The sequence below is a fragment of the Saccopteryx bilineata genome, chromosome 1 (genome assembly GCF_036850765.1).
Source record: "Saccopteryx bilineata isolate mSacBil1 chromosome 1, mSacBil1_pri_phased_curated, whole genome shotgun sequence".
Classification (NCBI taxonomy): domain Eukaryota; kingdom Metazoa; phylum Chordata; class Mammalia; order Chiroptera; family Emballonuridae; genus Saccopteryx; species Saccopteryx bilineata.
The window spans coordinates 9,399,267-9,923,240 of record NC_089490.1 but is presented as its reverse complement, the minus strand read 5'-3'; the positions used below and the strand labels follow the sequence as shown (position 1 = coordinate 9,923,240).

Sequence of the window (523,974 nt, the reverse complement as noted above, 5' to 3'; positions counted from 1 at the left end):
CCTGAGGTTGGCAGCAGCTCCGGGAGGCAGGAACCAGACGTTTGGTGCCCGGCAGCTCTGGGAGCCCCTGCAGGGACGCCGTCCGGACCCCTCAGCCATGCAGAGCTTTGACATTCTCGGAAGACGGAAGACGGATGACATCGCTTGTCTCTCACACTGAATCGTATCCCTTACCATCTCCTCTTTCTCACCCACTCCTTGCTCCCTCCCTCTGTCTTTCCTCTGTTGGAAGGGTTTTCTGTTTCCTGTGATAGGTCATCATGGTAAGCCACCAGAAAGTCCCATCACTTCCTACACTTTCGGTTGGTGATTGAGCTGTCTGGGTTGTTGCAGAAAAAAGACATTGACGAAATGAAAGTTCAGGCTTTGGCTGCACCTTGGTGAAGAAGTCTGGACCGTTTAGGAAAATGTCCCCGTGATTAAATGGGGCTTAAATGTCAGTACAATGGATGAGAAGTAAGATACTTACCAATGCTTGATAGAGACAGTGCTGAAAAAACAAAACAAAACAGAATGAGAATGAGATCTGTGTTTCTCAGGGAGAGTTGAGATTCCATAGTTAATGCATTAGGAAGAGGCTGTGGGAAAGAGGGCAGCCGTGGGCACATCTGTTTTCTGTGGTCAGTTACAATGCCCTGTGGCAGGCAGGTGGATATACATTTATGGATTGCTTTTTTGGGGGTATAAACTTCAAATTTTGTGTATTTTCTCAGTAATACTCTTGTGGCAATTGCAAAAATTGCAAGAGCTCTGCCTATCTTTGGATTTCTTTTAGTGAAAGACTAATAATATTTGGGGCATTACTAGTTTCTCAGTCCGTGGAAACATCTCTGCCTCTATGTCCTTCTTCTCTAATTTCTCATTCCGCTGTTTTTGTTCATTTTCTCTTTTCCTTCTTTGTCTCTTCCTCCTCCTCTTTTTCTCTCCCTTTAATTTTATTCTCCCCCCTTTGTTTGAAAGGTCTTTGGTTGCACGAAACTAGTACTACAGAACTGCTTCAGTAGGAAGTCTTTACTTCCCAGCAATCATTTGTGTTGTTGGGGGGTGCGGAACAGCAAGAGAACGAAGTCAGGACGCACGTTAACATCAGAAGGTAAAGAGTCAAGTCAGAGAGGGGACTTGCTGTCCAGATGGGTATTTCATCCTCTCCTCTGATCACGTGGAAAAGTTGGGCACCATATTTTCAAAGTTAAAAAATGGAGAGCTGACCACCGTGAGCAATGCCGTGAAGAACGTGGGAGAGTATGTGTCCTTGCGTGCAAGGGTTCTCAATATTTTCTGGGTAGATTCCCAGTAGCGGGAGTGCTGGATCATATGGTAACTTTATTCTTAATTGTTTGAGGACCTGCCACACTGTCTTCCGCAGTGGTCGTACCAGTTTACATTCCCACCAGCAGCGAGTGTGGGTTCCTTGTGTCCCTGGAGAGAGGACTGGATAAAGAAGACGTGGTCCATATATACACTGGAGCACCACTCAGCCATGAGAAATGGTGACATTTACGACAACATGGATGGACCCTGAGAACATTATGTTAGGTGAAATAAGTAAATCAGAAAAAGTTAGGAACTATGTGATTTCACATATAGGTGGGATATAGAACTGAGTCTCATGGACACGGACAAAAATGAGATGGTTACCATAGAGAAGGGGGTAGGGAGGAGGGAAGTAAAGGGGGCCAAATATATGGTGATGGAAAGTGGTTTGACTTGGGGTGACGAGCACACAACACAATGAATAGCTCACATGCTATGGAGCTGTGTACCTGGAACCTATGTGTTCCTATGAACCACGTCACCCCATTAAATTTAATTTCTAAAAAAAAAAAAAATGGAGAATTGAGCTTGAAAGCTAAGGAGAGAAGTCTCCAAAAACTACATATCAAGAGGGAACCCTTAATTTTCCTAGTGAATGAAAAGTTTCATCACCCACATATCTTATTGGGAAGCTGAATTTTTAACAACCAACCAAGAGCGGAAATCAAGGCCACAGGCCTCATGAGTTATAAGAACCTAGGACTAGTCTTTCTATAGATCTAAGGCTCACAAAGCACTATCGGTGAAATCTGCCTGTTGGTCAAGGCATACCCGGAAGTGACCTGTTTGCGCCAGACCATGGTTGGAAACTGAGCGTCTAGGGATGCTAGAACCCTCAGGGTAAGTAGAGTTCAGGTGGAGAGCCCACATTTCTTCATGCTGGGAAGAAACTATGAGTGCAGAAATTATTATAAAAACCGACCTTTCGAATCTATGCAGTCATAGGATTATTGCACAGCAGTGAGTTTATAAGGAACTCGAACAAATAATACCCAGTGAGTGACATCACAGACCAGAGATAAAACACACAAGAGGAAATGCACTGTCATGACAGACAGGAACCACAACAAATGGAGCAATACATAGAAGAGCCATTCGAAAGGAATTTTCAACAGTGATTAGACATTTATATACTATACAAAGTGATCATCCCAATAAGAAAACAAAAGATTGACAAATATTATTACAACAAATTGTGTTGTGTGGGAAGAGGTGGGAGGGAGAATGGGGACCTTCTACATGGCAAGAGACACCATAAAATTTGAGTGAAAGAGACAGAATTGGAGAAGATATTTGCAAATATTTATTTATTTATTTATTTTGCAGAGACAGATAGAGAGTCAGAGAGAGGGATAGATAGGGACAGACAGGAACGGAGAGAGATGAGAAACATCAATCATCAGTTTTTTATTGTGACACCTTAGTTGTTCATTGATTGCTTTCTCATATGTGCCTTGACTGTGGGGCTACAGCAGACTGAGTAACCCCTTGCTTAAGCCAGTGACCTTGGGTCTAAGCTGGTGAGCCTTGCTCAAACAAGATGAGCCTGCACTCAAGCTGGCGACCTTGGGGTCTCGAACCTGGGTCCTCTGCATCCCAGTTCAATGCTCTATCCACTGCACCACTGCCTGGTCAGGCATATTTGCAAATATTTAATGTACTATATAAGACTAGCTTTCATCATCAGTAAGCATCCCTACTGATCAATAACCCAAAAGATAACGGGTAAAGTAAATGACCAGTCCCTTTGTTTAGTTGAAGCCTAACTAGCTAGTAAACGAGAAGATGTTCAATTTTAAGAGTGAGCAGGAAAATGCAAATGAAAACATTTTATACTCATTAAAGTGTCAATACTGTGAAAGGAAGGCGAAAACCTCGGGTGTGATCGGTGTGAGAAAATGGGAGACTTTCACCCATTCTGGTGTGCATCCTGGGTGTCTGCCCCGGAGCTTGACTAAACAATAGCTGGTAAGTTGAAATGTGCCTAAGTCACATCAATGTTCAGGCAGAATAGGATTCAGGGTCTAGGTACCTGGATAAGCTGTTTCCCACTTACTTAAGGACAGTGTGCAGCATTATTTGTGATTGCACTTGACTTTGGGTGGTAAATCTCCAGTACAGTGTACAGATGATGTATTATGGAACTGTACACTTGAAACCTATATAGTTTTATCAATTGTCACTCTTAGAATACTCAATAAAAATTGAAAATAAAAAAAGAAATCGGAAATGTTGAGAATGCAGCAGTAGGAGAAAGAATTGAATAACTATTATATTCATACGTTGGAATATTTTCCAACAATTAAAATGCATAACCTGTATTTCTGTATATCTCAGTACGACAATGTTTCGGGAAAAAGACACATTGTAATGATACTTTCAGATTGATGCCATTTTAGTAAGATTTCTAAAAGAATGCATACAAAACGGTACTATATATTGTTCAGTGATAGAGATTCTATACATGTACACAAATAAACTTACAAGATTTATAAAACATTTGTAAGTCTTTGGGAAGAAGGGAGACGAGAGTGGGTCTAGGGGTGTGGACGGAAAATCTCTATTATCTGCCACTTGAGAGAGATGACAACATACCAGTTGTCAAGTCTAAGGTGTGAATTTTTACAAGTGTTGCTTTTATACTTTACAACTTCTTTAAGGGGAAGACAAAGCAAATGCAGAGACCGTAGGGCTCGCAAACCAGACGAGAGCAGGATGGAAAGAAAACCACAAAGAACTTTCCCAGGGAGTTGGCTGAAGGCGCTACACAGAGAGAGAGACATCAAGTGAATGATCAGAGTCTGGATGGCTGACCCTAGCAGAGCCGCTTCTGTCATCGTCACCTCCTCTCAGAGGGTGAGCCCCTGGCCCGGGGAGGTCCACTGACCTGGTGGCGGGTACTGGAGACCACCCCCATTGGCTATCACCCATCCTGTCAATCTCCATAAAGAGTTTTTTCTTTTAGAAGACAGACGCTATACCTGTGAAACTCTGTGGCTTCCGTTTTTTTCTGTCCCTATCCCTCCCTCTCTTCTTCCTGTCTCTTTTTCTCTTCTCCCCCTTTGTCTCTATCACTTCCCTCTCACCCCCTCATCATTTCCCCTACTTTTCCCTTTCTTCTCAGTCCATTCAGAAACTTGTTGGTTCCTGAAGGGCCATCCTGAACTAGCACTAGGAGACCTGACTGCTTCGTATTGACGTGAACTGACAGGGTTTCTCTTCCCTCAGAGCCTTCACAACCTAAGGGAATGCTTCTAATGGGAAGCAGACCTTTGTTGAGAGACAAGAGAATGCTTACTGTAATCTCCTCTGCGTCCCTCTAAAGAGACAAATGAAACAAGAATAAGTGTGGATTTCTATTGCTGTTGTTTCTTTCATTTTTAATGACAGCTTACAGTCGATATTATTTTGAATTCATCTAAGGTGTATAGCAGAGTGGTTAGACAGTCAGGTAGTTTACAAATTGATCCTGCCTCCCCAATATTTCAAGTACCAGAAACAGTCATTATAACATCATTGACAGTATTTGGTACTATCTGTACTGTATGTCTCATGACTGTTCTGTAACTGCCAATCTGTACGTCTCAGTCCCTTCACCGATTCACCCGGTCCCCTGGGCCCTCCTTCCCTCTGGTGACCACCAGTCTGTTCTCTGTATTGAGGAGTCTGTTTCCATCTATTTCTGCAGTTTTGATATAATTACAGAGGATTATCCAATCAACACTGTCAAATATCCACATAGGCAAGAATCTAAGGGCAAAATTTCCTCTGGGCTTAATTTCTGAGTCAAATGACTGGAAAAAGCAGCAGAAGTTAACTTAGGTAAACGTGAAGTGAGAAGAAATGATACACTACCCCTGGAAACACTGCCGCAGGAGGATACACTAGTTAAAACATAAAGTGAGGTCAAGGAAGAGAGAAAAATGACAACATATTTACTTAGTTGGGTTGGGAATTTAAGTCCCATGAAGATGTAGCAAAGGATACCAAATACATATGCATATATTTATGGTGATGGCATGTGCGTCCTGTGACCTGAAACTTGTTTCTTAGTGATGCCATGGAAACAGACTTTCTAAAAGATTTGAAGACAAAGCAAATTCCAAAAAACCAACCACATGTTCGTTACTGTTTTCATTAAAGTGTGAAAATGAATACTATGCTCTGGAAGTGACTTAAATGACGTAGCATGGTGGTAGCATTCCCTATTTTATGAGGTCAAGTACCTAACATCTACCCAGAAACACAAAATTTTTTTCTCAGTTTAGTTTTTGGACAATGCCTGCTGTCCTTCCGTATTTGATTGTCACTGTATTGGGATACAGTGCAGAACACACACGGTCTTCAGTGCTTTACATGAGTGCTTCTACTTCCCACGGTTCTGAGGGTATTTGAGAAATAGTAAATACTAAGAAAGTAACTACTAGGAGGTGATGAACACATTCAGCTGCCGCACATACATTTGCTATAAGAACTGGTGACATTAAAAATAAATTCAGTGGCCCTGGCCGGTTGGCTCAGTGGTAGAGCATCGGCCTGGCGTGCGAAGTCCCGGGTTTGATTCCCAGCCAGGGCACACAGGAGAAGCGCCCATCTGCTTCTCCACCCCCCCTCTCCTTCCTCTCTGTCTCTTCCCCTCCTGCATCCAAGGCTCCATTGGAGCAAAGATGGCCCGGGTGCTGGGGATGGCTCCTTGGCCTCTGCCCCAGGCGCTAGAGTGGCTCTTGTCGCAATAGAGCGATGCCCCGGAGGGGCAGAGCATCGCCCCCTGGTGGGCAGAGCATCGCCTTCTGGTGGGCGTGCCGTGTGGATCCCGGTCGGGCGCATGCAGGAGTCTGTCTGACTGTCTCTCCCCGTTTCCAGCTTCAGAAAATACAAAAAAAAAAAAATAATCTAGTGCATTTAAAAAGTTTGGAATTATCACGGCAACTTTAATACATACTCTGTGATGTATTTAAATTCGACTGAGATTTAAGTACAAAATTTCATGTACCTAAACGAATACTATGACCTTATCTAACATTTTCCTGTCAGAGAATTCCACAGTCTCTAGTTGACAAGCAAAAATCCATCTCAATGGCCAGAAATGATAGATCAAGTGTAGTGTCTTTTCTCAGCAAGAATGATAGAGGGAAGACCAGTAGAGCTCGGTGACCTAGAAACTTAGGATGACAGGTTTATAGGGCTGCTCTAGAGGTGACTGCAAAGTCAGAAATTCATTTGGCTTTATGGATTTTAAATTAACGGCTTATTCAGGCAATGGCAAAATGTTTCGCGATGCCAGTTTTTGCTAAGAGTGCCAGGGTAGCCCGGAGCGTAGCATGGGAGGGAGCTGAGGTCGCAGACCGTAAGCGACAGATCCACCACCAGGAAACTAATAACTGTCACTAACCTGTGGGAGAATAAGCTCTCAGTCCGTGACACTGGACGTCTGACAAGTCTGTGTTCAGACCCAGGCTGAGTCACCTGCAAGCTCCATGGCGTTGGGCCAGTCGCTCACATTTCTCACGCCTGTTTCTCTTTCATACACGAGGGATAACAACCTATAGTGGGTTAATTAACTATTTAAGAATTGCCTATTTGGGCATATACCCAGTAGAGGTCCTTCGGCTAAGATTGTCGTCACGGTCCAAAGTGGTCTGGTTTGGGACATGATGTGAAAGTAGCAGGGGTGGGATTTCCGGGGGATGAGATGAGAAAGGTGGGAGAAAGGAATTCAAGGTGACCTCATGACAGATGGCTTGAGCAGTTGGGGTGGAGACAGGCGCCGGGACCCGTGAGCAACAGGAACCAGGACGTGGGTTTGGGCCATGGTCGGACTCAGCTGCCTGTCAAACATCTTCAGGACCTCTGTATCATGGTCGTCTGTGGGGCTCCCTCTACCTGCTGGAAGGAGCCCTCTCTACTTCACACCCAAGTAGCTTATGAGCTAGGAGAGGCCTTGGGCAGCCGCGGGGCTGGGGGGCTTCTGGGGTTCCTTATCCTTGTGTGGGTGACAGAGCCGTATACAGATATTAAATAAAGTTAGAGATGTCCGGCAGAGTGATAGCACACGTGGGTGCTGGGTGCGTGCTGCTTCTCTTCCTTTCCAGTGTGCGTGGTTTTATTTTGCTCGTCTGTGTCCCCTTCAATCTCCTGTGTCCAAGGAGCTCCTGGCACTGGTTAGATGTGCTGTTCTGATGAGGGGCTTTGTTTCCCAGGAAGCATGAGATATAAGGGACAACAGTAGAAAATACCAGCATTTCTTTGTCCTTAGAATTTCAATGCATATGTCACATCCCATGTAATATAGTTTTAAAAGATTTCATTGATTTTTAGAAAGAAGAGAGAGAGAGAGAGAGAAAGGGGAGGAAGGAGTGGGAAACATGAACTCATAGTAGTTGTTTCTTGTTTGTGCCTTGACCCGGCAAGCCCAGGATTTCAAACCGGCGACCTCAGCATTCCAGGTCAACGCTTTATCCACTGCACCGCCACATGCCAGGCCTATGTGATATTTTCAGGAGGGATTTATTTCTCCACTTCTTAACATTTGCAGTAAGAAAGGCACGCTGCATAGGTAGCATTTCTGAGCTCTGGGGTATTGAGGTTCTCCTGAATGAACTCAGGTTTCTTTTTTTTTTTGTATTTCTCTGAAGCTGGAAATGGGGAGAGACAGTCAGACAGACTCCCGCATGCGCCCTACCGGGATCCACCGGGCACGCCCACCAGGGGGCGACGCTCTGCCCACCAGGGGACGATGCTCTGCTTCTCCGGGTCGTTGCTCTGTTGCGACCAGAGCCACTCCAGCGCCTGGGACAGAGGCCAAGGAGCCATCCCCAGCGCCCGGGCCATCTTTGCTCCAATGGAGCCTCGGCTGCGGGAGGGGAAGAGAGAGACAGAGAGGAAGGAGAGGGGGAGGGGTGGAGAAGCAGATGGGAGCTTCTCCTGTGTGCCCTGGCCGGGAATCGAACCCGGGACTTCTGCACACCAGGCCGACGCTCTAACACTGAACCAAACGGCCAGGGCCCAGGTTTCTTTTGTTACCCGACTATGGGTGGCTGGGTGAGGACGTGGACAGCACCGGGGAAAAGGTGCCTCCGTGTGAGGCTGACACGTCCCAACACTTCCCAGAATCTTCTCCACTCTACTTGCTTCTTGCCTTCTCTCTCTGGGTAGGTTTTACAGCCCCTCAGGTTATCACAGAAAAAAAACACAATGTCTTTTAATTTTTACCACAATCTCTAAACATACTTACCTCGATCATCGTCGTGAGATTCTAGAGGGTGGAAGAAAGAGATAAGATTTTTAATTTCTCACCAACAGATTTTTGTATTCATTTCTTAGTTATTCGCTATTGAATGTATTTACCACTTTCTGTCGAACATGAATGTTGGAGTCCTAAAGACAGGACGAACACAATGAGGACTATCGTGGCCACTCTGGCTACGTTTTTTTCTCATTAGGGAAACTCTGTTTTCCTTTTCCTCTTTTTTGAGGTCTCTGAAAGGAAACATCTTTGTGAAGAGAACAGATGAAGTTTCCTGTGGCCCATCAAGAAATGTTTCATCCTTAGTTTAAATCCAACTACGAAGAGATTTTTTTTTTTTTTTACTTTCCTTGATGTTCCCATTTTCTCTGGAATCTGATTCAGAAAAGCAAGGGGGGACTCCGTGTCCTGTGCTCCTCACTCTCATTGGTCAGGACAGATGAGTCAGGGTAACGGAGGGAAGCAGGAGAGGGGGAGGGGGAGGGAAGGAGGGGGGGAACAAAGAAAACCAGATAAAAGGTGACAGAAGACAATCTGACTTTGGGTGATGGGTATGCAACGTAAGTGAATGACAAGATAATCTGGACATGTTTTCTTTGAATATATGTACCCTGATTTATTGATGTCACCCCATTAACATTAATAAAAATTTATAAAAAAAAAAGAGGATGAAAGAGCTAAGAGACAGCAGACAGGGGGACCCAGCTGCCTCCTCTGCTCTTTCCTCTGGGGATATGAATCCATATGCTTGTCGTGTGTGTGTGTGTGTGTGTGTGTGCGCACATGTGTGTGCGTGTGTGTGCGTGTGTGTGTGTGTCCTTACAAAAAAGTAGAAAGTACCTTCGAATCTCCTTGGAATCACCAGATTTCTGGATGTTTTATTTCAAATAATCTTTATTGTTATTCTTTATTAAGGCCAGACCACATGTCCTGATTTTGGGGCACAGTATAATTCTATTATTAAGAAGAAATACTGAAATACAGTATTTTTTTCTTCAGTTTTTTATTTACTTATTTTTTAAAATTAATTTTAATTTGTTGTGTTAACATAGATTCAAGTGTCCTGCTGAATGCAACACCCTCCCCCTCCCCCATGTCCCTATCTACACCTCTGTTGCCCCCTCCCCCCAACTGCCACCCCCGTTCCTCTGGGACCTGCCGTCCTGCTATCTGTGTCTCTGTGTGATGTATATATAATTTCACTAATCCCGTCCCCTTCTCTGATTCCATCCCCTCATCACCCTTCCCTCTGACAGCTGTCCCTCTGCTCCCTGAGACCCCGCCTCTGCCTCTATTTCGTTCCTCAGTTCACTTGTTCCTTAGATTCCACATATAAGTGAGATCATCTGATATTTGTTTTTTTCTGGCTGGCTTATGAGATACAGTATTTTTATTCTCTCTCTATATATTGTCTTAAACCAAGTGGGGAGAGTATGGTGTAAGAACATGAGATCTGGGTTCCCTAGCGAACTTTTCCTGTTCTATAAATTTGGGAAAGCCTTTTAACCTTTTTGAGCATCAATGTTATCCTCTAAAGTGAGGACTAAAGTGTAGACTATTCAATTTTCATGACAACCCATGAATCATGTGACTTATTCCTATTTTACACAACCAGGAAATTGTTTTGGAGAGGTTCCTTAACTTTTTTAAGATCTGAGGATAAACAGGAGCTGAAAAGAATTCTTTTAATGGTCTTAAAAGAGGGACATGCTTGTCTTTTCTGAAGAAAAAGCATAAATCTTTCACGTGTATATTCATCCATAGAGAGATGGGTTGCCCATTGGATGTTATATATATAATTACATAAGACAGAGATGGGCAATCTTTTGAGCTTGGTTGGTGTGTCAAAATTCACCAAAAACTGAGCATAACTCAGGTGGTGTGTCACTTCGAGAAAAAAACCATAATTTCACGATATTTATAGTTTGAATAACAAAAATGTTTTGACCTACAGACCTCCCGCACAGAGTGTCTACACTACAGCAAATGTTTTATCCTCGGCTACTGCACCTGGCGTGCAGGGGCCGGAGATGAAACGTCCTTCTCGGCAAGCGGCCCCATACTTCTCTGTATGCGGCTGCATGTGGCTGCGTGTCATCAAAAATGGCTACGTGTGTCAGGGCTGACACAAGTGTCATAGGTTCGCCATCACGGACATAAGTTGTGCTGACTTAGGAAGTCATGCTCAAAGGGAGATGAGTTTATTTTGTTCTCCAAAGAACACGTTATTCCATTAAATCTCCCGTGGTTCCTGCTCTACTTACCTCTACCATCTTCATAGTCCAGAAGACTAACACCTGGAGAAAAAAGGAGAGAGCTTCATGATTTTGCTTCTTGAAAATTAATGGGGTTTTAAGAGCCTTAAGAGGGAAGGTAACATAGGTACTGGTATTGAGTAATGATGGATATTAATTGACTTTGTAGGAACTACAGATTGGGCGTTAGTGGGAAGAACAGATGATAAGTGACCCTGCCAGCCGGTCACCAGTGTCATTTCAGCTATGCTAAATCATAATCAGAAAGGGCCTCACGTTGCTTTTCCTTCTTGGTACTCCAACAACTGGCCCCTGTTCTTCTTCTGTTGCTGATTCCGGGCTATCTTTCTGCAACTTTGACATCTCCCTGGACAGTGAGGCAGAAACACTGCGTCACCTCTTGAACTGGGTGCTCTCCTTATCAACTGTAGTCATGTTAGTTGCGTTCACTCTTGTCACTCCTAGCCGCTGAGATTCTTCTACCCGGCCACATTGCTAAGGCTACTACCTCTCAGCCACCAGAGGGAGACCTCTGCTTCATTGCCTGAGGCGTATGTCATCTCCATGGCTCGGTCTCTCTGTTGCTGCTCTCAGACTTCAGGCATCCCAACAGAGCCTCAGAATCACTCAGACCTACCCTCTACTAACCCACTCTGCCCATCTCCAGTTTGGCCCCCAGTGCTGCAGAGAAGTCTCCAGTGGGTTTCTCCCAGTAACTTCCAAGTCCAGTTCATGGAATGACACACTATGCAAGGAGTTTGCTGATTCGATGGTCAACAAGGCAGGTTTGGTCCTTGACTTATGAACATTCTGTAAATGCTTCCTCTATTTTTCTTATGGACATAAGTACTTACTTTGCTCTGAGCTGTATGTTGACACGTCAGTTTCTGCGAAAGAATTAAGAAAACATATGTCTGTTGGCTACTTGTGAGAGGTGTGCTTCCTCCTGCCCTAAATCTCCTCACTCCAAACTTCTTGGCTCACCATGACGCCTACTGACCCGAGGCATTACTGGTTCCAGTCCGTTTCCAGTGCCCCCAGCCAGCCCTGTGTTGTCTGCCCCCCCACAGCACTGACTCTCTGAGGGGGTCACGGGACAGAGGATGCAGAATGGGGGGATGCAGCTGACTAGAAGGAAGTGGGAAAGACATGAGAAAAAATCCTGGAAAGAAAGACCTCGTTGCATAGAACGAGGTCATTGCCTTTTTAAACCCCACCTGCTTCCTTGACAAGTACTATTCTATATTTGTCTCTTCTTAAAATCTCCCAATTTTAGGAGGAGGAGAGGCAGAGAGACAGACTCTTGCATGTGCCCTGACTGGGATCCATCCGGCATGCCCACTAGGAGGTGATGCTCTGCCCATCTGGAGCCGTTGCTCCATTACAACTGGAGCCATTCTAGCACCTGAGGCAGAGGCCATGGAGCCATCCTCAGCTCCCAGGGCTAACTTTGCTCCAATGGAGCCTTAGCTGTGGGAGGGGAAGAGAGAGACAAAGAGGAAGGAGACAGGGAAGGGTGGAGAAGCAGATGGGTGCTTCTCCTGGGTGCCGTGGCTGGGAATGGAACCTGAGACACTACATGCTGGGTGAATGCTCTACCACTGAGCCAACTGGTCAGGGGGGGCTAACTAAAATTCTTGAATTCTTTCCCTATAATACTAGCTCATGGTCTGCTAGCACAGTATCTTCTCTCTTCCATCTTTCTCCTCAGGTAATTTCCCCTGGAGCTCAGATAACTTATTGTTATTAATGTTGCTAAACTCATTCTGATTTTTTTGGGTTGATGTTATTGGTAATATGAGCTTTAGGAGTTTAAAGTGCTGGGTAAGTCACTAAGAGGTCAGAGTTTTGTTGATTAACGTAGTGAAATAGCTTCCCAGAATCCTGACAAAGTCTCTAGTTATCAGACAAGTAGAAATAAACTCGGACAGCATCTTGGTGTCCCCCCTTTCATGACTTTCACAGGGAATCTGTTTTGATTCATTGTTACTCACCATTTTGCTTGCATTGTTTCCACGTCGTTAATAAAATCGCCAGAATGGCGAGTCCCAGTAGAGTCAGGATGACAGCCAGGCTTATTTCTGAAACAAAAACTCACCTGTTGCTTAGGACTGCTTGCTTAGGCCTGTCCACCATCAGGATAACCTCTGTTGTCATCAGACACCCCACCCCTGTTCTCTGCACTCCTTTTTCCTTACTCTTCCTCATCTCACCATCCCTGCATTTCTTCCCCTGGCCATTTCTTAGCTTTTATGTTGATCTTTTTTTTTTTTTCTCAGATACTAAGGCCCTCTGATGCTGTGAGCCTTGGTGTAGAGTCTGACAAATTTCCTCCTTACTCTGCGGGCTGGAGGAGGTCACAGAGAATCAGTGGTGTGCAAAGAAATGCTCTGGGGTGGGGGAAATGAATATTACTTCTATTTTTATGTAATTTTAGATTTAAGATTAAAAACTTTAAAATTTTAGATTTTCTGTTTTAAAAAATATATTATTAGTACACTAGTGTATTTATAAAATTAGTAAGTATGCATATATAAGAAATGCATGCCAAATGTTTTTTTACATGGGTGAATGATCAAAATTTTGTAGGCCCATCACTGAAAAATTCTGACTGGAAGTGGTCATATTAATGAAAAGCCCAGCAGGGGACAGAAATTTCTTATCATTGGTAAAGAACTCTTAGTCTTCATCCACCAAGCCCCTCACGATAAGATAGGTATTTCTGAGGATTGTCACTGTGGTTAATAGAAGAAAGCATGATGGGACTGCCTAGCCCCGTGATGGCGAACCTTTTTATAAAAGCCACCCACTTTTGCAGTGCTGGTCAACCTGGTCCCTCCTGCCCACTAGTGAGAGGTCCAGCTTTCATGGTGGGCCAATTGCAGTGCCATTTGGTTGCTCCATTACCTTCCACCATGAAAGCTGGAACGCACACTAGTAGGTGGGAGGGACCAGTTGACCAGCACTGCAAAAGTGGGTGGTTTTTATAAAAAGTTTTGCCATCACGGGCGTGTGTAGGAGAAGAAATTGTTTATTAGATACCTTGCTATGGTTATAAAGAACAGAGACAGTGGAGACTTTGGAAAGGAGAAAGAGAGAGAAGGAGAGAGAGAAAAAGCAGGACCTGACGAAGGGAGAAATGAGTAAGTGAATAAATGAAAAATGTTGAAGAAAGGTGAGCTCTGAAAGGCTAAGAAAATTCATTACACTGAGATGAAGGCTACTGCACAAAACCAACAGGTGAATTTACTTCAAGATACAATGACACACCTTCCATTGGGAGCAAATTAGACAGAGGTCTGCTAAGTCTTTTAGGAGTTAGGTCATGGGCGAAAAATCTTCTGCCAAATCAACCTTCAAAAATATGCTTCTGATGGACCATGAAAATGAACAGTAGTCAGTTTGTCTCTGATCATGCAAGATAGATTTTTGGAACTGATGTGAAATAATCTTTAGGGGATGAAGGGACAGCCCGGTGACGCACTCAGAACAAGCCCCTGGAAAGCAGTACTTCCTTTGACAGATGTGTGAGATGTTCTAGCTGTAGAAGATAATCTCCATTTATGAGGAAAAGAAGAAGAACAGTTGAGGCAGATGATAAAGTGAGCAGTATTATGGGACATGGGAGACGGGCTAAGGAATATTCCTACTGCTAGGAAGGATGGTGATGTCCTTGGAGCAGTTCAGACTCCATACCCTGAAGGAGAAACCAGCACTCATTCTCAAGTTGAGTTGGCTGTGGGTTATTTTCCCCGGGCTCCCAGAAGAGTCAAGGACAGTGAAAGAACAGATATTGAGTTTGGAAGAAAGCAGGTCGGAAAGGTAAACCAGTTGTGTTAAGATCCCAAAGTGAAGACTCCCGAGCCAGCAGGGTCAAGGAGGGCTCAGGGAGTCAGTCCCTACCCAAGGCTGCCATGTTCCGGGTGATCTCCGCGATGGGTTCTGTGTCATCTGGATTTCTTCGGGAAAGGGAGGTCAGGATATGGTGAACAGCCCGAGCTCACTGTTTCTGAGCAGTATGAACTTGGCTGTGGGGAAAGCCCCTTGTGGACAAGGATGCAGAAGGTCACAGAGGAATTGTGTGGCTCGGATCGAGCAGACCTAAGCCAGCTATACAGAAGTGTGGCCCATGAAGGTTCTGGAATCTGTGTCATAACAATGAGAACAAAAGAGAGGCAAGAAAAAGGAGAGGAGGACCCCAGGAACCCGGGGAGACTTCAGAGCGCATTGGAGGACCTTAGACTGAGGATCCTGGAAGGGAATTTTCTCTAGCTGGGCTGTGGAATAATTTCTAATTTTTCTGGAGATTTTGAGGCCAGCAGCTTGTGTTTCATTTATCTTTGTGATGCTTGAGTCAGAGAACCTCCTATAGAATAGGCACTTAATAAATGTTTGATGATTAAAACTGAAAAAATACACCTATATTTATTTTAAAAGAAACACATGAAGTGTGAGCTGTGTTGTTGAGCTTAGACAGCAAGGTTTGTGGTAATAGGAATGTCGAGCCAGTGAATGGGGTTTCATAACAGAGAACAGGGGGGTCCTAACACTCCCTTTTATCAAGGGTCTGTGAACTATAAGTCTCTGCAGTGGATACTTTACAAGTACAAACTCATTTATTCCCTAATAAACTTCACAATAAAACCTGTCAAGACTGAGACATCTGAAGTCACCCAGCCAACAACCGGCAGAGTTTCTGACTCCCAGCTCCTCACTATTCACAAAGTCACAGTTTATTTCAGTCTTGGAGGCTGATTGTCCGTGCAGTATTTTCTGGCTAAGCAGTAAGCCTCAGGGAGAGAGTGATGTCCTGTTTTCGGATGCTCTCCTTGCCAGGTGTGGGGCAACTCGGGACTACTTTGATTTGTAAAACCCACTTTCACAGTAGAAATCCTTATTTGGTCTACGTTATGGTCCAGGTTGATGTGGGAGGAATCAGTTAAAATTTTCACATGTATAAATTTTAATTACTAGTATTTCAATAATCACTCCATAATTTAATTCAGTGAAGACTCATCTACTGACACAGTTTCATTCTTATTATACTACAAAATTAGAAACGTCAGAAGTCCAATGATTAATTATATAATTTGACTATGTTAACAGTACACCATAATAGAATCACTAGGACTTGATTACATGACATTTGATACAATAGATTAGTGCCTTAACCTGGTTTCTGAATTGTGATTCTCCACAGTTTCTTAATCCTCTCATCTACTGATGGATACTTGGGTGGCTTCCAAACCCTGGCTATTGTAAATAATGCTGAGATGAACATAGGGATGCTTACATTATTTTGAATTAGTGTTTTGTGTTTCTTTGGATAAATTCCCAGAAATGGAATTGCTGTGTCATGAGGCAGTCCCATTTTACATTTTTTTGAGGAAACTCCATACTGTTTTGCACAATGGCTGAACCAATTTGTATTGTTACCAACAATGCATGAGGAGTCTCTTTTCTCCACGTGTTAGCCAACACTTGTTTGTTGATTTATAGGTGAATCAACAAACCATCCTGACAGGTGTGAGGGCATCTCTCACTGTGGTTTTAATTTTCATTTCTCTGATGATTAGTGATGTCAAAGATCTTCTATTTTCTATTTTTATTTTTTTAAAGACTTTATTCAATTTTTTTTCAGAGAAGAGAGAGAAAGAGAGAGAGAGAGAGAGAGAGAGAGAGAGAGAGAAGGGGGGGGAGGAGCAGGGAGCATCAGCTCCCATATGTTCCTTGACCAGGCAAGCCCAGAGTTTCAAACCAGCGACCTCAGTGGTCCAGGTTGACGCTTTATCCACTGCGCCACCACAGGTCAGGCATCAAGCATCTTCTTATATGTCTGCTGGCCATCTGTATGTCCTCTTTGGAGAAGTGTCTATTCAGGTCTTTTGCCCATGTTTTAATTGGTTTATTTGTTTTGTTTTGGTATTGAGTTGTATAAGTTCTTTATAGATTTTGGAAATTATCCTCTTATTGGATGCATCATTGGTAAATATGTTTTCCCTTTCCATAGGTTGCCTTTTTATTTTGTTGATGGTTTCCTTTGCTGTGCAAAACCCGTTTTGTTTCATGTAGACTCATTTGTTTATTTTATTTTTTTTGTTTCACTTGCCTGAGGAGATATATCAGAAAAATACTGCTACACAAAATGTCTGAGATTTTACTGCCTATGTTTTCTTCTAGGATTTTTATGGTTTCATGACTTACATTTAAGACTTTTAGCCGTTTTTATTTTTATTTATTTATTTATTTTTGTCTGTGTGTATGGTGTAAGTTGGTAGACTAGTTTCAATTTTTTTTTGCATGTACCTGTCTTATTTTCCCCATACCATTTATTGAATAGACTATTTTTACTCCATTGTATGCTATTCCCTCCTTTGTCAAATATTGCTTGATCATAAAGGTGTGGGCTATTTCTGGGCTCTCTATTTTGTTCCATTGATCTGTATTACTGCTTTTATGCCAGTGCAATGCTGTTTTGATTACTATAGATTTCTAGTATAGTTTAATATCTGGCAGTGTGATACCTCCAACTTTGTTCTTCTTTCTCAAGATTGCTGTAATTTTTCGGGTTTTTTTGTGGTTCCAAATACATTTTTTTTCAGTATTTGTTATAATTCTGAAACTATTTTAGATTTTTTTTTTGTATTTTTCTGAAGCTGGAAATGGGGAGAGACAGTCAGACAGACTCCCGCATGCGCCCGACCGGGATCCACCCGGCACACCCACCAGGGGGCGATGCTCTGCCCCTCCGGGGCATCGCTCTGTTGCGACCAGAGCCACTCCAGCTCCTGGGGCAGAGGCCGAGGAGCCATCCCCAGCATTCAGGGGCCAATCTTTGCTCCAATGGGAGCGCCTCGGCTTGCGGGAGGGGGAAGATGGAGGAGGGACAGATGAGGGAAGGAAGAGGGGGGGAGGGGGTGGAGAAGCAGATTGGGCGCTTCTCCGTTGTGTGCCCTGGCCGGGAATCGACCCGGACTTCTGCACGCCAGTGCCAATCGCTCTACCACTGAGTCCAACCCGGCCAGGGCCGATCTGAAACTATTTTAGAAGAATTGGGGGAACTTTGTGGGTGTGTAGCTTCCTAATTTTTAAAACTTAATGCCCGAGGACTACGCTCAGTTGGCCGCATGACATACTGAGCTCTGAGTCTCTCCTCCTGGGCACATACAGAACATACACATGGTTGACATCACTGTGGTGTGCCCACTGAGACCCATAGAGAGTGGTGGCTGCAGCATGGAAAGTTCAGAGGCATTCTTGGGATGAAATTAGAGGGTGTTAGTCTCCTAGGGCTGGGACAAAGTATCACAGACTGAATGGCCTAGACAACAGAAGTTCATTGTCTCACAATTGTGGAGCCAGAAGTCCAAGATCAAGGTACCAGCAGGGCCAAAACACCTCTGAAACTACTAAGAAAATCCCTGTTTCACACCTTTCTCCTAACTTGGGTGGTTTGCTAGCAATCGGAGATGTTCCTTGACTTGTGGCAGGAAAACTCCAAGCTTGACATGATGCTCTCTCTGTATGCATGCTTGTGTCCAGATTTCTCCTTTTGTAAAGGACAGCGGTCATATTGGATTAGGGATCTACCCTGCTCCTGTTTGCCCTCAGCTTAACTAATTATAACAGTGAAGACCCTTCTTCTAAACAGGTCACATTCTGAATACTAGAGGTTAGGACTTCAACACAGGAACTTTGTATTTTTGAATGAGGGAGTACAATTTAACCTATATCACAGTGTATACTGAAGAGGAAATGGGAACAGGGAAATATAACTAGCCTATTTATGTAACTCTTTTAAAAAGTTTGATGATTAAAAAAGACAAGAGAGTACATAGGAGAATAGAGTTGATGAAAAATTGTGTAGTCTTGATTTGAATGTAGAAAATTTAAGAGTAATAGAAAAAAACTAGTACAAAGATAAAAAGGAGTAACTGATGGGCTCTAGAACTAAAAAGGACATTACAAAACAGCCATACTGAGAAAAAGGGGAAAGCAGGGTTGGCAGTGGAAAGACAGTGACATTTTTCATAGACATGACAGCAAAGGTAAGGACGTGCACATGGCTGGAGAGGACGGGGAGAGGACGGGAGGAGGCAGAGGGCAGTGTCCACGCCGTGACAGGGACTGCGCATGTGCAGAGAGCTTGTCTTCTCACAGGAGGGACCGTTACAGCACGGTGAGCTCTGGTCTGAGAAACAGGTCATTAGATTGATCTGTGGTTGGAGTTTGTCAAGCGGATGTGACAGAAGGACAGTGACCCAGGGTTGCATTTATGAGTCATGGGACATTAGACAGTGTTCACCATGGCTCTAAGCAGGAAAGGGCAGGAGTGACGTCAGGAGGGACTTGGGGGTCAGGAGGAACAAGGGGCCCCAGTGCGAGGGACACACTGGGGGACCAGGAGGAGCTGAGAGACCAGGGGTCACACCTGGGGTTCCCCTGGACATTCCACCTGGATGTCCTCCTTTGCCTCCTTAAAGGGAGAGTGCACCACGTGGTTAGAGCCAATTAGGAGGACAAATATTTACCATGGAAATGTCTTAAAGGTACAAAAGTTTATTTCTCACAGAAAACAATTCTGGATAAAGAAGATGTGGCACATATACACTATGGAATACTACTCAACCATAAGAAATAATGACATCAGATCATTTACAACAAAATGGTGGGATCTTGATAACATTATATGGAATGAAATAAGTAAATCAGAAAAAACCAAGAACTGCATGATTCCATACATTGGTGGGACATAAAAACGAGACTAAGAGACATGGACAAGAGTGTGGTGGTTACTGGGGGTGGGGAGGAGAGGGAGGGAAAGGGGAAGGAGGAGGGGGAGGGGCACAAAGAAAACCAGATAGAAGGTGACAGAGGACAATCCGACTTTGGGTGATGGGTATGCAACATAATTGAATGACAAGATAACCTGGAGATGTTTTCTTTGAACATATGTACCTTGATTTATTGATGTCACCCCATTAAAATTAATAAAAATTTATAAAACAAAACAAAACAATTCTGGAATAGAGCAATACAGTAGTTCCATGATGTTGTTAAAACCGAAGCTAATTCTAAATTCTCTGTCACCTATGCCAGTTTACACGGTCACAGATTTTTTTTAGTTCCATCCATTATTACACATTATAGACAGCATAATATGTAAAGGAGAGAAAAGGACACAATTTTCATTTAAGGACACATTTCAGGGTCTGTACAAAATCATTCACCGTATAACACATCCGTCATCATGTACTCACAGGCATCAGGGGAGGTCAGGAAATCTACTATTTGTATGAGGGTCTCTAGATGTGTAATTAGAGGACTCTATAACTAAGGAAATGGGGACGTTGACATGAGGGACAATCATCAGTCTGTGTGTCAGAGCTTCATCCTGAACCTGAACCAGTAAGGAGAAGGAAACAGTCTATTTGTATCTCACCCAGGAAATGTGGTCAACATTGGGACCCAAAGTAAGTATTTCTTATGAGAGCTATTTGGGTGTAGGAATTACAATATCAACCACTTTTTCTTCATCTGTGCAGATGGAAAGAGAACCTGAGTCTGAGGACCAGAGCCTGAAAAGAGGTCTCAGGACACCGTGGAAAGTGTTCTTGGGAAAGCTGAATATGAGGGAACCATCTGTCATGTTATAGAAAGAGACATCTCCATCATCGTAATCCAGAAATATTCCCACTTTGAGGGGCTTTTCTCCTACAGTAAGAGGGGTTTCTGGAGAAGTGATGGCCCAGTATCCCCCACTGTAGAGCCTGATGGCCCAGAAGCCATTCAGTGGGGACATGGTGACCCTCCCTTTCCTTGTTACGCTATCTCTACAAACTCCCAGGTCCCAGGAAAGTGCGTTCCCAACCTCCACCTCCCAGTAGCATCTCCCAGAGCTGATGTCCGGATGACCAAGCACACAGGGAAGGGAGTCGAATCTTTGTGTGGAGCTGGGCAGATCTTGTCCCCTTTCTTGCCAGGTCACTCGTCTCCCATTTTCAGACAGGAGGAGGGCAGGATGAGCAGTGTCTTCATCCAGGGTCACAGTTACTACAAGACAAGTAGATTGTCATGGTTCTGAGAAAAGTATCAGTATATCTGGACTGGAAGGTTCCCATTCTCTGAGATCTCCTCTGGTCCTGGGTAGATCCAGCTCCTCTCCACCCATCACTCCCCAAGACCACCCTGCAAGGACCAGGGTCACTCCTGGACCATCATAGACTCACGAGCTTTGAACTCTTCTTTTCTCCAACCTGCAAGGAAAAATGAACATGAGAACTCACTATTTAAAAGATTCTTATACTCTCTTCATCCAATAATCCTATAAGATAAACATCAATAATCTATTTAGGATAATTGAAAGTAAAGTAGGCAGGATGGATTATTTTTTGCTTTACTTTTCTTAAATTTTAGGAAATGTGAACACTACCTAAGCCCAAAAAACAATGTGAGGTGCAATTAAACAATAAAAAAACTGCTGAGATGTAGGGGTTCAAATACATCTGTTAGAACACTGAGTAACCTATTGAGTTCATTGAAAGTATACTTTGGTGTTTCTTTGATTTTCAGCATTGTGTGCACATGGTGTGTTCATCTAATAAAATCTTTGACAACAAGACTTTTGTCATCATGTCCCATGTCACTCACCGGGGCATAATGGCGCTTTCCTCCAAACTGCAAAAGAACAAAACAGGAAGATGTTTACTTTTGTTTCCTCCCCGTTTCTCACTGTCTTTTCCATTTCTCCCTGTCTTTGTCCCATTTCTTCTAAACCTTGAACTTCCTCTTTCTATCCTGTGTTACCTTCATATTCCATTTTTCAAGCACGATAATAAAAATGCTCGGATGCAGGACAGGTCGAAATACAGAAGCAAAACGTGGGAAGGACAGGGAAGGAGTGGAAGGAGGGATCCTAAAATGAAGACAGGAAGGAAGAGAGAGGAGGGGAGAAAGAATGTGCTGGATCTCTTGTGGTTTGAACTACAGACAGAATTTATTGAAGTTTAGAAAGATGATACTTGGTTGTTTCTCTGACAATTTAGAATTTCTGTGTATCTTGTCATCCTCTCCGACTGCTACAGGGGATGACCTCGAGTGACAAATAAATGGAGCTTTCTGAGAGCAAAGCACTACTCACCGAACTTGTACTGAGACTTCCTCCTGTCTGAGAGAAAACACACAGACACACGTATGAGACAGGAGTTCTCAGCCTCATCAGGAAGATGCAGTTAGAGCTGCACATCTGACAACATTTGTGTCTGCATATTGACCAAGTTACGTCCATTTCAGAAGTAATGAAAGAAAGCTCTATAAAGTTTGTTTCATCTGAAAACTTTCTACAGATTAAGAATGCATGAGAGTTTAAATAATTCTTCTAAAAGGGTATTAAAAAATAATGTAGGGATATCTCAGAAAATAGCCTTAGACTTTAGAGATATATTATTGACTTAACTGACATGGAAAATGCATGTGTGAAAGACCTTGAAAGAAAAGCAATTTGTTTAATGAATAATTAAATGAGTTAAAATAAAAATGAAAGAGGAATAATAACTATGATCAGAAAGAGAAAATAACCAGGAAAATAATGTACAGTATTTATGTACTTAGGAAACTTGGGAACATGGTCAGGAGAAGTGGATACGTGAGTCTCAATTTACACTTGACATCAGTTTAACAAAGTGCAAGCAGGACCAGCAAAGGAGGAGCTCATCCCACTCAGCAGCTGTGGAGGGTGGACCTTGGTGTTAGGAACTGGAACAACGTCATGTAGACACAATGGGCTCCATCTCAGAGCAGATGTGAGGGACCCACATTACAGGAAGCTTTCTATGAATGGAAACAACCACACCATCTGTCTAATCCCCTTCCCATCACCAAGCTCATGATGACATTGTATTTTATAACCAGAAGATAAAAGGCTAAGGATATAACAAAGGGTTGGAAAAGGGAAGAAAGATAAAATATTTATAAAAAAGTATACCAGTAAAAAAGAATGTCAGAAAAAGTTACCCATTTCACTCTGAAGATTTCCAAAAAGTAAAATGGAAAAATAAAATAGAAAACCCTTCATGTAAATGTCAAGGAACAGTAACACAGAAAATATAAATATGCTAACAATTTTCATTGTACAGAAAATCAGCAGCATAAATGTAATTAGAAAAAAATATTAAACAAAAATCAGGAAATGACAGAAATTCAAGGAGCCCATTTTTATCTTGGAAAAGTGAGAAAGGAGAAGGAATTTTCACAATGGATTGAATAGAAGAAAAATGGCAAAGATGTGGACAGAAAGATAACAGCATTTTATTCTACTCATATTTCCTTTATGAAAAGTTTTAAGGCTGTAATTCAAGATGTTAATGTTATCTTGATAATAGTGTATTAAAATTGAGTTTTAGTTTTGCAAATCTTTCTGACTATGTCAGATTAAACATATGTCTTTAAGTGAAAAGATTATTTGTAAAATTACTGGTAAACACATGTAGAAGTCCTGAAAAAGTCTGTTTAGAATATGTCACAAACATTGAGAAAATAAATAACTAACACTGGGGAACAAAATTTTTGCTGCATCCACAAAAACACTTGTCCTTACCTAATTCGAGTGTGTTGATCTCAAATCTGACATTAGTTTTTCTCTGTAAGCTACAGTCTTTTTGCAATTTAATATTTTAGGTTTTCATCTAATTATAAAATTTTCAACATTTAGTATAACATAATGAAGTAGAATGTCTTCTTGGGCATCATCTTTGTGAAAATAGAATAATTTATATAATGCAGTAAATACACTAATACACTTAAATATATGATTGCATTAAAATTTGTCTACAATTTCAAAATAGAACATATTAAAACACTTATTTTAATCATAAAATTTGCGCAAAACTTATTAAATTCTATTCAGGCAAAAACTTGCGTTTGTAGCGCTTGCGTTTGTGTTCTTTTTGAGGACAATCTTGTTTGATGCTCCAGCAGTTGTCTGCTCATCATTAACAGCTCCAAGATTTTTGGGAAACTTATCAAGGTGACTGTTCAGGAAGTGAATCTCAATGCTCATGTTACATCCAATGTTGTGAAAAGCGAACAGCATCCTTTGAACTAGAAGTTCATAGTTTTCTGCTTTTTTGTTGCCAAGGAAGTTCTTTGTAACTGCCACAAAAGACTGCCATGCTGCTCTCTCCTTTTTATTTATCTTCCTGGCAAATTCTTCATCATGTATGAGGGTTCGAATTTGAGGTACATTGAATACACCTGCTTTTATCTTCTCAAAAGACAAGGCAGGAAAAGTAGAAATAATATGTTGAAAGCATTCACTTTCTCTATTCAAAGCCTGAAAAAATTGCTTCATTAAGCCAAGTTTGATGTAAAGTGGGGGAAAATGATCCTGTCTCGATTAACTACAAGTTCATTCACAATATTTTGCATTCCTACTTCCAGAGCTTCACGTTTCAGCCACTCCTTCTGTGTCCAGTGTTTCTCCTGAGCTTGGCTGTCCCACAAACACAGAGAGCAAGAATACTTTGTGAAACCTTTCTGTTGTCCTAGCAGAAACTTTACCATTTTAAGATCCACACAAATGATCCAGTTATGCTCCTCATACTTCAGAAAGTCGAGGACAATTTTTATGTCATTATAATCTCCTTGCAGATGAGCTGAATAACCAATTGGAACTGCTGCATAAACATTGCAATTGTGTAGGAGAACACATTTCAGACTCCATTTAGAGCTGTTAAGAAATATCCACCATTCTGTTGGACTGTAAGTGGTAACACCTAGCTGGCTGAAAAGACTACTGATATCATGACAGTAAACAAAGTGTTTGTCTGCGGAAAAAATGTCCACAAAAATTTGTTCACGCTTCCTGAAATGGGATACCTTAGCTGACCAGTGAAGTACATTCTTTTCTTGAAGCCTGGAGGCTAATAACTCAGCTGTTTTCTTTGATAGGCCAAAATCTCTTACTAAGTCATTCAATTCAGGTTGGCTAAACTGCTGAGGGGTTAATGACTGCTTGGCATCAGAAGAAGACCCTTCAGATTCTACAATCATTTCCTCATGCATCTTATCAAAATACACTTGATCACCATGTTCACTTTCTTCATCCTTAGAAGAAATAAAACCATTGAAAACTGGAATCAGGAGTGTCTCAGAGTGTAGGATAGGTCATATTGGTGAAGATATATTAGGATATGTGATCATATGCCGTTTTTTCTTGCCGATGTCCTTTGTATGGATCAGACAGAAAGAACAGTCACTGCTGTGGTCCTTAGGTTCACACCAAACCATGAGAATACCAAAAGGCATTCCTTTGCATTTTCCTTTTGTCCAGTCACAAAGCATTTCCTCACAATTATGATACACAATATGAGGAGCTCAATTCTTGTCTTGATCGACAAGGGGAACTTGAAAATAGGCAATAGATGCAAGTGTCACAAATGATGAAATATTGCACCTTTGACATTGATTTGTGTAACAGCCACATATATAACAAAAGGAGTCAGAACTATTCTTACATTTATGCCTACTTGAAGAAGCCATGATTCAATCTTAAAACAAAATAAGAGGGTGTTTTTTATCAGATAATTTTTTACATTTAAAAACAACTATAATTATGTAAAAGTGATGTTTGTAAAACATTAATTGCTTTGTGTTATGTTCAATCCAAGAGTCGTTGCTCTTTAAATTTAATTTAAAAACCAATGCATGCTATTAAGTGTAACAAAAAGAAATTAAAATTGCATAAAAACTGGAGCATGCACCAAAAAGTGGATTTCAGATTTGGAATCAGCGATGCAGAAGTATATAGAAACAGTTCTAAAACCTCATGCAACAGAAAATGAAAAAAGGATTGTTCCCCAGTGTATCAGTCTGGGTGCAATCTTTTTGCAAGTCTGATAATTTCTTATTCTTAACATTTAACAGAATTACAATAAAATTTAACTTAGTTGTTGGTAGAACTTCAAGTTAGCTATGAAAAGCTATGGTATACTCTCTGATTTTATCATTTACCTCAGAAGCTCAAAGAATTTGATCCTTTATATTCCATATAAGCAGAGAATTTCTCAGCACATAATTTTTAAATAAGCAAATGGAATATAAATGGAAGAAAATTGATGTGAACTACTGACTTATATGTTTGGAGGAAATATAATTTAACAATTGTTAGTGGACTGGCACTAGCCAGTTGGCTCAGTGGTAGAATGTCAGCCTGGCATGTGGATGTCCTGGGTCTGATTCCTGGTCAGGGAACACAGGAGAAGTGACCATCTGCTTCTCTATCCTTCCCCCTCTCACTTATCTCTCTCTCTTGTCTCTCCCTCTCCTGCAGCCACAGCTTGATCGGGGTGAGTTGGCTCTGGGAAATTAGGATGGCTCCATGGTTTCCACATCAGGTGCTAAGAAGAGCTCAGTTGTTGAACAACGAGGCAATGCCCCAGATGGTCAGAACATTGCTCCCCAGTGAGCTTCTTGGGTGGATCTCGGTTGGGGAGCATGTGGGAATCTGTCTCTTTGCCTCCTCTCCTCTCACTAAATAATAATAATAATAATAATAATAATAATAAAGTATTAGTGGACCTAAGCTAATGCCAGATTATCTGAGCAAAATGTTAGGAGACTGTGCTTTAAACACTCATTTTATCTCTTTCCAATTATACTATAGGCTTTGTTGATGTCCCTTTGAAAACTTTCATGCAAATTTCAGGAGACTAGCTCACTTATAGAATGGATATTTTGTGAAAAGACAGTGTCTGTGAGTAGTTACAACATATAAGGTTCACACTTTAATGTACTAGGTATGCATTTACTTGTTCTATATTCTTGGAGAAAGCCTCTTTGGTGCTCTTTTTAAAAATTTATTGATTTCTGTGAGAGTTACAGAAAGACAGACAGACAGACAGGAACATTGATCTGTTCATCTTTTTGCCCTGACCTGGGATTGAACTGGCAACCTCTAAACTTCTGGATAGCACTCTAACCACTGAGCTCTCTGTCCCAGGGCTATGGTGGTCTTACAGCCACGATGTGGTCCTTTGTCTCCTGTGTTCCACAGATGAGAACATCTGCTAAAAATCCATCACTATCTCCCAATGTATAACCTTACTAAATTTTGGTACGTCTTAGGTATAATTTTCCTCACAGAAAAAAGGAGAATAATGTTACTTCATATCTATTTGGTGAAGAAAATATAATAATTTTAAATTAAATATCAGCTATTGAAGTATTATATGGCAGTGAACAGAGTTCTAAGTCAAATGAGAAAACTTATGTGTCAGAAACTTTAATAACTCCCAAACTTCCACATATCTTATTAATAACATTCTATTCATAGAAAAGCTTTGTTTCCTTGACTGCAAAGACAACAAAAATAAAAGAAGTAATAATGAGAGAAATTGAAGAACAATTGAAGATGGGTAATCTGAGTTGGAAGGACAGGATACCAATACCAAACCATATGCAAGCACATCTCTGTCAAAAAAATGATCACTGGGAATTGGAGGAAAGGGCACAAGACACAGATGGGAGGAGGACAGAGACACAGTGAGGTACATGCTGGGATTTGCCTTTTTCCCTGTTCATTCTCCCTTAAAAAGCAAAAGGAAAAGATAAGCAATTTATTCCAAGTAAAATCACAAGCTAGCAAAGAGAGGAAAACACAAATTGGAATCCCTTTTGTAGCTCAGTCTAAAATGTAAATTGACCCATATTTATGAGAACCGGGACTATTAGGTTTCAGAAGACATGTCACCATCAGAGGGAGTGCCATTCTCCCTCTCCTATCCCTTGTGCAAAATGAACTAATCAGGAAATAAAACCATGAGGGGTTAGAGCAGAACTTCTGGGATGTGCAGTATCAAGCGTTCCTCTGTCCTTAGTCTATCACCTCTTGCAGATAAAAATTGTCCAAGTAATTTGAAATTCACACAAAAAAAGCAAAGGTAGAGTTGGTAATGATTTAAATGAAAAGGAACTAACAGGAAAACGTTTTTTCCATGAAATACGTTACTAAAGGAGTGCTCGTCTGAGGAAACTTACCAATTTCTTGCTGAAGTTCTTCTGAAAAAGAAAATAAAAGATTTTGTAAATATGAGGGGAACAAACACAGACAATTAAGATCAATTGACAGTGGCCAACTCAAAGTCAATGGGTACGACAGATATAATGAGAAAAGAGTCAGCAGGAAACAAACCCAAACTGAAAAATGGGCAAGATATCACTTTTATTCTTAGAAAAGAGAGAAAAATAAATGACATTTCTCAAATGACTAAATAAAAGTGTTGGAGAAGTGTCAGAGAGACACTGAGAATTATGCCTCTTACATATTTATTTATGAATGACTTAAGGTACATGATAGTGACATGGAAGTTACAGTAAAGGCACCCATCTGTCCAAAACTGTTTTTCTTGAATAGATCAGATGAAATTTGCTCCTTACATTAAAGCGATATAGTCTTAAATTGTGTGTCTACAAATAGAATTGAATACAACTAAATAAAGTTGAATATATTAGCATGAAGAGTATAATTGAAATTGTCTTTAGAAAGTGAAGATATTAAACTTTGAATGTCTATATTGTTTCCTTTTGAGAACATAGCAAGACAATAGTACTTGTGTCTCCATTTAAAATTTTCAGAATTGAGGCCTGACCTGTGGTGGCACAGTGGATAAAGCGTCGACCTGGAAATGCTGAGGTCACCGGTTTGAAACCCTGGGCTTGCCTGGTCAAGGCACAAATGGGAGTTGATGCTTCCAGCTCCTCCCCCTTCTCTCTCTCTATCTCTCTCTCTTCTCTCTCCCTCTCTGTTTCTCTCTCTCCCTCTCTCTCTCCTCTCTAAAAATGAATAAATAAAATAAAATTAAAATTTTTTTTTTCAGAATTGAGAGATATATTTGAACTTTCTTTAAGATGTAAGATAATTCCAAAAATATGTGATCGGAACTGAAGTTTGCCAATATGATTAGTGTGTCATTAAAAATGTAAAAAAGGAGAACACTTAGTAGGGTTGGAATTTATTTTTAGAGCCAGGAAAAATTATGAAATATATTTGGATAGGTGGGGACACTTCAATTATATGCTCAAAGGCAGTGCAAGTGTGACCATCAAGTTCACACTTGACCAAATGAATGGTATCAGTTTTTACACAGACTTTGAAAGAACAACAAGTAGAGAAACTAAACTCAGCATGCTTGGAATCTCTTTCCTCATAATGTTTTGGGGAAGTATCAATTGCATGATTATTGACCCTCACTCTTGAAATAACTGACATAGGTTCTATGTTCTCATGGTTTCCAAGTAATATCTGTAAAATAATGCCACAAACTTCTTAATGAATATGCAGCAAGTCTCTCAGGGATGCCCATGTTTATAGGAAATGAGGACATGAATGGAAAAGGAAGGAATGGGAAAGGGTGGAGGCGAGGGAAACAGCAGTGAACATCACTCAACAGGGGAGAATCCAAACACCGAAAACATGGGGTCAGACGACAGGACAGCCAGGAAACATGAGCAGACAGATGACATGGAGATAAAATGGCAAGGAATACTAAAGACACCCAGTACCAGTCGTTTAAAATAGTTCAGGAGTAAAGACATAGCAGGAAATTTAGCCTACATATTCTGAAATTCTTCGTTAAACAATGGAAAAATCAATGTAGATTTTAAGTGAAAAATCACAAAGAAAATTGAAATTGAAAAATGGGCATTAAAATAAATTTTATCAGAAAGAATGTGAGCACACACACACACAGAGTGGCTCAGAGCTCACTATGGGGTAAACATATATTGATACAATTAAAGGGTGACAGAGGATGCGTGACTGGGGTACTGAACACACAGCCACATACGGATGGGGTGTGAGAGAACTGTGCACCTGAGACCTGCATACTTTTTATTAACCAAGGTCACCGCAATAAATTCAATAAGATATTTAAATTTAAAATAGGAGAAAAGAATTGTATTAAATGAATTGTGTTAAATTTTTAAATATTTTGAGGATTTTTTAAATGAAATTATCCTTGACCCCTTCTCACGCGCTATGTGGACCACTATGAAATGTCTGCCATATTTAAAATGGTCCTTGGATGCTTCCATACACGGATGCACTCATTTCTAGCTGCAGTACTTTTGGGTCCAGGGGCCCCTTGGAAGGTGTGATGATGGTTAGAGAATGCAAGTGGAGCCAACGTGGGAAGAGGAATGCAACAGAAGCTGCAGGCATTTGACTGTTTGAGGACAGTTTTTATAAGGCGGAGAGGAGCTTGCGCATGCGCTCCTCCTTCTGCTGAGTCAGCTAGTACATTGGCAGCAGGTGACCTAACTGGGAGCAATCGCGCATGCGCTCCCACCTCCAGGGTATGTTCTCTGGCACAGCGACTGTGCAGGCGCTCCAGGCTCTAGTTCACGTGGGCCCCCAAGTACCTTCATTGTACAAAGCTGTTCCCACCACCGCACAGGAGTTCCTGGAGATGCTCCTGTCGGTCAGCACAAGAGTTAGTGCTCTCTGCTTCTATTCACAACGTTTTCTCCACCGTTTAATTCACAAGCTAATTGTATCTGAGTATCTGTTTTAAGTCAAGGCTGAATGAGGCTGAGTGAGTCAGAGAAGGGAAAGAAATGACAGTGAGGTAGGTTCTGAGTCACATGACTGAGCTGTCGTTGGAGAAAACTTACACCTAATCAGTTTAAAACTACCTACACTTCCAGATATCTTAGTGATAAAGCTCATTTGACAGAAAGGCTCTGTCTCCATTTCAACAAGAGAAAGAGAGGCTAATAATCGGAGAAATTAAGTAGCAAATGAAGGTGGCTATCAGAGCTGGGAAGCCAAGACACTGAGACAAAGGCAGATGGTCACTGAGAGAGAAGACAGGGGAGAAGGAACAGCTGAGGGAAGGACAGGGGAGGTTATCAGTACTTACTGGTTTCCTCTTCATTGTTGGCTGAAAAATAAAAGGAAAAAATAAACAACTCATTCCAAGTGAAAACACAGTATCAGGTAGAAGGAGAACAGAAATGGGCCCCTTTCCTAGTTCACTCTGGAGCACACATTACCCGTATTTGTGAGAGGAAACCATAAGGTTCAAAGGACACCTCACCCATTGGAAACAATACTATTTTCCCACTCCTGTCCCTTGTGCACAAGAAACTAAGTCAGGAAATAAAACAATAAGGGTCTTAGGTCAGAAATTCTGGGATGTGCAACACTAAGCATTCCCCTGTCACTGAACTATTACATTTTTTAGGTTAAAAAACAAACATATTCACACAGGAGAGAGGAACTGAACCAGCAATGAGGAAGTGTACAGTGGAGGCGCCCTGCTCGATACAACTGGTTTTGTTACACTGGTCATATAACACCTTCTCTGTACATTTGTCCTTTGATCATGGTGTCAGCATAATGCCAACGAATAAATACCGGGCGTGGTTGGATGTTTTTAAAGGAACACCTGGGTCATATGATCAAGGACAGTGGACAAGGGATGCTCCACTCTGTCACATCTGACCAGTGAATGATATAAGGCAGTGGTCCCCAACATTTTTTGGGCCACGGACCGGTTTAATGTCAGAAAATATTTTCACAGACTGGCCTTTAGGGTGGGATGGATAAATGTATCACGTGACTGATACAAGCGTCAAGAGTGAGCCTTAGACGGATGTAACAGAGGGAATCTGGTCATTTTTAAAAAATAAAACATCGTTCAGACTTAAATATAAATAAAACGGAGATAATGTAAGTTATTTATTCTTTCTCTGTGGACTAGTACCAAATGGCCCACGGACCAGTACCGGTCTGTGGCCTGGGGCTTGGGGACCACAGGTATAAGGCATTTATCATGACACAGGCTGTGAGAAGACAGTGGACAGAGACACTGAATGATGAAAGTTTGAAGTCTTTTCTCTCAACAGTTTGAAGTAGTATTAATTGCATAGTAATTGTCCCTCAACCTTGGAATACACGAGAGAAGTGTTAAGTTTGAATGTATTACAGAAATACATACGTATATATTCCATATATATATATGCTAATATAACCCTGCCACATATGTGTACATTAAAATTCTAGTATCTGTCAGCTTAATACCCTTCATCTCAACAATGACTTAGTGAAACTGTGACAATTTACTGCAAGACAGAGCAGCCAATGTTTACAGAAAAATAGTTGTGTAAAACAAAAAAAGAAAGAAGGGAAAGGAGGGAAGGTAGGAAATAGAAATGGACAGAGCCCCACACGGGAGAAGTTGCTGTCTCAGAATCAGAGTTGGGACAGTGGACATCTAGGAGGAGGACAGGCCAATGGAAGGCACTTGAATAAAAAGGCAGAAACATCAATGGGAGACAAAAACCAGAGGTTTTCAAGTGGATCAAGAGTAAAGGAGTATCAGTGATTTTACCTATTATATTGTTAACGTTTCCTGAAAAAGAAAAAAAGGAAAAGGGTTGTGTTAATATTATGGAAAACAATCACAAAGAAAATTATAATTTACGGATAAATTAAAACTAAAATGGTTAATTTCAGATGAACACAGAAACATACATCAAATTACACACTCTCTCCCAAAAACACACACCTACACAGTGGCTCAGAGCTCATTATTTTCGGCAGCTATTTTACAGTAAATAAAAAGGTTGAAAAGGGAGTAAATTTAGTAAAATAATATAAATTTTTAAAATATTAGTTAGGCAGTTTAATTTATAAATAATTGTTTTAATGACTATATATATATATATATATTTTTTTTTTGTTTGTTTGTTAATATTACTGAGAGAAAGAGAGGGAGGCAGGAGCGAATCATATGGACTCATGGCTGCTTCACTGTAGCTGTAGCTGCTGCCCTGTGTGCCGTGTCCGGGCAAGTCCAGGGTTGAACTGGTCACCTCAGTGTTCCAGGTCCACGCTTTATCCACGGGGCCACCACAGGCTAGGCTAAAAATATTCTTGGTCTCATTGAAATATTTATGTTCCTGTTACTCTCTCTGTTAGCTCTGGTATGGTCACTGGATGCTTTAAACACATCAGTGAGTCTCACTGCTGCGGCAGTGACATGGTGCAGAGTGGCCACCACACTGTGGAAGGAGCACTGACACACAGCTCCTCCCAGTGACACAGGGTCAGGGGTCTGGGGGCTGCGTCCTCCATGTTTTTGTCCACGTATTGATTTTTAACCACACCGTGTTTCAGTTTCTGTTTTAATTAATTTCTGAGTGAAGAATATTTTAATACTCATGGGTGCTGAGTTCAGGGGAGAGACAAGACTGGGATTCTTTGACGGTGAATGTGTTTCTCCCTGGACCTTCCTTAGCCTTTCCCTGCACCAAGAACACAGCATCTGAGCTGACACACAGGAGACAGGTGTTCCACAAGCTGTAACAAAGCAGCAGCTAAACGGTTACATCTGCTAATGGTGGTTTCTGCCACGTGGACAAGGCTCATCTCCTCGATCAATAAATAATATACGTTGAAAATCCATTCAACTGAAATCCTGACTACAATGATAAGAAGACCATGTGACATGTGGGGACATAAAGATTAAAAAAAAAAGAAAAGGGTGACAGAGGATATGTGACTTGGGTGTTGAACACCTTGTCACATGCAGATGAGATGTTACAGAATAGTAGAATAGTGCACCTGAGACCTGCATAGTTTTATTAACTGAGGTCACTCCAGTAAACTCAATAAAATATTTAAAAGACCATTTAAAATAAGAATAATGAAGAATATTTAATAAATCGTAGGATTTAAAAAATATGTATTGTAATATGTTTTAATATAATTATTCTTGATTCCTTTTCATTCTATGTGGACCACTATGAAGTATCTGTCATATTTAAAATGTTCTTTGAGTGCTTATACATACATACACATATATATGCATACCTATATTTAATTCTAATTTCAGTACCTTTATTGCACAAAGGTGCTACAACCTCTGTAAAGGAGTTACTGAAAGACTGCTCATGTAGATAAACACAGGGTGAGGTTCTCCAGTGTGCCCTTTAACCAAGTTTAAGGCCTTTAATAACTTGCAACAGCATTGTATTTGAGTGCCTGTTTATTTGTGTTTTAATGAAGCTAAGTGAATCAGATGAAGGGAGAGAAATGACAGTGGAGAGTTTCTGAATCACATGACCTGAGCTGTTCTTGGAGAAAACTCACACTCAGAAACTTTAAGTTTCTAAACTTTCAGATACCTGACTAGTAAGATTCTTTTGACAGAAACGCTCTGTTTCATTGATTGTAACAGCAAGGGAAATTGTGGGGTCATCATGAGAGAAATTGAAAAGCAAATGAAGAAGACCAATCAGAGTTAAAAGACCAAGACACTGAGACAAAAGGTAGGTGGTCACTGAGACAGAAGACGAGGGACTAAGGAACAGATGAGAGAAGGACCAGGGAGGAGGCTAAGGGCACTTACCTAGCTTGGGGTCACTCTCGGCTGAAAAGGAAAAGGAAGAAATAAACCCCTCATTCCAAGTGAAGACACAATATCGGGTAAAGAAGAACACAGCAATGTCTCCCCTTTCCTAGATCACAGAGGAGCTCACACTGACTCAGATCTGTGAAGGTCGGAACCATCGGGTTCCAGGAGGACCTGTCACGTCAAAGGCAGTGCTGTGTCCTCCCCTGTCCCCTGTGCCCCAGACACTAAGTCAGGAAGTATAATGATGATGGTGTTAGGTCAGACATTTTGGAATGTGCAACACTAAGCATTCCCCTGTCACTGCACTGTCACCTTTTTCAGATAAAAAAGCATTCACACACGAGACAGCGACTTAACCAGTGGGAATCATACACTAGATGAACCTTTCTCAAGAAACTATAATTTTACCTTTATTTTCCTCATTTTTTTCTGAAAAACAAAGAAAAGAAAAGGTCAATGTCAATTTCATGAGCAAGAACCACAAAGAGAATTGAAATTTACTGAGAAAGTTTAATTTAAAATTCACCTGACCGCATTTCAGATAAACACACAAAATACAACAAATCACAACCCTGCTCTCAAACACACACTTACACACTGGCTCAAAACTCATTATTGTTAACAGGTGTTCTACAGTAAGTAAAAAAGTTAAAAAGGAAGTTAATTTAGTAAAATAACATAAAATTTAAGAAATATTAGTTTTGCTCTGTAATTTATAATATTATATAATTGTGTTTTTGAAAACATGTATTTTTTAATATTATAGAGAGAAGAAACGGGAGGCAGGAGGGAAGCTATGGACTCAGAGCTGCTTCACTGTAGCTGTAGCTGCTGCCCTGTGTGCCGTGTCCGGGCAAGTCCAGGGTCAAACTGGCCACCTCAGTGTTCCAGGTCCACGCTCTATCCACAGGGCCACCATAGGCTATGCTTAAAGTATTCTTGGTGTACTTGAAATATTTATGCTTCTGTTATTCTTTTTGTTATCTTTAGTACAGTCATTGGATGCTTTAAACACATCAGTGAGTCTCACTGCTGTGGCAGCGACATGGTGCAGAGTGGCCACCACACTGTGGAAGGAGCACTGACACACAGCTCCCCCCAGTGACACAGGGTCAGGGGTCTGGGGGCTGTGTCCTCCATGTTTTTGCCCAGGGATTGATTTTTAACCACATGCTATTTATTTGATTATCTGTTTCAACTCTTTCCTGAAAGAAGAATATCTTAATACTCATGGGGGCTGAATTCAGGGGAGAGACAGGAGTGCGATTCTCTGACAGAGATTCTGTTTCTCACTGGACCTTACTGTGCCTTTCTCTTAACTGAGAAAATAATATCTAAGCACACGTATATGAAAGAGGTTTTTTATGCACTGTTAAGTCACAGCAAGAACTTTACATTTGCTAAGGATTGTCTCTGCTACGTGGGCAAGTCACTTCTATTTCATGAATAAAGAATATATCTTTACAGCCTCTCCAGCACTTATTACCTGTCCTGTTGATAACAGCTAATCTAACAGGTGTGAGGTGGTATCTCATTGCAGTTTTGATTTGCATTTCTCTAATAGCTAGTGAAGATGAGCATCTTTTCACATATCTGTTGGCCATTTGTATCTCTTCCTTGGAGAAGTGTCTGTTCATGTCCTCTCCCCATTTTTTTTATCATATTGTTTGCTTGTTTGCTGCTGAGTTTTGTGAGTTCTTTATATGTTTTGCATATTAGCCTCTTATCTGAATTGTTGTTCAAAAATATCATCTCCCATTTAGTTGTTTGTTTGTTTTGTTGTCAGTTTCTCCTGCTGAGCAGAAGCTTCTTAGTCTGATGTCGTCCCATTCATTTATCTTTGCCTTCACTTCCCCTGGCTTTGGAGTGCAAATCATAAAATGTTCTCTATGACCAAGGTCCATGAATTTAGTACCTATGTTTTCTTCTATGTATTTTATTGTTTCAGATATTATTTTTAGGTCTTTGCTCCATTTTGAATTAATTTCTGTACAAGGGGACAAAGTTTAGTCAAGTTTCATTCTTTTACATGTGGCTCTCCAGTTTTCCCAGCACCATTTATTGAAGAGGCTTTCTTTTCTCTGTTGTGTGTTTGTTGGCCTCTTTATCAAAGATGATTTGACTATATACATGTGGTTTTATTTCTGGGCTTTCTATTCTGTTCCATTGGTCTGAGTGCCTATTTTTCAGCCAATACCATGCTGTTTTGATTATTGTGTCTCTGTAGTATAATTTGAAGTCAGGCATTTTAATGTTCCCAGGTTAATTTTTTCCCCTTAGGATTAGTTTGGCTACTTGAGGTTTTTTATGGTTCCATATAAACCTGATTTTTTTTGTTCCATTTATTTAAAAAATGACATTGGAATTTTGATAGAAATTGCATTAAATTTGTATATTGCTTTGGGTAATATGTCATTTTAACTATATATATATATATATATATATATATATATATATATATATATATATATATATTTATTCTCCCTATCCAAGAACAAGAAATATTTTTTCTATTTCAATGTGTCTTTTTTGATTTCCTTTAACAATGCTTTGTAGTTTTTATTATATAGGTCCTTTACATTCTTTGTTATGTTTATTCCTAGGTATTTTATTTTTTTATTGCAACTGTAAAAGGGATTTCTTTGAGTTCATTTTCTGAAGTTTCATTGTTGGCATATAAGAGTGCAATAGACTTCTCTATGTTAATTTTTTATCTTGTGACCTTACTATATTGGTTTATTGTTTCTAATAGTCTTTCTGTGGAGTCCTTGGGGTTTTATCTATACAGGATCATATCATCTGCAAACAGTGAAACCTTTACTTCTTCTTCTTTCCCAATATAAATGCCTTTTATTTCTTTCTCTTATCTGATTGCTATGGCTAGAACTTCCAGCACTACATTGAATAAGAGTGGAGAGAGGGCAGCTTTGTCTTGTTCCTGATTTTAGAGGAAAAGTTTTCAGTTTTTTGCCATTTAATATGATGTTAGCTGATGGTTTGTCATAAACGGAGTTTATTATGTTGAGATATTTTTCTTCTATACCCGTTTTGTTGAGTGTCTTATTCACTGTTGGTGGGAATGTAAAGTAGTATAACCATTAGGGAAGAAAGTATGGTGGTTCCTCAAAAAATTAAGAATAGAACTACCATATGCCCAAGCAATCCCTCTACTGGGTATATACTCTTAAAAATCAAAATCATTGGTACGTAAAGACACATGCAGCCCCATGTTCATTGCAGCATTGTTCATAGTGGCCAAGACATGGAAACAACCAAAGTGTCCTTCAATAGAAGACTGGATAAAGAAGATGTGGCACATATACACTATGGAATACTACTCAGCCATAAGAAATGATGACATAGGAACATTTGTGACAATGTGGATGAACTTGATAACATTGTAATGAATAAAATAAGTAAATCAGAAAAAACTAAGAACTGTATGATTTCATACATAGGTGGGACACAAAATTGAGACTTATAAACATAGATAAGAGTGCAGTGCTTACCAGGGGGAAAGGAAGGGAGGAGAAGGAGGGTTGGTGGGAGTGAGAGGCATAAAGAAAACCAGAAAACCAGATAGAAGGTGACGGAGGACTTTTTGACTTGGGGTGATGGGTAAACAACATAATCAAATGTCATAATGATCTGGAGATGTTTTCTCTAAATCTGTGTGCTCTAGTTGAACAATGTCATCCCGTTAAAATTAACTGTCTAAACAAAACTAAAAAAAAGAATGTATCTTGAAAATTCATTCTACTGTCCTCATCACTACAATTTAACAAATACCATGTGCATGTGCAGACATAAAGATTTATAATAAATATAAGGGTGACAGAGGGATATGTGAGTGGGGTGGGAGACACTGCCATGCACAGATGAGGTGTGACAGCACTGTGCACTTGAGACCTGTGTAGTTTGTTAACCAAAGTCATCCCAATAATTTCAATAAAATGTTAAAAAAATCCTTTAAAAAGGAAAAATATAGCAAATTTAATAAGTTCTGTAAAAATTTAAATATATTTATTTGATATTTTATAATAAAATTATTTTGATCCCTTTTCACTCTATGTGGAGCACTTTGAAATATTCGTTATATTTAAAACAGTCTTTGGATGTTTTTATATATGTATATATACATATATATGTTTGTGTTCCTTTTTTTAAAAAAAATTTTAATTCATTTTAGAGAGGAGGGAGAGAGAGAGTGAAAGAGAGAGAGAGAGAAAGAAGGGGGGTAGAGCAGGAAGCATCAACTCCCATATGTGCCTTGACCAGACAAGTGCAGGGTTTTGAACTGGCGACCTCAGCGTTCTAGGTTGATGCTTTATCCACTGCACCACCACAGGTCAGGCTGTGTTCCATTGTTTTTTTTTTTTTTTTTTTGTATTTTTCTGAAGCTGGAAACGGGGAGAGACAGTCAGACAGACTCCCGCATGCGCCCGACCAGGATCCACCTGGCACACCCACCAGGGGCGATGCTCTGCCCCTCCGGGGCGTCACTCTGCCGCGACCAGAGCCACTCTAGCACCTGGGGCAGAGGCCAAGGAGCCATCCCCAGCGCCCGGGCCATCTTTGCTCCAATGGAGCCTCGGCTGCGGGAGGGGAAGAGAGAGACAGAGAGGAAGGAGGGGGGGGTGGAGAAGCAAATGGGCGCTTCTCCTATGTGCCCTGGCCAGGAATCGAACCCGGGTCCCCCGCACGCCAGGCCGACGCTCTACCGCTGAGCCAACCGTCCAGGGCCTGTTTGTTTGTTTGTTTTTTAAAGAAACAGAGAGAGTCAGAGAGAGGGATAGATAGGGACAGACAGACAGGAATGGAGAGAGATGAGAAGCATCAATCATCAATTTTTTGTTGCGACACCTTAGTTGTTCATTAATTGTTTTCTCATAAGTGCCTTGACCGTGGGGCCACAGGAGACCGAGTGACCCCTTGCTTGAGCCAGCGACCTTGGGTCTGAGCCGGTGAGCTTTTTACTCAAACCAGATAAGCCTGTGCTCAAGCTGGCGACCTCAGAGTCTCGAACCTGGGTCCTCGGCATCCCAGTCCGATGCTCTATCCACTGCGCCACCACCTGGTCATGCTGTGTTCCATTTTATTTGTAGCACCCACACTGTACAAAGTTGGAACAATCACTGTACAACACTTACTGAAAGACAGCTCATACGGGTTATTACAGGATTAGATTCTTATGTGCGTCTATGCACAACGTATTTGTCCACCAATTAATTTGCAACCTTATTGTATCTGAGTGTCCATTTTAACTCAGGGCTGAATGAAGCTGAGTGAATCAGATAATGGGAAAGAAATGACAGTGAGAGAGGTTCTGTACTAAAGCAGCTGAGCTGTCCTTGGATAAAACTTACACTCAGAAACTTTAAAAGTACCTAAAGTTCCAGATATCCTTTTGTTAAATTCATCTGACAGAAAGGCCCTGTCTCCTTGGTTGCAACATATGGTAAATGTTGGGTAATAAGGATGGCCTGTCAGAACTGAAAGACCAAGACACTGAGACAATTGTAGATGGTCACTGAGAAAGAAGACACGGAACAAGGAACAGGTGAGGGAAGGACAGAGGAGGAGGTTATTAGTACTTACTTTTCTCCTGTTTACTCTTGACTAAAAATTAAGTGGAAAAAATGCACAAATCATTCCAGGTGAAAACACAATATCAGATAAGAAAGAAAACAGAAATCGGCCCCCAGTCATAGTTCACTCTTGAGTAAACACTGACCCATGTCTGTGAATGTAGGAATCATGATGTTTTAAAAAACACCTCACCCATCAGAGTCACTGCTGTTCTCCCTGCCCTGTCCCTTGTGCACAAGATACTAAGTCAAGAAATTAAAGAAAGAGGGAGCTACATCAGAAATGCTGGGATGTGAAATACTAAGTAATCCCATGTCACTGGACAATCATCTTTTTCAGATTAAAAAGAAACGTAGTTATAAATGAGGCAGGGACTTAGCCAGTCATGAGGAAGTGTACAGTAGAGACGTCCATCTCGACAAACTGTATTTGAAGCAGTAGTCATGTGACACCTGCTCTGTATATTAGAGAAACATACTCCTATAGACCAGTCGCAAAGAAACAAATATAAATGTAATTATTATTAGAGAACACAACCTTAAGCTAAGATTGATTAAATTTTCTTTTCTCTGGATCATTGTGTTCAATAATTTTTTGCACCGTTCACACAAGATGTACATGTCAGAAATGTATCACTTTTCCACACGTCTTAAGACACTTCATCTTTTTGCAAATTGTTTACTTTTAAGTGCCATTTCTCATTAGATAATAATGTCAGCATAATGCCAAAGAATTAAAAACAGGTATGGATGGATATTTTATATTGTATGAAAAAATCATGTAAAAAATTTAGTTAATTTGTAATTCCTGGGTCATATGATCAAGGACAGTGGAAGAGGGATGCCCCACTCTGTCATGTCTGACCAGTGAATGATACAAGGTATTTATCATGACACAGGCTGTGAGAAGACAATGGACAGAGACACTGAATGCTGAAAGTTTGGAGTCTTTTCTCTCAAGGGTTTGGAGAAGTATTAATTGTTAATAATGAGATCTAAAACTTGAAATACTTGAAAGAGTTTAAACATTTCCCAGAAATATATACATGTATATTTATATATGTATACATTAATGTAAACCTATAATGTATGTATATATTAAAAATTATATCTGTCACCTTAACATCCTTTGTCTCACCAATGTCTTAATGAAACTGAGTCAATAGACTGTGAGACTGAAGCCGCCAATGTTTACAGGGAAATGATTGTGTAAAATGAGAATGAAGGAAGGGAAAGGAGAGAAGGTAGGAAACAGAAATGGACAGAGCCCCACACAGAAGAAGTGCTATTTCAGAATCAGGGTCTGGACAGTGGATATCCAGGAAGAGGACAGGCTAATGGAAAGCAATTGGATAAAAGGCCAGAAATTGCAAAGGGAGAAATAAATCGAATATTTTCAAGTGGATCAAGAGTAAAGGAATATCAATAATTTTACCTATTGTTTCTTTACATTCCTCTGAAAAAGAAAAAAAAAGTCAATGTCAATTTAATGGGAAACAACTACAAAGAGAATTCAAATTTACTGATATATTTAAATTCAGAATTAACCTGACTACAGTTCAGATGAACAAATACACACACACACACACACACACACATATCACTCCTACCAACCTTAGGCACAGCTACACACAGGCTCAGAGCTCACTATTTTCCACAGGTATACTGCTTTAAAAAATGGTGGAAAATGAAGTTAATTTAGTAAAATAACATAAAAATTAAAAATTACTACTTTTTCTGGTTAATTAATTTATAAAATAATTGCTTTTCTGGAAAGATTTAATTTATTACTATTTCATACAGAAGTGGTGGGAGTCAGGAAAAAAGCATATGGACTCACAGCTACATCACTTTAATTGTATGTTGTTGCTTTGGGTGATGTGTCCTGGGAAGCCCAGGGTCAAACTGGCAACCTCAGTGTTCCAGGTCCATGATCTATCCACGGGGCCACCAGAAGCTAAGCTGAAAATATTCTTGGTCTATTTGAAATATGTATACTTCTGTTACTCTGTTTGTTAGCTTTATATGGTCATTGGATGCTTTACACACATCAGTGAGTCTCACTGCTGCGGCAGCGACATGGTGCAGAGTGGCCACCACACTGTGGAAGGAGCACTGACACACAGCTCCTCCCAGTGACACAGGGTCAGGGGTCTGGGGGCTGCGTCCTCCATGTTTTTGTCCACGGGTTGATTTCTAACCACACTGTGATTGAGAATCTGTTTTATCACATTCATGAATGAAGAATATCTTAATACTCATGGGTGCTGAATTCAGGAGGGACACAAGACTGGGATTCTCTGACGGAGATTCTGTTTCTCACTGGACCTTACTGAGCCTTTCTCTTAACCGAGAAACAAATACGGAAGCACACACACATGAGACAGGATTTCTGCACACTGGAAAGAAGCGGTAACACAAGCGTTCCACCTGATAATGGTTGTTTCAACCGCGTGGACAAGTCTCGTCTATCCCATGAATAAAGAATATACCTTGAAAATCCATTCACCTGAAATCTTCAGTACTACTTTAAAAATACCATGTGACATATGGGGACATAAAGATTTAAAATAAATAACAGAAAAACAGAAGGATACATGACTGGTGTGTCTCAGAATGGTGTGCCTGAGACCTGCATACTTTTATTTACCAACATCACGCCAGTAACCTCAATAAAACATTAAAAATATCTTTAAATAGGAGAAATAAAGCATATTGTAAAAATTATGTAAAGTTTAAAAAAAATTTTTGTTAATTTTTAATAAAATCATTTTTGCATACTCCTCACCCAAAGTCAAATTGTCTTCTGTCACCTTCTCTCTGGGTGAGGGGTATGCAACATAATCAAATGTCAAAATAATCTAGAGATGTTTTCTCTGAACATATGTACCCTGATTTATCAATATCTCCCCATTAAAATTAATAAAAATAAAAATAATAAATATAAGAATATCTTAATCCCCCCAAAATTATTTTTGATTATATTTCACTCTATGTGAACCATTCTGATATATTTGACAAATTTGTCTTTGGATGTTTCTATACATGTATGTATTCCATTATAATTCAGTACCTTCAATGTACAAAGTTGCTACAACCATTGTATAAAGGTTGATGAAAGACTGCTCGTATAGGTAAGTCCAGGTTAGGTTCTTATGTGCATCTATCACAGCATTTTTGTCCACCTATTAATTTTCAGTCTTAGGGTATTTGAGTGTCTATTTTAACTCAGGCTTGAATGAAGCTAAATTAATCAGATGAAGGGAAAGAAATGACAGTGAGGGAGGTTCTGAGTCATGTGACCTGAGCTGTCCTTGGAGAAAACTTACACTCCCAAAATTGAAAAGTACTTAGACTTTCAGATATCTTATTGATAAAATTAATTTGACTGAAAGGCTCTAATTTCTTGATGCAACAACAAGACAATTGGAGGGGTAATAATGGGAGAAACTGAACAACAAATGAAGACAGGGAATCAGAGTTGGAAGACCAAGATACTGAGACAATAGTGAGATGATCATTCAGACAATGACAGTGGTGTAAGGGAGAGATGAGAAAATGACAGGAGAGGAGGTTACCGTACTGACCTTTCTGCTGCTCACTCTCAGGTAAAAGGGAAAAGGAAGAAATAAACAACCCATTCCAATTGAAAAGAGACTTTCTGGTAGTAGGGAGAACAGAAATGGGCCCCTTTCATAGCTCACTGTGGAGCACATGGGGATCTATGTCTGTGAAAGCAGGAACCCTGAGGATCCAAAGGACACCTCACCCATCAGAGTCAATGCTGTTCTCCCTCCCCTGTCCCTTGTGCACAAGATCAGTCAGTAAATAAAATGATGAGGGAGTTAGGTCAGAAACTTTTGGATGTACAATACTCATCATTCCTCTGTTAAGGGAATATCACTTTTTTTCAGATTAAAAAACAAACATATTCACATAGGAGATGGGGACTTAACCAAGTGATGAGGAAGTGAACAGTAGAGGAAACCTTCATGACAAAACTGGATTTATTACACTAGTCATATAGAATCTGCTCTGCACAGTAGAGAGATATATACACCAAGATCATTCCAAAGAAAATATAATTGGAATTCTGTTTAGGAAAAGACAATATTAAGCTTTGAATGATGAAATTTTTTTATTTTTAAAACATTGCGGTCAATACTATTTCCTGCACCCTTCACACAGAAAGTACAGGTCAGAGATGGTTCACTTTTCCACGTGCCGTATGACATGTCCTCCTTTTGAAAATTGTATATTTTTAAGTGCACTTTGTCACTTGATATTAGTTTCAAAATAAAGCTTAAGAATAAAAAATGGGCATGGTTGGATATTTTTAAAGTCCAGGAAAAATTATATAAAGTATTTAATTAAATACCTTGGAACACATGGGTCACATGATCAAGGACAGTGGAAGAGGGACGCCCCACTCTCTCACATCTGACCAGACCAGTGAATGATACAAGGTATTTATCATGCCACAGGCTTTGAGGAGACAATGGACAGAGACAATAGATGCTAAAAGTTTGGAGTCTTTTCTCTCAAGAATTAGAAGAAGTATTAATTGCATAGTAATGGGCCCTCAAACTTGGAATACTTGACAGAGGTCTTAAGTTTGAGTATTTTCCAGAAATACATACTTTTATATTCATATGTCTATACATGCTAATATAAACCTGTGACATATGTATACATTAAAATTCTCATATCCATCACCTTAACACCCTTCATCTCACCAATGTTTTAATGAAACTGAATCAATTTACTGCAAGCCTGAATCCACCAATGTCTGCTGGGAAATGATTCAGTAAAATAAAAAAGAAGGATAGGGAAAGAATGGAAGTTAGGAAAGAGAAATGGACAGAGTTCCAAATAAAAGAAATGCTTTCTCAAAATCAAGTAGTGGGAGCCCTGGCCAGTTGGCTCAGTGGTAGAGCATTGCTCCAGAGTATGGAAGTCCTGGGTTCGATTCCTGGCCAAGGCACACAGGAGAAGCACCCATCTGCTTCTCCACCCTTCCCTCTCTCCTTCCTCTCTGTCTCTCTTTTCCCCTCTCGCAGCCAAAGATCCATTGGAACAAAGTTGGCCCAGGTGCTGAGGAGGGCTCCATGGCCTTCGTCTCAAGCACTAGAATGAGTCCAATTACAGCTAAGCAACGCCCAGATGGGCAGAGCATTGCCCCCTGGTGGGCAATCCGGGTGGATCCCAGTGGGTCACATGCAGGAGTCTGTCTCTACCTACCTACCCGTTTCTAACTTCGGGAAACAAAATCAAGTAGGGGACAGTTAACATCTAGGAGGAAGAAAAACCAATGGAAGGTACTTTGATAAAAAGGCCAGCAATGTCAAAGGTTAAAGTAAACCAGATGTTTTCAATTGGATCAAGACTAAAGAAATATCAATAATCTTACCTATTTTTTTCTCCAATTCATCTGAAAAAGAAAAAAGAATTTAAAGTCAATTTTATGGGAAACAATCACAAAGAGAATTCAAATTTATTGATAAATTTAAATTTACCCTCACCACATTTCATATGAACACACAGACACACAGCAAATCACACATGTCCCCTACACCTTACATGGGTTCAGAGCTCACTATTGTCCACATTATACTACAGTAAATAAAAAGGTTGAACAGAGATTTAATTTAGTAAAATATTATAAAATTTAAAAAATATTGGTTTTTCTGTTTAACTTATTAAAAAAACTGTTTTTTAAAAAAAGATTTAATTTATGACTATGCCATAGAAGAGGGGTGGGAGGGAAGTGTGTTGGCTCATAGCTGCTTCACTTTAGCTGTAGCTGCTACCCTGTGTGCCATGTCCGGGCAAGCCCAGCGTCGAACTGGCAACCTTAGTGTTCCAGGTCCACGCTCTGTCCACAGGGCCACCACATGATAGGATAAAAATATTCTTGTGCTATTTGAAATACTCATGTCTCGCTTATTCCATTTGTGAGCTTAGTATGGTCATTGGATGCTTTAAGAACATCAGTGAGTCTCACTGCTGCAGCAGCGACATCGTGCAGAGTGGCCACCACACTGTGGAAGGAGCACTGACACACAGCTCCTCCCAGTGACACAGGGTAAGGGGGTCTGTGTCCATGTTTTTGTACATGTGTTGATTTTTTATCATACTGTTTTTAAGTTTCTGTTTTTAACTCATTCCTGAATGAAGAATACCTTAATACTCATGGTGCTGAATTCAGGGGAGGAACAGAACTGGGATTCTCTGATGGAGATTTTGTTTCTCCCTTGACCTTACTTTGCCTCTCTGTTAACCAAGAAACAAATTTCCAATTGCAAACACGAGATAAGATTTCCACACACGGTAATGAAGAGGGAGCAAAAGCATTCCATCTGCTATTGGTTGTTTCTGTCATGTGGACAAGTCTCGTCTATTCCATGAATAAAGAATATACTTTGGAAATCCATTTTACTGAGATCATCACTACAATTAGAAAAATACCATTTGACATGTGGCAAAATAAAGATTTAAAATAAATAAAAGGGCCTGACCTGTGGTGGTGCAGTGGATAAAGTGTCGACCTGGAAATGCTGAGGTCGCTGGTTTGAAACCCTGGGCTTGCCTGGTCAAGGCACATATGGGAGTTGATGCTTCCAGTTCCTCCACTCCCTCTCTCTCTCTCTCTGTCTCTCTCTCCCTCTCCTCTCTATCCCTCTTTGTCTCTCTCTCTCCTCTCTAAAAATGAATAAATAAAATGAAAAAAATAAAATGTATAAAATAAATAAAAGGGTGACAGAAGGATGCATGACCGGGGTGGTGAACACATTGTCATGTACAGATGAGGTGTGATACAATTCAGCATTGCAGCTTGCATAGTTTTATTAAGCAAGGTCACCGTAATAAATTTAATAAATAATTAAAAATCTTTTAAATAGAAGAAGCATATTTAAGATATTTTGTAATATTTTAAAATATTTATTTGATATATTTTAATAAAATTTTTTGGTTTCTTTTCTCCCTATAAGGACAAATATAATATATTTGTTATATGGAAATGGTCTTTGCATACTTATATATACAAACATATATGTAAGTATTTAATTCTAATTTCAGAACCTACACTGTATAAATTTGAAACAATTACTGTAGAACACTTACTGAAAGATTGCTCATATAGGTTATTACATGATTAGGTTCTTATGTGCACCTGTTCATAATATTTTTGTCCACATAGATATATATATATTCTCAAACTTAGTGTATCTGAGTGTCTGTTTTAAGTCATGTCTGAATGAACTAAGTGAATTAGATGAAGGGAAAGAAATGATGGTGAGGGATGTTCTGTATCAAAATGTGGAGCTGTTCTTGGATAAAACTTACACCCAAAATATTTAAAAGTATCTACATTTCCAGATAGGTTATTGATAAAAGTAATTGACAGAAAGGCTCTGGTTCCTTGATGCAACAACAAGAAACATAGAGGGTTAATAATGGAAGAAACTGAAAACATGTGGAGATGGAGAATCAGAGTTGGGAGGAAGAGATGCTGAGATAGTAGCTGGATGGTCACTGAGAGTGAAGACAACAGTATAAGGAAGAGATGAAAGAAAAACTGGTGGTGTAGGTTATCGGTACTGACCTTTCTGCTATTCACTCTCAGGTGAAAGGGAAAAGAAAGAAATAAAGAAAGTATTCCAAGGAAAACAGACTGTGTGGTAGAAAGGAGAGCAGAAATGGGTCCCAACTACTTGTTCACTCTAGAGTCCACATGGACCCATATCTGTGAAAATAGAAACCATGAGGTTCTAAAGGACATCTCACTCATCAAAGTCTATGCTGTTCTCTCCCCTGTCCCCTGTGCACAAGCAACTAAACCAGGAAATAAAATGATGAGGGTGTTAGGTAAAAAGTGCTGGGATATACAATACTAAGTGTTCCTCTGTCACTGGACTATCACCTTTTTCAGATTAAATAAACAAAGGAACACAGGTGAAACAGGGACTTCACCAGTGACGAGGAAGTGTACAGTAGAAGTGTCCATCTCGACAAAACTGGTTTTGTTGCACTAGTCACATGACACCTGCTCTGTACATTAGAGGGATATATTCCTGAAGACCATTCCTAAGATAAAAATATATATTTATAATTGGGGATAGATAAAGGACAATATCAAGCTTTGAATGATGAAATTGTCTTTTTATTGAATCATAGTGATATTATTTTTTTGTATCCTCTATATAAATTGTGAGGTCAGAAATGCATGACTTTTCCACTTGCTTTAAGAGCCTTTATCCTTCTGTGAATTCTTTATTTTTAAAAACTGTTAGTCATTTGCTAATGGTGTCAACATAAAGCCAATGAATAAAAAACATGCATCATTGGATATATTTAAAAGCCAGAAGAAATTTATGTAAAATATTTAGATACTTTGGAACACCTGGGTCATATGATCAAGAACAGTGGAAGAGAGACGCCCTATTCTCTCACATCTGACCAGTGAATGATGTAAGGTATTTATCATGACACAGGCTTTGAGGAGACAATGGACAGAGACACTTAAAGGTTAAAGTTTGGAGTCTTTCCTTTCAAGAGTTTGGGAAGAATTAATTGCATAATAATGAGCTCTCTATCTTGGAATACTTGACAGAGGTCTTAAGTTTGAATATTTTCCAGAAATATGTACATATATATCTACATATACACACTAAAATACATCTATAATATATGTATATATTAAAAATCTTGATTCTGTCAACTTAATACCCTTCATCTCACCAATGTCTTAATGAAAGTGTGACAATTTTCTGCAAGACAGAGCAGCCAATGTTTACAAGGAAAGAGTTGTTTAAAATGAGAAAAGAAGGAATGGAAAAAGATGGAAGGTAGGAAACAGAAATGGAGCTAAAAATGGCAGAAGTGCTGTCTCAGAATCGAGAGAAGACTATGGACATGTAGGAGGAGGACAGGCCAACAGAAAATGTTTGGAGAATACTATACTCATCAAAGCTATCTTTCAAATATGAAGGAGAAATAAAAACATTCACAGATACAGAAAAGAGGGAATTTATCACCAGAAAACCCCCACTTCAGGAAAAACTAAAGGGGGTTTTCTGACCAGACATAAAGAACAAATCAAAACAAAACTACAAGTAAAAGCTCCATCAAGATTGCAATAAAGGCCCTGGCCGGTTGGCTCAGTGGCGGAGCGTCAGCCTGGTGTGCAGGGGTCCTGGGTTCGATTCCCGGCCAGGGCACACAGGAGAAGCGCCCATCTGCTTCTTCACCCCTCCCCCTCTCCTTCCTCTCTGTCTCTCTCTTCCCCTCCCGCAGCCGAGGCTCCACTGGAGCAAAGATGGCCCAGGCGCTGGGGATGGCTCCTTGACCTCTGCCCCAGACGCTGGAGTGGCTCTGGTTGCAACAGAGCGATGCCCCGGAGGGGCAGAACATTGCTCTCTGGTGGGCAGAGCGTCGCCCCCTGGTAGGCATGCCGGGTGGATCCCGGTCGGGCAAATGCGGGAGTCTGTCTGTTTCTCCCCATTTCTGGCTTCAGAAAAATACAGAAAAAAAAAGATTGCAATAAAAACAAGATTAATCTGTGACAAAGAAACAAGAAAAGGGAGAGGACAAAGATTAACAGTAGCAAAGGAGGATGAAGTACAGAAGCGCTCATGAGATAGTGTACTACTATGAAAATGCTATGTATGCTTTCCATTACTTAATGGTAACCACCTCTGAAAAAAACACCACAGAAGCACATGGTTTGAAAAATGAAGTAACAAAGAAAAGAAGTATGGATTACAACCAAACAAAAACAAATAATAGGAAAATAAAAGACAAGAACTAAACAAGATACAAAACTATCAGAAAGCAATATATAAAATGACAATAGAAAACCCTCAAATGTCAATAATTTCACTAAACATAAATGGATTGAACTCACCAATCAAAAGACACAGAGTAGCAGAATGGAATAAAAAAGAAAATCCATCTCTATACTTCCTACAAGAAACATCTAAGCTACAAGGATAAAAACAAATTCAAAGTGAAAGGTTGAAAACAGTACTCCATACAAATAACATCCAAAAAAAAGCATGTGTAGCAATACTCATATCTAACAAGACAGCAAAGGTAATTGGAGACAAAAATGGTCATTTCATAATGATTAAGGGGACATTGTATCAAGAAGACATAACACTTCTTAATATATATGCACCAAACCAAGGAGCACCAAAATATATAAGACAGCTACTGACTGACATCAAAACAAAAACCGACAAAAATACAATCATACTTGGGACCTCAACACACCGCTGATGACTCAAGAATGTTCATCCAAACAGAAAATCAATAAAGAAATATTGGTCTTAAATGAAACACTAGAACAATTGGATATGATAGACATCTACAGAACATATCATCCCAAAGTGTCAGAGTATATATTTTTCTCTAGTGTACATGGAACATTCTCAAGAATTGACCATATGTTGGGCCACAAAAATAACATCAACAAATTCAGAAAGATTAAAATTATACCAAGTATATTTTCTGATCATAAAGCCTTGAAAGTAGAATTCAACTGCAAAAAAAGGTAAACAAACCCACAAAAATGTGGAAAATAAACAACGTACTTTTTTTTTTTTTAATTTTTTTTTAGTTTTTTTTTTTTTATTGATTCATTTTAGAGAGGAGAGAGAGAAGGAGGGAGGAGCAGGAAGCATCAACTCCCATATGTGCCATGACCAGACAAGTGCAGGTTTCAAACTGGCGACCTCAGCATTCCAGGTCGACGTTTTATCCACTGCGCCACCACAGGTCAGGCAACAACGTACTTTTAAAAAAATGAGTGGGTCAAAGAAGAAATAAGCACAGAGATCAAAAGATACAGGCAAATTAAAATAACAATACAACATATCAGAATCTCTGGGATGCAGCAAAAGCAGTAATAAGAGAGAAGTTCATGTCACTACAGACGTATATGAACAAATAAGAGGGAGCCCAAGTAAACCACTTAACTTCACATCTTAAGAAACTAGAAAATGAGGAACAAAGACAACCCAAAACCAGCAGAAGAAAGGAAATAATAAAAATCAGAGCAGAAATAAATGAAACAGAGAACAAAAATCTATAGAAAAAATTAATATAACAAGGAGCTTGTTCTTTGAAAAGATCAACAAAATTGACAAACCCTTGGCAAGACTCACCAAGGAAAAAGAGAAAGGACTTATATAAACAAAATCCAAAAAGAAAAAGGAGAAATCACCACAGACATCATAGATATACAAAAAATTATTGTAGAATACTATGAAAAACTATTTGCCACCAAATTTAACAATATAGAAGAAATGAATATATTCCTAGAACAACACAATCCTCCTAGACTGAGTCATAAAGAAGCATAAAGCCTGAACAGACCCATAAGCAGGTGGAAATAGAAACAACTATTCATAACTTCCCCAAAAATAAAAGTCCAGGGCCAGATGGCTATACTAGTGAATTCTATTAAACATTTAAAGAACACTTGATTCCTATTCTACTCAATGTCTTCCAAAATATTGAAGAAGAAGCAATACTTCCAAACACATTTTATGAGGCCAAAATAATCCTCATAAAAAAACAAAACCTGGCAAGGATGGCACAAAAAAAGAAAACTACAGACCAATATCTCTAATAAATACAGATGCAAAAATACTAAACAAAATACTAGCAAATTGAATACAACAACACATTAAAAAAATAATACATCATGATCAAGTGGGATTTATTCCAGAATCACGGGGATGATTCAACACATGTAAAATGGTTAACGTAATACACCATATCAATAAAACAAAGAACAAAAACCATATGATCTTATCAATAGATGCAGAAAAGGCATTTGATAAAATACAACATCATTTTATATTTAAAACCCTTAACAAAATGGGTATAGAAGGAAAATATCTCAACATAATAAAGGCCATCTATGAGAAACCATCAGCTAACATCATATTAAAGGGCATCAAACTGAGGAGTTTCCTCTAAAATCAGGAACAAGACAACGTTGTCTACTCTCTCCACTCTTATTTAATATAGTGCTAGAAGTTCTAGCCAGAGCAATCAGACAAGAGAAAGAAGTAAAAGACATTCATATTGGGAAAGGAGAAGTAAAGGTTTCACTTTTTGCAGATGATATGATCCTATACAGCAGGAGTCGGGAACCTTTTTGAGAGAGCCATGAATGCCACATATTTTAAAATGTAATTCTGTGAGAGTCATACAACGACCCGTGTATGTTATGCATTATCCAATAAAAATTTGGTGTTTTCCTGGAGAACAGCTGTGACTGGCTCCAGCCACCCGCAACCATGAACATGAGCAGTAAGAAATGAGTGAATTGTAATACATGATAATGTTTTATATTTTTAACGTTATTATTTTTTTATTAAAGATTGGTCTGTGAGCCAGATTCAGCTATCAAAAGTGCCACATCTGGCTCAAGAGCTGTATGTTCCTGACCCCTGCTATACATCGAAAACTCCAAACTCCACAAAAAGACTACTAAAAACAATAAACCAATACAGTAAGATCGCAGGATGCAAAATTAATATACAAAAGTCCATTGCCTTCCTATATGCCAACAATGAAACATCAGAAAATGAGCTCAAAAAACAATCCTCTTCATGGTTGCAACAAGAAAAATAAAATACCTAGGAATAAACATAACAAAGAATATAAAGGACTTATATAATGAAAACTATTGTACAAAGCATTGTTAAGGGAAATTGAAAAAGATATAATGAAATGGAAAAAATATTCCTTGTTTTTGGATAGAAAAAATAAATATAGTCAAAATGACTATGTTACCCAAAGCAATATACAAATTTAATTCAATTCCCATTAAAATTCCAATGTCATTTTTTTAACGAAATAGAACAAAAAATCATCAGGTTTATATGAAACTATAAAAAACCCCAAAGAGCCAAAGCAATCCTAAGGAAAAAGAATGAAGCTGGGAGCATTACAATACCTGACTTCAAATTATATTATAGAGCCATGATAATCCAAACAGCATGGCACTGGCAGAAAAATAGACACTCAGACCAATGGAACAGAATAGAAAGTCCAGAAATAAAACCACATGTATATGGTCAAGTAATTTTTGATAAAGGTTCAAACACCACACAACAGAGAAAAGAAAGCCTCTTCAACAAATGGTGCTGGGAAAACTGGAAAGCCACATGCAAAAGAATGAAACTCGACTACAGTTTGTCCCCTTGTACTAAAATTAATTCAAAATGGATCAAAGACCTAAATATAAGACCTGAAACAATAAAGTACATAGAAGAAGACATAGGAACTAAACTCATGAACCTTGGTTTTAAAGAGCATTTTATGAATTTGACTCCAAAGGCAAGGGAAGTGAAGATAAAGTTAAATGAATGAGACTACATCAGACTAAGAAGCTTTTGCACAGCAAGATAAACTGACAACAGAACAAACAGAAGCCAACTAAATGAGAAATGATATTTTCAAACAACAGCTCAGATAAGCGCCTAATATCCAAAATATACAAAGAACTCATAAAACTCAACAACAAACAAGCAAACAATCTAATAAAATAATGGAAAGAGGACAGGAACAACACTTCTCCCAGGAAGAAATACAAATGGTCAACAGATACATGAAAAGATTCTCATCTTCATTAGCTATTAGAGAAATGCAAATCAACACTACAATGAGATACCACCTCACACCTGTTAGATTAGCTTTTATCAACAAGACAGGTAATAACAAGTGTTGGAGAGGCTGTGGCAAAAAAGGAACCCTAATTCACTGTTGGTGGGAATGTAAAGTAGTACAACCATTATGGAAGAAAGTATGGTGGTTCCTCAAAATATTAAGAATAGAACTACCATATGACCCAGCAATCCATCTAGTGGGTATGTACCCCCAAAACTCGAAAACACTGGTACGTAAAGACACATGCAGCCCCATGTTCATCGCAGCATTGTTTACAGTGGCCAAGACATGGAAACAACCAAAATGCCCTTCAATAGATGAATGGATAAAAAAAGAAGTGGTACATATATATAATACTATGGAATACTACTCAGCCATAAGAAATGATGACATTGGATCATTTACAACAACTGAATGAACCTTGATAACATTATACTGAGTGAAATAAGTAAATCAGATAAAACTAAAAACTTTATGATTCTACACATAGGTGAGACATAAAAATGAGACTCAGAGACATGGACAAGAGTGTGGTGGTTACCGCGGGGGGGGGGGGGGGATTGGTAGGGGAGGAGGGAGAGGAGGGGCACAAAGAAAACCAGATAGAAGGTGACAGAAGACAATTTGACTTTGGGAGATGGGTATAATCAAATGTCAAAATAACCTGGAGATGTTTTCTCTGAACCTATGTAACCTGATTGATTAATGTCACCCCATTAAAATTAATAAAAATAAAAAAAGAAAGCACCTGGATAAAAAGCCCAAAAATGTCAAAGAGAAAAATAAACCAATTGTTTTCAAGTGGATCAAGTCTAAAAGAATATAAATAATTTTACCAAATTTCTTCTTAATTTCTCCTGAAAAAGAAGAAAACAAAATATCAATGTCATTTTTATGGGAAAAGAACACAAAGAGAATTCAAATTTACTGATAAATTCAAATCTATAGTAAGTTAATTTCAGATGAACACACACACACAAAACGCATTGCACACACCACCCTCCCCCGAAACAGAATCCTACACAATAGCTCAGAGCTCACTATTGTGTCCAGGTGTTCTAGGTAAGTAAAAATGTGGAAAAGGGAGTTAATTTAGTAGACTAATATGAAATTTAAAAAATAATAATTTTTCTGTTTAATTTATAAAGTAATTGTGTTTCTGAAAGTATTTTTTATATTAATAGTACAGAGAGAAGGGATGAGAGGTGGAAGGGAAGTGGACTCATAGCTGCTTCACTTTAACTGTAGCTGCTGCCCTGTGTGCTGTGTCCGGGCAAGTCCAGGGTGGAACTGGCCACTTCAGTGTTCCAGGTACACGCTCTATCTATGGGGCCACTACAGGCTAGGTTGAATATATTTTTGGTCTATTTGAAATATTAATGTTTCTGTTATTCAGTCTGTCAGCTTTAGCAAGGTCATTGGATACTTTAAACTCATTAGTGAGTCTCACTGCTGTGGCAGTGACATGGTGCAGAGTGGCCACTACACTGTGGAAGGAACACTGACACGCAGCTCCTCCCAGTGACACAGGGTTAGCGGTCTGGAGGTTGCGTCCTCCATGCTTTAGTTCACGGGTTGATTTTTGACCACACTGAGTTTGAGTTTCTGATTTTACTCATTTCTGAATGAAGAAATTCTTAATTCTCATGGGTGCTATTTTCAGGACAGAGGAAGGATTTGGGTTCTCTGACAGAGATTTTGTTCCTCACTAGACCTTTCTGTGCCTTTCTCTTTTTTTTTTTTTCTTTTGTATTTTTCTGAAGCTGGAAACGGGGAGAGACAGTCAGACAGACTCCCGCATGCGCCCTACCGGGATCCACCCGGCATGCCCACCAGGGGCGATGCTCTGCCCACCAGGGGGCGATGCTCTGCCCTTCCAGGGCGTCGCTCTGCCGCGACCAGAGCCACTCTAGCGCCTGGGGCAGAGGCCAAGGAGCCACCCCCAGCGCCCGGGCCATCTTTGCTCCAATGGAGCCTTGGCTGTGGGAGGGGAAGAGAGAGACAGAGAGGAAGAAGGGGAGGGGGGGTGGAGAAGCAAAAGGGCGCTTCTCCTATGTGCCCTGGCCGGGGATTGAACCCGGGTCCCCCACATGCCAGGACGACGCTCTACCGCTGAGCCAACCGGCCAGGGCCTCTGTGCCTTTCTCTTAACGAAGTAACAAATATCCACACTCACACACAAGACAGATTTTCTATACACTGTAAAGAAGAGGCAGCGAAAGTCCTACATCTGCTAATGATTGCTTCTGCAACGTAGCCAAGAATTGTGTGTTCCATTATAAAGAGTATGACTTGAAAATCCATTCCACAGAAATCATCACTACAATTTTAAAAATATCATATCATATATGGAGATATAAAGATTTGTAATAAATAAAAGGGTGACTGAAGGATACATGACTGTGGTGGTGAACACACTGCTCCTTACACGAGGTGTGATAGAATTGTGCACCTGAGGTCTGCAGAGTTTTGTTAATCAAGGTCACCCAAATAAATTTTATAAAGATAAAAAAATCCATTTAAATTAGGAGAAATGATGTGTATTTAATGAACTCTAAAAATTTTTAATAATATTCATTCTGTCCTGACCAGGTGGTGGCGCAGTGGATAGATCATCGGACTGGGATGCGGAAGATCCAGGTTTGAGACCCAGAGGTCACCACCTTGAGCGCACGCTCATGTGATTTGAGCAAAAGCTCACCAGCTTGGACCTAAGGTCGCTGGCTTGAGTAAGGGGTTACTTGGTCTGCTGTAGCCCCTGGTCAAGGCACATATGAGAAAGCAATCAATGAACCACTAAAGTGCCCCAACGAAAAACTGATGTTGATGCTTCTCATCTCTCTCCATTCCTGTCTGTCTGTCCCTATCTATACCTCTCTCTGACTCTTGCTCTGTCTCTGTTAAATATATATATATATATATATATATATATATATATATATTCATTCTGGTATGTTTTATTTATTTATTTTTTTGTGACAGAGACAGAGAGAGAGATAGAGAGAGGGACAGAGACAGGGACAGAGAGACAGGAAGGGAGAGAGATGAGAAACACCAATTTTGTTGCAGCACCTTAGTTGTTCATTGATTGCTTTTTCATATGTGACTTGACTGGGGAGCTACAGTAGAGCGAGTGACCCCTTGTTCTAACCGGTGACCTTGGGCTCAACCTGTTGAGCCTTGTACGAACTGGATGAGTCCATGCACAAGCTGGAGAACTCAGACTTTCGAAACTGGGTCCTCCACTTCCCAGTCTGATGCTCTATCCACTGCACCACCACCTTATCAGGGTCATTCCGATATGTGTTTGTTTGTTTTTTATTTAGACAATTAAATTTAACAAGGTGACATTGGTCAACCAGAGTTCATAGATTTAGAGAAAACATCTCCATATCATTTCAACAGTAGATTATGCTGTATACTCATCACTCAAAGTCAAATTGTCCTCCGTCACCCTACATTTTGTTTCTCTTTATGCCCCTCCCCTCACCCCCTTCCTCACCTCCCTTCCCCTCCCCTGGTAACCGCTGCACTTTTATTATGTTTATGAAACTCAATTTTGTAGTATTTTTTATCACTTTTCACTGTATGTAGACCACTAAGAAATATCTGCAATATTTAAACTGGTCTGTGGATGTTCATGTCTATATATATGTGTTCAGTTCTAATTGCAGAGCCTACATTGTCCAAATTTGCAAAAAACCACTGTGGAGAGTGACTGAAAGAATGCTCATGTAGGTAAATACGGGTTCAGGTTCTTGTGAATGTGAATCTATTCACAACGTTTTTGTCCACCAATTAATTTGCAACCTTCTTGTATTTGAGTGTTTGTTTTAACTCAGGCCTGAATGAAGCTAAATAAATCAGATGAAGGGAAAGAAATGACAGTGAGGGAGGTTCTGAATCAAGTGACCACACTGTCCTTGGAAAAAACTTACACTCAGAAACTTTAAATGTACCTAATTTTTAGGTATCTGATTAATAAAATTCACTTGACAGAAAGGCTCTGTCTCCTTGATTGCAACAAGAAGAAAAGTGGTGGGTAATAAAGGGAGAAGTTAAAAAGAATATGAAATGGCTAGTCAGAGTTGCAAGGCCAGGTGACACTGAAACAAAAGGTAGATGATCATTCAGAGTTGAAGAGAAGGGAATGAGGAATAGATGAGGGAAGGACAGTGGGGTAGGTGAGTGGGACTTACCTTTGCTCGGTTCATTCTTGGCTGAAAAGTAAGAGGAAGAAATAAACAACTCATTCCCAGTGAAAACACAATATCGAGTAGGTAAGTAAACAAAAATAAGCCCCTCTATTTCTTAGTCCGCTGTGGAGCACACATGGACCCATATTTGTGAAAATAGGAACTATCAGGTTCCAAAGGACACCTCACCCATCAGGGTCAATGCTGTGTTCCTTCCCCTGTCCCTTGTGCACAAGATACTAAGTCAGGAAATAAAACAATGAGGGAGTTAGGTCAGAAATTCTGGGATGTGCAATATTAAGCATTGCTCGGTCATTGAACAATCATGTTCAGATTTAAAAAGACCGTATTCACATATGAGACAGAGTCCACCAGCATTGAGGGAGTGTAGAGTAGAGGCACCCATCCTGACAGTTACTGTAGCACTCCTCACATGACCCCTGCTCTTACAGAGAGGGACATATTCCTAAAGAACAGTCCCGGGGAAAAATAATATAATTGTAATCGTTGGTATAAAACATTAGGCTGCAGATGATTAAATTTTCTTCTTTTGGGACTGTGAGGTCAATAATTTTTCTTGCACCCTTCAGACAAAAAATACAGGTCAGAGATGTATCACTTTTCCACTTGTCTTAAGACACTTCTTCCTTCTGCAATCTGTTGATTTGAAGTGCCATTTGTCATAGGACACTGGTGTCAACATAATGCCAAAGCAGAGAAAACAGGTATGATTGGATATTTCTAAAGGCCAGAAAAAATTATGTAAAATATTTAGATACCTTGGGACAGATGGGTCATATGATCAAGGACAATGGAAGAAGGATGACCACTCTCTCACATCTGACCAGTGAATGATACAAGGTATTGATCATGACACAGGCTTTGAGAAGACAATGGACAGAGACACTGAGCACTGAAAGTCTGACTCTTTTCTTTGAAAGGTTTAGAGAAGTATTAATTGCATAATAATGAGACCTCAATCTTGGAATACCTGAGAGAGGTCTTAAGTTACAATGTTTTCCAGAAATACTTACTTATATGTCTATATACATAGACACTAATATAAACATGCAATATAGGTATATATTAAAATTTTCTTATCTACCAACTGAATATCCTTCATCTCACCAATGTCTTAATGAAACTGTGACAATTTACTGCTGCAAGATAGAAGCAGCCAATGTTTATAGGGAGGTCATTATGTTAAATGACAGAAGAAAGGATGGGAGAGGATAAGAGGCAGGAACGGGAAATGAACAGAATTCCAAATAAAAGAAATCTGTCTCAAAATCATGTGGGAGGGACAGCAGACATCTAGGAGAAAGACAGGTCAGCGGAAGGCACCTGGATAAATAAGGCCAGAAATGTCAAATAGAAAAACAAACCAGATGTTTCAAGTAGATGAAGAGTGAAGAAATATCAGTCATTTTACCTATTGTTTTGATAAATTCCTCTGAAAAAGAGAAGAAAAGGTTAATGTCAGTTTCATGGGAAACAATTACAGAGATAATTCAAATTTACTGATATATTCAGATTTAAAGTTAAACAGACCACGTTTCAGATGAACACACAAACATACAACAAATAACACATCTGCCCCAACACACAGCTACACAATGACTCAGAATCACTATTGTCCACAGTATTCTACAGTAAATAAATAAGTTAAAAAGGGTGTTAATTTAGTAAAATAATACAAAATTAAAATTATTTTTGTGTCTGATTTAGAAAATATTTGTTTTTTGAAAATATTTTATTTATTAATATTGCTGAGAAAATAAATGAGAGGCGGGAAGAAAGCATATGGACTCATAGCTGCTTCACTGTAGCTGTAGCTGCTGCCCTGTGTGCCGTGTCCGGGCAAGTCCAGGGTTGAATTGGTCTCCTCAGTGTTCCAAGTCCATGCTCTGTCCACGGGGCCACCAGAGGCCAGGTTGAACATATTTTGGTCTATTCAAAATATGTTTGTTTTTGTTATTTAGTATATTAGCTTTAGTATGCTCATTGGATGCTTTATTTTTTTAAAAAATTTTTTAAATTTTATTTTATTTATTCATTTTAGAGAGGAGAGAGAAAGGAAGAGAGAGAGACAGAGAGGGAGAGAGAGGAGAGAGAGACAGAGAGAGAGAAGGTGGGGAGGAGCTAGAAGCATCAACTCCCATATGTGCCTTGACCAGGCAAGCCCAGGGTTTCAAACCGGCAACCTCAGCACTTCCAGGTCGATGCTTTATCCACTGCGCCACCATAGGTCAGGCCCCATTGGATGCTTTAAACACATCAGTGGGTCTCACTGCTGTGGCAGCGACATGGTGCAGAGTGGCCACCACACTGTGGAAGGAGCACTGACACACAGCTCCTCCCAGTGACACAGGGTCAGGGGTCTCGGTGCTGAGTCCCCCATGTTTTGTCCACGGGTTGGTTGTTAACCACACAGTTTTGGAGATTCTGTTTTAACTCATTTCTGAATGAAGGAAATCTTAATTCCTATGGGTGCTGAATTCAAGGGACAGAAAGGACTGGGATTCTCTGACAGGGATTCTGTTTCTCAATAGACCTTATTGTGACTTTTCCTTAATCGAGAAACAAATATCTCAGCTCACATATGAGACACATTGTTTACACTCCATAAAGTAGTGACAGCGAAAGCCCTACATCTGCTACATGTTGTTTCTGCAACGTGGACAAGTCATGGACAGTGAGGGAGGTTCTGAATCAAATGACCTGAGCTGTCTTTGGAGAAAACTTACACCAACTAAATTTACAAGTACCTACACTTCCACATATCTGATTGATAAAATTAACTTGACATAAAGGCTCTGACTTCCTGATGTAACAACAATATAATTAGAGGGGTCATAATGGGTGAAAGTGAACAACAAATGAAGTCAGGGAATCAGAGTTGGAAAACCAAGATACTGAAATGATCATGCAGATGTAGACAACAGGATAAGGAATAATGGAGAGAATTAAAAGGGAAGTCAGTTATCGGTACTTACAGTTGAAAGGGAAAAGAAAACACTAAGCAACTCATTCGAAATGAAAACAGACTATCTGATAAGAAGAGCAGAAATGGGTCCCCACAGCTGGTTCACTGTGGAGCACACGGGGACCCATGTCTGTGAAAGCAGGAACCCTGAGGATCAAAGGACACCTCCTCCATCAGAGTCAGTGCTGTTCTCCCTCCCCTGTCCCCTGTGCACAGGAAACTAAGTCAGGAAATAAAACGATGAGGGTGTTAGGTCAGAAATGCTGGGATGAGCAATAGTAAGTGTTTGCATGTCACTGAACTATCGCCTTTCTGAGATTTAAAAAATATTTATGAAAATATGAAACAGGGACTTCTCCAGCAATGAGTAAGCATACAGTACATGGTACATTAAAAGAATTTCCCTAGGAAAAAAATATTGTAATTCTGGTTACAAAAAGACAATATTAAGTTTTGAATGATTGCTTTATTTTTTTGTAGCATTGAGATCAATATCTTTTTTCTTACCTTTCACATGGAAAGTACAGATAAGAGATGTATCACATCTCCACTTGCCTTAAGACACTTCATTTTTCTATAAATTGATATTTTTAAGTGCAGTTTGTCATTTGATATCAGTGTCAACATAATGCCAAAGAATAAAAAACGGGTATGGTTGCATGTTTTTAAAGGCCAAAAATATTATGTAAAATATTTAGATACCTTGGAACACCTGGGTCCTATGATCAAAGACAGTGGTAGAGGGACACCCCACTATGTCACATCTGACCAGTGAATGATACAAGGTATTTATCGTGACACAGGTTTTGAGAAGACAATGCACAAAGCTATTGGACACTGAAAGTTGGAGTCTTTTCTCTCAAGAGTTTGGAGAAGTATTAATTACATAGTAATGGGCCCTCAAACTTGGAATACTTGACAGAGGTCTTAAATTTAAATGTTTTCTGAAAAAACATTTATATTCATATATGTACATGCTAATATAATCTTATAATATATGCATATATTAGATATCATGTATCTGTTAGCTTAACACCCTACATCTCACCAATGTCTTAATGAAACTGTGACAATTTCCTGCAAGAGAGAAGCAGCCAATGTTTACAGAGAAAAAATTCTGTAATATGAGAAAAGATGGAATGGGAAAGAATGGAAGGTAGGAAACAGAAATGGACTAAAGGCCATTAAATGAATAAAATGATCAGAGGTGTTTAAGAGAGAAATAAACCAGATGTTTTCAATTGGATCAAGATTAAAGAAATATCAGTAAATTTACCTAGTTTTTTCTCCAATTCCTCTGAAAAAGAAAAAATGGTCAATGTGAGTTTCGTGGGAAACAACCACAAAGAGAATTGAAATTTACTGATTAATTCAAATTTAATATTAGGGGAATTTCAGATGAACATGCAAACACACAGCAATCACCCCCCCCCCATAAACACCCCTACACATGGGCTCAGAGGTCACTATTGTCTGCAGGTGTTCTACAGTAAGTAAAAACTTTGAAAAACAAGTTAATTTAGTTAAAATAATATGAATTTGAAAAATATTAGTTTTGCTGCTTAATTGATAAAATAATTGGTTTTTAGAAAATATTTTATTTATTAATATTACTGAAAAAAGGAATTGGGGGCAGGAGGGAAGCATGTGGGCTCATAGCTGCTTCACTGTAGCTGTAGCTGCTGCCCTGGGTGCCGTGTCTGGGCAAGTCCAGGGTCGAACTGACGACCTCAGTGTTCCAGGTCCACACTCTATCCACGGGGCCACCACAGGCCAGGCTGAATATATTCTTGGTCTACTTGAAATATTTATGTCTCTTTTATTCCATTTGTGAGCTTTGTATGGTCACTGGATACTTTAAACACATCAGTGAGTCTCACTGCTGCGGCAGCGACATGGTGCAGAGTGGCCACCACACTGTGGAAGGAGCACTGACACACAGCTCCCCCCAGTGACACAGGGTCAGGGATCTGGGGCTGCGTCATCCTTGTTTTTGTCCACGGATAGATTTTTACCACACTGTGTTGAGTTTCTGTTTTAATTCATTCCTGAAAGAAGGATATATTAATAGTCATGGGTGCTGAATGCAAGAGATAGACAGGTCTAGGATTCTCTGATGGAGATTCTGTTTCTCATTGGACATTACAAGGCCTTTTTCTGAACTGAGAAAATGCATCTCAGCACATATATACGAGAGATGTTTTCTACGAAGTATAATAAGTGCAGGTAAGCGTTACATCGGCTAATGCTTGTTTCTGCAACGTGGCCAAGTCATGGCTATTCCATGAATAAATAATATGCCTTGAAAATTCATTGCACCGAAATCATCACTACAATGTAAAAGATACCATGTGACATGTGGGGACATAAATATTTAAAACAATTAAGAGGGTGACAGAGGATATGTGACTAGGGTGGGAACACACTGCCACGTACAGATGAGTGTGAGAGAATTTTTCACCTGAGACCTGCATACTTTATTAACCACGGTCACACCAATAAATTAAATAAAGCATTAAAATACCTTTTGACTAGGAGAAATGAGTCATATTTAATAAATTATTTAAATTTTAAAAGTATTTATGTGAAATATTTTAATAAAATATTTTTTTATTTCTTTTACTCTATATGGACAACTCTAAAATATTTGTCATATTTAAAATGTTTCTGCATATATATATGCATTTATATATGCATTAATATATAAATAAATAAATTTGTATATATATATTCCATTCTAATTTCAATACCTAAAGTGTACAAATTTGCAACAATCACTGTATAAAAGGTAATTTTACTGAAAGATTGCTCATATAGGTTATTATAGGATTAGGTTCTTATGTGAGTCTATTCAGAACATTTTTGTCCACGTATTATTTCTCTATGTTACTGTATCTGAGTGTCTGTTTTAAGCCATGCCTGAATGCAGCTGAGTGAATCAGGTGAAGGGAAAGAATGACAGTGAGGAAGGTTCTGTAACAAATGACCAGGGTTGTCCTTGAAGAATTCTTACACCCCAAATATTTAAAACTACCTACACTTCCAGATGTGCTACTGATAAAACTCATTTGACAAAAGGTTTTGACTCCTTGATTGCAGCACGCTAAGTGGAGGAGTCATAATGGTAGAAACTGAACAACATGTGAACAAGGGGAATCAGAGCTGGAAGACCAAGATACTGAGACAATAGATAAATGGTCTCTGAGAGAGAAGACAGGGGATAAGGAACAGGTGAGGGAAGGACAGGGGAGTTATTGGTACTGACCTGTCTCCTGTTCACTCTCAGGTGAAAGGGAAAAGGAAGAAATAAACCAATCATTCCAAGGGAATACAGATTATCGGGTCAAGGAGAACAGAAATGGGTCCCCCTTTCATAGGTCACTCTGAAGCACACATGGACTCAAATTTGTGAAAAGCGGAACCCTGAGGATCTGAAGGACACCTCACCCTTCACAGGAAATGCTGTTCTCGCTCTCCTGTCCCTTGTGCACAAGAAACTTCATCAGGAAATAAAACGATGAGGGTGTTAGGTCAGAAATGCTGGGATGTGTAATACTAAAGTGTTCTCATGTTAGAGGACTATCACATTTTTTCAGATTAAAAAACAAACGTTTTCATATAGGAGCAAGGACTTAACCAGTGATGAGGAAGCGAACAGGAGAGGAGCCATCATGAGAGACCTGGTTTGGTTGCACTCGTCACATGACACCTGTTCTGTACACAGATGGACATATTCCTAAAGACCTTTCTCAGGAAGAAAGCAATATTAAGATCTGAATGTTTAAATTGTCTTTTTAAAAAATCTTGGACAACTATTTTCTTGTACTCATCATATAAAAAGTACAGGTCAGAGATGCATCACTTTTTAACTTACCTTAAGACAATTGATACTTTGGTAAATTTTTGAATTTTACCTGCTATTTTCATTTGATACCAGTGTCAACATAATGTCAAAGCATAAAAAACAGGTATGATTGGACATTTTTAAGGGCCTGTAGAAATTACATAAAATATTTAGAGACTTTGGAACACCTGAGTCATATGATCAAGGACAGTGGAAGAGGGACGCCTCACTCTGTCACATCTGACCAGTGAATGATGTCAGGTATTTATCATGACACAGGATGTGAGAAGACAATGGACAGAGACACTTAACAGTGAAAATTTGGAGTCTTTTCTTTCAAGGGTTTGGGAAGAATTAATCGCATAATAATGCTCTCTCTAACTTGGAAAACTTGGTCTTAATTTTGAATATTTCCCAGAAATACATATATGTATATTCATATATACATACTAATATAAACCTATAATATATGTATATATTAAAAATAATGATTCTTTCAACTTAATTCCCTTCATGTCTCCAATGTCTTAATAAAAGTCTGACGATTTACTGCAAGACAGAGGCAAAGTTTACAGGGAAATAGTTGATTAAAGTGAGAAAAGGAGAAATAAGAAAGGATGAAAGCCCAGGAAACAGAAATCAACAGAGACCCAAATGGAAGAAGGGCTGTTTGATAATCAGGTGGGGGTGGGACGTTAGACACGTAAGAGGGAGACAGGCTCCCAGACGGCACTTGGATAAAAATGCTGAAAACCTGAAGGGGGCACATAAACCAGGTGTTTTCAAGGGGATCAAGAGGAAAGGAATATCAGTAATTTTACCGATTTTTTTCTTTTGTTCTCCTGAAAAAGAAAAAAAAGAAAAGGTTGATGACAATCTCATGGGAAACAACCGCAAAGAGAATTTAAATTTACTTATTAATTCACATTTAAAATTAGATTAATTTCACATGAAATTAACACACAACAAATCACACAGGCCCCTCCCCCAAAACACACACCTATGGACTCAGAGCTCACTATTGTTCACCGGTGTTCCACAGTAAGTAAAATAGTGGAAAAGGAAGTTAATTTAGTAAAATAATACAAAAATTTAAAAAAATACTAATTTTACTGTTTAATTTATAAAATAATTTTTCTCAGAAGACTATAGTTATTAATATTAAATAGAGAAGGGATGAGAGGCAGGAAGGAAGCGTGTGGACTCAGAGCTGCTTCACTGTAGCTGTAGCTGCTGCCCTGGGTGCCGTGTCCGGGCAAGTCCAGGGTCGAACTGGCCACCTCAGTGTTCCAGGTCCATGGTCTATCCACTGAGTGACCACAGGCCAGGCTAAAAATACACTTAGTCTATTTGAAGTCTTTATGCTTCTGTTATTCAATTTTTTAGCTTTAGTGTGATCATTGGATGCTTTTAAACATATCATCAGTCTCACTGCTGCGGAAGTGACATTGTGTAACGATGCCACCACACTGTGGAAGGGACACACAGCTCCTCCCAGTGACACAGGGTCAAGTCTCTGGGAGCTCGCATTCTCCTTGGTTATGTCCACGATTGATCTTTAACCACAGTGTATTGGAGATTCTGTTTTAACTCATTCCTGAATGAAGAATATCTTAACAGTCATGGGTGCAGAATGCAGGAGAGATAAAGGAGTTGGATTCCCGGACAAATATTCTGTTCTCACTGGACCACACTGTGCCTTTCCCTGAACCGAGAAACACATCTAAGCTCACACACGAGACAGGTTCTCCACACACTGTTAGGAAGAGGCAGTGGAAGCCCTTCATCTGCTAATGGTTTTTTCTGCAACATGGACAAATTTCATCTATTCCATAATAAAGAATATATCTTGAAAGTCCATTCCACTGAAATCACTAAATTCTAAAATACAGTGTGACATGTGGGGACATAAAGAGTTAAAATAAGTAGAGGGGTGACAGAGGGATAGGTGACTGGGGTGGGAGCACACTGCCATGTACAGATAGGGTGCGATAGAATTGTGCACCTGAGTTCTGCAGTTTTATTTACCAAGGTTACTGCAAGAAATTGAATAAATATTAAAATATTTAAAACAGAAGAAAAGTATTGAAGAAAAGAATAGTATTTAATTGATTTTGTAAAATTTTTAAATATTTTGAAGATTCTTTAATAGAAATATTCTTGATCCCTATTCATTCTTCGTGGACCACTATGAAATATTGGTCATATTTGAAATCACTTTTGGATGCTTCTATATATGTATGGATTCATTTCTAATTGCAGTGGTTTAATTGTACAAAGTTGCTCCAAGCATTGTACAAGAGTTCCCGAAACACTGCTTGTCTAGGTGAAAACAGGAGTTGGTTATTATGTTCGTATATTCTCAACATTTATTTCCACCATTTACTTCACAAATCAATTTTATTTGAATTTCTGTTTTAACTCAAGCCTGAATGAAGCTGAGTCAATCAGATTAAGGGAAAGAAATGACAGCGAGGGAGGTTCTGAGTCACATGACCTGAGCTGTCCTTGGAGAAAACTTACAGTCAGAAACTTTAAAAATAATAAAACCTGCAAATATCTTAGTGATAAGATTAATTTGACAGAAAGGCTCTGTCTTCACTTCAACAAGACAAAGACAGGGGTAGCAACTGGAGAGTTTGAACAGCAAATGAAAGTGGCTTTCAAAGTTGGAAGAACAAGATACTGAAGACAAGGGAATAAGGAACAGGTGAGGGAAGGACAGGGTAGCAGGTTATCGGTACTTACGTTTCTCCTGTTCACTCTTGGCTGAAAGAGAAAAGGGAGAAATAAACAGCTCATTTAATATGGAAACACAATGTCAGGCAGGAACGAGAACCGTAAAGGGCCCCCTTTCCTAGTTCACTCTGGAGTACACAGGGACCCATGTTGTTAAAAGTTGGAACCCTGAGAGTCCAAAGGACACCTCACCCATCGGAGTCAATGCTGCTTTCCCTCCCCTGTCCCTTGTGCACAAGATACAAAGTCAGGAATGAAAGCCAGGAGGGAGTTAGGTCAGAAATTCTGGGATGTGCGATACTAAGTGGTCTCATGTCAGGGGACTATCATGGTTTCAGGCCAAAAGCAAACGTATTCACATGTGGGACAGTTACTTCAGCTGTGATGGGATGTGTACAGTAGAGACACCATCTGTCCCAAACTGTTTTTATGCACTAGTCACATGACACCTGCTCTGTACATTAGAGGGATATATTCCTAAAGACTATTCCTAAGGAAACAAAAATATAATTGAAATTGTCATTAGAAAAAGATACTATTAAGATTTGAATGATTAAGGTTCTGAGTTTTTTTGGTGATATATCGCGGTCAATATTTATTTCTTGTGTCCTTCACATATTATGTAGAGATCAGAGATTTATTACTTTTGAACTCACTTTAAGATATTACATCCTTAGCTCAGTGCTTATTTTTAAGTGCTGTTTGACATTTGTAAACTGTGTCAACAAGACGGGAAAGAATAAGAAACTACCATGTTTGGATATTTTAAAAGCTTGAACAATTGGGTCAAATACTTAAATACCTTGGAACACCTGGGTCATATGATCAAGGACAGTGGAAGAGGGACGCCCCACTCTCTCACATCTGACCAGTGATTGATACAAGGTATTTATCATGACACAGGCTGTGAACAGACAATGGACAGAGACACTGAATGCTGATTTCAGAGACTGTTCTCTCAAGGGTTTGGAATAGTATCCATTGCATAGGAATGGGCACTCAAATTTAGACTATTAGGCAGAATTTCTAAGTTTGGATATTTTCCAGAAACACACACTGATATATACACACACACAAAGACTAATATATACATGTCTATATCTATATCTGTATATACTAAACACCATGTATCTGTCTACTTGAAGCCTTTCATCTCACCAAATTCTGAATGAAACTGTGACAATTCTCTTTAAGACTTCTGCAGCCAAAGTTTACAGGGAAATATTTGTGTAAAATGACAAAGAGAACTAAGAAAGGATGAAAGACAGGAAAAAAGAAATCAACAGAGTCCCAAATCAAAGAATTGCTGTCCCAGAATCATGTGGGAGGGACAGCAGACATCTAGGAGGAGGACAGACCAACTGAGGGCACTTGGATAAAAAGGTCAGAGTTATTCAAGAGAGAAATAAACCAGATGTTTTTGCATTAAAGGTAAAGGAATATCAGTATTGTTACCTAATTGTCTCTTAATTTCCTCTGAAAAAGACAAGAAAAGAAAAAAAATATCAATGTCAATTTCATGGGAAACAACCACAAAGAGAATTCAATTTACTGATAAATTGAAAAACAAAATTAGGTTAATTTCAAAAGAACACACACAAAGACACACACATATGCCCCAAATCACAGTGGCTCAGAGCTCACTATTGACCACCGGTATTCTACAGTAAATAAAGGGGAGGAAAAGGGTGTTAATTTAGTAAAATAATATAAACACTTAAAAATATTCATTTTTCTGTTTAATTTGTAAAGTAATTAATTTTTCAAAATATTTTATATATTAATATAACTGAGGAAAGGAATAGGAGATGGGAACATAGCGTGTGGACACATCGTGTCTTCAGTTTAGTTGTGTGTTGTTTGCCCTGTGTGCCTTCTCTGGGCAAGTCCAGGGGCAAACAGACAACCTCAGTGTCCAGGTCCAGGCTCTGTCCACGGGGCCACCACAGGCCATGCAAAAAATATTCTTCTTCTATTTGAAATACTTATGTTTCTGTTATTCTGTTTGTTAGCTTTGTATGGTCACTGGATGCTTTTAAACACATCAGTGAGTCTCACCGCTGTGGCAGTGACATGGTGCAGAGTGGCCACCACACTGTGGAAGCAGCACTGATACACAGCTCCTCCCAGTGACACAGGGTCAGCGGTCTAATGCTGTGTCCTCCGTGTTTTTGTCCACAGATTGTTTATTAACTACACTGTATTGGAGATTCTGTTTTAACTCTTTTCTGAATGAAGACCATCTTAATACTCATGGGAGCTGAATTCAGGAGAGAGAAAAGAGTGGGATTCTTTGACGGAGATTCTGTTTCTCACTGGACTTTACTGAGCTTCTCTCTTAATTGAGAAACAAATATCTTAGCACACATGAGTGAGACAGGTTCTCTACAGACTGTGAACAAAAGGAAGCGAGTGTCCTATATCTTCTAAAGTTGTTTCTGCAAGGTGGCCCAGTCTCAGATCTTCCATAAATAAAGAAAATGCCTTGAAAATTCATTTTTCTGAAATCATCACTACAATTATAAAAATACCATGTGACATGTGATGACATAAAGATTTAAAATAAAGAAAAGGTGACACAAGGATACGTGACTGGGTGGTGGCACACTGCCACGTACACATGATGTGTGATAGAATTGTGCACCTTAGATCTGCAGGTTTTTTTTTTTTTTTTTGCATTTTTCTGAAGCTGGAAACAGGGAGAGATAGTCAGACAGACTCCCGCATGCGCCCGACCAGGATCCACCCGGCACGCCCACCAGGGGCGATGCTCTGCCCACCAGGGGGGGATGCTCTGCCCATCCTGGGCATCGCCATGTTGCGACCAGAGCCACTCTAGCGCCTGAGGCAGAGGCCAAGGAGCCAACCCCAGCACCCGGGCCATCTTTGCTCCAATGGAGCCTTGGCTGCGGGAGGGGAAGAGAGAGACAGAGAGGAAGGCACGGCGGAGGGGTGGAGAAGCAAATGGGCGCTTCTCCTGTGTGCCCTGGCCGGGAATCGAACCCGGGTCCTCCGCACGCTAGGCCGACGCTCTACCGCTGAGCCAACCGGCCAGGGTAGATCTGCAGTTTTATTAACCACTCTCACCCCCAATAAACTCAATAAATATTTAAAACAATTTAAAATAGAAGAAAAAAATTATATTTAATATTGTGTTAAATTTTTAAATATTCTGGAGATTCTTTAATAAAAATATTCTTGATTCCTATCCATTCTATGTGAACTACGATGAAATATTTGCCCTATTTAATACGATCTTTTTATGCTTCTATGTATGTATGCATTCATTTCTAATTGCAACACCTTCATTGTACAAAGCTGCCCCAGTAATACACAAGAGTTACTGAGAGACTCTCATCTAGGTGAACACAGGAGTCCTTATTTCTTTTTAATCATGTTGTATCGTAGTAAGCTTCCTATCTATTTTGTTCCTAAGAACCTCCTGCCACCCACAGTCCTTGTGATCAGAGAGAGGTTTTTAGCGCAGTGACCCACTTTCTGTTACAGTAGTGAGCTGACTTGGCTTTCTCTAATTAAATTTGTATCACCAAAATTTTTTTTCTACCACACTAATATCTTTTAGTGTACTTTCACATCAGACTGTTATTGTTCTTACTAAATGTCTTTCATTTACCATTTTATAGTGGCCATTATCATCTTGTCTTTTCTTGAGAATGCCCTATTATTTCTTAAAGTTTTCTTCTGATGTTCTACAATATGTTATTTTCAGAAGTCTGCAGCTCTTCTGAGTCTTCATGCTTCATGACGAATGCTTCTTTGTTTTGTACTTCTATTTCCTCCCTTTCTCAAAAAGTAATAGTTTTCCCAGACACAGTATTTGTCAAATGTTCTTAACTTTTCTGAGCACTTGGGTGGTGGTTGCATCCCCTTCTAGATCTTTAGCCAGTGTTCGGCAAATGAGTTGGTAAAATAAGACTTTTGAGTTTGCTCAGTTTTATTGTTAAAAATGATGCTACCCATGTGAATGGCACTGCCCAGGTGAAACTCTTAATTACCTTCCTGCTTGGGAAGGGCCATTGTTCTGCTCATGTATGCTGGAGGAGGAATAGTCTGTGCTTCTATTCACAAGGTCTTTGACCACCAATTAATTCACAACCTTAATGTGAATGAGTTTCTGTTTTAAGTCATGGCTGAATGTAGCTGAGTGAACCAGATGAAGGGAAAGAATAAGTGAGGTTTTGAATCAAATGAGCTGACCTGTCCTTGAGGAAACTTACACTCAGAAACTTTAAAAGTACCAAAACTTGCAAATATATCAATATTAGTGATAATACTCATTTGACCAAAAGCCTCTGTCTCCTTAATTTCAACAAGACAAAGAGAGGGGCAATAATTGGAGAAATTGAGAGCAAACGAAGTGGTTATCAGAGTGCGGGGATCAAGATACTGAGAGAAAAGTTAAATGGTCACTGAGTGAAGACATGGGGAGCAGGTTATCGGTACTTACGTGTGTCCTGTGCAGTTTGCTCGGCTGAAAAGCAAAAGGAAGAAATAAACAACTCATTCCTTATGAAAACACAATGTGGGTAGGAAGGAGAACAGAAACAGTCCCATTCATAGCTCACTGTGGAGCACACGGGGACCCATGTCTGTGAAAGCAGGAAACCTGAGGATCCAAAGGACACCTCACCCATCAGAGTCAGTGCTGTTCTCCCTCCCCTGTCCCCTGTGCACAAGATACTAAGTCAGGACATAAAATGATGAGTGAGGTCAGTAATGCTGGGATGTGCAATACTAAGTTTTCCCCTGTCAGTGGACTATCACCATTTTCAGGCTAAAACCAAACATATTCACATGCGGGACAGTTACTTCAGCAGTGATGGGACGTGTACAGTAGAGGCACCATCTGTCCAAACTGCTTTTGTTTCACTAGTCATATGACACCTGCTCTGTACAGTAGACTGGCATATTCCTAAATACCATTCCTAAGGAAACAAAAATATAATTGAAATTGTCTTTAGAAAAAGATACTATTAAGCTTTGATTGCTTAACGTTCTTTTTTTTTTTGGAGATATATCGCGGTCAATATTTATTTTTTGTGTCCTACACATATTATGTACAGATCAAAAATTTATTACTTATGAACTCACCCTAAGTTATTAGATCCTTCAGCAAAACTACATATTTTTAAGTGCTGTTTGACATTGTAAACTGTGTCAACAATAAGGTGAAAGAATAAGAAACTGGCATGATTGGATATTTTAAAAGGCTCAAAAAATTGGGTAAAATACTTAGAGACCTTGGAACACCTGGGTCATATGATCAAAAACAGTGGGGGAGACGGACACCCAACTCTGTCACATCTGACCAGTGAGTGATGTAAGGTCACAGGTTTTGAAGAGACAATAGACAGAGAAACTGAATGATGATTTCAGAGACTGTTCTCTCAAGGGTTTGGAGAAGTATCCATTGCATAGAAATGGGCCCTCAAATTTAGAATATTAGACAAAAATCTTAAGTTTGGATATTTTTCAACACCACACACTGATTATATATATATATGTATGTATACACACACACACAAACACATACTAATATACACATATCTATATCTATTTCTATATATACTAAACACCATGTATCTGTCTACTTGAAGCCTTTCATCTCACCAAATTCTGAATGAAACAGTGATAATTCTCTTTAAGACTTCTGCAGCCAACGTTTACAGGGAAATAATTGTGTGAAATGACAGAAGAAGGAAGAGAAGGGAGGGAAAGTAGGAAACAGAAAGGGACAGAGGCCCACATGGGAGAAGTGCTGTCTCAGAATCAGGGTGGGGACAGCAGACACTGAGGAGGAGGACCGACCATCTGAGGGCATTTGGATAAAAAGGCTGGAAATGTCAAAGAGAGAAACAAACGGGATGCTTTCAAGTGGAATAACGGTAAAGGAATATCAGTAATTTTACCTAATTGTCTCTTAATTTCCTCTGAAAAAGAAAAAAAAAAGAAAAAAAGTCAATGTCAATTTCATGGGAACAATCACAAAGAGAATTCAAATTTACTGATAAACTCAAACACAAAATTAGGTTAATTTCAAATGAACACACACAAAAACACACACAACACACACAAAGACACACACATACGCCCCAAATCACACATGCCTCCCCAAAACACAGTGGCTCAGAGGTCACTATTGACCACCGTTATTCTACAGTAAATAAAAAGGAGATAAAGGGTGTTAATTTAGTAAAATAATATAAACATTTAAAATATTCATTTTGCTGTTTAATTTGTAAAGTAATTAATTTTTCAAAATATTTTATATATTAATATAACTGAGGAAAGGAATAGGAGATAGAAATATAGTGTGTGGACACATCGTGTCTTCAGTTCAGTTGTGTGTTGTTTGCCCTGTGTGCCTTCTCTGGGCAAGTCCAGGGGCAAACAGACAAACTCAGAGTCCAGGTCCAGGCTCTGTCCATGGGGCCACCACAGGCCATGCAAAAAATATTCTTCTTCTATTTGAAATACTTATGTTCCTGTTATTCTGTCTGTTAGCTTTGTATGGTCATTGGATGCTTTTAAACACATCAGTGAGTCTCACCGCTGTAGCAGTGACATGGTGCAGAGTGGCCACCACACTGTGGAAGGAGCACTGACACACAGCTCCTCCCAGTGACACAGGGTCAGGGGTCTGGGGGCTGCGTCCTCCGTGTTTTGTCAATGGGTTGTTTGTTAACCACACTGTATTGGAGATTCTGTTTTTAATCATTCCTGAATGAAGACCATCTTAATACTCATAGGAGTTGAATTCAGGAGAGAGAAAGGACTGGGTTTCTTTGACGGAGATTCTGTTCTTCACTCGACTTAACTGAGCTTCTCCCTTAATCGAGAAACAAATATCTCAGCTCACATGAGTGAGACAGGTTCTCTACACACTGTGAAGAAAAGGAAGCGAGTGTCCTATATCTTCTAACGTTGTTTCTGCAAGGTGGCCCAGTCTCAGATCTTCCATACATAAAGAAAATGCCTTGAAAATCCATTTTACTGAAATCATCACTACAATTATAAAAATACCATGTGACATGTGATGACATAAAGATTTAAAATAAATAAAAGGCTGACAGAAGGATACTGACTGGGTGGTGAACACACTGCCACGTACACATGATGTGTGATAGAATTGTGCACTTCAGATCTGCACAGGTTTATTAACCACTATTACCCCAATAAACTCAATAAATATTTAAAACAATTTAAAATAGAAGAAAAGAATTATATTTAAAATTGTGTTAAATTTTTAAATATTCTGGAGATTCTTTAATAAAAATATTCTTGATCCCTATCCATTCTATGTGGACCATGATGAAATATTTGCCCTATTTAATATGATCTTTTTATGCTTCTATGTATGTATGCATTCATTTCTAATTGCAGCACCTTCACTGTACAAAGCTGCTCCAGTAATACACAAGAGTTACTGAGAGACTCTCATCTAGGTGAACACAGGAGTCCTTATTTCTTTTTAATCATGTTGTATCGTAGTAAGCTTCCTATCTATTTTGTTCCTAAGAACCTCCTGCCACCCACAGTCCTTGTGATCAGAGAGAGGTTTTTTTTTTTTTTTTTTTTTTTTTTAAAGAATGTTTATGTACCTTAATTGAGAATTCTACACTCTTTTTTTTTTAATTTATTTTTATTTAATTTATTCATTTTTTAGAAAGGAGAGAGACAAAGAGGGAGAGAGAGGAGAGAGACAGAGAGAGAGAAGGGGGGAGGAGCTGGAAGCATCAACTCCCATATGTGCCTTGACCAGGCAAGCCCAAGGTTTCGAACCGGCGACCTCAGTATTTCCAGGTTGACGCTTTATCCACTGCGCCACCACAGGTCAGGCCAGAGAGAGGTTTTTAACGAAGTGACCACACTTTCTGTTATAGTAGTAAGCTGACTTGGCTTTCTCTAATTAAATTTCTATCACCAGAAATTTTTTTTCTACCACACTAATATCTTTTAGTGTACTTTCACATCAGACTGTTATTGTTCTTACTAAATGTCTTCCTTTACCATTTTATAGTAGCCATTATCATCTTGTCTTTTCTTGAGAATGCCCTATTATTTCTTAAAGTTTTCTTCTGATGTTCTACAATATGTTATTTTCAGAAGTCTGCAGCTCTTCTGAGTCTTCATGCTTCATGACGAATGCTTCTTTGTTTTGTACTTCTATTTCCTCCCTTTCTCAAAAAGTAATAGTTTTCCCAGACACAGTATTTGTCAAATGTTCTTAACTTTTCTGAGCACTTGGGTGGTGGTTGAATCTCCTTCTAGATCTTTAGCCAGTGTTCGGCAAATGAGTTGGTAAAATAAGACTTTTGAGTTTGCTCAGTTTTATTGTTAAAAATGATGCTACCCATGTGAATGGCACTGCCCAGGTGAAACTCTTAATTACCTTCCTGCTTGGGAAGGGCCATTGTTCTGCTGATGTATGCTGGAGGAGGAATAGTCTGTGCCTCTATTCACAAGGTCTTTGACCACCAATTAATTCACAACCTTATTGTGAATGAGTTTCTGTTTTAAGTCATGTCCTAATGTAGCTGAGTGAATCAGATGAAGAGAAAGAATAAGTGAGGTTTTGAATCAAATGAGCTGAGCTGTCCTTGAGGAAACTTACACTCAGAAACTTTAAAAGTACCAAAACTTGCAAATATATCAATATTAGTGATAATACTCATTTGACCAAAAGCCTCTGTCTCCTTAATTTCAACAAGACAAAGAGAGCGGCCATAATTGGAGAAATTGAGAGCAAATGAAGTGGTTATTAGAGTGGGAGCATCAAGATACTGAGAGAAAAGGTAAATGGTCACTGAGTGAGGACAAGGGGAGCAGGTTATCGGTACTTACGTGTGTCCTGTGCAGTTTGCTCGGCTGAAAAGCAAAAGGAAGAAATAAACAACTCATTCCCTATGAAAACACAATGAGGGTAGGAAGGAGAACAGAAACAGGTCCCTTTCCTAGTTCACTGTGGAGCACACGGGAACCCATGTCTGTGAAAGCAGGAACCCTGAGGATCCAAAGGACACCTCACCCATCAGAGTCAGTGCTGTTCTCCCTCCCCTGTCCCTGTGCACAGGAAACTAAGTCAGGAAATAAAATGATGAGTGAGATCAGAAATGCTGGGATGTGCAATACTAAGTGTTCCTCTGTCACTGGACTATCACCATTTTAAGGCTAAAAACAAACATATTCACATGCGGGACAGTTACTTCACCAGTGATGGGGACGTGTACAGTAGAGGCACCATCTGTCTCAACCTGTTTCTGTTTCACTAGTCATATAACACCTGCTCTGTATATGTATAGCGGGGCATATTCCTAAAGACCATTCCTAAGGAAACAAAAATATAATTGAAATTGTCTTTAGAAAAAGATACTATTAAGCTTTGATTGATTAATGTTCTTTTTTTTTTTTGGAGATATATCGCAGTCAATATTTATTTTTTGTGTCCTATAGATATTATGTACAGATCAGAGATTTATTACTTATGAACTCACCCTAAGATATTACATTCTTCAGCAAAACTACATATTTTTAAGTGCTGTTTGACATTTGTAAACTGTGATAACAATAAGGAGAAAGAATAAGAAACTGGCACGTTTAAGTATTTTTAAAAGCTCAAAAAATTGGGTGAAATACTTAGAAACTTTGGAACACCTGGGTCATATGATCAAGGACAGTGGGAGAGGGATGCCCCACTCTGTCACATCTGACCAGTGAGTGATTCAAAGTATTTATCATGACACTGGCTTTGAGGAGACAATGGACAGAGGCACTGAATGCTGATTTCAGAGACTGTTCTCTCAAGGGTTTGGAGAAGTATCAATTGCATAGTAACAGGCACTCAAATTTAGAATATTAAACAGAAGTCCTAAGTTTGTATATTTTCCAAAAACACACACTGATACACACACACACACACACACATATATACACACACACACACACACACACACGGTCTAATATATACATGTCTATATCTACATCTGTATATACTAAACACCATGTATCTGTCTGCTTGAAGCATTTCATCTCACCAAATTCTGAATGAAACTGTGACAATTCTCTTTAAGATTTCTGCAGCCAAAGTTTACAGGAAAATATCTGTGTACAATGACAAAGAGAAATAGAAAAGGATAAAAGACAGGGAAACAGAAATCAACAGAGTCCCTAATGAAAGAAGTAGTTTCTCAGAATCATGTGGGAGGGACAGCAGACATCCAGAAGGAGGACAGACCAACTGAGGGCACTTGGATAAAAAGACCAGAGATATTCAAGAGAGAAATAAACCAGATGTTTTCAAGTAAATTAAAAGTAAAGGAATATCAGTAATTTTACCTAGTTGTCTCTTAAATTCCTCTGAAAAAGAAAAAGAAGAAAATGTCAATATCAATTTCATAGGAAACAACCAAAAAGAAAATTCAAATTTACCGATAAATTCAAATATAAAATTAGGTTAATTTCAGATGAACACACACACACGTCAAATCACACATGCCCCTCCCCTGAAATGCACACGTGCACAAGGACTCAGAGCTCCTTACTGCCCAAGGTGTTCTAAAGGGATAAAGAGGTGGACAAGAGAGTGAATTTAGAAAAACAATGTATAATTTTAAAAACATTAGTTTATGGTTTAATTTAGAAAATAATTGTGTTTTTGAAAAGAATTCATTTATTGATATTATAATGTGAAGAAATGTGAAGCAGGAGGGGAGCGTGTGGACTCACAGCTGCTTCACCTTAGCTGTAGTTGCTGTCCTGTGTCTGTGTCCAGGCAAGTCTGGGGTCAAAATGGCAACCAGAGCGTGTCACAGGTCTATGCTCTATCCATGGGGCCACCACAGGCCAGGCTAAAAATATTCTTGAACTATTTGAAATATCTATGTTCCTGTTATTCTGTTTGTTAGCTTTATATGATCATTAGATGCATTAAACACATCAGTGAGTCTCACTGCTGCGGCAGCGACATGGTGCAGAGTGGCCACCACACTGTGGAAGGAGCACTGACACACAGCTCCTCCCAGTGACACAGGCTCAGGGGTCTGGGTGCTGCGTCCTCCATGTTTTTATCACTCTATGTAAACCACTATATTTTCCACTCTGTGTAAACCACTATAAAATAGATTTTTAACCACACTGTGTCTGAGTTTCTGTTTTAACTCATTCCTGAATGAAGAGTATCTTAATACTAATGGGTGCTGAATTCAGGAGGGAGAAAGGACTAGGATTCTATTTATAACAGAGATTTGGTGTTTCTCTCGACCTTAACGTGCCTTTCTCTTAACGAAGAAACAAATATCTCAGCTCACGCATGAGACCTGTCTTCTACACACTGTAAGGAAGAGGCAGCTGAAGTTCTACGTTGGCTAATGTTGTATATGAAACATGGACAAGTCTCATCCATTCCATGAATAAATAATACGCCTTAAAAATTTGTTGCACTGAAATTATTGCTACAGTTTTAAAAATACCGTGTGACATATAGGGACATAAAGATTTAAAATTAATAGCAGGTGACAGAAGGGTACATGACTGGGTGGTGACCACACAGCCCTGTAAGATGAGGTGTTTAGAATTGTGCACCTGAGACTTGAATAGTTTTATAAAGTAACGCTATCCCAATAAATTCAATAAAGCATTTAAAAACATTTTAAATTGGAAAAATGAGGCATATTTAATAAATTTGGTAAAATTAAAAAAATTATTTCATATTCTTTAATAAAACTATTCTGGATATTTTTTATGTAAACCAGTATAAAATATTTGTCATATTTAAAATGGTCTTTGCATGTATATATATATATATATATTATATTAATCATAAGGTAACAAAGGACACGTCACCCGTTGGAGGCAATGCTGTTTTCCTCCCGTGTCCTTTTTGCACAAGAAACTAAGTCAGGAAATAAAACGATGAGGGCATTAGGTCAGAGATTCTGGGATTTATATACATATTATATTATATTATATTTAGTTAACTTGGAACACCTGGGTCATATAATCAAGGACAGTGGAAGAGGGACACCCCACTCTCTCACATCTGACCAGTGAGTGATACAAGGTATTCATCATGACACAGGCTGTGAAAAGACAATGGACAGAGACACTGAATGCTGAAAGTTTGCAGTTATTTCTCTGAAGGGATTGGAGAAGTATTAATTGTATAATATTGGGCTTCAAACTTGTCATACTTGACAGAGATCTCAAATTTGAATATTTCCAGAAATACATACATATATATTCATAAATACACCCTAATATAAACCTGTAATATATGTATATATTAAAATTCATGATTCTGTCAGCTGACAACGCTTCATATCACCAATGTCTTAATAAAACTGTGACAATTTAGTCCAAGACAAAGCAGCCAATGATTACAGGGAAACACTTGTGTAAAATGACAAAGAGGAAAGAGAAAGAAGGGAAGGTAGGAAACAGAAAGGGACAGAGTTCCAATTAGGAGAAGGACTGTCTCAATATTGGGGGGAGGAGCAGTAGACTCCTAGGAGGAGGACAGGCCAACGGAGAGCTTGGGGATAAAAGGGCCGGAAATGTCAAAAAGAGAAATAAACCAGATGTTTCCATGTGGATGAAGAATGAAGGAACATCAGTAACTTTACCTAATATATGCAGAACTTGTGCTGAAAAAGAAATACAAAAGTCAATGTCAATTTCATTTGTAGTAACCACAGAGATTGAAATTTACTTACAAATTCAAATTTAAAATTAGTATAATTTCAGATGACTCTAGAGGCACATGTCAAATCACACATCTCCCCCCCCCAAAAAAAACAAAACACACATCTACACAGTGGAACAAAGCTCACTATCGTCCACAGGTGTTCTATAGTAAGTAAACAGGTAGAAAAGGGAGTTAATTTAGTACATAGTATAAAATTTTAAAAATACTAGATTTGTTGTTGAATTTATTAAAGTAATTATTTTCTAAATATAATTTATTTACTAATTTTACAAAAAGAAAAATGAGAAGTAGGGGGGAGGCATGTGGACTCATAGCTGCTTCATTTTAGCTGTAGCTGCTGCCCTGGGTGCCGTGTCCGGGCAAGTCCAGGGTCCAACTGACAACCTCAGTGTTCCAGGTCCACACTCCATCCATGGGTTCACTACAGGCTGGGCTAAAAATATTCTTGGTCTATTTAAAATATTAATGTTTCTGTTCTTTCATTTGTTTTCTTTAATATGATCATTGGATGCTTTTAAACACATCAGTGAGTCTCCCTGCTGTGGCAGCAACATCGTGCAGAGTGGCCACCACACTGTGGAAGGAGCACTGACACACAGCTCCTCTCAGTGACACAGGTCGGGGGTCTGGGTGCCAGAGTTCACTACATTTTTTCCCAGGGATTGATTTTTACTGAGTGTATTTGTGTTTCTGTTTTAGGTCATTCCTGAATGAATTTTATTATCTTAATTCTCATGGGTGCTGAATGAAGGACAGAGAGAGAATCTGGAGTCTCTGACAGACATTCTGTTTCTTATGAGACATTACTGTGCCTCTCTCTTAATGAAGAAACAAATATCTCAGCACACATATAAAAGTCAGGTTTTTAAATTTCTTTTAAAAAAGGAAGTGAAAGTCCTGCATCTTCTAATAGTTGTTTCTTCTACATGACCAAATCTTGTCTATTCCAAAAATAAAGAATAGAATATACTATGAAAAATCATTCCACTGAAATCATCACTACAATTGAAAAATACCACGTAGCATGTAGGGACACATGGTTGAAATAAATAGAGGGGTGACAGAGGATACATGAGTGGGGTGGGAACACACTGCCACACACAGATGACATGTGATAGAATTGTTGTGCACCTGAGGCCTGCGTACTTTTATTAATCAAGATCACGCCAATAATTTTAATAAAACATTAAAAGTCCATTTAAAATAAGAAAATAAAGAATATTTAATATACCCTAAATTTTTAAAAATATTTATTCTGATGTTTTAATAAATTTACTCTTGATCACTTTTCACTGTATGTGTACCACTATGAAATATCTGTCATATTAAAATGGTCTTTGGATGTGTGTGTGTGTGTATATATATATATAATACACACACACACACATATATATATACACACACAATATATATATATATAATATATATATTCCATTCTAATTGTAGTATCTTCATTGTACAATGCTGCTACAATCAGTGTAGAACAGTTATGAAAAGACAGCTCATTTAGATAAATACAGGATTAGGTTCTTATGTGCATCTATTCACAACATTATTGTCCACCAATTAATTCTCAACCTTATAGTATTTGAGTGTCTGCTTTAACATATGCGAAAGTGAAGCTAAGTAAATGAGATGAAGGGAAAGAAATGACAGTGAGGGAGGTTCTGAATCAGTGGCCTCACTGTCCTTGAAGAAAACTTACACTCAGACACTTTAAATGTAGCTAACTTCCAGTTATCTGATTTATAAAGTTCACTTGACAGAAGGCTCAGTCTTCTTGATTGCAAAAACAAGAGAAATGGAGGTGAAAATGGGAGAGACTGAAAGACAAATGAAAGGACTAATTGGAGTAAAAAGGTCAAGATACTGAGACAAAAGGTTGATAGTCACTTAGAGTTGAGGAGAAGGGAGTGAGGAACAGATGAGGCAATGACAGTGGTGGAGGTGAGCGGGACTTGCCTTTGTTGGTTTCATTCTTGGCTGAAAAGTGAAAGGAAGAAATAAACAACTCATTCCCAGTGAAAACACAGTATTGGGTTGGAAAGTAAACAGAGAAAAGCCCCAACATTTCCTATTCCACAGTGGAGCACATATGACTCGTGTCTGTGAAAGTAGGAACCTTCAGGCTCCAAACCACACTTCACCCATCAGAGACAATGCTGTTCTCCCTCCCCTTTTCTTGTGCACAGGAAACTAAGTCAGGAAATAAATTGAAGAGGATGTTAGGTCAGAAAATCTGGGCTTGGCCATACTAACGTTTCCCTGAACTATCACATTTTTCAGATAAAATAAAACAAACTATTCACAGAGGAGACAAGGCTTAACCAGCAATGAGGAAGTGAACATCTACTAAACAGGTTTTATTGTGCTCGTCACATGACACCTGCTCCGTACACAGAGGGACATATTCCTGAAGAACAACACCAAGGAAACAATATATATAATTGTAATTGTTTTTAGAAAAAGACAATTTTAAGCTCTAATTGGTTAAATTTTTCTTTTTTTTTTTGAAATATTGTAATCAATTGTTTTTCTTGTACCCGTCACATAAAAAGTATAGGTCAGAAATGAATCACTTTTCCACTTGCTTTAATATAATTCATCCTTCTGCTGTTTATTTTTAAGTGCAGTTTGTCATTTCATAACAGTGTCAACTTAATGCCAAAGAATAAAAAAATACATGGTTGCATATTTCTAAAGGCCAGAAAAAATTAAGTAAAATATTTAGTTAACTTGAAACACCTGGGTCATATGATCAAGGACAGTGAAAGAGGGACACCCCACTCTGTCACATCTGACCAGTGAATGATGTCAGGGATTTACATGACACAGGCTGTGAGAAGACAATGGACAGACACACTGAATGCTGACAGTTTGAGTGTTTTCTCTCAACGGCTTAAGAAACATTAATTGTATAAGAATGGGCTGTCAGACTTTGAATACTTGACAGAAGTTCTAAAAGTGAATATTTTCCAAAAATACATACGAATTTATTAATATATATAGACTAATATACATGTATAATATATGTATATATTAAAAATCATGTATCCAACAGATTAATACCCTTCATCTCACCAATGTCCTAATGAAACTGTGACAATTTACAGCAAGACCGAAGCCACCAAAGTTTACAGGGATATAATTGTGTAAAGTGAGAAAGGACGGAATGAAGAAAGAATGGAAGGCAGGAAACAGAGATGGACTGAAGCCCATAATTGGAGAAGTCCTGTCTCAAACCAGTGCGGAGACAGCAGTCATCTAGGAGGAAGGCTCTTGGATAAAAAGGCCAGAAATATCAAAGAAAAGAAAATGCTGGATGTTTTCAAGTGGATATAGAGAAAAGGAATATCAGTTACTTTACCAAAAAATGTTGTTGTGAGTCAAAAAGAAAAAAAAAAGTAAAGGTCAATGTAATTTTCATAGAAAACAACCACAAAAAGAATTGAAATTTACTGATTCATGCAAATTTAAAATTACGGCAATTTCAAATGAACACGCAAACAGACATCAAATTACACATAACAACCTCTCTAATACACAACTACATAATACGTCAGAGATCACTATTGTCCAAAGTAATTTTATGGTAAATAAAAAGGTGGAAAAGGCCCTGGCCGGTTGGCTCAGCGGTAGAGCGTCGGCCTAGTGTGCGGAGGACCCGGGTTCGATTCCTGGCCAGGGCACACAGGAGAAGCGCCCATTTGCTTCTCCACCCCTCCGCCGTGCTTTCCTCTCTGTCTCTCTCTTCCCCTCCCGCAGCCAAGGCTCCACTGGAGCAAAGATGGCCCGGGCGCTGGGGATGGCTCTGTGGCCTCTCCCCCAGGCGCTAGAATGGCTCTGGTCGCAACATGGCGATGCCCAGGATGGGCAGAGCATCGCCCCCTGGTGGGCAGAGCGTCGCCCCATGGTGGGTGTGCCGGGTGGATCCCGGTCGGGCGCATGCGGGAGTCTGTCTGACTGTCTCTCCCTGTTTCCAACTTCAGAAAAATGAAAAAAAAAAAAAAAAAGGTGGAAAAGAAAGTTAATTTAATAAAATAATATAAAAATTTAAAATACTACTTTTCTGTTTAATTTATAATATACTTCTCTTTTAAAAAAGATTATAGTCATTAATATTATTTAGAGAAGGGATGAGAGGTGGGAGGAAGGCATGTGGACTCATGGCTGCTTCACTGTAGCTGTAGCTGCTGCCCTGGGTGCCGTGTCCGGGCAAGTCCAGGGTCGAACTGACCACCTCAGTGTTCCAGGTCCACGCTCTATATTTTCAGTGCCCAAATGCTAGGCTAAAAATGTTCTTAGTTTATTTGAAATATTTATGTTTGTACTCTTTATATAGTCAATGGATACTTTAAACACGTCAGTGAGTGTCACTGCTGCGGCAGTGACATCATGCAGAGTGGCCACCACACTGTGGAAGGAGCACTGACACACAGCTCCTCCCAGTGACACAGGGTCAGGGGTCTGGGGGCTGCGTCCTCCATGTTTTTGTGCACGGATTGATTTTTAACCACACTCCATTTTAGTATCTGTTTTAACTCATTCTTGAATGAGAATATCTTAGTAATCATAGTTGCTGAATTCAGGACAGAGACAGGATTCGGAATCTCTGATAGAAATTCTGTTTCTCACTGGATCTTACGGAGCCTTTCTCTTAACTGAGAAAAAGTATAAAAACTCACGTGAATGAGGCAGGTTTCTACACACTGTAAAGAAGAGACAGAGAAAGCGTTACATGAGCTAATGGTGGTTTCTGCTACAAGCACAAGTCTCATCTATTCCATAAATGCAAGTGTAGAACATGAAAACCCATTCCACTGAAATGACCATTGCAACTGAAAGACACCATGTGACATGTGGGGACACAATGGTTGAAAATAAATAGGAGGTGACAGAGGATACGTGACCGGGTGGTGAGCACACTGCCACGTGCAGATGGGGTGTGATAGAATTGTGCACCTGAGAGCTGAATACCTTCATGAATCACAGTCAACCCCAATTAATTCAATAAAACATTAAAATATTTTAAAATAGGAAAAATGAAGGATATTTAATGAATGTTGTAAATTTAAAAAAATATTTGATTTATATTTTAAGATTTTTATTTAGATGATTAAATTTAACTGGTGACACTGGTCAACCAGAATACATAGATTTTGGGCAAACAACTTCACATCATTTGGAAAGTTGATTAAGTTCTATGCCCATCAGCCCAAAGTCAAGTCATCCTCTGTCACCTTATATACATATTTGTCCCTCTTCATGTCCTTCTCCTGACCTCCTCCCTTTCTTCTCTCCCTCCTCCCCTGGTAAACACTGCACTCCTATTTATGTCCTTGAGTCTTAATTTAGTGTCCCAGCTATGTATGGAATCACACAGCTCTTAGCTCTTTCTGATTTACTTATTTTACTCAGTATAATGTAAACAAACTCCACCCATGTTGTCATAAATATACTATGTCATCATTTCTAATGACTGAGTGGTATTCCATAGTGTATATGAACCACATCTTCTTTATCCAGTCCTCTATTGAAGGACACTTTGGTTGTTTCCATGTCTTGGCCACTGTGAATAATGTTTCAATAAACATGGGGCTGCATGTGTCTTTAAGTACCCATGTTTGCGAGTTTTGGGGTGTATATCCAGGAGAGGAATTGCTGACTCATATGGTAGTTCTATTCTTAATATTTTTGAGGAACCACCATACTTTCTTCCATAATGGTTGTACTACTTTACATACCTACCAACAGTCGATGAGGGTTCCTTTTTCTCCACAGCCTCTCCAACACCTGTTGTTACCTGTCTTATTGATAATAGCTAATCTAACAGGTGTGGGGTGGTATCTCATCGTAGTTTTGATTTGCATTCCTCTAATAGGTAGTGATGATGAGCCTGACCAGGCGGTGGTGCAGTGGATAGAGTGTCACACTGGGATGCGGAGAACCCAGGTTTTAGACCCTGAGGTAGCCAGCTTGAGTGCGGGCTCATCTGGTTTGATCAAAAGCTCACCAGCTTGGACCCAAGGTCACTGGCTTGAGCAAGGGGTTACTCAGTCTGCTGTAACCCCCCGGACAAGGTGCATATGAGAAATCAATCAATGAACAACAAAGGAACTGCAACGAAAAACTGATGTTGATGCTTCTTATCTCTCTCTATTCCTGTCTGTCTGTCCCTATCTATCCCTATCCTTTTCTCTGACTGTCTCTGAAAAAAAAAAAAATGAGCATCTTTTCATATATCTGTTGACCATTTGTGTTTCTTTTTGGGAAGAAATGTCTATTCATGTCCTCTCACCACTTTTTGATTGAATTTTTGTTTCTTATGGAGTTTTGTGAGTACATTATTCGTGATCATTTATCACTCTGTATGGACCCCTATGAACTATCAGTCATATTTACAATGGTCTTTGCTTGTATCAATATATATATATATATATATATATATATATATGCACATATATACTAATTGCAGTATCTACATTATACAAAGTTGCTACAGGCACTGCACAAGGGTTACCGAAAAACAGAACTAGGTTTTTATGCATGCTTATTCACAATGTTATTTTCCACCATTTAATTAAAACCCTATTTTATTTCAGTGTGAGTTTTAAGTCATGCCTGAATTATGGTAAGAAATTCAGATGAAGGGAAAAAAATGACAGTGAGGGAGGTTCTGAGTCATATGACCTGAGCTGTCCTTGAAGAAAACTTACACTCAAAAACTTTAAATGTACCTACACTTCCAGGTATATTGTTGATAAAATTTATTTGATAGAAAAGCTCTGTCTCCTTGATATCAACAACAATACAACTGGAGGGGTAACAATGTGAGAAAGTGAGCAACACATGAACACGGGGAATCAGGGCTGGAAGGCTGAGACACTGAGACAAAGGCAGATGGTCCCTGAGAGAGAAGACAGGGGATAAGGAACAGGTGAGGGAAGGACAGAGGGAGTTATTGGTACTGACCTGTCTCCTGCTCACTCTCAGCTGAAAGGGAAAAGGAAGAAATGAACAAATCATCCAAAGTGAAATCAGACTACTTGGTAGGAAGAACAGAAACGGGTCCCCATTTCTGGTTCAGTGTGGAGTAAACTAAACATTGAAACATATAAATATTTGTGAAAGTAGAAACCATAAGGTTCAAAAAGGAATCTTACCTTTCCGAGGTAATGCTGTTTCTTTCGTTATTCCTTGTGCATGAAAAGCTAAATTGAGAAATAAAACAATGAGGGAGTTAGGTCAGAAATTCTGGGATGTGCCATAGTAACTGTTTTCATGGTAGCGGACTATCACGTTTTTCAGATTAAGAAACACACATATTCACTTACTTTAAGATAATTCTTCCTTCTGAAAATTGTTTATTTTAAGTGTATTTTGTAATTTGATAACAGTGTCAACTTAATGCCAAAGAATAAAAAATACTCATGGTTGCATATTTTTAAAGGCCTGAAAAAATTAAGTAAAATATTTAGTTAACTTGGAACACCTGGGTCATATAATCAAGGACAGTGGAAGAGGGATGTCCCACTCTGTCACATCTGACCAGTGAATGATACAGGTATTTATCATGACACAGGCTTTGAAAAGACAAGGGAGAGAGATACTGAATGCAGAAGGTTTGGAGTCTTTTCTCGCAAGGATTTGTGAAGTAGAAAGTGTGTAATAATGGGCACTCAAACTTGGATTACTTGACATAGGTTTTAATATTTAATATTTTCCTGAATTGCATACATATATATTCAAATATGTACACACTAATATAAACCTGAAATATTTGTATATATTAAAAATTATGTACCTGTTATCTTCATACCCTTCATCTTACCAAAGTCTTAAAAAAACAGTAAGTATTTACTGCAAGACAGAGCAGCCAATGTTTACAGGGAAATGATTGTATAAAATTACAGAAGAAGAAATGGGAAAGGAGGGAAGGTAGGAAACAGAAGTGGACAGAGCCCAACATGGGAAAGTGCTGCCCCAGAATCAGAGAGCAGACAGCAGACATCCAGGAAAACGGAAACAGAAGACAGTTGGATAAAACAGGCAAAAATATCAAAGGGGAAAATAGACCCGATGTTTTCAAGTGCATCAGAGTAAAGGAATAGCAGTTATTTTACCTATTTTTTTCTTAAATTCCTCTGAAAAAAAAAGAGAAAAAGTCAGTGTCAATTTCCTGGAAAAAACCACAAAGATAATTCAAATTTATTGATTATTTAAATTTAAAATGAACCTGACCACATTTCAGATAAACACACAAACACACAAGATATCAGACTCCACCCTGCCAACCATGCATCCCCCCAATGGTCAGAGCTCACTGTCATCTACAGGTTTTCTACAGTAAATAAAAAGCTAAAAAGTGAGTTAACTTAATAAAATAATATTGATATGATATTTTAAAAATATTAGTTTTGCTGTTTATAAAATAATCGTTTTTTGAAAAGATTTTGTTTATTAATGTTACTGAGAGAAGAAACGGGAGGCAGGAGCTGATAGTGTGGACTCACAGCAGCTTCACTTTAGCTGCAGTTGCTGCCCTGTGTCCTCGTCCGGGCAAGTCCAGGGTCAAACTGTCAAGCCCAGAGTTCCAGGTCATGCTCTAATCACGGGGCCACCACAGGCCAAGCTAAATTTATTCTGGGTCTACTTAAAATATTCATGTTTTCGTTATTTTGTTTCTTAGCTTTGTATGATCATTGGATACTTTAAACACATCAGTGAGTCTCACTGCTGCGGCAGCGACATGGTGCAGAGTGGCCACCACACTGTGGAAGGAGCAATGACACACAGCTCCTTCCAGTGACACAGGGTCAGGGGTCTGGGGGCTGTGTCCTCCATGTTTTTGTCCAAAGATAGATTTTTAAGCATACTGTGTCTGAGTTTCTGTTGTAATTCCTTTCTGAGTGAAGAATATCTTGATACTCATGGGAGTTGAATTCTGGAGAGAGACAGGAGTGGGATTCTCTGACGGAGATTCTGTTTTTCACAGGAAGTTACTGCACCTTTCTCTTAACTGAGAAACGGATATCTCAGCTCACACGTACGAGACAGGTTTTCTGCACAGTGTAAAGAAGTGACTGAGAAAGCGTTACATCTGCTAACGGTCCTTTCTGCAAGGTGGTCAGCTCACACCCATTGTATAAATAAGGAATATATCCTGAAAATCCATTTCACTGTAATCGTCACTACAGTTATTAAATGCCACGTGACATATTGGGACATAAAGATTTAAAATAAATAAAAGTGTGACAGAAGGATACGTGACTGAGTGGTGAACACACTGCCATGTACTGATGGGGTGTGAGAGAATTCTGCATTGCAATCTGCATAGATTCTTTAATCAATGTCACCTCAATAAATTCAACAAAACATTAAGAAAATCCTTTAAATGGGAGAAATGAAGCATATTTAATGCATTCTTTAAAATTTTTATAATATTCTTTGATACTTAAAAAATTATTCTTGATTTCTTTTCATATTTAAAATGGTCTTTGCATGTTTATGTATATATATATATATATATATATATGTATGTATTCCATTTTTATTGCAGTACCTTCATTGTACAAATTTGTTACTACCACTGCACAAAAGTTACTGAAAATGGCTCATATAGGTTATTATAGTATTAGGTTCTTATGTGTATCTATTCACAATGTTTTTGTCCACCTATTAATTCTCATCCTTATTGTATCTGTGGTGGCCCCGTGATTAGAGCATGACCTGGAAATCTGGGCTTAACAGTTTGACCCTGGACTTGCCCGGACGAGGACACAGGGCAGCAACTGCAGCTAAAGTAAAGCAGCTGTGAGTCCATTTTAACTCATGTCTGAATGAAGCCAAGTGAATCAGATGAAGGGAAAGAAATAACAATGAGAGAGGTTCTGAGTCAGGTGACCTGAGCTGTCCTTGGAGAAAACTTATACTCAGTAACTTTAAAAGTACTTATACTTCCAGATATGATAGTGATAAAATTTATTTGACAGAAAGGCTCCATCTTCTTTATTTCAGTTGGAGAGATCGTAATGGAGGATACTGAGCAACATATGGAAATAGAGAATCAGAGTTGTGAGGCCAAAATACTGAGTCAAAAGGTAGATGATCATTGAGACGGAAGACAACAGTATAAAGAACAGATGAGAGAATGATCAGAAGAGTTGATTATCGGTACTGAACTTTCTCCTGTTTATTCTCACGTAAAAGACAAAAGGAAGAAACAAACAACTCATTCCAAGTGAAAACACAATGTCTGGTAGGAAGGAGAACAGAAATGGGCCCCTTTCCTAGTTCACTGTGGAGCACACGGGGACTCATGTCTGTGAAAGTAGGAACCCTGAGGATACCAAGGACACCTCAATCATCAGAGTCAATGCTGTTTTCCCTCCTCTGTCCCCGGTGCACAGGAAACTACATCAGAAAGTAAAATGATGGATGTTTTAGGTCACAAATTCTGTGATGTACAACACTAAGTATTTCCCTGTCAGGGGACTATCACCTTTTTCAGGTTAAAAACACATGTATTCCCAGGGGCTTCAGCAGCCATGAGGAAGTGTACAGTAGAGATGCCCAGTTCGACAAAACAGGTTTTGCTGCACTGGTCATAGGACACTTGCTTTGTGCATTGGGGGGGGGGGGGGGTTGTATTCCTAACGACCAGTACCAAGGAAAAAAACATATTGTATTTTTTGCTCTGTAAGAAGCACCTTTTTTTCCCCCAGAAGTGGAGGGGAAAATGCTCGTGCATCTTACGGAACAAAAAATATGGTATATTATTAAATATTTTAACACACTATTTGGTTCAGAATATTTTTTTTCTTATTTTCCTCCTTAAAACCCTGGGTGTGTTTTATAAAGTCAGATGCATCTTACGGAATAAAAAATATGGTAATTGTAATTGTGGTTAGAAATGAACAATATTAAGCTTTGAATGATTACACTGGGGAAGAAAATTTTTGTTGCATCTACAAAAAAGACTTATTCTTACCTAATTCTAGTGTGCTGATCTCAAAATTGACATTAGTTTTTCTCTGTAAGCTATAGTTTTTTTTGCAATTCAAGATTTTATGTTTTCATCTTATTGTAAAATTTTCAACATTTAGTTTAACATACTGAAATACAATGTCTTCTTGGGGATCATCTTTGTGAAAATATAATAATTTATATAATGTAGTAAATACACTAATACACTAAAATATATGATTAAATCAGAATTTGTCTACAATTTCAAAGTAGAACACATTAAAACACTTATTTTCATCATAAAATTTGTGCAAAACTTATTTAAATTTTTTTCAGGCAAAAATTTGCATTTGTAGTCTTGTGTTTGTGTACTTATTGAGGACAATCTTGTTTGAGGACAATCTTGTTTGATGCTCCAACAGTAGTCTGCTCATCACTAACAGCTCCAAGATTTTCAGGAAACTTATCAAGGTGACTCTTCAGGATGAATCTTAACGCTCAAGTTATATCCAATGTTGCAGAAAGTCAAGAGCATCCTTTGAACCAGAAGTTCATAGTTTTCTGCTTTTTTGTTGCCAAGAAAGTTCTTTGTAACTGCCACAAAAGACTGCCGTGCTACTCTCTCCGCCTTATTCATCTTCCTGGCAAATTGTTCATCATGTACGAGGGTTCAAATTTGAGGTCCAATGAATATACCTGCTTTTATCTTCTCAAAAGACAAAAGCAGAAAAAAAGCAGAAATAATATGTTGAAAACATTCACTTTCTCTATTCAAAGCCTGAACAAACTGCTTCATTAAGTGAAGTTTAATGTGAAGTGGGGAAAAAATGATCCTGTCTCAATTAACTACAGGTTCATTGACAATATTTTGCATCCCTACTTCCAGAGCTTCACATGTAGACCACTCCTTCTTTGTCCAGTGTTTCTCCTGAGCTTGGCTGTCCCCAAAACACAGAAAGCAAGGATACTTTGTGAAAGCTCTCTGTTGTCCTAGAAGAAATTTTACCATTTTAAGATCCACACAAATGATCCAGTTATGCTCCTCATACTTCTGAAAGTTGAGGACAGTTTTTATGTCATTATAATCTTCTCTCAGATGAGTTGAATAACCAATTGGAACCGCTGAAAATAGGCAATATATGCACATGTCACAAATGATGAAATATTGCACCTTTGATGTTGAAATGTGTAACAGCCACATATATCACAGAAGGTGTCAGGACTATTCTTACATTTACGCCTACACGAATAATCCATGATGCAATCTTAAAACAAAATAAGAGGGTATTTTTATCAGATAATAATTTTTTATATTTAAAAACAATTACAATTATGTAAAAGTGATGTTCGTAACATAAAGGAAGGCCCATTAGATTATCATTCGATTTCTCAACAGAAACTCTATAAGCTAGAAGAGAATGGACCCCAATATTTAAAGTCCTGAAAGAGAGAAACTTTCAGCCACAAATACTATACCCATCAAAGCCATCCTTCAAATATGAAGGAGAAATAAAAACATTCACAGATACAGAAAAAAATGAGGGAATTTATCATCAGAAAACCCCCACTCCAGGAACTAGTAAAGGGAGTTCTCCAATCAGATACAAAGAACAAAAATAAACAAAGCCACAAGTAAAAGCTCCAAGAAGAACACAATAAAACCAAATTTAAACTGTGACAACAACAAAAAGAAAGGGGGGGGGAGAGGATGGAGACTAACAGTAGTAAAGGATGATGAAGTGCAAAAGTACTCACAAAATAGTGCACTACAATGAACAGGGTAGGAACTCTTTTCATTACGTAAAGGTAATGAAAAGGTAATTGAAAAAACCACCACAGAAGCACATGATTTAAAAAAGATAGCAACAGAGGAAAGATGTATGAAATACAACCAAATAAAAACAAAAGATAGAAAAACAAAAGGATCAAACGAGACACAAAACTAACAGAAAGCAATATATAAAATGGCAATAGGAAACCCATAGTGTCAATAATTACACTAAATGTAAATGGATTAAACTCACCAATAAAAAGGCACAGAGTAGCAGAATGGATTAAAAAAGAAAATCCAACTGTATGCTGCCTACAAGAAACTCATCTAAGTAACAAGGATAAAAACAAATTCAAAGTGAAAGGTTGGAAAACAATACTCCAAGCAAATAACATCCAAAAAAAAGCAGGCGTAGCAATACTCATATCGGATAATGCTGACTACAAGACAGGAAAAGTACTCAGAGACAAAAATGGCCATTTCATAATGGCTAAGGGGACACTGAATCAAGAAAACATAAAAATTCTTAATATATATGCACCAAACCAAGGGGCACCAAAGTATATAAGACAGCTACTTATTGACCTTAAAACAAAAACTGACAAAAATACAATCATACTTAGAGACCTTAATACACCACTGACGGCTCTAGATCGGTCATCCAAACAGAGAATCAACAAAGATATAGCGACCTTAAACAAAAAACTAGAGCACCTGGATATGATAGACATCTTCATGACATTTCATCCCAAAGTGACTGAGTATACATTTTTCTCCAGTGTACATGGATCATTCTCAAGAATTGACAATATGTTGGGCCACAAAAACAACATCAGTAAATTCAGAAAAAACGAAGTTGTACCAAGCATATTTTCTGATCATAAAGCCTTGAAACTAGAATTCAACTGCAAAAAAGAGGAAAAAAATCCCACAAAAATGTGGAAACTAAACAACATACTTTTAAAAAATGAATGAGTCAAAGAAGAAATAAGTGCAGAGATCAAAAGATATATACAGACTAATGAAAATGACAATATGACATAGCAGAATCTATGGGATGCAGCAAAAGCAGTGATAAGAGGGAAGTTCATATCACTTCAGGCATATATGAACAAACAAGAGAGAGCCCAAGTAAACCACTTAACTTCACACCTTAAGGAACCTAAAAAAAGAAGAACAAAGACAACCCAAAACCAGCTGAAGAAAGGAGATAATAAAAATTAGAGCAGAAATAAACAAAATAGAGAACAGAAAAACTATAGAAAAAATTAATAGAACAAGGAGATGGTTCTTTGAAAAGATCAACAAAATTGACAAACCCTTGGCAAGACTTACCAAGGAAAAAAGAGAAAGAACTTATATAAACAAAATCAAAATGAAAGAGGAGAAATCACCACGGACATCGTAGTTATATAAAGAATTATTGTAGAAACTATGAAAAACTTTATGCCACTAAATTCAACAACCTAGAAGAAATGGATAAATTCCTAGAACAATACAACCTTCTAGACTGAGTCAAGAAGAAGCAGAAAGCCTAAACAGACCTATTAGTAGAGAAGAAATAGAAAAAACCATTACAAACCTCCCCAAAAATAAAAGTCCAGGACCGGACTGCTATACTAGCGAATTTTATCAAACATTCAAAGAAGACTTGGTTTCTATTCTACTGAAAGTCTTCCAAAAAATTGAAGAAGAAGCAATACTTCCAAACACATTTTATGAGGCCAACATAACCCTCATACCAAAACCAGGCAAGGATGGCACAAAGAAAGAAAACTACAGACCAATATCTCTAATGAATACAGATGCTAAGATACTAAACAAAATACTAGCAAATCGAATACAACAACATATTAAAAAAATAATACATCATGATCAAGTGGGATTCATCCTGGAATCTCAAGGATGGTTCAACATACATAAAACGGTTAACGTAATACACCATATCAACAAAACAAAGAACAAAAACCACATGATCTTATCAATAGACGCAGAAAAGGCTTTCGATAAAATACAACACAATTTTATGTTTAAGACTCTCAACAAAATGGGTATAGAAGGAAAATATCTCAACATGATAAAGGCCATATATGATAAACCATCAGCCAACATCATATTAAATGGCACAAAACTGAAGGCTTTCCCCCTTAAATCAGGAACAAGACAGGGTTGTCCACTCTATCCACTCTTATTTAATGTGGTAGTAGAGGTTCTAGCCAGAGCAATCAGACAAGACAAAGAAATAAAAGGCAGTGATGTCACAGAAATGGTGCCCTGAGCAGCGCTTATGACAGATCTCCCCCAAATCTCAACAAATTTATCATCTAGAAACAGAAAAATTTATCCTCAGAGCATTCTAGAGTTTCACACACACTGAAGGTGAAAGGGCTGTTATCACTTGAATCTGAGAGAAGGGACGGAGCTGAGGGTGTGGAGGAAGCTAACTACCCCACAGACATTCATTCAAGCCGAGGAGGGAGTGCGCCTGTGGTGATTCAACCCACTTGTGCAACTGTCCGCCCACATTCGCGGAGCTACAGTCTGCGCCTGCTGCAAGCAACCGCCTGCATGCCATGAGAAACAGCTCCCGCCCTGCACCGTGGTCTGGTTGCAGAGCAAGCTCCCCTGTGCTATGAGCGTCCCCAGCAGCCTGCGCACTGCGAGTGAGCATCCCCAGCCACCGGCATGCCCAGAGTACCCCATTTGCTCGCGTGCCCAGAGCGTCCCACTTGCCCACGCGCCCAGAGCACCCCACTCGCCCACACACTCAGAGTGCCCCATTCTCCCGCAAGCCCAGTGCACCCCAGCCACTAGCAGCAAGGCAAGCGGGAAGGGCATCAAAGCTATCTTCCCTACCCTGGAGCTTCTCTCCATGGGCGGGGCACCTCACCCAGCCATTCAAGCTAACAATCAAGCATTGGGGGAGGGGCATGCGGGCAGCTTGAAATACTTTCTGGAGCACAGCTGCAGATCCAATCACTAAAATTAGCTTAACCCACAGTTTGCGCACCTCCCAACTGACCCACGGGGCTCTAATTGATAAGATCTCTCTCAGTTCAGCGATCCAAGACAAGAGGTGTGATATTTTTTAGTGCCTCTCGCTGAAGGGGCGGGGGCAACTTCTGATTGACAGAGCTTTCATACTCAGGGATATATGCTAACAAGAGGGACTTGGCAGATGTTAAGATCTATACAGCAAGCAGCGACTAGTGCCTCTTCTTCCCAGCCAAAACAGGCTACAAAGTGTGGAAAGCCTGGGTTGAGTGATCCAACTGAATGCTAGGCACTGAACAGGCCTAGAGGCTTATTGAAAGTCACCTTGAGAACAATTGGATCCCAGCCCCACCTGATTACGCTGGAGGCTCTGAATGCCAGAGCCTTACCCAGAGCCTTGTGCTGAGTGGGGATAGTGTGGGGATTTCCCAGCTCTTTGAGCCTCTTACTCCCCAGGCAGAAGCAGTGGCAGCCTCATAGCTGGATCACCAGGCTGCTAATTCAGGAAGGGGAGACTAGGAGAGAGACTCCGGGAAAGCAAACTCTCTCATTGTTGGACCCTGCAAACGCCAACAAGCCTTGACTACCAACGAGACTAAAGCCAATTATATGACATTGCCATAGAATCCCATCAACTCAAATCCCCACCTAAGCATGACACAGGGGCAGAGCCTGGGGTACAGAGTCACCGACCAGGAAGAGGGAGAGAAAAGAAAAAGGAAGAAGTTAACCTCTCAAAATCAAGAAAAATCCACACACTTTACAACTTGTTCCACTATTTTTTCGTTGTTCTTGTTTGTTTCTTTTATCTTCTTGCCTTTATTATTATTATTTCTATTTCCTCCACCTTGGTTCTTTTATTCTCTGCCCATTTTATTCTTCCCTTTTCTTGAACTACACTACCCATGAATGTTACATTTTATTTCTTTTCTTCGTCCTTACTCTCCTTTAGGGTTACACTCCAAAACCCTTAACTCTCACTCTCTCCCATTTTGTTTTTTTTCTTTTCCTTTTTTTCTTCCTTCATTTTTCCCTTTTTCTTATTTCTCCCTTTCTATTTGTTTCTTCTTTTCTCCTTTTACTTTTCCTCCCATTCAATTCTCAATCACGAACAAATTATTTAATTTGGGACTCAAGTTTTTTTTGTTTTTTTTTTTTGTTTTTTTTTTGGGGGGGGTTAGTTTGTTTTTGTGGCATTTTGGGTGCTTTTTACTTTGCTTTTTAACTCATTAGCATTCCTCCCGACCCAAGGTCTCCATTGTATTTAGTCTTTGCTCCACTTAATACAAGAGATTTTAACTTATTTTTTTTTAATTATTATTTTTTTCTCCTTTTTTCTGTTCCCTCTTATCCCTCTCATTTTATCTCTTAATTGACCATCACTTACAAGCAAATCATTTTATACTTGTCCAACGTTTTCTTCTTTTTTTTTTGCATTTTGTAGGTCCCTACTCCCTTTTTTGCCCCTTGAACTCTTCACCCCAAATCAGGCCCTCCATTATAGGTAGCTTTTGTTCCATTTAGCATAATATAATTCACAGGTCATCACAATATTTCCCTAAGGAGGAGGGGAGAGGAGGGGAAGAGAAGAAAGAAAAGAGGGGGAAATAATAAATTATTACTGTATTTTTTTTGTGGGGTGCTTTTCTTTTTTCATTTTTTTTCTTTTCCCCCCGAATTTTTTTTTTACTTTTTATTCTTTATTAATTCTAATTAGTGCTATCAACAAGACCACCCTCAGATGCTAATAAGAAAAAAGGAAATAGAATATTATGGATACAAAAGATAGAGAGGTAACACAAATAGATGTGGAAAAATCTATGGAGAAAAAATTTAACATATTGGAAATCTTGGAGCTAAATGACAAAGAATTTAAGATAGAAATTCTAAAAATACTCACAGATATACAAGAAAACACAGAAAGGCATTTTAGGGAGCTCAGAAAACAACTCAATGATCACAAAGAATATATTACCAAGGAAATTGAAACTATAAAAAAAAATCAAACAGAAATGAAAAACTCAATTCACGAGCTGAAAAATGAGGTAACAAGCTTAGCTAATAGAACAGCCCAGATAGAAGGTAGGATTAATGAAAGAGAAGAAAAGCAACTTGAGGCACAACAGAGAGAAGAAGAAAGAGACTCAAAAATAATAAAAAACGAGAAAGCCCTACAGGAATTGTCTGACTCCATCAGAAAGAATAACATAAGAAGAATAGGTATATGAGAGGGAGAAGAGAGAGAAAATGGAATGGAGAATATACTCAAACAAATAATAGATGAGAACTTCCCAAGCCTGTGGAAAGAACTAAAGCCTCAAATTCAAGAAGCAAACAGAACACCGAGTTTTCTTAACCACAACAAACCTACTCTGAGGCACATCATACTGATGATGGCACAAACCAATGACAAAGAAAAAATTCTCAAGGCAGCCAGGGAAGAGTACAACATATAAAGGAAGGCCTATTAGATTATCATCAGATTTCTCAGCAGAAACTCTACAAGCTAGAAGAGAGTGGACCCCAATATTTAAAGCCCTGAAAGAGAGGAACTTTCAGCCAAGAATACTATACCCATCAAAGCTATCCTTCAAGTACGAGGGAGATATAAAAACATTCGCAAATACAGAAAAGATGAGGGAATTTATCACCAGAAAGCCCCCACTCCAGTAAATACTAAAGGGGGTTTTCCAACCAGATTCAAAGAACAAAACAAAACAGAACCACAAGTAACAGCTCCACCAAGAACACAATAAAAGCAAATTTATACTGTTACAACAAAAGAAAAAAAAGAGGGGAGAGGATGGAGATTAACAGTAGCAAAGAAAGATGAAGCGCAGAAATACTCATAAGATAGGGTACTACAATGAATATGGTAGGTACCCTTTTCATTACTTCATGGTAACCACCCTTGAAAAAACCACCACAAAAACACTTGACTTAAAAAAGATAGTAACAGAGGAAAAAAGTATGGAATACAAACAAACAAAAACAAATGATAGAAAAACAAAAGAGAAGAATCAAACTAGATACAAAACTAACAGAAAGCAATTTATAAAATGGCAATAGGGAACCCACAAGTGTCAATAATTACACTAAATGTAAATGGATTAAACTTACCAATAAAACGACATAGAGTAGCAGAATGGATTAAAAAAGAAAATACAACTGTATGCTGCCTACAAGAAACACATCTAAGCAACAAGGATAAAAACAAATTCAAAGTGAAAGGTTGGAAAACAATACTCCAAGCAAATAACACCCAGAAAAAAGCAGGTGTAGCAATACTCATATCTGATAATGCTGACTATAAGACAGAAAAAGTACTCAGAGACAAAAATGGTCATTTCATAATGATTAAGGGGACACTGAATCAAGAAGACATAACAATCCTTAATATATATGCACCAAACCAAGGAGCACCAAAATATATAAGACAGCTACTTATTGACCTAAAAACAAAAACGGACAAAAATACAATCATACTTGGAGACCTCAATACACTGCTGAAGGATCTAGATTGGTCATCCAAACAGAGAATCAATAAAGATATATTGGCCTTAAAAGAAAAACTAGAGCACCTGGATATGATAGACATCTACAGGACACTTCATCACAAAGCGACAGAGTATACATTTTTCTCTAGTGTACATGGAACATTCTCAAGAATTGACCATATGTTGGGCCACAAAGACAATATCAGCAAATTTAGAAAAATCGAAATTGTACCAAGCATATTTTCTGATCATAAAGCCTTGAAATTAGAATTCAACTGCAAAAAAGAGGGGGGAAAACCCACAAAAATGTGGAAACTAAACAACATACTTCTAAAAAATGAATGGGTCAAAGAAGAAATAAGCGCAGAGATCAAAAGATATATACAGACAAATGAAAATGACAATACGACATATCAGAATCTCTGGGATGCAGCAAAAGCAGTAATAAGAGGAAAGTTCATATCACTTCAGGCCTATATGAACAAACAAGAGAGAGCCCAAGTAAATCATATAACTTCACACCTTGAGGAACTAGAAAAAGAAGAACAAAGACAACCCAAAACCAGCTGAAGAAAGGAGATAATAAAAATCAGAGCAGAAATAAACAAAATAGAGAACAGAAAAACTATAGAAAAAATCAATAAAACAAGGAGCTGGTTCTTTGAAAAGATCAATAAAATTGACAAACCCTTGGCAAGACTCACCAAGGAAAAAAGGCACAAGACTCAAATAAATAAAATCCAAAATGAAAGAGGAGAAATCACCACAGACATCATAGATATACAAAGAATCATTATAGAATACTATGAAAAACTATATGCCACCAAATTCAACAATCTAGAAGATATGGATAAATTCCTAGAACAATACAACCTTCCTAGACTGAGTCATGAAGAAGCAGAAAGCCTAAACAGACCAATTAACAGGGAGGAAATAGAAAAAACTATTAAAAACCTCCCCCAAAATAAAAGTCCATGCTCAGACGGTTATACTAGTGAATTCTATCAAACATTCGAAGAAGACTTGGTTCCTATTCTACTCAAATTCTTCCAAAAAATTGTAGAAGAACCAATACTTTCAAACACATTTTATGAGGCCAACACAACCCTCATACCAAAACCTGGCAAGGATGGCACAAAGAAAGAAACCTACAGACCAATATCTCTAATGAATACAGATGCTAAAATACTAAACAAAATACTGGAGAATCGAATACAACAACATATTAAAAAAATAATACATCATGATCAAGTGGGATTCATCCCAGAATCTCAACGATGGTTCAACATACATAAAACGGTTAACGTAATACACCATATCAACAAAACAAAGAACAAAAACCACATGATCTTATCAATAGATGCAGAAAGGTTTTTGATAAAATACAACACAATTTTATGTTTAAGACTCTCAACAAAATGGGTATAGAAGGAAAATATCTCAACATGATAAAGGCCATATATGATAAACCATCAGCCAACATCATATTAAATGGCATAAAACTGAGGACTTTCCACCTTAAATCAGGAACAAGACAAGGTTGTCCACTCTCTCTACTCTTATTTAAAGTGGTGTTAGAAGTTCTGGCCAGAGCAATCAGACAAGACAAAGAAATAAAATTCATCCATATCAGAAAAGAGGAAGTAAAGGTATCACTTTTTGCTGATGATACGATCCTATACATCGAAAACCTGAAGGACTCCACGAAAAGATTACTAGAAACAATAAACTAATACAGTAAGGTCGCAGGATACAAAATTAACATACAAAAGTCCATAGCCTTTCTATATGCCAACAATGAAATATTAGAAAACGAACTCAAAAAAATAATCCCCTTCACAATTGCAACAAAAAAATAAAATACCTAGGAATAAACATAACAAAGAATGTAAAGAACCTATATAACAAAAACTACAAAGCATTGTTAAGGGAAATAGAAAAAGACACAATGAGATGAAAAAATATTCCTTGTTCTTGGATAGGAAGAATAAATATAATTAAAATGGCCATATTACCCAAAGCAATATATAAGTTTAATGCAATTCCCATCAAAATTCCTATGACATTTTTTAAAGAAATGGAGCAAAACATCATCAGATTTATATGGAACTAAAAAAACCCCAAATAGCCAAAGCAATCCTAAGGAAAAAGAATGAAGCTCGGAGCATTACAATACCTGACTTCAAACTATATTATAGGGCCACGATAATCAAAACAGCATGGTATTGGCAGAAAAATAGATACTCGGACCAATGGAACAGAATAGAAAAGCCAGAAATAAAACCACATATATATGGTCAAATAATCTTTGATAAAGGAGCCAACAACACACAATGGAGAAAAGAAAGCCTCTTCAACAAATGGTGTTGGGAAAAGTGGAAAGCCACATGCAAAAGAATGAAACTGGACTATAACTTGTCCCCATGTACTAAAATTAACTCAAAATGGATCAAAGACCTAAATATAAGACCTGAAACAAGAACGTACATAGAAGAATACATAGGTACTAAACTCATGGATCTGGGTTTTAAAGAGCATTTTATGAACTTGACTCCAATGGCAAGAGATGTGAAGGCAAAGATAAATGAATGGGACTACATCAGACTAAAAAGTTTTTGCTCAGCAAGAGAAACTGACATCAAAATAAACAGACAGCCAACTAAATGGGCAATGTTATTTTCAAACAACAGCTCAGATAAGGGCCTAATATCCAAAATTTACAAAGAACTCATAAAACTCAACAACAAACAAACAAACAATCCAAGAAAAAAATGGAAAGAGGATATGAACAGACACTTCTCCCAGGAAGAAATACAAATGGCCAACAGATATATGAAAAGATGCTCATCTTCATTAGTTATTAGATAAATGCAAATCAAAACTACAATGTGATACCACCTCACCCCTGTTAGATTAGCTATTATCAACAAGATGAGCAATAGCAAATGTTGGAGAGGCTGTGGAGAAAAGGGAACTCTCATCCACTGTTGGTGGGACTGTAAAATAGTACAACCATTATGGAGGAAAGTATGGTGGTTCCTCAAAAAACTGAAAATAGAACTGCCTTATGACCCAGCAAATCCCTCTACTGGGTATATACCGCAAATCCTCAGAAACATTGATATGTAAAGACACATGTAGCCCCATGTTCATTGCAGCACTGTTCACAGTGGCCAAGACATGGAAACAACCAAAAAGCCCTTCAATAGAAGACTGGATAAAGAAGATGTGGCACATATACACTATGGAATACTACTCAGCCATAAGAAATGATGACATCAGATCATTACAGCAAAATGGTGGGATCTTGATAACATTATACGGAATGAAATAAGTAAATCAGAAAAAAACAAGAACTACATGATTCCATACGTTGGTGGAACATAAAAACGAGACTAAGAGACATGGACAAGAGTGTGGTGGTTACCAGGGGTGGGGGGAGGGACGACGTGGGAGGAAGGAGGGAGAAGGTTAGGGGGAGGGGGAGGGGCACAAAGAAAACTAGATAGAGGTTGACGGAGGACAATCTGACTCTGGGCGATGGGTATGCAACAGAATTTAAACACAAGATAACCTAGACATGTTTTCTTTGAATATATGTACCCTGATTTATTAATGTTACCCCATTAACATTAATAAAAATTTATTAAACCAACAAAAAAAAGAAATAAAAGGCATCTATATCAGAAAAGAAGAAGTAAAGGTATCACTTTTTGCAGATGATATGATCCTATACATCGAAAAGCCCAAAGAATCCACAAAAAGACTACTAAAAACAATAAGCCAATACAGTAAGGTTGCAGGATACAAAATTAAGATACATAAGTCAATAGCCTTTCTATATGTCAACCATGAAACATTTGAGAACGAACTCAAAAGAATAATCCCCTTCACGATTGCAACAAAAAAAAATAAAATACTTAGGAATAGACATAACAAAGAATGTAAAGGACTTATATAATGAAAACTATAAACCATTGTTAAGGGAAATCGAAAAAGATATAATGAGATGGAAGAATATTCCTTGTTCTTGGTTAGGAAGAATAAATATAATCAAGATGGCCATATTTCCCAAAGCAATATACAAATTTAATGCAATTCCCATCAAAATTCCAATGACATTTTTTAAAGAAATGGAGCAAAAAATCAGCAGATTTATATGGAACTATAAAAAACCCCGAATAGCCAAGGCAATCCTAAAGAAAAAGAATGAAGCTGGGGGCATTACAATACCTGACTTCAAACTCTATTATAGGACCACGACAATCAAAACAGCATCTTATTGGCAGAAAAATAGACACTCAGACCAATGGAACAGAATAGAAAACCCAGAAATAAAACCACATATATATAGTCAAATAATTTTTGATAAAGGGGCCAACAACACACAATGGAGAAAAGATAGCCTCTTCCATAAATGGTGCTGGGAAAACTGGAAAGCCACATGCAGAAGAATGAAACTGGACTACAGTTTGTCCCCCTGTACTAATATTAACTCAAAATGGATCAAAGATCTAAACATAAGACCTGAAACAATAAAGTACATAGAAGAAGACATAGGTACTAAACTCATGGACCTGGGTTTTAAAGAGCATTTTATGAATTTGACTCCAAAGGCAAGGGAAGTGAAGGCAAAAATTAATGAATGGGACTACATCAGACTAAGTTTTTTTTTTTATTTTCTGAAGCTGGAAATGGGGAGAGACAGTCAGACAGACTCCCGCATGCGCCCGACGGGGATCCACCCGGCACGCCCACCAGGGGTGATGCTCTGCCCACCAGGGGGCGATGCTCTGCCCTTCTGGGGCGTCGTTCTGCCACGACCAGAGCCACTCTAACGCCTGGGGCAGAGGCCAAGGAGCCATCCCCAGCGCCCGGGCCATCTTTGCTCCAATGGAGCCTTGGCTGCGGGAGGGGAAGAGAGAGACGGAGAGGAAGGAGGGGGGGCGTGGAGAAGAAAATGGCGCTTCTCCTATGTGCCCTGGCCGGGAATCGAACCCGAGTCCCCCGCACGGCAGGCCAACGCTCTACCACTGAGCCAACTGGCCAGGGCCAGACTAAGAAGTTTTTGCTCAGCAAGAGAAACTGATAGCAAAATACACAGACAGCCAACTAAATGGGAAATGATATTTTCAAACAACAGCTCAGATAAGGGCCTAATATCCAAAATATTAAAAGAACTCATAAAAGTCAACAACAAACAAACAAACAATCCAAGAAAAAAATGGGAAGAGGACATGAACAGACTCTTCTCCCAGGAAGAAATACAAATGGCCAACAGATATATGAAAAGATGCTCATCATCTTTAGTTATTAGAGAAATGCAAATCAAAACTGCAATGAGATACCACCTCACACCTGTGTAGACTAGCTATTATTAACAAGACAGGTAATAGCAAATGTTGGAGAGGCTGTGGAGAAAAAGAAACCCTCATACACTGTTGGTGGGAATGTAAAGTAGTACAACCATTATGGAAGAAAATATGGTGGTTCCTCAAAAAACTGCAAATAGAACTACCTTATGACCCAGCAATCCCTCTACTGGGTATATACCCCAAAAGCTCAGAAACATTGATACGTAAAGACACATGCAGCCCCATGTTCATTGCAGCATTGTTCACAGTGGCCAGGACATGGAAACAACCAAAAAGCCCTTTAATAGAAGACTGGATAAAGGAGATGTGGCACATATACACTATGGAATACTACTCAGCCTTAAGAAATGATGACATCGGATCACTTATGGCAAAATGGTGGGATCTTGATAACATTATACGAAGTGAAATAAGTAAATCAGAAAAAAACAGGAACTGAATTATTCCATACGTAGATGGGACATAAAAGTGAGACTAAGAGACATTGATAAGAGTGTGGTGGTTACGGGGGGAAGGGGGAGAGGGAGAGGGAAAGGGGGAGAGAGAGGGGCACAAAGAAAACTAGATAGAAGGTGACCGAGGACAATCTGACTTTGGGTGATGGGTATGCAACATAATTGAACGACAAGATAACCTGGACATGTTATCTTTGAATATATGTATCCTGATTTATTGATGCCGCCCCATTAAAAAAATAAAATTATTAAAAAAAAAGTGATGTTTGTAAAACATTATTTGCCTTGTGGTTACATTCAATCCAAGAATCGTTGCCCTTTAACTCCAATTTAAAAACCAAAGCCTGCAATTAACTGTAACAAAAAGAGATTAAAATTGCATAAAAGCTAGAGCATACACCAGAAACCAAAAAAACAAAAATGGATTTCAGTGTTGAAATCAGCGATGCAGAAATATATAGAAACAGTTCTAAAATCTCATGCAACAAAAAATGAAAAAAAAGATTGTTCCCCAGTGTTATATTTGCTTTTTTTTTGAAACGTCCTGGTCAATTATTTTCTTGTATTCTTCACATAAAAGGTACAAATCAGAGATGTGTCACTTTTCCTTTTGTGTTAAGACACTTCAGTTTTCTGTAAGTTGTTTACTTTTAAGTGCTTCTGTCATTTGATACTGGTGTCCACATAATTCCAAATAATAAAATATGGGCATGGTTGAATAATTTTAAAGGCCAGAAAAAATATGTAAAATATTTAGATATCTTGGAACACCTGGGTCGTATGATCAAGGACAGTGGAAGAGGGACGCCCCACTCTCTCACATCTGACCAGTGAATGATACCAGGTATTTATCATGACACAGTCTTTGGAAGAAAAATGGACAGAGACACTTAAAGCTTAAAGTTTGGAGTCATTTTTCTTCAAGGGTTTGTGAAGTAAAAATTGTGTAACAATGGGCTCTCACACTTGGAATACTTGAAAGTGTAATACATAAGTGTAAAGTTTGAATATTTTATGGAAATGCATACATATGTATTCATATATATATACACACACACTAATATAAATCTATAACATATCATATGTGTGTATTAAAATCTTGATTCTGTCAAGTTAACACCCTTTATCTCACCAATGTCTTAACAAAACTGTGTGAATTTACTGCAAGACAGAAGGAGCCAATGTTTACAGGGAAATGATTGTGTGAAATGAAAAGAGGAAGAAGGGAAAGGCTGGAAGGTAGGAAACATAAATGGGCAGACTCACAAAGGGGAGTAGCGCTGTCTCAGAATCAGGGTGAGGACAGAGCACATCTAGGAGGAACACAGGCCAATGGAAGGCATTTGGATAAAGTGGCTGGAAATATCAATGGCAGAAAGAAACCAGAGGTTTTCAAGTGGATCAAGAGTAAAAAAAATCAGTAATTTTACCTATAATTCTTTTAAATTGTCCTGAAAGAGAGAAAAAAAGGCTAATGTTAATATTATGGGAAACACCCACAAAAAGAGTTATAATTTATGGATAAATTAAAACTAAAATTAGGTTAATTTCAGATGAACACAGAAACACATATCAAATCACACATGATCCCTCCAAACACACACACCTACACAGTGGATCAGAGCTCACTATTTTCTGCAGCTGTTCTACAGTAAATAAAAAAGTTGAACTTAATAAAATAATATAAAATTTAAAAATATAGGTTTTGCCGTTTAATTTATAAATAATTGTTTTAATGACAATATTTTTCTTGTTAATATTACTGATAGAAGGAATGGGAGGTGGGAGCAAATCATATGGACTTAGAGCTGCTTCACTGTAGCTGTAGCTGCTGCCCTGGGTGCCGTGTCCGGGCAAGTCCAGGGCTGAACTGGCCACCTCAGTGTCCAGGTCCACACTCTGTCCACTGAGTGACCACAGGCTAGGTTAAAAATATTCTTGGACTCTTTGAAACACTTATGTTTCTGTTTTCCATTTGTGAGCTTTGTATGGTCATTGGCTGCTTTAAACACATCAGTGAGTCTCACTGCTGCGGCAGCGACATGGTGCAGAGTGGCCACCACACTGTGGAAGGAGCACTGACACACAGCTCCTCCCAGTGACACAGGCTCAGGGGTCTGGGGGCTGCGTCCTTCGTGTTTTTGACCACGAACTGATTTTTATTCACACTGTGTCTGAGTTTCTGTTTTAAATCATTCCTGAATGGAGAAAGTCTTAGTGCTCATGGGAGCTGAATTCAGGGGAGGGACAGGACTGGGGTTCTCTGACAGAGATTCTGTTTCTCAGTGAACTTTACGGAGCCTTTTCCTTAACCAAGAAACAAATATCTCCCAGCACACACATATGAGACACGTTTTCTATACACTGTAAAGAGTGGCAACGGAAATGTTTCATCTGCTAATGGTTGTTTCTGCCACGTGGACAACTCCTGTCTATTCAATAAAGAAAGAATATATCCTGAAAATCCATTCTACTAAAATCATCTGTACAATTGAAAAATATCATGTGACATGTAGGTACACAATGGTAGAAAATAAATAGAAGGGTGACAGAGGATCTGTGACTGGGGTGGGGACACACTGCCACACACAGATGAGGTGTGATAGAATTGTGCACCTGAGACCTGCATAATTTTATTAATCAAGGTTACCCCATTAATTTCAATAAAATGTTAATAATCCTTTTAAAATAAGATAAGTGAAGTATATTAAATGTGCTCTAAAATTTAAAAAAAATATTTATTCTGATATATTTTAATAAATTTACTCTCGATCAGTTTTTATAGTATGTGCACCACTAAGAAATATCTGTCATATTTACAATGGTCTTTGGATGTTTATATATCTGTGTATTCCACTCTAATTACAGTACCTTTAATGTACTATGTTGCTACAACCACTGTACAACAGTTACTGAAAGACTGCTCGTACAGGTAGTATAGGTAAATACAGGGTTAGGTTCTTATGTGCATCTATTCACAACATTATTGTCCACTATTTAATTTTCAACTTTATAGTATTTGAATGTCTGCTTTAACATATGCGTAAGTGAAGCTAAGTAAATGAGACGAAGGGAAAGAAATGACAGTGAGGGAGGTTCTGAATCAGTGACCTCACTGTCCTTGGAGAAAAGTTACACTCAGAAACTTCAAATGTATCTAACCTTCCAGGTATCTGATTGATAAAATTCACTTGACAAAAGGCTCAGTCTCCTTGATTGCAAGAACAAGAAAATATTGAGGTGAAAATGGGAGAAATTGAGTGGCAACTGAAATGACTAATCCGAGTGAAGGGTCAAGATACTGAGATAAAAGGTTGATGGTCACTTAGAGTTGAAGAGAAGGGAGTAAGGAACAGAAGAGGGAAGGACAGTGGTGGAGGTGAGCGGTGCTTACCTTCGTTGATTTCATTCTTGGCTGAAAAGTAAAAGGAAGAAATAAACAACTCATTCCCGGTGAAAACACAATATTGCGTAGGAAAGTAAACAGAGAAAAGTCCCTCCATTTCCTAGTTCACTGTGGAGCACACGGGGACCCATGTCTGTGAAAGCAGGAACCCTGAGGATCCAAAGGACACCTCACCCATCAGAGTCAGTGCTGTTCTCCTCCTCTGACCCTTGTGCACAGGAAACTAAGTTGGATATAAAAGATCATGTTGCTATGCTAGAAATTCTAGGATGTGCAATACTAAGCATTCTCATCTCATGGGACTATCACGTTTTTCAGGTTAAAAAACAAACATAATTTCATAGGAGACAGAAACTTAACCAGCAATGAGGAAGCAAACAGGAGAGGCCCCATCAAGAGAAACCTGGTTCTGTTGCACTCGTCATATGACACCTGCTCTGTGCACAGACGAATATATAATTAGAATTGTCATTAGAAAAAGACAATTTTAGTTATGAATAAATTTTCATTTTTTTGAAATATCATAAACAATTATTTTTCTTGTACCCTTGAAGTAAATGTTATAGGTAAGAAATGAATCACTTTTCCACCTACTTTAAGATAAATAATCCTCCTGCAAATTGTTTATTTTTAAGTGCAGTTTGTCACTTGATAATGCTTTCAAGTTAATGCCAAAGAATAAAAGACAGACATGGTTGCATATTTTTAAAGGCCTGAAATAATTATGTAAAATGTTTAGTTAACTTGGAACACCTGGGTCATATGATCAAGGACAGTGGAAGAGGGACACCCCACTCTCTCACATCTGACCAGTGAATGATACAAGGTATTGATCATGACACAGGCTGTGAGAAGACAATGGACAGAGACACTGAATGCTGATAATTTTGAGGCTTTTCTCTCAAGGGTTTGGAGAAGTATCAATCGCATAGTAATGGACATTCAAATTTGTGATGTTTAACATAGGTCCTAAGTTTAAAAATTTTCCTAACACACACACACTCACGCACAGATATATACCCATGTGTGTGTATCTCTGTGTGTGTGTATATATATATCTATATATATATCTGTGTGTGTATATGTTTGTGTATATATACGCACAGAATAAACATAAATATATACGTACTAAATCTATGTATATTTCAGCTTGAAACCATTCATGTGACCATATTCTTAATGAAAGTGTGGCAATTATTGCAAGACTGATGTCACCAAAGTTCACAGGGAAATGACTGTGTACAGTGTCAGAAGAAGGCGCAGGGAAGGATGAATGAGGTAAAACAAAAATCAACAGAGGCCTGAATGGGAGAAGTGCTGTCAGAGGTCAGGGGTGGGGACATCAGACGTATAAGAGGAGGACAGGCCAATAGGGGATGCTTGAATAAAAAGGCTGGAAATATCAAAGAGACATAAACCACATGTTTTCAAGTAAATTAAGAGTAAAGAAATATCAGTAAATTTACCAGATTGTGTCTCAAATTCTCCTGAAAAAGAAAAAAAATGTCAACATCTATTTCACAGGAAACAACCGAAAAGGAATTCAAGTTTACTGATAAATTCAAATTTAAAATTAGGATAATTTCAGGTGAACATGCAAAACACATGCCAAATCACTCATGCCCCCCCAAACACACAGGCACATAGTAAATCAGACTCACTACTGTCCACAGGTATTGTACAGTAAGAAAAACGCTGGAAAAGGAACTTCATTTAGTAAAGTAATACAAAAATTTAAATAATATTGATTTTGCTGTTTAATTTATAAAATAATTGTATTTTTTCAAAATGTTTTACTTATTAGTATTGCTGAGAAAATAAATGGGAGGTGAGATCGAAGCATGTGGACTCATGGCTCCTTCACTTTAGCTGTAGCTGCTGCCCTGTGTTTCCGTGTCCGGGCAAGTCCAGGGTCAAACTGGCAACCTCAGTGTTCCAGCTCCACGCTCTATCAATGTGGGCTACTACAGGCTAGGCTAAATTTATTCTTGGTCTATTTGAAATATTTATGTTCCTGTTATTCTGTCTGTTAGCTTTAGTATGGTCATTGGATGCTTTAAACACATCAGTGAGTCTCACTGCTGTGGCAGCGACATCGTGCAGAGTGGCCACCACACTGTGGAAGGAGCACTGACACACAGCTCCTCCCAGTGACCCAGTGATACAAAGTCAGGTGTCTGGGGGCTGTGTACTCCATGTTTTTGTCCACAGGTTCATTTTTTATTGCATTGTTTTGAGTTTCTGTTTTAACTCATTCCTGAATGAAGAATATCTTCATTCCTATGGGAGCTGAATTCAGGACAGAGAAAGCACTGGGATTCTCTGACAGAGATTCTGTTTCTCAGTGGACCTTACTGTGCCCTCACCTTAATTGAGAACCAGATATTTCAGCTCACATATGAGACAGGTTGTTTACACTATGTAGAGTGCCAGCGAAAGTGTTTCATCTGTTAATGATTGTTTCTGTAACATGGACAAGTCATATTTATTCCATAAATAAAGAAAATATCTTGAAAATCCATCCCACTGAAATGATCACTGCAAGTTATAAATACTATGTAACATATGGGGATATAAAGGTTTAAAATAAATAGACGGGTGACAGAGGATATGTCACTGGGGTGGGGAATACACTGCCACATACACATGTGGTGTGATAGAATTGTACACTTGAGACCTGCATACTTTTATTAACCAAGGTCACCCCAATAAATTTACAAAACAAAAAAACACCCTTTAAGTAGGAGAAGTGAAATATATTTTAAAAGTTCTGTAGAATTTTAAACATATTTATTTGATATTTTTAAATACAATCATTTTTATTTTTTTACTTTGTATGAAACACTATGATATATTTGTCATATTTGAAATAGTCTTTTGATGCTTCTTTATGTAGATGAATTCTATTTTAATGGCTGTACCTTCACTGTACAAAGTTGCTCCAGCCACTATACAAGAGTTACTGAATGACTGCTTGCACAAGTAAATTCAGGGTTAGTTCTTATGTGCGTATATTCAAAGCATTTGGGTTCTTCTACTAATTTTCAACCTCATTGTATTTGAGTTTCTGTTTTAACTCAGGCCTGAATAAAGCTAAGTAACTAGGTCAAGAGAAAGAAATGACAATGAGGGAGGTTTTGAATCAAATGACCTGAGCTGTCCATGGATAAACTTACACTCAGAAATTTTAACCCTTTGAATAGTGAGTATTTTGTTAACCCTCTGAGTGAGGATGTGCATGAACGTTCATACTACTCAAAGGGTTAAAAGTACCCAAACCTTCAAATATCTGAGTGATAAGATTCATTTGACAGAAAGGCTTTGTCTTCACTTCAACAAGACAAAGACAGGGGTAGCAATTGTACATATTGAAGAGACGATGAAGGCGGCTTTCAAAGCTGGAAAACCAAGACAGTGAAGACAAGGGAATAAGGAACAGGTGAGGGAAGGACAGGGGAGCAGGTTATCGGTACTTACGTTTTTCCTGTTCAGTCTCAGCTGAAAGAGAAGAGGAAGAAATCAACAGGTCATTTCATATAAAAACACAATGTCGGGCAGGAATGAGAAGAGTAAAACGCCCCCCTTTCATAGTTCACTGTGGAGCACACATTCACCCATGTTGGTGAAAGTAGAAAGCCTGAGTGTCCAGAAAACACATCAACCTTCAGAGTCAATGCTGTTTTCCCTCGCCTGCCCCTTGTGCACAAGAAACTAAATCAAGGACGTTCCAAGATGGTCACAGAGTTGGCAGACACTCCTATCCCACTTCCCAGAACCATGGTGGATTACAACTTAAATCTGAGAACACTCATCATGAAAGACCAACTTTGGACTAAATTAAGAGGAATATATAGCCAAAGATCACCAAAGAACCCACACTGAGTCTGGTAGGAATGGCGGAGATGTGGAATGGGCTGCTCCACTCCCAGGAGTGAGCAATGGCTTGGAGGGACTCTCGCGATGGGGATAGTTATCCAGCAAGTTGTGAGTCCTCATCCCTCAAACTGGAATCCCAGCCTAGATCCCAAGATATTGAGAGAAAAGGTAGGTGGTCACTGAGAGAGAAGACCAGGGACTAAGGAACAGATGAGAGAATGACCAGGGGAGGAGGCTAAGGGCACTTACCTTTCTTGGGTTCACTCTCAGCTGAAAAGGAAAAGGAAAGAAATAAACCCCTCATTGCAAGTGAAGACCCAATATTGGATGAAATAGAACACAGCAACGCTCACACTGACCCAAATCTGTGAAGGTCGGAACCATCAGGTTCCAAGAGGACCTGTCACATCAGAGGCAGTGCTGTGTCCTCCCTGTCCCCTGTGCCCCAGACACTAAGTCAGGAAGTAAAAGGATGATGGTGTTAGGTCAGACAATTTGGAATGTGCAACACTAAGCATTCCCCTGTCACTGCACTGTCACCTTTTTCAGATAAAAAATCCATTCACACACGAGACAGCGACTTAACCAGTGATGGGAAACGGACAGAGGAGGCACCCATCTCGATAAAGTGTAATTTTACCTTCCGTTTTCTCAATTATTTCTGAAAAGAAAAGAAAAGGTCAATGTCAATTTCATGAGAAAGAACCACAAAGAGAATTCAAATTCCCAGATCAAGTTTAATTTGAAATTAACCCGATCACATTTCAGATGAACCACAAAGACAACAAATCAGAAACGCTGTCCCAAACACACCTACACTCGGGCTCAGAGCTCACTATTGTCCACAGGTGTTCTACAGTACATGGAATGTAGAAATTGAGGTTAGTTTAGTAAAATAATAGAAAAATTAAAAAATATTGTTTTTGCTGTTTAATTTATAAACTAATCTTTTTGAAGAGATTTTATTTTTTAATATTCTAGAGAGAAGAAATGAGAGGCAGGAGGGAAGCATGTGGACTCATAGCTGCTTCACTGTAGCTGTAGCTGCTGCCCTGTGTGCTGTGTCCGGGCAAGTCCAGGGTCGAACTGACGACCTCAGTGTTCCAGGTCCACACTCTATCCACGAGGCCACCACAGGCCAGGCTGAAAGTATTCTTGGTCTACTTGAAATATTTATGTCTCTTTTATTCCATTTGTGAGCTTTGTATGGTCACTGGATACTTTAAACACATCAGTGAGTCTCACTGCTGCGGCAGCGACATGGTGCAGAGTGGCCACCACACTGTGGAAGGAGCACTGACACACAGCTCCCCCCAGTGACACAGGGTCAGGGATCTGGGGCTGCGTCGTCCTTGTTTTTGTCCACGGATAGATTTTTACCACACTGTGTTGAGTTTCTGTTTTAATTCATTCCTGAAAGAAGGATATGTTAATAGTCATGGGTGCTGAATGCAAGAGATAGACAGGTCTAGGATTCTCTGATGGAGATTCTGTTTCTCACTGGACATTACAAGGCCTTTTTCTGAACTGAGAAAATGCATCTCAGCACATATATACGAGACATGTTTTCTACGAAGTATAATAAGTGCAGGTAAGCGTTACATCGGCTAATGCTTGTTTCTGCAACGTGGCCAAGTCATGGCTATTCCATGAATAAATAATATGCCTTGAAAATTCATTGCACCGAAATCATCACTACAATGTAAAAGATACCATGTGACATGTGGGGACATAAATATTTAAAACAATTAAGAGGGTGACAGAGGATATGTGACTGGGGTGGGAACACACTGCCACGTACAGATGAGTGTGAGAGAATTTTTCACCTGAGACCTGCATACTTTATTAACCACGGTCACACCAATAAATTAAATAAAGCATTAAAATACCTTTTGACTAGGAGAAATGAGTCATATTTAATAAATTATTTAAATTTTAAAAGTATTTATGTGAAATATTTTAATAAAATATTTTTTTATTTCTTTTACTCTATATGGACAACTCTAAAATATTTGTCATATTTAAAATGTTTCTGCATATATATATGCATTTATATATGCATTAATATATAAATAAATAAATTTGTATATATATATTCCATTCTAATTTCAATACCTAAAGTGTACAAATTTGCAACAATCACTGTATAAAAGGTAATTTTACTGAAAGATTGCTCATATAGGTTATTATAGGATTAGGTTCTTATGTGAGTCTATTCAGAACATTTTTGTCCACGTATTATTTCTCTATGTTACTGTATTTGAGTGTCTGTTTTAAGCCATGCCTGAATGCAGCTGAGTGAATCAGGTGAAGGGAAAGAATGACAGTGAGGAAGGTTCTGTAACAAATGACCAGAGTTGTCCTTGAAGAATTCTTACACCCCAAATATTTAAAACTACCTACACTTCCAGATGTGCTACTAATAAAACTCATTTGACAAAAGGCTTTGACTCCTTGATTGCAGCACGCTAAGTGGAGGAGTCATAATGGTAGAAACTGAACAACATGTGAACAAGGGGAATCAGAGCTGGAAGACCAAGATACTGAGACAATATATAAATGGTCTCTGAGAGAGAAGACAGGGGATAAGGAACAAGTGAGGGAAGGACAGGGGAGTTATTGGTACTGACCTGTCTCCTGTTCACTCTCAGGTGAAAGGGAAAAGGAAGAAATAAACCAATCATTCCAAGGGAATACAGATTATCGGGTCAAGGAGAACAGAAATGGGTCCCCCTTTCATAGGTCACTCTGAAGCACACATGGACTCAAATTTGTGAAAAGCGGAACCCTGAGGATCTGAAGGACACCTCACCCTTCACAGGAAATGCTGTTCTCGCTCTCCTGTCCCTTGTGCACAAGAAACTTCATCAGGAAATAAAACGATGAGGGTGTTAGGTCAGAAATGCTGGGTTGTGTAATACTAAAGTGTTCTCATGTTAGAGGACTATCACATTTTTTCAGATTAAAAAACAAACGTTTTCATATAGGAGCAAGGACTTAACCAGTGATGAGGAAGCGAACAGGAGAGGAGCCATCATGAGAGACCTGGTTTTGTTGCACTCGTCATATGACACCTGTTCTGTACACAGAGGGATATGTTCCTAAAGACCTTTCTCAGGAAGAAAGCAATATTAAGATCTGAATGTTTAAATTGTCTTTTTAAAAAATCTTGGACAACTATTTTCTTGTACTCATCATATAAAAAGTACAGGTCAGAGATGCATCACTTTTTAACTTACCTTAAGACAATTGATACTTTGGTAAATTTTTAAATTTTACCTGCTATTTTCATTTGATACCAGTGTCAACATAATGTCAAAGCATAAAAAACAGGTATGATTGGACATTTTTAAGGGCCTGTAGAAATTACATAAAATATTTAGAGACTTTGGAACACCTGAGTCATATGATCAAGGACAGTGGAAGAGGGACGCCTCACTCTGTCACATCTGACCAGTGAATGATGGCAGGTATTTATCATGACACAGGATGTGAGAAGACAATGGACAGAGACACTTAACAGTGAAAATTTGGAGTCTTTTCTTTCAAGGGTTTGGGAAGAATTAATCGCATAATAATGCTCTCTCTAACTTGGAAAACTTCGTCTTAATTTTGAATATTTCCCAGAAATACATATATGTATATTCATATATACATACTAATATAAACCTATAATATATGTATATATTAAAAATAATGATTCTTTCAACTTAATTCCCTTCATGTCTCCAATGTCTTAATAAAAGTCTGACGATTTACTGCAAGACAGAGGCAAAGTTTACAGGGAAATAGTTGATTAAAGTGAGAAAAGGAGAAATAAGAAAGGATGAAAGCCCAGGAAACAGAAATCAACAGAGACCCAAATAGAAGAAGGGATGTTTGATAATCAGGTGGGGGTGGGACGTTAGACACATAAGAGGGAGACGGGCTCCCAGACGGCACCTGGATAAAAATGCTGAAAACCTGAGGGGGGCACATAAACCAGGTGTTTTCAAGGGGATCAAGAGGAAAGGAATATCAGTAATTTTACCGATTTTTTTCTTTTGTTCTCCTGAAAAAGAAAAAAAAAAAGGTTGATGACAATCTCATGGGAAACAACCGCAAAGAGAATTTAAATTTACTTATTAATTCACATTTAAAATCAGATTAATTTCACATGAAATTAACACACAACAAATCACACAGGCCCCTCCCCCAAAACACACACCTATGGACTCAGAGCTCACTATTGTTCACCGGTGTTCCACAGTAAGTAAAATAGTGGAAAAGGAAGTTAATTTAGTAAAATAATACAAAAATTTTAAAAAATACTAATTTTACTGTTTAATTTATAAAATAATTTTTCTCAGAAGACTATAGTTATTAATATTAAATAGAGAAGGGATGAGAGGCAGGAAGGAAGCGTGTGGACTCAGAGCTGCTTCACTGTAGCTGTAGCTGCTGCCCTGTGTGCCGTGTCCGGGCAAGTCCAGGGTCGAACTGGCCACCTCAGTGTTCCAGGTCCACGGTCTATCCACTGAGTGACCACAGGCCAGGCTAAAAATACACTTAGTCTATTTGAAGTATTTATGCTTCTGTTATTCAATTTTTTAGCTTTAGTGTGATCATTGGATGCTTTTAAACATATCATCAGTCTCACTGCTGCGGAAGTGACATTGTGTAACGATGCCACCACACTGTGGAAGGGACACACAGCTCCTCCCAGTGACACAGGGTCAAGTCTCTGGGAGCTCGCATTCTCCTTGGTTATGTCCACGATTGATCTTTAACCACAGTGTATTGGAGATTCTGTTTTAACTCATTCCTGAATGAAGAATATCTTAACAGTCATGGGTGCAGAATGCAGGAGAGATAAAGGAGTTGGATTCCCGGACAAATATTCTGTTCTCACTGGACCACACTGTGCCTTTCCCTGAACCGAGAAACACATCTAAGCTCACACACGAGACAGGTTCTCCACACACTGTTAGGAAGAGGCAGTGGAAGCCCTTCATCTGCTAATGGTTTTTTCTGCAACATGGACAAATTTCATCTATTCCATAATAAAGAATATATCTTGAAAGTCCATTCCACTGAAATCACTAAATTCTAAAATACAGTGTGACATGTGGGGACATAAAGAGTTAAAATAAGTAGAGGGGTGACAGAGGGATAGGTGACTGGGGTGGGAGCACACTGCCATGTACAGATAGGGTGCGATAGAATTGTGCACCTGAGTTCTGCAGTTTTATTTACCAAGGTTACTGCAAGAAATTGAATAAATATTAAAATATTTAAAACAGAAGAAAAGTATTGAAGAAAAGAATAGTATTTAATTGATTTTGTAAAATTTTTAAATATTTTGAAGATTCTTTAATAGAAATATTCTTGATCCCTATTCATTCTTCGTGGACCACTATGAAATATTGGTCATATTTGAAATCACTTTTGGATGCTTCTATATATGTATGGATTCATTTCTAATTGCAGTGGTTTAACTGTACAAAGTTGCTCCAAGCATTGTACAAGAGTTCCTGAGACACTGCTTGTCTAGGTGAACACAGGAGTTGGTTATTATGTTCGTATATTCTCAACATTTATTTCCACCATTTACTTCACAAACCAATTTTATTTGAATTTCTGTTTTAACTCAAGCCTGAATGAAGCTGAGTGAATCAGATTAAGGGAAAGAAATGACAGCGAGGGAGGTTCTGAGTCACATGACCTGAGCTGTCCTTGGAGAAAACTTACAGTCAGAAACTTTAAAAATAATAAAACCTGCAAATATCTTAGTGATAAGATTAATTTGACAGAAAGGCTCTGTCTTCACTTCAACAAGACAAAGACAGGGGTAGCAACTGGAGAGTTTGAACAGCAAATGAAAGTGGCTTTCAAAGTTGGAAGAACAAGATACTGAAGACAAGGGAATAAGGAACAGGTGAGGGAAGGACAGGGTAGCAGGTTATCGGTACTTACGTTTCTCCTGTTCACTCTTGGCTGAAAGAGAAAAGGGAGAAATAAACAGCTCATTTAATATGGAAACACAATGTCAGGCAGGAACGAGAACCGTAAAGGGCCCCCTTTCCTAGTTCACTCTGGAGTACACAGGGACCCATGTTGTTAAAAGTTGGAACCCTGAGAGTCCAAAGGACACCTCACCCATCGGAGTCAATGCTGCTTTCCCTCCCCTGTCCCTTGTGCACAAGATACAAAGTCAGGAATGAAAGCCAGGAGGGAGTTAGGTCAGAAATTCTGGGATGTGCGATACTAAGTGGTCTCATGTCAGGGGACTATCATGGTTTCAGGCCAAAAGCAAACGTATTCACATGTGGGACAGTTACTGCAGCAGTGATGGGATGTGTACAGTAGAGGCAACATCTGTCCCAACTGTTTTTATGCACTAGTCACATGACACCTGCTCTGTACATTAGAGGGGTATATTCCTAAAGACTATTCCTATGGAAACAAAAATATAATTGAAATTGTCATTAGAAAAAGATATTAATATTTGAATGATTAAGGTTCTTTATTTTTTGTGATATATCACGGTCAATATTTATTTCTTGTGTCCTTCACATATTACATAGAGATCAGAGATTTATTACTTTTGAACTCACCCTAAGATATTACATCCTTCAGCAAAACTGTTTATTTTTAAGTGCTATTTGACATTTGTAAACTGTGTCAACAATAAGGCAAAAGAATAAGAAACTTGCATGATTGGATATTTTAAAAGCTTGAACAATTGGGTAAAATACTTATAGATCTTGGAACACCTGGGTCATATGATCAAGGACAGTGGAAGAGGGACGCCCCACTCTCTCACATCTGACCAGTGAGTGATACAAGGTATTTATCATGACACAGGCTTTGAGGAGACAATGAACAGAGACACTGAATGGTGATTTCAGAGACTGTTCTCTCAAGGGTTTGGAGATGTATCCATTGCATAGTAATGGATATTCAAATTTAGAATATTAGACAGAAATCTTAAGTTTGGATATTTTCCAAAAACACACACTGATATATACACACACACAAAGACTAATATATACATGTCTATATCTATATCTGTATATACTAAACACCATGTATCTGTCTACTTGAAGCCTTTCATCTCACCAAATTCTGAATGAAACTGTGACAATTCTCTTTAAGACTTCTGCAGCCAAAGTTTACAGGGAAATATTTGTGTAAAATGACAAAGAGAACTAAGAAAGGATGAAAGACAGGAAAAAAGAAATCAACAGAGTCCCAAATCAAAGAATTGCTGTCCCAGAATCATGTGGGAGGGACAGCAGACATCTAGGAGGAGGACAGACCAACTGAGGGCACTTGGATAAAAAGGTCAGAGTTATTCAAGAGAGAAATAAACCAGATGTTTTCAAGTGCATTAAAGGTAAAGGAATATCAGTATTGTTACCTAATTGTCTCTTAATTTCCTCTGAAAAAGACAAGAAAAGAAAAAAAATATCAATGTCAATTTCATGGGAAACAACCACAAAGAGAATTCAAATTTACTGATAAATTGAAAAACAAAATTAGGTTAATTTCAAAAGAACACACACAAAGACACACACATATGCCCCAAATCACAGTGGCTCAGAGCTCACTATTGACCACCGGTATTCTACAGTAAATAAAGGGGAGGAAAAGGGTGTTAATTTAGTAAAATAATATAAACACTTAAAAATATTCATTTTTCTGTTTAATTTGTAAAGTAATTAATTTTTCAAAATATTTTATATATTAATATAACTGAGGAAAGGAATAGGAGATGGGAACATAGCGTGTGGACACATCGTGTCTTCAGTTTAGTTGTGTGTTGTTTGCCCTGTGTGCCTTCTCTGGGCAAGTCCAGGGCAAACAGACAAACTCAGTGTCCAGGTGCAGGCTCTGTCCATGGGGCCACCACTGGCTAGGCTAAAAATATTCTTCTTCTATTTGAAATACTTATGTTTCTGTTATTCTGTTTGTTAGCTTTGTATGGCCATTGGATGTTTTAAACACATCAGTGAGTCTCACCGCTGTGGCAGCGACATGGTGCAGAGTGGCCACCACACTGTGGAAGGAGCACTGACACACAGCTCCTCCCAGTGACCCAGGGTCAGCGGTCTAATGCTGTGTCCTCCGTGTTTTTGTCCACAGATTGTTTATTAACTACACTGTATTGGAGATTCTGTTTTAACTCTTTTCTGAATGAAGACCATCTTAATACTCATGGGAGCTGAATTCAGGAGAGAGAAAATATATAATTGTAATTGTCATTAGAGAAAAGGATTTAAGCTTTGAAAGATTAATTTTAAAAAAACCTCAATTGTTTTTCTTGTACTCTTCACATAAAAAATATAGGTCAGAAATAAATCACTTTTCCACTTACTTTAAGATAATTCATCCTTCTGCAAATTGTATATTTTTAAGTGCAGTTTTTCATTTGATAACAGTGTCAGCTTAATGACATGGTAGTGTATTTTCAAAGGCCAGAAAAAATTAAGTAAAATATTAAGGTACCTTGGAACACCTGGGTTATATGATCATGGGCAGGGGAAGAGGAATGCACCACTTTCTCACATCTGACCAGTGAATGATATCAGGTATTTATCATGACACAGGCTTTGAAAGACAATGGACAGAGAAACTTATAGATTAAAGTTTAGAGTCTTTTCTCTCAAGGGTTTGGGAAGTAATAATTGTAGTATTCTGCAATAATCCTTTGTATATCTATGATATCTGTGATAATTTCTCCTTTTTCATTTTGGATTTTGTTTATATGAGTCCTTTCTCTTTTTCCTTACTCTTGCCAGGGTTTTTTGATATTATTGATTGTTTCAAAGAACCAGCTCTTTGTTGTATTAATTTTTCCTATACTTTTTCTGTTCTCTATTTCATTTATTTCTACTCTGATTTTTATTATTTTCTTTTTTTAATAAATTTTTATTAATGTTAATGGGGTGACATTAATAAATCAGGGTACATATATTCAAAGAAAACATGTCTAGGTTATCTTGTCATTAAAGTATGTTGCATACTCATAGCCCAGAGTCAGATTGTCCTCCGTCACCCTCTATCTAGTTTTCTTTGTGCCCCTCCCCCTCCCCCTAACTCTCTCCCTCCTTCCCTCCCACATCCTCCCTCTCTCCTCCCCTGGTAACCACCACACTCTTGTCCATGTCTCAGTCTCGTTTTTATGTTCCACCAATATATGGAATCATGAAGTTCTTGTTTTTTTTTCTGATTTACATATTTCACTCCATAGAATGTTATCAAGATCCCACCATTTTGCTGTAATGATCTAATGTCATCATTTCTTATGGCTGAGTAGTATTCCATAGTGTATATGTGCCACATCTTCTTTATCCAGGCCAAGACATGGAAACAACCAAAAGCCCTTCAATATTATTTTCTTTCTTTTGCTGGTTTTGGGTTGCCTTTATTCTTCTTTTTCTAGTTCCTTAAGATGTAATGTTCACTTGGACTCTCTCTTATTTGTTCATATAGGCCTATAGTGATATGAACTTCCTTCTTATTACTGCTTTCACTGCATCCCAGAGATTCTGATATGTTGTGTTGTCATTTAAATTTATCTGTATATATCTTTTGATCTCTTCTTTTATTTCTGCTTTGACTCAGTCATTTTTTTTGAAGTGTGTTGTTTAATTTTTACATTTTTGTTGGTGTGTTTACTTCTTTTTTGCAGTTAAATTCTAGTTTCAAAGCCTTATGGTCAGAGAAGATGCTTGGTATCATTTCAATCTTTTTGAATTTGTTGATGTTAGTTTTGTGGCCCAACATATGATCTATTCTTGAGAATATTCTATGTACACTGGAGAAAAATTTATACTCTGATGGTTTTGGATGAAATATCCTGTAGATGTCTATTGTATCCAATTATTCTAGTGTTTTATTTAAGGCTGATATTTCTTTATTGATTTTCCATTTGGATGAATGATCTAAAGCCATCAATGTTGTACTGAGGTCTCCACGTATGATTATATTTTTTTCGGATTCTACTTTTAGATCAGTTAGTAGATGTCTTATATATTTTGCTGCTCCCTGGTTTGTTGCATTTATATTAAGAAGTGTTATGTCTTCTTGATACAATGTCTCCTTTATCATTATGAAATGACCATCTTTGTCTCTGGTTACCTTTGTTGTCTTGAAGAAGCACTGTCAGATATGAGTATGGCTACACTTGTTATTCTTTGGATATTATTTGTTTGGAGAATAGTTTTCAACCTTTTGCTTTGAATCTATTTTTATCCTTGTATCTCAGATGTGTCTATTGAATGCAGCATACTGTTGGGTTTTGCTTCTTGATCCAATCTGTGCCTCTTTATTGGTGAGTTGGTGAGTTCAATCCAGTTACATTTAGTGTAATTATTGACACTTGGGGATTTCCTACTGCCATATTATATACTGCTTTTTGATAGCTTTGTGTCTTGTTTGGCTCTTCTTTTTTGTTTTTCTGTCATTTTTTTTGTTTGTTGGTATTCCATACTTCTATTTTCTGTTTCTTCTTTTTTCAGCTATGTGTTTCAGTAGTGGTTATCATTAGGTTATTAAAAGAAAAATTATCATATTTATTACAGTCCATTATCTCATGAGTGCTTCGGCACTCCATCCTCCTTTGCTACTGCTGATCTTACCCTCTCCCCTTTTATGTGATTGTTGTCACAGATTATCCTTGTTTTTATTGTAGGGGTCTTCTCTGACCATAAGGCTTTGAAACTAGAATTCAACTGCAAAAAAGAAGTAAACACACCAACAAAAATGTAAAAATTAAACAACGCACTTTAAAAAAAATGACTGAGTCAAAGCAGAAATAAAAGAAGAGATCAAAAGATACATACAGATAAATTTAAATGACAATAAATTTACTACAAGTAAAAATTTGATGACAATTTTGTTTGTTTTGTTCTTTGTATGTGATCAGATAACCCCCTTTAGTATTTCCTGTAGTGGGGGTTTTTTGTTGGTCAGTTCCCTCAGCTTCTGTATGTCAGTAAAAGTTTTCATTTCCCCTTCATATTTGAAGGGTAGTTTTGATGTATATATGATAGTATTCTTGGCTGGTAGTTCCTCTCTTTCAGTACTTTGAATGTTTGGTTCCACTCTCTTCTGGCTTCTAGAGTTTCTACTGAGAAGTCTGATGATAGCCTAATGGGCCTTCTTTTATATGTTGTATCCTTTATCTGCCTAGCTGCCTTGAGGATTCTTTGTCATTGATTTGTGATAATTTCATTACAATGTGCCTTGGAGTAGGTCTGTTTGGGTTAAGGTAACAAGATGTTCTGTTTGCTTCTTGAATTCAAGGCTCTAACTCTTTCCACAGGCTTGAGAAGTTTTCATCAATTAATTGTTTCAGTATGTTCTCCATTACCTTTCTCTCTCTTCTTCTAATATAGCCATTATTCTTATATTGCTCTACCTGATGGAGTCAGACAATTCCTGTAGGGCTTTCTCATTTTTTTTTTTTCAATTCGTGAGTCTCTCTCTTCTTCTCTTTGTAGCATCTCTAGTTGCCCCTCTTCAATGTCACTGATTCTGTCCTCTATCTGGCCTGTTCTATTGATTAAGCTTATCTTATTTTTCAGTTCATGTATTAAGTTTTTCAAGTCTGTTTGGTTCTTTTTTATAGTTTTAATTTCCTTGGTAAAGTACGTTTTTTGTTCATTATGTTGTTGTTTGAGCTCTCTAAATTGCCTTTCTGTCTTTTCTAGTATTTTATTGAGATTTTTTACAGTTTCAATTTTGAATTCTCTGTCATTGATTTCCAGGGTTTCCATGTAATTGAAATTTTTCCTGGAAATTTTCCATCATCTACCTGAGCTACATCTCTGTCCTGTACATCCATATTTGATTTCTTTTTCCTTGATGGCATTTGCTAGTGGTATTGTTAATAACCCCAACAAGAGATAATTATTTCTTTTTCTGGTGGGAGCAATGTACTGCTGAGTGGCCTCTGTGAGATTCTTGGTTGGAGTTCTGTTGATGCATCACTGTTGCCTTCTAATGATGCAGGGAATGCTGTTGTGTTGTTAGGAGGAGCTTGTTGTTAGGGCTTTGCAGTTTTATGGCTCTAGCAATGGCCAAGCAGGGGTCCTCCACGTCCCTCTGCCATGTCCCTACAGAGCAGGGGATCAAGCGCTGGGTCACCCCTGCCTCTCACAGAGGAGAGCAGTTTGGAGACCAAGGGGAGCAATGCAGGATGGGGAGACTGGGGTGATGCAGTCTAGTCCTTGCTCCAATACCACTCTAAGCACTCAAAGCACAGCCATGGGCAGGGCAGGGGTGCACGCCACAAGCCAATGTCCCTGCTTCAGCAGCACTTGCAGCAGAGATCGCAGATCAGGGGAGTCTCACCCACACACGCGAAAGTCAGTCCGGAAAACAAGTGCCCGAGCTTCTAGGCAGGTGGGGTGCAGATAATCAGGCACATCTGGCATTAAAGGCTAAACTCTGCTGGCAGATCGAGAGTACCCCAGTGCCCCATAGGCTGATCTCCACAAGATATTCTCAGGCAGTTCTTGGGAGTGTGCCATGGGCTTTGTGCCCCCAGCGTCTGCAATCATGAGTGCTGCAGAGGCCAGGAAAGAGTTCTGATCCCCATTCTTGGTCAATACCCCATCTCAGTTCCTTCTCCCCAGACTGTCCTCTCCTCCCTGTTTTGGTGTGGAGACAAAGCTGCTCCAACAGAGACTCCCTCCCTTGGGACCATGAGGAAAGAGACTCAGTCCTCTGGCATTCATTTTCTTCTGTGCTTGGCCCGCCTTCTTGAGCAATCCCACATTTGTCTATCCATTGTGTGTATATTTCAGGTTGTGTGTATGTTACAGGTTCATCTGGTGTTTTTTTCTCTGTGTATAGTAGTAGAATTTGTTGAAATTTTAAGGATAGAGATCAGGAGTATCTCTCATGCCGCCATTTCTCCTGGATTAGCTTCTTAAGTGCATCTATTCACAATGCTTTTGTCCACCAATTAATTGTCAACCTTGTACTATTTTATTTTCCACTTTACGACATGCATAAATGAAGCTAGATAAATCAGATGAAGGGAAAGAAGTGACAGTGAGGAAGGTTCTGAATCAAATGATCTCACTGTCCTTTGAAAAAACTTACCCTCAGAAACTTTAAATGTACTAAATGTTCTAGATATCTGATTGATAAAGGTTACTTGACAGAAGGGCTTGGTCTCCTTGATTGCAACAAAAGAAAAATGGTGGTGTGAAATGGGAGAGATTGGAAGGCAGGTGAATTGGCTATAAGTTAAAAGGCCAAGACACTGAGACAAAGGTACAGGGTCACTTAGAGTTGAGGAGAAGGGAGTAAGGAACAGATGAGGGGATGACAAGGGGTGAAGGTGAGCGGAACTGACCATTGTTCTTTTGTTTCTTGGCTGAAAAGTAAGAGGAAGAAATAAACAACTCATTCCTGGTGAAAACACAATATTGGGTAGGAAAGTAAACAGAGAAAAGCCCCTACATTTCGTGGTCTACTGTGGAGCACTCATGGACCCATATCTCTGAAAGTAGGATCTATCAGGTAAGAAAACACACCTCACCCATCAGAGGCTATGCAGTTTTCCCTCCCCTGTCCCTTGTGCACAAGATACTTAATCGGGAAATAAAACACTAACGGAGTTAGGTTAGACATGCTGGGATGTACAATAATAAGTGCTCTCATGTCAGGGGACTATCACGTTTTACAGATTAAAAAACAAATGTATTCACACAGGAGACAAGGAGTGAACCAGTGATGAGGAAGTGAAGAAGAGAGGCCCCATTATGAGAAACATGGTTTAGTTGCACTCATCATATGACACCTGCTCTGTACGTAGATGGTTATATTCCTAAAGTCCTGTCTCAAAAGCACTGGAGAGAAAATGTTCATTTAGGAGGAAGGCACTTGAATAAAATGGTTAAGAAATATCAGAGAAAAGAAAAAGAATGATGTTTTAAAGTGGATCAAGAGTAAAGGAATATCATTAAATTTACCAAAACTTTTCCTTGCGCGTTCTGAAAAATAAAAAAAAAGAAAAGATCTTTGTCAATTTCTTGGGAAACAACCACAAAGAGAATTAATACTTACTGATTAATTTGATTTTAAAATTAGGGAAATTTCACATAAACATACAAATAGACATCAAATCACACATAACAACCCCCAAACAGACAACTACACAGTGGCTCAGAGCTCCCGACTGTTTACAGTTATTGTGTGGTAAATAAAAAGTTGGAAAAGGGAGTTAATTTAATAAAATAATATAAAATTTAAAAAATATTACTTTGCTGTTATTTTACGAAATAATGGACTTTTTTCAAAAGATTATAGGTATTAATATTACTTAGAGAGTGGATGAGGGGCAGGAAGGAAGCATATGGACTCATAGCTGCTTCACTTTAGCTGTAGCGGCTGCCCTGTGTGCCATGTCCAGGCAAGTCCACCGTTGAACGGGGCAGCCCAGTGATGTAGGTCCAGGCTTTATCTTCTGAGTGACTACAGGCTAGGCTAAAAATATTCTTGGTCTATTTGAAATACTTATGTTTCTGTTACTTTGCTTGTTAGCTTTAGTATGGTCATTGGATGTTTTAAACACACCAGTGAGACTCACTGCTGTGGCAGCGACATTGTGCAGAGTGGCCACCACACTGTGGAAGGAGCACTGACACACAGCTCCTCCCAGTGACACAAGGTCAGGGGTCTGGGGGCTGCATCCTCCTTGTTTTTGTCCAGGGATTTGTTGTTAATTACACTGTATTTGAGTTTCTGTTTTAACTCATTCCTGAATGAGAATATCTTAATATTCATGAGTGCTGGATTGAAGAGAGACAAGATCTGGAATCTCTGACATAAATTCTGTTTCTCACTGCCCTTCATGAGCCTTTCTCCTTACCGAGAAAAAGCTATGAAAGCACACGTGAATGAGACAGGTTTATAAACACCATGAATAAGAGGCAAAGAAAGTGTTACATCTGCTAATGGTTGTTTCTGCCACGTGCACAAGTCTCATATATTCCATAAATAAAAGTGTAGAACATGAAAACCCATGGGACTAAAATCATCACTACAGTTGAAAAATGCCATGTGACATGTAGGGACACAACGGTAGAAAATAAATAGAGGGTGACAGAGGAATATGTGACCGGGTGGTGAGCACACTGCCACGTACAGATGAGATGTGAGAGAATTGTGCTCTTGAGACCTGCATACTTTATTAACCAAGGTCATTGCAATAATGTCAATAAAACATTAAAAAACACTTTAAAATATGAGAAATGAAACATTTAATTTTGTAATTATTTTAATATTTATTTGATATTTTAAATTACATTATTCTTGATCACTTTTCACTCTATATGGACCTCTATGAAATATCAGTCATATTTAAAAAGGTCTTTGCATGTATATATATATATACACACATATATACTAATAGCAGCACCTACCTTGTACAAAAGTGCTACAGCCATTGCACAAGAGTTACTCAAAGACTGCTCGTATAGGTTATTACAGGATTAGGATTTTATATGTGCCTATTGACTACATTTTTTTCCACCATTTAATTCACAATCTTATTGTATTTCAGTTGTGTTTTAAGTCAGAAAATATGATGTAAACTATTTAGAGACCCTGGAACACTTGGGTCATATGATCAAGGATAGTGGAAGAGGGACGCCCCACTCTGTCACATCTGACCAGTGAATGATACAAGGTATTCATCATGACACAGGCTCTGAGAAGACAATGGACAGAGACACTTATAGGTTAAAGTTTGGAGTCTTTTCTCTCAAGGGTTTGGGAAGACTTAATCGTATAATAGTGGGCTGTCAGACTTGGAATATGTGACAAAATTCCTAAGTTTGAATATTTTCCAGAAATACATATGTATATATTCAGATATATACACACTATATGCACCTATAATATATCTTTATTTTAAAAATCATGTATCTGTCAGCTTAATACCCCTCATCTGACCAATGTTAATGAAACTGTGACAATTTACTGCAAGACATAAGCAGCCAATGTTTAGAGAAAAAGAACTGTAAAGTGAGAAAGGACGGAATGGGAAAGAATGGAAGGCAGGAAACAGAAATGGACTGAAGCCCATAATTGGAGAAGTCCTGTCTCAAAGCCATTGGAAAGACAATAGTCATGTAGGAGGAAGTCCTTGGATAAAAAGGCCAGAAATATCAAGAAAAGAAAATGCCTGATTTTTTCAAGTGTATCAAGAGTAAAGGATTATCAGTAAACTTACCAGAAGTTTTCTTCAGGAGCCCTGAAAAATAAAAAAAACCCAAAGGTTAACATCAATTTCATGGGAAACAACCACAAAAGAATTGAAGTTTTCTGATTAATTCAAATTTAAAGTTAAGGGAATTTCAGATGAACACTCAAACACATATCAAATCACACATAACACCCCCAAACACACAACTACACAGTGGCTCAGAGCACACTTTTGTCCACAGTTATTATACAGCAAATAAAAAGGTAGAATAGGGAGTTAATATAATAAAATAGCATAAAAATTTTAATATATTACTTTTCTGTTTAATTTGTAATATAATTGTTTTTTTTTTTTCAAAAGACCTTAGTTATTAATATAAAATAGAGAAGGGGTGAGTGGCAGGAGGGAAGCGTGTGGACTCATAGCTGCTTCACTGTAGCTGTAGCTGCTGCCCTGGGTGCCGTGTCTGGGCAAGTCCAGGGTCGAACTGGTGACCTCACTGTACCAGGTCCATGCTCTATCCACTGAGTGACCACATGTTAAGCTAAAAATATTCTTGGTGTATTTGAAATATTTATGTTCCTCTTACTCAGTTTTTTAGCATTAATACGGTCAATGGACGCTTTAAACACATCATGAGTATCACCGCTGCGGCAGCGACATGGTGCAGAGTGGCCACCACACTGTGGAAGGAGCACTGACACACAGCTCCTCCCAGTGACACAGGGTCAGGGGTCTGGGGGCTGCGTCCTCCCTGTTTTTGTCCATGTATTAATTTTAACCACACTGTGTTTTAGTTTCTGTTTTAACTCATTTCTGAGTGAAGAATATCTTCATTTCTACGGGTGCTGAATTCAGGACAGAGAAAGGACTGGGATTCTCTGACAGGGATTCTGTTTCTCAGTGGACCTTACTGAGCCTTTACCTTAACTGAGAAACAAATATCTCAGCTCACATATGAGACAGGTTCTCTACACACTGTAGGGTGCCAGCGAAAGTGTTTCATCTGCTAATGCTGTTTCTGCAACATGGACAAGTCATATCTATTCAATAAATAAAGGAAATATCTTGAAAATTCATCCCACTTAATCATCACTGCAAGTGACAAATATCATATGAGATGTGGGGAAATAAAGGCTTAAAATAAATGGAAGAGTGACAGAGGATCTGTGAATGGGGTGGGTACACACTGCCACGTGCGGATGGGGTAGAATCATGCACCTGAGATCTGTATATATTTATTAACCAAGGTCACCCCAATAAATTTAAAATACAGTAAAAACACCTGTTAAATAGGAGAAATGAAACATATTTAATAAATTCTGTAAAAATTTTAAACATATTTATTTGATAGTTTTTAAATAATTTTTAATTTTTTCACTCTATATGAAGCACTATGACATATTTGTCATATTTAAAATTGTCTTTCAGCCTGACCAGGCAGTGGTGCAGTGGATAGAATGTCAGACTGAAATGCGGAAGACCCCCAGATTCGAGACCCCGAGGTCGCCATCTTGAGCGCAGGCTCATCTGGTTTGAGCAAAAGCTCATCAGCTTGGACCCAAGGTCGCTGACTCGAGCAAGGGGTTACTCGGTCTGCTGAAGGCCCACGTCAAGGCACATGTTATAAAGCAATCAGTGAACAAGTAAGGTGTCGCAACGAAAAACTAATAATTAATGCCTTTCATCTCTCTTTGTTCCTGTCTGTCTGTCCCTATTATCCCTCTCTCTGACTCTCTCTCTATCTCTGTATAAAGAAAAAAAAAGGTCTTTCGAAGCTTCTCTCTATATATGTATTCTATTCTAATTGCAGTATCTTCACTGTACAAGAGTCACTGAAAGACAGCTCGCATACGTAAATACAGGGTTAGGTTCTTATGTGCGTCTATTCACAACATTTTGGTCCACCTAGTAATTTCCAACCTTATTGAACCTGAGTGTCTGTTTTAACTCATGTCTGAATGAAGCTGAGTGAATCAGATGAAGGGAAAGAAATGACAGTGAGGGAGGTTCTGAGTCAAGTGACCCGAGCTGTCCTTGTAGAAAACTTACACTCAGAAACTTTAGAAGTTTCTAAATTTCCAGATATCTTAGTGATAAAATTCATTTGACTGAAATGCCCTGTTCATTGATTGTGAGAAGTGAAATGGTGGTAATCATGAGAGAAATTGAAAAGCAAAGGAAGATAGGTAATCAGAGTTAAAAGGCAAAGACCCTGAGACAAAAGGTAGGTGGTCACTGAGACAGAAGACAAGGGACTAAGGATCAGATGAGAGAAGGACCAGGGAGGAGGCTAAGGGCACTTACCTTTCTTGGGGTCACTCTCAGCTGAAAAGGAAAAGGAAGAAATAAACCCCTCATTCCAAGTGAAGACACAATATCGGGTAAAGAAGAACACACAATGCGTCCCCTTTCCTAGATCACAGAGGAGCTCACACTGACTCAGTTCTGTGAAGGTCAGAACCATCGGGTTCCAAGAGGTCCTGTCACGTCAGAGGCAGTGCTGTGTCCTCCTCTGTCCCCTGGGCCCCAGATACTAAGTCAGGAAGTAAAACTATGATAGTGTTAGGTCAGACATTTTGAATGGGCAACACTAAGCATTCCCCTGTCACTGCACTGTCACCTTTTTCAGACCAAATATTCATTCCCACAGGAGACAGTGACTTAACCAGTGATTGGAAGCATACAGTAGAGGCACCTATCTAGATCAAGTCTAATTTACCTTTATTTTTCTCAATTTTATCTGAAAAAAAGAGAAAAGGTCAATGTCAATTTTATGATTAAAAACCACAAAGAGAATTCAAATTTACTGATGAAGTTTAATTTAAAATTAAACTGACCGCATTTCAGATGAACGAGCAAATCAACAGATCACAAACACCCGCCCCAAACACACATCTACATACAAGCTCAGTGCTCACTATTGTCCACAGGTATTTCTACATACAAGAAATTATGGAAAATGAGGTTAATTTAGTAAAATAATAGAAAAATTTTAAAATATTGTTTTTGCTGTCTAATTTATAAATTATCTTTTTTTGAAGAGATTTTATTTTTTAATATCATAGAGAAAATAAATGGGAGGTAGGAGGGAAAGCATGTGGACTCATAGCTGCTTCACTGTAGCTGTAGCTGCTGCCCTGTGTGCTGTGTCCGGGCAAGTCCAGGGTCGAAATGGCCACCTCAGTGTTCCAGGTCCATGCTCTGTCCACGGGGCCACCATAGGCTATGGTAAAGTTATTTTTGGTCTCTCCTTGTATAAGTAAATGCAGGGTTAGTTCTTATGTGCGTCTATTCACAATGTTTTTCTCAAACTATTAACTCTCAATATTATTGAATTAAGTGTCTGTTTTAAGTCGGGCCTGAATGAAACTAAATAAATCAGATGAAGAAATAACAATGAGGGAGGTTCTGAATCAAATGACCCAAGCTGTTCTTGGAGAAAACTTACAAGCAAAATATATATTTAAAACTACCTACACTTGTAGATATGCTACTGATAAAATTATATTGACAAAAAATCTTTGACTCCTTGATTGCAACACGACAAGTGGATGGCTCGTAATGGGAGAAACTGAACAACATGTGAACACGGGGAATCAGAGCTGGAAGGCTGAGACACTGAGACACGAGGCAGATGGTCACTGAGAGAGAAGACAGGGGATGAGGACCAGGTGAGGGAAGGACAGGGGAGGTTATTGGTGCTGATCTGTCTCCTGTTCACTCTCAGGTGAAAGGGAAAAGGAAGAAATGAACAAATCATTCCAAGTGAAATCAGACTATCTTGGATGAAGAGGAAGAGAAATTGAATCCCTTTTGTAGTTCACTCTGGCGCACACATTGACACATATTTACAAAAGTAGTAACAACGAGATTCCAAAGGACACGTCACTCATGGGAGGTAATAATGCTTCACCTCCCCTGTGCCTTTTGCACAAGAAACCAGATCAGGAAATAGAGCGATGAGGGCGTTAGGTCAGAAATGCTGGGATGTGCAACACTAAGTGTTCCCTGTTACTGGACTATCAACTTTTTTCAGATAAAAACACATGTATTCACACAGGAGCTAGGGACTTCACCAGCGATGAGGAGTGAACAGGAGAGACACATATCTTGACAAAACTGGTTTTGCTATACTAGTCACACGACACCTGCTCTATATATTGGAGGGATGTATTCCTAATGATCATTCATAAGGAAAAAATATGACTGTAACCAGGATTAGGAGAAAACAATATAAAGCTTTGAATGATTAATTTTCTTTTTTATGAGACATCATAGTCAATTATTTTCTCATACCCTTCATATAAAAGGTGCAGATCAGAGATGTATCACTTTTCCACATGCCCTAAGACACTTCACTGTTCTGTAAGTTGTTTAATGTTAAGTGCTGCTGTCATTTGGTGCTGGTTTCAACAATAAAGCTGAAGAATAAAAACGGACATGGTTCAAATGATGTGGAGATGTTTTCTCTAAGTGTATGCACTCTAGTTGACCAGGGTCACCCTGTTAAATTTAATTGTCGAATGCCTCACCCCAAAATGGGCATGGTTGGATATTTTTCAAGTCCAGAAAAAATTATGTAGATTATTTAGAGACCTTGGAACACCTGGGTCATATGACCAAAGACAGTGGAAGAGGGACGCCCCACTCTCTCACATCTGACCAGTGAGTGATACAAGGTATTCATCATGACACAGGCTTTGAGGAGACAATGGACAGAGACACTGAATTCTGAAGGTTTGGAGTCATTTTTTCTGAAGGGTTTGGGAAGTATTAATTGCGTAATAATCGGCCCTTAAACTTGGATACTTCATAGAGGTGGTAACTTTGAATATTTTCTGGAAATACTTACATAATCATTCATATATTTACTCATTAATATAAACCAATAATATATGTGTATATTAAGAATCATGTATCCGTCACCACTTCACCTCACCAATGTCTTAATAGAACTGTGACAATTTACTGCAAGACAGAGCAGCCACTGTCTACGGGGAAATAACTGTGTAAATTGACAAACGGAGGAATGAGAAAGGATGGATGGTAAGAAATAGAATACAGACAGAGCTACAATGGAAGAAATTCTGTCTCAGACAGGGGTTAAGGACACTGGACATCCAGGAGAAGGACAGACCAACAGTGGACATTTGGATAAACAGGCCGGAAGGTCAAGGAGAGAAATATATCAGAAGATTTCAAGGGGATCAAAAGTAAAGGAATATCAGTAATTTTACCTATTTTTTCTTTAACATGTCCTGAAAAAAAGAAAAAAAAGAGGTCAATGTTAATTTTATGGGAGACAACCAACAGACAATTGAAGTTTACTGTTAAATTAAAATTTAAAATTAGGTTAATTTTAGATGAAGACACAAACACATGTCAAATCACACACGTTCCCCCAAACACACACCTACACACAGGCTCAGAGCTCACTACTATCCACTGGTGTTCTACAGTAAGTAAAGAGGTGGAAAGGGAGTTACTTTAATAAAATAATATAAAATTATTAAAATATAAATTTTGTTGTGTAATTAAAAATTTTAAAATAATTTTTTATTTGTTAACATTACATAAAGAAGGGGTGAGAGGTGGGAGGGAAGTGTGTGGACTCATAGCTGCTTCACTGTAGCTGTAGCTGCTGCCCTGTGTGCCGTGTCTGGGCAAGTCCAGGGTCAAACTGACCACCTCGTTGTTCCAGGTCCACGCTCTATCCCATGGGATCACTTCAGGCTAGGCTGAAAATATTCTTGGTCTATTTGAAATATTCATGTTTCTGTTACTCTCTTTATTCTGTTTGTTTGCTTAGTATGATCATTGGATACTTTAAAGACATCAGTGAGTGTCACTGCTGTGGCAGCGACATTGTGCATAGTAGCCACCACACTGTGGAAGGAGCACTGACACACAGCTCCTCCCAGTGACACAGGGTCAGGGGTCTGGGGGCTGCGTTCTCCATGCTTTGTCCACGGGTTGATTTTTAACCACACACTATATGAGTATCTGTTTTATCTGATCCTGAATGAAGAATATCTAAATACTCATGGCTGCCTAATTTAGGAGAGAGAATAAACTGAGATTCTCTGACAGATATACTGTTTCTCACTGATTTTACTGTGCCTTTCACTTAACCTTGAAATTAAATCCAAGCACACATACATGAGACAGGTTTTCTAAACAGTGTAAATAAGATCCAGCTAAAGTGAACATCTGCTAATGTTGTTTCTGCAATGTGGACAAGTCTCATCTATTCCATGAATAAAGAATATACCTTGAAAATCCATCCCACTGAAGTGATCACTGCAATTTAAAAACTACCATGTGATATGTAGGGACATAAAGGTTTAAAATAAATAAAAGGGAGACAGACAGATATGTGACTGGGGTGGGGACACACTACCACGTACAGAAAAGATGTGATGAAATTCTGCATTTGCCACCTGCAAACTTTTATTAACCAAGATCACCCCAATAAATTCAGTAAAATGATAAAAAACTATTTTAAATAGTTTAACAAAGTATATTTATTGAATTATGTAAAAATTTTAAAATATTTATTCTGATATTTTAAAATAAAATTATTCTTGATCCCTATTAACTCTATGTGGACCACTATGAGATATGTGTCATATTTAAAATGGTCTTTGAATGTGTGTATGTGTGTGTGTGTGTATGTGTATGTATATATTTATATACACATTATATATATATATATGCATATATATGTATGTGTTTCATTCTAACTGCTGTACCTTCATTGTACAAAGTTCCTACAATCACTGTACAACAGTTACTGAAAGACTGCTCTCATAGGTCAATACAGAATTATGTTTTATATGTGCATCTATTCACAAAATTCTTGTCCAGCTATTAGCTCTCAATGTTATTGTATCTGAGTGTCTTTTTTAACTCATGCCTGAATGAAGCTGAGTGAATCAGATGATGGGAAAGAAATGACAGTGAGGGAGTTTCTGAATCAAATGAACTTACTTTCCTTGGAGAAAACTTATACTCAGAAACTTTAAAAGTATCTATATTTCCAGATATCTTTTTCATAAAATTCATCTGACAGAATGGTTCTGTCTCCTTGATTGCAACAGCAAGGTAAATGCTGGGGTAACAATGGGAGAAGTGAAAAGAACAAATGAAGATGACTAATCAGGGTTAAATGGCCAAGACACTGAGACAAAGGCATCTAGATGATCACTGACAGAGAAGACAGGGAATAAGAAACAGGTGAGGGGAGGACACGGGGAAGAGGTTATCAGTACTTACCTCTCCTCAGTGTACTCATATCTGAAAAGAAAGTTGAAGAAATAAGAAACTTGTTTCATGTTAAACACAATATCAGTTAAGAAAGATAACAGGAATGGACCCAACCCTTCATACTTCATTATAGAGCACACATTGACCCATATTTGTGGGTTTTAAAAAAACTTCATCTTTAGGAGTCAATACTGTTTTTCCTCCCATATCCCTTGTGCACAAGTTACTAAGTCAGAAAATTAAATGAAGAGGGAGTTAAGTCAGAAATTCTGGGATGTGCAACCCTAAGCTTTCCCCTGTCACTGGATGATCACATTTTCAGTTTAAATTACAGATTCACTGATAAGACAGGGACTTAACCAGCGGTGCGAAGCATACAGTAGAGGTGCCCATTTAGCCAAAACAGTTTTCTTGCACTAGTCATATGACACCTGCTCTGTACATTAAAGAGATATATACATAAAGACCAATTTTATGCAGAAAAACGTAACTGTACTTGTTAGAAAAAGACAATATTAAGCATGAATGGTTAAATTTTCTTTTTCTTAAACACTGTGCTCAATAATTTTTCTTGCACCCTTCACATAAAAAGTACAGATCAGAGATGTATCACTTTTCCACATGCCACAAGACACTTCATTATTCTATAAATTGTTTATTTTTAATTACTGTTTATTTGCTTATGGTGTCACCATAATGTCAAAGAATAAAAAAAATGGCACAGTTAGATATTTTTAAAGGCCAGAAAAAGTCATGTAAAATATTTAAATACTTTGGGACATACTATGTCATATAATCAGGGACAGAAGAGTGATGCCCCACTCTGTCACACCTGACCAGTGAATGACATATTGATCATGACACATGGTTTGAAAAGGCAATAATCAGAGGCACTTTTTGTAGAAAGCTTAGAGTCTATTCTCTCAGGAGTTTGGAGAAGTACCAATTGAATACTAATGGGTCCTCAAATATGCAATGCTTTACAGAGGTCTTAAGTTGAATATTTTCCAGAAATACATACATATAAATTCATATATATATATATGTTAATATAAACCTATAACATATAAATTCATATATATATATGTTAGTATAAACCTATACTTATATGTATATATAAGAAACCATGTATCTGTCAGCTTGATACTCTTCATCTCACCAATGTCTTAATGGAACTGTGACAATTTACTGCAAGACAGAAGCAGCCCATGTTTACAGAAAAATAACTGTGTAAAATGAGAAGTGACGGAACGGGAAGGAACGTCAGGTAAGAGACAGAAATGAGCAAAGTTCTAAATAGGAAAAGCCCTGTCTCAAGAAGGTGGGACCAGGGGAGACAGTTGACTCCTAGGAGCAGACAGGCCAAAGGACAGCATTGGATAAAAAGGCTTAAAATATCACAGGCTGAAATAACCCAGATGTTTTTAAGTGGATCAAGAGTAAAGAATATCAACAATTTTACCAAATGCTTTTTAAATTTTTCTGAAAAAGGAAAAGAAGGTCAATGCCAATTTCTTGGAAACAACCCACAAAGAGAATTGAAATGTACTGATTAATTCAAATTTAAAATGAACCCAACCATGTTTCAGATGAACTCAGAAACACAAGTCATATAACACATGGCCCCACAATCACACACCTGCACACTAGCTCAGAGCTCACGGTTGTCCACAGGTATTCCACAGCAAATAGAAAGGTGGAAAATAGAGTTAATTAATTTTATTTGTTTATTTATTTTAGTGAGGTGAGAAAAAAAGAAAGGGTGAGAGATGGAGAGAGGATCAGGCAACATCAACTTCCATATGTGCCTTGAGAGGACAAGCCCAGGGTTTCAAACTGGTGACCTCAGCATTTCAGGTCCGCACTTTATCCATTGCGCCACCACAGGTCAGGCATTTTTATTTTACTTGTTAATTTATTTATTTTGGAGTTAATTTTGTAAAACAATTTAAAAATATTAGTTTTAATGTTTACTTTATAAAATAATTGTTTTGTTTTTAGAAAGGAATTTATTTATTAGTATTACTGTGAGAAGAAATGGGAGGCAATAGTGCAGTATATGGATGGACAGTTGTTTCACTTTAGCTGTAGCTGCAGCCCTGGGTGTCATGTCTGGGCAAGTCCAGGGTCGAACTGGCAATCTCAGTGTTCCAGGTTCACTCTCTATCCACGGGGCCACCACAGGCTAGGCTGAAAGTATTCTTGGTCTATTTGCAATATTCACGTTTCTGTTATTCCATTTGTTAGATATAGTATGGTCATTAGATGCTTTTAAACACATCAGTGAGTGTGACTGCTGCAGCAGCGACATGGTGCAGAGTGGCCATCACACTGTGGAAGGAGCACTGGCACACAGCTCCTCCTAGTGACACAGGGTCAGGGGTCTGGGTGCTGCGTCCTCCATGTTTTTGTCCATGAACTCACTCTTAACCATAGTATGTTTGACTTTCTCTTTTAATTCATTCCTGAATGAAGAATATCTTAATACTCATGGGTGCTGAATGCAGGAAAGAGACAGGACTACGATTATCTGTCAGAGATTCTGTTTCTCACTGGACCTTCTGGTGTCTTTCCCTTAACCTAGAAAAAAAATATCTAAGCACACATGTATGAGACAGGTTCTCTAAACACTGTACTTAAAAGGCCATAAAAGCCCTACATCTGCTAATTGTTGTCTCTACATCAGGGCAAAGTCTTTTCTATTCCATAAATAAGGAATATATCTTGCAAGTGATGTCAGAGAAATGGTGCCATGAGGGGTGCTCCTGATATCTCCCCTTGAAATTTCAACAAATTTAACAACTAAAGACAGAGAAAAATATCTCAGCAGCACCCGAAATATAAACACACCAGACAAAGGTATGATTGGGAGAAAAAAGTGGCTGAATATATAATCTACTCTGAAGGAAATAAGATGGAAAACTGGGTATTTTGCTCTCCTCACTGATCTGAGGAAGGAGTTGCTTTCATGTGAAGCTGAGTGAAGCAGAGGGTCAGAGGCAGAAGGAAGGAGCAGGGTAGCAGGGTTAGGGTAGATGATCAAGCAGAAGGAAGAACACGCCAGCTCTGCCTGAGATCAAAGACATGGGGCGAGCATAGGCATAAGGCTCAGACAAAGGTCGCCAGTGTATGGTGCCCATGGAGTTAGCATTGACCGAGTCATTACCAGAACCAGCATCATTGTGCATTCTTGGCTCTGTGGTCATGGGCAGTGTGTGAATGGCTCTACCTGGCACCTCTGGTGTGGGCGCGTGTGTGCAGGCTGGATGGCTTAACCTGAGATTATCAGTGATAGGCATCTGTGTGGGCTGTTGTCAGTGTCTCTGTGCGTCCCCAGCTGCACAATCACCAGCATGGGATGTGCACACAGGCTAGGGTCCTTGGGCCTGGGACTGCCTGGGAGGGGCACCTCCATGGGGCTTTTGCAGGCTTTTGAGTGGACTCCCATCTTTGACTGAGACCACAGGAGTCCTGAGCCTGAGTGGGTGAGTGCAGGTGTCTCTGTGCACTGTGCAGTCGTGGGGGCTGGGCATGCATGTGGTTTACTGTGGCTTACCAAACAGTGCACAAGAATAAAGCCTGTAGAGGAGAGGCGGCAAGATGGCACTGGAGTAGGCGGATGTACCAACTCCCACCTCCCAGAACCAAAGTGGATTACAACTTAATTTTAAGAACCATCATCTGGAAAAACCAACTTTGGACTAAACTAAGAGGACTCCTCAACCAAGGAACACTGAAGAAGCCACACTGAAAATGGTAGGAAAAACGAAAATGCGGAGAGGGCTGCCCAGCTCCCCAGAGCGAACGGCAACCTGGAGAGACTTGCATGGCAGGAAGTGAGTTTAGCGGAGAGGGGAGGGTCCTGAGCCCCAGGAACAAAGCCCCAAACAGCAGCCCCAGAGCCTAGAAGAAGCATATGGACAGTATTTAGCTGCAAAACAAGCCAGTATACTGTTTGTGAGAAAGAGACAGATTTCTCAGACCCAGGATTCTTCTTGAAGGGACTGCACAGAAAACCTCTCTCACAACCACTCACCTGGAGCTCCAGGGGATGAGGAGAAAGGAGAGGACCAGAGCAACGGGAAGAGAGTGTAATCTAGGAGGCACAGGCAGAAGAAACACTTTGAGAAAAAGCTATTCTAACCTCTGGACTGAGTCACTCCCCAAATCTGAAGTGAATATTTCCCCTGGAAACAGCAATACCATTAAAAGGAAGCAGGACACCAGCCAAACAAGCTCTCCCGCGGTACTTAGATCAGAGTCTCATAGAAGGAGGGAGCTTTTGGGACTATAGTAGTGAGTCTTAGGGTCTGACCTTCAGCACCCCCACCCACACGGCTAAGGGCTCACCCGAGGGCAGGCGGTGGTGAGACAGGGAAACGCGGTTCTGTCAGCAAGGGCGGAAGCTGGCTGGCCACAACTGAGGCCCAGGTGTGAGCTTGGTCTTGCCTGGGTGGGGAGGAGGAGGGAAGGAGGGAATGTGTGAAAGTGGTCAAGCCCAGCTGCAGACTGTCTGCAATTCAGCCTGCGGGGGAAGGGCATGAGCCCCAGAATGCGTGGAGACCCATACTTAAGCAAGGGCACAGGAGCGAATCCATGCCCCACCTGTGGAACTGAGACTTGTGGCTGGACACAGGAGCCAGCTCCTCCTGCAGGGGTGGAGTGAAAGCCCAGAACAGCTGGAGTCCCACAAATGAGCATGAGCATGCAGCCCTGTCCGGCGAGTGGAGCCAAGGCTTGCAGCCATTTCGTGAATGGGCTCTTCCTGTAGGAACGAGGCAAAAGCCCAGTATCAGGTGGAGACCTGCAACTGAGCAAAGGTGCTCACCCCTGCCCTCAGGGCCCAGAATAACACCACCCGTGGGGGCGGAGCAAAGGCTTAGGCCACCAAAGCTTGTACACCCAAGCACGTGATCACAGTCCCTCCCATGAAAAAGAGGCAGAAACCACAGCAACAACCCCAGTGGGCTGGCACAGGCAATGCCCATACCCTAATGCCCTAAGCAGCAGCAGCAGAAGGGGTGGCAGGCCTGCAGACAGACCACACCTAGGGAACACAAAGGCCACACACAGTGGACTCCAGTGGCCAAAACCTTATTTTACACAGACAAAATGAGAAGGCAGAGAAATGCAACAAAATGAATCAAGAGAAATCCCCAGAAAAGGACCTGAATGAGTCAGATATAACCAAATTACTAGATGCAGAGTTAAAATAACGATTGTTAGGATGCTCAAAGACCTTAGAACAACAATAGATGGTCATTATGAACACCTAAATAAAGAGATAGCAAATATAAAAAATAACATTAAAATAATAAAATAGAATCAGTCAGAAATGACAAATACAATATCAGAAATGAAGAACACAATGGAAGGAATTAAAAACAGGATGGATGAAGCTGAGAATCAAATCAGTGAGTTCGAGGACAAGATAAATGAATGTATGGAAGTGGAGCAGAAAAAAGAAAAGAACCTCAAAAAGTCTGAGGAAACTCTAAGAGAGCTCTGTGAAAACATGAAGAGAAATAACATCCGCATTAAAGGGGTTCCTGAAGAAGAAGAGAAAGAACAAGGAATAAAGACTTTGTTCAAACATATCATAGCTAAAAACTTCCCTAAATTAAAGCAGGAAAATGTCTTACAAGTTCAAGAAGCACAGAGAACTTCATTAAACAGAAACCCAAAGAAATCTACACCAAGACCATCATAATTAAAATACCAAAGATAAGTGGTAAAGAGAAAGTATTAAAAGCTGCTAGAAAAAAAAGGCTATCACCTACAAAGGAGCCCCCATAAGGATAACATCTGACTTCTCAACAGAAACACTTGAGGCCAGAAGGGAATGGCAAGAAATATTCAAAGTAATGCAGAACAAGAACCTACAACCAAGTCTACTTTATCCAGCAAGGCTATCATTTAAAATTGAAGGAGAAATAAAAAACTTTCCAGACAAAAAATTAAACTTAAGGAATTCACTACAACCAAACCAATGCTGAAAGAAATGTTAACGGGCCTGTAGTAAATAGATCAAAGGGGAAAAATAATATAGCACAAGAGGAATACAGTTTTAAAGAATAAAATGGCAATAAACAACTACATATCAATAATATCCTTAAATGTAAATGGATTAAATGATCCAATCAAAAGACATAGGGTAGCTGCGTGGGTAAGAAAACAGAACCCATACATATGCTGTCTAAAAGAGACACACCTTAAAAAGAAAGATGCACATAGACTGAAGATAAAAGGATGAAAAAAATATTTCACGGCGATGGAAATGAAAAAAAAGCTGGGGTAGCAATACATATATCAGACAAAATGGACTTTAAAACAAAGGATATAGTAAGAGATAAAGAAGGTCACTACATAATGATAAAGGGAGCAATCCAACAGGAAGATATAACCATTATATATATCTATGCACCTAATATAGGAGCATATAAATATATAAAGCAGACTTTGATGGATATAAAGGGCGAGATCAACAGCAATATTATAATAGTAGAGGATTTCAATACACCAGTAACATCACTAGATAGATCCTCAAGAAAGAAAATTAACAAAGGATCAGCAGACTTAAAGGACACACTAGATCAACTCGATTTAATAGATATCTTCAGAACCTTTCACCCTAAAGCAGCAGAATATACATTCTTTTAAAGTGCTCATGGTACATTCTCTAGGATAGACCACATGTTAGGGCACAAAAGCGGCATCAATAAATTTAAGAAGATTGAAATCATATCGAGCACTTTCTCTGATCACAATGGCATGAAAAGAGAAATCAACCACAACAGAAAAACTGAAAAATACTCAAACACTTGGAAACTAAATAGCATGTTATTAAATAATGAATGGGTTAACAATGAGATCAATTAAGAAATAAAAATATTCCTAGAAACAAATGATAACGAGCATACATCAACTCAAAATTTATGGGACACAGGAAAAGCAGTCCTGAGAGGGAAGTTCATAGCACTACAGGCATACCTTAAAAAGCTAGAAAAAGCTCAAATAAACGACTTGACCTTGCATCTAAAAGAACTAGAAAAAGAACAGCAAGTAAAGCCCAGAGGTAGTAGAAGAAAGGAAATAATAAAGATCAGAGTGGAAATAAATGACCTAGAGGCTAAATAAACAATACAGATAATTAATGAAACTAGGAGCTAGTTCTTTGAAAAGGTAACCAAAATCGATGAACCTTGAACTAGACTCACCAAGAAAAAAAAGAGAGAAGACTCAAATAAATAAAATTAGAAATGAGAGTAGAGAAATAACAACTGACACAACAGAAATACAAAATATTGTAAGAAAATACTATGAAGAACTGTATGCCAAAAAACTAGACAACCTAAATGAAATGAACCAATTCCTTGAAACATACAATCTCCCAAAAATCAATCTGGAAGAATCAAAAAACCTACACAAACCGATTATACCAAATGAGATCGAAACAGTTATAAAAAAACTTACAACAAAGAAAAGTCCTGGACCTGATGGCTTCACAAGTGAATTCTACTAAATATTCAAAGAACTAACTCCTATCCTTCTCAAGCTATTTCAAAAAATTCAAGAGGAAGGAAGACTTCCAAGCTCCTTTTATGAGCCAAGCATAATTCTGATTCCAAAACCAGGCAAAGACATCACAAATAAAGAAAATTATAGGCCAATATCACTGATGAATATAGATGCTACAATCCTCAACAAAATATTAGCAAACAGGGTCCAACAATATATGGAAAAAATCATACACCATGATCAAGTGAGATTTATTCTGGAGAGGCATGGCTGGTACAATATTCACAAATCAATCAATGTGATTCATCACCTAAAAAAAAGGAAGGAGAGAAACCACATGATAATTTCAATAGATGCAGAAAAAGCATTTGATAAAATCCAGCACCCATTCATGATCAAAACTCTCAGCAAAGTGGGAATACAGGGAACAAAGCTCAACATGATAAAAACCATCTATAACAAACTCACAGCCAACATCATACTAAATGGGCAAAAATTAAAAGCAATCCCCTTAAGATCAGGAAAAAGGCAGGGGTGCCCCCTTTCACCACTCTTATTCAGCATAGTCCTGGAAGTCTTAGCCAAAGCATTCAGACAAGAAAAAGAAATAAAAGGCATTCGAGTTGGAAAAGAAGAAGTAAAACTATAATTATTTGCAGATGATATGATATTGTATATAGAAAACCCTAAAGTCTCAGTAAAAAAAACTACTGGATCTGATAAATGAATTCAGCAAAGTGGCAGGATATAAAATTAATTCTCAGAAATCAGAAGCATTTTTATACACCAACATTGAACAGTCAGAAAGAGAAATTAAGGAAACAATCTCCTTCACTCTTACAACCAAAAAAATAAAGTACCTACGAGTAAATTTAACCAAGGAGACTAAAGACTTGTACTCGGAAAATTATAAAACATTGATAAAAGAAATCAAGGAAGATACAACAAGTGGAAGCATATACCGTGCTCATGGTTAGGAAGAATAAACATCATTAAAATATTTATATTACCCAAAGCAATTTATAAATTCAATGCAATACCAATTAAAATACCAATGACATACTTTAAAGATATAGATCACATATTCCAAAAATTTATATGGAACCAAAAAAGAACATAAATAGCATCAGCAATTTTAAAAAAGAAGAATAAAGTGTGAGATATCACACTTCCTGATATCAACTTATACTACAAGGCCATTGTACTCAGAACAGCCTGGTATGGGCCTAATAACAGGCATATAGATCAGTGGAACAGAACGGAGAACCTGGAAATAAACCCACAGCTCTATGGACAATTGATATTTGACAAAGGAGGTAAGGGCATACAATAGAGTAAAGACAGCCTCTTTAATAAATGGTGTTGGGAAAACTGGACAACTACCTGCAAAAAAATGAAACTAGACCGCCAACTTACACCATTCACAAAAATAAACTCAAATGGATAAAAGACTTAAATGAAAGCCATGAAACCATAAGCATCTTAGAAGAAAACATGGGCAGTAAGCTCTCCGACATCTCTTGCAGCAATATATTTGCTGATTTATCTCCAAGGGGAAGTGAAATAAAAGATAGGATAAACAAATGGAACTATATCAAACCAAAAAGCTTTTGCACAGCTAAAGACAATAAGAACAGAGTAAAAACACCAACTACACAATGGGAGAACATATTTGACAATACATCTGATAAGGGGTTAATAACCAAAATTTATAAAGAACTTGTAACTCTCAACACCAGGAAGACAAACAATTGAATCAAAAACTGGGCAAAAGAAATGAATAGACATTTCTCCAAAGAGGACATACAGATGGCCAATAGGCATATGAGAAAATGCTCAACATCACTAATCATTAGAGAAATGCAAATTAAAACCACAATGCGATATCACCTCACACCAGTCAAAATGGTGCTCATCAACAAAAGAAACAGAGTAAGTGCTGGCGAGAATGTGGAGAAAATGTACCCTTCTGCAATGTTGGTGGGAATACAGACTAGTGCAGCCACTGTGGAAAACAGTATGGAGATTCCTCAAAAAACTAAAAATCCAACTGCCTTTTGACCCAGCCATCCCGCTTTTAGGCATATACCCCAAGAACACCATAGAACTGATCCAAAATGAGAAATGCACCCCCATGTTTATGGCAGCATTGTTCACAATAGCGAAGATCTGAAAACAGCCCAGGTGTCCATCAGTGGAAAAGTGGATTAAAAGGCTTTGATACATATATACTTTGAAATACTACTCAGCCATAAGAAATGATGACATCGGATAATTTAAAGCAACATGGGTGGACCTTGATAACATTATACTGAGTGAAATAAGTAAACCAGAAAAACTAGGAACTATATGATTCCATACATAGGTGGGACTCAAAATTGAGACTCATGGACACAGATAAGAGTGTAGTGGATATCAGGGTGAGGGGAATGGAAGAGAAGGAGGAGGGGAAGGGATTGACATAAAGAAAAACAAATAAAAGGCGATGGAGGACCATTTGATTTTAGGTGATAGGTATACAACATAATTAAATGTCAAACTGATTTGGTGATGTTTTGTCTGAATTATGTATTCTAATTGATCAATGTCACTGTTAAAATTAATTTCTAAAAATGAAAAAGAATATGTCTTAAAAATATATTCCTCTGAAATCATCACTACATTTTTCAAAATAACATGTTACATGTGGGGACATAAATGTTAAATAACTTTTGGGGTGCAGTACTAAGTAGTGATGTAGACTTCTCTTGGAATAGTGCCTGACCTCTTAGAGATACGAGATTGACTTGAGTGAAGAACATATGAATAAAAATCCCAAAGGAAGAGCGTTTCGATAAATTAATATTAAATTAATACAAATGAAAGAAGAATGATTACTATGGTTAGAAAGAGAAAATAACCTGGCACAATTATGTAAAATTATTTATATACTTTGGATCACATGAGAATATGGTTCAGGGAAATAGAATAGCAAGCCTGCAGATTATACTTGATTTATGGTATGCTCAGTATGTTTAAAAGTTCAATAGAAGAAAGAGCATAAATCAGATAATTTGATGTCTGATCTCTTCCCTTAAGAATATGAATATTGGCCTTGGCCAGTTGGCTCAGTGGTAAAGTGTCGCCCAGTGTGTGAATGTCCCGGGTTTGGTTCACGATTAGGGTACACAGAAGTTCTCATCTGCTTCATCACATTTCTCCCTCTCTCACTCTCTCTCTCTCTCTCTCTTCACCTCCCACAGCCATGGCTTGATTATAGTGAGTTGGCCCTGGCTCCTTAGCATGGCTCCATGGCCTGCACCTCACATGCTAAGAACACCTCAGTTGTTGAGCAATGGAGCAATGCCCCAGATGGGCAGAGCATCACCCCAGTGGTCTTGCCAGGTGGATACGTGTTAGGGCACATGTGAGAGTCTGTCTCTCTGCCTCCCCTCCTCTCACTAAATAAAAAAAAGAAAAGAGAAAAAATTAGAATATTATCATCTGTACAATGGGCACTACAATCTGGGGATCATGCTGGAGAACCCAAGTGAAAGGAAGTTTTCTAGAAGAACTTTTGAATGAAAACAAGCACATTTTTCTTAACCCAATTCTCTTTATCTCATCAACATTTAAGTGAAATTATAGGACTCATCTGGAAGACAGAAGAAACCTAAGAATATATAGTAAGTGAAGGAGGGGCAATGAGAAAAGTAGAGGTAGAGAATGAGAAGGAAGATGAACATGGGAGAATTCTATGAGGCAGAAATAAAAATGGATAGTAAAATTTAAAATTCATGGACAAAGAGCAAAGATAGGGTGTGTAATAAATTAAACATGAGAGAACAGTCAAGAAAAGAAGTATTATTTTTTTGTTTTGTATTTTCCTGAAGTGAGAAGTGGGGAGGCAGAGAGACAGACTCCCCAATGTGCCTGACCGAGATCCACCTGGCATGCCCACCAGGGGGGCAATGCTCTACCCATCTGGGCCCTTGCTCCATCGCAACCGAAGTCATTCTAGCACTTGAGGTGGAGGCCATGGAGCTGTCCTCAGTGGCCGGGCCAACTTTGTTCTCATGGAGCCTTGGCTGCGGGAGGGAAAGAGGGAGATAGAGAGAAAGGGGAGCGGTGTGGGGGTGGAGAAGCAGATGGGTGCTTCTTCTGTGTGCCCTGGCTGGGAATCGATCCAGGTACTTCCACACACCATGCCGACGCTCTACCACTGAGTAAACTGGCCAGGGAGGTAAAGAAATCTTTTCTATGAAATATCTCACTAAAGGATTGTCAGTCTGAGAAAAGTTACCATTTTTTTCTTAAGTTCTTTTGAAAGAAAAATAGAAATCTTTTGTAAATATAATAGAAATAAACACTGAAAATTAAGACCAGTTGAAAATGTCCAGCTCAAAATCAATTAGTATGATGAAGATAATGAGAAAGAGTAATAAAGAAACTAAGCAAAACTGAAAAATAGTCAAGAGATCACTCTTTTATTTTGAGAAAAAAGAGAAAAATAAACGACATGTTTTCAAATGACTAGGTAAAAGGGAGATGTTGCAGAAGTGTCAGAGACCACCTGGAATGTTCTCTCAAACATATTTATTTATGAAAGGTCAGGTTCATGACTGTGACAGGGGAGTGACAGTCAACGCCCCATCTGTTCACACTGTTTCTGTTGACTAGTCCCATGGAACCGGCTCTGTACATTGAAGAGATCTATACCAGGTGGGATGTTCAGGATTATAACTGAATATAAGTAAAGGAAGCTGAATTTATTAGTCTTGAGAGTATAATTTAATTGTCATTAGAAAGGGAGGATATAAAATCTTGAATTTCTACATTATATTTTCTTTTGTGTGTGGAAACCAGCAGGAGACCAGGTGAGGGCAGGATGGCTCCCATTTCTGAAAGCGAGCAACTGAAGGGAGGTCATGCTGGGTGAACGGGAATGCACATTTATTCCAAGAAGTATTATCCTGGGCAGTGAGAGGGGCAGGAAGTCATGACCCTAAAGCCAGATTCCCACCACTGCTCTGATCCCGGCATCTCCTCAGCTGCTCTGTCCACAGTGATCATTCCTGTGCCAGTGTCCCCAGTGGGTGTGTCATGGTAGGCTAATCATTCATCTTTGTCACAACCATAAAAGAACCTTACACATTTGACCTGTTTACAGTTCATACAGATTAGTTCTAATTCTGTCTAATTAACCCATTCAGTTAAACAGCTCATCAAAATTGATAGTCTGTTATGTATTTAAAATTAAAATAATCCGCACATATTACAAAGGCTTCTTTTCCACAAACTAAGTATCTTTCATTTATTTAAACAATTTTCCTGAATTGGAGTTTGGTAACCGGGCAAATTCTGACAACTATCACTTCATGTGCTCACCAATGCTGATTCCCAGGGTTAATACGGGTTTGCTGTGAACACTGAGTGATGGGATGTTAGAAGGAGATTATGAGAGCCCTTCTGTGGAAACTACTTTCTTTACAGACACACCACATAACTCTGTGAGAAAGTCTTCTTGGTTCTTTTCAGACGTTCAGTGCCCAAAATATCCAGCCCATCACTTCACTCATGTTTAAACTTACCGTTTTCTTTGAGCTCCTTAGAAACTTGATTATTTGAAGGTGTTCGTTCCATGGTTAGAAGTGCAGTTGACTTATTTTTCGGTGAAATAGTAGTTATAATGCAAAAATAGAAACACAAAGACTTTTTTGTTGATTCCTCTGTAGATTAAAACAGCTTTTCTTTCATTTCCTTCCTGCAAGCAAACAGAATCAAGACCCAGATCAGTTTCCTCAGAAGTGACCTCCATCACTTTCTAGGACTCAGGGGAGACTGGCGTCTGGGTGTGGCCCACGGTGGGGAACTGAGGACAGGGTTAGGATGGGCGGAGCCTCTCTCCTGGATCAGGGGTGGGCTTTGACCAAGGTCACCTCCCCTGGCAGCAGCTCCCCAGGAAGTGGAGAACGCTCTGTCTGTCACAGGCCTGCTCTCATCCCCAAGTTCCTTCCTGAGGGCAGTGTGAGAAGCTGTAAGGGGAAGGAAGATTCTGGATCTTTTGAAGGTTTGCCTGAGTGAATTTCTGATGGTGTTTGAGTAAATGATTACATTCCAGAAGGGGGCGCAGGGAAAAGAGACTCAGAGTGTTCTTACCCGACAGAAAGTGAAAGCCACTGACAGGAAGAGAACTGAGGGGGGCCGGGATGATACAGGACAGAGAGGGGACCCAGAACCTACAGCGATCCAGCCACACACGTTCTCAGGACCAGAGAGACGAAGATTACAGTCTAGTGTTTAAGACAGAGAGGATCAGAGCTTTTCTAGAAAAATCCTTAAGGTTTTCTAAAGGGAGAAATAAGTTAGAACACTATATTCAAATTATGAAGGTCAAATATGCTAAATTTAGACCCTTTTCTGTTAAATTTTCATTGTTTCTGTTGACATCTTAGGTTCTGCACACACACACACACACACACACACACTGCTCTTCCTCACCATAATAAAACTTTCTGTTTAGATTTACCTGGTTGAGCCATCAACAGAAATGTATCAGTTTCTGAGGGTCATAGGACATCTTTCTCCTGTGAAGCCTCTTCTGAAACACAGAAAGCTAGAAGCTTCGCTCAGAGGCCGGAGGTCTCCTCCCTGCGCGGCCCCAGCAGGGATGTGAGAGGAGCTCCCGGATGTGGAGAGCAGCTGGGGACTGCAGACTGCACTTTGTTCCCTCATTCCTGTGACGGTGATAGAGACCTCACCTGGCCATAAAGCCACGTGTATGATCTAGATATCAGTGCTGTGCTCATGTGAACACACACACACACACACACACCTCTAAGAAGGTTGTCTCTCTGCCTGCTTTTGTTTCTTTTTAATACTATTGTCTACAGTAGGGATTTACAGGAAACATTCTCAGATCTATGTATTCATCTTGTTCAGAGTAAGGACTGTGTGTATAAACTACCTCTGCCACGTTTTGCAGTCTAGACTTGTTCATCGTACAGTTTATGGAGAATGCACCCAGGATGCTGAGGGGAGCTGTTTCCTCTGACAGCTCAGCCCCACAGGTGCTCAGAGTGTCTGTGCACAGAGCTGGTGCAGATGCTCACAGTCTCAAGAGGCTGCTCTCAGGACACTGGGCACTCGATGCCCACAGCACGGAGTTAGAATTCTCTCAGTGGCTCTGGCAGGAAATCAGGGCCACCACCTTTCATTGGTTGTTATGTCACTTCCACTCAGTTTAACCTCTTAGCACATACACTAAACCCTATGGATCATAACCTGAATTTACTAAGAATCTTTTTTGTGTGTGTGTGTGTGTGTGTGTATTTTTTCTGAAGCTGGAAATGGGGAGAGACAGTCAGACAGACTCCCGCATGCGCCCGACCGGGATCCACCCGGCACGCCCACCAGGGGTGATGCTCTGCCTACCAGGGGGCGTCGCTCTGCCGGGACCAGAGCCACTCTAGCACCTGGGGCAGAGGCCAAGGAGCCATCCCCAGCGCCCGGACCATCTTTGCTCCAATGGAGCCTCAGCTGTGGGAGGGGAAGAGAGAGACAGAGAGGAAGGAGGGGTGGGGGTGGAGAAGCAAATGGGCGCTTCTCCTATGTGCCCTGGCCGGGAATTGAACCAGGGTACCCCGCACTCCAGGCCGACGCTCTATCGCTGAGCCAACCGGCCAGGGCCCTAAGAATCTTTTGATTGATCTCCTGGTTCCTTGGATTTGACCCCTGACTGAGGGTCACCATCATGCACTTCTTTGTTCTTAAAGAAGCTTGTTCAGCCTTGGCTGGTGAGCTCAGGGGTAGAGCATCAGCTGGAATGTGGAAGTCCTGGGTTGGACTCCTGGTCTGAACGGGCAGGAGAAGCAACCTTCTCCATCACTTCCTCTTCTGTCTCTCTCCCTCTCTCTTCTCCTCTCACAGCTGTGGCTCAAATAGTTTGAGTAAGTTGACTTCCTAGCTGAGGATGACCCTGTGGCCTACCCTCAGGGTCTGAAATAGCTCAGTTGCTGAATCAGTGTCCCCTAATGGGCAGAGCACCTCCAGTAGGGGGCTTGCTGGGTGGATCCCAGTCTGGGCACATGTGGGCATCTGTCCCTGCCTCCCATTCTCTCACTTAGTAAAAAGAAAAAAGAAAGCTTGTTCCATGTCTGAGAGGACCCTCCATGTACTGTCCCCTCTCAGGAAGGAGATTGGGGTGACTCAGTGAGAAGTTCCCAAGCTCACGCCCCCTCCCGTCACCCAGCCTTGAGAAGTCGTGGGTCGAGACATCTGCCCGAGAAGAAATGAGAGCTGTGCTGTTTGAGGCTGTTCTTTTCCATGAAAGGACGGATTAAGAACAGGACTCAATGGTCTTCGTGCAGAAGGGCCCTCAGAAGGGAAGCTCCAGAAGGTTCTCCCAGTGTGGGGGCGTCAGGGACCTGAAGGAGAGCGTGTCCTGCACCTGCCCCGACACCGGCGTCCCGGGGGTGTTTCCACGTCTCAGCCGTGAGCCTGGGACCTGAGTGGGACCCTCTTACCTCTGGTCACAGTGCCGGCCCCACGGCCGAGGGGAAGACAGTTAAATCAGAAATGAACTAAGCCAGAGAGTAACACCCGGTGTCATTACAGACATTCCCCTGGAAGGAGGAGGAGTTTCCACCCAGTAAACTTGCTGGAGCTCCAAGCTGCTCAGGGGACCCTGCCCCGCAGACTGAGATGGGGGTGATTCTCCACCATGACCCTACGGAGCTGAGAGAGGTCAACAGTGATGGAGGCGGTTCTGGGCCCCTGCCCTGGGCGCCCCCACCTTGTTGGTACAGACAACTGCTTCTGCTCCCCAGTTAAGACTGTGTCTCACTCAGGCATGCCAGTTCTTTGTGGAACTGTCCATAATCTCAGATTTTGGCATTTTTGCTGAAGATATTTCTTTCCATACTGTAGAGTGTGTGGTCCTGATGCCTCCAGGGTGGGCTCTATGGTCCTCCCTCTAGGTTTCAGACCTGCTGAAACCCAGTGCTCTGCGGGGCAGGGCGGGGGTCTCATGCATGAGTTCTCCAGTGCACTGTGCTATTTATTTATTTATTTATTTATTTTTAATTTTTCTGAAGCTGGAAACGGGGAGAGACAGTCAGACAGACTCCCGCATGTGCCGGACTGGGATCTACCCGGCACTCCCACAAGGGGGTGACGTTCTGCCCAACAGGGGGCGATGCTCTGCCCCTCCAGGGCATCACTCTGTCGTGACCAGAGCCACTCTAGCACCTGGGACAGAGACCAAGGAGCCATCCCCAGCGCCCCGGCCATCTTTTGCTCCAATGGAGCCTCGCTGAGGGAGGGGAAGAGAGAAACAGAGAGGAAGGAGAGGGGGAGGGGTGGAGAAGCAGATGGGTGCCTCTCCTGTGTGCCCTGGCCGGGAATCGAACCCAGGACTCCCGCACACCAAGCCGATGCTCCACCACTGAGCCAACCGGCCAGGGCACACTGTGCTCTTTTAAATCCTATTTACCAGAATAGAATTAAGTCACATATCAAATCACAGGGTCAGGGTCATGATTTGTTAATCCCCTAATACCATGCTTCTTGTAAATGTGAAGTTTGCACTGTTCACACCGTGTGAAATGGTAAAAACATAGTCAATGCATTTAGAACAAATTAGCAGATGAATGAAATGATATTCATCTTTCTTTGTACGTATTGTGTTTATCGCTCTACTTTCATGTACATTTTCAAAGTAATGCTCATAGAAGAATCCATACATCTTCTTTTCCTAAAGTTTGCTAATTTTTCCATCTCCATTTCTCTCTGTGAATGATCTGCTGAGAAGAATAAGGAGCCTGTCTCTCTGTCATTCTCTCTCTCTTTACTCCCTCCTTGGTATATCGTTGATCTTTGAACACACAGTTTCAGATAATGTGAGAAGGTCACGCAGATGTTTTTATTGCCTGGAAAAGAGTGATAACAGCAATAAATTTCCACAACCAACCTCTTAGTAAAGATATCGGTGTACATTGGTTAACCTTTGTTACATGGTCCATGGGGCTGAGAAGCCAGAGATATCGTTTTTATTGCTAGGAAAGTATTTTGATTTAGACATTTTTAATGTTTTTTATTGTTGAGAAATGAGAAAAATTTTAAGTTTTATTAAATTAAAGATAAGGTATTGGGACATTTCAGAGCTGGAATCATGACAAAGACAGCACACAAGCACAGTTAGAGAGAAGGAGAGTTGAGAAGAATCTGACAAGTGACCAGGCAGGTCAGAGGGACTTTCAGAAAGACTGAAGAGCTAGTGTCTGGGGAGAGCAGACAGAATGCTGGGAGGTCATTTCTGCAGGGAGATTTATAAGGCTGGTGACGGACTTTGTTAATAACCGAGTTGATATGTGGTGACTCTGGGCTCGGTGTGAGGTTGTGATAATTAGACACAAACATCACGGGACATGGCAGTACGTGGGATTCCTTCTCAAAAAGTCCCAATGGTGACAAACCCAGACCACTGATTTACTGAGAGGCAACAAGCAGCTGGGACAATTCCTGTGATTTTCCTGCACAGACAACACAGCTTCTCACACTCTTTCATCCTCCTCGACACTCAGACTCATCCTTCTTCTCTGGAGCCCACAGTTCCCTCTCCCTCTGCTCTCGGGATGTCCCGCCCAGGTTTTCAGGGCTTGTCCTCAGGAATTATTCACTCTCCACCAGATCAGTCCTTATGCAGATTAACTTAGTCAACTCACAGCTGTAGCCTATCCTCTTATCCACGGATTTGACGGTGGTCTTCTGCTGTGAGGTCTTCTCCTCCCTGCCGTCTCTCCTGCTGACTTCAGGACTGGGCGCCCACCTCACTCTGTTCCTCCTCAGCACAGTCACCTCAGGAGATACCTTTTCTCCTGTACCTTCCACCCTCACTCTCTGCTCTCCTCTCTACATGAATATATGTTTTGCTATCTCCCAATTAAAAACTGATGAGCAAATGTGTAGGTGAGGGGGATTGGAGATGGCTTGTGTCACCTCATCTAGTTCATCAGTCAGTATCACTGTCTCAGCCTTTTGACTTTTTAAAAAAGATATACAATTCTTTTTTAAATATCTTTATTTTTCAAGTTGTTGGATGAATAGTGTTATCCTGATGTCACCCACCACATTCAACTTAGAAAAGAATTCAACAGGACCATTTATGCTGTTCCATAAGGTAGACTTCCTTCTTCTTCTTTTTTCACAGCTGTGTAGTAGTCCCCTGTGTAAATGCCCCTCAGCTCTTTTATCTGCTCATTGACTGAAAGGCACTTGGGCTGCTTCCATAGCTTGACTATTGTAAATCATGCTGCAGTAAACATAAGGTTGTCGATATATTTTGAGTTAGTGTTTCAGGTAATTTTGATATATTCCCGAGAGTGTAATTACTGGGTCATGGATGTATTGGAGAGTAATATGCAAGTGACATAAGCCAGTCAGAGAAAGATTAGTACCATAGATTTCACTTGTATGTGGAAACTAATGAACAAAGTAAACTAACAAACAGAATATAACCAGACTCACAGGTACAGAGGACAGGCAGACAGGTGTCAGAGTGGAGGTGGGTGAGTGGAGGGCTGAGTGAAAAAGCTGAAGGGATTAAGCAAAAAGAAATAAATTTCTACAAAACTCAGATGGAGAGCAAACATGGTGATTGTCAGAGGAGCATCTGGGAGATGTCAGGGTTAGATCAGCTCATGAGGTGAAGGCCCCCATGGTGCAATAAGTGCTCTTTATAGAAAATTAAACAAGGTCACATTCTGAACACTGGAAGTACGAGTTCAACATAGGGACTTTGAGTTGGGAACAGGGGAGTACAATTCAACCTGTATCATAGTGTATAATGAAGAGGAAAGGGAAAGGGAAATAGAAATTGACTATGTAACTGTTAAAAAAGTTTGGTTATAAAAAGAGAGTTAGAGGCGTATATAGAAGAATAGAAGTGATAAATTATATAGTTTGATTTTAATATTGGAAATATTTTGAAAAATTTAAATTAATTTAATTAAAAAATTTTTAGTGAGAAGCAGAGTGGCAGAGAGACAGACTCCAGCATGTGCCCCTGACTAGAATCCACTGGGCATGCCCACCAGGGGGCAATGCTCTGTCCATCTGAGGCTCTTGCTTTCTTGCAGTTGAAGTCATTTTAGCAGTTGAGGCGGAGGCCGGGGAGCCATCCTCAGTGCCCAGGGCCAACTCGCTTAAGCCAACAGAGCCATGGCTGCAGGAGGGGAAGAGAAAAACAGAGAAACAGAAAGAGAGAGAGAAAGTGGAAGGGTGAAGAAGCAGGTGGTTGCTCTTCTGTGTGCCCTGACCGGCAATCGAACTGGGGATTTCCACATGCTGGGCTGGTGTTCTACCTATGAGCCAACTGGCCAGGGCAAAAAAATTAAGATTAATGGGAAAAATCTAACACAAAGTTTGAGAGAGTAACTGATGGAGTCTAGAACTGAAGAGGACAGGACAGCACAGCCACACTGAGAAAAGGGAAAGCAGGGTTGGCAGTGGAAAGACAATGACATTGTTAATAGATGTGACAGCCAAGTGAGGACGTGCACATGGCTGGAGAGGACGGGAGGAGGCAGAGGGCGGTGTCCACGCCGTGACGAGGGACTGCGCATGTGCAGAGAGCCCGTCTTCTCACAGGAGGGACCGTTACAGCACGACGAGCTCTAGTCTGAGAAACAGGCCATTAGATTGATCTGTGGTTGGAGTTTTGTCAAGCGGATGTGACAGAAGGACAATGACCCAGGGGTTTCATTTATGAGTCATGGGACACTAGACAGTGTTCACCACGGCTCCAAGCAGGAAAGGTCAGGAGTGACGTCAGGAGGGACTGGGGGTTCAGGAGGAACAAGGGGCCCCAGTGGGAGGGACACACTGGGGGAGCAGGAGGAGCTGAGAGACCAGGCATCACACCTGGGGTTCCCCTGGACATTCCACCCCTGGATGTCCTCCTTTGCCTCCTTAAAGGGAGCGTGCACCACGCGGTTAAAGTCAATCAAGAGGACAATATTCACCATGTAAATGTCTTAAAGGTACCAAAGTTTATTCCTCACAGACAATAATGCTGAAATTGAGCAATACAGAGGTTCCATGATATTGGTAAAACCCAAGCTAATTTTCCTTTTTCTGCCACCCATGTGAGTTTACATGGTCATAGATGTTATTTTAGTTCCATCCATCATGACATACTATAGCTAGCAGAAAAAGTAAAGGAGAAAAAAGGACACAATTTTCATTTAAGGACACATTTCAGGGGTCACACAGAATAATTCACCTTATAACACACAGGTCATCATTTAGTCACAGGCATCAGGGGAGGTCAGGAAATCTACCATTTGCATGAGGGTCTCTAGGTGTGTAATTAGAGGACTCTATAACTAAGGAAGAGGGGACGTTGACATGGGGGACAATCATCAGTCTGTGTGTCAGAGCTTCATCCTGAACCTGAACCAGTAAGGAGAAGGAAACAGTCTATTTGTATCTCACCCGGGAAATGTGATCAACATTGGGACCCAAAGTAAGTATTTCTTATGAGAGTTAGTGTAGCATAGGAATTACATCAGTCACTTCTTTTCATTCACCTGGGCAGATGGATAGGGAGCCTGAGTCTGAGGACCAGAGCCTGAAAAGAGGTCTCAGGACACCGTGGAAAGTGTTCTTGGGAAAGCTGAATATGTGGGACCCATCTGTCATGTTATAGAAAGATACATCTCCATCCTCATAATTCAGAAATATCCCCACTTTGAGGGGCTTTTCTCCTACAGTAAGAAGGGTTTCTGGGGAAGTGACTGCCCAGTATTCCCCACTGTAGAGCCTGATGGCCCAGAAGCCATTCAGTGGGGACATGATGACCCTCCCTTTCCTTGCTACATTATCTCTACAAACTCCCAGGTCCCAGGAATGTGCGTTCCCAACCTCCACCTCCCAGTAGCATCTCCCCCAGCTGATGTGCAGCTGACCCAGCACACAGGGAAGGGATTCGAATCTTTGTATGGAGCTGGGCAGATCTTGTCCCCTTTCTCGCCAGGTCACTCGTCTCCCATTTTCAGACAGGTGGAGGGCAGGATGAGCAGTGTCTGTGTCCAGGGTCACAGTTACTACAAGAGAAGTAGATCGTCATGATTTTGAGAAAAGTCTCAGTATATCTGGGCTGGAGGGTTCCCATTCTATGACATCTCCTCTGATCCTGGGTAGATCCAGCTCCTCTCCACCCATCTTTCCCCAAGGCCACCCTGCAAGGACCAGGGTCCCTCCTGGACCATCATAGACTCACCAGCTTTGAACTCTTCTTTTCTCCAATCTGCAAGGAAAAAATGGATATGAGAACTCACCATTTGAACAATAAGTTGTCTCTCTTTCCAGAATACTGAGTATAAATTCATTAGGAGATTCCTCAGGATTAATTCAAGAAAACAGTAATCAAAGATAACACTCTTTCATTTACTAGAGCTTCTTTTACAATCTGAATTATGTGTGATTGGAGATTTGACTTGTTCTTATGCTCTCTTTATCCAACATTCTTACAGGATAAACATCTATAATCTCTTTAGGATGATTGATAGTGCAGTAAGTAGGGCATATGACAGTGATGGGTAATCTTTTGATCTTGGTGTGTTAAAATTCACCAAAAAACAAAGCATAACTCAGATGGTCTGTCACTTCGAGAAAAACGGCCTACCTGGATGTCTAAAAACTAGACGCTCTGTGTTGGAGTTCTGTTGTTTTGGCCTACAGACCTCCCGCACAGAGTGTCTACACTACTGTAAATGTTTTATCCTCGGCTACTGCACCTGGCCATGCAGGAATTGAGGATGAAACATCCTTCTTGGCATGTGGCCCCATACTTCTCTGGCATGCGGCCTCATGAGGCCGTGTGTCTTTGAAAATGGCTACCCGTGTCAGTGCTGACACGCGTGTCATAGTTTCGCCATCACGGGTGTATGGTGAGTCAGACTAAGGAGGTTATTTTTGTTGTTTTTTTCTCAAATTTTAGCAAATGCTAACACTTGCTATGATCAAAACACAATGTGAGGTGCAATTAAACAACATAAAAACTGCTGAAATGTAGAGGTTCAAAAACATCTGTTAGAATACTGAGTAATCTACTGAGTTCATAGACAGTATGTTTGATATTTTTTGGTTGTCAGCATTGCGTGCATAGGGTGTGGTCACCTAACAAAATCTTTGACAACAAGACTTTCATCATCACATCCCGTGTCACTCACCAGCGTATAATAACGAATTCTTCCAACCTGCAAAAAAACAAAACAGACAGACTTTTACTTTAGTTCCTTCCGTGTTTCTGTCTTTTCCACTTCCTGTCTTTGTAACATTTCTTCTAAATCTCTTGAACTTCCTCTTTCTGTCCTTATTATAATATTCTGTTCTTTCCAGCATGATAATAAATATGCTCATATGTGAGACAGGTTGAAATGCAGAAGCAAAATGTGGGAGGGACAAAGACTGAGTGGAAGGAAGGAAATTCAATGAAGACAGGAAGGAAGAGAGAGGAGAGGAGAAAGAATGTGCTGGATCACGGGTGGTTTGAAGTACAGACAGAATTTTTTGAAGTTTAGGAAGATGATTCTCTCTTTGTTTCTCTGCCAATTATTGACTTTTTGTGTATCTGCAACCTCGCCGACTGCTACAGGGGACGCCCAGAGTGACAAATGAATGGAGCTTTCTGGGAGCAAAGCACTACTCACCAGACTTGTACTGAGCCTTCCTCCTGTCTGAGAGAAAACACACAGAAACACGTATTAGACAGGAGTTCTCAGCCTCCTCAGGAAGATGCAGATAGAGCTGCACATCTGACAATGTTTCTGTCTGCATATTGGCCAAGTAACGCTCATTTCAGAAGTAATGAAAGAAATCTGTAAAGTTTGTTTCATCTGAAAACTTTACTACAGATTAAGAATGCATGAGATTTTAAATAATTCTTCTGAAAGGGTACTAAAAAAACAATGTAGGGACATCTCAGAAAATAGCCTTAGACTTTAGAGATATATTATTGACTTTACTAAGTGAAAAATGCATGTGTGAAAGACTTTAAAAGAAAAGCAATTTGTTTAATGAATAATTAAATGAATTAAAATAAAAATGAAAGAGGAATAATAACTATGGTCAAAATAAGAAAATGATCAGGTAAAATCATAGACAATATTTATGTACTTAGCAAAACTTGAGAACATGGTCAGGAGAAGTGGACTCGTGAGTCTCAATTTACACCTGACATCAGTTTAACAAAGTGTTAGGAGGACCAGCAAGTGAGGAGCTCATCCTACTCAGCAGCTGTGGAGGGTGGACCCTGGCATTAGGAACTGGGACAACGTCAAGTAGACACAATGGGCTCCGTCTCAGAGCAGATGTGAGGGGCCCACGTTACAGGAAGCTTTCTATGAATGGAAACAACCACATCATCTGTCTAATCCCCTTCACATCACCAAGCTCATGATGACATTGGGGTGTATATCTGGAAGGTAAAAGGCTAAGGATATAGCAAAGGAAAAGAAAAGGAAAAAAGATAAAATATTTATAAAAAGTACACCAGTAAAAAAGTATGTCAGGAAAAGGTTACTCATTTCACTCTGAAGATTTTCCAAAAAGTAAAATGGAAGAAAATAGAAAACCCTTCATGTAAATGTCAAGGAACAGCAACACAGAAAATATAAATATGCTAACAATTTTCATTATACAGACAATCAGCAGCATAAATGTAATTGGGAAAAAATTAAACAAAAATCAGGAAATGAAAAAAATGCAAGGAGCTCATTTTTATCTTAGATAATTGAGAAAAGAGAAGGAATTTTCACAACTGATTGAATGAAAGAAAAATGGCAAAGATGTGGACAGAAAGATAAAAACATTTTATTCTACTCGTAGTTTCTTTATGAAAAGTTTTAAGGCTGTAAGGAATTTAATCAAGATGTCAATGTTATCCTGATAATCGTGTATTGAAATTGAGTTTTAGTTTTGCAAATCTTTCTATGTGAGATTAAACAGGATATCTTTAAGTGTAAAGATTATTTGTATAATTAGTAGTAAACATATGTACAAGACCTGGAGATGTCTGTTTAGAATATGTCACAACCATTGAGAACATGAATAACTCTCAGACTAGGTGCAATCTTTTTGCAAGTCTGATATTTTCTGTTCTTAACATTTAACAGAATTACAATAAAATTTAATTTAGTTGTTGGTAGGACTTCAAATTATCTTTGAAAAGCTTTGGTATACTCTCCGATTTTGTCATTTACCTCAGAAGCTTAAAAGAATTTGGTCCTTTATCTTCTATATAAGTAGAGAATTTCTCAGCACATAATTTTTAAAAAAGGAAATGGAAAATAAATGAAATAAAATTGATGTGAATTACTGACTTATGTGTTTGGAGGAAATATAATTTAATACTTGTTAGTGGACCAGCACTAGCCAGTTGTTTCAGTGGTAGAGTGTCAGCCTGGCTTGTGGATGTCCTGGGTTTAATTCCTTGTCAGGGCACACAGGAAAATAACCTATCTGCGTCTCTACCTGTCCCCCTCTCACTTCTCTCTTTCTCTGTCTCTCTCTCTCTCTTTCTCTTTCTCCCTTCCTCCCTTTCTCCTGCAGCCATGGCTTGATTGGAGTGAGTTGGCCACAGGCATTAAGTATGGCTCCATGGTTTCCATGTCAGGTGCTAAGAAGAGCTCAGTTGCTGAACAATGGAGCAACTCCCTAGATGAGCAGAGCATTGCTATCTAGTGGGCTTTCCAGGTGGATCCCAGTTGGGGAGCATGTGGGAATCTGTCTCTCTGCCTCCTCTCCTCTCAGTAAATAATAATAATAATAATAATAATAATAATAAGTGTTAGTGGATCTAAGCCAGGGGTCTCAAACTCGCGGCCCGCTGAACAATTTTGTGCGGCCCGCAGACTAATCCACGAAGTTCAAAATATTTTGGATAAAATTAAGTAAGCCTAGGGGCCTACTTGTATTTTTCATTTTTCTAGCATCCTAGCTAGATATTAGCTTAGTTAACAGCAGTTGTGATGCAAACTACAGTTTTTGGTCGTTTTGTGACACTGAGTAAACTGCATGTACAATTGTGCTTGTTGTACTGATTTTTTTTTTGTTTTCAACTGCAGTGAGAAAAGTGTTGCGTAACAGTTGCCTTTTGTAGACCTAGTGCGGCCCGCCAATGGCTGTGATCTTGCTCTGCAGCCCACATGCTGAGTTGAGTTTGAGACCACTGATCTAAGCTAATGCCAAAATATCTGAGCAAAATGTTAGGAGACTATACTTTAAACACTCATTTTATCTCTTTCCAATTACACTGTAGGCTTTGTTGATGTCCCTTTGAAAACTTTCATGCAAATTTCAGGAGATTAGCTCACTTACAGAATTGATATTTTGTAAAAAGACAGTGTCTGTGAGTAGTTACAACTTATAAGATTCACACTTTAATGTACTAGGGCACAAGAAACAGATGGGAGAAGAACAGAGACATAGTGAGCTTCATGCTGGTATTTGCCTTTTTTCCTGTTCACTCGCCCCTAAAAAGCAAAGGAAGGAATAGGCAAGTCATTCTAAGTGAAATCACAAGTGGGGGAAGGGAGGAAAACAGAAATTGGAATCCCTTTTGTAGCTCAGTCTGAAATGCACATTGACCCATATTTATAAGAACTGGGACCATTAGGATTCAGAAGACATCTCATCATCAGAGGGAATGCCATTTTCCCCCATCCCTTATCCAAACGACTAATCGGGAAATAAACTCATGAAGATTTTAGGGCAGAACTTCTGGTATGTGCAATATGAGGCGTTTCTCTGTCATTGGACTCTCACCTCTTACAGATAAAAATTGTTCATGTAATTTAAAATTCATGAAAAAAAGAGCAAAGATGGGATTGGTAATGATTTAAAGAACAAGAAACAAACAAGAAAACATTTTTCCATGAAATATAATACTAAAGGACTGCTCGTCTGAGGAAACTTACCAATTTCTTTCTGAAGTTCTTCTGCAAAAGAAAATAAAAAAGTTTTGTAAATATGGGGGAACAAACAGACAATTAAGACCAATTGACAATGGCCAATTCAAAGTCAATTGGTAGGACAGATATAATGAGAAAACAGTCAGCAGGAAACAAACCCAAAGTGAAAAACTGGTGAGACACCACTTTTATCCCTAGAAAAGAGAGAAAAATAAATGACATTTCTCAAATGAGTAAATAAAAGAGAAATGTTGGAGAAGTGTCAGAGAGACCACTGAGAGTTTTATCTCTTACATATTTATGAATGGCTTAAGGTACATGACAGTGTACATGGAATTATACAGTAAAGGCGCCTATCTGTTCAAAACTGTTTTTGTTGAATAGATGACATGAAATTTGCTCTGTACATTAAAGAGATTTATTCTTAAATTGTGTGTCTACAAATAGAATTGAATACAACTAAATGAAGTTGAATATATTAGCCTGAAGAGTATAATTAAAATTGTCTTTAGAGAGTGAAGATATTAAACTTTGAATGTCTATATTGTTTCCTTTTGAAAACACAAAAAGACAGTGGTACTTGTGTCTTCATTTAAGATTTTCAGAATTGAGAGATATATTTGAACTTTCTTTAATATATAAATTCCTTCCAAAAATATTTGATTGGAACTGAAGTTTGCCAATATGATAAGCATGCCATTAAAAATGTAAAAAGGAGAACGCTTAGTAGGGATGGAATTTATATTTAAAGCCAGAAAAAATTATGAAATATATGTAGATAGGTGGGGACACTTGGATTATATGCTCAAAGGCAGTGCAAGTGTGACCATCAAGTTCACACTTGACCAAATGAATGGTGTCAGTTTTTACACAGACTTTGAAAGAACAGCAAACAGGTAGAGAAACTAAACTCAGCAAGCTTGGAATCATCTCTTTCCTCATAATGTTTTGGGGAGGAACAGTTGCATGATTATTGATCTTCACACTTAAAATTACTGACATAGGTTCTATGTTCTCATGGTTCCAAGTAATATCTGTAAAATAATGCCACAAACTTCTTAATGAATCTGCAACAACTCTCTCCAGACAGAGAATGCCCTTGTTTATAGGGAATGGAGACATGAAGTGGAAAAGGAAGGAATGGGAAAGGGTGGAGGCGAGGGAAACAGCAGTGAACATCACTCAATAGCAGAGAATCCGAATACCAAAAACATGGAGTCAGACGACTAGACAGCCAGGAAACATGAGCAGACAGATGACATGGAGATAAGAAGGCAAGGAATACTAAAGACACCCAGTACCAATCGTTTAAAATAGTTCAGGAGTAAAGACAGCAGGAAATTTAGCTTACATATTCTGAAATTTTCTGTTAAACAATGGAAAAATCAATGTACATTTTAAGTGAAAAACCACAAAGAAAATGGAAATTATTGAAAAATGTGCATTTAAATAAATTTTTCAGGATGATTGTGAACACACACAGAGTGGCTCAGAGCTCACTATGAGCAGACATGCTCTAATACAAATTAAAGGGTGACAGAGGGTACATGACTGGGGTGGGGACACATAACCATGTACGAATGGGGTGTAAGAGAACTGTGCACCTGAGATCTGCATGCTTTTATTAACCAAGGTCACCCCAATAAATTCAATATAACATTTAAATTTCAAACAGGAGGGAAAAATGATATTAAATGAATTGTGTCAAATTTTTAAATACTTGCAGATTTCTTAAACGAAGTTATCCTTGACCCCTTTTCACTCTGTCTGTCATATTTAAAATGGTCCTTGGATGCTGCCATATATGTTTGCATTCATTTCTAGCTGCAGTAATGTTGGGGTCCCAGGGCCCCTTGGAAGGTTGATGCCGAGGTTAAAGAATGCAAGTGGAGCCAACGTGGGGGGAGAAACGCAACAAACGCCACAGGGAACTGGACTGTCCAAGGTCAGTTTTTATTAGGTAGAGAGGAGATTGTGCATGCGCTCCCTCTTTCTGCTGAGTTAGCTAGTACAGAAGTAGCTGATATAACGATGGGAGCAACCACGCATGCGCTCCCACTTCCGGGTCGTGTCCCCTGGCACAGCGACTGCGCAGGCGCACAGGGCTCTAGCTCACGTGGGACCCCCAGGTACCTTCATTGTACAAAGCTGTTCCCACCGCCGCACGGGAGTTCCTGGAGATGCTCGTGTCGGTCAGCACAGGAGTCAGTGCTCCCTGCGTCTGTCTATTCACAAAGTTTTGTCCACCGTTTATTTCACAAGCTAATTGTGTCTGAGTGTCTGTGTTACGTCAGGACTGAATGAAGCCGAGTGAGTCAGATGAAGGGAAAGAAATGACAGTGAGGGACGTTCTGAGTCGCATGACCCCAGCTGTCCTTGGAGAAAACTTACACCAAATAGATTTAAAACTATCTACATTTCCAGATATCTTAGTGATAAACTTCATTTGGAAAGACTCTGTCTCCTTCATTTCAACAAGAGAAAGAGAGGGGTAATAATGGGAGAAATTAAGCAGCAAATGAAGGTGGTTATCAGGGTGGGAAGACTAAGATACTGAGACAATGGCAGATGGTCACTGAGAGAGAAGACAAGGAGTAAGGAACAGGTGAAGGAAGGACAGGGGAGGAGGTTATCGGTACTTACGTTTTTCCTGTTCACTCTCAGCTGAAAAGCAAAAGGAAGAAATAAACAACTCATTCCATATGAAAACACAATGTCAGGTAGGATGGAGAACAGAAATGAGCCCCTTTCCTAGTTCACTGTGGAGCACACGGGGACCCATGTCTCTGAAAGCAGGAACCCTGAGGATCCACAGGATATCTCACCCATCAGGGTCAATCAGGACATAAAACGATGAATGTGTTAGGTCAGAAGTACAGGGATGTGCAATTCTAAACATTCTCATGTCAGCAGACTATCACCTTTTTCAGATTAAAAGACAAAGGTATTTACATGTGAGTCAGAGACTTCACCAGTGATGGGAAGCATACAGTAGAGATGCCCATCTCGACAAAACTGTTTTTGTTGCACTAGTCATATGAAACCTACTCTGTACATTAAAGAGATATATTCCTAAAAATCATTCCCTAGGAATCAAAAATATAATTCAAATTGTCATTAGAAAAGACAATATTAAGCTTTGAATTGAGGTTTTTTTTTGATACATTGCCGTCAGTATTCATTTCTTGTGTCCTTCACATCTTAAGTAGAGTTCAGAGATGTATTACTTTTGAACTCACCTTAAGATATTTAATCCTTCTGCAAATTGTTTATTTTTAAGTGCTTTTGGCATTTGAAAACTGTGTCAACAATAGTGGAAAAGAATTAAAAATCTGCATGTTAGGATATTTTTAAAAGTCAGAAAAATTATGTAAAATATTTAATTTGGAACACCTGGGTCATATGATCAAGGACAGTGGAAGAGGGACGCCCCACTCTCTCACATCTGACCAGTGAGTGATATAAAGTATTTGTCATGCCACAGGCTGTGAAAAGGCAATGGAGAGAGATACAGAATCCTGAATGTTTGGAGTCTTTTCTCTCAAGGGTTTGGAGAAGTATCAATTGCATAGTAATGGTGTTGGGCAAACAAGTGTGTTAGGCTTGCTCACCTTGTACTTTGCGTGATCGCTGCATGAATGCAGGATAGCACCACGTGTGTATAGACTGTGTAAGGCTGCAGGTGCTTACACTCAGAGTGGCAGAGTGTAAATTGCAGATTGCCTGCCACCATTGGGAGGGACCATTGTTTGCTATTGTTTGCCAGAAGAGGATTTTTTTTACCCCATCAGCCTGTTTTGCTTATGAGTCCTGAGAGAGAGAGATAGAGAGAGAGAGAAGCAGTTTGCTTTGCCTACTTGCTCGTCCACTGTTTTGAGACTCTAATAAACAGAATGGCCCACCATTTTCTGGCTCCATGTTTTCGATACCGTCTGCCCGAACCCAATATGAACATGCTTGGGCACTGCCACTGGCCCAACAAATGGCCACTTAAATTTGGAATACTTGACAGAGGCCCTAAGTTTGGACATTTTCAAAACACACACACACACACACACACACAAAACACCATTTATCTGTCAGCTCGAAACCCTTCATCTCACCAAATTCTTAATGAAAGTGTGGGGATTCTTTTTAAGACGCTGTAGCCAAATTTACAGGGAAATAGCTGTATAAAATGACAAAAGAGAAATTGGAAAGGATGAAAGGCAAGGGAATAGAAATCAACAGAGCCACAAATGGGAGAAGTGCTGTCTCAAACTTGGGGTGGGGACATTAGTCATCGAGGAGGGGAGCAGGCCAGCAGGAGACACTTGAATAAAAAGGCTGGAAATATCCAAGGAGACACAAACCAGATGTTTTCAAGGGGATGAAGAGTAAAGGAAAATCATACATTTTACCTAATTTTTTCATGAATGCCTCTGAAAAAGAAAAAAAATTGTCGATGTCAGTTTCATGGGAAAAAAACACAAAGAAAATTCAAATTTACTGATAATTCAAATTTAAAATTTATCACAACCAAATGTCAAATGAACACACAAAACACAACAAATCACACTTGCCCCCTTGACAGTTACACAATGACACAGAGTCCAATATTGTCCACAAGTATTTTACAGTAAATAAAAAGGTAGAAAAAGGAAGTAAAATTACTAAAATACTGTAAAATTTTAGAAATATTAGTTTTGCTGCTTAATTTATAAAGCAATTGTGTTTTTGAAAACATTTTATTTATTGATATTGTTGAGAAAAGAAATTGGGGGCAGGAGGGAAGTGTGTGGACTCATAGCTGCTTCACTGTAGCTGTAGCTGCTGCCCTGGGTGCCGTGTCTGGGCAACTCCAGGGTCGAACTGGCCACCTCAGTGTTCTAGGTCCACGCTCTATCCACATGGCTACCACAAGCCAGGCTAAATTTATTCTTGGTTTATTTGAAATATTTATGTTCCTATAATTCAGTTGTAAGCTTTAGTATGGTCATTGGATACTTTAAACACATCAGTGAGTCTCACTGCTGCGGCAGCGACATGGTGCAGAGTGGCCACCACACTGTGGAAGGAGCACTGACACACAGCTCCTCCCAGTGACACAGGGTCAGGGGTCTGGGGGCTGCGTCCTCCATGTTCTTTTCCATGGACTGATTTTTAACCACACTGAGTTTGGGTTTTTTATTTAACTCATTCCTAAATGAAGTTTATCTTAATTCTCATGTGGGGCTGAATTCAGGACAGAGAAAGGATTTAGATTTTCTGACAGAGATTTTGTTCCTCACTGGACCTTACTGTGCCTTTCTCTTAACAAAGTAGCAAATATCCAAGCACACACACATGAGACAGGTTCTCTAAACTCTGTAAAGCAGAGGCAGCGAGAGTCCTTATCTGCTAATGGTTGTTACTGCCAGGTGGACTAGTCTCGTTTATTCCATGAATAAAGAATATACCTTGAAAATCCATTCCACTGAAATCATTATAATTATAAAAATACCTCATGACATGTGATGATATAAAGATTTAAAATAAATAAAAGGGTAACAAAAGGATCCGTGACTGGGGTGGGAACACACCACCACACACAGAGGAGGTGGGATAGAATTGTGCTCCTGAGACCTGCATGCTTTCATTAACCAAGTCACCCCAATAATTTTAATGAAACATTAAATATCCATTTAAAATAAGGAAAATGAAGTATATTTAATGTATCCTAAAATTTTTTAAAATATTTGTTCTGATATATTTTAATAAAATTATTCTTGATCACTTTTCACTATGTGTGGACCAGTATGAAATATCTGTTATACTTAAAATGATCTTTGGACATGTATATATATAAATTATATCTTATTAGAATCAATGCTGATTGCAGTACCTTCATTGTACAAAGTTGCTACAACCACTGTACAACAGTTACTGAAAGACTGCTCGTATAGGTAGTATAGGTAAATACAGGGTTAGGTTCTTATGTGCATCTATTCATAACGTCTTTGTCCACCAATTAATTCGCCACCTCATTGTGTCTGAGTGTCTGTTTTAACTCAGGCTTGAATGCAGCTGAGTGAATCAGATGAAGGGGAAGAAATGACAGTGTGGGAGGTTCTGAATCACATGACCTGGGCTGTCCTTGGAGAAAACTTGCACTCAGAAACTTTAAATGTACCTAAACTTCCAGATATCTGATTGATAAAATTCATGTGACAGAAAGACTTTGCGTGCGATTTCAACAACAAGAAATATGGTGGTGTGAAATGGGAGAAACTGAAAGGCAAATGAAGACGAGGAGTCAGAGTTAAAAGATCAAGTGACTGTGGCAACAACATGTACAGGGTCATTCAGAGTTGAAGAGAAGGGAGTAAGGAACAGATGAGGGAATGACAAGGGGAGGAGGTGAGCGGTGCTTACCTTCGTTGGTTTCATTCTTGGCTGAAAAGTAAAAGGAAGAAATAAACAACTCATTCCTGGTGAAAACACAATATTGTGTACGAAGGAGAACAGAAATGGGCCCCTTTCATAAGTTCATCCTAGAGTGCATACTGACCCGTATTTGTGAAAGTAGGAACCATAACGTTTCAAAGGACACCTCACCCATCGAATCAACACTTCTTTTTACCTCCCCAGTCTCTTGTGCACAAAAAAATAAGTCAGGAAATAAAACAATAAGGGAGTTAGGTCAGAAATTCTGGCATGTGCAATAATAAGCTTTCCCGTGTCACTGAACTATCACCTTTTTTAGCTTAAAAAACAAACATATTCACATATGAGACAGGGACTGAACCAGTAATGAGGAAATGTAGAGTGGAGGCGCCCCACTCCATAAAACTGGTTTTGTTACACTGGTCATATGACACCTGCTCCATACATACGTCATTTGATAATGGTGTCAACATAATGCCAACGAATAAATACCGGGCTTAGTTGGATGTTTTTAAAGGAACAGCTGGGTCATATGTTCAAGGACAGTGGAAGAGAGATGCCCCCATCTCTCACATCTGACCAGTGAATGATACAAGCTATTTATTATGACACAGGTTTTGAGAACACAATGGGGAGAGACACTGAATGCTGACAGTTTGGAATCTTTTCTCTCAAAGGTTTGGGGAAGTATTAATTGCATAGTAATGGGCCCTCAAACTTTGAATACATGAGAGAGGTGTTAAGTTTAAATGTATTCCAGAAATATATACATATATATTCTATTTATAAACACACTAATATAAACCTGTAACATATGAGTACATTAAAATTCTCGTATCTATCAGCTTTATACCCTTCGTGTCACCAATGTCTTAATGAAACTGAGCAAATTTTCTGTAAGAGCAGTCAATGTTTACAGGGAAATAATTGCGTGAAATGAAGAAAGAAAGGGAAAGTGTGAAAGGTAGGAAATAGAAATGGACAGACTCACAAAGGGAAGAAGTGCTGTCTCAGAATCAGGGTGGGGACAGTGGACATCTAGGAGGAGGACAGGCCAACGGAGGCACTTGGATAAAATGGCTGGAAACATCAATGGGAGACAAAAACCAGGGGTTTTCCAGTAGATTAAGAGTAAAGAAATATCAGTAATTTTACCTATCGTTTTATTAACGTATCTTGAAAAATAAAAAAAAATGAAAAGGTTTATGTTAATTTTGTGAAAAACAACCACAAAGAGAATTATAATTTACAGATAAATTAAAATTAAAATTAGGATAATTTCAGATGAACACAGAAACACTCGTCAAATCACACACGCTCTCCCAAAACACACACACCTACACAGTGGATCAGAGCTCACTATTTTCTGCAGCTGTTCTACAGTAAATAAAAACGTTGAAAAGGGGTAAATTTTTTTTTTTTTTTTTTTTTTTTTTTAATTTATTTATTTTTAGAGAGGGGAGAGAGAGAGAGAGAGAGAGGACAGAGAGAGAGAAGGGGGGAGGAGCTGGAAGCATCAACTCCCATATGTGCCTTGACCAGGCAAGCCCAGGGTTTCGAACCGGCAACCTCAGCATTTCCAGGTCGACGCTTTATCCACTGCGCCACCACAGGTCAGGCCGAAAAGGGGTAAATTTAGTAAAATAATATGTTTTCAAAATATTAGATTAGGTGTTTACTTTATAAATGATTGTTTTAATGACAATATTTTAGTTATTAATATTACATAGAGAAGACATGAGAGGCAGGAGGGAAGCATGTGGACTCATAGTTGCTTCACTGTAGCTGTAGCTGCTGCCCTGGGTGCCGTGTCCAGGCAAGTCCAGGGTCAAACTGGCCACCTCAGTGTTCCAGGTCCACGCTCTGTCCACTGAGCCAGGCTAGGCTAAAATAGTGTTGGTCTATTTTTGAAATATTTATGTTTCTTTGATTCAGTTTGTTATCTTTAGTATGATCATTGGATTCTTTTAAACACATCAGTGAGTCTCACTGCTGCAGCAGCGACATCGTGCAGAGTGGCCACCACACTGTGGAAGGAGCACTGCACTGACACACAGCTCCTCCCAGTGACACAGGGTCAGGGACCCGGGAGCTGTGTCCTCCATGCTTTTACCCAGGGATTGATTTTTAACCCCGCGGTATTTATTTGCGTATCTATCTGTTTCAACTCTTTCCTTAAAGAAGAATATCTTAATACTCATGGGGGCTGAATTCAGGGGAGAGACAGGAGTGCGATTCTCTGACAGAGATTCTGTTTCTCACAGGACCTTACTGTGCCTTTCCCTTAACTGAGAAAATAATATCTAAGCACAGTGTATGAAAGAGGTTTTATATGCACTGTTAAGAAGTCACAGCAAGAGCATTACATTTGCTAAGGATCGTTTCTGCTACGAGGCCAAGTCACTTCTATTTCATGAATAAAGAATATATCTTAGCCCTGGCCGGTTGGCTCAGTGGTAGGGCGTCAGCATGGCGTGCGGGGGACCCGGGTTCGATTCCTGGCCAGGGCACATAGGAGAAGCACCCATTTGCTTCTCCACCCCCTCCCCCTCCTTCCTCTCTGTCTCTCTCTTCCCCTCCCGCAGGCAAGGCTCCATTGGAGCAAAGATGGCCTGGGCGCTGGGGATGGCTCCTTGGCCTCTGCCTCAGGCGCTAGAGTGGCTCTGGTCGCAGCAGAGCGACGCCCCGGAGGGGCAGAGTATCGCCCCCTGGTGGGCAGAGCGTCGCCCCTGGTGGGCGTGCCGGGTGGATCTAGGTCGGGCGCATGCTGGAGTCTGTCTCTCCCCGTTTCTAGCTTCAGAAAAAGTAAAAAAAAAAAAAAAAGTATATCTTCACAGCCTCTCCAGCACTTACTACCTGTCTTGTTGATAACAGCTAATCTAACAGGTGTGAGGTGCTATCTCATTGTAGTTTTGATTTGCATTTCTCTAATATCTAGTGAAGATGAGCATCTTTTCACATATCTGTTGGCCATTTGTATGTCTTCCTGGGAGAAGTGTCTGTTCATGTCCTCTCCTCTTTTTTTTAATCATATTGTTTGCTTGTTTGCTGTTGAGCTTTGTGAGTTCTTTATATATTTTGCATATTAGCCTCTTATCTGAGCTGTTGTTCAAAAATATCATCTCCCATTTACTTGGTTGTTTGTTTTGTCGTCAGTTTCTCCTGCTGTGCAGAAGCTTCTTAGTCTGGTGTTGTCCCATTCATTTATCTTTGCCTTCACTTCCCCTGGCTTTGGAGTGCAAATCATAAAATGTTCTCTATGACCAAGGTCCATGAATTTAGTACCTATGTTTCCTTCTATGTATTTTATTGTTTCAGATATTATTTTTAGGTCTTTGCTCCATTTTGAATTAATTTCTGTACAAGGGGACAAAGTTTAGTCAAGTTTCATTCTTTTACATGTGGCTCTCCAGTTTTTCCAGCACCATTTATTGAAGAGGCTTTCTTTTCTCCGTTGTGTGTTGTTGGCCTCTTTATCAAAAATTACTTGACCATATATATGTGGTTTTATTTCTGGGCTTTCTATTCTGTTCCATTGATCTGAGTGCCTATTTTTCAGCCAATACCATGCTGTTTTGATTATTGTGGCTCTGTAGTGTAATTTGAAGTCAGGCATTGTAATGTTCCCAGGTTAATTTTTTTCCCTTAGGATTAGTTTGGCTACTTGAGGTTTTTTATGGTTCCATATAAACCTGATTTTTTTTGTTCCATTTATTTAAAAAATGATATTGAAATTTTGATAGAAATTGCATTAAATTTGTATATTGCTTTGGGTAATATGGTCATTTTAACTATATATATATATATATTTATTCTCCCTATCCAAGAACAAGGAATATTTTTTCTATTTCAATGTGTCTTTTTCGATTTCCTTTAACAATGCTTTGTAGTTTTTATTATATAGGTCCTTTACATTCTTTGTTATGTTTATTCCTAGGTATTTTATTTTTTTATTGCAACTGTAAAAGGGATTATTTCTTTGAGTTCATTTTCTGAAATTTCATTGTTGGCATATAAGAGTGCAATAGACTTCTCTATGTTAATTTTTTATCTTGTGACCTTACTATATTGGATTATTGTTTCTAATAGTCTTTCTGTGGAGTCTTTGGGGTTTTCTCTATACAGGATCATATCATCTGCAAACAGTGAAACCTTTACTTCTTCTTTCCCAATATGAATGCCTTTTATTTCTTTTTCTTGTCTGATTGCTATGGCTAGAACTTCCAGCACAACGTTGAATAAGAGTGGAGAGTAGGCAGCCTTGTCTTGTTCCTGATTTTAGAGGAAAAGTTTTCAGTTTTTTTCCATTTAATATGATGTTAGCTGATGGTTTGTCATAAACGGACTTTATTATGTTGAGATATTTTTCTTCTATACCCATTTTGTTGATTGTCTCATTCACTTTTGGTGGGAATGTAAAGTAGTATAACCACTAGGGAAGAAAGTATGGTGGTTCCTCAAAAAATTAAGAATAGAACTACCACATGACCAAGCAATCCCTCTACTGGGTATATACTCCTAAAACTCAAAATCATTGGTACGTAAAGACACATGCAGCCCCGTGTTTATTGCAGCATTGTTCATAGTGGCCAAGACATGGAAACAACCAAAAAGCCCTTCAATAGAAGACTGGATAAAGAAGATGTGGCACATATACACTATGGAATACTACTCAACCATAAGAAATGATGACATAGGAACATTTATGAGCATGTGGATGAACTTGATAACATTATAATGAGTAAAATAAGTAAATCAGAACTTACTTATTTTAAGTTTAAGTAAAAAAACTAAGAACTGTATGATTTCATACATAGGTGGGACACAAAATTGAGACTTACAAACATAGATAAGAATGCAGTGCTTACCAGGGGGAGAGGAAGGGAGGAGAGGGAGGGTTGGTGGGAGTGAGGGGCATAAAGAAAACCAGAAAACCAGATAGAAGGTGACGGAGGACTTTTTGACTTGGGGTGATGGGTAAACAACATAATCAAATGTCAAAATGACCTGGAGATGTTTTCTCTAAATCTGTGTGCTCTAGTTGAACAATGTCATCCCATTAAAATTAATTGTCCAAACAATACTAAGAAAAAGAATATATCTTGAAAATTCATTCTACTGCCATCATCACTGCAATTTAAAAAGTACCATGTACATGTGCAGACATAAAGATTTATAATAAATTAGAGGGTGACAGAGGAATATGTGAGTGAGGTGGGAGACACACTGCCACGTACAGATGAGGTGGGATAGCATTGTGCACTCGAGACCTGTGTAGTTTGTTAACCAAAGTCATCCCAATAATTTCAATAAAACATTAAAAAAATCCTTTAAAAAGGAAAAATAAAGCAAATTTAATAAGTTCTGTAAAATTTTAAATATATTTATTTGATATTTTATAATAAAATTATTTTGATCCCTTTTCACTCTATGTGGAGCACTTTGAAATATTCGTTATATTTAAAACGGTCTTTGGATGTTTTTATATATGTATATGTACATATATATGTTTGTGTTCCTTTTTTAAAAAAATTTTTAATTCATTTTAGAGAGGAGAGAGAGAGCGAAAGAGAGAGAGAGAGAGAAAGAGAGAGAGAGAGAAGGGGAGGAAGAGCAGGAAGCATCAACTCCCATATGTTCCTTGACCAGACAAGTGTAGGGTTTTGAACTGGCGACCTCAGCGTTCCAGGTAAATGCTTTATCCACTGCGCCACCACAGGTCAGGCTGTGTTCCATTGTTTGTTTGTTTGTTTTTTACAGAAACAGAGACAGTCAGAGAGAGGGATATATAGGGATGGACAGACAGGAATGGAGAGAGATGAGAAGTATCAATCATCAGTTTTTTGTTGCGACACCTTAGTTGTTCATTAATTGTTTTCTCATATGTGCCTTGACCATGGGGCCACAGGAGACCGAGTGACCCCTTGCTTGAGCCAGCGACCTTGGGTCCGAGCCGGTGAGCTTTACTCAAACCAGATAAGCCCGTGCTCAAGCTGGCGACCTCAGAGTCTCGAACCTGGGTCCTCGGCATCCCAGTCCGATGCTCTATCCACTGCACCACCGCCTGGTCAGGCTGTGTTCCATTTTATTTGTAGCACCCACACTGTACAAAGTTGGAACAACCACTGTAAAATACTTATTGAAGGACAGCTCATACGGGTTATTACAGGATTAGATTCTTATGTGCGTCTATGCACAACGTATTTGTCCACCAATTAATTTGCAAACTTATTGTATCTGAGTGTCCATTTTAACTCAGGGCTGAATGTAGTTGAATGAATCAGATAATGGGAAAGAAATGACAGTGAGAGAGGTTCTGTACTAAAGCAGCTGAGCTGTCCTTGGAGAAAACTTACACTCAGAAACTTGAAAAGTACCTAAACTTCCAGATATCCTTTTGTTAAATTCATCTGACAGAAAGGCCCTGTCTCCTTGACTGCAATCACATGGTAAATGTTGTGTAATAAGGATGGCCTGTCAGAGTTAAAAGACCAAGACACTGAGACAAAGGCAGATGGTCACTGAGAGAGAAGACATGGAACAAAGAACAGGTGAGGGAAGGACAGAGGAGGAGGTTATCAGTACTTACTTTTCTCCTGTTTACTCTTGACTGAAAAGTAAGGGGAAAAAATACACAAATCATTCCAGGTGAAAACACAATATCAGGTAAGAAAGCAAACAGAAATCGGCCCCCAGTCATAGCTCACTCTTGAGTACACATTGACCCATATTAGTGAATGTAGGAATCATGATGTTTTAAAAACCATTTCACCCATCAGAGTCACTGCTGTTCTCCCTGCCCCATCCCTTGTGCACAGATACTAAGTCAGGAAATTACACAAAGAGGGAGCTACATCAGAAATACTGGGATGTGAAATACTAAGTAATCTCATGTCACTGGACAATCATCTTTTTCAGATTAAAAAGAAACGTAGTTATATAATAAATAAGGCAAAGACTTAGCCAGTCATGAGGAAGTGTACAGTAGAGACGCCCATCTTGACAAACTGTTTTTGAAGCATTAGTCATGTGACACCTGCTCTGTATATTAGAGAAACAAATTCCTTAGACCAATCCTAAGGGAAAATAATATAATTGTAACTGTCATTAAAAAAAACAATCTTAAACTCTGATTGGTTAAATTTTCTTTTTTCTGGATCATTGTGTTCAATAATTTTTTGCACCCTTCACACAAGATGTACATGTCAGAAATGTATCACTTTTCCACAAATCTTAAGACACTTCATCTTTTTGCAAATTGTTTACTTTTAAGTGCCATTTCTCATTAGATAATAATGTCAGCATAATGCCAAAGAATTAAAAACAGGTATGGATGGATATTTTATATTGTATGAAAAAGCATGTAAAAAATTTAGTTAATTTGGAATTCCTGGGTCATATGATCAAGGATAGTGGAAGAGGGATGCCCCACTCTGTCACATCTGACCAGTGAATGATACAATGTATTTATCATGACTCAGGCTGTGAGAAGACAATGGACAGAGACACTGAATGCTGAAAGTTTGGAGTCTTTTCTCTCAAGGGTTTGGAGAAGTATTACTTGTTAATAATGAGATCTAAAACTTGAAATACTTGAAAGAGTTTTTAATTTTAAACATTTCCCAGAAATATATACACGTATATTCATATATGTATACACTAATGTAAACCTATAATATATGTATATATTAAAAATTATATATCTGTCACCTTAACACCCTTTGTCTCACCAATATCTTAATGAAACTGAGTCATTAAGGAAATGATAGTGTAAAATGAGAATGAAGGAAGGGAAAGGAGGGAAGGTAGGAAACAGAAATGACAGAGCCCCACACAGAAGAAGTGCTATTTCAGAATCAGGGTCTGGACAGTTGACATCCAGGAAGAGGACAGGCTAATGGAAAGCAATTGGATAAAAAGGCCAGAAATTGCAAAGGGAGAAATAAATCGAATCTTTTCAAATGGATCAAGAGTAAAGGAATATCAATAATTTTACCTATTGTTTCTTTATATTCCTCTGAAAAAGAAAAAAAGAAAAAGTCAATGTCAATTTAATGGGAAACAACTACAAAGAGAATTCAAATTTACTAATATATTCAAATTCAGAATTAACCTGACTACAGTTCAGATAAACACACACACACACACACACACACACACACACATACACATCACTCCTACCAAACATAGGCACAGCTACACACAGGCTCAGAGCTCACTATTTTCCACAGGTATATTGCTTTAAAAAATGGTGGAAAATGAAGTTAATTTAGTAAAATAACATAAAAATTAAAAAGTATTACTTTTTCTGGTTAATTAATTTATAAAATAATTGATTTTCTGGAAAGATTTAATTTATTACTATTTCATACAGAAGTGGTGGGAGTCAGGAAAAAAGCATATGGACTCACAGCTACACCACTTTAATTGTATGTTGTTGCCTTGAATGACGTGTCCTGGGAAACCCAGGGTCAAACTGGCAACCTCAGTATTCCAGGTCCACGATCTATCCACGGGGCCACCAGAGGCTAGGTTGAAAATATTCTTGGTTTATTTGAAATATATATACTTCTGTTACTCTGTTTGTTAGCTTTAGATGGTCATTGGATGCTTTAAACACATCAGTGAGTCTCACTGCTGTGGCTGTGACATCGTGCAGAGTGGCCACCACACTGTGGAAGGAGCACTGACACATAGCTCCTCCCAGTGACACAGGCTCAGGGGTCTGGGGGCTGCATCCTCCATGTTTTTGTCCACCGGTTGATTTCTAACCACACTGTGATTGAGAATCTGTTTTATCACATTCATGAATGAAGAATATCTTAATACTCATGGGTGCTGAATTCAGGAGGGACACAAGACTGGGATTCTCTGATGGAGATTCTATTTCTCACTGGACCTTACTGAGCCTTTCTCTTAACTGAGAAACAAATACGGAAGCACACACGTATGAGACAGGATTTCTGCACACTGTAAAGAAGTGGTAACAGAAGCGTTCCACCTGATAATGGTTGTTTCAACCGCGTGGACAAGTCTCGTCTATCCCATGAATAAAGAATATACCTTGAAAATCCATTCACCTGAAATCTTCAGTACTACTTTAAAAATACCATGTGACATATGGGGACATAAAGATTTAAAATAAATAACAGAAAAACAGAAGGATACATGACTGGTGTGTTTCAGAATGGTGTGCCTGAGACCTGCATACTTTTATTTACCAACATCACGTCAGTAACCTCAATAAAACATTAAAAAGATCTTTAAACAGGAGAAATAAAGCATATTGTACAAATTATGTAAAGTTTAAAAAAAATTTTTTGTTAATTTTTAATAAAATCATTTTTGCATACTCCTCACCCAAAGTCAAATTGTCTTCTGTCACCTTCTCTCTGGGTGAGGGGTATGCAACATAATCAAATGTCAAAATAATCTGGAGATGTTTTCTCTGAACATATGTACCCTGATTTATCAATGTCACTCCATTAAAATTAATAAAAATAAAAATAATAAATATCAGAATATCTTAATCCCCCCGAAATCATTTTTGATTATATTTCACTTTATTTGAATCACTCTGATATATTTGACAAATGTAATGTCTTTGGATGTTTCTATACATGTATGTATTCCATTATAATTCAGTACCTTCAATGTACAAAGTTGCTACAACCATTGTATAAAGGTTGATGAAAGACTGTTCGTATAGGTAAGTCCAGGTTAGGTTCTTATGTGCATCCATCACAGCATTTTTGTCCACCTATTAATTTTCAGTCTTATGGTATTTGAGTGTCTATTTTAACTCAGGCTTGAATGAAGCTAAATGAATCAGATGAAGGGAAAGAAATGACAGTGAGGGAGGTTCTGGATCAAATGACCTGAGCTGTCCTTGGAGAAAACTTACACTCTCAAAATTGAAAAGTACTTAGATTTTCAGATATCTTATTGATAAAATTAATTTGACTGAAAGGCTCTAATTTCTTGATGCAACAACAAGACAATTGGAGGGGTAATAATGGGAGAAACTGAACAACAAATGAAGACAGGGAATAAGAGTTGGAAGACCAAGATACTGAGACAATAGTGAGATGATCATTCAGACAATGACAGTGGTGTAAGGGAGAGATGAGAAAATGACAGGAGAGGAGGTTACCGTACTGACCTTTCTGCTGCTCACTCTCAGGTAAAAGGGAAAAGGAAGAAATAAACAACCCATTCCAATTGAAAAGAGACTTTCTGGTAGGAGGGAGAACAGAAATGGGCCCCTTTCATAGCTCACTGTGGAGCACACGGGGCCTCATGTCTGTGAAAGCAGGAACCCTGGGATCCAAAGGACACCTCACCCATCAGAGTCAGTGCTGTTCTCCCTCCCCTGTCCCTTGTGCACAAGATCAGTCAGTAAATAAAATGATGATGGAGTTAGGTCAGAAAGTTTTGGATGTACAATACTCATCATTCCTCTGTTAAGGGAATATCACTTTTTTTCAGATTAAAAAACAAACATATTCACATAGGAGATGGGGACTTAACCAAGTGATGAGGAAGTGAACAGTAGAGGAAACCTTCATGACAAAACTGGATTTATTACACTAGTCATATAGAATCTGCTCTGCACAGTAGAGAGATATATACACCAAGATCATTCCAAAGAAAATATAATTGGAATTCTGTTTAGGAAAAGACAATATTAAGCTTTGAATGATGAAATTTTTTTATTTTTAAAACATTGCAGTCAATACTGTTTCCTGCACCCTTCACACAGAAAGTACAGGTCAGAGACGGTTCACTTTTCCACGTGCCGTATGACATGTCCTCCTTTTGAAAATTGTATATTTTTAAGTGCACTTTGTAATTTGATATTAGTTTCAAAATAAAGCTTAAGAATAAAAAATGGGCATGGTTGGATATTTTTAAAGTCCAGGAAAAATTATATAAAGTATTTAATTAAATACCTTGGAACACATGGGTCACATGATCAAGGACAGTGGAAGAGGGACACCCCACTCTCTCACATCTGACCAGACCAGTGAATGATACAAGGTATTTATCATGACACAGGCTTTGAGGAGACAATGGACAGAGACAATGGATGCTAAAAGTTTGGAGTCTTTTCTCTCAAGAATTAGAAGAAGTATTAATTGCATAGTAATGGGCCCTCAAACTTGGAATACTTGACAGAGATCTTAAGTTTGAGTATTTTCCAGAAATACATACTTTTATATTCATATATCTATACATGCTAATATAAACCTGTGACATATGTACACATTAAAATTCTCATATCCATCACCTTAACACCCTTCATCTCACTAATGTTTTAATGAAACTGAATCAATTTACTGCAAGACTGAATCCACCAATGTCTGCTGGGAAATGATTCAGTAAAATAAAAAAGAAGGATAGGGAAAGAATGGAAGGTAGGAAAGAGAAATGGACAGAGTTCCAAATAAAAGAAATGCTTTCTCAAAATCAAGTAGGGGGAGCCCTGGCCAGTTGGCTCAGTGGTAGAGCATTGCTCCAGAGTATGGAAGTCCTGGGTTCGATTCCTGGCCAAGGCACACAGGAGAAGCACCCATTTGCTTCTCCACCCTTCCCTCTCTCCTTCCTCTCTGTCTCTCTTTTCCCCTCTCACAGCCAAAGATCCATTGGAGAAAAGTTGGCCCAGGTGCTGAGGAGGGCTCCATGGCCTTCGTCTCAAGCACTAGAATGAGTCCAATTACAGCTAAGCAATGCCCAGATGGGCAGAGCATTGCCCCCTGGTGGGCAATCCGGGTGGATCCCAGTGGGTCGCATGCAGGAGTCTGTCTCTACCTACCTACCCGCTTCTAACTTCGGGAAACAAAATCAAGTAGGGGACAGTTGACATCTAGGAGGAAGAAAAACCAATGGAAGGTACTTTGATAAAAAGGCCAGCAATGTCATAGGTTAAAATAAACCAGATGTTTTCAATTGGATCAAGACTAAAGAAATATCAATAATCTTACCTATTTTTTTCTCCAATTCATCTGAAAAAGAAAAAAGAATTTAAAGTCAATTTTATGGGAAACAATCACAAAGAGAATTCAAATTTATTGATAAATTTAAATTTACCCTCACCACATTTCATATGAACACACAGACACACAGCAAATCACACATGTCCCCTACACCTTACATGGGTTCAGAGCTCACTATTGTCCACATTATACTACAGTAAATAAAAAGGTTGAACAGAGATTTAATTTAGTAAAATATTATAATATTTAAAAAATATTGGTTTTTCTGTTTAACTTATTAAAAAAACTGTTTTTTTAAAAAAGATTTAATTTATGACTAAGCCATAGAAGAGGGGTGGGAGGGAAGTGTGTGGACTCATAGCTGCTTCACTGTAGCTGTAGCTGCTGCCCTGTGTGCCATGTCCGGGCAAGCCCAGCGTCGAACTGGCAACCTCAGTGTTACAGGTCCATGCTCTGTCCACAGGGCCACCACAGGATAGGCTAAAAATATTCTTGTGTTATTTGAAATAGTCATGTCTCGCTTATTCCATTTGTGAGCTTAGCATGGTCATTGGATGCTTTAAGAACATCAGTGAGTCTCACTGCTGCAGCAGCAACATCGTGCAGAGTGGCCAACACACTGTGGAAGGGGCACTGATACACAGATCCTCCCAGTGACACAGGGTGAGGGGGTCTGTGTCCATGTTTTTGTACATGTGTTGATTTTTTATCATACTGTTTTTAAGTTTCTGTTTTTAACTTATTCCTGAATGAAGAATACCTTAATACTCATGGTGCTGAATTCAGGGGAGGAACAGAACTGGGATTCTCTGATGGAGATTTTGTTTCTCCCTTGACCTTACTTTGCCTCTCCGTTAACCAGGAAACAAATTTCCAATCGCAAACACGAGATAGGATTTCCACACACGGTAATGAAGAGGGAGCAAAAGCATTCCATCTGCTATTGGTTGTTTCTGTCATGTGGACAAGTCTCGTCTATTCCATGAATAAAGAATATACTTTGGAAATCCATTTTACTGAGATCATCACTACAATTAGAAAAATACCATTTGACATGTGGCAAAATAAAGATTTAAAATAAATAAAAGGTTTTATGCCGTTTAATAGGATGTTGGCTGATGGTTTATCATATATGGCCTTTATCATGTTGAGATATTTTCCTTCTATACCCATTTTGTTGAGAGTCTTAAACATAAAATTGTGTTGTATTTTATCAAAAGCCTTTTCTGCATCTATTGAAAAGATCATGTGGTTTTTGTTCTTTTTTTTGTTGATATGGTGTATTATGTTAACCGTTTTGCGTATGTTGAACCATCCTTGAGATTCTGGGATGAATCCTACTTGATCATGATGTATTATTTTTTTAATATGTTGTTGTATTCGGTTTGCCAGTATTTTGCTTAGTATTTTAGCATCTGTATTCATTAGAGATATTGGTCTGTAGTTTTCTTTCTTTGTGCCATCCTTGCCCGGTTTTGGTATGAGGGTTATGTTGGCCTCATAAAATGTGTTTGGAAGTATTGCTTCTTCTTCAATTTTTTGGAAGACTTTGAGTAGAATAGGAACCAAGTCTTCTTTGAATGTTTGATAGAATTCACTAGTATAACCGTCTGGGCCTGGACTTTTATTTTTGGGGAGGTTTTTAAAAGTTTTTTCTATTTCCTCCCTGCTGATTGGTCTGTTTAGGCTTTCTGCTTCTTCATGACTCAGTCTAGGAAGGTTGTATTGTTCTAGGAATTTATCCATTTCTTCTAGACTGTTGTATTTGGTGGCATATAATTTTTCATAGTATTCTACAATAATTCTTTGTATATCTATGATGTCTGTGGTGATCTCTCCTCTTTCATTTTGGATTTTATTTATTTGAGTCCTGTGTCTTTTTTCCTTGGTGAGTCTTGCTAAGGGTTTGTCAATTTTGTTGATCTTTTCAAAGAACCAGCTCCTAGTTTTATTGATTTTTTCTATAGTTTTTCTGTTCTCTATTTCATTTATTTCTGCTCTGATTTTTATTATCTCCTTTCTTCGGCTGGTTTTGGGTTGTCTTTGTTCTTCTTTTTCTAGTTCCTTAAGGTGTGAGGTTAAGTGGTTTACTTCGGCTCTCTCTTGTTTGTTCATATAGGCCTGAAGTGATATGAACTTTCCTCTTATTACTGCTTTTGCTGCATCCCAGATATTCTGATATGTCGTATTTTCATTTTCATTTGTCTGTATATATCTTTTGATCTCTGCGCTTATTTCTTCTTTGACCCATTCATTTTTTAGAAGTATGTTGTTTACTTTCCACATTTTTGTGGGTTTTCCCCCCTCTTTTTTGCAGTTGAATTCTAGTTTCAAGGCTTTATGATCAGAAAATATGCTTGGTACAATTTCAATTTTTCTAAATTTGCTGATATTGTCTTTGTGGCCCAACATATTGTCAATTCTTGAGAATGTTCCATGTACACTAGAGAAAAATGTATACTCTGTCGCTTTGGGATGAAGTGTCCTGTAGATGTCTATCATATCCAGGTGTTCTAGTATTTCATTTAAGGACACTATATCTTTATTGATTCTCTGTTTGGATGACCGATCTAGAGCCGTCAGCGGTGTATTGAGGTCACCAAGTATGATTGTATTTTTGTCAGTTTTTGTTTTAAGGTCAATAAGTAGCTGTCTTATATATTTTGGTGCTCCTTGGTTTGGTGCATATATATTAAGGATTGTTATGTCTTCTTGATTCAACTTCCCCTTAATCATTATGAAATGACCATTTTTGTCTCTGAGTACTTTTTCTGTCTTGTAGTCAGCATTATTAGATATGAGTATTGCTACACCTGCTTTTTTTTGGGTGTTGTTTGCTTGGAGTATTGTTTTCCAGCCTTTCACTTTGAATTTGTTTTTATCCTTGTTGCTTAGATGTGTTTCTTGTAGGCAGCATATAGTTGGATTTTCTTTTTTAATCCATTCTGCTACTCTGTGTCTTTTTATTGGTAAGTTTAATCCATTTACATTTAGTGTAATTATTTACACTTGTGGGTTCCCTATTGCCATTTTATATATTGCTTTCTGTTAGTTTTGTATCTAGTTTGATTCTTCTCTTTTGTTTTTCTATCATTTGTTTTTGTTTGTTTGTGTTCCATACTTCTTTCCTCTGTTGCTACCTTTTTTAAGTCAAGTGTTTTTGTGGTGGTTTTTTTAAAGGTGGTTACCATTAAGTAATGAACAGGGTACCTACCATATTCATTGTAGCACCCTATCTTATAAGTATTTCTGCACTTCATCGTCCTTTGCTACTGTTAATCTCCAACCTCTCCCCCTTTCCTTAAATCAGGAACAAGACAGGGTTGTCCACTCTCTCCACTCTTATTATGGCGGAGGACAATCTGACTTTGGGCGATGGGTATGCAGCATAATTTAATGACAAAATAACCTAGACATGTTTTCTTTGAATATATGTACCCTGATTTATTAATGTCATCCCATTACCATTAATAAAAATTTATTAAAAATAAATAAATAAATAAAATAAATAAAAGGGCCTGACCTGTGGTGGTGCAGTGGATAATGTGTCGACCTGGAAATGCTGAGGTCGCTGGTTTGAAACCCTGGGCTTGCCTGGTCAAGGCACATATGGGAGTTGATGCTTCCAGCTCCTCCACCCTCTCTCTCTCTCTCTCTCTCTCTCTCTCTCTGTCTCTCTCTCCCTCTCCTCTCTATCCCTCTTTGTCTCTCTCTCTCTCCTCTCTAAAAATGAATAAATAAAATGAAAAAAATAAAATAAATAAAATAAATAAAAGGGTGACAGAAGGATGCATGACTGGGGTGGTGAACACATTGTCATGTACAGATGAGGTGTGATACAATTCAGCATTGCAGCCTGCATAGTTTTATTAAGCAAGGTCACCGTAATAAATTTAATAAATCATTAAAAGATCTTTTAAATAGAAGAAGCATATTTTAGATATTATGTAATATTTTAAAATATTTATTTGATATATTTTAATAAAATTTTTTGGTTTCTTTTCTCCCTATAAGGACAAATATAATATATTTGTTATATGGAAATGGTCTTTGCATACTTATATATACAAACATATATGTAAGTATTTAATTCTAATTTCAGAACCTACACTGTATAAATTTGAAACAACTACTGTAGAACACTTACTGAAAGATTGCTCATATAGGTTATTAAAGGATTAGGTTCTTATGTGCACCTGTTCATAATATTTTTGTCCATATATATATATTCTCAAACTTAGTGTATCTGAGTGTCTGTTTTAAGTCATGTCTGAATGAACTAAGCGAATTAGATGAAGGGAAAGAAATGATGGTGAGGGATGTTCTGTATCAAAATGTGGAGCTGTTCTTGGATAAAACTTACACCCAAAATATTTAAAAGTATCTACATTTCCAGATAGGTTATTGATAAAAGTAATTGACAGAAAGGCTCTGGTTCCTTGATGCAACAACAAGAAACATAGAGGGTTAATAATGGAAGAAACTGAAAACATGTGGAGACGGAGAATCAGAGTTGGGAGGAAGAGATGCTGAGATAGTAGCTGGATGGTCACTGAGAGTGAAGACAACAATATAAGGAAGAGATGAAAGAAAAACACGTGGTGTAGGTTATCGGTACTGACCTTTCTGCTGTTCACTCTCAGGTGAAAGGGAAAAGAAAGAAATAAAGAAAGTATTCCAAGGAAAACAGATTGTGTGGTAGAAAGAGCAGAAATGGGTCCCAACTACTTGTTCACTCTAGAGTCCACATGGACCCATGTCTGTGAAAGTAGAAACCATCAGGTTCTAAAGGACATCTCACTCATCAAAGTCTATGCTGTTCTCTCCCCTGTCCCCTGTGCACAAGCAACTAAACCAGGAAATAAAATGATGAGGGTGTTAGGTAAAAAGTGCTGGGATATACAATACTAAGTGTTCCTCTGTCACTGGACTATCACCTTTTTCAGATTAAATAAACAAAGGAACACAGGTGAAACAGGGACTTCACCAGTGACGAGGAAGTGTACAGTAGAAGCGTCCATCTCGACAAAACTGGTTTTGTTGCACTAGTCACATGACACCTGCTCTGTACATTAGAGGGATATATTCCTGAAGACCATTCCTAAGATAAAAAAATATATTTCTAATTGGGGATAGATAAAGGACAATATCAAGCTTTGAATGATGAAATTTTCTTTTTATTGAATCATAGTGATATTATTTTTTTGTATTCTCTATATAAATTGTGAGGTCAGAAATGCATGACTTTTCCACTTGCTTTAAGAGCCTTTATCCTTCCGTGAGTTCTTTATTTTTAAAAACTGTTAGTCATTTGCTAATGGTGTCATCATAAAGCCAATGAATAAAAAACATGCATCATTGGATATATTTAAAAGCCAGAAGAAATTTATGTAAAATATTTAGATACTTTGGAACACCTGGGTCATATGATCAAGAACAGTGGAAGAGAGACGCCCTATTCTCTCACATCTGACCAGTGAATGTTGTAAGGTATTTATTATGACACAGGCTTTGAAGAGACAATGGACAGAGACACTTAAAGGTTAAAGTTTGGAGTCTTTCCTTTCAAGAGTTTGGGAAGAATTAATTGCATAATAATGAGCTCTCTATCTTGGAATACTTGACAGAGGTCTTAAGTTTGAATATTTTCCAGAAATATGTACATATATATCTACATATACACACTAAAATACATCTATAATATATGTCTATATTAAAAATCTTGATTCTGTCAACTTAATACCCTTCATCTCACCAATGTCTTAATGAAAGTGTGATAATTTTCTGCAAGACACAGCAGCCAATGTTTACAAGGAAAGAGTTGTGTAAAATGAGAAAAGAAGGAATGGAAAAAGATGGAAGGTAGGAAACAGAAATGGAGCTAAAAATGGCAGAAGTGCTGTCTCAGAATCGAGAGAAGACTATGGACATGTAGGAGGAGGACAGGCCAACAGAAAATGTTTGGAGAATACTATACTCATCAAAGCTATCTTTCAAATATGAAGGAGAAATAAAAACATTCACAGATACAGAAAAGAGGGAATTTATCACCAGAAAACCCCACTTCAGGAAATACTAAAGGGGGTTTTCTGACCAGACATAAAGAACAAATCAAAACAAAACTACAAGTAAAAGCTCCATCAAGATTGCAATAAAGGCCCTGGCCGGTTGGCTCAGTGGCGGAGCGTCAGCCTGGAATGCAGGGGTCCCGGGTTCAATTTCCAGCCTGGGCACACAGGGGAAGCACCCATCTGCTTCTCCACCCCTCCCCCTCTCCTTCCTCACTGTCTCTCTCTCTTCCCCTCCCGCAGCCGAGGCTCCACTGGAGCAAAGATGGCCCAGGCGCTGGGGATGGCTCCTTGGCCTCTGCCCCAGACACTGGAGTGGCTCTGGTTGCAACAGAGCAATGCCCTGGAGGGGCAGAACATCGCTCTCTGGTGGGCAGAGTGTCGCCCCCTGGTGGGCATGCCGGGTGGATCCCGGTCGGGCGCATGCGGGAGTCTGTCTGTCTCTCCCCATTTCTGGCCTCAGAAAAATACAGAAAAAAAAAAGATTGCAATAAAAACAAGATTAATCTGTGACAAAAAAACAAGAAAAGGGAGAGGACAAAGATTAACAGTAGCAAAGGAGGATGAAGTACAGAAGCGCTCATGAGATAGTGTACTACTATGAAAATGCTATGTATGCTTTCCATTACTTAATGGTAACCACCTCTGAAAGAAACACCACAGAAGCACATGGTTTGAAAAATGAAGTAACAAAGAAAAGAAGTATGGATTACAACCAAACAAAAACAAATAATAGGAAAATAAAAGACAAGAACTAAACAAGATACAAAACTATCATAAAGCAATATATAAATGACAATAGGAAACCCTCAAATGTCAATAATTTCACTAAACATAAATGGATTGAACTCACCAATCAAAAGACACAGAGTAGCAGAATGGAATAAAAAAGAAAATCCATCTCTATACTTCCTACAAGAAACATCTAAGCTACAAGGATAAAAACAAATTCAAAGTGAAAGGTTGAAAACAGTACTCCATACAAATAACATCCAAAAAAAAGCATGTGTAGCAATACTCATATCTAACAAGACAGCAAAGGTAATTGGAGACAAAAATGGTCATTGCATAATGATTAAGGGGACATTGTATCAAGAAGACATAACACTTCTTAATATATATGCACCAAACCAAGGAGCACCAAAACATATAAGACAGCTACTGACTGACATCAAAACAAAAACCGACAAAAATACAATCATACTTGAGGCCTCAACACACCGCTGATGGCTCAAGAATGTTCATCCAAACAGAAAATCAATAAAGAAATATTGGTCTTAAATGAAACCTTAGAACAATTGGATATGATAGACATCTACAGAACATATCATCCCAAAGTGTCAGAGTATATATTTTTCTCTAGTGTACATGGAACATTCTCAAGAATTGACCATATGTTGGGCCACAAAAATAACATCAACAAATTCAGAAAGATTAAAATTATACCAAGTATATTTTCTGATCATAAAGCCTTGAAACTAGAATTCAACTGCAAAAAAAGGTAAACAAACCCACAAAAATGTGGAAAATAAACAACGTATTTTTAAAAAAATGAGTGGGTCAAAGAAGAAATAAGCACAGAAATCAAAAGATACAGTCAAATTAAAATAACAATACAACATATCAGAATCTCTGGGATGCAGCAAAAGCAGTAATAAGAGAGAAGTTCATGTCACTACAGACATATATGAACAAACAAGAGGGAGCCCAAGTAAACCACTTAACTTCACATCTTAAGAAACTAGAAAATGAAGAACAAAGACAACCCAAAACCAGCAGAAGAAAGGAAATAATAAAAATCAGAGCAGAAATAAATGAAACAGAGAACAAAAATCTATAGAAAAAATTAATATAACAAGGAGCTTGTTCTTTGAAAAGATCAACAAAATTGACAAACCCTTGGCAAGACTCACCAAGGAAAAAGAGAAAGGACTCATATAAACAAAATCCAAAATGAAAAAGGAGAAATCATCACAGACATCATAGATATACAAAAAATTATTGTAGAATACTATGAAAAACTATTTGCCACCAAATTTAACAATATGGAAGAAATGAATAAATTCCTAGAATAATACAATCCTCCTAGACTGAGTCATAAAGAAGCATAAAGCCTGAACAGACCCATAAGCAGGCGGAAATAGAAACAACTATTCATAACCTCCCCAAAAATAAAAGTCCAGGCCCAGATGGCTATACTAGTGAATTCTATTAAACATTTAGAGAACACTTGGTTCCTATTCTACTCAACGTCTTCCAAAATATTGAAGAAGCAATACTTCCAAATACATTTTATGAGGCCAAAATAATCCTCATACCGAAACCTGGCAAGGACGGCACAAAAAAAGAAAACTACAGACCAATATCTCTAATAAATACAGATGCTAAAATACTAAACAAAATACTAGCAAATTGAATACAACAACACATTAAAAAAATAATACATCATGATCAAGTGGGATTTATTCCAGAATCACAGGGATGATTCAACACATGTAAAATGGTTAATGTAATAAACCATATCAATAAAACAAAGAACAAAAACCATATGATCTTATCAATAGATGCAGAAAAGGCATTTGATAAAATACAACATCATTTTATGTTTAAAACACTTAACAAAATGGGTATAGAAGGAAAATATCTCAACATAATAAAGGCCATCTATGATAAACCATCAGCTAACATCATATTAAAGGGCATCAAACTGAGGAGTTTCCTCTAAAATCAGGAACAAGACAATGTTGTCTACTCTCTCCACTCTTATTCAATATAGTGCTAGAACTTCTAGCCAGAGCAATCAGACAAGAGAAAGAAATAAAAGACATTCATATTGGGAAAGGAGAAGTAAAGGTTTCACTTTTTGCAGATGATATGATCCTATACAGCAGGAGTCGGGAACCTTTTTGACTGAGAGAGCCATGAATGCCACATATTTTAAAATGTAATTCTGTGAGAATCATACAATGACCCGTGTATGTTATGCATTATCCAATAAAAATTTGGTGTTTTCCTGGAGAACAGCTGTGACTGGCTCCAGCCACCCACAACCATGAACATGAGCAGTAAGAAATGAATGAATTGTAATACATGATAATGTTTTATATTTTTAACATTATTTTTTTATTAAAGATTGGTCTGTGAGCCAGATGCAGCCATCAAAAGTGCCACATCTGGCTCACGAGCTGTATGTTCCTGACCCCTGCTATACATCAAAAACTCCAAAGACTCCACAAAAAGACTACTAGAAACAATAAACCAATACAGTAAGATCGCAGGATGCAAAATTAATATACAAAAGTCCATTGCCTTCCTATATGCCAACAATGAAACATCAGAAAATGAGCTCAAAAAACAATCCTCTTCATGGTTGCAAGAAGAAAAATAAAATACCTAGGAATAAACATAACAAAGAATATAAAGGACTTATATAATGAAAACTATTGTACAAAGCATTGTTAAGGGAAATTGAAAAAGATATAATGAAATGGAAAAAATATTCCTTGTTTTTGGATAGAAAAAATAAATATAGTCAAAATGACTATGTTACCCAAAGCAATATACAAATTTAATTCAATTCCCATTAAAATTCCAATGTCATTTTTTTAACGAAATGGAACAAAAAATCATCAGGTTTATATGAAACTATAAAAAACCCCAAAGAGCCAAAGCAATCCTAAGGAAAAAGAATGAAGCTGGGAGCATTACAATACCTGACTTCAAATTATATTATAGAGCCATGATAATCCAAACAGCATGGCAGTGGCAGAAAAATAGACACTCAGACCAATGGAACAGAATAGAAAGTCCAGAAATAAAACCACATGTATATGGTCAAGTAATTTTTGATAAAGTAAAACACCACACAACGGAGAAAAGAAAGCCTCTTCAACAAATGGTGTTGGGAAAACTGGAAAGCCACATGCAAAAGAATGAAACTCGACTACAGTTTGTCCCCTTGTACTAAAATTAATTCAAAATGAATCAAAGACCTAAATATAAGACCTGAAACAATAAAGTACATAGAAGAAGACATAGGTTCTAAACTCATGGATCTTGGTTTTAAAGAACATTTTATGAATTTGACTCCAAAGGCAAGGGAAGTGAAGATAAAGTTAAATGAATGGGACTACATCAGACTAAGAAGCTTTTGCACAGCAAGATAAACTGACAACAGAACAAACAGAAGCCAACTAAATGGGAAATGATATTTTCAAACAAAAGCTCAGATAAGCGCCTAATATCCAAAATATACAAAGAACTCATAAAACTCAACAACAAACAAGCAAACAATCTAATAAAATAATGGAAAGAGGACAGGAACAACACTTCTCCCAGGAAGAAATACAAATGGTCCACAGATATATGAAAAGATTCTCATCTTCATTAGCTCTTAAGAGAAATGCAAATCAACACTACATGAAATGGATACCACCTCACACCTGTTAGATTAGCTTTTATCAACAAGACAGGTAATAACGAGTGTTGGAGAGGCTGTGGCAAAAAAGGAACCCTAATCCACTGTTGGTGGGAATGTAAAGTAGTACAACCATTATGGAAGAAAGTATGGTGGTTCCTCAAAATATTAAGAATAGAACTACCATATGACCCAGCAATCCCTCTAGTGGGTATGTACCCCCAAAACTCGAAAACACTGGTACGTAAAGACACATGCAGCCCCATGTTCATTGCAGCATTGTTTACAGTGGGCAAGACATGGAAACAACCAAAATGCCCTTCAATAGATGAATGGATAAAAAAAGAAGTGGTACAGGCATTCTGTGGAATACTATTCAGCCATAAGAAATGATCCTTTACAACAACATGGATGTACCTTGATAACATTATATTGAGTGAAATAAGTAAATCAGAAAAAACTAAGAACTGTATGATTCCATACATAAGTGGGACATAAAAATGAGACTCAGAGACATGGACAAGAGTGTGGTGGTTACCGCAGGGGTTGGGATTGATAGGAGTGGGGGTAGGGGAGGGGCATAAAGAAAACCAGATAGAAGGTGACAGAAGACAATTTGACTTTGGGAGATGGGTATAATCAAATGTCAAAATAACCTGGAGATGTTTTCTCTGAACCTATGTAACCTGATTGATTAATGTCACCCCATTAAAATTAATAAAAATTAAAAAAGAAAGCACCTGGATAAAAAGCCCAGAAATGTCAAAGAGAAAAAGAAACCAAATATTTTCAAGTGGATCAAGACTAAAAGAATATAAATAATTTTACCAAATTTCTTCTTAATTTCTCCTGAAAAAGAAGAAAACAAAATATCAATGTCATTTTTATGAGAAAAGAACACGAAGAGAATTCAAATTTACTGATAAATTCAAATCTATAGTAAGTTAATTTCAGATGAACACACACACACAAAACGCATTGCACACACCACCCTCCCCCGAAACAGAATCCTACACAATAGCTCAGAGCTCACTATTGTGTCCAGGTGTTCTAGGTAAGTAAAAATGTGGAAAAGGGAGTTAATTTCGTAGAATAATATGAAATTTAAAAAATAATAATTTTTCTGTTTAATTTATAAAGTAATTGCGTTTCTGAAAGTATTTTTTATATTAATAGTACAGAGAGAAGGGATGAGAGGTGGAAAGGAAGTGTGTGGACTCATAGCTGCTTCACTTTAACTATAGCTGCTGCCCTGTGTGCTGTGTCCGGGCAAGTCCAGGGTGGAACTGGCCACTTCAGTGTTCCAGGTACACGCTCTATCTATGGGGCCACTACAGGCTAGGCTGAATATATTTTTGGTCTATTTGAAATATTAATGTTTCTGTTATTCAGTCTGTCAGCTTTAGCAAGGTCATTGGATACTTTAAACTCATTAGTGAGTCTCACTGCTGTGGTAGTGACATGGTGCAGAGTGGCCACCACACTGTGGAAGGAACACTGACACGCAGCTCCTCCCAGTGACACAGGGTTAGCGGTCTGGAGGTTGCGTCCTCCATGCTTTAGTTCACGGGTTGATTTTTGACCACACTGAGTTTGAGTTTCTGATTTTACTCATTTCTGAATGAAGAAATTCTTAATTCTCATGGGTGCTATTTTCAGGACAAAGGATTTGGGTTCTCTGACAGAGATTTTGTTCCTCACTAGACCTTTCTGTGCCTTTCTCTTTTTTTTTTTTTTTTTTTGTATTTTTCTGAAGCTGGAAACAGGGAGAGACAGTCAGACAGACTCCCGCATGCGCCCTACCGGGATCCACCCGGCACACCCACCAGGGGCGACGCTCTGCCCACCAGGGGGCGATGCTCTGCCTTTCCAGGGCGTTGCTCTCCCGCGACCAGAGCCACTCTAGCGCCTGGGGCAGAGGCCAAGGAGCCATCCCCAGCGCCCGGGCCATCTTTGCTCCAATGGAGCCTTGGCTGTGGGAGGGGAAGAGAGAGACAGAGAGGAAGGAGGGGAAGGAGGGGTGGAGAAGCAAAAGGGTGCTTCTCCTATGTGCCCTGGCCGGGGATTGAACCCGGGTCCCCCACATGCCAGGACGACGCTCTACCGCTGAGCCAACCGGCCAGGGCCTCTGTACCTTTCTCTTAACGAAGTAACAAATATCCACACTCACACACAAGACAGATTTTCTATACACTGTAAAGAAGAGGCAGCGAAAGTCCTACATCTGCTAATGATTGCTTCTGCAACGTAGCCAAGAATTGTGTGTTCCATTATAAAGAATATGACTTGAAAATCCATTCCACAGAAATCATCACTACAATTTTAAAAATATCATATCATATATGGAGATATAAAGATTTGTAATAAATAAAAGGGTGACTGAAGGATACATGACTGTGGTGGTGAACACACTGCTCCTTACACGAGGTGTGATAGAATTGTGCACCTGAGGTCTGCAGAGTTTTGTTAATCAAGGTCACCCAAATAAATTTTATAAAGATAAAAAAATCCATTTAAATTAGGAGAAATGATGTGTATTTAATGAACTCTAAAAATTTTTAATAATATTCATTCTGTCCTGACCAGGTGGTGGCGCAGTGGATAGATCATCGGACTGGGATGTGGAAGATCTAGGTTCGAGACCCAAAGGTCACCACCTTGAGCGCACGTTCATCTGATTTGAGCAAAAGCTCACCAGCTTGGACCTAAGGTCGCTGTCTTGAGTAAGGGGTTACTTGGTCTGCTGTAGCCCCTGGTCAAGGCACATATGAGAAAGCAATCAATGAACCACTAAAGTGCCCCAACGAAAAACTGATGTTGATGCTTCTCATCTCTCTCCATTCCTGTCTGTCTGTCCCTATCTATACCTCTCTCTGACTCTTGCTCTGTCTCTGTTAAATATATATATATATATTCATTCTGGTATGTTTTATTTATTTATTTTTTTGTGACAGAGACAGAGAGAGAGAGAGAGAGAGAGGGACAGAGACAGGGACAGACAGGAAGGGAGAGAGATGAGAAGCATCAATTTTGTTGCAGCACCTTAGTTGTTCATTGATTGCTTTTTCATATGTGACTTGACTGGGGAGCGAGTGACCCCTCGTTCTAACCGGTGACCTTGGGCTCAACCTGTTGAGCCTTGTACTAACCGGATGAGCCCATGCACAAACTGGAGAACTCAGACTTTCGAAACTGGGTCCTCCACTTCCCAGTCTGATGCTCTATCCACTGCACCACCACCTTATCAGGGTCATTCCGATATGTGTTTGTTTGTTTTTTATTTAGACAATTAAATTTAACAAGGTGACATTGGTCAACCAGAGTTCATAGATTTAGAGAAAACATCTCCATATCATTTCAACAGTAGATTATGCTGTATACTCATCACTCAAAGTCAAATCGTCCTCCGTCACCCTACATTTTGTTTCTCTTTAGGCCCCTCCCCTCACCCCCTTCCTCACCTCCCTTCCCCTCCCCTGGTAACCGCTGCACTTTTATTATGTTTATGAGACTCAATTTTGTAGTATTTTTTATCACTTTTCACTGTATGTAGACCACTAAGAAATATCTGCAAATTTAAACTGGTCTGTGGATGTTCATGTCTATATATATATGTGTTCAGTTCTAATTGCAGAGCCTACATTGTCCAAATTTGCAAAAAACCACTGTGGAGAGTGACTGAAAGAATGCTCATGTAGGTAAATACGGGTTCAGGTTCTTGTGAATGTGAATCTATTCACAACGTTTTTGTCCACCAATTAATTTGCAACCTTCTTGTATTTGAATGTCTGTTTTAACTCAGGCCTGAATGAAGCTAAATAAATCAGATGAAGGGAAAGAAATGACAGTGAGGGAGGTTCTGAATCAAGTGACCACACTGTCCTTGGAAAAAACTTACACTCAGAAACTTTAAATGTACCTAATTTTTAGGTATCTGATTAATAAAATTCACTTGACAGAAAGGCTCTGTCTCCTTGATTGCAACAAGAAGAAAAGTGGTGGGTAATAAAGGGAGAAGTTAAAAAGAATATGAAATGGCTAGTCAGAGTTGCAAGGCCAGGTGACACTGAAACAAAAGGTAGATGATCATTCAGAGTTGAAGAGAAGGGAGTGAGGAATAGATGAGTTGAAGGACAGTGGGGTAGGTGAGTGGGACTTACCTTTGCTCGGTTCATTCTTGGCTGAAAAGTAAGAGGAAGAAATAAACAACTCATTCCCAGTGAAAACACAATATCGAGTAGGAAAGTAAACAGAAATAAGCCCCTCTATTTCTTAGTCCGCTGTGGAGCATACATGGACCCATATTTGTGAAAATAGGAACCATCAAGTTCCAAAGGACACCTCACCCATCAGGGTCAATGCTGTGTTCCCTCCCCTGTCCCTTGTGCACAAGATACTAAATGAGAAAGTAAAATGATGAGGGAGTTAGGTCAGAAATTCTGGGATGTGCCATATTAAGCATTCCTCGGTCATTGAACAATCATGTTTCAGATTTTAAAAGACCATATTCACATATGAGACAGAGTTCACCAGCGTTGAGGGAGTGTAGAGTAGAGGCACCCATCCTGACAGTTACTGTAGCACTCCTCACATGACCCCTGCTCTGTACATAGAGGGACATATTCCTAAAGACAAGTCCCAAGGAAAAATAATATAATTGCAATCGTCGTTATAAAATATTAAGCTGCAGATGATTAAATTTTCTTCTTTTGGGACTGTGAGGTCAATAATTTTTCTTGCACCCTTCAGACAAAAATTACAGGTCAGAGATGTATCACTTTTCCACTTGTCTTAAGACACTTCTTCCTTCTGCAATCTGTTGATTTGAAGTGCCATTTGTCATAGGACACTGGTGTCAACATAATGCCAAAGCAGAGAAAACAGGCATGGTTGGATAGTTCTAAAGGCCAGAAAAAATTATGTAAAATATTTAGATACCTTGGGACAGATGGGTCATATGATCAAGGACAATGGAAGAAGGATGACCACTCTCTCACATCTGACCAGTGAATGATACAAGGTATTGATCATGACACAGGCTTTGAGAAGACAATGGACAGAGACACTGAGCACTGAAAGTCTGACTCTTTTCTTTGAAAGGTTTAGAGAAGTATTAATTGCATAATAATGAGACCTCAATCTTGGAATACCTGAGAGAGGTCTTAAGTTACAATGTTTTCCAGAAATACTTACTTATATGTCTATATACATAGACACTAATATAAACATGCAATATAGGTATATATTAAAATTTTCTTATCTACCAACTGAATATCCTTCATCTCACCAATGTCTTAATGAAACTGTGACAATTTACTGCTGCAAGATAGAAGCAGCCAATGTTTACAGGGAGGTCATTATGTAAAATGACAGAAGAAAGGATGGGAGAGGATAAGAGGCAGGAAAGGGAAATGGACAGAATTCCAAATAAAAGAAATCTGTCTCAAAATCATGTGGGAGGGACAGCAGACATCTAGGAGAAAGACAGGTCAGCGGAAGGCACCTGGATAAATAAGCCCAGAAATGTCAAACAGAAAAACAAACCAGATGTTTCAAGTAGATGAAGAGTGAAGAAATATCAGTCATTTTACCTACTGTTTCGATAATTTCCTCTGAAAAAGAGAAGAAAAGGTTAATGTCAGTTTCATGGGAAACAATTACAGAGATAATTCAAATTTACTGATATATTCAGATTTAACGTTAAACAGACCACATTTCAGATGAACACACAAACATACAACAAATAACACATCTGCCCCAACACACAGCTACACAATGACTCAGAATCACTATTGTCCACAGTATTCTACAGTAAATAAATAAGTTAAAAAGGGTGTTAATTTAGTAAAATAATACAAAATTAAAATTATTTTTGTGTCTGATTTAGAAAATATTTGTTTTTTGAAAATATTTTATTTATTAATATTGCTGAGAAAATAAATGAGAGGCGGGAAGGAAGCATATGGACTCATAGCTGCTTCACTGTAGCTGTAGCTGCTGCCCTGTGTGCCGTGTCCGGGCAAGTCCAGTGTTGAACTGGTAACCTCAGTGTTCCAGGTCCATGCTCTATCCACGGGGCCACTACAGGCCAGGTTGAACATATTTTGGTCTATTCAAAATATGTTTGTTTTTGTTATTTAGTATATTAGCTTTAGAATGATCATTGGATGCTTTATTTTTTTTTAATTTTTTTAAATTTTATTTTATTTATTCATTTTAGAGAGGAGAGAGAAAGGAAGAGAGAGAGACAGAGAGGGAGAGAGAGGAGAGAGAGACAGAGAGAGAGAAGGAGGGGAGGAGCTAGAAGCATCAACTCCCATATGTGCCTTGACCAGGCAAGCCCAGGGTTTCAAACCGGCGACCTCAGCACTTCCAGGTCGATGCTTTATCCACTGCGCCACCACAGGTCAGGCCCCATTGGATGCTTTAAACATGTCAGTGGGTCTTACTGCTGTGGCAGCAACATCGTGCAGAGTGGCCACCACACTGTGGAAGGAGCACTGACACACAGCTCCTCCCAGTGACACAGGGTCAGGGGTCTTGGTGCTGAGTCTCCCATGTTTTGTCCACGGGTTGGTTGTTAACCACACAGTATTGGAGATTCTGTTTTAACTCATTTCTGAATGAAGAAAATCTTAATTCCTATGGGTGCTGAATTCAGGGGACAGAAAGGACTGGGATTCTCTGACAGGGATTCTGTTTCTCAATAGACCTTATTGTGACTTTTCCTTAATCGAGAAACAAATATCTCAGCTCACATATGAGAAACATTGTTTACACTCCGTAAAGTAGTGACAGCGAGAGCCCTACATCTGCTACATGTTGTTTCTGCAACGTGGACAAGTCATGGACAGTGAGGGAGGTTCTGAATCAAATGACCTGAGCTGTCTTTGGAGAAAACTTACACCAACTAAATTTACAAGTACCTACACTTCCACATATCTGATTGATAAAATTAATTTGACATAAAGGCTCTGACTTCCAGATGTAACAACAATATAATTAGAAGGGTCATAATGGGTGAAAGTGAACAACAAATGAAGTCAGAAATCAGAGTTGGAAAACAAAGATACTGAGATAATAGTGAAATGATCATGCAGATGAAGACAACAGGATAAGGAATAATTGAGAGAATTAAAAGGGAAGTCAGTTATCGGTACTTACTTTTCTCTTTTTCACTCACAGTTGAAAGGGAAAAGAAAACACTAAGCAACTCATTCGAAATGAAAACAGACTATCTGATAAGAAGAGCAGAAATGGGTCCCCACAGCTGGTTCACTGTGGAGCACAAGGGGACCCATGTCTGTGAAAGCAGGAACCCTGAGGATCAAAGGACACCTCACCCATCAGAGTCAGTGCTGTTCTCCCTCCCCTGTGCCCTGTGCACAGGATACTGAGTCAGGAAAGGAAACGATGAGGGAGTTAGGTCAGAAATGCTGGGATGAGCAATAGTAAGTGTTTGCATGTCACTGAACTATTGCCTTTCTGAGATTTAAAAAATATTTATGAAAATATGAAACAGGGACTTCTCCAGCAATAAGTATACAGCACATGGTACATTAAAGAATTTCCCTAGGAAAAAAATATTGTAATTCTGGTTACAAAAAGACAATATTAAATTTTGAATGATTGCTTTATTTTTTTGTAGCATTGAGATCAATATCTTTTTTCCTACCTTTCACATGGAAAGTACAGATAAGAGATGTATCACATCTCCACTTGCCTTAAGACACTTCATTTTTCTATAAATTGATATTTTTAAGTGCAGTTTGTCATTTGATATCAGTGTCAACATAATGCCAAAGAATAAAAAACGGGTATGGTTGCATATTTTTAAAGGCCAAAAATATTATGTAAAATATTTAGATACCTTGGAACACCTGGGTCCTATGATCAAAGACAGTGGAAGTGGGACGCCCCACTCTCTCACACCTGACCAGTGAATGATACAAGGTATTTATCGTGACACAGGCTTTGAGGAGACAATGCACAAAGCTATTGGACATTGAAAGTTTGGAGTCTTTTCTCTCAAGAGTTTGGAGAAGTATTAATTACATAGTAATGGGCCCTCAAACTTGGAATACTTGACAGAGGTCTTAAATTTAAATGTTTTCTGAAAAAACATTTATATTCATATATGTACATGCTAATATAATCTTATAATATATGCATATATTAGATATCATGTATCTGTTAGCTTAACACCCTACATCTCACCAATGTCTTAATGAAACTGTGACAATTTCCTGCAAGAGAGAAGCAACCAATGTTTACAGAGAAAAAATTCTGTAATATGAGAAAAGATGGAATGGGAAAGAATGAAAGGTAGGAAACAGAAATGGACTAAAGGCCATTAAATGAATAAAATGATCATAGGTGTTAAAGAGAGAAATAAACCAGATGTTTTCAATTGGATCAAGATTAAAGAAATATCAGTAAATTTACTTAGTTTTTTCTCCAATTCCTCTGAAAAAGAAAAAATGGTCAACGTGAGTTTCATGGGAAACAACCACAAAGAGAATTGAAATTTACTGATTAATTCAAATTTAATATTAGGGGAATTTCAGATGAACACGCAAACACACAGCAATCACCTCCCCCCCCATAAACACCCCTACACATGGGCTCAGAGGTCACTATTGTCACAGGTGTTCTACAGTAAGTAAAAAGTTTGAAAAACAAGTTAATTTAGTTAAAATAATATGAATTTGAAAAAATATTAGTTTTGCTGCTTAACTGATAAAATAATTGTTTTTTAGAAAATATTTTATTTATTAATATTACTGAAAAAAGGAATTGGGGGCAGGAGGGAAGCATGTGGGCTCATAGCTGCTTCACTGTAGCTGTAGCTGCTGCCCTGTGTGCTGTGTCTGGGCAAGTCCAGGGTCGAACTGGCCACTTCAGTGTTCCAGGTCCACACTCTATCCACGAGGCCACCACAGGCCAGGCTGAAAGTATTCTTGGTCTACTTGAAATATTTATGTCTCTCTTATTCCATTTGTGAGCTTTGTATGGTCACTGGATACTTTAAACACATCAGTGAGTCTCACTGCTGCAGCAGCGACATGGTGCAGAGTGGCCACCACACTGTGGAAGGAGCACTGACACACAGCTCCCCCCAGTGACACAGGGTCAGGGGTCTGGGGGCTGCGTCGTCCTTGTTTTTGTCCACGGATAGATTTTTAACCACACTGTATTTGAGTTTCTGTTTTAATTCATTCCTGAAAGAAGGATATATTAATAGTCATGGGTGCTGAATGCAAGAGAGAGACAGGTCTAGGATTCTCTGATGGAGATTCTGTTTCTCACTGGACATTACAAGGCCTTTTTCTGAACTGAGAAAATGTATCTCAGCACATATATACGAGAGATGTTTTCTACAAAGTATAATAAGTGCAGGTAAGCGTTACATCAGCTAATGCTTGTTTCTGCAACGTGGCCAAGTCATGGCTATTCCATGAATAAATAATATGCCTTGAAAATTCATTGCACCGAAATCATCACTACAATGTAAAAGATACCATGTGACATGTGGGGACATAAATATTTAAAACAATTAAGAGGGTGACAGAGGATATGTGACTGGGGTGGGAACACACTGCCACGTACAGATGAGATGTGAGAGAATTTTTCACCTGAGACCTGCATACTTTATTAACCACGATCACACCAATAAATTAAATAAAGCATTAAAATACCTTTTGACTAGGAGAAATGAGTCATATTTAATAAATTATTTAAATTTTAAAACTATTTATGTGAAATATTTTAATAAAATATTTTTTATTTCTTTTACTCTATATGGACAACTCTAAAATATTTGTCATATTTAAAATGTTTCTGCATATATATATGCATTTATATATGCATTAATATATAAATAAATAAATTTGTCTATATATATTCCATTCTAATTTCAATACCTAAAGTGTACAAATTTGCAACAATCACTGTATAAAAGGTAATTTTACTGAAAGATTGCTCATATAGGTTATTACAGGATTAGGTTCTTATGTGTGTCTATTCAGAACATTTTTGTCCACGTATTATTTCTCTATGTTACTGTATCTGAGTGTCTGTTTTAAGCCATGCCTGAATGCAGCTGAGTGAATCAGATGAAGGGAAAGAATGACAGTGAGGGAGGTTCTGTAACAAACGACCAGGGTTGTCCTTGAAGAATTCTTACACCCCAAATATTTAAAACTACCTACACTTCCAGATGTGCTACTGATAAAACTCATTTGACAGAAAGGCTTTGACTCCTTGATTGCAGCACGTTAAGTGGAGGAGTCATAATGGGAGAAACTGAACAACATGTGAACACGGGGAATCAGAGCTGGAAGGCCAAGACACTGAGACAATAGATAAATGGTCACTGAGAGAGAAGACAGGGGATAAGGAACAGGTGAGGGAAGGACAGGGGAGGTTATTGGTACTGACCTGTCTCCTGTTCACTCTCAGGAGAAAGGGAAAAGGAAGAAATTTACCAATCTTTCCAAGAGAATACAGATTATCGGGTCAAGGAGAACAGAAATGGGTCCCCCTTTCATAGGTCACTCTGAAGCACACATGGACTCAAATTTGTGAAAAGCGGAACCCTGAGGATCCGAAGGACACCCCACCCTTCACAGGAAATGCTGTTCTCGCTCCCCTGTCCCTTGTGCACAAGAAACTTCATCAGGAAATAAAACGATGAGCGCGTTAGGTCAGAAATGCTGGGATGTGTAATACTAAAGTGTTCTCATGTCAGAGGACTATCACCTTTTTTCAGATTAAAAAACAAACGTTTTCATATAGGAGCAGTGATGAGGAAGCGAACAGGAGAGGCTACATCATGAGAGACCTGGTTTTGTTGCACTCGTCACATGACACCTGCTCTGTACACAGAGGGATATATTCCTAAAGACCATTCTCAGGAAGAAAGCAATATTAAGCTTTGAATGTTTAAATTGTCTTTTTAAAAAATCTTGGACAACTATTTTCTTGTACTCATCATATAAAAAGTACAGGTCAGAGATGCATCACTTTTTAACTTACCTTAAGACAATTGATACTTTGGTAAATTTTTAAATTTTAACTGCTATTTTCATTTGATACCAGTGTCAACATAATGTCAAAGCATAAAAAACAGGTATGGTTGGACATTTTTAAAGGCCCGTAGAAATTACATAAAATATTTAGAGACCTTGGAACACCTGGGTCATATGATCAAGGACAGTGGGAGAGGGACGCCCCACTCTCTCACATCTGACCAGTGAATGATGTCAGGTATTTATCATGACACAGGATGTGAGAAGACAATGGACAGAGACACTTAACACTGAAAATTTGGAGTCTTTTCTTACAAGGGTTTAGGAAGAATTAATCGCATAATAATGCTCTCTCTAACTTGGAAAACTTGGTCTTAATTTTGAATATTTCCCAGAAATACATATATGTATACTCATATATACATACTAATATAAACCTATAATATATGTATATATTAAAAATAATGATTCTTTCAACTTAATTCCCTTCATGTCTCCAATGTCTTAATAAAAGTCTGACGATTTCCTGCAGGACAGAGGCAAAGTTTACAGGGAAATAGTTGAGTAAAATGAGAAAAGAGAAATAAGAAAGGATGAAAGCCCAGGAACAGAAATCAACAGAGACACAAATGGAGGAAGGGCTGTTTGATAATCAGGTGGGGGTGGGACGTTAGACACATAAGAGGGAGACGGGCTCCCAGACGGCACCTGGATAAAAATGCTGAAAACCTGAGGGGGGCACATAAACCAGGTGTTTTCAAGGGGATCAAGAGTAAAGGAATATCAGTAATTTTACCGATTTCTTTCTTTAGTTCTCCTGAAAAAGAAAAAAAAGAAAAGGTTGATGACAATCTCATGGGAAACAACCGCAAAGAGAATTTAAATTTACTTATTAATTCACATTTAAAATTAGATTAATTTCACATGAACACACACACACACAACATATCACACAGGCCCCTCCCCCAAAACACACACCTATGGACTCAGAGCTCACTATTGTGCACCAGTGTACCACAGTAAGTAAAATAGTGGAAAAGGAAGTTAATTTAGTAAAATAGTACAAAAATTTAAAAAAATACTAATTTTACTGTTTAATTTATAAAATAATTTTTCTCAGAAGGCTATAGTTATTAATATTAAATAGAGAAGGGATGAGAGGCAGGAAGGAAGCGTGTGGACTCAGAGCTGCTTCACTGTAGCTGTAGCTGCTGCCCTGGGTGCCGTGTCCGGGCAAGTCCAGGGTCGAACTGGCCACCTCAGTGTTCTAGGTCCTCGCTCTATCCACTGAGTGACCACAGGTCAGGATAAAAATACACTTAGTCTATTTGAAGTATTTATGCTTCTCTTATTCAATTTCTTAGCTTTAGTGTGATCATTGGATGCTTTTAAACATATCATCAGTCTTACTGCTGCGGAAGTGACATTGTTTAAAGATGCCACCACACTATGTAAGGGACACACAGCTCCTGCTATTAACACAAGGTCAAGTCTCTGGGTGCTTGCATTCTTCTTGTTTATGTCCACAGATTGATTTTTAACTGCAGTGTATTGGAGATTCTATTTTAACTCATTCCTGAATGAAGATTATCTTAACAGTTATGGGTGCTGAATGCAGGAGAGAAAAAGGAGTTGGATTCTGGACAAATATTCTGTTCTCACTGGACTACACTGTGCCTTTCCCTGAACTGAGAAACATATGTAAGCTCACACACGAGACAGGTTCTCCACACACTGTAAGGAAGAGGCAGTGGAAGCCCTTCATCTGCTAATGTTGTTTCTGCAACATGGACAAATTTTATCTATTCCATAATAAAGAATATATCTTGAAAGTCCGTTCCACTGAAATCACTAAATTCTAAAATACAGTGTGACATGTGGGGACATAAAGAGTTAAAGTAAGTATAGGGTGACAGAGGATACGTGACTGGGGTGGGAGCACACTGCCGTGTACGAATAGGGTGTGATAGAATTGTGCACCTGGGCTCTGCAGTTTTATTTACCAAGGTTACGGCAAGACATTGAATAAATATTAAAACAGCTGAATAAATATTTAAAACAGAAGAAAAGTATTGAAGAAAAGAATAGTATTTAATGGATTTTGTAAAATTTTTAAATATTTTGATGATTCTTTAATAGAAATATTCTTGATCCCTACTCATTCTTCGTGGACCACAATGAAATATTGGTCATATTTGAAATCACTTTTGGATGCTTCTATATATGTATGGATTCATTTCTAATTGCAGTGGTTTAACTGTACAAAGTTGCTCCAACCATTGTACAAGAGTTCCTGAGACACTGCTTGTCTAGGTTAACCCAGGAGTTGGTTATTATGTTCGTATATTCTCAACATTTATTTCCACCATTTACTTCACAAACCAATTTTATTTGAATTTCTGTTTTAACTTAAGCCTGAATGAAGCTGAGTGAATCAGATGAAGGGAAAGAAATGACAGCGAGGGAGGTTCTGAGTCACATGACCTGAGCTGTCCTTTGAGAAAACTTACAGTCAGAAACTTTAAAAATAATAAAACCTGCAAATATCTTAGTGATAAGATTCATTTGGGCCCTGGCCGGTTGGCTCAGCGGTAGAGCGTCGGCCTGGCATGCGGGGGACCCGGGTTCGATTCTTGGCCAGGGCACATAGGAGAGGCGCCCATATGCTTCTCCACACCCCCCCTCCTTCCTCTCTGTCTCTCTCTTCCCCTCCCACAGCCAAGGCTCCATTGGAGCAAAGATGGCCCGGGCGCTGGGGATGGCTCCTTGGCCTCTGCCCCAGGCGCTGGAGTGGCTCTGGTCGCGGCAGAGCGACACCCCAGAGGGGCAGAGCATCGCCCTCTGGTGGACAGAGCGTCGCCCCTGGTGGGCGTGCCGGGTGGATCCCGGTCGGGCGCATGTGGGAGTCTGTCTGCCTGTCTCTCCCCGTTTCCAGCTTCAGAAAAAAAAAAAAAAGATTCATTTGACAGAAAGGCTCTGTCTTCACTTCAACAAGACAAAGACAGGGGTAGCAACTGGAGAGTTTGAACAGCAAATGAAAGTGGCTTTCAAAGTAGGAAGAACAAGATACTGAAGACAGGGAATAAGGACCAGGTGAGGGAAGGACAGGGGAGCAGGTTATCAGTACTTACGTTTGTCCTGTTCAGTCTCGGCTGAAAGAGAAAAGGGAGAAATAAACAGCTCATTCCATATGAAAACACAATGTCAGGCAGGAATGAGAAATGTAAAGGACCCCCTTTCATAGTTCACTGTGGAGCACACAGGGACCCATGTTGTTAAAAGTTGGAACCTGAGGATCCAAAGGACACCTCACCCATCAGAGTCAGTGCTGTTTTCCCGTCCCTGTCCCTTGAACACAAAAAACTAACTCAGAATATAAAACGATGAGGGAGTTAGGTCAGAAATGCTGGGATGTGCAATACTAAGTGTTCCCCTGTCACTAGACTATCACCATTTTCAGGCTAAAAACTAACGTATTCACATGTGGGACAGTTACTTCAGCAGTGACGGGACGTGTACAGTAGAGGCACCATCTGTCCAAACTGCTTTTGTTGCACTAGTCATATGACACCTGCTCTGTACATAGAGGGGTATATTCCTAAAGACCATTCCTAAGGAAACAAAAATAAAATTAAAATTGTCTTTAGAAAAAGGTACTATTAAGCTTTGAATGATTAAGGTTCTTTTTCTTGGTGATATATCGCGGTCAATATTTATTTCTTGTGTCCTTCACATATTACGTACAGATCAGAGATTTATTACTTATAGACTCACCCTAAGATATTACATCCTTCAGCAAAACTGTTTATTTTTAAAGTGCTGTTTGACATTTGTAAACTGTGTCAACAGTAAGAAGAAAAAATAAGAAACTGGCACGTTTAAGTATTTTTAAAAACGCGAAAAATTGTGTAAAATACTTAGAGAACTTGGAACACCTGGGTCATATGATCAAGTACAGTGGAAGAGGGATGCCCCACTCTCTCACATCTGACCAGTGAGTGATACAAGGTATTTATCATGACACAGGCTGTGAGGAGACAATGGACAGAGACACTGAATGGTGATTTCAGAGACTGTTCTCTCAAGGGTTTAGAGAAGTATCCAATGCATAGTAATGGGCCCTCAAATTTAGAATTTTAGACAGAAATCCTAAGTTTGTATATTTTCCAAAAACACACACTGAGATATATATATACACACAGACTAATATGTACATGTCTATATCTATATCTGTATATACTAAACACCACGTATCTGTCTGCTTGAAGCCTTTCATCTCACTAAATTCTGAATGAAACTGTGACAATTCTCTTTAAGACCTCTGCAGCCAAAGTTTACAGGGAAATATCTGTGTAAAATGACAAAGAGATACAGGAAAGGATGAAAGACAGGGAAACAGAAATCAACAGAGTCCCAAATGAAAGACTTGGTGTCTCAGAATCATGTGGGAGGGACAGCAGACATCTAGGAGGAGGACAGACCAACAGAAGGCACATGGATAAAAAGGCCGGAAATATTCAACAAAGAAATTAACCAGATGTTTTCAATTGGATTAAAAGTAAAGGAATATCAGTAATTTTACCTAATTGTCTCTTAAATTCCTCTGAAAAAGAAAAAGAAAAAAGAAAATGTCAATATCAATTTCATATGAAACAACCAAGAAGAAAATTAAAATTTACCAATAAATTCATATAAAATTATGTTAATTTCAGATGAACACACACATGTCATGTTAACTATATTATATTTAGTTAACTTGGAACACCTGGGTCATATGATCAAGGACAGTGGAAGAAGGATGACCACTCTCTCACATCTGACCAGTGAATGATATCAGGTATTCATCATGACACAGGGTTTGAAAAGACAATGGACAGAGACACTGAATGCTGAAAGTTTGTAGTTATTTCTCTAAAGGAATTGGAAAAGATTAATTGCATAATATTGGGCCCTCAAACTTGTCATACTTGACAGAGATAAAAATTTTGAATATTTCCCAGAAATACATACAGATATATTCATCTATCCACTCTAATATACACCTGTAATATATGTATATATTAAAAATCATGATTCTGTCACCTTAATACCCTTCACCTCACCAATGTCTTAATGAAACTGTGACAATTTACTGCACGAAGGAAGCAGCCAATGTTTACAGGGAAACAATTGTGTAAAATGACACAGAAGGAAGAGAAAGGAGGGAAGGTAAGAAACAGAAATGGATAGAGTTTCGATTAGGAGAAGGACCGTCTCAATATTGGGGGAGGAGCAGTAGACTCCTAGGAGGAGGACAGGCCAGCGGAGAGCCCGGGGATAAAAGGGCCGGAAATGTCAAAGAGAGAAATAAACCAGATGTTTCCATGTGGATGATGAGTGGAGGAATATCAGTAACTTTACCTAATATATGCAGAACTTGTGTTGAAAAAGAAATACAAAAGTCAATGTCAATTTCATTTGTAGTAACCACAAAGAGATTGAAATTTACTTATAAATTCAAATTTAAAATTAGGATAGTTTCAAATGAACGAAGAAACACATGTCAAATCACACATGCCCCTCCCCCTCAAAAAAACACACACACCTACACAGTGGAACAAAGCTCACTATCATCCACAGGTGTTCTATAGTCAGTAAACAGGTAGAAAAGGGAGTTAATTTAGTACAATAGTATAAAATTTTAAAAATACTAGATTTGCTGTTGAATTTATTAAAGTAATTATTTTCTAAATATAATTTATTTATTAATAATACAAAGAGAAAAATGAGAAGTGGGAGGGAAGTGTGTGGACTCATAGCTGCTTCACTGTAGCTGTAGCTGCTGCCCTGGGTGCCGTGTCCGGGCAAGTCCAGGGTCCAACTGGTCACCTCAGTGTTCCAGGTCCACACTCTATCCATGGGTTCACCACAGGCTGGGCTAAAAATATTCTTGGTTTATTTAAAATATTAATGTTTCTGTTCTTTCATTTGTTTTCTTTAATATGGTCATTGGATACTTTTGAACTCATCAGTGAGTCTCACTGCTGTAGCAGTGACATCGTGCAGAGTGGCCACCACACTGTGGAAGGAGCACTGACACACAGCTCCTCCCAGTGACACAGGGTCAGGGGTCTGGGGGCTGTGTCCTCCATGTTTTTGTCCATGGACTGATTTTTAACCCCATTCCATTTTAGTATCTGTTTTAACTCATTCCTGAATGAGAATATCTTAGTAATCATAGTTGCTGAATTAAGGACAGAGACAGGATTTGGAATCTCTGACAGAAATTCTGTTTCTCACTGGACCTTACTGAGCCTTTCTCTTAACTGAGAAAAAGTATGAAAGCTCACGTGAATGAGATGGGTTTTCTACACACTGTAAAGTAGAGGCAGAGAAAGCAGTACATCTGCTAATGGTGGTTTCTGTCATGTGCACAGGTCTCATCTATTCCATCAGTAAAAGTGTAGAACATGAAAACTCATTCCACTGAAATTATCACTGCAACTGAAAGATACCATGTGACATGTAGAGACACAGTGGTTGAAAATAAATAAAAGGGTGACAGAGGGATACGTGACCACACTGCCACGTTCAGATGGGGTGTGATAGAATTGTGCACCTGAGAGCTGCATACCTTCATGAACCAAGGTCACCCCAATTAATTCAATAAAACATTAAAATATTTTAAAATAGGAAAAATGAAGGATATTTAATAAATGTTATAAATTTTAAAAAAATATTTGATTTTTTTTAAGATTTTTATTTAGATGATTAAATTTAACTGGTGACACTGGTCAACCAGAGTACATAGATTTGGGGCAAACAACTTCACATCATTTGGACAGTTGATTAAGTTTTATACCCATCCCCCAAAGTCAAGTCATCCTCCATCACCTTATATATATATTTGTCCCTCTTCATGTCCTTCTCCTGACCTCCTCCTTTTCGCCTCTCCCTCCTCCCCTGGTAACCACTGCACTCCTATTTATGTCCTTGAGTCTTAATTTAGTGTCCCAGCTATATATTGAATCACACAGCTCTTAGCTCTTTCTGATTTACTTATTTCACTCAGTATAATGTTAACAAAGTCTAGTCATGTTGTTGTAAATGATACTATGTCATTGGTTCTTATGGCTGAGTAGCATTCCACAGTGTATATGTACCACATCTTCTTTATCCAGTCCTCTATTGAAAGGCACTTTGGTTCTTTCCATATCTTTGCCACTGTGAATAATGCTGCAATAAACATGGGGCTGCATGTGTCTTTACGTACCAATATTTGCAAGTTTTGGGGTGTACATCCAGGAGAGGGATTGCTGACTCATATGGTAGTTCTATTCTTAATATTTTTGAGGAACCACCATACTTTCTTCCGTAGTGGTTGTACTACTTTACATTCCTACCAACAGTCGATGAGGGTTCCTTTTTCTCCACAGCCTCTCCAACACCTGTTGTTACCTGTCTTATTGATAATAGCTAATCTAACAGGTGTGGGGTAGTATCTCATCGCAGTTTTGATTTGCATTTCTCTAATAGGTAGTGATGATGAGCCTGACCAGGCAGTGGTGCAGTGGGTAGATTGTCGGACTGGGATGCGGAGAACCCAGGTTTGAGACCCCAAGGTCGCCAGGTTGAGCACGGGCTCATCTGGTTTGAGCAAAGTTCACCAGCTTGGACCCAAGGTCACTGGCTCAAGCAAGGGGTTACTCAGTCTGGTGTAACCCCCCGGTCAAGGCGCATATGAGAAATCAATCAATGAACAACAAAGGAACCGCAACGAAAAACTGATGTTGATGCTTCTTATATCTCTCCATTCTGTCTGTCTTTCCCTATGTATCCCTCTCTCTGACTGTCTCTGTTAAAAAAAAAAAAGATGAGCATCTTTTCATACATCTGTTGGCCATTTGTGTTTCTTTTTGGGAAGAAATGTCTATTCATGTCCTCTCACCACTTTTTGATTGAATTTTTGTTTCTTGTGGAGTTTTGTGAGTACATTATTCGTGATCATTTTTACTCTATATGGACCCCTATAAACTCTCACTCATATTTAAAATGGTCTTTCCTTGTATATTTATGCACATATATACTAACTGCAGTATCTACATTGCACAAAGTTGCTACAAGCACTGCACAAGGGTTACTGAAAAACAGAACTAGGTTTTTATGCATACTTAGTCACAATGTTATTTTCCACCATTTAATTAAAACCCTATTTTATTTCAGTGTGAGTTTTAAGTCATGCCTGAATTATGGTAAGAAACTCAGATGAAGGGAAAGAAATGACAGTGAGGGAGGTTCTGAGTCATGTGACCTGAGCTGTCCTTGAAGAAAACTTACACTCAAAAACTATAAATGTACCTACACTTCCGGGTATATTGTTGATAAAATTTATTTGATAGAAAAGCTCTGTCTCCTTGATTTCAACAACAATACAACTGGAGGGGTAACAATGTGAGAAAGTGAGCAAATAATGAACAGGGGGAATCAGAGCTGGAAGGCTGAGACACTGAGACAAAGGCAGATGGTCACTGAGAAAGAAGACAGGGATAAGGAACAGGTGAGGGAAGGACACGGGGAGTTATTGGTACTGACTTGTCTCCTGTTCACTCTCAGCTGAAAGGGAAAAGGAAAAAATAAACAAATCATCCAAAGTGAAATCAGACTACCTGGTAGGAAGAACAGAAACGGGTCCCCATTTCTGGTTCAGTGTGGATTAAACTATACATTGAAACATATAAATATTTGTGAAAGTAGAAACCATAAGGTTCAAAAAGGAATCTTACCTTTCCGAGGTAATGCTGTTTCTTCCATTATTCCTTGTGCATAAAAAGCTAAATTGAGATATAAAACAATAAAGGAGTTAAGTCAGAAATTCTGGGATGTGCAATAGTAACTGTTTTCATGTTAGCGGACTATCACGTTCTTCAGATTAAAAAACACACACATTCACTTACTTTAAGATAATTCTTCCTTCTGCACATTGTTTATTTTAAGTGCATTTTGTCATTTGATAACAGTGTCAACTTAATAACAAAGAATAAAAAATACTCATGATTGCATATTTTTAAAGGCCTGAAAATAGTATGCAAAATATTTAGATACTTTGAACACCTGGGTCATATAATCAAGGACAGTGGAGAGGGATGTCCCACTCTCTCACATCTGTCCAGTGAGTGATACAAGGTATTTAGCATGACACAGGCTTTTCAAAAGACAAGGGAGAGAGATAATGAACGCTGAATGTTTGGAGTCTTTACCCTCAAGGATTTGTGAAGTAGAAAGTGTGTAATAATGGGAACTCAAAGTTGGAACACTTGACATAGGTTTTAGTATTTAATATTTTCCCGAATTGCATACATATATATTCAAATATGTACACACTAATATAAACCTGAAATATTTGTATATATTAAAAATTATGTACCTGTTATCTTCATACCCTTCATCTTACCAATGTCTTAAAAAAACAGTAAGTGAGATGACATCAGACTAATGGCGGGGTAGGAAGCTATACCAATAAATCTCTCCCAAAACTCAACAAGATCTTCAACCAGAAACCGAAAAACCTATTCTTGGAGCCTCCACAAGTAAAAGCTCCAAGAAGAACACAATAAAACTAAGTTTAAACTGTGACAACAACAAAAAGAAAAGGGGGGGAGAGGATGGAGATTAACAGTAGCAAAGAAAAATGGAGTGCAAAAGTACTCACAAAATAGTGCACTACAATGAACAGGGTAGGAACACTTTTCATTACTTAAAGGTAACCACCATTGAAAAAACCACCACAGAAGCACATGAGATAAAAAAGATAGCAACAGAGGAAAGAAGTATGGAATACAACCAAATAAAAACAAAAGATAGAAAAACGAAAGAGAAGGATCAAACAAGACACAAAACTAACAGAAAGCAATATATAAAATGGCAATAGGGAACTCACAAGTGTCAATAATTACACTAAATGTAAATGGATTAAACTCACCAATAAAAAGGCACAGAGTAGCAGAATGGAATAAAAAAGAAAAATCCAACTGTATGCTGCCTAAAGTAAACTCATCTAAGTAACAAGGATAAAAACAAATTTAAAGTGAAAGGCTGGAAAACAATACTCCAAGCAAATGACATACAAAAAAAAGCAGGTGTAGCAATACTCATATCTGATAATGCTGACTACAAGACAGCAAAAGTACTCAGAGACAAAAATGGCCATTTCATAATGGCTAAGGGGACACTGAATCAAGAAGACATAACAATTCTTAATATATATGCACCAAACCAAGGAGCACCAAAATATATAAGACAGCTACTTATTGATATTAAAACAAAAACTGACAAAAATACAATCATACTTGGAGACCTCAATACACCGCTAACGGCTCTAGATCGGTCATCCAAACAGAGAATCAACAAAGATATAGTGGCCTTAAAGAAAACACTAGAGAACCTGGATATGATAGACATCTACAGGACATTTCATCCCAAAGTGACTGAGTATACTTTTTTCTCCTGTGTACATGGATCATTCTCAAGAATTGACCATATGTTGGGCCACAAAAACAACATCAGCAAATTCAGAAAAATCAAAGTTGTACCAAGCATATTTTCTGATCATAAAGCCTTGAAACTAGAATTCAACTGCAAAAAAGAGGAAAAAAATCCCACAAAAATGTGGAAACTAAACAACACACTTTTAAAAAATGAATGGGTCAAAGAAGAAATAAGCGCAGAGATCAAAAGATATATACAGACTAATGAAAATGACAATACGACATATCAGAATCTATAGGATGCAGCAAAAGCAGTGTTATGAGGGAAGTTCATATCACTTCAGGCCTATATGAACAAATAAGAGAGAGCCCAAGTGAACCACTTAACTTCACACCTTAAGGAACTAGAAAAAGAAGAACAAAGACAACCCAAAACCAGCCAAAGAAAGGAGATAATAAAAATCAGAGCAGAAATAAATGAAATAGAGAACAGAAAAACTATAGAAAAAATTAATAGAACAATGAGCTGGTTCTTTGAAAAGATCAACAAAATTGACAAACCCGTGGCAAGACGTACCAAGGAAAAAAGAGAAAGAACTCATATAAACAAAACCCAGAATTAAAGAAGAGAAATCACCACAGACACTGTAGATATACAAAGAATTATTGTAGAATACTATGAAAAACTTTATGCCACTAAATTCAACAACCTAGAAGAAATGGATAAATTCCTAGAACAATACAACATTCCTAGACTGAGTCAAGAAGAAGCAAAAAACCTAAACAGACCTATTAGTAGAGAATAAATAGAAAAAAACCATTAAAAACCTCCCCAAAAATAAAAGTCCAGGCCCAGACGGCTATACCAGCGAATTTTATCAAACATTCAAAGAGGAGTTGGTTCCTATTCTACTGAAAGTCTTCAAAAAATTTGAAGAAGAAGCCATACTTCCAAACACATTTTATGAGGCCAACATAACCCTCATACCAAAACCAGGCAAGGATAGCACAAAAAAAGAAAACTACAGACCAATATCTCTAATAAATATAGATGCTAAAATACTAAACAAAATATTAGCAAATTGAATACAAAAACATATTAAAAAAATAATACATTATGATCAAGTAGGATTCATCCCAGAATCTCAAGGATGGTTCAACATACGTAAAACGGTTAACATAATACACCATATCAACAAAACAAGAACAAAAACCACATGATCTTATCAATAGACGCAGAAAAGGCTTTCAATAAAATGCAACACAATTTTATGTTTAAGACTCTCAACAAAATGGGTATAGAAGGGAAATATCTCAACATGATAAAGGCCATATATGATAAACCATCAGCTAACATCATATTAAATGGCACTAAACTGAAGGCTTTCCCCCTTAAATCAGGAAAAAGACAGGGTTGTCCACTCTCTCCACTCTAATTAAATGTGGTACTAGAGGTTCTAGCCACAGCAATCAGACAAGACAAAGAAATAAAAGGCATCCATATCGGAAAAGAAGAAGTAAAGGTATCACTTTTTGCAGATAATATGATCCTATACATCAAAAACCCCAAAGAATCCACAAAAAGACTACTAGAAACAATAAGTCAATACAGTAAGGTCCCAGGATACAAAATTAACATACAGAAGTCAATAGCCTTTATATGCCAACAATGAAACAACTGAGAACGAACTCAAAAGAATAATCCCCTTCACAATTGCAACAAAAAAAATAAAATACTTCGGAATAAACATAACAAAGAATGTAAAGGACTTACATAATGAAAACTATAAACCATTGTTAAGAGAAATAGAAAAAGATATAATGAGATGGAAGAATATTCCTCGTTCTTGGTTAGGAAGAATAAATATAATCAAGATGGCTATATTATCCAAAGCAATATACAAATTTAATGCAATTCCCATCAAAATTCCAATGACATTTTTTAAAGAAATAGACCAAAAAATCATCAGATTTATATGGAACTATAAAAAACCCCGAATAGCCAAAGCAATCCTAAAGAAAAAGAATGAAGTTGGGGGCATTATAATATCTGACTTCAACCTCTATTATAGGGCCATGACAATCAAAACAGCATGGTATTGGCAGAAAAATAGACACTCAGACCAATGCAACAGAATAGAAAGTCCAGAAATAAAACCACATATATATAGTCAAATAATTTTTGATAAAGGGGCCAACAACACACAATGGAGGAAAGAAAGCCTCTTCAATAAATGGTGCTGGGAAAACTGGAAAGCCACATGCAAAAGAATGAAACTGGACTACAGTTTGTCCCCCTGTACTAAAATTAACTCATAATGGATCAAAGATCTAAACATAAGACCTGAAACAATAAAGTACATAGAAGAAGACATAGGAACTAAACTCATGGACCTGGGTTTTAAAGAGCATTTTATGAATTTGACTCCAATGGCAAGAGAAGTGAAGGCAAAAATTAATGAATGGGACTACATCAGACTAAGAAGTTTTTGCTCAGCAAGAGAAACTGATAACAAAATAAACAGACGGCCTACTAATGGGAAATGATATTTTCAAACAACAGCTCAGATAAGGGCCTAATATCCAAAATATACAAAGAACTCATAAAACTCAACAACAAACAAACAAACAATCCAAGAAAAAAATGGGAAGAGGACATGAACAGACACTTCTCCCAGGAGGAAGTACAAATGGCCAACAGATATATGAAAAGATGCTCATCTTCTTTAGTTATTAGAGAAATGCAAATCAAAACTGCAATGAGATACACCTCACACCTGTTAGATTAGCTATTATTAACAAGACAGGTAATAGCAAATGTTGGACAGGCTGTGGAGAAAAAGGAACCCTCATCCACTGTTGGTGGGAATGTAAAATAGTACAACCATTATGGAAGAAAGTATGGTGGTTCCTCAAAAAACTGAAAATAGAACTACCTTATGACCCAGCAATCCCTCTACTGGGTATATACCCCAAAAACTCAGAAACATTGATACGTAAAGACACATGCAGCCCCATGTTCATTGCAGCATTGTTCACAGTGGCCAGGACATGGAAACAACCAAAAAGCCCATCAATAGATGAATGGATAAAGAAGATGTGGCACATATACACTATGGAATACTACTCAGCCATAAGAAATGATGATCAATTGATCCGACATCGGATCAATTACGGCAAAATGGTGGGATCTTGATAACATTATACGAAGTTTAATAAGTAAATCAGAAAAAAACAGGAACTGCATTATTCCATATGTAGGTGGGATATAAAAGTGAAACTAAGAGACATTGATAAGAGTGTGGTGGTTACGGGGGGAGGGGGAAGAGGGAGAGGGAAAGGGGGAGGGGGAGGGGCACAAAGAAAACTATATAGAAGATGACAGAGGACAATCTGACTTTGGGTGATGGGTATGGGACATAATTGAAAGACAAGATAACCTGGACTTGTTGATCTTTAAATATATGTATCCTGATTTATTGATGTCGCCCCATTCAAAAAATAAAATTTTAAAAAAAAATTAATGAATGGGACTACATCAGACTACGAAGATTTTGCTCAGCAAAAGAAACTGATAGCAAAATAAACAGACAGCCAACTAAATGGGAAATGATATTTTCAAACAACAGCTCAGATAAGGGCCTAATATCCAAAATATACAAAGAACTCATAAAACTCAACAACAAACAAACAAACAAACAATCCAATAAAAAAATGGGACTTGGCCGTTTGGCTCAGCGGTAGAGCATCGGCCTGATGTGCACGGGACCCGGGTTCGATTCCTGGCCAGGGCACATAGGAGAAGCGCCCATTTGCTTCTCTACCCCCACCCCTCCTTCCTCTCTGTCTCTGTCTTCCTCTCCCGCATCCAAGGCTCCATTGGAGCAAAGATGGCCCGGGCACTGGGGATGGCTCCTTGGCCTCTGCCCCAGGCGGTAGAGTGGCTCTGGTCGTGGCAGAGCGATGCCCCGGAAGGGCAGAGCATTGCCCCCTGGTGGGCAGAGCATCGCCCCTCGTGGGCGTGCCGGGTGGATTTCGGTCGGGCGCATGCGGGAGTCTGTCTGACTGTCTCTCTCCGTTTCCAGCTTCAGAAAAATACAAAAAAAAAAAAAAAAAAATGGGAAGAGGACATGAACAGACACTTCTCCCAGGAAGAAATACAAATGACCAACAGATGTATGAAAAGCTGCTCATCTTCTTTAGTTATCAGAGAAATGCAAATCAAAACTGCAATGAGATACACCTCACACCTCTTAGATTAGCTATTATTAACAAGACAGGTAATAGCAAATGTTGGACAGGCTGTGGAGAAAAAGGAACCCTCATCCACTGTTGGTGGGAATGTAAAGTAGTACAACCATTATGGAAGAAAGTACGGTGGTTCCTCAAAACACTGAAAATAGAGCTACCTTATGACCCTGCAATCCCTCTACTGGGTATATACCCCAAAAACTCAGAAACATTGATACGTAAAGACACATGCAGCCCCATGTTCATTGCAGCATTGTTCACAGTGGCCAGGACATGGAAACAACCAAAAAGCCCATCAATAGACGACTGGATAAAGAAGATGTGGCACATATACACTATGGAATACTACTCAGCCATAAGAAATGATGACATCGGATCACTTACGGCAAAATGGTGGGATCTTGATAACATTATACGAAGTGAAATAAGTAAATCAGAAAAAAACAGGAACTGCATTATTCCATATGTAGGTGGGACATAAAAGTGAGCCTAAGAGACATTGATAAGAGTGTGGTGGTTACATGGGGAGGGGGGAAAGGGAGAGGGAAAGGGGGAGGGGCGGGGCACAAAGAAAACTAGATAGAAGGTGACAGAGGACAATCTGACTTTGGGTGATGGGTATGCAACTTAATTGAATGACAAGATAACCTGGATATGTTATCTTTGAATATATGTATCCTGATTTATTGATGTTGCCACATTAAAAAAATAAAATTATTAAAAAAAAAGTCATGTTTCTAAAACAGTAATTGCCTTGTGGTTACATTCAATCCAAGAGTAGTTGCCCTTTAACTCCAATTAAAAACCAAATCATGTCATTAACTGTAACAAAAAGAGATTAAAATTGCATAAAAACTAGAGCATACACCAAAACCCAAAAAAAACAAAAACGGATTTCAGAGTTGAAATCAGCGATGCAGAAATATATAGAAACAGTTCTAAAATCTCATGCAACAACAAATGAAAAAAAATTTGTTCCCTAGTGTTATATTTGCTGTTTTTGAAACATCATGGTCAATTATTTTCTTGTATTCTTCACATAAAAGGTACAAATCAGAGATGTGTCACTTTTCCATTTGTCTTAAGACACTTCACTTTTCTGTAAGTTGTTTACTTTTAAGTTCTTTTGTCATTTGATATTGGTGTCCACATAATTCCAAATAATAAAATATGGGCATGGTTGGATAATTTTAAAGGCCAGAAAAAATATGTAAAATATTTAGATATCTTGGAACACCTGGGTCATATGATCAAGGACAGTGGAAGAGGGACGTTCCACTCTCTCACATCTGACCAGTGAGTGATACAAGGTATTTATCATGACACAGTCTTTGGAAGAAAAATGGACAGAGACACTTAAAGCTTAAAGTTTGGAGTCATTTTTCTTCAAGGGTTTGTGAAGTAAAAATTGTGTAAGAATGGGCTCTCACACTTGGAATACTTGACATAAGTGTAAAGTTTGAATATTTTATGGAAATGCATACATATGTATTCGTATATATATATATATACACACTAATATAAATCTATAACATATCATATGTGTATATTAAAATCTTGATTCTGTCAAGTTAACACCCTTTATCTCACCAATGTCTTAACAAAACTGTGTGAATTTACTGCAAGACAGAAGGAGCCAATGTTTACAGGGAAATGATTGTGTGAAATGAAAGAGGAAGAAGGGAAAGGCTGGAAGGTAGGAAACAGAAATGGACAGACTCACAAAGGGGAGAAGCGCTGTCTCAGAATCAGGTGGGGACAGTGATCATCCAGGAGGAGGACAGGCCAACGGAGGCACTTGGATAAAATGATCGGAAACATCAATGGCAGGAAGAAACCGGAGGTTTTCAAGTGGATCAAGAGTAAAGAAATATCAGTAATTTTACCTATAATTCTTTTAACTTGTCCTGAAAGAGAAAAAAAAAGGCTAATGTTAATATTATGGGAAGCACCCACAAACAGAATTATAATTTACAGATAAATTAAAACTAAAATTAGGTTAATTTCAGATGAACACAGAAACGCATTTCAAATCACAGATGATCCCTCCAAACACACACACCTACACAGTGGATCAGAGCTCACTATTTTCTGCAGCTGTTCTACAGTAAATAAAAAGTTGAAAAGGAAGTAAACTTAATAAAATAATATAATATTTAAAAATATAAGTTTTGCCGTTTAATTTATAAATAATTGTTTTAATGACAATATTTTTCTTGTTAATATTACTGATAGAAGGAATGGGAGTTGGGAGCAAATCATGTGGACTCAGAGCTGCTTCACTGTAGCTGTAGCTACTGCCCTGGGTGCCGTGTCCGGGCAACTCCAGGGTCGAACTGGCACCTCAGTGTTCCACGTCCTCACTCTATCCACTGAGTGACCACAGGCTAGGTTAAAAATATTCTTGGACTCTTTGAAACACTTATGTTTCTGTTTTCCATTTGTTAGCTTTAGTATGTCATTGGATGCTTTAAACACATCAGTGAGTCTCACTGCTGCGGCAGCGACATCGTGCAGAGTGGCCACCACACTGTGGAAGGAGCACTGACACACAGCTCCTCCCAGTGACAAAGGGTCAGGGGTCTGGGGGCTGCGTCCTCCATGTTTTTGACCACAAACTGATTTTTATTCACACTGTGTCTGAGTTTCTGTTTTAAATCATTCCTGAATGGAGAAAGTCTTAGTGCTCATGGGTGCTGAATTCAGGGAAGGGACAGGACTGGGATTCTCTGACGGAGATTCTGTTTCTCAATGGACTTTACGGAACCTTTTTTTTAACCAAGAAATAAATATCTCCCAGCACACACATATGAGACACGTTTTCTATACACTGTAAAGAGTGGCAACGGAAATGTTTCATCTGCTAATGGTTGTTTCTGCCACGTGGACAACTCCTGTCTATTCAATAAAGAAAGAATATATCCTGAAAATCCATTCTACTAAAATCATCTGTACAATTGAAAAATTTCATGTGACATGTAGGTACACAATGGTAGAAAATAAATAGAAGGGTGACAGAGGATCTGTGACTGGGGTGGGGACACACTGCCACACACAGATGAGGTGTGATAGAATTGTGCACCTGAGACCAGAGTACTTTTATTAATCAAGGTCACCCCATTAATTTCAATAAAATGTTAATAATCCTTTTAAAATAAGATAAGTGAAGTATATTAAATGTGTGCTAAAATTTAAAAAAATATTTATTCTGATATATTTTAATAAATTTACTCTCGATCAATTTTTATAGTATGTGCACCACTGAGAAATATCTGTCATATTTACAATGGTCTTTGGATGTTTATACATCTATGTATTCCATTCTAATTACAGTACCTTCAATGTACTACGTTGCTACAACCACTGTATAACAATTACTGAAAGACTGCTCGTATAAGTAAATACAGGGTTATGTTCTTATGTGCATCTATTCACAACATTATTGTCCACAAATTAATTCTCAACCTTATACTATTTGAATGTCTGCTTTAACATATGCGTAAGTGAAGCTAAGTAAATGAGATGAAGGGAAAGAAATGACAGTGAGGGAGGTTCTGAATCAGTGACCTCACTGTCCTTGGAGAAAAGTTACACTCAGAAACTTTAAATGTATCTAACCTTCCAGGTATCTGATTGATAAAATTCACTTGACAAAAGGCTCAGTCTCCTTGATTGCAAGAACAAGAAAATATTGAGGTGAAAATGGGAGAAATTGAGTGGCATTTGAAATGACTAATCCGAGTGAAGGGTCAAGATACTGAGACAAAAGGTTGATGGTCACTTAGAGTTAAAGAGAAGGGAGTAAGGAACAGAAGAGGGAAGGACAGTGGTGTAGGTGAGCGGTGCTTACCTTCGTTGGTTTCATTCTTGGCTGAAAAGTAAAAGGAAGAAATAAACAACTCATTCCCGGTGAAAACACAATATTGAGTAGGAAAGTAAACAGAGCAAAGCCCCAACATTTCCTGTTCCACAGTAGAGCACACCTGACCCATGTCTGTGAAAGCAAGAACCCTGAGGATTAAAGTACACCTCACCCATCAGAGTCAGTGCTGTTCTCCTCCCCTGTCCCTTGTGCACAAGAAACTAAGTTTGGACATAAAAGATCATGTTGCTATGCTAGAAATGCTGGGATGTGCAATACTAAGCATTCTCATCTCATGGGACTATCACATTTTTTCAGATTAAAAAACAAACGTAATTACATAGGAGACAGGGACTTAACCAGCAATGAGGAAGCAAACAGGAGAGTCCCCATCATGAGAAACCTGGTTTTGTTGCACTCGTCATGTGACACCTGCTCTGTACACAAATGGATATATAATTAGAATTGTCATTAGAAAAAGACAATTTTAGTTATGAATGATTAAATTTTCATTTTTTTGAAACATCATAAACAATTATTTTTCTTGTACCCTTGAAATAAATGGTATAGGTCAGAAATGAATCACTTTTCCACCTACTTTAAGATAAATAATCCTCCTGCAAATTGTTTATTTTTAAGTGCAGTTTGTCACTTGATAATGCTTTCAAGTTAATGCCAAAGAATAAAAGACAGACATGGTTGCATATTTTTAAAGGCCTGAAATAATTATGTAAAATGTTTAGTTAACTTGGAACACCTGGGTCATATGATCAAGGACAGTGGAAGAGGGACACCCCACTCTCTCACATCTGACCAGTGAATGATACAAGGTATTGATCATGACACAGGCTGTGAGAAGACAATGGACAGAGACACTGAATGCTGATAATTTTGAGGCTTTTCTCTCAAGGGTTTGGAGAAGTATCAATCTCATAGTAATGGACATTCAAATTTGTGATGTTGAAAATAAGTCCTAAGTTTAAAAATTTTCCTAACACACACACACACACACACACACACACACACACACACACACACACAGACACATGCATACAGAGATATATACCCATGTGTGTGTATCTGTGTGTGTGTATATATATCTATATATATATCTGTGTGTATTTGTTTGTGTATATATACACACAGAATAAACATAAATTTATACATACTAAATCTATGTATATTTCAGCTTGAAACCATTCATGTGACCATATTCTTAATGAAAGTGTGGCAATTATTGCAAGACTGATGTCACCAAAGTTCACAGGGAAATGATTGTGTACAGTGACAGAAGAAGGTGTGGGGAAGGATGAACAAGGTGAAATGGAAATCAACAGAGGCCTGATTGGGAGAAGTGCTGTCAGAGGTCAGGGGTGGGGACATCAGATGTATAAGAGGAGGACAGGCCAACGGGAGACGCTTGAATAAAAAGGCTGGAAATATCAAAGAGACATAAACCACATGTTTTCAAGTAAATTAAGAGTAAAGAAATATCAGTAAATTTACCAGATTGTGTCTCAAATTCTCCTGAAAAAGAAAAAAAATGTCAACATCTAATTCACAGGAACCAACCAAAAAGGAATTTAAGTTTACTGATAAATTCAAATTTAAAATTAGAATAATTTCAAGTGAACACACAAACACATGTCAAATCACTCCTGCCCCCCCAAACACACATGGACATAGTAAATCAGAGCTCACTATTTTCCACCGGTATTGTACAGTAAATGAAACGCTGGAAAAGGAACTTCATTTAGAAAGTAATACAAAAATTTAAATAATATTGATTTTGCTGTTTAATTTATAAAATAATTGTATTTTTTCAAAATGTTTTACTTATTAGTATTGTGAGAAAATAAATGGGAGGTGAGATCGAAGCATGTGGACTCATAGCTGCTTCACTGTAGCTGTAGCTGCTGCCCTGGGTGCCGTGTCCGGGCAAGTCCAGGGTTGAACTGGCAACCTCAGTGTTCCAGGTCCATGCTCTATCCACTGAGTGACCACATGTAAGGCTAAAAATATTCTTGGTCTATTTGAAATATTTATGTTCCTGTTACTCAGTTTGTTAGCATTAATACTGTCATTGGATGCTTTAAACACATCAGTGAGTCTCACTGCTGTGGCAGGGACATCGTGCAGAGTGGCCACCACACTGTGGAAGGAGCACTGACACACAGCTCCTCCCAGTGACACAGGGTCTGGGGTCTGGGGGCTGCGTCCTCCATGTTTTTGTCCACGGGTTAATTTTTTATTGCATTGTTTTGAGTTTCTGTTTTAACTCATTCCTGAATGAAGAATATTTTCATTCCTATGGGTCCTGAAACCAGGACAGAGAAAGCACTGGGATTCTCTGACGGAGATTCTGTTTCTCAGTGAACCTTACTGTGCCTTCACTTTAAGTGAGAAACAGATATTTCAGCTCACATATGAGACAGGTTGTTTACACTCTGTAGAGTGCCAGCAAAAGTGTTTCATCTGTTAATGGTTGTTTCTGTAACATGGACAAGTCTTATCTATTCCATAAATAAAGAAAATATCTTGAAAATCCATCCCACTGAAATGATCACTGCTAGTTATAAATACTATGTAACATATAGGGACATACAGGTTTAAAATAAATAGACAGGTAACAGAGGATATGTCACTGGGGTGGGGAATACACTGCCACATACACATGTGGTGTGATAGAATCGTGCACTTGAGACCTGCATACTTTTGATTAACCAAGGTCACCCCAATAAATTTACAAAACAAAAAACACTCTTTAAATAGGAGAAGTGAAACATATTTAAAAAATTCTGTAGAATTTTAAACATATTTATTTGATATTTTTAAATACAATCATATTTATTTTTATTTTTTTAAAATTTTTTTAATAATTTTATTTTTTTAATGGGGCGACATCAATAAATCAGGATACATATATTCAAAGATAACAATTCCAGGTTATCTTGTCTTTCAATTATGTTGCATACCCATCACCCAAAGTCAGATTGTCCTCTGTCATCTTCTATATAGTTTTCTTTGTGACCCTCCCCCCTCCCCCTTTCCCTGTCCCTCTCCCACTTCCCCCGGTAACCACCACACTCTGATCAATGTCTCTTAGTTTCACTTTTATGTCCCACCTACATATGGAATAATGCAGTTCCTGTTTTTTTCTGATTTACTTATTAAACTTCGTATAATGTTATCAAGATCCCACCATTTTTTTGTAAATGATCCGATGTCATCATTTCTTATGGCTGAGTAGTATTCCATAGTGTATATGTGCCACATCTTCTTTATCCATTCATCTATTGACGGGCTTTTTGGTTGTTTCCATGTCCTGGCCACTGTGAACAATGCTGCAATGAACATGGGGCTGCATGTGTCTTTACGTATCAATGTTTCTGAGTTTTTGGGGTATATACCCAGTAGAGGGATTGCTGGGTCATAAGGTAGTTCTATTTTCAGTTTTTTGAGGAACCACCATACTTTCTTCCATAATGGTTGTACTACTTTACATTCCCACCAACAGTGGATGAGGGTTCCTTTTTCTCCACAGCCTCTCCAACATTTGCTATTACCTGTCTTGCTAATAATAGCTAATCGAACAGGTGTGAGGTGGTATCTCATTGCAGTTTTGATTTGCATTTCTCTAATAGCTAAAGAAGATGAGCATCTTTTCATATATCTGTTGGCCATTTGTACTTCCTCCTGGGAGAAGTGTCTGTTCATGTCCTCTTCCCACTTTTTTATTGGATTGTTTGTTTGTTTGTTGTTGAGTTTTATGAGTTCTTTGTATATTTTGGATATTAGGCCCTTATCTGAGCTGTTGTTTGAAAATATCATTTCCCATTAGTAGGCCTTCTGTTTATTTTGTTATCAGTTTCTCTTGCTGAGCAAAAACTTCTTAGTCTGATGTAGTCCCATTCATTAATTTTTGCCTTCACTTCTCTTGCCATTGGAGTCAAATTCATAAAATGCTCTTTAAAACCCAGGTCCATGAGTTTAGTTCCTATGTCTTCTTCTATGTACTTTATTGTTTCAGGTCTTATGTTTAGATCTTTGATCCATTATGAGTTAATTTTAGTACAGGGGGACAAACTGTAGTCCAGTTTCATTCTTTTGCATGTGGCTTTCCAGTTTTCCCAGCACCATTTATTGAAGAGGCTTTCTTTCCTCCATTGTGTGTTGTTGGCCCCTTTATCAAAAATTATTTGACTATATATATGTGGTTTTATTTCTGGACTTTCTATTCTGTTGCATTGGTCTGAGTGTCTATTTTTCTGCCAATATCATGCTGTTTTGATTGTCGTGGCCTTATAATATAGTTTGAAGTCAGGTATTGTAATGCCCCCAACTTCATTTTTTTTCTTTAGGATTGCTTTGGCTATTCAGGGATTTTTATAGTTCCATATAAATCTGATGATTTTTTGGTCTATTTCTTTAAAAAATGTCATTGGAAGTTTGATGGGAATTGCATTAAATTTGTATATTGCTTTGGGTAATATAGCCATCTTGATTATATTTATTCTTCCTAGCCAAGAACAAGGTATATTCTTCCATCTCATTATATCTTTTTCTATTTCTCTTAACAATGGTTTATAGTTTTCATTATATAAGTTCTTTACATTCTTTGTTATATTTATTCCTAAGGATTTTATTTTTTTTTGTTGCAATTGTGAAGGGGATTATTCTTTTGAGTTCGTTCTCAAATGTTTCATTGTTGACATATAGAAAGGCTATTGACTTCTGTATGTTAATTTTGTATCCTGTGACCTTACTGTATTGGCTTATTGTTTCTAGTAGTCTTCTTGTGGATTCTTTGGGGTTTTCAATGTACAGAATCATATTATCTGCAAAAACTGATACCTTTACTTCTTCTTTTCCGATATGGATGCCTTTTATTTCTTTTTCTTGTCTGATTGCTGTGGCTAGAACCTCTAGTACCACATTAAATTAGATTGGAGAGAGTGGACAACCCTGTCTTGTTCCTGATTTAAGGGAGAAAGCCTTCAGTTTAGTGCCATTTAATATGATGTTAGCTGATGGTTTATCATATATGGCCTTTATCATGTTGAGATATTTTCCTTCTATACCCATTTTGTTGAGAGTCTTAAACATAAAATTGTGTTGTATTTTATCAAAAGCCTTTTCTGCATCTATTGATAAGATCATGTGGTTTTTGTTCTTTGTTTTGTTGATATGGTGTATTACGTTAACCTTTTTACGTATGTTGAACCATCCTTGAGATTCTGGGATGAATCCCACTTGATCATGATGTATTATTTTTTTAATATGTTTTTGTATTTGATTTGCTAGTATTTTGTTTAGTATTTTAGCATCTGTATTCATTAGAGATATTGGTCTGTAGTTTTCTTTTTTTGTGCCATCCTTGCCAGGTTTTGGTATGAGGGTTATGTTGGCCTCATAAAATGTGTTTGGAAGTATTGCTTCTTCTTCAATTTTTTGGAAGACTTTGAGTAGAATAGGAACCAAGTCTGCTTTGAATGTTTGATAAAATTCGCTGGTATAGCCGTCAGGGCCTGGACTTTTATTTTGGGGGAGGATTTTAATGGTTTTTTCTATTTCTTCTCTACTGATAGGTCTGTTTAGGCTTTCTGCTTCTTCTTGACTCAGTCTAGGAAGGTTGTATTGTTCTAGGAATTTATCCATTTCTTCTAGGTTGCTGAATTTAGTGGCATAAAGTTTTTCATAGTATTCTACAATAATTCTTTGTATATCTACGGTGTCTGTAGTGATTTCTCCTCTTTCATTTTGGATTTTGTTTATATGAGTTCTTTCTCTTTTTTCCTTGGTAAGTCTTGCCAAGGGTTTGTCAATTTTGTTGATCTTTTCAAAGAACCAGCTCCTTGTTCTATTAATTTTTTCTATAGTTTTTCTGTTCTCTATTTCATTTATTTCTGCTCTGATTTTTATTATCTCCTTTCTTCGGCTGGTTTTGGGTTGTCTTTGTTCTTCTTTTTCTAGTTCCTTAAGGTGTGAAGTTAAGTGGTTCACTTGGGCTCTCTCTTGTTTGTTCATATATGCCTGAAGTGATATGAACTTCCCTCTTATCACTGCTTTTGCTGCATCCCATAGATTCTGATATGTCGTATTGTCATTTTCATTAGTCTGTATATATCTTTTGATCTCTGCACTTATTTCTTTTTTGACCCATTTATTTTTTAAAAGTGTGTTGTTTAGTTTCCACATTTTTGTGGGATATTTTTCCTCTTTTTTGCAGTTGAATTCTAGTTTCAAGGCTTTATGGTCAGAAAATATGCTTGGTACAACTTTGATTTTTCTGAATTTGCTGATGTTGTTTTTGTGGCCCAACATATGGTCAATTCTTGAGAATGATTCCATGTACACTGGAGAAAAATGTATACTCAGTCACTTTGGGATGAAATGTCCTGTAGATGTCTATCATATCCAGGTGCTCTAGTGTTTTGTTTAAGGCCACTATGTCTTTGTTGATTCTCTGTTTGGATGACCGATCTAGAGCCGTCAGCGGTGTATTGAGGTCTCCAAGTATGATTGTATTTTTGTCAGTTTTTGTTTTAAGGTCAATAAGTAGCTGTCTTATATATTTTGGTGCTCCTTGGTTTGGTGCATATATATTAAGAATTGTTATGTCTTCTTGATTCAGTGTCCCCTTAGCCATTATGAAATGGCCTATTTTTGTCTCTGAGTACATTTTCCTGTCTTGTAGTCAGCATTATCCGATATGAGTATTGCTACACCTGCTTTTTTTTGGATGTTATTTGCTTGGAGTATTGTTTTCCAGCCTTTCACTTTGAATTTGTTTTTATCCTTGTTACTTAGATGAGTTTCCTGTAGGCAGCATACAGTTGGATTTTCTTTTTTAATCCATTCTGCTACTCTGTGCCTTTTTATTGGTGAGTTTAATCCGTTTACATTTAGTGTAATTATTGATACTTGTGAGTTCCCTATTGCCATTTTATAGCTTGCTTTCTGTTAGTTTTGTGTCTTGTTTGATCCTTCTCTTTCGTTTTTCTATCTTTTGTTTTTATTTGGTTGTATTCCATACATCTTTCCTCTGTTGCTATCTTTTTTATCTCATGTGCTTCTGTGGTTGTTTTTTCAATGGTGGTTACATTTCAGTAATGAAAAGTGTTCCTACCCTGTTCATTGTAGTTCACTATTTTGTGAGTACTTTTGCACTCCATCGTCCTTTGCTACTGTTAATCTCGATCCTCTCTCCCCTCCTTTCTTTTTCTTGTTGTCACAGTTTAAATTTAGTTTTATTGTGTTCCTCTTCGAGCTTTTACTTGTAGATTCATTTATTTTTTGTTCTTTGTATCTGATTGGAGAACCCCTTTAGTAATTTTCGGAGGGGGGTTTTCTGATGATAAATTCCCTCATCTTTTCTGTATCTGTGAATGTTTTTATTTCTCCTTCATATTTGAAGGATAGCTTTGATGGGTATAGTATTCATGGCAGAAAGTTCCTCTCTTTCAGGACTTTAAATATTGGGGTCCACTCTCTTCTAGCTTGTAGAGTTTCTGCTGAGAAATCTGATGATAATCTAATGGGCCTTCCTTTATATGTTGTATTCTTCTTTTCCCTGGCTGCCTTGAAAATTTTTTCTTTGCCATTGGTTTGTGCCCATTTCATTATGATGTGCCTTGGAGTAGGTTTGTTGGGGTTAAGAAAACTCGGAGTTCTGTTTGCTGCATGAATTTGAGGCTTTAGTTCTTTCCACAGGCTTGGGAAGTTCTCATCTATTATTTGTTTGAGTATGTTCTCCATTCCATTTTCTCTCTCTTCTCCCTCTGATATACCTATTATTCTTATGTTATTCTTTTGATGGAGTCAGATAATTCTTGTAGGGCTATCTCATTTTTTTTTAATTTTTGAGTCTCTTTCTTCTTCTCTCTGTTGTGCCTCAAGTTGCTTGTCTTCTATTTCACTAATCCTCTCTTCTACCTGACCTGTTCTATTAGCTAAGCTTGTTACCTTCGTTTTTCAGCTCGTGAATTGAGTTTTTCATCTCTGTTTGATTTGTTTTTATAGTTTCAATTTCCTTGGACATATATTCTTTGTGTTCATTGAGTTGTTTTCTGAGCTCCCTAAATTGCCTTTCTGTGTTTTCTTGTATATCTCTGAGGATTTTTAGGATTTCTATCTTGAATTCTCTGTCATTTAGCTCCAAGGTTTCCAATATATTAAATTTTTTCTCCATAGATTTTTCCTCATCTAGCTGTGTTACCTCTCTTTCTTTTGTATCCATGATATTCGATTTTCTCTTCCTTAATGGCATCTGAGGGTGGTTTTGTTGATAGTATTAATGAGATTTAATAAAGAATAAAAAGTTAAAAAAATAAAAAATCGAAAAAGAGTTGTTTTTTTTAAAAAAATTAATAATGAAATAAAGAAAAATAAAATAAAATAAAATTTTAAAAAAAGGAAATTATTCCCCCCCTCCTTTTTTCCTCTCTCTCTCTCCCCTCTTTCTTGAGAAAATCTTGTGGTGAACTGTGAATTATAACAAACAATGCCTGGATGGAGGGCCTGAATTGGGGAAAAGTAATAAAGGGGCAAAAAGAAAAAATAAAGAAAAATTAAAAAGGGGGGGATATGGACCCACAAAAAGCAAATAAGGAAAAAATTTGGGTCAAGAATAAAATGATTTGCTTTTAGGTGTTGGTTGTCTAAGAGTTATGATGAGAGGAATAAGAGGAAAACAGAAAAATGGAGGGACAAATTAAAAAATTACTCTTGTATTTAGTGGAACAAGAACTAGATAAAAATGGATAGCCAGGGATGGGAGCACTGCTAGTGAGTTAAAAAGGGGAAGTAAAACCCCCAAAATGCCACAAACATAAGTTTGAGTCCCACATAAGATAATTTGTTTGTTATTGAGGTTTGATTGAGAGGAGACATAAAGGAGAAAGGAAGAAACTAATACAGAGGGAGAAAAGAAAGAGAGGGAGAGAGAGAAAAAAATAGGGAACCACTTAAAGAAGAAAAAGAGGAGATAGAGAGAGAGAGAGAGTTAAGGGTTTTAGAGTTCAACCCTCATAGAGATAAAGGAAGAGGAAAGAAAAGATAATGGGAGATGTAACACTTATGGGTAGTGTAGTTCAAGGAGAGGAGAGAATAAGACTGGTAGAGAGTTAAACGACCAAATTGGAGGAGGAAAAAAAAAAAATCAAGGATGAAGACAAGAGAAACAAACAAACAAATATAATAAAATGGGATAGATTGTAAAGTCTGCAGATTATTCTTGATTTTGAGAGGTTATCTTCTTGCTTTTTCTTTTCTCTCCCTCTTCCTGGTCGGTGACTCTGTACCCTGGGTTCTGCCCCTTTGGCATGCTCAGGTAGAGGTTTGCAGTTGATAAGTCTCTATGGCAATGTCATGTATTGTGCTTTAGTCACGTTGGCAGTCGAGGCTCATTAGCATTTATAGGCTCCGACATTGAGAGAGTCGTGTTCCTGGAGCCTCTCTCCTAGTCTTTCCTTCCTCAATTAGTATTCTGATAATCCAGCTATGGGGTTGCTGCTGCCTCTGCCTGGATAGTAAGAGGCTCAAAGAGCTGACAACTCCCCACTCTATTCCCACTCAGCACAGGGATCTGGGTAAGGCTCAGTCAGTCAGAGCTGCTAGCATAATCAGCCGGGCCTTCTGCTCACTCAAAGACCTCTGGCTCTGCCACTCTGTTTGGTAACACGGGTGGGCACCCACTCCCGGGGCGCTTGGAGGAAACTCTCGCTCACTATCTGCGCGCGCAGACCAGGATGTCAGGCCAGAAGTCTCGCCCTCTGAGTGAAACTCCCCGCCCGCACTGAAAAGTTCCAGCGTTGGAATTGGCTCTTGCTCCGTCCCGTCCCCGTGTGCGGCTTTTTCAAGGCACTGGGGCAGCCTGAGATTCTGCGTCCAGCCCACACAAAGGCCCTTGACTCTGCCCCTCTGTGGGATAACACGGGCTCCCACTCCTGAGGTGCTGGGAGGAGTCTTTTGCCCACTCTCCATGCGCGCTGACCAGGATATCAGTCCAGCCACCTCACCCTCTGAGTGAAAACCCTCCCGCATGGACAAGTTCCAGTGTTGGAATTAGTTCTCGCTCCCTTCCCGTGTGCGGCTCCCTCAGGGTGCTGGGGCGGCCTGAGATTCTGCTTTTGGCCCACACAAAGGCCCCTGACTCTGCCCCTCTGTGGGATAACATGGGCAGGCACTGCTGAGGCACTTGGAGGAATTTCTTACTCACTATTTGCACGCGCAGACCAGGATATCAGACCAGCGGCCTCACCTTCTGAGTGAAACCCCCTCCCGCATGGAAAAGTTCCAGCGTTGGAATTAGTTCTCCCTCCCTGTGCGCGGCTCCCCCAGGGCGCTGGGGCAGCCTGGAGATTCCACTTTCAGCCCATAAATATGCCTCTGACCTGCCTCTCTGTGGGACAACACGGGCGCACACTCCCGGGGCTTTGGAAGGAATCTCTCGCCCACTATCTGTGCGCACTGACCAGGAGATCAGGTAAAATGGCTGCCCTGCTTGTCTTTCTTTGTCTGGGATTGGCGCGAGTGTTAGCTGTATTACCCGGGTTGCCACAGGAACAGTTTTTCCTCGGCTTGGATCTCCGTGCCACAGCCTGGTTCGGCCATTTATGCCGCAGCCTGGATCTATTCACCCCCTTTGCCCACCTTAGTTTCTATATTCTCAGTTTCCAGTGAAAGCTGCCTTGTTTAGTTTAGTGAGGAAGGCGGAGCATTTCTTACACCCTATTTCCTTTGGGGTTTGGTTATATATTTAGCCAATTTTTCACTCGACCATACCTTCGGGTGTATTGCGAAACATCTGGAGGCTCCAAGGATAGGTTTTTCTGTTTCTGGTTGAAGATCCTGTTGAATTTTGGGGGAGATTTATCAGTATCGCTTCCTACCCTGCCATTACTCTGACGTCATCTGATTTTTTTATTTTTTTACTCTGTATGAGGCACTATGATATATTTGTCATATTTGAAATAGTCTTTTGATGCTTCTTTATGTAGATGAATTCTATTTTAATGGCTGTACTTTCACTGTACAAAGTTGCTCCAGCCACTATACAAGAGTTACTGAACGACTGCTTGCACAGGTAAATACAGGGTTAGTTCTTATGTGCATCTATTCACAGCATTTGAGTCCTCCTACTAATTTTGAACCTCATTGTATTTGAGTTTCTGTTTTAACTCAGGCCTGAATAAAGCTAAGTAACTCAGGTCAAGAGAAAGAAATGACAATGAGGGAGGTTCTGCATCAAATGACCTGAGCTGTCCATGGATAAACTTACACTCAGAAATTTTAACCCTTTGAATAGTGAGTTTCTTGTTAACCCTTTGAGTGAGGATGTGCATGAACGTTCATACTACTCAAAGGGTTAAAAGTACCCAAACCTTCAAATATCTGAGTGATAAGATTCATTTGACAGAAACGCTTTGTCTTCACTTCAACAAGACAAAGACAGGGGTAGCAATTGTACATATTGAAGAGACAATAAAGGCAGCTTTCAAAGCTGGAAAACCAAGACTGTGAAGACAAGGGCATAAGAAACAGGTGAGGGAAGGACAGGGGAGCAAGTTATCGGTACTTACGTTTTTCCTGTTCAGTCTCAGCTGAAAGAGAAGAGGAAGAAATCAACAGGTCATTTCATATGAAAACACAATGTCGGGCAGGAATGAGAAGAGTAAAACGCCCCCCCCCCCTTTCATAGTTCACTGTGGAGCACACATTCACCCATGTTCGTAAAAGTAGAAAGCCTGAGTGTCCAAAAAACACATCAACCTTCAGAGTCAATGCTGTTTTCCCTCCCCTGCCCCTTGTGCACAAGAAACTAAATCCGGGACGTTCCAAGATGGTCACAGAGTTGGCAGACACTCCTACCCCCACTTCCCAGAACCATGGTGGATTACAACCTAAATCTGAGAACACTCATTATGGAAGACCAACTTTGGACTAAACTAAGAGGATTATACAGCAAAAGACCACCAAGGAACCCACACTGAGTCTGGTAGGAATGGTGGAGATGTGGAATGGGCTGCCCCACTCCCAGGAGCGAGCAACGGCTGGGAGGGACTCTCACGATGGGGATGGTTATCCAGCAAGTTGTGAGTCCTCATCCCCCAAACTGGAATCCCAGCCTAGAGCCCAAGACATTGAGGGAAAAGGTAGGTGGTCACTGAGAGAGAAGACAAGGGACTAAGGAACAGATGTGAGAATGACCAGGGGAGGAGGCTAAGGGCACTTACCTTTCTTGGGTTCACTCTCAGCTGAAAAGGAAAAGGAAAGAAATAAACCCCTCATTGCAAGTGAAGACCCAATATTGGATGAAATAGAACACAGCAACACATCCCCTTTCATTAATTACAGTGGAGCTCACACTGACTCAGATCTGTGAAGGTCGGAACCATCAGGTTACAAAACGACCTGTCACATCAGAGGCAGTGTTGTGTCCTCCCCTGTCCCCTGTGCCCCAGATACTATGTCAGGAAGTAAAAGGATGAGGGTGTTAGGTCAGACATTTTGGAATGCGCAACACTAAGCATTCCCCTGTCACTGCACTCTCACCTTTTTCAGATACAAAATCCATTCACACACGAGACAGCGACTTAACCAGTGATGGGAAGCAGACAGAGGAGGCACCCATCTCGATAAAGTGTAATTTTACCTTCCGGTTTCTCAATTATTTCTGAAAATGAAATAAAAGGTCAATGTCAATTTCATGAGAAAGAACCATAAAGAGAATTCAAATTCACAGATCAAGTTTAATTTGAAATTAACCCGATCACATTTCAGATGAACCACAAGCACAACAAATCACAAACGCCATCCCAAACACACCTACACTCGGGCTCAGAGCTCACTATTGTCCACAGGTGTTCTACAGTACACGGAATGTGGAAATTGAGGTTAGTTTAGTAAAATAATAGAAAAATATAAAAATATTATTTTTGCTGTTTTATTTATAAACTAATCTTTTTTGAAGAGATTTTATTTTTTAATATTCTAGAGCAGGGGTCCCCAAACAAATGGTCCGTGGGCCACATGCGGCCCCCTGAGGCCATTTATCTGGCCCCCGCCGCACTTTCGGAAGAGGCATCTCTTTCATTGGTGGTCAGTGAGAGGAGCATAGTTCTCATTGAAATACTGTTCAGTTGGTTGACTTAAATTTACTTGTTCTTTATTTTAAATATTATATTTGTTCCTGTTTTTTTTTTTTACTTTAAAATAAGATCTGTGCAGTGTGCATAGGGATTTGTTCATAGTTTTTTTTATAGTCTGGCCTTCCAATGGTCTGAGGGACAGTGAACTGGCCCCCTGTGTAAAAAGTTTGGGGACCCCTGTTCTAGAGAGAAGAAATGAGAGGCAGGAGGGAAGCGTGTGGGATCATAGCTGCTTCACTGTAGCTGTAGCTGCTGCCCTGGGTGCTGTGTTCAGGCAAGCCCATGGTCTAACTGACAACCTCAGTGTTCCAGGTCCACGCTGTATCCACGGGGCCACCACAGGCCAGGCTAAAGCTATTCTTTGTCTGTTTGAAATATTTATGTTTCTGTTATTTTGCTTGTTAGCTTTGTATGGTTACTAGATGCTTTAAAAACATCAGTGAGCCCTGGCCGGTTGGCTCAACGGTAGAGCGTCGGCCTAACGTGCGGAGGACCCGGGTTCGAATCCCGGCCAGGGCACACAGGAGAAGCGCACATTTGCTTCTCCACCCCTCCGCCGCGCTTTCCTCTCTGTCTCTCTCTTCCCCTCCTGCAGCCAAGGCTCCATTGGAGCAAAGATGGCCCGGGCGCTGGGGATGGCTCTGTGGCCTCTGCCCCAGGTGCTAGAGTGGCTCTGGTTGCAACATGGCGACGCCCAGGATGGGCAGAGCATCGCCCCCTGGTGGGCAGAGCGTCGCCCCTGGTGGGCGTGCCGGGTGGATTCCGGTCGGGCGCATGCGGGAGTCTGTCTGACTGTCTCTCCCTGTTTCCAGCTTCAGAAAAATGGAAAAAAAAATAAATAATAAAAAACAAACAAACAAACAAAAAAACATCAGTGAGTCTCACTGCTGCGGAAGCGACATGGTGCAGAGTGGCCACCACACTGTGGAAGGAGCACTGACACACAGCTCCTCCCAGTGACACAGGGTCAAAGGTCTGGGGTCTGTGTCCTCCATGTTTTAGTCCACGGATTGATTTTTAACCACAGTGTATTGGAGATTCTGTTTTAATTCATTTCTGAGTGGAGGATATCTTAATACTCATGGGTGCTGATTTCAGGGGAGAGACAGAACTGGGATTCTCAGACAATGAATGTGTTTCTCCCTGGTCCTTCCTGAGCCTTTCCCTGAGCTGAGGAAATGGTATCTGAGCTGACACATAGCAGAGAGGTTTGGTTTCCTACAAGTTGTAACAAAGTGGCAGCTAAACCGTTATATCTGCTAAAGGTGTTTCTGCCATGTGGACAAGTCACTTGTATACCACAAATAAAGTATCTTGAAAACCCATTCCACTGAAATCATAGCTATAATTATGTAAATAGCATGTGACATGTGCGTACATGAAGAGTTAAAATAAATAAATGGGTGATAGAAGAATACATGACTGGGGTGGGGACACACTGCCACATACATACAGATGGCTGCTACAGCATTGTGCACCAGAGACCGGCATCTTTTTATTATCCAAGGCCACCCCACTAAATTGTATAAAGCACTAAGAAAAACTCTTCATATAGGAGAAATGAAGTGTCTTTTATGAATTATGTAAAATTCTAAAAATATTTACTTAATTTTCTTAATAAAATTATTCTTGACCTTTTCATGCTATATGGACCAATATGGAATATTTTTTATATTTAAAATGGTCTTTGAGTGCTTTTATATCTATCTATCTATCTATCTATCTATCTATCTATCTATCTTGATATATATATTTATGTATTTAATTCTATTTGCAGCACCTAAAGTATACAAAGTTGTCACAACCACAATACAAGAGTTACTGAAAGAGTGCCCATATAGGTAAACACAGGGTTAGGTTCTTCTATGCATCTATTCACAATGTTTTTGTCTAGCTAACAATTTGCAACCTTATTGTATCTGAGTGTCTGTTTTAACTCATGTCTGAATGAAGCTGAGTGAATCAGATGAAGAGAAAGAAATGACAGTGAGTGAGGTTCTGAACTGTCCTTGGAGAAAAATTACACCCCGCAAATTTTAAAGTACCTACATTTCCAGATATCTAATTTATAAAATTTATTTGACAGAAAGGCTCTGTCTCCTTGATTGTAACAACGAGACAATTGGAAGGTTAACAATGGGAGAAACTAAACAATAGATGAACACGGAGAATCAGAGCTGGAAGAATAAGACCCTGAGACAAAGGCAGATGGTCCCTGAGAGGAAGACAGGGGATAAGGACCAGGTGAGGGAAGGACAGGGAGGTTATTGGTACTGACCTGTCTCCTGTTCACTCTCAGGAGAAAGGGAAAAGGAAAAATAAACAAAGCATTCAAAGTGAAAGCAGACTATCTGGTAGGAAGAATAGAAATTGAAGCCCTTTTGTAGTTCACTCTGGAGCACACATTGACACATATTTACAAAAGTAGTAACAACGAGATTCCAAAGGACATGTCACCCATTAGAGGTCATACTGTTCCACCTCCACTGTCCCTCGTGCACAAGAAACCAATCTGGGAATAAAACGATGAGGGCGTTAGGTCGGAAATGCTGGAATATGGAATAGTAAGCGTTCTAATGTGAGGGCACTATCACCTTTTTCATATTAAAAAACAAAGGTATTCACACAAGAGACAGGGGCTTAACCAGCAATGAGGAAGTGGAAAGGAGAGGCTCCCATCAGGACAAACCTGCTTTTGTTGCACTAGTCATATGACACCTGCTCTACACATAGAGTGATATATTCCTAGAGAACAGTCCCAAGGTAAAATAATATAATTGTCGTTAGAAAAATATCAAGCTGCAGATGATTAAATTTTCTTCCTTTGAGTTCTCAGGTCAATAATTTTTCTGGCACCCTTCAAACAGAAAGTACAGGTCAGAGATGTATCTCTTTTCCACTTCCCTTAAGATACTTCTTCCTTCTGCAATTTGTTTATTTGAAGTGCCATTTGTCATATGACACTGCTGTCAATATAATGTCAAGCAGAGAAAACGGGCATGGTTGGATGTTTCTAAAGGCTAGGAAAAATTTTGTAAAATATTTAAATACCTGGAAACACCTGGGTCCTATAATCAAGGACAGTTGAAGAGGGATGCCTCACTCTGTCACATCTGACCAATGCATGATGTAAGGTATTTATCATGACACAGGCTTTGAAAAGACAATGGGGAGAGACACTGAGCACAGAGACTCTGGACTTTTATTTCAAGGGTTTTGAGAAGTACTAATTGCATAATAATGGGCCCTCAAACTGGGAATACCTGAGAGAGGTCTTAAGTTACAATGTTTTCCTGAAATACATACTTATATATTTCTATATATACACACTAATATAAACCTGCAATATATGTGTACATTAAAATTTTCTTATCTACCAACTGTATACCCTTCATCTCAGCACTGTATTAATGAAACTGAGACAATTTGCTGCAAGACAGAAGCAGCTAATGTTTATAGGGAGATAATTTTGTAAAATGACAAAAGAAAGAATGGGAAAGGATAAGAGGTAGGAAAGGGAAATGGATAGAGTTCCAAACAAAAGAAATGTCACAGGCCAGAAATGTCAAACAGAAGAATAAATCAGATGTTTCAGGTGGAAGAAGAGTAAATAAATATCAGTGATTTTACCTATTGTTTCCATAATGTCCTCTGAAAAAGAGAAATAAGAAAAGGTTAATGTCAATTTTGTGGGAAACAACTACAGAGAAAATTCAAATTTACTAATATATTCAAATTTAAAGTTAAGCAGAGTATGTTTCAGATGAACACACAAACACACAACAAATAACACATCTGCCCCAACACACACCTACACAATGACTCAGAGCTCGCTGTTGTCCACAGTATTCTACAGTAAATGAATAACTTAAAAAGGGTGTTCATTAAAAGAATGAAGCTGGGGGCATTACAATACCTGACTTTAAACTATTTATAGGGCCACGACAATCAAAACAGCATGGTATTGGCAGATAAATAGACACTCAGACCAATGGAACAGAATAGAAAGCCCAGAAATAAAACCAAATATATATGGTCAAATAATCTTTGATAAAGGGGCCAACAACACACAATGGAGAAAAGAAAGCCTCTTCAACAAATGGTGTTGGGAAAACTGGAAAGCCACATGCAAAAGAATGAAACTCGACTACAGCCTGTCCCCGTGTACTAAAATTAATTCAAAATGGATCAAAGACCTAAATATAAGACCTGAAACAATAAAGTACATAGAAGAAGACATAGGTACTAAAATCATGGAACTGGGTTTTAAAGAACATTTTATGAACTTGACTCCAATGGCAAGAGAAGTGAAGGCAAAGATAAATGAATGGGACTACATCAGAATTAAAAGTTTTTGCTCAGCAAGAGAAACTGATATCAAAATAAACAGACAGCCAACTAAATGGGAAACGATATTTTCAAACAACAGCTCAGATAAGGGCCTAATATCCAAAATTTACAAAGAACTCATAAAACTCAACAACAAACAAGCAAACAATCCAATAAAAAAAATGGGAAGAGGACATGAACAGACACTTCTCCCAGGAAGAGATACAAATGGCCAACAGATATATGAAAAGATGCTCAGCTTCATTAGTTATTAGAGAAATTCAAATCAAAACTACAATGAGATATCACCTCACCCCTGTTAGATTAGCTATTATCAACAAGACGGGTAATAGCAAATGTTGGAGAGGCTGTGGAGAAAAAGGAACCCTCATTCACTGTTGGTGGGACTATAAAGTAGTACAACCATTATGGAGGAAAGTATGGTGGTTCCTCAAAAAACTGAAAATAGAACTACCTTATGACCCAGCAATCCCTCTACTGGGTATATACCCCAAAACCTCAGAAACATTGATACGTAAAGACACATGTAGCCCCATGTTCATTGCAGCACTGTTCACAGTGGCCAAGACATGGAAACAACCAAAAAGCCCTTCAATAGAAGACTGGATAAAGAAGATGTGGCACATATACACTATGGAATACTACTCAGCCATAAGAAATGATGACATCAGATCATTTACAGCAAAATGGTGGGATCTTGATAACATTATAAGGAGTGAAATAAGTAAATCAGAAAAAAACAAGAACTACATGATTCCATACATTGGTGGAACATAAAAACGAGATTAAGAGACATGGACAAGAGTGTGGTGGTTACCAGGGGTGGGGGGAGGGAGGACATGGGAGGGAGGGAAGGAGAGAGTTAGGGGGAGGGGGAAGGGCACAGAGAACTAGATAGAGGGTGGCGGAGGACAATCTGACTTTGGGCGAGGGGTATGCAACATAATTTAATGACAAAATAACCTAGACATGTTTTCTTTGAATATATGTACCCTGATTTATTAATGTCATCCCTTTACCATTAATAAAAATTTATTAAAAAAGGGTGTTCATTTAGTAAAATAATAAAAAAATTAAAATTATTTGTCTATTTAATCTATAAAATAATTATGTTTTGCTAAAACATTTTATGTATTAGTATTGCTAAGAAAATAAACGGGAGGCAGGAGGGAAGCCTGTGGACTCATAGCTGCTTCACTGTAGCTGTAGCTGCTGCCCTGGGTGCCGTGTCCGGGCAAGTCCAGGGTCGAACCGACAACCTCAGTGTTCCTGGTCCATGCTCTGTCCACGGGGCCAACACAGGCCAGGGTAAATTTATTTTGGGTCTATCTGAAATATTCACGTTTTGGTTATACATCAGAATGATGTGTTATACATCGTGCAGAGTGGCCACCACACTGTGGAAGGAGCACTGACACACAGCTCCTCCCAGTGACACAGGGTCAGGGGTCCGGGGGCTGCGTCCTCCATGTTTTTGTCCTGAGATTGATTTTTTAGCACACTGTATCTGAGTTTCTGTTCTAACTCATTCCTGAATGAAGCTTATCTTAATACTCATGGGTGCTGAATTCAGGTGAGAGAAGAAGCTGGACTCTCTGACGAAGGTTCTGATTTTCACTGGACCTTACCATGCCTTTTTTTTAACTGAGAAAGAAATATCCAAGCACTCACATGAATGAGACAGGTTTTCTACACTGGGTAGAGAAGTTTTAGCAAAAGTGTTACATCTGCTAGAGGTTGTTTCTGCCACGTGGACATTGCATTAAATTATCTCTACAAGTGAAAAATGCCATGTGACATGGAGGGACAGAATTGTTGAAAATAAATAGAAGGATCACAGAGGAATACATGACTGGGGTGTTGAACATACTGCCACGTGCAGATGGGGTGTGATAGAATTTGCACCTGAGACCTGCATAGTTTCATTAAACAACATCACCACTATAATTTCAATAAAACATAAAAATCCATTTAAAATAAGAGAAATGAAGAATATTTATCATACCCTAAAATTTAAAAAACTATTTATTCTGATATGTCTTTATAAATTGATTCTTGATCACTTGGACCACTACTAAATACCTGTCATATATAAAATGATCTTTGGATGTTTATATATAAATATATAGACACACACACACACACACACACACACATATATATTCCTTTCTAATTGCAGTACCTTCATTGTAGAAAGTTGCTACAACCACTGTACAACAGTTACTGAAAGACTGCTTGTATAGATAAACACAGGGTTAGGCTCTTATGTGCATCTATGCAAAACATTTTTGCCCACTAATTAATTCTCAACCTTATATAGTCAAGTGTCTGCTTTAACATATACGTAAGTGAAACTAGGTAAATCAGATGAAGGGAAAGAGAAGAGAGTGAGGGAGGTTCTGAATCAGTGACCTCACTGTCCTTAGAGAAAATTTACACTCAGAAACTGTAAATGTAGCTAACTTCCGGATATCTGACTGATAAATTTCCCTTGACAGATAGCTTTGGTCTCCTTGATTGCTAGAATAAGAAAAATAGTGATGTAAAATGGGAGAAACTGAAAGGCAAATGAAATAAATCGCTAATCAGAGTTAAAAGTGAAGATATTGAGACAAAAGGTAGACAGTCATTCAGAGTTGAAGACAGGGAATAAGGATCAGATGAGAGAAGGACAGTGGTAGAGGTGAGCGGGACTTACCTTCGTTCGTTTCATCCTTGGCTGAAAAGCAAAAGGAAGAAATAAACAACTTATTCCCAGTAAAAAACACAATATTGAGTAGGAAAGTAATCAGAAATAAATCCCCATTTCTTAGTCCACTTTAGAGCAAACATTGACCCATGTTCGTGAAAGTAGGAGCTATCAGGTAACAAAACGCACCTCGCCCATCGGAGTCAATGCTGTTCTTTGTCCCCTGTCACTTCTGCACAAGAAACTTAATCAGGAAATCAAATGAGGAGGGTGTTAGGTTAGAAATTCTGGAATGGGCAATACTAACTTTTTCCTTGTCACTAAACTGTTACATTTTTCAGATTAAAAAAAAAAGTATTCACATAGGAGACAGGGACTTAACCAGCGATGTGAAAGTGTACAGTAGAGTCACCCATGTGAGCAAAACTGGTTTTGTTGTACTGGTCACATGACAGTCACTGCTCTGTACATAGATGAATATATTCCAGAAGACCAGTACCAAGGGGAAAAATATATAAAATAAAAATTATAAAAATATATAATTGTAATTGTCATTAGAAAAAAAGATTTAAGGTTTGAAAGATTAATTTAAAAAAAAAACTCGATTATTTTTCTTGTACTCTTCACATAAAAAATATAGGTCAGAAATAAATCACTTTTCCACTTACTTTAAGATAATTCATCCTTCTGCAAATTGTATATTTTTCAGTGCAGTTTTTCATTTGATAACAGTGTCAGCTTAATGACATGGTAGTGTATTTTTAAAGGCCAGAAAAAATTAAGTAAAATATTAAAGTACCTTGGAACATCTGGGTCATATGATCAAGGACAGTGTAAGAGGGACGTCCCACTCTGTCACATCTGACCAGTGAATGATATCAGGTATCTATCATGACACAGGTTTTGAAAGACAATGGAAAGAGAAACTTATAGATTAAAGTTTGGAGTCTTTTCTCTCAAGGGTTTGGGAAGTAATAATTGTAGTATTCTGCAATAATCCTTTATATATTTATGATATCTGTGGTAATTTTTCCTCTTTCATTTTGGATTTTGTTTATATGAGTCCTTTCTCTTTTTCCTTACGCTTGCCAGGTTTTTTTGATATTATTGATTGTTTCAAAGAACTAGCTCTTTTTTGTATTAATTTTTCCTGTAGTTTTTCTGTTCTCTATTTCATTTAGTTCTGCTCTGATTTTTATTATTTCCTTTCTTCTGCTGGTTTTGGGTTGCCTTTGTTCTTCTTTTTCTAGTTCCTTAAGATGTAATGTTGTTTACTTGGACTCTCTCTTATTTGTTCTCATAGGCCTATAGTGATATGAACTTCCTTCTTATTACTGCTTTCACTGCATCCCAGAGATTCTGATATGTTGTGTTGTAATTTATCTGTATATATCTTTTGATCTCTTCTTTTATTTCTGCTTTGACTCAGTCATTTTTTTTGAAGTGTGTTGTTTAATTTTTACATTTTTGTTGGTGTGTTTACTTCTTTTTTGCAGTTGAATTATAGTTTCAAAGCCTTGTGGTCAGAGAAGATGCTTGGTATCATTTCAATCTTTCTGAATTTGTTGATGTTAGTTTTGTGGTCCAGCATATTATCTATTCTTGAGAATATTCCATGTACACTGGAGAAAAATTTATACTCTGATGGTTTTGGATGAAATATCCTGTAGATGTCTATTGTATCCAATTATTCTAGTGTTTCATTTAAGGCTGATATTTCTTTATTGATTTTCCATTTGGATGAATGATCTAAAGCCATCAATGTTGTACTGAGGTCTCCACATATGATTACATTTTTTTCGGATTCTACTTTTAGATCAGTTAGTAGATGTCTTATATATTTTGCTGCTCCCTGGTTTGGTGCATTTACATTAAGAAGTGTTATGTCTTCTTGATACAATGTCCCTTTTATCATTATGAAATGACCATCTTTGTCTCTGGTTACCTTTGTTGTCTTGAAGAAGCACTGTCAGATATGAGTATGGCTACACTTGCTATTCTTTGGATATTATATGTTTGAATAATATTTTTTCAACCTTTTGCTTTGAATCTATTTTTATCCTTGTATCTCAGATGTGTCTATTGAATGCAGCATACTGTTGGGTTTTGCTTCTTGATCCAATCTGTGCCTCTTTATTGGTGAGTTGGTGAGTTCAATCCAGTTACATTTAGTGTTGTTATTGACACTGGGGATTTCCTATTGCCATTTTATATATGCTTTTTGATAGCTTTGTGTCTTGTTTGGCTCTTCTTTTTTGTTTTTCTGTCATTTTTTTTGTTTGGCGGTATTCCATACTTCTATTTTCTGTTTCTTCTTTTTTAAGCTATGTGTTTCAGTAGTGGTTACCATTAAGTTATTAAAAGAAAAATTATCATATTTATTACAATCCATTATCTCATAAGTGCTTCTGCACTCTATCCTCCTTTGCTACTGCTGATCTTACCCTCTCCCCTTTTATGTGATTGTTTTCACAGATTATCCTTGTTTTTATTGTGGTTTTCATAAAATTTTTACTTGTAGTTTTGTTTGTTTTCTTTTTTGTATGTGGTCGGATAACCCCCGTTAGTATTTCCTGTAGTGTGGGTTTTTTGGTGGTAAGTTCCCTCAGCTTCTGTATGTCAGTAAAAGTTTTCATTTACCCTTCATATTTGAAAGATAGTTTTGTTGTATATATGATAGTATTCTTGGCTGGTAGTTCCTCTCTTTCAGTACTTTGAATGTTTGGTTTCACTCTCTTCTGGCTTCTAGAGTTTCTACTGAGAAGTCTGATGATAGCCTAATGGGCCTTCCTTTATATGCTGTATCCTTTATCTCCCTAGCTGCCTTGAGGATTCTTTCTTTGTCATTGATTTTTGATAATTTCATTACAATGTGCCTTGGAGTAGTTTGTTTGGGTTGAGGTAACAAGATGTTCTGTTTGCTTCTTGAATTCGAGGCTCTAACTCTTTCCACAGGCTTGGGAAGTTTTTATCAATTAATTGTTTCAGTATGTTCTCCATTACCTTTCTCTCTCTTCTTCTAATATAGCCATTATTCTTATATTGCTCTACCTGATGTAGTCAGACAATTCCTGTAAGGCTTTCTCATTTTTCTCAATTCGTGAGTCTCTCTCTTCTTCTCTTTGTAGCATCTCTAGTTGCCTCTCTTCAATGTCACTGATTCTGTCCTCTATCTGGCCTGTTCTATTGATTAAGCTTATCTTATTTTTCAGTTCATGTATTGAATTTTTCAATTCTGTTTGGTTCTTTTTTATAGTTTTAATTTCCTTGGTAAAGTACATTTTTTTGTACATTATGTTGTTGTTTGAGCTCTCTAAATTGCCTTTCCGTCTTTTCTTGTACTTTATTGAGAATTTTTACAGTTTCGATTTTGAATTCTCTGTCATTGATTTCCAGGGTTTCCATGTAATTGAGATTTTTCCTGGAAATTTTCCATCATCTACCTGAGCTACATCTCTGTCTTGTATATCCATATTTGATTTCTTTTTCCTTGATGGCATTCGCTAGTGGTATTGTTAATAACCCCAACAAGAGATAATTATTCCTTTTTCTGGTGGGAGCAATGTACTGCTGAGTGGCCTCTGTGAGATTCTTGGTTGGAGTTCTGTTGATGCATCACTGTCACCTTCTAATGATGCAGGGAATGCTATTGTGTTGTTAGGAGGAGCTTGTTGTTAGGGCTTTGCAGTTTTATGGCTCTAGCAATGGCCAAGCAGGGGTCCTCCACGTCCCTCCCCCATGTCCCTACAGAGCAGGGGATCAAGCGCTGGGGCACCCCTGCCTCTTACAGAGGAGAGCAGTTTGGAGACCAAGGGGAGCAATGCAGGATGGGGAGACTGGGGTGATGCAGTCTAGTCCTTGCTCCAATACCACTCTAAGCACTCAAAACACAGCCCTGGGCAGGGCAGGGGTGCACGCCACAAGCTAATGTCCCTGCTTCAGCAGCACTTGCAGCAGAGATCGCAGATCAGGGGAGTCTCGCCCACACACGCAAAAGTCAGTCCGGAAAGCAAGTGCCCAAGCTTCTAGGCAGGAGGGGTGCAGATAATCAGGCACATCTGGCATTAAAGGCTAAACTCTGCTGGCAGATCAAGCACGCCCGAGTGCCCCATAGGCCGATCTCCACAATATATTCTCAGGCAGTTCTTGGGAGTGTGCCGTGGGCTTGGTGCTCGCCCACAGCCTGTAAGTCTTTAATCACCCAGCGTCTGCAATCATGAGTGCGGCAGAGGCCAGGAAAGAGTTCTGATCCCCATTCTTGGTCGGCACCCCATCTCAGTTCCTTCACACCAGACTGTCCTCTTCTCCCTGTTCTGGTGTGGAGACAAAGCTGCTCCAACAGAGACTCCCTCCCTTGGGACCGTGAGGAAAGAGACTCAGTCCTCTGGCATTCATTTTCATCTGTGCTTGGCCCGCCTTCTTGAGCAATCCCACATTTGTTTATTCATGGTGTGTATATTTCAGGTTGTGTGTATATTACAGGTTCAACTGGTGTCTTTTTTCTCTGTGTATAGTAGTAGAATTTGTTGAAATTTCAAGGAGAGAGATCACGAGTATCTCTCATGCCGCCATTTCTCCTGGATTAGCTTCTTAAGTGTATCTATTCACAATGCTTTTGTCCACCAATTAAGTGTCAACCTTGTCCTATTTGAATGTCCACTTTAAGACATGCATAAATGAAGCTAGGTAAATCAGATGAAGGGAAAGTAGTGACACTGAGGAAGGTTCTGAATCAGATGATCTCGCTGTCCTTTGAGAAAACTTACCCTCAGAAACTTTAAATGTACCAAATGTTCCAGATATCTGATTGATAAAGTTTACTTGACAGAATGGCTTGGTCTCCTTGATTGCAACAAAAGAAAAATGGTGGTGTGAAATGGGAGAGATTGGAAGGCAGGTGAATTGGCTATAAGTTAAAAGGCCAAGACACTGAGACAAAGGTACAGGGTCACTTAGAGTTGAGGAGAAGGGAGTAAGGAACAGATGAGGGGATGACAAGGGGTGGAGGTGAGCGGGACTTACCATTGTTCTTTTGTTCATTGGCTGAAAAGGAAAAGGAAGGAAAAAACAACTCATTCCCAGTGAAATCACAATATTGGGGAGGAAAGTAAACAGAAATAAGCCCCTCCATTTCCTAGTCCACAGTGGAGCACACATGGACCCATATCTCTGAAAGTAGGATTTATCAGGTAACAAAAAACACCTCACCCATTAGAGGCTATGCTGTTTTCCCTCCCCTATCCCTTGTGCATAAGATAGTAAATCGGGAAATAAGACACTAATGGAGTTAGGTTAGACATGCTGGGATGTACAATAATAAGTGCTCTCATGTTAGGGGACTAACATGTTTTTCAGATTAAAAAACAAATGTATTTGCACAGGAGACAAGGAGTGAACCAGTGATGAGGAAGTGAACAGGAAAGGCCCCATTATGAGAAACATGGTTTAGTTGCACTCGTCATATGACACCTGCTCTGTGCATAGAGGGATATATTCCTAAAGTCCTGTCTCAAAAGCACTGGAGAGACAATAGTAATTTAGGAGGAAGGCACTTGAGTAAAATGGTCAAGAAATATCAGAGAAAAGAAAAAGAATGATGTTTAAAGTGGATCAAGAGTAAAGGAATATCATTAAATTTACCAAAACTTTTCTTTGCGTGTTCTGAAAAATAAAAAAAAAGAAAAGGTCTTTGTCAATTTCTTGGGAAATAGCCACAAAGAGAATTAATACTTACTGATTAATTTGATTTTAAAATTAGGGAAATTTCACATAAACATACAAATAGACATCAAATCACACATAACAACCCCCAAACAGACAACTACACAGTGGCTCAGAGCTCCCGACTATTTACAGTTATTGTGTGGTAAATAAAAAGTTGGAAAAGGGAGTTAATTTAATAAAATAATATAAAATTTAAAAAATATTGTTTTGCTGTTATTTTATGAAATAATGGACTTTTATCAAAAGATTATAGGTATTAATATTACTTAGAGAGTGGATGAGGGGCAGGAAGGAAGCATATGTACTCATAGCTGCTTCACTTTAGCTGTAGTGGCTGCCCTGTGTGCCGTGTCCAGGCAAGTCCAGGGTTGAACGAGGAAGCCCAGTGTTGTAGGTCCAGGCTTTATCTTCTGAGTGACTACAGGCTAGGCTAAAAATATTCTTGGTCTATTTGAAATACTTATGTTTCTGTTACTTTGCTTGTTAGCTTTAGTATGGTCATTGGATGTTTTAAACACACCAGTGAGTCTCACTGCTGTGGCAGCGACATCGTGCAGAGTGGCCACCACACTGTGGAAGGAGCACTGACACACAGCTCCTCCCAGTGACACAGGCTCAGGGGTCTGGGGGCTGCGTCCTTCTTGTTTTTGTCCAGGGATTTGTTGTTAATTACACTGTATTTGAGTTTCTGTTTTAACTCATTCCTGAATGAGAATATCTTAATACTCATGAGTGCTGGATTGAAGAGAGACAAGACTTGGAATCTCTGACAGAAATTCTGTTTCTCACTGCCCTTCATGAGCCTTTCTCTTTACCATGTAAAAGCTATGAAAGCACACGTGAATGAGACAGGTTTATAAACATCATGAATAAGAGGCAGAGAAAGCGTTACATCTGCTAATTGTTGTTTCTGCCACGTGCACAAGTCTCATCTATTCCATAAATAAAAGTGTAGAACATGAAAACCCATGGGACTAAAATCATCACTACAGTTGAAAAATGCTATGTGACATGTAGGGACACAACGGTAGAAAATAAATAGAGGGTGACAGAGGAATATGTGACCGGGTGGTGAGCACACTGCCACGTACAGATGAGTGTGAGAGAATTGTGCTCCTGAGACCTGCATACTTTATTAACCAAGGTCATTGCAATAATTTCAATAAAACATTAAAAAACACTTTAAAATATGAGAAATGAAACATTTAATTTTGTAATTATTTTAATATTTATTTGATATTTTAAATTACATTATTCTTGATCACTTTTCACTCTATATGGATCTCTATGAAATATCAGTCATATTTAAAAAGGTCTTTGCATGTATATATATATACACATATATACTAATAGCAGCACCTACATTGAACAAAGTTGCTACAGCCATTGCATAAGAGTTACTCAAAGACTGCTTATATAGGTTATTACAGGATTAGGATTTTATCTGTGCCTATTGACTACGTTTTTTTACCACCATTTAATTCACAATCTTATTGTATTTCAGTTGTGTTTTAAGTCAGAAAAAATGATGTAAAATATTCAGAGACCCTGGAACCCTTGGGTCATATGATCAAGGACAGTGGAAGAGGGACGCCCCACTCTCTCACATCTGACCAGTGAGTGATACAAGGTATTCATCATGACACAGGCTGTGAGAAGACAATGGATAGAGACATTTATAGGTTAAAGTTTGGAGTCTTTTCTCTCAAGGGTTTTGGAAGATTTAATTGTATAATAATGGCTCTCTATCTTAGAATACGTGACAAAATTCCTAAGTTAAATATTTTCCAGAAATACATGCGTATATATTCAGATATATACACACTAATATGCACCTATAATATATCTTTATTTAAAAAATCATGTATCTGTCAGCTTAATACCCTTCATCTGACCAATGTTAATGAAACTGTGACAATTTACTGCAAGACAGAAGCAGCCAATGTTTACAGAAAAAGAACTGTGTAAAGTGAGAAAGGACGGAATGGGAAAGAATGGAAGGCAGGAAACAGAGATGGACTGAAGCCCATAATTGGAGAAGTCCTGTCTCAAAACCATTGGAAAGACAATAGTCATGTAGGAGGAAGGCCATGGATAAAAAGGCCAGAAATATCAAGAAAAGAAAATGCCTGATTTTTTCAAGTGTATCAAGAGTAAAGGATTATCAGTAAACTTACCAAAAGTTTTATTCAGGAGCCGTGAAAAATAAAAAAAAGGCAAAGGTCAACATTGATTTCATGGGAAACAACCACAAAAGAATTTAAATTTAAATTTAAAGTTAAGGGAATTTCAGATGAACTCTCAAACACATATCAAATTACACATAACCCCCCAAACACAACTACACAGTGGCTCAGAGCACACTTTTTTTTTTTTTTGTACTTTTCTGAAGCTGGAAATGGGGAGGCAGTCAGACAGACTCCCGCATGTGCCTGACCGGGATCCACCCGGCACGCCCACCAGGGGGCGATGCTCTGCCCATCCGGGGTGTTGCTCTGTTGTGACCAGAGCCATTCTAGCGCCTAGGGCAGAGACCAAGGAGCCATCCCCAGCGCCCAGGCCATCTTTTGCTCCAATGGAGCCTTGGCTGTGGGAGGGGAAGTGAGATACAGAGAGGAAGGAGAAGGGGAGGGGTGGAGAAGCAGATGGGCGCCTCTCCTGTGTGCCCTGGCCGGGAATTGAACCCAGGACTTCTGCACGCCAGGCCGACGCTCTACTACTGAGCCAACCGGCCAGGGCCAGAGCACACTTTTGTCCACAGTTATTATATGGTAATTAGAAAGGTAGAAAAGTGAGTTAACATAATAAATAGCATAAACATTTTAAAATATTATTTTTCTGTTTAATTTATAATATAATTTTTTTCCCAGAAGACTATAATTATTAATATTAAATAGAGAAGGGGTGAGAGGCAGGAGAGAAGCGTGTGGACTCATAGCTGCTTCACTTTAGCTGTAGCTGCTGCCCTGGGTGCTGTGTCCGGGCAAGTCCAGGGTCGAACTGGCGACCTCAGTGTTCCAGGTCCATGTTCTGTCCAGTGAGTGACCACATGTTAAGCTAAAAATATTCTTGGTGTAGTTGAAATATTTATGTTTCTGTAACTCTGTTTGTTATCATTGGATACTTTAAACACATCAGTGACTCTCACTGCTGTGGCAGCGACATCGTGCAGAATGGCCACCACACTGTGGAAGGAGCACTGACACACAGCTCCTCCCAGTGACACAGGGTCTGGGGGCTGCATCCTCCTTGTTTTTGTCCACGTATTAATTTTTAACCACACTGTGTTTTAGTTTCTGTTTTAATTCATTTCTGAGTGAAGAATATCTTCATTCCTATGGGTGCTGAGTTCAGGACAGAGAAAGCACTTGGATTCTCTGACGGGGATTCTGTTTCTCAGTGGACCTTACTGTGCCTTTACCTTAACTGAGAAACAAATATTTCAGCTCACATATGAGACAGGTTTCTACACACTGTAGAGTGCCAGCAAAAGTGTTTCTTCTGCTAATGTTGTTTCTGCAACGTGGACAAGTCATGTCTATTCAATAAATAAAGAAAATATCTTGAAAATTCATCCCACTGAAATCATCACTGCAATTGACAAATACCGTATGACATGTGGGGACATAAAGGTTTAAAATAAATGGAAGTGTGACAGAGGATCTGTGACTGGGGTGGGAGCACACTGTCATGTACAGATGAGGTGTAATAGAATCCTGCACCTGAGACCTGCATACATTTATTAACCAAGGTCACCCCAATAAACTTAAAATACAGTAAAACACCCATTAAATAGGAGAAATGAAACATATTTAATAAATTCTGAAAAAATTTTAAACATATTTATTTAATATTTTTTAAATAATTTTTTTTTTCACTCTATATGAAGCAGTATTACATATTTGTCATATTTAAAATTGTCTTTCAGCCTGACCAGGCGGTGGTGCAGTGGATAGAATGTCAGACTGGGATGCAGAGAACGCAGGTTCAAGGCCCCGAGGTCGCCATCTTGAGCACAGGCTCATCTGGTTTGAGCAAAATTCATCAGCTTGGACCCAAGGTCGCTGACTCGAGCAAGGGGTTACTTGGTCTGCTGAAGGTCCACGGTCAAGGCACATGTTATAAAGCAATCAATGAACAAGTAAGGTGTCACAATGAAAAACTAATAATTGATATTTCTCATCTCTCTTCATTTGTGTCTGTCTGTCCCTATTATCCTTCTCTCTGACTTTCTCTATCTCTGTAAAAAGAAAAAAAAAGGTCTTTTGAAGCTTCTTTCTAGATATGTTTTTTATTCTAATTGCAGTATCTTCACTGTACAAGAGTCACTGAAAGACAGCTTGCATAAGTAAATACAGGGTTAGTTCTTATGTGCGTCTATTCACAACATTTTGGTCCACCTAGTAATTTTCAACCTTATTGTATCTGAGTGTCTGTTTTAACTCAGGTCTGAATGAAGCTGAGTGAATCAGATGAAGGGAAAGAAATGACAGGGAGGGAGGTTCTGAGTCAAGTGACCCGAGCTGTCCTTGTAGAAAACTTACACTCAGAAACTTTAAAAGTTTCTAAATTTCCAGATATCTTAGTGATAAAATTCATTTGACTGAAATGCCCTGTTCATTGATTGTGAGAAGTGAAATGGTAGGTAATCATGAGAGAAATTGAAAAGTAAAGGAAGATGGGTAATCTGAGTTAAAAAGGTAAAGACACTGAGACAAAAGGCAGATGGTCACTGAGACAGAAGACAAGGGACTAAGGATCAGATGAGAGAATGACCAGGGAGGAGGATAAGGGCACTTACCTCTCTTGGGTTCACTCTCAGCTGAAAAGGAAAAGGAAGAAATAAACCACTCATTCCAAGTGAGAACACAATATCGGGTAAAGAAGAACACACAATGCGTCCCCTTTCCTAGATCACAGAGGAGCTCACACTGACTCAGATCTGTGAAGGTCGGAACCACCGGGTTCCAAGAGGACCTGTCACGTCAGAGGCAGTGCTGTGTCCTCCTCTGTCCCCTGTGCCCCAGACACTAAGTCAGGAAGTAAAAGGATGATGGAGTCAAGTCAGACATTTTGGAATGTGCCACACTAAGCATTCCCCTGTCACTGCACTGTCACCTTTTTCAGATAAAATTTTTTCACACATGAGACAGAAACTTAAGCAGTGATTGGAAGCGTATAGTAGAGGCACCTATCTTGATAAAGTCTAATTTTACTCTTCTGTTTCTCAATTTTATCTGAAAAATAAAAGAAAAGGTCAATGTCAATTTTCTGATTAAGACCCACAAAGAAAATTCAAATTTACTGATGAAGTTTAATTTATAATTAAACTGACCGCATTTCAGATGAACCACCAACAGAACAGATCACAAACGCCCGCCCCAAATACACACCTACACACGGGCTCAGAGCTCACTATTGTCCACAGGTGTTTTACAGTACAGGAGATTACGGAAAATAAAGTTAATATAGTAAAATAATACAAAATTAAAAGTATTGTTTTTGCTGTTTAATTTATAAACATCTTTTTTTGAAGAGATTTTATTTTTTAATATTATAGAGAAAATAAATGGAAGGCAGGAGGGAAGCATGTGGACTCATAGCTGCTTCACTGTAGCTGTAGCTGCTGCCCTGGGTACCGTGTGTTCCAGGTCCATGCTCTGTCCACTGGGACACCACAGGCCATGGTAAAGTTATTCTTGGTCTCTGCTTGTATAAGTAAATACAAGGTTAGGTTCTTATGTGCGTCTATTCACAATGTTTTTGTCCAACTGTTAACTCTCAACATTATTGTATTAAGTGTCTGTTTTATGTCAGGCCTGGATGAAACTAAATAAATCAGATGAAGGGAAAGAAATAACAATGAGGGAGGTTCTGAATCAAATGACCTGAGCTGTTCTTGGAGAAAACTTACAAGCAAAATATTTAAAACTACCTACACTTGTAGATATGCTATTGATAAAATTAATTTGACAGAAAAACTTTGACTCCTTGATTGCAACATGACAAGTGGATGGCTCATGATGAGAGAAACTGAACAACATATGAACACGGGGAATCAAAATTGGAAAAATAAGACTCTGAGTGAGACAAAGGCAGATGGTCACTGAGAGAGAAGACAGAGGATAAGGAACAGGTGAGGGAAGGACACGGGGAGGTTATTCGTACTGACCTGTCTCCTGTTCACTCTCAGGAGAAAGGGAAAAGGAGGAAATGAACAAATCATTCCAAGTGAAAACAGACTGTCTTGGATGAAGAAGAAGAGAAATTGAATCCCTTTTGTAGTTCACTCCGGAGCACACATCGACACATATTTACAAAAGTAGTAACAAGATTCCAAAGGACATGTCACCCATTGGAGGTAATACTGTTTCACCTCCCCTGTGCCTTGTGCACAAGAAACCAGATCAGGAAATAAAGCAATGAGGGAGTCAGGTCAGAGATTCTGGGATGTGTGATACTAAGCGTTCCCTGTCACTGGACTATCAACTTTTTCAGATAAAAACACATGTATTTGCACAGGGACAGGGACTGTACCAGTGATGAGGAGTGAACAGCAGAGACACACATCTCCACAAAACAGGTTTTGTTGCACTTTTCACATGACACCTGCCTTGTGCATAGAGGGATATATTCCTAAAGAACAATCATAAGGAAAAATATGACTGTAACCGGGATTAGGAGAAAACAATATTAAGCTTTGAATGATTAATTTTCTTTTTTATGAGACATCATGATCAATTATTTTCTCGTACCCTTTACATAAAAGGTGCAGATCAGAGATGTATCACTTTTCTACATGCCCTAAGACACTTCATTGTTCTGTAAGTTGTTTAATGATAAGTGCTGTTGTCATTTGGTCCTGGTTTCAACAATAAAACTGAAGAATAAAAACAGGCATGTTTCAAACGATGTGATGTTTTCTCTAAGTCTATGCACTCTAGTTCACCAAGGTCAACCTGTTAAATTTAATTGTCTAACGCCTCACCCCAAAATGGGCACAGTTGGATATTTTTAAAGTCCAAAAAAATTATGTAGATTATTTAGAGACCTTGGAACACCTAGGTCATATGATCAAGGACAGTGGAAGAGGGACGCCCCACTCTGTCACATCTGACCAGTGAGTGATACAAGGTATTCATCATGACACAGGCTTTGAGGAGACAATGGACAGAGACACTGAATTCTGAAAGTTTGGAGTAATTTTTTCTGAAAGGTTTGGGAAGTATTAATTGCGTGTTAATTGGACCTTATACTTGGAATACTTCATAAAGGTGGTAACTTTGAATATTTTTTTGAAATACATACATAATCATTCATATATTTACTCATTAATATAAACCAATAATATATGTGTATGTTAACAATCATGTATCCGTCAGCTTAACATACTTCACCACACCAATGTCTTAATAGAACTGTGACAATTTACTTCAAGACAGAGTAGCCATTGTCTACAGGGAAATAATTGTGTAAAATGACAAAAGGAAGAATGAGAAAGGATGGATGGTAAGAAATAGAATTCAGACAGAGCTACAAATGGAAGAAATGCTGTCTCAGACAGGGGGTGAGGACAGTGGACATCCAGGAGGAGCACAGGCCAACGGGAAGGCACTTGGATAAAAAGGCAGGAAATGTCAAAGGGAGACATAAACCAGATGATTTCAAGGGGATCAAAAGTAAGGGAATATCAGTAATTTTACCTATTTTTTCTTTAACATGTCCTGAAAAAAATAAAAAAGAAAAGGTTAATGTTAATTTTATGGCAAACAACCTACAGACAATTAAATTTTACTGTTAATTTAAAATTTAAAATTAGTTTAATTTTAGATGAAGACACAAACACATGACAAATCACACATGCCCACCCCAAACACACACCTACACACGGCCTCAGAGCTCACTACTGTCCACAGGTGGTCTACAGTAATAAAGAGGTGGAAAGGGAGTTATTTTAATAAAATAATAGAAAATTATTAAAATATGAATTTTGTTGTGTAATTATAATTTTTCATTTTTTTATTTTATTTATTCATTTTTGGAGAGGAGAGAGAGACAGTGAGAGAGAAGGGGGGAGGAGCTGGAAGTATCAACTCCCATATGTGCCTTGACCAGGCAAGCCCAGGGTTTCGAACTGGCAACCTCAGCATTTCCAGGTCGATGCTTTATCTACTGCGCCACCACAGGTCAGGCGTGTAATTAAATTTTTTAAAAATAATTTAAAATTTGTTAACATTACATAAAGAAGGGGTGAGAGGCAGGAGGGAAGGATGTGGTCTCATAGCTGCTTCACTTGAGCTATAGCTGCTGCCCTGGGTGCCGTGTCCGGGCAAGTCCAGGGTCGAACTGGCAACCTTGGTGTTCCAGGTCCATGCTCTGTCCATGGGGCCACTACAGGCGAGGCTGAAAATATTCTTGTTCTATTTGAAATATTTATGTTTCTGTTACTCTGTTTGTTTGCTTAGTATGGTCATTGGATATTTTAAACACATCAGTGAGTCTCACTGCTGTGGCAGCGACATGGTGCAGAGTGGCCACCACACTGTGGAAGGAGCACAGACACACAGCTCCTCCCAGTGACACAGGCTCAGGGGTATGGGTGCTGTGTCCTCCATGTTTTTTTACACAGATAGATTTTTAACCACACACTATATGAATATCTGTTATATCTGATCCTGAATGAAGACTATCTAAATACTCATGGCTGCCTAATTTAGGAGAGAGAAAAAACTGGGATTCTCTGACAGAGATACTGTTTGTTTCTGGATTTTACTGTGCCTGTCACTTAACCTAGAAATTGAATCCAAGCACACATACAAGAGACAGGTTTCCTAAACACTGTAAATAAGATTCAGCTAAAGCGAACACCTGCTAATGTTGTTTCTGCAAAGTGGACAAGTCTCATCTATTCCATGAATAAAGAATATACCTTGAAAATCCATTCCACTAAAGTCATCACTGCAATTTAAAAAATACCATGTGATATGTAGGGACATAAAAATTTAAAATAAATAAAAGGAGACAGATGGATATGTGACTGGGGTAGTGACCACACTGCCACGTACAGAAGAGGTGTGATACAATTCTGCATTTGCCACCTGGAGACTTTTATTAACCAAGATCACCCCAATAAATTCAGTAAAATTATAAAAACTATTTTAAATAGTGTAGAAAGTATATTATTGAATTATGTAAAAATTTTAAAATATTTATTCTGATATTTTTAAATAAAATTATTTTTGATCCCTATTAACTCTATGTGGACCACTATGAGATATGTGTCATATTTAAAATGGCCTTTGAATGTGTGTATGTGTGTGTGTGTGTGTGTGTATATATATATGTATATATATATATTTATATACACATTATATATATGTATATATTTCATTCTAACTGCTGTACCTTCATTGTACAAAGTTGCTACAATCACTGTATAACAGTTACTGAAAGACTGCTCTCAATACAGGATTATGTTTTTATGTGCATCAATTCACAAAATTCTTGTCCAGCTATTAGCTCTCAATGTTATTGTATCTGAGTTTCTGTTTTAACTCATGCCTGAATGAAGCTGAGTGAATCAGATGAAGGGAAAGAAATGACAGTGAGGGAGTTTTTGAATCAAATGAACTTACTTTCCTTGGAGAAAACTTATACTCAGAAACTTTAAAAGTATCTGTATTTCCAGATATCTTTTTATAAAATACATCTGACAGAATGGCTCTGTCTCCTTGATTGCAACAGCAAGGTAAATGCTGGGGTAACAATGGGAGAAGTGAAAAGGACAAATGAAGAAGACTAATCAGGGTTAAATGGCCATGATGCTGAGACAAAGGTAGATGGTCACTGAGAGAGAAGACAGGAAACAAGGAACAGGTGAGGGGAGGACAGGGGAGGAGGTTATCAGCACTTACCTGTCATCAGTGTACTCTCATCTGAAAAGTTGAAGAAATAAGAAACTTTTTCATGTTAAACACAATATCAGTTAAGAAAGATAACAGAAATGGACCTAACCCTTCATATCACGGTTGAGTACACATTTACCCACATTTGTGGGTTTTATTCATTTATTTTACTTTATTTTTTTTACAGAGACAGAGAGAGAGTCAGAGTGAGATATAGACAGGGACAGACAGGAACGGAGAGATGAGAAGCATCAATCATTTGTTTTTCGCTGTGCACTGTGACACCTTAGTTGTTCATTGATTGCTTTCTCACATGTGCCTTGACCATGGACCTTCAGCGGACTGAGTAACCCCTTGCTTGAGCCAGCGACCTTGGGTTAAGCTGGTGAGCTTTTGCTCAAACCAGATGAGCCCACGCTCAAGCTGGTGACCTCGGGGTCTCGAACCTGGGTCCTCCGCATCCTAGTACGAAGCTCTATTCACTGCATTACCACCTGGTCAGGCCATTTGCGGGTTTTAATAAAACTTCATCTTTAGAAGTCAATACTGTTTTTCCTCCCATATCCCTTGTGCACAAATTACTAAATCAGAAAATTAAATGACGAGGGAGTTATGTCAGAAATTCTGGGATGTACAACCATAAGCTTTGCCCTGTCACTGGATGATCACCGTTTCAATTTAAGTTACAGACAGATTCACTGACTAGACAGACACTAAACCGGCTGTGGGAAGCGTACAGTAGAGGTGCCCATCTCGCCAAAACAGTTTTCTTGCACTAGTCATATGACACCTACTCTGTACATTACAGGGATATATACATAAATACCAATTTCATGGGGAAAAATGTAATTGTACTTGTTAGAAAAAGACAATATTGAGCATGAATGGTTAAATTTTCTTTTTCTTAAACATTGTGGTCAATCAATTTTCTTGCACCCTTCACATAAAAAGTACAGATCAGAGATGTATCACTTTTCCACATGCCTTAAGAATCTTTGTTATTTTATAAATTGTTTATTTTTAATTACTGTTTATTTGCTTATGGTGTCACCATAATATCAATGAATAAAAAAAAATGGCATGGATAGAAATTTTTAAAGGCCAGAAAAAATTATGTAAAATATTTAGATACTTTGGGACATCTGAGTCATATAATTAAGGACAGTGGAAGAGGAATGCCCCACTCTGTCACATCTGACCAATGAATGACATATTTATCATGACACAGGGTTTGAAAAGGCAATGATCAGAGGCACTTCATGTAGAAAGCTTAGAGTCTTTTCTCTCAGGGGTTTGGAGAAGTACCAACTGAATACTAAGGGTCTTCAAACATGGAATACTTACAGAGTTCTTAAGTTGAATATTTTCCAGAAATACAAACATATAAATTTATATATATATTATATATATATAATATATATATACTATATATATATATACACACACACACATTAATATAAGGTCTACTGGAAAGTTCCGTCCATTTCTATCACAACAAGTTTCGACACGTAAGTACATGTTTATTTGGCTCATGTGTGCCTCTCTATTTTTATCACTTAATGTATACATACTGACGTAGCAAATTAACTAAAACAAAGTTGATTCACGTTAGTCTTATGTATGAAGCCATAGTGTACCCATGCCTACTGATAAAGTTCATTTACGCCACTGTAATTTTTATAAATTTCAACAAGGAAGAAATGCTATAGAAGCATGTCTGTCGCATCCACCATATTCCCTGGACTTAGCACCCTCTGACTATCACTTGTTTTTGTCCTTACAAAATTTTTTGAAGGGCAAAGAATTCAAAAATGATGAAGATATCAAACAAGCACTGGTTCAATTTTTTTCATGAACAGATAAAATATTTTTCAAAAATGGGATATAAAAATTGCCCTCATGCTGGCAAGAAATCATTACTAATAATGGCAATTATATTATTTAATAAAGTTTATTGATGGTACAAAAAATTTGTATTTTGTTTTAATTCCAAAAATGGACAGAACTTTCAGGTAGACCTTATATAAAGGTATAATATATGTATATAAAAGAAATCATGTATCTGTCAGCTTGATACCCTTCATCTCAGTAATGTCTTAATGTAACCGTGACAATTTAGTGCAAGGCAGAAGCAGCCAATGTTTACAGAGAAATAACTTTGTAAAATGAGAAATGATGAAATAGGAAGGAATGTAAAATAAGAGTCAGAAATGTACAGAGTTCTAAATGGGAAAAGCCCTGCCTCAAGAAGGTGGGACCAGGGGAGACAGCAGACTCCCAGGAGGCTGACCAGTCAAAGGAAAACACTTGGGTAAAATGCTGGAAATATCACAGGGTGAATTTCAGAAATTTTACCAAATGCATTTTAAATTTTTCTGAAAAAGGAAAAGAAGGTCATGCCAATTTCTTGGAAATAACCCACAAAGAGAATTGAAATTTACTTATTAATTAAAATTTAAAATGAACCTAACCATGTTTCAAATGAACACAGAAACACAAGTCATATCACACATGGCCCCACAATCACACACCTGCACACTGGCTCAGAACTCACTATTTTCTGCAGGCATTTCACAGCAAATAAAAAGGTGGAAAATGGAGTTAATTAATTTTATTTGTTTATTTATTTATTTTAGTGAGGTGAGAAAAAAAGAAAGGGTGAGAGATGGGGGGAGGAGTAGGCAACATCAACTCCCATATGGGCCTTGACCAGACAAGCCCAGGGTTTCGAACTGGTGACCTCAGCGTTCCAGGTCCGCACTTTATCCACTGCGCCACCACAGATCAGGCATTTTTATTTTACTTGTTAATTTATTTATTTTGGAGTTAATTTTGTAAAATAATATAAAAATTAAAAATAATTGTTTTGTTTTCAAAAAGGAATTTATTTATTAGTATTATTGTGAGAAGAAATGGGAGGCAGGAGCGCAGTATGTGGATGGACAGTTGTTTCACTTTAGCTGTCGCTGCTGCCCTGTGTGCCGTGTCGGGGCAACTCCAGGGTCGAACTGGCAACCTCAGTGTTCTAGGTCAACACTTTATCCACGGGGTCACCACAGGCTAGGCTTAAAGTATTCTTGGTCTATTTGCGATATTTATGTTTCTGTTATTCCATTTGTAAGCTTTAGTATGATCATTAGTTGCTTTTAAACACATTAGTGAGTTTCACTGCTGCGGCAGCGACATCATGCAGAGTGACCGCCACACTGTGGAAGGAGCACTGACACACAGCTCCACCCAGTGACACAGGCTCAGGTGTCTGGGGGCTGCATCCTCCATGTTCTTCTCCATGAACTCTTTTAACCATAGTATGTTTAACTTTCTCTTTTAATTCATTCCTGAATGAAGAATATCTTAATACTCATGGGTGCTGAATGCAGGAAAGAGACAGGACTGGGATCATCTGTCAGAGATTGTTTCTCACTGGACCTTCTGGTGTCTTTCCCTTAACCTAGAAAAAACATATCTAAGCACACATGCATGAGACAGATTCTCTAAACACTGTACATAAGAGGCCATGAAAGCCCTACATCTACTAATTGTCTCTATATCATGGCCAAGTCTTGTCTATTCCATAAATAAAGAATATATCTTGGAGGTGATGTCAGAGAAATGGAGCCATGAGGGGTGCTCTTAATATCTCCTCTTGAAATTTCAACAAACTCAACAACTAAAGACAGAGAAAAATATCTCAGGAGCACCTGAAATATATACACACCAGACAAAGGTATGATTGGGTAAAAAGGTGGCTGAATATATAATCTACTCTGAAGGAAATAAGATGGAGAATGGGATACTTCGCTCTCCTCATTGATATGAGGAAGGAGCGCTTTCATGTGAAGCCGAGTGAAGCAGAGGGTCAGAGGCAGAAAGAAGGAGCAGGGCTAGGGTGGATGATCAAACAGAAGGAAGAACACACCAGCTCTGCTTGAGATCAAAGACATGGGGCAAGCACAGGTTGCAGGCTCTGACAAAGGTTGCTGGTGTGGGGTGCCCATGGGAGCCATTGCCGGAGTCAGCATCATTGTGCATTCCCAGCTCTGTGATCACGGTTAGTGTGCAAATGGCTCTACCTGGCACCACTGGTGTGCGTGCGCAGGCTGGATGGCTTAACCCGAGATTATCAGCGATAGGCATCTGCGTGGGCTGTTGTCAGCGTCTCTGTGCATTCCTAGCTCCACAATCACAATCATGGGATGTGCACACAGGCCACGGTCCTTGGGCTTGGGACTGCCTGGGAGGGGCACCTCCATGGGGCTTTTGCAGGCTTTTGAGTGCATTCCTGGCTTTGACTGAGATCACAGGAGTGCTGCGCCTGAGTGGGTGGATGCAGGTGTCTCTGTGCACTGTGAAGTCGTGGGGGCTGGGCATGCATGTGGTTTACTGTGGCTTACCAAACAGTGCACAAGAATGAAGCCTGTAGAGGAGAGGTGGCTAGATGGTGCTGGAGTAGGTGGACGTACCAACTCCCACCTCCCAGAACCAATGTGGACTACAACTTAATTTTAAGAACCATCATCTGGAAAAACCAACTTTGGACTAAACTAAGAGGAATCCTCAACCAAGGAACACTGAAGAAGCCACACTGAGACTGGTAGGAAAAGTGGAAATGCGAAGAGGGATGCCCAGCTCCCTGGAGCAAACGGCACCCGGGAGAGACTCGCGTGGCGTGAAGTGAGTTTAGCAGAGAGGGGAGGGTCCTGAGCCCCAGGAACAAAGCCCCAGCCTGCAGCCCCAGAGCCTAGAAGAGGCATATGGACAGTATTTAGCTGGAAACAAGTCAGGATACTATTTGTGAGAAAGAGACAGATTTCTCAGACCCAGGATTCTTCTTAAAGGGACCATGCAGAAAACCTCTCTCACAACCACACACCCAGGGCTCTGGGGGATGAGGAGAGAGGACAGGACTAGAGCAACGGGAAGAGAATGTAATCTAGGAGGCACAGGCAGAAGAAACACTTTGAGGGACAACCATCTTAACCTCTGGGCTAAGTCATTCCCCAAATCTGAAGTGAATATTTCCCCTGGAAACAGCAATACCAGCAAAGGGAAGCAGGACACCAGCCAAACAAGCTCTCCTGTGGCACTCAGAGCAGAGTTGCTTAGAAGGAGGGAGCTTTTGGGACTACAGTAGTGAGTCTTAGGGTCTGACCTGCAGCACCCCCACCCACATGGCTGAGGGCTCAGCTGTGGGCAGGCAGTGATGGGACGTGGAAGCACGGTTCTGTCAGTAAGGGCAGAAGCTGGCTGGCCACAACTGAGGTCCAGATGTGAGCTCGGTCTTGCCTGGCTGGGGAGGAGGCAGAGGAAGGGACATATGAAAGTGGTCAAGCCCAGCTGCAGACCGCCTGCAATTCAGCCTGTGGGGGAAGAGCAGGAGCCATAGAATGGACAGAGACCCATACTTGAGCAAGGGCACAGGAGCACATCCACACCCCTCCTGTGGAACTGAGGCTTCTAGCTGGATGCAGGAGCCAACTCCTCTCAAAGGGGTGGAGCGAAAGCCCAGAACAGGCAGAGTCCTGTGACTGACTGTGAGCATGCAGCACTGCCTGGCCTGTGGAGCCAGGCTTGCAGCCATTTCATGAGTGGGCTCCTCCTGCAGGAATGGGATGAAAGCCCGGAATCAGACAGAGACCTGCAGCTGAGCAAAGGTACTCACCCCTGCACTCAGGTGCTCACCACCTTCCCGTGGGGGCTGGGTGAAGGCTAAGGCCACCAAGGCTTATACACCTGAGCATGTGATCACAACCCCTCCCATGAAGGGGAGGTGGAAACCACAGCATCAACCCCGATGAGCTGGCAATGGCAACGCCCAAGCCCAAAAGCCTTAGGCAGCAACAGCAGAGGGGGTGGCAGGCCTGCAGACAGACCACACATAGGGAACACAAAGGTCATATGCAGTGGACTCCAGTGGCCAAAAACTTCTTTTACACAGACAAAATGAGAAGGCAGAGAAATGCAATACAAATGAATCAAGAGAAATCCCCAGAAAAGGACCTGAATGAGTCAGATATAACCAAATTACCAGGTGCAAAGATAAAATAGTGATTGTTAGGATGCTCAAAGAACTTAGAACAACAATAGATGACCATTATGAACACCTAAATAAAGAGATAGCAAATATATAAAACATTGAAATAACAAAAAAAATCAGTCAGAAATGACAAATACAATATCAGAAATGAAGAACACAATGGAAGGAATTAAAAGCAGGATGGGTGAAGCTGAGAATCGAATCAGTGAGTTAGAGAACAAGGTAAATGAAGGCACGGAAGTGAAGCAGATAAAAGAAAAGAGACTCAGAAAGTCTGAGGAAACTCTAAGAGAGCTCTGTCACAACATGAAGAGAAATAACATCCGCATCATATGGGCTCCTGAAGAAGAAGATAAAAAATAAGGGATAGAGACTTTGTTCAAACATATCGTAGCTGAAAACTTCCCTAAATTAAGGCACGAAAATGTCTCACAAGTTCAAGAATCACAGAGAACTCCATTAAAGAGAAACCCAAATAAATCTACAACAAGACACATCATAATTAAAATACCAAAGCTAAGTGGTAAAGAGAAAATATTAAAAGCTGCTAGAAAAAAGAAAGGCTATCACCTACAGAGGAGCCCCCATAATGATGACATCAGACTTCTCAACAGAAACACTTAAGGCCAGAAGGACATGGCAAGAAATATTCAAAGTAATGCAGAACAAGAGTCTACAACCAAGACTACTTTATCCAGCAAGGCTATTGTTTAAAATTGAAGGAGAAATAAAAAGATTTCTAAACAAAAAAAAAAAAAAAAAAGAAAAAAAGAAAACCTCAAGGAATTCACTACAACCAAACCAATGTTGTAAGAAATGCTGAGGCCTGTAGTAAAGAGATCAAAGGGGAAAAAGAATATAGCAAAAGTGGAACACAGTTTTAAAGAATAAAATGGCAATAATCAACTACATATCAAAAATAACCTTAAATGTAAATGGATTAAATGATCCAATCAAAAGACAGAGGGTAGCTGCATGCATAAGAAAACAGGACCCACGCATATGCTGTCTACAAGAGACACACCTTAAAACAGATGATGCATATAGACTGAAGATAAAAGGGTGGAAAAAAATATTTCATGCCAATGAAAATAAAAAAAAAATCTGGGGTAGCAATACTTATATCAGACAAAATGGACTTTAAAACAAAGGCTATAGTAAGAGATAAAGAAGGTCAGTACATAAAGATAAAAGGAGCAATCCAACAGGAAGATATAACCATTATAAATATCTATGCACCTAATATAGGAGCAAATAAATATATAAAGCAGACTTTGATGGATTTAAAGGGCAAGATCAACAGCAATACTATAATAGTAGGGGATTTCAAAATGCCACTAACATCACTAGATAGATCCTCAAGAAAGAAAATTAACAAAGAAACAACAGACTTAAAGAACACAATAAATCAACTCGATTTAATAGATATCTTCAGAACTTTTCACCCTAAAGCAGCAGAATATACATTCTTTTCAAGTGCTCATGGTACATACTCTAGGATAGACCACATGTTAGGGCACAAAAGTGGCATCAAAAATTTTAAGAAGATTGAAATCATATTGAGCACTTTCTCTGATCAAAATGGCATGAAACTAGAAATCAAACCCACAAGAAAAATCTGAAAAATACTCAAATACTTGGAAACCAAATAGCATGGTATTAAATAATGAATGGGTTAACAATGAGATCAAAGAAGAAATTTAAAAATTCCTAGAAACAAACTTTAATGAGCATACATCAACTCAAAATTTATGGGACACAGCAAAAGCAGTCCTGAAAGGGAAGTTCATAGCATTATAGGCATAACTTAAAAAGCTAGAAAAAGCTCAAATAAACAACTTGACCCAGCATCTAAAAGAACTAGAAAAAGAACAGCAAGTAAATCCCAGATGTAGTAGAAGAAAAGAAATAATAAAGATCAGAGTGGAAATAAATGACATAGAGGCTAAAGAAACAATACAGAGGATCAATAAAACCAAGAGCTTGTTCTATGAAAAGGTAAATAAGATCGATGAACCTTTAACTAGACTCACAAAAAAAAGAGGACTCAAATAAATAAAATTAGAAATGAGAGTGGAGAAATAACTACTGACACAACAGAAATACAAAATATTGTAAGAAAATACTATGAAGAACTGTATGCCAAAAAACTAGACAACCTATATAAAATGAACAAATTATTTGAAACATATAATCTTCCAAAAATTAATTTGGAAGATTCAGAAAACTTAAACAGACCAATTATCCCAAATGAGAGTGAAACAATTATCAAAAATCTTTCCAAAAAAAAAAAAAAGTCCTGGGCCTGATGGCTTCACAAGTGAATTCTACAAAATATTCATAGAAGAACTAACTCCTATCCTTCTCAAGCTATTTTAAAAAATTCAGGAGGTAGGAAGACTTCCAAGTTCCATTTATGAGGCGAGCATAATTCTGATTCCAAAACCAGGCAAGGACAACACAAAGAAAGAATATTATAGCCTAATATCCTTGAGGAATTTAGATGCTAAAATCCTAAACAAAATATTAGCAAACTGGATCCATCAATATATGAAAAAAATCATACACCATGATCAAGTGGGATTTATTCTTGGGAGGCAAGGCTGATACAATATTCACCAATCAATCAATGTGTTTTATCACATGAAAAAAGAAAGGAGAAAAACCACATGACAATTTCAATAAATGCAGAAAAAGCATTTGATAAAATCCAACACCCATTCATGATCAAGACTCTCAGCTAAGTGGGAATATAGGAAACATACCTTCAACATGATAAAAGCCATCTATGACAAACCCACAGCCAACATTATACTAAATGGGAAAAAATGAAAAGTAATTCCCTTAAGATCAGGAACAAGGCTGAGGTGCCCCTTTCACCACTCTTATTCAACATAGTTCTAGAAGTCCTAGCCACAGCAATCGACAAGAAAAAGAAATAAAAGGCATCCACATTAGAAAAGAAGTAAAACTGTCATTATTTACAGATGATATGATATTGTATGTAGAAAACCCTAGTCTCAGTCAAAAAACTACTTGACCTGATATATAAATTCAGCAAGGTAGCAGGATATAAAATTAATACTCAGAAATCAAGGGTATTTTTATACACTAACAATAAACTATCAGAAAGAGAAATTAAGGAAGCAATCCTCTTCAGCATTGCAACCAAAAAAATAAAGTACCTAGGAGTCAACTTAACCAGGGAGATTAAAGACTTGTACTCGGAAAATTATAAAACATTGATAAAAGAAATCAGGGAAGATACAAATAAGTGGAAGCATATACCGTGCTCATGGTTAGGAAGAATAAACATCATTAAATTGTCTATATTACCCAAAGCAATTCAGAAATTCAATGTGATACCAATTAAAATACCAATGACTTGCTTCAAAGATATAGAACACATATTCCAAAAATTTATATGGAACCAAAAGAGAACACGAATAGCCTCAACAATCTTGAAAAGGAAGAATAAAGTGGGAGGTATCACACTTCCTGATATCAAGTTATACTACAAGGCCATTGTACTCAGAACAGCCTGGTATTGGCATAAGAACAGGCATATAGATCAGTGGAACAGAACGGAGAACCCGGAAATAAACCCACAGCTCTATGGACAACTGCTATTTGACAAAGGAGGTAAGAGCATACAATGGAGTAATGACAGCCTCTTCAAAAAATGTTATGGGGAAAATTGGACAACTACCTGCAGAAAAATGAAACTAGACCACCAACTTACACCATTCACTAATAAAACTCAAAATGGATAAAAGACTTAAATGTAAGCAGTGAAACCATAAGCATCTTAGAAGAAAACATAGGCAGTAAGCTCTCTGACATCTCTAGCAGCAATATATTTGCTGATTTATCTCCACGGGCAAGTGAAATAAATGACAGGATAAACAAATGGGACTATATCAAACTAAAAAGCTTTTGCACAGCTAAAGACAATAAGAACAAAATAAAAAGACAAAGTACACAATGGAAGAACATATTTGACAATATGTCTGATAAGTGGTTAATAACCAATATTTATAAAGAACTTGTAAAACTCAATACTAGGAAGAAAAATAGTCCAATCAAAAATGGGCAAAAAAAATGAATAGACATTTCACCAAAGGGGACATACAGATGGCAATAGGCATATGAAAAAATGCTCAACATCACTAATTATTAGAGAAATGCAAATTAAAAGCACAATGAGATATCACCTCACAGCAGTCCGAATGGCGCTCATCAAGAAAACAACAAAAAATAAATGCTGGCGAGAATGTGGAGAAAAGGGAACACTCCTGCACTGCTGGTGGGAATGCAGGTTGGTGCAGCTACTGTGGAAAACAGTATGGAGATTCCTCAAAAAATTAAAAATCGAACTGCTTTTGATGTAGCTATCCCACTTATGGGAATATACCCCAAGAACACCATAACACTGTTTCAAAAGAAGAAGTGCACCCTCATGTTTATGGCAGAATTGTTCACAATAACGAAGATCTGGTAACAGCCAGCTGTCCATCAGTGGATGAGTAGATTAAAAAGCTTTGGTACATATATACTATGGAATACTACTCAGCCATAAGAAATGATGACATCGGATCATTTACAACAACATGGATGGACCTTCTTAACATTATACTGAGCAAAATAAGTAAATCAGAAAAAACTAAGAACTATATGATTCTATACATAGGTGGGACATAAAAATGAGACTCGGAGACATGGACAAGAGTGTGGGGGTTACAGTGTGGGGGAGGAGAGGGAGGGGTTTGAGGGAGGGAAGGGGAACAAAGAAAACCATTTAGAAGGTGACAGGACAATTTGACTTTGGGTTATGGAAATGCAGCATAATCATATATCAAAATAACCTGGAGATATTCTCTCTGAACATATGTATCTGATTTATCAATGTCACTCCATTAAAATTAAGTAAAAAGAAACACTACGAGATACAAAAAAAAAAAATGAATGAAGCCTGTAGAGATTAGACTCGCAGAGCACTGAGACATGCTAGACATGCCCAGGGGCCCTTACTAAGGCACTTGATCTGTAATTGGCACCCAGCCAATGGCACACTGAGACATGCTAGACCTGTCTGCCAGCCCTTAGAAAGGAGGTAGATCTGCAATCATCTCCCAGTCCTGCTTGTTCTCGCTGGTGGCTCTAGTTGGCACAGCCTTACCCAGAATTGTGCTTTGAGTGGTAATGGGTGAAGGACCTAGCTGCTCTTAGAGCCTCTAACTCTGCAAGCAGTGCCTGTGTGCCTTCACAGCTAAGTCCTCAGGCTGCTAGCTCAGGTGCGAGAGATGTGGGGAGAAGCACTTGGAAAAGTGAGAGTCCCATTGTCATAGCTTCCAAGGCATAATGAGCCCCACCTACCAATGGAACTGAGACCCGGCCTACATCATTGCCCCAGTGACCCAACAGCAAATTTCTGCCCAAGAGCCCCACAAGGGCAAAATCTGTAGTACAGTGCCACCTGACAAAAAAAAAAAAAGGAAGAAGCTACCTCTCAGAACCAGAAAAAAAAATTACATTTCTATATCTATTTCTTTTTTTTCATATTGGTCATTTTATCTTTTTTTCTTTTTATTCTTTCTTTTTTTTTGAACTGCATTATCCATAGCTATTACATTTTTCATTCTTGTTTTTCATGAGGGTTTTATTTAAAAAATATTTACTTTTTTCTTTTTCTCACAATGATCATTACTTATCATCAAATTTTATATTTGTGATTTATATTATTCTTTGTGGCATTTCCATGTTTTTTACTTTATTTTTATGTCTTTTGTCATTTTTCCTCAGTTCCTGCTCCTTGTTCTCTGTAGTCTTAGTTCCAGTTATGATTATAGTATTTTCATTTTTTCACTGTAAATTAGCAATATTTATTTTATTTTTAATTATCTCTTATTAGTGATATTAACAATACCATTCTCAAATACCATTAACAAAAAATAAATATAATATCATGGATACAAAAGAGAGATGTAGCTCAGATAGATGAGGAAAAATCTCTAGGAAAAATTTTCAATTACTTGGAAACCTTGGAGTTAAATGACACAGAATTCAAAATTAAAGTCCTAAAAATACTGAGGGAAATACAAGAAAGCATAGAAAGACAATTTAGAGAGGTCAAAATACAATTTAATGAACAAAAGGAATACTGCACCAAGCAAATTAAAACTATTAAAAGGAATTAAACTGAAATAAAAGACTCAATACATGAACTGAAAAATGAGGTAAGAAGCTTAGCCAATAGAACAGACCAGATAGTGGAGAGGATTAGTGACATTGAAGACAGGCAACTAGAGGCAATACAGAGAGAAGAGGAGAGAGACTCACAAATTAAAAAAAAATGAGAAAACCCTACAGGAATTGTCTGACTCCATTTGAAAAAGCAACATAAAAAATAGTGGGTACATAAGAAAGAGTAGAAAGAGAAAATGCAATGGAGAAAATATTCAGACAAATAATCGAGAACTTCTCAAGCCTGTGGAAAGTATTACAACCTTGAATCCAAGAAGCAAACAGAACACTGAGTTACCTTAACCCAAACAGACCTATTTCAAGGTGCCTTATAATGAAATTATCACAAACCAATGACAAGAAAAAAAATCCTCAAGGCAGCCAGAGAAAAGAAGAATACAACATATAAAGGAAGGCCCATTAGGCTATCATCAGATTTCTCAGCAGAAACTTTACAAACCAGAAGAGAGTGGACCCCTTTTTATTTAAAGTACTGAAAGAAAGGAACTTCCAGCCAAGATTACTATATCCATCAAAGCTTTCTTTCAAATATGAAGGAAAAATAAAAACATTCATAGATATAGAGAAAATGAGAAAATTTCTCACCAGAAACCCCCCCACTTCAGGAAATACTAAAGGAGATGATCAGACCAGATACAAAGAACAAAACAAAACAAAATCACAGTAAAACTCCAACAAGATCAAAGTAAAAACAAGGTTAATATGTGACAACAAAAACAAAAAAGAGGAGGGGACAAAAGTTAGCAGTAACAAAGGAGGGTGGAGTGCAGAAGCATGCATAACATAATGTACTACAATAAATAGAATATATATTCTTTTTATTACCTTATAATAACTACCCCTGAAAAAGCAACTACAGAAACACAGGGCTTATAAAAATTAGAAACAGAATATAGAAGTAGGAATACAACCAAACAAAATCAAATGACAGAAAAACAAGAACCAAGTATGATACAGATCTGTCAGAAAGCAATATATAAAATGGCAATAGAAAACTCTCAACTGTCAATAACTATATTAAATGCAACTGAATTGAACTTTCCAATAAAAAGACACAGAGTAGCAGAATGGATCAAAAAGAAAATCCAACTGTATGCTGCCTTCAAGAAACACATCAAAGCTACAAGGATAAAAACAAATTCAAAGTGAAAGATTAAAAAATGATTCTTCAAGCAAATAATATCCAAGGAAAAGCAGGGGTTGCCATACTCAGCTAACAATGCTCACTACAAGACAACAGAGGTAAAAAGAGACAAAGATGGTCATTTTATAATGAAAAAGGGGACATTGAATCAAGAATACATAACACTTCTTAGTATATATGCACCAAACCAAGGAGCACCAAAGTATATGACATTAAATAACTGATCTAAAAATAAAAACTGACAAAAATACAATCATACCTGAAGACCTCAATACACCGCTGATGCCCCTAGATCATTAATCAAACAGAAAATAAAGAAATATTGGTCTTAAATAAAACACTAGAAAAATTGGATATGATAGACATCTACAGGACATTTCATCTCAAAACATCAGAGTACAGATTTTTCTCCTGTGTACATGGAACATTCTCAAAAATTGACCATAAGTTGGACCAGAAGACTAAAATCAACAAGTTCAGAAAGATCAAAAATATACCAAGCATATTCTCTGACTATACAGTTTTAGAACTAGAATTCAACTGCAAAAATGAAGTAAACAAACCCACATAAATGTAGAAGATAAACAATACACTTCTAAAAAATGAGTGGGTCAAAGAAGAAATAAAAGCAGAGATCAAAAGATATATACAGGCAAATGAAAATGACAACACGACATATCAGAATCTCAGGGATGCAGCAAAAGCAATAATAAGAGGGAAGTTCATATCAATGCAGGCTTATATGAACAAACAAGAGAGAGCTCAAGTAAACAACTTTACATCACATCTTAAGAAACTAGAAAAAGAAAAACAAAGGCAACCCAAAACCAGCAGAAGGAAAAAAAATAATCAAAGCAGAAATAAATGAACTAAAGAACAAAAAACTATAGAAAAAATCAAAACAAAGAGCTGGTTCTTTGAAAAGATCAATAAAATTGACAAACCCATTTCAAGACTCACTAAGGAAAAAAGAGGAAGGACTCATAAAAAAAATCCAAAATGAAAGAGGAGAAATCACCGCAGATATAATAGATGTACAAATAATTATTGTAGAATACTGTGAAAAATGATATGTCACCAATTTTAATAATCTAGAAGAAATGGATAAATTCATAGAACAATACATTCTTCCTAGACTGAGTCATTAAGAAGTAGAAAGCCTAAACAGACCCATAGGCAGAATTGAAATAGAAACAACTATCAAAAACCTCCCAAAAAATAAAAGCCCAAAGCCAGACTTCTAGTGAATTCTATCAAAAATTCAAAGAAGATTTGGTTCCTCTTCTACTCAAAGTCTTCTAAAAAATTGAAGAAGAAGCAATGTTTCCAAACACTTTTTATGTGGCCAACATAACCCTCATACCAAAACCTGGCAAGGACAACACAAAAAAGAAAATTTCAGACTAATATCTCTAATGAATACAGATGCTAAAATACTAAACAAAACACTAGCCAATCAAATAAAACAACACATTAAAAAAATTCATCATGTTCAAGTGGGATTCATCCCAGAATCACAAGGATCTTTCAACATACATAAAACGGTTAGCATAATACACCATATCAACAAAACAAAGAACAAAACCCACATGATCCTATCAATAGATTCAGAAAAGGCATTTGATAAAATACAACATCATTTTACTTTTAAAACACTCAATAAAATGGGTATAGAAGAAAAATATCTCAACATAATCAAGGCCATTTATGATACACCATCAGCTAACATCATATTAAATGGCAAAAAACTTAACTTTTTCTCTAAAATCAGGGGAAAAACGAGGCTGCCCACTCTCTCCACTCAAGCATTCAACATAGTGCTCGAAGTTCTAGCCAGAGTAATCAGAAGGGAGAAAAAAATAAAAGGCATTCATATTGGGAACGAAGAGGTAAAGGTTTCACTTATTGAAGATGATATGATCCTGTACATCAAAAACCCCAAAGAATCCACAGAAAGACTATTAGAAACAATAAACCAATACAGTAAGGTCACAGGATGCAAAATTAATATACAGAAGTTTATTGCCTTCTTTTATGCCAGCAATGAAACTTCAGAAAATGAACTCAAAAAAATAATCTCTTTTATGGTTGCAACAACAACAACAAAAAATATCTAGGAATAAGCATAATAAAGAATGTAAAAGACCCTTATAATGAAAACTACAAATAATTGTTAAAGGAAATCAAAAAAGATACAATGAAATAGAAATATATACCTTGTTCTTGGGTAGGAAGAATAAATATAGTAAAAATGCCAATATAACCCAAAGCAATATAAAAATTTAACGCAATTCTCATCAAAATTTCAATGTCCGTTTATAAAGAAATGGAACAAAAAATCATCAAGTTTATATGGAACTATAACATTCCCTGAAAATAGGACCTGAAGATAGCAGTGGAGTAGGCAGATGCACAGACTCTCAGGTCACAGCACCGAACTGGACTACAAATTAATTTAGGAACAATCAGTGTGAAAAACCAACTCTGGACTACAAGAATAGCTCTCAAAAACCAAGGAGAAAAGAAGAAGCCACAACAAATCTGGTAGGGAGCACCTAAATCTTCCCTGCTTAGAGGAACAGAGGAGGGGTGAGGGTGACAGCCCAACTGGGCTCTCACTCCAAGGAAAAGAGCAGAAAATATTGCTCACAGTCATTTGCCTGCCGAACAGGGAACGAGGTGTGTTGAAAGGGCTGGCTTGTCTTCCAAAAAGAAAGGGGAGAGAGAGACAGACAGTGAGGTGCAGTGGAATGCAGAGGATGACCTGAGAAGCTGACTCATCCAGTGCTGGAGGCGGTCATAGCTGGGGGAGGGGCTGATTCTTCTACAGAACAAAAGACTAAAGTGCTTCTGGGTCACAGATCTCCAGACATCTCTCCAGCTCCAATCAGCACAACAGGACAAAGCTGAAAACAAGAAGTGGGGAGGAGGGGCAGTAACTCAGGTCTCCATGGAGATCTGAGATACACCTACCCCTACTGAAGCTGAGAAAACATGCTGCCCCCAGAGAGAGAAACTGGCAGAAGAGGCCTTCAGATTCTCAGGTCACACCCAATGCATTTCTGGACACAGTTTCAAATAAGCCCCCTGATGAGATCAGTAAATAAGACTATTACCTATTAAGAAAACAAACAAATTAAGACTTCAAAGTGGCCCAAATCCAAAAGTGGATTACAAATAATAGCTGATGCCAACCCAAGAAGACCTAGAAATAACAAAATTAAAAACTGGATACAGACAACGCCAAGCCTAGACTCAACCAGGTCTATAAACAAAATACCCAAACACACAGACATAATGAGAAGACAAAGAAATGCAATCCAAATGAAACCACAAGAGAAACCTCCAGGAAATGAACTGAGTGACATGGCAATAACCAATCTTCTGGATGATGCATTCAAAATAATGATTGTAAGGATGCTTAGGAATCTTAGAACAATAATGGATGGTCATTAAAAAAACATAAATAAAGAAATAGCAAGTATAAAAAAGGATATTGAAATATTAAAAAAGAATCAGTCGGAGATGACAAATACAATATCAGAAATAAAGAACACAATGGAAAGAATTAAAAACAGGATAAATAAAGCTGAGGATCGAATCAGCAAGTTGGAGGACAACTTGAATGAAGGCATGAAAGCAGAGAAGAAAGAAGAAAAGAGTCTCAAAAAGTCTCAGGAAATTCTTAGAGAGCTCTGTGACAACATGAAGAGAAATAACATCCTCATCATAGGGGATCCTGAAGAAGAAGAGAAAGAACAAGGAATAGAGACTTTGTTCAATCATATTATAGCTGAAAACTGCCCTAAATTAATGCAAGAGAAACTCTCACAAGTTCAAGAAGCACAAAGACCTCCATTAAGGAAAAACCCAAAGAAACCTACAGCAAGACATAACGTAATTAAAATATCAAAGCTAAGTGATAAAGAGAAAATATAAAAGCTGCAAGAGAAAAAAGGCTATCACCTACAAAGGAGCTCCCATAAGGATGACATCAGACTTCTCAACAGAAACACTTGAGGCCAGAAGGGAATGGCAAGAAATATTCAAAGTAATGCACAAGAACCTACAACCAAGACTACTTTATCCAGCAAGGCTATCATTTAAAACTGAAGGAGAAATAAAAGGTTTCCCAAACCAAAAACAAAAAAAAACCAAAAACCAAAAACCAAAAACAAACAAACAAACAAAAAACAATCAAGAAATTTATTACAACCAAACTAATACTACAGGACTTGTTAAGGGGCCTGTTGAAAACAGATTAAAGTGGGAAAAGAATATAGCAAAAGAAGACTACAGCTTTAAGAATAAAATGGCAATAAACAACTACATATCAATAATAACCTTAAATGTAAATGGATTAAATGATCCAATCAAAAGACATAGGGTAGCTGCATGGATAAAAAAACAATACCTGTACATATGCTGTGTACAAGAGACAAACCTTAAAACAAAAGATGCACATAGACTGAAGGTAAAAGGAGGAAAAAAAACATTTCATGCAAATGGAAATGAAAAAAAAAAGCTGGGGCAACAATACTTATATCAGACAAAATGGATTTTAAACAAAGGATATAGTAAGAGATAAAGAAGGACACTACATAATGATAAAGGGAGCAATCCAACAGGAAGATATAAGTATTATAAATATCTACACACCTAATATAGGAGCACCTAAATATATAAAGCAGACTTTAATGGTTATAAAGGGCAAGATCAATAGCAATACTATAATACTAAGGGATTTCAATACCCCAACTAACATCACTAGATAGATCCTCAAGAAAGAAAATTAACAAAGAAACAGAAGACTTAAAGAACACACTAGGTCAACTTGATTTAATATATATACATATATCTTCAGAACCTTTCACCCTAAAGCAGCAGAATATACATTCTTTTCAAGTGCTTATGGTACATTCTTTAGGATAGACCACATGTTAGGGCATAAAAGTGATATCAACAAATTTAAGAAGATTGAAACATTATCAAGCTCTTTCTCTGATCACAATGGCATGAAACTAGAAATGAACCATAACAGAAAAGCTCAAAAATTCTCAAACACCGGGAAACAAAATAGCATGTTGTTAAATAATGAATGGGTTATCAATCAGATCAAAGAATAAATTAAAAATTCCTAGAAATGAATGATAATGAGCATACATCAACTCAAAATTTATGGGACACAGCAAAAGCAGTACTGAGAGGGAAGTTCATAGCACTAGAGGCACACTTTAAGAAATTAGAAAAAGCTCAAATAAACAACCCTGAATCTAAAAGAACAGGAAGTAAAGCCTGAATGTAGTAAAAGAAAGGAAATAATGAAGATCAGAGCAGAAATAAGTGACATAGAGGCTAAAGAAACAATACAGAGGATAAATGAAACTAGGAGCTGGTTCTTTGAAAAGGTAAACAAGATCAATGAACCTTGAACTAGACTCACCAAGAAAAAAAGAGAGAGGACTCAAATAAAATTAGAAATGAGAGTGGAGAAATAACAACTGACACAAGAGAAATACAAAATACAGTAAGAAAATACTATAAAGAACTGTATGCCAAAAAACCAGAAAACCTAGATAAAATGGACAAATTCCTTGAAACATATAATCTTCCAAAAATCAATCTGGAAGAATTAGAAAACCTAAACAGACTGATTCTACCAAATGAGATTGAAACAGTTATCAAAAAACTTCCAACAAAGAAAAGTCCTGAGCCTGATGGCTTCACAAGTGAATTCTACTAAATATTCAAAGAAAAACTAAGTCCTATCCTTCTCATGCTATTTCAAAAAATTCAGGAGGAAAGAAGACTTCCAAGCTCCTTTTATGAGGCGAGCATAATTCTGATTCCAAAACCAGGGAAAACCAACACAAAGAAATAAAATTATAGGCCAGTATCCCTGATGAATATAGATGCTACAATCCTCAAAAAATATTAGCAAACTAGATCCAACATTATATGGAAAAAATCATACACCATGATCAAGTGGGATTTATTCTGGGGTGGCAAGGCTGGTACAATAGTTGCAAACCAATCAATGGGATTCATCATATAAAAAAAAGGAAGAAGAAAAACCACATGACAATTTCAATAAATGCAGAAAAAGCATTTGATAAAATCCAGCATCCATTCATGAATCAAAATTCTCAGCTAAGTGGACATACAGGGAACATACCTCAAGATGATAAAAGCATCTATGACAAACCCACAGCCATCATCATACTAAATGGGCAAAAATTTAAAGCAATGCCCTTTAAGATCAGGAACAAGGCAGGGGTGCGCCTTTCCCCACTCTTATTCAACATAGTCCTGGAAGTCCTAGCCACAGCAATCAGACAAGAAGAAGAAATAAAAGGCATTCAAGTTGGAAAAGAAGAAGTAAAACTATCATTATGGGCAGATGATATGATATTGTATACAGAAAACCCTAAAGTCTCAGTCAAAAAACTACTGGACCTGATAAATGAATTCAGCAAAGTTGCAGGATATAAAATTAATACTCAGAAATCAGAGGCATTTTTATACACCAACACTGAACAGTCAGAAAGAGAAATTAAGGAAACAATTCCCTTCACTATTACAACCAAATAAATAAAGTACCTAGGAGTAAATTTAACCAAGGAGACTAAAGACTTATACTCAGAAAATTATAAAACATTGATAAAAGAAATCAAGGAAGACACAAACAAGTGGAAGCATATACCATGCTCATGGTTAGGAAGAATAAACATCATTAAAATATCTTTATTACCCAAAGCAATTTATAAATTCAATGCAATACTAATTAAAATACCAATGACATACTTTAAAGATATAGATCAGATATTCCAAAAATTTATATGGAACCAAAAGAGAACACGAATAGCCTCAGCAATCTTAAAAAAGAAGAATAAAGTGGGAAGTATCACACTTCCTGACATCAAGTTATACTACAAGGCCATTGTACTCAAAACAGCCTGGTATTGGCATAAGAACAGTCATATAGATCAATGGAACAGAACAGAGAACCCAGAAATAAACCCACAGCTCTATGGACAACTGCTATTTGACAAAGGAGGTAAAGGCATACAATAGAGTAAAGACAGTCTCTTTAATAAATGGTATTGGGAAAATTGGACAACTACCTGCAAAAAAATGAATCTAGACCACCAACTTATACCATTCACAAAAATAAACTCAAACTGGATAAAAGACTTAAATGTAAGCAGTGAAACCATAAGCATCTTAGAAGAAAACATAGGCAGTATGCTCACCGACATCTCTCGCAGCAATTTATTTGCTGATTTATCTCCACGGGCAATATAAAAGACAAGATAAACAAATGGGGCTATATCAAACCAAAAAGCTTTTGCACAGGTAAAGACAATAAGAACAGGATAAAAAGACAAACTACACAATGGGAGAACATATTCGACAATACGTCTAATAAGGGGTTAATAACCAAAATTTATAAAGAACTTGTAACTCTCAACACCAGGAAGACAAACAATCCAATCATAAAATGGGCTAAGAAATGAATAGACACTTTTCCAAAGAGGACATACAGATGGCCAATAATCATATGAAAAAATGTTCAAAATCACTAATCATTAGTGAAATGCAAATTAAAACCACAATTTGATATCACCTCACACCAGTCAAAATGGCGCTCATCAACAAAATAACACAGAATAAGTGCTAGCGAGGTTGTGGAGAAAAGGGAACCCTCCTACACTGCTGGTGGGAATGCAGACTGCTACAGCCACTGTGGAAAACAGTATGGAGATTCCTCAGATACTAAAAATCGAACTGCTTTTTGACCCAGCTATCCCACTTTTAGGAATATACCCTAAGAACATGATAGAACTGTTCCAAAAGTAGAAATGCACCCCCATTTTTATGGCAGCATTGTTCACAATAGCGAAAATCTGGAAACAGTCCAAGTGTCCATCAGTGGACAAGTGGATTAAAAAGCTTTTATATATATACATTATATATATATATATATATATATATATACATACACACACACACACACACACACACACATACTATGGAATACTACTCAGCCATAAGAAATGATGACATCGGATCATTTACAATAACATGGATGGACCTTAATATCATTATTCGGAGTGAAATAATAAATCAGAGAAAACTAAGACTATATGAATCCATACATAGATTAGACATAAAAATGAAACTCAGAGACATGGACAAGAATGTGATGGTAATGGGGGGGCAGGGGCTAGGAAGGAGAGAGAGGAGGTGGGGGGAGGGAAGGGGCACAAAGAAAACCAGATAGAAGGTGACAGAGACAATTTGACTTTGGCTGAGGGTTATACAACATAATCAAATGTCAAAATAATGTCAAGATTTTTTCTCTGAACACATGACCCTGATTTATCAATGTCACTGCATTAAAATTAATTATAAAAATAAAAAAAAATAAAAAAAACCAAAGTCAAAGAAATTCTAATGAAAAAGAATTAAGCTGGGGGCATTATAATACGTGACTTCCAATTATATTATAGAGTCATGACAATTCAAACAGCATGGTATTGGCAGAAAAATAGACACTCAGACCAATGGAACCAATAGAGAGACCAGAAATAAAATCACTTATATATGGTCAAATCACCTTTGATAAAGGAGCCCAAAATACACAATGGAGAAAAGAAAACCTCTTCAATAAATGGTGCTGGGAAAACTGAAAAGCCACGTGGAAAAGAATGAAACTCGACTATGGTTTGTCTCCTTGTACCAAAATTAATTCTAAATGGATCAAAGACCTAAAAATAAAACCTGAAACAATAAAATACATAGAAGAAAATATAGGTACTAAACTCATGGACCTTGGCCATAGAGAACATTTTATGAATTGACTCCAAAGGCAAGGGAAGTGAAGGCAAAGATAAATGAATGGGACTACAGCAGACTAAGAAGTTTTTGCACAGCAAGGAAAACTGACAACAAAACAAATAGTCAACTATTTTCAACAACAGCTCAGATAAGGGACTAATATCCAAAATGTACAAAACACTCACAAAACTCAACAACAGACAAACAATCCAATAAAATAGTGGGAAGAGGACATGAACAGATACTTCTCCCAGGAAGAAATGCAAATGGCCAACAGATATATGAGAAGATGCTCATCTTCACTAAGTTTTAGAGAAATGCAAATCAAAACTACAATGAGATACCACCTTACACCTGTTAGATTGGCTGGTATCAACAAGACAGGTAATAACTAGTGTTGGAGAGGCTGTGGAGAAAATGGAACCCTCATTCACTGTTGGTAGAAATGTAAAGTAGTACAACCATTATGGAAGAAAGTATGGTGCTTCCTCAAAAAATTAAGAATAGAACTACCATATCAATCAGCAATCCCTCTACTGGGTATATACCCCCCAAATTCAAAAACATTATTAAGTAAAAACACATGAATCCCCACGTTAATCGCAGCATTGTTCATCGTGGTCAAGATATGGAAACAACCAAAAAGCCCTTCAATAGATGATTGGATAAGGAAGAAGTGGTACATATATACTATGGAATACTACTCAGCCATAAGAAATGATGACATAGGATCATTTATGACAACATGGATGGACCTTGATAACATTATTCTGAGTGAAATAAGTAAATCAGAAAAACTAGGAACTATATGATTCCATACATAGGTGGGACACAAAATTAAGACTCATGGACATGGATAAGACTGTAATGGTTACCAGGGGGAGTGGAAGGGAAGAGAAGGAGGAGGGGAAGGGAGTGGCGTAAAGAAAAACAAATAAACGGCGATGGAGGAAAATTTGACTTGGGTGATGGGTATACAACATAATCAAATGTCAAAATGATTTGGAGATGTTTTCTCTGAATCTATGTATTCTAATTGATCAGTGTCACTCTGTTAAAATTAATTTCTAAAAAGAAAAATAATATGTCTTGAAAATCTATTCCTCTGAAATCATCATTACATTTTTCAAAATAACATGTTACATGTGGGGATATAAATGTTAAATAACTTTTGGGGTGCAGTACTAAGTAGTGGTGTAGACTTCTCTTGGAATAGTACCTGACCTCTTAGAGATACGAGATTGAATTGAATGAAGAACATATGAATAAAAATCCCAAAGGAAGAGCGTTTTGATAAATTAATATTAAATTAATACAAATGAAAGAATGATTAATATGGTTGGAAAGAGAAAATAACCAGGTACAGTTATGTAAAATTATTTATATAGTTTGTATCACATGAGAATATGATTCAGGGAAGTAGAATAGGAAGCCTGAAGATTATACTTGACTGTGGTCTGTTTAGTATGTTTAAAAGTTCTATAGAAGAAAGAGCTTAAATCAGATAATTTGATGTCTGATCTCTTCCCTTAAGAATATGAATATTGGACTTAGCCAGTTGGCTCAGTGGTAAAGTGTAGGTCCAGTGTGTGGATGTCCCGGGTTTGGTTCATGGTTAGGGCACACAGGAGAAGTGCTCATCAGCTTCATCATACCTCTCCCTCTCTCTATCTCTCTTCACCTCCCACAGCCATGGCTTGATTAGAGTGAGTTGGCCCTGGGACCTGAGAATGGCTCCATGGCCTCCACCTCCCATGCCAAGAACACCTCAGTTGTTGAACAATAGAGCAATGTCCCAGATGGGCAGAGTATCACTCCTTGTGGTCTTGCCAGGTGGATATGTGTTAGGGTACATGTGGATGTCTGTCTCTCTGCCTCCCCTCCTTTCACTAAAAAAAAAAAAAAAAAAAAAAAAGAAAGGAGAAAGAATTAGAAAATTATCATGTGCACAGTGGGAGCTCCAATCTGGAGATCATGCTGGAGAACCCAAGTGAAAGGAAGTTTTCTAGAAGATCTTTTGAACGGAAACAAACACATTTTTCTTAGCCCAATTCTCTTTATGTCATCAACATTTAAGTGAAATTATAGGACTCATCTGGAAGAAATAAGAAACCTAAGAATATATAGTAAATGAAGGAAGGGCAATGAGAAAGGTAGAGGTAGAGGATGAGAAGTAAGATGAACATGGGAGAATTCTATGAGGCAGAAATAAAAATGGATAGTAATATTTAAAATTCATGAACAAAAAGCCAAGATAGGATGTGTAATAAGTTAAACAACAGAGAACAGTCAAGAAAAGAAGTATTATTTTTTTGTTTTTGTATTTTCCTGAAGTGAGAAGTGGGGAGGCAGTCAGACAGACTCCCCCATGCGCCCAACCGAGATCCACCTGGCATGCCCACCAGGGGGCGATGCTCTGTCCATCTGGGGTGTTGCTCCATTGGAACTGGAGGCAGAGGCCATGGAGCTATCCTAAGCACCCAGGCCAACTTTGCTCTCATGGAGCCTCAGCTTTGGGAGGGGAAGAGGGAGACAGAGAGGAAGGAGAGGGGGAGGGGTGGAGAAGCAGATGGTGCTTCTCCTGTGTGCCCTGGCTGGGAATAGAACCGGGTACTTCCACACACCAGGCCAACGCTTTACCACTGAGTAAAGTGGCCAAGGAGGTAAAAAAATATTTTCTATGAAATATATTACTAAAGGAGTGTCAGTCTGAGAAAAGTTACCATTATTTTCTTAAGTTCTTTTGAAAGAAAATAGAAATCTTTTGAAAATATAATAGAAATAAACACTGAAAATTAAGATCAGTTGAAAATGACCAATTCAAAATCAATTAGTATGATGAAGATAATGAGAAAGAATAATAAGGAAACTAAGCAAAACAGAAAAATAGTTAAGAGATCATTCTTTTTTATTTTGAGAAAAAAGAAAAAAATAATTGACATATTTTCAAGTGACTAGGTAAAAGGAAGATGTTGCAAAAGTGTCAGAGACCACCTAGAACGTTATATCAAATGTATTTATTTATGAAAGGTCAGGTTCACGACGGTGACAGGGGAGTGACAGTAAACGCCCCATCCGTTCACACTGTTTCTGTTGGCTAGTCCCATGGAACCGGCTCTGTACACTGAAGAGATCTATACCAGGTGGGATGTTCAAGAGTATAACTGAATATCAGTAAATGAAGCTGAATTTATTAGTCCAGGCTGAGTATAGTTGGAATTGTCATTAGAAACGGAGGATATTGAATCTTGAATTTCTACATTATATTTTCTTTTGTGTGTGGAAACCAGCAGGAGACCAGGTGAGGGCAGGATGGCTCCCATTTCTGAAAGCAGTAAACTGAAGGGAGGTCGTGCTGGGTGAACGGGAATGCACATTTATTCCAAGAAGTATTATCCTGGGCAGTGAGAGGGGCAGGAAGTCATGACCCTAACGCCAGATTCCCACCACTGGTCTGGTCCCAGCATCTCTTCAGCTGCTCTGTCCACAAGTGATCATTCCTGTGCCAGTGTCCCCAGTGGGTGAGGGAACACTCTCCATTGTGGGTGTGTCACTGTAGGCTAATCTTGCATCTTTGTCACAACCATAAAAAGGACCTTTCACATTTGACTTGTTTACAGTTCATACAGATTAGTTCTAATTCTGCCTAATTAATCAACTCAGTTAAACAGCTCATCAAAATTGATAGACTGTTATGTATTTAAAATTAAAATAATCCGCACATATTACAAAGGCTTCTTTTCCACAAACTAAGTATCTTTCATTTATTTAAACAATTTTCCTGAATTGGAGTTTGGTACCTTGGCAAATTCTGACGACTATCACTTCGTGTGCTCACCAATGCTGATTCCCAGGGTTAACACGGGTTTGCTGTGAACACTGAGTGATGGGATGTTTGAAGGAGATTATGAGAGCCCTTCTGTGGAAACTACTTTCTTTACAGACACACTGGAAAACTCGGTGAGAAAGTCTTCTTGATTCTATTCAGACGTTCAGTGCCCGAAATATCTAGCCCATCACTTCACTCACGTTTAAACTCACCATTTTCTTTGGGCTCCTTAAGAGTCTCGATTATTTGAAGGTGTCTGTTCCATGATTAGAAGTGCAGCTGAAGTGTTCTTTGGTGAAATAGTAGTTATAATGCAAAAATGGAAACACAAAGACTTTTTTGTTGATTCCTCTGTAGATTAAAACAGTTTTTCTTTCATTTTCTTCCTGCAAGCAAACAGAATCAAGACTCAGATCAGTTTCCTCAGGAGAAGTGACCTCCATCACTTTCTAGGATGCAGGGGAGACTGGCGTCTGGGCGTGGCCCACGGTGGGGAACTGAGGACAGGTTTAGGATGGGCGAAGCCTCTCTCCGGGGTCAGGGATGGGCTTTGACCAAGGTCACCTCCCCTGGCAGCAGCTCCCTGGGAAGTAGAGGATGCCCTGTCTGTCACAGGCCTGCTCTCATCCCCAAGTTCCTTCCTGAGGGCAGTGTGAGAAGCTGAAAAGTGTAAGGAAGATTCTGGATCTTTAGATGGTTTGCCTGAGTGAATTCCTGATGGGAATTGAGTGAGTGATTGCATTCCAGAAGGGGGCGCAGGGGAAAGAGAGTGAGAGTGTTCTTACCCGACAGAAAGTGAAACCACTGATGGGGAGAGAACTGAGGGGACCCGGGATGATACAGGACAGAGAGGGGACCCAGAACCTATAGCGATCCAGCCAGACACGATTTCAGAACCAGAGAGACTAAGATTATAGTCTAGTGTTTAAGACAGAGAGGATTAGAGCTTTTCTAGAAGAATCCTTAAGGTTTTCTAAAGGGAGAAAGAAGTTAGAACACTATAGTCAAATTATGGAGGTCAAATATGCTAAATTTAGACCCTTTTCTGTTAATTTTTCATTGTTTCTGTTGACATCTTAGGTTCTGCACACACACACACACACACACACACACACTGCTTTTCCTCACTATAATAAAACTTTCTGTTTAGATTTACCTGGCTGAGTCATCAACAGAAATGTATCAGTTTCTGAGGGTCATAGGACACCTTTCTCCTGTAAAGCCTCTTCTGAAACACAAAGCTCACTGCCTAGAAGCTTCGCTCAGAGGCCCGGAGGTCTCCTCCCTGCGCGGCCCCAGCAGGGATGTGAGAGGAGCTCCCGGATGTGGAGAGCAGCTGGGGACTGCAGACTGCACTTTGTTCCCTCATTCCTGTGACGGTGATAGAGACCTCACCTGGCCATAAAGCCACGTGTATGATCTAGATATTAGTGCTGTGCTCATGTGAACACACACACACACACACACACACCCCTAAGAATGGCTGACTCTCCACCTGCTTTTGTTTCTTTTAATACTATTGTCTACAGTAGGGATTTACAGGAAACATTCTCAGATGTATGTGTTTATCTTGTTCAGAGTAAGGACTGTGTGTATAAACTACCTCTGCCATGTTCTGCAATCTAGACTTGTTCATCGTACAGTTTATGGAGAATGCACCCAGGATGCTGAGGGGAGCTGTTTCCTCTGACAGCTCAGCCCCACAGGTGCTCAGAGTGTCTGTGCACAGAGCTGGTGCAGATGCTCACAGTCTCAAGAGGCTGCTCTCAGGACACTGGGCACTCGATGCCCACAGCACGGAGTTAGAATTCTCTCAGTGGCTCTGGGCCAGAGATCAGAGCCACCACCTTTCATTGGTTGTTATGTGACTTTTACTCAGTTTAACCTCTTAGCACATACACTAAACCCTATGGATCATAACCTGAATTTACTAAGAATTTTTTTTTTTTTTGTATTTTTCTGAAGCTGGAAACGGGGAGAGACAGTCAGACAGACTCCCGCATGCACCCGACTGGGATCTACCCGGCATGCCCTCAAGGGGGTGACGTTCTGCCCAACAGGGGGCGATGCTCTGTCCCTCCGGGGCGTCGCTATGTCGTGACCAGAGCCACTCTAGCGCCTGGGGCACAGGCCAAGGAGCCATCCCCAGCGCCCGGGCCATCTTTTGCTCCAATGGAGCCTCGCTGTGGGAGGGGAAGAGAGAGACAGAGAGGAAGGAGAAGGGGAGGGGTGGAGAAGCAGATGGGTGCCTCTCCTGTGTGCCCTAGCCGGGAATCGAACCCAGGACTCCCGCACACCAGGCCGATGCTCCACCACTGAGCCAACCGGCCAGGGTACACTGTGCTCTTTTAAATCCTATTTACCACAATAGAATTAAATCACATATCAAATCACAGGGTTGGGGTCATGATTTGTTAATCCCCTAATACCATGCTTCTTGTAAATGTGAAGTTTACACTGTTCACACCGTGTGAAATGGTAAAAACATAGTCAATGCATTTAGAACAAATTAGCAGATGAATGAAATGATATTCATCTTTCTTTGTACGTATTGTGTTTATCTCTCTACTTTCATGTACATTTTCAAAGTAATGCTCATAGAAGAATCCATACATCTTCTTTTCCTAAAGTTTGCTAATTTTTCTGTCTCCATTTTCTCTCTGTGAATGATCTGCTGAGAATAATAAGGAGCCTATCTCTCTGTCATTCTCTCTCTCTTCACTCCCTCCTTGGTATATCGTTGATCTTTGAACACACAGTTTCAGATAATGTGAGAAGGTCACGCAGATGTTTTTATTGCCTGGAAAAGAGTGATCACAGCAATAAATTCCACAACCAACCTCTTAGTAAAGATATCGGTGTACATTGGTTAACCTTTGTTACATGGTCCACGGGGCTGAGAAGTCAGAGATATCGTTTTTATTGCTGGGAAAGTATTTTGATTTAGACATTTTTAATGTGTTTTAGTGTTGAGAAATGAGAAAAATTTTAAGTTTTATTAAATTAAAGATAAGATATTGGGATATTTCAGAGCTAAAATCATGGCAAAGATGGCAAACAAGCACAGTTAGAGAGAAGGAGAGTTGAGAAGAATCTGACAAGTGACCAGGCAGGTCAGAGGGACTTTCAGAAAGACTGAAGAGGGAGTGTCTGGGGAGAGCAGACAGAATGCTGGGAGGTCATTTCTGCAGGGAGATTTGTAAGGCTGGTGATGGACTTTGTTAATAACTAGTTGATAAGGGGTGACTCTGGGCTCAGTGTGAGGTTGTGATAATTAGACACAAACATCAAGGGACACGGCAGCATGTGGGCTCCCTTCTCAAAAAGTCCCAGTGGTGAGAAACCCAGATCACTGATTTACTGAGAGGCAACAAGCAGCTGGGACCATTTCTGTGATTTTCCTGCACAGATAACACAGCTTCTCACACTCTTTCATCCTCCTCGACACTCAGACTCGTCCTCCTTCTCTGGAGCCCACAGTTCCCTCTCCCTCTGCTCTCGGGGTGTCCCGCCCTGCTTTTCAGGGCTTGTCCTCAGGAATTATTCACTCTCCACCAGATCAGTCCTTATGCAGATTAACTTAGTCAACTCACAGCTGTAGCCGATCCTCTTATCCATGGATTTGACAGTGGTCTTCTGCTGTGAGGTCTTCTCCTCCCTGCCGTCTCTCCTGCTGTCCTCAGGACTGGGCGCCCACCTCACTCTGTTCCTCCTCAGCACAGTCACCTCAGGTGACACATTTTCTCCTGCACCTTCCACCCTCACTCTCTGCTCTCCTCTCTACATGAATATATGTTTTGCTATCTCCCAATTAAAAACTGATGAGCAAATGTGGAGATGAGGGGGATTGGAGATGGTTTGTGTCACCTCATCTAGTTCATCAGTCAGTATCACTGTCTCAGCCTTTTGACTTTTTAAAAAAGATATACAATTCTTTTTTAAATATCTTTATTTTTCAAGTTGTTGGATGAATAGTGTTATCCTGATGTCACCCACCACATTCAACTTAGAAAAGAATTCAACAGGACCATTTATGTTGTTCCATAAGGTAGACTTCCTTCTTCTTCTTTTTTCACAGTTGTGTAGTAGTCCCCTGTGTAAATGCCCCTCAGCTCTTTTATCTGCTCATTGACTGAAATGTGCTTGGGCTGCTTCCATAGCTTGACTATTGTAAATCATGCTGCAGTAAACATAGGGTTGTCGATATATTTTGAGTTAGTGTTTCAGGTAATTTTGATATATTCCCAGCAGTGTAATTACTGGGTGATGAATGTATTGGACAGTAATATGCAAGTGATATAAGCCAGTCAGAGAAAGATTAGTACCATAGATTTCACTTGTATGTGGAAACTAATGAACAAAGTAAACTAACAAACAGAATATAAGCAGACTCACAGGTACAGAGGGCAGGCAGACAGGTGTCAGAGTGGAGGTGGGTGAGTGGAGGACTGAGTGAAAAAGCTGAAGGAATTAAGCAAAAAGAAATAAATTTCTACAAAACTCATAGACGGAGAGCAAACATGGTGATTGTCAGAGGAGCATCTGGGAGATGTCAGGGTTAGATCAGCTCATGAGGTGAAGGCCCCCATGGTGCAATAAGTGCTCTTTATAGAAAATTAAACAAGGTCACATTCTGAACACTGGAAGTACGAGTTCAACATAGGGACTGTGAGTTGGAAACAGGGGAGTACAATTCAACCTGTATCATAGTGTATAATGAAGAGGAAAGGGAAAGGGAAATAGAAATTGACTATGTAACTGTTAAAAAAGTTTGGTTATAAAAAGAGAGTTAGAGGCGTATATAGAAGAATAGAAGTGATAAATTATATAGTTTTATTTTAATATTGGAAATATTTTGAAAAATTTAAATTAATTTAATTAAAAAATTTTTTAGTGAGAAGCAGAGGGCGATGCTCTGTCCATCTGAGGCTCTTGCTTTCTTGCAATTGAAGTCATTTTAGCAGTTGAGGTGGAGGCCCGGGAGCCATCCTCAGTGCCCAGGGCCACCTCGCTTAAGCCAATAGAGCCATGGCTGCAGGAGGAGAAGAGAAAGACAGAGAAACAGAAAGAGAGGGAGAAAGTGGAGGGGTGAAGCAGCAGGTGGTTGCTCTTCTGTGTGCCCTGACCGGCAATCGAACTGGGGATTTCCACATGCTGGGCTGGTGTTCTACCTATGAGCCAACTGGCCAGGGCAAAAAAATTAAGATTAATGGGAAAAATCTAACACAAAGTTTGAGAGAGTAACTGATGGAGTCTAGAACTGAAGAGGACAGGACAGCACAGCCACACTGAGAAAAGGGGAAAGCAGGGTTGGCAGTGGAAAGACAATGACATTGTTAATAGATGTGACAGCCAAGTGAGGACGTGCACATGGCTGGAGAGGACGGGAGGAGGCAGAGGGCGGTGTCCACGCCGTAACAGGGACTGCGCATGTGCAGAGAGCCCGTCTTCTCACAGGAGGGACCGTTACAGCACGACGAGCACTGGTCTGAGAAACAGATCATTAGATTGATCTGTGGTTGGAGTTTTGTCAAGCGGATGTGACAGAAGGACAATGACCCAGGGGTTTCATTTATGAGTCATGGGACACTAGACAGTGTTCACCATGGCTCTAAGCAGGAAAGGTCAGGAGTGACGTCAGGAGGGACTGTGGGGTCAGGAGGAAAAAGGGGCCCCAGTGGGAGGGACACACGGGGGAGCAGGAGGAGCTGAGAGACCAGGCGTCACACCTGGGGTTCCCCTGGACATTCCACCCCTGGATGTCCTCCTTTGCCTCCTTAAAGGGAGCGTGCACCACGCGGTTAAAGTCAATCAAGAGGACAAATATTCACCATGTAAATTTCTTAAAGGTAGAAAAGTTTATTCCTCTCAGACAATAATGCTGGAATTGAGCAATACAGAGGTTCCATGATGTTGGTAAAACCCAAGGTCATTTTCCTTTTTCTGCCACCCATGTTAGTTTACATGGTCATAGATGTTATTTTAGTTCCATCCATCATGACATACTATAGCTAGCAGAAAAAGTAAAGGAGAAAAAAAGGACACAATTTTCATTTAAGGACACATTTCAGGGGTCACACAGAATAATTCACCTTATAACACACAGGTCATCATTTAGTCACAGGCAGCAGGGGAGGTGGGAAATCTACCATTTGTGTGAGGGTCTCTAGGTGTGTAATTAGAGGACTCTATAACTAAGGAAGAGGGGACGTTGACATGGAGGACAATCATCAGTCTGTGTGTCAGAGCTTCATCCTGAACCTGAACCAGTAAGGAGAAGGAAACAGTCTATTTGTATCTCACCTGGGAAATGTGATCACCATTGGGACCCAAAGTAAGTATTTCTTATGACAGTAATTGTAGCATAGGAATTACATCAGTCACTTATTTTCCTTCACCTGGGCAGACGGATAGGGAACCTGAGTCCGAGGGCCAGAGCCTGAAAAGAGGTCTCAGGACACCGTGGAAAGTGTTCTTGGGAAAGCTGAATATGTGGGACCCATGTGTCATGTTAAAGAAAGATACATCTCCATCCTCATAATCCAGAAATATCCCCACTTTGAGGGGCTTTTCTCCTACAGTAAGAAGGGTTTCTGGGGAAGTGACTGCCCAGTATTCCCCACTGTAGAGCCTGATGGCCCAGAAGCCATTCTGTGGGGACATGTTGACCCTCCCTTTCCTTGCTACGTTGTGTCTACAAACTCCCAGGTCCCAGGAAAATGCGTTCCCAACCTCCACCTCCCAGTAGCATCTCCCCGAGCTGATGTTCAGCTGACCCAGCACACAGGGAAGGGATTCGAATCTTTGGGTGGAGCCGGGCAGATCTTGTCTCCTTTCTTGCCAGGTCACTCGTCTCCCATTTTCAGACAGGTGGAGGGCAGGATGAGCAGTGGCTGCGTCCAGGGTCATAGTTACTACAAGATAAGTAGATCGTCATGATTTTGAGAAAGGTCTCAGTATATCTGGGCTGGAGGGTTCCCATTCTCTGAGATCTCCTCTGGTCCTGGGTAGATCCAGCTCCTCTCCACCCATCTTTCCCCAAGACCACCCTGCAAGGGCCAGGGTCCCTCCTGCACCATCATAGACTCACCAGCTTTGAACTCTTCTTTTCTCCAATCTGCAAGGAAAAAATGAACATGAGAACTCACCATTTGAACAATAAGTTGTCTCTCTTTCCAGAATATTGTGAGTATAAATTCATTAGGAGATTCCTCAGGATTAATTCAAGAAAACAGTAATCAAAGATAACGCTCTTTCATTTACTAGAGCTTCTTTTACAATCTGAATTATGTGTGATTGGAGATTTGACTTGTCCTTATGCTCTCTTTATCCAACATTCTTACAGGATAAACATCTATAATCTCTTTAGGATGATTGATAGTGCAGTAAGTAGGGCATATGGCAGTGATGGGTAATCTTTTGAGCTTGGTGTGTCAAAATTCACCAAAAAACAAAGCATAACTCAGATGGTCTGTCACTTCAAGAAAAACAGCCTAACCAGATGTCCCAAAACTAGACGCTCTGTGCTGGAGTTCTGTTGTTTTGGCCTACAGACCTCCTGCACAGAGTGTCTACACTACTGTAAATGTTTTATCCTCGGCTACTGCACCTGGCCATGCAGGAATTGAGGATGAAACATCCTTCTTGGCATGTGGCCCCATACTTCTCTGGCATGCGGCCTCATGAGGCCGTGTGTCTTTGAAAATGGCTACCTGTGTCAGTGCTGACACGCGTGTCATAGTTTCGCCATCACGGGTGTATGGTGAGTCAGACTAAGGAGGTTATTTTTGTTGTTTTTTTCTCAAATTTTAGCAAATGCTAACACTTGCTATGATCAAAACACAATGTGAGGTGCAATTAAACAACATAAAAACTGCTGAAATGTAGAGGTTCAAAAACATCTGTTAGAATACTGAGTAATCTACTGAGTTCATAGACAGTATGTTTGATATTTTTTGGTTGTCAGCATTGCGTGCATAGGGTGTGATCACCTAACAAATTCTTTGACAACAAGACTTTCATCATCACATCCCGTGTCACTCACCAGCGTATAATAACGAATTCTTCCAACCTGCAAAAAAACAAAACAGACAGACTTTTACTTTTGTTCCTTCCGTGTTTCTGTCTTTTCCACTTCTTCCTGTCTTTGTAACATTTCTTCTAAATCTCTTGAACTTCCTCTTTCTGTCCTTATTATAATATTCTGTTCTTTCCAGCATGATAATAAATATGCTCATATGTGAGACAGGTTGAAATGCAGAAGCAAAATGTGGGAGGGACAAAGACTGAGTGGAAGGAAGGAAATTCAATGAAGACAGGAAGGAAGAGAGAGGAGAGGAGAAAGAATGTGCTGGATCACGGGTGGTTTGAAGTACAGACAGAATTTTTTGAAGTTTAGGAAGATGATTCTCTCTTTGTTTCTCTGCCAATTATTGACTTTTTGTGTATCTGCAACCTCGCCGACTGCTACAGGGGACGACCCAGAGTGACAAATGAATGGAGCTTTCTGGGAGCAAAGCACTACTCACCAGACTTGTACTGAGCCTTCCTCCTGTCTGAGAGAAAACACACAGAAACACGTATTAGACAGGAGTTCTCAGCCTCCTCAGGAAGATGCAGATAGAGCTGCACATCTGGCAATGTTTCCGTTTGCATATTGGCCAAGTAACGCTCATTTCAGAAGTAATGAAAGAAATCTGTAAAGTTTGTTTCATCTGAAAACTTTACTACAGATTAAGAATGCATGAGATTTTAAATAATTCTTCTGAAAGGGTACTAAAAAAACAATGTAGGGACATCTCAGAAAATAGCCTTAGACTTTAGAGATATATTATTGACTTTACTAAGTGAAAATTTCATGTGTGAAAGACTTTAAAAGAAAAGCAATTTGTTTAATGAATAATTAAATGAATTAAAATAAAAATGAAAGAGGAATAATAACTATGGTCAAAATAAGAAAATGATCAGGTAAAATCATAGACAATATTTATGTACTTAGCAAAACTTGAGAACATGGTCAGGAGAAGTGGACTCGTGAGTCTCAATTTATACCTGACATCAGTTTAACAAAGTGTTAGGAGGACCAGCAAGTGAGGAGCTCATCCTACTCAGCAGCTGTGGAGGGTGGACCCTGGCATTAGGAACTGGGACAACGTCAAGTAGACACAATGGGCTCCGTCTCAGAGCAGATGTGAGGGGCCCACGTTACAGGAAGCTTTCTATGAATGGAAACAACCACATCATCTGTCTAATCCCCTTCACATCACCAAGCTCATGATGACATTGGGGTGTATATCTGGAAGGTAAAAGGCTAAGGATATAGCAAAGGAAAAGAAAAGGAAAAAAGATAAAATATTTATAAAAAGTACACCAGTAAAAAAGTATGTCAGGAAAAGGTTACTCATTTCACTCTGAAGATTTTCCAAAAAGTAAAATGGAAGAAAATAGAAAACCCTTCATGTAAATGTCAAGGAACAGCAACACAGAAAATATAAATATGCTAACAATTTTCATTATACAGACAATCAGCAGCATAAATGTAATTGGGAAAAAATTAAACAAAAATCAGGAAATGAAAAAAATGCAAGGAGCTCATTTTTATCTTAGATAATTGAGAAAAGAGAAGGAATTTTCACAACTGATTGAATGAAAGAAAAATGGCAAAGATGTGGACAGAAAGATAAAAACATTTTATTCTACTCGTAGTTTCTTTATGAAAAGTTTTAAGGCTGTAAGGAATTTAATCAAGATGTCAATGTTATCCTGATAATCGTGTATTGAAATTGAGTTTTAGTTTTGCAAATCTTTCTATGTGAGATTAAACAGGATATCTTTAAGTGTAAAGATTATTTGTATAATTAGTAGTAAACATATGTACAAGACCTGGAGATGTCTGTTTAGAATACGTCACAACCATTGAGAACATGAATAACTCTCAGACTAGGTGCAATCTTTTTGCAAGTCTGATATTTTCTGTCTTAACATTTAACAGAATTACAATAAAATTTAATTTAGTTGTTGGTAGGACTTCAAATTATCTTTGAAAAGCTTTGGTATACTCTCCGATTTTGTCATTTACCTCAGAAGCTTAAAAGAATTTGGTCCTTTATCTTCTATATAAGTAGAGAATTTCTCAGCACATAATTTTTAAAAAAGGAAATGGAAAATAAATGAAATAAAATTGATGTGAATTACTGACTTATGTGTTTGGAGGAAATATAATTTAATACTTGTTAGTGGACCAGCACTAGCCAGTTGTTTCAGTGGTAGAGTGTCAGCCTGGCGTGTGGATGTCCTGGGTTTAATTCCTTGTCAGGGCACACAGGAAAATAACCTATCTGCATCTCTACCTGTCCCCCTCTCACTTCTCTCTCTCTCTGTCTCTCTCTCTCTCTCTTTCTCTTTCTCCCTTCCTCCCTCTTTCTCCTGCAGCCATGGCTTGATTGGAGTGAGTTGGCCGCAGGCACTAAGTATGGCTCCATGGTTTCCATGTCAGGTGCTAAGAAGAGCTCAGTTGCTGAACAATGGAGCAACTCCCTAGATGAGCAGAGCATTGCTATCTAGTGGGCTTTCCAGGTGGATCCCAGTTGGGGAGCATGTGGGAATCTGTCTCTCTGCTTCCTCTCCTCTCAGTAAATAATAATAATAATAATAATAATAATAATAATAATAAGTATTAGTGGATCTAAGCCAGGGGTCTCAAACTCGCAGCCCGCCGAACAATTTTATGCGGCCCGCAGACTAATCCACGAAGTTCAATATATTTTGGATAAAATTAAGTAAGCCTAGGGGCCTACTTGTATTTTTCATTTTTCTAGCATCCTAGCTAGATATTAGCTTAGTTAACAGCAGTTGTGATGCGAACTACAGTTTCTGGTCGTTTTGTGACACTGAGTAAACTGCATGTACGATTGTGCTTGTTGTACTGATTTTTTTTTGTTTTCAACTGCAATGAGAAAAGTGTTGCGTAACAGTTGCCTTTTGTAGACCTAGTGCGGCCCGCCGAATGGCTGTGATCTTGTTCTGCGGCCCACATGCTGAGTTGAGTTTGAGACCCCTGATCTAAGCTAATGCCAAATTATCTGAGCAAAATGTTAGGAGACTATACTTTAAACACTCATTTTATCTCTTTCCAATTACACTGTAGGCTTTGTTGATGTCCCTTTGAAAACTTTCATGCAAATTTCAGGAGATTAGCTCACTTACAGAATTGATATTTTGTAAAAAGACAGTGTCTGTGAGTAGTTACAACTTATAAGATTCACACTTTAATGTACTAGGGCACAAGAAACAGATGGGAGAAGAACAGAGACATAGTGAGCTTCATGCTGGTATTTGCCTTTTTTCCTGTTCACTCGCCCCTAAAAAGCAAAGGAAGGAATAGGCAAGTCATTCTAAGTGAAATCACAAGTGGGGGAAGGGAGGAAAACAGAAATTGGAATCCCTTTTGTAGCTCAGTCTGAAATGCACATTGACCCATATTTATAAGAACTGGGACCATTAGGATTCAGAAGACATCTCATCATCAGAGGGAATGCCATTTTCCCCCATCCCTTATCCAAACGACTAATCGGGAAATAAACTCATGAAGATTTTAGGGCAGAACTTCTGGTATGTGCAATATGAGGCGTTTCTCTGTCATTGGACTATCACCTCTTACAGATAAAAATTGTTTAAGTAATTTAAAATTCATGAAAAAAAGAGCAAAGATGGGATTAGTAATGATTTAAAGAACAAGAAACAAACAAGAAAACATTTTTCCATGAAATATAATACTAAAGGACTGCTCGTCTGAGGAAACTTACCAATTTCTTTCTGAAGTTCTTCTGCAAAAGAAAATAAAAAAGTTTTGTAAATATGGGGGAACAAACACAGACAATTAAGACCAATTGACAATGGCCAATTCAAAGTCAATTGGTAGGACAGATATAATGAGAAAACAGTCAGCAGGAAACAAACCCAAAGTGAAAAACTGGTGAGACACCACTTTTATCCCTAGAAAAGAGAGAAAAATAAATGACATTTCTCAAATGAGTAAATAAAAGAGAAATGTTGGAGAAGTGTCAGAGAGACCACTGAGAGTTTTATCTCTTACATATTTATGAATGGCTTAAGGTACATGACAGTGTACATGGAATTATACAGTAAAGGCGCCTATCTATTCAAAACTGTTTTTGTTGAATAGATGACATGAAATTTGCTCTGTACATTAAAGAGATTTATTCTTAAATTGTGTGTCTACAAATAGAATTGAATACAACTAAATGAAGTTGAATATATTAGCCTGAAGAGTATAATTAAAATTGTCTTTAGAGAGTGAAGATATTAAACTTTGAATGTCTATATTGTTTCCTTTTGAAAACACAACAAGACAGTGGTACTTGTGTCTTCATTTAAGATTTTCAGAATTGAGAGATATATTTGAACTTTCTTTAATATATAAATTCCTTCCAAAAATATTTGATTGGAACTGAAGTTTGCCAATATGATAAGCATGCCATTAAAAATGTAAAAAGGAGAATGCTTAGTAGGGATGGAATTTATATTTAAAGCCAGAAAAAATTATGAAATATATGTAGATAGGTGGGGACACTTGGATTATATGCTTAAAGGCAGTGCAAGTGTGACCATCAAGTTCACACTTGACCAAATGAATGGTGTCAGTTTTTACACAGACTTTGAAAGAACAGCAAACAGGTAGAGAAACTAAACTCAGCAAGCTTGGAATCATCTCTTTCCTCATAATGTTTTGGAGAGGAACAGTTGCATGATTATTGATCTTCACACTTAAAATTACTGACATAGGTTCTACGTTCTCATGGTTCCAAGTAATATCTGTAAAATAATGCCACAAACTTCTTAATGAATCTGCAACAACTCTCTCCAGACAGAGAATGCCCTTGTTTATAGGGAATGGAGACATGAAGTGGAAAAGGAAGGAATGGGAAAGGGTGGAGGCGAGGGAAACAGCAGTGAACATCACTCAATAGCAGAGAATCCGAATACCAAAAACATGGAGTCAGACGACTAGACAGCCAGGAAACATGAGCAGACAGATGACATGGAGATAAGAAGGCAAGGAATACTAAAGACACCCAGTACCAATCGTTTAAAATAGTTCAGGAGTAAAGACAGCAGGAAATTTAGCTTACATATTCTGAAATTTTCTGTTAAACAATGGAAAAATCAATGTACATTTTAAGTGAAAAACCACAAAGAAAATGGAAATTATTGAAAAATGTGCATTTAAATAAATTTTTCAGGATGATTGTGAACACACACAGAGTGGCTCAGAGCTCACTATGAGCAGACATGCTCTAATACAAATTAAAGGGTGACAGAGGGTACATGACTGGGGTGGGGACACATAACCATGTACGAATGGGGTGTAAGAGAACTGTGCACCTGAGATCTGCATGCTTTTATTAACCAAGGTCACCCCAATAAATTCAATATAACATTTAAATTTCAAACAGGAGGGAAAAATGATATTAAATGAATTGTGTCAAATTTTTAAATACTTGCAGATTTCTTAAACGAAGTTATCCTTGACCCCTTTTCACTCTGTCTGTCATATTTAAAATGGTCCTTGGATGCTGCCATATATGTTTGCATTCATTTCTAGCTGCAGTAATGTTGGGGTCCCAGGGCCCCTTGGAAGGTTGATGCCGAGGTTAAAGAATGCAAGTGGAGCCAACGTGGGGGGAGAAACGCAACAAACGCCACAGGGAACTGGACTGTACAAGGTGAGTTTTTATTAGGTAGAGAGGAGATTGTGCATGTGCTCCCTCTTTCTGCTGAGTTAGCTAGTACAGAAGTAGCTGATATAACGATGGGAGCAACCACGCATGCGCTCCCACTTCCGGGTCGTGTCCCACTGGCACAGCGACTGCGCAGGCGCACAGGGCTCTAGCTCACGTGGGACCCCCAGGTACCTTCATTGTACAAAGCTGTTCCCACCGCCGCACGGGAGTTCCTGGAGATGCTCGTGTCGGTCAGCACAGGAGTCAGTGCTCCCTGCGTCTGTCTATTCACAAAGTTTTGTCCACCGTTTATTTCACAAGCTAATTGTGTCTGAGTGTCTGTGTTACGTCAGGACTGAATGAAGCCGAGTGAGTCAGATGAAGGGAAAGAAATGACAGTGAGGGACGTTCTGAGTCGCATGACCCCAGCTGTCCTTGGAGAAAACTTACACCAAATAGATTTAAAACTATCTACATTTCCAGATATCTTAGTGATAAACTTCATTTGGAAAGACTCTGTCTCCTTCATTTCAACCAGAGAAAGAGAGGGGTAATAATGGGAGAAATTAAGCAGCAAATGAAGGTGGTTATCAGGTGGGAAGACTAAGACACTGAGACAATGGCAGATGGTCACTGAGGAGAAGACAAGGAGTAAGGAACAGGAGAAGGAAGGACAGGGGAGGAGGTTATCGGTACTTACGTTTTTCCTGTTCACTCTCAGCTGAAAAGCAAAAGGAAGAAATAAACAACTCATTCCATATGAAAACACAATGTCAGGTAGGACGGAGAACAGAAATGAGCCCCTTTCCTAGTTCACTGTGGAGCACACGGGGACCCATGTCTCTGAAAGCAGGAACCCTGAGGATCCACAGGATATCTCACCCATCAGGGTCAATCAGGACATAAAATGTGGAATGTGTTAGGTCAGAAGTACAGGGATGTGCAATTCTAAACATTCTCATGTCAGCAGACTATCACCTTTTTCAGATTAAAAGACAAAGGTATTTACATGTGAGTCAGAGACTTCACCAGTGATGGGAAGCATACAGTAGAGACGCCCATCTCGACAAAACTGTTTTTGTTGCACTAGTCATATGAAACCTACTCTGTACATTAAAGAGATATATTCCTAAAAATCATTCCCTAGGAATCAAAAATATAATACAAATTGTCATTAGAAAAAGACAATATTAAGCTTTGAATTGAGGTTTTTTTTTGATACATTGCCGTCAGTATTCATTTCTTGTGTCCTTCACATGTTAAGTAGAGTTCAGAGATGTATTACTTTTGAACTCACCTTAAGATATTTAATCCTTCTGCAAATTGTTTATTTTTAAGTGCTTTTGACATTTGAAAACTGTGTCAACAATAGTGGAAAAGAATTAAAAACCTGCATGTTAGGCTATTTTTAAAAGCCAGAAAAATTATGTAAAATATTTAATTTGGAACACCTGGGTCATATGATCAAGGACAGTGGAAGAGGGACGCCCCACTCTCTCACATCTGACCAGTGAGTGATATAAAGTATTTGTCATGCCACAGGCTGTGAAAAGGCAATGGAGAGAGATACAGAATCCTGAATGTTTGGAGTCTTTTCTCTCAAGGGTTTGGAGAAGTATCAATTGCATAGTAATGGTGTTGGGCAAACAAGTGTGTTAGGCTTGCTCTCCTTGTACTTTGCGTGATCGCTGCATGAATGCAGGATAGCACCACGTGTGTATAGTCTGTGTAAGGCTGCAGGTGCTTACACTCAGAGTGGCAGAGTGTAAATTGAAGATTGCCTGCCACCATTGGGAGGGACCATTATTTGCTATTGTTTGCCAGAAGAGGATTCTTTACCCCATCAGCCTGTTTTGCTTGTGAGTCCTGAGAGAGAGAGAGATAGAGAGAGAGAGAAGCAGTTTGCCTTGCCTACTTGCTCATCCACTGTTTTGAGACTCTAATAAACAGAATGGCCCACCATTTTCTGGCTCCATATTTTTGATACTGTCTGCCTGAACCCAATATGAACCTGCTTGGCCACTGCCACTGGCCCAACAAATGGCCACTTAAATTTGGAATACTTGACAGAGGCCCTAAGTTTGGACATTTTCAAAACACACACACACACACACACACACACACAACACCATTTATCTGTCAGCTCGAAACCCTTCATCTCACCAAATTCTTAATGAAAGTGTGGGGATTCTTTTCAAGATGGCTGTAGCCAAATTTACAGGGAAATAGCTGTATAAAATGACAAAAGAGAAATTGGAAAGGATGAAAGGCAAGGGAATAGAAATCAACAGAGCCACAAATGGGAAAAGTTCTGTCTCAAACTTGGGGTGGGGACATTAGTCATCAAGGAGGGGGGCAGGCCAGCAGGAGACACTTGAATAAAAAGGCTGGAAGTATCCAAGGAGACACAAACTAGATGTTTTCAAGGGGATGAAGAGTAAAGGAAAATCATACATTTTACCTAATTTTTTCATGAATGCCTCTGAAAAAGAAAAAAAATTGTCAATGTCAATTTTAAGGGAAAAAACCACAAAGAAAATTCAAATTTACTGATAAATTCAAATTTAAAATTTATCACAACCAAGTGTCAAATGAACACACAAAACACAACAAATCACACTTGCCCCCTTGACAGTTACACAATGACACAGTCCAATATTGTCCACAAGTATTTTACAGTAAATAAAAAGGTGGAAAAAGGAAGTAAAATTACTAAAATACTATAAAATTTTAGAAATATTAGTTTTGCTGCTTAATTTATAAAACAATTGTGTTTTTGAAAACATTTTATTTATTGATATTGTTGAGAAAAGAAATTGGGGGCAGGAGAGAAGCATGTGGGCTCATAGCTGCTTCACTGTAGCTGTAGCTGCTGCCCTGTGTGCCGTGTCCGGGCAAGTCCAGGGTCGAACTGGCCACCTCAGTGTTCCATGTCCACACTCCATCCACATGGCTACCACAGGCCAGGCTAAATTTATTCTTGGTCTATTTGAAATATTTATGTTCCTATAATTCAGTTGTAAGCTTTAGTATGGTCATTGGATACTTTAAACACCTCAGTAAGTCTCACTGCTGCGGCAGCGACATGGTGCAGAGTGGCCACCACACTGTGGAAGGAGCACTGACACACAGCTCCTCCCAGTGACACAGGGTCAGGGGTCTGGGGGCTGCGTCCTCCATGTTCTTTTCCATGGACTGATTTTTAACCACATTGAGTTTGGGTTTTTTATTTAAGTCATTCCTAAATGAAGTTTATCTTAATTCTCATGTGGGGCTGAATTCAGGACAGAGAAAGGATTTAGATTCTCTGACAGAGATTTTGTTCCTCACTGGACCTTACTGTGCCTTTCTCTTAATGAAGTAACAAATATCCAAGCACACACACATGAGACAGGTTCTCTAAACTCTGTAAACCAGCGGCAGCGAAAGTCCTTCATCTGCTAATGGTTGTTCCTGCCACGTGGACAAGTATCCTCTATTCCATAAATAAAGAATATACCTTGAAAATCCATTCCATTGAAATCATCATTATAATTATAAAAATACCTCATGACATGTGATGACATAAAGATTTAAAATAAATAAAAGATTGACAGAGGATCTGTGACTGGGGTGAGAACACATCACCACACACAGAGGAGGTGTGATAGAATTGTGCACCTGAGACCTGCGTGCTTTTATTAACCAAGGTCACCTCAATAATTTTAATGAAACATTAAATATCCATTTAAAATAAGGAAAATAAAGTATATTTAATGTATCCTAAAATTTTAAAAAATATTTGTTCTGATATATATATATATATATATATATATTTTTTTTTTTTTTTTTTTTTTTTTTTTTGTATTTTTCTGAAGCTGGAAACGGGGAGAGACAGTCAGACAGACTCCCGCATGCGCCCGACCGGGATCCACCTGGCACGCCCACCAGGGGCGAGCTCTGCCTACCAGGGGACGATACTCTGCCCCTCCGGAGTGTTGCTCTGTTGTGACCAGAGCCACTCTAGCGCCTGGGGCAGAGGCCAAGGAGCCATCCCCAGCGCCTGGGCCATCTTTGCTCCAATGGAGCCTCGGCTGCGGGAGGGGAAGAGAGAGACAGAGAGGAAGGAGAGGGGGAGGGGTGGAGAAGCAGATGGGTGCTTCTCCTGTGTGCCCTGGCCGGGAATCGAACCCAGACTTCTGCACGCCAGGCCAACGCTCTATCACTGAGCCAACCGGCCAGGGCCTGTTCTGATATATTTTAATAAAATTATTCTTGATCACTTTTCACTATGTGTGAACCAGTATGAAATATCTGTTATACTTAAAATGATCTTTGGACTTGTATATATATAAATTATATCTAATTAGAATCAATGCTAATTGCAGTACCTTCATTGTACAAAGGTGCTACAACCTCTGTACAACAGTTACTGAAAGACTGCTCGTTTAGGTAAACACAGGGTTAGGTTCTTATGTGCGTCTATTCATAACGTCTTTGTCCACCAATTAATTCACCACCTCATTGTATCTGAGTGTCTGTTTTAACTCAGGCCTGAATGCAGCTGAGTGAATCAGATGAAGGGGAAGACACAATAGTGAGGGAGGTTCTGAGTCAAGTGTCCTGAGCTGTCCTTGGAGAAAACTTGCACTCAGAAACTTTAAATGTACCTAAACTTCCAGATATCTGATTGATAAAATTCATGTGACAGAAAGATTTTGCGTTCTTGATTGCAACAACAAGAAATATGGTGGTGTGAAATGGGAGAAACTGAAAGGCAAATGAAGACGGGGAGTCAGAGTTAAAAGACCAAGTGACTGCAACAACAAGTACAGGGTCATTCAGAGTTGAAGAGAAGGGAGTAAGGAACAGATGAGGGAATGACAAGGGGAGGAGGTGAGCGGTGCTTACCTTTGTTGGTTTCATTCTTGGCTGAAAAATAAAAGGAAGAAATAAACAACTCATTCCCAGTGAAAACACAATATTGTGTACAAAGGAGAACAGAAATAGGCCCCTTTCATAAGTTCATGCTAGAGTGCATACTGACCCGTATTTGTGAAAGTAGGAACCATAACGTTTCAAAGGACACCTCACCCATCGAAGCAACACTTTTTTTTACCTCCCCAGTCTGTTGTGCACAAAAAAATAAGTCAGGAAATAAAACAATTAGGTCAGAAATTCTGGCATGTGTAATACTAAGCTTTCCTGTGTCACTGAACTATCATCTTTTTTAGCTTAAAAAACAAACATATTCACATATGAGACAGGGACTGAACCAGTGATGAGGAAATGTAGAGTGGAGGCGCCCCACTCCATAAAACTGGTTTTGTTACACTGGTCATATGACACCTGCTCCATACATACGTCATTTGATAATGGTGTCAGCATAATGCCAATGAATAAATACCGGGTGTGGTTGGATGTTTTTAAAAGAACAGTTGGGTCATATGTTCAAGGACAGTGGACGAGGGATGCCCCCATCTCTCACATCTGACCAGTGAATGATACAAGGTATTTATCATGACACAGGCTGTGAGAAGACAATAGAGAGAGACACTGAATGATGACAGTTTGGAGTCTTTTCTCTCAAAGGTTTAGGGAAGTATTAATTACATAGTAATGGGCCCTCAAACTTGGAATACTTGAGAGATGTGTTAAGTTTGAATGTATTCCAGAAATACGCACACATATATTCTCTTTATAAACACACTAATATAAACCTATAACATATGTGTACATTAAAATTCTCGTATCTGTCAGCTTTATACCCTTCGTGTCACCAATGTCTTAATGAAACTGAGCAAATTTTCTGTAAGAGCAGTCAATGTTTACAGGGAAATAATTGTGTGAAATGAAAAGAGAAAGAAAGGGAAAGTGTGAAAGGTAGAAAATAGAAATGGACAGACTCACAAAGGGGAGAAGCGCTGTCTCAGAATCAGGGTGAGGACAGCGGACATCTAGGAGGAGGACAGGCCAACGGAGGCACTTGGATAAAATGGCTGGAAACATCAATGGGAGACAAAACCCAGAAGTTTTCCAGTAGATTAAGAGTAAATTAATATCAGTAATTTTACCTATCGTTTTATTAACGTATCTTGAAAAAGAAAAAAAAAGAAAAGGTTTATGTTAATATTGTGTAAAACAACCACAAAGAGAATTATAATTTACAGATAAATTAAAATTAAAATTAGGTTAATTTCAGATGAACACAGAAACACACGTCAAATCATACATGCTCTCCCAAAACACACACCTACACAGTGGATCACAGCTCACTATTTTCTGCAGCTGTTCAACAGTAAATAAAAACGTTGAAAAGTGAGTAAATTTAGTAAAATAATATGTTTTCAAAATATTAGTTTAGGTGTTTACTTTATAAATAATTGTTTTAATGACAATATTTTAGTTATTAATATTACATAGAGAAGGGATGAGAGGCAGGAGGGAAGCATGTGGGCTCATAGCTGCTTCACTGTAGCTGTAGCTGCTGCCCTGGGTGCCGTGTCCAGGCAAGTCCAGGGTCGAATTGGCCACCTCAGTGTCCCAGGTCCACGCTCTGTCCACTGAGCCAGGCTAGGCTAAAATAGTGTTGGTCTATTTTTGAAATATTTATGTTTCTTTGATTCAGTTTGTTATCTTTAGTATGATCATTGGATTCTTTTAAACACATCAGTGAGTCTCACTGCTGCGGCAGCGACATGGTGCAGAGTGGCCACCACACTGTGGAAGGAACACTGACACACAGCTCCTCCCAGTGACACAGGCTCAGGGGTCTGGGGGCTGCGTCCTCCATGTTTTTACCCAGGGATTGATTTTTAACCCCGCGGTATTTATTTGCGCATCTATCTGTTTCAACTCTTTCCTGAGAGAAGAATATCTGAATCCTCATGGGTGCTGAATTCAGGGGAGAGACAGGAGTGTGATTCTCTGACAGAGATTCTGTTTCTCACTGGACCTTACTGTGCCTTTCCCTTAGCTGAGAAAATAATATCTAAGCATACGTATATGGAAGAGGTTTTTTATGCACTGTTAAGAAGTCACAGCAAGAGCGTTACATTTGCTAATGATTGTTTCTGCTACGTGGCCAAGTCACTTATACTTCATGAATAAAGAATATATCTTCACAGCCTCTCCAGCACTTATTACCTGTCTTGTTGATAATAGCTAATCTAACAGGTGTGAGGTGGTATTTCATTGTAGTTTTGATTTGCATTTCTCTAATAGCTAGTGAAGATGAGCATCTTTTCATATATCTGTTGGCCATTTGTATTTCTTCCTGGGAGAAGTGTCTGTTCATGTCTTCCTCCCCATTTTTTTTTATCATATTGTTTGCTTATTTGTTGTTGAGTTTTGTGAGTTCTTTATATGTTTTGCATATTAGCCTCTTATCTGAGCTGTTGTTCAAAAATACCATCTCCCATTTAGTTGGTTGTTTGTTTTGTTGTCAGTTTCTCCTGCTGAGCAGAAGCTTCTTAGTCTGATGTTGTCCCATTCATTTATCTTTGCCTTCACTTCCCTTGCCTTTGGAGTTCAATTCATAAAATGTTCTGTATGATCAAGGTCCATGAATTTAGTACCTATGTTTTCTTCTATGTATTTTATTGTTTCAGATATTATTTTTAGGTCTTTGCTCCATTTTGAATTAATTTCTGTACAAGGGAACAAAATTTAGTCGAGTTTCATTCTTTTACATGTGGCTCTCCAGTTTTCCCAGCACCATTTATTGAATAGGTTTTGTTTTCCCCATTGTGTGTTGTTGGCCCCTTTATCAAAGATGATTTGACCATATACATGTGGTTTTATTTCTGGGCTTTCTATTCTGTTCCATTGGTCTGAGTGCCTATTTTTCAGCCAATACCATGCTGTTTTGATTATTGTGGCTCTGTAATATAATTTGAAGTCAGGCATTGTAATGTTCCCAGGTTAATTTTTTTCCCTTAGGATTAGTTTGGCTACTTGAGGTTTTTTATGGTTCCATATAAACCTGATATTTTTTTTCCATTTATTTAAAAAATGACATTGGAATATTGATAGAAATTGCATTAAATTTATATATTGCTTTGGGTAATATGGTCATTTTAACTATATATATATTTATTCTCCCTATCCAAGAACAAGGAATATTTTTTCTATTTCAATGTATCTTTTTCGATTTCCTTTAACTATGCTTTGTAGTTTTTATTATATAGGTCCTTTACATTCTTTGTTATGTTTATTCCTAGGTATTTTATTTTTTTATTGCAACTGTAAAAGGGATTATTTCTTTGAGTTCATTTTCTGAAGTTTCATTGTTGGCATATAAGAGTGAAATAGAGTTCTCTATGTTAGTTTTTTATCTTATGACCTTCCTATATTGGTTTATTGTTCCTAATAGTCTTTCTGTGGAGTCTTTGGGGTTTTCTCTATACAGGATCATATCATCTGCAAACAGTGAAACCTTTACTTCTTCTTTCCCAACATGAATGCCTTTTACTTCTTTCTCTTGTCTGATTGCTCTGGCTAGAACTTCCAGCACTATGTTGAATAAGAGTGGAGAGTGAGCAGCCTTGTCTTGTTCCTGATTTTAGAGGAAAAGTTTTCAGTTTTTTGCCATTTAATATTATGTTAGCTGATGGTTTGTCATAAACGGACTTTATTATGTTGAAATATTTTTCTTCTATACCCGTTTTGTTGAGTGTCTCATTAACTGTTGGTGAGAATGTAAAGTAGTACAACCATTAGGGAAGAAAGTATGGTGGTTCCTCAAAAACTTAAAAATAGAACTACCATATGACCAAGCAATCCCTCTATTGGGTATATACTCCTAAAACTCAAAATCATTGGTAGGTAAAGACACATGCAGCCCCGTGTTCATTGCAACATTGTTCATAGTGGCCAAGACATGGAAACTATCAAAAAAGACCTTCAATAGAAGATTAGATAAAGAAGATGTGGCACATATATACTATGGAATACTACTCAGCCATAAGAAATGATGACATAGGAACATTTGTGACAATGTGGATGAACTTGATAACATTATAATGAGTAAAATAAGTAAATCAGAAAAAACTAAGAACTGTATGATTTCATACATAGGTGGGACACAAAATTGAGACTTACGAACATAGATAAAAGTGCAGTGCTTACCAGGGGGAGAGGAAGGGAGGAGAGGGAGGGTTGGTGGAAGTGAGGGGCATAAAGAAAACCAGAAAACCAGATAGAAGGTGACGGAGGACTTTTTGACTTGGGGTGATGGGTAAACAACATAATCAAATGTCAAAATGACCTGGAGATGTTTTTCTTTAAATCTGTGTGCTCTAGTTGAACAATGTCATCCCGTTAAAATTAATTGTCTAAATAAAACTAAGAAAAAGAATATATCTTGAAAATTAATTCTACTGACATCATCACTACAATTTAAAAAATACCATGTGCATGTGCAGACATCAAGATTTATAATAAATTAGAGGGTGACAGAGGGATATGTGAGTGGGGCGGGAGACACACTGCCACACACAGATGAGGTGTGATAGCATTGTGCACTCGAGATCTGTGTAGTTTGTTAACCAAAGTCATCCCAATAATTTAAATAAAACATTAAAAAATCCTTTAAAAAGGAAAAATAAAGCAAATTTAATAAGTTCTGTAAAATTTTAAATATATTTATTTGATATTTTATAATAAAATTATTTTGATCCCTTTTCACTCTATGTGGAGCACTTTGAAATATTCGTTATATTTAAAATGGTCTTTGGATGTTTTTATATATGTATATATAAATATATATGTTTGTGTTCCTTTTTAAAAATTTTTTTTAATTCATTTTAGAGAGGAGAGAGAGAGAGAGAGAAAGAGAGAGAGAGAGAAGGGGGGAAGAGCAGGAAGCATCAACTCCCAGGTGCCTTGACCAGACAAGTGCAGGGTTTTGAACTGGCGACCTCAGTGTTCCAGGTTGATGCTTTATCCACTGCGCCACCACAGGTCAGGCTGTGTTCCATTGTTTGCTTGTTTGTTTTTTTACTGAAACAGAGAGAGTCAGAGAGAGGGATAGATAGGGACAGACAGACAGGAATGGAGAAAGATGAGAAGCATCAATCATCAGTTTTTTGTTGCGACACCTTAGTTGTTCATTAATTGTTTTCTCATATGTGCCTTGACCATGGAGCCACAGGAGACTGAGTGACCCCTTGCTTGAGCCAGCGACCTTGGGTCTGAGCCCGTGAGCTTTTACTCAAACCAGATGAGCCCGTGCTCAAGCTGGCGACCACAAAGTCTCGAACCTGGGTCCTCGGCATCCCAGTCCGATGCTCTATCCACTGCGTCACCGCCTGGTCAGGCTGTGTTCCATTTATTTATAGCACCCACACTGTACAAAGTTGGAACAACCACAGTACAACATTTACTGAAAGACAGCTCATACGGGTTATTACAGGATTAGATTCCTATGTGCGTCTATGCACAACGTATTTGTCCACCAATTAATTTGCAAACTTATTGTATCTGAGTGTCCATTTTAACTCAGGGCTGAATGAAGCTGAGTGAATCAGATAATGGGAAAGAAATGACAGTGAGGGAGGTTCTGTACTAAAGCAGCTGAGCTGTCCTTGGAGAAAACTTACACTCAGAAACTTTAAAAGTACCTAAACTTCCAGATATCCTTTTGTTAAATTCATCTGACAGAAAGGCCCTGTCTCCTTGGTTGCAACATATGGTAAATGTTGGGTAATAAGATGGCTTGTCAGAGTTGAAAGACCAAGACACTGAGACAATTGTAGATGGTCACTGAGAGAGAAGACACGGAACAAGGAACAGGTGAGGGAAGGACACAGGGAGGAGGTTATCAGTACTTTCTTTTCTCCTGTTTACTCTTGGGCTGAAAAGTAAGTGGAAAAAACACAAATCATTCCAGGTGAAAAGACAATATCAGATAAGAAAGAAAACAGAAATCAGCCCCCAGTCCTAGTTCACTCTTGAGTACACATTGACCCATATTAGTAAATGTAGGAATCATGATGTTTTAAAAACCATCTCACCCATTGGAGTCAGTGCTTTTTTCCCTGCCCTGTCTCTTGTGCACAACATACTAAGTCAAGAAATTAAACAAAGAAGGAACTACATCAGAAATGCTGGGATGTGAAATACTAAGTAACCCCATGTCACTGGACAAGCATCTTTTTCAGATTAAAAAGAAACGTAGTTATAAATAAGGCAGGGACTTAGCCAGTCATGAGGAAGTGTACAGTAGAGACGCCCATCTCGACAAACTGTATTTGAAGCAGTAGTCATGTGACACCTGCTCTGTATATTAGAGAAACAAATTCCTTAGACCAATCCTAAGGGAAAATAATATAATTGTAATTGTCATTAAAAGAAAACAATCTTAAACTCTGATTGATTAAATTTTCTTTTTTCTGGATCATTGTGTTCAATAATTTTTTGCACCCTTCACACAAGATGTACATGTCAGAAATGTGTCACTTTTCCACCCGTCTTAAGACACTTCATCTTTTTGCAAATTGTTTACTTTTAAGTGCCATTTCTCATTAGATAATAATGTCAGCATAATGCCAAAGAATTAAAAACAGGTATGGATGGATATTTTATATTGTATGAAAAAATCATGTAAAAAATTTAGTTAATTTGGAATTCCTGGGTCATATGATCAAGGACAGTGGAAGAGGGACTCCCCATTCTGTCACATCTGACCAGTGAATGATACAAGGTATTTATCATGACACAGGCTGTGAAAAGACAATGGACAGAGACACTGAATGCTGACAGTTTGGAGTCTTTTCTCTCAAGGGTTTGGAGAAGTATTAATTGGTAATAATGAGATCTAAAACTTGAAATACTTGAAAGAGTTCTTAATTTTAAACATTTCCCAGAAATATATACATGTATATTCATATATGTATACACTAATGTAAACCTATAATGTATGTATATATTAAAAATTATATATCTGTCACCTTAACACCCTTTGTCTCACCAATGTCTTAATGAAACTGAGTCAATATACTGTGAGACTGAAGCCGCCAATGTCTACAGGGAAATGATTGTGTAAAATGAGAATGAAGGAAGGGAAAGGAGGGAAGGTAGGAAACAGAAATGGACAGAGCCCCACACAGAAGAAGTGCTATTTCAGAATCAGGGTCTGGACAGTTGACATCCAGGAAGAGGACAGGCTAATGGAAAGCAATTGGATAAAAAGGCCAGAAATTGCAAAGGGAGAAATAAATCGAATATTTTCAAGTGGATCAAGAGTAAAGGAATATCAATAATTTTACCTATTGTTTCTTTATATTCCTCTGAAAAAGAAAAAAAGAAAAAGTCAATGTCAATTTAATGGGAAACAACTACAAAGAGAATTCAAATTTACTGATATATTTAAATTCAGAATTAACCTGACTACAGTTCAGATGAACACACACACACACACACACACACACATCACTCCTACCAACCATAGGCACAGCTACACACAGGCTCAGAGCTCACTATTTTTCACAGGTATACTGCTTTAAAAAATGGTGGAAAATGAAGTTAATTTAGTAAAATAACATAAAAATTAAAAAGTATTACTTTTTCTTGTTAATTAATTTATAAAATAATTGATTTTCTGGAAAGATTTAATTTATTACTATTTCATACAGAAGTGGTGCGAGTCAGGAAAAAAGCATATGGACTCAGAGCTACATCACTTTAATTGTATGTTGTTCCTTTGGGTGACGTGTCCTGGGAAGCCCACGGTCAAACTGGCAACCTCAGTGTTCCAGGTTCACGATCTATCCACGGGGCCACCAGAGGCTAGGCTGAAAATATTCTTGGTCTATTTGAAATATGTATACTTCTGTTACTCTGTTTGTTAGCTTTATATGGTCATTGGATGCTTTAAACACATCAGTGAGTCTCACTGCTGCGGCAACGACATCGTGCAGAGTGGCCACCACACTGTGGAAGGAGCACTGACACACAGCTCCTCCCAGTGACACAGGGTCAGGGGTCTGGGTGCTTCATCCTCTATGTTTTTGGCCACGGGTTGATTTCTACCCACACTGTGATTGAGAATCTGTTTTATCACATTCATGAATGAAGAATATCTTAATACTCATGGGTGCTGAATTCAGGAGGGACACAAGACTGGGATTCTCTGATGGAGATTCTATTTCTCACTGGACCTTACTGAGCCTTTCTCTTAACCTAGAAACAAATACAGAAGCACACACACATGAGACAGGATTTCTGCACACTGTAAAGAAGCGGTAACAGAAGCGTTCCACCTGATAATGGTTGTTTCAACCACGTGGACAAGTCTTGTCTATCCCATGAATAAAGAATATACCTTGAAAATCCATTCACCTGAAATCATCAGTACTACTTTAAAAATACCATGTGACATATGGGGACATAAAGATTTAAAATAAATAACAGAAAAACAGAAGGATACATGACTGGTGTGTTTCAGAATGGTGTGCCTGAGACCTGCATACTTTTATTTACCAACATCACGCCAGTAAACTCAATAAAACATTAAAAAGATCTTTAAACAGGAGAAATAAAGCATATTGTAAAAATTATGTAAAATTAAAATTTTTTTTTTGTTAATTTTTAATAAAATCATTTTTGCATACCCCTCACCCAAAGACAGATTGTCTTCTGTCACCTTCTCTCTGGGTGAGGGGTTTGCAACATAATCAAATGTCAAAATATTCTGGAGATGTTTTCTCTGAACATATGTACCCTGATTTATCAATCTCACCCCATTAAAATTAATAAAAATAAAAATAATAAATATAAGAATATCTTAATCCCCCCAAAATTATTTTTGATTATATTTCACTCTATTTGAACCACTCTGATATATTTGACAAATTTAATGTCTTTGGATGTTTCTATACATGTATGTATTCCATTATAATTCAGTACCTTCAATGTACAAAGTTGCTACAACCATTGTATAAAGGTTGATGAAAGACTGCTCGTATAGATAAGTCCAGGTTAGGTTCTTATGTGCATCTATCACAGCATTTTTGTCCACCTATTAATTTTCAGTCTTATGGTATTTGAGTGTCTATTTTAACTCAGGCTTGAATGAAGCTAAATGAATCAGATGAAGGGAAAGAAATGACAGTGAGGGAGGTTCTGGATCAAATGACCTGAGCTGTCCTTGGAGAAAACTTACACTCCAAAAATTGAAAAGTACTTAGACTTTCAGATATCTTATTGATAAAATTAATTTGACTGAAAGGCTCTAATTTCTTGATGCAACAACAAGACAATTGGAGGGGTAATAATGGGAGAAACTGAACAACAATTGAAGACAGGGAATCAGAGTTGGAAGAACAAGACTCTGAGACAATAGTGAGATGATCATTCAGACGAAGACAGTGGTTTAAGTGAGAGATGAGAAAATGACAGGAGAGGAGGTTACCATACTGACCTTTCTGCTGCTCACTCTCAGGTAAAAGGGAAAAGGAAGAAATAAACAACCCATTCCAATTGAAAAGAGACTTTCTGGTAGGAGGGAGAACAGAAATGTGCCCTTTCATAGCTCACTGTGGAGCACACGGGGACTCATGTCTGTGAAAGCAGGAACCCTGAGGATCCAAAGGACACCTCACCCATCAGAGTCAGTGCTGTTCTCCCTCCCCTGTCCCTTGTGCACAAGATCAGTCAGTAAATAAAATGATGATGGAGTTAGGTCAGAAAGTTTTGGATGTACAATACTCATCATTCCTCTGTTAAGGGAATATCACTTTTTTTCAGATTAAAAAACAAGCATATTCACATAGGAGACGGGGACTTAACCAAGTGATGAGGAAGTGAACAGTAGAGGAAACCTTCATGACAAAACTGGATTTATTACACTAGTCATATAGAATCTGCTCTGCACAGTAGAGAGATATATACACCAAGATCATTCCAAAGAAAATATAATTGGAATTCTGTTTAGGAAAAGACAATATTAAGCTTTGAATGATGAAATTTTCTTATTTTTAAAGCATTGCGGTCAATACTATTTCCTACCCCCTTCACACAGAAAGTACAGGTCAGAGATGGTTCACTTTTCCACGTGCCGTATGACATGTCCTCCTTTTGAACACTGTATATTTTTAAGTGTACTTTGTCATTTGATATTAGTTTCAAAATAAAGCTTAAGAATAAAAAATGGGCATGGTTGGATATTTTTAAAGTCCAGGAAAAATTATATAAAGTATTTAATTAAATACCTTGGAATACATAGGTCACATGATGAAGGACAGTGGAAGAGGGATGCCCCACTCTCTCACATCTGACCAGACCAGTGAATGATACAAGGTATTTATCATGCCACAGGCTTTGAGGAGACAATGGACAGAGACAATAGATGCTAAAAGTTTGGAGTCTTTTCTCTCAAGAATTAGAAGAAGTATTAATTGCATAGTAATGGGCCCTCAAACTTGGAATACTTGACAGAGGTCTTAAGTTTGAGTATTTTCCAGAAATACATACTTTTATATTCATATGTCTATACATGCTAATATAAACCTGTGACATATGTATACATTAAAATTCTCACATCCATCACCTTAACACCCTTCATCTCACCAATGTTTTAATGAAACTGAATCAATTTACTGCAAGCCTGAATCCACCAATGTCTGCTGGGAAATGATTCAGTAAAATAAAAAAGAAGGATGGGGAAAGAATGGAAGGTAGGAAAGAGAAATGGACAGAGTTCCAAATAAAAGAAATGCTTTCTCAAAATCAAGTAGGGGGAGCCCTGGCCAGTTGGCTCAGTAGTAGAGCATTGCTCCAGAGTATGGAAGTCCTGGGTTCGATTCCTGGCCAAGGCACACAGGAGAAGCACCCATCTGCTTCTCCACCCTTCCCTCTCTCCTTCCTCTCTGTCTCTCTTTTCCCCTCTCACAGCCAAAGATCTATTGGAGAAAAGTTGGCCCAGGTGCTGAGGAGGGCTCCATGGCCTTCGTCTCAAGCACTAGAATGAGTCCAATTACAGCTAAGCAATGCCCAGATGGGCAGAGCATCGCCCCCTGGTGGGCAATCCGGGTGGATCCCAGTGGGTCACATGCAGGAGTCTGTCTCTACCTACCTACCCGCTTCTAACTTCGGGAAACAAAATCAAGTAGGGGACAGTTGACATCTAGGAGGAAGAAAAACCAATGGAAGGTACTTTGATAAAAAGGCCAGCAATGTCAAAGGTTAAAATAAACCAGATGTTTTCAATTGGATCAAGACTAAAGAAATATCAATAATCTTACCTATTTTTTTCTCCAATTTATCTGAAAAAGAAAAAAGAATTTAAAGTCAATTTTATGGGAAACAACCACAAAGAGAATTCAAATTTATTGATAAATTTAAATTTACCCTCACCACATTTCATATGAACACACAGACACACAGTAAATCACACATGTTCCCTACATCTTACATGGATTCAGAGCTCACTATTGTCCACATTATACTACAGTAAATAAAAAGGTTGAACAGATTTAATTTAGTAAAATATTATAAAATTTAAAAAATATTGGTTTTTCTGTTTAACTTATTAAAAAAACTGTTTTTTTTTAAAAGATTTAATTTATGACTATGCCATAGAAGAGGGGTGGGAGGGAAGTGTGTGGACTCATAGCTGCTTCACTGTAGCTGTAGCTGCTGCCCTGTGTGCCATGTCTGGGCAAGCCCAGGGTTGACCTGGCAACCTCAGTGTTCCAGGTCCACGCTCTGTCCACGGGGCCACCACAGGATAGGCTAAAAATATTCTTGTGCTATTTGAAATAGTCATGTCTCGCTTATTCCATTTGTGAGCTTAGTATGGTCATTGGATGCTTTAAGAACATCAGTGAGTCTCACTGCTGCAGCAGCGACATCGTGCAGAGTGGCCACCACACTGTGGAAGGGGCACTGATACACAGATCCTCCCAGTGACACAGGGTGAGGGGGTCTGGGTCCATGTTTTTGTACATGGGTTGATTTTTTATCATACTGTTTTTAAGTTTCTGTTTTTAACTCATTCCTGAATGAAGAATACCTTAATACTCATGGTGCTGAATTCAGGGGAGGAACAGGACTGGGATTCTCTGATGGAGATTTTGTTTCTCCCTTGACCTTACTTTGCCTCTCCGTTAACCAAGAAACAAATTTCCAATCGCAAACACGAGATAGGATTTCCACACACGGTAATGAAGAGGGAGCAAAAGCATTCCATCTGCTATTGGTTGTTTCTGTCATGTGGACAAGTCTCGTCTATTTCATGAATAAAGAATATACTTTGGAAATCCATTTTACTGAGATCATCACTACAATTAGAAAAATACCATTTGACATGTGGCAAAATAAAGATTTAAAATAAATAAAAGGTTTTATGCCGTTTAATAGGATGTTGGCTGATGGTTTATCATATATGGCCTTTATCATGTTGAGATATTTTCCTTCTATACCCATTTTGTTGAGAGTCTTAAACATAAAATTGTGTTGTATTTTTATCAAAAGCCTTTTCTGCATCTATTGATAAGATCATGTGGTTTTTGTTCTTTGTTTTGTTGATATGGTGTATTACGTTAACCGTTTTGCGTATGTTGAACCATCCTTGAGATTCTGGGATGAATCCTACTTGATCATGATGTATTATTTTTTTAATATGTTGTTGTATTCGGTTTGCCAGTATTTTGTTTAGTATTTTAGCATCTGTATTCATTAGAGATATTGGTCTGTAGTTTTCTTTCTTTGTGCCATCCTTGCCAGGTTTTGGTATGAGGGTTATGTTGGCCTCATAAAATGTGTTTGGAAGTATTGCTTCTTCTTCAATTTTTTGGAAGACTTTGAGTAGAATAGGAACCAAGTCTTCTTTGAATGTTTGATAGAATTCACTAGTATAACCGTCTGGGCCTGGACTTTTATTTTTGGGGAGGTTTTTAAAAGTTTTTTCTATTTCCTCCCTGCTGATTGGTCTGTTTAGGCTTTCTGCTTCTTCATGACTCAGTCTAGGAAGGTTGTATTGTTCTAGGAATTTATCCATTTCTTCTAGATTGTTGTATTTGGTGGCATATAATTTTTCATAGTATTCTACAATAATTCTTTGTATATCTATGATGTCTGTGGTGATCTCTCCTCTTTCATTTTGGATTTTATTTATTTGAGTCCTGTGTCTTTTTTCCTTGGTGAGTCTTGCTAAGGGTTTGTCAATTTTGTTGATCTTTTCAAAGAACCAGCTCCTTGTTTTATTGATTTTTTCTATAGTTTTTCTCTCCTCTATTTCATTTATTTCTGCTCTGATTTTTATTATCTCCTTTCTTCGGCTGGTTTTGGGTTGTCTTTGTTCTTCTTTTTCTAGTTCCTTAAGGTGTGAAGTTAAGTGGTTTACTTCGGCTCTCTCTTGTTTGTTCATATAGGCCTGAAGTGATATGAACTTTCCTCTTATTACTGCTTTTGCTGCATCCCAGAGATTCTGATATGTCGTATTTTCATTTTCATTTGTCTGTATATATCTTTTGATCTCTGCGCTTATTTCTTCTTTGACCCATTCATTTTTTAGAAGTATGTTGTTTAGTTTCCACATTTTTGTGGGTTTTTCCCCCTCTTTTTTGCAGTTGAATTCTAGTTTCAAGGCTTTATGATCAGAAAATATGCTTGGTACAATTTCAATTTTTCTAAATTTGCTGATATTGTCTTTGTGGCCCAACATATGGTCAATTCTTGAGAATGTTCCATGTACACTAGAGAAAAATGTATACTCTGTCGCTTTGGGATGAAGTGTCCTGTAGATGTCTATCATATCCAGGTGTTCTAGTATTTCATTTAAAGCCACTATATCTTTATTGATTCTCTGTTTGGATGACTGATCTAGAGCCGTCAGTGGTGTATTGAGGTCACCAAGTATGATTGTATTTTTGTTAGTTTTTGTTTTAAGGTCAATAAGTAGCTGTCTTATATATTTTGGTGCTCCTTGGTTTGGTGCATCTATAATAAGGATTGTTATGTCTTCTTGATTCAACTTCCCCTTAATCATTATGAAATGACCATTTTTGTCTCTGAGTACTTTTTCTGTCTTGTAGTCAGCATTATTAGATATGAGTATTGCTACACCTGCTTTTTTTTGGGTGTTGTTTGCTTGGAGTATTGTTTTCCAGCCTTTCACTTTGAATTTGTTTTTATCCTTGTTGCTTAGATGTGTTTCTTGTAGGCAGCATATAGTTGGATTTTCTTTTTTAATCCATTCTGCTACTCTGTGTCTTTTTATTGGTAAGTTTAATCCATTTACATTTAGTGTAATTATTGACACTTGTGGGTTCCCTACTGCCATTTTATAAATTGCTTTCTGTTAGTTTTGTATCTAGTTTGATTCTTCTCTTTTGTTTTTCTATCATTTGTTTTTGTTTGTTTGTGTTCCATACTTCTTTCCTCTGTTGCTACCTTTTTTAAGTCAAGTGTTTTTGTGGTGGTTTTTTTAAGGGTGGTTACCATTAAGTAATGAAAAGGGTACCTACCATATTCATTGTAGCACCCTATCTTATAAGTATTTCTGCACTTCATCGTCCTTTGCTACTGTTAATCTTCAACCTCTCCCCCCTTTCCTTAAATCAGGAACAAGACAGGGTTGTCCACTCTCTCCACTCTTATTTATCGTGGTGCTAGAAGTTCTGGCCAGAGCAATCAGACAAGACAAAGAAATAAAAGGCATCCATATCGGAAAAGAAGAAATAAAGGTATCACTTTTTGCTGATGATATGATCCTATACATCGAAAACCCGAAGGACTCCACAAAAAGATTATTAGAAACAATAAAGCAATACAGTAAGGTCGCAGGATACAAAATTAACATACAAAAGTCCATAGCCTTTCTATATGCCAACAATGAAATATTAGAAAACGAACTCAAAAAAATAATCCCCTTCACGATTGCAACAAAAAAAATAAAATACCTAGGAATAAACATAACAAAGAATGTAAAGGACCTATATAATGAAAATTACAAAGCATTGTTAAGGGAAATCAAAAAAGATACAATGAGATGGAAAAATATTCCTTGTTCTTGGATAGGAAGAACAAATATAATCAAAATGGCCATATTACCCAAAGCAATATACAAATTTAATGCAATTCCCATCAAAATCCCTATGAGATTTTTTAAAGAAATGGAACAAAAAATCATCAGATTTATATGAAACTATAAAAAACCCTGAATAGCCAAAACAATCCTAAGGAAAAAGAATGAAGCTGGGGGCATTACAATACCTGAGTTTAAACTATATTATAGGGCCACGATAATCAAAACAGCATGGTATTGGCAGAAAAATAGACACTCAGACCAATGGAACAGAATAGAAAGCCCAGAAATAAAACCACATATATATGGTCAAATAATCTTTGATAAAGGGGCCAACAACACACAATGGATAAAAGAAAGCCTCTTCAACAAATGGTGTTGGAAAAACTGGAAAGCCACATTCAAAAGAATGAAACTCGACTATAGCCTGTCCCCGTGTACTAAATTTAATTCAAAATGGATCAAAGACCTAAATATAAGACCTGAAACAATAAAGTACATAGAAGAAGACATAGGTACTAAAATCATGGACCTGGGTTTTAAAGAACATTTTATGAACTTGACTCCAATGGCAAGAGAAGTGAAGGCAAAGATAAATGAATGGGACTACATCAGAATAAAAAGTTTTTGCTCAGCAAGAGAAACTGATATCAAAATAAACAGACAGCCAACTAAATGGGAAATGTTATTTTCAAACAACAGCTCAGATAAGGGCCTAATATCCAAAATTTACAAAGAACTCATAAAACTCAACAACAAACAAACAAACAATCCAATAAAAAAATGGGAAGAAGACATGAACAGACACTTCTCGCAGGAAGAGATACAAATGGCCAACAGATATATGAAAAGATGCTCAGCTTCATTAGTTATTAGAGAAATGCAAATCAAAACTACAATGAGATACCACCTCACCCCTGTTAGATTAGCTATTATCAACAAGACGGGTAATAGCAAATGTTGGAGAGGCTGTGGAGAAAAAGGAACCCTAATTCACTGTTGGTGGGACTGTAAAGTAGTACAACCATTATGGAGGAAAGTATGCTGGTTCCTCAAAAAACTGCAAATAGAACTACCTTATGACCCAGCAATCCCTCTACTGGGTATATACCCCAAAACCTCAGAAACATTGATACGTGAAGACACATGTAGCCCCATATTCATTGCAGCACTGTTCACAGTGGCCAAGACATGGAAACAACCAAAAACCCCTTCAATTGAAGACTGGATAAAGAAGATGTGGCACATATACACTATGGAATACTACTCAGCCATAACAAATGATGACATCAGATCATTTACAGCAAAATGGTGGGATCTTGATAACATTATACGGAGTGAAATAAGTAAATCAGAAAAAAACAAGAACTACATGATTCCATACATTGGTGGAACATAAAAATGAGACTAAGAGACATGGACAAGAGTGTGGTGGTTACCAGGGGTGGGGGGAGGGAGGACATGGGAGGGAGGGAGGGAGAGAGTTACGGGTAGGGGGAGGGGCACAGAGAACTAGATAGAGGGTGGCGGAGGACAATCTGACTTTGGGCGAGGGGTATGCAGCATAATTTAATGACAAAATAACCTAGACATGTTTTCTTTGAATATATGTACCCTGATTTATTAATGTCATCCCATTACCATTAATAAAAATGTATTAAAAAAATAAATAAATAAAATAAATAAAAGGGCTTGACCTGTGGTGGTGCAGTGGATAAAGTGTCGACCTGGAAATGTTGAGGTCACTGGTTTGAAACCCTGGGCTTGCCTGGTCAAGGCACATATGGGAGTTGATGCTTCCAGCTCCTCCACCCTCTCTCTCTCTCTCTCTCTCTGTCTCTCTCTCCCTCTCCTCTCTATCCCTCTTTTTCTCTCTCTCTCTCTCCTCTCTAAAAATGAATAAATAAAATGAAAAAAATAAAATAAATAAAAGGGTGACAGAAGGATGCATGACCGGGGTGGTGAACACATTGTCATGTACAGATGAGGTGTGATACAATTCAGCATTGCAGCCTGCATAGTTTTATTAAGCAAGGTCACCGTAATAAATTTAATAAATCATTAAAAATCTTTTAAATAGAAGAAGCATATTTAAGATATTATGTAATATTTTAAAATATTTATTTGATATATTTTAATCAAATTTTTTGGTTTCTTTTCTCCCTATAAGGACAAATATAATATATTTGTTATATGGAAATGGTCTTTGCATACTTATATATACAAACATATATGTAAGTATTTAATTCTAATTTCAGAACCTACACTGTATAAATTTGAAACAACTACTGTAGAACACTTACTGAAAGATTGCTCATATAGGTTATTAAAGGATTAGTTTCTTATGTGCACCTGTTCATAATATTTTTGTCCATATATATATATTCTCAAACTTAGTGTATCTGAGTGTCTGTTTTAAGTCATGTCTGAATGAACTAAGCGAATAAGATGAAGGGAAAGAAATGATGGTGAGGGATGTTCTGTATCAAAATGTGGAGCTGTTCTTGGATAAAACTTACACCCAAAATATTTAAAAATATCTACATTTCCAGATAGGTTATTGATAAAAGTAATTGACAGAAAGGCTCTGGTTCCTTGATGCAACAACAAGAGACATAGAGGGTTAATAATGGAAGAAACTGAAAACATGTGGAGACGGTGAATCAGAGTTGGGAGGATGAGATGCTGAGATAGTAGCTAGATGGTCACTGAGAGTGAAGACAACAGTGTAAGGAAGAGATGAAAGAATAACAGGTGGTGTAGGTTATCGGTACTGACTTTTCTGCTGTTCACTCTCAGGTGAAAGGGAAAAGGAAGAAATAAAGAAAGTATTCCAAGGAAAACAGACTGGTAGAAAGGAGAGCAGAAACGGGTCCCAACTACTTGTTCACTCTAGAGTCTACATGGACCCATGTCTGTGAAAGTAGAAACCATGAGGTTCTAAAGGACATCTCACTCATCAAAGCCTATGCTGTTCTCTCCCCTGTCCCCTGTGCACAAGCAACTAAATCAGGAAATATAAAGTGATGAGGGTGTTAGGTAAAAAGTGCTGGGATATACAATACTAAGTGTTCCTCTGTCACTGGACTATCACCTTTTTCAGATTAAATAAACAAAGGAACACATGTGAAACAGGGACTTCACCAGTGACAAGGAAGTGTAAAGTATAAGCGCCCATCTCGACAAAACTGGTTTTGTTGCACTAGTCACATGACGCCTGCTCTGTACATTAGCGGGATATATTCCTGAAGAACATCCCTAAGATAAAAAAATATATTTGTAATTGGGGATAGAAAAAGGACAATATCAAGCTTTGAATGATGAAATTGTCTTTTTATTGAATCATAGTGATATTATTTTTTTGTATCCTCTATATAAATTGTGAGGTCAGAAATGCATGACTTTTCCACTTACTTTAAGAGCCTTTATCCTTCCGTGAGTTCTTTATTTTTAAAAACTGTTAGTCATTTGCTAATGGTGTCAACATAAAGCCAATGAATAAAAAACATGCATCATTGGATATATTTAAAAGCCAGAAGAAATTTATGTAAAATATTTAGATACTTTGGAACACCTGGGTCATATGATCAAGAACAGTGGAAGAGAGACGCCCTATTCTCTCACATCTGACCAGTGAATGATGTAAGGTATTTATTATGACACAGGCTTTGAGGAGACAATGGACAGAGACACTTAAAGGTTAAAGTTTGGAGTCTTTCCTTTCAAGAGTTTGGGGAAGAATTAATTGCATAATAATGAGCTCTCTATCTTGGAATACTTGACAGAGGTCTTAAGTTTGAATATTTTCCAGAAATACATACATATATATCTACATATACACACTAAAATACACCTATAATATATGTATATATTAAAAATCTTGATTCTGTCAACTTAATACCCTTCATCTCACCAATGTCTTAATGAAAGTGTGACAATTTTCTGCAAGACACAGCAGCCAATGTTTACAGGGAAAGAGTTGTGTAAAATGAGAAAAGAAGGAATGGGAAAGGATGGAAGGCAGGAAACAGAAATGGAGCTAAAAATGGCAGAAGTGCTGTCCCAGAATCGAGAGAAGGTTATGGACATGTAGGAGGAGGACAGGACAACAGAAAATGTTTGGAGAATACTATACTCATCAAAACTATCTTTCCAATATGAAGGAGAAATAAAAACATTCACAGATACAGAAAAGAGGGAATTTATCACCAAAAAACCCCACTTCAGGAAATACTAAAGGGGGTTTTCTGACCAGATATAAAGAACAAATCAAAACAAAACTACAAGTAAAAGCTCCATCAAGATTGCAATAAAGGCCCTGGCCGGTTGGCTCAGTGGCGGAGCGTCAGCCTGGAATGCAGGGGTCCCGGGTTCAATTCCTGGCCAGGGCACACAGGAGAAGCACCCATCTGCTTCTCCACCCCTCCCCCTCTCCTTCCTCTCTGTCTCTCTCTTCCCCTCCCGCAGCCGAGGCTCCACTGGAGCAAAGATGGCCCAGGCGCTGGGGATGGCTCCTTGGCCTCTGCCCCAGACGCTGGAGTGGCTCTGGTTGCAACAGAGCGACACCCCAGAGGGGCAGAACATCGCACTCTGGTGGGCAGAGTGTCGCCCCCTGGTGGGCATGCCGGGTGGATCCCGGTCGGGCGCATGCGGGAGTCTGTCTGTCTCTCCCCATTTCTGGCTTCAGAAAAATACAGAAAAAAAAAAAAGATTGCAATAAAAACAAGATTAATCTGTGACAAAAAAACAAGAAAAGGGAGAGGACAAAGATTAACAGTAGCAAAGGAGGATGAAGTACAGAAGCGCTCATGAGATAATGTACTACTATGAAAATGCTATGTATGCTTTCCATTACTTAATGGTAACCACCTCTGAAAAAAACACCACAGAAGCACATGGTTTGAAAAATGAAGTAACAAAGAAAAGAAGTATGAATTACAACCAAACAAAAACAAATAATAGGAAAATAAAAGACAAGAACTAAACAAGATACAAAACTATCAGAAAGCAATATATAAATGACAATAGGAAACCCTCAAATGTCAATAATTTCACTAAACATAAATGGATTGAACTCACCAATCAAAAGACACAGAGTAGCAGAATGGAATAAAAAAGAAAATCCATCTCTATACTTCCTACAAAAAACATCTAAGCTACAAGGATAAAAACAAATTCAAAGTGAAAGGTTGAAAACAATACTCCATACAAATAACATCCAAAAAAAAGCATGTGTAGCAATACTCATATCTAACAAGACAGCAAAGGTAATTGGAGACAAAAATAGTCATTTCATAATGATTAAGGGGACATTGTATCAAGAAGACATAACACTTCTTAATATATATGCACCAAACCAAGGAGCGCCAAAACATATAAGACAGCTACTGACTGACCTCAAAACAAAAACCGACAAAAATACAATCATACTTGAGACCTCAACACACCGCTGATGGCTCAAGATTGTTCATCCAAACAGAAAAGCAATAAAGAAATATTCGTCTTAAATGAAACACTAGAACAATTGGATATGATAGACATCTACAGAACATATCATTCCAAAGTGTCAGAGTATATATTTTTCTCTAATGTACATGGAATATTCTCAAGAATTGACCATATGTTGGGCTACAAAAATAACATCAACAAATTCAAGATTAAAATTATACCAAGTATATTTTCTGATCATAAAGCCTTGAAACTAGAATTCAACTGTAATAAAAGGTAAACAAACCCACAAAAATGTGAAAAATAAACAACGTACTTTTAGGAAAATGAGTGGGTCAAAGAAGAAATAAGCACAGAGATCAAAAGATACAGGCAAATGAAAATAACAATACGACATATCAGAATCTCTGGGATGCAGCAAAAGCAGTAATAAGAGAGAAGTTCATGTCACTACAGACATATATGAACAAACAAGAGGGAGCCCAAGTAAACCACTTAACTTCACATCTTAAGAAACTAGAAAATGAAGAACAAAGACAACCCAAAACCAGCAGAAGAAAGGAAATAATAAAAATCAGAGCAGAAATAAATGAAACAGAGAACAAAAATCTATAGAAAATATTAATATAACAAGGAACTGGTTCTTTGAAAAAATCAACAAAATTGACAAACCCTTGGCAAGACTCACCAAGGAAAAAGAGAAAGGACTCATATAAACAAAATCCAAAATGAAAGAGGAGAAATCACCACAGACATCATAGATATATAAAAAATTATTGTAGAATACTATGAAAACCTATTTGCCACCAAATTTAACAATATATAAGAAATGGATAAATTCCTAGAATAATACAATCCTCCTAGACTGAGTCATAAAGAAGCGTGAAGCCTGAACAACCCATAAGCAGGCGGAAATAGAAACAACTATTCATAACCTCCCCAAAAATAAAAGTCCAGGGCCAGATGGCTATACTAGTGAATTCTATTAAACATTCAAAGAACACTTAGTTCCTATTCTACTCAAAGTCTTCCAAAATATTGAAGAAGCAGCAATACTTCCAAATACATTTTATGAGGCCAAAATAATCCTCATACCGAAACCTGGCAAGGATGGCACAAAAAAAGAAAACTACAGACCAATATCTCTAATAAATACAGATGCTAAAATACTAAACAAAATACTAGCAAATTGAATACAACAACACATTAAAAAAATAATACATCATGATCAAGTGGGATTTATTCCAGAATCACAGGGATGGTTCAACACATGTAAAACAGTTAACGTAATACACCATATCAATAAAACAAAGAACAAAAACCATATGATCCTATCAATAGATGCAGAAAAGGCATTTGATGAAATACAACATCATTTTATGTTTAAAACACTTAACAAAATGGGTATAGAAGGAAAATATCTCAACATAATAAAGGCCATTTATGAGAAACCTTCAGATAACATCATATTGAAGAGCATCAAACTGAGGAGTTTCCTCTAAAATCAGGAACAAGACAACGTTGTCTACTCTCTCCACTCTTATTCAATATAGTGCTAGAAGTTCTAGCCAGAGCAATCAGACAAGAGAAAGAAATAAAAGACATTCATATTGGGAAAGAAGAAGTAAAGGTTTCACTTTTTGCAGATGATATGATTCTATACAGCAGGAGTCGGGAACCTTTTTGACTGAGAGAGCCATGAATGCCACATATTTTAAAATGTAATTCTGTGAGAATCATACAACGACCCGTGTATGTTATGCATTATCCAATAAAAATTTGGTGTTTTCCTGGAGAACAGCTGTGACTGGCTCCAGCCACCCACAACCATGAACATGAGCAGTAAGAAATGAATGAATTGTAATACATGATAATGTTTTATATTTTTAACATTATTTTTTTATTAAAGATTGGTCTGTGAGCCAGATGCAGCCATCAAAAGTGCCACATCTGGCTCACGAGCTGTATGTTCCTGATCCCTGCTATACATTGAAAACTCCAAAGACTCCACAAAAAGACTACTAGAAACAATAAACCAATACAGTAAGATCGCAGGATGCAAAATTAATATACAAAAGTCCATTGCCTTCCTATATGCCAACAATGAAACATCAGAAAATGAGCTCAAAAAACAATCCTCTTCATGGTTGCAAGAAGAAAAATAAAATACCTAGGAATAAACATAACAAAGAATATAAAGGACTTATATAATGAAAACTATTGTACAAAGCATTGTTAAGGGAAATTGAAAAAGATATAATGAAATGGAAAAAATATTCCTTGTTTTTGGATAGAAAAAATAAATATAGTCAAAATGACTATGTTACCCAAAGCAATATACAAATTTAATTCAATTCCCATTAAAATTCCAATGTCATTTTTTTAACGAAATGGAACAAAAAATCATCAGGTTTATATGAAACTATAAAAAAACCCCAAAGAGCCAAAGCAATCCTAAGGAAAAAGAATGAAGCTGGGAGCATTACAATACCTGACTTCAAATTATATTATAGAGCCATGATAATCCAAACAGCATGGCAGTGGCAGAAAAATAGACACTCAGACCAATGGAACAGAATAGAAAGTCCAGAAATAAAACCACATGTATATGGTCAAGTAATTTTTGCTAAAGTAAAACACCACACAACGGAGAAAAGAAAGCCTCTTCAACAAATGGTGTTGGGAAAACTGGAAAGCCACATGCAAAAGAATGAAACTCGACTACAGTTTGTCCCCTTGTACTAAAATTAATTCAAAATGGATCAAAGACCTAAATATAAGACCTGAAACAATAAAGTACATAGAAGAAGACATAGGTTCTAAACTCATGGATCTTGGTTTTAAAGAGCATTTTATGAATTTGACTCCAAAGGCAAGGGAAGTGAAGATAAACTTAAATGAATGGGACTACATCAGACTAAGACGCTTTTGCACAGCAAGATAAACTGACAACAGAACAAACAGAATCCAACTAAATGGGAAATGATATTTTCAAACAACAGCTCAGATAAGGGCCTAATATCCAAAATATACAAAGAACTCATAAAACTCAACAACAAACAAGCAAACAATCTAATAAAATAATGGAAAGAGGACAGGAACAACACTTCTCCCAGGAAGAAATACAAATGGTGAACAGATACATGAAAAGATTCTCATCTTCATTAGCTCTTAGAGAAATGCAAATCAACACTACATGAAATGGATACCACCTCACACCTGTTAGATTAGCTTTTATCAACAAGACAGGTAATAACGAGTGTTGGAGAGGCTGTGGCAAAAAAGGAACCCTAATCCACTGTTGGTGGGAATGTAAAGTAGTACAACCATTATGGAAGAAAGTATGGTGGTTCCTCAAAATATTAAGAATAGAACTACCATATGACCCAGCAATCCCTCTAGTGGGTATGTACCCCCAAAACTCGAAAACACTGGTACGTAAAGACACATGCAGCCCCATGTTCATTGCAGCATTGTTTACAGTGGGCAAGACATGGAAACAACCAAAATGCCCTTCAATAGATGAATGGATAAAAAAAGAAGTGGTACAGGCATACTGTGGAATACGATTCAGCCATAAGAAATGATCCTTTACAACAACATGGATGTACCTTGATAACATTATATTGAGTGAAATAAGTAAATCAGAAAAAACTAAGAACTGTATGATTCCATACGTAAGTGGGACATAAAAATGAGACTCAGAGACATGGACAAGAGTGTGGTGGTTACCGCAGGGGTTGGGATTGATAGGAGTGGGGGTAGGGGAGGGGCATAAAGAAAACCAGATAGAAGGTGACAGAAGACAATTTGACTTTGGGAGATGGGTATAATCAAATGTCAAAATAACCTGGAGATGTTTTCTCTGAGCCTATGTAACCTGATTGATTAATGTCACCCCATTAAAATTAATAAAAATTATAAAAGAAAGCACCTGGATAAAAAGCCCAGAAATGTCAAAGAGAAAAAGAAACCAAATATTTTCAAGTGGATCAAGACTAAAAGAATATAAATAATTTTACCAAATTTCTTCTTAATTTCTCCTGAAAAAGAAGAAAACAAAATATCAATGTCATTTTTATGAGAAAAGAACACAAAGAGAATTCAAATTTACTGATAAATTCAAATCTATAGTAAGTTAATTTCAGATGAACACACACACACAAAACGCATTGCACACACCACCCTCCCCCGAAACAGAATCCTACACAATAGCTCAGAGCTCACTATTGTGTCCAGGTGTTCTAGGTAAGTAAAAATGTGGAAAAGGGAGTTAATTTCATAGAATAATATGAAATTTAAAAAATAATAATTTTTCTGTTTAATTTATAAAGTAATTGTGTTTCTGAAAGTATTTTTTATATTAATAGTACAGAGAGAAGGGATGAGAGGTGGAAGGGAAGTGTGTGGACTCATAGCTGCTTCACTTTAACTGTAGCTGCTGCCCTGTGTGCTGTGTCCGGGCAAGTCCAGGGTGGAACTGGCCACTTCAGTGTTCCAGGTACACGCTCTATCCATGGGCCACTACAGGCTAGGCTGAATATATTTTTGGTCTATTTGAAATATTAATGTTTCTGTTATTCAGTCTGTCAGCTTTAGCAAGGTCATTGGATACTTTAAACTCATTAGTGAGTCTCACTGCTGTGGCAGTGACATGGTGCAGAGTGGCCACTACACTGTGGAAGGAACACTGACACGCAGCTCCTCCCAGTGACACAGGGTTAGCGGTCTGGAGGTTGCGTCCTCCATGCTTTAGTTCACGGGTTGATTTTTGACCACACTGAGTTTGAGTTTCTGATTTTACTCATTTCTGAATGAAGAAATTCTTAATTCTCATGGGTGCTATTTTCAGGACAAAGGATTTGGGTTCTCTGACAGAGATTTTGTTCCTCACTAGACCTTTCTGTGCCTTTCTCTTTTTTTTTTTTTTTTTTTTTTGTATTTTTCTGAAGCTGGAAACGGGGAGAGACAGTCAGACAGACTCCCGCATGCGCCCTACTGGGATCCACCCGGCACGCCCACCAGGGGCGACGCTCTGCCCACCAGGGGGCGATGCTCTGCCCTTCCAGGGCGTTGCTCTGCCCTTCCAGGGCGTTGCTCTGCCGCGACCAGAGCCACTCTAGCGCCTGGGGCAGAGGCCAAGGAGCCATCCCCAGCGCCCGGGCCATCTTTGCTCCAATGGAGCCTTGGCTGTGGGAGGGGAAGAGAGAGACAGAGAGGAAGGAGGGGAGGGAGGGGTGGAGAAGCAAAAGGGTGCTTCTCCTATGTGCCCTGGCCGGGGATTGAACCCGGGTCCCCCATGTGCCAGGCCGACGCTCTACCGCTGAGCCAACCGGCCAGGGCCTCTGTGCCTTTCTCTTAACGAAGTAACAAATATCCACACTCACACACAAGACAGATTTTCTATACACTGTAAAGAAGAGGCAGCGAAAGTCCTACATCTGCTAATGATTGCTTCTGCAACGTAGCCAAGAATTGTGTGTTCCATTATAAAGAATATGACTTGAAAATCCATTCCACAGAAATCATCACTACAATTTTAAAAATATCATATCATATATGGAGATATAAAGATTTGTAATAAATAAAAGGGTGACTGAAGGATACATGACTGTGGTGGTGAACACACTGCTCCTTACACGAGGTGTGATAGAATTGTGCACCTGAGGTCTGCAGAGTTTTGTTAATCAAGGTCACCCAAATAAATTTTATAAAGATAAAAACATCCATTTAAATTAGGAGAAATGATGTATATTTAATGAACTCTAAAAATTTTTAATAATATTCATTCTGTCCTGACCAGGTGGTGGCGCAGTGGATAGATCATCGGACTGGGATGTGGAAGATCCAGGTTCGAGACCCAGAGGTCACCACCTTGAGCGCACGTTCATCTGATTTGAGCAAAAGCTCACCAGCTTGGACCTAAGGTCGCTGTCTTGAGTAAGGGGTTACTTGGTCTGCTGTAGCCCCTGGTCAAGGCACATATGAGAAAGCAATCAATGAACCACTAAAGTGCCCCAACGAAAAACTGATGTTGATGCTTCTCATCTGTCTCCATTCCTGTTTGTCTGTCCCTATCTATACCTCTCTCTGACTCTTGCTCTGTCTCTGTTAAATATATATATATATATTCATTCTGGTATGTTTTATTTATTTATTTTTTTGTGACAGAGACAGAGAGAGAGAGAGAGAGAGAGGGACAGAGACAGGGACAGACAGGAAGGGAGAGAGATGAGAAGCATCAATTTTGTTGCAGCACCTTAGTTGTTCATTGATTGCTTTTTCATATGTGACTTGACTGGGGAGCGAGTGACCCCTTGTTCTAACCGGTGACCTTGGGCTCAACCTGTTGAGCCTTGTACTAACCGGATGAGCCCATGCACAAGCTGGAGAACTCAGACTTTCGAAACTGGGTCCTCCACTTCCCAGTCTGATGCTCTATCCACTGCACCACCACCTTATCAGGGTCATTCTGATATGTGTTTGTTTGTTTTTTATTTAGACAATTAAATTTAACAAGGTGACATTGGTCAACCAGAGTTCATAGATTTAGAGAAAACATCTCCATATCATTTCAACAGTAGATTATGCTGTATACTCATCACTCAAAGTCAAATCGTCCTCCATCACCCTACATTTTGTTTCTCTTTATGCCCCTCCTCTCACCCCCTTCCTCACCTCCCTTCCCCTCCCCTGGTAACCGCTGCACTTTTATTATGTTTATGAGACTCAATTTTGTAGTATTTTTTATCACTTTTCACTGTATGTAGACCACTAAGAAATATCTGCAATATTTAAACTGGTCTGTGGATGTTCATGTCTATATATATGTGTTCAGTTCTAATTGCAGAGCCTACATTGTCCAAATTTGCAAAAAACCACTGTGGAGAGTGACTGAAAGAATGCTCATGTAGGTAAATACGGGTTAAGGTTCTTGTGAATGTGAATCTATTCACAACGTTTTTGTCCACCAATTAATTTGCAACCTTCTTGTATTTGAATGTCTGTTTTAACTCAGGCCTGAATGAAGCTAAATAAATCAGATGAAGGGAAAGAAATGACAGTGAGGGAGGTTCTGAATCAAGTGACCACACTGTCCTTGGAAAAAACTTACACTCAGAAACTTTAAATGTACCTAATTTTTAGGTATCTGATTAATAAAATTCACTTGACAGAAAGGCTCTGTCTCCTTGATTGCAACAAGAAGAAAAGTGGTGGGTAATAAAGGGAGAAGTTAAAAAGAATATGAAATGGCTAGTCAGAGTTGCAAGGCCAGGTGACACTGAAACAAAAGGTAGATGATCATTCAGAGTTGAAGAGAAGGGAATGAGGAATAGATGAGGGAAGGACAGTGGGGTAGGTGAGTGGGACTTACCTTTGCTCGGTTCATTCTTGGCTGAAAAGTAAGAGGAAGAAATAAACAACTCATTCCCAGTGAAAACACAATATCGAGTAGGAAAGTAAACAGAAATAAGCCCCTCTATTTCTTAGTCCGCTGTGGAGCACACATGGACCCATATTTGTGAAAATAGGAACCATCAGGTTCCAAAGGACACCTCACCCATCAGGGTCAATGCTGTGTTCCCTCCCCTGTCCCTTGTGCACAAGATACTAAATGAGAAAGTAAAATGATGAGGGAGTTAGGTCAGAAATTCTGGGATGTGCCATATTAAGCATTCCTCGGTCATTGAACAATCATGTTTCAGATTTAAAAAGACCGTATTCACATATGAGACAGAGTTCACCAGCGTTGAGGGAGTGTAGAGTAGAGGCACCCATCCTGACAGTTACTGTAGCACTCCTCACATGACCCCTGCTCTGTACATAGAGGGACATATTCCTAAAGACCAGTCCCAAGGAAAAATAATATAATTGCAATCGTCGTTATAAAATATTAAGCTGCAGATGATTAAATTTTCTTCTTTTGGGACTGTGAGGTCAATAATTTTTCTTGCGCCCTTCAGACAAAAATTACAGGTCAGAGATGTATCACTTTTCCACTTGTCTTAAGACACTTCTTCCTTCTGCAATCTGTTGATTTGAAGTGCCATTTGTCATAGGACACTGGTGTCAACATAATGCCAAAGCAGAGAAAACAGGCATGATTGGATAGTTCTAAAGGCCAGAAAAAATTATGTAAAATATTTAGATACCTTGGGACAGATGGGTCATATGATCAAGGACAATGGAAGAAGGATGACCACTCTCTCACATCTGACCAGTGAATGATACAAGGTATTGATCATGACACAGGCTTTGAGAAGACAATGGACAGAGACACTGAGCACTGAAAGTCTGACTCTTTTCTTTGAAAGGTTTAGAGAAGTATTAATTGCATAATAATGAGACCTCAAGCTTGGAATACCTGAGAGAGGTCTTAAGTTACAATGTTTTCCAGAAATACTTACTTATATGTCTATATACATAGACACTAATATAAACATGCAATATAGGTATATATTAAAATTTTCTTATCTACCAACTGAATATCCTTCATCTCACCAATGTCTTAATGAAACTGTGACAATTTACTGCTGCAAGATAGAAGCAGCCAATGTTTACAGGGAGGTCATTATGTAAAATGACAGAAGAAAGGATGGGAGAGGATAAGAGGCAGGAAAGGGAAACGGACAGAATTCCAAATAAAAGAAATCTGTCTCAAAATCATGTGGGAGGGACAGCAGACATCTAGGAGAAAGACAGGTCAGCGGAAGGCACCTGGATAAATAAGCCCAGAAATGTCAAACAGAAAAACAAACCAGATGTTTCAAGTAGATGAAGAGTGAAGAAATATCAGTCATTTTACCTACTGTTTTGATAATTTCCTCTGAAAAAGAGAAGAAAAGGTTAATGTCAGTTTCATGGGAAACAATTACAGAGATAATTCAAATTTACTGATATATTCAGATTTAACGTTAAACAGACCACATTTCAGATGAACACACAAACATACAACAAATAACACATGTGCCCCAACACACAGCTACACAATGACTCAGAATCACTATTGTCCACAGTATTCTACAGTAAATAAATAAGTTAAAAAGGGTGTTAATTTAGTAAAATAATACAAAATTAAAATTATTTTTGTGTCTGATTTAGAAAATATTTGTTTTTTGAAAATATTTTATTTATTAATATTGCTGAGAAAATAAATGAGAGGCGGGAAGGAAGCATATGGACTCATAGCTGCTTCACTGTAGCTGTAGCTGCTGCCCTGTGTGCCGTGTCCGGGCAAGTTCAGGGTCGAACTGGCAACCTCAGTGTTCCAGGTCCATGCTCTATCCACGGGGCCACTACAGGCCAGGTTGAACATATTTTGGTCTATTCAAAATATGTTTGTTTTTGTTATTTAGTATATTAGCTTTAGTATGCTCATTGGATGCTTTATTTTTTTTTTTAATTTTTTTAAATTTTATTTTATTTATTCATTTTAGAGAGGAGAGAAAAAGGAAGAGAGAGAGACAGAGAGGGAGAGAGAGGAGAGAGAGACAGAGAGAGAGAAGGAGGGGAGGAGCTAGAAGCATCAACTCCCATATGTGCCTTGACCAGGCAAGCCCAGGGTTTCAAACCGGCGACCTCAGCACTTCCAGGTCGATGCTTTATCCACTGCGCCACCACAGGTCAGGCCCCATTGGATGCTTTAAACATGTCAGTGGGTCTTACTGCTGTGGCAGCAACATCGTGCAGAGTGGCCACCACACTGTGGAAGGAGCACTGACACACAGCTCCTCCCAGTGACACAGGGTCAGGGGTCTTGGTGCTGAGTCTCCCATGTTTTGTCCACGGGTTGGTTGTTAACCACACAGTATTGGAGATTCTGTTTTAACTCATTTCTGAATGAAGAAAATCTTAATTCCTATGGGTGCTGAATTCAGGGGACAGAAAGGACTGGGATTCTCTGACAGGGATTCTGTTTCTCAATAGACCTTATTGTGACTTTTCCTTAATCGAGAAACAAATATCTCAGCTCACATATGAGACACATTGTTTACACTCCGTAAAGTAGTGACAGCGAGAGCCCTACATCTGCTACATGTTGTTTCTGCAACGTGGACAACTCATGGACAGTGAGGGAGGTTCTGAATCAAATGACCTGAGCTGTCTTTGGAGAAAACTTACACCAACTAAATTTACAAGTACCTACACTTCCACATATCTGATTGATAAAATTAATTTGACATAAAGGCTCTGACTTCCAGATGTAACAACAATATAATTAGAAGGGTCATAATGGGTGAAAGTGAACAACAAATGAAGTCAGAAATCAGAGTTGGAAAACAAAGATACTGAGATAATAGTGAGATGATCATGCAGATGAAGACAACAGGATAAGGAATAATTGAGAGAATTAAAAGGGAAGTCAGTTATCGGTACTTACTTTTCTCTTTTCACTCACAGTTGAAAGGGAAAAGAAAACACTAAGCAACTCATTCGAAATGAAGACAGACTATCTGATAAGAAGAGCAGAAATCGGTCCCCACAGCTGGTTCACTGTGGAGCACAAGGGGACCCATGTCTGTGAAAGCAGGAACCCTGAGGATCAAAGGACACCTCACCCATCAGAGTCAGTGCTGTTCTCCCTCCCCTGTGCCCTGTGCACAGGATACTGAGTCAGGAAAGAAAACGATGAGGGAGTTAGGTCAGAAATGCTGGGATGAGCAATAGTAAGTGTTTGCATGTCACTGAACTATTGCCTTTCTGAGATTTAAAAAATATTTATGAAAATATGAAACAGGGACTTCTCCAGCAATAAGTATACAGTACATGGTACATTAAAAGAATTTCCCTAGGAAAAAAATATTGTAATTCTGGTTACAAAAAGACAATATTAAATTTTGAATGATTGCTTTATTTTTTTGTAGCATTGAGATCAATATCTTTTTTCTTACCTTTCACATGGAAAGTACAGATAAGAGATGTATCACATCTCCACTTGCCTTAAGACACTTCATTTTTCTATAAATTGATATTTTTAAGTGCAGTTTGTCATTTGATATCAGTGTCAACATAATGCCAAAGAATAAAAAACGGGTATGGTTGCATATTTTTAAAGGCCAAAAATATTATGTAAAATATTTAGATACCTTGGAACACCTGGGTCCTATGATCAAAGACAGTGGAAGTGGGACGCCCCACTCTCTCACACCTGACCAGTGAATGATACAAGGTATTTATCATGACACAGGCTTTGAGGAGACAATGCACAAAACTATTGGACACTGAAAGTTTGGAGTCTTTTCTCTCAAGAGTTTGGAGAAGTATTAATTACATAGTAATGGGCCCTCAAACTTGGAATACTTGACAGAGGTCTTAAATTTAAATGTTTTCTGAAAAAACATTTATATTCATATATGTACATGCTAATATAATCTTATAATATATGCATATATTAGATATCATGTATCTGTTAGCTTAACACCCTACATCTCACCAATGTCTTAATGAAACTGTGACAATTTCCTGCAAGAGAGAAGCAACCAATGTTTACAGAGAAAAAATTCTGTAATATGAGAAAAGATGGAATGGGAAAGAATGGAAGGTAGGAAACAGAAATGGACTAAAGGCCATTAAATGAATAAAATGATCAGAGGTGTTAAAGAGAGAAATAAACCAGATGTTTTCAATTGGATCAAGATTAAAGAAATATCAGTAAATTTACCTAGTTTTTTCTCCAATTCCTCTGAAAAAGAAAAAATGGTCAACGTGAGTTTCATGGGAAACAACCACAAAGAGAATTGAAATTTACTGATTAATTCAAATTTAATATTAGGGGAATTTCAGATGAACACGCAAACACACAGCAATCACCCCTCCCCATAAACACCCCTACACATGGGCTCAGAGCTCACTATTGTCACAGGTGTTCTACAGTAAGTAAAAAGTTTGAAACACAAGTTAATTTAGTTAAAATAATATGAATTTGAAAAAATATTAGTTTTGCTGCTTAATTGATAAAATAATTGTTTTTTAGAAAGTATTTTATTTATTAATATTACTGAAAAAAGGAATTGGGGGCAGGAGGGAAGCATGTGGACTCATAGCTGCTTCACTGTAGCTGTAGCTACTGCCCTGTGTGCCGAGTCCGGGCAGTCCAAGGCTGAACTGGCCACCTCAGTGTTCCAGGTCCACACTCTATCCACGGGGCCACCACAGGCAGGCTGAAAGTATTCTTGGTCTACTTGAAATATTTATGTCTCTCTTATTCCATTTGTGAGCTTTGTATGGTCACTGGATACTTTAAACACATCAGTGACTCTCACTGCTGCGGCAGCGACATGGTGCAGAGTGGCCACCACACTGTGGAAGGAGCACTGACACACAGCTCCTCCCAGTGACACAGGGTCAGGGGTCTGGGGGCTGCGTCCTTCATGTTTTTGTCTACAGACTGATTCCTAACCACACTGTGTTTCAGTTTCTGATTTAATTCATTCCTGAATGAAGGAAATCTTAATTCTCATGGGTGCTGAATTCAGGACAGAGAAAGGATTTAGATTCTCTGACAGATATTTTGTTCCTCAGTGGACCTTACTGTGCCTTTCTCTTAATGAAGTAACAAATATTTAAGCTCACACACATGAGACAGGTGTTCTGCACACTGTAAAGAAGAGGCAGTGAAAGTCCCCTATCTGCTAATGGTTGTTTCTGCAACATAGCCAATAATTGTGTGTTCCATAATAAAGAATATACCATGGAAATCCATTTCACAGAAATCATCACTACAATTTTAAAAATACCATGTAGTAAATGGCAACATAAAGATTTAAATAAATAAAAGGGTAACAGAGGGATACGTGACTGGGGTGTTGAACACACTGTCCCGTACAGAGGGGGTTTGAGAGAATTGTGCACCTGAGATCTGTATAGTTTTGTTAACCAAGGTCACCCCAATACATTTTATAAAAGATATAAAAATCTATTTAAATAGGAGAAATGAAGTGCATTTAATGAACTCTAAAAAATTTTTAAAATATTCTTTCTGGTATGTTTATATATTTATATATTTATTTTTTGGTGACAGATACAGAGAGAGAGACAGAGAGAGGGACAGACAGAGACAGACAGACAGGAAGGGAGAGAAATGATAAGCACCAATTCTCCGTTTCAGTACCTTAGTTGTTCATTGATTGCTTTCTCATATGTGCCTTGACCAAAGGCTACAGCAGATCAAGTGATCCCTTGCTCGAGCCAGCAACCTTGGGCTCAAGCTGGTGAGCCTTGTTTGAATCAATTGAGCCCATGCTAAAGCTGGTGAACGCGAGGTTTCGAACCTGGGTCCTCCGTTTCCCAGTCCAATGCTCCATCCACTGCACCACCACCTGGTCAGGCTCGTTATGATATGTGTTTTTTAATTTTTTTATTTAGATAATTAAATTTAACAGGGTGACGTTGGTCAACCAGAGTACATAGATTTAGAGAAAACATCTCCACCTCATTCTGGCAGTCGATTATGCTGTATACCCATCCCCAAAGTCAAATCGTCCTCCGTCACCCTATATTTTGTTTCTCTTTATGTCCCTCTCCACCCCCTTCCTCTTCTTCATTCCCCTCCCCATGGTAACCACTGCACTTTTATCTATGCCCAGGAGTCTCAATTTTGTAGTATTCTTGATCACTTTTCACTGTACGTAGACCACTAAGAAACATCTGTCATATTTAAACTGGTCTGTGGATGTTCATGTCTGTATATATGTGTTCAGTTCTAATTGCAGTGCCTACACTGTCCAAATTTGCAACAACCACTGTACAAGAGTGACTGAAAAAATGCTCATGCAGGTAAATACAGTTTAAGGTTCATGTGAATGTGGATCCATTCACAATGTTTTTGTTCACCAATTAGTTCTCAACCTTATTGTATTTGAGTGTCTGTTTTAATTCAGTCCTGAATGAAGCTGAGTGAATCAGATGAAGGGAAAGAAATGACAGTGAGGGAGGTTCTGAGTCACATGACCTCACTGTCCTTGGAGAAAACTTACACTCAGAAACTTTAAATGTACCTAAACTCCAAGATATCTGATTAATAAAATTCACTTGACAGAAGGCTCTGTCTCCTTGATTGCAAAAACAAGAAAAATGGTGGAGTAATAAAGGGAGAAATTAAAAAGAAAATGAAATGACTAATCAGAGTTAAAAGGCCAAGACACTGAGACAAAGGTAGCTGTTCATTCAGAGTTGAAGAGAAGGGAATGAGGAACAGGTGAGGGAAGGACAGTGGGGTAGGTGAGCGGGACTTACCTTCGCTCAGTTCCTTCTTGGCTGAAAAGTAAGAGGAAGAAATAAACAACTCATTCTCAACAAAAACACAACATTGAGTAGGAAAGTAAACAGAAATAAATCCTCCATTTCCTAGTCCACTCTGGAGCACACATGGACCTGTATTTGTGAAAATAGGAACCATCAGGTTCCAAAAAACACCTCATCCATCAGAGACAAAGCTATTTTCCCTCCCCTGTCCCTTATGCAGAAGAAACTAAATGAGAAAATAAATGATGAGGGAGTTAGGTCAGAAATTCTGGGATGTGCCATATTAAGCATTCCTCGGTCATTGAACAATCATGTTCAGATTTAAAAAGACTGTATTCACATATGAGACAAAGAGTTTGCCAGCATTGAAGAAGAGGCACCCAACTTGACAATTTTGTTGCACTCGTCATATGACACCTGCTCTGTACACAGAGGGACATATTCCTAAAGAACAATCCCAAGGAAAAATAATATAATTATAATCGTCGTTAGAAAAATATTAAGCTGCAGAAGATTAAATTTTCTTCCTTTGAGATCTGAGGTCAATAATTTTTCTTGCACCCTTCAGACAAAAAGTACAGGTCAGACATGTATCACTTTTCAACTTGCCTTAAGACACTTCTTCCTTCTGCAGTTTGTTTATTTTGAAGTGCCATTTGTCATATGACACTGGTGTCAACTTAATACCAAAGAATAAAAAACAGGCATGGCTGGATATTTTTAAAGGACAAAAAAATTATGTAAAATATTAGAGACCTTGGAACACATGGGTCATATGATCAAGGACAGTGGAAGAGGGACGCCCCACTCTCTCACACCTGACCAGAGAATGATGTCAGGTATTTATCATGACACAGGCTGTGAGAAGACATTGGGGAGAGACACTGAATGCTGCCAGTCTGGGCTCTTTTCTTTCAAGGCTTTGGAAAAGTGTTAATTGCATAATAACGGACCTTGAAACTTGGAAAACTTGACAGAGGTCTTAAGTTTGAATATTTTCCTGAAATACATATTTATATTTTTATATACATACACACTAATATAAACCTGCAATATAGGTATACATTAAAATTTTCTTATCTACCAACTGAATACCCTTCATCTCACCAAAGTCTTAATGAAACTGAGACAATTTACTGCAAGACAGAAGCAGCCAATGTTTACAGGGAGATAATTATGTAAAATAATAGTGGGGAGATAATTATGTAAAATGACAGAAGAAAGGATGGGAGAGGATAAGAGGGAGGAAAGGGAAATGGACAGAGTTCCAAATAGAAGAAATTCTGTCTCAAAATCACATGGGGGGACAGCAGACATCTAGGGAAAGACAGGTCAACGGAAGGCACTTCGATAAAAAGGTCAGAAATGTCAAACAGAAAAATAAACCAGAAGTTTTAAGTGGATGAAGAGTAAAGAAATATCAGTAAATTTACCTGTTTCCTTATATTTTTCTGAAAAAAAGAAATAGGAAACAGTTAGTCAATTTCATGGGAAACAACTACAAAGAGAATTCAAATTTACTGATATATTCAAATTTAAAGTTAAACAGACCACGTTTCAGATGAACACACAAACACATAACAAATAACCCATCTGCCCAACTCACAGCTACACAGTGACTCAGAGCTCGCTACTGTCCACAGTATTCTACAGTAAATGAATAACTTAAAAGGGTGTTAATTTAGTAAAATAATAAAAAATTAAAATTATTTGTTTTTCTGTTTATTTTATAAAATATTTGTGTTTTTGAAAACATTTTATTTATTACTATTACTGAGAAAAGAAATGGGAGGCAGGAGGGAAGCATGTGGACTCATAGCAGCTTCACTGTAGCTGTAGCTGCTGCCCTGTGTGCTGTGTCCGGGCAAGTCCAGGGGCGAACTGGCGACCTCAGTGTTCCAGGTCCACGCTCTGTCCACGGGGCCACCACATGCTAGGCTGAAAATATTCTTGGTCTCTTTGAGATATTTATGTTACTGTTATTCCAATTATTATATTTGTATGGTCACTGGATGCTTTAAACACATCAGGGAGTCTCACTGCTGCGACAGCGACATGGTGCAGAGTGGCCACCACACTGTGGAAGGAGCACTGACACAGAGCTCCTCCCAGTGACACAGGGTCAGGTGTCTGGGGGCTGCGTCCTCCATGTCTTTGTCCACGTATTGGTTGTTAACTGCACTGTATTGGAGATTCTGTTTTCACTCATTTCTGAATGAAGGAAATCTTAATTCCTATGGGTGCTGAATTCAGGACAGAGACAGGACTGGGATTCTCTGACCGAGATTTTGCTTCTCAGTGGACCTTATTGTGCCTTTTCCTTAAATGAGAAACAAATATATATCTCAGCTCACATATGAAACAGGTTGTTGACACTCTGTAACGTAGTGACAGTGAAAGCCCTACATCTGATACATGTTGTTTCTGCAACGTGGACAAGTCATGGACAGTGAGGGAGGTTCGGAATCAAATGATCTGAGCTGTCTTTGGAGAAAACTTACACCAACTAAATTTACAAGTTTCTACACTTCCACATATCTTATTGATAAAATTAATTTGACATAAAGGCTCTGACTTCTTGATGTAACAACAAGACAATTGGAGAGATCATAATGGGAGAAACTGAAAAACAAATGAAGTCAGGGAATCAGAGTTGAAAGACCAAGATACTGAGACAATAGTGAGATGATCATTTAGACGAAGACAACAGTATAAGGAACAATTGAGAGAATTATAAAGGGAGTCGGTTATTGGTACTTATCTTTCACTCACAGGTGAAAGGGAAAAGGAAGAAATAAACAGCTCATTCCCAATAAAAACACAATATTGGGTAGGAAAGTAAACAAAAATAAGCCCCTCCATTTCCTAGTTCACTGTGGAGCACACGGGGACCCATGTCTGTGAAAGCAGGAACCCTGAGGATCCAAAGGACACCTCACCCATCAGAGTCAGTGCTGTTCTCCCTCCCCTGTCCCCTGTACACAGGAAACTAAGTCAGGAAATAAGACAATGAGGGAGTTAGGTCAGAAATGCTGGGATAGTAAGTGTTCTCTGTCACTGGACTATCAGCCTTTTGAGATAGAAAGAATTCGTATTCACATATGAGACAGGGACTTCATTGTTGATGAGTAAGCCTACAGTGACATAGGCCCCATCTCAACAAAAGTGTTTTTGTTGCACTAGTCACATGAAATCCACTCTGTACATTAGAGGAATTTCCCTAGAAAAAAAAATTGTAATTCTGGTTACAAAAAGACAATATTAATTTTTGAATGATTAAGTTTGCTTTATTTTTTTTGTAGCATTGTGGTCAATATATTTTTCTCTTACCTTTCACGTGAAAAGTACAGATAAGAGATGTATCACTTTTCCACTTGCCTTAAGACACTTCATCCTTCTATAAATAGATATTTTTAAGTGCAGTTTGTTATTTGATATCACTGTCAACACAATGCCAATGAATAAAAAACAGGCATGGTGGGATATTTTCAAAGGCCAGAGAAATTTATGTGAACTATTTGGAGATCTTGGAACACTGGGTCATATAATCAAGGACAGTGGACGAGGGATGCCCCACTCTCTCACACCTGACCAGTGAATGATGTCAGGTATTTATCATGACACAGGCTTTGAGGAGACAACGCACAGCTGCATTGGACACTGAAAGTTTGTAGTTTTTTCTCTCAAGAGTTTGGAGAAATAGTAAATACATAATAATGGGCCCTCAACTTTGGAATACTTGATAGAAGTCTTCAGTTTAAATATTTTCTGGAAATACTGTACATACATTTATATTCATATATACACATTAATATAATCTTATATGTATATATTAGGTATCATGTATCTGTTAGCTTAATACCCTTCATCTCACCAATGTCTTAATGAATCTGAGACAATTTACTGCAAGACAGAGAGCAACCAACGTTTACAGGGAAATAAGTATGTAAAATGAGAAAACATGGAGTGGGAAAGAATGGAGGGCAGGAAACAAAAATGGACTAAAGTCCATTAAATGAATAAAAAGGTCAGAGATGTTAAAGAGAGAAATAAACCAAATGTTTTCAGTTGGATCAAGACTAAAGAAATATCAGTAAATTTACCTATTTTTTCCTCCAACTCCTCTGAAAAATAAAAATAAAAGGTCAATGTGGATTTCATGGGAAACAACCACAAAGAGAATTGAAATGTACTGATTAATTCAAATTTAATATTAGAGAATTTCAGGTGAACATGCAAACACACAGCAAATCACACCCCCCCCACACACACACCATAGACACCCTTACACACAGGCTCAGCATTCACTACTGTCCACAGGTGTACTGCAGTAAGTAAAAAGGTTGAAAAAGAAGTTAATTTAGTAAAATAATATGAAATTTGAAAAATATTAGTTTTCTGTTTAATTTATTAATTAAATAATTCTATTTTTGAAAATATTTTATTTATTAATATTACTGAGAAAAAAAATTGATGGCAGGAGAGAAGGTATAGACTCATAGCTGCTTCACTGTAGCTGTACCTGCTGCCCTGGGTGCCGTGTCCGGGCAAGTCCAGGGTCGAACTGACCACCTCAGTGTTCCAGGTCCACGCTGTATCCACAGGGTCACCACAGGCCAGACTAATTATATTCTTGGTCTATTTGAAATATTTATGTCTCTTTTATTCCATTTGTTAGCTTAATATTGTCATTGGATGCTTTAAGCACATCAGTGAGTGTCACTGCTGTGGCAGCGACATCATGCAGAGTGGCCACCACACTATGGAAGGAGCACTGACACACAGCTCCTCCCAGTGACACAGGGTCAGGGTCTGGGGGCTGCGTCCTCCATGTTTTGTCCATGGACTGATTTTTAATCACACTGTGTTTGAACTGCTGTTTTAATTCATTCCTGAATGAAGAATATCTTAGTACTCCTGGGTGCTGAATTCAGGAGAGTCAGGACTGAGATTCTAAAACAGAGATTCTGTTTCTCACTGGACATTACAAGGTCTTTTTTCCAAACTGAGAAAAAATATCTCAGCACATATATATGAGAGATGTTTTGTACACAGTGTAAATAAGTGTCAGGTAAGTGTTTCATTGGCTAATGCTTGTTTCTGCAACATGCCCAAATCATGTCTATTCCATGCATAAATAATATACCTTGAAAATTCATTGACTGAAATCATCACTACAATTTAAAAAATACCATGTGATATGTGGGAACATAAATATTTAAAATAATTAAAAGGGCGACAGAAGGATACATTACTGGGGTGGTGAACACACTGCCATGTTCAGATGAGGTGTGAGAGAATTGTGCACTTGACACCTGCATACTTTATTAACCACAGTCACACCAATCTATATAAATAAAAATATAAATGTTCATTTGTTCAAAATCTTAAATCTTCGAAAGTTCTTCACTGATTGCTTTGAAAATTTGACACAACATTGCATTTGAATACACCTGTTTTTATATACCTACTATTATATAGATGTCACACCTGTGACAGGTAAAAAGATGCTTATTTTGGAAAAACAGCATTATCTGTTGGACATAAAATCAACACACGCTATACTAAACATTTTGCAATTCCATTCCAATGTCCGATTTATGACCCATTTACAATTTCCAAATTTCCAGTTTTGTGATCCCATTTCAATGTTTCCAACTGCACTGTTCAAAGAAACTATGATACAGACTGTACACCGTGCATCTCAATCAAGATGAATGCTTCTTTCTTCGCATGCTGTTGGTAAGTGTGCTCGGCCCACTGTCTTTACAGCAATTGAGAATTGTCAACAGTGTTACACATGCCACTTTCCACAGTGCACGTCAAGCTCTGAATTTATTGGAAAACGACCGACACTGGGACGTATGCATTAATGACGCGTGCAACAAGTCACATCCAAATCAAATTTGTACATGGTTTGCAATCATATTGACCACCTGCTCTCCTTCATCTCCAACAGAGTTATGGGAGAAATGTAAATCACACATGGCTGAAGATATTTTCCGTTGAATACGCCAGGACAATTCAAATATAAACATGGATTTCACAGCAGAAATCTACAACAAAGCATTGATAATGATTGAAGATTTGTGCTTAGAAATCATGAACAAAGTTCTCAATCAATTGGCATTGCCATCACTGAATCGATCTGCTGCTTCCTTCGATGTAGAATTGTGTCATGAACAAAATTACAACACAAGTGATCTTTTGTCGTATGTGCAATCAAATATTCCTAAGCTAACATTGAGCAAAAAGGCATTTATGATTAAATAATGCAAACTGCCAATAACGAGGTTGGAGAAATCTTCTTAGATGCGCCAGCAGGAACTGGTAAAATGTTTCTAATTAGATTGATTCTGGCAGCAATTCGATCGCAAAATGACATAGCCTTAGCCTTGCTTCGTCGGGAATAGCTGCGACATTGCTACCAGGTGGAAGAGCTGCTCATTCCGCTTTGAAATTGCCATTGAACATGCCATTCATTGAAACTCCCACATGCAACATTTCCAAAGCATCCGGAATGGGAAAAGTATTGCAGAAATGCAAACAAATCTCTTGAGGCTTTTAATCGATTATTGCAAGATTTGCGTGGAAACATCAGACCACTTGGGAATGCATTAATACTGCTTGCAGGAGATTTCAGGCAAACATTACCTGTAATTACTCGATTGACACCAGCAGATGAAATAAATGCTTGCCTGAAATAATCTACTTTGTGGCGACACGTAAAGACGTTAAAATTAACTACAAATATGCGTGTCCAGCTGCAAAACAATTGATCAGCTGAGATATTCTCACATCAACTGCTGGAAATTGGGAATGGAAAGGTGCTGGTTGATCTGATCTCAGGACGAATTTCATTGCCTTATAACTTCTCAATTTAGTGATGTCAAAAGAAGAATTGGTTGAAAAAGTATTTCCCAATACTCAAACCAAATATAAGAATCACGACTGGCTGAGTGAATGAGTTATTCTTGCGGCCAAGAACAAAGACGTCTACTAACTTAATAATATTATTCAGTTTAACATTCAAAGCGAGACAGTCACATACAAGTTTGTCGACACTCTTGTGGAAGCAGATGAAGCTGTTAATTATCCAACAGAATTTTTAAATTCACTCGATCTGACAAGGATGCCACCGCATGTACTGCAATTGAAAATCGGCGTGCCAATTATCATATTGCGAAATGTCAACCAGCCAAAGTTTTGCAACGGCAGGCGGTTTGCAGTAAAGAAATTAATGAGCAACGTCGTAGAAGCAACAATCTTGACAGGACCTTTCAAAGGTGAAGATGTCCTCATTCCTCGCATTCCTATGATTCCAAGACATATGCCATTTCAGTTTAAGAGATTGCAATTCCCAATTCTATTGGTGTTTGCAATCACCATCAACAAAGCTCAGGGCCAATCTTTAGAACTGTGCAGTTTAGATCTAGACACGATTGCTTCTCACATGGACAATTATATGTTGTGTGTTCTAGAGTCAGCAAACCAGACAATCTCTATATCTGCACAGAAAATGGAACAACAAAAAATATTGTATACCCACAAGCATTGTGAAATTAAACATATTAGAAATGTGCACTTTCTCTTTTCTTTCTTTTCCATTTAACCAGACTGAGCCACAGCAATGCGTGGCCAGGTACAGCTAGTAAATTAAATAAAGCATTAAAATACCTTTTGCCTAGGAGAAATCAGGCATATTTAATAAATTATGTAAATTTTCAAAGTATTTATTTGAAACATTTTAATAAAATATTTTTTATTTCTTTTTGCTCTGTATGGACAACTCTAGAACATTTGTCACATTTAAAGTGGTCTCTGCATGCATATATATACATTTATATACATATATATGCATTTATATAAATAAATAAATAAACATATAAATACATATGTATGTATTCCATTCTAATTTCAGTACCTAAAGTGTACAAATTTGCAACAACCACTGTATAAAAGTTATTGAAAGATTGCTCATATAGGTTATTACAGGATTAGGTTCTTATGAGTGTCTATTCAGAACATTTTTGTACATGTATTATTTCTCTTTGTTATTATATTTGAGTGTCTGTTTTAAGCCATGCCTGAATGAAGCAAAGTAAATTAGATGAAGGGGAAAAAATGATAGTAAGGAAGGTTCTGTAACAAATGACCAGAGTTGTCCTTGAAGAATTCTTGTAGTCAAAATATCAAAACCTACCTACACTTCTAGATACGCTATTAATAAAATCAATTTGACAAAAAAACTTTGACTCCTTGATTGAAACACAATGGGAGGGGTAACAATGTGAGAAACTGAACAACATATGAACACAGGGAATCAGAGCTGGAAGACTAAGACACTGAGACAAAGGCAGATGGTCACTGAGAGAGAAGACAGGGGATAAGGAACAGGTGAGGGAAGGACAGGGGAGGTTATTGGTGCTGACCTGTCTCCTGTTCACTCTCAGGTAAAAGGGAAAAGGAAGAAATAAACAAAGCATTCCAAGTGAAAACAGATTATCAGGGAGGAAGGAGATCAGAAATGGAGCCCTTTCCTAGTTCACTGTGGAGCACACGGGGACCCATGTCTGTGAAAGCAGGAACCCTGAGGATCCAAAGGACACCTCCCCCATCAGAGTCAGTGCTGTTCTCCCTCCCCTGTCACCTGTGCACAGGAAACTAAGTCAGGAAAGAAAACGATGAGAGAGTTAGGTCACAAATGCTGAAATGTGCATTACTTAAGTGTTCTCATGTTGGGGAACTATCATCTTTTTCAGATTAAAAAACAAACGTATTCACACAGGAGACAGGGACTTAACCAGTGGTGAGGAAGCCAACAGGAGAGACCCCATCATGAGAAACCTGGTTTTGTTGCACTCGTCATATGACACCTGCTTTGTGCACAGAAGGATATATTCTTAAAGAACATTCTCAGAAAAAAAGCAATATTAAGCTCTGAATGTTTAAATTGTCTTTTTTTGAATCTTGGTCAACTGTTTTCTTGTACTCATCATATAAAAAGTACAGGTCAGAGATGCATCACTTTTTTTTTTAAATTAAATTTAATGCAGTGACATTGATAAATCAGGGTACATATGTTGAGAGAAAATATCTCTAGATTATTTTGACATTTGATTGTGCTGTATACCCCTCCCCCAAAGTTAAATTGTCTTCTGTCACCTTCTATCTGGTTTTCTTTGTGCCCCTCCCCTCCCCAAACCCCTCTCTCCTTCTTCACACCCTCCCCCCCTCCCCCAACCTCCCGCCCCTGTTGCCATCACATTCTTGTTCATGTCTCTGAGTCTCATTTTTATGTCCCTTCTATGTATGGATTCATCTTAGTTTTTTTTTCTGATTTACTTATTTCACTCCGTATAATGTTGTCAAGGTCCATCCATGTTATTGTAAATGATCCGATGTCATCATTTCTTATGGCTGAGTAGTATTACATAGTATATATGTACCGAAGCTTTTTAATCCACTCGTCCTCTGATGGACACTTGGGCTGTTTCCAGATCTTCGCTATTGTGAACAATGCTGCCACAAACATGCGGGTGCATTTCTCCTTTTCGAGCCGTTCTATGGTGTCTTTGGGGTATATTCCTAAAAGTGGGATAGCTGGGTCAAAAGGCAGTTCGATTTTCAGATTTTTGAGGAATCTCCATACTGTTTTCCACAGTGGCTGCACCAGTCTGCATTCCCACCAGCAGTGCAGGAGGGTTCCCTTTTCTCCACATCCTCGCCAGCACTTATTCTGTGTTGTTTTGTTGATAAGCGCCATTCTGACTGGTGTGAGGTGATATCTCATTGTGGTTTTAATTTGCATTTCTCTAATGATTAGTGATGTTGAGCATTTTTTCATATGCCTATTGGCCATCTGTATGTCCTCTTTGGAGAAGTGTCTATTCATTTCTTTGGCTCATTTTTGGATTGGGTTGTTTGTCTTCCTGGTGTTGAGTTTTACAAGTTCTTTATAAATTTTTGTTATTAACCCCTTATCAGACGTATTGTCAAATATGTTCCCCCATTGTGTAGTTTGTCTTTTTATTCTGTTCTTGTTGTCTTTAGCTGTGCAAAAGCTTTTTAGTTTGATATAGTCCCATTTGTTTATCCTGTCTTTTATTTCACTTCCCCGTGGAGATAAATCAGCAAATATATTGCTGCGAGAGATGTCCGAGAGCTTACTGCCTATGTTTTCTTCTAAGATGCTTATGGCCTACGTTTAAGTCTTTTATCCATTTTGAGTTTATTTTTGTGAATGATGTAAGCTGGTGATCTAGTTTCATTTTTTTGCAGGTAGCTGTCCAATTTTCCCAACACCATTTGTTAAAGAGGCTGTCTTTACTCCATTGTATTTCCTTACCTCCTTTGTCAAATATCAGTTGTCCATAGAACTGTGGGTTTATTTCTGGGTTCTCTGTTCTGTTCCATTGATCTATATGCCTGTTCTTATGCCAGTCCAGGCTGTTTTGAGTACAATGGCCTTGTAGTATAACTTGATATCAGGAAGTGTGATACCTCCCACTTTATTCTTCTTTTTTAAGATTGCTGAGGCTATTCGTGTCCTCTTTTGGTTCCATATAAATTTTTGGAATATGTGTTCTATATCTTTGAAGTATGTCATTGGTATTTTAATTGGTATTGCATTGAATTTATAGATTGCTTTGGGTAATATAGACATTTTAATGATGTTTATTCTTCCTAACCATGAGCACGGTATATGCTTCCACTTATTTGTATCTTCCTTGATTTCTTTTATCAATGCTTTGTAATTTTCCGCGTACAAATCTTTAGTCTCCTTGGTTAAGTTTACTCCTAGGTACTTTATTTTTTTGGTTGTAATTGTGAAGGGAATTGTTTCCTTAATTTCTCTTTCTGACTGTTCATTGTTGGTGTATAAAAATGCTTCTGATTTCTGAGTATTGATTTTATATCCTGCCACTTTGCTGAATTTATTTATCAGGTCTAGCAGTTTTTTGACTGAGACTTTAGGGTTTTCTATATACAATATCATATCATCTGCAAATAATGATAGTTTTACTTCTTCTTTTCCAACTTGAATGCCTTTTATTTCTTTTTCTTGTCTGATTGCTGTGGCTAAGACTTCCAGGACTATGTTAAGTAAGAGTGGTGAAAGGGGGCACCCCTGCCTTGTTCCTGATCTTAAGGGTATTGCTTTTAATTTTTTCTCATTGAGTATGATGTTGGCTGTGGGTTTCTCATAGATGGCTTTTATCATGTTGAGGTATGTTCCCTGTATTCCCACTTTGCTGAAAGTTTTGATCATGAATGGGTGCTGGATTTTATCAAATGCTTTTTCTGCATCTATTGAAATTATCATATGGTTTTTCTCCTTTTTGTTTATGTGATGAATCACATTGATTGATTTACGAATATTGTACCAGCCTTGCCTCCCCAGAATAAATCCCACTTGATCATGGTGTATGATTTTTTCCATATATTGTTGGATCCGGTTTGCTAATATTTTGTTGAGGATTTTAGCATCTATATTCATCAGAGATATTGGCCTATAATTTTCTTTCTTTGTGTTGTCTTTGCCTGGTTTTGGAATCAGAATTATGCTCGCCTCATAAAAGGAGCTTGGAAGTCTTCCTTCCTCTTGAATTTTTTGAAATAGTTTGAGAAGGATAGGAGTTAGTTCTTCTTTGAATATTTGGTAGAATTCCGTTGTGAAGCCATCGGGCCCCGGACTTTTCTTTGTTGGGAGTTTTTTGATAACTGTTTCGATCTCTTTTGGTGTAATTGGTCTGTTTAGGTTTTCTGATTCTTCCAGATTGATTTTTGGAAGATTGTATGTTTCAAGGAATTTGTCCATTTCATCTAGGTTGTCTAGTTTTTTGGCATACAGTTCTTCATAGTATTTTCTTACAATATTTTGTATTTCTGTTGTGTCAGTTGTTATTTCTCCTCTCTCATTTCTAATTTTATTTATTTGAGTCCTCTCTCTCTTTTTCTTGGTGAGTCTACTTAAAGGTTCATCAATCTTATTTACCTTTTCAAAGAATCAGCTCCTAGTTTCATTGATCCTCTGTATTGTTTCTTTAGCCTCTATGTCATTTATTTCTGCTCTGATCTTTATTATTTCCTTCCTTCTACTACATTTGGGCTTTACTTGCTGTTCTTTTTCTAATTCTTTTAGATGCAGGGTTAAGTTGTTTATTTGAGCTTTTTCTAACTTCTGAAAGTGTGCCTGTAGTGCTATGAACTTCCCTCTCAGCACTGCTTTTGCTGTGTCCCATAAATTTTGAGTTGTTGTATGCTCATTGTCATTCGTTTCTAGGAATTTTTTTATATCTTCTTTGATCTCATTCTTAATCCATTCATTATTTAACACCCTGCTATTTAGTTTCCATGTGTTTGAGAATTTTTGAGCTTTTCTGCTGTGATTCATTTCTAGTTTCATGCCGTTGTGATCGGAGAAAGTGCTTGATATGATTTCAGTTTTCTTAAATTTGTTGAGAGTACTTTTGTGCCCTAACATGTGGTGTATCCTAGAGAATGTACCATGAGCACTTCAAAAGAATGTATATTCTGCTGCTTTAGGGTGAAAGGATCTGAAGATATCTATTAAATTGAGTTGATCTAGTGTTTCCAATAAGTCTGCTGTTTCTTTGTTAATTTTCTTTCTTGAGGATCTATCTAGTGATGTTAGTGGGGTATTGAAATCCCCTACTATTATAGTATTGCTGTTGATCTCGCCCTTTAAATCCATCAAAGTCTGTTTTATATATTTGGGTGCTCCTATATTAGGTGCATAGATATTTATAATAGTTATATCTTCCTGTTGGATTACTCCCTTTATCATTATGTAGTGGCCTTCTTTATCTCTTACTATATCCTTTGTTTTAAAGTCCAATTTGTCTGATATAAGTATTGCTACCCCAGCTTTTTTTTCATTTCCGTTTTCATGAAATGTTCTTTTCCATCCTTTTACCTTCAATCTATGTGTGTCTTTTGTTCTAAGGTGTGTCTCTTGTAGACAACATATGTATGGGTCCTGTTTTCTTATCCACGCAGTTACCCTATGTCTTTTGATTGGATCATTTAATCCATTTATATTTAAGGTTATTATTGATATGTAGTTGTTTATTGCCATTTTCTTCTTTAAAGGTGTATTCCTTTTTTTTGCTATATTCTTTTCCAACTTTGATCTGTTTACAACAGGCCCCTTAACATTTCTTGCAGCGTTGGTTTGGTTGTAATGAATTCCTTGAGTTGTTTTTTGTCTGGGAAGCTTTTTATTTCTCCTTCGATTTTAAACGATAGCCTTGCTGGATAAAGTAGTCTTGGTTGTAGGTTCTTGTTCTGCATTACTTTGAATATTTCTTGCCATTCCCTTCTGGCCTCAAGTGTTTCTGTTGAGAAGTCGGATGTCATCCTTATGGGGGCTCTTTTGTAGGTGATAACTTTTTTTTTCTCTTGCAGCTTTTAATATTTTCTCTTTATCGCTTAGCTTTGGTATTTTAATTATGATGTGTCTTGGTGTAGGTTTCTTTGGGTTTCTCTTTAATGGAGTTCTCTGTGCTTCTTGGACTTGTGAGAGTTTCTCTTGCATTAATTTAGGGAAGTTTTCAGTTATGATATGATTGAACAAAGTCTCTATCCCTTGTTCTTTTTCTTCTTCTTCAGGAACCCCTATGATGCAGATGTCATTTCTCTTCATGTTGTCACAGAGCTCTCTAAGTGTTTCCTCTGACTTTTTGAGTCTCTTTTCTCTTTTCTTCTCTGCTTTCATGCCTTCATTCCAGTTGTCCTCCAACTTGCTGATTCAATCCTCAGCTGTATCCATCCTGTTTTTAATTCCTTCCATTGTGGTCTTCATTTCTGATATTGTATTTGTCATCTCTGACTGATTCTTTTTTAATATTTCAATATCCTTTTTTATACTTGCTATTTCTTTATTTAGGTTTTCAAACTTCCCCTCCATTGTTGTTCTAAGATCCCTAAGCATCCTTACAATCATTATTTTGAAGTCTGCATCTGGAAGTTTGATTATTTCCATATCACTCAGTTCATCTCTCAAAGGTGTCTCTTGTGGTTTCATTTGGGTTGTACTCCTTTGTCTTCTCATAATGGTGTTTTATTTGTAGAGTTGGTTGAGTCTAGGCTTGGTGTTGTCTGCCTCCAGTTTTCAGTTGTGTTATTTCTAGGTCTTCTTGGGTTGGTATCAGCTATTATTTGTAATCCACTTTTGGATTTGGGCTGCTTTGAAGTCTTGATTTGTTTGTTTTCTTAACAGGTGATAGTCTTGTTAACTGATCTCAGCAGGGGGCTTCCTTGAAACTGTAACCAGGAATGCTGTGGGTGTAACCTGAGATGCTGAAGGTCTCTTCCACCAACTAATCTCACTGGGGGCAGGGTTTTTTCTCAGCTTCAGTAGGGGGAGGTGTATCTCAGATCTCCATGGAGACCTGAGTCACTGCCCCTCCTCCCCACTTCTTGTTTTCAGCTGTGTCTTGTGCTGATTGGAGTTGGATAGATGTCCGGAGATCTCTGATCCAGAAGCACTTCAGCTCTGTTTTGTGAAAGGTTCAGTCCCTCCCCCAGCTATGGCCGCCTCCAGCACGAATGAGTCAGCTTTTTTATTTCGTTTCTTGCATACCTTAGCCCCTCACAGTCTGTCCCTCTCCTTGTCCTTTCCACTTGGGAGATAAGCTGGTCTTTTCAACCCACCTTGCTCCCTGGTTGCCAGGTAAGTGGCTGTGAGCAGTAGTTTCTGCTCTTTTTCCTCTGTGAAATCCTCTCTGGGCTCTCAGCCTCACCCCCCTTCCTTCCATTCCTGTAAGCAGAGGAGATTCAGGCACTCCTTACCAGGAGTGCTTCCTCTTTGCTCCTTGGTTTTTGAGAGCTGTTCTTGCAGTTCAGTGTTGGTTTTTCATGCTGATTTTTCCTAAATTGATTTGTATTCCAGTTTGGTGTTGAGAACTGGGCATCTGTGCATCCGCCTACTCTGCTGCCATCTTCAAAAGCCCCGATGCATCACTTTATAACTTATCTTAAGACAAGTGATACTTTGATAAATTTTTATTTTTAACTGCTATTGTCATTTGATACCGGTGTATAATGCCAAAGTATAAAAAAAGGATATGTTTGGACATTTTTAAAGATCCGAAAAAAATTATGTAATATATTAGAAACCTTGGAACACCTGGGTCACATGATCAAGGACAGTGGAAGAGGGACGCCTCACTCTCTCACATCTAACCAGTGAATGACATCAGGTATTTATTATGACTTAGGCTGTGAGGAGAAACTGGACAGAGACACTGAATACTGATTTTGGAGACTGTTCTCTCAAGGGTTTGGAGAAGTATCCATTGCAAAGTAATGGGTACTCAAATTTAGATTATTTGAACAGAAGTCTTAAGTTTGGATATTTTCCAAAAACACACACATACAGACACTAATATATACATGTCTATATCTATATCTATATATACTAAACACCAGGTATCTGTCAGCTTGAAACCTCTCATCTACCAAAATATGAATGAAACTGTGACAATTCTCTTTAAGACTGCTGCAGCCAAAGTTTACAGGAAAATAGCTGTGTAAAATGACAAAGAGATACAGGAACGGATGAAAGACAGGGAAACAGACATCAACAGAGCCCCAAATGAATGAGGTGTTGTCTCAAAATCATGTGGGAGGGACAGCAGACATCTAGGACCGGGACAGACCAATGGAAGGCACTTGGATAAAAAGGATGAAAATGTCAAAGAGAAATAAACCAGATGTTTTCAAGTGTATTAAAAGTAAAAAAATATCAGTAATTTTACCTAATTGTCTCTTAAATTCCTCTGAAAAAGAAAAGAAAAAAAGAAAATGTCAATGTTAATTTCATGAAAAACATCCACAAAGAGAATTCAAATTTACTGATAAATTTAAATACAAAATTAGGTTAATTTCAAATGAACACACACACACACACACACACACCTCAAATCACACATGCCTCCCCAAAACACAGTGATTCAGAGCTCACTATTGACAACCAGTATTGTACAGTAAATAAAAAAGGAAAAGAGTGTTAATTTAGTAAAATAATATGAAAATTTAAAAATATTTGTTTTGCTGTATAATTTATAAAGTAATTGATTTTTGAAACTATTTTATATATTAATAGAATTGAGGAAAGGAATGGGAGAAAGGAAAATAGCATGTGGACCCATAGTGGCTTCAGTTTAGTTGTGTGTTGAGTTCCCTGTTTGCCTTTTCTGGGCAGGTTGAGGGTCGAACTGACAACCTCAGTGTTCCAGGTCCACGCTCTATCCACAGGGCTACCACAGATAAGGCTGAAAATATTCTTCTCTATTTGAGATATTTATGTTTCCGTTACTCTCTTTGTAAGTTTTAGTATGGTCACTGGATACTTTAAACACATCAGTGAGTCTCACTGCTGTGGCAGCGACCTGGTGCAGAGTGGCCACCACACTGTGGAAGGAGCACTGACACACAGCTCCTCCCAGTGACACACGGTCAGGGGTCTGGGGGCTGCGTCCTCCATGTTTTTGTCCATGGGTTGGTTGTTAACCACAGTGTATTGGAGATTCTATTTTTACTCATTTCTGAATGAAGAATATCTTAATACTTAGGGGAGTTGAATTCAGGACAGAGAAAGGACTGGGATTCTCTGACGGAGATTCTGCTTCTCACTGGACCTTACGGTGTTTTCCCTTAATCAAGAAACAAATATCTCAGCTCACATGAATGAGACTGGTTTTCTACACAGTGTAAAGAAAGGAAGTGAAAGTCCTACATCTTTTAATTTTGTTTCTGCAAGGTAGCCAAGTCTCATATGTTCCATAAATAAAGAAAATGCCTTGAAAATCCATTTCACTGAAATCAGCACTACAATTATAAAAATACCATATGACATGTGATGACATAAAGATTTAAAATAAATAAAATGGTGACAGAAGGGTTTGTGACTGGGTGATGAACACACTGCCACATACACATGATGTGTGACAGAATTGTGCACCTCAGATCTGTACAGTTTTATTGACCACTATTACCCCCAAATATTCAATAAATATTTAAAACAACTTAAAATAAAAAAACAAATTATATTTAATAAATTGTGTTTAATTTTTAAATATTCTGGATATTCTTTTTTTCCTGGATATTCTTTAATAAAAATATTCTTGATTCCTATCCACTCTATGTGGACCACGATGAAATATTTGCTCTATTTAATATAGTTTTTATGCTTCTATATATGTATGCATTTATTTCTAATTGCAGTACTTTCATTGTACAAAGTTGTTGCAACTAATACACAAGAGTTACGGAGAGACTGCTCGTGTGGGTAAACACAGGAGGGGGTTCTTATGTGAGTCTATTCACATCGTTTGTGGCCATTGATTAATTTGCAACCTTATTATAAATGAGTTTCTGTTTTAAGTCATGTCTGAATGTAGCTGGTGATTCAGATGAAGAGAAAGAAGAAGGGAGGTTTGGAATCAAATGACCTGAGCTGTCCTTGAGGAAACTTACACTTAGGAACTTTAAATGTACCAAAATTTGCAAATATGTTAGTGGTAATATTGATTTGACCAAAAGCCTCTGTCTCCTTAATTTCAGCAAGTCAACCACAGCAGTAATAATTGTAGAAATTGAGGAGCAAATGAAGGTGGTTATCAGAGTGGGAGGATCAAGACACTGAGACAAAAGGCAGATGGTCCCTGAGAGAGAGGACAGGAAATATGGGAGAGGTGAGGGGAGGACAGGGGGACCACGTTATCGGTACTTACGTTTTTCCTGTGCCCGCTGTATGGCTGAAAAGCAAAAGGAAGAAATAAACAAGTCATTCCACATGGAAACATAATGTCAGGGAGGAAGGAGAACAGAAATGATCCCCTTTCCTAGTTCATTTTGCAGCACACATGGACCCATGTCTGTGAAAGCAGGAACCCTGAGGATCCAAAGGACACCTCACCCATCAGAGTCAGTGCTGTTCTCCCTCCCCTGTCCCCTGTGCACAGGAAACTAAGTCAAGAATATAAAACCACGAGAGAGTCAGGTCAGAAGTTCTGAATGTGCAAAAGTAAGTGTCACCTGTCACTGTACTGTCATAGTTTTCAGGCTAAAAACAAATGTATTCACGTGTGGGACAGTTACTTCAGCAGTGATGGGACATGTACAGTAGAGGCACCATCTGTCCCAAACTGTTTATGTTGCACTCGTCATATGACTGAAGGATACATGACTGGGTGATGAACACACACCCACGTAAGATGAGGTGTTTAGAATGTGCACCTGAAACCCAAATAGTTTTATTAACTAATGCCAACTCAAAAAATTTAATAAAGCATTTAAAAAACATTTTAAAATAGGAGAAATGAGGCATATTTAATAAATTTGTTATAATTTTAAATATATTTATTTGATATTCCTTAATAAAACTCTTCTTGATATATTTTCACTCTATGTAAACCACTATAAAATATTTGTCATATTTAAAATGGTCTTTGAATGCCAATATATATAAATGTAATTATATATTTGTACATATGTATTCCATTTTAATTGCAGTACCTAAAGTGTACAACATTGCTGCAATTGCTGCAAAGAGTTACTGAAAGATTGTTCGTATAGGTAAATACAGGATTAGGTTCTTAATTGCATCTATTCACAACGTATTTGTCCAGCTATTAACTCTCAACGATATTGTATCTGAGTTTCTGTTTTAACTGATGCCTGAGGGAATCTAAGTAAATCAGATGAAGGGAAAAAAATGATGGTGAGGGAGGTTCTCAATCACATGACCTCATTATACTTGGAGAAAGCTTACACTCAGAAACTTTTGAAGTACCTAGTTTTCCAGATATCTTAGTGATAAAACTCATTTGACAGGCAGGCTCTGTCTCCTTGATTGCAAATAAATGAAAATTATTTGCAAAATAGCATAGGCTGGGTGGCAGACAATAGACATGTATTTTCTCATAGCTCTCATGGTTAGAAGTTCTGGATCAAGGAGCCAGCTGATTCAGTTCCTGGTGAGAGCTCTCTTCCTGGCTTGAAGACAGCCACCTATGTAATGCATCCTCACAGGGTCTTTCCTCTGTAGCAATCTGCCTGACCAGGCGGTGGTGCAGTGGATAGGACATCAGACTGGGATGAGGAAGACTCAGGTTTGAAACCCTGAGATAGCCGGCCCGAGTGCAGGCTCATCTGGTCCGAGCAAGGCTCACCAGCCCGAGCCCATCAATAAGTCTCAGGGCCAAACGTTTAAGCGTGTTGGCATTTTTTTTACCTGAGTCTGCATTTGGACATGGTCAACTTTATGTTGCCTGTTCAAGAGTTCGTTAAAGAATGGATGTAAAATTAAAAATAATTGATGGTCCTCTGCATGGCAAACTTAAAAATGATGGAAAGATCTACACAAGAAATGCTGTGTACAAAGAGATCTTTGACATGTGAATTAACATTTTATTATTTAAATCACCTTTATTTATTGAGCTAGCGGTGGCTCTTAAGAAATGTACCACCAGTGGTTTCCTTCATTGTACTCTATTTTAAGCAAGTAGAAGGGGGAAACCCCGTGGGGCAGTAAGCAAAGGGGCATCCTCGCCGCCTGCCCTGGGTAATTCAGTTTGAATTAACAGACACCTTTGCACAAATCATTTTAATTACAATTTATAATATCTAGAACAGTGGTCATTTCGTACGACCGCCAGGCTTTCTAGTACATATATATTCATCTATACACACTAATATAAACGTGTAATATATGTATATATTAAAATTCATGATTCCATCAGCTTAATACCCTTCATCTCACCAATGTCTTAATGAAACTGTAACAGTTTACTGCACAACAGAAGCAGCCAGTGTTTATAGGGAAATACTTTTGTAAAATGACAAAGAAGGATGGGAAAGGATGGAAGGTAGGAAACATAAATGGACAGAGTTCCAATTAGGAGAAGGACTGTCTCAATATTGGGGGGAGGAACAGCAGACACCTAGGAGGAGGACAGGCCAATGGAGAGCCCTTGGATTAAAGGGCCGGAAATGTGAAAGAGAGAAATAAACCAGATGTTTTCATGTGGATCAAGAGTGAAGGAATAGAGTGATGTCAGAGAAATGGCGCCATAAAGAGCGCGACCAACAAATCTCCCCCAAATTTCAACAAGTTCATCAACCAGAGACAGAAAAGATCTATCGGAGTGTCCGGGAGTTCCACACACTGAAGGCGAAGGTAGGATCGAGCGAAAAATTGACGAAATATATAATCAACCCTGAAGGAAATAAGTCGGACAAAAAAACACTCTGCCTTCCTCACTAACCTCAGCAAAGGCTGATTTCACTTGGAACTGAGAGTCGGGGGGGGGGACTAAGGGTGTGGAGGAGGCTAGGCTGTGGCACAGATGTTCATTCAAGCTGAGGAAAGAGTGTGTCTGCGGCGAATCAGCCCATGCGAGCAACTGCCCGCATGCCGCGAGCAGACGCCTGTGGGCCAGGAGCAGCAGCTGCCAGCTGCACGTGGGGAGTGCGCCAAAGCGAACTTCCCTACACCCGAGCTTCTCTAGGTGGGCGGGGCGCCTCACCCATCCATTCAAGCTAACAATCAAGTGTCGGGGGAGGGGCACGCTGGCAGCTTGCAGTCCTTTCTGGAGCAGATCAGTGGATCCCATCTCTGAAATTAGCCTAACCCACAGTCTGCTCACCTCCCAACTGAACTACGCGTCTCTAATTGACAAGATCTCTCTCAGTTCAGTGATCTAAAACAAGAGGCGTGATATTTTTTAGTGCCTCTTGCTAAAGGGGTGGGGGCAACTTCTGATTGGCAGAGCTTTCATACTCAGGGATATATGCTAAAAGAGGGACTTGGCAGATGTTAAGACCTCCTGTACTGCAGGCAGCGACTAGGGCATCTTCTTCCCAGCCAAAACAGGTTACAAAGTGCTGAAAGCTTGGGGAGAGTGGTCACACAGAATGCTAGGCTGCTGAACAGGCCTGGAGGCTCGTAGAAAGTCACCTTGAGAGCAATTGGTTCCCAGCCCTGCCTGATTACGCTGGCGGCTCTGACTGCCTGAGCCTTACCCAGAGCCCTGCATTGAGTGGGGATAGAGTGGGAATTTGCCAGCTCTTTGAGCCTCTTACTCCCCAGGCAGAGGCAGCAGCAGCCTCACAGCTGGCTCATTAGGCTGCTAATTCAGGAAGGAGAGACTAGGAGAGAGGCTCCGGAAAAATGAACTCTCTCAATTGTCGGAGCCTGCAAACGCTAACAAGCCTTGACTACCAGTGCGACCAAAGCCTAATATATGACATCGCCATAGAGTCTCATCAACTGCAAATCTCTACCTAAGCATGCCACAGGGGCAGAGCCTGGGGTACAGAGTCACCAATCAGGAAGAGGGAGAGGAAAAAAAAAGGAAGAAGAAGTTAACCTCTCAAAATCAAGAAAAATCCACAGACTTTATAACTTGTTCCACTATTTTTTTGTTTCTTTCATCTTCTTGCCTTTATTATTATTATTATTTCTATTTCCTCCACCTTGGTCCTTTTATTCTCTGCCCATCTTATTCTTTCCTCTTCTTGAACTACACTACCCATAAGTGTTACATTTTATTTCTTTTCTTCTTCCTTACTCTCCAAAACCCTTAACTTTCTTTCTTTTTGTTTTTTTTCTTTTTTCTTCTTTTCCTTTTTCCCCTTTTTTTATTTCTCCCTCTCTATTATTTTCTTCTTTTCTCCTTTTACTTTTCCTCTCATTCAATCCTCAATCACGAACAAATTATTTAATTTGGGACACAAGTTTTTTGTGTGTGGCATTTTGGGTGCTTTTTACTTCACTTTTTAACTCACTAGCATTCCTCCCAACCCAGGATCTCCATTCTATTTAGTTTTTGCTCCACTTAATACAAGAGTTATTTTTTCCCTTTTTTCTGTTTCCCTCTTATCCCTCTCATTATATCTCTTAGTTGACCATCACTTAACAAGCAAATCATTTTATACTTGACCCAAATTTTTTCTTTTCTTTTTTTTTTTTGTATTTTTTCTGAAGCTGGAAATGGGAGAGACAGTCAGACAGACTCCCGCATGCGCCCGACCGGGATCCACCGACACGCCCACCAGGGGCAACGCTCTGCCCACCAGGGGGCGATGCTCTGCCCCTCCGGGACGTCGCTCTGCTGTGACCAGAGCCACTCTAGCGCCTGGGGCAGAGGCCAAGGAGCCATCCTCAGCACCTAGGCCATCTTTGCTTTAATGGAGCCTTGGCTGCGGGAGGGGAAGAGAGAGACAGAGAGGAAGGCGGGGGTGGGGGTGGAGAAGCAAATGGGTGCTTCTCCTATGTGCCCTGGCCGGGAATCAAACCCGGGTCCCCCGCACGCCAGCCAACCGGCTCTACTGCTGAGCCAACCGCCCAGGGCTAAATTTTTTCCTTCTTGGCATTTTGTGGGTCCCTATTATCTTTTTTGCCCCTTGAACCCTTCCCCCCAACTCAGGCCTTCTGTTATAGGCAGTTTTTGTTCCAAATAGCATGATATAATTTACAGTTTATTATGATATTTTCCTAAGGAGGAGGGGAGAGGAAGGGAAGAGAAGAAAGAAAAGGAGGGGAAAATAAATTATTATTGTTGTTTTTTTTCCAAAATTTTCTACATTTTTAAACTTTTTTTTACTTTTTTATTCTGTATTAATTCTCATTAGTGCTATCAACAAGACCACCCTCAGAAGCCATTAAGAAAAAGGAAATAGAGTATCATAGATACAAAAGATAGAGAAGTAGCACAGATAGATGTGGAAAAATCTATGGAGAAAAAATTTAATATATTGGAAACCTTGGAGCTAAATGACAGAGAATTTAAAATAGAAATCCTAAAAATACTCAGAAATATACAAGAAACACAGAAAGGCAATTTAGGGAGCTCAGAAAACAACTCAATGAACACAAAGAATATATCGCCAAGGAAATTGAAACTATAAAAACAAATCAAAGACAGATAAAAAACTCAATTCATGAACTGAAAAACAAGGTAACAAGCTTAGCTAATAAAACAGGCCAGATAGAAGGTAGAATTAGTGACATAGAAGACAACCAAATTCAGGCACAACAGAGAGAAGAAGAGAGACACTCAAAAGTTAAAAAAAATGAGAAAGCCCTACAGGAATTGTCTGACTCTATCAAAAATAATAACATAAGAATAATAGGTATATCAGAGGGAGAAGAGAGAGAAAATGGAATGGAGAATATACTCAAACAAATAATAGACGAGAACTTCCCAAGCCTGTGGAAAGAACTAAAGCCAAAAATTCAAGATGCAAACAGAACACTGAGTTTTCTTAACCACAACAAACCTACTCCAAGGCACATCATAATGAAAATGGCACAAACAACAACAAAGAAAAAGTTCTCAAGGCAGCCAGGGAAAAGAAGAATACAACATATAAAGGAAGGCCTATTAGATTATCATCAGATTTTTCAGCAGAAATTCTACAAGCTAGAAGAGAGTGGACCCCAATATTTAAAGTTCTGAAAGAGAGAAACTTTCAGCCACGAATACTATACCCATCAAAGCTATCCTTCAAATACAAAGGAGAAATAAAAACATTCACATATACAGAAAAGATGAGGGAATTTATCATCAGAAAACCCCCACTCCAGGAATTACTAAGGGGGGTTCTCCAATCAGATACAAAGAACAATAACAACAACAACAAAAAACAAAGCCACAAGTAAAAGCTCCAAGAAGAACACAATAAAACCAAACATAAACTGTGACAACAACAAAAAGAAAGGGGGGAGAGGATGGAGATGAACAGTAGCAAAGGACAATGGAGTGCAAAAGTAATCACAAAATAGTGCACTACAATGAACAGGTAGGAACTCTTTTCATTACTTAAAGGTAACCACCATTGAAAAAACCACCACAGAAGCACATGCTTTAAAAAGATAGCAACAGAGGAAAGATGTATGGAATACAAACAAATAAAAAAAAGATAGAAAATGAAAGAGAAGGATCAAACAAAACTAACAGAAAGCAATCTAAAAAATGGCAATGGGGAACTCACAAGTGTTAATAATTACACTAAATATAAACGGATTAAACTCACCAATAAAAAGGCACAGAGTAGCAGAATGGATTAAAAAAGAAAATCCAACTATATGCTGCCTACAAGAAACTCATCTAAGTAACAAGGATAAAAACAAATTCAAAGTGAAAGGCTTGAAAACAATACTCCAAGCAAATAACACCCCCAAAAAAACAGGTGTAGCAATACTCATATCTGATAATGCTGACTACAAGACAGCAAAAGTACTAAGAGACAAAAATGACCATTTCATAATGGCTAAGGGGACACTGAATCAAGAAGACATAACAATTCTTAATATATATGCACCAAAAGAAGGAGCACCAAAATATATGACAGCTACTTATTGACCTTAAAACAAAAACTGACAAAAATACAATCATACTTGGAGACCTCAATACACCGCTGACAGCTCTAGATCAGTCATCCAAACAGAGAATCAACAAAGATATAGTGGCCTTAAACAAAACACTAGAGCACCTGGATATAATAGACATCTACAGGACATTTCATCCCAAAGTGACTGAGTATACATTTTTCTCTAGTGTACATGGATCATTCTCAAGAATTGACCATATGTTGGGCCACAAAAACAACATCAGCAAATTCAGAAAAATCGAAGTTGTACCAAACATATTTTCTGATCATAAAGCCTTGAAACTAGAATTCAACTGCAAAAAAAGAGGAAAATATTCCACAAAAATGTGGAAACTAAACAACATACTTTAAAATATGAATGGGTCAAAGGAGAAATAAGTGCAGAGATCAAAAGATATATACAGACAAATGAAAATGACAATACGATATACCAGAATCTATGGGATGCAGCAAAAGCAGTGATAAGAGGGAAGTTCATATCACTTCAGGCATATATGAACAAACAAGAGAGAGCCCAACTGAACCTCTTAACTTCACACCTTAAGGAACTATTAGAAAAAGAAGAACAAAGACAACCCAAAACCAGCTGAAGAAAGAAGATAATAAAAATCAGAACAGAAATAAATAAAATAGAGAACAGTAAAACTATAGAAAAAATTAATAGAACAAGGAGCTGGTTCTTTGAAAAGATCAACAAAATTGACAAACCCTTGGCAAGACTTACCAAGGAAAAAAGAGAAAGAACTCAGATAAACAAAATCCAAAATGAAAGAGGAGAAATCACCATGGACACCGTAGATATACAAAGAATTATTGTAGAATACTATGAAAAACTTTATGCCACTAAATTCAACAACCTAGAAGAAATAGAGAAATTCCTAGAACAATACAACCTTCCTGTACTGAGTCAAGAAGAAGCAGAAAGTGCAAACAGACCTATTAGTAGAGAACAAATAGAAAAAACCATTAAAAACCTCCCCAAAAATGAAAGTTCAGGCCCAGACGGCTATACCAGTGATTTTTATCAAACATTCAAAGAAGACTTGGTTCCTATTCTACTGAAAGTTTTCCAAAAAATTGAAGAAGAAGCAATACTTCCAAACACATTTTATGAGGCCAACATAATCCTCATACCAAAACCAGGCAAGGATGGCACAAAAAACAAAAACTACAGACCAATATCTCTAATGAATACAGATGCTAAAATACTAAACAAAATACTAGCAAATTGAATACAACGATATATTAAAAAAATAATACATCATGATCAAGTGGGATTCATCCCAGAATCTCAAGGATGGTTCAACATACGTAAAACGGTTAACGTAATACACCATATCAACAAAACAAAGAACAAAAACCACATGATCTTATCAATAGATGCAGAAAAGGCTTTTGATAAAATACAACACATTTTTATGTTTAAGACTCTCAACAAAATGGGTATAGAAGGAAAATATCTCAACATGATAAAGGCCATATATGATAAACCATCAGCTAACACCATATTAAATGGCACAAAACTGAAGGCTTTCCCCCTTAAATCAGAAACGAGACAGAGTTGTCCACTCTCTCCACTCTTATTTAATGTGGTACTAGAGGTTCTAGCCAGAGCAATCAGACAAGACAAGGAAATAAAAGGCATCCATATCGGAAAAGAAGAAGTAAAGGTATCACTTTTTGCAGATGATATGATCCTATACATCGAAAACCCCAAAGAATCCACAAAAAGACTACTAGAAACAATAAGCCAATACAGTAAGGTCGCAGGATACAAAATTAACATACAGAAGTCAATAGCTTTTCTATATGTCAACAATGAAACATTTGAGAACGAACTCAAAAGAATAATCCCCTTCATGATTGCAACAACAAAAAAAATACTTAGGAATAAACATAACAAAGAATGTAAAGGACTTTTATAATAAAAACTATAAACCATTGTAAGGGAAATCGAAAAAGATACAATGAGATGGAAGAATATTCCTTGTTCTTGGTTAGAAAGAATAAATATAATCAAGATGGCCATATTACCCAAAGCAATATACAAATTTAATGCAATTCCCATCAAAATTCCAATGACATTTTTAAAGAAATGGAACAAAAAATCATCAGATTTATATGGAACGATAAAAACCCCCGAATAGCCAAAGCAATCCTAAAGAAAAAGAATGAAGCTGGGGGCATTACAATACCTGACTTCAAACTATATTATCGGCCACGACAATCAAAACAGCATGGTATTGGCAGAAAAATAGACACTCAGATCAATGGAACAGAATAGAAAATCCAGAAATAAAACCACATATACATAGTCAAATAAGTTTTGATAAAGAGGCCAACAACACACAATGGAGAAAAGAAAGCCTCTTCAATAAATGGTGCTGGGAAAACTGGAAAGCCACATGCAAAAGAATGAAAGTGGACTACAGTTTGTCCCCTTGTACTAAAATTAACTCAAAATGGATCAAAGATCTAAACGTAAGACCTGAAAAAATTAAGTATTTAGAAGAAGACATAGGTACTAAACTCATGGACTTGGGTTTTAACGAGCATTTTATGAATATGACTCCACAGGCAAGAGAAGTGAAGGCAAAAATTAATGAATGGGACTACATCAGACTAAGAAATTTTTGCTCAGCAAGAGAAACTGATATCAAAATAAACAGACAGCCAACTAAATGGGAAATGATATTTTCAAACAACAGCTCAGATAAGGGCCTAATATCCAAAATATACAAAGAACTCATAAAACTCAACAACAAACAAACAAACAATCCAATAAAAAAGTGGGAAGAGGACATGAACAGACACTTCTCCCAGGAAGAGATACAAATGGCCAACAGATATATGAAAAGATGTTCATCTTCTTTAGTAATTAGAGAAATGTAAATCAAAACTGCAATGAGATACCACCTCACACCTGTTCGATGAGCTATTATTAACAAGACAGGTAATAGCAAATGTTGGAGAGGCTGTGGAGAAAAAGGAACCCTCATACACTGTTGGTGGGAATGTAAAGTAATACAACCATTATAGAAGAAAGTATGGTGGTTCCTCAAAAAACTGAAAATAGAACTACCTTATGACCCAGCAATCCCTCTACTGGGTATATACCCCCAAAACTCAGAAACATTGATACGTAAAGACACATGCAGCCCCATGTTCATTGCAGCATTGTTCACAGTGGCCAGGACATGGAAACAACCAAAAAGCCCATCAATAGATGACTGGATAAAGAAGATGTGGCACATATACACTATGGAATACTACTCAGGCATAAGAAAATATGACATCAGATCATTTATAGCAAAATGGTGGGATCTTGATAACATTATACGAAGTAAAATAAGTAAATCAGAAAAAACCATGAACTGCATTATTCCATACGTAGGTGGGACATAAAAGTGAGACTAAGAGACATTGATAAGAGTGTGGTGGTTACGGGGGGAGGGTGGAGAGGGAGAGGGAAAGGGAGAGGGGAAGGGGCACACAAAAAACTAGATAGAAGGTGACAGAAGACAATCTGACTTTGGGTGATGGGTATGCAACATAATTGAACGACAAGATAACCTGGGCATGTTATCTTTGAATATATGTATCTTGATTTATTGATGTCGCCTATTAAAAAAATAAAATTATTAAAAAAATGCTGCTTTTTTAGCCAACTTAAAAAAAATAAAAAAAGAAAAAGTCAATGTCAATTTAATGTCAATTACAAAGACAATTCAACCTTACTGATATAAATAAATTCAGAATTAACCTGACCACAGTTCAGATGAACACATGCACACAAACACACACACACACACAACAACTCACCACCACCTACCACAGGCACACCTACACACTGGCTCAAAGCTCACTATTTTCCACAGGTATACTGCAGTAAAAAAAAAAAGGTAGAAAATGAAGTTAATTTAGTAAAATAATATAAAATTTTAAAACTACTACTTTTCTGGTTGATTTATAAAATAATTGCTTTTCTGGAAAAATTTAATTTATTATTATTTCATAGAGAAGTGGGAGAGGCAGGAGCAAAGCGTATGGACTCAGAGCTACGTCACTTTAGTTGTATTTTGTTGCTCTGGGTGACGTGTCCTGGGAAGCCCAGAGTCAAACTGGCAACGTCAGTGTGCCCGGTCCAGACTCTATCCACTGCGTGACCACAGGCCAAGGTAAATTTATTCTAGGTGTATCTGAATATTCATGTTTTTGTTATTTCTTTTCTTAGATTTAGATGGTCATTGAATGCTTTTAAACACATCAGTGAGTCTCACTGCTGCGGCAGCAACATCGTGCAGAGTGGCCACCACTCTGTGGAAGGAGCACTGACACACAGCTCCTCCCAGTGACACAGGGTCAGGGGTCTGGGGGCTGCGTCCTCCATGTTTTTGTTCACGGATTGATTTTTAATCACACTGAGTTTGAGTTTCTGATCTAACTCATTCCTAATGAAGCTTATCTTAATTCTCATGGGGGCTGAATTCAGGACAGAGAAAGGGTTTGGATTCTCTGACAGAGATTTTGTTCCTCACTGGACCTTACTGTGCCTTTCTTTTGACAAAGTAACAAATATCCAAGCACACACACACGAGACAGGTTTTCTGAACTCTGTAAACCAGAGGCAGCGAAAGTCCTTTATCTGCTAATGTTTGTTCCTGCCACGTGGACAAGTCTCGTCTATTCCATGAACAAAGAAAATACTTTGAAAATCCATTCCACTGAAATCATCAGTACTACTTTAAAAATTCCAGTTGACATATGAGGATATAAATATTTAAAATAAATAACAAGATAACAGAAGGATACATGACTGGTGCGTTATAGAGTTGTGCACCTGATACATGACGTGAGGTGTGATAGAATTGTGCACCTGACAACTGCACACTTTCATTAACCACGGTCATCACAGAAATTCAATAAAACATTGAAAAACACCTTAAAATAAGAGATTTGAAACATATTTACAAAATTCTGTAAAATTATAAAAAGATTTATTTGTTATTTTTTAATAAAATCATTTTTGATTTTACTTCACTCTATGTGAACCACTCTGATATATTTGTCAAATTTAAAAGGTCTTTGGATGTTTCTATATATGTATGTATTCCATTCAAATTGCAATACCTTCAATGTACAAAGTTGCTGCAACCATTGCATAAAGGTTCATGAAAGACCACTAATATAGGTGAGTCTGGGTTAGATTCTTATGTGCATCCATCACAGCATTTTTGTCCACCTATTAATTTTCAGCCTTATGGTATTTGAGTGTCTTTTTTAAGTCAGGCCTGGATGAAGGTAAGTCAATCAGATGAAGTGGAAGAAATGACAGTGAGGGAGGTTCTGAATCACATGACCTGAGCTGTCCTTTTACACCCCCAAAATTTAAAAGTGCCTACAGTTCCAGTTTTCTTATTGATAAAATTAATTTTACAGAAAGGCTCTAATTCCTTGATGTACCAACACTGTTACTGGAGGGGCCATAGTGGGAGAAACTGAACAACAATGAAGACAGGGAGTCAGAGTTGGAAGATTAAGATACTGAGACAATAGTGAGATGATCATTCAGACGAAGACAATGGTTTAAGGGGGAGATGAGAAAATGACAGGGGAGGTTATTGGTACTGACCTTTCTGCTGTTCACTCTCAGGAGAAATGGAAAAGGAAGAAATAAACAACCCATTCCAAGTGAAAACAGACTGTCTGATAGGAGGAAGATCAGAAATGGGCCCTTTCCTAGTTCACTGTGGAGCACACGGGGACCCATGTCTGTGAAAGCAGGAACCCTGAGGATCCACAGGACACCTCACCCATCAGAGTCAGTGCTGTTCTCCCTCCCCTACCCCTTGTGCACAGGAAACTAAGTCAGGAAAGAAAGTGAGGAGGGAGTTAGGTCAGAAATTTTTGGATTTGCCATACTAAGAGTTCCCCTGTCACTGGACTATCACCGTTTTCAGATTAAGAAACATGTTCATGTAGGAGACAGGGAGTATACCAAGTGATGAAGAAATATACAGTAGAGAAAGCCTTCATGACAAAGCTGGATTTGTTGCACTAGTCGTATAAAATATGCTCTGTACATCAGAGAGTTATATACACAAAGACTATTCCCAAGGAATAAAAATTGAAACTGTGTTTAGGAAAAGACAATATTAAGCTTTGAATAATAAAATTTTCTCATTTTTAAAACACTGCAGTTAATACTATTTCCTGCACCCTTCACACAGAAAGTACAGGTCAGAGATAGTTCACTTTTCTATGTACCATATGAAATGTCCTCCTTTTGAAAATTGTATATTTTTAAGTGCAATTTGTCATTTGATACTGGTGTCAAAATAAAGCTGAAGACAAAAAATGGGCATGGTTGGATATTTTTAGAGTAAAATAAAGTTATATGAAGTATTTAGATACCGTGGAAACCCTGGGTCATATGATCAAGGACAGTGGAAGAGGGACGCCCCACTCTCTCACATCTGACCAGTGAGTGATATAAGTTATCATGACACAGGCTTTGAGAAGACAATGAAGAGACAATAAATGCTGAAAGTTTGGATTCTTTCTTCTCAGGATTAGAAGAAGTATTAATTGCATAGTAATGGGCCCTCAAACTTGGAATACTTGACAGAGGTCTTAAGTTTGAATATTTTCTAGAAATACATACATTTATATTCATATATATATACATGCTAATATAAACCTGTGACATATGTATACATTAAAATTCTTGTATCCATCACCTTAACAGCCTTCATCTCACCAATGTCTTAATGAACCTGAGTCAATTTACTGCAAGACTGAAGCCACCAATATTTACATGGAAATGATTCCGTAAAGTAAAAGAGAAGGAAGGGGAAAGAATGGAAGGTAGGAAAGAGAAATGGACAGAGTTCCAAATGAAAGAAATGCTTTCTCAAAATTAATTAGGGGGAGACCTGGCCAGTTGCCTCAGTGGTAGAGCATCAGCCTACCTGTGTGGAGGTCCCAGGTTCAATTCCAGTGTGGGCACACAGAAGAAGCGCCCATCTGCTTCTCCACCCTTCCCCCTTCCTTTCTCTCTCTATTTCTCTCTTCCCCTCCTGAAGCCAAGGCTCCATTGGAGCAGAGTTGGCCTGGGCACTGAGGATGGCTCCATGGCTTCTGCCTCAGGCACTAGAATAGCTCCGGTTGCAAAAGAGCAACACCCCAGATGGGCAGAGCATCGCCCCCTGGTGGGCTTGCTGGGTGGATCCTGGTTGGGCACATGTAGAAGTTTGTCTGTCTGCCTCTTTGCTTCTAACTTCAGGAAAAAATATCAAGTAGGGGTACAGCGGACATCGAGGAGGAAGACAGGCCAATGGAAGTTACGTTGATAAAAAGGCCAGCAATGTGAAAGGTTAAATAAACCAAATGTTTTCAATTGGATCAAGACTAAAGAAATATCAGTAATTTTACCTATTTTTTTCTCCAATTCATCTGAAATGAAAAAAAAAATTCAATGTCAATTCCATGGGAAACAACCACAAAGTAAATTTAAATTTACTGATAAATTTAAATTTATATTTACCCTCACCACATTTCAGATGAACACACAAACACACAGCAAATCACACATGCCCCCCCTACACACACACCTACACATGGGCTCAGAGCTCACTATTGTCCATATTATTCTACAGTAAATAAAAAGGTTGAACAGGGAGTTAATTTTGTAAAATATTATAAATTTTAGAAAATATTGATTTTTCTGTTTAACTTATTAAAATTTGTTTTTTTGAAAAGATTTAATTTATTTCTATGACATAGAGGAGAGGTGGGAGGGAAGCATGTGGACTCATTTCTGCTTCACTGTAGCTGTAGCTGCTGCCCTGTGTGCTGTGTCTGGGCAAGTCCAGGGTTGAACTGACCACCTCAGTGTTCCAGGTCCACACTCTATCCAGGGGGCTACTACAGGCTAGGCTGAAAGTATTCTTGATGTATTTGAAATATTTATGCTTTTGTTATTTTCTCTGTTAGCTTTAGTATGGTCACTGGATGCTTTAAACACATCCAGTGAGTGTCACTGCTGCAGCAGTGACATCGTGCAGAGTGGCCACCACACTGTGGAAGGGGCACTGACACACAGCTCCTCCTAGGACACAAGGTCAGGGGTCTGGGGGCTGCGTCCTCCATGCTTTGTCCATAGATTGGTTGTTAACCACAGTGTATTTGAGTTTCTGTTTCACTCATTCCTGAATGAAGAATATCTTAATACTCATGGTGCTCAATTCAGGGGAGAGACAGGACTGAGGTCCTCTGATGGAGATTCTGTTTCTCACTTGACCTTATGTTGCCTCTCTGTTACCGAGAAACGAATCTCCAAGCACACACACGGACAGGATTTCTACACACAGTAAAGAAGAGGGAGCTAAGGCGTTCCATCTGCTATTGGTTGTTTCTGTCAGGTGGACAAGGCTGGTCTACTCCATGAATAAAGAATATACCTTGGGAATCCATTTCACTGAAATCATTACTACAGTTAAAAAAGTACCCTGTGACATGTGATGACATAAAGATTTAAAATAAATAAAAGGGTGACAGAGGATACATGATTGGGGTAGTGAACACATTGTCATGTACAGATGAGGTATTACACAATTCAGCATTGCAACCTGCATAGTTTTATTAAGCAAGGTCACCCCAATAAATTCAATAAATCATTAAAAGTCCCTTAAAATAGGAAAAATGCAGCATATTTAAGACATTCTGTAAAATTTAAAAATATTTATTTAATATATTTTAATAATTTTTTAAAATTTCTTTCAACTATAATATATTTGTTATGTTATAATGGTCTTTGCACCTGACCAGGTGGTGGCGCAATGGATAGAGCATCGAACTGAGATGCAGAGGACCCAGGTTTGAGACCCCGAGGTCTCCAGTTTGAGCGCAGGCTCATCTGGTTTGAGCAAAAAAGCTCACCATCTTGAACCCAAGGTCGCTGGCTCCAGCAAGGGGTTACTCAGTCTGCTGAAGGCCCGCAGTCAAGGCACATATGAGAAATCAATCAATGAACAACTAAGGTGTTGCAACGCTCAATGAAAAACTAATGATTGATGCTTCTCATCTCTCTCCATTCCTGTCTGTCCCTGTCTATCCCTCTCTCTGACTCACTCTCTGTCTCTGTAAAAAAAAAAAAATAGGTCTTTCTTTGCATGCTTTTATATATATATATAAACATATATGTAAGTGTTCAATTCTAATTTTAAAACATACACTGTATAAATTTAAAACAATCACTGTACAACAGTTACTAGAAGACTGCTCTTAGAGGTTATTGCAGGATTAGGTACTTATGTGCATCTATTCACAAAGTTTTTGTACACCTATTTATTCTCAAATTTAGTGTATCTGAGCGTCTGTTTTAACTCAGGCCTGAATGAAGCTAAATAAATCAGATGAAGGGAAAGAAATGATGGTGAGGGAGGTTCTGTATCAAAAAGCAGACCTGTTCTTGGAGAAATCTTACACTCAAAATATTTAAAAGTACCTACATTTCCAGATACATTATTGATAAAATTTATCTGACAGAAAGGCTCTGGTTCCTTGATTTCAACAATAAGAGACATGGAGGGGTGATAATGGGAGAAACTGAACAACTTGTGAAGACGGAGAATCAGAGTTGGGAGGACAAGATGCTGAGATAGTAGCTAGATGATCACTGAGAGGGAGGAGAACAGTGTAAGGAGGAGATGAAAGAATAACAGGTGGTGGAGGTTATCGGTACTGACCTGTCTGCTGTTCACTCTCAGGTGAAAGGGAAAAGGAAGAAATAAAGAAAGTATTCCAAGTGAAGACAGACAGTCTGGTGGAAAGAAAAGCAGAAATGGGTCCCCATTGGTTGTTCACCCTGGAGCACACATGGACCCATGTCTGTGAAAGTAGGAAACCTGAGGTTCTGAAGGACACCTCACCCATCAGAGTCAGTGCTGTTCTCCCTCCCCTGTCCCCTGTGCACAAGACACTAAGTCAGGAAATAAAAGGTTGAGGGAGCTAGGTCAGAGATTCAAGGATGTGCAATACTAAGCTTTCTTATGTTAGAGGACTATCTCCTTTTCAGATAAAAAAACAAATGTATTCACATGAGGGATGGGACTTCACCAGTGAGGAGGAAGTGTACAGTAGAGGCCCCCATCTCGACAAAACTGATTTTGGGTCACTAGTCATATAAACACTACTCTGTACATTGGAGGGATATGTTCTTGAAGACCATTCCTAAGGAAAAAAATATATTTGTAACTGGGGTTAGAAAAGGACAATATTAAGCTTTGAATGATGAAGTTGTCTTTGTTTTGAATCATCGTGATATTATTTTTTTGTACCCTTTACATAAAAAGTACGATCAGAGATGTATACTTTTCCACTTGCTTTAAAAGCCTTTATCTTTCTGCAAATTCTTTATTTTTAAGAGCTGTTAGTCATTTGCTAATGGTGTCAACATAAAGCCAATGAATAAAAAACGTGCATGGTTGGATATATTTAAAAGCCAGGAAAAATTTATGTAAAATATTTAGAGACCTTGGAACACCTGGGTCATATGATCAAGGAGAGTGGAAGAGGGACATCTTATTCTGACCAGTGAATGATGTAAGGCTTTGAGAAGACAATGGACAGACACACTTAAAGGTTAAAGTTTGAAATTTTTTCTTTCAAGGGTTTGGGAAGAATTAACTGCATAACACTGAGTTCTCTATCTTGGAATACTTGACAGAAGTCTTAAGTTGGAATAATTTTCAGAAATACATACATATATATCTATATATACACACTAATATAAACTTGTAATATATGTATATATTAAAAATCATGATTCTGTCAACTTAATATCCTTCATCTCACCAATATCTTAATGAAAGTGTGACGATTTACTGCAAGACACAGCAGCCAATGTTTACAGGGAAAAGGTTGTGTAAAATGAGAAAGGAAGGAATGGGAAAGGATGGAAGGGAGGAAACAGAAATGGAGCCACAGATGGGAGAAGCGCTGTCTCGAATCGAGGGGAGACAGTGGACATCCAGGAGGGGACAGACCAAGAGAGAGCAGTTGGATAAAAAGCCCAGAAATGTCCCAGAGAAAAATAAACCAAATGTTTTCAAGTGGATCCAGAGTAAAGGAGTAACAGTCATTTTACCAAATTTCTTCTTTAATTCTCCTGAAAAAGAAAAAAAAACAATATATCAATGTCATTTTTATGGGAAAAGAACACAAAAAGAATTCAAATTTATTGAAAAATTAAAATTTATAATTAGGTAATTTCAGATGAACACACACAAAACAAATCACACACACAACCTTCCCCTGAAACAGACTCCTACACAATAGTTCAGAACTCACTGTTGTGCACAGTTATTCTACATAAGTATCAATAAATTGTGGAAAAGGGAGTTAATTTAATAAAATAATATAAAATGTAAAAATACTGATTTTTCTGATAATTTATAAAATAACTGTGTTTTTGAAAATATTTTTTTATATTAATAGTACATAGAGAAGGGATGAGAGGCAGGAGGGAAGCGTGTGGACTCATGGCTGCTTCACTTTAGCTGTAGCTGCTGCCCTGGGTGCCATGTCTGGGGTCGAACTGGAAACCTCAGTTTTCCAGGTCCATGTTCTGTCCACGGGGCCACCACAGGCTAGGCTAAAAATATTCTTGGTCTCATTGAAATATTTATGTTCCTGTTATTTTGTCTCTTAGCTTTAGTATGGTCATTAGATGCTTTAAAGGCATCAGTGAGTCTCACTGCTGCGGCAGCGACATCGTGCAGAGTGGCCACCACACTGTGGAAGGAGCACTGACACACAGCTCCTCCCAGTGACACAGGGTCAGGGGTCTGGGTGCTGTGTTCTCCATGTTTTTGTCCATGGACTGATTTTTTTTTTACCACAGTGTATTTGTATATCTGTTTTAATTCATTCCCGAGTGAAGAATATCTTAATACTCATGGGGGCTGAATTCAGGAGAGAGACAGGACTGGGATTCTCTGACAGAGATTCTGTTTCTCACTGGACTTTACTGTGCTTTTTCCTTAATCGAGAAACAAATATCTCAGCTCACATGAATGAGACAGGTGTTCTACACACTGTATAGAAAAGGCAGCAAAAGTCCTACACCTTCTAATGTTTCTGTGAGGTGGCCAAGTCTCATATGTTACATAAATAAAGAAAATGCCTTGAAAATCCATTTTACTGAAATCATCACTACAATTATAAAAATATCATGTGACATGTGAGGACATAAAGATTTAAAATAAATAAAAGGGTGACAGAAGGATATGTGACTGGGGTGGGGACACACTGCAACGCACGTACACATGATGTGTGACAGAATTGTTCACCTCAGATCTACCCAGTTTTATTAACCACTATCACCCCAATGAATTCAATAAATATTTAAAACAATTAAAATAGAAGAAAAGAATTACATTTATTAAATTGTGTTAGATATTTAAATATTGTGGAGATTCTTTAACAAAAATATTCTTGATTCCTCTCCACTCTATGGGGACCACGATGAAATATTTGCCATATTTAATATAGTCTTTTTATGCCTCTATATATGTATGTATTCATTTCTAATTGTAGCACCTTCATTGTACAAACTTGCTTCAACTAATACACAAGAGTTACTGCGAGACTGCTCATCTAGGTGAACACAGGAGTCGGATCTTATGTGCGTCTATTCACAACGTTCTTGTCTACCAACTAATTCACAACCTTATTGTATCTGAGTTTCTGTTTTAAGTCAGGCCTGAATGTAGCTGAGTGAATCAGATGAAGAGGAAGAATAAGGGAGGTTTTGAATCAAATGACCTGAGCTGTCCTTGGAGAAAACTTATACTCAGAAACTGTAAAAGTGCCAAAACTTGCAAATATGTTAGTGATAATACTCATTTACCAAAAGCCTCTGTCTCCTTAATTTCAGCAAGACAAAGACAGCAGTAATAATTGGAAAAATTGACAGCAAATGAAGGTGGTTATCAGAGTGGGAGGATCAAGACACTGAGACAAAAAGTAGATAATCACTGAGGGTGAAGACAGAGCATAAGGATCAGGTGAGGGAAGGACATGGGGAGTAGATCATTGGTACTTACGTATTTCCTGCTCATGTTGCTCAGCTAAAGAGAAAAATGAAGAAATAATCAACTCATTCCATATGAAAACACAATGTCAGGTAGGACGAAGAACAGAAATGGGCCCCTTTCCTAGTTCACTGTGGAGCACACGGGGACCCATGTCTGTGAAAGTAGGAACCCTGAGGATCCAAAGGACACCTCACCCATCAGAGTCAGTGCTGTTCTCCCTCCCCTGTCCCCTGTGCACAGGAAACTAAGTCAGGACAGAAAGTGAGGAAGGAGTGAGGTCAGAAATGCTGGGATGTGCAATACTAAGTGTTCCCTGTCACTCAACTATCACCATTTTCAAGCTAAAAACTACAGTATTCACATGTGGGACAGTTACTTCAGCAGTGATGGGGACATGTAACAGTAGAGGCACCCATGTGTCCCAAACTGTTTATGTTGCACTAGTCATATGACACCTGCTCTGTACATTAGAGGGATATATTCCTAAAGACTATTTCTATGGAAACAAAAATATAATTGAAATTGTCATTAGAAAAAGATATTAATATTTGAATGATTAAGTTTCTTTTTTGGGGGGATATATCATGGTCAATATTTATTTCTTGTGTCCTTCACATATTACGTAGAGAACAGATATTTATTACTTTTGTCCTCACCTTAAGATATTACATACTTCAGAAAACTGCTTATTATTATATTCTGTTTGACATTTGTAAACTGTATCAACAATAAGGCAAAAGAATAATAAATATTCAAACTGGCATGTTTGAATATTTTTAAAAGCTCAAAAAGTTGGGTAAAATACTTAAATACTTTAGAACACCTGGGTCATATGATCAAGGACAGTGGAAGAGGGACACCCCACTCAGTCACATCTGACCAGTGAATGATACAAGGTAATTATCATGACACAGGCTGTGAAAGACAATGGACAGAGACACTGAATGCTGATTTCAGAGACTGTTCTCTGAAGGGTTTGAAGAAGTTTCCATTGCATAGTAATGGGCCCTCAAATTTAGAATATTCGACAGAAGTCTTAAGTTTGGATAATTTCCAAAAACACTCATACACACACACACACACACACTCATATATACTTAGATATACACAAATATATGCATATCTATATTGATATATAGTAAACACCATGTATCTGTCAGCTTGAATTCTTTCATCTTTCCAAATTCTGGATGAAACTGTGACAAATCTCTGCTAGACTGCTGCAGCCAAAGTTTACAGGGTAATATCTGTGTAAATTAAGAAAGAGATACAGGAGAGGATGAAAGACAGGGAAACAGAAGTGAACAGAGTCCCCAATGAAAGAGGTGCTGCCTCAGAATCATGTGGGAGGGACAGCAGACATCTAGGAGGAGGACAGACCAAGGGAAGGAAATTGGATAAAAGGGCTGGAAATATTCAACAAAGAAATTAACCAGATGTGTTCAAGTGGATTAAAAGTAAAAGAATATCAGTAATTTTATTTAATTGTCTCTTAAATTCCTCTGAAAAAAAAAGAGAAAATGTCAATGTCAATTTCATGGGAAGCAACCACAAAGAGAATTCAATTTACTTATAAATTCAAATATAAAATTAGGTTAATTTCATATGAACACATACACACGTCAAATCACACATGCCCCTCCCCTGAAATGCACACGTGCACAAGGACTCAGAACTCGTTACTGCCCAAGGTGTTCTATAGGAATAAAGAGGTGGACAAGGAAGTGAATTTAAAAAAATAACATAAAATTTTGAAAACATTAGTTTTGTCATTTAATTTATAAAATACTTGTTTTTTTTTTGAAAAGATTTTATTTATTGATATTATAATGTGAAGACATGTGAAGCAGGAGGGAAGCGTGTGAACTCATGGCTGCTTCACTGTAGCTGTAGCTGCTGCCCTGTGTGCCGTGTCCGGGCAAGTCCAAGGCTGAACTGGTCACCTCAGTGTTCCAGGTCCACACTCTATCCACGGGGCCACCACAGGCTAGGCTAAAAATATTCTCAGTTTCCTTGAAATATTTATGACTCTGTTATTCCATTTCTTAGCTTTATTTTAGTATGGTCATTGGATGCTTTAAATACATCAGTGAGTCTCACAGCTGTGGCAGCGACATGGTGCAGAGTGGCCACCACACTGTGGAAGGGGCACTGACACACAGCTCCTCCAAGTGACACAGGGTCAGGGGTCTGGGGGCTGTGTCCTCTTTGTTTTTGTCCATGGATTGATTTTTAAACACAAAGTATTTGAGTTTCTGTTATAACTCATTTCTGAGTGAGGAATATCTTGATATTCTCATGGATGCTGAATTCAGGACACAGAGAGAGGACTAGGATTTTATCAAATAACAGAGATTCAGTGTTTCATTCGATCTTACTGTGCTTTCTCTTAATGAGGAAACAAATATCTCAGCACACACACAGGAGACAGGTTTTCTACACACTGTAAAGAAGAGTCAGGGAAAGTCTTCTGTTAATGGTTGTTTCTGCAATATGGACAAGTCATATCCATTCCACGAATAAATAATAGACCTGGAAAATTCTTGACACTGATATCATCACTACATTTTTAAAAATATCATGTGACATGTAGAGACAAAGATTTAAAATAAATATCAGGGTGACAGAAGGCTATATGACTGGGGTGGTGACCACACAGCCCTGTAAGATGAGGTGCTTAGAATTGTGCACCTGAGACGTGAATAGTTTTATTAACTAATGTCATCCCAATAAATTTAATAAAGCATTTAAAAAACATTTTAAAATAGGAGAAATGGGGCATATTTAATAAACTTGGTAAAATTTTAAATATATTTATTTGATATTCTTCAATAAAACTATTCTTGATATTTTTCACTCTATGGAAACCACTATAAAATATTTGTCATATTTAAAATGACCTTTGAATGTCTATATATATAAATATATTTGTAGTTATGTATTCCATTCTAATTGCAGTACCTAAAGTGTACAACGTTGCTACAATCGCTGTACAACAGTTACTGAAAGACTATTCGTATAGGTTATTACAGGATTAGATTCTTATGTGAGTCTATTCACAACGTCTTTGTCCAACTATTAACTATCAGCATTATTGCACCTGACTGTCTGTTTTAACTCAGGTCTGAATGAAGCTGAGTGAATCAGATGAAGGGAAAGAAATGACAGTGAGGGAGGTTCTGAGTCAAATGACCTGAGCTGTCCTTGGAGAAAACTTACACTCAGAAACTGCTCAAGTACCTACTTTTCTAGATATCTTAGTGATAAAATTCATTTGACAGGCAGGCTCTGTCTCCTTGATTGCAAGTACATGAAAATTAAAAGGGTTATAATGGGAGATATTGAACAACATACAAAGATAAGAATCAGACTTGGAACGCCAACGTACTGAGACGACACTAAGGTAGATGACCAGTGAGAGTGAAGATAATGGTATAAAAACACATTAAAGAATGACAAGAGGAGCAGGAATTGGTACTGACCTGTCTCTTGTTCACTCTCAGGTAAAAGGGAAAAGGAAGAAATAAACAACTCATTCCAAGAGAAAACAGACTATTGTGTAAGAAGAAGAAAAGAAATGGGTCCCCATTTGTGGAGTACACAGTGACACATATTTGCAAAAGTATTAATCATAAGGTAACAAAGAACATGTCACCCATAGGAGTCAGTGCTGTGTTCCCTCCCCTGTCCCTTGTGCACAAGAAACTAAGTCAGGACATAAAACGATGAGGGAGTTAGGTCAGAAATTCTGGGACATGTAATACTAAAAGTTCCCCTGCCCCTGGACTATCACTGTTTTCAGGTTATAAAAACAACAACGTATTCACACTGGAGACAGGGACTTAACCAGACCTGAGGAAGTCTACAATAGAGGCGCCCATCGCAGCAAACTGTTTTTGTTGCACCAGTGATATGAAACCAGCTCTGTGCATAGAGGCATATAATTCTAAAGATCAATACCAAAGAAAAAAATAAAATTGGAATTGTCAGTAAAAAGGAAAACATTAAGCTTTGAATGATTAAGTTTTCTTTACTGTGAAACATCACAATCAATTATTTATCTTGCACTCTTCTCATAAAAAGTATAGGTCAGAGATGAACCAGTTTTCTAGTTGCCTTAAGATACTTCATCATTCTGAAAATTGTATATATTTAAGTACATTTTGTTATGTGATATCGGTGTCAACATAATGCCAAAGAATGAAAAGCAGGGATGGTTAGATATTTTATATTGTATGAAAATTATGTGAAATATTTAGTTAACTTGGAACACCTGGGTCATATGATCAAGGACAGTGGAAGAGGGACACCCCACTCTGTCACATCTGACCAGCGAATGATACAAGGTATTTATCATGACACAGGCTTTGTAAAGACTTTGAAGAGAGACACTGAATCCTGACAGTTCACAGTTATTTCTCTGAAGGAATTGGAGAAGTATTAATTGCATAATATTGGGCCCTCAAATTTGTCATACTTGACAGAGATTTAAATTATGAATATTTCCCAGAAACACATACACATATATTCATCTATACACACTAATATAAACCTGTAATATATGTATATATTAAAAACCACGATTATGTCAGCTTAACAACCTTTATCTCAGCAATGTCTTAATGACTGCAAGACAGAGCAGCCAATGTTTACAGGGAAACACTTGTGTAAAATGACAAAGAAGGAAGAGAAAGGAGGGAAGGTAGGAAACAGAAATGGACAGAGTTCCAGTTAGGAGAAGGACCGTCTCAATATTGGGGGAGGAGCAGTAGACTCCTAGGAGGAGGACAGGCCAGCGGAGAGCCCGGGGATAAGAGGGCCGGAAATGTCAAAGAGAGAAATAAACCAGATGTTTCATGTGGATCAAGAGTGAAGGAATATCAGTAACTTTACCTAATATTTGTAGAACTTGTGCTGAAAAAGAAAAACAAAAGTCAGTGTCAATGTCATGGGGAGCAATCACAAAGAGATTGAAATTTACTTATATTTTCAAATTTAAAATTAGGATAATTTCAGATGAACACAGAAACACATGTCAAATCACACATGCCCCCTCCCCCCAAAAACACACACCTACACAGTGGAACAAAGCTCACTATCATCCACAGCTATTCTACAGTAAATAAGAAGGTGGAAAAGGGAGTTAATTTAGTAAAATAATATAAAATTTTAAAAATACTAGATTTACTCTTTATTTTATTAAATTAATTATTTTCTAAATATTTTTTAGTTATTAATAGTGCAAAGAGAAGAAACGGGAGGCAGGAGGGAAGCGTGTGGACTCATAGCTGCTTCACTGTAGCTGTAGCTGCTGCCCTGGGTGCCGTGTCCGGGCAAGTCCAGGGTCGAACTGGAAACCTCAGTGTTCCAGGTCCACGCTCTATCCATGGGGCCACCACAGGCTAGGCTGAAAATATTCTTGGTCTACTTGAAATATTTATGTTTCTGTTATTCCATTTCTCATCTTAAGTATGTTCGTTGGATGCTTTTAAACACATCAGTGAGTCTGCAGCAGCGACATCGTGCAGAGTGGCCACCACACTGTGGAAGGAGCACTGACACACAGCTCCTCCCAGTGACACAGGGTCAGGGGTCTGGGGGCTGCGTCCTCCATGTTTTTGTTCACAGACTGATTTTTAATCACAGTGTATTGGAGATTCTTTTTTAACTCATTCCTGAGTGAAGACTATCTCTATATTCATGGGTGTTGAATGCAGGAGAGAGAAAGCACTAGAATTCTCTGACGGAGATTGTTTCTTATGGGACCTTACTGTGCCTTTCTCTGAACCGAGAAACAAATATCTCAGCACTAATGTATGAGACAGGATTTAGACACATTGTAAAGTAGTGACAGCGAAAGTTCTTCATCTGCTCATGGTTGTTTCGGCCACGTGGCCAAGTCTCGTCTATTCCAAAAATAAAAAAATATATCTTGGAAATCCAATCAACTGAAGTCATCACTACAATTTAATAACCACCATATTACATGTGGGGACATAAAAGTTTAAAATAAATAAAAGGATCACAGGAGGATACATGACTTGGGTGGGGAACACACTGCCATGTATAGATGAGATGTGACAGAACTGTGCATCTGCAACCTGCATAGTTTTATTAACCAAGGTCAGCCCAAGAAATTCAATACAACATTGAAAAAGCATTTAAAAGAAATGAAGTATATTTAATGAATTTTGAAATTTTTTATATGTTTATTCTGATATGTTTTAATAAAATTATTCTTGATCACTTTTCACTGTATGCCGACCACTATGAAATATCTGTCAGATTGGAAATGGACTTCAGATGTTTCTATGTATGTATGTATGTATTCAATTCTAATTACAGTACTTTCATTGAAAATGTTGCTAGGACCACAGCAGAAGAGTTTCTGAAAGACTGCTCATATAGGTAAACACAGGGATAGATTATTGGTTGCATCAATTCATAATGTTTCTGGCCACTAATTAATTTGCATCCTTCTAGTATTGAGTGTCTGCTTTAAGATTTGCAGAAGTGAAGCTATGTAAATCAGATAAAGGAAAACAAATGGCAGTGAGGGAGGCTCTGAATCAAATGACCTCACTGTCCTTGGAGACAATTTACACTCAGAATCTTTAAAAGTTCCTAAACTTCCAGATACCTTATTGACTAAATTCATCAGAGAGAAAGGCTATGTATCACTCATTGCAGCAACAAGAATAATGATGTGCTAATAATGAGAGAAGTTGAAAAGAAAATGAAGATGGCTACTCAGAGTTGGAAGGCCAAGACACTGAGACAAGGGTAGGTGGTCACTGAGAGTTGAAGAAAAGGGAGTAAGGAACAGATGAAGGAAGGACAGTGGTGGAGGTGAGCGGGACTTACCTTTGTTCATTTCATTCTTGGCTGAAAAGTAAGAGGAAGAAATAAACAACTTATTCCCAATAGAAACACAATATTGTGTAGGAAAGTAAACAGAAATAAGCCCCCATTTCTTACTCTACTGTGGAGCACACATGGACCCATATGTGTGAAAGTAGGAGCCATCAGGTTAAAAAAAAACAGTCTCACAAATCAACGGCAGTGTTGTCTTACCTCCCTATCTCTTGTGCACAAGAAACTAAATTATAATATTAAGCGATGAGGGAGTTAGGTCAGAAATCCTGGCATGTGCAATACTAAGCATTCCTCTGTCACTGGACTATCACGTTTTTCAGATTAAAAACAAACGTATTCACAGAGGAGACGGGGACTTAACCAGCGATGAGAAGCAAACAGGAGAGGCCCCATCATGAGAAACCTGGTTTTGTTGCACTGGTCATATGACATCTACTCTGTGCACAGACAGATATATTCCTAAAGACCACTATCGAGGAAAAAAAGATATAATTGTAATTTTTATTAGAAAAAGGCATTTTAAAGCTTTGAATGATTAAATTCTCTTTTTTATAAGAAAGATCACAATCAATTATTTTTCTTGTACCCTTCACATAAGAAGTATCTGTCAGAAATGAATCACTTTTCCACTTACTCTAAGATAATTCATCCTTCTGCAAATCGTTTACTTTTAAGTGCAGTTTGTCAGTTGATAACAGTGTCAACTTAATGCCAAAGAATAAAAAATGGACGTGGTAGCATATTTTAAAGGCCAGAAAAAATTATGTAAAATATTTAGAGACCTTGGAACACCTGGGTCATATGATCAAGGACAGTGGAAGAGGGACGCCCCACTCTCTCACATGTGACCAGTGAATGATGTCAGGTATTTATCATGACACAGGCTGTGTGTGAAAAGAAATGGAGACACATATTGAATGGTGAAATTTTGGAGTCTTTTCTTTCAAGGGTTTCAGAAGTGCTAATTGCATAGTTACAGGTCCTCAAACTTGGAATACTTGTTCATTTTGAACATAATTGTGTAAAAGGGAAAGGAAAGAATGAGAAAAGATAGAAGGTAGGAAAGAGAAATGGAGAGAGCCACAAATTAGAGACATAGTTTCTGTAAATTGAATTGAGGGGACAGTAGAAATCTATGAAAAAGACACACTAACAGAGGGCACTTGGATAAAAAGATGAAAAATGTCAACGGGAGAAATAAAGCAGATTTAACAAGTGGACCCAGAGTAACAGAATAGCAATATTATTACTTTTCTTTTCATATATTTCTCTGAAATACAAAAAAAGAAAAAGGCAATGTCAATTTCATGGGAAACAACTGCAAAGTGCATTCAATTTTACTGATAAATCAAATTTAAAATTAATCTAACCACATTTCATACGAACACACAAACAACAGATCACACATACTCCCCCCTCCCCACATATGGGCTCAGAGCTCACTATTGTCCACAGGTGTTCTACACTAAGTAAAGAGGTGAAAAATAAAGTTAATTTGGAAAAATGATAAAAAAATTTAAAATATTATTTATGCTGTTTAATTTATAATATAATGGATTTTTTTTGAAAAGATTTAATTTATTCCTATTTCAGGGAGAAGGGATTGGAGGTGGGAACAAATCATATGGACTCATAGCTGCTTCACTGTAGCTGTAGCTGCTGCCCTGGGTGCCGTGTCCGGGCAAGTCCAGGGTCGACCTGGCCACCTCAGTGTTCCAGGTCCACGCTCTATCCACGGGGCCATCACAGGCTAGGCTATAATTAATCTTGGTTTATTTGAAATATTCATGTTCCTATTATTCCATTTGTAAGTTTTAATATGGTCATTGGACACTTTTAAACACATCAGTGAGTCTCCCTGCTGTGGCAGCGACATCGTGCAGAGTGGCCACCACACTGTGGAAGGAGCACTGACACAGCTCCTCCCAGTGACACAGGGTCAAGGGTCTGGGTGCCTGAGTTCACTATGTTTTTGCCCAGGGATTGATTTTTACTTGAGTGTATTTGTGTTTCTGTTTCAGGTCATTCCTGAATGAAGCTTATTATCTTAATTCTCATGGGTGCTGAATGCAGGACAAAGAAAGGATTTGGAGTGTCTGACAGAGATTCTGTTTCTTATGAGACATTACTGTGCCTCTCTCTTAATGAAGAAACAAACATCTCAGCACACATATAAAAGACAGGTTTTCTAATTTCTGTAAAGAAAAGGAAGTGAAAGTCCCACATCTTCTAATGGTGATTTCTGCCACATGGCCAAGTCCTGTCTATTCCAAAAATAAAGAATATACCTTCAAAAACCATTCCACTGAAATCATCACTACAATTGAAAAGTACCATGTGACAAGTAGGGACACAATGGTTGAAAATAAATAGAAGCATGACAGAGGATACGTGACTGGGGTAGGAACACACTGCCACGTGCACATGGGGTGTGAGACAATTGTGCACCTGAGACCTGCACAGTTTATTAACCAAGGTCACTGCAATAATTTCAATAAAATGTTAAAAATCGATTTAAAATAAGGGAAATGAAGAATATTTAATGCACCCTAAATTTTTAAAAAGTATTTATTATGATGTTTTAATAAATTTACTCATCACTTTTCACTGTATGTGCACCAAAATAAAATATCTATCATATTTAAATGGTCTTTGGATGTTTATATATATATAATATATATATTTTTATATAATATATATATAATTTCATTCTAATTGCAGTACCTTCATTGTACAAAGTTGCTACAATCACTGTAGGACAGTTACCAAAAGACAGCTCGTATAGATAAATACAGGATTAGGTTCTTATGTGCATCTATTCACAACATTTTTGTCCACCAATATATTCTCGACCTTATAGTATTTGAGTGTCCGCTTTAAAATTTGCGTAAGTGAAGCTAGGTAAATCGGATGCAGGGAAAAAAAATGACAGTGAGGGAGGTTCTGAATCAGTGACCTCACTGTCCTTGGAGAAAACTGGCACTCAGAAACTTTAAATGTGGCTAAATTCCACATATCTGAGTGATAAAATTCACTTGAGAGAAGGCTCAGTGTTCTTGATTGCAAGAACAAGAAAAATGGTGTTGTAAAATGGGAGAGATTGGAAGGCAAATGAGATGACTAGTCAGAGTTAAAAGGCCAAGACACTGAGACAAAGGTAGGTGGTCACTGAGAGTTGAAGAGAAGGGAGTAAGGAACAGGTGAGGGAGGGACAGTGGTGGAGGTGAGCGGGACTTACCTTCGTTGGTTTCATTCTTGGCTGAAAAGTAAAAGGAAGAAATAACTCATTCCCGGTGAAAGCACAATATTAGGTAGGGAAATAAACCAAAATAAGCCCCTTCATTTCATAGTTCACTGTGGAGCACACATGACCCATGTCTGTGAAAGCAGGAACCCTGAGGATCCAAAGGACACCTCACCCATCAGAGTCAGTGCTGTTCTCCCTCCCCTGTCCCCTGTGCACAGGAAACTAAGTCAGGAAATAAAATGATGAGGGTTAGGATTAGAAATTCTGGGATTGATAACACTAATTTTTTTCCCTGTCACTGAACTGTCACATTTTTCAGATCAAAAACAACAACTGTATTCACAGAGGAGACAGGGAGTTAACCAGCGATGAGGAAGTGAACATCTGGACAACACTGGTTTTGTGGCACTCGTAATATGACACCTGCTCTGTACACAGACGGATATATTTCTAAAGAACAATACTAAGAACAAATTATATAATTGTAATTGTTCTTAGAAAAAGACAATTTTTAGCTCTAAATGATTAAATTTTTCTTTTTTTGGAAACATCGTAATCAATTATTTTTCTTTTACCCGTCACATAAACAGAGGTCAGAAGTGAATCACTTTTTCACTTACTTTAAGATAAATCATCCTTCTACAAATTGTATATTTTTAAGTGCATTTTCTCATTTGATAACAGTGTCAACTTAATGCAAAAGAATAAAAAATGGACATGGTTCCATACTTTTAAAGGCTAGAAAAAATGTTGTTTGGAGTATTTTCTCTCAAGAGTCTGGGAAACATCAATTGTATGAGAATGGGCTGTCAGACTTGGAATACTTGATAGAGGTTCTAAGTTTGAATATTTTCCAGAAATACATACATATTTATTCATATATATATATATATATACACAATAATATACACTTATATGTTAATATAAAAAAATCATGTATCTGTCTGCTTAATACCCTTCATCTCATCAATGTCTTAATCAAACTATGGCAATTTACTGAAAGACAGAAGCAACCAACGTTTACAGAGAAAAAATGGTATAAAATGAGAAAAGACAGAATAGCAAAGAATGGAAAGTAGGAAACAGATGGACTAAAGCCCACAATTGGAGAAGTCCTGTCTCAAAACCAGTGGGGAGACAACAGTCATCTAGGAGGAAGAAACTTGGATAAAAAAGCCAGAAATATCAAAGAAAATAAAATGCTGGGTGTTTTCAGGTGGATATAGAGTAAAGGAATATCAGTTAATTTACCAAAAAATGTCTTCTTGTATCCAAAAACAGAAAAAAAAAGGTCAATGTAATTTTCATAGGAAACAACCACAAAAAAAATTGAAATTTACTGATTAAGGCAAATTTAAAATTACGGGAATTTCAAATGACCACGGAAACAGAGATCAAATCACACATAACAACCTCCCTAACAAACAACTACACAGTAGCTCAGAGATCACTATTGTCCACAGTAATTTTATAGTGAATAAAAAGGTTGAAAAGAAAGTTAATTTAATAAAATAATATAAAATTTTAAAATATTACTTTATTTAATTTATAAAATAGTTTTTTTTTAAAAAGATTATAGGTATTAATATTACTTAGAGAAGTGATGGGAGGCAGGAGGGAAGCGTGTGGACTCATAGCTGCTTCACTGTAGCTGTAGCTGCTGCCCTGGGTGCCATGTCCGGGCAAGTCCAGGGTCGAACGGGGCAGCCTAGTGTTGTAGGTCCAGGCTCTATCTTCTGAGTGACCACAGGCTAGGCAAAAAATATTCTTGGTCTATTTGAAATATTTATGTTTTTGTTACTCTGTTTGTAAACTTTAGTATGGTCACTGGATGCTTTTAAACACATCAGCGAGTCTCACTGCTGCGGCAGCGACATGGTGCAGAGTGGCCACCACACTGTGGAAGGAGCACTGACACACAGCTCCTCCCAGTGACACAGGGTCAGGGGTCTGGGGGCTGCGTCCTCCATGTTTTTGTCCATGGATTGGTTGTTAAACACATTGTATTTTAGTTTCTATTTTAACTCATTCCTGAATGAGAATATCTTGGTAATCATAAGTGCTGAATTCAGGACAGAGACAGGATTCGGAATCTCTGACAGAGATTCTGTTTGTTACTGGCCCTTACTGAGCCTTTCTCTTAACTGAGAAAAAGTATGAAAACACACATGAATGAGACAGCTTTTCTACACACTGTAAAGAAGAGGCAGGGAAAGCGTTACGTCCGCTAATGGTTGTTTCTGCCACGTGCACAAGTCTCATCTATTCCATCAATAAATACCTTGAAAATCCATCCCACTGAAATTATCACTGCAAGTTACAAATACTATGTGACATGTGGGGACATAAAGGTTTAAAATAAATAGAAGGGTGACAAAGGATCTGTGACTGGGGTGGGAGCACACTGCCACGTACAGATAAGCTGTGATAGAATTGTGCGCTTGAGATCTGCATACCTTCATGAATCAAGGTCAACCCCAATAAATTCAATAAAACATTAAAAATATTTTAAAATAGGAGAAATGAAGAATATTTAATGAATGTTATAAATTTGTAGAAAATATTTGATTTTTTTTTAGATTATTTATTTTTAAATTTTAATAATTTTATTTTTTTAACGGGGTGACATCAATAAATCAGGATACATATATTCAAAGATAACATGTCCAGGTTATCTTGTCGTTCAATTATGTTGCATACCCATCACCCAAAGTCAGATTGTCCTCTGTCACCTTCTATCTAGTTTTCTTTGTGCCTCTCCCCCTCCCCCCGTAACCACCACACTCTTATCAATGTCTCTTAGTCTCACTTTTATGTCCCACCTACATATGGAATAATGCAGTTCCTGTTTTTTTTCTGATTTCCTTATTTCACTTCGTATAATGTTATCAAGATCCCACCATTTTGCTGTAAATGATCTGATGTCATCATTTCTTATGGCTGAGTAGTATTCCATAGTGTATATGTGCCACATCTTCTTTATCCAGTCCTCTATTGAAGGGACACTTTGGCTGTTTTCATGTCTTGGCCACTGTGAACAATGCTGCAATGAACATGGGGGTGCATGTGTCTTTATGTATCAGTGTTTGAGAGTTTTGGGGTGTATACCCAGGAGAGGGATTGATGGCTCATATGGGAGTTATATTCTTAATTTTTTTAGGAACCACCATGTTTTCTTCCATATGGTTGTATTACTTTACATTCTCACCAGCAGTGAATGAGGGTTCCTTTTTCTTCACAGCCTCTCCAACACCTGTCTTGTTGACAACAGCCAATCTCAGGTGTGAGGTGGTATCTCATTATAGTTTTGATTTGCATTTCTCTCACAGTTAGTGAAGATGAGCATCTTTTCATATATGTATTGGCCATTTGTATTTCTTCTTGGGAGAAGTGCTGCTTGGGAACTATTTTTTGATTGAATTTTTGTTTGTTGTTGAGTTTTGTGAGTTCATTCCTGATCATTTTTTCACTCTGTATGGACCCCTGTGAACTATCAGTCATATTTAAAATGGTCTTTGCTTGTATATATGTGCACAGATACACTAACTGCAGTTCCTACATTGTACAAAGTTGCTACAAGCACTGCACAAGAGTTACTGAGAGACAGGATTAGGTTGCTATGCGTGCCTATTCACAATGTTTTTTTCCACCATTTAATTTACAACCCTATTTTATTTCAGTGTGAGTTTTAAGTCAGGCCTGAATTATGGTAAGAGAATCAGATGAAGGGAAAGAAATGACAGTGAGGGAGGTTCTGAGTCATGTGACCTGAGCTGTCCTTGGAGAAAACTTACACTCAGAAACTTCTAAAGCACCTACACTTCCAGATATATTGTTGATAAAATTTATTTGACAAAAGGCTCTGTCTCCTTGATTTCAACAACAAGACAATTGGAGGGGTCATAATGGGAGAAACTGAACAACATATGAACATGGGGAATCAGAGTTGAAAGGCTGAGACACTGAGAAAGAGGTAGATGACACTGAGGGAAGGACAAGGGGAGGTTATTGGTACTGACCTGTCTCCTGTTTACTCTCATCTGAAAGGGAAAAGGAAGAAATAAAAAAATCATTCCAAGGAAAACAGAATATCTGATAAGAAGAACAGAAATGGGTCCCCATTTCTGGTTCAGCGTGGAGGAAACATGGAAACATATTTGCTAAAGTAGAAACCATAAGGTTCAAAAGGAAATCTTACTTTTCGGAGGTAATGCTGTTTTTTCCCCTGTCCCTTATGCCAAAGAAACTAAATTGAGAAATAAAACCATGAGGAAGTTAGGAGAGAAATGCTGGGATGTACAATAGTAAGTGTTCTCATGTTAGTGGACTATCATGTTTTTCAGATTAAAAAAACCACACACATTCACTTACTTTAAGATAATTTTTCCTTCTGCAAATTGTTTATTTTTAAGTGTATTTTGTCATTTGATAACAGTATCAATTTAATGCCAAAGAATAAAAAATGGACATGGTTGTATATTTTTAAAAACCTGAAAATATTATGTAAAATATTTAGATACGTTGGAACACCTGGGTCATATAATCAAGGACAGTGGACGAGAGACGCCCCACTCTGTCACATGTGACCAGTGAATGATGTCAAGTATTTATCATGACTCAGGCTGTGAGAAGACAATGGACAGAGACACTGAATGCTGACAGTTTGGAGTTTTTTCTCTCAAGGGTTTGTGAAGTAGTAAGTGTATAAGAATGGCCACTCAAACTTGGAATACTTGACATAGGTCTTAATTTTTAATATTTTCCTGAATTGCATACATATATATTCATATATGTACACAGTAATATAAACCTGAAATACTTGTATATATTAAAAATTATGTATCTGTTACCTTCATATCCTTCATCTTACTAATGTCTTAATGAAACGGTCACAATTTACTGCAAGAGAGAAGCAGCCAGTGTTCACAGGGAGATACTTGTGTGAAATGACAGAAGAAGGAAGGGAAAGGAGGGAAGGTAGGAAACAGAAAGGGACAGAGGCCCACATGGGAGAAGTGCTGTCCCAGAATCAGGGTGGGGACAGTGGACATCCAGGATGAGGACAGGCCAACGGAAGACACTTGGGTAAAAACACCAAAAATATCAAAGGAAAAATAGACCAGATGTTTTCAAGTGCATCCAGAGTAAAAAAATATCAGTTATTTTACCTGTTTTATTCTCAAATTTCTCTGAAAAAGAAATGAGACAGTGTCAATTTTATGGGAAACAACCACAAAGATAATTCAAATTTACCAATTATTTAAATTTAAAATGAACCTGACCACATTTAAGATAAACACACAAACACACAAGATATCAGACACCACCCTGCCAAACACGCATCCCCAATGGTCAGAGCTCACTGTCGTCCTCAGGTGTTCTACAGCCAATAAAAAGCTGGAAAAGGGAGTTAATTTAATGAAATAATATAATATTTTAAAAATATTGGTTTTGCTGTCTATAAAATAATTATTTTTTGAAAAGATTTTGTTTATTAATGTTACTGAGAGAAGAAACGAGAGGCAGGAGCTGATAGTGTGGACTCACAGCTGCTTCACTTTAGTTGTAGCTGCTGCCCTGTGTCCTCGTCCGGGCAAGTCCAGGGTCAAACTGTCAAGCCCAGAGTTCCAGGATCTATCCACAGGGCCACCACAGGCCAAGTTAAATTTATTATGGGTCTATTTGAAATATTCATGTTTCCGTTATTCTGTTTGTCAGCTTTAGTATGGTCATTAGATGCTTTTAAGCACATCAGTGAGTCTCACTGCTGCGGCAGTGACATGGTGCAGAGTGGCCACCACACTGTGGAAGGAGCACTGACACACAGCTCCTCCCAGTGACACAGGGTCAGGGGTCTGGGGGCTGTGTCCTCCATGTTTTTGTCCATGGATAGATTTTTCAACCACACTGTGTCTGAGTTTCTGTTATAATTCATTTCTGAGTGAAGAATATCTTGACACTCATGGGTGTGGAATTCAGGAGAGAGACAGGAGTGGGATTCTTTGATGAAGCTTCTGTTTTTCACAGGACCTTATTGAGCCTTTCTCTTAACTGAGAAACAAATATCTCTCAGCACACACGTATGAGACAGGTTTTTTACACACTGTAAAGAAATGACTGCGAAAGCATTACATCTGCTAACGGTTGTTTCTGCAAAGTGGTCAGCTCACACCCATTGCATAAATAAGGAATATATCCTGAAGATCCATTTCACTGGAATCATCACTTTAATTATAAAATGCCACGTGACATATTGAAACATAAATATTTAAAATAAAAGGGAGACAGAAGGATACGTGATTGGGTGGTGATCACACTGCCACATAGAGATGAGGTGTAATAGAATTTTGCATTGCAATCTGCATAGATTTATTAATCAACATCACCCCAATAAATTAAATAAAACATTAAAAAATCCTTTAAATAGGAGAAATGAAGCATATTTAATTCATTCTGTAAAATTTTATAATATTCATTTGATATTTAAAAAACTATTCTCGATATCTTTTCACTCTATATGGACCACTGTGAAATATTTTTCATATTTACAATGGTCTTTGCATATTTATATATATGTATATGTATATGCATGTATTCCATTTTTATACAGTACCTTCATTGTACAAATTTGTTACTATCACTGCACAAAAGTTACTGAAAGATTGCTCACATAATTTATTACTGGGTTAGGTTCTTATGTGGGTCTATTCACAATGTTTTTGTCCACCTAGTAATTCACAACCTTATTGTATCTGGGTTTCTGTTTTAACTCATCTGAATGAAGCTAAGTAAATCAGATGACAGGACAGAAATGACAGTGAGGGAGGTTCTGAATCAAATGACCTGAGTTGTCCTTGAAGAAAACTTATAGTCAGAAACTTTGAAGTACCTATATTTTCAGTTATCTTAGTCATTAAAATTCATTTGACAGAAAGGCTCTGTCTTCTTAATTTCAACAAGACAATTGGAGAGGTAATAATGGAAGAAACTGAGCTACATATGGAAATAGAGATTCAGAGTTGCGAGGCCAAAATACTGAGTCAAAAGGTAGATGATCATTGAGACGGAAGACAACAGTATAAAGAACAGATGAGAGAATGATTGGAAGAGTTGGTTATCGGTACTGACCTTTCTCCTGTTCACTCTCAGGTGAAAGACAAAAGGAAGAAATAAAGAACTCATTCCAAGTGAAAGCACACTATCTGGTAAGAAGGAGAACAGAAATGGGCCCCTTTCCTAGTTCACTGTGGAGCACACGGGGACCCATGTCTGTGAAAGCAGGAACCCTGAGGATCCAAAGGACACCTCACCCATCAGGGTCAATGCTGTTCTCCCTCCCCTGTCCCCTGTGCACAGGAGACTAAGTCAGGAAATAAAACAATGGATGTGTTAAGTCAGAAATTCTGGGATGTGCAAAACTATGTATTCCCCTGTCATGGGACTATCACTGTTTCAGGTTAAAACTCATGTATTCACACAGGAGACAGGGACTTCACCAGCTATGAGGAAGTGTACATTGGAGGTGCCCAGCTCGACAAAACTGGTTTTGCTGCAATTGTCACATGACACCTGCTCTGTGCATTGGAGGGATGTATTCCTAAAGAACAATCCCAAGGAAAATAATATACCGTATATTTTGCTCTATAAGATGCACTTTTTCCCCCTCAAAGTGGAGTGGATAATGCTGGTGTGTCTTATGGAGCAAAAAGTACGGTATTTTATTAAAAATTTTAACACACCATTTGGTTTAGAATTTTTTTTCTTATTTTCCCCCTTAAAACGCTAGGTGTGTCTTATAGTCAGGTGCATCTTATGGAGCTAAAAATAACGGTAATTGTAATTGTGGTTAGAAAAGAACAATATTAAGCTTTGAATGATTATATTTGCTTTTTTGGAAACATTGCGGTCAATCATTTTCTTGTATTCTTTACATAACAGGTAAAGATCAGAGATGTATCACTTTTCCACTTGTCTTAAGACACTTCAGTTTTCTGTAAGTTGTTTACTTTTAGTGCTTTTGTCATTTAATACTGGCGTCAACATAATGCCAAATAATAAAAGAAGGGCGTGGTTGGATAAATTTAAAGGCAAGAAAAAAATATGTAAAATATTTAGATACCTTGGAAACACTGGGTCATATGATCAAGGACAGTGGAAGAGGGACGCCCCCTCTCTCACATCTGACCAATGAGTGATACAAGGTATTTATCATGACTCAGGCTGTGAGAAGACATTGGGGAGAGACACTTAAAGTTTAAAGTTTGAAATCAAAGGTTTGGGAAATAAGAAATGGTAGGAATGGGCTCTCAGACTTGGAATACTCAACAGAGGTATAAAATTTGAATATTTTATGAAAATGCATATGTATGTATTCATATATATTCACACTAATATAAATCTATAACATATGTGGATATTAAAATCATGATTCTGTCAGGTTAATACCCTTCATCTCACCAATGTCTTAACAAAACTGTCAATTTACTGCAAGACAGAAGGAGACAATGTTTACAGGGAAATAATTGTGTAAAATGAAAAAAGGAAGAAAAGGAAAGGGTAGAGGGTAGGAAATAGAAACGGACAGAGCCCCACAGGGGAGAAGTGCTGTCTCAGAATCAGGGTGGGGACAGTGGACATCTAGGAGGAGGACAGGGCAATGGAGGACACCTGGATAAAAAGGCCGGAAACATCAATGGGAGAAATAAACCAGATGATTTCAAGTGGATCAAGAGTAAATGAATATCAGTAATTTTACCCTTCATTCTTTTAACGTGTCCTGAAAGAGAAAATAAAAAGGCTTATATTAATATTATGGAAAACAATCAAAAAGAGAATTATAATTTATGGATAAATTAAAATAAAATTAGGATAATTTCAGATGAACACAGAAACACATGTCAAATCACACATGTTCCCTCCAAAACGCACACCTACACAGTGGATCAGAGCTCACTATTTTCTACAGGTATTCTACAGTAAATAAAAAAGTTGAAAAGAGAGTAAACTTAGTAAAATAATATAAAATTTAAAAATATAAGTTTTGCTGTTTAATTTATAAATAATTTTTTTTTTTTTTGTATTTTTCTGAAGCTGGAAACGGGGAGAGACAGTCAGACAGACTCCCGCATGCGCCCGACCGGGATCCACCCGGCACGCCCACCAGTGGCTACGCTCTGCCCACCAGGAGGGGCGATGCTCTGCCCCTCCGGGGCGTTGCTCTGCCGGGACCAGAGCCACTCTAGCGCCTGGGGCAGAGGCCAAGGAGCCATCCCCAGCGCCCGGGCCATCTTTGCTCCAATGGAGCCTCGGCTGCGGGAGGGGAAGAGAGAGACAGAGAGGAAGGGGGGGGGTGGAGAAGCAGATGGGCACCTCTCCTATGTGCCCTGGCCGGGAATCGAACCCGGGTCCCCCGCACACCAGGCCGACGCTCTACCGCTGAGTCAACCGGCCAGGGCCTATAAATAATTTTTTTAATGACAATATTTTATTTGTTAATATTACTGAGAGAAGGAGAGGGAGGTGAGAGCGAATCATATGGACTCATAGCTGCTTCACTGTAGCTGTAGCTGCTGCCCTGTGTGCCGTGTCTGGGCAAGTCCAGGGTCAAACTGGTGCCCTCAGTGTTCCAGGTCCACGCTCTATCCATGGGGCCACCACAGGCCAGGCTAAATTTATTCTTGGTCTATTTGAAATACTTATGTTCTTGTTACTCTGTGAGCTTTAGTATGGTCATTGGATGCTTTTATTTTTTTTATTTTTATTTTTCACTGCAGATCGTTGCAAGGGAGACGAGGCCATCCCTCTCCACCATTTTTTTTTTAAATAAATTTTTATTAATGTTAATGTGATGACATTAATAAATCAGGGTACATATATTCAAAGAAAACATGTCTAGGTTATCTTGTCATTAAATTATGTTGCATACCCCTCGCCCATAGTCAGATTGTCCTCTGTGACCCTCTATCTAGTTCTCTGTGCCCCTCCCCCTACCCGTAACTCTCTCCCTCCCTCCCTCCTATGTCCTCCCTCCCCCCACCCCTAGTAACCACCACACTCTTGTCCATGTCTCTTAGTCTCGTTTTTATGTTCCACCAATGTATGGAATCATGTAGTTCTTGTTTTTTTCTGATTTACTTATTTCACTCCATATAATGTTATCAAGATCCCACCATTTTGCTGTAAATGATCTGATGTCATCATTTCTTATGGCTGAGTAGTATTCCATAGTGTATATGTGCCACATCTTCTTTATCCAGTCTTCTATTGAAGGGCTTTTTGGTTGTTTCCATGTCTTGGCCACTGTGAACAGTGCTGCAATGAACATGGGGCTACATGTGTCTTTACGTATCAATGTTTCTGAGTTTTTGGGATATATACCCAGTAGAGGGATTGCTGGGTCATAAGGTAGTTCTATTTGCAGTTTTTTGAGGAACCACCATACTTTCCTCCATAATGGTTGTACTACTTTACAGTCCCACCAACAGTGGATGAGAGTTCCCTTTTCTCCACAGCCTCTCCAACATTTGCTATTACCCGTCTTGTTGATAATAGCTAATCTAACAGGGGTGAGGTGGTATCTCATTGTAGTTTTGATTTGCATTTCTCTAATAACTAATGAAGCTGAGCATCTTTTCATATATCTGTTGGCCATTTGTATCTCTTCCTGGGAGAAGTGTCTGTTCATGTCTTCTTCCCATTTTTTTATTGGATTGTTTGTTTGTTTGTTGTTGAGTTTTATGAGTTCTTTGTAAATTTTGGATATTAGGCCCTTATCTGAGCTGTTGTTTGAAAATATCATTTCCCATTTAGTTGGCTGTCTGTTTATTTTGATATCAGTTTCTCTTGCTGAGCAAAACCTTTTTATTCTGATGTAGTCCCATTCATTTATCTTTGCCTTCACTTCTCTTGCCATTGGAGTCAAGTTCATAAAATGTTCTTTAAAACCCAGGTCCATGAGTTGAGTAACTCTGTCTTCTTCTATGTACTTTATTGTTTCAGGTCTTATATTTAGGTCTTTGATCCATTTTGAATTAATTTTAGTACACGGGGACAGGCTGTAGTAGAGTTTTATTCTTTTGCATGTGGCTTTCCAGTTTTCCCAACACCATTTGTTAAAGAGGCTTTCTTTTCTCCATTGTGTGTTGTTGGCCCCTTTATCAAAGATTATTTGACCATATATATGTGGTTTTATTTCTGGGCTTTCTATTCTGTTCCATTGGTCTGAGTGTCTATTTTTCTGCCAATACCATGCTATTTTGATTATCGTGGCCCTATAATATAGTTTAAAGTCATGTATTGTAATGCCCTCAGCTTCATTCTTTTTCCTTAGGATTGCTTTGGCTATTCTGGGTTTTTTATAGTTCCATATAAATCTGATGATTTTTTGTTCCATTTCTTTAAAAAATCTCATAGGAATTTTGATGGGAATTGCATTAAATTTATATATTGCTTTCGGTAATATGGCCATTTTAATTATATTTATTCTTCCTATCCAAGAACAAGGAATATTTTTCCATCTCATTGTGTCTTTTTCTATTTCTCTTAATAATGCCTTGTAGTTTTCATTATATAGGTCCTTTACATTCTTTGTTATGTTTATTCCTAGGTATTTTATTTTTTTTGTTGCAATCGTGAAGGAGATTATTTTTTTGAGTTCATTTTCTAATATTTCATTGTTGGCATATAGAAAGGCTATGGACTTTTGTATGATAATTTTGTATCCTGCGACCTTACTGTATTGGTTTATTGTTTCTAGTAATCTTTTTGTGGAGTCCTTCAGGTTTTCGATGTATAGTATCATATCATCAGCAAAAAGTGATACCTTTACTTCTTCTTTTCTGATATGGATGCCTTTTATTTCTTTGTCTTGTCTGATTGCTCTAGCCAGAACTTCTAGCACCATGTTAAATAAGAGTGGAGAGAGTGGACAACCCTGTCTTGTTCCTGATTTAAGGGGGAAAGCCTTCAGTTTTGTGCCATTTAATATGATGTTAGCTGATGGTTTATCATATATGGTCTTTATCATGTTGAGATATTTTCCTTCTATACCCATTTTGTTGAGAGTCTTAAACATAAAATTGTGTTGTATTTTATTGAAAGCCTTTTCTGCGTCTATTGATAAGATCATGTGGTTTTTGTTCTTTGTTTTTTTGATATGGTGTATTACGTTAACTGTTTTGCGTATGTTGAACCATCCTTGAGATTCTGGGATGAATCCCACTTGATCATGATGTATTATTTTTTTAATATGTTGTTGTATTCGGTTTGCCAGTATTTTGTTTAGTATTTTAGCATCTGTATTCATTAGAGATATTGGTCTGTAGTTTTCTTTTTTTGTGCCATCCTTGCCTGGTTTTGGTATGAGGGTTATGTTGGCCTCATAAAATGTGTTTGGAAGTATTGCTTCTTCTTCAATTTTTTGGAAGACTTTCAGTAGAATAGGAACCAACTCTTCTTTGAATGTTTGATAGAATTCATTAGTATAACTGTCTGGGCCTGGACTTTTATTTTTGGGGAGGTTTTTAATAGTTTTTTCTATTTCCTCCCTGCTGATTGGTCTGTTTAGGCTTTCTGCTTCTTCATGACTCAGCCTAGGAAGGTTGTATTGTTCTAGGAATTTATCCATTTCTTCTAGATTGTAGTATTTGGTGGCATATAGTTTTTCATAGTATTCTACAATAATTCTTTGTATATCTATGATGTCTGTGGTGATCTCTCCTCTTTCATTTTGGATTTTATTTATTTGAATCCTGTGCCTTTTTCCCTTGGTGAGTCTTGCCAAGGGTTTGTCAATTTTGTTGATCTTTTCAAAGAACCAGCTCCTTGTTTTATTGATTTTTTCTATAGTTTTTCTGTTCTCTAATTCATTTATTTCTGCTCTGATTTTTATTATCTCCTTTCTTCGGCTGGTTTTGGGTTGTCTTTGTTCTTCTTTTTCTAGTTCCTTAAGGTGTGAAGTTAAGTGATTTACTTGGGCTCTCTCTTGTTTGTTCATATAGGCCTTAAGTGATATGAACTTTCCTCTTATTACTGCTTTTGCTGCATCCCAGAGATTCTGATATGTCGTATTTTCATTTTCATTTGTCTGTATATATCTTTTGATCTCTGCGCTTATTTCTTCTTTGACCCATTCATTTTTTAGAAGTATGTTGTTTAGTTTCCACATTTTTGTGGGGTTTTTTCCCCTCTTTTTTGCAGTTGAATTCTAGTTTCAAGGCTTTATGATCAGAGAATATGCTTGGTACAATTTCAATTTTTCTAAATTTGCTGATATTGTCTTTGTGGCCCAACATATGGTCAATTCTTGAGAATGTTCCATGTGCACTAGAGAAAAATGTATACTCTGTCGCTTTGGGATGAAGTGTCCTGTAGATGTCTATCATATCCAGGTGTTCTAGTATTTCATTTAAGGCCACTATATCTTTATTGATTCTCTGTTTGGATGACCGATCTAGAGCCGTCAGCGGTGTATTGAGGTCTCCAAGTATGATTGTATTTTTGTTAGTTTTTGTTTTAAGGTCAATAAGTAGCTGTCTTATATATTTTGGTGCTCCTTGGTTTGGTGCATATATATTAAGGATTGTTATGTCTTCTTTATTCAACTTCCCCTTAATCATTATGAAATGACCATTTTTGTCTCTGAGTACTTTTTCTGTCTTGTAGTCAGCATTATTAGATATGAGTATTGCTATCCCTGCTTTTTTTTGGGTATTATTTGCTTGGAGTATTGTTTTCCAGCCTTTCACTTTGAATTTGTTTTTATCCTTGTTGCTTAGATATGTTTCTTGTAGGCAGCATATAGTTGGATTTTCTTTTTTAAACCATTCTGCTACTCTGTGTCTTTTTATTGGTAAGTTTAATCCATTTACATTTAGTGTAATTATTGACACTTGTGGGTTCCCTACTGCCATTTTATAAATTGCTTTCTGTTAGTTTTGTATCTTGTTTGATTCTTCTCTTTTGTTTTTCTATCATTTGTTTTTGTTTGTTTGTGTTCCATACTTCTTTCCTCTGTTGCTACCTTTTTTAAGTCAAGTGTTTTTGTGGTGGTTTTTTCAAGGGTGGTTACCATTAAGTAATGAAAAGGGTACCTACCATATTTGTTGTAGTACCCTATCTTATGAGTATTTCTGCACTTCATCGTCCTTTGCTACTGTTAATCTCCATCCTCTCCCCCCCTTTTTTTTCTTTTGTTGTCACAGTTTAAGTTTGGTTTTATTGTGTTCTTGGTGGAGCTGTTACTTGTGGTTTTGTTTTCTTTTGTTCTTTGAATCTGGTTGGAAAACCCCCTTTAGTATTTCCTGGAGTGGGGGCTTTCTTATGATAAATTCCCTCATCTTTTCTGTATTTGTGAATGTTTTTATATCTCCTTCGTACTTGAAGGATAGCTTTGATGGGTATAGTATTCTTGGCTGAAAGTTCCTCTTTCAGGGCTTTAAATATTGGGTCCACTCTCTTCTAGCTTGTAGAGTTTCTGCTGAGAAATCTGATGATAATCTAATAGGCCTTCCTTTATATGTTGTACTCTTCTTTTCCCTGGCTGCCTTGAGAATTTTTTCTTTATCATTGGTTTGTGTCATCTTCATTATGATGTGCCTTGGAGTGGGTTTGTTGGGGTTAATAAAACTCGGTGTTCTGTTTGCTTCTTGAATTTGAGGTTTTAGTTCTTTCCACAAGCTTGGGAAGTTCTTGTCTATTATTTAGTTGAGTATATTCTCCATTCCATTTTCTTTCTCTTCTCCCTCTGATATACCTATTATTCTTATGTTATTCTTTCTGATGGAGTCAGACAATTCCTGTAGGGCTTTCTCATTTTTTATTATTTTTGAGTCTCTTTCTTCTTCTCTCTGTTGTGCCTCAAGTTGCTTGTCTTCTATTTCACTTATCCTATCTTCTATCTGGGCTGTTCTGTTAGCTAAGCTTGTTACCTCGTTTTTCAGCTCGTGAATTGAGTTTTTCATTTCTGTTTGATTTGTTTTTATAGTTTCAATTTCCTTGGTAATATATTCTTTGTGTTCGTTGAGTTGTTTTCTGATCTCCCTAAATTGCCTTTCTGTGTTTTCTTGTATATCTCTGAGTATTTTTAAGATTTCTATTTTAAATTCTCTGTCATTTAGCTCCAAGGCTTCCAATATGTTAAGTCTTTTCTCCATAGATTTTTCCACATCTATTTGTGTTACCTCTCTATCTTTTGTATCCATAATATTTGATTTCCTCTTTCTTATTGGCATCTGAGGGTGGTCTTGTTGATAGCACTAATTAGAATTAATAAAGAGTAAAAAATAAAAGTAAAAAAAAAAAGAAATAAGGTAAAACACCCCACAAAAAAAAACAGTAATAATTTATTATTTCCCCCTTTTTTCTTTCTTCTCTTTCCCTCCTCTGCCCTCCTCGGGGAAATATTGTGATGACCTGTGAGTTATATTATGCTAAATGGAACAAAAACTGCCTATAATGGAGGGCCTGATTTGGGGTGAAGAGTTCAAGGGGCAAAAAAAAAAAAAAAAAAAAAGGGAGTAGGGACTTACTAAATGCAAAAAAAAAAAAAAAAGAAGAAGAAAATCTTAGACAAGCATAAGATGATTTGCTTGTAAGTGATGGTCGACTAAGAGATATAATGAGAGGGATAAGAGGGAACCAGAAAAAAGGAGGAAAAAAAAGAATAATAAAGAAGAAAGCATAAAAATAATAAGTAAAAATCTGTTGTATTAAGTGGAGCGAAGACTAAATACAATGGAGACCTTGGGTTGGGAGGAATGCTAGTGAGTTAAAAAGCAACGTAAAAGGTACCCAAAATGCCACAAAAATAAACAAACAACAACTAAAAAAAAACAAAAGCGAAAAAGAAAAATAAAACCAAAAAAACTTGAGTTTCAAATTAAATAATTTGTTCGTGATTGAGGATTAAATGGGAGGAAAAGTAAAAAGAGAATAGAAGAAACGAATAGAAAGGAAAAAATAAGAAAAAGAGAAAAACGAAGGAAGAAAAAAAGGAAGAGAAAAAAACAAAATAAAGCAAAACAAAAAAAACAAAAGAGGAGAGAGTGAGAGTTAAGTGTTTTGGAGTGTTACCTTAAAGGATAGTGAGGATGAAGAAAAGAAATAAAATGTAACACTCATGGGTAGTGTAGTTCAAGAAAAGGGAAGCATAAATGGGCAGAGAATAAAAGGACCGAGGTGGAGGAAATAGAAATAATAATAATAAAGGCAATAAGATAGAAGAAACAAACAACAACAACGAAAAATTAGTGGAACAAGTTGTAAAGTCTGTGGAGTTTTCTTGATTTTGAGAGGTTAACTTCTTCCTTTTTCTTTTCTCTCCCTCTTCCTGGTCGGTGACTCTGTACCCCAGGCTCTGCCCCTGTGTCACACTTAGGTAGGGATTTGCAGTTGATGGGATTCTATGGCAATGTCACATAATTGGCTTTAGTCTTGCTGGTAGTCAAGGCTTGTTGGCGTTTGCAGGGTCCAACAATGAGAGAGTTTGCTTTCCTGGAGTCTCTCTTCTAGTCCCCCCTTCCTGAATTAGCAGCCTGGTGATCCAGCTATAAGGCTGCTACTGCTTCTGCCTGGGGAGTAAGAGGCTCAAAGAGCTAGGAAATCCCCACTCAGCGCAAGGCTTTGGGAAAGGCTCTGGCATTCAGAGCCTCCAGCGTAATCAGGCGGGGCTGGGAGTCAATTGTTGTCAAGGTGACTGTTCAGCGCCTAGCATTCAGTTGGACCACTCAACCCAGGCTTTCCACACTTTGTAGCCTGTTTTGGCTGGGAAGAAGAGGCACTAGTCTCTGCTTGCGACTAGTGTAGTATAGATCTTATTATCTGCCAAGTCCCTCTTGTTAGCGTTTATCCTTGAATATGGAGGCTCTGTCAATCAGAAGTTGCCCCGCCCTATTTAGCGAGAGGCACTAAAAAATATCACGCCTCTTGTCTTGGATCGCTGAACTGAGAAAGATCTTATCAATTAGAGCCCCGTGGGTGCGTAGATTTCGTGGGTTAAGCTAATTTCAGTGATTGGGTCCGCACTGTGCTCCTGAAGGTATTTCAGGCTGCCCACGTGCCCCTCCCCCAATGCTTGATTGTTAGCTTGAATGGCTGGGTGAGGTGCCCCGCCCACGGAGAGAATCTCCCAAGTAGGAAAGACCGCCCTGTCTCCTCTCCCACTCGCCCTGCCGCTGTCGGCTGGGGCGCACTGGGCGCAGGATAATGGGGCACCCTGGGTGTGCGGGCCAGTAGGGCACTCTGGGCAAGCGTGCGAATGGGGTGCTCCGGGCACCGGTGGCTGGGGACTCTCACTCGCAATGCGCGGGCCGCTGGGGACGCTAGCGGTGCTCGCTCTGTGACCGGACCGTGGCACCAGGCGCGCACCAGCGGCTGCTCGCAGCACTTAGGCTGCCGCTCCCTGAGTGTGGGCCGACTCACCACAGGCGCACTCCCTCTGTGGCTTGAATGAACGTCCCTGCAGTAGTTAGCTTCCTCCACACCCTCGTCTCTCAGATTCAAGTGATAACAGTCCTTTCACTTTCAGTTTGTGTGGAACTCCGGAATGCTCCGAGGATAAATTTTTCTGTTTCTAGTTGATAAATTTGTTGAGATTTTGGGGAGATCTGTCGGACGCGCTGCTCACGGCGCCATTTCCGTGACGTCACCCCATTGGATGCTTTTAAACACATCACTGAGTGTCACTGCTGCGGCAGCGACATCATGCAGAGTGGCCACCACACTGTGGAAGGAGCACTGACACACAGCTCCTCCCAGTGACACAGGGTCAGGGGTCTGGGAGCTGTGTCCTCCGTGTTTTTGTCCACAGTTGATTTGTTATCATACTGTTTTTGAGTTTCTGTTTCACTCATTCCTGAATGAAGATTATTTTCATTCCTTCGCGTGCTGAATGCAGGACAGAGAAAGGACTGGGATTCTCTGACAGAGATCCTGTTTCTCAGTGGACCTTACTGTGCCTTTTCCTTAACTGAGAAACAAATATTTCAGCTCACATATGAGACAGGTTTTCTACACACTGTAGAGTGCCAGCGAAAGTGTTTCATCTGCTAATGGTTGTTTCTGCAATGTGGACAAGTCTCATCTATTCCATAAATAAAGAATATACCTTGAAAATGCATCCCACTAAAATTATCACTGCAAGTGACAAATATCATATGAGATGTGGGGAAATAAAGGCTTAAAATAAATGGAAGAGTGACAGAGGATCTGTGACTGGGGTGGGTACACACTGCCACATGCAGATGGGGTAGAATCATGCACCTGAGATCTGTATATATTTATTAACCAAGGTCACCCCAATAAATTTAAAATACAGTAAAAACACCTGTTAAATAGGAGAAATGAAGCATATTTAATAAATTCTGTAAAAATTTTAAACATATTTATTCGATAGTTTTTAAATAATTTTTAATTTTTTCACTCTATATGAAGCACTATGACATATTTGTCATATTTAAAATTGTCTTTCAGCCTGACCAGGCAGTGGTGCAGTGGATAGAATGTCAGACTGGAATGCGGAAGACCCCCAGATTTGAGACCCCGTGGTCGCCATCTTGAGCACAGGCTCATCTGGTTTGAGCAAAAGTTCACCAGCTTGGACCTAAGGTCGCTGACTTGAGCAAGGGGTTACTCGGTCTGCTGAAGGCCCACGTCAAGGCACATGTTATAAAGCAATCAGTGAACAAGTAAGGTGTCGCAACGAAAAACTAATAATTGATGCCTTTCATCTCTCTTTGTTCCTGTCTGTCTGTCCCTATTATCCCTCTCTCTGACTCTCTCTCTGTCTCTGTATAAAGAAAAAAAAAAGGTCTTTTGAAGCTTCTCTCTATATATGTATTCTATTCTAATTGCAGTATCTTCACTGTACAAGAGTCACTGAAAGACAGCTCGCATAGGTAAATACAGAGTTAGGTTCTTACGTTTTGGTCCACCTAGTAATTTCCAACCTTATTGTACCTGAGTGTCTGTTTTAACTCATGTCTGAATGAAGCTGAGTGAATCAGATGAAGGGAAAGAAATGACAGTGAAGGAGGTTCTGAGTCAAGTGACCCGAGCTGTCCTTGTAGAAAACTTACACTCAGAAACTTTAAAAGTTTCTAAATTTCCAGATATCTTAGTGATAAAATTCATTTGACTGAAATGCCCTGTTCATTGATTGTGAGAAGCGAAATGGTGGTAATCATGAGAGAAATTGAAAAGCAAAGGAAGATAGGTAATCAGAGTTAAAAGGCAAAGACACTGAGACAAAAGGTAGGTGGTCACTGAGACAGAAGACAAGGGACTAAGGAACAGGTGAGAGAAGGACCAGGGAGGAGGCTAAGGGCACTTACCTTTCTTGGGGTCACTCTCAGCTCAAAAGGAAAAGGAAGAAATAAACCCCTCATTCCAAGTGAAGACACAATATCGGGTAAAGAAGAACACACAATGCGTCCCCTTTCCTAGATCACAGAGGAACTCACACTGACTCAGATCTGTGAAGGTCTGAACCATCGGGTTCCAAGAGGTCCTGTCACGTCAGAGGCAGTGCTGTGTCCTCCCCTGTCCCCTGGGCCCCAGACACTAAGTCAGGAAGTAAAACTATGATAGTGTTAGGTCAGACATTTTGGAATGGGCAACACTAAGCATTCCCCTGTCACTGCACTGTCACCTTTTTCAGACCAAAAATTCATTCCCACACGAGACAGTGACTTAACCAGTGATGGGAAGCAGCCAGTAGAGCCCCCCATCTCGATAAAGTGTAATTTTACCTTTATTTTCTTCAAATATTTCTGAAAAATAAAGAAAAGAAAAAGTCAATGTCAATTTTATGAGAAAGAACCACAAAGAGAATTCAAATTCACTGATCAAGTTTAATTTAAAATTAAACTGACCGCATTTCAGATGAACCACCAAATCAACAGATCACAAACGCCCGCCCCAACACACATCTACATACAAGCTCAGTGCTCACTATTGTCCACAGGTATTTCTACATACAGGAAATTATGGAAAATGAGGTTAATTTAGTAAAATAATAGAAAATTTTTAAAATATTGTTTTTGCTGTCTAATTTATAAATTATCTTTTTTTGAAGAGATTTTATTTTTTAATATCATAGAGAAAATAAATGGGAGGTAGGAGAAAAGCATGTGGACTCATAGCTGCTTCACTGTAGCTGTAGCTGCTGCCCTGTGTGCCGTGTCCGGGCAAGTCCAGGGTCGAACTGGCCACCTCAGTGTTTCAGGTCCATGCTCTGTCCACGGGGCCACCACAGGCAAGGCTAAGTCTCTGCTCGTATACGTAAATGCAGGGTTAGGTTTTTATGTGCGTCTATTCACAATGTTTTTGTCCAACTATTAACTCTCAACATTATTGTATTAAGTGTCTGTTTTATGTCAGGCCTGAATGAAACTAAATAAATCAGATGAAGGGAAAGAAATAATAATAACAATGAGGGAGGTTCTGAATCAAATGACCTGAGCTGTTCTTGGAGAAAACTTACAAGCAAAATATTTAAAACTACCTACACTTGTAGATATTCTGTTGATAAAATAAATTTGACAGAAAAGCTTTGACTTCTTGATTGCAACACGAAAAGTGATGGCTCATAATGAGAGAAACTGAACAACATATGAACATGGGGAATCAGAGCTGGAAGGCTGAGACACTGAGACAAAGGCAAATGGTCACTGAGAGAGAAGACAGGGGATAAGGACCAGGTGAGGGAAGGACAGGGGAGTTATTGGTACTGACCTGTCTCCTGTTCACTTTCAGATGAAAGGGAAAAGGAAGAACTGAACAAATCATTCCAAGTGAAATCAGACTATCTTGGATGAAGAAGAGAAATTGAATCCCTTTTGTAGTTCACTCTGGCGCACACATTGACACATATTTACAAAAGTAGTAACAACGAGATTCCAAAGGACACGTCACTCACTGGAGGTAATACTTTGCCCTTGTGCACAAGAAACCAGATCAGGAAATAAAGCCATGAGGGTGTTAGGTCAGAAATGCTGGGATGTGCAACACTAAGTGTTCCTGTCAGTGGACTATCAACTTTTTTTTCAGATAAAAACACATGTATTCACACAGGAGCTAGGAACTTCACCAGTGATGAGGAAGCGAACAGGAGAGACACATATCTCGACAAAACTGGTTTTGCTATACTGGTCACATGACACCTGCTCTATATATTGGAGGGATGTATTCCTAATGACCATTCATAAGGAAAAAATATGACTGTAACCAGGATTAGGAGAAAACAATATTAAGCTTTGAATGATTAATTTTCTTTTTTATGAGACATCATGGTCAATTATTTTCTCATACCCTTCATATAAAAGGTGCAGATCAGAGATGTATCACTTTTCCACATGCCCTAAGACACTTCACTGTTCTGTACATTGTTTAATGTTAAGTGCTGCTGTCCTTTGGTGCTGGTTTCAACAATAAAGCTAAAGAATTAAAACGGACATGGTTCAAATGATGTGGAGAGGTTTTCTCTAAGTGTATGCACTCTAGTTGACCAGGGTCACCGTGTTAAATTTAATTGTCTAATGCCTCACCCCAAAATGGGCATGGTTGGATATTTTTCAAGTCCAGAAAAAATTATGTAGATTATTTAGAGACCTTGGAACACCTGGGTCATATGACCAAAGACAGTGGAAGAGGGACGCCCCACTCTCTCACATCTGACCAGTGAATGATACAAGGTATTCATCATGACACAGGCTTTGAGGAGACAATGGACAGAGACACTGAATTCTGAAGGTTTGGAGTCATTTTTTCTGAAGGGTTTGGGAAGTATTAATTGCGTAATAATCGGCCCTTAAACTTGGATACTTCAGAGAGGTGGTAACTTTGAATATTTTCTGGAAATACTTACATAATCATTCATATATTTACTCATTAATATAAACCAATAATATATGTGTATATTAAGAATCATGTATCCGTCAGCTTAACACACTTCACCTCACCAATGTTTTAATAGAACTGTGACAATTTACTGCAAGACAGAGCAGCCACTGTCTACGGGGAAATAACTCTGTAAATTGACAAAAGGAGGAATGAGAAAGGATGGATGGTAAGAAACAGAATACAGACAGAGCTACAATGGAAGAAATGCTGTCTCAGACGGGGGGTGAAGATACTGGACATCCAGGAGGAGCACAGGCCAACAGTGGACATTTGGATAAATAGGCCGGAAGGTCAAGGAGAGAAATAAACCAGATGATTTCAAGGGGATCAAAAGTAAAGGAATATCAGTAATTTTACCTATGTTTTCTTTAACATGTCCTGAAAAAAAGAAAAAAAAGAGGTCAATGTTAATTTTATGGGAAACAACCAACAGACAATTGAAGTTTACTGTTAAATTAAAATTTAAAATTAGATCAATTTTAGATGAAGACACAAACACATGTCAAATCACACACGTTCCCCCAAACACAGAGCTACACACGGGCTCAGAGCTCACTACTATCCACTGGTGTTCTACAGTAAGTAAAGAGGTGGAAAGGGAGTTACTTTAATAAAATAATATAAAATTATTAAAATATGAATTTTGTTGTGTAATTAAAATTTTTAAAGTAATTTTTTATTGTTAACATTACATAAAGAAGGGGTGAGAGGCAGGAGGGAAGGGTGTGTACTCATAGCTGCTTCACTTTAGCTGTAGCTGCTGCCCTGGGTGCCGTGTCCGGGCAAGTCCAGGGTCGAACTGGCAACCTCAGTGTTCCAGGTCCCGCTCTATCCACGAGGCCACTTCAGGCTAGGCTGAAAATATTCTTGGTCTATTTGAAATATTCATGTTTCTGTTACTCTCTTTATTCTGTTTGTTTGCTTAGTATGGTCATTGGATACTTTAAAGACATCAGTGAGTCTCACTGCTGCAGCAGCGACATGGTGCAGAGTGGCCACCACACTGTGGAAGGAGCACTGACACACAGCTCCTCCCAGTGACACAGGGTCAGGGGTCTGGGGGCTGCGTCCTCCATGCTTTGTCCACGGGTTGATTTTTAACCACACCCTATATGAGTTTCTGTTTTATCTGATCCTGAATGAAGAATATCTAAATACTCCTGACTGACTAATTTAGGAGAGAGAATAAACTGAGATTCTCTGACAGAGATACTGTTTCTCACTGGATTTTACTGTGCCTTTCACTTAACCTCAAAATTAAATCCAAGCACACACATATGAGACAGGTTTTCTAAACAGTGTAAATAAGATCCAGCTAAAGCGAACATCTGCTAATGTTGTTTCTGCAACGTGGAGAAGTCTCATTTTTCCATGAATAAAGAATATACCTTGAAAATCCATCCCACTGAAATGATCACTGAAATTTAAAAACTACCATGTGATATGTAGGGACAAAAAGGTTTAAAATAAGTAAAAGGGAGACAGATATGTGACTGGGTTGGGGACACACTACCACGTACAGAAAAGATGTGATGAAATTCTGCATTTGCCACCTGCAAACTTTTATTAACCAAGATCACCCCCAATAAGTTCAGTAAAATGATAAAAAACTATTTTAAATAGTTTAATAAAGTATATTTATTGAATTATGTAAAAATTTTAAAATATTTATTCTGATATTTTAAAATAAAATTATTCTTGATCCCTATTAACTCTATGTGGACCACTATGAGATATGTGTCATATTTAAAATGGTCTTTGAATGTGTGTATGTGTGTGTGTATATGTGTATGTATATATTTATATACACATTATATATATGCATATATATGTATGTGTTTCATTCTAACTGCTGTACCTTCATTGTACAAAGTTTCTACAACCACTGTACAACAGTTACTGAAAGATTGCTCTCATAGGTCAATACAGGATTATGTTTTTATGTGCATCTATTCACAAAATTCTTGTCCAGCTATTTGCTCTCAATTCTATTGTATCTGAGTTTCTGTTTTAACTCAGGCCTGAATGAAGCTAAGTGAATCAGACGAAGGGAAAGAAATGACAGTGAGGAAGTTTCTTAATAAAATGACCTTACTTTCCTTGGTGAAAAATTATACTCAGAAACTTTAAAAGTACCTATATTTCCCGATATCTTTTACATAAAATACATCTGACAGAACAGCTCTGTCTCCTTGATTGCAACAGAAAGGTAAGTGCTGGGGTAACAATGGGAGAAGTGAAAAAAACAAATGAAGATGACTAAGCAGGGTTGAATGGCCAAGACACGGAGACAAAGGCAGATAGATAGATGATCACTGAGAGAGAAGACAGGGAACAAGGAACAGGTGAGGGAAGGACAAGGGAGGAGGTTAGCAGTACTTACCTCTCCTCGGTTTACTCTCATCTGTAAAGAAAGTTGAAGAAATAAGGAACATATTTCATGTAAAATACAATATTGATAAGAAAGTAAACAGAAATGGACCCAACCCTTCATACTTCATTATAGAGCACACTTTGACCCACATTTGTGGGTTTTAAAAAAACTTCATCTTTAGGAGTCAATACTGTTTTTCCTCCCATAACCCTTGTGCACAAGTTACTAAGTCAGAAAATTAAATGAAGAGGGAGTTAAGTCAGAAATTCTAGGATGTACAACCCTAAGCTTTCCCCTGTCACTGGATGATCACATTTTCAGTTTAAATTACAGACAGATTCACTGACAAGACAGGGACTTAACCAGCGGTGGGAAGCATACAATAGAGGTGCCCATTTAGCCAAAACAGTTTTCTTGCACTAGTCATATGACACCTGCTCTGTACATTAAAGAGATATATACATAAAGACCAATTTTATGCAGAAAAACGTAACTGTACTTGTTAGAAAAAGACAATATTAAGCATGAATGGTTAAATTTTCTTTTTCTTAAACATTGTGCTCAATAATTTTTCTTGCACCCTTCACATAAAAAGTACAGATCAGAGCTGTATCACTTTTCCACATGCCATAAGACACTTCATTATTCTATAAATTGTTTATTTTTAATTACTGTTTATTTGCTTATGGTGTCACCATAATGTCAAAGAATAAAAAAAATGGCACAGTTAGATATTTTTAAAGGCCAGAAAAAAATCATGTAAAATATTTAGATATTTTGGGACATCTATGTCATATAATCAGGGACAGCGGAAGAGTGATACCCCACTCTGTCACATCTGACCAGTGAATGACATATTGATCATGACACAGGGTTTGAAAAGGCAATAATCAGAGGCCCGTTTTGTAGAAAGCTTAGAGTCTATTTTCTCAGGGGTTTGGAGAAGTACCAATTGAATACTAATGGGTCCTCAAATATGGAATGCTTTACAGAGGTCTTAAGTTGAATATTTTCCAGAAATACATACATATAAATTCATATATATATACATGTTATATAACATATATATATACATGTTAATATAAACCTATAATATATGTATATATAAGAAATCATGTATCTGTCAGCTTGATACTCTTCATCTCACCAATGTCTTAATGAAACTGTGACAATTTACTGCAAGGCAGAAGCAGCCAATGTTTACAGAGAAATAACTGTGTAAAATGAGAAATGATGGAACGGGAAGGAACATCAGGTAAGAGACAGAAATGAGCAAAGTTCTAAATAGGAAAAGCCCTGCCTCAAGAAGGTGGGACCGGGGGAGACAGTTGACTCCTAGGAGCAGACAGGCCAAAGGACAGCATTGGATAAAAAGGCTGAAAATATCACAGGGTGAAATACCCCAGATGTGTATAAGTGGATCAAGAGTAAAGAATATCAACAATTTTACCAAATGCTTTTTAAATTTTTCTGAAAAAGGAAAAGAAGGTCAATGCCAATTTCTTGGAAACAACCCACAAAGAGAATTGAAATGTACTGATTAATTCAAATTTAAAATGAACCCAACCATGTTTCAGATGAACTCAGAAACACAAGTCATATCACACATGGCCCCACAATCACACACCTGCACACTAGCTCAGAGCTCACGGTTGTCCGCAGGTATTCCACAGCAAATGAAAAGGTCGAAAATGGAGTTAATTAATTTTATTTGTTTATTTATTTTAGTGAGGTGAGGAGAAAGGAGAAAAGAAAGGGTGAGAGATGGGGAGAGGAGCAGGTAACATCAACTCCTATATGTGCCTTGAGAGGACAAACCCAGGGTTTCAAACTGGTGACCTCAGCATTTCAGGTCCACACTTTATCCATTGCGCCACCACAGGTCAGGCATTTTTATTTTACTTGTTAATTTATTTATTTTGGAGTTAATTTTGTAAAACAATTTAAAAATATTAGTTTTAATGTTTACTTTATAAAATAATTGTTTTGTTTTCAAAAAGGAATTTATTTATTAGTATTACTGTGAGAAGAAATGGGAGGCAATAGTGCAGTATATGGATGGACAGTTGTTTCACTTTAGCTGTAGCTGCTGCCCTGGGTGCCATGTCTGGGCAAGTCCAGGGTCGAACTGACAACCTCAGTGTTCCAGGTCCACACTCTATCCACGGGGCCACCACAGGCTAGGCTGAAAGTATTCTTGGTCTATTTGCAATATCCACGTTTCTGTTATTCCATTTGTTAGATTTAGTATGGTCATTAGATGGTTTTAAACACACCAGTGAGTGTGATTGCTGCGGCAGTGACATGGTGCAGAGTGGTCACCACACTGTGGAAGGAGTACTGACACACAGCTCCTCCCAGTAACACGGGTCAGGGGTCTGGGTGCTGCGTCCTCTATGTTTTTGTCCATGAACTCACTCTTAACCATAGTATGTTTGACTTTCTCTTTTAATTCATTCCTGAATGAAGAATATCTTAATATTCATGGGTGCTGAATGCAGGAAAGAGACAGGACTGTGATCATCTGTCAGAGATTCTGTTTCTCACTGGACCTTCTGGTGTCTTTCCCTTAACCTAGAAAAAAAATATCTAAGCACACATGTATGAGACAGTTCTCTAAAAACTGTACTTAAGAGGCCATAAAAGCCTTATATCTGCTAACTGTTGTCTCTACATCATGGCCAAGTCTTTTCTATTCCATAAATAAGGAATATATCTTGCAAGTGACGTCAGAGAAATGGTGCCATGAGGGGTGTTCCTGATATCTCCCCTTGAAATTTCAACAAATTTAACAACTAAAGGCAGAGAAAAATATCTCAGAAGCACCTGAAATATAAACACACCAGACAAAAGTATGATAGGGCGAAAAAGGTGGCTGAATATATAATCCACTCTGAAGGAAATAAGATGGAGAACTGGGTATTTTGCTCTCCTCACTGATCTGAGGAAGGAGCGCTTTCATGTGAAGCTGAGTGAAGCAGAGGGTCAGAGGCAGAAGGAAGGAGCAGGGTTAAGGTGAATGATCAAGCAGAAGAAAGAACACGCCAGCTCTGCCTGAGATCAAAGACGTGGGGCGAGCATAGGCGTTAGGTTCTGACAAAGGTTGCCAGTGTGTGGTGCCCATGGAGTTAGCATTGAATGAGTCATTACCAGAATCAGCATCATTGTGCATTCCCGGCTCTGTGGTCACGGGCAGTGTGTGAATGGCTCTACCTGGCACCACTGATGTGGGCATGTGTGCGCAGGCTGGATGGCTTAACCCGAAATTATCAGTGATAGGCATCTGTGTGGGCTGTTGTCAGCGTCTCTGTGCATCCCCAGCTGCACAATCACCAGCATGGGATGTGCACACAGGCTAGGGTCCTTGGGTCTGGGACTGCCTGGGAAGGGCACCTCCACGGGGCTTTTGCAGGCTTTTGAGTGGACTTCCAGCTTTGACTGAGACCACAGGAGTCCTGCGCCTGAGTGGGTGGGTGCAGGTGTCTCTGTGCACTGTGAAGTCGTGGGGGCTAGGTGTGCATGTGGTTTACTGTGGCTTACCAAACAGTGCACAAGAATAAAGCCTGTAGAGGAGAGGCAGCAAGATGGCGCTGGAGTAGGCGGACGTACCAACTCCCACCTCCCAGAACCAAAGTGGATTACAACTTAATTTTAAGAACCATCATCTGGAAAAACCAACTTTGGACTAAACTAAGAGGACTCCTCAACCAAGGAACACTGAAGAAGCCACACTGAAAATGGTAGGAAAAATGCAAACATGGAGAGAGCTGCCCAGCTCCCCAGAGCGAATGGCAACCCAGAGAGACTTGCATGGCAGTAAATGAGTTTAGCAGAGAGGGGAGGGTCCTGAGCCCCAGGAACAAAGCTCCACCCAGCAGCCCCAGAGCCTAGAAGAAGCATATGGACAGTATTTAGCTGCAAAACAAGCCAGTATACTGTTTGTGAGAAAGAGACAGATTTCTCAGACCCAGGATTCTTCTTGAAGGGACCGCACAGAAAACCTCTCTCACAACCACTCGGAGCTCCGGGGGATGAGGAGAAAGGAGAGGACCAGAGCAACGGAAAGAAAGTGTAATATAGGAGGCACAGGCAGAAGAAACACTTTGAGAAACAGCCATCCTAACCTCTGGGCTGAGTCACTCCCCAAATCTGAAATGAATATTTCCCCTGGAAACAGCAATACCATCAAAAGGAAGCAGGACACCAGCCAAACAAGCTCTCCCACAGTACTTAGATCAGAGTTGCTTAGAAGGAGGGAGCTTTTGGGACTATAGTAGTGAGTTTTAGGGTCTGACCTTCAGCACCCCCACCCACATGGCTAAGGGCTCACCCAAGGGCAGGTGGTGGTGAGACAGGGAAGTGCAGTTCTGTCAGCAAGGGTGGAAGCTGGCTGTTCACAACTGAGGCCCAGGTGTAAACTTGGTCTTGCCTGGGTGGGGAGGAGGAGGGAAGGAGGAAACGTGTGAAAGTGGTCAAGCCCAGCTGCAGACCGCCTGCAATTCAGCCTGCGGGGGAAGGGCATGAGCCCCAGAATGTGTGGAGACCCATACTTAAGCAAGGGCGCAGGAGCGAATCCATGCCCCGCCTGCGGAACTGAAGCTTGTGGCTGGACACAGGAGCCAGCTCCTCCTGCGGGGGTGGAGCGAAAGCCCAGAACAGGTGGAGTCCCACAAATGAGCATGAGCATGCAGCCCTGTCCAGCGAGTGGAGCCAAGGCTTGCAGCCATTTTGTGAATGGGCTCCTCCTGTAGGAATGGGACAAAAGCCCAGTATCAGGTGGAGACCTGCAGCTGAGCAAAGGTGCTCACCCCTGCCCTCAGGGCCCAGCATAACACCACCCGTGGGGGAGGAGCAAAGGCTTAGGCCACCAAAGCTTGTACACTCAAGCACGTGATCACAACCCCTCCCATGAAAAAGAGGCAGAAACCACAGCAACAACCCCAGTGGGCTGGCACAGGCAATGCCCATACCCTAATGCCCTAGGCAGCAGCAGCAGCAGAAGGGGTGGCAGGCTTGCAGACAGACCACACCTAGGGAACACAAAGGCCACATGCAGTGGACTCCAGTGGCCAAAACCTTATTTTACACAGACAAAATGAGAAGGCAGAGAAATGCAACAAAATGAATCAAGAGAAATCTCCAGAAAAGGACCTGAATGAGTCAGATATAACCAAATTACCAGATACAGAGTTAAAATAACAATTGTTAGGATGTTCAAAGACCTTAGAACAACAATAGATGGTCATTATAAACACCTAAATAAAGAGATAGGAAATATAAAAAGTAACATTAAAATAATAAAATAGAATCAGTCAGAAATGACAAATATAATATCAGAAATGAAGAACACAATGGAAGGAATTAAAAGCAGGATGGATGAAGCTGAGAATCAAATCAGCGAGTTTGAGGACAAGATAAATGAATGCATGGAAGTGGAGCAGAAAAAAGAAAAGAAACTCAAAAAGTCTGAGGAAACTCTAAGAGAGCTCTGTGACAACATGAAGAGAAATAACATCCACATTAAAAGGGTTCCTGAAGAAGAAGAGAAAGAACAAGGAATAAAGACTTTGTTCAAACATATCATAGCTAAAAACTTCCCTAAATTAAAGCAGGAAAACATCTTACAAGTTCAAGAAGCACAGAGAACTCCATTAAAAAGAAACCCAAAAAATCTACACCAAGACCATTATAATTAAAATACCAAAGATAAGTGGTAAAGAGAAAATATTAAAAGCTGCTAGAACAAAAAGGCTATCACTTACAAAGGAGCCCCCATAAGAATGACATCTGACTTCTCAACAGAAACACTTGAGGCCAGAAGGGAATGGCAAGAAATATTCAAAGTAATGCAGAACAAGAACCTACAACCAACACTACTTTATCCAGCAAGGCTATCATTTAAAATTGAAATAGAAATAAAAAGCTTCCCAGACAAAAAACAACTCAAGGAATTGGTTACAACCAAACCAATGCTGCAGGAAATGTTAAGGGGCCTGTTGTAAACAGATCAAAGGGGAAAAATAATATAGCAAAAGAGGAATACAGTTTTAAAGAATAAAATGGCAATAAACAACTACATATCAATAACCTTAAATGTAAATTGCTTAAATGATCCAATCAAAAGACATAGGGTAGCTGCGTGGGTAAGAAAATAGAACCCATATATATGCTGCCATCTACAGGAGACACACCTTAAAAAGAAAGATGCACATAGACTGAAGATAAAAGGATGAAAAAAATATTTCACGATGATGGAAATGAAAAAAAAGCTGGGGTAGCAATACATATATCAGAAAAAATGGACTTTAAAACAAAGGATATAGTAAGAGATAAAGAAGGTCACTACATAATGATAAAGGGAGCAATCCAACAGGAAGATATAACCATTATATATATCTATGCACCTAATATAGGAGCACATAAATATATAAAGCAGACTTTGATGGATATAAAGGGTGAGATCAACAGCAATATTATAATAGTAGAGGATTTCAATACACCAGTAACATCACTAGATAGATCCTCAAGAAAGAAAATTAACAAAGGATCAGCAGAATTATCGGACACACTAGATCAACTCGATTTAATAGATATCTTCAAACCTTTCACCCTAAAGCAGCAGAATATACATTCTTTTAAAGTGCTCATGGTACATTCTCTAGGATAGACCTCATGTTAGGGCACAAAAGTGGCATCAATAAATTTAAGAAGATTGAAATCATATCGAGCACTTTCTCTGATCACAATGGCATGAAAAGAGAAATCAACCACAACAGAAAAACTGAAAAATACTCAAACACTTGGAAACTAAATAGCATATTATTAAATAATGAATGGGTTAACAATGAGATAAAAAAAGAAATAAAAATATTCCTAGAAACAAATGATAACAAGCATACATCAACTCAAAATTTATGGGACACAGGAAAAGCAGTCCTGAGAGGGAAGTTCACAGCACTACAGGCATACCTTAAAAAGCTAGAAAAAGCTCAAATAAACAACTTGACCTTGCATCTAAAAGAACTAGAAAAAGAACAGCAAGTAAAGCCAGAGGTAGTAGAAGAAAGGAAATAATAAAGATCAGAGTGGAAATAAATGACCTAGAGGCTAAAGAAACAATACAGATAATCAATGAAACTAGGAGCTGGTTCTTTGAAAAGGTTACCAAGATCGATGAACCTTTAACTAGACTCACCAAGAAAAAAAAGGGAGAGGACTCAAATAAATAAAATTAGAAATGAGAGTAGAGAAATAACAACTGACACAACAGAAATACAAAATATTGTAAGAAAATACTATGAAGAACTGTATGCCAAAAAACTAGACAACCTAGATGAAATGAACCAATTCCTTGAAACATACAATCTTCCAAAAATCAATCTGGAAGAATAAAAAAACCTACACAGACCAATTACACCAAATGAGATCGAAACAGTTATCAAAAAACTTACACCAAAGAATGTCCTGGACCTGATGGCTTCACAAGTGAATTGTACTAAATATTCAAAGAAGAACTAACTCCTATCCTTCTCATGCTATTTCAAAAAATTCAAGAGGAAGGAAGACTTCCAAGCTCCTTTTATGAGTCAAGCATAATTCTGATTCCAAAACCAGGCAAAGACATCACAAATAAAGAAAATTATAGGCCAATATCACTGATGAATATAGATGCTACAATCCTCAACAAAATATTAGCAAACAGGATCCAACAATATATGGAAAAAATCATACACCATGATCAAGTGAGATTTATTCTGGAGAGGCAAGGCTGGTACAATATTTGCAAATCAATCAATGTGATTCATCACCTAAAAAAAGGAAGGAGAGAAACCACATGATAATTTCAATAGATGCAGAAAAAGCATTTGATAAAATCCAGCACCCATTCATGATCAAAACTCTCAGCAAAGTGGGAATACAGGGAACAAAGCTCAACATGATAAAAACCATCTATAACAAACCCACAGCCAACATCATACTAAATGGGCAAAAATTAAAAGCAATCCCCTTAAGATCAGGAACAAGGCAGGGGTGCCCCCTTTCACCACTCTTATTCAGCATAGTCCTGGAAGTCCTAGCCAAAGCATTCAGACAAGAAAAAGAAATAAAAGGCATTTGAGTTGGAAAAGAAGAAATAAAACTATAATTATTTGCAGATGATATGATATTGTATATAGAAAACCCTAAAGTCTCAGTCAAAAAACTACTGGATCTGATAAATGAATTCAGCAAAGTTGCAGGATATAAAATTAATACTCAGAAATCAGAGGCATTTTTATACACCAACATTGAACAGTCAGAAAGAGAAATTAAGGAAACAATCCCCTTCACTCCTACAACCAAAAAAATAAAGTACCTAGGAGTAAATTTAACCAAGGAGACTAAAGACTTGTACTCAGAAAATTATAAAACATTGATAAAAGAAATCAAGGATGATACAACAAGTGGAAGCATATACCGTGCTCATGGTTAGGAAGAATAAACATTATTAAAATAATTATATTACCCAAAGCAATTTATAAATTCAATGCAATACCAATTAAAATACCAATGACATACTTTAAAGATGTAGATCATATATTTCAAAAATTTATATGGAACCAAAAAAGAACATAAATAGCCTCAGCAATTTTAAAAAAGAAGAATAAAGTGTGAGATATCACACTTCCTGATATCAAGTTATACTACAAGGCCATTGTACTCAGAACAGCCTGGTATCGGCATAAAAACAGGTACAGAGATCAGTGGAACAGAACAGAGAACCCGGAAATAAACCCACAGCTCTATGGACAATTGATATTTGACAAAGGAGGTAAGGGCATATAATGGAGTAAAGACAGCCTCTTTAATAAATGGTGTTGGGAAAATTGGACAACTACCTGCAAAAAAATGAAACTAGACCACCAACTTACACCATTCACAAAAATAAACTCAAATGGATAAAAGACTTAAATGAAAGCCACGAAACCATAAGCATCTTAGAAGAAAACATGGGCAGTAAGCTCTCCAACATCTCTTGCAGCAATATATTTGCTGATTTATCTCCACGGGCAAGTGAAATAAAAGATAGGATAAACAAATGGAACTATATCAAACCAAAAAGCTTATGCACAGCTAAAGACAATAAGAACAGAGTAAAAACACAAACTACACAATGGGAGAACATATTTGACAATACATCTGATAAGTGGTTAATAACCAAAATTTATAAAGAACTTGTAACTCTCAACACCAGGAAGACAAACAATTGAATCAAAAACTTGGCAAAAGAAATGAATAGACAATTCTCCAAAGAGGACATATAGATGGCCAATAGGCATATGAAAAAATGCTCAACATCACTAATTGTTAGAGAAATGCAAATTAAAACCACAATGCGATATTACCTCACACCAGTCAAAATGGCGCTCATCAACAAAAGAAACAGAATAAGTGCTGGCGAGAATGTGGAGAAAATGAACCCTTCTGCACTGCTGGTGGGAATACAGACTGGTGCAGCCACTGTGGAAAACAGTATGGAGATTCCTCAAAAAACTAAAAATCCAACTGCCTTTTGACCCAGCCATCCACTTTTAGGCATATACCCCAAGAACACCATAGAACTGATCCAAAACGAGAAATGCACCCCCATGTTTATGGCAGCATTGTTCACAATAGCGAAGATCTGAAAACAGCCCAGGTGTCCGTCAGTGGAAAAGTGGATTAAAAAGCTTTGATACATATATACTTTGGAATACTACTCAGCCATAAGAAATGATGACATCGGATCATTTACAGCAAAATGGATGGACCTTGATAACATTATACTGAGCGAAATAAGTAAACCAGAAAAACTAGGAACTATATTATTCCATACATAGGTGGGACTCAAAATTGAGACTCATGGACACAAATAAGAGTGTAGTGGTTACCAGGGTGAGGGGAAGGGAAGAGAAGGAGGAGGGGAAGGGAGTGGCATAAAGAAAAACAAATAAAAGGCGATGGAGGACAATTTTTATTTTAGGTGATAGGTATACAACATAATTAAATGTCAAAATGATTTGGTGATGTTTTGTCTGAATTATGTATTCTAATTGGTCAATGTCACTGTTAAAATTAATTTCTAAAAATAAAAAGAATATGTCTTGAAAATATATTCCTCTGAAATCATCACTACATTTTTCAAAATAACATGTTACATGTGGGGACATAAATGTTAAATAACTTTTTGGGTGCATTACTAAGTAGTGGTGTAGACTTCTCTTGGAATAGTACCTGACCTCTTAGAGATACGAGATTGACTTGAGTGAAGAACATATGAATAAAAATCCCAAAGGAAGAGCGTTTTGAAATATTAATATTAAGTTAATACAAATGAAAGAAGAATGATTACTATGGTTAGAAAGAGAAAATAACCTGGCACAATTATGTAAAATTATTTATATACTTTGTATCACATGAGAATATGGTTCAGGGAAGTAGATTAGCAAGTCTGCAGATTATACTTGACTTATGGTATGTTCAGTATGTTTAAAAGTTCAATAGAAGAAAGAGCATAAATCAGATAATTTGATGTCTAATCTCTTCCCTTAAGAATATGAATATTGGCCTAGGCCAGTTGGCTCAGTGGTAAAATGTCGCCCAGTGTGTGAATGTCCCGGGTTTGGTTCACGATTAGGGCACACAGAAGTTCTCATCTGCTTCATCACATTTCTCCCTCTCTCACTCTCTCTCTCTTCACCTCCCACAGCCATGGCTTGATTATAGTGAGTTGGCCCTGGGTCCTTAGCATGGCTCCATGGCCTGCACCTCACATGCTAAGAACACCTCAGTTGTTGAGCAATGGAGCAATGCCCCAGATGGGCAGAACATCACCCCAGTGGTCTTGCCAGGTGGATACGTGTTAGGGCACATGTGAGAGTCTGTCTCTCTGCCTCCCCTCCTCTCACTAAATAAAAAAAAGAAAAGAGGAAGAATTAGAATATTATCATCTGCACAGTGGGCACTCCAATCTGGAGATTATGGTGGAGAACCCAAGTGAAAGGAAGTTTTCTAGAAGAACTTTTGAATGTAAACAAGCACATTTTTCTTAACCCAATTCTCTTTATCTCATCAACATTTAAGTGAAATTATAGGACTCATCTGGAAGACAGAAGAAACCTAAGAATATATAGTAAATGAAGGAAGGGCAGTGAGAAAGGTAGAGGTAGAGAATGAGAAGGAAGATGAACATGGGAGAATTCTACGAGGCAGAAATAAAAATGGATAGTAAAATTTAAAATTCATGGAAAAAAAGCCAAGATAGGGTGTGTAATAAATTAAACATGAGAGAACAGTCAAGAAAAGAAGTATTATTTTTTTGTTTTGTATTTTCCTGAAGTGAGAAGTGGGGAGGCAGAGAGACAGACTCCCCGATGTGCCTGACCGAGATCCATCTGGCATGCCCACCAGGGGGCGGTGCTCTGCCCATCTCGGCCCTTTCTTCATTGCAACTGAAGTCATTCTAGCACTTGAGGTGGAGGCCATGGAGCCGTCCTCAGTGGCTGGGCCAACTTTGTTCTCATGGAGCCTTGGCTGCAGGAGGGAAAGAGGGAGACAGAGAGAAAGAGGAGCGGTGTGGGGTGGAGAAGCAGATGGTGCTTCTTCTGTGTGCCCTGGCTGGGAATCGATCCGGGTACTTCCACACACCATGCCGACACTCTACCACTGAATAAACTGGCCAGGGAGGTAAAGAAATCTTTTCTATGAAATATCTCACTAAAGGATCGTCAGTCTGAGAAAAGTTACCATTTTTTTTCTTAAGTTCTTTTGAAAGAAAAATAGAAATCTTTTGTAAATATAATAGAAATAAATACTGAAAATTAAGATCAGTTGAAAATGACCAGTTCAGAATCAATTAGTATGATGAAGATAATGAGAAAGAGTAATAAAGAAACTAAGCAAGGCCCTGGCCGGTTGGCTCAGCGGTAGAGCGTCGGCCTAGCGTGCGGAGGACCCGGGTTCGATTCCCGGCCAGGGCACACAGGAGAAGCGCCCATTTGCTTCTCCACCCCTCCGCCGCGCTTTCCTCTCTGTCTCTCTCTTCCCCTCCCGCAGCCAAGGCTCCATTGGAGCAAAGATGGCCCGGGCGCTGGGGATGGCTCTGTGGCCTCTGCCCCAGGCGCTAGAGTGGCTCTGGTCGCAACATGGCGACGCCCAGGATGGGCAGATTATCGCCCCCTGGTGGGCAGAGCGTCGCCCCTGGTGGGCGTGCCGGGTGGATCCCGGTTGGGCGCATGCGGGAGTCTGTCTGACTGTCTCTCCCCATTTCCAGCTTCAGAAAAAATGAAAAAAAAAAAAAAAAGAAACTAAGCAAAACTGAAAAATAGTCAAGAGATCACTTTTTTATTTTGAGAAAAAAGAGAAAAATAAATGACATGTTTTCAAGTGACTAGGTAAAAGGGAGATGTTGCAGAAGTGTCAGAGACCACCTAGAACGTTCTCTCCAATGTTTATGAAATGTCAGGTTCATGACAGTGACAGGGGAGTGACAGGAAACGCCCCATCCGTTCACACTGTTTCTGTTGGCTAGTCCCATGGAACCTGCTCTGTACACTGAAGAGATCTATACCAGGTGGAATGTTCAAGAGCATAACTGAATATCAGTAAATGAAGCTGAATTTATTAGTCTTGAGAGTATAATTGAATTGTCATTAGAAAGGGAGGATACTGAATCTTGAATTTCTACATTATATTTTCTTTTGTGTGTGGAAACCAGCAGGAGACCAGGTGAGGGCAGGATGGCTCCCATTTCTGAAAGCAGTAAACTGAAGGGAGGTCGTGCTGGGTGAACAGGAATGTGCATTTATTCCAAGAAGTATTATCCTGGGCAGTGAGAGGGGCAGGAAGTCATGACCCTAAAGCCAGATTCCCACCACTGCTCTGATCCCGGCATCTCCTCAGCTGCTCTGTCCACAGTGATCATTCCTGTGCCAATGTCCCCAGTGGGTGAGGGAACACTCCCCCCTTGTGGGTGTGTCATTGTAGGCTAATCATTCATCTTTGTCACAACCATAAAAGGACCTTACACATTTGACCTGTTTACAATTCATACAGATCAGTTCTAATTCTGCCTAATAAACCCACTCAGTTAAACAGCTCATCAAAATTGATAGTCTATTATATATTTAAAATTAAAATAATCCGCACATAATCTAAGGCTTCTTTTCCACAAACTAAGTATCTTTCATTTATTTAACAATTTTCCTGAATTGGAGTTTGGTACCTTGACAAATTCTGACGACTATCACCTCATGTCCTCACCAATGCTGATTCCCAGGGTTAACATGGATTTGCTGTGAACACTGAGTGATGGGATGTTCGAAGGAGATTATGAGAGCCCTTCTGTGGAAACTACTTTCTTTACAGACACAATAGAAAAGTCTATGAGAAAGTCTTCTTGGTTCTATTCAGACATTCAGTGCCCGAAATATGCAGCCCATCACTTCACTCACGTTTAAACTCACCGTTTTCTTTGGGCTCCTTAGAGTCTTGATTATTTGAAGGTGTCTGTTCCATGATTAGAAGTGCAGCTGAAGTGTTGTTTGGTGAAATAGTAGTTATAATGCAAAAATGGAAACACAAAGACTTTTTTGTTGATTCCTCTGTAGATTAAAACAGTTTTTCTTTCATTTTCTTCCTGTAAGCAAACAGAATCAAGTCCCGGATCAGTTTCTTCAGGAGAAGTGACCTCCATCACTTTCTAGGACACAGGGGAGACTGGCGTCTGGGCGTGGCCCACGGTGGGGAACTGAGGACAGGGTTAGGATGGGCGGAGCCTCTCCCCTGGGTCAGGGGTGGGCTTTGACCAAGGTCACCTCCCCTGGCAGCAGCTCCCCGGGAAGTGGAGGACGCCCTGTCTGTCACAGGCCTGCTCTCACCCCCAAGTTCCTTCCTGAGGAAAGTGTGAGAAGCTGTAAAGTGTAAGGAAGACTCTGGCTTTTTAGAAGGTTTGCCTGAGTGAATTCCTGATGGGATTTGGGTGAGTGATTGCATTCCAGAAGGGGGCGCGGGGGAAAGAGAGTGAGAGTGTTCTTACCCGATAGAAAGTGAAAGACACTGATGGTAAGAGAACTGAGGGATGTCAGGATGACACAGGACAGAGAGGGGACCCAGAACCTATAGCGATCCAGCCAGACACGATTTCAGAACCAGAGAGACGAAGATTACAGTCTAGTGTTTAAGACAGAGAGGATCAGAGCTTTTCTAGAAGAATCCTTAAGGTTTTCTAAAGGGAGAAATAAGTTAGAACACTATAGTCAAATTATGAAGGTCAAATATGCTAAATTTAGGCCCTTTTCTGTTCATTTTTCATTGTTTCTGTTGACATCTTAGGTTCTGCATAAACACACACACCACACACACTGCTCTTCTTCACCATAGTAAAACTTTCTGTTTAGATTTACCTGGCTGAGCCATCAACAGAAATGTATCAGTTTCTGAGGGTCATAGGACATCTTTCTCCTGTAAAGCCTCTTCTGCAACACGGAAGCTCACCACCTAGAAGCTTCGCTCAGACACCCGGAGGTCTCCTCCTTGCGCGGCCCCAGCGGGGATGTGAGAGGAGCTCACAGATGTGGAGAGCAGCTGGGGACTGCAGACTGCACTTTGTTCCCTCATTCCTGTGACGGTGATAGAGACCTCACCTGGCCATAAAGCCACGTGTATGATCTAGATATCAGTGCTGTGCTCATGTGAACACACACACACACACACACACACACACACCTCTAAGAACGGTTGTCTCTCCGCCTGCTTTTGTTTCTTTTAATACTATTGTCTACAGTAGGGATTTACAGGAAACATTCTCAGATCTATGTATTTATCTTGTTCAGAGTTAGGACTGTGTGTATAAACTACCTCTGCCATGTTTTGCAATCTAGACTTGTTCATCGTACAGTTTATGGAGAATGCACCCAGGATGCTGAGGGGAGCTGTTTCCTCTGACAGCTCAGCCCCACAGGTGCTCAGAGTGTCTGTGCACAGAGCTGGTGCAGATGCTCAGTCTCAAGAGGCTGCTCTCAGGACACTGGGCACTCAATGCCCACAGCACTGAGTTAGAATTCTCTCAGTGGCTCCGGGCAGGAAATCAGGCCACCACCTTAAATTGGTTGTTATGTCACTTGTACTCAGTTCTCTTAGTACATACACTAAACCCTATGGGTCATAACCTGAATTTACTAAGAATCTGTTGGTTGATCTCCTAGTTTCTTGGATTTGACCCCTGACTGAGGGTCACCATCATGTACTTCTTTGGTCTTAAAGAAGCTTGTTCAGCCCTGGCTGGTGAGCTCAGTGGTAGAGCACCAGCTGGAATGAGGAAATCCTGGGTTGGATTCCAGGTCTGAGCACACAGGAGAAGCAACCTTCTCCACCACTTCCTCTTCTGTCTCTCTCCCTCTCTCTTCTCCTCTCACAGCTGTGGCTCAAATGGTTGGAGCAAGTTGGCCTCCTACTCAGAGGATGACCCTGTGGCCTCCCCTCAAGCGCTAAAATAGCTCAGTTGCTGAATCAGCGTCCTCAAATGGGCAGAGCACTCCGGTAGGGGGCTTACTGGGTGGATCCCAGTCTGGGCACATGTGGGAGTCTGTGCCTGCCTCCCATCCTCTCACTTAGTAAAAAGAAAAAAAGTTTGTTCCATGTCTCAGAGTACCGTCATGTATTGTCCCCTCTCAGGAAGGAGATTGGGGTGACTCAGTGAGAAAGTTCCCAAGCTCACGCCCCCTCTCGTCACTCAGCCTTGAGAACTCGTGGGCTGAGGCATCTGCCCCTGAAGAAATGAGAGCTGCGCTGTTCGAGGCTGTTCTTTCCCATGAAAGGACGGGATTAAGAACAGGACTCAATGGTCTTCGTGCAGAAGGGCCCTCAGAAGGGAAGCTCCAGAACGTTCTCCCAGCTGTGGGGACGTCAGGGACCTGAAGGAGAGCGTGTCCTGCACCTGCCCCGACACCGGGCGTCCCGGGGGTGTTTCCACGTCTCAGCCGTGAGCGCGGGACCTGAGTGGGACCCTCTTACCTCTGGTCACAGTGCCGGCCCCACGGCGGAGGGGAAGACAGTTAAATCAGAAATGAACTAAGCCAGAGAGTAACACCCGGTGTCATTACAGACATTCCACTGGAAGTGGGAGGGGTTTCCACCCAGTACACCTGCTGGAGCTCCAAGCTGCTCAGGGGACCCTGCCCCGCGGACTGAGATGGGGGTGATTCTCCACCATGAACCTACGGAGCGGAGAGAGGTCAACAGTGATGGAGGCGGTTCTGGGGCCCCTGCCCTGGGCTCCCCGACCTTGTTGATACAGACAACTGCTTCTGCTCCCCAGTAGGCATGCCAGTTCTTGTGGAATGTCCATTAATCTCAGATTTTGGCATTTTTGCTGTAGATATTTCTTTCCACACTGTAGAATTTGTGGTCCTGATGCCTCCAGGGTGGGCTCTATGGTCCCCCCTCTAGGTTTTAGACCTTCTGTGAGTCACCCCAATGCTCTGTGGGGCAGGGTGGGGGGTTTCATGCATGAGTTCTCCAGTGCACTGTGCTCTTTTAAAACCTATTTACCACAATAGAATTAAATCACATATCAAATCACAGGGTCATGATTTGTTAATCCCCTAATACCATGCTTCTTGTAAATGTGAAGTTTACACTGTTCACACAGTGTGAAATGGTAATAACATAGTCAATGCATTTAGGACAAATTAGCAGATGAATGAAATGATGTTCATCTTTCTTTTTATATGTATTGTGTTTCTCTACTTTCATGTACATTTTCAAAGTAATGCTCATAGAAGAATCCATACATCTTCGTTTCCTAAAGTTTGCTAATTTTTCCATCTCCATTTCTCTCTGTGAATGATCTGCTGAGAATAATAAGGAGCCTGTCTCTCTGTCATTCTCTCTCTCTTCACTCCCTCCTTGGTATATCGTTGATCTTTGAACACACAGTTTCAGATAATGTGAGGAGGTCACGCAGATGTTTTTATTGCCTGGAAAAGAGTGATCACAGCAATAAATTTCCACAACCATCGACTTAGTAAAGATATCAGTGTGCATTGGTTAACCTTTGTTACATGGTCCATGGGGCTGAGAAGTCAGAGATATCATTTTTATTGCTGGGAGAATATTTTGATTTAGACATTTTTAATGTATTTTAGTGTTGAGAAATGAGAAAAATTTTAAGTTTTATTAAATTAAAGATAAGATATTGGGACATTTCAGAACTAAAGCCATGACAAAGACAGCACACAAGCACAGTTAGAAGGAGAGTTGAGAAGAATTTGACAAATGAACGGGCAGGTCAGAGGGACTTTCAGGAAGACTGAAGAGCTAGTGTCTGGGGAGAGCGGACAGAATGCTGGGAGGTCATTTCTGCAGGGAGATTTATAAGGCTGGTGATGGACTTCGTTAATAACTAGTTGATATGTGGAGACTCTGGGCTCGGTGTGAGGTTGTGATAATTAGACACAAACATCACAGGACATGGCAGCATGTGGGCTCCCTTCTCAAAAAGTCCCAATGGTGACAAACCCAGACCACTGATTTACTGAGAGGCAACAAGCAGCTGGGACCATTTCTGTGATTTTCCTGCACAAACAACACAGTTTCTCACACTCTTTCATCCTCCTCGACACTCAGACTCGTCCTTCTTCTCCGGAGCCCACAGTTCCCTCTCCACTCTGCTCTCAGGATGTCCCGCCCAGGTTTTCAGGACTTGTCCTCAGAAGTTATTCACTCTCCACCAGATCAGTCCTTATGCAGATTAACTTAGTCAACTCACAACTGTGGCCCGATCCTCTTATCCACAGATTTGATGGTGGTCTTCCTCTGTGAGGTCTTCTCCTCCCTGCCTTCTCTCCTGCTGTCTCTCCTGCTGTCCTTAGAACTGGGCGCCCACCTCCCTCTGTTCCTCCTCAGCACAGTCACCTCAGGTGACACCTTTTCTCCTGTACCTTCTGCCTATCACTCCTTCTCTCCTTTCTACATGAATATATGTTTGGCTATCTCCCAATTAAAAACTGATGAGCAAATGTGTAGGTGAGGGGGATTGAAGATGGTTTGTGTCACCTCATCTAGTTCATTAGTCAGTATCACTGTCTCAGCCTTTTGACTTTTTAAAAAAGATATACAATTCTTTTTTTAATATCTTTATTTTTCAAGTTGTTGGATGAATAGTGTTATCCTGATCTTACGCACCACATTCAACTTAGAAAACAATTCAACAGGACCATTTATGCTGTTCCATAAGGTAGACTTCCTTCTTCTTCTTTTTTCACAGCTGTGTAGTATTCCCCTGTGTAAATGCCCCTCAGCTCTTTTATCTGCTCATCTACTGACGGGCACTTGGGCTGGTTCCATAGCTTGACTGTTGTAAATCATGCTGCAGTAAACATAGGGTTGTCGATATATTTTGAGTTAGTGTTTCAGGTAATTTTGATATATTCCCGAGAGTGTAATTACTGGGCCATGGATGTATTGGAGAGTAATATGCAAATGAAATAAGCCAGTAAGAGAAAGATTAAGTACCATATGATTTCACTGGTATGTGGAAACTAATGAACAAAGTAAACTAACAAACAGAATATAACCAGACTCACAGGTACAGAGGACAGGCAGACAGGTGTCAGAGTGGAGGTGGGTGAGTGGAGGGCTGAGTGAAAAAGCTGAAGGGATTAAGCAAAAAGAAATAAATTTCTACAAAACTCATAGACGGAGAGCAAACATGGTGATTGTCAGAGGAGCATCTGGGAGATGTCAGGGTTAGATCAGCTCATGAGATGAAGGCCCCCATGGTGCAATAAGTGCTCTTTATAGAAAATTAAACAAGGTCACATTCTGAACACTGGAAGTACGAGTTCAACATAGGGACTTTGAGTTGGAAACAGGGGAGTACAATTCAACCTGTATCATAGAGTATAATGAAGAGGAAAGGGAAAGGGAAATAGAAATTGACTATGTAACTGTTTAAAAAGGTTGGTTATAAAAAGAGAGTTAGAGGCATATATAGAAGAATAGAAGTGATAAATTATATAGTTTGATTTTAATATTGGAAATATTTTGAAAAATTTAAATAATTTAATTAAAAAATTTTTTAATGAGAAGCAGGGAGGTAGAGAGACAGACTCCAGCATGTGCCCCGACCGGAATCCACCAGGCATGCCCACCAGGGGGCGATGCTCTGTCCATCTGAGGCCCTTGCTTTCTTGCAATCGAAGTCATTTTAGCAGTTGAGGCAGAGGCCGGGGAGCCATCCTCAGTGCCCAAGGTCACCTCGCTTAAGCCAATCGAGCCATGGATGCAGGAGGGGAAGAGAAAGACAGAGAAACAGAAAGAGAAAGAGAAAGGGGAGGGGTGAAGAAGCAGATGGTTGCTCTTCTGTGTTCCCTGACCAGCAATCGAACTGGGGATTTCCACATGCTGGGCTGGTGTTCTACCTATGAGCCAACTGGCCAGGGGAAAAAAATTAAGATTAATGGGAAAAATCTAGCACAAAGGCTGAGAGAGTAACTGATGGAGTCTAGAACTGGAGAGGACAGGACAACACAGCCACACTGAGAAAAGGGGAAAGGAGGGCTGGCAGTGGAAAGACAGTGACATTGTTAATAGATGTGACTGCAAAGGTGAGGATGTGCACATGGCTGGAGAGGACAGGAGGAGGCAGAGGGCAGTGTCCACGCCATGACGAGGGACTGCGTATGTGCAGAGAGCCCGTCTTCTCACAGGAGGGACCGTTACAGCACGACGAGCTCTGGTCTGAGAAACAGGTCATTAGATTGATCTGTGGTTGGAGTTTGTCAAGCAGATGTGACAGAAGGACAGTGACCCAGGGGTTTCATTTATGAGTCATGGGACACTAGACAGTGTTCACCACAGCTCTAAGCAGGAAAGGGCAGGAGTGACGTCAGGAGGAACAAGGGGCCCCAGGGTGAGGGACACACAGGGGAGCAGGAGGAGCTGAGAGACCAGGGGTCACACCTGGGGTTCCCCTGGACATTCCACCCCTGGATGCCCTCCTTTGCCTCCTTAAGGGGAGCATGCACCACGCGGTTAGAGTCAATCAAGAGGACAAATATTTACCATGTAAATGTCTTAAAGGTACCAAAGTTTATTCCTCACAGACAATTATGCTGGAATTGAGCAATAGAGAGGTTCCATGATGTTGGTAAAACCCAAGCTAATTTTCTTTTTTCTGCCACCCATGTGAGTTTACATGGTCATAGATATTATTTTAGTTCCATCCATCATGACACCCTCTAGCTAGCAGAAAAAGTAAAGGAGAAAAAAGGACACAATTTCCCTCTAAGGACACATTTCAGGGGTCACACAGAATAATTCACTTTATAACACAAAGGTCATCATTTAGTCACAGGTAGCAGGGGAGGTGGGAAATCTACCATTAGTGTGAGGGTCTCTAGGTGTGTAATTAGAGGACTTTATAACTAAGGAAGAGGGGATGCTGACATGAGGGACAATCATCAGTCTGTGTGTCAGAGCTTCATCCTGAACCTGAACCAGTAAGGAGAAGGAAACAGTCTATTTGTATCTCACCCGGGAAATGTGATCAACATTGGGACCCAAAGTAAGTATTTCTTATGAGAGTTAGTGTAGCATAGGAATTACATCAGTCACTTCTTTTTCTTCACCTGGGCAGATGGACAGAGAGCTTGAGTCTGAGGACCAGAGCCTGAAAAGAGGTCTCAGGACACCACAAAAAGTGTTCTTGGGAAAGCTGAATATGTGGGACCCATCTGTCATGTTAAAGAAAGATACATCTCCATCTTCGTAATCCAGAAATATTCCCACTTTGAGGGGCTTTTCTCTTACAGTAAGAAGGGTTGCTGGGGAAGTGACAGCCCAGTATTCCCCACTGTAGAGCCTGATGGCCCAGAAGCCATTCTGTGGGGACATGGTGACCCTCCTTTTCCTTGTTACGTTATCTCTACAAACTCCTAGGCCCCAGGAATGTGCCTCCCCAACCTCCACCTCCCAGTAGCATCTCCCCGAGCTGATGAACAGCTGACCCAGCACACAGGGAAGGGATTTGAATCTTTGTGTGGAGCTGGGCAGATCTTGTCTCCTTTCTTGCCAGGTCACTCGTCTCCCATTTTCAGACAGGAGGAGGGCAGGATGAGCAGTGGCTGCGTCCAGGGTCAGAGTTACTACAGGACAAGTAGATCGCCATGATTTTGAGAAAGGTCTCGGTATATCTGGGTTAGAGGGTTCCCATTCTCTGAGATCTCCTCTGTTCCTGGGTAGATCCAGCTCCTTTCCACTCATCTCTCCCCAAGGCCACCCTGCAAGGACCAGGGTCCCTCCTGGACCATCCTAGACTCACCAGCTTTGAACTCTTCTTTTCTCCAATCTGCAAGGAAAAAATGAACATGAGAACTCACCATTTGAGCAATAAGTTGTCTCTCTTTCCAGAATACTATGAGTATAAATTCATTAGGAGATTCCTCAGGATTAATTCAAGAAAACAGTAATCAAAGATAACACTCTTTCATTTACTAGAGCTTCTTTTACAATCTGAATTATGTGTGATTGGAGATTTGACTTGTCCTTATGCTCTCTTTATCCAACATTCTTACAGGATAAACATTTATAATCTCTTTAGGATGTTTGATAGTGCAGTAAGTAGGGCATGTGGCAGTGATGGGTAATCTTTTGAGTTTGGTGTGTCAAAATTCACCAAAAAACAAAGCATAACTCAGGTGGTCTGTCACTTCAAGAAAAATGGCCTAACCGGATGTCCCAAAACTAGACGCTCTGTGCTGGAGTTCTGTTGTTTTGGCCTACAGACCTCCTGCACAGAGTGTCTACACTGCTGTAAATGTTTTATCTTCGGCTACTGCACCTGGCCATGCAGGAGCTGAGGATGAAACATCCTTCTTGGCATGTGGCCCCATACTTCTCTGGCATGCGGCCTCATGAGGCCGTGTGTCTTTGAAAATGGCTACCCGTGTCAGTGCTGACACGCGTGTCATAGTTTCGCCATCATGGGTGTATGGTGAGTCAGACTAAGGAGGTTATTTTTGTTTTTTGTTCTCTCAAATTTTAGCAAATGCTAACACTAGCTATGATCAAAACACAATGTGAGATGCAATTAAACAACATAAAAACTGCTGAAATGTAGAGGTTCAAAAATATCTGTTAGAATACTGAGTAATCTACTGAGTTCATAGACAGTATATTTGATGTTTTTTGGTTGTCAGCATTGCGTGCACAGGGTGTGGTCACCTAACAAAATCTTTGACAACAAGACTTTCGTCATCACATCCCGTGTCATTCACCAGCATATAATAATGAATTCTTCCAAACTGCAAAAAAAAAAAACCCAGACAGACTTTTACTTTTGTTCCTTCCATGTTTCTGTCTTTTCCATTTCTTCCTGTCCTTGTATCATTTCTTCTAAATCTCTTGAACTTCCTCTTTCTGTCCTTATTATAATATTCTGTTCTTTCCAGCATGATAATAAATATGTTCAGATGTGAGACAGGTTGAAATACAGAAGCAAAACGTGGGAGGGACAAAGACTGAGTGGAAGGAGGGAAATTCAATGAAGACAGGAAGGAAGAGGAGGAGAGGAGAAAGAATGTGCTGGATCACGGGTGGTTTGAAGTACAAACAGAATTTTTTGAAGTTTAGGAAGATGATGCTTTCATTGTTTCTCTGCCAATTATTGACTTTTTGTGTATCTGCATCCTCTCCGACTGCTACAGGGGACGACCCAGAGTGACAAATGAATGGAGCTTTCTGAGAGCAAAGCACTACTCACCGGACTTGAACTGAGCCTTCCTCCTGTCTGAGAGAAAACACACAGACACACGTATGAGACAGGTGGTCTCAGCCTCACAGGAAGATGCAGGTAGAGCTGCACATCTGACCATGTTTCTGTCAGCATATTCACCAAGTAACGCCCATTTCAAAAGTAATGAAAAAAATCTCAATAAAGTTTGTTTCATCTGAAAACTTTACTACAGATTAAGAATGCATGAGAGTTTAAATAATTCTTCTAAACGGGTATCTCAGAAAATAGCCTTAGACTTTAGAGATATATTATTGACTTAACTGACATGGAAAATGCATGTGCAAAAGACCTTGAAAGAAAAGCAATTTGTTTTATGAATAATTAAATGAATTAAAATAAAAATGAAAGAGGAATGATAACTATGATCAGGAAGAGAAAATAACCACTAAATTCATGTACAATATTTACGTACTTAGGAAACTTGAGAACATGGTCAGAAGTGGACATGTGAGCCTCAATTTACACCTGACATCAGTTTATACAAAGTGTAAGCAGGACAGCAAAGGAGTAGCTCATCCCACTCAGCAGCTGTGGAGGGTGGACCCTGGCGTTAGGAACTGGAACAACGTCATGTAGACACAATGGGCTCCATCTCAGAGCAGATGTTGGGGCCCACGTTACAGGAAGCTTTCTATGAATGAAAACAATCACATTGTTCTTCCTAATCCCTTTCACACCACCAAGCTCATGAGGACACTGTGGTGTATATCTGGAAGATAAAAAAGGTTAAGGATATAGCAAAGGATAAGAAAAGGAAAAAAGATAAAATATTTATTAAAAATTACACCAGTAAAAAAGAATGTCAGAAAAAAGTTACCCATTTCACTCTGAAGATTTCCAAAAAGTAAAATGGAAAAATAACATAGAAAACTCTTCATGTAAATGTCAAGGAACAGCAACACAGAAAATATAAATATGCTAACAATTTTCATTGTACAGAAAATCAGCAGCATAAATATAATTAGAAAAAATATTAAACAAAGGTCAGGAAATGAAAGAAATGCAAGGAGCCCATTTTTATCTTGGAAAAGTGAGAAAGGAGAAGGAATTTTCACAATGGATTTAATAGAAGAAAAATAGCAAAGATGTGGACAGAAAGATAAAAGCATTTTATGCTACTATTTCCTTTATGAAAAGTTTTAAGGCTGTAAGTAATTCAAGATGTTAATGTTATCTTGATAATAGTGTATTAAAATTGAGTTTTAGTTTTGCAAATATTTCTGGCTATGTCAGATTAAACAGGATGTCTTTAAGTGAAAAGATTATTTGTAAAATTAGTGGTAAACACATGTAGGAGTCCTGAAAAAGTCTGTTATGAATAACTAACACTGGGGAACAACACTGTTGCTGCATCCACAAAAACACTTGTTCTTACCTAATTCGAGTGTGCTGATCTCAAATCTGACAGTTTTCCTCTGTAAGCTACAGTTTTTTGCAATTTAATATTTTAGATTTTCATCTTATTGTAAAATTTTCAACATTTAGTTCAACATAATGAAGTAGAATGTCTTTTTGGGCATCATTTTTGTGAAAAGAAAATAATTTATATAATGCAGTAAATACACTAATACACTAAAAGTGATTGAATTAGAATTTTTCTACAATTTTAAAATAGAACATATTAAAACACTTATTTTAATCATTAAGTTTGCACAAAACTTATTTAAATTCTATTCAGGCAAAAATTTGCATTTGTAGCTCTTGCGTTTGTGTACTTGTTGAGGACAATCTCGTTTGATGCTCCAGCAGTAGTCTGCTCATCACCAGCAGCTCCAAGATTTTTAGGAAGTTATCAAGGTGACTGTCCAAGAAGTGAATCTTAATGCTCATGTTACATCCAATGTCGCGGAAAGCCAACAGCATCCTTTGAACCAGAAGTTCATAGTTTTCTGCTTTTTTGTTGCCAAGGAAGTTTTTTGTAACTGCCACGAAAGACTGCCATGCTGCTTTCTCCTCCTTATTCATCTTCCTGAAAAATTATTCATCACATGTGAGGGTTCAAATTTGAGGTCCATCGAATACACCTGCTTTTATCTTCTAGAAATACAAGGCAGGAAAAGCAGAAATAATATGTTGAAAACATTCACTTTCTCTATTCAAAGCCTGAACAAATTGCTTCATTAAGCCAAGTTTGATGTGAAGTGTGTGTGTGTGGGGTGAATTATCCTGTCTCGATTAACTACAGGTTCATTCACAATATTTTGCATCTCTACTTCCAGAGCTTCACGTTTTGGCCACTCCTTCTGTGTCCAGTGTTTCTCCTGAGCTTGGCTGTCCCACAAACACAGAAAGCAGGGATACTTCGTGAAACCTCTCTGTTGTCCTAGCAGGAAATTTATCCTCTTAAGATCCACACAAATGATCTAGTTATGCTCCTCATAATTCAGAAAGTCGAGGACAATTTTTATGTCATTATAATCTCCTTGCAGATGAGCTGAATAACCAATTGGAACTGCTGCATAAACATTACCGTTGTATAGGAGAACACATTTCAGACTCCATTTAGAGCTGTCAAGAAATAGCCATCATTCTGTTGGACTGTAAGTGGTAACACTTAGCTGGTTGAGAAGACTACTGATATCACGACAGTAAACAAAGTGTTTGTCTTCAGAAAAAAAGTCCATGCCCCTGACCTGTGGTGGCGCAGTGGATAAAGCATCGACCTGGAAATGCTGAGGTCGCCGGTTCGAAACCCTGGACTTGCCTGGTCAAGGCACATATGGGAGTTGATGCTTCCAGCTCCTCCTCCCTTCTCCCTCTCTGTCTCTCTCTCCTCTGTCTCTCTCTCCCTCCCTCTCTCTCTCCTCTCTAAAAATGAATAAATAAAAAAAAATTACCTTAAAAAAAAAGTCCACAAAAATTTGTTCATGCTTCCTGAAAGGGGATACTTTAGCTGACCAGTGAAGTACATTCTTTTCTTGAAGCCTGGAGGCTAATAACTCAGTTGCTTTCTTTGATAGGCCCAAATATCTTACTAAGTCATACAATTCAATTTGGGTTGGCTAAACTGCTGAGGGGTTAATGACTGCTTGGCATTAGAAGAAGACCCTTCAGATTCTTCAACCATTTCCTCATACATCTTATCAAAATACACTTGACCACCATGTTCACTTTGTTTGTCCTTAGAAGAAATAAAACCATTGAAAACTGGAACCGGAGTGTCTCAGAGTGTGGGATAGGTCAGTATTGCTGAAGGAATATTAGGAAATGCGACCATATGCCATTTTTTCTTGCCAATGCTCTTTGTATGGATCAGATAGAAATAACAGTCCCTGCTGTGGTCCTTAGGTTCACACCAAACCATGGGAATACCAAAAGGTATGCCTTTGCGTTTTCCTTTTGTCCAGTCACAAAGCATTTTCTCACAATTATGACACCCAATATGAGGAGCCCAATTCTTTTCTCGATTGCCAAGGGGAACTTGAAAATTGGCAATATATGTACATGTTACAAATGATGAAATATTGAGCCTTTGACGTTGAAGTGTGTAACAGCCACATATATGTACAACAGAAGGTATCAGGAGTATTCTTACATTTACACCTACTTGAAGAAGCCATGATTCAATCTTTTTTTTTTTCTCTATTTTTCTGAAGCCGAAAATGGGGAGAGAGAGTCAGACAGACTCCCGCATGCGCCCGACCGGGATCCACCCGGCACGCCCACCAGGGGGCGACGCTCTGCCCCTCCGGGGGGCTGCTCTGTTGCGACCAGAGCCACTCTAGCGCCTGGGGCAAAGGCCGAGGAGCCATCCCCAGTGCCCGGGCCATGTTTGCTCCAGTGGAGTCTTGGCTGCGGGAGGGGAAGAGAGAGACAGAGAGGAAGGAGAAGGGGAGGGGTGGAGAAGCAGATGGGTGCTTCTCCTGTGTGCCCTGGCCGGGAATCGAACCCGGGATTTCTGCACGCCAGGCCAATGCTCTACCACTAAGCCAACTGGCCAGGGCCATGATTCAATCTTAAAACAAAATAAGAAGGTGTTTTTTATCAGATAATAATTTTTTACATTTAAAAACAACTACAAATTTTGTAAAAATGATGTTTGTAAAACATTAATTGCCTTGTGGTTATGTTCAATCCAAGAGTCATTGTCTTTTAACTCCAATTTAAAAACCAATGCATGCCATTAACTGTAATAAAAATAAATTAAAATTGCACAAAAACTAGAGCATGCACCAAATAACGGACTTCGGATTTGGAATCAGTGATGCAGATATATATAGAAACAGTTCTAAAACCTCATGCAACAGAAAATGAAAAAAAAGATTGTTCCCCAGTGTATCAGTCTGGGTGCAATCTTTTTGCAAGTCTGATAATTTCTTGTTCTTAACATTTAACAGAATTACAATAAAATTTAACTTTTTGTTGATAGAAGTTCAAGTTAGCTATGAAAAGCTACGGTATACTCTCTGATTTTATCATTTACCTCAGAAGCTCAAAGAATTTGACCCTTTATATTCCATATAAGCAGAGAATTTCTCAGCACATAATTTTTAAATAAGCAAATGGAAAATAAATGGAAGAAAATTGATGTGAATTATTGACTTATGTGTTTGGAGAAATATAACTTAACAATTGTTAGTGGACTGGCACTAGCCAGTTGGCTCAGTGGTAGAATGTCAGCCTGGCGTGTGGATGTCCTGGGTTTGATTCCTAATCAGGGTACACAGGAGAAGTGCCTATCTGCTTCTCTACCCTTTACCCCTCTCACTTCTCTCTCTCTCTCTCTCATCTCTCCCTCTCCTGCAGTCACGGCTTGATTGAAGTGAGTTGGTTGTAGGCACTAAGGATGGCTCCATGGTTTCCATGTCAGGTGCTAAGAAGAACTCAGTTGCTGAACAATGGAGTAATGCTCCAGATGGTCAGAACATTGCCCCCCATTGGGCTTCTTGGGTGAATCTTGGTTGTGGAGCATGTGGGAATCTGTCTATCTGCCTCCTCTCCTCTTACTAAGTGATAATAATATTAATGATAAAATATTAGTGGACCTAAGCTAATGCAGAATTATCTGAGCAGAATGTTAGGAGACTGTGCTTTAAACACTCATTTTATCTCTTTCCAATTAGACTGTAGGCTTTGTTGATGTCCCTTTGAAAACTTTCATGCAAATTTCAGGAGATTAGCTTACTTATAGAATTGATATTTTGTAAAAAGACAGTGTCTGTGAGCAGTTACAGTTTATAAGATTCACACTTAAAGTACTAGGTATGCATTTACTTGTTCAATATTCTTGGAGAAAGCCTCTTTGGTGCTCTTTTTAAAAATTTATTGATTTCTGTGAGAGTTACAGAAAGACAGACAGATAGACAGACAGGAACATTGATCTGTTCATGTATGTGCCCTGACCTGGGATCAAACTGGCAACCTCTAAACTTCTGGGTAGCACTCTAACCATTGAGCTCTCTGGCCAGGGCTTTTTGGTGGTCTTACAGCCATGGTGTGGTCCTTTGTTTCCTGTGTTCCACAGGTGAAAACATCTACTAAAACTCATCACCATCTTCCAATGTATAACCTTACTAAATTTAGATACCTCTTAGTGCAATTTTACTCACAGAAAAAAATGAGAATAACATTACTTCATATCTATTTTGTGAATAAAATCTCATCTTTTCTAAATTAAATATCAGGAAAATAAGCTATAGAAGTATTATATGGCAGTGAACAGAGTTTTGAATCAAATGAGTAAACTTACATGTCAGAAACTTTAATAATCCCCAAACTTCCACATATCTTATTAATAAGATTCTATTCATAGAAAGGCTTTGTTTCCTTGATTGCAAAGACAACAAAAATAAAGAAGAAATAATGAGAGAAATGGAAGAAAAATTGAAGATGGGTAATCTGAGTTGGAAGGACAGGATACCAAGACAAAAGCATATGCAAACATATCTCTTGTTAAAAAAATGATCACTGGGAACTGGAGGAAAGGGCACAAGACACAGATGGGAGAAGGACAAAGTACACAGTGAGCTACATGCTGGTATTTGCCTTTTTCCCTGTTCATTCTCCCTTAAAAAGTAAAAGGAAAAGATAAGCAATTCATTCCAAGTGAAATCACAAGTTGGGTAAGGGATGAAAACACAAATTGGAATCCCTTTTGTAGCTCAGTCTAAAGTGCACATTGACCCATACTTATGAGAACTGGGAGCATGAGGTTTCTGAAGACATGTCACCATCAGAGGGAGTGCCATTCTCCCTCTCCTATCCCTTGTGCAAAATGAACTAATCCGGAAATAAAACCATGAGGGGTTAGAGCAGAACTTCTGGGATGTGCAGTATCAAGCGTTCCTCTGTCCTTGGACTATCACCTCTTACAGATAAAAATGTTCAAGTAATTTAAAATTCACAAAAAAAGAGCAAAGGTAGAGTTGGTAATGATTTAAACAACCAGGAACTAACAAGAAATGTTTTTTCATGAAATACATTACTAAAGAAGTGCTCATCTTAGGAAACTTACCAATTTCTTGCTGAAGTTTTTCTGAAAAAGAAAATAAAAACGTTTTGTAACTATGAGGGGAACAAACACAAACAATGAAGACCAATTGACAGTGGCCATTTCAAAGTTAATAGGTATGACAGATACAATGAGAAAAGAGTCAGCAGAAAACAAACCCAAACTGAAAAATTGGTGAGATACCACTTTTTTCCCTAGAAAAGAGAGAAAAATAAATGACATTTCTCAAATGACTAAATAAAAGTGTTGGAGAAGTGTCAGAGAGACACTGAGAATTATGTCTCTTACATATTTATTTATGAATGACTTAAGGTACATGATAGTGACATGGAAGTTACAGTAAAGGCACCCATCTGTCCAAAACTGTTTTTCTTGAATAGATCACATGAAATTTGCTCCTTATATTAAAGAGATATAGTCTAAAATTGTGTGTCTACAAATAGAATTGGATACAAGAAAATGAAGTTGAATTTATTAGCCTCAAGAGTATAATTGAAATTGTCTTTAGAAAGTGAAGGCATTAAACTTTGGATGTCTATATTGTTTCCTTTTGAGAACATAGCAAGTACTTGTGTCTTCATTTAAAATGTTCAGAATTGAGAGATATATTTGAACTTTCTTTAAGATGTAAGATACTTCCAAAAATATTTGATGGGAACGGAAGTTTGCCAATATGATAAGCGTATCATTAAAAATGTAAAAAAGGAGAACACTTAGTAGGGTTGGAATTTATTTTTAGAGCCAGGAAAAATTATGAAATATATTTGGATAGGTGGGGACACTTGGATTATATGTTCAAAGGCAGTGCAAGTGTGACCATCAAATGAATGGTGTTAGTTTTTACACAGACTTTGAAAGAACAACAGGTAGAGAAACTAAACTCAGCAAGCTTGGAATCATCTCTTTCCACATAATGTTTTGGGGAATTTGAATTTAGAAAAAACAGTTAAAAGCCAAACAACCATTTATGGGGTGTCTTCTATTTTTAACCTTTTGCATACATTTAATCTACAGCTTCTCTAGTAGATGCACATTGGTATTTACAATATCTGATTTATAGATAAGGTTTCAGGAGTCATCACAAAAAAGGCATTTGTAGTTCAGTATGGGATGCAATGTGTTGGGCTGGAAGGTGTGTTTACTTGGAGACAGGAAGCCTTGTGTTTACATCCTGACACTACTGTTTACCAACTCTTTAACCTTGAGTAAATGTCTGAGCCAGTTTTCTGATCTGTATGTAAAGTGGGAGGTAATAATAGCTACCAGGAAGGGTTATGGTAAGAACACAGACATTATTTTTGAAGCTGCCCCACAAAGTGCAGAGTATATAACAGGTGTGCAACACCTACTATCTGAAGGTAAAGTTATTTAGAAGGCAAGAGAAAGTTGGTAAAATTTTGTTTTTAATTTTTTTTTTTTACAGAGAGAGAGTCAGAGAGAGGGATAGACAGGGACAGACAGACAGGAATGGAGAGATGAGAAGCATCAATAATTAGTTTTTTGTTGCACGTTGCAACACCTTAATTGTTCACTGGTTGCTTTCTCATACATGCCTTGACCGTGGGCCTTCAGCAGACCAAGTAACCCCTTGCTCAAGCCAGCGAGCTTGGGCTCAAGCTGGTGAGCTTTTTACTCAAACCAGATGAGCCCTCGTTCAAGCTGGCAACCTCCGGGTCTTGAGCCTGGGTTTTCCACATCCCAGTCTGATGCTCTATCCATTGCGCCACTGCCTGGTCAGGCAAAATTTTGTTTTTAATTAGATACCGTATTAATACGATACTGTAGGCCTTTACTTATAACTCAAAAAGAGTTCTGAATTATTAACAAAGAACCAATAGATTCAGGAACCAATCTTTTTCTTTCTCTTCCTTACGTTTTGCTGGGACTCAGCTGAGAGGCCCTTCTCAGAGCCTAGGAAATGGCCAGAGATGATGGCACTCTTTCATAGGAAATTTCTCCAAAAACAGCTGTTTAAAATATTGCTTGATTCCAGAGAATAGGGACATTTAGAATGACCTTAGAAGCACACGTATCTATATCTATTTTGGGAATAGGAACAGCCAGGCCAAGAAAAATATCAATAAACAATGTAAAATACCACAGTGGAGAATATAGTTAAGAACTTACCCATAGGAGATAACGCTAAAAATGAAACACAAAAGAAAGATCAGTAAGACTTTTTCTAACTCAAGGAGAACTCGACTCCCAGTGATACCCTCTGTAGGTGGGTGCGGAGACAGGGCCACCAGGGAACAGATAACCCTTGCAGTCTCAGGAGTGCTGCTGGCCCAACCCTATCCCACTGCCCCGCAAGAGTGATCCTTAGGATGCCATTGAGTTAACATGTGGAACTGACTCCTTGAATACATAATATCTGTTTTACTAAAATTCAAACTGTTGTAATTTTCTACTTTCACAAGTTAGAATTTTTTTACCTACCCTCCTTCAGATCAGTTTGAAAGTGTGTATTGTTGGCCAATTATCAAAATTGTTATTTTGTCTTGTCACTTACACTTTACATCAATTTAAGGGGATTTTCTCTCTTTTCTTTTTTTTTAAGTAAAAATTATCCATTGCCAGATTAGAGCACAGGGCAAACAGGCTGTCTTGTGGTAGACTTACTGAACTATTTGCAACCAATCTTCATTGGTAGTCATAACCCAAATCAAATATTAGACCATTATATATATATATATTTTTTAATCTTATTTTTATTAATTTTAATGCAGTGACATTGATAAATCAGGGTACATATGTTCTGAGAAAACATCTCCAGATTATTTTAACCCTTGATTATGCTGCATACTCCTCACTCAAAGTCAAATAGTCCTCCATCACCTTCTATCTGGTTTTCTTTGTGCCCCTACCCTCCCCCAACTCCCTCCCTCTCCTTCCTCGCCCCCTCCCCACCCCTCTACCCCACTCCCTGTTACCATCACATTCTTGTCCATGTCTCTGAGTCTCATTTTTATGTCCCATCTATGCATGGGTTCATATAGTTCTTAGTTTTTTCTGATTTACTTATTTCACTCCATATAATGTTATCAAGGTCCATCCATGTTATTGTAAATGATCCGATTAGACCATTATATTTTATTATAAACAGAAAGTAGATAAGAGAGAACCAAAGTATGAGAATATCATTTAAGCAATGCTGCCTAAGGTAGAAGAATGTGGAATAAAAACAAACACAAATTGGAAACAAAAACTCAAAAGTCTTGAATACAAAAATAGGTAAGGTGAAGCAATGATCTGAACTTACTGATTTTTCCGGAACTGTCAACTGAAAGACCAAAGACAAGCACATTAGTAAGCATTGGGCTTTCCCTTCCTCTTCAACCCCCTCGCCTCTGCACTGGGTGGGCTTTCTGTCATGAACTACGAAGTTCCATTTATTTAAATGTGGGAAACATTCACTGATCTTACCCCTTCTCTTGACCTGTTGTAATTTAAAAATAATGTGATTAGCTGCTTTATTAAACATTTTTTATTAAAATATATCTGCAAATATGAGGTGTGGAATATGTTAACTTGATAAGTTTACATATCGTAATATGACTGCCAGTGTAGGGATAATTAGCGCTTCTATCATGTTACATAATTATCCTTTCTGGTATGTGCTAGTCTCTTAACAAGCGTGATGGTTATAATACAATATAGTGTTATCTCTATTTACTGTCCTGTGCATTAACTAAGGCTTAGTTACTACTCATTGTAAAGTTGTACCCTTGAAAAACATCTGTCCTATCTCATGCCCCAAATCTCCGGAACCATCATTTTACTTGCTGTTTTTATAAGTTTGACATTTTTAGATTCCATTTTTAGATTGTATGGTAAGTGATACCATACAATACTTGTCTTCCTCTAACTTGTTCACTTAGCACAATATGCTCAAGGTCCATTTATGTTGTTGCAAATTACAGGTGTCTTTTTTTCTTATGGCTGAATAATATTCCATTGTGTGTGTGTGTGTATGTGTGTATGCTACATCTGACTGATCTAGTCATGAGTTGATATGAATAGGTAAGTTGTTTCCATATTTTGGCTATTGTGAATAATGCTGTAACAAACAAGGGAGGTAAACATCTCTTTGATATCCTGTTCTCATTTTCTTTGTACAGATCCAAATGAAATTACTGTACCATTTAGTGTGTGTGTGTGTGTGTGTGTGTGTGTATATATGCACATATATATGTACATATATATTTTTAATTAATTATTTTTTTCAGTTTTATAACTTTATTTGATGATCAGCAGTTAGTTTTCATCCATATGAACTGCTTGTAGATTTTCAAAAGAGGTGACAGGTACTTGGGTAACCAACATAGAGAGCTTGTTTGGTGAATCTCCATTGTTCTGAACTGCACCTGAATATGTAAGGGGCATTCCTTATTCCATTGGCGGAGACAGATTTGTCGAGCCTGGTGTCATGTGTACATCTGGGGTTTCTAACTCCTTCACAGCAAATTTCCGGATCTCTGAGTGCCCGAGCAGCGCACCTCCTAAAATGTTGCACTTGTGACTGTTGATGTTGTGCTCTCTGGTCACTACCTTACTGATGGCAGAAGGACCTTTCTCTCCACCTTTCTTGATGGGAACCATTTACCACATCCAGGTTGTAAAAATTCTGGTCGTTGTATTTTTAATTTTTGGGGAACCTCAGTTTTGTTTTCCATAGTGGCTGAATCGATTCACGTTTCCACCGACAGTGCACCAGGGTTCCCTGTTCCGCACATCCTCCCCGACACTTGCTCTCTCTGGGTTCTTGATAATATATATTAGCTATTCTAACTGGGGTGATGGGATATCTCATGGTCGGATTTACATTTTCCTGATGATTAATGATGTTGAGCATATTTTCATGTACCTGTTGTCCACCTGAACATTTCTGGGAAAATTTCTCTGTCCATTTTTAATTTGTACTGTTGTGGGTTTTTTTGTTATTGAGTTGTGTGAGTTATTTATATATTTTGCATATTAGGTTTGTAAAAAAATTTTTCCCATTCCAAAGGTTGCCTTTTAATTTTGTTAATAGTTTCTTCTGCTGTGCAGAAGCCCTTAAGTTTGATGTTGGCCCACCTATTTATTTTGGTTTTTATTGTTTGTGCTTCAGAGTCATAACCAGGAAATCGATGCCAAGACCCATGTTGAGGATTTCCCCCCCTACATTTTCTTCTAGGAGTTTTTTGGTATCAGGTCTTATGTTTAAGTCTTTGATTCATTTTGAGTTAACTTTTGTGAGTGGTTCAAGATAGGGGTTCAACTTTATGGTTCTCTGTGTACTTACCCAGTTTTCCCTGTACTTTTGTTGAAGGAAGCATCCTTTTCTCATTGGGTGTTTTTGACTCCCTTCTCCGATATTCATTGACCATATATGTGGAGATATAATTCTGTGCTCTCAATGCTGTCCTATTGGTCTTGTGTGTCTGCTTTTATGCCAGTACCAAAGCATTTTGATCATTATAGTTTATAGTATAGTTTGGTACTTTTGGCTTTGTTCTTTTTCCTCTGGATTGCCTTGGTTATTCAGGTTCTTTTGTGGTTCCAAACAAATTTTAGGACTGTTTTTTTTTCAGATTTCTTTTAAATGCCATTGGTATTTTTATGGGCATTACATAAAAATCTATAGATGACTCTGGGTAGCATGGACATTTTAACAATATGAATTCTTCCAATCCATGAACACAGGGTGTCTTTCCATTTGTGGGTAGCTTCTTTGATTTCTTTTAGCAAAGTCTTGTAGTTTAAAAAAAAAAATTTAAATTGAATGTATTGGGGGTGACACTGGATAACGTAATTATACAGGTTTTAGGTGCTCAATTGTAGAACACATCTCTGTACACCATACTGTGTGGTCACCTCCCCCTGGTCAAGTCTTTGTCCATCACCATTATCCCCCCCTACCCTCCTCTATCTTCCCGCCCCCAACTCAGCAATCACCACATTGTTGTCTGTGTTCATGAGTTTTTCTTTTTTTAATCTAATCCCTCCACCTTCCTCAGCTAGTTCCCACACCTCCTGACAGCTGCCAGTCTGTTCTCTACAGATGAGTCTGTCTCTATTTTTCTTGTTAGTTCAGAAAAAATCTGTGGTACATTTATACAATGGAATACTATACGGCCATAAAATGGAGAGCTTACATTTTGCTACCTCATGGAAGGATCTGGATGTCATTATGCTAAATAGAATAAGTCAGTCAGAGAAAGACAAGTCCCATATGATTTCACTCATATGTGAAATCTAATAAACAAAGTGTTATAGTTTTCAGCATACAGATCTTTCACATTTTTGGTTAAATTTATTCCTAGGCATTTTATTGGGTTTTTTTTTTATATCATTGTGGATGAGATAGTTTTCTTGATATCTTTTTCAGGTGTTTCATTATTAGTATATATATAGAAATGCAACTGATTTCTGTATGTTGATTTTTCTATCCTGTAATTTACTAAGATTGTTAATTAGTTCCAATAGTTTTTTAAAATTTTTATTCATTTTAGAGAGGAGAGAGAGTGAGAGTGTGTGTGTGTGTGTGTGTGTGTGTGAGAGAGAGAGAGAGAGAGAGAGAGAGAGAGAGAGAGGAAGGGGGAAGGAGCAGGAAGCATCAACTCCCATATATGCCTTGACCAGGCAAGCCCAGGGTTTTGAACCAGTGACCTCAGCATTCCAGGTCGATGCTTTATCCACTGCGCCACCATAGGTCAGGCCCCAATAGTTTTCTTGGTTGAGCCTTTGGGATTTTTTTACATACAAAATCATGTCATCTGCATATAGCAACAAATTTTACTTCTTCCTTTTGATCTAGATGCCTTTTACTTCTTTATCTTGCAAATTACTCTAGCTAGGACTTTAAATACTATTGAATTAAGGTGCTGAGAAGTCTGCTGATAGATTAATGGATATTACTTTCTAGATTACTTTCTTTTTTTCCTTTGCCATCTTTGAGATTACTTTTTTATCATTGGTTTTTGACAGTTTCATTGTAATATGTCTTGGAAGAGTCTTTTTTGTACTGAGGTAATATGGTGTCCTATTAGTTTCATGGACTTGTATGTCCAATTTCTTACAAAGGTTTGGGAGTTTTTCAGCTTCTATTACTTTAAACTTTCTGCTCCGTTCGCCCCCTGGAACACCAATTATTCATATATTTGCCTTTCTGATAGAATCTGACAGCTTTCATGAAGTTTCTTTGCTTTAAAAAAAATCTGTTTGCTACCTTTTGCAAGTGAATTATTTCTATATTCCTAACCTCCAAGTCATTTATCCTTTCTTCCATCTGGTCTTCCCTGTTTCTTATGCACTCTATTGCATTTTTTATCTCACTTATGAATTTTGCAGCCCTAGAATTTTTTTTTATAATTTCAGTTTCATAGATGAATAACTTTTTTGTTTATTGATCTAATTTGTGACTTCATGTCTTTCTGAGTTTTTTTGTAGTTTGTTAAATTTCTTCATAACAGTTGTTTAAATTGTTTACAAGATAGAATGAACTATTCTGAGCCTTAGAGTTTAGCTGCTTGAAAATTATTATTTTACTTTTTGTGATACTTATTTAGCTTCATTTGATATAGTGTCTAATGATTTGTACTTCTATTTTTGCATTTGAAGTAGCAGACACATCCTTAGTTAAGACTTTCTATTTCTTTTGTTTCTTACAATTAGAAACTCTTTTTAAATATGTGCTCCAGAAGGTGGCACTAAAACTCACTTGTGGTTTCTCCTCTGGGATGGGAGCTGGCTTTTGAGGAATACAGAGTTGGGGGAGGTATAGCTTAGCACCACTCTGGTTTTGGGGAATGTCCACAGACTGGTAGGGGTACCCTGGGATGGAAAACTCCCACAGAGTGGGCAGACCTCCTGCTGAAATTCAGAGCAGACAACAGGAAATATGCAAAATGATGCTCACAGTCAATGGAGAATCTGCAGAGGCCCAGGCTGCCTGATGGGGGAATTCCGCATGCCACTGCAGTGGAATGGAGATGTGCTTGAGGCAGAGCAGAGGGATGAGCTCACCTAGGGGACCCCCCCTCCTCAGGGCCCCACTGCAGGGTGCTGGGCTTTGGGCTGTGCAGAGGAGTTGGGAAGCCAAAGTGGTGAGTGAACAACTAACTGGCTGCCCCACTTGTGAAGTCTGCAGCTCGAGGGGTCCATTTATCTACAGTGGCACCCGATTCTCTGAGGAAGGTCCTTGATAACTGGCAGGAGGTGAGAAGGACGAGAGGAAAGGGAAAGAGGCAGACCAAAATACAGAGGACTGAGCTTTAGTGTTGGGTTATGTCAGTCCTCCCACTTTGTTCTTCTCCTTTAACATTGTATTGGCTATTCTGAGTCTTCTGCCTCTCCATGTAAACTTTAAAATCAGTGTCAGTATTCACGAACTACTTTGGTGTGATTTTGCTGGGATTGCATTGACTCTCTCGATTAGGTTGAGAAGAAATGATGTCATGACAATTTTGAGTCTTCCTATCCATGAACATGGAGTATCTTTCCATTCATTTAGCTCTTCGTTGATTTTGTTAATCAGAATTAAGTTAATTTTGGGGCTTTAATTGGTGCATTTAGACCAACAATTTTTTTTTAAAAAAATTGAAGACACATATAAATTTTTGTTGTTTATCTGAGCATTATTAAAGGCAAGTCCCAATTCAGCTCATTCAGGGAGAAGAAATCAGAAAAGGTTTCCAAAAAACTGCTCCTAACTCTTATTCTCTGAGCAACAATAGTGGTTCAAGTTTAGCCATGATAAACTTTATGAAGGAGAGGACAAAGATCAACCTTCTTTATCTTTCACTCTATTTTAGTTAGTGGTTTCCTTGTTTACCTTGTGCAATCTGTCCTTCCTTTTACTCCTACTTATTATACTCATACCTCCTCATTTTATTTTTCTACCTTTTATCTTTTGGAATTTTATTTTGTGACTCTATAGCTTCAGACTGAAATATAAATTTCTTAATGTGTTATTGCTGTGGTCTTTCCTGTGATTTGACCACTATGTATTTTGCCAGCATTATTTCCCTTTGTTTCTCTTTCATAACCTAATTCTCCAAACAAATGAACAACATTTTTTTCCTCTGTCCTTGCCACATTTATTCCTGTTTCTGTAGACTTCTGATTTACCAAAATAAAAACCAAAACAAAAAACAGACCAACAACTCCCAAGTACCTCAAAATGCCTTAAATAAATACTAGGAAACATGGAGGAAATAGATGGAAAATAATCTAACTCTTTGGGTTCAGTGCTGTGAGATGTCAAATGTGTCAGTGCAAACAAAGGAACCCAGATGTAACAGAAGACCAGAGGAAACCAAGAAAGACAATTGGAACTTACCATTTGCTAACGGACCAATTGCTAAAAGAGAAAATAAAACAAGTTGTTATTTTTCTAAATTATGTACTCAGTTCTTATTGAAAATCCACTTAGAACATCAGAAAAAGGACGTTGGGAAACACTAAATCCTATACAAATATGCTATCACTTATTAATTCAACATGAACTCTCCTTTAATAACCTAAATATCTACGTCATTTTGGAAGGCCTGTGTGATGGGTTAACATGAGTAAAATTCACTTTTTCTAATAAAATATATATACATTTACCATTCTTAATCAGGACAAGGGTCAAAACTGTTTGGGAGACTAGTTACCAGTTAAAGGCTACTAATTAAGTTCCATCTCTTTCTTCTGTTCTGTCTTTCAACATTATCTCTTTCTTTCAAAACTTTACCATCATGTTAGCTTCCTTTCTTTTTCAATACAGAAAGTATGATATATTTATAATTATTAATTTAAATACTTTTGTTATATATATTTTATATATTTTTATTTTGAATAATCTCTAGGATTTAGCCAGAATTCTAAATTTGGTTTAAAAAATAGCATATGTAAGACATGGGACCCATGTAAGACTTGCACATCTTTTAAGAGTATTGATGCATAGAATAGGGCAGTGCAGGGATCAGTTAATGACAAATGAGAAATTACAAGAGTTTCTAATTTCCCGATTTTCTTTTCTCGTCCTAAATCTTCCGTGGTAGGTATTTTTGGAGCCAGCAAAATGGAGTTGAGTATAGTCCCTCTTCCTTTTCAGTTTTTATGAGAATTAAAACTTTTCAAGGGCTATAATGATGCTTTAAATTTTGCTTTTATTTTTCTTCTTATTTTAATCACTAATCTTATGCTATTTCTGTTCTCTTCTTCCCCTTCCATTATATTCTTTTTCTATTCCATCACTTAGGTAACTTAGTCCTGCCTTATTTTAAAAGTATTTGAGCTAAAATCTATAAAAATTTTAAAATTTAATAATGTTATTTTTTCATTGCAGTTTACAATTCAACATTATTTTGTTGTATTAGTTTTGACTGAAGTCTTTTTTGTGTAGTGAACATGAAGACTTTTATTTTTTTAATTAAATTTATTGGGGGTGATATTGGTTTTGATTACTTTACAAAATTTGTTTTTTTAATGAGAAATCCATATTGTGTCTGTTCTTTTTACTCACTGCATTAATCGATTTTTCACTTAAAATCAATAATTTTAAGAAATGCAGCAAAACAGAAAAGCTACATATGTAAGGAAATATGCCAGTTAGGTTTTATGCATGAACAGAAATGATTACAGCTGTTCAGAGCCTGAGACCCAAACCCTGTGACAAGTGAAGGAACATTATAAATGCCAACCAAACAGCATGCCGGTGGGTTTGGAAAGGGACTCTAATCAACCTACCACAAAATTCAAGCTTCCAAACATTCAGTGACTTTATGGTGGGAGAGTACAAGGACTCCCGAGACCTCTGTCCCTCCTCAGGAACCGCAATAGAACATGATAATCAACATCTCGATGCTCTTGTCCCATAGCCTCAGCCTGCGGGGCAAAGCTGGAGGCACCGATATACCCACAACGTCATAGGAACTGCAGGCAACAGTGTTGGTGGGAGACGGCAGGCCGTACTTATTATTGTTTTCATATTAGGAGTTTACATTTAGATGTTAGTTTAATTTCTTGTTAGCTCCCAATAGTCACTTCACACAATTATTTCTGGTAAGTATTATTAGTGAGTTACACCCTAACAGTGACTGTAAAGATTGTTATGAAATAGAAGTTGTCGATTTGTTCTTTGCTCCCAGGTCATTTAGAAAAGAGTTAACATACAGTCCTTGGGTAAAAATGGCTGGCCTGGTATGTGTGTGTGTGGGGGGACCAAGAAAAGTTGCTGGGAGACAGGCAGCCGGCGAGTTTATAGAGAAAATCTTTCTAGTAGAGGCATACCTTTACCCAGTGTCTGGAGAAAAATTTGTTTTGAGGCAAGTGCTGCTAAAAATGGTAAGAATGGACGAATGTTTCATCATCTGTTACAAATATCCAGCTCTCTCACGACAGTTAAAGTGATTTCACTCGCTATTGTTATCTCAGAACAGGGGTCAGGAGCCTATGGCTCGCAAGCCAGATGTGGCTCTTTTGATGGCTGCATCTGGCTTGCAGACAAATCTTTAATAAAAAAATAATAATAACGTTAAAAAAATATAAAACATTCTCATGTATTACAATCCATTCATTTCCTACCGCTCATGTTCATGGTTGCAGGTGGCTGGAGCCAATCACAGCTGTCCTCCGGGACAACACCAAATTTTTATTGGATAATGTGTAAGGTACACGGGTCGTTGTATGGCTCTCATGGAATTACATTTTAAAATATGTGGTGTTCATGGCTCTCTCAGCCCAAAAGGTTCCCGACCCCTGTCTTAGAAGAAGCCCTTTAAGACAGCCAAATAGAGAGCTAAACTATGAGAGGTACTTCAGAATCCTGTATCAGAAACATCTGTGTGGCTCCTCTCTGGGGATGTTACTTTGCAAGAGTAACAACATGGTATTTTTAATAAAGTTGGTGAGGTTGTTATCCTTCAGTAACTAGATTTATCTGATTTCTTTCTTAACCACTGCAGTCTATGACCTTTCTATTTTTTTAAAACTAATTAACATCATGCATAGGGTTTTCTTCTGTATATAGAATGATTTCTTAAGGCATATATCTGAAAATGGACTTAGAAGTTTAAAGGATATTATATTCTGTGTATCTTGCAACATACTACAAATTTGCTTTCTAAAAGGGTAAGATTAATTTAAGTGGAATTGGTGATGTATGAATGTATCACTTTTAGCAAAGCATTGCCAGCATTACTTATTATATTTAAAAATTTCTCTCCATTAGGTGAAAAATACTACTTCAGCATCTTCATTTTCTATCCTTTGAATATTTTTCTTTTTCTTTTTCTTTGCATTTCACTAGGCCTATTATAGTCTTTAAATTCTTTAGTAACGTAAGTGTACTAGACAACAGGAAGGCCAAGGGAGTTGGATAATGTGCACAGGAAACCTTTTCCATCAGGGAGACGTCCTAAAAGACCCAGAAATTAGGAAAGAGACGAATAACAACTTACCAAAAGGCACCGGAGTAACTGGCAGAACAACAGAAAACACAAATATATTAGCCGAGTGTTTGGATAAAAAAACATAATTCCACTTCTTATTCTTTCCAAGGCACTAACAAAAGAGATCTTGGGAAGACACACCAAACCTCTCCCCCAAAGACATCCACAGTGGAGCCAGAGGGGCTGGCCTGTCTCTTGTGGTGAAGGAATAGTCCCAGTCTCACGTGACTGGCTTCCGCATATTTCAGAGCAGCAGGAAAGCGGGGAGACCCTGTACACGTACGCTTATCTCATTCTTTTTTCTTTCTTAACTCGTATGGAGGATTCAAATCCCGCACAGTGTTTTTAAGCAATTACAAATCTGAAGGTTAATTGTGAATATTCTCTTTCCTTTCCCCAGACCTGCACATCTTCCTGATTCCTCTTTGTTTTTGGCTGGTGTCTCCACATGTGTTATACCTGGCCCTGCAATATCTTTTATTTATTCATTTATTTATTTTTGCAGAATGAGAAGTTTGTTATTAAGAGTTATTTGAAAAAACTTTTTAAAGAAAACTGTTTCTTTTAAACTTAATCTTTCATTCGAACATCCGTCCTTCCACTGAATAATTAATTAATAGCCTCTCAGGTTGCCAAGTAAGGGAGAGAGAGAGACTATTTATACACGAAAGCATTAAATGGAAGTGATCATGATTAGACAAAGAAAAAGCTCTCCTCGTTTTGGGGTTCCCTATTTGCACCAGATTTATGAAAGGTAAAGGAACTTACTGATAGGTACGGCTGCATGTGCTAAAATCCAAACACAAAAGATTAGTATGGGTTGACACTGATCACAGAACTGACTCTGATAATAGAATTCTTACTGATACTGTTTCCAGACAGAAAATTTCTAGAGAAGGAAGAGTGAGCCCCAAAACCTTTTACAAAAGATATTTAAGTGTCTCTTTTCTAACGACATAGTCTAATTCCCCCTAAATTTCACTTCCATTTTTTGTTTTACACCCTTCTCTTATTGCTTACTCTTTCATGAGTTTTCCCACTTCTTTCTTTTTTGTTTTGTCATTTCTACCTTATTGTTTAGTTGAAAATGTGTTCTATGGTTGAAAAGTCAAGAGAGCCAACCCTACGAGATTTTTATCTTCCTCCTAATCATTTCTGCTAATCAGTTTCATCTTTCAGATATTACTTAGTCATCTGGGAGGGAGGAAGCGGCCACCGCGTGTGCAAAGAGCAGTGGACACGGGCCAGCCCCGCACAGTCAGGAACGAGGATAGACTTCAGCTAGTCCTTCCTCTGGATGGCTCTCTGCAAACTCAACCTTTCAGAAGTCATTGACTGGAAAGATTTTTTTTTTTTTTTTTTTACAGGGACAGAGAGAGAGACAGAGAGAGGGATAGACAGGGACAGACAGACAGGAACGGAGAGAGATGAGAAGCATCAATCATCAGTTTTTCCCTGCGACACCTTAGTTGTCCATTAATTGCTTTCTCACATGTGCCTTGACTGTGGGCCTTCAGCAGACCAAGTAACCCCTTGCTCAAGCCAGCGACCTTGGGTCCAAGCTGGTGAGGTTTGCTCAAACCAGATGAGCCCGCCCTCAAGCTGGCGACCTTGAAGTCTGGAACCTGGGTCCTCCGCATCCCAGTCCAACGCTCTATCCACTGCACCACCGCCTGGTCAGGCTGGAAGGATTTTAATGTCACTCACACTTTGTCTTCTTCTCAGTCCTCTCTTTGCTATCACTTCTTTGGAACGATTGTGTTGATTTATCATGACCGTCAAGATCCTTGGTTCATTTTAGAAAGGCTCATCCTTCCCCCAGAAGCATAAATATCTGAGGGCTGGGCGGCCACCTTTCTCACTGCCTGATGGGCGTGGAGGCTCTGCTTTGACCTGAGACTCAGGTAAATGAACTCGCACTGGAATCCCAGCCCCTGCTGCTCATAATTGTGGGATCGTGGGCGAGCTACCCAGGCTCTCTAATTCCTTCTCTTTATAATAGAAATAACAATACTCATCTCATATAAGGCATATGCAGGTTTAAAGCCTTGGGTACAGAGCCTGGCACATAGTAACTGCTAAATGACTATTATTTATTATTTTAGTACCATATTTAGTACCGATCAGTTTCAACGATAGCCTCCAAGAGGACACTGCCAGTTGAACTGGAGCCGGCTACTGAAAATAGGAACAGGAAAGCAAGGAGCTGGGAGGTGAGGAATGCTGGAAAATGAACACGCCCCAGAGTCAGGCATAGAAGCCTTGTCCTGGTCTACCTACATGAAAAACAGGGCACTGGCCCTGGCCGGTTGGCTCAGTGGTAGAGCGTCGGCCTAGTGTGCAGGAGTCCCGGGTTTGATTCCCGGCCAGGGCACACAGGAGAAGCACCCATCTGCTTCTCCACCCCTCCCCGTCTACTTCTTCTCTGTCTCTCTCTTCCCCTCCCATTGGAGCAAGGTTGGCCCAGGCGCTGAGGATGGCTCTGTGGCCTCTGCCTCAGGCGCTAGAATGGCTCTGGTTGCCGCAGAGCGATGCCCCAGAGGGCATCACCCCCTGGTGGGCATGCCGGGTGGATCCCGGTCGGGCGTATGCGGGAGTCTGTCAGACTGCCTCCCCATTTCCAACTTCAGAAAAAGACAAAAAAAAACCCCCAAAACCCAACAACAAAAAACCAAAACAAAAACAAACAAACAAACAAAAAAACAGGGCACCGATGGGCTGCTATTTTTGACACCATCAGAAACCAGCGACAACAAAGGCATTGAGAAAAACGGGACTTACGCTGGTGCTTCCCAGGTCTTGCTTCACATAGAAAAGACAAATAAACAAACCAATTAGTGTGGATGTCTGAGAAAAAAGAAAAGCATTTTCACTGGCGTCATTTCTGGGTTCAGTGGTGGAAGGGAGGGGAGGAAGGGAGGACCCTCTGCCTCCGGACGGTGTTCTTGCCGAGGGCTTCAACTTCTCACACTGCCTGCCTCTTCAGTTGACGCCCCTTGGAAATCATTCTAACCCCCGCCCCCTTTCACGTCTCAGCTCGGCTCTGTATTTTTAATGAAAACAATGAGCAGCCAAGACCAAACCAGCCAATAAATGGCGGCACGTTGCCTGCTTCCTCTGGTGACCCCTTGTTCCCCCTCCCAACCCCTTTTATGTCTCCTTTCCTGCCCACCCCTCTGACGCCTCCTCTGGAAAGAGCACTGCTTATACAATTTAAATTCTGGATGGTCAATTCTATCTGCAGGACCAGTAATCCCGCTGCTGACCTCGGGTAGCCCCTGTTCCTAATTATAAGGCGTGTGCCTAAACACGGACAGCTGAGGTTGCCAACCTCACCCTTGGGTCAAGGAGGACTCGGTAGGCTCAGTATTTTCATCTGGGCAGTAAGACTACGTAGCTAGTCAACCTCCTTGCTCAGGATTCAGAACGAATGTGTAGACAGGAAATTCAGAGGGACACTCGATCATTCTGGGTTAACCATCCTAGTTCGCCTTTTTCAAATACCAATCCTGTGTCCTAACGTTATTGAAATGATGACAAAGTCATTATTATAAAACACATGCAGCACGTGTTCAGACGGGAGTGTGGGGTGGATGGATGTGAGAGTCTGGACCATCGTCGGAGTGGCCCAGACGTCTACCCTGTTTTAAAAGTTGAGAAGTTTTCACCTACAGTCTGGATGAAGTGAGACACTTGGGAAAGTTCTAGATCTGTGTTCTTGCCTAAAGAGCTTGGCTGGAACTGAGCATGGCCGCCCTCGTTGGACTGTAAGTGACCTTCCCGTTCACGGTCCTTACCTGACACCTCTGACCTCACTCACTGAATTTTTTTCTTACCTGGATAGACACTTAGCGTTTTTATTTTTATTTTTTTGACACTTAGCATTATTATATTAATGTGATTTAATTTCAATCTGGGGAACCCTAAGGGATGATTGGGATTGCATAAAGATCATGTGTAACATACACAGGAGAACCGGATTTGAATTACGGAAAATTATCACATGGTGTAGGAAGTGACTTAGTTGATTCTGTGTTAAATTTCACCAGCGTCAGTGCCTGATCTGGTTTCAGCACTGAGCATACGGTTGGTGTCTGTTACCTGGGAAACCAAGTTAAGGACCGAAATAATGGTAAATCCTACAGTTATGTAACAAAAAAGATTGTCTCACAGCTCTAAGCTGGAGGCCCCTCGGTAAGGCGGGAGCAAATGAACAGGGGAAACGCGAGTCTCACTCTTGTGGACCAGAAACGTGGAAGCTCAGAGAGTCTCACATACAACAGGCTGGGGAGTAGAGTACTTACTTGAGGTTCTCTGGGAGATCACTAAAAAAAATAAGGAAAAGAAATCCATGTAATTTTTTTCAAATAGAAAAAAAACACAGTATTAGCTTTCATATTCCATTGGCAGTGGTGAGGGGAGGACGAGGGTGGGCATAAGAAGAAAACATCCCAAAGTATGCAGTGCACACCGAGGTCGAAGAGTAAGCAGTGGTGGTGTGATGAGGAAGTCAACAGGGTTTCCTGAAAAGTCCTCTTTATTGTCGGGACCTGAGCCAAGTCTCACTGTGATCTTTGAGAGAACACTCCAAGGTCTGTCTCCATTTCTTTTTAAGTGAAAGGGGCAATAGTAAGACAGTCTCCTGCATGCACCCCAACTGGAATCCACCCAGCAACTCCTGTCTGGGGCTGATGCTCGAATCAACTGAACAATTTTCAGTGCCTAAGTCTGATGCTTGGACCAACCAAGCTATCCTCAGTGCCTGGGGCCAATTCTTGAACCAACTGAGCCACTGGCTGTGGGAGGGAAAGAGAAAGAGAAGGAGGAGAGAAGAGGGGGAAAGCAGATAGTCACTTCTCACTTGTGCCCTGACCAGGAGTCAAACCTGGGATGTCCGTACACAGGGCCAATGTTCTATCTACTGAGCCAACCACCCAGGGCCAGTCTCTCCATTTCAACATCATTTTGGACTTCTTGTCTCTCTCTTTCAAAAATTCTGCCTCCCTCTATGATTTTATAATATTCTTCAGGGTTTTTTTTTGTGTGTTGACAAATGTTAGCTTAGTCCATCTTTTAATTAGCATTCTCTTAAATTATCTACAGTGTAGGGCAGCTCAGTAAGAAGGAAACAGGAGAGCAGCAAGCAACTCCAATAACTTTAACAGAACCCACTCCCTCAGACTTTGAAGACCAAAGAGAACCAGAGTAGAGAGGCAGATGACATACGTACTTATGGGTGCCAGGGGTATACCTGAGGAAACAAATTAGACATCATTAGATACCCGTATTAAAGAAATGGGTCCTTCTAAGGGGAGCCATTTGTGCAGGGGAGAAGGTTGGTAGGGACATAGTGTTTTTGTTCACAATATGTCTCGGTGACTATATTCTTGGGCAGTCATGTGGCCTGAGTTTCTTAGCCCTTTCAAAGAGGTCAACAGAGTTACTCTAAAGATTAAATGGGAGAATGTAATTAAAGCACCTATATTGTTCTTACCACATAAGACACGTGATATTGTGTGTGTGTGTGAAACTAAGTAGATGTAAGTTTACTTCACAAGAAGAGAGGCTGGATGAGCAGGAAAAGACACTAAGAGCCATTGATCTGAGGTTGCTGCCCAGATAGCAGGGAAGCCCCCTCCCCCACCCCGGGTCTTGTAGAGAGCAACAGTAAGGACGGGAAACAGTGGAAAAGACTGAACTTACCGCTGGGCATCGGAGGAGCAGCTGAAAGACAAGAAAATCATTTTCATGGTCTCTTTCTCTCACTACTTTTCTTCCTTCTATTTAGAGCAGTGGTTTTCAACCTCTGTCATCTTATGGCACACATAAATTAATTACTAAAATTCCATGGCATACCAAAAAATATTTTTTTTGCCAGTCTGACAAAAAAAAAAAAAAGAAAAGTATAATTTTGACTCATTCACATTAGTCGGCTATTGTGTTAGCTGTTTTCATTTTTGAATCTGACAGTCTTTTTAAAATTAATTTATTTTTATTCAGAAAATTAAATGTAATAGGGTGACATTGATCCATAAGAGCACATAGGCTTCAGGTGAACATCTCTCTAGCACAGGGGTCCCCAAACTACGGCTCGCGGGCTGCATGCTGTGCTCCTGGAGCACTGTATGTGGCGGTGCCGCAAAGCGCGGTGTTGGTCATGTACAGTACTACTTCCAGTGACACAGGACGCACACGTTACGACTCCGGAAGCACGTCATATCACTTGTTAAGGCTAGCAGTGACAAATATGGAACCGGACATTGACCATCTCATTAGGCAAAAGCAGCCCCATAGTTCCCATTGAAATACTGGTCAGTTTGTTGATTTAAATTTACTTATTCTTTATTTTAAATATTGTATTTGTTTCCGTTTTGTTTTTTTAGTTTAAAATAAGATATGTACAGTGTGCGTAGGGATTTGTTCATAGTTTTTTTTTATAGTCCGGCCCTCCAACGGTCTGAGGGACAGTGAACTGGCTCCCTATGTAAAAAGTTTGGGGACCCCTGCTCTAGCATTTGAACTTTTGATTGATTGTGTTGTGTGCTCACCACCCAAAGTCAAATAATTTTCCCTCACCGTATATTTGTCCCTCCTCACTGCCTTCCCCTGCACCCCTCCCCCACATCCTGCTCCCCCTGGAAATGACTTCACTTTTATCTATGTCCATGAGTCTTCGTTTTATATCCCACCTATGTGTGAAATCATATAGTTCTTAGTTCTTTCTGATTTACTTATTTCACTCAATATATAATTTGACAGTCTAAGGGAAAACAGGTCAGTGCCCCCGACTAAATAGTCCAGTGTTGTGTGTTTTAAAAATTCCTGTGGCAAGCTGGTTGGAAACCACTCACTGATTTAGAGAGTTCCTTCTGAGTAGGTCATTATAAAAACAGGGAAACATTCCCATTGGTTTTATTGACTTTTCATGTAAATCAACAGGTTTCCAAATTTACAGCCCCCCACCCCCAAACATTAATAATTTCATGAAATTTTGATAGTGGGAAGGTAAGTGCTCAAGGGGGACTGTGTCTCACATGGAGAAGTCCCAGTAGTGGCCAGGAAAGGCCAGGTCACAGGCTGCAGAGGGGGAACCACAGACAGAACTGCGGACAGACTCACCAGCGGCTCGCGGCGTTGCCCCCGCTGGGAACAGAAACAGAAAGATGTTATTTCCTTTTCCGGTATTCTTTGTTCAATTTGTTTTTCAATTTGTGAAGTCCCTTGTAACAGGTTATTTTTAACTGCTGGGAAAATCCCCCCCTCCCCCCAGCTCTTGCTTTTGTAAATCATGGAGTTTGATTTTTTCCATAAAATTATTAAGATGCTGAGAGAATTATTGGTAGCCTGAAGCAAGATATCAAAACGTCACGCCCCTAAAAAATCTCTGTATTCTCAGGGGAATTTTCCTCAGAATCCTTGGAATCCAAACGAGGAAGAGCAGACCAGGGAGGGCAAGGATATCGGAGTGAAAAACTATTTCAGAAGCTTCTTATCTCCTCCTCTCTCCTCTGCCATTTTTATTTTCCTTGTCTATAGACAAGTTTCCTATTGATGGTCTTTGGGACTAAGCATGTTTTTCTCCCCTCCCCTATTTATGTAAATCCGTCCCATTAGAGAACTTTCAAATACGTCATTGATAACCCAGAGCAAGACGCCAAGACCGACCTTGCACCCTCTGCATCCCAATGCACCCAGAGACCCCTGGCCCCACAGAGACCAGGGGAGCCCCGGGTCAGTGAAGTGAGCACACAGCCTCACTGACTGGGTGAGGAGTTGATTACAGTGAGCAACAAGCAGAGAGATTTCTTGTTCCCCCTTCTTTGTTTACTGTCCTATTCATTCTTTTTTCAATTAGTAAATTTCATAGTGATATAACTGCTTGCAAGTTCTTTCCAATCAGAGGCATCTGCACTTTTCTAAATCTTATAATCAGCACATGAAATGCAGGTTAATGGGATAGCAAAAGTCTAAGAAAATAGGAGTTTCAAGTTTCTGGCTGGAGCTCACGTCCCTGTAGACATGGCTGGGCTTTGACAAACACACAGCAGGGGACAAATGAACAGTTTACTAATTGCTTGGACAGATGGCCCAGGCTGGAAAACAAGAATATTCTCTGGACCTTTTTACCTAAATTTGTTTATCTATTCTGTATGGAAAGTCACTAACGGACCATCTTGAGAACCACGGAGGAAAGTTTTTCTCTGTTCTTTAATTTCTGTGTGAGTCAGTGAATATTCTAGAGACTTCTCAGTAACCCAGTGAAATTTCTGAGTAATGGACACAGAAGGAATCAAGGAAATGGGAGGTCTAAACTGTTACAATCCCAATACTGAGAGGTGGATTTTGGTTTAAGAAGACCTGTCAGATACTGCTGGAGACAGAGGAATTCTGTCAGGAAGAGAGAGAGGGTCAAACTTACCAGAGGATCTTGTAGCTGAGAAAACAAAGAGAGAAGTCAGTGTGGGAAGGGAGGTGACTGGGGGACTGGCCTTCCTGCTGTTTTGAGAGGGAAGGTCAGAGACAGTCATGGTGGGAGCAGCAGACCCTGAAGGTGTCGTCCTACTCTGCCCTGGGGAAGCAGTCACCATCATGCCTTGGGGGTTCTGCCCCCTGTTTAATCTGAGAAGATGCAGGGCAGCAAGGTGATTGATCTGTGCTCTGAGTGCAGTGACTGGTAAGTTATAAAACCCCGCAGGGGATTAGTAACTTTTCTTCTCCTTATCTCTGCCGTCTCATACAAGCTTTAGTTCATTCATGCGTATATCCTCCCTCCCGTGCACATATATAACTTTGGTTTTTTAGGTGGGGTTCATATATCCCACAATTAATTCATTTCTTGCTGGGGGGTGGGGCAGTTACAGTGTGGACGAAGAAATGTGAATTTCTGTGCCCTTAAGGCTGAGGCTAAGGATTGCAGACCCTGTAGGCAGCTGAATGGGATTACCACCTAAGAAGAGGTATGGAACTTACTGGTCATTTCTGAAGTTTCCCCTGATAGGAACATGGAAGGAGAAAAGAAGGGAGAAATTAGAGTGTGTAGATCCAAGAGAGCCCAGATCTCTTCTGTGACAGGTTTAGAAAGGGTAACTGTGCAGCGAGCTCTAAAACCGGCCTGCTGAGCCCTGCCCTGGGCTTCAGCCCCACCCTTGTGCGTGGGGTCCTCAGGCTTGCTCCGCCTCCTCGGGGGCGGGAGAACGGCATGGGACGCATTCCATCACTTTAATGCATATTTGGCAATCTCATTTTCAGTCATCTCAATTTCCTACCTAACCTTTGAACTCTTTTGAACGTGTTCTTCCCCCTCCTTCCCTTCATGAGTCCTATTTGGAGCCCTCATTTCTGTGAAGAAAAATTGATCAATGCATAGTGCACTTTCTTCAAACTACGTACCTGTAATTTAGGGGGAAGCTAGGAAGGACATGTTTTCATGTTTCCCAGTATATGTTCAAATATCCATTATTGTATTTTGAAAGTGTTTGCACTCAGGGGAGAAGGAGATAAGCAGGGAAGAAGAGTAGGAAAAGAGAATCCACATTCCTCTGGGCCCTGGTGGCTGTTAGGGGACTTTGGGCCCAGATGAGAACCTCCTATTAGCCACAGTGAAACCCTGTGAGGTGAGCTGGCCTATGTATCTTCCCCTGTAAGAATCACGAGCACTTTCAAGGCTGCTGGTGTTGGAAATCATCACGAGTAGTGAAAGACGCAGCTTGATTTGGGGGAATAGCCGGTAAGTAATGGTTCTTGCTCGTTTATAACAGGCAGAGTATTTAGGACCAGCATTTAGGGCAGGCGTTGTCCGCTTTAGAGGTCACAGGGTGATTGTGTTGGAGACTGCCTGCCCTCTCCACACTTTGGGTTCATTTTCCCCTGGGATATCTGGCAGAACTGTAAACTCCTTGGCACCAGAGGTTAACCACACCCTTCTTTCTCCTCTTCCTTCGTGACTCTATGCCCAGTGCTGAGCCCAGTTTCTGATCCTTGGTAGGAACTCAGCTTGTTGAAGAAATGTTTGAGACCCTCTGATGTGCCTTTTGATAATTTTCTCCTATTTGGCCTAAAATTGGAAACGCTTTCACTCAATGCCCAGACTCAGAATTTCCTAAGACCTAGGGTTGGTTTTGACATTTAAAAAATATAAGGTCTACCAGAAAGTTCTGTTCGTTTCTATCACAACAAGTTTCGACACATAAGCACATGTTTATTTGGCGCATATGTGCCTCTCTATTTTTATCACTTAATGTATACATACTGACGTAGCAAATTAACTAAAACAAAGTTGATTCACGTTAGTATTATGTATGAAGTCATAGTGTACCCATGGCTACTGATAAAGTTCATTTATGCCACTGTAATTTTTACGAATTTCAACAAAGAAGAAATGCTACAGAAGCATGTCTGTCACATCCACCATAATCCCCAGACTTAGCACCCTTCGACTAGCACTTGTTTTTGTCCTTACAAAATTTTTTGAAGGGCAAAAAATTCAAAAATGAAGAAGATATCAAACAAGCACTGGTTCCATTTTTTGCATCAAAAGATAAAACATGGACGTCAGAGTTATGGCGGGGTAGGAAGCGATACTGATAAATCTCCCCCAAAACTCAACAAGATCTTCAACCAGAAACAGAAAAACCTATCCTTGGAGCCTCCAGATGTTTCGCAATACACCCGAAGGTATGGTCGAGCGAAAAATTGGCTAAATATATAACCAAACCCCGAAGGAAATAAGGAGTAAGAAATGCTCCGCCTTCCTCACTAACCTAAACAGGGCGGCTTTCACTGGGAACTGAGAATATAGAAACTAAGGTGGGCAAAGGGGGTGAATAGATCCAGGCCGCGGCACAAATGGCCAAACCAGGCTGTGGCATGGAGATCCAAGCCGAGGCAAAACTGTTCCTGTGGCAACCCGGGCAATACAAGCTAACACTTGCGCCAAACCCAGACAAAGACAGACAAGCGGGGCAGCCATTTCCCCCCGATCTCTGGGTCGGCGCACGCAAATAGTGGGCGAGATATTCCTTCCAAAGTCCTGGGAGTGGGCGCCCGTGTTACCCCACAGAGAGGCAGAGTCAGAGGCCTTTGTGTGGGCCGAAAGCGGAATCTCTGGGCGGCCCCAGCACCCTGAGGGAGCCGCGCATGGGGAGGGAGCGAGAGCCAATTCCAACGCTGGAACTTTTCCATGCGGGTGGGGGTTTTACTCAGAGAGTGAGGCAGCCAGCCTGATATCCTGGTTTGCACGTGCAGATAGTGAGCGAGCAATTCCTCTGAGTGCCTCGGCAGCGTGTGCCCGTGTTATCCCACAGAGGGGCAGAGTCAGGGGCCTCTGTGTGGGCCAAAGGTGGAATCTCTGGACCGCCCCAGCGCCCTGGGAAAGCCACGCACAGGGACGGAGTAAGAGCCAATTCCAATGCTGGAACTTTTCCGTGCGGGTGGGGGTTTCATTCAGAAGGTGAGGTGGCCGGCCTGATATCCTGGTCTGCGTGCACAGATAGTGAGCGAGAGTTTCCTCCAAGCGCCCTGGGAGTGGGCGTTCACCCATGTTACCAGACAGAGTGGCAGAGCCAGAGGTCTTTGAGTGGGCAGAAGCCCTGCCTGATTATGCTAGCAGCTCTGACTGACTGAGCCTTACCCAGAGCCCTGTGCTGAGTGGGAATAGAGTGGGGAGTTGCCAGCTCTTTGAGCCTCTCACTATCCATGCAGAGGCAGCAGCAACCCCATAGCTGGATTATCAGGCTACTAATTGAGGAAGGAAAGACTAGGAAAAAGGCTCCAGGAACACAAACTCACTGTCAGAGCCTATACATGCTAATGAGCCTCGACTGCCAACAAGACTAAAGCACAATACATGACATTGCCATAGAGATTTATCAACTGCAAACCTCTACCTGAGTGTGCCAAAGGGGCAGAACCCGGGGTACAGAGTCACCGACCAGGAAGAGGGAGAGAAAAGAAAAAGCAAGAAGATAACCTGTCAAAATCAAGAATAATCATCAGACTTTATAACCTATCCCATTTTATTATATTTGTTCGTTTGTTTCTCTTATCTTCATTCTTGATTTTTTTTTCCTCCTCCAATTTGGTCGTTTAACTCTCTGCCGGTCTTACTCTCTCCCCTCCTTGAACTACACTACCCATAAGTGTTACATCTCCCATTATCTTTTCTTTCCTCATCCTTTCTCTCTATGAGGGTTGCACTCCAAAACCCTTAACTCTCTCTCTCTCTCTCCTCCTTTTTCTTTTTTCTTCTTTTAGTGGTTCCCTCTGTTTTTTTCCTCTCTCTCTTTCTGTTCTCCCTCTATATTAGTTTCTTCCTTTCTCCTTTATGTCTCCTCTCATTCAAACCTCAATAACAAACAAATTATCTTATCTGGGACTCAAACTTATGTTTGTGGCATTTTGGGTTTTTTTTAACATCACCTTTTTAACTCACTAGCAGTGCTGCCATCCCTGGCTCCCCATTTTATCTAGTTCTTGTTTCACTAAATAAAATAGTAAATTTTTAATTTTTTAATTTGTCCCCTCATTTTCCTGTTTCCACCTTTTTCCTCTCATCATAACTCTTAGTCAACCAACACCTAAATGCAAATCATTTTATTCTTGACCCAAATTTTTTCCTTATTTGCTTTTTCTGAGTCCATACCCCCACTTTTTTTTCCTTTTTTTTTTTTTTTTGCTCCTTTATTACTTTTCCCCAATTCAGGCCCTCCATTACAGGCATTGTTTGTTCTATTTAATACAATATAATTCATAGTTCACCACAAGATTTTCTCAAGAAAGAGGGGAGAGGAGAGGAGAGAAAAAAAGGAGGGGGGAATAATTTCCTTTTTAAAATTTTTATTTTATTTTATTTTTCTCTATTTCATTATTAATTTTTTTAAAAAAAACTTTTTTCAATTTTTTATTTTTTTAACTTTTTATTCTTTATTAAATCTCATTAATACTATCAACAAAACCACCCTCAGATACCATTAAGGAAGAGAAAATTGAATATCATGGATACAAAAGAGAGGTAACACAGATAGATGAGGAAAAATCTATGGAGGAAAAATTTAATATATTGGAAACTTTGGAGCTAAATGACAGAGAATTCAAGATAGAAATACTAAAAATTCTCCGAGATATACAAGAAAACAGAGAAAAACAATTTAGGGACCTCAGAAAACAACTCAATGAACACAAAGAATATATATTCAAGGAAATTGAAACTATAAAAACAAATCAAACAGAGATGAAAAACTCAATTCACGAGCTGAAAAACGAGGTAACAAGCTTAGCTAATAGAACAGGCCAGATAGAAGAGAGGATTAGTGAAATAGAAGACAAGCAACTTCAGGCACAACAGAGAGAAGATAAAAGAGACTCAAAAATTTAAAAAAATGAGATAGCCCTACAGGAATTGTTGGACTGCATTAAAAAGAATAAGATAAGAATAATAGGTATATCAGAGGGAGAGGAGAGAGAAAATGGAATGGAGAACATACTCAAAAAAATAATAGATGAGGACTTCCCAAGCCTGTGGAAAGAACTAAAGCCTCAAATTCAAGAAACAAACAGAACTCTGAGTTTTCTTAACCCCAACAAACCTACTCTAAGGCACATCATAATGAAATTGGCACAAACCAATGGCAAAGAAAAAATTCTCAAATCAGCCAGGGAAAAGAAGGATAAAACATATAAAGGAAGGCCCATTAGATTATCATCAGATTTCTCAGCAGAAACTCTACAAGCTAGAAGAGAGTGGACCCCAATATTGAAAAACCTGAAAGAGAGGAACTTTCAGCCAAGAATACTATACCCATCAAAGCTATCGTTCAAATATGAAGGAGAAATAAAAACATTCACAGATACAGAAAAGATGAGGGAATTTATCATCAGAAAACCCCCCACTCCAGAAATTACTAAAGGGGGTCCTCCAATCAGATACAAAGAACAAAAAAAACCCAAAGCCACAAGTAAAAGCTCCAAGAAGAACACAGTAAAACCAAATTTAAACTGTGACAAGAAAAACAAAAAAAGCGGGGAGAGAGGATGGAGATTAACAGTAGCAAAGGACGATGGAGTGCAAAAGTACTCACAAAATAGTGAGCTAAAATGAACAGGGTAGGAACCCTTTTCATTACTTAAAGGTAACCACCACGGAAAAAACCACCACAGAAGCACATGAGATAAAAAAGATAGCAACAGAGCAAAGATGTATGGAATACAACCAAATAAAAACAAAAGATAAAAAAACAAAAGAGAAGGATCAAACAAGACACAAAACTTACAGAAAGCAATCTATAAAATGGCAATAGGGAACTCACAAGTGTCAATAATTACACTAAATGTAAACGGACTAAACTCACCAATAAAAAGGCACAGAGTAGCAGAATGGGTCAAAAAAGAAAATCCAAGTGTATGGTGCCTACAGGAAACTCATCTAAGTAACAAGGATAAAAACAAATTCAAAGTGAAAGGCTGGAAAACAATACTCCAAGCAAATAACATCCAAAAAAAAAGCAGGCGTAGCAATACTCATATCTGATAATGCTGACTACAAGACAGAAAAAGTACTCAGAGACAAAAATGGCCATTTCATAATGGCTAAGGGGACACTGAATCAAGAAGATATAACAATTCTTAATATATATGCACCAAACCAAGGAGCACCAAAATATATAAGACAGCTACTTATTGACCTTAAAACAAAAACTGACAAAAATACAATCATACTTGGAGACCTCAATGCACCGCTGATGGCTCTAGATCAGTCATCCAAACAGAGAATCAACAAAGATATAGTGGCCTTAAACAAAACACAAGAGTACCGGGATATGATAGACATCTACAGAACATTTCATCCCAAAATGACTGAGTATACATTTTTCTCCAGTGTACATGGATCATTCTCAAGAATTGACCATATGTTGGGCCACAAAATCAACAGAAAAATCGAAGTTGTACCAAGAATATTTTCTGATCATAAAACCTTGAAACCAGAATTCAACTGCAAAAAAGAGGATAAAAATCCCACAAAAATGTGGAAACTAAACAACATACTTTAAAAAAATGAATGGGTCAAAGAAGAAATAAGTGCAGAGATCAAAAGATATATACAGACTAATGAAAATGACAATACGACATATCAGAATCTATGGGATGCAGCAAAAGCAGTGATAAGAGGGAAGTTCATATCACTTTAGGCCTATTTGAACAAACAAGAGAGAGCCCAAGTGAACCACTTAACTTCACACCTTAAGGAACTAGAAAAAGAAGAACAAAGACAACCCAAAACCAGTCGAGGAAAGAAGATAATAAAAATCAGAGTAGAAATAATTGAAATAGAGAACAGAAAAACTATAGGAAAAATTAATAGAGCAAGGAGCTGGTTCTTTGAAAAGATCAACAAAATTGACAAACCCTTGGCAAGACTTACCAAGGAAAAAAGAGAAAGAACTCATATAAACAAAATCCAAATGAAAGAAAAGAAATCACCACGGACACCGTAGATATACAAAGAATTATTGTAGAATACCATGAAAAACTTTATGCCACTAAATTCAACAACCTAGAAGAAATGGATAAATTCCTAGAACAATACAACCTTCTTAGACTGAGTCAAGAAGAAGCAGAAAGCCTAAACAGACCTATTAGTAGAGAAGAAATAGAAAAAACCATTAAAAACCTCCCCAAATATAAAAGTCTAGGCCCTGACGGCTATACCAGCAAATGTTATCAAACATTCAAGAAGACTTGGTTCCTATTCTACTGAAAGTCTTCCAAAAAATTGAAGAAGAAGCAATACCTCCAAACACATTTTATGAGGCCAACATAACCCTCATGCCAAAACCAGGCAAGGATGGCACAAAAAAAGAAAACTACAGACCAATATCTCTAATGAATACAGATGCTAAAATACTAAACAAAATACTAGCAAATCGAATACAACAACATATTTTAAAAATAATACATCATGATCAAGTGGGATTCATCCCAGAATCTCAAGGATGGTTCGACATATGTAAAACAGTTAACATAATACACCATATCAACAAAACAAAGAACAAAAACCACGTGATCTTATCAATAGACACAGAAAAGGCTTTTGATAAAATACAACACAATTTTATGTTTAAGATTCTCAACAAAATGAGTATAGAAGGAAAATATCTCAACATAATAAAGGCCATATATGATAAACCATCAGCTAACATCATATTAAATGGCACTAAACTGAAGGCTTTCCCCCTTAAATCAGGAACAAGTCAGGGTTGTCCACTCTCTCCACTCTTATTTAATGTGGTACTAGAGGTTCTAGCCAGAGCAATCAGACAAGACAAAGAAATAAAAGGCATCCATATCGGAAAAGAAGAAGTAAAGATATCACTTTTTGCAGATGATATGATCCTATACATTGAAAACCCCAAAGAATCCACAAAGAGTCTACTAGAAACAATAAGCCAATACAGTAAGGTCGCAGGATACAAAATTAACATACAGAAGTCAATAGCCTTTCTATATGCCAACAATGAATCAATTGAGAACGAACTCAAAAGAATAATCCCCTTCACCATTGCACGAAAAAAAAATAAAATACTTAGGAATAAACATAACAAAGAATGTAAAGGACTTATATAATGAAAACTATAAACCATTGTTAAGGGAAATCGAAAAAGATATAATGACGCGGAGGACCCGGGTTCGATTCCCGGCCAGGGCACACAGGAGAGGCGCTCATTTGCTTCTCCACCCCTCCGCCGCACTTTCCTCTCTGTCTCTCCCTTCCCATCCCGCAGCCATGGCTCCATTGGAGCAAAGATGGCCCGGGCGCTGGGGATGGCTCTGTGGCCTCTGCCTCAGGCGCTAAAGTGGCTCTGGTCGCAACATGGCGACGCCCAGGATGGGCAGAGCATCGCCCCCTGGTGGGCGTGCCAGGTGGATCCCGGTCGGGTGCATGCGGGAGTCTGTCTGACTGTCTCTCCCTGTTTCCAGCTTCAGAGAAAAAAAAAAAAGAAAAAGATATAATGAGATGGAAGAATACCCTGTTCTTAGTTAGGAAGAATAAATATAATTAAGATGGCCATATTACCCAAAGCAATATACAAATTTATTGCAATTCCCATCAAAATTCCAATGACATTTTTTAAAGAAATGGAGCAAGAAATCATCAGATTTACATGGAACTATAAAAAACCCCGAATAGCCAAAGCAATCCTAAAGAAAAAGAATGAAGCTGTGGGCATTACAATACTTGACTTCAAACTATATTATAGGGCCACGACAATCAAAACAGCATGGTATTGGCAGAAAAATAGACACTCAGACCAATGGAACAGAATAGAAAGTCCAGAAATAAAACCACATATATATAGTCAAATAATTTTTGATAAAGGGGCCAACAACACACAATGAAGAAAAGAAAGCCTCTTCAATAAATGGTGCTGGGAAAAATGGAAAGCCACATGCAAAAGAATGAAACTGGACTACAGTTTGTCCCCCTGTACTAAAATTTACTGAAAAAGGATCAAAGACCTAAACATAAGACACGAAACAATTAAGTACATAGAAGAAGACATAGGTACTGAACTCATGGACCTGGGTTTTAAAGAGCATTTTATGAATTTGACTCCAAAGGCAAGAGAAGTGAAGGCAAAAATTAATGAATGGGACTACATCAGACTAAGAACTTTTTGCTCAGTAAGAGAAACTGATAACAAAATAAATAGACAGCTAACTAAACGGGAAATGATATTTTCAAACAACAGCTCAGATAAGAGCCTAATATTTAAAATATACAAAGAACTCATAAAACTCAACAACAAACAAACAAACAATCCAATAAAAAAATGGAAAGAGTACATGAACAGACACTTTTCTCAGGAAGAAATACAAATGGCCAACAGATATATGAAAAGATGCTCATCTTCTTTAGTTATTAGAGAAATGTAAATCAAAACTGCAATGAGATACCACCTCACACCTGTTAGATTAGCTATTATCAACAAGACAGGTATAGAGCAATGTGTGGAGAGGCTGTGGAGAAAAAGGAACCCTCATACATGTTGAGTGGGAAATGTAAAGTAGTACAACCTGTATGGAGAAAAGTAGTGGTGGTTCCTCAAAAAACTGAAAATAAACTACCTTATGACCCAGCAATCCCTCTACTGGGTATATGACCCCCAAGAACTCAGAAACATTGATAGCGTAAAGACACATGCAGCCCCATGTGTCATTGCAGCATTGTTCACAGTGGCCGAGGACATGGAAACAACCAAAAAACCCGTGCAATATGACTAGATAAAGAAGATGTGCACATATACACTATGGAATATTACTCGGCCATAAGAAATGATGACATCGGATCATTTACAGCAAAATGCTGGGATCTTGATAACATTATACGAAGTGAAATAAGTAAATGAGAAAAAACCAGGAACTACATTATTCCATAGGTAGATGGGACATAAAAGTGAAACTAAGAGACATTAATAAGAGTGTGGTGGTTAAGGGGGAAGAGGGAAGGGGGAGAGGGAGAGGAAAAGGGGGAGGGGGAGGGGCACAAAGAAAACTAGATAGAAGGTGACAGGACAATCTGACTTTGGGTGATGGTAATGCAACATAATTGAACGACAAGATAACCTGGACTTGTTATCTTTGAATATATGTATCCTGATTTATTGATGTCGCCCCATTAAAAAAAAGTTAAAAAGAAAAAAGATAAAACATTTTTCAAAAATGGGATATACAAATTGCCCTCATGCTGGCAAGAAATCATTAATAATAATGAAATTATATTATTTAATAAGGTTTACTGATGGTAAGAAAAATTTATATTTTGTTTTATTCCAAAAACAGACAGAACTTTCCAGTAGACCTTATATTTAATATTTTGTTGACTTTTTTAGGATGACACTGGTTTAAAAACCATATAGGTTTCAAGTGCACAACTCACCAAACCACCATCTGCTCACATCATCATGTATCCTTTGTTCCTGGCAACGTCTCTTATGTCCCCATTCTCCCCACGTCTGCCTGCCTCTGTCTCCCCTTACCCCCTTTCCCTCTGGCCATCACCACACACTTACTGTGTCTCTGTGTTACGTGTGAATGTTTGACAATAGATTCAGACACTGTCTTTACCCTGCTAGTGACAGTGTGAGCTTTCCCTTCACTCTCTCCCATGGGTGGTTTGTAGTTGCCTGATGGTTCTGCCAAATCCTGTAACTGTAGCCCCCCTGTGGTCCTACCTGTTCCCTGAAGCTCTGGGTGTGTTGAGGGATATAGGGAGGAGGCAGGTGAGGACACGAGCAAAGAGAAAGGCCTTGGGGAACTCAGGACAGACTGGGCGCCGCGTAGTATACTGTGATCAGCTTCCCCAGGAAAACGGGAAGGTGTTTTCATTTGATTGTTTTTTTCTCCCTTTTATATTTATTTTTAAAATTTGCTTTCCTTTTCTCATTTTCTCTATATTTTCTTCATTTTCTCTGCTCTTTATAAACTACACAGCACTTCGGAACTGGAAAGCTACCCTTAGTATTTTAGAGAGTTCTTCTCTACTGCTATAGAAGCCATGATGACCACAACTAGGGACATTTTTTAAATTTTTTCTCTCTCTCAAAAAAATAACCTCATAGAATTATTGGCAGGTAGAAACTGGGAAACATGAAACCATGTTTCATATTGGTATTCTTATGGCAATAGATACATTTAGAACAGGAAACAGGCCATTTACACACTGAAGATCAATGTGAAAAAAAAGATAAGGGACTTACCACTGGATCCAGACACTTGTACTGAAAAATAGAAATAAACATGTTGTGGTTGTTAAACATAAAAAACACATGCACCATGGATGTTTTCCAAAGGAGCGCAGTAAACGTGGTTTCCCGGGAACTACTACATGCCAGTCTTCAGGATTAAATGTTTTTATTCTGCTGTGCTATAGCTTTCTTTTTATAAGAATCAGACCTCCCCTCTAGGAGACTTATAACTCTAGTTGGAAGGAATACCACTTCATTCTTGCTTTCATTATAGGCGCTTGAGGTAAAGTCTTAATTGTATTCCTTTCCCTCCGTCTTCCCCTGCTCTTTTTTTTTTTTTTAACAGGGACAGAGAGAGAGTCCGAGAGAGGGATAGATAGGGACAGACAGACAGGAACAGAGAGATGAGAAGCATCAATCATCAGTTTTTCGTTGCGACACTTTTAGGTGTTCATTGATTGCTTCCTCATATGTGCCTTGACCAGGGGCCTTCAGCAGACGGAGTAACCCCTTGCTCTAGCTAGAGACCTTAGGTCCAAGCTGGAGAGCTTTTTTTGCTCAAGCCAGATGAACCCGCGCTCAAACTGGCGACCTCGGGGTCTCGAACCTGGGTCCTCTGCATCCTAGTCTGATGCTCTATCCACTGTGCCACCGCCTAGACAGGCCTCCTGTTCTTTTCTTATTGGCACTTCTGTTTCTCTCTCTCATGTCCTTTTTCCTTTTGTCTTCGTGTTCATTTCTTATGTCCTCCCCCAGATTCTATTGCATTTTTGTTTTGGAACCTTCTAGCAATGATCACTGACACACCACTATAATCACTATTAGAAAGAAGTTATGCTGCCTATTATGAATTCAAGTGGCATACATGAGTTAACATGTATGTAGGTGACTTACCTATAGGTCCTGGAGTTTGCACTAAAAAGAAATCCAAACAGACACGGTTAGTAGAGGTGTTCCGATGAAGAATACAGGTTTTCATTGGTTTTATTCTAGGGTGGGGGTTTGGCAAGTAAAGGAGGGGAGGGGAAGTGATAGCGATAAGGGGATCATTAGGGAGAACTCATCCAGCTACATTAAACACAGAGCAAAAGGGATAGTTAGCACACCCTGCAGGATTTCAGCCGGAGGGAGAGGGAGAGGGTCTCTGGGACCCTGTCAACCTAGAAGACGTTAGGGAAAATTGGAACTTTATACTTTCCCGTAACAGAAGATGCCACTTTTTCAAGGGACTGCCCTTGTGCTAAAATCTTTACTTCTAACCAACTAATATGTTCCGGGATTGGCAAGCATTCGGTCTTCGCACAGCTGCCTGCTTACTGGGGACTGGCATAATGCCGACTGCTGCTTTGCCTAGCTTCTGTGTCCATGGACAAGTAGCCAATAAAACCCCAGTTTTAATGAGAATTTAACCTCCAGTGCATTTTCTAGCAATGACTCTCTGGCAACCTGGTAAAGACAGTCAGTCTGCTGTGTCCCTCGGCAACACTGCTTTTGCAGAAGAAAACCCTTGACTGTTAAACTGCGTGTGGACAGGGAGCGCGCTACGTACTTATCAGAAAGCCACACCTTTGACTTCCCTGGGTGTGGTGACCGTGCATTTGGGCACATTTACAGTGAGATCCCTGAGGTTATGTGTGTGGTGTTCTTACAGGAAACATGGCTCCTGGGCGTATTCTAAGCCAGGTTGCGCCCGGCAGTGAGCCAAAGGGAAGGCAAAGAGAACAGTTCCCGGCTGGCTCCGTGGACAGCTGCGGAGACCACTGGGAGGACTGCTTCCACCCAGAAGGACCTCTGATGCTGCCCTGCTGGCCAGCTGTGCTTCCCGCCTGGGTCCTGCTATGGTAATCTGGGGAGTCCTCACGGTTAGCAGAATCCAAAAAGACCGCCCCTCCTCCTCTCAGCGAGAGTGGGCATTGCAGCCTCTTTCTTCTCCACAGCTTCTCACTGCATGGCACTCATGATGAGAAGTACTCTGGTTCTGACCCCACAAGCCACTCTCCAGAAAGCTAGAAGGTAGCTTACCAGTTCTGGAGATCCTGGGCTATAAGCTGTAGTCAAGCTAGAAATTTAGGTATTTTGCAAAAGTAATTTAATATTTGCCTTGACCGTGTCAATGAGAAAAGAGCCCATGATCCCGGAGTAGAACTCTTAGGACTCCTGCCCTTTGGACAGATAATCATGCCAAATTGTATTTTAATCCTTTGGTTTTCCTATATTTTCTATCCCCTTTACACTTTTAATTTGTGACTCTTTGTACTCATCCTTTCCTTCTTTTCCCAGGTTTATTTATATTAACTTACTCTTTTTTTCCCTCCCATATGCCAGTTTATTTAATTGCTCTTTCTTGTTTTCGTCCTACTTTTTAAAATTTCTCTTGATCTTTTACTTTTAAACTTGTACCTTCACTCTCCTTTTTTATATTTGTATCGCACTTTCTATCACTTCCTCTCCCATAGGGCATTTTGTCCTCCACATTGTAACGTTAGAAGTTCATTTCCTTCTTTGCTAATAAACCATCGAAACACCCAAAACGGTAGTGGAGAGACCTCAACTAAGAGTCAGCAAAACTCAGTTCTAACTTCATTATTTACGACCCATTTTTCCCTTTTTGTTTTAAAAAATGACCCCCGAGCCTCAGTTTCTTCATTCTGAAGATGGGTATATAACTCCTCCACCCACCACTGTTGCAGATTTTGTAGATCCAATAAAAACTGTAAGGCACTACAGGAATCACTCAAAGAATATGATTGGTACAAACACAGGCAGGATTCACGTTCATTCTGTCGGGTGAATATATGGGGACCAGAAATCGTATATCTTCACTTTTATAATTTAAAAAATTCTTATTTTTTTTGTTAGGAATACTGTAGTCGAGGGTATGAAGTTGTCACTGTTAGCTGTTAGTTTATAAACATGTCGTTGTGGACAATCTCGCCTTGGAACTTAACCACCACTTATGACGTTTCCATGGAAGAAGGCATTAGGAATCGGTGAAGACAGAACCTAACTGTCCTGCAGAGAACTTTCCGGAGCAATTAGAAATGAAAAGCAACTTCAGGTTTGCATTATTTTAAAAAAACGAAGATAACATAATAATAAAAAAATTGATTTGCACAGAAAGCAAGAAGTTTATGTGCCGTGTTCTTCACCTTTATCACACATTGGTTCTAAGGAGTGGATTGTATATTTAAGTGGAAACAGCCCAGGAAGGGCATCTCTGGGGGGGTGTATTTTTTTCACTTTGTATTTCAGCCTCAGAGCTAATTCTATGCATTTATTTTAATGGAAACCTGGGTGAGTCCCAGCTCTGGGAGTTCTGGGTGGGATCATGAGGCAGCAGAACCCCTCGGTCCTGGAGCGGTGGGCACGAGTCCCTGAAATAAGAAGAGCCTGACGTTCTGAGCACCTTCAAGGATCAAAGGGCATATCTACTTGAGACTTAGGTGACTTACCAATGGTTTTCTGAGTGAGCTCTAAAATAAATAAATAAATAAAAAGAGAAGAGAAACAAAAAAGGAAAAGAAATCAGTATATGTTTGAAGACTCTGGACCACAGTTCCCATGGATGAGCTTTCCCTGGTAAGAACCTGCACCACTCAGTGTGGGGGCAGCGGCATTGGGCGGTGGGTGTGTTCACACTTGCTGAGACGCTAAGCCAATGTCATTTCATACATTTAGGGGCCTCCTCATCTGATGGGACCACTGAGGGGTACGAGTAGCAAAGATACTAGGTGGAGGTCACCCTGGTTGTCCATTTAATCCCTTGTAGAGGACTGGGAAAAAAAGCCTTCACCACTGAAACCTAACTTTCTTTCTTTGTCCCCATATTGTACTTATCTCCACCTCACTCTGTTTTTGTAAGTCCTTTGGGTGAGGTGGATAAGGCCCTGGAAACCCACAAGGGTCTGTCTTCCACTTGACAGTTTGTGTTTGGCCGTGGAACCAATGCTCACAGGGTCTGTAATGACTGACTAAGATGCCAGGTAGAAAAATACCAAAGGGCCAAGAAGATGTGCAGCCCAAAGCCTGGGAACCCCACGTGGAAGCAGAAAAGTATCCCTGACAATCTCTGGGAAATGGGAATGTCCCATCCCCTCCCCTCCACCCCCCCGAGATTCAGTGAACTTACTGATGCGTCCTGTAGCTTCAGCTGAGAAACCAGAGGGAAGGGGAGAGGGAGAGAGACCGGTCAGCATGCTTCCCCACTGGGGAGGAGATGCCCCTCCCTAACACTCCCTCTGGAGGGAGACCCGAGGAAGGTCAAGGGTCGCGTACCCTGCAATCTTCGAAAGGGCTCCATGTTGCACATAATGGGGGACCTACAGGCACACAGGCCTCCCCTTGTTTTCAGTGATGGGAAAACCTTTAAGAGGAGTGGGGGAGACTCATTCCATACTAATGCCTCTTCTTACATTTTTCTTGTCTTTTTTTTTTTCCTCATTCCATTAGGAACTTGTTATTTGAAGGGCCCCACCCCTCGCTGAGAGAGCACCCTGGTGTGCTAAGAGGGCCCTCTGCTGCCTTCTTCGGTCAGCCCCGGGCTCTGCCATCTTTCTACCTGACGTGAGGCCCTTCGGAAACTGTGTCATAGGAACGCTAAGGGAGTCAGGAAACAGGGTCCCAAGGAAGTAGAGTAGGTCAGGCCTTATGGCCTTGTAGGTCAGAAATTGAAGGCACCAGAGATACAGAAAAAAGTTGATACTTACAGATGGGTGCTGAAAATTGCACTGAAATACAAACAGGAGAAAACCAATATTCCTTTTTAAAGGATCTGTGAAGCAACTCAAGCAGAGGGCGATAATGCAGATATCTGTAGTACGAAGCCCATAACCCTCCCCCAAGTCAGGTCGTGCAGCATTCCCGGTGAGTGAGGATCTGCAGCGGAATTAAGGCTGCCAGCTCTTCTCCTTCGCTTCCATCCCTCTCTCCTCCCCCTTCTGACCCTCAGCTGTCTTTTTTTTGTGTGTAACAGAGACAGAGAGAGAGTCAGAGAGAGTGACAGACAGAGAGGGACAGATAGACAGGAAGGGAGAGAGATGAGAAGCTTCAATTCTTCATTGTGGCACCTTAGTTGTTCATTGATTGCTTCTCATATGTGCCTTGACTGGGGGGCTACAGCAGACCAAGTGACCCCTTGCTCAAGCCAGCAACCTTTGGGCTCAAGCCAGCGACCATGGGGTCATGTCTATGATCCCACACTCAAGCCGGCAACTCTTCACTCAAGCTGGTGAGCCCATGCTCAAGCCGGATGGGCCTGCGCTAAAGCCAGAGACCTTGGGGTTTTGAACCTGGGTCCTCAGCACCCCAGGTTGATGCTCTATCCACTGTGCCACAGCCTGGGCAAGCACACGTCAGTTCTTTTATCTTTCTTTTCATCATCACCACCTCCTCCTCTGTCCTTATTATGCTTTATCCTTCGCCTTCTCCTAGAATGACCTCTTCTTGACCTTTCCTCAGTTTAGGAAAAGGCTACAAGCTGTTTTGATTATTATTATTTTTTTTCTAACTCAGAATCTTTTCTGGTAATTTTTTGAAAATAAAATTATTTGGCTTTCCCTTGGTCATAAGCTCAGTGACAATTCAGGGCATCCCCCCTCCCCCAATAACTTGAGTATCAGAAGGTTTCAAGTTGTTCAAATACCACCAAGAAGCATGCAGGGGAAAGCCTGCAGCTGCAGAAACAGAAACATCTCGGGGAGGAGAGGGCTCCACACCAGACAGGAGACCCAAGAGAATCAACATAAGGAAGCAATGGGAGAACTCACTTATGGGTCCAATAGTTCCACCTAAAATATGACAAAAACAAGACAGTTAGCTAGAGTGGTGTTTAGGCATAGGAGAATACGGTATGCAGTACAGTGAGTTTTGGGGAAAACATCAGAGATGTAGACAACAGGAGCAACATGTCTACTCCACTGGAGGAGCAGTACGGAGCAGCAGGATGGGGGTCCCCCCCATCCTCACTGGGGGGACCCCAGTAACTACTGTGCCTGGTCAGCTGGAACAGCAGGGAGGCAGTGGTCAGGGCCCCTTCCCTGGTGGGTGTCCTGTTGTGTCTCAGTGGATTACACAGGCTGTGCCTTTCTTGCAGGTGGGCTCATTGGAACATGTTTATCTCAGATCTATGGCCTTCTGAATCAGGCAGTGGGAATTCTGTCTCCTTGGAGGGGGGAGAGCTCGGCTTCCTTATTTGACAGAGTAACTTGGCCTGCAGTATCTTAGCATAAGAGGGGGTAGAAACTGCTAGGTAGACTCCTCTGGGCATTTATAGGAATGGTTACCCAGGGCGGGGCGCAGGACCGAGACCCACATGGACCTTGTTAAGGGGCAGACTCTGATTTAGTCGCTCTGGGCCCGGCATCGGGAGGAGGTTCTGCATTTCCAACAAACTCAAGGTGGTGCCTGTGCAGATCTTTACACCTCAGAATACCTGTACGTTTCCACATATGGTTGTTTTCCTTCTGTGAACCAGCAGCCTCCCATGCCACCCCTCACTCTCTCTTCCCTCCCAGGGCTTCTGCCGGAGATGTTTGTGGTGCTGACATTTTAGTGCCCTCTGGACACTTCTTTCAGACTTATCCTCTGTCCCTAGCCGGGCACGCACATGCCACACAACCATGGATGACAGCCAGGGGACCTGCAGTCCGCGAGCTGGGACTGACTGCCCCTTTTTCTGTGTCCCTGGACTCCCAGCAGGAAGCCTTCCCACTTTCCTCTCTAACACTTGTTCTTAACACTTTCTCTACGCGGTCTCAAGGTTTTGAGAAGGCTCAGTGCGAGAGCGTGTCCTCACAGGGCACCCAGCTTACTCAGGGAACATTAGGGAGCAAAGAAGGAGAAAGGAGTTGACTGTTTGTGCCGGAGGAAAGGTGGACACATCCAGGGTCAGGATGGCCCCTCATTCTAACGGTGCCGGGGAGAAGAGCACAGAACAAGGGCAGGGAAGGGACTTACTTATGTCTCCGGTTTTGGTGGCTGCAAAACAAACACAGACAGGAATTCAGAGGAGGCACGACCCGCGGATACACGCTTTTCACTGCGTTTCAGATTGAGCGTTTGCACATATTCGATTTACGGGGAGGGCAGTAACAGGGAAGTCTGCGTCTCCCCACCCACTCCCACCCTCTTTTCCTTCGGAGACTGAGGAGATCACACTCCCTACCATTATTATTATTATTACTATTATTACTTGGGTTCTCATTTTTTTTTCTGTTTTCTTGCTAACAAATCCCTCAAAAAGTTTCTGCTTGTTTTTGATGAACAACTCCATCCAACCCCAGGATTTTTCTTTTACCCTTTAATTGATTGATAAGTTGATTAATTATACAGGCAGAGTTTCTACTTTGCTAAGTAGGGAAATGGTCAGTTGCTTAGGGGACCCTGGCATCAGCCTCCAGTTCCTCACACTGGTCAGTAAGGAGAACAGTAACATAGTGAGTTTTGTTCTCCTTTGTGCCACCTTCATGTGGCTCTTTAACACCCGTTCCCAGCGCCATAAGGGTGGGCACCGTGTAAAAGATGAAAAAGAACTGGATGAGAAACTGGGAAACTTACAGAGAAGTCCTGGAGTTGCCCGCAACTTCTTTGTATCACCTGTAATGGAAATTGACAAGAACTGTGAGAAATAAATGTTTGCTGCTTAAGCCAAGAAGAAAAGAAAAACAACAATGGACAAGCATAATGTCAGTTTGATTTACATATTCTGAGGGCACAGAGTGTGGTCAACCCCATTCCGTTCTCCCGGTGGGATCTACAAGTCATCTTCCGGTTCAAGACCTGAGTCTCCGCTCTGCTTCTCGCTAGCTCTGTAACTGGGTGAGTTACTTCCCCTGTGAAACGTTAGCTTTCTAGTCTCGAAAATGGAAATAGTACCTCCTTTCTGGCTTGTAGTGCAGGGCGCAGTGAAAAACAGAGGGTAATTATCCATATAATGGGCAGAACGCTGAAAAGTTCTATTAGAAATGTTATGGAGAGGAATATTCAGGGACTACAAGGATTTATAAAGGTGTTCTGCAAAGTAGGAAGTTTGGCATTTTATTTTACTACCATCTCTGTTTTTCTTTTTCTTTTATTTATTATTGTTATTTGGAAAGTTCTGAATGCTGGGTTTCATAAAAGTTTCACTTTTTTTTGGTTTATTAATCTGTGTGACTTTATTTTTTAAACCTTTTTTTTTTTTTTGTTATTCCTTAGTTACCTTAAGACCTTAGTTATGCCTTTTGGAGGTCCAGTGAGTTTGTCTGCGGTCTAACCATTATTTCTGCCTTGAGAATAAGTAATCTTATTTTAAGGTATCAAAAGCCACTTTACTGAAACCAATTTACTTATGAAATGAATGCATTTTCCCCTGGAAGTTCAAAGGTTCTGTGTATGTGTGAAATCATAACTTGGACTTTGCGAATCTACTTCGGTATTTCATTTTTCTGTTCTAAAGCTTTTCACTGAAATTCTGTCTTCCTGTTCCTTTCCTCCACCCATTCCTCTTTCACCTGCCCAGCTCTCCTCTCCTTCAGTACTTCTAATTCTCTAGCTGGAATTCTGTGAGTGCCGAAATGGTCTTTTAAAAGAATTATACAAGTGACGTCAGAGAAATGGCACTGTGAGGAGCGTGACTGACAAATCTCCCCAAAATTTCAACAAGTTCATCAACCAGAGACAGAAAAATCTATCCTTAGAGTGTATGGAAGTTTCACACACTGAAGGCGAAGTGCTATCAACAAGACCACACTCAGATGCCATTAAGAAAAAGGAAATCAAATATCATGGATACAAAAGATAAAGAAGTAGCACAGATAGATGTGGAAAAATCTTTGGAGAAAAAATTTAATGTATTGGAAACCTTGGAGCTAAATGACAGAGAATTTAAAATAGAAATCCTAAAAATACTCAGAGATATACAAGAAAACATAGAAAGGCAATTTAGGGAGCTCAGAAAACAACTCAATGAACACAAAGAATATATTTCCAAGGAAATTGAAACTATAAAAACAAATCAAACAGAGATGAAAAACTCAATTCACGAGCTGAAAAACGAGGTAACAAGCTTAGCTAATAGAACAGGCCAGATAGAAGGTAGGATTAGTGACATAGAAGACAAGCAACTTCAGGCACAACAGAGAGAAGATAAAAGAGACTCAAAAATTTAAAAAAATGAGAAAGCCCTACAGGAATTATCGGACTCCATCAAAAAATAACATAAGAAGAATAGGTATATGAGAGGGAGAAGAGAGAGAAAATGGAATGGAGAATATAGTCAAAGAAATAATAGATGAGAACTTCCCAAGCCTGTGGAAAAAACTAAAGCCTCAAATTCAAGAAACAAACTGAACTCCGAGTTTTCTTAACCACAACAAACCTACTCCAAGGCACATCATAATGAAATTGGCACAAACCAACGGCAAAGAAAAAATTCTCAAGGCAACCAGAGAAAAGAAGAATACAACATATAAAGGAAGGCCTATTAGATTATCATCAGATTTTTCAGCAGAAACTCTACAAGCTAGAAGAGAGTGGACCCCAATATTGAAAAACCTGAAAGAGAGGAACTTTCAGCCAAGAATACTATACCCATCAAAGCTATCCTTCAAGTACGAAGGAGATATAAAACATTCACAAATACAGAAAAGATGAGGGAATTTATTATCAGAAAACCCCCACTCCAGGAAATACTAAAGGGGGTTTTCCAACCAGATTCAAAGAACAAAACAAAACAAAACCACAAGTAAAAGCTACACCAAGAACACAATAAAACCAAATTTAAACTGTGACAACAACAACAAAAAAAGGGGAGAGGACAGAGATTAACAGTAGCAAAGGACGATGGAGTGCAAAAGTACTCACAAGATAGTGCACTACAATGAACAACGTAGGAATCCTTTTCATTACTTAATGGTAACCACCCTTGAAAAAACCACCACAGAGGCACATGACTTATAAAAGGTAGCAACAGAGGAAAGAAGTATGGAATACAACCAAACAAAAACAAATATAGAAAAACAAAAGAGAAGAATCAAACAAGATACAAAACTAACAGAAAGCAATTTATAAAATGGCAATAGGAAACCCACAAGTGTCAATAATTACACCAAATGTAAATGGATTAAACTTACCAATAAAAAGACACAGAGTAGCAGAATGGATTAAAAAAGAAAATCCAACTGTATGCTGCCTACAAGAAACACATCTAAGCAACAAGGATAAAAACAAAATCAAAGTGAAAGGCTGGAAAACAATACTCCAAGCAAACAACACCCCAAAAAAAGCAGGTGTAGCAATACTGATATCTAATAATGCTGACTACAAGACAGAAAAAGTACTCAGAGACAAAAATGGTCATTTCATAATGATTAAGGGGACACTGAATCAAGAAGACATAACAACCCTTAATATATATGCACCAAACCACGGAGCACCAAAATATATAAGACAGCTACTTATTGACCTAAAAACAAAAACGGACAAAAATACAATCATACTTGGAGACCTCAATACACCGCTGACGGCTCTAGATTGGTCATCCAAACAGAGAATCAATAAAAATATAGTGGCCTTAAACGAAATACTAGAACACCTGGATATGATAGACATCTACAGGACACTTCATCCCAAAGTGACAGAGTATACATTTTTCTCTAGTGTACATAGAACATTCTCAAGAATTGACCATATGTTGGGCCACAAAGACAATATCAGCAAATTTAGAAAAATTGAAATTGTACCAAGCATATTCTCTGATCATAAAGCCTTGAAACTAGATTTCAACTGCAAAAAGAGGGGGAAAAACCCACAAAAATGTGGAAACTAAACAATATACTTCTAAAAATGTATGGGTCAAAGAAGAAATAAGCGCAGAAATCAAAAGATATATACAGACAAATGAAAATGACAATACGACATATCAGAATCTCTGGGATGCAGCAAAAGCAGTAATAAGAGGAAAGTTCATATCACTTCAGGCTTATATGAACAAACAAGAGAGAGCCCAAGTAAACCACTTAACTTCACACCTTAAGGAACTAGAAAAAGAAGAACAAAGACAACCCAAAACCAGCCGAAGAAAGGAGATAATAAAAATCAGAGCAGAAATAAACAAAATAGAGAACAAAAAAACTATAGAAAAAATCAATAAAACAAGGAGCTCGTTCTTTGAAAAGATCAACAAAATTGACAAACCCTTGGCAAAACTCACCAAGGAAAAAAGGCACAGGACTCAAATAAATAAAATCCAAATGAAAGAGGAGAGATCACCACAGACATCATAGATATACAAAGAATTATTGTAGAATACTATGAAAAACTATATGCCACCAAATACAACAATCTAGAAGAAATGGATAAATTCCTAGAACAATACAATCTTCCTAGACTGAGTCATGAAGAAGCAGAAAGCCTAAACAGACCAATCAGCAGGGAGGAAATAGAAACACCTATTAAAAACCTCCCCAAAAATAAAAGTCCAGGCCCGGACGGTTATACTAGTGAATTCTATTAAACATTCAAAGAAGACTTGGTTCCTATCCTACTCAAAGTCCTCCAAAAAATTGAAGAAGAAGCAATACTTCCATACACATTTTATGAGGCCAACATAACCCTCATACCAAAACCAGGCAAGGATGGCACAAAGAAAGAAAACTACAGACCAATATCTCTAATGAATACAGATGCTAAAATACTAAACAAAATACTGGCAAACCGAATACAACAACATATTACAAAAATAATACATCATGATCAAGTGGGATTCATCCCATAATCTCAAGGATGGTTCAACATACGTAAAACGGTTAACGTAATACACCATATCAACAAAACAAAGAACAAAAACCACATGATCTTATCAATAGATACAGAAAAAGCTTTTGATAAAATACAACACAATTTTATGTTTAAGACTCTCAACAAAATGGGTATAGGTGGAAAGTATCTCAACATGATAAAGGCCGTATATGATAAACCATCAGCCAACATCATATTAAATGGCATAAAACTGAGGACTTTCCACCTTAAATCAGGAACAAGACAGGGTTGTCCACTCTCTCCACTCTTATTTAACGTGGTGCTAGAAGTTCTGGCCAGAGCAATCAGACAAGACAAAGAAATAAAAGGCATCCATATCGGAAAAGAAGAAGTAAAGGTATCACTTTTTGCTGATGATATGATCCTATACATCGAAAACCCGAAGGACTCCACAAAAAGATTACTAGAAACAATAAACCAATACAGTAAGGTTGCAGGATACAAAATTAACATACAAAATTCCACAGCCTTTCTATATGCCAACAATGAAATATTAGAAAACGAACTCAAAAAAATAATCCCCTTCACGATTGCAACAAAAAAAATAAAATACCTAGGAATAAACATAACAAAGAATGTAAAGGACCTATATAACGAAAACTACAAAGCATTGTTAAGAGAAATAGAAAAAGACACAATGAGATGGAAAAATATTCCTTGTTCTTGGATAGGAAGAACAAATATAATTAAAATGGCCATATTACCCAAAGCAATATACAAATTTAATGCAATTCCCATCAAAATTCCAATGACATTTTTTAAAGAAATGGAACAAAAAATCATCAGATTTATATGGAACTATAAAAAACCCAGAATAGCCAAAGCAATCCTAAGGAAAAAGAATGAAGCTGGGGGCATTACAATACCTGACTTTAAACTATATTATAGGGCCATGATAATCAAAACAGCATGGTATTGGCAGAAAAATAGACACTCAGACCAATGGAACAGAATAGAAAGTCCAGAAATAAAACCACATATATATGGTCAAATAATCTTTGATAAAGGGGCCAACAACACACAATGGAGAAAAGAAAGCCTCTTCAACAAATGGTGTTGGGAAAACTGGAAAGCCACATGCAAAAGAATGAAACTCGACTACAGCTTGTCCCGTGTACTAAAATTAATTCAAAATGGATCAGAGACCTAAATATAAGACCTGAAACAATAAAGTACCTAGAAGAAGACATAGGTACTAAACTCATGGACCTGGGTTTTAAAGAACATTTTATGAACTTGACTCCAATGGCAAGAGAAGTGAAGGCAAAGATAAATGAATGGGACTACATCAGAATAAAAAGTTTTTGCTCAGCAAGAGAAACTGACAACAAAATAAACAGACAGCCAACTAAATGGGAAATGTTATTTTCAAACAACAGCTCAGATAAGGGCCTAATATCCAAAATTTACAAAGAACTCATATAGCTCAACAACAAAGAAACAAACAATCCAATAAAAAAATGGGAAGAGGACATGAACAGACAACTCTCTCAGGAATAAATACAAATGGCCAACAGATATATGAAAGATGCTCATCTTCATTAGTTATTAGAGAAATGCAAATCAAAACTACAATGAGATACCACCTCACCCCTGTTAGATTAGCTATTATCAACAAGACAGGTAATAGCAAATGTTGGAGAGGCTGCGGAGAAAAGGGAACTCTCATCCACTGTTAGTGGGACTGTAAAGTAGTACAACCATTATGGAAGAAAGTATGGTGGTTCCTCAAAAAACTGAAAATAGAACTACTTTATGACCCAGCAATCCCTCTACTGGGTATATACCCCAAAACCTCAGAAACATTGATACGTAAAGACACATGTAGCCCCATATTCATTGCAGCACTGTTCACAGTGGCCAAGACATGGAAACAACCAAAAAGCCCTTCAATAGAAGACTGGATAAAGAAGATGTGGCACATATACACTATGGAATACTACTCAGCCATAAGAAATGATGACATCAGATCATTTACAGCAAAATGGTGGGATCTTGATAACATTATACGGAGTGAAATAAGTAAATCAGAAAGAAATAAGAACTACATGATTCCATACATTGGTGGAACATGAAAACGAGACTAAGAGAATTAAACAAGAATGTGGTGGTTACCAGGGGTGGGGGGAGGGAGGATGCGGGAGGGAAGGAGGGAGAGGGTTAGGGGGAGGGGGAGGGGCACAAAGAAAACTAGATAGAGGGTGACGGAGGACAATCTGATTCTGGGCAAGGGGTATGCAACATAATTTAATGACAAGATAACCTAGACATGTTTTCTTTGAATATATGTACCCTGATTTATTGATGTCACCCCATTAACATTAATAAAAATTTATTTATAAAAAAAAAGAAAAAAGGATCCTAATTCGTTTTTGTTAAGTACTGTGGGGGATCAGGTGCTAGAAAGCTTGGATGTGATTCTTAGTTTCTCTGCTTAACTAGCTGTGTGACCCTGCGCAAGTTCTTTAACATTTTTGTGCCTACGTTTGCTCATTATAAATAGAGGATTTATAATGTCTACTTCCTAAGGCTGTTATGAAGATGTAACGTGCCTGGGACAGAGCTTGGCACATATGCTTAATATATATTAATTATTGTATCATTGTTTATCTATGTGCCCTGCAGGAGGGATGGACAGTAGATAGCCTCCTTTGCCTTGGGCACCATGCTGGTCTGAGATTGTCAAAGAAATGATAGAATGAAGCCCCTTGAGTTTCTGGTTTGAGAGCCCGTTCCCCAAGTTACCGCAGTTCAGAGAGTTGCCTGTGAGGTTGATCTCACAACAGGGCCTCCCCCGTTCGGCTGGACCACCCATCAGATTGAACTTCGGGGATAAGTAGCTCCCTGGTGGCCCCAGGCATCTTTACAACTAAATACTAGACCGATTACTCACCTGCCTCTGAGAGAAATCCCAACATGTGTTGTATGTCGTTTACCGTATTCACCACCAGATGATCCTCATCCTAGGTGCTTATTATCGTAATGATTGCTATAACGCCTGCTCTGATTTTCTTTCCAACCTCTTTACTCTCTAAAATCTCAACACACCATATGCTGTCTGGAATTCATATCTGCAAACTCCCCAATACCTCATACATCTCCCAACGTCCCTTGCATGACCTTGTTTCAACAAGCCTGCCTGTCCTTTAAAATATTGTCTCTTGCAGCCCTCTGAACAGAGGCTAATGTCTGATCCCATCTCCATGTTCAAGAGCGCCTCGAAATGTTGCAAGAGAAATGAAAGATCTGAGTTGATTATTTTACCTTGTTCCTCTATTAAATTATCTTTTTGATGACTTAATTAGATGAAAACAAAGCAAAACTGAATAAAACCTGTTTCGATTATAAAGGTAATAAAATTTTGAGCCTGATAGTTTTCCAAGGCCATTCTTTGAGATACATACAATAAAACAGCCTTCTCTGTAGGACTGGGTTATGTCACAGTTTTGGACTAACATAGTAATACCATTAGTATTTAGGTCCCTTTACATCAGTGGTAGTCAATCTGGTCCTGACCGCCCACTAGTGGGCATTACAGCTTTCATAGTGGGCAGTAATGGAGCAACCAAAGTATAAATAAATAGATTTAACTGTAGTAAGTTGTTTTATAAAGATTTATTCTGCCAAACGTAGCAAAAATCTGACATAAAGGACTTGGTAAGTAATTATTAGTATATGCTTTAACTTGCTGTAACTCTGCTTTATAAATTTTATAAATTAAAGTGACTTCCCTACTTTATAAATCACCATTACTGTGGAACCGGTTGGCGGTTAGAAAATGTTACTACTAACAGAGATACAAAAGTGGGTGGTAGGTATAAAAAGGTTGACTACCCCTGCTTTACATCTTTTACTTTTCAAACTACATTTTAAAAATTGAATTAATATTTTTTTTACATATGCGAAATACCCCAAATTCTTTGAAACTTTTTATTTCAAAAAGATACTTTGAATTGAAAAATTAAAACCATTTAATGGTGTCCTAGGGGTAGTGAAAGAAACACAGGATTTGGAGTCACAAGACCGAGTTCAGAATTTCAGTTTCACCTTTCATCAGCTATGTACCCCAGGGCAAGTGGAATAATGTCCTTGAAATTCAATTTTGTCACCTGTCACTCCTTCAACTGTGGATTCAGTAGACACAGCTTTCTTTATTGACACCCTCCGCTTGTCCTTTACTCCCATTCCCTGCTCTCTTCACAACCCCTTTCTCCTGTTTTATCTCTAAAGTAAAAAAGATATAATGAGCAATGGCCAGTTGGCTCAGTAGTAGAGCATCGGCCTGGTGTCCAGAAGTCCCGGGTTCGATTCCCGGCCAGGGCACACAGGAGAAGCACCCATCTGCTTCTCCACCCTTCCCCCTCTCCTTCCTCTCTGTCTCTCTTCCCCTCCCGCAGCCAAGGGTCCATTGGAGCAAAGTTGGCCCGAGCACTGAGGATGGCTCCATGGCCTCTGCCTCAGGTGCTAGAATGGCTCTGGTTGCAACATAGCAACACTTCAGATGGGAAGAACAACACCCCCTGGTGGGCATGCCAGGTGGATTCTGGTCAGGCACATGCGGGAGAGTCTGTCTGACTGCCTCCCTGCTTCTCACTTCAGAAAAATACAAAAAAAAAAAAAAAAAGATATAATGATTTTGCTGAAACCATCATGGCCAGCTAAAACTGTTTTAATCCTTTTTTTTTTACTCTTAATGAGTAGGCTTCTCACTTTTCAAAATTCTCATAATTTTTAGGTAAATTCTCATAATTTTTAGGTAAATTCTCAGTGATGGGGATGGAAGAGGACAAGGACAAGAGCTGGGCAGTTAGGGGACATTACAGCCCTGGGACACGTGAAAGAAGAGGAATTAGGACTATTAAAGGACCTCAGCCCTTTGTCCTCCTAAAAAGAAACACAAATTGAAGAGCTTTGTAGGTGGCTGGCTCAAAAACTACACTCCAGGGAAGCCCTAACTTCCCACTTCAGGGGAGGGCTCACCCCTGAGGTTGGCAGCAGCTCCGGGAGGCAGGAACCAGACGTTTGGTGCCGGGCAGCTCTGGGAGCCCCTGCAGGGACGCCGTCCGGACCCCTCAGCCATGCAGAGCTTTGACATTCTCGGAAGACGGATGGCACCACTTGTCTCTCACACTGAATCGTATCCCTTACCATCTCCTCTTTCTCACCCACTCCTTGCTCCCTCCCTCTGTCTTTCCTCTGTTGGAAGGGTTTTCTGTTTCCTGTGATAGGTCATCATGGTAAGCCACCAGAAAGTCCCATCACTTCCTACACTTTCGGTTGGTGATTGAGCTGTCTGGGTTGTTGCAGAAAAAAGACATTGACGAAATGAAAGTTCAGGCTTTGGCTGCACCTTGGTGAAGAAGTCTGGACCGTTTAGGAAAATGTCCCCGTGATTAAATGGGGCTTAAATGTCAGTACAATGGATGAGAAGTAAGATACTTACCAATGCTTGATAGAGACAGTGCTGAAAAAACAAAACAAAACAGAATGAGAATGAGATCTGTGTTTCTCAGGGAGAGTTGAGATTCCATAGTTAATGCATTAGGAAGAGGCTGTGGGAAAGAGGGCAGCCGTGGGCACATCTGTTTTCTGTGGTCAGTTACAATGCCCTGTGGCAGGCAGGTGGATATACATTTATGGATTGCTTTTTTGGGGGTATAAACTTCAAATTTTGTGTATTTTCTCAGTAATACTCTTGTGGCAATTGCAAAAATTGCAAGAGCTCTGCCTATCTTTGGATTTCTTTTAGTGAAAGACTAATAATATTTGGGGCATTACTAGTTTCTCAGTCCGTGGAAACATCTCTGCCTCTATGTCCTTCTTCTCTAATTTCTGATTCCGCTGTTTTTGTTCATTTTCTCTTTTCCTTCTTTGTCTCTTCCTCCTCCTTTTTTTTTCTCTCTTTAATTTTATCCCCCCCCCTTTGTTTGAAAGGTCTTTGGTTGCACGAAACTAGTACTACATAACTGCTTCAGCAGGAAGTCTTTACTTCCCAGCAATCATTTGTGTTGTTGGGGGGTGCGGAACAGCAAGAGAACGAAGTCAGGACGCACGTTAACATCAGAAGGTAAAGAGTCAAGTCAGAGAGGGGACTTGCTGTCCAGATGGGTATTTCATCCTCTCCTCTGATCACGTGGAAAAGTTGGGCACCATATTTTCAAAGTTAAAAAATGGAGAGCTGACCACCGTGAGCAATGCCGTGAAGAACGTGGGAGAGTATATGTCCTTGCGTGCAAGGGTTCTCAATATTTTCTGGGTAGATTCCCAGTAGCGGGAGTGCTGGATCATATGGTAACTTTATTCTTAATTGTTTGAGGACCTGCCACACTGTCTTCCGCAGTGGTCGTACCAGTTTACATTCCCACCAGCAGCGAGTGTGGGTTCCTTGTGTCCCTGGAGAGAGGACTGGATACAGAAGACGTGGTCCATATATACACTGGAGCACCACTCAGCCATGAGAAATGGTGACATTTACGACAACATGGATGGACCCTGAGAACATTATGTTAGGTGAAATAAGTAAATCAGAAAAAGTTAGGAACTATGTGATTTCACATATAGGTGGGATATAGAACTGAGTCTCATGGACACGGACAAAAATGAGATGGTTACCATAGAGAAGGGGGTAGGGAGGAGGGAAGTAAAGGGGGCCAAATATATGGTGATGGAAAGTGGTTTGACTTGGGGTGACGGGCACACAACACAATGAATAGCTCACATGCTATGGAGCTGTGTACCTGGAACCTATGTGTTCCTATGAACCACGTCACCCCATTAAATTTAATTTCTAAAAAAAAAAAAAATGGAGAATTGAGCTTGAAAGCTAAGGAGAGAAGTCTCCAAAAACTACATATCAAGAGGGAACCCTTAATTTTCCTAGTGAATGAAAAGTTTCATCACCCACATATCTTATTGGGAGGCTGAATTTTTAACAACCAACCAAGAGCGGAAATCAAGGCCACAGGCCTCGTGAGTTATAAGAACCTAGGACTAGTCTTTCTATAGATCTAAGGCTCACAAAGCGCTATCGGTGAAATCTGCCTGTTGGTCAAGGCATACCCGGAAGTGACCTGTTTGCGCCAGACCATGGTTGGAAACTGAGCGTCTAGGGATGCTAGAACCCTCAGGGTAAGTAGAGTTCAGGTAGAGAGCCCACATTTCTTCATGCTGGGAAGAAACTATGAGTGCAGAAATTATTATAAAAACCGACCTTTCGAATCTATGCAGTCATAGGATTATTGCACAGCAGTGAGTTTATAAGGAACTCGAACAAATAATACCCAGTGAGTGACATCACAGACCAGAGATAAAACACACAAGAGGAAACCCACTGTCATGACAGACAGGAACCACAACAAATGGAGCAATACATAGAAGAGCCATTCGAAAGGAATTTTCAACAGTGATTAGACATTTATATACTATACAAAGTGATCATCCCAATAAGAAAACAAAAGATTGACAAATATTATTACAACAAATTGTGTTGTGTGGGAATAGGTGGGAGGGAGAATGAGGACCTTCTACATACATGTCAAGAGACACCATAAAGTTTGAGTGAAAGAGACAGAATTGGAGAAGATATTTGCAAATATTTATTTATTTATTTATTTTGCAGAGACAGAGAGAGAGTCAGAGAGAGGGATAGATAGGGACAGACAGGAACGGAGAGAGATGAGAAACATCAATCATCAGTTTTTTATTGTGACACCTTAGTTGTTCATTGATTGCTTTCTCATATGTGCCTTGACTGTGGGGCTACAGCAGACTGAGTAACCCCTTGCTTAAGCCAGTGACCTTGGGTCTAAGCTGGTGAGCCTTGCTCAAACAAGATGAGCCTGCACTCAAGCTGGCGACCTTGGGGTCTCGAACCTGGGTCCTCTGCATCCCAGTTCAATGCTCTATCCACTGCACCACTGCCTGGTCAGGCATATTTGCAAATATTTAATGTACTATATAAGACTAGCTTTCATCATCAGTAAGCATCCCTACTGATCAATAACCCAAAAGATAACGGGTAAAGTAAATGACCAGTCCCTTTGTTTAGTTGAAGCCTAACTAGCTAGTAAACGAGAAGATGTTCAATTTTAAGAGTGAGCAGGAAAATGCAAATGAAAACATTTTATACTCATTAAAGTGTCAATACTGTGAAAGGAAGGCGAAAACCTCGGGTGTGATTGGTGTGAGAAAATGGGAGACTTTCGCCCATTCTGGTGTGCCTCCTGGGTGACTGCCATGGAGCTCGACTAAACAATAGCTGGTAAGTTGAAATGTGCCTAAGTCACATCAATGTTCAGGCAGAATGGGATTCAGGGTCTAGGTACCTGGATAAGCTGTTTCCCACTTACTTAAGGACAGTGTGCAGCATTATTTGTGATTGCACTTGACTTTGGGTGGTAAATCTCCAGTACAGTGTACAGATGATGTATTATGGAACTGTACACTTGAAACCTATATAGTTTTATCAATTGTCACTCTTAGAATACTCAATAAAAATTGAAAATAAAAAAAGAAATCGGAAATGTTGAGAATGCAGCAGTAGGAGAAAGAATTGAATAACTATTATATTCATACGTTGGAATATTTTCCAACAATTAAAATGCATAACCTGTATTTCTGTATATCTCAGTACGACAATGTTTTGGGAAAAAGACACATTGTAATGATACTTTCAGATTGATGCCATTTTAGTAAGATTTCTAAAAGAATGCATACAAAACGGTACTATATATTGTTCAGTGATAGAGATTCTATACATGTACACAAATAAACTTACAAGATTTATAAAACATTTGTAAGTCTTTGGGAAGAAGGGAGACGAGAGTGGGTCTAGGGGTGTGGACGGAAAATCTCTATTATCTGCCACTTGAGAGAGATGACAACATACCAGTTGTCAAGTCTAAGGTGTGAATTTTTACAAGTGTTGCTTTTATACTTTACAACTTCTTTAAGGGGAAGACAAAGCAAATGCAGAGACCCTAGGGCTCGCAAACCAGACGAGAGCAGGATGGAAAGAAAACCACAAAGAACTTTCCCAGGGAGTTGGCTGAAGGCGCTACACAGAGAGAGAGACATCAAGTGAATGATCAGAGTCTGGATGGCTGACCCTAGCAGAGCCGCTTCTGTCATCGTCACCTCCTCTCAGAGGGTGAGCCCCTGGCCCGGGGAGGTCCATTGACCTGATGATGGGTACTGGAGACCACCCCCATTGGCTATTACCCATCCTGTCAATCTCCATAAAGAGTTTTTTCTTTTAGAAGACAGACGCTATACCTGTGAAACTCTGTGGCTTCCGTTTTTTTCTGTCCCTATCCCTCCCTCTCTTCTTCCTGTCTCTTTTTCTCTTCTCCCCCTTTGTCTCTATCACTTCCCTCTCACCCCCTCATCATTTCCCCTACTTTTCCCTTTCTTCTCAGTCCATTCAGAAACTTGTTGGTTCCTGAAGGGCCATCCTGAACTAGCACTAGGAGACCTGACTGCTTCGTATTGACGTGAACTGACAGGGTTTCTCTTCCCTCAGAGCCTTCACAACCTAAGGGAATGCTTCTAATGGGAAGCAGACCTTTGTTGAGAGACAAGAGAATGCTTACTGTAATCTATCTGCTCTGCGTCCCTCTAAAGAGACAAACGAAACAAGAATAAGTGTGGATTTCTATTGCTGTTGTTTCTTTCATTTTTAATGACAGCTTACAGTCGATATTATTTTGAATTCATCTAAGGTGTATAGCAGAGTGGTTAGACAGTCAGGTAGTTTACAAATTGATCCTGCCTCCCCAATATTTCAAGTACCAGAAACAGTCATTATAACATCATTGACAGTATTTGGTACTATCTGTACTGTATGTCTCATGACTGTTCTGTAACTGCCAATCTGTACGTCTCAGTCCCTTCACCGATTCACCCGGTCCCCTGGCCCTCCTTCCCTCTGGTGACCACCAGTCTGTTCTCTGTATTGAGGAGTCTGTTTCCATCTATTTCTGCAGTTTTGATATAATTACAGAGGATTATCCAATCAACACTGTCAAATATCCACATAGGCAAGAATCTAAGGGCAAAATTTCCTCTGGGCTTAATTTCTGAGTCAAATGACTGGAAAAAGCAGCAGAAGTTAACTTAGGTAAACGTGAAGTGAGAAGAAATGATACACTACCCCTGGAAACACTGCCGCAGGAGGATACACTAGTTAAAACATAAAGTGAGGTCAAGGAAGAGAGAAAAGTGACAACATATTTACTTAGTTGGGTTGGGAATTTAAGTCCCATGAAGATGTAGCAAAGGATACCAAATACATATGCATATATTTATGGTGATGGCATGTGCGTCCTGTGACCTGAAACTTGTTTCTTAGTGATGCCATGGAAACAGACTTTCTAAAAGATTTGAAGACAAAGCAAATTCCAAAAAACCAACCACGTGTTCGTTACTGTTTTCATTAAAGTGTGAAAATGAATACTATGCTCTGGAAGTGACTTAAATGACGTAGCATGGTGGTAGCATTCCCTATTTTATGAGGTCAAGTACCTAACATCTACCCAGAAACACAAATTTTTTTTCTCTGTTTAGTTTTTGGACAATGCCTGCTGTCCTTCCGTATTTGATTGTCACTGTATTGGGATACAGTGCAGAACACACACGGTCTTCAGTGCTTTACATGAGTGCTTCTACTTCCCACGGTTCTGAGGGTATTTGAGAAATAGTAAATACTAAGAAAGTGACTACTAGGAGGTGAAGAACACATTCAGCTGCCGCACATACATTTGCTATAAGAACTGGTGACATTAAAAATAAATTCAGTGGCCCTGGCCGGTTGGCTCAGTGGTAGAGCATCGGCCTGGCGTGCAGAAGTCCCGGGTTCGATTCCCGGCCAGGGCACACAGGAGAAGCGCCCATCTGCTTCTCCACCCCCCCTCTCCTTCCTCTCTGTCTCTTCCCCTCCTGCATCCAAGGCTCCATTGGAGCAAAGATGGCCCGGGCGCTGGGGATGGCTCCTTGGCCTCTGCCCCAGGCGCTAGAGTGGCTCTGGTCGCAATAGAGCGACGCCCCGGAGGGGCAGAGCATCGCCCCCTGGTGGGCAGAGCATCGCCTTCTGGTGGGCGTGCCGTGTGGATCCCGGTCGGGCGCATGCAGGAGTCTGTCTGACTGTCTCTCCCCGTTTCCAGCTTCAGAAAAATACAAAAAAAAAAAAAAAAATTTAGTGCATTTAAAAAGTTTGGAATTATCACGGCAACTTTAATACATACTCTGTGATGTATTTAAATTCGACTGAGATTTAAGTACAAAATTTCATGTACCTAAACGAATACGATGACCTTATCTAACATTTTCCTGTCAGAGAATTCCACAGTCTCTAGTTGACAAGTAAAAATCCATCTCAATGGCCAGAAATGATAGATCAAGTGTAGTGTCTTTTCTCAGCAAGAATGATAGAGGGAAGACCAGTAGAGCTCGGTGACCTAGAAACTTAGGATGACAGGTTTATAGGGCTGCTCTAGAGGTGACTGCAAAGTCAGAAATTCATTTGGCTTTATGGATTTTAAATTAACGGCTTATTCAGGCAATGGCAAAATGTTTCGCGATGCCAGTTTTTGCTAAGAGTGCCAGGGTAGCCCGGAGCGTAGCAGGGGAGGGAGCTGAGGTCGCAGACCGTAAGCGACAGATCCACCACCAGGAAACTAATAACTGTCACTAACCTGTGGGAGAATAAGCTCTCAGTCCGTGACACTGGACGTCTGACAAGTCTGTGTTCAGACCCAGGCTGAGTCACCTGCAAGCTCATGGCGTTGGGCCAGTCGCTCACATTTCTCACGCCTGTTTCTCTTTCATACACGAGGGATAACAACCTATAGTGGGTTAATTAACTATTTAAGAATTGCCTATTTGGGCATATACCCAGTAGAGGTCCTTCGGCTAAGATTGTCGTCACGGTCCAAAGTGGTCTGGTTTGGGACATAATGAGAAAGTAGCAGGGGTGGGATTTCCGGGGGATGAGATGAGAAAGGTGGGAGAAAGGAATTCAAGGTGACCCCACGACAGATGGCTTGAGCAGTTGGGGTGGAGACAGGCGCCGGGACCCGTGAGCAACAGGAACCAGGACGTGGGTTTGGGCCATGGTCGGACTCAGCTGCCTGTCAAACATCTTCAGGACCTCTGTATCATGGTCGTCTGTGGGGCTCCCTCTACCTGCTGGAAGGAGCCCTCTCTACTTCACACCCAAGTAGCTTATGAGCTAGGAGAGGCCTTGGGCAGCCGCGGGGCCGGGGGGCTTCTGGGGTTCCTTATCCTTGTGTGGGTGACAGAGCCGTATACAGATATTAAATAAAGTTAGAGATGTCCGGCAGAGTGATAGCACACGTGGGTGCTGGGTGCGTGCTGCTTCTCTTCCTTTCCAGTGTGCGTGGTTTTATTTCACTCGTCTGTGTCCCCTTCAATCCCCCGAGTCCAAGGAGCTCCTGGCACTGGTTAGCTGTGCTGTTCTGATGAGGAGCCTTGTTTCCCAGGAAGCATGAGATATAAGGGACAACAGTAGAAAATACCAGCATTTCTTTGTCCTTAGAATTTCAAAGCACATGTCACACCCTATGTAATATAGTTTTAAAAGATTTCATTGATTTTTAGAGAGAAGAGAGAGAGAGAAAGAGAAGGGGAGGAAGGAGTGGGAAGCATGAACTCATAGTAGTTGCTTCTTGTTTGTGCCTTGACCCGGCAAGCCCAGGATTTCAAACCGGCAACCTCAGCATTCCAGGTCAACGCTTTATCCACTGCACCGCCACAGGCCAGGCCTATGTGATATTTTCAGGAGGGATTTATTTCTCCACTTCTTAACATTTGCAGTAAGAAAGGCACGCTGCATAGCTAGCATTTCTGAGCTCTGGGGCATTGAGGTTCTCCTGAATGAACTCAGGTTTTTTTTTTGTTTTGTTTTGTTTTTTGTATTTCTCTGAAGCTGGAAACGGGGAGAGACAGTCAGACAGACTCCCGCATGCGCCCTACCGGGATCCACCCGGCACGCCCACCAGGGGGCGACGCTCTGCCCACCAGGGGACGATGCTCTGCTTCTCCGGGTCGTTGCTCTGTCGCGACCAGAGCCACTCTAGCGCCTGGGGCAGAGGCATAAGGAGCCATCCCCAGCGCCCGGGCCATCTTTGCTCCAATGGAGCCTCGGCTGCGGGAGGGGAAGAGAGAGACAGAGAGGAAGGAGAGGGGGAGGGGTGGAGAAGCAGATGGGCGCTTCTCCTGTGTGCCCTGGCCGGGAATCGAACCCGGGACTTCTGCACACCAGGCCGACGCTCTACCACTGAGCCAAACGGCCAGGGCCCAGGTTTCTTTTGTTACCTGAGTACGAGGTGGCTGGGTGAGGACGTGGACAGCATTGGGGAAAAGGTGCCTCCGTGTGAGGCTGACACGTCCCAACACTTCCCAGAATCTTCTCCACTCTACTTGCTTCTTGTCTTCTCTCTCTGGGTAGGTTTTACAGCCCCTCAGGTTATCACAGGAAAAAAACCACAATGTCTTTTAATTTTTACCACAATCTCTAAACATACTTACCTCGATCATCGTCGTGAGATTCTAGAGGTGGAAGAAAGAGATAAGATTTTTAATTTCTCACCAACAGATTCTTCTGTTCATTTCTTAGTTATTCGCTATTGAATGTATTTACCACTTTCTGTCGAACATGAATGTTGGAGTCCTAAAGACAGGACGAACACAATGAGGACTATCGTGGCCACTCTGGCTATGTTTTTTTTCTCATTAGGGGAAACTCTGTTTTCCTTTTCCTCTTTTTTGAGGTCTCTGAAAGGAAACATCTTTGTGAAGAGAACAGATGAAGTTTCCTGTGGCCCATCAAGAAATGTTTCATCCTTAGTTTAAATCCAACTACGAAGAGATTTTTTTTTTTTTTACTTTCCTTGATGTTCCCATTTTCTCTGGAATCTGATTCAGAAAAGCAAGGGGGGACACCGTGTCCTGTGCTCCTCACTCTCATTGGTCAGGACAGATGAGTCAGGGGTAAGGGAGGGAAGCAGGAGAGGGGGAGGGGAAAGGGGAGCATGAGGGGAACAAAGAAAACCAGATAAAAGGTGACAGAAGACAATCTGACTTTGGGTGATGGGTATGCAACGTAAGTGAATGACAAGATAATCTGGACATGTTTTCTTTGAATATATGTACCCTGATTTATTGATGTCACCCCATTAACATTAATAAAAATTTATATATATAAAAAAGAAGAGGATGAAAGAGCTAAGAGACAGCAGACAGGGGGACCCAGCTGCCTCCTCTGCTCTTTCCTCTGGGGATATGAATCCATATGCTTGTCGTGTGTGTGTGTGTGTGTGTGTGTGTGCATGTGTGTGCATGCATGTGTATGCGTGTGTGTGTGTCCTTACAAAAAAGTAGAGAGTACCTTCGAATCTCCTTGGAATCACCAGATTTCTGGATGTTTTATTTCAAATAATCTTTATTGTTATTCTTTATTAAGGCCAGACCACATGTCCTGATTTTGGGGCACAGTATAATTCTATTATTAAGAAGAAATACTGAAATACAGTGTTTTTTCCTTCAGTTTTTTATTTACTTATTTTTTAAAATTAATTTTAATTTGTTGTGTTAACATAGATTCAAGTGTCCCACTGAATGCAACACCCTCCCCCTCCCCCATGTCCCTATCTACACCCTGTTGCCCCCTCCCCCCAACTGCCACCCCCTTACCTCTGGGACCTGCCGTCCTGCTATCTGTGTCTCTGTGTGATGTATATATAATTTCACTAATCCCGTCCCCTTCTCTGATTCCATCCCCTCATCCCCCTTCCCTCTGACAGCTGTCCCTCTGCTCCCTGAGACCCTGCCTCTGCCTCTATTTCGTTCCTCAGTTCACTTGTTCCTTAGATTCCACATATAAGTGAGATCATCTGATATTTGTTTTTTTCTGGCTGGCTTATGAGATACAGTATTTTTATTCTCTCTCTCTCTATATTATCTTAAACCAAGTGGGGAGAGTATGGTGTAAGAACATGAGATCTGGGTTCCCTAGCGAACTTTTCCTGTTCTATAAATTTGGGAAAGCCTTTTAACCTTTTTGAGCATCAATGTTATCCTCTAAAGTGAGGACTAAAGTGTAGACTATTCAGTCTTCATGACAACCCATGAATCATGTGACTTATTCCTATTTTACACAGCCAGGAAATTGTTTTGGAGAGGTTCCTTAACTTTTCTAAGATCTGAGGATAAACAGGAGCTGAAAAGAATTCTTTTAATGGTCTTAAAAGAGGGACATGCTTGTCTTTTCTGAAGAAAAAGCATAAATCTTTCACGTGTATATTCATCCATAGAGAGATGGGTTGCCCATTGGATGTTATATATATAATTACATAAGACAGAGATGGGCAATCTTTTGAGCTTGGTGTGTCAAAATTCACCAAAAACTGAGCATAACTCAGGTGGTGTGTCACTTCGAGAAAAAAACCATAATTTCACGATATTTATAGTTTAAATAACAAAAATGTTTTGACCTACAGACCTCCCGCACAGAGTGTCTACACTACAGCAAATGTTTTATCCTCGGCTACTGCACCTGGCGTGCAGGGGCCGGAGATGAAACGTCCTTCTCGGCAAGCGGCCCCATACTTCTCTGTATGCGGCTGCATGTGGCTGCGTGTCATCAAAAATGGCTACGTGTGTCAGGGCTGACACGAGTGTCATAGGTTCGCCATCACGGACATAAGTTGTGCTGACTTAGGAAGTCATGCTCAAAGGGAGATGAGTTTATTTTGTTCTCCAAAGAACACGTTATTCCATTAAATCTCCCGTGGTTCCTGCTCTACTTACCTCTACCATCTTCATAGTCCAGAAGACTAACACCTGGAGAAAAAAGGAGAGAGCTTCATGATTTTGCTTCTTGAAAATTAGTGGGGTTTTAAGAGTCTTAAGAGGGAAGGTAACATAGGAACTGGTATTGAGTAATGATGGATATTAATTGACTTTGTAGGAACTACAGATTGGGCGTTAGTGGGAAGAACAGATGATAAATGACCCTGCCAGCCGGTCACCAGTGTCATTTCAGCTATGCTAAATCAAAATCAGAAGGGGCCTCAACGTTGCTTTTCCTTCTTGGTACTCCAACAACTGGCCCCTGTTCTTCTTCTGTTGCTGATTCCGGGCTATCTTTCTGCAACTTTGACATCTCCCTGGACAGTGCGGCAGAAACACTGCGTCACCTCTTGAACTGGGTGCTCTCCTTATCAACTGTAGTCATGTTAGTTGCGTTCACTCTTGTCACTCCTAGCCGCTGAGATTCTTCTACCCGGCCACATTGCTAAGGCTACTACCTCTCAGCCACCAGAGGGAGACTTCTGCTTCATTGCCTGAGGCGTATGTCATCTCCATGGCTCGGTCTCTCTGTTGCTGCTCTCAGACTTCAGGCATCCCAACAGAGCCTCAGAATCATGTAGACCTACCCGCTACTAACCCACTCTGCCCATCTCCAGTTTGGCCCCCAGTGCTGCAGAGAAGTCTCCAGTGGGTTTCTCCCAGTAACTTCCAAGTCCAGTTCATGGAATGACACACTATGCAAGGAGTTTGCTGATTCGATGGTCAACAAGGCAGGTTTGGTCCTTGACTTATGAACATTCTGTAAATGCTTCCTCTATTTTTCTTATGGACATAAGTACTTACTTTGTTCTGAGCTGTATGTTGACACATCGATTTCTGCAAAAGAATTAAGCAAACATATGTCTGTTGGCTACTTGTGAGAGGTGTGCTTCCTCCTGCCCTAAATCTCCTCACTCCAAACCTCTTTGCTCACAATGAGGCCTTTTGACCCGAGGCATTACTGGTTCCAGTCCATTTCCAGTGCCCCCAGCCAGCCCTGTGTTGTCTTCCCCCCCACAGCACTGACTCTCTGAGGGGGTCACGGGACAGAGGATGCAGAATGGGGGGATGCAGCCGACTAGAAGGAAGTGGGGAAGACATGAGAAAAAATCCTGGAAAGAAAGACCTCGTTGCATAGAACGAGGTCATTGCCTTTTTAAACCCCACCTGCTTCCTTGACAAGTACTATTCTATATTTGTCTCTTCTTAAAATCTCCCAATTTTAGGAGGAGGAGAGGCAGAGAGACAGACTCTTGCATGTGCCCTGACTGGGATCCATCCGGCATGCCCACTAGGAGGTGATGCTCTGCCCATCTGGAGCCGTTGCTCCATTACAACTGGAGCCATTCTAGCACCTGAGGCAGAGGCCATGGAGCCATCCTCAGCCCCCAGGGCTAACTTTGCTCCAATGGAGCCTTAGCTGTGGGAGGGGAAGAGAGAGACAAAGAGGAAGGAGACAGGGAAGGGTGGAGAAGCAGATGGGTGCTTCTCCTGGGTGCCCTGGCTGGGAATGGAACCTGAGACATCTACATGCTGAGTGAATGCTCTACCACTGAGCCAACTGGTCGGGGGGGGGGCTAACTAAAATTCTTGAATTCTTTCCCTATAATACTAGCTCATGGTCTGCTAGCACAGTATCTTCTCTCTTCCATCTTTCTCCTCAGGTAATTTCCCCTGGAGCTCAGATAACTTATTGTTATTAATGTTGCTAAACTCATTCTGATTTTTTTGGGTTGATGTTATTGGTAATATGAGCTTTAGGAGTTTGAAGTGCTGGGTAAATCACTAAGAGGTCAGAGTTTTGTTGATTAACGTAGTGAAATAGCTTCCCAGAATCCTGACAAAGTCTCTAGCTATCAGACAAGTAGAAATAAACTCGGACAGCATCTTGGTGTCCCCCCTTTCATGACTTTCACAGGGAATCTCTGTTTTGATTCATTGTTACTCACCATTTTGCTTGCATTGTTTCCACGTCGTTAATAAAATCGCCAGAATGGCGAGTCCCAGTAGAGTCAGGATGACAGCCAGGCTTATTTCTGAAACAAAAGCTCACCTGTAGGCCTGCTTGCTTAGGCCTGTCCACTGTCAGGACAACCTCTGTTGTCATCAGACACCCCACCCCTGTCCTCTGCACTCCTTTTTCCTTACTCTTCCTCATCTTACCATCCCCGCATGTCTTCCCCTGGCCATTTCTTAGCTTTTATGTTGATCTTTTTTTTTTTTCTCAGATACTAAGGCCCTCTGATGCTGTGAGCCTTGGTGTAGAGTCTGACAAATTTCCTCCTTACTCTGCGGGCTGGAGGAGGTCACAGAGAATCAGTGGTGTGCAAAGAAATGCTCTGGGGTGGGGGAAATGAATATTACTTCTATTTTTATGTAATTTTAGATTTAAGATTAAAAACTTTAAAATTTTAGATTTTCTGTTTTAAAAAATATATTATTAGTACACTAGTGTATTTATAAAATTAGTAAGTATGCATATATAAGAAATGCATGCCAAATGTTTTTTTACATGGGTGAGTGATCAAAATTTTGTAGGCCCATCACTGAAAAATTCTGACTGGAAGTGGTCATATTAATGAAAAGCCCAGCAGGGGACAGAAATTTCTTATCATTGGTAAAGAACTCTTAGTCTTCATCCACCAAGCCCCTCACGATAAGATAGGTATTTCTGAGGATTGTCACTGTGGTTAATAGAAGAAAGCATGATGGGACTGCCTAGCCCCGTGATGGCGAACCTTTTTATAAAAACCACCCACTTTTGCAGTGCTGGTCAACCTGGTCCCTCCTGCCCACTAGTGAGAGGTCCAGCTTTCATGGTGGGCCAATTGCAGCGCCGTTTGGTTGCTCCATTACCTTCCACCATGAAAGCTGGAACGCCCACTAGTAGGTGGGAGGGACCAGTTGACCAGCACTGCAAAAGTGGGTGGTTTTTATAAAAAGTTTCGCCATCACGGGCGTGTGTAGGAGAAGAAATTGTTTATTAGATACCTTGCTATGGTTATAAAGAACAGAGACAGTGGAGACTTTGGAAAGGAGAAAGAGAGAGAAGGAGAGAGAGAAAAAGCAGGACCTGACGAAGGGAGAAATGAGTAAGTGAATAAATGAAAAATGTTGAAGAAAGGTGAGCTCTGAAAGGCTAAGAAAATTCATTACACTGAGATGAAGGCTACTGCACAAAACCAACAGGTGAATTTACTTCAAGTTACAATGACACACCTTCCATTGGGAGCAAATTAGACAGAGGTCTGCTAAGTCTTTTAGGTGTTAGGTCATGGGCGAAAAATCTTCTGCCAAATCAACCTTCAAAAATATGCTTCTGATGGACCATGAAAATGAACAGTAGTCAGTTTGTCTCTGATCATGCAAGACAGATTTTTGGAACTGATGTGAAATAATCTTTAGGGGATGAAGGGACAGCCCGGTGATGCGCTCAGAACAAGCCCCTGGAAAGCAGTACTTCCTTTGACAGGTGTGTGAGATGTTCTAGCTGTAGAAGATAATCTCCATTTATGAGGAAAAGAAGAAGAACAGTTGAGGCAGATGATAAAGTGAGCAGTATTATGGGACATGGGAGACGGGCTAAGGAATATTCCTACTGCTAGGAAGGATGGTGATGTCCTTGGAGCAGTTCAGACTCCATACCCTGAAGGAGAAACCAGCACTCATTCTCAAGTTGAGTTGGCTGTGGGTTATTTTCCCCGGGCTCCCAGAAGAGTCAAGGACAGTGAAAGAACAGATATTGAGTTTGGAAGAAAGCAGGTCGGAAAGGTAAACCAGTTGTGTTAAGATCCCAAAGTGAAGACTCCCGGGCCAACAGGGTCAAGGAGGGCTCAGGGAGTCAGTCCGTACCTAAGGCTGCCATGTTCCGGGTAATCTCCACGATGGCTTCTGTGTCATCTGGATTTCTTCAGGAAAGGGAGGTCAGGATACAGTGAACACCCCGAGCTCACTGTTTCTGAGCAGTATGAACTTGGCTGTGGGGAAAGCCCCTTGTGGACAAGGATGCAGAAGGTCACAGAGGAATTGTGTGGCTCGGATCGAGCAGACCTAAGCCAGCTATACAGAAGTGTGGCCCATGAAGGTTCTGGAATCTGTGTCATAACAATGAGAACAAAAGAGAGGCAAGAAAAAGGAGAGGAGGACCCCAGGAGCCCGGGGAGACTTCAGAGCGCATTGGAGGACCTTAGACTGAGGATCCTGGAAGGGAATTTTCTCTAGCTGGGCTGTGGAATAATTTCTAATTTTTCTGGAGATTTTGAGGCCAGCAGCTTGTGTTTCATTCATCTTTGTGATGCTTGAGTCAGAGACCCTCCTATAGAATAGGCACTTAATAAATGTTTGATGATTAAAACTGAAAAAACAACAACACCTATCTTTATTTTAAAGGAAGTGCATGAAGTGTGAGCTGCGTTGTTGAGCTTAGACAGCAAGGTTTGTGGTAATAGGAATGTCGAGCCAGTGAATGGGGTTTCATAACAGAGAACAGGGGGGTCCTAACACTCCCTTTTATCAAGGGTCTGTGAACTATAAGTCTCTGCAGTGGATACTTTACAAGTACAAACTCATTTAATCCCCAATAAACTTCACAATAAAACCTGTCAAGACTGAGACATCTGAAGTCACCCAGCCAACAACTGGCAGAGTTTCTGACTCCCAGCTCCCCACTATTCACAAAGTCACAGTTCATTTCAGTCTTGGAGGCCAGCTGTCCGTGCAGTATTTTCCAGGCTAAGCAGGAAGCCTCAGGGAGAGAATGATGCCCTTCCATTTTCGGATGCTCTCCTTGCCAGGTGTGGGGCAACTCGGGACTACTTTGATTTGTAAAACCCACTTTCAGAGTTGAAATCCTTATTTGGCCTATGTTATGATCTAGGTTGATGTGGGAGGAATCAGTTAAAACTTTCATGTGTATAAATTTTAATTACTAGTATTTCAATAACCACCCCATAATTTAATTCAGTGAAGACTCATCTACTGACACAGTTTCATTCTTATTATACTACAAAATGATTAGAAACGTCAGAAGTCCAATGATTAATTATATAATTTTGACTATGTTAACAGTATACCATAATAGAATTGCTAGGACTTGATTACATGATATTTGATACAATAGATTAGTGCCTCAACCTGGTTTCTGAATTGTGATTCTCCACAGTTTCTTAATCCTCTCATCTTCTGATGGATAGTTGGGCTGCTTCCAAACCTTGGCTATTGTAAATAATGCTGAGATGAACATAGGGGTGCATACATTATTTCGAATTAGTGTTTTGTGTTTCTTTGGATAAATTCCCAGAAGTGGAATTGCTGTGTCATGAGGCAGTCCCATTTTACATTTTTTTGAGGAAACTCCATACTGTTTTGCACAATGGCTGAACCATTTGTATTGTTACCAACAATGCATGAGAGTCTCTTTCTCCACATGCTAGCCACACTTGTTTGTTGATTTATAGGTGAATCAACAAACCATCCTGACAGGTGTGAGGGCATCTCTCACTGGCGGTTTTAATTTTCATTCTCTGATGTTAGTGATGTCAAAGATCTTCTATTTTTTATTTTTATTTTTTTAAAGACTTATTATTCAATTTTTTTTTCAGAGAAGACATAGAGAGAGAGAGAGAGAGAGAAGGGGTAGGAGCAGGAAGCATCAGCTCCCATATGTTCCTTGACCAGGCAAGCCCAGAGTTTCAAACCAGTGACCTCAGCGTTCCAGGTTGACGCTTTATTCACTGCGCCACCACAGGTCAGGCGTCAAGCATCTTCTTATATGTCTGTTGGCCATCTGTATGTCCTCTTTGGAGAAGTGTCTATTCAGGTCTTTTGCCCATGTTTTAATTGGTTTATTTGTTTTTTTGGTATTGAGTTGTATAAGTTCTTTATAGATTTTGGAAATTATCCTCTTATTGGATGCATCATTGGTAAATGTGTTTTCCCTTTCCATAGGTTGTCTTTTTATTTTGTTGATGGTTTCCTTTGCTGTGCAAAACCTGTTTTGTTTCATGTAGACTCATTTGTTTATTTTTTTGTTTGGTTTCCCTTGCCTGAGGAGATATATCAGAAAAATATTGCTACACAAAATGTCTGAGATTTTACTGCCTATGTTTTCTTCTAGGATTTTTATGGTTTCATGACTTACATTTAAGACTTTTAGCTGTTTGCATTTATTTATTTATTTATTTTTTTGTGTGTGGTGTAAGTTAGTGGACTAGTTTCAATTTTTTTTTGCATGTACCTGTCTTATTTTTCCAACACCTTTTATTAAATAGACTATTTTTACTCCATTGTATGTTCTTCCTTCCTTTGTCAAATATTGCTTGATCATAAAGGTGTGGGCTATTTCTGGGCTCTCTATTTTGTTCCATTGATCTGTATTACTGCTTTTATGCCAGTGCAATGCTGTTTTGATTACTATAGCTTTCTAGAATAGTTTGATGTCTGGCAGTGTGATACCTCCAACTTTGTTCTTCTTTCTCAAGATTGCTGTAGTTTTTCAGGGTTGTTTGTGGTTCCAAATACATTTTTTTTCAGTATTTGTTATAATTCTGAAACTATTTTAGATTTTTTTTTTGTATTTTTCTGAAGCTGGAAATGGGGAGAGACAGTCAGACAGACTCCCGCATGCGCCCGACCGGGATCCACCCGGCACACCCACCAGGGGGCGATGCTCTGCCCCTCCGGGGCATCGCTCTGTTGCGACCAGAGCCACTCCAGCTCCTGGGGCAGAGGCCGAGGAGCCATCCCCAGCACCAGGGCCATCTTTGCTCCAATGGAGCCTCGGCTGCGGGAGGGGAAGAGAGAGACAGAGAGGAAGGAGAGGGGGAGGGGTGGAGAAGCAGATGGGCGCTTCTCCTGTGTGCCCTGGCCGGGAATCGAACCCGGGACTTCTGCACGCCAGGCCAACGCTCTACCACTGAGCCAACCGGCCAGGGCCGATCTGAAACTATTTTAGAAGAATTGGGGGAACTTTGTGGGTGTGTAGCTTCCTAATTTTTAACACTTAATGCCTGAGGACTACACTCAGTTGGCCGCATAACATACTGAGCTCTGAGTCTCTCTTCAGCGGATCCTGGGCACATACAGAACATACACGTGGTTGACATCACTGCTGGTGTGCCCACTGAGACCCATAGAGAGTGGTGGCTGCAGCATGGAAAGTTCAGAGGCATTCTTGGGATGAAATTAGAGGGTGTTAGTCTCCAAGGGCTGCTGGAACAAAGTACCACAGACTGAATGGCCTAGACAACAGAAGTTCATTGTCTCACAATTGTGTAGCCAGAAGTCCAAGATCAAGGTACCAGCAGGGCCAAACCACCTCTGAAACTACTAAAGAAATCCCTGTTTCACACCTTTCTCCTAACTTGGGTGGTTTGCTAGCAATTGGAGATATTCTTTGACTTGTGGCAGGAAAACTCCAAGCTTGACATGATGCTCTCTCTGTATGCATCCTTGTGTCCAGATTTCTCCTTTTGTAAAGGACAGTGGTCATATTGGATTAGGGATCAGCCCTGCTCCTGTTTGCCCTCAGCTTAACTAATTATAACAGTGAAGACCCTTCTTCTAAACAGGTCACATTCTGAATACTAGAGGTTAGGACTTCAACACAGGAACTTTGTATTTTGTAGTGAGGGAGTACAATTTAACCTATATCACAGTGTATACTGAAGAGGAAATGGGAACAGGGAAATATAACTAGTCTATTTATGTAACTCTTTTAAAAAGTTTGGTGATGAAAAAGACAGTTAAGAGAGTACATAGGAGAATAGAGTTGATGAAAAATTTTGTAGTCTTAATTTGAATATAGGAAATATTTTGAAAAATTTAAGAGTAATAAAAAAAAAACTAGTACAAAGATAAAAAGGAGTAACTGATGGGCTCTAGAACTAAAAAGGACATTACAAAACAGCCATACTGAGAAAAAGAGGAAAGTAGAGTTGGCAGTGGAAAGACAGAGACATTTTTCATAGACGTGACAGCAAAGGTGAGGACATGCGCATGGCTGGAGAGGACGAGAGGAGGACAGAGGGCAGTGTCCACGCTGTGACAGGGACTGTGCGTGTGCAGAGAGCCCGTCTTCTCACAGGAGGGACCGTTACAGTACGGTGAGCTCCGGTCTGAGAAACAGGTCATTAGATTGATCTGTGGTTGGAGTTTGTCAAGCAGCTGTGACAGAAGGACAGTGACCCAGGGGTTTCATTTCATTTATGAGTGATGGGACATTAGACAGTGTTAACCATGGCTCTAAGCAGGAAAGGGCAGGAGTGACGTCAGGAGGGACTTGGGGGTCAGGAGGAACAAGGGGCCCCAGTGGGAGAGACACACTGGGGGACCAGGAGGAGCTGAGAGATCACGGGTCACACCTGGGGTTCCCCTGGACATTCCACCTGGACGTCCTATTTTGCCTCCTTAAAGGGAAAGTGCACCACATGGTTAGAGTCAATTAGGAGGACAAATATTTACCATGGAAATGTCTTAAAGGTACAAAAGTTTATTTCTCACAGAAAACAATTCTGGATAAAGAAGATGTGGCACATATACACTATGGAATAATACTCAACCATAAGAAATGATGACATTAGATCATTTACAACAAAATGTTTGGATCTTGATAACATTATATGGAATGAAATAAGTAAATCAGAAAAAACTAAGAACTGCATGATTTCATACATAGGTGAAACATAAAAACAAGACTAAGAGACATGGACAAGAGTGTGGTGGTTACGGGGGGGTGGGGAGGAGAGGGAGGGAGAGGGGAAGGGGAAGGGGGAGGGGCTCAAAAAAAACCAGATAGAAGGTCACAGAGGACAATCTGACTTTGGGTAATGGGTATCCAACATAATTGAATGACAAGATAACCTGGAGATGTTTTCTTTGAACATATGTACCTTGATTTATTGATGTCACCCCATTAAAATTAATAAAAATTTATAAAACAAAACAAAACAATTCTGGAATAGAGCAATACAGTAGTTCCATGATGTTGTTAAAACCGAAGCTAATTCTAAATTCTCTGTCACCTATGCCAGTTAACATGGTCAGAGATATTAAGTTTCATCCATTATTACACATTCTAGCCAGCATAAAGTGTAGAGGAGAAAAAAGGGACACAATTTCCCTCTAAGTACACATTTCAGGGTCTGTACAGAATCACACAGTATAATTCACCTTATAACACATCCGTCATCATGTACTCACAGGCATCAGGGGAAGTCGGGAAATCTACCATTTGTGTGAGGGTCTCTAGGTGTGTAATTAGAGGACTCTATAACTAAGGAAGAGGGGACGTTGACATGAGGGACAATCATCAGTCTGTGTGTCAGAGCTTCATCTTGAACCTGAACCAGTAAGGAGAAGGAAACAGTCTATTTGTATCTCACCTGGGAAATGTGGTCAACATTGGGACCCAAAGTAAGTATTTCTCATAAGAGTCAGTTTTGCATAGGAATTACAATATCAACCACTTTTTCTTCATCTGTGCAGATGGAAAGGGAACCTGAATCTGAGGACCAAAGTCTGAAAAGAGGTCTCAGGACACCGTAAAAAGTGTTCTTGGGAAAGCTGAATATGTGGGACCCATCTGTCATGTTAAAGAAAGAGACATCTCCATCCTCATAATCCAGAAATATCCCCACTTTGAGGGGCTTTTCTCCTACAGTAAGAAGGGTTTCTGGGGAATTGAGGGCCCAGTATTCCCCACTGTAGAGCCTGATGGCCCAGAAGCCATTCTGTGAAGACATGGTGACCCTCCCTTTCCTTGTTACGCTATCTCTACAAACTCCCAGGTCCCAGGAATGCGAGTTCTCAACCTCCACCTCCCAGTAGCATCTTCCAGAGGTGATGTGCGGCTGACCCAGCACACAGGGAAGGGATTTGAATCTTTGTGTGGAGTTGGGCAGATCTTTTCGCCTTTCTTGCCAGGTCACTCGTCTCCCATTTTCAGACAGGAGGAGGGCAGGATGAGCAGTGGCTGCGTCCAGGGTCACAGTTACTACAAGACAAGTAGATCGTCATGGTTCTGAGAAAAGTATCCGTATATCTGGACTGGAAGGTTTCCATTCTCTGAGATCTCCTCTGGTCCTGGGTAGATCCAGCTCCTCTCCACCCATCTCTCCCCAAGACCACCCTGCAAGGACCAGGGTCCCTCCTGGACCATCATAGACTCACCAGCTTTGAACTCTTCTTTTCTCCAATCTGCACGGAAAAATGAACATGAGAACTCACTATTTAAAAGATTCTTATATTCTTTTCATCCAATAATCCTACAGGATAAACATCTATAATCTATTTAGGATGATTGAAAGTACAGTAAGCAGGATGGATTATTTTTTGCTTTACTTTTCTTAAATTTTAGGAAATGTTAACACTACCTAAGCCCAAAAAACAATGTAAGGTGCAATTAAACAATAAAAAAACTGCTGAAATGTAGGGGTTCAAATACATCTGTTAGAACACTGAGTAATCTATTGAGTTCATTGAAAGTATACTTTGGTGTTTCTTTGATTTTCAGCATTGTGTGCACAGGGTGTGTTCATCTAATAAAATCTTTGACAACAAGACTTTTGTCATCACGTCCCATGTCACTCACCGGGGCATAATGGCACTTTCCTCCAAACTGCAAAAGAACAAAACAGGAAGATGTTTACTTTTGTTTCCTCCCTGTTTCTCACTGTCTTTTCCATTTCTCCCTGTCTTTGTCCCATTTCTTCTAAAGCTTGAACTTCCTCTTTCTATCCTGTGTTACCTTCATATTCCATTTTTTCAAGCATAATAATAAAAATGCTCGGATGCAGGACAGGTCGAAATATAGAAGCAAAACATGGAAGGACAGGGAAGGAGTGGAAGGAGGGATCCTAAAATGAAGACAGGAAGGAAGAGAGAGGAGGGGAGAAAGAATGTGCTGGATCTCTTGTGGTTTGAACTATAGACAGAATTTTTGAAGTTTAGAAAGGTGATGCTTAGTTGTTTCTCTGACAATTATAGACTTTCTGTGTATCTTGTCATCCTCTCCGACTGCTACAGGGGATGACCCCGAGTGACAAATGAATGGAGCTTTCTGGGAGCAAAGCACTACTCACCGGACTTGGACTGATCCTTCCTCCTGTCTGAGAGAAAACACACAGACACACGTATGAGACAGGTGTTCTCAGCCTCATCAGGAAGATGCAGTTAGAACTGCACATCTGACAACATTTGTATCTACATATTGACCAAGTTATGCCCATTTCAGAAGTAATGAAAGAAATCTGTATAAAGTTTGTTTCATCTGAAAACTTTACTACAGATTAAGAATGCATGAGAGTTTAAATAATTCTTCTAAAAGGGCATTAAAAAATAATGTAGGGATATCTCAGAAAATAGGCTTAGACTTTAGAGATATACTATTGACTTAACTGATGTGGAAAATGCATGTGTGAAAGACCTTGAAAGAAAAGCAATTTGTTTAATGAATAATTAAATGAATTAAAATAAAAATGAAAGAGAATAATAACTATGATCAGAAAGAGAAAATAACCAGGAAAATCATGGACAGTATTTACGTACTTAGGAAACTTGGGAACATAGTCAGGAGAAGCGGACACGTGAGTCTCAATTTACACCTGACATCAGTTTAACAAAATGTTAGGAGGACCAGCAAAGGAGGAGTTCATCCCACTCCGCAGCTGTGGAGGGTGGACCCTGGCATTAGGAACTGGAACAACGTCATGTAGAAGCAATGGGCTCCATCTCAGAGCAGATGTGAGGGACCCAAAAGCTTGTTACAGGAAGCTTTCTATGAATGGAAACAACCACATCGTTCTCTCTAATCCCCTTCACATCACCAAGCTCATGATGGCATTGTGGTGTCTACCTAGAATGTAAAAGGCTAAGGATATAGCAAAGGATAAGAAAAGGAAAAAAGATAAAATATTTATAAAAAAAGTACAACAGTAAAAAAGAATGTCAGAAAAAGTTACCCATTTCACTCTGAAGATTTTCCAAAAAGCAAAATGGAAAAAAAAAATAGTAAATCCTTCATGTAAATGTCAAGGAACACCAACACAGAAAATATAAATATGCTAACAATTTTCATTGTACAGAAAATCAGCAGCATAAATGTAATTAGAAAAAAATATTAAACAAAAATCAGGAAATGAAAGAAATGCAAGGAGCCCATTTTTATCTTGGAAAAGTGAGAAAGGAGAAGGAATTTTCACAATGGATTGAATAGAAGAAAAATAGCAAAGATGTGGACAGAAAGATAAAAGCATTTTATTCTACTCATATTTCCTTATGAAAAGTTTTAAGGCTGTAAGTAATTCAAGATGTTAATGTTATCTTGATAATAGTGTATTAAAATTGAGTTTTGCAAATCTTCCTGACTATGTCAGATTAAACATATGTCTTTAAGTGAAAAGATTATTTGTAAAATTAGTGGTAAACACATGTAGAAGTCCTGAAAAAGTCTGTTTAGAATACGTCACAAACATTGAGAAAATAAATAACTAACATTGGGGAACAAAATTTTTGCGGCATCCATAAAAACACTTGTTCTTACCTAATTCGAGTGTGTTGATCTCAAATCTGAGATTATTTTTTCTCTGTAAGCTACAGTCTTTTTGTAATTTAATATTTTAGGTTTTCATCTTATTGTAAAATTTTCAACATTTAGTTTAACATAATGAAGTAGAATGTCTTCTTGGGCATCATCTTTGTGAAAATAGAATAATTTATATAATGCAGTAAATACACTAATACACTTAAATATATGATTGCATTAGAATTTGTCTACAATTTCAAAATAGAACATATTAAAACACTTATTTTCATCATAAAATTTGCACAAAACTTATTTAAATTCTTTTCAGGCAAAAATTTGCATTTGTAGTCTTGTGTTTGTGTACTTGTTGAGGACAATCTCGTTTGATGCTCCAGCAGTAGTCTGCTCATCACTAACAGCTCCAAGATTTTCAGAAAACTTATCAAGGTGACTGTTCAGGAAGTGAATCTTAATGCTCATGTTACATTTAATGTTGCAGAAAGCCAAGAGCATCCTTTGAACCAGAAGTTCATAGTTTTCTGCTGTTTTGTTGCCAAGGAAGTTCTTTGTAACTGCCACAAAAGGCTGCCATGCTGCTTTCTCCTCTTTATTCATCTTCCTGGCAAATTCTTCATCACATATGAGGGTTTGAATTTGAGGTACATTGAATGCACCTGCTTTTATCTTCTCGAAAGACAAGGCAGGAAAAGCATAAATAATATGTTGAAAGCATTCACTTTCTTTATTTAAAGCCTGAAAAAATTGCTTCATTAAGCCAAGTTTGATGTGAAGTGGGGGAAAATGATCCTGTCTCGATTAACTACAGGTTCATTCACAATATTTTGCATGCCTACTTCCAAAGCTTTACGTTTCAGGCACTCCTGCTGTGTCCAGTGTTTCTCCTGAGCTCGGCTGTCCCACAAACACAGAGAGCAAGAATACTTTGTGAAACCTTTCTGTTGTCCTAGCAGAAACTTTACCATTTTAAGATCCACACAAATGATCCAGTTATGCTCCTCATACTTCAGAAAGTCGAGGACAATTTTTATGTCATTATAATCTCCTTGCAGATGAGCTGAATAACCAATTGGAACTGCTGCATAAACATTGCAATTGTGTAGGAGAACACATTTCAGACTCCATTTAGAGCTGTTAAGAAATATCCACCATTCTGTTGGACTGTAAGTGGTAACACCTAGCTGACTGAGAAGGCTACTGATATCATGACAGTAAACAAAGTGTTTGTCTGTGGAAAAAATGTCCACAAAAATTTGTTCACGCTTCCTGAAATGGGATACCTTAGCTGACCAGTGAAGTACATTCTTTTCTTGAAGCCTGGAGGCTAATAACTCAGCTGTTTTCTTTGATAGGCCCAAATCTCTTACTAAGTCATTCAATTCAGGTTGGCTAAACTGCTGAGGGGTTAATGACTGCTTGGCATCAGAAGAAGACCCTTCAGATTCTACAATCATTTCCTCATGCATCTTATCAAAATACACTTGATCACCATGTTCACTTTCTTCGTCCTTAGAAGAAATAAAACCATTGAAAACTGGAATCAGGAGTGTCTCAGAGTGTAGGATAGGTCATATTGGTGAAGATATATTAGGATATGTGATCATATGCCGTTTTTTCTTGCCGATGTCCTTTGTATGGATCAGACAGAAAGAACAGTCACTGCTGTGGTCCTTAGGTTCACACCAAACCATGAGAATACCAAAAGGCATTCCTTTGCATTTTCCTTTTGTCCAGTCACAAAGCATTTCCTCACAATTATGATACACAATATGAGGAGCCCAATTCTTGTCTTGATCGACAAGGGGAACTTGAAAATAGGCAATAGATGCAAGTGTCACAAATGATGAAATATTGCACCTTTGACATTGATTTGTGTAACAGCCACATATATAACAAAAGGAGTCAGAACTATTCTTACATTTATGCCTACTTGAAGAAGCCATGATTCAATCTTAAAACAAAATAAGAGGGTGTTTTTTATCAGATAATTTTTTACATTTAAAAACAACTATAATTATGTAAAAGTGATGTTTGTAAAACATTAATTGCTTTGTGTTATGTTCAATCCAAGAGTCGTTGCTCTTTAAATTTAATTTAAAAACCAATGCATGCTATTAAGTGTAACAAAAAGAAATTAAAATTGCATAAAAACTGGAGCATGCACCAAAAAGTGGATTTCAGATTTGGAATCAGCGATGCAGAAGTATATAGAAACAGTTCTAAAACCTCATGCAACAGAAAATGAAAAAAGGATTGTTCCCCAGTGTATCAGTCTGGGTGCAATCTTTTTGTAAGTCTGATAATTTCTTGTTCTTAACATTTAATAGAATTACAATAAAATTTAACTTAGTTGTTGGTAGGACTTCAAATTAGATGTGAAAAGCTATGGTATACTCTCTGATTTTGTCATTTACCTCAGAAGCTCAAAGAATTAGATCCTTTATCTTCTATATAAGTAGAGAATTTCTCAGCACGTATTTTTAAAATAAGCTAGTGGAAAATAAATGAAAGAAAATTGATGTGAATTACTGATCTATTGTTTGGAGGAAATATAATTTAACAATTGTTAGTGGACTGGCACTGGCCAGTTGGCTCAGGGGTAGAGTGTCACCCTGGCATGTGGATGTCCTGGGTCTGATTCCTGGTCAGGGAACACAGGAGAAGTGACCATCTGCTTCTCTATCCTTCCCCCTCTCACTTCTCTCTCTCTTTCTCTCTCTCTTGTCTCTCCCTCTCCTGCAGCCACAGCTTGATCGGGGTGAGTTGGCTCTGGGAAATTAGGATGGCTCCATGGTTTCCACATCAGGTGCTAAGAAGAGCTCAGTTGTTGAACAACGAGGCAATGCCCCAGATGGTCAGAACATTGCTCCCCAGTGAGCTTCTTGGGTGGATCTCGGTTGGGGAGCATGTGGGAATCTGTCTCTTTGCCTCCTCTCCTCTCACTAAATAATAATAATAATAATAATAATAATAATAATAATAATAATAAAGTGTTAGTGGACCTAAACTAATACCAAATCATCTGAGCAAAATGTTAGGAGACTGTGCTTTAAACACTTATTTTATCTCTTTCCAATTAGACTGTAAGCTTTATTGATGTCCCTTTGAAAACTTTCATGCAAATTTCAGGAGATTAGCTCACTTATAGAATGGATATTTTGTAAAAAGACAGTGTCTGTGAGTAGTTACAACTTATAAGATTCACACTTTAATGTACTAGGTATGCATTTACTTGTTCTACATTCTTGGAGAAAGCCTCTTTGGTGCTCTTTTTAAAAATTTATTGATTTCTGTGAGAGTTACAGAAAGACAGACAGACAGACAGGAACATTGATCTGTTCATCTTTTTGCCCTGACCTGGGATTGAACTGGCAACCTCTAAACTTCTGGATAGCACTCTAACCACCGAGCTCTCTGTCCAGGGCTATGGTGGTCTTACAGCCACGATGTGGTCCTTTGTCTCCTGTGTTCCACAGATGAGAACATCTGCTAAAAATCCATCACTATCTCCCAATGTATAACCTTACTAAATTTTGGTACGTCTTAGGTATAATTTTCCTCACAGAAAAAAGGAGAATAATGTTACTTCATATCTATTTGGTGAAGAAAATATAATAATTTTAAATTAAATATCAGCTATTGAAGTATTATATGGCAGTGAAGAGAGTTCTAAGTCAAATGAGAATACTTATATGTCAGAAACTTTAATAACTCCCAAACTTGCACATATCTTATTAATAAGATTCTATTCATAGAAAAGCTTTGTTTCCTTGATTGCAAAGACAACAAAAATAAAAGAAGTAATAATGAGAGAAATTGAAGAACAATTGAAGATGGGTAATCTGAGTTGGAAGCACAGGATACCAAGACCAAACCATATGCAAGCACATCTCTGTTAAAAAAATGATCACTGGGAATTGGAGGAAAGGGCACAAGACACAGATGGGAGAAGGACAGACACACAGTGAGGTACATGCTGGGATTTGCCTTTTTTCCTGTTCACTCTCCCTTCAAAAGTAAAAGGAAAAGATAAGCAATTTATTCCAAGTAAAATCACAAGCTAGCAAAGAGAGGAAAACACAAATTGGAATCCCTTTTGTAGCTCAGTCTAAAATGTAAATTGACCCATATTTATGAGAACTGGGAGCATGAGGTTTCTGAAGACATGTCACCATCAGAGGGAATGCCATCCTCCCTCTCCTATCCCTTGTGCAAAATGAACTAATCAGGAAATAAAACCATGAGGGGTTAGAGCAGAACTTCTGGGATGTGCAGTATCAAGCGTTCCTCTGTCCTTAGTCTATCACCTCTTGCAGATAAAAATTGTCCAAGTAATTTGAAATTCACACAAAAAAAGCAAAGGTAGAGTTGGTAATGATTTAAACGAAAAGGAACTAACAGGAAAACGTTTTTTCCATGAAATACGTTACTAAAGGAGTGCTCGTCTGAGGAAACTTACCAATTTCTTGCTGAAGTTCTTCTGAAAAAGAAAATAAAAGATTTTGTAAATATGAGGGGAACAAACACAGACAATTAAGATCAATTGACAGTGGCCAACTCAAAGTCAATGGGTACGACAGATATAATGAGAAAAGAGTCAGCAGGAAACAAACCCAAACTGAAAAATGGGCAAGATATCACTTTTATTCTTAGAAAAGAGAGAAAAATAAATGACATTTCTCAAATGACTAAATAAAAGTGTTGGAGAAGTGTCAGAGAGACACTGAGAATTATGCCTCTTACATATTTATTTATGAATGACTTAAAGTATTCAATACATGACAGTGACATGGAAGTTACAGTAAAGGCACCCATCTGTCCAAAACTGTTTTTCTTGAATAGATCAGATGAAATTTGCTCCTTACATTAAAGCGATATAGTCTTAAATTGTGTGTCTACAAATAGAATTGAATACAACTAAATAAAGTTGAATATATTAGCATGAAGAGTATAATTGAAATTGTCTTTAGAAAGTGAAGATATTAAACTTTGAATGTCTATATTGTTTCCTTTTGAAAACATAGCAAGACAATAGTACTTGTGTCTCCATTTAAAATTTTCAGAATTGAGGCCTGACCTGTGGTGGCACAGTTGATAAAGCGTCGACCTGGAAATGCTGAGGTCACCGGTTTGAAACCCTGGGCTTGCCTGGTCAAGGCACAAATGGGAGTTGATGCTTCCAGCTCCTCCCCCTTCTCTCTCTCTATCTCTCTCTCTTCTCTCTCCCTCTCTGTTTCTCTCTCTCCCTCTCTCTCTCCTCTCTAAAAATGAATAAATAAAATAAAATTAAAATTTTTTTTTTCAGAATTGAGAGATATATTTGAACTTTCTTTAAGATGTAAGATAATTCCAAAAATATGTGATCGGAACTGAAGTTTGCCAATATGATAAGCATGTCATTAAAAATGTAAAAAAGGAGAACACTTAGTAGGGTTGGAATTTATTTTTAGAACCAGGAAACATTATGAAATATATTTGGATAGGTGGGGACACTTGGATTATATGCTCAAAGGCAGTGCAAGTGTGACCATCAAGTTCACACTTCATCAAATGAATGGTGTTAGTTTTTACACAGACTTTGAAAGAACAACAGGTAGAGAAACTAAACTCAGCATGCTTGGAATCTCTTTCCTCATAATGTTTTGGGGAAGTATCAATTGCATGATTATTGACCCTCACACTTGAAATAACTGACATAGGTTCTATGTTCTCATGGTTTCCAAGTAATATCTGTAAAATAATGCCACAAACTTCTTAATGAATCTGCAGCAACTCTCTCAGGGATGCCCATGTTTATAGGAAATGAGGACATGAATGGAAAAGGAAGGAATGGGAAAGGGTGGAGGCGAGGGAAACAGCAGTGAACATCACTCAACAGGGGAGAATCCAAACACCGAAAACATGGGGTCAGACGACAGGACAGCCAGGAAACATGAGCAGACAGATGACATGGAGATAAAATGGCAAGGAATACTAAAGACACCAGTACCAGTCATCTGAGAGAGATCGGGAGTAAAGACAGAGCAGGAAATTTAGTCTATATATTCTGAAATTCCTTGTTAAACAATGGAAAAATCAATGCACATTTTAAGTGAAAAATCACAAAGAAAATTGAAATTGAAAAATGGGCATTAAAATAAATTTTATCAGAAAGAATGTGAGCACACACACACACAGAGTGGCTCAGAGCTCACTATGGGGTAAACATATATTGATACAATTAAAGGGTGACAGAGGATGCGTGACTGGGGTACTGAACACACAGCCACATACGGATGGGGTGTGAGAGAACTGTGCACCTGAGACCTGCATACTTTTTATTAACCAAGGTCACCGCAATAAATTCAATAAGATATTTAAATTTAAAATAGGAGAAAAGAATTGTATTAAATGAATTGTGTTAAATTTTTAAATATTTTGAGGATTTTTTAAATGAAATTATCCTTGACCCCTTCTCACGCGCTATGTGGACCACTATGAAATGTCTGCCATATTTAAAATGGTCCTTGGATGCTTCCATACACGGATGCACTCATTTCTAGCTGCAGTACTTTTGGGTCCAGGGGCCCCTTGGAAGGTGTGATGATGGTTAGAGAATGCAAGTGGAGCCAACGTGGGAAGAGGAATGCAACAGAAGCTGCAGGCATTTGACTGTTTGAGGACAGTTTTTATAAGGCGGAGAGGAGCTTGCGCATGCGCTCCTCCTTCTGCTGAGTCAGCTAGTACATTGGCAGCAGGTGACCTAACTGGGAGCAACCGCGCATGCGCTCCCACCTCCAGGGTATGTTCTCTGGCACAGCGACTGTGCAGGCGCTCCAGGCTCTAGTTAACGTGGGCCCCCAAGTACCTTCATTGTACAAAGCTGTTCCCACCACCGCACAGGAGTCCCTGGAGATGCTCGTGTCGGTCAGCACAGGAATCAGTGCTCCCTGCGTCTATTCACAGCGTTTTGTCCACCATTTAATTCACAAGCTAATTGTATCTGAGTGTCTGTTTTAAGTCAAGGCTGAATGAGGCTGAGTGAGTCAGAGAAGGGAAAGAAATGACAGTGAGGTAGGTTCTGAGTCACATGACTGAGCTGTCGTTGGAGAAAACTTACACCTAATCAGTTTAAAACTACCTACACTTCCAGATATCTTAGTGATAAAGCTCATTTGACAGAAAGGCTATGTCTCCATTTCAACAAGAGAAAGAGAGGCTAATAATCAGAGAAATTAAGTAGCAAATGAAGGTGGCTATCAGAGCTGGGAAGCCAAGACACGGAGACAAAGGCAGATGGTCACTGAGAGAGAAGACAGGGGAGAAGGAACAGCTGAGGGAAGGACAGGGGAGGTTATCAGTACTTACTGTTTTCCTCTTCATTGTTGGCTGAAAAATAAGAGGAAAAAATAAACAACTCATTCCAAGTGAAAACACAGTATCAGGTAGAAGGAGAACAGAAATGGGCCCCTTTCCTAGTTCACTCTGGAGCACACATGACCCGTATTTGTGAAAGTAGGAACCATAAGGTTTCAGAGGACACCTCACCCATCAGAGTCAGTGCTGTTTTTCCTCCCCTGTCCCTTGTGCACAAGAAACTAAGTCAGGAAATAAAACGATGAGGGTCTTAGGTCAGAAATTCTGGGATGTGCAACACTAAGCATTCCCGTGTCACTGAACTATTACATTTTTTAGGTTAAAAAACAAACATATTCACACAGGAGAGAGGAACTGAACCAGCAATGAGGAAGTGTACAGTGGAGGCGCCCTGCTCGATACAACTGGTTTTGTTACACTGGTCATATAACACCTTCTCTGTACATTTGTCCTTTGATCATGGTGTCAGCATAATGCCAACGAATAAATACCGGGCGTGGTTGGATGTTTTTAAAGGAACACCTGGGTCATATGATCAAGGACAGTGGACAAGGGATGCTCCACTCCGTCACATCTGACCAGTGAATGATATAAGGCAGTGGTCCCAACATTTTTTGGGCCACGGACCGGTTTAATGTTGGAAAATATTTTCACAGACTGGCCTTTAGGGTGGGATGGATAAATGTATCACGTGACCGATACAAGCATCAAGAGTGAGCCTTAGATGGATGTAACAGAGGGAATCTGGTCATTTTTAAAAAATAAAACATCGTTCAGACTTAAATATAAATAAAACGGAAATAATGTAAGTTATTTATTCTTTCTCTGTGGACTAGTACCAAATGGCCCACGGACCAGTACCGGTCTGCTGCCTGGGGCTTGGGGACCACAGGTATAAGGCATTTATCATGACACAGGCTGTGAGAAGACAGTGGGCAGAGACACTGAATGATGAAAGTTTGAAGTCTTTTCTCTCAACAGTTTGTAGTATTAATTGCATAGTAATTGTCCCTCAACCTTAGAATACACGAGAGAAGTGTTAAGTTTGAATGTATTACAGAAATACATACGTATATATTCCATATATATATATGCTAATATAACCCTGCCACATATGTGTACATTAAAATTCTAGTATCTGTCAGCTTAATACCCTTCATCTCAACAATGACTTAGTGAAACTGTGACAATTTACTGCAAGACAGAGCAACCAATGTTTACAGAAAAATAGTTGTGTAAAACAAAAAAAGAAAGAAGGGAAAGGAGGGAAGGTAGGAAATAGAAATGGACAGAGCCCCACACAGGAGAAATTGCTGTCTCAGAATCAGAGTTGGGACAGTGGACATCTAGGAGGAGGACAGGCCAATGGAAGGCACTTGAATAAAAAGGCAGAAACATCAATGGGAGACAAAAACCAGAGGTTTTCAAGTGGATCAAGAGTAAAGGAGTATCAGTGATTTTACCTATTATATTGTTAACCTTTCCTGAAAAAGAAAAAAAGGAAAAGGGTTGTGTTAATATTATGGAAAACAATCACAAAGAAAATTATAATTTATGGATAAATTAAAACTAAAATGGTTAATTTCAGATGAACACAGAAGCATACATCAAATTACACACTCTCTCCCAAAAACACACACCCACACAGTGGCTCAGAGCTCATTATTTTCGGCAGCTATTTTACAGTAAATAAAAAGGTTGAAAAGGGAGTAAATTTAGTAAAATAATATAAATTTTTAAAATATTAGTTAGGCAGTTTAATTTATAAATAATTGTTTTAATGACTATATATATATATATATATATTTTTTTTTTTTTTGTTAATATTACTGAGAGAAAGAGAGGGAGGCAGGAGCGAATCATGTGGACTCATGGCCGCTTCACTGTAGCTGTAGCTGCTGCCCAGTGTGCCGTGTCTGGGCAAGTCCAGGGTCGAACTGGACACCTCAGTGTTCCAGGTCCATGCTCTGTCCATGGGGCCACCACAGGCTTGGCTAAAAATATTCTTGGTCTATTTGAAACATTTATGTTCCTGTTACTCTCTTTGTTAGCTCTGGTATGGTCACTGGATGCTTTAAACACATCAGTGAGTCTCACTGCTGCGGCAGTGACATGGTGCAGAGTGGCCACCACACTGTGGAAGGAGCACTGACACACAGCTCCTCCCAGTGACACAGGGTCAGGGGTCTGGGGGCTGCGTCCTCCATGTTTTTGTCCACGTATTGGTTTTTAACCACACCGTGTTTCAGTTTCTGTTTTAATTCATTTCTGAGTGAAGAATATTTTAATACTCATGGGTGCTGAGTTCAGGGGAGAGACAAGACTGGGATTCTTCAACGGTGAATGTGTTTCTCCCTGGACCTTCCTTAGCCTTTCCCTGCACCAAGAACACAGCATCTGAGCTGACACACAGGAGACAGGTGTTCCACAAGCTGTAACGAAGCAGCAGCTAAACGGTTACATCTGCTAATGGTGGTTTCTGCCACGTGGACAAGGCTCATCTCCTCGATCAATAAATAATATATGTTGAAAATCCATTCAACTGAAATCCTGACTACAATGATAAGAAGACCATGTGACATGTGGGGACATAAGGATTAAAAAAAAAGAAAAGGGTGACAGAGGATATATGACTTGGGTGTTGAACACCCTGTCACATGCAGATGAGATGTTACAGAATAGTAGAATAGTGCACCTGAGACCTGCATAGTTTTATTAACTGAGGTCACTCCAGTAAACTCAATAAAATATTTAAAAGACCATTTAAAATAAGAATAATGAAGAATATTTAATAAATCATAGGATTTAAAAAATATGTATTGTAATATGTTTTAATATAATTATTTTTGATTCCTTTTCATTCTATGTGGACCACTATGAAGTATCTGTCATATTTAAAATGCTCTTTGAGTGCTTATACATACATACACATATATATGCATACCTATATTTAATTCTAATTTCAGTACCTTTATTGCCCAAACTTGTTACAACCACTGTAAAGAAGTCACTGAAAGACTGCTCATGTAGATAAACACAGCGTGAGGTTCTCCAGTGTGCCCTTTAACCAAGTTTAAGGCCTTTAATAACTTGCAACAGCATTGTATTTGAGTGCCTGTTTATTTGTGTTTTAATGAAGCTAAGAGAATCAGATGAAGGGAGAGAAATGACAGTGGAGAGTTTATGAATCACATGACCTGAGCTGTTCTTGGAGAAAACTCACACTCAGAAACTTTAAGTTTCTAAACTTCCAGATACCTGACTAGTAAGATTCTTTTGACAGAAACGCTCTGTTTCATTGATTGTAACAGCAAGGGAAATTGTGGGGTCATCATGAGAGAAATTGAAAAGCAAATGAAGAAGACCAATCAGAGTTAAAAGACCAAGACACTGAGACAAAAGGTAGGTGGTCACTGAGACAGAAGACGAGGGACTAAGGAACAGATGAGAGAATGACCAGGGAGGAGGCTAAGGGCACTTACCTTTCTTGGGTTCACTCTCAGCTGAAAAGGAAAAGGAAGAAATAAACCCCTCATTCCAAGTGAAGACACAATATCGGGTAAAGAAGAACACAGCAATGCGTCCCCTTTCCTAGATCACAGAGGAGCTCACACCGACTCAGATCTGTGAAGGTCGGAACCATCGGGTTCCAGGAGGACCTGTCACATCAGAGGCAGTGCTGGGTCCTCCCCTGTCCCCTGTGCCCCAGACACTAAGTCAGGAAGTAAAATGATGACACTGTTAGGTCAGACATTTTAGAATGTGCAACACTAAGCATTCCCCTGTCACTGCACTGTCACCTTTTTCAGATAAAAAAGCATTCACACACGAGACAGCGACTTAACCATTGGGAACCATACACTAGATGAACCCATCTCGAGAAACTATAATTTTACCTTTATTTTCCTCAATTTTTTCTGAAAAACAAAGAAAAGAAAAGGTCAATGTCAATTTCATGAGCAAGAACTACAAAGAGAATTGAAATTTACTGAGAAACTTTAATTTAAAATTCACCTGACCGCATTTCAGATAAACACACAAAATACAACAAATCACAACCCTGCTCTCAAACACACACTTACACACTGGCTCAGAACTCATTATTGTTAACAGGTGTTCTACAGTAAGTAAAAAGTTAAAAAGGAAGTTAATTTAGTAAAATAACATAAAATTTAAGAAATATTAGTTTTGCTCTGTAATTTATAATATTATATAATTGTGTTTTTGAAAACATGTATTTTTTAATATTATAGAGAGAAGAAACGGGAGGCAGGAGGGAAGCTATGGACTCAGAGCTGCTTCACTGTAGCTGTAGCTGCTGCCCTGTGTGCCGTGTCCGGGCAAGTCCAGGGTCAAACTGACCATCTCAGTGTTCCAGGTCCACGCTCTATCCACAGGGCCACCATAGGCTATGCTTAAAGTATTCTTGGTGTACTTGAAATATTTATGCTTCTGTTATTCTTTTTGTTATCTTTAGTACAGTCATTGGATGCTTTAAACACATTAGTGAGTCTCACTGCTGCGGCAGCGACATGGTGCAGAGTGGCCACCACACTGTGGAAGGAGCACTGACACACAGCTCCTCCCAGTGACACAGGGTCAGGGGTCTGGGGGCTGCGTCCTCCATGTTTTTGCCCAGGGATTGATTTTTAACCACATGCTATTTATTTGATTATCTGTTTCAACTCTTTCTTGAAAGAAGAATATCTTAATACTCATGGGTGCTGAATTCAGGGGAGAGACAGGAGTGCGATTCTATGACAGAGATTCTGTTTCTCACTGGACCTTACTGTGCCTTTCCTTAACTGAGAAAATAATATCTAAGCACACGTATATGAAAGAGGTTTTTTATGCACTGTTAAGAAGTCACAGCAAGAATGTTACATTTGCTAAGGATTGTTTCTGCTACGTGGGCAAGTCACTTCTATTTCATGAATAAAGAATATATCTTCACAGCCTCTCCAGCACTTATTACCTGTCCTGTTGATAACAGCTAATCTAACAGGTGTGAGGTGGTATCTCATTGCAGTTTTGATTTGCATTTCTCTAATAGCTAGTGAAGATGAGCATCTTTTCATATATCTGTTGGCCATTTGTATGTCTTCCTTGGAGAAGTGTCTGTTCATGTCCTCTCCCCATTTTTTTATCATATTGTTTGCTGTTGAGTTTTGTGAGTTCTTTATATGTTTTGCATATTAGCCTCTTATCTGAATTGTTGTTCAAAAATACCATCTCCCATTTAGTTGGTTGTTTGTTTTGTTGTCAGTTTCTCCTGCTGTGCAGAAGCTTCTTAGTCTGATGTTGTCCCAATCATTTATCTTTGCCTTCACTTCCCCTGGCTTTGAGTGCAAATCATAAAATGTTCTCTATGACCAAGGTCCATGAATTTAGTACCTATGTTTTCTTCTATATATTTTATTGTTTCAGATATTATTTTTAGGTCTTTGCTCCATTTTGAATTAATTTCTGTACAAGGGGACAAAGTTTAGTCAAGTTTCATTCTTTTACATGTGGCTCTCCAGTTTTCCCAGCACCATTTATTGAAGAGGCTTTCTTTTCTCTGTTGTGTGTTTGTTGGCCTCTTTATCAAAGATGATTTGACTATATACATGTGGTTTTATTTCTGGGCTTTCTATTCTGTTCCATTGGTCTGAGTGCCTATTTTTCAGCCAATACCATGCTGTTTTGATTATTGTGTCTCTGTAGTATAATTTGAAGTCAGGCATTTTAATGTTCCCAGGTTAAATTTTTCCCCTTAGGATTAGTTTGGCTACTTGAGGTTTTTTATGGTTCCATATAAACCTGATTTTTTTGTTCCATTTATTTAAAAAATGACATTGGAATTTTGATAGAAATTGCATTAAATTTGTATATTGCTTTGGGTAATATGTCATTTTAACTATTTTAACACCAAAGTGTCCTTCAATAGAAGACTGGATATATATATTTATTCTCCCTATCCAAGAACAAGAAATATTTTTTCTATTTCAATGTGTCTTTTTTGAATTCCTTTAACAATGCTTTGTAGTTTTTATTATATAGGTCCTTTACATTCTTTGTTATGTTTATTCCTAGGTATTTTATTTTTTTATTGCAACTGTAAAAGGGATTATTTCTTTGAGTTCATTTTTTGAAGTTTCATTGTTGGCATATAAGAGTGCAATCGACTTCTCTATGTTAATTTTTTATCTTGTGACCTTACTATATTGGTTTATTGTTTCTAATAGTCTTTCTGTGGAGTCTTTGGGGTTTTCTCTATACAGGATCATATCATCTGCAAACAGTGAAACCTTTACTTCTTCTTCTTTCCCAATATGAATGCCTTTTATTTCTTTCTCTTGTCTGATTGCTATGGCTAGAACTTCCAGCACTACATTGAATAAGAGTGGAGAGAGGGCAGCTTTGTCTTGTTCCTGATTTTAGAGGAAAAGTTTTCAGTTTTTTGCCATTTAATATGATGTTAGCTGATGGTTTGTCATAAACGGAGTTTATTATGTTGAGATATTTTTCTTCTATACCCATTTTGTTGAGTGTCTTATTTACTGTTGGTGGGAATGTAAAGTAGTATAACCATTAGGGAAGAAAGTATGGTGATTCCTCAAAAAATTAAGAATAGAACTACCATATGACCAAGCAATCCCTCTACTGGGTATATACTCTTAAAACTCAAAATCATTGGTATGTAAAGACACATGCAGCCCCGTGTTCATTGCAGCATTGTTCATAGTGGCCAAGACATGGAAACAACCAAAGTGTCCTTCAATAGAAGACTGGATAAAGAAGATGTGGCACATATACACTATGGAATACTACTCAGCCATAAGAAATGATGACATAGGAACATTTGTGACAATGTGGATGAACTTGATAATATTGTAATGAGTAAAATAAGTAAATCAGAAAAAACTAAGAACTGT

At 39.0% G+C, this 523,974-nt stretch overlaps 4 protein-coding genes, 3 long non-coding RNA genes and 1 other non-coding gene across 8 annotated transcripts; 1 reads left to right on the top strand and 7 right to left on the bottom strand.

The window, feature by feature from the left end:
- Window positions 1-45,171: 45,171 nt before the first annotated feature.
- On the bottom strand, window positions 45,172-393,447 carry LOC136319150 (uncharacterized). Its single transcript, XM_066252549.1, has 20 exons — window positions 393,303-393,447; window positions 392,557-392,577; window positions 388,970-388,990; window positions 387,821-387,841; window positions 385,394-385,552; window positions 383,793-383,813; window positions 380,543-380,563; window positions 373,688-373,711; window positions 371,728-371,748; window positions 368,013-368,033; window positions 353,915-353,938; window positions 351,938-351,958; window positions 340,256-340,276; window positions 337,586-337,603; window positions 336,144-336,164; window positions 61,965-61,985; window positions 59,135-59,155; window positions 57,706-57,726; window positions 54,343-54,363; window positions 45,172-45,251 (listed from the first exon to the last, which is right to left on the bottom strand). Exons 1-20 carry the CDS (start codon window positions 393,445-393,447, stop codon window positions 45,172-45,174), a joined length of 744 nt encoding a protein of 247 aa, XP_066108646.1.
- LOC136324664 (uncharacterized) lies at window positions 133,777-149,924 on the bottom strand. The gene is made up of 4 exons (XR_010729127.1): window positions 149,840-149,924; window positions 148,902-149,074; window positions 135,823-135,843; window positions 133,777-133,805 (listed from the first exon to the last, which is right to left on the bottom strand). It is a non-coding gene; the product is annotated as an uncharacterized lncRNA (long non-coding RNA).
- On the bottom strand, window positions 156,341-195,347 carry LOC136324360 (butyrophilin subfamily 1 member A1-like). The gene is made up of 11 exons (XM_066257152.1): window positions 195,331-195,347; window positions 180,674-180,694; window positions 176,686-176,706; window positions 168,678-168,698; window positions 166,685-166,705; window positions 164,928-164,948; window positions 162,291-162,311; window positions 159,024-159,050; window positions 158,544-158,570; window positions 157,592-157,618; window positions 156,341-157,415 (listed from the first exon to the last, which is right to left on the bottom strand). Exons 5-11 carry the CDS (start codon window positions 166,695-166,697, stop codon window positions 156,892-156,894), a joined length of 660 nt encoding a protein of 219 aa, XP_066113249.1. The 5' UTR covers window positions 166,698-166,705; window positions 168,678-168,698; window positions 176,686-176,706; window positions 180,674-180,694; window positions 195,331-195,347; the 3' UTR covers window positions 156,341-156,891.
- Window positions 196,762-284,059, bottom strand: LOC136324695 (uncharacterized). The gene is made up of 4 exons (XR_010729130.1): window positions 283,867-284,059; window positions 282,923-283,096; window positions 254,394-254,414; window positions 196,762-196,782 (listed from the first exon to the last, which is right to left on the bottom strand). It is a non-coding gene; the product is annotated as an uncharacterized lncRNA (long non-coding RNA).
- TRNAV-AAC (transfer RNA valine (anticodon AAC)) lies at window positions 234,371-234,446 on the top strand. Its single transcript has one exon. It is a non-coding gene; the product is annotated as a tRNA-Val (tRNA).
- On the bottom strand, window positions 288,562-312,687 carry LOC136324308 (butyrophilin subfamily 1 member A1-like). Its single transcript, XM_066257027.1, has 10 exons — window positions 312,676-312,687; window positions 308,701-308,721; window positions 301,343-301,363; window positions 298,914-298,934; window positions 297,153-297,173; window positions 294,515-294,535; window positions 291,239-291,265; window positions 290,755-290,781; window positions 289,801-289,827; window positions 288,562-289,624 (listed from the first exon to the last, which is right to left on the bottom strand). The coding sequence occupies exons 4-10, from the start codon at window positions 298,924-298,926 to the stop codon at window positions 289,095-289,097; spliced, it is 666 nt and encodes a 221-aa protein (XP_066113124.1). The 5' UTR covers window positions 298,927-298,934; window positions 301,343-301,363; window positions 308,701-308,721; window positions 312,676-312,687; the 3' UTR covers window positions 288,562-289,094.
- Window positions 393,448-408,080: 14,633 nt separating the features above from the next.
- LOC136324738 (uncharacterized) lies at window positions 408,081-422,693 on the bottom strand. The gene is made up of 3 exons (XR_010729135.1): window positions 422,496-422,693; window positions 421,557-421,729; window positions 408,081-408,102 (listed from the first exon to the last, which is right to left on the bottom strand). It is a non-coding gene; the product is annotated as an uncharacterized lncRNA (long non-coding RNA).
- Window positions 422,694-505,985: 83,292 nt separating this feature from the next.
- LOC136319149 (butyrophilin subfamily 1 member A1-like) lies at window positions 505,986-520,700 on the bottom strand. The gene is made up of 9 exons (XM_066252547.1): window positions 520,670-520,700; window positions 520,540-520,560; window positions 518,521-518,541; window positions 517,049-517,069; window positions 514,161-514,181; window positions 508,242-508,268; window positions 507,752-507,778; window positions 507,331-507,357; window positions 505,986-507,154 (listed from the first exon to the last, which is right to left on the bottom strand). Exons 1-9 carry the CDS (start codon window positions 520,698-520,700, stop codon window positions 506,595-506,597), a joined length of 756 nt encoding a protein of 251 aa, XP_066108644.1. The 3' UTR covers window positions 505,986-506,594.
- Between the last annotated feature and the right edge of the window lie 3,274 nt (window positions 520,701-523,974).

What these genes read in the sequence shown, in the direction of transcription:
- LOC136319150 (XM_066252549.1), bottom strand. Translation starts at nt 393,447, where the DNA reads ATGGATAGAGCGTGGACCTGGAACACTGAGGGCACCAGTTTGACCCTG. An exon ending in TGAGAGTAAACAGGAGACAG is followed by an intron (nt 385,553 to 387,820) that starts GTCAGTACCAAT and finishes TTTTTTGCCTAG; the next exon opens with CCTGTGGTCACTCAGAAGAT. An exon ending in GGAATTTAAGAGACAATTAG is followed by an intron (nt 340,277 to 351,937) that starts GTAAAATTACTG and finishes TTTATTTTTCAG; the next exon opens with AGGAGTTGGAGGAAAAAATA.
- LOC136324360 (XM_066257152.1), bottom strand. An exon ending in TGAGAGTGAACAGGAAAAAC is followed by an intron (nt 162,312 to 164,927) that starts GTAAGTACCGAT and finishes TTTCTTTTGCAG; the next exon opens with AAGAACTTCAGAAAGAAATT. An exon ending in GAAGGCTCAGTACAAGTCTG is followed by an intron (nt 158,571 to 159,023) that starts GTGAGTAGTGCT and finishes GTTTTTTTGCAG; the next exon opens with GTTGGAAGAATTCGTTATTA.
- LOC136319149 (XM_066252547.1), bottom strand. Translation starts at nt 520,700, where the DNA reads ATGGTTCCGACCTTCACAGATCTGAGTCGGT. An exon ending in AGAACTTCAGCAAGAAATTG is followed by an intron (nt 508,269 to 514,160) that starts GTAAGTTTCCTC and finishes GTTTTCTCTCAG; the next exon opens with ACAGGAGGAAGGATCAGTCC. An exon ending in AAAAGAAGAGTTCAAAGCTG is followed by an intron (nt 507,155 to 507,330) that starts GTGAGTCTATGA and finishes CTTGTCTTGTAG; the next exon opens with TAACTGTGACCCTGGACGCA.
- LOC136324308 (XM_066257027.1), bottom strand. An exon ending in AGAACTTCAGAAAGAAATTG is followed by an intron (nt 291,266 to 294,514) that starts GTAAGTTTCCTC and finishes GTTTTCTCTCAG; the next exon opens with ACAGGAGGAAGGCTCAGTAC. An exon ending in GAAGGCTCAGTACAAGTCTG is followed by an intron (nt 290,782 to 291,238) that starts GTGAGTAGTGCT and finishes GTTTTTTTGCAG; the next exon opens with GTTGGAAGAATTCGTTATTA.